Source organism: Scyliorhinus canicula, chromosome 19, assembly GCF_902713615.1.
Source record: "Scyliorhinus canicula chromosome 19, sScyCan1.1, whole genome shotgun sequence".
In the NCBI taxonomy this organism is placed as follows: Eukaryota; Metazoa; Chordata; class Chondrichthyes; order Carcharhiniformes; family Scyliorhinidae; genus Scyliorhinus; species Scyliorhinus canicula.
This window is the reverse complement of record NC_052164.1, coordinates 31,314,335-31,891,050: the sequence shown is the minus strand read 5'-3', so window position 1 is coordinate 31,891,050 and position 576,716 is coordinate 31,314,335. Positions and strand designations below refer to the sequence as shown.

Genomic DNA, 576,716 nt, shown 5'->3' with positions numbered 1-576,716 from the left:
ACACTTAAAGAGTCAATATCCTTAAAGAGGCAATTCTTTTGAAGTGGAAATACACTTAAAGCGGCAACCCCAAGCAGAAGCAAATGACGGGAAAATTAGAGAAAGACGCCACATAGAGGGAAACTCTCAGAAAAGGGCTAAAACCTCAACGGAGAGGCAATGGGAGACCTCTGGGAAGGCAATTAAGACCTCATAGAAGAGGCAACAAAGACCTCTAGACAGAGGGCAAAGGAAAACCTCAGATAGGAGACAATAGAGGACCCCAGAAAGTGGGCAAAGGAAGACCTCAGAAGAACGGCAATGAAAGACACCCAGGGTGTACTTTTTCAAATTCCTCCTTCAAAGAATGGGTTAGAATTTTTGTAAGATTTTGTGAAATTTTCCAGCACAATTCCATAATCTAGTGTGCAACAGTCAGAAAACAAATCTCTTCCTATACGGACATGTGCCGAGGAAAATGTTTCCTGTGGGCCCCTGTGAAAACTGTTTCAGAATCTCTTTTTCCCTTGAACATTATAATAAATGATCTAAAGCTAAGAGTCACAACCAGAGTACAGATGATATAAAGCTACAGAAGGTGGCACTTTGTCAAACTGAACAGAGTCAGCCTGAGGCTTGCAGTCCTCACTGATAATAATGGGCACTGTGGTGTTGAAACACTTTGCCTGTTACACACAGCAGATGGCAAAACTAAAAGGTAAGTAGCTGACATATTTTTGGAAAATGATCTCCATTTAGCAACTGCCTCTCCTGTTCGTCATCAGTTGCATCCGGAATCTGTAAACACCCAGTTTTGGCTGAAATCTGCACAGCCTTTGAAATGGGTAAGCATTGGGTTAGCATTTATTGAACTGCCCAAAATAGACAGTGTGCTGTAAATAAAAGCTGCATCAATTGCAATTTGCTCCTCTGGTAACAGCAAATGGTTAGTCCGATTGGCTGATCTCAGTGGTGGATGGTTTAAGTGGTGGTAACAGAATTTGAGGATACTTGTGAATAAGGCAGGCAGGTGGCAGTTGAAATTCAGTGTAGAGACAAGAAAAAAAACCTCCTGGAAAGATAGAAATAAAATGTGTATGGAAATTCTGATTGGAAATCATTTGAAGCTATACTCAATGACAGGAGTATGACAAACAAGGGGAGCGATTTAACAGCCTTGTCATGTCAGACTTGGTGTCGGGACGAGGCGGTTGAATCTCGTGAAGGCCTCTCGCCAAATTTGCAATGTTAGAAATGCCTCGTGAGATTTAACAAAATCCCGCGAGACGTCCCGATCTGGATTCTGCCCTCACTGGGCATGATCGAGATCTGCATATTTAATGGAAATCCCACAATCCTTTGGCAGTATGAGCCCTCCCACTGAGGGGGAGGTGAGGAGAGTGAGCAGCAAGGGAGTTGCTGATGCTGTTGTGTATATATATATATATGTTATTGTAAATAAATGTTATTTCTTTCTCTCCTTCAACTCGTGCTGGATTCTTTGTGGCCCTCACAAAACTGGCGACGAGGGTTAAAGTGAATCAGTGATAGGCAGCATGGTTTTGTGCAGGGAAGGTCATGTCTTACAAACCTAATAGAATTATTTGAGGAAGTGTCCTGGGGAAAATTGATGTACAGAGAGATCTGTGAGTTCAGGTCCATTGTACCCTGAAGGTGGCAATGCAGGTCGATAGAGTGGTCAAGAAGGCATACAGCATGCTTGCCTTCATTGGACGGGGTATTGAGTACAAGAGTCGGCAGGCCATGTTACAGTTGTATCGGACTTTGGTTAGGCCACATTTGGAAAACTGCATGCAGTTCTGGTCGCCACATTACCAGAAAGATGTGGATGCTTTAGAGAGGGTGCAGAGGAGGTTCACCAGGATGTTGCCTGGTCTGGAGGGTGCTAGCTAAGAAGAAAGGTTGAGTAGATTAGGATTGTTTTCATTGGAAAGACAAAGGTTGAGGGGAGACCTGATTGAGGTCTACAAAATTATGAGAGGTAGTTGAAGCACTTGTCAAGAGGAAGAAGAAGGCTTATGTTAGGATGAGACATGAAGGCTCAGTTAGGGCACTTGAGAGTTACAAGTTAGCCAGGAAGGACCTAAAGGGAGAGTTAAGAAGAGCGAGGAGAGGACACGAAAAGTCGTTGGCGGATAGGATCAAGGAAAACCCTAAGGCTTTCTATAGGTATATCAGGAACAAAAGAATGACTCGAGTAAGATTAGGGCCAATCAAGGATAGTAGTGGAAAGTTGTGTGTGGAATCAGAGGAGATAGGGGAAGCATTAAATGGATATTTTTCGTCAGTGTTTACACTGGAGAAAGACAATGTTGTCGAGGAGAACACTCAGGTTCAGTCGACCAGGCTAGATGGAATTGAGGTTCAAAAGGAGGAGGTGTTAGCAATTCTAGAAAATGTCAAAATAGATAAGTCCCCTGGGCCAGATGGGATTTATCCTAGGATTCTCTGGGAAGCCAGGGAGGAGATTGCAGAGCCTTTGTCCTTGATATTTATGTCATCTTTGTCGACAGGAATAGTGCCGGAAGACTGGAGGATAGCAAATGTTGTCCCCTTGTTCAAGAAGGGGAGTAGAGACAACCCTGGTAATTATAGACCTGTGAGCCTTACTTCGGTTGTGGGTAAAATGTTGGAAAAGGTTATAAGAGATAGGGTTTATAATCATCTTGAAAAGAACAAGTTGATTAGCGATAGTCAACACGGTTTGTGAAGGGTAGGTCATGCCTCACAAACCTTATTGAGTTTTTTGAGAAGGTGACCAAACAGGTGGATGAGGGTAAAGCGGTTGATGTGGTGTATATGGATTTCAGTAAGGCGTTTGATAAGGTTCCCCACGGTAGGCTATTGCAGAAAATAAGGAAGTATGGAATTGAAGGTGATTTAGCGGTTTGGATCAGTAATTGGCTAGCTGAAAGAAGACAGAGGGTGGTGGTTGATGGCAAATGTTCATCCTGGAGTTCAGTTACTAGTGGTGTACCGCAAGGATCTGTTTTGGGGCCACTGCTGTTTGTCATTTTTATAAATGACCTGGAAGAGGGTGTAGAAGGATGGGTTAGTAAATTTGCAGATGACACGAAGGTCGGTGGAGTTGTGGATAGTGCTGAAGGATGTTATAGGATACAGAGGGACATAGATAAGCTGCAGAGCTGGGCTGAGAGGTGGCAGATGGAGTTTAATGCGGAAAAGTGTGAGGTGGTTCACTTTGGAACGAGTAACAGGAATGCAGAGTACTGGGCTAATGGCAAGATTCTTGGTAGTGTAGATGAACAGAGAGATCTCGGCATTCAGGTACATAAATCCTTGAAAGTTGCCACCCAGGTTAATAGGGCTGTTAAGAAGGCATATGGTGTGCTAGCCTTTATAAGCAGGGGGATTGAGTTTCGGAACCACAGGGTCATGCTGCAGCTGTACATAACTCTGGTGCGGCCACACCTGGAGTACTGCGTGCAGTTCTGGTCACCACATTATAGGAAGGATGTGGAAGCTTTGGAAAGGGTTCAGAGGAGATTTACTAGGATGTTGCCTGGTATGGAGGGAAGGTCTTACGAGGAAAGGCTCAGGGAATTGAGGTTGTTTTCGTTAGAGAGGAGAAGGCTGAGAGGTGACTTAATAGAGACATATAAGATAGTCAGAGGGTTAGATAGGGTGGACAGTGAGAGTCTTTTTCCTCGGATGGTGATGACCAACACGAGGGGACATAGCTTTAAATTGAGGGGTGAGAGATATAGGACAGATGTCAGAGGCAGTTTCTTTACTCAGAGAGTAGTAGGGGTGTGGAACGCCCTGCCTGCAACAGTAGTAGACTCGCCAACTTTAAGGGCATTTAAGTGGTCACTGGATAGACATATGGATGAAAATGGAATAGTGTAGGTCAGATAGGCTTCAGATGGTTTCACAGGTCGGCGCAACATCGAGGGCCGAAGGGCCCGTACTGCGCTGTAGTGTTCTATGTTCTATGTTCTATGTATGGACAGGGTGGATAGCAACAAGTTTTTTCCAAGAGTGGAGGTGTCAATTACAAGGGGTCACGATTTCAAGGTGAGAGGGAGGTGTGTGTGGAAAGTTTTTTACGCAGAGGGTGGTGGGCGCCTGGAATGCTTTGCCAGCGGAGGTGGTAGAGGCGGGCACAATAGCATAATTTAAGATGCATCTGGACAGATATATGAACGGGTGGGGAACAGAGAGAAGTAGCCCTCGGAAATTAGGCAACAGGATTAGATGAAGGATCTGGATCGGCACAGGCTGGGAGGGCCTGTTCCTGTGCTGTAATTTTCTTTGTTCTTTGTTTGTTTGTCTACACTGCTGAAGCCACCTCCCAGGATTTTTGTTGGATACAGGTTGGAAGTTGTTTTCTATTACACCATGTCTCTGTATGGACGTTTGGATGTTTTTGATGCTGCGCTGGAAAGCTGGAACCTGTACGCACAACGGATGCGTTACTATTTCCGGGCAAACAACATCACCGAAAACGAGCGCCAGTTGGTTATATGGCTCACTGCCTGCGGCCCGCAAACGTTTGGGGTGATTAGGAGCCTTACGTACCCAGCTGTGCCGGACACCAAAACATTTGATGAACTTGTGAACTTAGTGGGGCAACATTTTAACCCAACCCCGTCCACGAAAGTCCTGCGCTACCAGTTTAATACCGCTGAGATGACCCCAGGAGAATCCCTTGCCGAGTTTCTATCCAGGCTACGCAGGATTGCGGAGTACTGTGACTATGGTGAGACCTTGTCAGAAATGTTATGCGACCGTTTGCGGGATTAACAATGCGGCCACCCAGAGAAAGTTGTTACCTGAGCCAACATTGACTTTTCATTGGACATTACAGGAACTATGATGACCCCTGTTGTTTATGGACGCCAGGAGGGGCGTTTCCCACTTATCGTGGTGCGCAGCCACAGGCTCAGTCTGTTGGGTCGGGACTGGTTGCACCATTAGCGGCTGCAGTGGCAGCACATCCTCCAAACAGTTTCTGGAGGGTTAACTGAGGTGCTAGGACGATACCCAGATGTATTCCAGTCCGGTCTGGGGAAAATAAAAGTTGCTGTCACCCGTATCCAAGTCGAACCAGGAGCCACGCTGCGCTATTTCCAAACGTGCCCGGTGCCTTATGCCGTGCTGGAGAAGGTAGAAGTGGAGCTCACCCATTTGGAGACTTTGGATATTATCAGGCCCGTCCATTTTACTGACTGGATGGCACCAATTGTACCTGTAATGAAGCCAAATGCCACAGTCCACTTGTGCGGCGACTATAAACTTACAGTGAATACGGCTTCCCGGCTTGACTGATATCCAATACCTTGCATAGAGGATCTCTACGCGAAGCTTGCAGGCATACTCTCGTTCACAAAATTAGATATGAGTCACGCCTTCCTACGAGTATTCTCTGGAGCACAAACCAGGAACCCAGATAGCGAATGCCGACGCACTGAGCCGATTGCCTTTATCGACCGGCCCTATGTCGGCCCCCACGACCGGTGAGGTGGTTGCAACCCTAAATTTTATGGACACATTGCCTGTCACGACATCACAGATCCATGAATGGACCCAGACGGAGCCAGTCCTGTCAAAGGTTTGGCACATAGTCCTGTGTGGTGGGCAGCATAGACAGCTCCCAGGCGAGTTGCGGGCATTTCTTCCAAGCTGTCAGAATTTAGCATGGAAGACAGTATGCTCTTGTGGGGGACGCGTGTGATTGTCCCGGAAAAAAGACAGGAGCTGATACTAAGAGACTTGCACAGTGGGCATCCGGATGTGACCAAAATGAAAATGTTGGCCCGGAGTTATGTCTGGTGGCCAGGCCTCGACACCGACATGGAGAAGGTGGCCCAAAACTGCTCCATTTGCCAGGAGCATCAGAAGCTTCCACCGAGAATGGCCAGGGTGGCCTTGGGTGCGCTTGCATGCGGATTTCGCTGGCCCTTTTCAAGGATCCATGTTACTTCTATTAATAAATGCCCAGTCTAAATGGTTAGAGGTGCATAAGATGGTAGGCACAACGTCCTGCGCAACAATCGAGAAGATGCGTTTTTCTTTCAGCACGCATGGCCTCCCCGAGGTGCTGGTCACGGACAAAGGCACTCCGTTCACAAGTGAGGAGTTTGCGAGGTTCATGAAGATGAACGGCATATGCCATATCCGCACCGCCCCGTACCACCCAGCTTCAAATGGGTTGGTGGAGCGCGCAGTGCAGACATTCAAACGAGGCCTAAAGAAACAGTCTTCCGGATCGATGGACACGAGACTGGCTCATTTTTTGTTTTTACATAGGACCACCCCACATGCGGTGACTGAGGTAGCTCCCGCAGAACTCCTAATGGGCCGGATACTTCACACCCACCTTAGCATGGTTTTCCTGGACATTGGCGCAAAAGTACGCCGCACACAAGAACGGCAGGGACATGGGTTTTCTCGGCTTCGGCTGATTCAGCAGTTTACGTCCGGTGACCCAGTGTTCATTCGGAATTTTGCTGGTGGTGCCCTGTGGGTCCCTGGCGTAACCTTTCGCCAAATGGGCCCTATCTCTTACCAGGTGCAAGCACAGGGTCATCTTCAGCACAAGCATGTGGACCATGTTCAGTCGAGAAGACCATCCCTTGCAAAGATTCCCCGCCCCCGGAGCTCATTTCTACAGCCACAGAGACCAGGCACAGTGGAAAGTATTCCTCACAATCTTCCTCTGATGCCGCACTCAAAGCCTGCGCAGGTCATTGCCGAACCGGGTGGAGATACAGAAGCTGAGATGACGGAGGCAGCGGACTCCAACTCCGAGATGGAGACACAGGACGCCTCAGAGGGGGAATCCTCGGGCCGTGGATGTACAACCGTTACGCAGTTCATCACAGAAGCGCCCTTCTCCATCTCGTTACACGCCGCCCGATCCAGCGCCTCGTGCAAATGGTGTCTGGCCTGCGTTAAAACGAGTCCGGCGCCCTCCTTCGCCAGGGTCTTCGGTGGATTCCTTGGACTTTGGGGAGGAGGGATGTTATAGCCTGCCTGCTTATCATTGGCTGGGGACTAATGGCAATCCCACAATCCTTGGGAGTATGAGCTTACCCAATGAGGGGGGGCGGAGAAATAATTAGCAGTTTCCCTACATGAATAAAGCTGGCCAGTTTGTAACCGGCTAGAGGAGAGTCAGCAGCAACGGAGTTGCTGCTGCTGTTATATATATATATATGTTATTGTAAATAAATGTTATTTCTTGCTATTCTTCAACTCGTGCTGGATTCTTCGTGGCCCTCACAAAAGACTGGTTTCCACAAAAGTGGCCCAATGGTAATGGCAACAGGGGATGTCTCCCAAACCATTAGTAGTCAGGCATAGGGCAAGGTGGCAGCTTGTCAATTCCTCTGGCACCCAAGCACCTTGCCGCTGCCTGCCTGGAACCCTGACTGTGGCCCCTTTCAACCTGGTAGTGCCACCTGTCACTGTCAGGATGCCAGCATGTTACTGCAAGGGTGGCAGTGGCAGGGTGCCCGGGGCCAGGTTGGCACTGCCATGAACCGGGCTGGGTTGACATTACCAGATGGGGGGAGGTTGAGGGGGTGGTCCTGGGGGCCTTCCCGAGGTTGGGGTGAGAAGGGAGGGTTGAAAACAGGGGTTGGAGGGCTGAGGGGCAGCTGAGATCGGGCTAGCCTTCCAAAATGATGAAGCTCGCCCGCAGGAAATGACCCTAAGTGCGGCATAGGCGGAAAAAAGCTTCCTGTGGCCAAAAGACGGCAAAGTGCCGCCGCGAAATACCCACTAAACGCGCCCAAAACCGAACACAGATATTTTTCCAGCTGAACCATTGATCAAGACATTGGGATGTATTAAAAGATCAGTACTGGGTCAAAATAGTGAAGCTTCCATTTTGTAAATCATTAGTGTGACCACATTTTGAAAACTGTATGCAGTTCTAAGTGCCACAAAACAGAAATAATATTGTAGTTATTGAAATGTTATGGAAGTAGAGAACAAGATTGATAGAAGGGATGGCGGAATGGATTATGACAAGTGATTACATTAATTGGGCAGATTCCTACTGCAAAGGTGGGGTTTTCTCATTTTTCCCGCTAACAGGATCTTCCAGACCCGCTGATGGTGACCCCCTCCTCGCTGCAGATTCCCCGGCAGCAGAGGGTGCGAACAATGGGAAACCCCATTGACAGCAACAGAACCGGATGATCTTACTGCCAGTCAATGATGGACCTCTTCTGCCGCTGCAAAGCACGCCATGGGGGAAGAGAAAAATCCCACCTAAGGGGCACGATTTAACTAAATGGAAACAAAGTCCGATAGTGAGTGCATTTAGCCGCGTGAAACACAACGTTATCAAATGTCACTTGGGCTATATAGGAGTCTCAGTGGGGAACGTGCGGCTGAGGTCGCACATAGCCCCGTTTTCGGCACTGAGGAGGTCCGCTCGCTGGAACTCCTCGGTGTAGCGAGAGGTCGGCACACCATTTAAAAATTGTGTCCCTATCTCTGGAGCCTCGGACGTGACCCCCAAAGCTCCAACTCACTATGAGTGGTAGCCCGGGACCCCAACACTTCCCCAAATCCCACCCTGGGCCCGATCGCCGCCGTGCCAAGAATGCCAACTTTGCACCTTGGCAGTGTCAGCTGGCACCCAAAGAGCCTCCGATCCGCTGGGAGACTCCCACGAGTGGATGAGGTAGTAGTGGGTGACCATTTTGGAGATTGTGACCATAATACAGTTAGTGTTAGCATCATCATGGAAAAGGACCAAGATATAACAGGAGTAAATGTTCTAAATAGGGGGAAAACGCATTTTTCAAAGTGACAAATCAGTCAGAGGCATTCAAAAGCGAGATTCCACACGTTCTGTGTAGACATGTCCCCACAGATAAAAAGGGGCGTCCGGCCAAATCTAGAGCCTCCTGGTTATCCAGAAGCAAACAGGGTAAGAGAAAATAGAAAAAGAAGGCTTGTGACAGTGACAAAAAACGTAATACTTTAAAAGCCTAGAGGAGTATAACAAGTACATAGAACATAGAATATACAGTGCAGAAGGAGGCCATTCGGCCCATCGAGTCTGCACCGACCCACTTAAACCCTCACTTCCACCATATCCCCATAACAAAATAGCCCCTGCTAACCTTTTTGGTCACAAAGGGCAATTTATCATGGCCAATCCAACTAACTTGCACGTCTTTGGGCTGTGGGAGGAAACCGGAGCACCCGGAGGAAACCCACGCAGACACGGGGAGAAAGTGCAGACTCCGCACAGACATTGACCCAGCGGGGAATTGAACCTGGGACCCTGGCACTGTAAAGCCCCAGTGCTATCCACATGTGCTACCGTGCTGCCCGAGAGCTACCTTTATTGGCTTTGGAGCCAGACTAGTTACCTATGTATTATGCATAAAAAGAGGAAGCATAAGCATTGATTAGCCACCTGTGTCCTACTCGGCAGTTAAATGAAATATTTGATCACAAAATATAGCTGTATACATGCAGGTAAATATTGTGTATGGATTTTTTTTTTAAGTGGATGGATATAATTTTTTAAAAATCGTGCATGTCTATTGAGACATAGGAACATAGGCCTTGGGAGCAGGAGAATACCATTGAGCACTTTGAACCTGCTCTGCCATTCAATTACATCGTGGCTGATCTGGTTGTGGTCTCAACTTTACTTTGTCGTCTGCCCCTATAACCTTTGAATCCCTTGTCTATCAAAAATGCCAATGCATTACTGAAAAGTTTCTGCTGAGACACCTGATTCTATCTAAGCCAGCACTGGGGCACTAGAATTGACAATGTGCTTTTAAGCGAAACAGCATTCTGTGCACATGGTGCAGGATCCCTTGATGCTCTTCGATATAATTAATATGGGATGGATGCTTAACATTAGCCTTGCCACTGATCCCCACATCCTAAGATTTAAAAAAAATATAGATAACATTCCCTTCCTCCAACACTGCAATCTCATTATTTCAGTCACACAGCCCCAACATAGCACGTATATCCGTTTCTCTTCAATTTCTGCAAGGCTGCCTTGGATGTGGCAAATTTCCATCTTTGGTGCCCTATTTTATTCTTCATCCATATGTTGCTTCTTGGTGACATTGTCATCCAGCAATGTGAGAAATTTTATATATGCACAAATAATGTCCAGTTTTACCTCACTACCGCCATCGATGTCATGACAATTACTGTACTTGTCGGAGTTTGACTTTGGGAAGACTGCCAAAATCTTTTTTGGCCCTTGCCAGTAACTCATTTCCTTACTTACTTATTCACCACTCTTCCAACTCAAGTTTAACCACATACACCACCTCCATGTCCTGCCCTGAGCCACATCCACCGTTCATTAAAAGGAATGTTACTCTATCTCTGAAGCATCATCTATCTCAGCCCCACTGTAGCTGAAACTTTGCAACTTCCACAAGCTCTAACTTGCTTAAACTCCAACTCATGCAAAATTCCACCACTTATTTTCTTGCCCATTCACAGATCAGCCAGATCTACGGACCTTTATCAGCTGATTTCCCTGCCCCAACTTCCCCTTGTAAATTTTCATTGCTAACTTCAAATTCTTCCCCTTACTATTTGTTTAGAAGAAGATTTACAGGCTCTTTAATAAGCTCATTGAATCATTTTGTTAATTATTTCACCTTCCAAAGTTGTGAATGGAAAACGGCGTTTCAAACAGACAAGCAGTTTCAGTGCAAGATGTTTTTACGGAATCACAGATGTTGAAGCATAAATTTTAAATGTTTTTGTTATAATAGGCAAAGCTAAGAAATTTAAAACAGGTAATAATTTAATAACCAATTTGTTGTTTTTCTCGCCATAGAGACCTGGGGCAGGATTCTCCGACCCCCCACCAGGTCGGAGAATCGCCAGGGGGCGGCGTGAATCCCGCCCCGCTGCCGGGGGGGGCACTCTTTCCCTCCGCGCCGGCTGCTGTCAACCTCTGCCATGACCGGTGGGGAGAAGAACCCTCCCGTGCATGCGTCAACCTGCGCCGGCCGGTGGAGGCCGTTCAGCGCCGGTTGGCGTGGCGCCAAGCCCTTCCGCGCCGGCTGGATTCCACATCTTCCAGGCGGACCGACACCGGACTGGCTCACGCCACTCCTCGGCGCCAGTACGGCCTGCCCCACCAATTAGGGGAGAATCCCGCCCTATGTACACAGACCAAACCCTAATTTGGTTGGTGGATAGATTTCGTAAAAGGGAAACAGTTTCCAATGGCTCAGTGTTGGGTCCCTTGCTGTTTGTTTTATATATTAATGATTAGGACTTAAATGTGGGAGGGACGATTGGGAAATTTGCATAAGACTCAAAAAATGGATGTGTAATTGATAGTGAAGAGGATAGCTGTGGACTCCAGAATGATATCAATAGTTTGTTTGAGTGGGCAGAAAAGTGGAAAATGGTAGTCTATCCAGAAAATGTAAACAATGCTTTTTGGGAGGCCTACAAAGCTATGGAATACACAATAAATAGAAGAATATTGAGAGGAGCAGAGGAAGTGAAATAATTTGGAGTGCATGTTCACAGGTTCCTGAAGACGGCAGGACACGTTGATAAGTTGGTAAAGAAAGCACATGGAATGCTCTCCTTTTTTAGATGAGGTATAGAATACAAAGCAGGGATTTAATGCTGGAACTGTAAAAAACACTGGTTATCCCACAGCTGGAATTTTGTGCATAGTTCTGGTCATCACATGACAGGAAGGACACAATTATTCTGGAGCAAGAATGTTGCCTGGGCTTGAAAATTACAGGTATGAGGAAAGATTGGATAGGCTAGGGTTGCCTTCCTTCGAACCCAGAGTAGGCTGAAGGGGGGACTTGATTGGGGGGTGTGATTGAGGGGCCTGAATAAAGTAGACAGGAAATCCCTATTTCCCCTAGTGAAGAGGCCAATTACCAGCCGGCACAGATTGGTGATGAACAGAAGGATTAGAGGAACATGGGGAAAAACTTAGAGGGTAGTGGGAAATTTGATGCCTGGGTTGGATGGTAGAATAAAGTCACCATAGTTTTAAATGACCATAGGCTGCTTTCACCTTTGAAAAGAAGAACTGACGGGTGGTGATTTAAACTGAGGTCACCATATCTCAGGTGTGGAACAAGATTGAGAAGGTGAGCCTTCATGAAAAACCTCGGCAGGTACAGGAATTGAACCCATGATGTTGGTGTTGTTCTGCATCAGGAACCAGTTGTCCAGCCAGCTGAGCTAAACCAGCTCCGGTAACTCAGTTGGCTGGAAGGCCGGTTTGTGATACAGGGCGACGCCAATAGCATGGGTTCAATTCTCGGACTGGCTGAGGTTATTCATGAAGGCCCCGCCTTCTCAACCTCGCCCTTCGTCTGATCCTCAGGTTAAATCTCCACCAGTCAGCTCCCAAAGGGGAGAGAAGCCTTGGGGACTCTGGTGGTGGAGATAGAAAACCTCAACTCATTTAAAAGGTACCAGGATCTACATCTGAAGTGCTATAACCTACGGACCAAATGCTCAAAGGTGGGATAAGAATGAGCAGCTGTTGTTTTCTTCTTTGACTGGTGCAGTCACAATGAGGTGATTGGCCTCTTTCTGTGCAGTATTTTTTCTTTGGTTCTATGGTTCCCCCCTGCCAATGGACTGGATTGACCCCCAAATATTTCCCCCCATCCTGATCATTAAATGCAAAGGCCCTCAGTGCTTTGGAGGTAAATTCTGTGGCTAATGGCAGATGGGAATCATGATTGGGCTTGTCATTGCCTGGAGGAATGCGGCTGCTGGAAGAGCAGAGAGCCTGCAGCCTCAGGGTCCCAACAGGTGCCCAAGCACTCACTCACCAGGTATTGAAACTGCTCTGCTCAAGAGATGGTAACTTTGTGGCACCACATGTGCTCCTCATTTTGACTATCCTTTTTGTTACAAGGTTTCAAATCAGCCGTCATAATTAACAGCGACTCCCTGATGTGCTCCCGACAACTGTGCACTTGTGTGCCAAAATATTTTGAAAGTCTGCTTCTGTTCCTCTCCAGCCTGTTAACAAGCACTTCAACAAGCTTCGCAGCAAATTGATTGGAGGTGTGTGGTTGTCAGCTTTCCACCTCCCCCGCAAACTTTGAAAAATTCCAGCATGTCCCAGAGGTGTCGGAAGAATGATGCTGTCTGATCATGCTATTTTCAAAGTATTCCTACACCTGGTCCTGCTCCTACAGGTGATTGAAAATCCTTCCCAATGTTTATTTGAGTAAACATTAGGGTCGTTGATTGCCATGATTGGTCAAGAAATCCATTCTTGTTGTATCAATTGACTACCAGAATTGTAAAAGGCAAATCAGCTTCATTGTCGTCCTTTTATACCTAGCGATTCCTATGTTCCTGAATGGAGACTAATAGTACAGATTCAAACCAGGTTCCGCTTTAGGCTAATCTGAACATTTCAAATGTAAGATTCCTTTTGCAAGCATACACTAAAGGTTAAAGTGCATGACACATTGTATTTTTATTAATTCTGATGTCAGCACACAAATCATGGAAATAAAATAAATGTCAGTAGACACCAAAAATGATAATCTTTATTGTCACAAGTAGGCTTACATTAACACTGAAAAGAAGTTACTGTGAAAAGTACCTAGCCGCCACATTCCGGCGCCTGTTCGGGTACACTGAGGGAGAATTCAGAATGTCCAAATTACCTTATAGCACACCTTTTGGGACTTGTGGGAGGAAACCGGAGCACCCAGAGGAAACCCACACAGACACTGGGGGACCTTGCAGACTCCGCACAGTGTACCCAAGCCAGGAATCGAATCTGGGACCTGGTGCTGTGAAGCAGCAGTGCTAACCACTGCGCTATCGTGCCTCCCATAAGATCATAAGAAATAAGAGCAGGCCATTTAGCCCCTCAAGCCTGGTCCACCATTCAGTAAGATATGGCTGATCTGATTGTCAACCCTCATTCTAGATTCCCCCAAGAGGGGAAACATCCTCTCAGCATCTACCTTGCCAATTCTCTTCAGGGCACTTAAATGTTTCAATAAGATCGCCTCTCATTCTTCGAAACTCCAATGAGTAGAAGTGAACATAATCTAAGTGAGACATCAGGTGGCTGATGGGGGTGGAGGATGGTGGGTGGTTTGTGACATCTTTATAAGTAACAGTTGAAATAGTGTGAGGACTTCAGGAACCTTATATGAGTGATAGCAGGAAGCTGCTGTTGGTGATGTTGCCAGTAGGGGTTATTTACAGTTTAGTCCAAAGTAAGTTTGAGCCACATGATCCAGGAAGCTACCATTACTCATTCTGATTCATGACCAAATGCTCAGGGCATGGAAGTTAACAAAAAAAAAGCACAGGGGCAGCAGCTATTTATTTGGCAGCATACATAATTATGCTGCCAACCATTCGGGTGTATTCAGTATGCTAGATAACAATTTATAGTCTCAGGCCCTTTAATCAGGCTCCACGTTCAAGCAGTTTATTTTATTATTTATCGCACACCATCAAATTGCCGATTCAAGGGCAGCTCCTAATTGTAACACCTCCTTCCTCCCCAGATTTCCAACTCTCCTGAGGCCATTTATTTCTTGTTCGGGTGGGATTTCGCTGGTTAGTATTCGGTACGTTCCCCAGTTTACCTCAATAATGTGTGTCAGAAGGAGTGTTGTTCACAGAAAAACAAAGTCAATCTTGGCCGGAATTCTCCGGTCGACGGGATTCACATTTCTCGCTGGCAGCGCACCCCCACCAGCGGATTTTGCGGCGGCACGTGGTGGTTTCAATGGTAAATCCCATTGAGAAGTGGCGGGAGGACAGAATCCTGCTGGCAGCGAAAGGCGTGAGGTTAAGAGACACGTGTCTGGAGGACCGGAGTTCCTGTCCCTTGATTCTGTCATCACCTAACAGTCATGGACATGTCCTTCCAGTAGAGGTTATTATGACCAAAAGTATAAATTCGGATTGTTGTCACCCCCCCACTGAACTAGGGTCCGGACATATCTATAGTAGAATAATTCAATAAAAGCTAATGCCTATAGTGGAATATTTCAACACCCCCAATAGTGGAATAATTCACAGACAATAAAGGCTTGACTTTACCCTAACCTACCCGGTGGCAATAAAACCTTTGTGTGCAGGAACAATGGGCGGAATTCTCCGCTCCCGCGAAAAATCGGGTAGGCCGTCGTGAACTCGGCTGCATTTCACGACTGCTCCCCATGGCCCCGTTCTCGAGCGATTCAGATCCCGGAAATGGGCTAGGGGCGGGAACCACGTGGGTGATGACACCAGAAACGAGCGACGCCCGAATGACGGCAGTATGACGCCGGTCCGCGTTGTAAAAAGGCGCGGGCGACAAAATCATCAGACGGAGAAAAGGTGACGGAGCCATGGGGGGCTGCGCCGAGGTTCGGAGAGAGTGACCTCGAGACCCTCCTCGATGCGGTGGAGCAACGGAGGGGCATCAACTGCCCTAAAAGAGGGCATCGCCACCCTGCCAGCGTGTGCGACGGGCATGGCGTGAGGTGGGCACGGCAATGAGTGCTGTGGGGCAGACCCCTCGGTCTGGGGAGCAGTGCCGGAAGAAGCTCCACGACCTCACCAGGGCTGCCAGGGTAAGTGCCAAGAGGGCGCCCCCGGGTCACAACAACCCCTCCCTTCCCCAAGTCCCTCATCACCCACCTCCCCCCCCGCCCCCGGGCATGAGGGGGAGGGGGGGCGAGAGTGAGTGGAGGATGGTTAACAAAGTTGTCACAGACCCACATGAGCGCTGCCACCCCCTGGAGAGATGCCATGGTTTAGCTGCAACTTTCCCCTCAACCTGTGCCAATATCTGAAAGGCCTGCTGATACCTGCCCAATTGTAATGATCTATCTATGCCACAGGACAAGACTGTTCACAACAACCGGGAGCGCAACAAGACCGGAGGGGGTTCTCCCATTATGCACCCCCTGACCGCGTTTGAGCAGAGGGTACTGGACCTTGCTGGGGGATCCACCCGTGAGGTCGCGCAATGAGAGGTTGGCGGAGCAGAACCAAGTGAGACAACCCTGCATGACAATGCCCCCCCCCCTCTCTCCCCTCACACTCAGCCCATTGGACCCCCCCATCCTCTCTCACCTCACACTCAGCCCACTGGACACCCCCCCCCCCCCCCCCCCCCCCGTCCTCTCTGCCCTCACACTCAGCCCACTGGACCCCCCATCCTCTCTCCCCTCACACAGCCCACTGGACCCCCCCATCCTCTCTCACCTCACACTCAGCCCACTGGACCCCCCCCACCCCCCCGTCCTCTCTGCCCTCACACAGCCCACTGGACCCCCCATCCTCTCTCCCCTCACACAGCCCACTGGACCCCCACCATCCTCTCTCCCCTCACACTCAGCCCACTGGACCCCCCCATCCTCTCTCCCCTCACACTCAGCCCACTGGACCCCCCATCCTCTCTCCCCTCACTCAGCCCACTGGACCCCCCCATCCTTTCTCCCCTCACACTCAGCCCATTGGACCCCCCATCCTCTCTCCCCTCACACTCAGCCCACTGGACCCCCCCATCCTCTCTCCCCTCACCCTCAGCCCACTGGACCCCCCATCCTCTCTCCCCTCACACTCAGCCCACCGGACCCCCCCATCCTCTCTCCCCTCACACTCAACCCACTGGACCCCCATCATCTCTCACCTCACACTCAGCCCACTGGACCCCCCATCCTCTCTCCCCTCACTCAGCCCACTGGACCCCCCCATCCTTTCTCCCCTCACACTCAGCCCATTGGACCCCCCCATCCTCTCTCCCCTCACACTCAGCCCACTGGACCCCCCCCCCCCCATCCTCTCTCCCCTCACACTCAGCCCACTGGACCCCCCATCCTCTATCCCCTCACACTCAGCCCATTGGACCCCCCCATCCTCTCTCCCCTCACACTCAGCCCACTGGACACCCCCCCCGTCCTCTCTGCCCTCACACTCAGCCCACTGGACCCCCCATCCTCTCTCCCCTCACACAGCCCACTGGACCCCCCCATCCTCTCTCACCTCACACTCAGCCCACTGGACCCCCCCACCCCCCCGTCCTCTCTGCCCTCACACAGCCCACTGGACCCCCCATCCTCTCTCCCCTCACACAGCCCACTGGACCCCCACCATCCTCTCTCCCCTCACACTCAGCCCACTGGACCCCCCCATCCTCTCTCCCCTCACACTCAGCCCACTGGACCCCCCATCCTCTCTCCCCTCACTCAGCCCACTGGACCCCCCTATCCTTTCTCCCCTCACACTCAGCCCACTGGACCCCCCATCCTCTCTCCCCTCACACTCAGCCCACTGGACCCCCCCATCCTCTCTCCCCTCACACTCAGTCCACGGGACCTCCCCATCCTCTCTCCCCTCACACTCGGCCCATTGGACCCCCCCATCCTCTCTCCCCTCACACAGCCCACTGGACCCCCCCATCCTTTCTCCCCTCACACTCAGCCCACTGGACCCCCCAATCCTCTCTCCCCTCACACTCAGCCCACTGGACCCCCCATCCTCTCTCCCCTCACGCCCAGCCCACTGGACCATCCAATGCCCGGGCGAGCGTGTCTAAATAGCCCCGTCTTATTCTGTTCCCTAGGGTGTGCTGCCGAACATCCAGGGCCGTCTGCTGCCACACCCAGCCGGACATCCGCCACCACCACCGCACCCAGGGCCGCGCGCCAGAGGGTGGCAGGAGGTCAGCAAGGAGTGCCATCCTCCCAACCCCGGACTGTCGAGCAGGACGCACACACGGCGACACAGTCAGCAGACTCAAATGAGGGAGAAGAAAACATGGGCCGCGTGCACCCTGCGGCCAGATATGACTGGGACGATGACACTGCGGAAATAATGACGGACGAGGACCTAGAGCTTGCGGCACTGCTATCTCCCACACCATCCACCATCCCAGAGACGCTCACCTCGGTTGGCCAATTAAGTGATGAGGCTCCTGGGTCACGGTCTGGTGTGCACCACACAGCTGAGCCGGTACAGCAGGTGGAGGTCGGAGTAGCCGAGGGGCTGGACGGTCGGAGGGCAGCCCAGGCCCAGCATTCAGCTGGCTCCCAGACGTTTCCTGGGTTCCTGGATTTACTCGACCCACCCGCACAGCCGATGCATTTTGAAACTCAGGGACACAATGACGGGATGAGGGCTGTCTTCCAGCAGCTGCAGACGCAGTTAGAGGAGTCAAACCGCGTCCAGGAGCAGGGAGTGGTGCCGCTCATGGCCGACACCGCACGGATGGCGTCCGCGGTCGAGGCAATGGGTGAAACGGTTTCGGCCATGGGTCTGGTTATGCAAGGCGTTCGGCTTAATGTGCACGCGTCATCCATGGCTCTGGACAGGGTTGCCATCTCACAGGCAGCAATGCACCAGAGCAAACATGACAGGGCGCTACGGGCCCTGGCCGAGTCTCAGCAGTCGCGGAGAGTATCAACCGCCTGACACACGTGCTGGATGGCGTCGCGCACTCACAGGTTGAGGTCGCACAATTCCTGGCGGGAATGTCTCACTCCCTGGACTCCGTCTCTGCTAACGTTCGGACCCTGGTCGATACGGTTGCAGGCCTCCAGGATTGGCAGCGCCAGATGTCGGTGGGGCGACGGGGCACCTCCCCGCTCGCACCTCCGTCCCACAGTGAGGCCCGGGGGCCACCAGGCTCCCCGAGGGAGGAGGAGGTTCTGGGGCCCGTCCCATTAACTCCATCACGGGACGTTCCTGAACGCTCGGCCTCCCCCCGTCCCATCCCTGGTGCATCGGGTGGACAGCGGGCAGAGCAGGGTGGCACCACGTCATCCGAAACGCCCGCGGAGCAGCCTGGCCCATCAAGGCTGGGTCGCCCAGGAAATGAGTGCTGACGGGGAGACATGTCGCGGGGCGTGATTCTCAGCAGTCTGCCTCCACTCCTGCTGTACCATCTGGGGATCCACTTAGACATAGTGGTAGGGCCCGTAAGGCAACGAAGAGGGACACATAGTAAGTTGGCACGGGTGCAGGACACAGTTTAGTTGTAGGGGCTAGGGCATCTGTACATAATGTTAACCATTAAACTCACTGTTGCACCAAACTTGTAAGTGTGATTTTTCCGCAGCCACAGGGATCGTGATGGTGACCGAGTGTCGCTGGGGTTGACGAGCGGTGAAACTTCGGTGCCGGGTGTGCAGTCCCTTCCCCCCTACCTCCTCCCACAGCTTCCCCACGCGGGCACGTGATGGAGTGTCCCTGACAAACTCAGCAACCACCGAGATGGATGATTCAGCTATTGCCATGGGTCAGACTTTGTCTAACGATTCTGAGCTCACAGCTCATCGCTGAGCGGGCTGTCATCATTCCACATGGCACTGATCACACCCGCTGACACAGCCATCAATGTCGTGCCATACCGTCTGGCCTCAGTGGTAAGGGTGATGTAGAACTGGAGCATTGTATGCAGAGCGGGGGGGGGGGGGGGGAGAGAGTTGTGTGTTGACCGTCTGCGCGACTGCCGATGCAGGTGGTTGTGTTGGTGTTCAGCGGTGACGTCGCGCGCAGCGCGTGAATCTTGATGCCACCAACGCGTCCCTGCGTACAATGCAAGCGACCTTCTCAGGCTGGTATTGCAGGGCCCCTCCGGAGCGGTCCAGGCACCTGAATCTCATTTTCAGGAGACCTAAGCAGCGCTCCACCACACCCCTGGTTGCTGCATGGGCCTCATTGTAATGGGTCTCCGCGTTGGTCTGAGGCCTCCGTATAGGCGTCATCAGCCACGACCTCAGCGGATAAACCCTGTCGCCCAGCAACCAGCCCCTCAGCCGGGGGTGGGGGGGTCCCTCAAACAGAGCAGGGATGAACGACTGCGCAAGAATGTACGCATCATGCACACTCCCAGGGAACCTTGCGCACATGTGCATGATCTTTATGTGGGGGTCGCATACCACCTGGATATTCATGGAGTATGTCCCCCTCCTGTTTGTGAACACCTCTCTGTTGTCTGCAGGTGGGCGCATGGGGGACGTGAACACAATCAATTACACCCTGCACCATCGGTATCCCGGCCACGTTGGCAAATCCACGAGCTCGTGAATCCTGACTTGCTCGGTCCTCGGTAAAGGTGATGTGGCGGTCGGCGATGGCATACAGGGCATCGGTCACATCCTGGATGCACCTGTGCACCAATGCCTGGGAGATCCCGGAGTGGTCCCCGCTCGGAGACTGGAAGGAGCCAGTTGCATAAAAGTTCAGTGCAACCGTCACCTTGACGGCAACCAGTATCGCGTGTCCTCCTCCCGTTCCACGTGGGGCGAGGTGCGACACGAGTTGGCAGATATGTGTCACCATCTCTCTGCTCAACCGGAGTCTCCTCCTGCAGGTGATGTCCGGCATTGTCTGGAATGAGATCCGGACAAGGTACACCCAAGGCCTCGGTCGTCGCCTCTGGCGCCGTGGCTGCACCATCAATGCCTCCTCCTCCTCCTCCTCACCCCCATGCTGCTCGACGACGGGCCACTCCGCGGCCATTCCCTCTGCTCCCGCAGCTGGCCCTGTATCCACTGTGGGATGTGGCTGTGGACGCTGCTCCATCTCCATCTGCAGTGCAGCGGCCCCAACCACTGCGCTGAACATAGCTGTTCTGTTTGAATACATTGTGCTAACCTACAGAAGGGTGGTGGGGGGCAGAGAAACGACATGTTAGACGGAGGTTAGTCGACACCTCGGCAGCCGCCTGTCACGGGATACCTGTGTGTCCCGGTGGCCTGGTCGCACTGCTGACACGCACCCAGCCTAACCGCTGGTCGCTTTCTGCGTCCAATGGACAGTTAACAACACATCCTCCTCACGGGTGCGTCAGTGGCCAGTGGCCATAAGCCACAGGGCAACCAGCGGCCGTGTCCTCGTGACTGTCCTGCCATGGCAGGGCGGCTGACATGTTGCATCCGGGGTGGACGACCCAATCCACTCCACTCACTCCCTCTCCCCCCTCCCCCCACTACTCGCTCTCCCCCCCCCCCCCCACTTCTCCCTCCCTCTCTCTCTCCCCCCTCCCACTTCTCCCTCCCTCTCTCTCTCCCCCTCCCACTTTCCCCCCTCCCACTTTCCCCCCCTCCCACTTCTCCCCCCTCTCACTTCCCCCCCCCCACTTCTCCCCCTCCCACTTCTCCTTCCCTCTCACTTCCCCCCCCACTTCTCCCCCTCCCACTTCTCCCTCCCTCTCTCTCCCCCTCCCACTTCCCCCCTCCTCCCACTTCACCCCCCCCCCCCACTTCTTCCCCCCTCCCACTTCTCCCTCTCCCCCTCCCACTTCTCCCTCTCCCCCCACCCACTGGCCGCAGCGTTCTCGGGGATGCCTTCCCCAGTTTGCCGACACTCCGGGACGGTCCCCTCACCTCCTCACTCCTCGTCAGCCAGCACGACTGGCTGTCGACTTTTAAAAGCATGTGTGGACGGCGACGTCGTGACATGGCGTCACAATGTCGGGACTTCGGCCCATCAGGGCCGGAGAATAGCGGGGGTGCTGGAGAGTCACAATTTTGCCTCCGTCGGGGGACTCTCCGTGGTTTTGCGTGAGGAACCCGACTACGGACATTTGGCCGGTGGGGAGAATAGCGGGAGCGCGTCGGACCGGTGTTGCGGGAAAAAACGGCGCGGCACGCTATTCTCCGAACCGGCGTGACATCGGAGAATCGCGCCCAATGTTTCATCGCACATGTTATGACAGCCTGGGTTATGGCATGGTCTTTTCCAGCCCCACTTGACCCAGAGACGCAACACAATTGAAATTAATAAATAATTCATTGAAAATACCCAAAGTCTCTGGTCTCTGGCTGTCCAATAACTACAGTCACCTGGTTTGTAAATTTAAACACAATTAATTTTATTAGTAACAACTATGAGTAAATATGCAGCAAATACAACAGGTTAAATATTATCTAGTTCTTAATCACCCCTCCCTCTTTAACTCGCCCAACCCTCTACACATACACAAAACAAACAAAAACAAAGGGGAAAGAGTGGTGTTAAGATAAAAATATTAAAAGTAAAAAGGATGAAACTGTTTGTTTCAGATAGATGTATTCCAGTAAATCTTTCTTCAGTCGAGGCCTTCAGTTGGAGGTTTTTGCTTTCAGTCTGTAATGGTGTTCACTGTAGATTCATCCAGGTCTCAGAAACATCTCTGCAGGTTCAGAAAACAGCAGGTAAGCAACATTTCTGGAGAGAGAGAGACAGCAGTTCACAGCTTCTCCTCTCAGCTTCCAGGACCCAACTCTCCCTTATTGGATTCTCTGAAAAACATCCCACACGGGTAGGACCCAATCACCATCTGTCGCCGGGCCGAATATGGCCATTGGCCAAATCATTGGCCACCACCCAACTAATCAAACTGAATATGTCCGATCTCTTGGGAGCCAGAAAGTCTGAGTATCTGCTGTTCAAAAACTAAATCTCCAATAGCAGTGTACGATTTTGCAACTTTTGAGTTCCTCGCTGTTCTCCTTAAATGTGTATGTTATTAAACATCCATGGATCAAAATGATGATGGCAAAGTAAAAGAAATGGGAAATAAGGGAATGAACAGGAAGAGTCCTTACACATGGTAGCTTTAAATTTATTTGCGCAGTCAGTCACACACGTGTGGTACTTGAAGGGTGTGGCCTGTGCAGTACCTTCATGCATGCAGCTTGGAGGAAACATTGTTTGACCAAATGAACCAGCTTTAGGTCAATGGTTAGGAAAATGAAGAGGGTGAAAAACAGGCCTCTGACCCCAAACAATTCCACTCCTCTTGGTCTGGTATAGGTTATTAAATCAGAATAAGGATGGCAACAGACGCTCCTGGTCTGTATGGTGTATGGGTGTGATTTAATGGCCAAGCTTAGCCCGAAAAGCAGCATGCCACAGTGCAGTCTGGCAACACTTCATGAGATCTAATGTGATCGCGGGAGATGTTGCAATCTGAATCCTGCCCATTGTGGGCGGGATCACATTTTAGCAAATCTGCATGTTAAAGCGACACAGCTAGTCTCACTTTAATGTGCAGGGTTGCCAAGGTAGCTGAGGTGTTGGGATCTATCCCCTTAGCCTTGGAGACCTCAGGCAAGTGCCATTCAGTACAGGTCTCCCCAAACAACTATGCAACAGTTTGCGAGCACCACCGGCATGCTGGTGAACATTGAACAGCTGGGGAATACCCAACTGTATAGACTCTGGACTCTGAGACTGGCAAATCTACCTTTTTAAAATGGAGTTTAAAATTGTATCTATTAATGTGCGAAGCATTAAAGATACTTCGCGGTGTGTAGCCACACTCAGCTACTTAGTATTATGTTTCTTAAATGAATGCTAGAAGTCATTCAGCAGTTGAAGGATGGTTTATTGTGCTCCACAATAAATGACTTTGTGAGCTTTTACTTACAGAATAGCACTTTTAAAGATACTGCTTTTCTATGCTCTGCAACTAGGCCTGGCCACACTCGCAGCCCTGAGCTCAACCTCCGTCCCTGTCCTGCTCCACTGTCTCTCCAGCCAAAGTCAGCGAGGACGGGCCTTCGGCGTCACTCTTATATGTCCCTGTGCTGCCCCCTGGTGGTATTTCCATTTCCCATCAGCCCCTTCTGTACATACTCAGGCGAGGATCACTACACTTAGCAAACGTGAAGGCCGACCTACTGTTCCTGCAGGAGTGTGGGATTCCGCACCTCAGCAACTACAGGCGCTGGTTGAGCTGGTGGTCCCACGGGCCATCCATCTGGTCAGGAGGAAACGACTGCCGTTCCTCCGGCCTGGGTATTCTGCTACGGGGAGGCAATATCACCATCTCCGACGTTAAGGAGGTGGTGGGCGGACACCTCCTCGTAGCAGATGACAAATACAAAAACGCCCCTCTCAGACTTATTAATGTGTACGCCCCGACCGTAAAGAGTGAGCGGCTGGCAGTCCTTCAGCAACGCCCCCTGCTGTTGGCCACCTCCAAGCCGGTCATTCTGGGCGGTGACTTCAATTGCATCATCAATGCGGCTGGACGATCCGGCGGAGCCGACAGCAAACTAGACGCTCAACGTCTTCAGCAACCCTGCAGACGGAGCGCAGCGTAGATACACATGGTCACGGCCAGATGGATCTGTCCGCTCCAGGATAGACTTTTTCTTTGTGTCCCGTGCTTTCGCGGTCAGGTCCACCGACGTTAAGCCGGTGTTCTTCTCTGACCACTGCCTTCTACTGGCCGACTGCTACCTGCAGGAAAACCAGGGGGCTGGCAGGGGGACATGGAAGCTGAATGTAAAACTGTTGACTCCAGAGAACCTCGGGGAACTTAAAAGGGATTACAAGGGTTGGAGAACCGTGAAACCCCTCTTTGAGTCTCCACATCTCTGGTGGGAAGCAATCAAGGGGAACATCAATAGGGTTTTCATCCTTAAAGGCGTTCAAAAGGTGAGAGAGAGACGAGGGGTCATGTCCAGGTTCCAGAAAAGTATGCAGAATTTGCTCCAGCTGCAGTCGATGGGGGTTGATGTCAAGGAGGATCTCCAAGAGGTGAAGAGCCAGCAAGCCTCGCTCCACACCTCGGAGGCCTCCAAGGTTATCTTCCATTCCAGAGTCCGCTCCGTGGAGCAGGATGAAAAGTGCTCACGCTTCTTCTTCCAAAAGGTGCACAGAGAGACTTCTGTGATCAGCAGCCTGATGGAAGAAGATGGCTCTGTAAAGTCATCGCAGTCTGGCATCCTGAGGATCAGTAAATCCTTTTATGCCAGACTGTATGATCTGAAGCCAACAGATAGCACTGTTTCCCAAACCTTCCTGTCGTCTATCACGGAGGTCTTGGGCGACAGCGAGCAGGAAAACCTGGACAAACCACTAACTCTGGACGAGCTGACAAAGGCCGTCAAGTCCTTTGAGACGAGTAAAACTACCGGAAGCGACGGCTTACCGGCTGAGTTGTATTCGGCTCTGTGGGACTGGATGGGCCCAGACCTGCTGGAAGTGTACGAGAGTATGCTTCGGGACGGCAGCATGTCAGAATCCATGAGGAAAGGCATCATCACCCTCATCTACAAGCAGAAGGGGGAAAGGGAAGAAATTTCAAATTGGCGACCCATTTCACTGTTGAATATGGATTACAAAATTCTAGCCAAGGTCATCGCCAATCGGGTCAGGTCTGCTCTGGAGTCGGTAATCCACCCTGACCAGACCTGTGCTGTACCCAGCAGGAAGATCTCTGATAGCCTTGCGCTATTCAGGGATATGATCTCCTACGTGCAGGACAGGAGGGTGGACACCTGCCTCATCAGCCTTGACCAGGAGAAGGCTTTTGACAGAATATCGCACACCTACATGATGGATGTGCTCTCCAAAATGGGGTTTAGGGAGGGAATTCACAATTGGATCAAACTGCTCTCCACAAACATCTATAGCGCAGTCTCAATCAATGGGTGGGAATCAGAAAAGTTCCAGATCAAATCTGGAGTCAGGTAGGGTTGCCCACTCTCCTCGGCCCTGTTTGTGTGATGCATAGAACCTTTTGCCGAGTCCATCAGGAAGGATCCGGGTATAAAAGGAGTGACAATCCCAGGCAGCGGAGGCAAGTCAAGGCCTCCCTGTACATGGACGACGTCGCCGTTTTCTGCTCGGATCCCGCATCTGTACGCAGGCTCTTGAATGCCTACGACCAGTTTGAACTGGCCTCGGGAGCCAAGGTAAACCGCGGCAAGAGCGAGGCCATGTTCTTTGGGAACTGGGCCGATTGGTCCTTTGTCCCCTTCACTGTCAGGTCAGATTACCTGAAGATGCTGGGGATATGGTTCGGAGCGGCTGAGGCGTGCACCAGAAACTGGGAGGAGCGCATTGCCAAGGTAAGACAAAAACTGGGCTTGTGGGAGCAACGCTCCCTCTCCATTGCGGGCAAAGCCCTGGTCATCAGGTGTGAGGTACTCTCGGTGTTACCGCACGTAGCGAAGGTCTGGCCCATAACCCAACCCTATGACGCAACAGTCACCCGGGCCATCTTCAAATTCATCTGGAGATCCAAGATGGACCGTGTCCGAAGGGACACCATGTACAAACCTCGGGATAAAGGAGGGAGGAACGTACCCCACGTCTCCCTCATCCTGATGGCCACCTTAGTGTGCAGCTGCATCAAGCTGTGCATGGACCCCCTGTATGCAAACACCAAGTGTCACGACATACTGAGGTTCTACCTGTCCCCGGTGTTATGAAGGATGGGCCTGGCCTCATTGCCGAGGAATGCTCCAAGTAGTTGGACCGCGCCGTACCACCTGTCCCTCGTGGAAAAATGTTTGAAGAAAAACACCTTTGACTACAAGGCAATGAAGCAGTGGTCAGCACGTAATATCCTCGAGGCCCTCAGGGAAAAGAAGACTGTGGAGGACGTTGGATGGTTCCCTGAGCAGACTGTCAGAGTCATCTGGCGGAACACCTCATCACCAGAACTTACAAACAAGCACCAAGACCTAGCTTGGCTGGTGGTGAGAAGGGCCCTCCTTGTCAGATTCTTTACGTACACCCGAAGGCTCAGCACCGTTGCACGCTGCCCTCGGAGTGTCTGTGTGGGAAACGAGATGGTCACCCACCTCCTTGTAGAATGTACCTTTGCAAAGAAGGTCTGGAGAGAGATGCAATGGTATTTGTCAAGGTTCATCTCGAGCAGCTCTGTGACACAGGACTCTGTGCTCTACGGACTGTTTCCGGGGACACACACTGAACCAAACATCAACTGCTGCTGGAAGGTCATCAACTCGGTGAAAGACGCTCTTTGGTCTGCCCTAAACTTGCTGATCTTCCAGTGCAAAGAATTGTCCTCGACCGAGTGTTGCAGACTGGCACATTCCAAGGTCCAGGACTACGTGCTGAGGGACACACTCAAGCTTGGGGCAGCTGCCGCCAAGGCGCAATGGGGAAAGACCACTGTGTAAGGTCTTACCAGCAAATGTACACCGAGGGGCTGGTAACTGTGTAAAACCCCTCGGTCTGTGTCATTAACACTCCAATGTCCAAGGGGCTGGTTTAGCTCACGAGGGGCTGGTTTAGCTCACAGGGGCTGGTTTAGCTCACAAGGCTAAATCGCTGGCTTATAAAGCAGACCAAGCAGGCCAGCAGCACGGTTCGATTCCCGTACCAGCCTCCCCGGACAGGCGCCGGAATGTGGCGACTAGGGGCTTTTCACAGTAACTTCATTGAAGCCTACTCGTGACAATAAGCGATTTTCATTTCATTTCATTTCAATGTGTAAAAGAAACATGACAATGTAAATATTTAAGAAAGAATTGTAACGCAAAGAGGGATATGTGTGTAATGTCATCCCAATTGAATGGAAAAAAGTCAAGGGAATGTGTAACTTTGATGGAAATGTACAGTCACAATTTTAAATGTTCTGTAATGTTTATTATAGATTTTATAAATAAAGTATATTTTTTGAAAAAAAAAACAGGTCTCCCCAAACAGGGACCAGATGAAACAGGTCTCCCAGGTGATTGAAGCCCCCCCCGGCACATGCCCTTTGGGCAGGGTGGAACCCTGGCAGTGTCATCTGGGTACCAGCCTGGCACTGCCAAGGTGCCCATGTGGCACTGACAGCTGTCAGGGGCACTGCCATGATGCCAGGTTGACACTGCCAAGGTTCCAAGCTGGCATTTGCATGGGGGTGATTGTGCTGGGAGTGCCCTGTCTGGGTGTGAGTACGGACCCTCCCATAGTGCATTGGGGCTTGGGGGTCCGCTTCGGGGCCTTGGAGATCAGGATTCCATTTACAACTGAGGATTTCTTGCTACACTGAGGAGCTCCACTCGCTGGAACTCCTCAGTGTACAAAACAGGGCTATGTGCGGCCTTGGCCACCCATTCCCCGTTGAGGCCCCTTATCAAACGCAAGTTGCATCTGCATTCTTCGGCGCTGTGAGCATCGGGAAACACGTGGCTAAACGTGCTCTCTATAGGGGATTGTTCCCATTTAGTTAAATTGCAACCCATACTACATAATGCTTTGCTCAGTGAAACACATGAAATCCCATGACGTTCATGATGTAAAGTGCCCTCTTGCCATTTGATGCAACAGGGAAGTTTGATGGTGAACCAAGGATCAATAATAAAATTCCAAGTGCTGCCCTGCTTTATCTCTCCAAAGAACATTACAGCAGCCTTAACAAGCCACCAGCAAGAATACTAACTCTTCTTGGTGACTAGTTTCTGTTGCTATGGATGTTTCACCCTGAGCCAAAGATTGTGACGTGGTTGTAAGCCGAAAATAAAATCATCTTTAAATCTGAATCAGGTCGGAGTTGACAAGTGGAGCGACACAGACCGTATTCTCAAAATATTAATCCCAAGTGTGGAGTTCAGTCCCTTCCAGAAGCTGCCAGAGCCAGACAAATCAAGGTACATGAAATTAACACAATGAGGCTGCATCAATTTTTCCACGAACACATGTATATTTGGGTTCATTGCTTTTCATCGATATGAACTTCTAAAGATCCAGTGCCTCTGTAATTATATCTTCTCGCTCTGGATAATTATAAATTCTTTCTCTGTCACTGTATAATTTATATTGCCTCTCTTTATCTCTGTTCCATTTGTAATCATATATTCTCTTTACCCTGTGTAATCATACATTCATCTGTCTCTGTCGCCTTGTGATTATGAATTCTCTCTGTCCTTGTGTAATTATACATATATTCTCCCTCTCTGCTTGTCCCTATGTAATTACTTATTCTCCTTTCTTATTTATCTGCATTGTAAGTGTTTTTGCTTCTCGTCCCTGTCTCACCTCCGAAAACTCTCAGGGTATTATAAGCTCAGAAATCTTCTGGGAAATGGGAAGAGGTGTATCTGGAAAAACAGGGTAATTAGCACAAATCTTCCATTGATTAAAAGCTAACAGATAATAAAATATCTGTGCAGTGAAGTATGCTAATGGCTTAAATATCTCATTGACTAAAACGAAACAATTGGTGCAATTTAACGGAAATGAAAAGTCCCATTTTTGGGCACGTTTATTGAGTTGTTCCCCGGCTAACCACCTCACTATTAAAGGGGTCTTTGCTCCATTTCTGGGCCTTGACGAGGCATTCCTCACCGAGGCTGCACTTAGGCTCATTTCCTGTCGTATAAAGCTCAGCTCACCAGTGCAGGAAATGGCGCCCGATCTCTGGACCCCCCCACCCCCATCGCGACCTCCAGACCCCTCCAATACTCTACATTACCAATTAGGGGATCATCAAGCCCCCTGCACCCCACCACATAAAGGCAGGGCACCTCCAGACCCAATCCCCGGAATGAACAAAATGCTACCTGGACTCCGTGGCACTGCCAGCCAGGCACCCTGGCAGTGCCAGCGCATGTGATGTAGCCAACTAAAGGGACACCTTAATAATTATGAGGCAACTACAGGTCAAAGATGCTTGTTTTCATTCTCTCTATACAAACCTATGAAATAGGAGCAGAAGCAGGCCATTCGGCCCGTCGATCCTGATCCTGCTCTGCCATTCATCAAGATCATGGCTGATCTGTGCGTGTTTCTAACTCCACATTTCCAACTACTCCTGATAACATTTGATTCCCTTGGCTAACAAGAATCTAACTACTTCCAGCTTAAAAGTATTTAACGACCAGGCCTCTGCCGCATTATGAGGCAGAGGGTTCCAAAGTCACACAATCCTCTGAGAGAAAGAAAATCTCCTCACCTCTGCCCTAAAATGATGGCTGCTAATTTTAAAACAGTGCCCCCTAATTCTGGATTCACCCACAAGTGGAAACAGCCATTCCATGTCCACCTTGTCAAGTCCCTTCAGGATCTTGATCTCATTAAAGCTACCTCTCAGTCCTCTAATTTCCAGTTGAAACAAGCCCAGCCTGTCCCATCTTTCTTCATAAGACAACCACAGTTAAGCTCAAATTTCAGAAGATTTATTCCCGTCTCATTGGGATATTGATGTTATGAGACCAATACGGTGCGGAACTGCCATTGATTCTGTGGCATTTGCTATTGATTGCAGTGAAAGAAATGGATGAAGGGGTGAGGGAGGTGAAATGCTTCTAAGGGGCACGGCTGGTGGAGGGCAGACAACTCCAAATCTCTATCATCTGGTTAGCCTTTCTATGATGCCACAGTAATGGTCTCCAAGAGCCTCAAAGATGATTTTAGTGGCCACAGAGGAGTCCAAAACGAGAGGCATTATGAAACCTATTTTATTACTAAGTAAACTATACACACAGTACACTTTGGGTCTCAGCCGGGATTACTCATGCATGGCTTTCATCTTTTTAACATTTGCACCAACCTTTCGGCCAGCCCATTCAAAGCTGGGTGGTACCGGGCCACATGAATGTGTTGCACCCCGTTTGCCTTCACAAAACTCCCAAACTCTTCAACGTAGCATTGTCAGTGGCCAACACCTCCGCGATACCGTGTGTGCTGAATGAAAGTCTAGGCTTTTCAATCGCCGCCTTCAAAGTAGTGGACGACATCCTGTGGACCTCTGACCACTTTGAATGGGCATCCACCACCACTAAAAACATGGAGCCTTGGAAAGGACTGGCAAATATGCCATGAAGCCGCACCGAAGGCTGACCCGGCCATTCCCATGCGTGAAGAGGCGCATGCTGCTCCTGGCAAACGGCGCATTGCCGGATCAACCACTCTATCTCCGCATCCAAGCCTGGCCACCAGACCTAACTGCGGGTGAGCATTTTTTATTTTTGATGTGCCTGGGTGCCCGTTATGTAGATCTTGCAATATAAAGTCTGGAGCATGATATGTGCCCCATAAAAGGATGCCATCTTCAATGCTGAACTCTGATATTGTTGTTGAACAAGCCTTTAATTCGTTGGGCAGTTTCTGGTGTTGGTCACCATATAGCACGATACGGCGGACTTTGGACAATAAAGGATCTGTTTGTGTCTACTCACGTATTTTTGGCCGCCGTGACTGGCAACGTATCCATGAAGTTCAATGTGGCTGCCACTTTGTTGGCTCTGGAGGAAGTCAGAGGTCATGTTGGCAATGGTAGTCTACGCAGTGCATGTGTATTCGCAATCTGTGTGCCCGGTCGGTGCTCAAACGCGTATTCATACATTGCCAACAAGAGGGCCCATCTCTGCATATGGGCTGACGTGATGGGGGGTAGCCTTGTCCTCCTTGAAGAGGCCCAACCTCGGTTTGAGGTCTGTCAGTATTGGAAAAAAAACACCCATACATGTGTTGATGGAACGTTTTGACTGTGAAAACTACAGCCAAGCCTTCTTTCTTGATCTGCACCCTCTACTGTGGTCAGCATTCTGGAGGAAAATGCAATCAGCCACTCTCTACTATTCCCCATGCAGTGTGACAACACGGTGCCAATGCCATATGGCGAAATATTGCACTTTATGACCAGTGGGTTGGTGGGATCATTCTGCGTCAGCAGGCCAGATTAAGTTAGTTTGATCTTCATTTGAGCAAACATCTCTTCCTGTGGTGCTCTCCATACCCATGGCCATGATTTTTTTAAGCAGGACATGGAAGGTTGCGAGGCCAGGGATGAATTTTCCGTAATAATTCACGAACCCTGAAACGGGTGCAGCTCGGTTGTGTTCTCCGGCATGTGGGCCTGTTGGATCGCTCGCAGCTTCTCTTCTACTGGATGTAGTCCATCCCGGTCTATGCGGTACCCTAAGTAAATGACCTCCTTGGCAAGAAAAACACACTTCTCTCTTTTGAGACGGACACCCGATTCTGAAAAGCGGCGGAGTACATCTTCCAGGTTGCTCAAGTGTTCTCATTCCATCTAATATGTGACTAATACATCAACCAAATAATCTGCCACATGGGGTAAACCCTGCAGAATGCTTTCCATAATGTGCTGGAAAATGGCGCAGGCCAATGATACACTGAAGAGCAATCTTGTGTACTCGTAAAGGCCTCTAAGGGTATTTATGGTCACGTATTGTCTGGATTCAGGATATAACTCCAGCTGAAGATAGGCATGACTCATGTCAAACTTTGAAATTGAATGACCTCCAGCCAATTTCCCATACGATGCACGGCATTGGATACTTATCCAATCGGGATACCATATTTATGGTCAATTTATAGTCGCCGCAAAGTCGAACGATTTTGTCCAGTTAAAGGATGGAGACTACCGGTGCTGTCCAGTTGGCGAATTTAACTGGCCGAATGGTCCCGAGGCCCTCCAGTTGGCTGAGCTCAGCCTCAACCTTCGCCAGTAGTGCACAAGGGATTAGCTGGACCCGAAAATATTTAGGCTGTGCTTCAGGGTTGACATGAATTTTTGCCATGGCTCCCTTGATTTCTCCAGCCCAGTCTGAAAAACTTTGCGGTGTTTCCCCAAATCCTCATAGAGACCTCCAGCAATCATCTGAAAAATCCGCTACCAATCTAGGCGAAGGTGCTGCAGCCAATCAGAGCTAGGGCCTTGACCTTTCACCACAATCAACAGCAGTCTTACAGATTGCTGCCAGTAAATCATTGGGGCCATCGTGGTCCCAGCTATGGCAAGTGGTTCCCCATGTAGGTTGCCTGTCTTGCTTCCGTATCACATAGATGCAACTGTTGTATTCCTGACTGAATTTTTAAAAAAATGTTTGTTTAACTATGATTAAGGCTGCAGCTCTTGTGTCTAATTACATTACCAGAGAGTAACCGTTTACTTGAACGGTGATCTGAAGTGGGGCAACTTTGGGTGCCACAATGCTGTTCAGCTGCATGCATTTGTCACCGGACTGTTCCAAAGTGTGGCCAAGTGGTTGATGCCTACCTCAGGTGGGATGGCGGATTTGTTGACCCCTCCCCTGTGGCTTTTGCTCCCTGCAATTTCTCCAGCCATACGCACCACATCGTCTGGTCTCCCTCCACGCATTTGGGGGACGTATCTGGCCGAGTCAGTGAGGTCCTAGGTCCGAGGCCCTGGCCTCAGTGGTGATCACCCCAATGCGGGATCTGGGGACTCCTAATCTGGGAGGCGCAGAACGCCGAGAAGTGATATGTCCTGCACTATTCACTTTTATCACTTGGAGTTCCTGTCCTCTCTTTTCTGCACCCTCTCTTGAAAGCAAAATTTCTACGGCATTCTTAAGGTCTCATACTGGCTCAGTCAATTATTTTTGTTAGGTCACCATATTATGCACGCCATAAACTAAATGGTCCTGCAACACCCGGGAAGGGAAGGGTCATGATCACAGAATTCAGCCAGTTTCCACAAACGCGTTAAGAACCAGGTAATAGACTCTGCTGGGGTCCTCTAAGCCTTGCTAAACCAGTAATAATGTTACAAAATGTCCAATGGCTTGGGGTCATAATGGTTTGCCACTATTGCAATTAGCTCTTCAAAGGACTTGGAGTCTGGGCTGCAGGGTATGTGTGGTTATTTATCATGCTGTAGGTCTCCACAAGCAGTCAAAACTATTACCATCTGTCTCTCTTCATCTGTTAGAGCATCAGCCCTGAAAAAATAGTGCATACGCTCTGTGTATTGTGTCCAATCTTCGATGCACTTCAAGTCTCCCAAAAAGCGGCATTCTGAAATCAGTGCAAACCTTATTCTGGTAATGCAATAAGAGATAACTACCTTACAACAGTTAGCAGCGCTGTCTATAGCTCTACTTTTACTCACGTCACCAATTTAGTGGCCACAGAGGAGTCCAAATTGAAAGGCAGAAATAAAGGCATTTTATTACAAAGGAAAGTATACATACAGTATACTCCAGGTCCCAGCTGGGACTACTCATGCTCGGCTCTCACCTTGACCGCCATTTATGCTGGAGTCCATTTACTCCACTGATGGGCCCCTACCCATCAATGGTGAAGGTTGTATTCTACGAGTCTCACGGGGAGGATAGTTGGTCCATCCCCATAGATCCCATGTGGGTTCTAACAGTCATGGAAACAAGCAGAAAAGAGTCCGCTTGAGACTTCTTGTACTTGACTCACATTACCTTGGTCAAAAAGTATTGCCTCCAAAAGCAATCATGTATAAATGGGAGGAACACCCATTCGTGGTCCTCCAGGATGTCCTTTACCTGGAGGTGTTTGGTGGAGATGCCATGTCTAAACGATGCACTAGATGAAGGGCTTAGCACTTGCCTTCTGGCTTTGAGATGGAGGTAAACCTGTAAAGGACATGCTCACTTAATGTATCACTTCAGTCCGTTTATACATGCATTGAGGCCTCGATCATGCAGGCTGCAGGTAACTCTGCCTTAGGTAATGGTTCTCACGCAGATGAGGAGAAGGAGGCCATTCGGCATTTGGCACAGGGCCAGAAGGGGGGCAAGGGCCTGAGCAGCAAGAGGAATGGGGCCTCTGTAAGCAAGGTCAAAAGGCTGGTAAACATGGACCATTGCAATGGCGAGCATTGGCCCGATCATGCATGTTTCACAAGCAATATTCTTATCCAGAGATGAATGAAAGGCAGTGCCGGAAGTGCCCTTGTGTGACTAGGCATGTGGTTGCTCCCATCTGCAAGCTTCTCCAATATAAGCTGCAGCCACAAGAACTCTGTAGGCATAATGCAAATCGCCTGGCCTGCAGTGAGTGAATGTCGGTCTGGGGACCCTTTAAATAATAATAATAATCGCTTATTGTCACAAGTAGGCTTCAATGAAGTTACTGTGAAAAGCCCCTAGTCGCCACATTCTGGCGCCTGTTCAGGGAGGCTGGTACAGGAATTGAACCCAGGCTGCTGGCCTTATTCTGCATTACAAGCCAGCAGTTTGGCCCACTGTGCTAAACCAGCCCCAGATATGTCACCAGGACCCCTTCAACTCTATGAGATAACAGTGAGGTGGGTGAATTGCTGCCCCCTGCCCTGCCACATTTGCTGAGCTCTTTGCTCATGCATAATTAATGTGCTGAAAAGCGGAAGATTTCACATGTCCGCCCACCTCACAGCCCAGTAGGAATCATGCTGATCTTCCCACCCGCCACTAGTCGCAGCTGCCAGAATGGAAAATGCTGCCCTTTTGTTTTTAGCAAAACTTTGCTAGCATTTATAAATTCATATAAAGACAATTAAAATAAATGTAGCGAAAAACAATGACCACAAAAGCAAGCAACCAAATCACTCAATGGCCGAATATATATGCCACAAAAGGAAAATGACACTTGAAAATGGTTTTAAAAAAAAATTTAGAGTACCCAATTATTTTTTCCAATTAAGGGGCAATTTAGCTTGGTCAGTCCACCTATCCTGCACAACTTTGGGTTGTGGGCATGAAACCCACGCAGACACGGGGAGAACGTGCAAACTCCACACGGGCAGCGACCCAGGGCCGGGATTCGAACCCGGGTCCTCAACGCTGTAGGCAGCAATGCTAGCCACTGTGCCACCGTGCTGCCCATGACACTCGAAAATTTGATCCCAGAGGCTGATCCACTCACCGAGTTTGAGAACTTGAGTTTTGCTTCATTTGCGAAGTTTACTTATTCAGTGAGGTCTGAAATGTGCACACAAAGCCCTGTTGCCAGTGTTGTTAATTCTGGCTTGTCTCGGTCTATACCCCATGGTATTCATTGCAAGAATGTAATTGATTCTAGCTTCGTGGAAACTGCTGGGTTTTGGACTGATTTCCAACTTTAATTATTTCAGCACTTATGTTTAGATCACTCTCATGGGTGAGTCACAATCTCCACTCTTTTCAGAGTGTCGATCTTGTCCTTGAGATCTAGGTAATGTTTTGCTGACAGTGGAAAAAGAACTGCAAACATTGGCTGGTAATTGGTTTTTGTTATTAAATTTATTGAATGCCCTTAAATGTTCTCACTGCAGTCTTTAAAAGTGACAAAACATCACTTCAAATCAAATTTCCATTTGAAGTAATACAGTTATTCAGGCTGAGAAAGCACACCTTGTCATGATTTTGTCATATGTTTCGATAAGACAACTTTGTATCAAACTCTTCAAGTGACAGAAATATTTTAAAAATTGCCAGTCAAGAATGAAGCTGATTCTTTTGAATAACTTGTAATATTTCTCCTTCCTTTGAGCAATATCAAATTGGTCCAGAGTGACTTTAACTGGCTGTTAAACCTCCAACGCATAGTTGGAACAATCCAACCATAATTTGGCTGAGAATTTTTTATGCTATTGCTGAACATCATTTTAAATGCAGTGATTTCCTTCTGAAATCCCTCCAGGATCCATGGAGATGTTTCATTTTTTGTTTTGAGGTGTAATGTTATAAAGCCATGTTTAGATAGAAAATTACTTAATTTACTGAGGGCGCTGAAACCACCGGATAAGTTTAAAAAGACTGAACAACAGTGTTTTAAGTGACTTAAGTAGCGGCTCCTAAGGTGGCTGAACATCCACATAGCTGGACCCTACAAATTACAAAGCTACCAGTGATGGAACCATCAATTCAGCGAACACGTGTAGTTGGATCTGAACAGAGGCTTTAATACACTTACAACAGAGCCAGCCTATTCGTTATTGAACTTCAGATGAACTGGCAGGCTGGCTCTAAAGCACTGATCTTTATACATCGGTCCCAGGGGGAGGAGTCCTGGGCGGAGCCAAGGGAGGAGCCCAGTACAAACTCCCGCGTACACCCAGAGCGACTCCCCCTGGTGGTCAGACAGTGCAACTGCACTTATAATGGTGGATAGTGAACATATATACATGGAGTTATATTGGTAACTATATACAGCATTGATCTTACAACGGGTAGATAACGAACATATATACATGGAGTGATATTGGCAACTATATATAGTGTGAATCACATTCACCACATTCACCCCCGTTAAAAAAAATCAAGTCCGGCGGGGGTGATGGCTCAAAGAGTCAGTCTGTCCGGTGGACAAATTATCCATTTTGATCTGCGGAGCACCGGGGTTGCAGCTTCTTGCGGTGGATGGGCGGGCGTCAAGGTCTGAGGTACGGTTGCCAGCTCCAGAGCGAGTCTTGTCTGAGCCTCATACACCTCCTGGTCGAATGGAGACTGGGGGCGCTGGGGGCGGGCTGGTGCTGGCGCTCGGGACTGGTGTGGTGAGCTCGCAGAATCGGGGGTGCAAGGGGGCGGCCGCATAGGGAACAGGGAGAGGAGTTCCTCGGTGGGGGTAGATGGGGGGCTGGATCCAGCGGGTGCCAGGTCCCGGAGGGATACTGTGACCTGGCGACCGTCCGGGAACTCAAGAAATGCGTACTGTGGGTTGGAATGAAGCAGGAGCACCTTTTCAACAATGGGGTCGGTCTTGTGCGCCCTGACGTGCTTCCTTAGGAGAACCGGGCCTGGCGTCCTCAGCCACGCTGGAAGTGAGACCCCTATGGTAGTGCCCCTGGAAAAAATGAAGAGCCGCTCGTGGGGGCTTGGTTGGTAGCTGTACACAGGAGGGATCTAATTGCGTGGAGCGCATCAGGGAGGGCTTCCTGCCATTGGGAAACTTGGAGCTTCCTGGACCTGAGGGTCAGTAGGACGGTCTTCCAGACCGTCGCGTTCTCCCTCTCCACCTGTCCGTTCCCCTGGGGTTGTAACTGATAGTCCTGCTCGAGGCGATACCCTTGTCGAGCAGGTACTGACGCAGCTCGTCACTCATAAAGGACGCACCCCGGTCGCTGTGCATGTAGCTGGGGAACCCGAACAGGGTGAAGACACTATGCAGGGCCCTAATGACTGTGTGGGAGGTCATATTGGGGCATGGGATGGCGAAGGGGAATCGGGAGAACTCGTCAATAATCTTATGGAAGTAAATGTTTTTGTTAGTGGAGGGGAGAGGCCCTTTGAAATCGATCGCAAGGCGTTCAAAGGGCCTAGAAGCCTTGACCAGATCGGCCCTGTCTGGTCTATAGAAGTGCGGTTTGCACTCCGCACAGATCGGGCAGTCCCTGGTGACCGCTTTTACCTCCTCGTTGGAGAAAGGCAGGTTTCGGGCTCTGATGTAGTGGGTGAACCGGGTGACCCCTGGGTGGCAGAGGTCATCGTGGATGGCTTTTAGGCGGCTGATTAGCGCGCTGGCGCATGTCCCGCGGGATAGGGCATCCGAGGGCTCGTTGAGCTTCCCCGGTCGATATTTAATATTGTAATTGTAGGTGGAGAGTTCAATCCTCCACCGAAGAATTTTGTCATTTTTAATTTTGCCCCTTTGCGAGGTGTCGAACATGAAGGCGACCGACCGTTGGTCGGTAATGAGGGTGAACCTCCTACCTGCGAGGTAGTGCCTCCAGTGTCGGACAGCCTCTACGATGGCTTGTGCTTCCTTCTCGACTGAGGAGTGTCGGAGTTCTGAAGCGGATAGGGTACGGGAGAAAAATGCAACGGGTCGCCCTGCTTGGTTTAAAGTGGCTGCTAGCGCTACCTCTGAGGCGTCGCATGGCTGCTTTGGCGATGTCGTCCCTGATGCAGCTGAAGGCCTGGCGCGCCTCAGCAGACAGGGGAAATAGTGTGGCCTTGAAGAGTGGGCGGGCTTTGTCCGCATATTGAGGGACCCACTGGGCGTAGTACAAAAAGAGCCCCAGCACCGTTTGAGGGTCTTGGGGCCATGGGGGAGGGGGAGTTCTAAGAGGGTCCGGCTCTGGGCCCAGGACTCCGTTCTCCACGACGTAGCCGAGGATGGCTAGTCTGTTTGTGCGGAACACGCATTTCTCCTTGTTATATGTAAGGTTTAATTTTTGGGCCGTGTGTAGAAAACGGCGGAGGTTGGCGTCATGGTCCTGCTGGTCATGGCCGCTTATGGTAACATTATTCAGATACGGAAACGTGGCCCGCAGCCCGTACTGGTCTACCATTCGGTCCATTGCTCGTTGGAACACCAAAACCCCGTTAGTGACGCCGAAGGGAACCCGGAGGAAATGGAAGAGGCGGCCATCGGCCTCGAACACCGTGTAGTGGTGGTCCTCCGGGTGGATTGGGAGCTGGTGGTATGCAGACTTCAGATCCACCGTGGAAAATACCCGATATTGGGCGATCTGGTTTACCATGTCTGCGATACTGGGGAGGGGATACGCGTCTAGGATTGATAGGATTAAAGCGATTGATGGTCTGGCTATAATCGACGACCATGCGGAATTTGTCCCCGGTCTTGACGACCACCACCTGAGCTCTCCAGGGACTGTTACTGGTCTCTATGATCCCCTCACTGAGCAGCCTTCGGATCTCCGTTCTGATAAATACCCTATCCTGCAGGCTGTACCGCCTGCTGCGGGTGGCTACCGGTTTGCAATCCGGGGTGAGGTTGATGAAGAGAGGAGGGGGGGGGGCGATGCGCAGCGTGGCGGCCTGCAGATAGTGAGTGGGGGCAGGGGCCCGCCAAAGCTGAGGGTGAGACTCTTGAGGTTACATTGGAAATCCAAGCCTAAGAGGAGTGGCGCGCAGAGGTCGGGCAAGACATACAGTTTAAATTTGGAATAGCTAGCGCCTCGAATCGTTAGCGTTGCTGTAGTGCGGCCTTGGATTTGGATGGAATGTGAGCCCGAAGCGAGGGCAATAGTTTGGTTGACAGGATAAATAGGGAGGGAACAGCGTCTTACCAGCTCTGGGTGTATGAAGCTCTCTGTGCTCCCGGAGTCAAAGAGGCGCGGCATGTTGTACCCGTTGATCTGGACCTCCGTCATCGAATTTCTCAGATGGTTGGGGCGAGATTGGTCGAGGGTGACCGCGTTGAGTTGCGGGCCGCGTGGTGGGTGCCTGGGGGAGTCGAATTCTTCTGATCGGGCGTCCTGTCAATTAGATACCGCTGCGTTCTAGCGAGCTTGATGCAGGAACACTGCGCTGAGTTGCGGGCCATGTGGTGACTGCCCGGGGAGGTCGTACTCCTCCGATGAGCTGTTTGAGTCTGGGGATGTAACTAGGGCCCGTGGATCGCACGTGGAGGGTGGTGATGAAGATGGCGTCCAAGATGGCGGCCCCCATGAATCATGAATCAGAGTCTGGAAAGATTATTGAGCCCAGTCGGAAATCATCCAAGCCATCAATCTAAATGATCCATTTACGCTTGATTTTTTTTGATGGATTCTTAAACATTTTAGCCTACTTTTGAAATTTACTTCCATGTGGGTGTGTGTGTGTGAACTCATCAATGCTTCTGTGAGTAGAGTTGGAGTGTTTTAATTTAGATCAAGTATTAAGTACAATAAAAACGTTTCTTGTTTCTTTTAAAACGTACAAGGAAACCTGTCCATGTGCTCTTTTACAACTATTGGAGTGAAGCAGTTAAACACTCGCTGAATTAGATTATCATAGATTATCATAGAATTTACAGTGCAGAAGGAGGCCATTCGGCCCATCAAGTCTGCACCGGCTCTTGGAAAGAGCACCCTACCCAAGGTCAACACCTCCACCCAAACCCCATAACCCAGGGCTGTTTAGCACAGGGCTAAATCGCTGGCTTTGAAATCAGACCAAGCGGGCCAGCAGCATGGTTCGATTCCCGTAACAGCCTCCCCGAACAGGCACCGGAATGTGGTGACTAGGGGCTTTTCACAGTAACTTCATTTGAAGCCTACTCGTGACAATAAGCGATCTTCTTCTTCTTCAGTAACCCCACCCAACACTAAGGGCAATTTTGATCACTAAGGGCAATTTATCATGGCCAATCCACCTAACCTGCACATCTTTGGACTGTGGGAGGAAACCGGAGCACCCGGAGGAAACCCACGCACACACGTGGAGGATGTGCAGACTCCGCACAGACAGTGACCCAAGCCGGAATCGAACCTGGGACCCTGGAGCTGTGAAACAATTGCGCTATCCACAATGCTACAAGCAAGTTTTTTAATAGACACGTGTTGCAGTCAACCGAGGGGTGGTAAGAGCGGGGAAACATTCTATAATTTCTTACGTGACAATACCAGTCATCCTAAAGCTTTGACTTCTTTACCCTCAATATTGAGCCCCTATTATAGGTGGGAGGAAGTGCCACCCCCCTCCCTCGACCTCCAACAACCCCCACTCAGCAGAAGATAGCTGGGACTTTTCAATTAAATCTCTTTATGCCAAAGACATGGTTGAGTGAGGCTGGTGGCTATCCTTCACTCAAGGACATTACCAAACCAGTTGGATTTTAATTTAAACTGCTGTGTTTGGATTTAAACGTGCATTCTCTGGTGAAGATTGCGATCATTTAAAGCCATGCTTGGCTTTCACTGTTCATTGACAAAGATTGACTGACTACACTGCACTTTAAGTGGACTTTTGATGCATATTGTGAAACTTTCCAGGCCAATTGTTCATGATTTCATCAATGCTCTTTCAGTATTTACTCCAGAAATTCTCTGACAACTGCACCTAAAGATTGTGAGTACTGTGTTACTTCACCTACCGGAGATCTTCTAGGAGTCAACCAGGAGGAAGAGAGTTCTTGATCATGGGTACCTTGCTAAGGGCCCCCTTGCTGGGATGGGTAATGTGAGGATGACATGAGATGAAGCAAAGCAACACATTCTGCTATAGGGAAGAGAGACAGGAAGGTGAGGAGTACTGCAGAGTCATGGTGATTTGCTGCACGCTTCACAATCTGGAGATTGTGAGAGACCAACTGGCACCACCACCAAATATGCCAGTATTTGGATAATTGGAGCGCATTCTGGGGAAGGTGGGACCTGTACAAGCAGGACGGGTTGCATCTGAACCAGAGGGGCACCAATATCCTGGGGGGGAGGTTTTCTAGTACTCTTCGGGAGGGTTTAAACTCATTTGGCAGGGGAATGGGAACCGGATCTGTAGTCCAGCAACTAAGGAAGCCGATATTCAGGACGCCAAAGCATGTAGTGATGCAGTGGGGAAGGTAACACTGACAAAGGAGAGTACTTGCAGGCAAGGAGATGGGTTGAAGTGTCTATACTTTAATGCAAGAAGCATCAGGAATAAGGTGGGTGAACGTAAGGCATGGATCGGTACTTGGGACTACGATGTGGTGGCCATCACGGAAACTTGGATAGAAGAGGGGCAGAAATGGTTGTTGGAGGTCCCTGGTTATAGATGTTTCAACAAGATTAGGGAGGATGGTAAAAGAGGTGGGGGGGTGGCATTGTTAATTAGAGATAGTATAACAGCTGCAGAAAGGCAGTTCGAGGGGGATCTGCCTACTGAGGTAATATGGGTTGAAGTCAGAAATAGGAAAGGAGCAGTCACCTTGTTGGGAGCTTTCTATAACCCCCCAATAGCAGCAGACATGTGGAGGAACAGATTGGGAAACAGATTTTGGAAAGGTGCAGAAGTCACAGGGTAGTAGTCATGGGTGACTTCAACTTCCCAAATATTGAGTGGAAACTCTTTAGATCAAATAGTTTGGATGGGGTAGTATTTGTGCAGTGTGTCCAGGAAGCTTTTCTAACACAGTATGTAGATTGTCCGACCAGAGGGGAGGCCATATTGGATTTAGTACTTGGTAATGAACCAGGGCAGGTGATAGATTTGTTAGTGGGGGAGCATTTTGGAGGTAGTGACCACAATTCTGTGACTTTCACTTTAGTTATGGAGAGGGATAGGTGCGTGCAACAGGGCAAGGTTTATAATTGGGGGAAGGGTAAATACAATGCTGTCAGACAAGAATTGAAGTGCAGAAGTTGGGAACATAGGCTGTCAGGGAAGGACACAAGTGAAATGTGGAACTTGTTCAAGGAACAGGTACTGCGTGTCTTTGATATGTATGTCCCTGTCAGGCAGGGAAGAGATGGTCGAGTGAGGGAACCATGGTTGACAAGAGAGGTTGAATGTCTTGTTAAGAGGAAGAAGGAGACTTATGTAAGGCTGAAGAAACAAGGTTCAGGCAGGGCGCTGGAGGGATACAAGATAGCCAGGAGGGAACTGAAGAAAGGGATTAGGAGAGCTAAGAGAGGGCATGAAAAATCTTTGGCAGGTAGGATCAAGGAAAACCCCAATGTCTTTTACACATATGTGAGAAATATGAGAATGACTAGAGCGAGGGTAGGTCCGATCAAGGACAGTAGCGGGAGATTGTGTATTGAGTCTGAAGAGATAGGAGAGGTCGTGAACAAGTATTTTTCTTCAGTATTTACAAACAAGAGGGGCCATATTGTTGGAGAGGACAGTGTGAAACAGACTGATAAGCTCGAGGAGATACTTGTCAGGAAGGAAGATGTGTTGCGCGTTTTGAAAAACTTGAGGATAGACAAGTCCCCCGGGCCTGACGGGATATATCCAAGGATTCTATGGGAAGCAAGAAATGAAATTGCAGAGCCGTTGGCAATGATCTTTTCGTCCTCGCTGTCAACAGGGGTGGTACCAGAGGATTGGAGAGTGCCGAATGTCGTGCCCCGTTCAAAAAAGGGAATAGGGATAACCCTGGGAATTACAGGCCAGTTAGTCTTACTTCGGTGGTAGGCAAAGTAATGGAAAGGGTACTGAGGGATAGGATTTATGAGCATCTGGAAAGGCACTGCTTGATTAGGGATAGTCAGCATGGATTTGTGAGGGGTAGGTCTTGCCTTACAAGTCTTATTGACTTCTTTGAGGAGGTGACCAAGCATGTGGATGAAGGTAAAGCAGTGGACGTAGTGTACATGGATTTTAGTAAGGCATTTGATAAGGTTCCCCATTGTAGGCTTGTGCAGAAAGTAAGGAGGCATGGGATAGTGGGAAATTTGGCCAGTTGGATAACAAACTGGTTAACCGATAGAAGACAGAGAGTGGTGGTGGATGGCAAATATTCAGCCTGGAGCCCAGTTATCAGTGGCATACCGCAGGTATCAGTTCTGGGTCCTCTGCTGTTTGTGATTTTCATTAACGACTTGGATGAGGGAGTTGAAGGGTGGGTCAGTAAATTTGCAGATGATACGAAGATTGGTGGAGTTGTGGATAGTGAGGAGGGCTGTTGTCGGCTTCAAAGAGATATAGATAGAATGCAGAGCTGGGCTGAGAAGTGGCAGATGGAGTTTAACCCTGACAAGTGTGAGGTTGTCCATTTTGGAAGGACAAATATGAATGCGGAATACAGGGTTAACGGTAGGGTTCTTGGCAATGTGGAGGAGCAGAGAGATCTTGGGGTCTAGGTTCATAGATCTTTGAAAGTTGCCACTCAAGTGGATAGAGCTGTGAAGAAGGCCTATGGTGTGCTAGTGTTCATTAGCAGAGGGATTGAATTTGAGAGCCGTGAGGTGATGATGCAGCTGTACAAAACCTTGGTCGGGCCACATTTGGAGTACTGTGTGCAGTTCTGGTCGCCTCATTTTAGGAAGGATGTGGAAGCTTTGGAAAAGGTGCAAAGGAGATTTACCAGGATGTTGCCTGGAATGGAGAGTATGTCATACGAGGAAAGGTTGAGGGTGCTAGGCCTTTTCTCATTAGAACAGAGAAGGATGAGGGGCGACTTGATAGAGGTTTATAAGATGATTAGGGGAATAGATAGAGTAGACAGTCAGAGACTTTTTCCCCGGGTGGAACACACCATTACAAGGGGACATAAATTTAAGATAAATGGTGGAAGATATAGGGGGGATGTCAAGGGTAGGTTCTTTACCCAGAGAGTAGTGGGGGCATGGAATGCACTGCCTGTGGAAGTAGTTGAGTCGGAAACGTTAGGGAACTTCAAGCGGCTATTGGATAGGTACATGGATTAGGGTAGAATAATGGAGTGTAGGTTAACTTCTTAAGGGCAGCACGGTAGCATTGTGGATAGCACAATTGCTTCATAGCTCCAGGGTCCCAAGTTCGATTTTGACTTGGGTCACTGTCTGTGTGGAGTCTGCACATCCTCCCCGTGACTGCGTGGGTTTCCTCCGGGTACTCCGGTTTCCTCCCACAGTCCAAAGATGTGCAGGTTGGGTGGATTGGCCATGACAAATTGTCCAAAATTCTATGATTAACCTAGGACAAAAGTTCGGCGCAACATCTTGGGCCGAAGGGCCTGTTCTGTGCTGTATTTCTCTATCTCTATCTCTAAGGCTAAGCTCAGAGACCTCAAAAGAAGGAGGAGGAAGAGGACCAGAAGGAGCACCAGACGGTTCCAAGTAGTTGGCTCACACCTGAGAGGGATGCTCGCCTCCATCATCAGACCTCAGACCACGGCGACCACATGCTCTAACTTCCACGATGGAACATCGATTGAGAAGTCTACTATCTGCACTCAATTCTTCCACTCTCTTCCTCATGAAGATCACAATAAAAAGACATCCAAAATAAAAAGTTCTGGATATGCACATTAGCTCTTGCAGTGTTGGTGGAGAGAGAAACAGAGTTAATGACCAGAATCAGCCGTTCTAGAATCTATGTTCAGGAATGCTCATGGAGGTGCGAGTGATTTCCATTGGGCGGGGGGAAGGGCACTAGGACAGCTGACCATGAGAGATCTTGCACTGTTCAGCTAATTAAACATACACCAAGGGGAACTTATCCATTCTTGTGGTGGGGGCAGGAGGGGATGTTGTCATCCTGCCATTATTACTTTATTTGGTCAAAGGTCTGAGTGCCATATTTAAATGGCACCAGGACAACCTGCAATATCCCGTCCAGTTCTCCTTGGCCACTGCACCACCCTTCCCCACTAGCGTTTCTTCCCTTCCCTGATCCTCCTCAACGAAACTTGCATTGCCTTCATCTGCTCTCAAGCATAGGCTGTCATTTACAGACACTCCCCAAAGAAGATAATGTGGAGACAACTCACCATTAATCATGGTAGAAGTTTACATTGCCAGATGCATGCCACTTATGTGCAGTAATAAATTTGAATATTCTGACTTAATTTGGTGGGGGAACTTAATTCAGGCAAGGTGGCCTTTTAATGAGAATGCATGCCAAAGGACTTCATTTACAGTGTTCACAGGGAATCTCAACTTGCCTTTAACCTGCCTTTAGAATACCGAGAATATAATTGCAAAAGTTCATCCTATTGTCAGGAAACTGTGGTGGGATTCTCCGACGCCGGCTGCCGTATTCTCCGGTGCCGGTTTTCGGGCAGGGGCAGGATTTACGCCATGCTGGTCGGGGGCCGTTGGCAGCAGCCCACCTGGCAATTCTCTGGGCCCTGATGGGCCGAGCAGCCGCCTGGTTATGACTAGTCCTGCCGGCGTGGATTGGACATGATCCCACATGGTGGGACCTGGCAGGTAAGTTGGCTGGTGCGGTCCTCGGGGGGCGCGGGGGGATCCGACCCCGGGGGAGGCCCCCACGGTGGCCTGGCCCGCGATCTGAGCCCACTGAACTGCGGGCGGGCCTGTACCATGGGGGCACTTCTTCCTTCCGTGCCAGCCCCTGTAGGGCTCCGCCATGGCCGGCGTGGAGAAGACACCCCCCTGCGCATGCGCCAGAATACGCTCGCCGGTCTGCGCGTGCGATGAAGCACACTGCCGGTTCTGCACATGTGCAAACTCATGCAGTCCCTTCGGCACCAGCTGCCGTGGCGCCAACCCCTCGGGCGTTGGCCTAGCCCCTGGAAGTGCGGAGAATTCCCCTACTTCCGGTCGGCCTGACGCCGGAGTGGTTTGCGCTGTTTTTGATGCTGGCGTCGGGCCATCACACCGATTCGGGAGAATCCCGCCTCTGGTCTTTGGCCTCATGTCAAAGTACATTTCTCCGACCGCCAAGCTTCCTGCTGCTGGTGGGACCAGAGGATTCCGCCCAATGTTTCAAGTAGATGACCCTTCACCAAGTCAAAAAACAAAAAGTAAACAGATTGAGCAGTACACAATTAGCATAATTGCTCCCTGTTTGTTATTGCCTTGGATACTGAAAACATAACACAATGAACAACACTTACAAATATTAAACTGTTCAACTTCATGCTTACCCTCAGGCTACATTACCTGTAAATGTTCTCATCTACTCTGGTGCTTTTATGAAGTGTATCCTGAGTGGAAACAGAAAATGAGGCAGATGGTAGTTCTGAATCTGAAGAACTCAAATTGTCCTGACTCAGAATGTGCCATGTCAGAATGGGCTTGAGCAGCCTTGAGCAGTCTGGACTGGCTGACTGGCAACTACAAGGTGGAGTGATAGAGAAGGAGGCAGGAATGCTGCTATCTGGAGAGTGAAGCCAAAAGGTTATGATTCTACTCTATGATTTTCACAACATTTCCCGAGGCCATCTGTTCAGTGAGCCCACTAATCAGCTGGAGGATAGAAGTCTGGACAGTTGAGATATTGTACATGCCACTTTTGACCAATTTTCACCAAGGCAGCTCCATGAGATCCCACTCATCACTTTGGAAGTTGCTATGACTGTACCTTCAGTCATCAAATGCTGCATAATGTTTGGTCCACAGGTCACTTGGTAGAATTTTTAATCTTTCTATGCTGGAGAGAATCGTTATTAGTCTTTGGATTAAACCATGGGTCAAACTGGAGACAGATTCCATCATTGCTCTAGGCATGAGCTTTCAGACAGGCTATCAATTACACCAAACATTTGGCTTATTCATTCCATTAGCCGTCTTCAGAAACTTGACCATTGAAGGTCCTCATCTGACTCCTTTGCAGCAGAATTTGTATGTGACATTGCTTCCCAGCAAAGTGGCAACTGTGATGTCCCTTTCTTCCAGCATTGTTGCTGCTGTTAGTGCATGATGCTTGCCTCAATAAGTTATCTTTTTAGGCTAGCTTCTAATATGTCTCTGAGCGGGTACCGGCAACGATGGTAATGATTGACATAATGCCATCTTCATCACTCTCCTCATCCTCCACCTCCTCCTCTTCTTCCTGTTCCTCTGGTGCCAATGCAAGGGGGTTGGGGAAAGCAAAGTGGATATTGCTTCCGGGAGCCGGCAACCATAAAGCTGAAAGGATTAAGGTGCAATGAATGTGGTTCTTCTAAGAAGATGTGTGAGATGAGAATATGAAGTTTGAGTGTGAATAACTTTGCGAGATTAAGTATCAGAAATTGTTGTGGATATGTAAGGGAGCTGGAATAGCCACATGCTTATTAGCAAGATGCTCTCTGCTCTACTTTGGCCTTAGTGTGCATGTGTGTGTGCATCTGTGAGGTGGAATCTCATCTTAATCACTTGTGTCACATCATTATGTTTTTACTGTCGCTAGTGCCATGTCCACCACCCTCCTGCAGGTCAGCAAGTATGCTAACCAGACAGCGATCTTCACCGCAGTGGTTGGAGCCGCTGCACTGCAGGTGGCCATCTGGCAGCAAAGACTACGACGGCTCAGAGTGGCTGCTGCTGCAACGGCTGCTGCTGCTAAGGGGATAGCCGCAGAGGGCCCCGTCGTCGCTGTGCAGGCTGCAGGTGCTCACGGCTGGAATGTCCAGGAGGATGCTGAGGTGAATATTGGCACCAGATCGTTGGGAATGCCCAGGATGTGGGCACTTATATTGATGCGCAGAGGGGGGGGGAGGAGGAGGAGCTAGTGTTGGTGGTGCCAGGGCGCCACAGGCGCCCAGCAAGGCCTAGGGTTTACCATGACCGAATGTCCTTCGAGGCCCTACCAGACAGGGCATGCAGGTTCAGCAGGGAGACAGTCGCACATATATGCCACCTCGTGGCGCACCCCGCACCACGTAGAACGGGAGGAGGACACGCTATACCGGTGTCCATCAAGGTGACGGTGGCCCTAAACATTTATGCAACCGGTTCTTTCCAGGCGCTGAGCGGGGACCTATCCGGGATCTCACAGGCATCGGTCCATAGGTGCATCCGGACCATGACCGACGCCTTGTACGCCATCGCTGACAGGTACATTCAATTTCCCGAGGACCGCACACAGCAGGAAGCACGGGCATGTGGATTCGCCAACATGGCCGGGATACTGATGGGCCAGGGTGTCATTGATGGAGTGCACGTCCCTATGCGCCCGCCTGCAGAAAACAGGGAAGTGTTCATGAACAGGAAGGGCACATACTCGATGAACATTCAGGTGGTCTGCGACCCCCACATGAGGATCATGCACGTGTGTGCAAAGTACCCCGGGAGTGTGCATGACGCCTAAATTCTGGTACAGTCGTTCATCCCCGCAATGTTCGAGGGACGTTCCCCCCGGCTGAAAATCTGGTTGCTGGGTGACAGTGGTTATCCGTTGAGGTCATGGCTGATGACGCCAATATGGAGGCCCCAGACCAACGCGGAGACCCTATACAACGAGGCCCATTCAGCAACCAGTGGTGTGGTGGAGCGGTGCTTCGGACTGCTGAAGATGCGATTCAGGTGCCTGGACCGCTCCGGAGGGGCCCTGCAGTACCACCCCGACAGGGTCGGTCGCATAGTTATGGTCTGCTGTGCGCTGCACAACATAGCCATGCAGAGGGGTGATGCCCTGGTGGAGGAGGCACAGGGAGAAACCGATGGCAGCGGAGAAACCGCAAACGAGGAGGAGGAGGAGGAGGATGACGTGCATCAGGGTGTGGGGGGAGGGGGGCGCCGGGCTCAGACACAACCCGGGTGCTGGTTATGGCCAGGAGGCTGCACGACGGCACCCTTGAGGACAGCGGGCATGTGACGCGTTGGTGGCAGCACGGTTCACACACTGCGGGGGAGAGATTCGCTGAATACTGGCACTTGCACCGCCAGTCACGCACATGGGCACCACCCAGCACCCCCCCCGGCACCACCGCACCTCCGCACCGCGTACACCACACCAATTTCACATCACCTTGCGACTGCGGCACTAAGGGATTGCAGTACATTGATGATTGTGTAAGCGGGTGTGATCAGTGCCATGTTGAATGATGACAGCCCGCTCTGTGATGAGCTGTGAGCTGAGATTCGTTAGACAAAGTCTGACTCATGGCAATAGCTGAACCATCCATCTCGGTGGTCACTTTGTTCGTCACGGACACTCCATCACGTGCCCGTGTGGGGTAGCTTGCTTCGGTGTGCCGAGGACGATGGTGTTCGGTTGGGAGGGGGTGGGAACGCACACCTGGCATCACCGTTGCAGTGAACGTAAACCCCAGCGACACTTGGGCACCCTCACGAACCCCCTGGCACCGGACACAGCACTGAGTCTTCAAAATTCAGTGTAACATTGACTTTAATCGTGACATTCACAGACAGATGCCCTAGCCCCTACAACTAAGCTGTGCCCTGCACCCGTGCCAACTAACTATGTGTCTAGCTTCTTTGCCTTATGGGCCCTACCACTACGCCTAGGTGTATCCCCAGATGGTACAGCAGGAGTGGAGGCGGACTGCTGAGAATCCCGCCCTGCGTCGTGGCTCCCCGTCGGCAGGCGTTTCCTGGGGCGGCCTGGCTTCGTTGGGCCAGGCTGCTCGGTGGGCGTGCTGGATGGCGTGGTGCCACCCTGTCCTGCCCGCTGCCCACCAGATGCTCCAGGGACGGAACGGTGGGGAGGCAGAATGTTCAGGGACCCCTTTGCTGGAGTTACCGGGACGGGCCCCAGAACCTCCTCCTCCCTCGGGGAGCCCGGTGGCCCCTGGGCCTCACTGTGAGACGGATGTGCGATCGGAGACATGCGCCGTCGCACCACCGACACCTGGCGCTGCCAGTCCTGGAGGCCTGCAGCGGTATCGAAAAGGGTCCGAGCATTCACAGCGATGGAGCTCAGTGAGTGCAACATTCCTGTCAGGGACTGTGCAACCTCTACCTGTGAGTGCTTATGAAGAGAAACTGCCAGGGAGGCAGTTAATACCTAGCAGCCTCAGGAAGCAGTCAAGCTAATTTTCCAGCTCGCAGCCTATAGGTCAAGTTTATAAAACAAGCCTCTAAATCCCAGGGTCAAGGCAGTGCAGAAAACCTTTAAAAAGACAGTTTTAAATATCTTTGCTGGACCAAGAAAAGCCGGTTACTTAATTTAGATGTTGTTTGGGTAACAGGGAAAGTCTGATGGAGGTACATTTTGTGATTAGGGTACAGCTACATAAAGCTGTGTGTGTAGTAATTCATATCCAGTAATTATCTGAGAGTAGAGTAGTCTTTACTTTAATAAAGCTGGCTTTGAAAGCAGACCAAGGCAGGCCAGCAGCAAGGTTCAATTCCCATACCAGCCTCCCCGAACAGGCGCCGGAATGTGATGACTAGGGGCTTTTCACAGTAACTTCATTTGAAGCCTACTTGTGACAATAAGCGATTTTCATTTCATTTCATTTCAAATAGTCTTTAATAATTGTTCCACGGCGGTTGGACTTTTTATTCTCACTGGGGTTTCCCTTGTCTCCTCACACCAAAGTAAAACAAAACTCTGCACCCCCACGAACTGCTGTTCCAAGTTGGGATACCCTCATGGATAACATCATTTGGGCAGCACAGTAGCATGGTGGTTAGCACAATTGCTTCATAGCTCCAGGGTCCCAGGTTCGATTCCTGGCTTGGGTCACTGTCTGTGTGGAGTCTGCACGTTCTCCCCGTGTGTGCGTGGGTTTCCTCCGGGTGCTCCGGTTTCATCCCACAGTCCAAAGATGTGCACATTAGGTGGATTGGCCATGCTAAATTGCCCTTCGTGTCCAAAATTACCCTTAGTGTTGGGTGGGGTTACTGGGTTGTGGCGATAAGGTGGAGATGTGGGCTTGGGTGGGGTGCTCTTTTGGGGAGCCGGTGCAGACTCGATGGGCCGAATGGCCTCCTTCTGCACTGTAAATTCTGTAATTCTATAATCAGCTTGCATCATGATACATTTTATTCCCGATTTGTAAACTAATTGAATCTAAATTTCCTTAGTTGCCATGCAGGAATGTCTCAGCCACAGGATTACTAGTCCAGTAATGTTACCCCTATGGCACAGTGGTTAGCACTGCTGCCTCACAACCCCAGGGATCCGGGTTCAATTCTGGCATTGGATGGTCTGTGTGGAGTTTGCACTTTCTCTCCGTGTCTTTGTGGGCTTCCACAGTCCAATGATGTGCAGGTTAGGTGGAGAGGCCATGCTAAATTGCCTCTTAGTGTCCAAAGAGAAACAGTTTAGGTGAGGTTATGGGCATAGGGCAAGTGGGCCTCAGAAGGGTCCTCTTTCGGAGGGTCAGTGTAGACTCCAATAGCCTCCTTTAGCACTGTAGAGCCTCCATATTGATGCGTTTTGGTCAAATGGCATATTACAAAATCTGAAAATCGGTTCCAACCTGCTCATTTCTAGTTTGAAGGGAAGAAGTGGATATAGTTTCTTAAATGGTATAATAAGTCTGCGTGCCTCATAATTAGCTATCAATTTAAATTTAATTCCTTGCTGGGCAGATTTTGTTGGCCTCAGAAAACCCATCAGATAAACATAGATGAGGACAACTGGATCTGAAAGGCCTTCCACACATCTGTTGGATCCTGATTCACTCCATATTCCTTGCACTTGATGGGCTAATTCCATCCTTCCCAACTCTTTTGGTCTCTCTGTCATCTTCCCCATGAAGTCTCCAATCAGTTACACCCAACTGGAGCTCTGATCTCCATCACTGACCTTTTTATCTCTCTCCCAATTTTATCCCTGATGTCCTTCCAATCTCTCGCCACCATCTCAACATTGACCCTTCTGACTTCACATTGTCAATTTGATCCTGCCACGGCTCAAATTGCAACAACAACTTGTATTTATCTAGCACCTTGAATGGAGTAAGACTTTCCAGAGTGCTACACCGGAGCCTTGTCAAACAAAATGTGCCGCCAAGCCGCATAGGTCAAAAGCTTGGTCATATAATTGGATTTTCAAGAGCGCCCCAAATGAGAAAAGCGTGGTGGTGAAGCAACAAGGGAGGACCAAGGCTTTCAGCCTTAGCAACTGAAGATATGGCTGTCCCTGGTGGAGTGATTAAAATAGGATGGGAGGAGGTTGCAGAACTGGGAACCAACGTCGGGCAGCAAGCACAGACAAGGGTGAAAAGGATGTGGTGCAAATTAGAATTTGTGCAGCAGAATTTTGGATGACTTCAAGTTTTTGGAGAATGGAGGCTAGAAGGTAGGCCATGTTCTGGTTAAAAGATGAGACCACTCGAGTGTGAGAGTTTCAGTTGACACGACCCCCTGGGCTAGTGCCCAGTCAATTCCAGCCCCACTTGACCTGGAGTCACAACACAAGTGAAATTAGATGTTATTTTCAAATACACGAGGTCCTTGGCTGAGTCCAATAAACGACGGTCACCAGGTTTGTAACTTTAACATGGGTTGGTACCTGGGATCTCGATGTTGTGGCGATTTCAGAGACATGGGTAGAGCAGGGACAGGAATGGTTGTTGCAGGTTCCAGGATTTAGATGTTTCTGTAAGAACAGAGAAGATGGTAAAAGAGGGGGGGGGGGGGTGTGGCATTGTTAATCAAGGAAAGTATTATGGCGCAGAAAGGACGTTTGAGGACTCGTCTACTGAGGTAGTATGGGCCGAGGTTAGGAACAGGAGAGGAGAGGTCACCCTGTTGGGAGTTGTCTATAGACCTCCGAATAGTTCCAGAGATGTAGAGGATAGGATAGCAAAGATGATTCTCGACAGGAGCGAGAGTAACAGGGTAGTTGTTATGGGGGACTTTAACTTTCCAAATATTGACTGGAAATACTATAGTTCGAGTACTATAGATGGGTCAGTTTTTGTGCAGTGTGTGCAGGAGGGTTTTCTGACACAGTATGTAGATAGGCCAACACGAGGTGAGGCCACATTGGATTTGGTACTGGGTAATGAACCAGGACAAGTGTTAGATTTAGATGTAGGTGAGCACTTTGGTGATAGTGATCACAATTCGGTTATGTTTACTTTAGCGATGGGCAGGGATAGGTATATACCGCAAGGCAAGAATTATATCTGGGGGAAAGGCAATTATGATGCTATTCGGCAAGATATAGGATGTATAGGATGGGGAAGGAAACTGCAGGGGATGGGTACAATCAAAATGTGGAGCTTTTTCAAGGAACAGCTACTGCGTGTCCTTGATAAGTATGTACCTGTCAGGCAGGGAGGAAGTTGTCGAGCAAGGGAACCGTGGTTTACTAAGGAAGTTGAAGCACTTATCAAGAGGAAGAAGAAGGCTTATGTTAGGATGAGACATGAAGGCTCAGTTAGGGCACTTGAGAGTTACAAGTTGGCCAGGAAGGACCTAAAGGGAGAGTTAAGAAGAGCGAGGAGAGGACACGAAAAGTCGTTGGTGGATAGGATCAAAGAAAACCCTAAGGCTTTCTAAAGGTATATCAGGAACAAAAGAATGACTAGAGTAAGATTAGGGCCAATCAATGATAGTAGTGGAAAGTTGTGTGTGGACTCAGAGGAGATAGGGGAAGCGTTAAATGGATATTTTTCGTCAGTGTTTACACTGGAGAAAGACAATGTTGTCGAGAATACTCAGGTACAGTCGACCAGGCTAGATGGGATTGAGGTTCACAAGAAGGAGGTGTTAGCAATTTTGGAAAGTGTAAAAATAGATAAGTCCCCTGGGCCAGATGGGATTTATCCTAGGATTCTCTGGGAAGCCAGGGAGGAGATTGCAGAGCCTTTGTCCTTGATCTTTATGTCGTCTTTGTCGACAGGAATAGTGCCGGAAGACTGGAGGATAGCAAATGTTGTCCCCTTGTTCAAGAAGGGGAGTAGAGACAACCCTGGTAATTATAGACCTGTGAGCCTTACTTCGGTTGTGGGTAAAATGTTGGAAAAGGTTATAAGAGATAGGGTTTATGACCATCTTGAAAAGAACAAGTTGATTAGCGATAGTCAACACGGTTTTGTGAAGGGTAGGTCATGCCTCACAAACCTTATTGAGTTTTTTGAGAAGGTGACCAAACAGGTGGATGAGGGTAAAGCGGTTGATGTGGTGTATATGGATTTCAGTAAGGCGTTTGATAAGGTTCCCCACGGTAGGCTATTGCAGAAAATACGGAAGTATGGGATTGAAGGTGATTTAGCGGTTTGGATCAGTAATTGGCTAGCTGAAAGAAGACAGAGGGTGGTGGTTGATGGCAAATGTTCATCCTGGAGTTCAGTTACTAGTGGAGTACCGCAAGGATCTGTTTTGGGGCCACTGCTGTTTGTCATTTTTATAAATGACCTGGAAGAGGGTGTAGAAGGATGGGTTAGTAAATTTGCAGATGACACGAAGGTCGGTGGAGTTGTGGATAGTGCTGAATGATGTTATAGGTTACAGAGGGACATAGATAAGCTTCAGAGCTGGGCTGAGAGGTGGCAGATGGAGTTTAATGCGGAAAAGTGTGAGGTGGTTCACTTTGGAAGGAGTAACAGGAATGCAGAGTACTGGGCTAATGGCAAGATTCTTGGTAGTGTAGATGAACAGAGATCTCGGCATCCAGGTACATAAATCCCTGAAAGTTGCCACCCAGGTTAATAGGGCTGTTAAGAAGGCATATGGTGTGCTAGCCTTTATCAGTAGGGGGATTGAGTTTCGGAGCCACGAGGTCATGCTGCAGCTGTACAAAACTCTGGTGCGGCCGCACCTGGAGTACTGCGTGCAGTTCTGGTCACCACATTATAGGAAGGATGTGGAAGCTTTGGAAAGGGTTCAGAAGAGATTTACTAGGATGTTGCCTGGTATGGAGGGAAGGTCTTACGAGGAAAGGCTCAGGGACTTGAGGTTGTTTTCGTTAGAGAGGAGAAGGCTGAGAGGTGACTTAATAGAGACATATAAGATAGTCTGAGGGTTAGATAGGGTGGACAGTGAGAGTCTTTTTCCTCGGATGGTGATGACCAACACGAGGGGACATAGCTTTAAATTTAGGGGTGGTAGATATAGGACAGATGTCAGAGGCAGTTTCTTTACTCAGAGAGTAGTAGGGGTGTGGAATGCCCTGCCTGCAACAGTAGTAGACTCGCCAACTTTAAGGGCATTTAAGTGGTCACTAGATAGACATATGGATGAAAATGGAATAGTGTAGGTCAGATAGGCTTCAGATGGTTTCACAGGTCGGCGCAACATCAAGGGCCGAAGGGCCCATACTGCGCTGTAATGTTCTATGTTCTATGTTTAACACAAGTAACCTTTTATTATATACAGTATTATAATTAAACTGACATAAAAATGTAACTGACAATCTAATACCCCTTTCCCAACACCCTCTTTCTAACTACCCCCACACTCTGCACACATACAGATAAACACCGTAGAGGGAAAAGGGTGGTTGATAGGTAAAGAAAATATCAATAAAAATAAAAATATTAAGGCTCTTTGATGCACTGGGATGACGTCTGGTTAATGTCTTTCTGGAGTTCAAGCTTTCCTTTCAGTGCTTCTTCCTTCTCGGCTTGAGATGGTTTTCTCTGGCAAGGTTGTCTAATTTCTCTGTCGATTCAAGATCATTTCAAGTTTATCATAAAGATGTGCCAGGCACTCTCTAGTTTAGAAAAATAAAGCAGTTCTTTACTCCAGCAATGAGAGGGAGAGAAAGACTGTCCCTTTCACTTTCAATGTTGAAACACATCTGCCAACTTCTCTCAAAAAGCACCACACAGGAGCCAATCACTGACTGTTGTCAGGCAGAACACTGTCCCTGGCCAACCTACAGGTTTCCAGCCAGCCAATCGAACCAACTTCCTCCAAAGCTGGTTCTTAAGATTCACTCGGGGGCGAACAGTCTGTTTTCTCCTCTCCAAAATACAAGACCTAAAACACTGTCCTGACCGCAGGTTGCTTCAGCTTGAGTCCTCTGCTTAAAGGCACATTCCTATTATGGGTCCATGGACCATGTGGTAGTCGGTATTAGGGGTATTACGGTACCCTGGATAATGCTGTAAGACCATTGGTGTGAGAGGTACCTGAGACTGTTATATCATTGGGAAGCCTGCCTGCTGGTTCCGCCCAGTAAGGCGGAGTATAAGACCCTGTTTCTCCCCAGCAGCTGCATTCTGTACCTGCGCTGCTGGGGGAAACATCTAGTACAATAAAGCCTTCAATTGTCGTCCAATCTCGCTTCTGGAGTCATTGATCGAGAATCAGACCAAAAATAATAAAATAAAAGAAATGGGAACAAAGGAAATAAAAGGGAGGACTTTTACACAATGATTAAGGTCTTTATTCAACATCTGTTAAGATACCAGCCCTCACTGCCCTTCGAGGACTTCTCAACCATACAAGGTTTCGTAGCACAATTTATATCTCTCAATAACACTAAGTTTCACACACTAAATCAGTTACAGGGAAAATACAATGTCTTACACAGATGGCTCCTTATCTCCGTAGTGTAGCCTTTTTATTTGTTTATTACTTTTATTTCCAATTAAGGAGCAATTTAGCGAGACCAATTTACCTATCCTGCACATCTTTTGGTTGCGGGGTGAGACCCACGCAGACACGTGGAGAATGTGCAAACTCCACATAGCCAGTGACCCGGGGCTGGGATCAAACCTGGGTCCTCAGTGCTGTAGGCAGCAGCGCTAACCATTGCGCCACCATGCCACCAGTGTAGCCTTCTTGGCTCACAGCAGGACATCTCTTTGTCTGCTTTGCAATCTCCTTAATGCCTTGTTCATCCAAGCGGTGGGAGCAACTTGGCTTTTACAATTTGTGATTGCTAGATGCATTTGCACAGTATATTGCAGCTTATCCATCATGCCTGTATGTTGGCTAACTTTCCCATCATACCTGAAAGGCTCCCATAGCTGACTTTAAACAATTTTTAAAATACATTTGGAGTACCCAATTCATTTTTTCCAATTAAGGGGCAATTTAGCATGGCCAATCCACCTACCCTGCACATCTTTGGGTTGTGGGGCGAAACCCACACAAACACGGGGAGAATGTGCAAACTCCACACGGACAGTGACCCAGAGCCGGGATCGAACCTGGGACCTCGGCGCCGTGAAGCTGCAGGGCTAATCACTGCGCCACCGTGCTGCCTTGACTTTAAACTATTAATATAAAAACTATATTTGCCTATTTCTAAAGTTGTAAATGCACATCTTAATATGAGCATTAATATAAAATTAATTTTTTTCCCCACGTTAGGCCAAGAATATGTTGGAATAGTCCAGTCTAGATGTAACAAAGAATGAGGACCTTGGCAGAAGGTGAGCTTTGGCAGATATTGTGTTTGACAATGTTATGGATGTAGGAATAGGTGTTCTTAGCATTGGACTGTGGGCGGCACGATGGCACAGTGGTTAGCAGCGCTGCCTCACAGTGCCAGGGATCCGTGTTTAATACTGGCCCTGGGTTACTGTCTGTGTGGAGTTTGCACATTCTCCCCGCGTCAGCGTGTGTTTTCTCCGGGAGCTCCAGTTACCTCCCACAGTCCAAAGCAATGCAGGGTTAGGTGGATTCTGCACGATCAATGCACAGGATTATGGGGATAGAGCAGGGAGTGGACCTAAGCAGAGAGCTTTTTGGAGGGTCGGTGCAGACAAAATGGGCCGAATGGCCTCCTTCTGCATTGTAGGAATTCTATGGATTCATCTCCTCTATCATTGATCTCCACTGAAGGCCTCCAAAGGTCTAACCTGCCGGAAAGGCAACCAGCCTCTCAATCAGCTCACTGTAGCTTGGAAACAGAAGTAGAATGTTAATCAGATCCTGTAAAATTCAGCAATGTCTGAGGGTAAATTTGTTCTTTTGAGGTTTTCCATCCTCAAAGTAGTATTCCCGTCCCACCTCTGGTCAATATCCAGCCCATTCTCTCTCTGAAGACTCTGTAAATCCCTTCCTAGTTAACAGAAGTCAAACATTCCAAACGAGCAATGTGAGAAAAGCAACTTACTGTTGTGTCTGTTGACAGTGATGCACCATGCAGAATTGTTTACAAGAGCGCATTGAGAAGGCTTCTGAGCAAGATCAATGCTGTTTCTTTTGATCAGTTTTTTTTAATGCTTGTGGTAGTGGGACGGCCATTTTAGGTGGCCCACAGAGATCCTTAATAGGCAGTGTTGCTGAGGATTGCTGTAAGCAAATGTCTCTCAGGGGTTCATAAACGATGTGCCTCTGCAGGTTATTATTCTTCAAAATGAGTCTAAGTTGAAATTAGTCAATATTGTATGATATAGGGGCAGCACGGTGGCACAGTGGTTAGCATTGCTGCCTACGGCGCTGAGGACCCGGGTTCGAATCCCGGCCCTGGGTCACTGTCCGTGAGGAGTTTGCACATTCTCTCCGTGTCTGCGTGGGTTTCACCCCCACAACCCAAAAGATGTGCAGGATAGGTGGATTGGCCACGCTAAATTGCCCCTTAATTGGAAAAAATAATTGGGTACTCTAAATTTATAAAAAAAAAAAAAATATTGTATGATATATTTCTTGACACTAGAGTGTAAGACTTCGCTGCACAAAATGATAGAAAATGCCCACTCTATAATATTACTACATGTCATTACTTGAGCACTTTATTTGGACATTTCAATTGCATTGATGGCAGCCGTTATATGGTTATTTAAATATTTGACTGGTGCCTTTATCTTTCCACGTGGCCTGAATCAATAACGTTATTTCACTATAAATGCAGCAGTTTTGGACAAGTTGATTAAAACCTGTACATCATGATAGAATTGGCTCTCATTTCTCATGAAAATAACTAAGTTTCCTGCGCTACAATTGGCTCAGGGGTTAAGAAGGGAAAAGTCACACCGGATTGCACTCTCTACTGGTCACTATTAATCTCTGCTTCAACTGGATGTATTGATGATGTGAAAGGATAGGATCTGACTTAACTGTGTTTTGTATACCTTGCTGATGTTCTCTCTGCAAGTTCACGCACATGAGGTACCAATGGGTGCCCCAGCATCTGAGGAATTGTGCCGCAGAAAGGAGTCAGTGCTTTCTGGAAAAGAGGAGGGCCACTAAAAAAGAAACTGGTGGAGAAAAATAAAAAGAAATGGGTAGGGTTTCTATTTTAATTTACTTGCCAGTTTGGCAACCAGGGATAGCAGGTTGCAGCAATTGAGACATTGCAATAGATTAAAACAAATTACTGCGGAGGCTGGAATCTGAAACGAAAGGGAAAATGCTGGAAAATCTCAGCAAGTCTGGCAGCATCTGTAGGGAGAGAAAAGAGCTAACGTTTCGAGCCCGATGATTCTTTGTCAAGTAAGTATGGGAGAGGCAGAAATCCGAATCATATTTTAAAAAACACGTGGATATGCACTTCAAGTAGCATAACCAATGGAGTGATGGACAAAGAAATAGAAAGTGTGATTTGACTGGTTGATTCTTTTGGGATCTTCCACACACGTGTTCCACGTGTTTCGTGGTGGCACAGGTAGCTCGCTAATAGCAGGATATTCTGGTCCCACTGTTGGCGAACGGGTTTTCTGTTGAATGTACCCCTCGTCGGTGGAAAACCCGCGGCGAGTGTGCACCATCGTTAGGGTTGGAAGATCCCACCAGTGTGAACAGCTGGAAAATTCTTGGCCAAATCAAACATGATGGGCTGGTTGGCCTTCTTGTGTGGTGTAAATTTTCCATATTTTAATTATGCCACTTGATGGCACTGTCCATTGATTTAACAGTGTTATCCCTGTGGACCACTGTTTGTTTAATCGTTGTATTAGAGGTAATACGGGAAGGCTCCTGTACTACAGGTACGGGGGAGATATTTGCCTGCTGGTTCCACCCAGTAGGCGGAGTATAAATGAGTGTGCACACCGAGCTGCTCCCATTTCTGGTAGCAGCTGCAGGAGGCCACACATCTCTGCTTAATAAAGCCTCGATTACTCTCTACTCTTGTCTCGTCGTAACTGATAGTGCATCAATCCCCAATACAGGTGTGAAGATACTACAAATTCTAAAACTATATTTTAACAAGTGAACATAAGAGCTGTTCAGCTAGTTGCAGCTTACCATTTGACTTTTGGCATTTGAATTATAGACAGTAGAGTGTGCAGCCATTACCTGAGTAAATTTGAGTTAAAACCTGCAGACAATGGGGTTTGCAAATAGCTCATTTCTATGTTTCAACAGAGACATTGAATCTCATAATAATGATAATCTTTATTGTCACAAGTAGGCTGTGAAAGTAGTCACTGTGAAAATCCCATAGTCGCCACACTCCGTAGTCTGTTCGGGTACATTGAGGGCGAATTCCGAATGTCCAAATTCCCTCACAGCACATCTTTTGGGACATGTGGGAGGAAATCGGAGCACCCGGAGAAAGCCCACGCAGACACGGGGAGAATGTGCAGACTCCGCACAGACAGTGGCCCAAGCGGGAATCGAACCTGGGATCCTGGCGCTGTGAATCAGCAGTGCTAACCACTATGCTACCGTGCTGCCCCAATGGAAGTTAAACAAATGTGAAATGGATCCCATCGACCTATCATGATGGCCCCTATTCCAAAGCACAAAGACCTTGGTTGTCTCAAACTCAAAAGTGCGAAAAGCCACAACATACGGGGATCGAATCATCCGATGAATGGCAATTACCAGCAGGTTATACTCCGCTTCTGTTTACGTATCTTGCAGTGGAACGCTACATTTTCTGCCTGGACTTCTGAATTGGCCTCCCATGAAACGTGAAGCTTGCTTACTCAGTAACTCTTCCTTAATGGTGTCGGATCACTGGTGGAAGCCAAGACCACTTTTTACAGAAATAGCTTCCCTGTTTCATTAAGTTTAAATGTCCAAAAGCCATTTTTACATACTACAGAGAGAAGGTAAGTGTGTATGGTAAGCGGGTGAGATGGTTGGGTGGCGGGTAAGTGGATGAGGGTAGGGTGGGAGTGTGGTCAGAGCGTGGTTGGATAGGTAATCATGGTGTGGGAGTGTAGCTGGGAGCGGGAAGGGGGGGGGGGGCAGAATTGTTGGGTTGTCAGTGGAATAGTTGGGGATCAGTGGTATGGTTACCCAGGAATTAGATTTGGCTTTAATCTTTCTAACATTTCCTGGGTAACTATTTTGGTAAGTGAGTCGCAACCATCTGTAGTCTCGGACTTTAAAAAATATATATTTAGTGCACCCAATTCATTTTTTCCAATTAAGGGGCAATTTGGCGTGGTCAATCCACCGACCCTGCACATCTTTGGGTTGTGGGGACTAAACCCACGCACACACGGGGAGAATGTGCAAACTCCACACAGGGAGTGACCCAGAGCCGGGATCGAACCTGGGACCACAGCGCCGTGAGGCAGCAATGCTAACCACTGTGCCACCGTGCTGCCCCATCTCGGACTTTAACTGTGAGTTTTGGAGGGTTCCAGACACAGGGGAGTTTCCCAATGAAAGTTTAAATTTCCCATGAAATTCTCATGGGGTCCTTGCATTGGGCTATCCGGGGGCATCTCTTAGTGCACCTCTGACGTACTACCGTCTGCTGGAGACCAGAAGCTATGGGCTAGGATGTTTATCGGCCTAACACACCACCTTATTTGGAAAAGGCTTTGGACTTCTTCTAACAAGTTACATGAGTGAGACAGCCATGTTGTTGTTGCCTGCTTTTAAAACAGCAATAATCAGGGACTCAGAAACCATCAGAAAGCCATCAAAACAGCTGTAAGGTTGTAATGAACTCCAATTGGCTTTATTGGTTGGCCAATTGGAGTATGAGCTCCCTCAATGATAGCTCATTGAGGGGGCCCATATAAGCACCTGTGTAGGCTTTGTGAGCCAGACGTAAGTTGACTGGACTGCTAGCAGCACTGTTTGTAGCTGCTCCTGTAATATCGTTATTGTAAATAAATATTGGTGTGGTGACGGAACTCCTGCCTCCCGTGGATTACTACAGTGACGACGAGGTAAACTACGAATTTTGTGGAGACCAGCTGCCGCACTCGGAGGGTAAGCCTTGCCATTTTAAAAATGCTGTTTTTTGGGAGGTTAGAGGCATTCGACCCGGCTATTGAGGATTGGTCCCAGTATGTGGAGAGAATGTGTTACTTCTTCCGGGCAAATGATATACTGACGGACGAAAGGAGATGGCTTATCCTGCTGTCGGCGTGCGTACCCTCAGCTTTCGCCATTATACGTAGTCTGACTTATCCCGATGCGGCGGACACGAAAACTTTCCAAGAATTAACGGAATTGGTGAAAGAGCACTACGACCCAAAACCACCCCTCATTTTGCGTAGGTACAGATTCTACACAGCGAAGCGGGAAGACAGGGAGTCAGTCACGAATTTCTTGACCCGCCTGAGAAGGCTGGCGGAAAAATGTGAGTTCGGCCCAACGCTAAATGAAATGCTTCGGGACCGGTTAGTGTGTGGTATAAACGACCTCACAATACAGAAACGCCTGTTGGCGGAAATGGAGCTAGACTGCAGGCAGGCGTTACAGCTCGCACTGTCCCTAGAAAAGGCAGCAGGTGGGGCGCAGGAACTACAGGGCATGCCAATGGAGGTAGATACCTGTGAGAGGGACTACCACAACGGGTCCTGCTGCCAGATAGCCGCTCTCAGGAAAAGTCTGAGGAATAGAGGGAAAAAGGAAAACCCCAGAACTGCCCCCAAGTCTGCCAGGAATAACTGGAGACAGAGGGAAGTACCGGCTGAGGCTCCCCCAACAGAGAAGGACCGTTTCTGGCACCAGACAGAATGGGGTAACAGCGACAGAAACCCTAGAAGGAGGTAGCAAAAGAGGAATAGCAGGTGGGGACGCAGGGAAGTACACAACCTAGACGCCCCATCCTCCTCCGAAGGGGAACAATTATATAATATTGCAACGAAGAAAGCAGAACCCATTAAGATTACCCCACGGGTGAACGGGCGGCCGACAATAATGGAAATAGACACGGGTGCGGCCGTATCAGTAATGGGAGTGGCAGCATTTAGACAAATCAAAGATGGACTCCAGCCACTAACCCTTCCAAAAACATCGACGAAACTTAAAACCTACACGGGGGAACCCCTGGAAGTTCTAGGCACGACTCATGTACCCGTGGAATATGAGAAACAATTGCTCAGATTACCGTTGACGATAGTAGAGGGCTCCGGACCAAGCTTAATTGGATGAAACTGGCTGAAAGACCTACAATTAGATTGGATGAAAATTTTCCGGAGTGGAAGCGGGCAGTTGAATGGAGTACTCCAAAAATACCCGGAGGTCTTCCAGGAAGGTTTGGGGGAAATCATAGGCGCCAAAGCAACTTTGCACGTGGACCCAGAAGCCCTTCCAAAATTTTGTAAGGCCAGGCCGGTACCTTTTGCATTAAGGAAGAAAGTAGATGACGAAATAGAAAGGTTACGGCGCGACGGCATTATCAGACCAGTACAGTTCTCGGAATGGGCAGCGCCGGTGGTACCAATTTTGAAGCCAGATGGCTCTATACGTCTCTGTGGACATTTCAAACAGATGGTAACAAAATACGCACTGCTGGACAAATACCCAATCCCGAAAATAGGCGACCTATATGCCAAATTGGCAGGTGGGCTTCTGTTCACGAAACTGGACATGAGCCGCGCCTACCTGCAGTTAAAACTGGACAAGGGCTCCCAGAAGTTCACTACGATCAACACCCTGAAGAGCCTTTTTCGTTATACTAGGCTACCTTTCGGAGTGACATCAGCCTGCGCTATATTCCAGCGTACAATGGAAAATATTCTGCAGGGACTACCGCAGGTGGCGATTTATTTGGACGATGTCTTAATCACGGGTAGGACAAACAGGGAACACTTAAGGAACCTGGAGGAAGTGCACAGGCATTTCGCAAAGGCAGGCGTACGGCTAAAAAGGGAAAAATGTGTTTTTCTGGCCCCACAAGTGACGTACCTGGGATATAAAGTAAATGAGTCAGGCTTACATCCATTAGAAGACAGAGTAAGAGCAATAAAAGAAGCCCCAGCTCCCACCACGGTCCAGGAGTTACGATCATTTCTAGGGTTGGTAACGTATTATGGAAAATTTATTGAAAATAGGGCGTCCATCCTAGAACCCCTCTACCAGCTACTAAAAAAGGGGCAAGAATGGAAATGGTCCGCCCGCCAAAACTGAGCATTTAGGGACATTAAGGAACAGCTGTCATCCGCAAATGTCCTAGAGCATTATGACCCAAGAAAGGAGTTAGTGGTTACTTGTGATGCATCTGCCTACGGGGTAGGAGCCGTCTTAGCCCATAGAGGAAGGAATGGGGAAGAACGGCCAATAGCCTATGCTTCGAGGACCTTGGCGATGGCTGAGAGGAAGTATGCCCAAATCGAGAAGGAAGGACTGGCGGTGATATTCGCAGTAAAAAAAATTCACAGTATCTGTACGGGCGGAAATTCACCATAGTGACGGACCATAAGCCGTTATTAGGGTTATTAAAAGAAGACAAGTCAATACCCCCGATTGCATCAGCTAGAATCCAACGTTGGGCGTTGCTACTGGCGGCGTATAGATACGTTCTGGAGCACAGACCGGTAACGCGAGTAGCAAATGCAGATGCTTTGAGCAGACTTTCCCTCCCGGACACTCCGCTGCAAATACCAAAAGTAGAGGAGACAGTAATGACTCTAAATTTTTTGGACACCCTACCAGTGGTCGCACAACATATTCGGTTGTGGACGCAAAAAGACCCAGTTTTAGCCAAGATGAAGCATTTACTGCTAACAGGAAAACTGGAAAGACCAGTGGAGCCCCAGATGCACCCATACTGGAGCAGAAGGGACCAAATAACCGTAGAAGACGGTATCCTATTATGAGGAGCCCGGGTAATAGTCCCAGCTCAGGAACGTCAGGCAATCTTCACCGAATTACATCACGGACACCCAGGGGTATCTAAAATGAAGATGCTAGCTCAAAGCTACGTTTGGTGGCCAGGTTTGGACACAGACATAGCAGCCTTGGTACGTCGGTGCCAGGAGTGCCAACAAGGGCAAAGAGTGCCACCAGCGGCGCCATTGCACCCGTGGGAATGGCCAGGCAGACCGTGGACCCGCCTGCATATTGACCACGCCGGCCCTTTCATGGGCTCAATGTTTTTGGTGATAGTGGACACCCACTCCAAATGGTTGGACGTCCACCGGGTAAACGTGGAAAACACAGCATCAATAATTGAAAATCTCAGGGCCTCGTTTGCAACTCATGGATTTCCGGAGGTATTGGTGTCGGACAATGGAACGGCATTCACAAGTGGGGAATTTGGAAAATTCCTGAAGGAAAACGGAGTCCGTGACATCAAAACGGTCCCTTACCATCCAGCGACCAACGGCCTGACAGAGAGAGTGGTCCAGACACTTAAAGCGGAACTCAAGAAGCAGCCGGCAGCGTCAATGGACACAAAGCTCTCCCGCTGGCTGTTTGATTACAGGACCACACCGCATTCCACAACGGGCATACCGCCAGCTGAATTCTGAATGGGAAGGCGGCTGCGAACGAGGCTCAGTCTCCTTTTCCCAAATTTAACGGGTAAAGTGGAGAAACAACAGGAGGCCCAATGCAGGGGGCATGATAATAGTCGGCAGCAGAGACATTTCCAGGTGGGGGCACCGGTTTGGGTCAAGAATTATGGGAATGGACCAACGTGGGTCAAAGGCACGGTAGAGTCCCAAACAGGGCCCGTATCGTATGAGGTTTCGATAGGAGGTAAGGTGCTGAAGAAACTCCTAGAACAAATAAGGGCAGCGGAACCACACCTGGAGGCAGGCGAAGCAGGACCGCTTCAAGCTGGGATAGCCAAGACGGAAAGGATACCCACACCCCAGCCCCGAGCATTTCTCCAGACCCCGTCATCCAGTCGTCAGAGTCGGAGATGGAGATGTTCGACGAGGCCGCCGCGACACACCTCCCCAAGGAGGAGGAAGAACAACTTCCAAGGAGGTCGTCAAGGAAAAGACGGGCACCTATAAGGTACACCCTGCCTACTTCGGAGTACGACCCAGTGGACGACACAGAGGTGACAGACCCAGACATGAGGAGCAGGAAGAAACTCAGAGGAATGCCAGCTGGCAGGAATTCCTCAGACCTTGTGGGGGAGGGGTGTAATGAACTCCAATTGGCTTTATTGGTTGGCCAATTGGAGTATGAGCTCCCTCAATGATAGCTCATTGAGGGGGCCCATATAAACACCTGTGTAGGCTTTGTGAGCCAGTCTTAAGTTGACTGGACTGCTAGCAGCACTTTTTGTAGCTGCTGCTGTAATACCGTTATTGTAAATAAATATTGGTGTGGTGACGGACCTCCTGCCTCCCGTGGATTACTACAAAGGTAATAAAGAGCAATATCTTGATTGTGAGGAAATGACTCTCTCCAACTGTTCTAACTTCAAATTCACCCGAGAGCCAACTTCTTGGCAATTCAACTTCACAGCATACTTTGCTTTTCAAGACCTTCTCGTCAGCTAAAGCATCAACTCACCTAAGAAACTCCAGGCCTGCTATGAAAAAAGAATTAAATAATCACAAATTGTAACTGTATTGTTCCTTTTTCATCATCAGTATCTCATTTTTGTGTGAGCGATAGTGTGTATGAGACACTCAAAAAAGCTTACTGATGGAATTGTCTAAATTGGGACAACCATTCGGGATAAGAAAACGCGGGGCAGCACGGTAGCATGGTGGTTAGCATAAATGCTTCACAGCTCCAGGGTCCCAGGTTCGATTCCCGGCTGGGTCACTGTCTGTGCGGAGTCTGCACGTCCTCCCCGTGTGTGCGTGGGTTTCCTCCGGGTGCTCCGGTTTCCTCCCACAGTCCAAAGATGTGCGGGTTAGGTGGATTGGCTATGCTAAATTGCCTGTAGTGTCCTAAAAAAAGTAAGGTTAAGGGGGGGTGTTCTTGGGTTACGGGTATAGGGTGGATACGTAGGTTTGAGTAGGGTGATCATTGCTCGGCACAACATCGAGGGCCGAAGGGCCTGTTCTGTGCTGTACTGTTCTATGTTCTACGTGCCTCATATAAAAACACTCTGATTATCGACAATAGTAAAACAAAATTTCTAGCTGTTACAGTAGCAATTGTGAGTGGGCTGTTAGATACTTATTGGCCAGGTTTTATTAAAAAAAATATATGTATTTATAGGATGTGGGCATCATTGGCTAGGCCAGCATTTCTCACTCATAATTGCTTCTGTGAATTTGGTGGTGAGCTGCTTTCTTAAACTACTGCAGTCCATGTGTTGTAGGTAGACCCACAGATCTGTTGGGGGGGGAATTCCGGGATTTTGACCCAGCGACAGTAGGAATGGCAATATAGTTTGAAGTCAGAATGGTGTTAGACTGGGAAGAGAACTTACAAGTGGCGGTGTTCCAATGCAGCTGCTGCCCTTATCATTCTGGGTGGTAAGGGTCTTGTGTTTGGAAGCTACTGTCAAAGAAGCCTTCGTGAGTTGCTCACTAACCTAGCGAGTTACTCGCTCATTCATCCTAATTTTTTGTGGACAAGAGTTACTTGTCCACAAATTCTACACTAACAGGCACACACCATTGCCATGACTGTGCTGGAGCAGCTTGTCTAGCGGGTAGCGAGTTCTAATGCATAGATCTTCAGCACTACATAATGTTGCTAAAACCCATGGCTTTTCCTATGTGTAATGCACTTAGCTGAATGATAATGGAGCTCATTCCAGTTATCTGAAATGAACTAAGTTGATTGGACATTAAGATTTACGATGGTGGGGATCTCACAAGGAAAATAGTTGGATCCTTCATTCCATGCTTTTGGCTGACAGCATTTGTAAACATTCCAGCTTTGTACTTGACTTCACCGTGGTTGAAAATTAGATGTTTATTGACCACTCTGCTCTTATTAGCTATTTAATTGATCAGTATAATTCTCAACTTGTTACACAACTGATACTGCCCACACTCACAACACTCACAACAGGCAGCATCTATTATAAGCAATGAACACGGCCCATTTTACAATCAAAATGCCACTTATGATGAATTAACCACTCCAACTACTTCCAACAATTCAATAAACTCTTTGCAGCTTCATTACACATGGAAGGCATTCGAAATCTTCTGAAATATCCTGAACTTTAAGTCATAAAATGGATGAAACCAAACAAAAGAACTCATTTCCCAATAAAAGATTTCAAGGTCACCAATGTTTCAGAGTCAGCAGCAGTTGTTCCTGCCTACAGATTTCCTCAGTTAATTGTAAAGTTCCTGAACTGCTGCCATTGCCTTATAAATTCCTTTCAAAATTAATGCCTAATAAGGTGATGATTCAACAAATACATTCAAATAAATTACGTCAGCACACTTTAGTGCAACTTTCAAGATACGCTTTAAATCGTCTGGAGGGATTGTCAAATCCAATGATGGTTTTACCATCCAATACTTACAGTGGATGAATCATATTGACACCATAATGCTTGCCATTATTGGTATGAACGGCATTGATTTTTAAGGTAGGAACAAATGTCTCATGTAATATATTCAGTAGGCAGTGTTACAAACACAGAACTTTAACTCCAACATGTATCATGGAGTTCAACCAACCCCCACCTTTAATGGATTGTTGCTTTTGAAGCACACGGCGTGTTCCCCAGGTGTAGTATTACAATTATGGTCACGTGATTTTTTCAAACAAAACAATGTTTATTCCATGAACTCAAATTAACCTTTTAAATAAACATTGGATCTCTTAACACCCCTTACTTCAAAGATAACCCCGAAAATAATACAACACTACCCAATACTGCAAACTGTTCCTTTACACATCCAAAAGACTTCACCTTCACAAAAACAGTAACACACCAGGTCACAGTTAATATATATTTTCTGTTGGATGGCAGAGATATATCAGCTTGGTTGACTTCAGCTCCAGCACCTTGCTTTTTCTTCATGCAGCTCACAGCCAAAAACACAGTCACACCCAAGCTGCTGTCTCAAACTGAAACTAAAACCCAGAACTAACCCTAAAATGGCCGAACTGAGCTCAGCTCCACCCACTCTCTGACATCACTATTTTCTTCAAGGTACATTGCTTAAACATCCATTTCTTAAACGTACTCTCACATGACAGTAGGAACAAATGTCTCATGTCAAATGTCTCATGTCTCAGCAGGGTAGCATGGTGGTTAGCATAAATGCTTCACAGCTCCAGGGTCCCAGGTTCGATTCCCGGCTGGGTCACTGTCTGTGTGGAGTCTGCACGTCCTCCCCCTGTGTGCGTGGGTTTCCTCCGGGTGCTCCGGTTTCCTCCCACAGTCCAAAGATGTGCGGGTTAGGTGGATTGGCCATGCTAAAATGCCCGTAGTGTCCTAATAAAAGTAAGGTTAGGGGGGGGGGGGGCGTTGTTGGGTTACGGGTATAGGGTGGATACGTGGGTTTGAGTAGGGTGATCATGGCTCGGCACAACATTGAGGGCCGAAGGGCCTGTTCTGTGCTGTACTGTTCTATGTTCTATGTTCTATGTAATATATTCAGTAGGCAGTGTTACAAACACAGAACTTTATAAGATAGTTATGGTTTAAAATCTCATTTAGTTCAAGGTCGGACAGAGAATTCTGTAAGCCCCCAGATCAGAGACATGCCAATGTGATTCCGTTGCTGTGGGGGTGAAAAATATAGCACAAAGTTTATCAACATTTGTGTGTATATACTTTTTATTATACATTTTAAGAGCAATAACTGCTCTTAATTCCATATCAAGAGTGATAATATCATATATATTGAACAGTCTGTGCTCTATTCTGTAATATGAATAACCTGCGTTATATTTTATACAGCAGGCATGGTGCAAAATCTGCACTCTATTTATTTAGTAATACAAGAGAGACCATGTGAGGAATAGCTTACACTGTCTTCTACTCTCTGTGGACAGCTAGCTCTTTATTCTATACCGACTGTAATTTTGGTAGTTCTTTTTGTTCGCCTACTATTACCAAATCAATTTGTCTTATTTGAGCATCTCAGAACGTGTTGCGGCGATTTGATTGCCCATAATTAAAATGTTGCTAAGTTTGATAAGCTTGAGGAAGTTTTGCACGGAAAACGTTACTCACTGCTAGTCTCCCATGGCCTGAGTGATTGACAGTTAAGCAACATTGGTAACAAATGGCAACTGTTATCAGCATTAACACTCAGTAGACCCTGTACAAACTGAATAAACTTGCAGTGAGTGCATAAAATTCATTCATTGCATTACAATAAAGTGGTTGCAGACAGCGTTAGAATTGACTTTCATCTGAGCTGTAATGCCTTGAAATTCCAAATAATGTGTTATGTATGCTTCTCCACTCTACCCTTAAATCCTCACAGTGTGAGCTACTTGAACAACTTTCTTTACAAACAGTGCAAAACAGGGGAATAAACAACATATCAACTTCACATGCTTCATGAAAAAAAGCCCCAAACTCAATGCAATGATAGGATAACTATTATTTTTGACAGAACTGTTGTACATTGTATGCCTGTTCGGATGGCCTCACAAAGAGGATCTGAGTCTTGAATGTTGAACATTAAGGGTGAGGTCTAAGCAGCGCAACTGTTAGATGCTAGGAGATGCCTCTTCCAAGATCTACCCGCTCGCCACACCTCGCAAAATCTATTGCAATCTCGTGACTCGTTGCAATGTGAATCCTGCACATTGTGAGCGGGATCACTCTCTGGCAAGTCTGCATATTAGAGTGACGCAAGCTGTCTCACTCTAATATGCATTCCAGAGATCTATGCAAGGTGTGGGATCTAACACCCTCCTCGCCTTGGAAACCTTGGGTGAGCACTGTTCAGTGCTGGACTTCACAAAGGGTTCCGGCAAGCGGAGCTCCCCTGTGCAGGAAACGGGACTAAGTGCGGCCTCGGCCGCTGTTCTCCGCTCTGAATGGCTACATGGCGCTGATATGGTTTCCCACACTCTTGTGGTCTGTTTTGGTGTTGCGTTCCTTGGCTTAGAGCAGAGATGGGCAATCTAGGCGAGTGAGTGGGCTGCATGAGTGGCCCTCTTTCAGCTCAGTGGGCCACAAGATTGAAATTGGGCATGCTCACTAGCCATGACCCCATTAATAAGATTGAATACATTTAATAGATGCCAGAAATTTCATAATGAGTTATAGAAAATGCCTAATAATTCATATATTATTAGAACTGTCATCAACGTCAAATGGTAAAACCGAAAGCTTTTATGCTTTGATTGGACACAGGGGGAAGACAGGGCTCTCATAGTCAATGTTGTGTGCAATCAGAACGCACCTCACTACATGTGTCCTTGTTTTATATACTTATCACGATAGTCAAACCGGTAGGAAAAAAAGCTATGTGGAATCTGGCAACCCCTACATGTGGTCAACAGTCAACAAGATGCCTCATGGGCCACACTATATAGCTGGTGAGCCACATGTGACCCACCACAACCCCAGAGTCTCTCTGCCCCTTTGTTGCTTGATCAAGTGTCCGGTTGGGGTTGCTCTGTGTCATGGCTTACTTTCACCTCACAAAATGTATTGGTACTTTTGGTAGATGCATAAGACCATAGATATATGAGCAGAATTGGGCCATTTGGCCCATCAAGTCTGCTCTGCATTCAACCATGACTGATATGTTTCTCACCTCCATTCTCCTGCCTTCTCCCCATAACCCCATATCCCCTTATTAATCAAGAACCTATCTATCTCTGTCTAAACGACACTCGGTGACTTGGCCTCCACAACCCTCTGCGGCAATGAGTTCCATGGATTCACCACCCTCTGGCTGAAGAAATTCCTTCTCATCTCTGTTTTAACGGATCGTCCCTTCAATTTGAGGCTATGCCCTTGGCTTCTAGATTCTCCTACTAGTGTAAACATCCTCTCCATGTCCACGCTATCTAGACCTCTCAATATTCTGTAAGTTTTAATAAGATCCCCCTCACATCCTTCGAAACTCCATCGAGTACAGACCCAGAGTCCTCAACCATTCCTCATATGACAGGTCCTTCACTCCATGGATTATTCATGTGAACCTCCTCTCGACCTTTTCCAATGCCAGCATAACCTTTCTTAGACATGGGGCCCAAACTATTCATAATATTCCAAATGGGGTCTGACTAGAGCCTTATACAGCCTCAGCAGTACATCTCTGCACTTGTAATCTAGCCCTCCTGGCATGAATTCTGGCATTGCATTTGCCTTCCTAACTGCCAACTAAATCTGCATGTTAACCTTAAGAGAATTCTCAACTAGGACTCCGAAGTCTCTTTGTGATTTCTGAAGCCTTTTCCCACTTCGAAAATAATCTATGACTCTTCTTTCTCCCAAAGTGCACAACAAAACCTCACACTTTTTTCCACATTTTATTGCAGCTGCCACTTATTTGCCCACTCTCCTGGCCTGGCCAAGTCCTTCTGCAGTTTCCTTGATTCCTCAACACTAACTGTTCCTCAGATTGTCTATTTGATTGTCTTTTCTTGAGACAGATCTTACCTGGCCTGTAGTCAGTCTGAAAATGCACCGTCAGCCACTCGAACAGCAATTCTACCCTTTATGAGTTCTGACTTACGATCACTGTAGTTACAGCCTTCAGCCAATCTGTGCAATTTGTTTAGAAAGGTGTCAGTTAGTTCTCAAGGTTGCTGGACACATTTATTGAATTTCATTCGCACCAACATTTTGTTGCTTTTTTAGAATTAAAATTTGTATTGAATGATTTTGGAGCTTCACATCAAATTAATCTGAGAATTTGTTTATTAGAATTTGTTTATTCCTTGCCTCCCATCAAAATCATCAGCTACCAGATCTATTGAATAAAGTAGTATGTTCACTTGTTCAGCTTCTTACTTTTTATCTTCTCCTGAAGCTAAGGGCGGTATGGTGGCCCAGTGGTTAGCACTGCTGCTTCACAGCGCCAGAGACCCAGGTTTGATTCCGGCCTTGAGTGACTGTCTCTGTGGAGTTTGCATGTTCTCCCCATGCCTGCGTGGGTTTCCTCCAGATGGTTTGGTTTCCTCCCACAATCCAAATGATGTACATGTTAGGTGGATTGGCCATGATCAATGTGCGGGGATAAGACTGGGGATTGGGTCTAGGTAGAATGTTCTTTCGGAGGTTCGATGCATATTCGAAGGACTGTACAGCCTCCTTCTGCACTGTGGGGATTCTATGGGCATCTTAAGAATCCTTCCTGTCAAACCTCCCAATTTTGTGCTTAGTCTGGTCCTTGGATTGGTCCAAATTGATCTGTAATGTTGATTTGTTGTCCATGGTTCAGGGGAATATAGCTTTAAATGCTGTGCAGATTTTAAAGATGGCACTGCGGTAACCAATTTTTCAAAGAGTCATCCCACACTTGTCACAATTCGGACAGCTCCCTGGCGGCCCTGACCTCTCTGTCTTTAGTTTTGTGCAGTGACTATTCTGCGCCTTCCCTGTGATATCGGAGGATTTCCAGATGTTTTCCAATGGAAATTTTCCACATGGTGTGGCGCTGATTCTGAGCCCCGACTGACCACAGTGATTTCTGGAACGGGCTGCTCTGACCTTTTATATAGCAATGAAACTTATACTCCTGGCTTGGGACTGAATTTTCTGCTCGCCCCTTTGACTCTGCACTCTGTGAGTGTTCACAGTGGACCTCCATGAGATCTTGTGCAGGCCTTGGCTACACAGTGGAGTTTTACCTTCTGCCTTTCTGCTTCCAAGTTTGCAATGGAGCTTCCTTTGGTTGATCTCTCACTGCGTCTTCACTTAAGGTGCTTTCAGTGAGGCCAGAATGCGCCTCCATTAATTTTCCAGCATTAGAATTTTTGCTCCAGCTTCTAAGTTCTGGGTTTTTCCATTAGCTGCCACGATGTTTTATGTCTGTTTCAGTAAGTCTCACATCGAGGTATAGAGTTGTGTATGGTTGAACATTAAGTGTTTATTAATTACACAGAACTATGTATATACACATACAGGTTATAGCCCACGTTCTGAGCTAACACCATGCTTGCTTCTACACAGGTCCATGACTCTCTCTAGTCTCAGGTCATGTGTCTCTTTACATCAGCCATGTGTGCTGTACACGTTCCCAGTCCCACATTAACCTTTGCTATTCCAGATATGCTTATATCACAATGGGATCTCCCAATATCACTCGTATTACCTTCAAGATCAGTTGATTGTTTCAAGTTTTTTGTCCCAATTTCCATTTCTGTTCCAGGAGAAAGTGGGAGTAGATTGACATTCCTTCCTTCCACCACCCCATCCCTCCTGAAACATATAGCGTCAATACACATTATGATGAACTGACTAAAAATGGTTTGACAGCCGTCCTCTGTGATAAATGCAGCACAGTGATGACAAGCACTCTGATAAACTCATATATTGTGACAAACAAATTTACTGAGCTCAGTACCAATGCTGTGACTATCTCACACAGGATGATTAACACACACATTGATAAACAGATTCATTGTGCTAAACACACATGCTGTGATAATTGCACTCACTTTGCAAAAGACAGGCAATAAATATTTGCTGTAGTAAACACAATTATGCTGTGATAAACACAAACATTTTGAATCTCAGTTAGCAGCTCAAGGGTTAGCAACCTTCGACAGCCAAAATTTAGAATCAAGCGTCCTTTCAAGTCTAGTAAATGGAAGGATTGCTTCAGGGAGGGTAAAATTCCTTTGACTACACTCTAACACCAGTACCTGCCGATGGCGCGTGCGATACCTAATACAACATGAAATGAGAAAAGGTTCTTTGACCTAATCATAGAATCCTTACAGTGCAGAGGGAGGCCATTCAGCCCATCAAGTCTACACCGACCCCTCCCCCACCCCCCGTAAGTGAATCCCACCCAGACACACCCCTGCTCCCCACAACCCCATAATCCCATCCAAACTTTAGACACTAAGGGACAAAGTTAGCATGGTCAGTCCACCCAATGTGCACACCTTTGGACTGTGGGAGGAAACCAGAGCACCTGGAGGAAAACCCCACGCAGACATGGGGAGAATGTGCAAACTCCACCCACGGTTATTACTCGAGGTTGGAATTGAACCTGGGTCCCTGGCGTTGTGAGACAGCAGTGCTAACCACTGTGTGACTATTCCATGATTGCGCACAAGTCAGCTACGTGCAAAATTGTACCCAACTGAAACACCAAAAGCTTGTATTTATATATCACCTTTAACATAATAAAACAGCCCCTGGCACTTCACAGGAGCATTATAAAGCAAAGTTTGACATTGAGATGTGTAAAGAGATATTAGGATCAGTAATAAAAAGCATGGTCAAAGTGAGAACCTTTGAGGAGCGTCATATATTTAAAAAGGAAATCGAAAGATTTCCAGAGTCTAAAGGTGCCAAAGGGTATGGGGGGAGCTCAAGATTATGGTGTTGAGATAGAGGATCAGCCATGATCATATTGAATGGTGGAGCAGGCTCGAAGGGCCAAATGGCCTATTTTCTACGTTTCTGTGTTTCAAACAGAGAGAAGAGATGTAGAACATTGGAACGGTTTAAGAAGGGGATTCCAGAGGTTAAGGCCAAAGCAGCTGAAGACATGGACCCCAGTGGTGAATTAATTAAATCTGGAGATGCTCAGGAGGCCAGAACCCGAGGAGCGCGGATATCTCCGAGAGGCTGGAGGCAATTACAGTGATGCAGACAGGGGAAGTCATGAAGAAGTTGGAAAACAGGGATGAGAATTTTGAAATCCAAGCGTTCCTTAACTGTGAGCCAATGTAATTCAGTGAAGGGTAAATAAAACTTCTTATGAGTAGGTACATGGGGAATAGAAATGTGGATGACCTTAAGTTTATGAATGTGGGAGGCTTCCCAGAAGTGCAGTGCAATAGACAAATCTAGGGAAACTGATGCAGGGATTGGGGTTTTAGCAACAGATGCGGTGAGGAGGTACAGGCCGAGTTACATGCTATTGCAGAGATGGCAATGAGAAGTCTTCATGATGGGATGGATACATGTTTGGAAGCTCATCTCCATAATACCAAAGTTGTAAAAAGTATGCTTCGGCAGTTGACCGGGAGAGGGATGGAGGCGATAACTGAAAAACACAGTTTGAGCTGAAGGTTATAACTTTGGTCTTCCCAATATTTAATTGGAGGAAATGTAACCTCTTGAAGCATCTCTGCCTCTCCTGTGTGAGGCCAAACAAAAGTCTATAATTTATAGCCCACCTATGACCAGAATTAAGTATTTCTCACCTAATTTTGCTTTCGCAGATTTCTCTTCAAAAGAACATAATATCCACTGAAGCTTATGGAGATTTCTAATGCCACCCATCCCTCCGCCTCTATGTACCACTTGGCAAACACCTGACTCAGCTAAAGGGGTCAATTACCCAGGCTGTACCAGTTCTACACAGACTTTAATGCCAGTATCTTTGCTGGAAGAGAGGAATTGAAGAAAGAATAGCACTTTTTATCACCACTGGATATCTCAACGTGCTTTTCAGCCAATGAAGTAATTTTGGAGTATCGTCTGGAACCTATCAGGCCAATCAGCAACAGGAAGGATGGCGGGCAGGGGAACTTAATTTGACATAAACCAAAAATCTTTGGCTGGAATCTCCAACCCCCTCTCCCACCGATTCGGAGAATCGCCCGGGGCCGGCGTGAATCCCACCCCGTTGCTCCGATGCTGGCTGCCGAATTCTCCAGCGCCGTTTTTTGGCGGGGACGGGGATCACGTTGCACTGGTCGTGGGCCATTGGCGGTGGCCCTCACAGCGATGGGCTGAGTGGCCGCCTGTTTTCGGCCAGTCCCGCCGGTGTGAAATACACACGATCCATACCGGCGGGACCTGGCTCTGAGGGCGGTCAGCGGGGTCCTCGGGGCGGTGGGGGGGGGGGGGGGGGGGGGGATCCGGGTGGCCTGGTTCGCGATTGGGGCCCACTGATCTGCGGGCGGGCCTGTGCCGTGGGGGCACTCTTTCCCTCCGCGCTGGCCTCTGTAAAGCTCCCCCATGGCTGGCGCGGAGAAGAAATCCCCTGCGCATGCCCAGGGATCACGACAGTGGTTCTGCGCATGCGGCACAACACGCTGGCGCTCCCGCAAATGCGCCACCTCCCGCCGGCCGGTGGAGGCCCTTCGGCGGCAGTTGGTGCCAACCACTCCAGCACCGGCGTAGCCCCTGAAAGTGAGGAGGATTCCGCAACTTCTGGGCTGCCCGACGCCGGAATGGTTTACGCCACTCTGTGGCACCGGTACGGCCCACCCGCCGGTTCGGGGAGAATCCCGGCCCAGTTTCCCAATAATGGGATGAACTCGAGCACACATGGGCGGAATTCTCCGCTCCCCACGCCGGGTGGGAGAATCGCGGGAGGGCTGGACGACTCACGACACGCCCCCCTGGCGTCCCCCGCGATTCTCCCACCCCCCGCTTGGAAGAATTGCCGCTCGCCCTTTATCATGGCGACCGGCGATTCTCCGGCCCGTATGGGCCGAGCGGCCTGCCGTTCCCGACCGGTTCACGACGGCGGCAATCACACCGGGTCGCTGCCGTCATGAACATGGGCGGCAAATGCTGGTTTGAGGCTTGTGGGGGGGGGGGGGGGGCGGAGAGGGGAGTGAGCACCACGGCCGTGCTCGGGAGGGGACTGGCCCGCGATCGGTGCCCACCAATCGTCGGGCCGGCGTCTCAAAGCGACGCACTCTTTCCCCTCCACCGCCCCGCAAGATCAAACCGCCACGTCTTGCAGCGCAGCGGAGGGGAAGACGGCAACCGCGCATGCGTGGGTTTGAGCCATCAGCCGTCTTGACGTCAGCCGCGCATGCGCGGGTTGTTGCCGCCCAACCTGCGCATGCGCGGCTGACGTCACTTAGGCGCCGCCGTCGCATCATTCTCGGCACGCCGCCTTGACGCAAGCGTCAAGGCCCGGCGGCCAAGAGTTACGGAGTGCCACTCCTAGCCCCCCAGGTGGGGGTGAATAAGGTGAGAGGAGCAGCCTCCGAGGCCGTCATGAAACTCGGCCGAGTTCACGACAGCCTTCCCGATTTATCGCGGGAGCGGAGACTTCCGCCCCATGTTCTCGGGCAGCATGGTAACACAAGTGGATAGCACTGTGGCTTCACAGAGCCAGGGTACCAGGTTCAATTCCCCGTTGGGTCACTGTCTGTGCGGAGTCTGCACGTTCTCCCCGTGTCTGCGTGGGTTTCCTCCGGGTGCTCCGGTTTCCTCCCATAGTCTAAAGACGTGCAGGTTAGATGGATTGGCTATGATAAATTGTCCTTAGTGACCAAAACGGTTAGGAAGGGTTATTGGGTTATGGGGAAGGGGTGGAAGTGAGGGCTTAAGTGGGTTGGTGTAGACTTGATGGGCCGAATTACCTCCTTTTGCACTGCATGTTCTATGTTCTTTCAAGGTAATGTTAAAGGCGGTTCGAGATTCGCAACAAAATATGTCGGGAAGCCCTTTTGCCCACCTCAAGTAGGCTCATTAAAAGGCCACTTTGCCAGAATTAAGCTCCCCCCCCCCCACCCCATGTATAATAAATGAGATCATTCACATCTACGACGGGATACAAAAGGGTGCTCCGGTTTCCTCCCACAGTCCAAAGACGTGCAGGTTAGGTGGATTGGCTATGATAAATTGTCCTTAGTGACCAAAAAGGTTAGGAAGGGTTATTGGGTTATGGGGAAGGGGTGGAAGTGAGGGCTTAAGTGGGTCGGTGCAGACTTGATGGGCCGAATTACCTCCTTTTGCACTGCATGTTCTATGTTCTTTCAAGGTAATGTTAAAGGCGGTTCGAGATTCCCAACAAAATATGTCGGGGCTGACTTGTCCCAGAACTTTCATGTAAGTAGCCATTGCTTCGGAATTCTTGGGGACCCCTCAGAAATGGCAGCCTCTTGAGTGAGAATGGGTGCCAGCAGGCCAAGCTGCATGGAGGCTTGAAGCAGAGGCAGGATGACTGGCAAAGGAGGGAAGGGTGCAGCGGAGGCTGGACAGAAGAGGCAAGCTGAGGAGGGGTGGGGCAGGGTTGGGTGGAGGCAGGTCAGGGAAAGGAGTGCTCCTCCCTCCTGTGGGGAAGAGTGGGAGTGAGGGCCCCACCCCACCTGTGAGGAAAGGTGGGAGGGAGAGGGTTCCTCCCTTTGTGGAAAAGGGTAGGAGGTTGTCTACGGAAGGAAGACAAACTGTCTTGGATAGATTAGGAGGCAGTGAGTGAATGGGACGTTGCAGGGATTTGGGATGGAGGGAAGAGTCTTGTTTGTTGAGTCTGGGAGTGCTGTGGTTTGATTCGAGAGGGTGTTTCTAACAGGGATGGTGGTAAAGAGATGGTCCTAGAGGCTAGGGCCGGTGTTGTCTATGGTGTTATCCTAGGGACTGAACTGAGGGTCCTGGGCAGTGGAGGGAAGAGTCACAGTGAGAGTGGGGGCATGGGGAGTGTAGAATGGTAGTCCAGGGTAATAGTCTGCCACCTGAATGTTTCACTGGGGCAGGGAGAAATTAATGGGAGTGGTTGAAACCGATGGCTTGGATAAAGGCAGGGATAAGTATCAGGGCAGGCATGGGGACGATAACGGATGGAGGCTCAGAGGGAGAGAAGGTGTGTGAAAGGTGATAGTTATAGTTTCAAGGCTAACTGGGGCGTGGAGTGGTGGGAGGTTTAAGGGTGACAAAGGGAAGAGGAATGGTTATATTGGGTGAGTTATATTGAGTAGGTAAGGAAACAAACAAACAATACTGCAGGTGAGATCTCATGAAGGCTGCAGCCAACTGCTGTCAGACCTCTTTACTACCCCACACTCTATCTCTCTTTCAATCAAAGGAAACTTGACAAGTTGCATTACTTTCCCGCTACCCGTCCATGTTGACTCACAGTTACTTTTGGACAAGGATAGTCAAGTCCATTGGCTGTCTGTCCACTATTCTCATTATTTCACCATCGAAGAAAAACTGAATTGCTATTCCTCAGGCCATATTAGAAAACCTCATGCATTTGACCATCATTCTCCATCTGCCATGTTCCCTGCCACTCACTTAGCCTGTCTAACTTTCCTTGAGGCCTCTTTGCATCTTCCAGAGATCTCACATCTGGGCATTAGCATGACGTGGAAAAACGTCACTGCAAGCACTGTGCAGACAACATTCTCCGAGGGCTCAAAACCGGCTGAACAATGCCTGCTGGGTTGTTTGATTCATCCTTGGCTGCACATTTACGAATGATGGTCAAGGCTTAAACATATTCATGTCGGAATATTCAATGATGACGCTACTGATGATGCGAGACAATAAACAGTGCATCGTGAGAATAACACATTGCAATCTGATTAGGAACAAAGGGCAATGCCTTTAATTTGCTGCAACCATGGCAACAACTAGTGGCATCATGAGAATACAGCAAACCTGAACACAGTGCAATTAAACATACACTTACAAATGGCAAAAGTCTATACAATGGTTGTACACCAGTGCCACCTGTGTGCCTTCAAAACTCCTTTATCTTTCTTTTTCTGTTATTATGTCTCAGTGAAGCTCCAATTTCCAGACCCGGGGCTGGATTCTCCGACCTCCCGCCGGCTCCCCCCCCCCCCCCCCCCCCACCCCGGCAATTCTCCGGCCCATGATGGGCCGAAGTCCCGCTGCTGTAATGCCGGTCCCGCCGGCGTGGATCGAACCATCTACCTTACCGGCGGGACTGGCGGCGTGGCCGGGATCCTTGGGGGGGGGGGGGGGGGGGGGGGGGAGGGGGGGGGGGGGGGCGTGGGGCGATCTGGCCCCACGGTGGCCAGGCCCGCGATCGTGGGGGGGCCTGTGCCGTGGGGGCACTCTTTCCCCTCCGCGTCGGCCATTAACCTCCGCGATGGCCGACGCAGAAGTGACCCCCTCCCCTGCGCCAAAGGTCTTCCACGCCAGCTGGCGGGATGGCAACCACTCCAGCGCTGGCCTAGCCCCTCAAGGTGAGGGCTTGGCCCCTAAAGGTTCCTGCCACTCCATCCCGCCAGGTAGGGGAGAATCCCGGCCCTGATGTGGAGGCAGCCTATCTCCTGCTATGCCTTACTGATTGCGCTGACTTGAGCAGGCGTCCTCTGGTGGTCTAAGCCAAGAGCTCTCTGACCTGGTAAGGGTCTCCTGCTCAGGTGAAAGTGGAACCTCCTCGGGCTGACTTGCTGGAATTGCTGACATAAGGGAGGTGCAGCGACAGGGAACCCTTGGCGTGTATTGGGATGAAGGTCCAGGGGTGCCTGGCTTTAGGAGCCTGATGGCACCTCCTTGACTCCTTGAGGAAAAAGGGTAACTGGAGAAATGTTGAGGTGCCTTACCACTCCCCCCACCCCTCCTTGCCACAATCACCCCCTCACCATGCCTCTGCTGCACTGCACCCAAGATTAGAGCATATCCGAGCGCACATATGTCACCCATATTCTGATGGACCTGGTCTCCAAGGTGGCTGCCATCTTTTCCATGGAGGCAGATAAGTGCTCACTTACTCAGAACCACAACAGCAGACACGAAGTGGAAGAACTCCTCCAACCTTCAGTACAGTCTGTTCATGGCTTCTGGCATCTCTGCCTGATTTTCCCTTGCCTGTCACTGCATCTCCAATGTGTCTTTGATGGCCTGGTCCAGATGGCCATCGTCTTCATGAAGCTGACCAGGAACCTGGTCTTAAGCAGTCTTCATCGTGTCACATGTCTCGGCTGCCACTTCCTTGGCCAGCCGTTGACCTGTGTCAATGAGATGCCCACCAGGATCTGACCCTGCGTCTATTCTAGAATGTGCACCTACCGAGGTGAATGTATCAGCGTGGTGGAGGGTGCAGGTAAGCACAGTGAAGGTGCATCCCCTAAGGCACTATCCTCAGAGGTCGGGTTGGGGATGATTTGTGGCTGGTCTCCCTTATTCCTCACCTCCGCCCCCACCCCCCACACACACACATACTTTTCTTGCTGGTATCTGGAATGGCGAAAAAGATTTACTGGATGCCTAAGGAGGCTATTAAAGCAATGTCTTACTCTGTTGGCAGATCTGACAACTACTGACTGGAGGCATCCTCACTGTCTCCCATGGGAGAGTCCGTTCTCACCTTCAGTGCAGACACAGTCCTGCTGCTCCACAGGTAGCCTCCTCGTCGAAAGGAATGAGGATTTGGATGTCTCCGCTGATCTTGGCCGGCTCTCTCCTGTTGTGTATGCTCTTGTCCTACAGAAAGAGAAGGATTGAGTGCCATCCCAATGGATGCATGAAGAGTTCAGGAGCATGTGTGCTTATGCTAGCTCCTAAGTCCTCCCCAGTAAGTGATTAAGAAGCAAGATGATAACTGATAGAGCATAGAGAGCATGAAATAGCTGAGTCCTACAGGGCAGTTCTCCAGTGGGCTATATGATAATAATAACCTTTATTGTCACAAGTAGGCTTACATTAACATTTACAGTAACAATGAAGTTACTGTGAAAAGCCCCTTGTCGCCACACTCCAGCGCCTGTTCGGGTACACAGAGGGAGAATTCAGAATGTCCAAATTACCTAACAGCACGTCTTTTGGGACTTGTAGGAGGAAACCGGAGTACCCAGAGGAAATCCCGAAGACACAGGGAGAATGTGCAGACTCCACACAGACAGTGACCCAAGACGGGTATCGAACCTGTCACCCTGGTGCTGTGAAGCAACAGTGCTAACTACTGTGCTACCGTGTTGCCACAATGGATATTAACCTCCATTGTGAGGCCCAGGCCACTGAGGTAAGATAGGATGGTCTCCTATTGCCATCATTGGGGAAACAAAACCTCCTTCCATTCCTATACAGCCTGGGAGAGAATGTGCAGGCAGGCTTCGCTGAATCATGGGGCCACACGTTGTCTGCCCTGGGATGTACTGTGTGTGATTAGGAGACTCCGCAGCTCCTGGCCTGCAGTGAGTGAATGGTTGTCCATGGTGCCCTTTAAAAATGGTGCCCTGGGCGGTACGGTGGCTCAGTGGTTAGCCCTGCTGCCTCACGGCGCTGAGGACCTGGGTTTGAATCCCGGCCCTGGGTCACTGTCCGTGTGGAGTTTGTACATTCTCCCCATGTCTGCATGGGTTTCACCCCCGCAACCCAAAGATGTGCAGAGTAGGTGGATTGGCCACGCTAAATTGCCCCTTAATTGAAAAAAAAGTTGGGTACTCTAAATTTTTAAAAAAATGGTGCCCAAACCTTAGACCCTATGAGGTAATGGCAGGGACTTCCTGTTTGCTCCACTTTGAGAATTGGCGAGATCCTTGCGGATGCATATGTTATTAGCTCAGCAACAAGATCAGGTATTTTTAGCCATCCTGTCCCACTCACACCCTCCACCCAGCGGAAATCACTCACACTTCAACGCCGACCACAGAACTTCGACTTGAGAATGTATCATTGTTGCAAACCATTTTGCAATTCACCCTGATCCTGATGGCGAGTTTCGGATTGCGGCCAGAAATAGCGAGAATATCATTGACTCTCATTGCATTCATCTCAATCTCATTAACGAGATTGATGTTGAATGCAGCAGCGTGCCGGGAATTACCTGTCTCCCCAGCGAGCACTCACGTCGTTTAGTACTCCTTTTCAAATACGCTGATTCTCGCGCCATGACTACTGATGGGAAGTGAGGAGGTGGAGGTGAGTAGCCATTTCCATTTTCTGGTATGGAGCTGCAACCCTAGTGCTCGGTAAGGGGGGGGGGGCAGAGGGGGGGGGGGGTTGGAGATGGAAGCCCTCAGGGGGGTTGGGGGTCCCTCAGGGGGGTTGGACTTGGTCAGGGGGCTATGGTGTTCAGGGGTCACCCCTGGGCTGGGGGGGGGGGGGGGGTTTGCATCTGTGAGACCTTCGAGCCATCTTTGAATATTGTGGACACCCATAACAGGGGCAACCGCAGCTTTAGCCTGGCTGTCCCACCAAACTCTTACAGGACAGATCCCTGCTGCAGCCTCTCCTGAAATTCAGTTTCACTCCCTTTAACTGTGAGCAGCTTCAGGGTTGAAGGCTATTTCAAATGAGGAATTAGCCTTGTTGTAATAGCACTTCACACTCCTTATGCAGAATTCTCCGTTTGGGAGACTATGGTCTCCCGCCGGAGGTGATTTGCCACCGATTGTTAGAGAGTTAAGTGCTGTCAATTTCCAGCTGAGCACTTCAAAATCACTCAAACGTGAAGGGGGGTGAATTGAATGCATTGACCTCACTTTGAAGTGGTTGATGTTTGTAAACATTGTAGTTAGAGCCCTTCAGAGGTACTCTACCATGAAAGACGATGAGTGAAGCCAGGCTGCATCTGTGTTTTGTGTGTGTGTGTGTGTAGAATCTTTCAATCGCAGCCCAGTGAGGGAAATGAATGAATGACTTGCAGCTCAAGGATCTGAGGGGATTAAACACAGGTGCTTTCTTTTTCCAGGAATTGACATGTGGTGCTTCCCTTGACCGAGCCAGCAGGTGTATTGCCTATTGTCCAGGTGTGTTACAACAGTAATTATTTTCAGAAGGAGCTATACACCTGCTGTCTCAGTCAGGGGAAGCACCACGTGTCAATTCCTGGAAAGAGAAAGCAGTGACCTGTGTTTAAATCCCGCAGATCCTTAAGGAGGCTTGGGGTATTTGAGGGACCTGGATTGAAAGCCCTAACTGATTGTTGATCTCTTTCCTTCTCCAGTTCCTTGAGGATGTAACAATGTCTGCTGGAATCAATCCCACGGAAGCTGCTCTCGCATTGCTTGCAGCAATGAACTCCCTGAATGTTCAGATCATGTTCGACCACCACCTCCAAATCATGCACGTGTGTGCCCACAACTCATGGACCATGCATGACAGCTACATCTTGGGGCACTCAGAGTCTTTGAGGACCATCCCAGGATGATGGGTTGGCATGTGGAGGTCAATGGGTACCCTGTGAGGACATGGCTGATGACGCCTTTGCAGAGGCCTGAGTTAGGCCTGACAGAGGCTTCACATGTATGAGGTGTGACATGTTTTCATAGTGAACATTTTACTGTGACAGATTTCCATTCCACTTATCTACAGATAGTGACCCCTAGTGCTCACTCAGTGCTACGTTTTGATGTGTCCCCTGGATGCTCATCAGGGGTGGAGGCAGCCTGGCCACCGCTTCTACGACGGTGCTTGTCAATGGCCACGGTGCCTCAGTGACTCCAGGAGCACGGACAGTTTCATCCATCCGGACACGGTAAGGCGCTGCTCCCTCGCGGTCCATCCCACCAACCAGCGGATCTCCCTGGCCTCCGGATCCCACTCTGTCCCGATCCGGGGCTTCTGTCTGGTTAAACTCACTGTATAGGGTGTTGACTTCAACCGTTTCCGCCTGTACGCACTCCCCAACCTCTGTGCGACACTTTTACTGGGCCTGGACTTCCAATGTAACCTCCAGAGCCTCACCCTCAAATTCGGCAGAACCCTACCTGCTGCCTTCCGTGCCCTGTGGCCTTTGATTCCCTTGGCGGACATCCGCTAGATGGCCTGGTGCCGGAGGGCTCTGGCCAACTTACCAGTGTCATTGGTGTTGCCATGCCACTCAGTCTCTCACTCGGCATCTGGCTGGGACCCAGCTGAGTCCTGGGATCCAGATGATCTTTGACTGCTGCCTCCCTTCGATGTTCCTGCCTCCACCTGATGTGCATCAGCAACTGTGTGGTGCTCATCAGATTGTGCCCCAGAAGCCTGTCCACTAATATCACCCACCGAGGTGTGCTGGTGGAAGGTGCGGGTGTTGGCTATGAGACCTCGATGGTGGTCTCCTCGGAGCTCTCATCCAAGGTGGTCTCTTGGGTGAAGGGAGAGGAACTCCCTGGATGGCTTGGCTTCACCATATGGAGATCCTGCGAGACAATGGACATGTCATCAGTGAGAGGGATGGATCATTTTGTCTGACATGAACAACTAACTTGAGACAGGTCATCTGGGTGAAGGGGCGGTGGATCCTTACTTCTCTGGCGCAGGGGGATAAGGCCCCGCCAGAAGTCCTCAATTGACTCACCCGGTTGCTGAAGGCGAGTGGAGAGTACATGTCTCGCAAACGGAGTGTTCTTTGACTGAGCGTAATTCTCTTTGAGCAGTTCCATGGCCCGGGCGTAGGTAGGCGCGTCCTGAATCAGCGGGAACACGCTGGAGCTCAATCTTGAGTATAGGAGTTGTACCTTCTGAGCCTCCGATGGTGCATGGTCCACTGAGGTGATGTAGGCCTCGAAAACAGCCTGCCAGTGGTTAAAGTCTTTCTTGGCATGTGGCGACTGCGGATCCAGCTGCAGGTGATCAGTCTGATGTCCATGATGTTGGAAAATCTCACTGTAATAAATTGTGGCGCTAACAATTGCACACAAAGACTCGATTCGGTACAAGAGAGGCTTTATTACAGTGAGATGCTATTCCTTCGGCTGCAGCTGTAGAATGGCATCTCAGGGAAACTTAAGAATATTTATACTGCTCCCTGTGGACGGAGCTAGCCGGCAGGGGCTTACCGGAAAACCTGTAATAGGTACTGTCATACATCCCCTAATGCAAGCACACATATATACAGTGGTAGATCACCACAGTGCAAACCCCGCGATTTCTGGGGTCCGCTCCTCATAGTGTGTGAGGATTCAAACCTCTGGTACTCTGCCCCCCCCCCCCCCCCCCCCCCCCATCTTGGCCCTTGCTTGTTTATTATGGGCTATCTTCACCTGCGAGGACAAAGAGAAGGGCATTGTGAGCCACAAGTTTGATGGCTCTCTGGTGTCTATAGCAGGTGGCATATGTTGGTACTGCACCTGGACATGAAGTGTTGGTGGTGGTGAGTGATTGAGTGTTCTGAGGAACAAGCACATAAATTGCATGTGGGGAGGGTGCGAGATGTCAGCCAGTGATATGGTGGGGGGGGGGATTTTGAGGGGTGGCAGGTGGAACTTAATGCGAGGAGGGAGGTGGTAACTCACCCGTGCAGCTTGTTGGAGGTTGTTTGCCTTCTTCCTACATTGGACGATGGTCCTCCTTGTCATGCTGCCCGCACTGACAGCCACTGCCACTGCCTTCAGGTGGCATTGCTGACCCTTCTGCTGACCCCCCTATCCCTTTGGCGAACAGGATGTCCTGCCTCTCATTCACAGCATCAAAAAGCCTGGTGAGGTTGGGCCTCATGTAGACAAAGCTACATCCTGGGGCACTCAGAGTCTTTGAGGACCACCCCAGGATGACGGGTTGGCATGTGGAGGTTCCTCATGTTAGACAAAGACTAACCCATAATTTTAAATGTATAAGTATATCACGACTGATTCGGCTTCTTTTTGAATTTGATTGATTTATTATCTGAAATCCAGGAAGGGATTATCTGGGATATAAAATAAAGAGTTGTTCTGATCAAACATTGGCAGTTAGATAATCTGATGAGAAGCGGCAGTTTGAAATCTGATAGAAGCCAGATTTTTAAAACATGTGATAAGGGAGATTGATAGTCCTGAACGATGGAGAACTGCTGTATTTTTTAAATGTTTTACAAAGGAATGAGGTATTTCTTCGACTTGAAGCCTTTTATTATATACTTAGAGATAGATAAAATGCATTCCTTTCTAGACGTATAGCCTGAGATATATAATCTCTTATACAGTTTCAGGAATTACATGTGTTGTGCATTCTACTATAGTTAACATAATATGGTGCAGAATGTTTGACCTGTGTATACGTTTTTTATAACACACACTTTTGTGTATGATTTCAAAGCTGTTAGTCTCTCATAATGCAAAGGCACAATTTACATTCATTTACAATGTTAGCGCTCAATGAAATGACTTAGTCATTTGAAACCATAATTAATATAGTGGAACGTTAACATTGTGAAATGCATTCTATTATTAATCTAATACTCAAAGAACAATTTAAATCTGCTTTGATTGAATCCTAATTTCTGCTTGCAGAACCTCTCGTCACACCAAAAATTAAGTCGTGTCAGCATTTGCTTAGAAACATCCCAATTAGTGACTAAATTGGTAGTTTTAGACTTCATATGGAAATATTTCCTTCCTGAACTAAGCATATGGTGGATAATTGAGAATGATGAAGGGATAGTTAAAAACAATTTTGGAAAAACAACAATATTTGTGTGAAAGTAGTAAGAATTTACCAAGATCAATAAGGTAGCTTCAGCTACTGCAATTAAACACAGTCAAAGCAATGTGATTGTCATTGGGGTAGCCCACACCATTTAACAAGTCAAAGTACTTGAAACCATTCAAATGCTGAGATAATCATATTATAGTCCCAGGGAATATAATAGTGGGATCATTAAGATGTTTGCATTGGACTTCATTCAACACAAGTAAAAGGGCAATGATGCAATTCTGCATGTTGAAAATGTTTGTACAGATTCGTGCAAGCATGTTATGACCCCTCCCAGTGGTTGACTTTATATTGCATCCCTTGTGAAAGAAAAGCTGTCTAAATATTAGAAACTTGAATTTTGTATTTAATTTTGCTGAAGTCAAAATCTCCATAAATTGAACTTGGTATATCAAACATAAATTTTAATAGATATATGTATCAAACATAAATTTTAATACATTATCATAGAATTTTACAGTGCAGAAGGAGGCCATTTGGCCCATCGAGTCTGCACCGGCTCTTGGAAAGAGCACCCTACCCAAGGTCAACACCTCCACCGTATCCCCATAACCCAGTAACCCCACCCAACACTAAGGGCAATTTTTGGATACTAAGGGCAATTTATCATGGCCAATCCACCTACCCTGCACATCTTTGGACTGTGGGAGGAAACCGGAGCACCCGGAGGAAGCCCACGCACACACGAGGAGGATGTGCAGACTCCGCACAGACAGTGACCCAAGCCAGAATCGAACCTAGGACCCTGGAGCTGCAAAGCAATTGTGCTATCCACAAGGCTACCGTGCTGCCCACATATCTTCTTGAATTTATTCCGACCCCCTTAAGGTGAATTGGGGCTTTGGTAGAATCCGAGGGGGGAGTCAAGAGATCGGGGCACCATTTAAAAATGGTGTCCCAATCTTCTCTTGCACTGCGGAGTACTGGTGAGCGGAGCACCTCAGTACAGGAAATGGGATTAAGTGCGGCCTAGGGAGGGTGTTCCCTGCTGAGGCCCCAGACTACAACAAAGTCCCGCTCAATAGCATGGTCTTTCTCGGCACTGAGAGCGCCGAGAAACACCCGGCTAAACGCGTTCGACACGGGACTCTGTTGCAATTTGGTTAGACCGCGCCTCTAATGTTATTTCCATCTATGCGGAGTGAAAAAACAATATAATATTCATTAGATTTTCAAACAAATATTTATTCGAATTTCAAATTGTGGGCAATTGCAATTTGAAATTCAGGGATTAATGTAGGGAGTGGCCAATACTTTAATCAACATTTTCTAGGCACTGCGATGTGAAACTGTGGTCCATCAGTTTTCTGACTGCTGTAGATATGCACATTGTGAACTGTTAACAAACAATTCCATTAATTATGTGAGGTTGGCCAATGCTGTTAGAGTAATCAGTGATCTACACGTCTATCTGATCAGTGATCTGTGTGTCTCCTTTAGATGACCACAGAAAAAGTACTAATTTGGGTCACAAGGATAGCAACACTATTTGTTTGCTCTGTAAAGAATTTCTCTTTTCCTCTCGTGCATGTTGAATTCGAATTTTGAAATGAAATGAAAATCGCTTATTACCACAAGTAGGCTTCAAATGAAGTTACTGTGAAAAGCCCCTAGTCACCACTTTCCGGCGCCTGTTCGGGGAGGCTGGTATGGGAATTGTACCGTGCTGCTGGCCTGCCTTGGTCTGCTTTCAAAGCCAGCGATGTAGCCCTGTGCTTTTGATTGCGAGAGTTAAAATCTTGCCATTAATCACCATGAATGCCATTTACCTAACTAAACAATGATGGGACTTCCAATCTGATCGGTACAAATATCTTTCCTTTATCCCTGGTAAGATTCCCTTTTAAGCTCCAATTATTAGTAGTATTTTCTTAGGGTTGTCATGAATAGGACCTCAGTCTTTCCTAAATTCTCTGGGACTTGATTTCCACCCCAATAGACCAGCAAGAATGTTTGATGCTTATGTTTTAATGCACACAAACACAAACAATGCAGGTTTAATGCCACTTTTAGTATTGATGTGAAGCAGTTGTGAGTGTTTTCCGTGATGATCCCTGAGAAAAGCTTCTGACCTCATACGCGTGCCATCACTTTAAGAATGCTTATTTCCATCTCGACAGCATCGTCTGACTCAGCTTGTTTGCTGCTGAAACCCTCATTCATGCCTTTGTTACATCGGAACAGGGGTGGGCCATTCAGCCCCTTGAGTCTGAGATCATGGTTGATATGTGGCCTAACTCCATCTAGATTTGACTACTCAAATGTACTCCTGGCCAGCATACTACTCTTCCATATTCTCCTCTTCTTTAACTTGAAGTCGTCCACAACTTTACTGCCCATGACCAGGTCGCATTCCGCCATCACCTCTGTACTGCTGACTTTACTTGTTTCCGGTTAAGTAACACCCTGACTTTAAAATTCTCATCCTTGCTTTCAAATCCATGGCCTTATCTCACCCTACCTTTGTAACGTCCTACAGCCCTTGCACTTCTCTCTGAGACTCCTGCACTACTAATTCTAGCAACTTGAGCATCCTGATTTTCATTGCTGTAGCCTTGGTGGTTGTGCCTTCAGCTGATTCGGCTCTGAGCTCTGGAATTCCCTCCTTAAACCCCTCTGCATCTCTTTCCCTCCTCATAAACTACCTCCCATCTGCCCTAAGATCACATTATGTGGTTTGGTGTCAGATTTTGCTGCAGAGCATTCCTCTGAAAGACCTTGGCACATTCTTATTACATTAAAGCCATTATCGAGATGTTGTGGTTGACGGTGGCATGTTGGAAGTGGATTGCTGGACAACTGGAGCCAATTCTTAATCAAGTCCACAATGAGCTAAAGCTGAGTGATTTGTTCCAGGTGACCCTCCCGACCTTTTGGTTTGGTGTGTGGGTGGATAACTTCAATCCCCAATGACAAAATATCAGCTACAGGAAGCAGAGCCTTATAAATGCACGCAAGACAACACACTGGTCTCAGGCTGATCATACAACATAACTGCAGCCTTACGTGCCTGTTATCCTCGGTGATGTTCGGAGACATAGTAAGATGTGTAAAATGCCTGAGCTTGCAAACAATGGTACAATGTGTGTTCCGCAAGCAAACCAGTGCTGCTGCTTTGAATCTGCGTATGAATCATCCTTATTGGCTTTGCTTCATTCTCTGAAGTTGGCACCCCTCCACCTTGGAACCAGTCTCAGTTGGTTTTGTCAAAGTTTAAATGGCATGCATTCAGATTTCTGTTGCGCTTTGAAGAATGTGTAAAGCAGAACAAAAGAAAGCATGTTATTTTCTGCTGCTTTGATGGAACCTTCACAGAAAAAATTGATTGTAGGATGTGCCCACCTACACCAGTGAGTCCATCTGGCCTTAAAGGAATATCCTATTTGCGGATTGTACATTACAATGGGTTAAACTGTCCTTATAAAACATCCACATTGTGACCAACAGCATGGAAGCTTAATGACACAATCCAATAAGCTGACAGGGTAATGGATGCCTCACTTGATTTCTCAAAGTTTCTCCCAAAACAAATGAAAAGAGACAATATTTGGTGTTTGAAGAGATTAGAGTAACCACATCCGAGATCCTATCTCTTTATAAGAATAGATTGAATCCAACAGTAGCATCCAAATTGAACAGCCTCTGCTTATACTGACTCCTTGTGGAGTAATAATTCATTATCATTCTAATTATGTCGGATTCAGAACCATGTTTTAAATGCAGCCAATAAGTTCACTCGAGCACCCCCCGGAATTCAGTGTGGCATAGTTCTACTGCATTTATTCAGCTGCTCAGAATCACTTACCTTCATCGATTAAGAATGGCAAAATTAAAGCTGTTTTTGTCTCTGTGGAGGTTAGCGTAACATTTCTGACTGACAGCACCAAACCTGAATCAGGGTTACTTCAGGCCAAGCATAAACAGTCAGTTTATTTAGAATGGTTTGTTTTAATGCTATTAGTGATGGCTATAAGCTCCACAAAATATAAAAATACCTCTGCACGCGCAGTAATCTAGGCTTCCCCTCCTCTGCTCTGCTGGTTGGTAAACCCCTAGTCAGGCACCACTGGAAGCTGGTGCTGTGATTCCCTCAAATGGATGATGTATGTAGCCTGAAACTCCACACGGACAAGCACCAGATGCAACAGATCAATGAATGCTTGCTTATGTCAATTGCTCTCAGCATCAAGTACTGACTATTCGGTTTATTATTTTTTTAAAAACTGAATTTATTTCCTCGAAGCCTTAGTCTGTAAAGTTCTTAGACATGCAAATTGTATGTTCTGCCTTTTTTTTTTCTATTTCACATCGGAGTACTGTTTCTGCCTGAAGCTTCTTGTAAGCTTGGGGTATCAATATAACTAATGTGCTCATTGTGAGTCTGTGGAGCCTTCTGCTGTTGTTACTGCTGCTGCTGCTGTTTTACTTGCAGACTGTCTCTCCTCCTCACTCCTTCCCTTTCTGTTTGCTATCTCTCTCTCTCTCTCTCTCTCTGATACAGTAATCCATTCCTACTGCCCGAGGAGCCTCGGATCAGACTGGCAGCTTCAGGAGAGTGCCCAGGGATGGTTGGAGTCCAACAATAAGCAACATAAGAGAAAGAAAACCAGGCAATCCATTTAAAGGACTGTTCTCTTATAAATCATCTCTACAAGGCTCGCAACCCTGTGGACACTGAGCAGAGCATTTACACGAGCTAACGGACTGCAAGCTGCTTCGTGGTTTGAGTGTTTCATCGCAAATATTGTCAGCTGAAGAATCTTCATTACGATTGGTGGGATCTTTTATCCCTCCCACCCTGCCTTTCCATCCCCGCTGCTTCCAAACAGACGAAGGCTTCTTGATGGTGCTGTGGAAGTCAAAAGCAAGAGTTTGCTTCTATCTGCTGTGAAAGCTTTTGTTTCCACTCAAAAGGGGCAGCACAGACCAGCCAAAGCTGAGCTCTCAGGATAAAACCAAAACAACTGTTTGATGAACTGAAGCTCTCAGTGCACTAAGCAGCTGGAAAATTGGTATAATTACACACATATACATATATAAATAAAGAGATGGATGAGAAGGAGAACAGCACAGGCAGTGTGGGGAGCCTGCAGCCTTCCAGTATCCACGTTTTTGCCAACAATTCATCCCTTCATGGAATCAGGCATATATTTGTCTATGGACCAATGACCATGCGGCGATTCATGTGGACTGTGGTATTTATTGGCTCCTTGGGCCTACTCGTGGTGGAATGTACAGAGCGGGTGGCATTTTACTTCTCATACCCGCATGTCGCCAAGCTGGAGGAGGTGGCCACAAACAACCTGGTCTTTCCCGCCGTTACTATCTGCAACTTGAATGAGTTTCGCTTTTCAAAGCTGACAGTAAATGATCTCTACCATGCTGGCGAGCTCCTGGGACTGCTCAATGTGCACCTAGAGATCCAGAGCCCCCAGTTGGCTGATCCTATTGTGCTGAAAGCCCTCAAGAAGAAAGCTGATTTCACACATTACAAACCAAGGGTATTCAACATGCGTGAGTTTTACGATCGTGTTGGTCACAGTCTCAAGGATATGATGCTGTACTGCAAGTTCCGGGGAGTTCGATGTACTCATAAAGACTTCAAAACAGTGAGTAAAAGTTTGATTCAGGCCCATCTCAGTCATTTCACTTTATTCTATTTCATTGTCCTTCCTGTCAGTTCTGTCACAAAAATATAAATCTCATCAGGGAGACGAGTGATGCAAACATGTGCAAATTATCCATTAGTGACACATGTTGGATCCTGATGTTTTCAATGTTTTACTGATTAGTATTTTCAATAAGGACTTAATTGGTGCAGAAGATGCATGTAATATCAAAACACAACTTTTTCCTTCTCTTTTGGTAGCAAACTGAAAATACGAAGCAAAATTTTCCTTCACCAATGAGATCATGCTGTGGACAATATGAATAGAATAAATAATCTCACAAGAGTGACTGTTGCTTCTCTGAGTGTGCAGAAGAATAATAATGTAACACATGAAAGCCTGCTGGTGCAGACTCTGTAGTAATGTTGCTGTGGTGAGAGTTTGTGTAACAGCTAAAACCTGCAACCTGAGAATAGTTGGTTTGTGGGAGCGTCTGTCTGAACCTTTCACTGGATGACTACCACATCACAGGTGTGCTCTTTGAGAGAGTTGTTGGCTGCTTGTGTTTGGAGCTGTGATCATAATTATTCCTCGTTATCCTATTGTAAATTAGGAGAGTCACTATATCATTTATTGCTGTATGTCAATTGCAGTAAGGATGTGATATTGCCTTTGCAGTCTGCAACAAGACACATCAGCATGTTTATGCACATAAGAGAGCAGAATGACATGTTAGGTAACATTAGATCATTATATTGTTGATGTGTCTGGTGCTTAGCAGTGTTTTATTAAAATGATGGCAAAAATAGGATAGCTGTATTGAGCTAGTACTGCAGTAGATATAAGGTAGAAATCCTTGTTACTGACATCAGCAGACAGATGCCTTGCACTTTCATATGACAGTCCTTTCCTGTTCGTTCCGTGGATATGTTAATCAATTTAAACAGTATACTGCCTCTGAATAATAGTGGACAGAAATGTCATAGTCACATGTTAGTTACTGGTATGCGAATATGGCTGGTGGTCGTGGTGGGCTACAGTGGGAATCCGCTACAGTTTCCAACATGATGGCATGGCTGCAGAGTTCACGGTGTAGACTACTCCTCACTGTCCCAGGAACTGAGCTTGTCCAGGGATTACTCCAAGGTGATCCAAACCGTATTCAACATCCTTTATAAAAAGCAACAGACTCTCATTGTGTGCCTCAAGATATTAGCCCAGATCTTCCTGTCTCTGGATCATTGAGACCGGATGTATGACCCAAGATGAGCATCAGGATCCTGCAGAAATCACGATGTGCTTGCCTCCGTGGGAATTGCCTGGAAAGTTTGAAGTTCCAACAGGCACTTCCCCTGCTCCCTGGGACCCGCCGTGAATGTCTCTGCCTTTGAGTTAGAGTTGAAGACTTCGGACACTTCTGGGCGACTTACCTGAACAGTTATTCAGGAAATGTTAGACCAAAAAATCGACGTGTAGTTCCTGGCAACTGATCCTCCAATTATTCGCACCTACCCATTGACTCCCGCTGACCCTCCCGACTACCCTCCTGACCACTGGACTGACCCCCCCCACACCTCACTCCATTGACCCCCCAGCCAACCTAGCCCTTCATCCACCTGCCACCCTATGTGCCTGGCAATCTACCTCCTTACTACTTGCCTCACCCACACTACCCATCCTACCACCTTATCCATTCATTCATTCATTCAATCACTCATTCATCCATTCACCTTGCACTAACATTCACACTGGACCGTTAAGCTTACCACATAGCAGCTAGTGATGGAAAAAGAGGCCATGTCTTGTTTCTGCCCACTCCTCCACGATCCTACACTTCAGTGCTGCGATGGAGCCCGCCGATGGACACTGTACTCTACATTTATATCTTGGAGAAGCTGGGCTCAAGACCCGGCAAGAAATGTGGTGCAGCGTCAAGGCATAGAAATGTTCGAACCAAGTGGCAATCTAACAATGATCGTTGCCTTACGGAAGATTCAAGCCATTAGAATGAGTGATGGTTGATGATAAGTCATAGCATATTGCAAGGCTTTTTTTTTTGTCGCTGTCGCACATTATGATGCTCTTGTTGGAAAAGGGGGACGGTGTCAACATAGACAGCATAAAATTTCACTCCAAATACTTACAATTACCCATCACCACCAAATTAACTCTCATAAAAGCAGAAACACTTACAAATGATGCTCACAATTACAACAGTAAAAAGCTTTCAACTGCTTACCAGTGGTCCACACTGGTTACCCTCACTACGTCCTCACAAAAATGCAATGCATATGTTCTACCACTCTCTTTACTGACAAATTAAAGGACCTATCTTAGAGCATTGTAGAAGCATGATGTACTATAAGATACAGAGGTTTAGCTAAATAAATCAGTTATTTCCTGCTTTCCACCTTTCTGTAACTACAACTGTCACGTTCACCTGATTTGGTCAATTTTCCTCATAAATTTTTGTCAACATGTCTATGGTAGTGACATTGAAGCTGACTGGGTGCAATGTTTGTGTACGCACATTGTGTTGCTAAGCTATACTCAGTTTCCCTGACTTTAGTCATGGCAATTGTAAATTGCCAGTTAATGCCTCAGAACTATTTGAAATCTGTGCATACTTTGAGCATTTAGTCTGCATTGCAAACCCTTAAAATCTATCCAAACAGTTGTTAGTCATGTGAACAAGCGGATTAGTGCCTTTGCCGGTAAAGAAACACATTAAAGTCTTCCAAATTAATTTTAGAATTTCTCTCAATCACTATTATGACTGTTGTCATTCAATTTCATTCCCTAAGAAGTGGCTATCTTCCACTGTAAGAAAATAATGTGTCTCTCTGATTGAAAATTGCTTCTCTATTTGTCTCAGCATTGGTTATGATTTCATACAAGGTCGGGCAGCACGGTGGGCAGTGGTTAGCACTGCTGCCTCACGCCGCCAAGGACCCAGGTTCGATCCTGGCCCCGGGTCACTCTCTGTGCGGAGTTTCCACATTCTCCCCATTTCTGCATGGGTCTCATCCCCACAACGTAAAGATGTGCAGGGTAGGTGGATTGACCGTACTAAATTGTCCCTTAATTGGAAAACAAATAATTGGGTACTCTAACAAAATTGATTTTCAAATCATTCCGTACAAGATACTGGGAAAGCAGCCTCTGGAAATCTGATTGCATAATGTGGATCCTTTTGGGGATCTTTTTGGCCCAGCTCTCTTGAAAGTGCTACAAATGGGGACATGGTGGGCGGGAGGATTGGGAATTAGTGATGAGTGAGTTGCAATCTGAAAAAGACTTGAATCGCAGCCTGATCCAGGCAAAAGTGAGCCAAAACCACAATCGGAAGAGACTGGGAACAATCCAAATCAGGCTAAACCAGGCTATACAAACCCAAAACAATCCGAAAAATCAGTGTGAACATTGCCAAACTGGGCCACAAATTGAGTACTGAAACAAACCTAAGCGACAGTCCAAAACACACCAAACTTGACCAAAAACTAACTTCTGAGTGAGTGTTGAGCTGACCCGAAACCACAATCCAAGCACAGCCAGGCCATGGAAAATATGATATTGATTCTCACAGGAACTAGAAGCTGAATATTATGTAATTTTCTCTCCAATAATCCTCACCACATTGTTTTATTTCTATAAATTTAGAGTACCCAGTTAATTCTTTCCAATTAAGGGACAGTTTAGTGTGGCCAATCCACCTAACCTGCACATCTTTGGGTTGTGGGGGCGAAACCCATGCAAACATGGATAGAATGTGCAAACTCTATGTGGACAGTTACCAAGAGTCGGGATTGAACCTGGGATCTTGGTGCCGTGAGGCAGCAGTGCTAACCACTGCGCCATCGTGCCGGCCCACCACATTGTTTGCACTGTGGCTGGTTTGCATTCCAGCTTGCTATTTACCGTCGAAGGTTTTGTGGATATTTAATTACTTTTTGCTGTGTTGACTAGAGAAAGCATTGATAAGAAAATGGATGGCCTTAAGGGGTGAAGCTCTCAGCTCTAACAGCTAAACAGCTACTTCTGACATATTTTCATATTAATGTAGTTGTACTGTGATTGACGATGACATTTGATGCTAGTCATCCTTACAAATACAAGTCAGTACAGGATGAAGTATCTGACAAGGAGGATTTGTTTTAAATGTCTCTTTGAAAATGGTTGTGAGACTTAGCTGTTGTGATATGTGATTACATGGAGATATTTTTCTTTCACTCTTTCTTCACATGGCTCTGATTTGTCATACTGTGTATCTGACATTCAATATTGGAAATGCAGAAATGTTCTATTTGAATATCCAGAAGATTACATACGATCTCTGCCACAAACATCATTTCCTAACCTCCCCTCCCATTCCTGGCAATGGTCTAATGTTGACTCAGACCTTTCGCAATGTTATATTTATGTTTGATCCTGAGATGAACTTCCAATCACATATCCGTTCCACTAGCAAGTCTACCTACTTCCACCTCCATAACACTGGCTAATCCCGCCTTAGCTCATCTGTTGCTGAAACTCTCGACCATGCCTTTATTGTGCCTAGACTGGATTGCTCAAACACTTATTGTGGGTCTCCACCGTATGCAAACTTGAGCTCATCCAAAATTCTGCTGTCCTTAATTCTGACTGAAGCCCCTGGGTAATATATGGACTGCAAACAGCATTCATTAACCTTATATAAGTAACTAATCAGAAGCATCTCTTTTGAAATATGCCACGTTCAAGAATTTGTCCTGAGGATTTTTGTCTTCAAAACAAAGTTCCTGTGTTCTGATGCCTATGCCATCAGATCCCATCACTGTGAATTGATATGTGAGATCATGTATTGATGTGTGAGGTTATTGTGCCCCCCTGGGCTATCAGTAGACATCTTTTGAAACATTGAAAGTGCACAAGACTGAATATTTGTGAAAGGGCTGAAGTTACACCAGCACATTTCTTTCATTGAAACACTGTTTCCATTTCACAGCAAATGGCGATCAAACTCCAGATCACTGCCAATGCTAGACACCTGTTCATATAACAGGCAGTTGGCAATTTCAAAGTTTTTCTCGTTCTCTTCCAGCAGTATATCTCTGATCAGTGTAGTTCAGGCGTATAAGAGTACACTGAAGACTGCACAATATTGTGGATGAGCAACAAATTGTAACAAAATGCTGTTTTCTTTTTTAGCTGTGCACAGCGAAGATTTGCTCCTTAAGATTTGGCTTTCTGTGGTATGATGTGGTCACAAAGCACCATAATTTATACTTAGTAATGAAGCTGGAACTGGCTTTGGAGTGGCTGAAAAGTATGAAGAAATTTAATCGGTAGTACGACACCAATTTCTGCATCCATGAAAGTACAAATTGATTTGAATAAACACTTGGCTCAGATTGGAGCATGCAGTTTATCTTCAGTGTAGATGTGAACTGGTAGGCAAGGAGGAATCACTCATTCCCTGGGTCGAACCTCTTTAATGTTGTTTACCTTGAGATGGTTTAAAAAAATCTAAATTACCTGGCCCTTGCAACTTACACAGAGAATCATTCACTCCAAAGCATATACTTCATGCACCTGATGTCATATCCCCATTGTGAGTATAGGACCAGATCGAGGATGTTCAACTGCAAGTTGAGCAACAGTGGAAAACGTGGATGCCAGGATTTGGTTCTGGTGATATTTGGGCCGTGTGGGAGGGGCCTGCACAGCTGTACCAAGGTACAGTGAAAAGTATTTCTCTGCGAGCAGCTCAACAGATCATTAAGTACATGAAAAGAAAAAGAAATAAAAGAAATTACATAATAGGGCAACACAAGGTACACAAAGTAACTACATAACACTGGCATCGGGTGAAGCATACAGAGGTAGTTTTAATAAGGTCAGTCCATAAGAGGGTCGTTTAGGAGTCTGGTAACAGCGGGGAAGAAGCTGTTTTTGAGTCTGTTCGTGCGTGTTCTCAGGCTTTGTATCTCCTGCCTGATGGAAGAAGTTGGAAGAGTGAGTAAGCCGGGTAGGAGGGGTCTTTGATTATGCTGCCCGCTTTCCCCAGGCAGCGGGAGGTGTGGATGGAGTCAATGGATGGGAGGCAGGTTCGTGTGATGGACTGGGCTATGTTCATGACTCAGAGAATGGCACTGATACGTGGAACAAGTAACACATTGATGGACAGATCATTTCTATGACAAGGTTCTGGACATGATAACACATTCTCAGGCTTATCCTCTGTTTCTGTTGAGGAACCTGCGATGAGGTGATACCGTGTGTTTCTCTTTATGAAAATGAACTGATACAGCTTGCTATTGGTACCAATATGGAATGGTGACGTTTCCTTGTTGTTTAATGGTTAGTGTGCTGTGTGGAATGTTATGTCGTTGATTTTCAAATTTTGTTACTGTTGACCGATTAATAAATTTTCTCATAGTGAGTGCTCGTCCTGTAGCTGGCTGGATTGGATGTACATTGGGATAAAAACACAAACTCTGCACCAGTTATGGAGCAGCCATCTAAGGAGTGCAGCTGATATGAAATGCCGTCGTAGGGACTGATCAGGGCATTAGCAAAGTAGTTAATGGGGCTGATCTCCTTTGAACTGCACAAGGCAGTGGCTCAAGGCACTTCGGCTGTTCTGGTTAAGACCAAGCTCAAAGTGTGATTGAATTTGGTAGTATTATAATAAAAATCAGAGAAGTGCATTTCTTTTTGATCACAGCTGACCTTTTCCGCAGGCTTATCAAATATATCATGAAGATGGAGTCACTCCATTTAAATGGAAGTTGAATGAATTAATGTAGGATTCAGCCAAGAAGGTAACATTAGGTCAAATACCAATGCTTCCTGAGCATTTAGAGTAGTTCATGACCTATTGATGGAACGGCAGTTGCTTGAATATTAACACACTAACGTTCCCCATGTTTAGAACGAGGCTCGGTTGCTGCAATATCATCTGCCACAAAACAGAAGGCTTAAAGTATTTTGCAGTATTGTGAAATACACTTCAGGATAAATGGCTTATGTGCTTAACTTTGTGCAGTATAGCAAAGATTCAGCTCAAGCCTTGAAATGGTATAGGAATTAATGAGCGGCTCAGGCAAACACGTAGCCCGGCCCTGAGAGTTAATGGCTCACTGACATCCTGAAGGCTGATTGACAAAGCTTAACTGTTGTGAGAATGACTTGACTGTTTGTAAAAGTGAAAACCTTAAAAAAGCAATAACCAGCTCTTAAGTAGAATACAGACATTTTTAGTATTAATAGATATTTACATTAACAGCACAGTTGTTTGTATCACTGAAAATGCACTTACTAACAATCATAGCACGTGACTCATGGTTAGATTCATGGCTTTAAATATGACTGGAACTCCAATGGCGTTAGTAGTGGTCTGCTCCTATTTCTTACATAACTCAAATGATATGCTGTTTAAACTAATGGAAGCACCATGCCATGCAACACACATGTGATTCTGCTAGCAAAATACAGTTGTTATACCTTCCTCAGTTTAGTTAGATACTAATTACGGTAGCATTGTGGATAGCACAATCGCTTCACAGTTCCAGGGTCCCAGGTTCGATTCCGGCTTGGGTCACTGTCTGTGCGGAGTCTGCACATCCTCCCCGTGTGTGCGTGGGTTTCCTCCGGGTACTCCGGTTTCCTCCCACAGTCCAAAGATGTGCAGGTTAGGTGGATTGGCGATGCTAAATTGCCCTTAGTGTCCAAAATTGCCCTTAGTGCTGGGTGGGGTTACTGGGTTATGGGGATAGGGTGGAGGTGTTGACCTTGGGTAGGATGCTCTTTCCAAGAGCCGGTGCAGACTCGATGGGCCGAATGGCCTCCTTCTGCACCGTAAATTCTATATCTATATCTATATCTATATCTAATTGAGCCTGGAGACTTCATTTAGTTTGAGGTGAGATGTCCTTTTACATTCTTTCATCTTAAAATTTTTTAATGATGTTAATTCTGATAAATTTCTTTCTCTTTTTAGAATGTTTCTAAAGTGTGATATAATAATCTTTATTAGTGGCACAAGTAGGCTTACACTAACACCTCTACGGGGCAGGGGGCTGAGTTTCAAAAACAATCCAGGAGTGAGATCACAGGAAAAACGGTACATTCAATAGTTGGTGAGAAGCTGCTGTTAGGAATTGTGTTGAAGTCGCTTAAAAACTAGAAAAACGTATCATTTATGAAGGAGCTCCTTGAATTTCAGGAAGGAGTAACCAACAATTGAGAAATAAAATGAAATCAAGTGAAAGTGAAATAAGATAATTTAGGAAACAACGTAAGATAAAGTTAGAGAGCAGAGCCGGGGAGCTAAAAAAAAAGGAGCGCAGGGATGAGCGAGCCTGAGAGTGGAGTCTGGAGGATAAAAGGAGTGTGAGAAAGAGCGAGACTGAGAGTACAGCACCAGCTTGGAGTTTAGAGATCCTGAGGTGAGGTCAGTATTCAAAAGTGACGCGTGGTAACTGGAAGCAGCGAGTTGGGTATAATAATAATAATCTTTATTAGTGTCACAAGTAGACAATGAAGTTACTGTGAAAATCCCCTAGTCGTTACACTCCGACGCCTGTTCGGGTACACTGAGGGAGAATTCAGAACGTCCAATTCACCTAACAAGCATGCCTTTCGGGGACTTGTGGGAGGAAACCGGCGCGCCCGGAAGAAACTCATGCAGACATGGGGAGAACATGTAGACTCCGCACAGAGAGTGACTGGGAATCAAATCTGGATCCCTGGCGCTGGGAAGCAACAATGCTAACACTTGAAATCTGCTGGATTCTGCTAAAACTTTAATGTGCTAACTTCAATACACCAGCAGAACCCCACAGCATTACTCTTGATGGGCTGTTTTTAGAGAGAAAGCAGAATTTAAATGAGGAATGAGCGTACTTGCCGCTTTTAGAGTTGTCTCTTGTCCGTTCAGTTTGCATGAAATCCTGCACTGGAGGTTGTTGTGATGGAAGTGGGTGGTGAAAATGGTGCGGTGCCCTCCAAAGGGCACCTGGGACCTATGTGGCAAGAGCAAGCAATAAAGATGCGTCTTTGAAGCAAGTGTACTGAATGACTGCCAAATGGCACAGTCAGAACCAGGAAATGCAAGTTATCAAGGGCAAAGAGAAATAGATAGGGAAAGAAAGATCAGATTCAAAGTGGAAAAAAAAGAGACAATGGGCGTGATTTTACTAAAAGGGAACAAAGTCCCATAGTGGGGGCGTTTATCTGCGTGTTTCCCAGTGCTCACAATGCCGCGAAACAGGTCTACAAAACACCACTTGGGTTAGATAACGGGCCTCAGCGGGGAACGGGTCGCCAAGGCCGCACATGCCCCTGTTTTCAATGCTGAGGAGCTCCTCTCGCCGGAACTCCTCAGTATAGCAAGAGATTTAAACATGTCGTCACGATCTCCAAGGCGCCAACATGACCTCCAAACCCCCCCAAACCCCAATGCACTCTGGGAGGGACTCCAAACCCTCGCACCCCACCCCCTCGCACCCCAGCGCCTCGCAGCCCTACCCCCTCGCACCTCACCAACACCCGCACAGGACACCCTGACCCGATCAGCAGAATACAAAAAATGCCAGCTTGGCAGTGCCAGGCTGGCACCAAGGTGGCAGTGCCAGGCTGGTGCCAAGGTGGCAGTGCCAGGGTGTTGGATTGTCATTAGTAGTACCCAGATGCCTGGATGGCACAAGCAGTGCCAGGCTGCTACCCTTCCCAAAGAGCAAGCACCTGGCAGCTTCCAAATTCCTGGGAGCCACCAATGAGTGCATTCCGCCTGGTCCCTATTTCTGGAGACCAGGGGTAGGAGTCTCCCGTAATCGGCGGGCGGCCCATACCGGAGCCAAAGAGCGGGGAGAACCACTCCGGCATTGGACCACCTGGAAGTTGCGGAATCCTCCGCACTTCCAGGGGCTAGGCTGGCGCTGGAGGGGTTGGCGCGGCACCAACCGGTGGCGAAGAGCCTCCACAGGCCGGCGCGAGTTGGCACAAGTGCAGGACTGCCAGCATGTTCTGGCACATGCGCAGAACTGCTGCCGTGTTTTCTGTGCATGCACAAGGGGTTTCTTCTCCGCGCCGGCCATGGCAGAGCATTACAGAGGCCGGCGCGGACGGAAAGAGTGCCCCCATGGCACAGGTCTGCCCTTAGATCAGTGGACTCCAATTGCGGGCCACCCCCGGGGCAGGATCCCCCCATTCTCCCCCGAGGACCCCGCTAGCCGCCCTCCAAGCCAGGTCCCGCCGGATGGACCATGTCTAATCCATGTCGGTGGGTCTGGCCGAAAGCGGGTGGCCGCTCGGCCCATCAGGGTCCAGAGAATTGCCGGGGGGGGGGGGCACTACCAACGGCTCCCAATCAGCACGGCATGATTTCCACCCCCACCCAAAAATCGGTGCCGGAGAATTCGGCAGCCGGCACCCCTCCAACGATTCTCCCACCCGACGGGGGGGGTCAGAGAATCCCGGCCCAGTACTGAACAGCACTCAGACAATGTCTTCACAGCAAAGGAGATCGATCCCACGCCTTGGGTAACTTGGGAATTTGCACATTAAAGTGAGACTAGCTGTCTCGCTTTAGCACATTCTCCCCCTGTTTGCGTGAGTTTCACCCCCACAACCCAAAAGATGCGCATGGTAGGTGGATTGGTCACGCTAAATTGCCCTTTCGTTGGAAAAAAATAATTGGGTACTCTAAAATTAAAAAAAGAAAAAAAACTGTCTCGCTTTAAGATGCAGATTTGCCTAAAAGTGATTCCACCCACAATGGGTGAGATTTACATCACAACGTCTCACGAGATCGCGCTCGAGTAGGTCCCAGGAGCATAGTGAATTTAGTCTATATCCACCATGCAAGTATCGATAATTCACCTCATTGCATTTGAACGGTGATCCAGAGTCCCATTTCGGGAAGGTAACGGCAGAGTGATGCATCAAAGACACCAACTTTTGGAATTTTGCATTTAATCAGGCATCTGCCCTTGACTGAAATTGCTGTACAATTTGCAGATAAATAGTAGTGAGTGCCGTTAGCTTCAGTGTTACTTTCACAGTACATTCTGGCCCATTAGATCATGAAATTTCTATTTTAGTTTGCAATATGTTTTAAAGTGCTGATGTTCTGTGCCTTTCAATGTACTAAAATGTGAGCAGCAGTTGGTCAGATCTCAAGGGAGACCATTAACTTTTAAAAAGAAATTCAAACAACTCCCAGTTATTAACTGAAAGAATCATGTCACAGGACTTCATATTTTTAAATAAATACTTTCGCTGCACAAAATTAGGCAAACCAAGTCCCATTACCTTAACACTATATTTGGTAAACCCTTATTGCTGAAGCCTGAAAATCTGAAAAGGATTCTATTTTATTTCCACCAAGAGTTCCCGATAAATGACATGTCCTTGAGGGTTCCTTCATCTCTCCTAAATCCAAAGCATGATATGCCACAGCTCTTAATAATTCACTTTATTTCTCCTCAGTTTTCCTGTCTGGCATTTTGACTTCTAGTGCACTCTCTGTGTGTGAAGATTCCACTGCTGATCTCTTCCATTAGATTTACCAGGCAGATGTGACAATTTTAATTGCTGATGCACTTGAACTTTTGATTCGAGCATGGGCATTACTTGCAATCCCTGCTCAGTGATTCCAGATCAGGAAACTGCCTGGTTCCTAATGGCTTCTGTTTTCATTGTTCTGGCTGTCAGTAGACACACCACTGTCTTCTTGCAGTCTTTTAAGCTGCCTAACTGTTTCAGTGAGAAAATACACAGATAAATCCCAAACAAAACACGGCTCTCCTGCAAGCTATCCTCAAGATACTTTGGTATCCTGAGGATGTCCCAGATAAATATTTCAATTAATGAACTTCAATTCCCAAATTCTCCTTTGATCTGAAAATTATGTAGACATTTAAGACCTTCCCTATTTACTGTTTGCTTTCAAACCTTTCTTTGATCTGGGAGTGACTGAATAATTTATATCTCTTCTGAAGACAACTGTAAACATCTCTACCAATACTCAGAAAAGAGATGTCCATTACTCGCACTCCTGATTTTGACCTTATTGAATAATCACATGATTACCCTTTTGAATTGCAATTAGTTTAGTCCTTGGTGCAAGACTTCCAAAATCTGGATGGTCGCACTCCAGATGCACCCCCCAGCATGCACCATGAGACCCCTCGAAAGCCCCAGCATGCCTACTGCACAAGAATTACATGTCAAGTTTGGACTCTGATTGGCAATTCCCCTGCATCTGGAATCCTCCAAAATGGTATCCAACTCTGTTACCCAAGAAATGTTGGACAGAAAATAAACTGTTCTATCTCCTGGATAACTAGATAAGCACTCACACTGACCACTCCCCCCTCTGACAGCACCCCCCACCCCGATCTTGACCCTTCAACCCTCCACCCGTCCTGACTACTCGCCCAAACCCTACAACTCCCCCCGATCTGACCTGACTATCCCCTAATCTGCAATCCCGCAAACCTTCACCCCACTTGAACCTACAATTCCCTGACCCTCCAAATTTCCCCGATCCTCTTACCCCCTCTGAACTTCTGACTGCCCCCTCTGACCCTCCGACTCCCACTCTGACCTGACTATAACACTCTACCCACTCTGGTACTCCACCCAACTGTACCTTGTCATCCTGAAAGCTTCCATCCTACTCACCCTGGCAACTATCACCCTGCCACCATACTTAGTTGGCGCCCTATCCATCCTGCCACCCTTCTCAACATGCCACCTACACACCACCTTGCCAGCTTACACACCACTCTACCACCATACTCTGCAGCTTTACTCACCCTGCAACCTGCCATTCTACCATCTGCCATCTTGCCTACCTTGCCACCCACTTACCACCTTGCCCACCCAGCACACATAGCTTATTCACTGTCATTCACTAACAAAGTGAAAAGCTATGTAAATGTCCTAAAATTTTCACTGCGTTGGTGAATGAAGATGTACCAAAATACGACAATAAGTGTTGTAAGAATCGGGTATGGCTTGATTTCACTCTGATTATCCTGTTCTTTGAACAGGTACAGTTTGCATCCCTGTAGAGGAAGTCTGGGCAAGACCTGTTGAGCTCTAGTGCAAGGTAAAGAATACAGGAGCAGAGGTGATCAAATGGCGAATGCCATTCCTCAGAGGGTTTGGCTCTGGGTTTGCCAGCTTTTCACCCACGTTTTGTACCCACTTATCTTGTATTTAAAAATGCAATTGCCAACTAAACATTATCAACAATACTGCAACTGTTGCTTTACAATTATTCTGCACATCTCCGAGCAGCAATTTAATCCAAACTCTAATTCTAAACAATCTCAATGCTTGGTGGCTGTATGTCCAACTGGAAACTGTTAGGTGTAGTTAGACTTGGGGCTTTCCTGAGGTGAAGCAGGTAAAGCACACAGGCTGACGCCTGTTTTTGCAGCAGTTTTTTTCTGGGAGAGGTCACTGGATTGTCAGAGGCTATAACTTGAGGGGTGCCAATCAACATCCAACATGGCTGACTAGGAGACTCTGCCGCTTTTGATAATCAACCTGTTTGGCCACATACGAATTCACCTTCTGTGGTCATCAAGACCTGGAGAGGGACTCAAACCCAGAGCTTCTGGTGTGGAGAAAGGGACATTCCCGGCTGCACCACAAGATTTCCTGTTGGATGTGCACATTATGGATAATTTAAATCATGCTGCTGATTAGAATTGGAACTGCCTCCCACATTTCATTCTCCCTCCCTCCCTCTTTTTGAAGACCTGTGATTCTGTATCTTTGTTTTTTCACATCTCACATTTTGGAGCTAATTGTCACTTGGGGAAATTAGTGTTAATAGGTACAGGCTGAAAAATGTGTTTGGCAACTTAACTCCCCCTTTATCTGAATGATTATCTCACTGCAACTTTCACAGGAGCCTATTGTTGGGTTGCCATGATTTCTGCTTGAAACAAGCTGTTGACCTCTTCTGCACACAAACAAGGGCAATATTGATATTTTAAAGGAACAAGAAGGGGCGGGATTCTCTCAGCCCGGGATCGGGCCGGAGAGTCGCCGTGACTGGCGCGGATCGCGCCATGCCGCCACGATGCCGGGACGGGGTTCTCTGCAGATTGGTGCCATTAGCGCCGGCGCGGCGCCAGTCGGGAGACACTCTACGGGGCCCCCCCTGCCGATTCTCGGCCCGGAATGGGCCAAACGGCTGTAACAAAAAACCCGAGTCCCGCCGGCGCTGTTCTCACCTGGTCTTACCCGGCGGGACCTCGGCGTGAAAGTGTCCGGGGGCGGCTTGTGGGTGGGATGGGGGTTCCGATCCCGGGGAGGGGCCTCCACTGTGGCATGGCCCGTGATCGAGGCCCACCGATCGGCGGGCCGGCCTCTCGGGCTGGGCGCCTCCTTTCTTCCGCGCCGGCCCCTGTAGCCCCACGCCATGTTGCGCTGGGGTCGGCGTGGAGAAGGGAGCCACTGCGCATGCGCGATTTGGTGCCAGTGCCACTGCGCATGTGCGGCCCGCGCGGCGCCTAGTTGACACCGGGATTGGCAGCTGGAGCGGCATAGGTCGCTCCAGTGCCATGCTGGCCCCCTTCAAGGGCCAGAATTGCTGATCCTGAGGTCATGTTGGTGGCGTCGGGAAACGTGACGGTGTTTACAACGGCGTCAATACTTGGCCTCAGGATCAGACAATCTCGCCCAAGGTATTAGGTCTTCTGATTTGAATGCTTCATCCCTGTCATCCGATGAGGAAATGACCCTAAAACGTTAACATTTTTTATGGAGCTAGAAAGAGCTTCCCCTTGGTGTTGATGCCTCCCCCACCCAGCAACCCATTACCTCTGCAGCTCTTCTCTCATTCCATAGATGATGGAATGAGGTCGAAGAGGATATGTGCTCAGAGTTACGATAAGGCGTCAAAATTGCATCTTCATCAGCTATCAGACAAACAAAATTGACTCCTTACTGCTTCCCATACAGAGATTGATTGGAGGTCATGTGATGCAGTGATGGCATCCCTATCGTTGGGTCAGAGGGTCTTGGTTCAAATCCCATTCCTGGACTTGATGGTCAAGGAACGTGTGTGCTTAATGTGTCCAGCAGGTTGATTATCAGCTTGTAAATATTTCAGCAATGCCTAATAGCAGGTGGTAAGTGCGGGGAAAAATTCCTGGTCAGCCATACTGTAGACCTCAGGGGAACAGGGTGCCCGCCTCTCATCAACAGCATGAAGAAGCCTTGTGAGGTCGGCATCCCCAAAGCGAGGAGCAGGTCTGAGCGCAGCCATGCTTGTGTGTTGACTGGGAGCGAGTGGTAGGGGAGCACTAAAAAGCAGCTCCCTCTTGTTAGTGGTGAGTTGCTGAAGCACGAGGGAGGCCTCAGTGAGAAGCTCATGGGGGCTCACCTTGACACTAAGTGCCATTGAATACGGGTCATGATCTTACCAACGCGGCTGGCGCGAAACACCACGCCAAACATGTCCAAAGCATGTCTATTCATTTTTTAAGTTGAATCGCTCCCAGTGTCATGTCAGGGGTGCAATGTTTAAAACTGTCTTGTGATATGAAATAGATGTTTGTGTTTTTACACATATTCCCTTCTGTCTCTCTTTTTAAATGTGGAAATGCCTGGTGAGACAAGGCGAGATATAAAAGATTAAGCTGACTTATTTCAGAGTAAGTTAACGTAGAGCAAGTTACTGTGGACTCCAATTGGGATGTATGCAAGTAGCTGAAATTATAGAGCTTGCTCATGACTTGAATACCGAGTTACAAGATAAGATATTTTTGTGTAGTGATATATTTGATGAAGTGGTTGATGCAAGGCTATGTTTTAACTTCATTTTTGAAGTGTAGTTGATTAAAGGCCATCTTGATACAAACGAATATAATTCTGTTGAAAAAGATCATGAGGTACTTGTAACCTAATTACAAATCAAAATAACATATTATAATATAACTCTGATTTTCTGAAAATCAGATCAATATGATATTCTGCAGATATTCAAAACATTATGTACAATGGATAAGGAATGCAGGAGCAGAGGAGATAGCTGGGGGAATAAGTACACAAATCATTGAAGGTGCAGAGCAGATTGAGAAAATTGTTAGAAAGGCACACGGGGTTCTGATCTTTATAAATAGAGGCATAGAGGAGAAATGCAAAGAAATTATCTCGAGTCTTTATAAGACACCCGTTCTGTTTCATCTGGGGTATTGTGTCCAATTCTCACTTTAGGAAGGATGTGAAGTCATTAGAAAGGGTACAAAAAATATTTACGAGAATGCGTCGTGGGACGATGGACTTCAGTTATATGGATCAGTTGAAGAAATTGCAATTGTTCTCCTTAAGGAAGCGAACTTTGAAAAGAGATTTGCTACGGGTGTTCAAAATCATGAGAGGTCTGGGCAGAGTAGTAAGGAAGAAACAGTCTCATTGGCAGAAAGGTTGAGAACCATAATGAGGAAAGACTGCTTTGTGCAGTGAATGGTTTGGATCTGGAATGAATTGCCTAGGAGTGTGGTGGAGATAGATTCAATCATGGCTTTCAAAAGAGCATTGGATAGTTATCAGAACAGAGAAACGTTCAAGGCTACGAGTAGAGGTTGAGTGGATGGAATTAGTTGAGTTGCTCTTACAGAGACAGGATGAGCCAAATGACCTCTTTCTGTGAATTCACCATTCAATGGTTCTATAATTCTATCTCTGTAAAATATTGCCATGCATGTTTATAACAATGGAGATTCTAATTGTGCTGTACAGATTGAAGTACAATACATAAGGAATAGAGCGCTACACAGTGATATATAACTGAACACATAGAGTGATATAGAATAAGCAGGTCGGTTTTCTGGTCAATGGCAAAGGAATGGGTCTTGCCGCTGACCTCCAAGAAAGCAGTACACAAAGCAGGGTAAGAAACCTATCACATTGAGGCACAGACAGCAAGCGAGGAAGTTAAAAGCATTCTATCCTTCACTTTTTAAGTTTTCAGATAGCAAAATTGAATTTAGAGCTAAATTGTCAATATAAACAAACCCTTCTACAAACATACATAGAAACATACATAGAAAATAGAAACAGGAGGAGGCTATTCGGCCCTTCGAGCCTGCTCCATCATTCATTATGATCCTGGCTGATCATCCAGCACAATATTCTGATCTTGCCTTCCCCTCATATCCCTTGATCCCTTTAGCCCCAAGAACTGTATCTAATTCCTTCTTGAAATTACACAATATTTTCGCCTCAACAACTTTTTGTGGTCGTGAATTCCACAGATTCACCACCCTGGGTGAAGCAATTTCACCGTATCTCAGTCCAAAAAAGTTTATCCCTTATCCTCAAACTATGGCCCCTAGTTCTGGACTCCCCCACCATCGGGAACATTCTTTCTATATCCACCTAGTCTCAGCCTGTTAGAATTTTATAGGTTTCTAGAAGATCCCCCTCATTCATCTTAACTCCAATGATTATAATCCTAACTGACTTAGTCTCTCCTCGTATGACAGTCAAATCTGGATTTTTAAATATCATGATGCATAGCTCTAATATTCCACAAATATAAAATTAGCATTTCAAGGCCAGTGGAAGTATTTAATAGTAATTATAAGCCATTAAAAACTCCAGCTATACCACATTCAACTGTGTGTAATTTTTTTGTCAGGGGACTAATAGTGGGATTAATAATGTCAAAGTGGAAGTTTTCATCTATTCGCTGATCGGGGATTGAAATCTAGGGGAAGCCTATGGAGTTGTGCTCAATCACTGACAGCAACTTCTAGATTTTTGCATTATTCTGCACATGTGAAGACTCTTGAAATTCCTGACAGTTTCAGTGGAGTAAAGATCTGGGCCATTGTAAAACTGGAGGGATGGCACGAGTTTCATCTTTAACACAAATTGGGTGGCTGTGGGAGAGACATGTTCACTCTGCTCAGTGGGAGATCTTATTGAATTAATGAGCTCCCAGGGGTAGATTCCAATAGCAAGAATAGAAAACCTAACAAGGTATTGATTATGAACAACAAACAGCTAATTTAAAGATCGGAAGTTCTAAGGAACAGCTTCCTTTCAGGGTGGGAGAACTATAAAGAGCACACCTAGAAGTAAGGAACTGAAGTTAAGGAAACCATAAGGCCCAAAAGCCTTCCAAGAAAATCGAAGACAAATAAGTGCCGGAACTGCTTCCAGCTTTCATTTACGGCAGATATAATCCTTTTAAGTGATATTGAAATGTCTTTCTCCTCATCTGTGCAACTCCCGTTCTGTGGATCTAATCCGGGCTTTGCATAGCAGAGGCAAGATGTCTATCTGCTTGAGGGAATAACAGTGGCAGCTATGGTTGATCTGAAAATGATACTGGAGTCTTCAGTGCTTCATTTAATCCTATTTACAAACATTTGTTTGGCTTTGCTTGTTACTGGTGAAAGGAATGCCCAAAAACAGGAATGGCAGATCTCCAATGGTGAATGGGTGGAACAGTGTGGAAGTTTTCTCCTGCTACCACCTCATGTGCAAACGTATATGTAACTTCATGAATCACAGTGAATGATATTTAATAGAAGTAATCATGCCGAATCCTGTATTACAGTAACTTGGCTTTATATAGTGGATACAGTTGGCTGGAATAGAAGGGGATGTAATTCTTGCTTCAATTCAGTGGTGCAAATCCCTGGTTGGAGCACACCTAGAGTATTGTGAGCAGTTCTGGGCACCACACCTTCAGAAGGATATACTGGCCTTGGAGGAAGTGCAGTGTAGTTTTTAGCAGAATGATACCTGTACATCGATGGTTAAATGAAGAGGAGAGATTACACAGGCTAGGGTCTGTTCCCTGGAATTTAGAAGGCTAATGGGTGATTCGATCAAAATTTTCAAGCTGTGAAAGAATGGATTGGATAGCTAGAGAAATGCTAATTCCATTGGTTGGGGAGTCGAGGGGGTCATAGTCCAAAAGTTAGAACCAGACCCTTCAGGAATCAATTTTGGAAACATTTCTTCATACAGAGGGAAGTAGAAGTTTGGAACTCTCTTCTGCAAATGGCAATTGTTGCTCGATCAATTGCTAATTTAAAATCTGAAGATTGATAGATTTTTGTTAACCAAAGATAGTAAGGGACATGGAGAAAAGATCAGTATGCAGAGTGAGGTCATAGATCAACAATGATCTCATTCCTATTCCTAAATTCCTGTCGTGTCTTTCACATCAGGATCATTATCAGACAAAATTTAACATTGAAACAAATGAGGAAATACCAGGTCAGGTGAATAAAGGAAAGAGATACATTTGTTTTTAAAATTTAGAGTACCCAATTAATTTTTTTACAATTAAGGGGCAATTTAGGGTGGCCAATCCACCTAACCTGCACATCTTTAGGTTGTGGGGGCGAAATCCACACAGACATGGGGAGAATGTACAAACTCTACACGGACAGTGACCCAGGGCCGGCATTAAGCCTAGGACCTCAGCGCCGTGAGGCAGCAGTGCCAACCACTGCGCCACTGTGCTGCCCTGGAAAGAGATACATTTTAAGGAGGATCCTTCAGTTATATAATTTTTTAAAAATTCATTCCTGGGATGTTGGCATTCTTGCCTGAGCCAGCATTTATTGCCCATTTCTAATTGCCCTTGAATTGAATGGCATTCAGAGAGCATTTAAGAATCAATCACATTCCTGTGGATCTGGATGCCAGACCAGGTAAGGATAAAACTGTGCTGAATGATATGACTAGAGGGACGGAGATGCATGGAATGATGTAGCACTCCAGGAGTAGAGCTGTATGAAATTAAACAACAATGTAAAATATTGCAAACGGTCTGCAGATCCATCAGCATTTGTCAAGAGAAAGGGTAGTTTTTAATGTTTTGGATGTGTACCCTTCATCAGCTGTATAGAATCACATATAACTGGAGGGAAGGAACTGTGTAGAATGATCTATTATGAGAGGCATGAAGCTGTATAGAATGATAAATAACTAGAGGGATAGAACTCTGCAGAATGATATGTGGCTGGGTGATGGAACTGCACAAGATAATACATACTATGTATATATAATGAGGGCAATGGATTTTTAGAAAAAAAATATAATAAACAGGTGGAATTGGAAAATGATCGAGCAGTGTAGAACATCTGACATATTTAGTGGTGGTAAATAAGAATTATACCATTTGTTACCTGTTATCCTTGAAAACAATTTTGGCTGAGAATGAAGTCAAAATATCACTGAAGAGTAATGTCAAAGTCTTTATGCACAGTAACCATCAGTACCATTCATATTTTCCACTTACAGATTTTATATTTTCATTCATTCCGATAAGCAGATCTACAAAGTGGACAGTTGCCTCTGAGGTAAAATAAAAACAAACTTCGGTGGATATCATCCTACCCATAATCCTCAAAGGTTCAATAGTTTAATTTGGGGGAAAAAAACAACATTGAAATCCCAATGTGACTATTACATTCCCTTGTCCACAGTAATTAATTCCACCCAATATTTTAATCTTTATTTTTTATGATCTCGCTTGGGCATTGCTGCATCTTATTAGCTTGTTTGTGAAATTATTTGGCACCGACTTTAAATTTCCTTTAATTCCATCGTCAATAGAATCATTCAGCATTCATAGAATCATAGAATGGAGGAGGGTTTTGCATCACTGCGCCTGTGTTGCCTCTTGAAAGGAGTTATCAAATTCAACCCATTATCAAATTCATCCCGTTCCCTTCCTCACCCCCCTGTGAGTTTTCAAATGTTCTCTTCAACTCTTTATCCATTCCCTTTTGAAAGTTACCCTCAAATTTGAAAGCTCCAACCTTCTAGATAGTGCACTCCAGATCATTACAACTTCATGATAACTGAATAATTTCACGGTACAATCTCTAATTTGCACATTTAGAAAATGTGGTAAATAACTTGTTTCATAATTTGTCGACAGGAAAAATATTTTGGAAGAAATAAAATTTTGCAATTGGTTAAAATGGTTAAAATGCCCTCCTTTCATTTGTCGGACCAAGGTGCAAGGCTGGCCTGATGTGATCACCATTTTCTTTCTGCTGCCTGCAGTGGTCCTACACGAAGGGAGCTTGACCAGCCTCAGCTGAATTGCTTGTCAGGATGCTTCCACAACATGAAGCTGCTGCCGTCTAATACAAATTATTAATTAGGGAAGAAGGAGGATGGCTGGAAAGTCAACTGGTGCAACAGGGATTACTTTTCTGCAATTGGGCTCTGGGGATTGTTGGGGAAGATTGAATAGCACTTTTCCCTTCATCGAAGAGTTCACAGATCAGTGTGTGGCTCGATCTGGATGTTTCATTTGTTTCCCCATAACTTCAACTTTCTAAAAAAAAGTCTATGTTTGCTGTTCTTCTGCTGTGTTTAAAGAATACATACCATGTTGTCCTCAATAATGTTGTCTGTTATTTGTTCATTGGTAATCTTATAAAATGGTTTTGTTTAACAAACGTTTATAGCCAAATGAAGGGTAATGGGTGTAAAACGTGGCGGAATTGGCCTATTTTTCAGTGCATTGGGTGTCTTTTGGGTGCAAAATGGCAGCAGTGCCGTGTGCACACACCTCTGGCATGGGCCTCGCCAGTTGCCATTTTGGTGAGGTCGTTAGCACAGCTGTTCGGAGCATACAGTAGAATGCAGAATAGCCAGATTGTGACATCAGCCAGCTTGTCACGCTGATTTGATTCTTGCAGTTGCATTTTAGACCTCTACATTCCAGATAAAGTCCTCTTTTAACCATTAAGCATCGCTGAACATCCGTTTAGCAGCAAGACAGACCACCCACAAGTGCAATTTAAAGGGATCATTAGTTACCTTTAGGTTCATTGCTGATTGAATTCTACTACCTGCTACTGAATTTGTAGAAATGCTGTGAGTTTTCCACATGCTACCTAAAGTTTCTGAAGTCTACATGGAGTGGTGCTGCATTTGGTAAAGCACTAGGCACTCATTTCAAGTGTTCTTCTCAGCCCAGTTTCCCCCTGTTAGTGGTGCTATAGTTAACAACATCTTTTAGCCTGCAGCATGACAATTGAGCAGTGGGAACACAGGGGAGGACAAGTTGCTTGCAGAGGGAAAAGTAGAAAGGCTATCAGCAGGAGGCTGTATCCATCCAGAGTGGTCAGGGAACAATTCTGTTACCTCAACCTTAGTGAGGAATAATGCCGTTTTCGTCACTGAAACTTGCCACTGTTCCAGGCAGACCTGCAGCATCAGAGCAGGATGAGGCCAGCTCTGTCAATGACGGTAAAGGTGACCGTGGCTGTAAGCAACTTTGCAACCAGATCCTTCCAATCTGCCACGGATGAAGGGTGCAATATAGTGCAAGAAAAACAAAATCCTGTTTTGGGCGCAGTGGAGACCCCCCCTCCGAGCATGCTGGAGACCCCCCTCCCCCCCAAGTGCCATTACAGCTGCACAGTGTTTGTGGAAACCAGTGCTAAATGGTGCAATGGCAGGGTCTCCGAGGCTATACTTTTAGATCCTGCATCTTGGATTACTCCAGTGTAGACATATTCAAGTGAGACTAGCTACTCATTTGAATATACAAATCTGTATCCCGTCCATTAAAGGCAGGATCCAGATCATGACACCTTGCGAGATCCTGTTCGAGGCCTTTCACGAAATTTAACGGCCTCTCCGCATCTCCGGGTCTGGTACGACGAGGCCGGTAGATCGCACCCGATATCTTTAACATTTCCCAGTTCACCATCCACTGCTTTATGAATGAGGCTATGTCTGCTCAGTATGGCAGGAGAGAGGCATACATTGCATTCTCTCTTTCCAGAGACGAGTAGATAAAGTGTGCATGTGGCTTCACCAGAATAATGGGCTTTGCTAGGGTACAAACTGCAATTGACTGCACATGTTGTTTTGCAGACATCCAAAGCTGGGATGTGTCATAACCACAAAGGTTTCCAGTCTCTGATTATGCAACTGGCATCCAATCTTGTACAGAATATCATGCAGGTGATGCCCACTCCCTTTTAGCAGTCGTGGTTCCGTTATTTTGTATCAACAATGCTGTACCATCAGCATTTTGAACCATTTGAGAAAATAGTGAGTGGTTATTGGGTGATGAGGTCTACCTGCTGACTATCTGGCTAATGATTCCAGAATGCAACCTCTGCAGGTGTGAGCAGAATGCATATAAAGAGAACAATGGAATTCCACTCAGCAGACCATTGAGATGCTCGAACAATGCACCCGCCTGGAATGCTCTGGAGGAGCTCAGCAGTATTTGCCAGAACATGTGTAACGATTTAGCATGGCCTGGTTAAGTTGCAACTGCAAAATCTCGCCATTATGAGGGAACGGCCCTTGGCAGCAGAACCCCTGTACAACCTTGAATGCAGCGAGCTTTGGTGCCATTCCTCTTGACCCTGGCTGCAGTCCACTAATGCTGGTTGTTAATAGGAAATACGTTGGTTGGTGAAATCAAAATTTAACACGCAAAGCCTTTCTTTGCTAAGTGAGTTTTTTGACTTTGTTCGGTGTCAACACTCCTCACATATATCCAGGATCCCAGCTATCCCATATTTCTATGTGTTCCAATGCCCATCACCTGTTCCTTTAACAAAGTAATCAGCACAAACAAATTGTAGCAATCTAATTGATAGACATTGGCACTGGTGACTCACCATGTGCAGATTCCCCTCTATGTTGCCATGTAAAGTGCTCACCATTTTTGTTTAATTTATTATTGGGATGAGGGCATTGCTGGCTAGGCCAGCACTGATTGCCCATCCTTAATCGCCCTTGAAAAGGTGGTGATGAGTTTCCTCCTTAGACCCAGTGACAAATTGCATCACTATCACTGAATCCCCACAATCAACATCCTGGGGGTTACCATTGATCAGAAACTGAACTGAACTAGCCATATTAATACTGTGGGTCAAAGGCTAGGAATCCAACAGCGAGTAGCTCATCTCCTGAACTCCCCCCCCCCCCCCCCCCCCCCCAAAGCCTGTCCCCCATCGACAAGGCACAAGTCAGGAGTGTAATGGAATACTCACCACTTGCCTGGATGATTACAGCTCCAACAACACTCAAGAAGCTCAAAATTATCCAGGACAAAGCAGCCCGCTTGATTTCTACCCCTTCCACAAACATTCAATCCACCACCGACAAACAGTGGTATCCGTGTTTTCCATCTACAAGGTGCACTGCAGTAACTCACCAAGGTTCCTTAGGCACCACCTTCCAAACCCTTAACCACTACCATCTAGAAGGACAAGAGCAGCAGATACCTGGGAACCCCACCACCTGGAGGGTCCCCTCCACGTCACTCACTACCCTGACTTGGAAATATATCGTTGCTCCTTCACTGTCGCTTGGTCAAAATCCAGGAACTCGCTCCCTAACAGAGCAGTGGGTGTACCTACATCTCGGGGATTGCAGTGGTTCAAGAAGGCAACTCACCACCACCTTCTGACGAGCAACTAGGGACGGGCAATAAATGCTGGCCTAACTAGCGACGCCCACATCTTGCAAATTAATTTTTTTTTAAATCATCCAGGCAAGTGGAGAGTATTCCACCACATCCTCTCCTGACCTGTGCCTTGTAGATGGTTAACAGGCTTTGGAGTGAGGAGGTGAGTTACTCACTGCAGGATTTCTGGTCTCTGTTCTGCTCTTGTATCCACTGTGTTTATATGGCTAGACCAGTTCATTTTCTGGTTAATAGTAACCTCCAAGATGTTGATAGTAGGGGATTCAGCGATGGTAATGCCATTTAATGCTTAGGAGTGATGATCAGATTGGCTCTTGTTAGAGATGGACTTTGGCTGGCTCTTGTGGCACAATCTGTTTGGATGGTGTGTGTGGTAAATAAGACTGGTAACACATTGCATGTATTACGGCACTGCCACTGTATTACAGGTACCACAGTAAATCCCAGCCTGCTGGCTCCTCCCAGCAGGCGATGTATAAAAGTGTATGCTCTCCTGCGCTGCTCCCATTCTGGTTCCAGCTGCAGGAGGCACAACATCTTGTGCAATAAAGCCTCGATTGTTTCACCATTCTCGTAATTGACGGTACATCAGTGTGACTGTCTTGGTTGAATATAAGTGTTTGGCTTGCAGTAATGCTAAGGGAGTGAGGGTGAAGTGAAGCTACATATGTTCGACATAAGTTGTCTTTGGTGGATATTGTTGACAGGTGAGTAATGGGGGTGTGGTGCACTGAGCAGTGTGTGAGGATAGTGCTGCAGCTGGTGGGATGTGGCATTTAAAGATGCATTCACTGATTTTTACTACTCGTGTGAAGCCATCAAACGTCGATGCTGTGCTTGCCGTGTTTACCCGGTGGACGTCCAACCATTTGGAGTGGGCGTCCATTATCACCAAAAACATTGGGCCCATGAATGGGCCGGCGCGGTCAATATGCAGGCAGGTCCACGGTCTGCCTGGCCATTCCCACGGGTGCAATGGCGCAGCTGGTGGCACTCTTTGCCCCTGTTGGCACTCCTGGCACCGACGTACCAAGGCTGCTATGTCTGTGTCCAATCCTTTGCCACCAAACATAGCTTCAAGCTAGGACCTTCATTTTAGACACCCCTGGGTGTCCGTGATGTAACTCGGTTAAGATTGCCCGACGGCCCTGAGCTGGGACTATTACCCGGGCTCCCCATAATAGGATACCGTCTTCAACGGTTATTTGGTCCCTTCTGCTCCAGTATGGGTGCATCGGGACTCCCCTGGTCTTTCCAGTTCCCCTGTTAGCAGTAAATGCTTCATCTTGGCAAAACTGGGTCTTTTTGCGTCCACAACCGAATATGTTGTGCGTCCACTGGTAGGGTGTCCAAAAAATTTAGAGTCATTACTGTCTCCTCTACTTTCGGTATTAGCGGCGGGGTGTCCGGGAGGGGAAGTCTGCTCAAAGCATCTGCATGTGCTACTCGTGTTCCCGGTCTGTGCTCCAGAACGTATCTATACGCCGCCAGTAGCAACGCCCAGCGTTGGATTCTAGCTGATGCGATCGGGGGTATTGACTTTTCTTCTTTTAATAACCCTAATAACGGCTTATGGTCCGTCACTATGGTGAATTTCCGCCCGTACAGATGCTAGTGAAATTATTTTACTGCAAATATCACCGCCAGTCCTTCCTTCTCGATTTGGGCGTACTTCCTCTCACCCATCGCCAAGGTCCTCGAAGCATAGGCTATTGGCTGTTCTGTCCCATCCCATCCTCGTCGCCACTGTAATAATCCACAGGAGGCAGGAGTCCCGTCACCACACCAATATTTATTGCCAATAACTATATACAAGAGCAACTCCAACAGTTCTGCTAGCATTCCAGTTAACTTAAGACTGGATCACAAAGCCTACACAGGTGCTTATATGGGCCCCCTCAATGAGCTATATTGAGGGAGCTCATACTCTAATTGGCCAACCAGTAATGCTAATTGGAGGTCATTACAACATGTAAAACTGAGACTCTGTCTGCTCTCTCAGATGAACATAAAGGATTCCATGACACTCTTTTGCAGTGTCCTGGCTATTATTTATCCCCCAATCAAATCACTAAAACACATGATCTGGTTATTATCACACTGCTGTATGTAAATTGGCTGGCACATTTCCCACACTACAGCAGTGAAGGCACTTCAAAAATACTTAATTAGCTTTAAAGCACTTTGGACGCCTGGCAATCGGGCAGCACGGTGGTGCAGTGGTTAGCACTGCTGCCTCACGGCGCCGAGGACCCGGGTTCGATCACGGTCCTGGGTCACTGTCCGTGTGGAGTTTGCATATTCTCTGCGTGGGTCTCACCCCCACACCCCAAAGATGTGCTGGGTAGGTGGATTGGCCACGCTAAATTGACCCTTCATTGGAGAAAAGAAATTGGGTACTCTAACTTTATTTTTAAAAAATAGATGTCTGGCAATTGTGGAGGGCACTTCTTACTCATGAACAGACAGTACAGAACATGCATTCTGCCTGAATTGCAACTATAAGGCACAAGTTAATCACGCATTGTGATTTCCGAACCCTTTTTAGACCTTATTCAATTTCCCCCCCCCATTAAGACTTGCCCCTCAAATGGGATCTCTGAGAAATACCTTAAAGTTATTCACATTCAAGAATTTGCTTTGAAGCGCTGTGACTGTTATGCTGGCACATGTGGAACTTGTTTAGCACACAGCAAAATCCCCGAAACAGCAAAGAGAGTCTCATCCACCCGCTGTCTCCCACCCGCACTGTGTTCTGCACCGGAGTTGCTATACACTTGTTTCCTATGGCTGCTAACCTTATTGTGTTCATCCATCAGAATTGCTCTATTATCCTGCTCCGGATTTAATTGGACCAAGTCCTCAAGCTGCTCACTCACTAACACCAACCTTATTATGGATGATCACATTTGACTGAAACTTGACATTTTTGTCATTACCAAAGCTTCCTCATTTGACTATATTTTCCATCATTTTGTCTCTGCACATCAACTTGGTCCTTATGACAGCTTGAACCCTTGCCTTATCACTGCAGCACCTTATCTCCTCTGAACATTTTCCCCTAATCCCCATCGCGAACATCCCTTTTGTAACGTTCTCATCGCCTCCCACCCCTCCTGGATTTCTCCCCGGTCTCTATACTTTCCTTCCTCAGCTTTTGCAAAGAGAAATTCCCCATTATTCAACTAAACTCTTTGGTCTCTTCTGAATTCATTCCCCTCCAACTACTCCCCCCTCCGTCGCCCCCCCCCCCCCCCCGCCCCCCTCATGACCACCTTTCTTCCTGTACTTCTGCCTAAGTTTAAACTCTCGTATCCATAGGCACTGTTTCTCTTACAGCATTACCATCTGCTGCAGCCTCTACTCAGATGTTCTTGACTAGATGCAGTCACCGGAGTTTGGGTTCATTTCGATAACGTATTGATTGTTGGATTTATAATCCACCTGAATTCCCACTGGGTAATGGGATGATGTATTGAGAGACCCGGTTGACAGGCGAACTCAATTAGACGATATTAATGCTGCAGATGCCTGAGAAAAGTGTTCAATTGTTTATTCTGAGACTGTACTGATATCTTGCCCCCTCCAGGCAACAGTCAATTACCCTAAACCAAATAGCCGAGAAGTATGTGCAGTTTTCAAAAGTAATTGGAAAAGGGAATGGATTATTGCATTGGAGCTTTGGGGAAGAACGGGCAATATAAACAATAAAACATTAGACTCCACATTAATGCAGACTCAGTATTTATGCAAAGAACTGTGGCAGTGCCAGTTTATAATGAAGTTTCTGTGGGTAAACTTTTCACTCTCATGGTCGGGGGCTATTCGCACCTGAAATTCCAATCAATGCAGTTCCTTTTCACACTTTGATACATCAACATTTGACCTCAAGTCTTCATTTTTTTCAAGAATTGCAAGAAGTATTTTATGGGTATTGAAGTAACTAACTATTACTTCTGTTCTGATGACGCTAGTTCTATTGCAGGCATTGTAAGGGAGAAATTGGCCTCTGTAGTGTCTGTTTTTTTAGAGTCACTGGGTTTTACAGCACAGGAAGAGGCCCTTTGGCTCATCATCTCTACGCCAGCTATCAAAAGGCCATTTATATGCTGCGTAGCGTCCTAATAGTGGAAAACAAAGTTTGAGATGCGCACACGTACTTTGGTCAGAGAGTGCATCTTGCACGATACTTGTAAAGGAGTTGGCACACACGGTTTGCACACACTTTACAATTGGCAATAACATGCATAGAGGGCAGATTATCATGTCAGTCAGTGATTTGATGTTAGCATGGTTATACTCCTAATAGCCAATTTGTGAAGGAAGAATGCAATGCTAGTCTTTATTTGGGATAGATTTAATCACAAAGCAAAACACTGCAGGCACATATCTCTTAACTCCACTCAACTCTTGTGGGCAGCACGGTACGTAGCACTGTTGCTTCACAGCTCCAGGGTCCCAGGTTCGATTCCCGGCTTGGGTCGCTGTCTGTGTGGAGTCTGCACGTTCTCCCCGTGTCTGCGTGGGTTTCCTCCGGGTGCTCCGGTTTCTTCCCACTAGTCCCGAAAGACGTGCTGTTAGGTAATTTGGACATTCTGAATTCTCCCTCTGTGTACCCGAACAGGCGCCGGAATGTGGCGACTAGGGGTTTTTCACAGTAACTTCACTGCAGTGTTAATGTAAGCCTACTTGTGACAATAAAGATGAAAGATTATTAAGTACGTGTCGCTTTACATGTGCCCAGGTAGCCATCCAATCAATACCCTCCCTTTTGTGTGTATTTCAATTGGTACAATTAACAGGTATTCTCATTGTCCAAACATTTGGCGGGAATTTCTGAGTGATGCGCTAAATGTTTCACAGCGGCGGAGGCAGCCCACTATTGGCCAGTGCCAGGATCGACTGGTTCCGCCGTTGTCAATGGTGTTTCCCATTTAATGTACCCCTCACCACCGCAAAATGGACGAGGTGGTGCACTCGGCTGGACCGGAGGATCCCGCCGGCGTGGACGGACAGAAACTTCCAGCCATGGTGTTCTAGTTTATGGCCTTTCTTAACTTTTCACAGTTGATCACGATGTTAAAAGGCACGAAGGATCCCCACCAGTTCAATTTAAAGGAATCACAAAATTCCTTGGAAGTCAGTTGTGAGATTATTTATTCTGGCCGGTGCAAATGCATCCATATTTGTAGCTTTCCTAAACCTGGCTAAACTTTGAATAGTCCACAGAAAATAGTCTGGTTGGTACTGAAGTACTTTTTTGCTGATTTAAAAGCTTGTTCTGTAACAGGTTGCCTCCAGGCATAGGTGACATGGTCGGCCTTTTACTTAAATTGGCAATAACTGGCAGAATGAAGGCAGGCCATGGAAAGCAGGAGAAACTGTAGCAGAAGGAGCGCAAGAAGGACTCCCAGCAGGAGGCAATACCTGTTGAGGGTCTTTAGTGAACAATTTGGTTATCACAATTTCAGTGAGAACCAATGCTTGAGATGTCAATGATCCAATTTGCCCCCCAGTGTTATTTTAATTTGCTCCATTAAACTCAAGTTTGTTGCAAATTATTTTATGTTGGTATGTTTCTAAATTTGTATCAGTTCTTTAAATTTATTTTTCCCATGTTAAGGTAAGGATTTTAAGACAAATATCCATTTAACTTGTAATTTGTTTGAACCACTCCAGGGTGATAAACAAATAGATTGCATGAACACATTGATCAGGAGGTTTTTTTGGGTCTTACCAATGTTGTCACCCATAATTATAGTAGAGTCTGACTGTTGCAAACAAACAAGATTTTGTGTGATTATTTTAAAAATTACAATAAATTGTATTGCTTGCATCACAAACTATGGAATAATAACATGTGGGTGGTGAAGCCAACCACGTGCTTTTTTTTTGCTCATGATCCATTCTAACCATTGCACCTTGTGAATGGTAGTTTCCGTTTCTTCGTTTTTGTTTTGAAGTGACAGTGGAGAAATGGGTCACAACACATGCCAAGACCTCAATGCATTCTATCCAATGCTGTTGTCATTGACAACCTGCTGTTTTCAGACAAACTCCCTTCCAGTTGACATCAATTGTGCCTCTTTACATGCCAAAATCTTTTGGCCTTAAAATGATAGATTACATTATGTGGAACAATATAAAGTTTTCTTGTAGCGACAAAACATTGGGCGCGATTTAACAGAAACATTTCAAAGTGCCATTTTGGGTGTGTTTGGCAGGGTGTTCCTCGCTGGCTTTGTAGGTGAGATCCAGACTGGTATTTGCCCACACTTAGGGCACAATCTATCGCCATGTTGCGCCTGAACGGTGGTGCGGTGTGGCCAGTAGATACCGGGAGATCCCTCTTCTGGAACCTACCCAGCTCGCCACGCCTCACGAGACTTAATGGGATCTCACGAGACGTCACAATCTTAATTCTGCCCATTGTGGGTGGGATCAGTGTTCGGCAAATCTGTATATTAGAATGAGTAGTTAGTCTCAGTCTAATATGTAGCTCGCCTGATCTAACGAGACTCTCAGATCTAACCCTTCCCCCTAGAGATCTCAGGCAAGCTTCGTTCAGTGCTGGTCCCCACAAACGGGAATCATGCAGATCTGCACTTGGGGGGACTCCCAGGGGGTTGGAGGTTTCCAGGTGGTTGTCTTCTGGGCAGGGTGGCACCCTTGCAGTGCCAACTGGGAACCTTAGCACTGCCAGCCTGGCACCTTTGCAATGACATCTGCGTTCCAGCCTGGAAGTGCCAAGGTGCCAGGCTGGCATTTTCCCATGCTGGTGATCAAGCCTAGGTGTGCCCTGCCTATGTAATGTGGGGTGTGGGAGTGTCTGAAGAACCGCTTATCGGTGAGTTGGGGCTTTCCGGGGGTCGAGGCATCGGGACACCAGATTTCTTCCTGCACTGAGGAGGTGTGGCGAGCGGAGCTTCTCAGTGCAGGAAACAGGACTTGGTGGGGCAGTTAGCCCGCTGAAGCTCCAGATTGCAACAAAGTCCCATTGGAAAATGTGTTTCTCGGTGCTGTGAGCGCTGGGAAACACTCGGCTAACTGCGCTCCACATGGGACTCTGTTGCGATTTTGTTGGATTATGCCTAGTCATTTTTTTGGGCCTAGGCTAGTTTCTTCTCAGTCTAGCCCACACTTTTTCAGCAATGCGGAGCTGAACTCTCTGGCCAGACTGACTCCTCAGGGATCGGGCTGCCATTTTGAAAGGGTGCTCTGATCTCTAAATGAGCTTGAGGGTCAACCACACTCCTCACCCATGGGCACTGTCAATCCCCATACACATGGGCATTGCCCCACACTCCTCCTCCCAAGTCAGGACACCCAGCTATGAGGTTGCTGAGGGCCCAACCTTTTCAGGCCTTCCCCATCCCCTTTCGGGTCTTGCCCATTTCAGGACCTGACCCTTCACACACCCCAACCTTTAGGAGGCCCCCTTCTTACCTGCCTTTCACTCCCACCCTTCATACCATCCCTCATCCCCGCTTCATGGCTCTGGGCATCCTCAGGCCAAAGCTCTTGGTAGTGCCACTCTGGTACCTAGGCACCCTGGCACTGCCATCCAGGCACTATGGCAGTGCCCCTGCCAGCCTGGCAGTGCCAAGGTGCTGAGGTGCCAGGAGGAGAGCTGGGGGGCCACCCTGCCCACTCCCGAACCACCCAGGGGTCTCCAATGGCCTGGGAGACCCCCCAGATGCCGTTATGCCTGGTCTACATTTGTGCTGTTAGATCCCGGGTACCAGGATAATCTGGTGCAGGCACATTTAAATGAGCCATGTGTTTATCCTGAATCGGGCGCGACAAAGAAGTTCGATTGTACCCACTATGTTGCACGTTACATGGTATATTCGTCCTCTTCTCAGAATGTGGCATATTCTCTCTCAGCATGACTAATTATTAAATTATTATAAAGCCAAACTATTTGCCTCTTTGATCAGCATGGAGGATATTGACATTTAAAGGGATCTATATCAATTAGGTAAATGGTGAAGAAATAGCAGATGGATTTAAGAGATGAGTAAATGTCAAGTGATGCGTTTTGGAGCATGAAACATATGTGCATAATTGGCAATGTGGTCAAATGATAAAGGTGGATTATATGGAACAGATTTGGATTTGATTTTATTCTTTTCTGTCTAGAATTTCAGTCAATTGCTACAAATGTTAATCGTTTACTTTAAGTCAACGATGGCTCATTAAGTCAGTGAAATTTGCAATGATAGTGTAGATTTGATCATTACCATGGTTAGTGGTGCAGGAATGGAATGCAGAATACACTTTCCTATTGACAGGCCCTTCGATGAGAATTGCTATTTTAATTTTGTCTGAGGCGTCTGCTACATCATTAGCTATGAGATAAAAATCGAACATTTGTTTAAACCTTTTCCAGACATTTCTTACATTACCAGTCGTGTCCAGCTGAGGTGGGTATCCATGCCACATCCTCGAATTAGCGATGTCTTCCCCAGTCAAATGTCCAGTAGGAGATTTCCATGCCATTTTGTGCTTTCTGTATCTGCAGCTGAGTTGTCCTGTCGTAAGCGTCCTGAAATCACTGCTGGTACCATGTGTTGTTCCTCGTGTCTTAATAAAGCTCGTAGTCTCAAGTGTGGAGAAGATGCTTTATTGTGAGTTCGTTCAGTTTCCAGAGCTCGACCTAGAACTACCTTCCAGTGCTAACTACCAGCTTTGCTTGCTGTGTGTCCTGCTTACCAGCCCGCCTGCTGTGAAGAGTCTCCTCACTTCCTGTCCTGATCTATTTATATGGCTCTCCCGTGCTCCCTCTAGTGGTCGCTCAGTTGTGTTGCATCTGGTTAACTTGTGATCACCACAGGGTGCTGTAGATTGAGTGCAGATGTACTGTATTCAGTAGATCCGCGCTATCCAGGTCTAAAATGCCCCAAATGCCTGAGAACTTTATCTAGATATTGCAGTGCAGTTGCATGAAGCATAATAAAATATCGTCCTGGGCATTGGCAGTGGTGGTCAGCGGGTTCCTTCGGACTACATTCATCCTTCCTGTCACTTGGTTGCATAAGCGGGAGAACAGGTTTAGCACAAAAGCTACATGACATTGTGGTTATGTACATAATTGTACAGTTTGTTTGTGTGATGCCTTTCCAATTAAGAGTCCATGTGTTTTCACCACTTTAATCGCCACCCACTTCTGAATCACAATCTAGACAGGACACTGGATTACATTAAAACTTGTTAACCAGGGGCTGGTTTAGCACAGTGGGATAAACAGCTGGCTTGTAATGCAGAACAATGTTCAATTCTCGTACCAGCCTCCCGGAACAGGCGCCGGAATGTGGCGACTCGGGGTTTTTCACAGTAACTTCATTTAAGCCTACTTGTGACAATAACGATTATTATTATTATCGCAACTATACCTGTAAATACATCAATTAGCTTACCTAGTTTCACTTTCACAGAGATCAGAAGATGGAGAAAGTAGTTAACTGAAAAACATTTGAAATACATAAATAACATGCATAAATTACGAATAGTGAAATGATTTTTGCTGTATTAATAAAGTAGTATACATTCCTCTATTAGGTATTGACAAGTATTAATTCATGATACTTGTGACCTTGTGAACATTTGTAAATGTTATGCATGGAATAAGAGTCCACAATGATGGGTGGGGGGAGGGGGATTATTGTTCCAGAAAATAATGCGGTGAAATCAATTGAAAAGCAAAATATAGTTCAGGATGGTCAGGTGCCCTCAATATTCCATCTTCAATCTCACACATGTGACAGCAACAGCACAAAGCAGTGATGGGGATTGTTGGCATATGGTAATAACAATTCAGTAGTCAGTGCTAAAACAAGTCTGAAAGAACCTAAGAGTCAATGGTAGCAGGTGAGCGGTGTTACATTGGTAAAGGTTTGATGGTTGAAGGCAACATGCTGGAAATTTGAGATTAAAAACAGAAAATGCTGGAAAAACTCAACAGCTCTGGCAGTATCTGTGGAGAGAGAAGCAGAGTTTATGTTTTTAGTCTGCATGACTCTTAGAGCTAAAGAGGGGGAAACATGTTCGGCGCCCCAAACAGGCTCCAGAATGTGGCGACTAGGGGCTTTTCACAGTAACTTCATTTGAAGCCTACTTGCGACAATAAGCGATTTTCATTTCATTTGTTCTGTTTACGAGGGGGCGGAGCAGGTGGGTCAAAATAGAAGTTCAGGGATAGTTGAGAGTTCGGGGTAATTTGACAAAGGTGCCACGGGTAGAAGACAAAGAGAGTGTTAATGGTAATGTTAAAGGCTAAAGAACTGCTAATAGTGGCATAAAAATAAGATAGTAGAATGTGTTAAGAGCAGAACAAGGGTCATCATTCTGTGAAAGCAAAACCTAAGAACAAGTGACAGGTGGGGACAGGGCATGATGGATGGGGCATTAGGACAAAAAAAAGGATTAAAAAAGGTGGTGGAGATGGTGGAGAGCATCCATGGTCTGAAGATGTTGAACTCAATGTTAAGCCCAGAAGACTGTAAAGGCCCCAAATACTCCTTTCAGGTGAAGCAGCATTCCACTTGAACCTCCTCCTGGGGCTGCTTTAGCACAGGACTAAAGAGCTAGCTTTGAAAGCAGACCAAGCCAGGCCAGCAGCACGGTTCAATTCCCGTACCAGCCTTCCTGAACAGGCGCCGGAATGTGGCGACTAGGGGCTTTTCACAGTAACTTCATTTGAAGCCTACTCGTGACAATAAGCGATTTTCATTTCATTTCATCATAGTCCTTTATTTTCATCATAGAATTTACAGTGCAGAAGGAGGCCATTCGGCCCATCGAGTCTGCACCGCCTCCTGGAAAGAGCACCCCACCCAAGGTCAACACCTCCACCCGATAACCCCACCCAACACTAAGGGCAATTTTGGACACTAAGGGCAATTTATCATGGCCAATCCACCTAACCTGCACATCTTTGGACTGTGGGAGGAAACCGGAGCATCCGGAGGAAACTCACGCACACACGGGGAGGATGTGCAGACTCCGCACAGACAGTGACCCAAGCCGGAATCGAACCTGGGACCCTGGAGCTGTGAAGCGATTGTGCTATCCACAATGCTACCGTGCTGCCCATTTCATTTCAATTTGGTCTACCGTATTCGCTGCTCCCAATATGGTCTTCTCTGCATTGGGGAAATTAAACGCAGACTGGGTAACCACTGTGCGGATACATGACCCTGGCCTTGCTGTCGCTCACCTGACATTTCAACTCACCATCTTGCTGTCATGTCCACATATCTGTCCTTGATCTGCTGTAATGTTTTAGTGAAAGTCAATGCAAACTGAAGGAACAGCACCTCATCTTCTAATTAGGTACCTTCTGAATTTAACATTGAGTTCAACAACTTCAGACCATGAACTCTCTCTTCCATTTTTGACCCCCTTTTTTAATCCATTTTCTTTGCCCTGTGGGACATCTGTTACTTGTTCTTAAGTTATGCTTCCACAGTGCTGACCCATATTTTGTGATTAACACATTCTGCTACCTTATCTTTATGTCACGACAAGCATCTTCTTTAGTCTTTACCTTTACTATTAACACTCCCTTTGTATTTTGCCAATGACATCTTTATCAAATCTCGCCTCGCTCTCCTCGATCCCTGACCTTCTATTTCCTCCTCCTGCGGAACCCTCTCTTAAACAGTATAAAAATCCCTCTCTTTAACTCTGAAGAAGAGTAACACAGACTCAAAATGTTAATCCTGTTTCTCTCCTAGCAGATACAGCCCGACCTGCTTGAGTTTTTCCAACGTTTTCTGTCTTTATTTTCGCTTGTAAGTATTGACTTGAACCCGGATTATGAATAACTCATTGAGATCAAATCGTCATTTCACAGGTGATATAAATCGAGCTAATTTGTTTCCTTGAGGCTTTCAATTCACTTTCCTTATTGATTTCTTTCTAATTCCACCATTCACTGTGTACTTTAAGTCAGTTTAATCTATTGTGCCAGTTTACCAATATCACTAAAATACACAGACTATCTCACTTGCAGGTTCCAGATCAGTAATAGGAAATATTAGTAATATACATTGATGGGTGGATGTTTGGTTTCAGGCACACCATAGAATCATAGAATTTACAGTGCAGCAGGAGGCGATTCGGCCCATCGAGTCCTTGGAAAGAGCACCCCACTTAAGCTCACCCCTGCACCCCATCCCCGCAACCCCATAACCCCACACAAACTTTTTGGACACAAAGGGCAATTTATCATGGCCAGTCCACCTGTAGTAGTCCACGGAAGGCAGGAGTTCCGTCACCACACCAATATTTATTTACAATAACGATATTACAGGAGCAGCTACAAACAGTGCTGCTAGCAGTCCAGTCAACTTAAGACTGGCTCACAAAGCCTACACAGGTGATTATATGGGCCCCCTCAATGAGTTATCATTGAGGGAGCTCATACTCCAATTGGCCAACTAATAAAGCCAATTGGAGTTCATTACACCCCTCCCCCCCAAGGTCCGAGGAATTCCTGCCAGCTGGCATTCCTCTGAGCTTCTTCCTGCTCCTCATGTCTGGGTCTGTCACCTCTGTGTCGTCCACCGGGTCGTTCTCCGAAGTGGGCAGGGTGTACCTTATAGGTGCCCGTCTTTTCCTTGACGACCTCCTTGGAAGTTGTTCTTCCTCCTCCTCGGGGAGAGGTGTCGAGGCGGCCTCGTCGAGTGTGTCCATCTCCGACTGGGTGACGGGTCTGGAGAAATTGCTCGGGGCTGGGGTGTGGGTATCCTTTCCGTCTGGGCTATCCCAGCTTGAGGCGGTCCTGCTTCGCCTGCCTCCAGGTGTGGTTCCGCTGCCCTTATTTGGTCTAGGTGTTTCTTCAGCACCTTACCTCCTATTGAAACCTCATAGGATATGGGCCCTGTTTGGGACTCTACCATGCCTTTGACCCATATTGATCCATTCCCATAATTCTTGACCAAAACCGGTGCCCCCACCTGGAAATGTCTCTGCTGCCGACTATTATCATGCCCCCTGCGTTGGGCCTCCTGTTGTTTCTCCACTTTCCCCGTTAAATTTGGGAAAAGGAGACAGAGCCTCGTTCGCAGCCGCCTTCCCATTAAGAGTTCAGCTGGCGGTATGCCTGTTGTGGAATGCGGTGTTTTCCTGTAATCAAACAGCCAGCGGGAGAGCTTTGTGTCCATTGACGCTGCTGGCTGCTTCTTGAGTCCCGCTTTAAGTGACTGGACCACTCTCTCTGCCAGGCCGTTGGTTGCTGGATGGTAAGGGGCCGTTTTGATGTGACAGACTCTGTTTTCCTTCAGGAATTTTCCAAATTCCCCACTTGTGAATGCCGTTCCATTGTCCGACACCAATACCTCCGGAAGTCCATGTGTTGCAAACGAGGCCCTGAGCTTTTCAATTGTCGATGCTGTGCTTGCCGTGTTTACCCGGTGGACGTCCAACCATTTGGAGTGGGCGTCCACTATCACCAAAAACATTGAGCCCATGAAAGGGCCGGCGTGGTCAATATGCAGGCGGGTCCACGGTCTGCCTGGCCATTCCCACGGATGCAATGATGCCGCTGGTGGCACTCTTTGCCCCTGTTGGCACTCCTGGCACCGACGTACCAAGGCTGCTATGTCTGTGTCCAAACCTGGCCACCAAATGTAGCTTCGAGCTAGCATCTTCATTTTAGACACCCCTGGGTGTCCGTGATGTAACTCAGTTAAGATTGCCTGACGGTCCTGAGCTGGGACGATTACCCGGGCTCCCCATAATAGGATACCATCTTCTACGGTTATTTGGTCCCTTCTGCTCCAGTATGGGTGCATCTCAGGCTCCACTGGTCTTTCCAGTTCCCCTGTTAGCAGTAAATGCTTCATCTTGGCTAAAACTGGGTCTTTTTGCGTCCACAACCGAATATGTTGTGCGTCTACTGGTAGGGTGTCCAAAAAATTTAGAGTCATTACTGTCTCCTCTACGTTTGGTATTTGCGGCGGAGTATCCGGGAGGGGAAGTCTGCTCAAAGCATCTGCATGTGCTACTCGCGTTCCCGGTCTGTGCTCCAGAACGTATCTATACGCCGCCAGTAGCAACGCCCAGCGTTGGATTCTGGTTGATGCAATCGGGGGTATTGACTTGTCTTCTTTTATTAACCCTAATAACGGCTTATGGTCCGTCATTATGGTGAATTTCCGCCTGTACAGATACTGGTGAAATTTTTTTACTGCGAATATCACCGCCAGTCCTTCCTTCTCGATTTGGGCATACTTCCTCTCAGCCATCGCCAAGGTCCTTGAAGCATAGGCTATTGGCCGTTCTTCCCCATTCCTTCCTCTCTGGGCTAAGACAGCTCCTACCCCGTAGGGGGATGCATCACAAGTAACCACCAACTCCTTCCTTGGGTCATAATGCTCTAGGACATTTGCGGATGACAGCTGTTCCTTAATATCCCTAAATGCTCAGTTTTGGCGGGCGGACCATTTCCATTCTTGCCCCTTTTTTAGTAGCTGGTGGAGGGGTTCTAGTATGGACACCCTATTTTCAATAAATTTTCCATAATAGGTTACCAACCCTGGAAATGATCGTAACTCCTGGACCGCGGTGGGAGCCTGGGCTTCTTTTATTGCCCTTACTCTGTCTTCTAATGGATGTAAGCCTGACTCATTTACTTTATATCCCAGGTACGTCACTTGTGGGGCCAGAAAAACACATTTTTCCCTTTTTAGCCGTACGCCTGCCTTTGCGAAACGCCTGAGCACTTCCTCCAGGTTCCTTAAGTGTTCCCTGTTTGTCCTACCCGTGAATAAGACATCGTCCAAATAAATCGCCACCTGCGGTAGTCCCTGCAGAATCTTTTCCATTGTTCGCTGGAATATTGCGCAAGCTGATGAGACTCCAAAATGTAACCTAGTATAACGAAAAAGGCCCTTCAGAGTGTTGATCGTAGCGAACTTCTGGGAACCCTTGTCCAGTTTTAACTGCAGGTAGGCGTGGCTCATGTCTAGTTTCATGAACAAAAGCCCACCTGCCAATTTGGCATATAGGTCGCCTATTTTCGGGATTGGGTATTTGTCCAGCAGTGCGTATTTGTTTGCTGTCTGTTTGAAATCTCGACAGAGACGTATCGAGCCGTCTGGCTTCAGAATTGGTAACACCGGCGCTGCCCATTCCGAGAACTGTACTGGTCTGATAATGCCGTCGCGCCGTAACCTTTCTATTTCATCATCTACTTTCTTCCTTAATGCAAAAGGTACCGGCCTGGCCTTACAAAATGTCGGAAGGGCTTCTGGGTCCACGTGCAAAGTTGCTTTGGCGCCTATGATTTCCCCCAAACCTTCCTGGAAGACCTCCGGGTATTTCTGGAGTACTCCACTCAACTGCCCGCTTCCACTCTGGAAAATTTTCATCCAATCTAATTTTAGGTCTTTCAGCCAGTTTCGTCCAATTAAGCTCAGTCCGGAGCCCTCTACTATCGTCAATGGTAATCTGAGCAATTGTTTCTCATATTCCACAGGTACATGAGTCGTGCCTAGAACTTCCAGGGGTTCCCCCGTGTAGGTTTTAAGTTTCGTCGATGTTTTTGTTAGGGTTAGTGGCTGGAGTCCATCTTTGATTTGTCTAAATGCTGCCACTCCCATTACTGATACGGCCGCACCCGTGTCTATTTCCATTATTGTCGGCCGCCCGTTCACCCGTGGGGTAATCCTAATGGGTTCTGCTTTCTTCGTTGTAATATTGTATAATTGTTCCCCTTCGGAGGATGATGGGGCATCTAGGTTGTATACTTCCCTGCGTCCCCACCTGCTATTCCTCTTTTGCCCCTCCTTCTAGGGTTTCTGTTGTTATCCCACTCTGTCTGGTGCCAGAAACGGTCCTTCTCTGTTGGGGGAGCCTCAGCCGGTACTTCCCTCTGTCTCCAGTTAGTCCTGGCAGACTTGGGGGCAGTTCTGGGGTTTTCCTTTTTCCCTCTATTCCTCAGGTTTTTCCTGAGAGTGGCTATCTGGTAGCAGGACCCATTGTGGTAGTCCCTCTCACAGGTATCTACCTCCATTGGCGTGCCCTGTAGTTCCTGCGCCCCCCTTGCTGCCTTTTCTAGGGACAGTGCGAGCTATAACACCTGCCTGCAGTCTAGCTCAGTTTCCACCAACAGGCATTTCTGTATTGTGAGGTCGTTTATACCACACACTAACCGGTCCCGAAGCATTTCATTTAGCGTTGGGCCGAACTCACATTTTTCCGCCAGCCTTCTCAGGCGGGTCAAGAAATTCGTGACTGACTCCCTGTCTTCCCGCTTCGCTGTGTAGAATCTGTACCTACGCAAAATGAGGGGTGGTTTTGGGTCGTAGTGCTCTTTCACCAATTCCGTTACTTCTTGGAAAATGTTTGTATCCGGCGTATCGGGATAAGTCAGATTACGTATAATGGCGAAAGCGGAGGGTCCGCACGCCGACAGCAGGATAAGCCGTCTCCTTTCGTCCGTCAGTATATTTGCCCGGAAGAAGTAACACATTCTCTCCACATACTGAGACCAGTTCTCAATAGCCGGGTCGAATGCCTCTAACCTCCCAAAAAACGGCATTTTTAAAATGGCAAGGCTTACCCTCCGAGTGCGGCAGCTGGTCTCCGCAAAATTCGTAGTTTACCTCGTCGCCACTGTAATAGTCCACGGGAGGACGATATTACAGGAGCAGCTACAAACAGTGCTGCTAGCAGTCCAGTCAACTTTAGACTGGCTCACAAAGCCTATACAGGTGATTATATGGGCCCCCTCAATGAGCTATCATTGAGGGAGCTCATACTCCAATTGGTCAACCAATAAAGCGAATTGGAGTTCATTACACCACCTAACCTGCACATTTGTGGACTGTGAGTGGAATCCGGAGCATCCGGAGGAAGCCCACGCAGACACGGGGAGTATGTGCAGACTCCACACTGACAATGCCGGGAATCGAACCTGGAATCCTGTAGCTTTGAAGCAACTGTGCTAACCAATGTTCTGCCAGCTGCTCACATATTCTTTGAAAGACCAGGGTGTAAAAACGTTTCACTAGAATTGTTTGGCAACTGTCTTGTTCAATGAATAGGATTCAAGATGATCTTTGAGATAAAATTATGTTCAAATTAAATGTTCTCTACGTCATTCATACTTTTGTGTTTAACGTGGCAGCTTACAAGACCTCCAACCAGATATGATCATTCTTATCAGCAACGCAATAAGTAGATGTTAGAGGCAGGGAGGGAATAGACAACAATGTTGTGCTTCTTCGCGGCTGAGAAATCACCATTATTGCCTTCACAACTGCAATTTAAACTTGTAATATACCTTCTCTGAAATTATAGAAAATTGAAACAATCAAAGCCTTCCTTCTTCATATTCCAAGCCTGTCAACAGTCTCTCAAAGCAATTTAAGATAAATTAGTCCATTGTTCAGTTGAAAACATTTTGAAAAGAGCTAAATGACTCTGTGTGAGGGAGGCCAGCATGCTCATTGGCATGTAACAACTTAATTTTATGTCAAAATAGGAAAGCAGGTCACCGGACATTGATATTTATGACTGAATGAACATTGTCCTTTTGACCACTGAATTTCATAAAGTTCTTCACTATTTACAACATTTCTCTTCACTTCATGGCAGCACTTTGGGTGAGACTTTTCTTTACAGGATATTCTGCAGTGTAACATAAATAACATATCGCTCTCGCACTGTGCAGCATCTCATATTGTAAATCAGTGTAGTATTGTAGAATTCAATGAAAAACTGCAGATCATTGCAGCACTGTGCAGTGCAATGTGAAGTTGTAGATTTATAATGCAGTGACAGCCTAGGTAACATATTTTACTGAACTGGTAGTAATGAATACAATTTATTTGTACGCAACACACTAGATGATCTCTTCACCCCTATGAATGCCCTAAAGCATCCGGAACAAATCGTGTGACACTATAACCTTAGATTCTTGCACTCCCCATGCGAATATGTGCACAGAATTCATGCACCTGTGATCAGACCTTGGTATTCAGAACCATGTGGCCTGGTTTTTCGCAGTATAACAGATTGAATGAAGATTAATTTTATCCACACCAATGCACCTCAAACTCTATTTGTTGTCATTCGAAATGAATGCATGTTCTGAATGCTGTGAAGTTTACAAAACAATATTAATGCTCAGAATACCTATGATTCTCAGTCAATGAATGCTGTGCATTGCACTGAGCAAGATGAGCTATCACATGCTCAACTGCAGGCAGCCATTGAACTAACGTTATTTACACCTCCCCAACAGAGAGGGCAGCAGAAAGGGCATCAGAAGAACATTATCGGTGCGAGTTTCCAGCCCCTCTGTGGTGCATTTTGTAGCGGCGGAGTGCGACCCTCCAGTGGCAGGATCTTCTGGTCCCACTGTTATCAACCGAATTTCCCATCGAATGCACCACTCGTTGCTGGCAAACCTGCGGCGAGGGTGGGCTGTTGGCCGGACCAGAACATCCCGTCGGGGTGAGCGGCCGACAAATCTCACCCTACACAGGGATCCGTGCTCGGACCACTGTTGTTTGTGATCTACATAAATGACCTGGAGGAAGGTATAGGTGGTCTGATTAGCAAGTTTGCAGATGATACTAAGATTGGTGGAGTTGTAGATAGCGAGGAGGACTGTCAGAGAATACAACAAAATATAGATAGATTGGAGAGTTGGGCAGAGAAATGGCAGATGGATTTCAATCCAGGCAAATGCGAGGTGATGCATTTTGGAAGATCAAATTCAAGAGCGGACTATATGGTCTATGGAAGGGTCTTGGGGAAAATTGATGTGCAGAGAGATCTGGGAGTTCAGGTCCATTGTACCCTGAAGGTGGCAACGCAGGTTGATAGAGTGGTCAAGAAGGCATACAGCATGCTTGCCTTCATCGGACGGGGTATTGAGTACAAGAGTTGGCAGGTCATGTTACAGTTGTATAGGACTTTGGTTCGGCCACATTTGGAATACTCCGTGCAGTTTTGGTCGCCACATTACCAGAAGGATGTGGATGCCTTGGAGAGGGTGCAGAGGAGGCTCACCAGGATGTTGCCTGGTATGGAGGGTGCTAGCTATGAAGAAAGGTTGAGTAGATTAGGATTGTTTTCGTTGGAAAGACGGAGGTTGAGGGGGGACCTGATTGAGGTCTACAAAATTATGAGAGGTATGGACAGGGTGGACAGCAACAAGCTTTTCCCAAGAGTGAGGGTGTCAGTTACAAGGGGTCACGATTTCAAGGTGAGAGGGGGAAAGTTTAAGGGAGATGTGCGCGGAAAGTTTTTTACGCAGAGGGTGGTGGGTGCCTGGAACGCTTTACCAGCGGAGGTGGTAGAGGCGGGCACGATAGCATCATTTAAGAAGCATCTAGACAGGTATATGAATGGGTGGGAACAGAGGGAAGTAGACCTTGGAAAATAGGAGACAGGTTTAGATAAAGGATCTGGATCGGCGCAGGCTGGGAGGGCAGAAGGGCCTGTTCCTGTGCTGTAATTTTCTTTGTTCTTTGTTCTATTTCTTGCAATATACAAATATGCCACACGCCCTCTCCATTTAAAAAACACAGCTTTTCTATTAAAATATAAATGGCAGATGTGCAAATGTTCCCAGAATAAAATATAACTTGCAAAACATCAACAACATCATGAAGTTTAACAGGTTGGATTACAGACTTGTTTTTACTGTAAGTACAACCAAAACATGTATAACCAATATTATCAGAGTAATGAATATGTCAATAGAATTCCCTAATACCAGAATTTATCAAAAATATCATAACTTGACAGGAAATAATGAAAATAACAATGGGCATGAATTAACGACTGTGTTGAGCCTGGCGATGATTTGGGCGCACTGGTTAAATAGGGGTGTGGTAGTCACCACTGATGTATATATTAGGTGATTTGTGGTAAGGCCCTGTGCTACAGGTACGGGGGTAGTTCCCTGCCTGCTGGCTCCGCCCAGTAGGCAGAGTATAAATATGTGTGCTCCTTGTACAGCAGCCATTTCGCCAGCTGCAGTTTGAGGCCACACACCTTAGTGTATTAAAGCCTCGATTGTATCCAACTCTTGTCTTTGTGCAATTGATCGTGCATCAAGGGGGCCAGGTGCATGGGAGAGGCCAAAATCGGGATCCACGCCGGGTGTGAATCTAACTAGCTCCCAGTGTCGGGTTCCATTTGCTGCCGAAGCATGGCGAGACACAACTTAAACCAATCTCCATCTGATTAGTAAGATGGAGGTCCAATCTAATGGCCTCCAGGGAACTAACTGGCTCCCCAGCAAGAGGTCATGCGGGCGCTGTTCAGCACTCATTTTTAAAAACCGGAAGCTGGCACAATGGCTGCTGAGGGAAACCCAGGAGCGATCCCTGACCTATGATACCCAGCCCCCCTGATCAGTCCCATTTCACCCCCCCCCCCCCCCCCCCCCCCCCCTTCGAGGGTTCCCATTCCCCTCTCCACCCTGAGCACTGGGGCAGCAGTTCCATTCCCCCAGGTCATCTGGGTGAAGGAGCAGTGAATCCTCACCTCTGCGGCACAAGCCAATCTCGCTATCGGTGACTGATCTCTCCGCCGTCAATCCCGCGATCTACAGGACCCGTTCCTCAGAGGGGGTGGGGAGTTTGATAGTTGGAATCCCGCTGCCCTTTCAAGCCAATTATGGGCCAACTGCCCCTGCGAGGACAGAGAGGGCGCTTGGTGCATTGGGCGGTTGAGGCAGGTTACATATGTGGGCACTGCACCTGTACATGGAAGAGTTATGCTGGTGGGCGCCAGGGTGTGCTGGGGCACAAGCGCAGTGATTGGATGTGAGGAGGATGCGAGGTGCCAGCCACTGACCTGTTTAGCGGGGGGTGGTTGAGGCTGGGGTGGTGGCGGGCAGAACTGTTGCCAGGGGGCCGGCGTTAACTTATCCTTGTGGCCTGGTGGAGGCCATTGGTCTTCTTCCTGCATTGCACGGCGGTCCTCCTGGTCAAGCCGCCCGAACTGACGGCCGTGCCGCTGCCTTCCAAGCGGCCCTGCAGCTGGTCCTCCGACCCCCACAGCGGAACAGAGTCTCCCGTCTCGCCTCCACAGCGTCCAGAAGTCTGGTCAGGTTGGCATCCCCGAAACATGGAGCAGGTCTGTGTGGTGTCACGCTCGTGTGCTGGCTGGGGGTTAGTTCAGAGATGGTGTTTAAAATCAGTTCCCTCCTATTAGCAGGGAGCTGTCGGGCACAAGTCTGGCAAATCAGCTGGCGGGACAGTACCGGTGTGAAGCTTGCGGAGGCTCATTTTCGGCATTAATTGCTATTAAGTATGGGCTGTGATCCTGCCGGTTTGGTCGTCGGTAAACATCTCACAAGTCGCGTCCGATATGACACTTCGAACTATTTCCCTTAAATCACACCCAATATTTTTCTTCCTTCCTACATACTTTTAATTACCTATCTGTCTTCTATTTTTCTTTCTGTCCAGGTATCTCCCAGTAGCTTGACTCTGGTCTCACAACATCTGTGATTGTGTCAAATCTGAACTTTGACTACTAACCCCACTTAATGGTTGGGATTGTGACACTGATTGATTTGTCTTTATCCCAGGCCCTAACTCATTTAGCTCTGCTGGCAGATTCTGCAATACCAGCAAGCCTTCAGTTTCTTTATAGCTTTCTCTGTCTTTCTGATTTTCACTTTGGGCTGTTAGAGGAATTTGGACTATAGGAGGTTTTTCCTGCTCTCCCTTTGTCGTATTTCCTCTTTCAAGCAGTTGATCTACATGACACTGATGGAGTGTCTCCTCAAATTCACCTGATATATGAATGCACCTAGTCCCTTTTCAGCAACTCAGATCACATTCTTCTCCTTTCAACCTGGTGGTTTTTCACCATGACCTGCTGACCAGCACTGAAATCTCTAAGTTTCATGCCTGGTCTATCATGACTTATTTTTACTGTGTCTTGCTTTTCTCATTTTGCTATTGATGTCAGGCCTAAGCAAACTAAACTTTGTCCCAGGAGCATATTTAAACACTAACTCGTAATGTGAGCAACCTATTGTAGACTGTGGTGTAATTTCTTTGAAAACAGAAAACGATCTAGTCTGTGACAAAATAACTTCCCAGTTTGTCGCCTTGTAAATATATCTGCAGAGGCCTTTTCACAATTTTTACTCTTCCTTTTGCAGTATCCATCAATGCTGGGTGATGTGGTGGTATTCGAGAGCATTTGACTCTATTATTATTCAGAAATATTTCAAACACTTTTGATATGAACTGTGGTCTATTCTCTGAAATCAACATTTCTAGCAAACCGCAAATTGCAAACTAACTTCTCAATAGCTAAGGAACTTCTGGTATAGAGTCAAAATGTATCCACTTCCATAGCGATCAATCAAAACATGGTACTTTTCCTCTTCCACTTCAACAAAATCACATGTATTTGTTCCCATGGTTTTCTTGTGTTTAACCGGGGAATGAAAGGAATCTTGATTGGATAATTTCTCAATCTGGGACACTCTTCACAACGTTTTACCAATGCTTCAATATCTTTATCTTAATTGCCCTTGTTCATTCTAACCTTTCCAACTTTTTACTTGCTGTTTCTAACTGTGCACAATGCATTCATCTAGCTTTGCTTTATATTGTCTTCTATCTTGACTGTAGTCTTGTGCTGCCTAATTTTATCATTTGGGAGCGGCATTTGGCGCAGTGGTTAGCACTGGGACTGCAGCGCTGAGGACCCGGGTTCGAATCCTGGCCCTGGGTCACTGTCCATGTGGAGTTTGCACATTCTCCCCATGTCTGCATGGGTTTCACCCCCACAACCCAAAGATGTGCAGGTTAGGTAGATTGGCCACGCTAAATTGCTCCTAATATTGGAAAAAAAATAATTGGGTACTCTTAAATTTATAAAAATTTAAAAAAATCATTTGGACCTCCTTGCTCAAAGGCCACTTGATGCTCCCTTAACATCCAGACATTGGACGAGATTCTCCAGCCTCCCAGCTGCATGTTACTCAGTGACACGCCGTTCGCTGTCGGCGAGATTCTCTGCTTCTGCTGCTGTCAACTGGAATTCCCAATGAAGCCACCCTTCACTGTCGGGAAGCGCTAACAGCAGGACCAGAGAGTCCTACTGCCAGTGAAGAGCCACTGATCTGTTTTTTTAATATCTTGGCCCAGTTTAACCATATTTTCTTAAGCCAATTCTTCCCATAAAGAAGACTTAGTTTACCCGTCCTACTACATTACCAATAGCAAGTGCTATAATGCACCATTGTATTCCACAATATTCTGGTAAAGTGTAACGAGTCAGGTTTAGTAAAAGATCCCCAAGGAAACAGTGGTAGAATTTAGCATTCAGTTTGAGAGTGAGAAACATGGATCAGAAACAACTGTGCTAAAATTAAATAAGCGTAATTACAAAGGAATGAGGGAAAAGTTGGCAGGAGTGGTCTGGGAAAGGAGTTTAGCAGAAAAGGTCGTTCCTGAGTTCATAAGATATAGGAGCAGAAATAGGCCATTTGGCCCATCAAGTCTGCGCCACCATTTGATCATGGCTGATCTCATCTTGGCCTTAAATCCATCATTCTGCCCATTCTCCATAACCCTTCAACACATTACCAATTAAAAATCTGTCTAACTCCTCCTTGAATTTACTCACTGCCTTAGCATCCATCGCACTCTGGGGGAGCGAGTTCCACAGATTCACAACCGTTTAGGAGAAGTAGTTTCTCCTCAACTCTGTTTTAAATTTGCTACCTCTTATCCTAAGACTATGACTTCTCATGCTAGAATGCCCCAGAAGAGGAAACATCCGCTCCATGTTTACTTTATCCATACATTTTATCATCTTGTATACCTCAATTTGACCTCGCCTCATTCTTCTAAACTCCAGAGAGTATAGGTCGATGTTTATGAAAATAGTTAATGACTGACAACTAAGGTATATCCCACTGAAGAAGCAGGGTTCTAAGAAAGGGATAAATCAACCATGGTTGATTAAGGATGTTATGGATTGCATTAAATTGAAAGATAAACATACAATGTGACAAAGATTATGGGCGGCATTCTCCCCTACCCGGCGTGACGGAGGGTCCCGGCATAGGGGAGTAGCGCCAACCACTCAGGGGTCGGGCCTCACCAAAGGTGGGGAATTCTCCCCACCTTTGGGGGCCAGCCCCGCGCCGGAGCGATTGGCACCAGAAGACTGGCGGAAAAAACCGGCGCCCCCGGCAGCGGGGCTGGCCGAAAGGCTTTCGCCGGTCGGCGCATGCGCGATGTGGGGTTCTCTTCCGCTTCCGCCATGGCGGAGGCCGTGGCGGCCGCGGAGGAAAATAGTGCACCCAGGGCACTGGCCCGGAGTCTGAGCGGGGGGCCCCAATCACGGGCCAGGTCACCGTAGGGGCACCCCCGGGGTTCGATCGCTCCCTGCCCCCCCCCCCCAGGACCCCGGGGCCCGCTCGCGCCGCTGATCCCGCCGTTCCAGAGGTGGTTCAAACCTCAGCGGCGGGAGAGGCCTCCCAGCGGCAGGACTTCGGCCCATCCGGGCCGGAGAATCACTGCAGGGGCCTCTCCGATCGGAGTGGCGAGATTCCTGCCACCTCCACTTCCTGGGTGGCGGAGAATCTCTGCCACGGCAGGGGCGGGATTTTCGGTGGCCCCAGGCGATTCTCCGACCCTGCTGGGGGTCGGAGAATTTTGCCCTATGTAAGAATCCTCCCTGTTTATTTCCTTTGATCTCATTTATTTTGTTTTATTTTATTGTATTTGTCTGTGGACCCAAAATGGGAAGTGCCTTTAAGCAGAAGATTCAAAGTTGAAACAGCCTTGCTTGCAAGGACGCTGTGTTCCTAGGCTTTGTGTTTGGAAGAGGAGAAGCCAGGGTCTTTGAAACTGGGTGGATCTTAGGAGCTAGTTTTGGAGGGAGTCAGTTGAATTGGTTAACTGGCATCCAAAGGGGTGGCCAGGGACATTCTTCTACCTGTCAGTGATTGGTTTCTGTGTGATGCTTCCTGAGAGAACTGGGCAGAGTGTTTAGACCTTGGAAGCAAAATAAATGGTCTCTTTCTCTCTCTCCTGCTTGCTGAAGTGAAAAAACGGTTCTATTGTTCTGAAAGCAGTGAGTGTCTGGCACATCCTTTGCTGTGAACCTGAAATGATGCTGAGTCTGCCGAGAAGGTAGACAACCTTGCCAGAGAAAATCATCTCAAGCCTAGAAGTAAGAAGTATCAAAACAAAAGCCTGAACGTCAGAAAGATATGGACGGAAAGTCATCCCAGTGCATGAACGGTCCCTATTCTTTTAGTTTTATTAATATTTTCTTTTCTTTTCCACCACCCTTTGCCCTCTGTGTTGTGTGTGCAGAGAGTGGGGTGAGTTAGGAAGAGGGTATTGGGAAAGGGGTAATAAATAGATAGTCAGCTGCATATTCTGTCTGTTTAATTATAATACTATACATGATTAAAAAATTACTTCTTTTGTAAAGTTACAAATCTGGTGACTGTATTTTATTGGGTCCAACCAAGCACCTCATTGTTTTAAATAAAATCTAATTTCACTTGTGCTGTGACTATGGGTGGATTGGGGCTGCAATTGAGTGCACTAGCCCAGGGTGTTGTGACAATAAGTGGTAAGCTTATAAGGATTGAGAAAGTTTTTTAAAATACACCAAAAGATGACCAAAAAATAATAGAGGGAGAAGATAAACTATGAGGGTAAACTAGCAAGTAATATATAAATGGACAGTAAAGCTAAAGGCCAATAAGTCCGCTGGACCTGATGGGTTGCATCCTAGGATATTAAAGGAAACAGCTACAGAGATGGGGCGAAATTCTCCGACCCCACGCAGGGTCGGAGAATCGGCCGGCAGCGGCGTTAATCCCGCTCCCGCAGGGTTTTTAAATCTCTGACCGGCCAAAAACCGGCGCTGTGCAAATCCCGCCGGCAGCCTCTGAAAACAGCTGGCGCCGGCGGGATTTCATTTTTTTTTTTTAGTTTCCACAAATCTCCGGGCCGAAGTCCCGCCGACGTGGCCACGGGTCACGTCAGCGAAAATCACAGTTGCTTTAAAACGGCGTCAACCATTGATGATGGTTGACGCCGTTCAGTGTCGGGGGGTGGGTTGCGGCATCGGGGGGGGTGGGTTGCGGCATCGGGGGGGGAGGTGGGTTGCGGCATCGGGGGGGGTGGGTTGCGGCATCGGAGGGGGTGGGTTGCGGCATCGGGGGGGGTGGGTTGCGGCATCGGGGGGGTGGGTTGCGGCATCGTGGGGAGGGGGAGGGGTGGTGGGGAGGGGGGGAGGGGTGGTGGGGAGGGGGGTGGGGTGGTGGGGAGGGAGGTAGGGGTGGTGAGGGGGGGGTGGTTGGGGTAGGGGGCAGTGGCGTACAGAGGGGGGGGGGCGACGGTGCGTTGGCCCCGGGCATCCGTCGCCCCCCCCCCTCTCTGCACGCCGCTGCCCCCAAACCCCCCCCCCCCGATGCCGCAACCTCCCCCCCCAAATGCCGGAAACCCCCCCCCCCCCAAATGCCGGACCCCCCCCCCCCCGATGCCGCAACCCCCCCCCCCCCCCCAAACGCCGGGTCAGTCTCTCTCCTCCTCCTCCTCCAAAAAACGCCGGGTCTCACCACTTCCGCAGCTGGTGAAACTGACGTGTATCGCGTCAGTCAGCTCCTGGCCCCTCCGGGAACGGCGCCTAAAAGAAGGCCCCCACGCCGGAGTCATCTACTCCAATTTTGCTCGCCGGAAATCGATGTTACGACGGTCTGCAGAGAATTTCGCCCATGGTGTATGCACTAGTAGTCATTTTCCAAGAATCCTAAAATTCCAGATAAGTCCCAAAGTTTTGGAAACCTGCCTATCTGCTTTATCATAATGGGAGGAAGACAAAACCAGGTAACTATAGGTCAGTTAGCCTAACATCTGTCATTGGGAAAATATTAGAGTCCATTATAGAGGATGTAATAGCAGAGCATTTCTAAGCATGGTTTCATGAAGGTGAAAGCATGCCTGAAAAATTTATTAGAATTCTTTGAGGTTATAATGACCAGGATAGCGACCAGGATAGATAAAGAGGAAGCAGTAGATGAAATATCCTTGGATTTCCAAAAAGTATTTGCCAAGGTACCACACAAAGGGCTACTTAGTAAGATAAGAGTCATGGATTGAGGATTGGCTAACCAATAGAAGAGTTGGGATGAGTGAAGCATTTTCAGGATGGCAACCTGCAACTCGTGAAGCTCCACAGGGATCAGTGCTGAGGCACAATTATTTACAATATATATTAATGACTTAAGCAAGGGAAGTGAATGTACTATTGTTAAGTGTGTGGATGACACAAAAAACAGGTGGGAAGACAAGTGGTGAGGATGATACAAAGTGTTTACAGAGAGATGTAGACAGGTTAAGTGAGTGGGCAAAAATTTGGCAGATGAAATGTAACAAAGCAAAATGAATGAAATGAAATGAAAATCGCTTATTGTCACGAGTAGGCTTCAATGAAGTTACTGTGAAAAGCCCCTAGTTGCCACATTCCGGCGCCTGTCCGGGGAGGCTGGTACGGGAATTGAACCATGCTGCTGGCCTGCTTGGTCTGCTTTAAAAGCCAACGATTTAGCCGAGTGAGCTAAACCAGCCCCTGAAAATATGAAGTCATGTAATTTGGTAGTAAGAATAAAGGAGCTGAATATTATTTAAATGGAGAAAGACTGCAGAAAGCTGCAACACAGAGGAATTCTGGGGTCCTTGTACATAAATCACAAAAAGCTAACATGCAAGTTCAGCAGGTAATAGGGAAGGCAAATGGAATGTTTGCCCTGATTTCAAAGGGAATGGAGTATAAAGATAGTAAATCTTGCTGAAATGATAGGAGGCACTCGTAAGACTGCACCTGGAATACTGGAAACAGTTGATCCCCTTACTGAAGGAAAGATAGGCTGGCATTAAAGACAGTCCAGAGAAGGTTCATTAGGTTGATCTCGGGTATGGAGGGATTTTCTTATGAGGTGAGCTTGAGTAGGTTGGGCCTGTACTCATTGAAGTTTAGAAAAATGAGAGGTGACCTAAATGAGACATCTAGGATTCTCAGGGGGCTTGACAGGGTAGATGCTGAGAGGTTGTTTCCCCTTATGGGAGAGTCTGGGTCATAATCTCAGAGCAAGGGGTCACCCATTTAAGACAGAGATGAGGAGGAATTTTTTCTCTGAGGATAGTGAATCCATGGAATCCTTTACCACAGAGGGCTGTAGGGGCTAGCTTGTTAATTATGTTCAATTCTGATACGGACAGATTTTTAATCGGTAAGAAAATCAAAGGGATAAGGTGGGAAAATGTGGTTGAGGATAATCATATCAGATCATTCATAATCTTATTGAATAGTGGAGTGGACTCAATGGGCCAAATGGCCTACTTCTGTTCCTATGTCTTACGGTCACCCAAACATTAACTGCTCCAAACACTGGAATAGTTACTGGAATGTCCAGGCAATTTTGCATAAGACAATGATAGAGAACTCTTGAACTGTACTTTTCCTTGGTAAAAAATACAGAAAGGCAGAATATTTCTTAAATGGTGAAAGATTGGGAAGTGTTGATGTCCAAAGGGACCTGGGTGTCCTTATTCATGAATCACTAGCTAGTAGGCAGGTACAGAAATCAATTAGGAAGGCAAGTGGTATGTTGGCCTTTATTGAAAGGAGATGTTTAAATAGAAATAAGGATGTCTTGCTGTAATTTTACAGGTCACACATGAGCAGTTAGTCTTTTTACATTCTTTTGCATGGGAACTGGCCCAGCATACATGCACAGAAGAAATGGAAGCAAAGAAGTGAAATGGTGCAAAACTGTAGGTCAGCTGTCCTATAACCATTCCGCCATTCCAGAGGAAGGTGTTCCAGGGAATAAGACACAGAGAGGGGACGGGAAAAATGTCCTAAACCAGGGAATGGGACAGAAAGAGGTCCCAGCAGAAAACCCCAGGCAGGGTCAACAGCAGGGATCAGAGATAGCTCCCAATGAATCAAGATAAAAGACAGAAGCAGAGAGAAGGGCTACAAGTTATAGAAAGGACTCAGAGGAAAGGCCTTGAGAGAAGCCCAGGAAATCGGAGAGGGCAGCTGAAGGTTGGTGACTCCGTGCTGTGGTATTGTACCCTTTTGGAGCAATGGTGTTCTGCTTGGCATGGCCGACAGTCTGAAAATGTGCTTGCAGGATGAGGTGCGAGTGTACTCAGAAATCTAGGGGAAAGGAATCTTGGAAGGCGAGGTTGAAACTTTAGAGGTGGATTCTTTTGAAGTCATCAGAGTGAGAGTGACCTTTGGAGAGTATTCCAAGGCAAGTTCTTCAAACATGGAGATTGGAAACCCCTGGGAGAAAAAGTTTGAGTAAGCCCGATTGGCTGATGGTTGGACAAGTATCGGGGTGGGTTGTTGAGAAAGCCATAGAATCTGCTTTGTTTGCATTTTTCGGTTACTTTTGAGTGTGGTGTGTTTGACCACAGTTTGCCAGTTGGTTCACATATACTGTGGGCTGGATTCTCCGTTTTCAGGACTATGTCCCCACGCCGCCGTGAAAACTGTGGTCTTTTACGCCAGGAAAGCTGGCGTCAAAAAACCACAGATTCATTGTCTTGCAGGTGGCAAGCAGGCAGGTGTCGTGGAGCTCGCAGCTCCGGCTGCCAATACGGCCCTCCCGCACGTTTGGGTCAGAAGCTGCACATGCGCATGGCGGCGGCCTCCAGCGGCCGTGCCGTGCTCCATGGCGCACTCAGCCCACGGACCTGGACCACCAAAATAGTGCCCCGCATTGGCCCCTCGCCCAATCCGGACCACCCGCACACATAGCCCCCAGTCCCGAATGAGGCCCCCCCCCCACCCTCCGATCGGCCCTCCCCTGACTGTGGCGGAACTGGACTGAGTCCGCTGCCGCCACGCGAGTATCATGGACGGTGGGACCAGATTAGAAACACGCTGTTAGGAATCCGGCCGGTCGGGGACGGAGAATAGCGGGCGGGCCTCAGGCAATGGCCTGAGGTGGTTGATACTCGGTATGGCGTACTCCCCGATTACGGCGCTTTTGGGGGGGCGGAGAATAGCGGAACTGGTGCCGGTCCTGATTTCGTGTGGGCAAACGGATTCTCTGCCCCTTCACCGAACGCGATTTCAGCGTCGGGGTGCGGAGAATCCAGCCCTGTATACTTATCCTGTTAGACTAGAAGATAGATTATCTGGCCATACCCAGGTTTGTGTGGGATCCTGCTGTGTACACATGCTCTGCCCTCCCCACACCCTCCCCCCACCTTATAGTTATCACACTGCCACAGTGTCCAGAAATAGATTGAGGGAAAGGAGGAGGGTGGGGGTAGAGGGAGAGAAAAACATTTAATTGACTGACTGAGGGGGGGGGGGGGGGGGGGGGGGGGGGGGGGATCAGTCTCTGGAATTACAAATATTAAACATGTCCAGTGTGGTGGGACATGTATTACAAATGGGAAGACAGAAACCTTTCAGAGGACATTTCCTCTGGGCAGCATGGTAGCTTAGTGTTTAGCACAGTTGCTTCACAGCTCCAGGGTCCCAGGTTCGATTCCTGGCTTGGGTCACTGTCTGTGTGGAGTCTGCACGTTCTCCCCGTGTCTGCGTGGGTTTACTCCGGGTGCTCCGGTTTCCTCCCACAGTCCAAAGATGTGCAGGTTAGGTGGATTGGTCATGCTAAATTGCCCTTAGTGTCCAAAAGGTTAGGTGGGGTTACGCGGTTGCGGGGATAAAGTGGGATAGGCTGGAGGTGTGGGGCTTGGGGGGGGGGTGCTTTTTCCATGGGCCGGTGCAGACTCGATGGGCTGAATGGCCTCCTTCTGCACTGTAAATTCTATGATATGGTCAATTGTTTTATCTTTCCGTAATTTTATGTGTTTGCAAGGATATAGCTGAAATGAAGTAACAGTGAATATTTGAATCTTTTTCTTGTGTTTGAGTTGCCATCTTTCCAACCTTATTCGTCTGGTGTAATATAGTTTGTTTTTCTTGTTCAATTAATGTTTTATTCTTTTGTGTTAAAAGCTTAACAGCCGACTCCTGTGAATTTGTTCAGTAACGTTCCACCACGGTTTAAAAAAAATACAAGTTCAGGGGCGGGATTCTCCGATCCCCCGCTGGGTCGGAGAATCGCTGGGGGCCGGCGTGAATCTTGTCCCCGCCGTCTCCCGACCAGAAATTCGGCGGGGCGGGAATCACGTCGCGCCTGTCGGCGGGCCCCCCCTGGTGATTCTCTGGCCCGCGATGGGCCAAAGTCCCGCTGCTGTTATGCCGGTCCCGTCGGCGGGAATCAAACCACCTACCTTACCGGCGGGACCAGGCAGCGCGGGCGGGTTCCGGGGTCCTGAGAGGGACGCTGAGCGATCTGGCCCTGGGGGGTGCCCCTACGGTGGCCTGGCCCGCGATCAGGGCCCACCGATCGGCGGGAGGGCCTGTGCCGTGGGGGCACTCTTTTCCTTCCGCGTTCGCCATATTCTTCACCATGGCGGACGCGGAAGTGACCCCCTCCCCTGCGCATCCGCGGGGATGATGCCAGCAGCCGCTGACGCTCCGGCGCATGCGCAAACTTCCGCCGGCCAGCAAAGTCTCTTTGGCCTTGGCTGGCGTGGCGCCAAAGGCCTTTCCCGCCGGCTGGTGGGGTGCCAACCACTCCGGCGCGGGCCTAGCCCCTAAAAGTGCGGAAAAATCCGCACACTTGGGGCGGCCCAACGCTGGAGTAGTTCACGCCACTTCATCCCGCCGGGACCCCCCGTCCCGTCAGGTAGGGGAGAATCCAGGCCCAGATCTATCAAGCCATGTTTCATTTTTGGATCTGACATGGGCAGCATGGTGGCGCAGTGGTTAGCACTCCAATCTCACAGTGCCGTGGTCCCAGGTTCGATCCCGGCTCTGGGTCACTGTTTGTGTGAAGTTTGCACATTCTCCCCGTGTTTGTGTGGGTTTCGCCCCCACAATACAAAATGTGCAATGTAGGTGGATTGCCACACTAAAATGCCTCTTAATTGGAAAAAATGAATTGGGTACTCAAAATTTAAATAAATAATTTCTTTTGGATTTGACCTGTCCAGTGTTAACATCAGTTGAGATCATAATACATGCTCAACTGCAGACCGCCATTATCGAACAAAGTCCATCCACTTCCCCAACATAGGGGGCAGCTGAGAGATCAATATAACAAAATGCTCAGATTTTGCAATATGCTATAATGAAGCCCCAGAATATTTTGGGTATTCCCCCCTCCTCACTCAGTGTGTTTCTTGGCAGTGTGGCTGGCGGCGGGATCCTCTGGCCCTGCCACTGTCAATGGGATTTCCCATTGAATCCGTCGCCTGCCACCGGGAAAGCCCGCAATGGGGTTCGCCGATAGGGACTGGAAGATCCCTCTGGCAAGAACAGCTGGAAGATCTGCCCCATTATCTTCCACGAAAACTGCTATCCTCCATTCGTGTTTGTGTCATATCCTCCATATATTACTCCGCACAATCCACCTCCACTATAGAATTAATCATATTCATCCTTTATTCTAAAATGTGAATTGCAGTAAAGATGTGCACCAGTGTTCAGTTTCCTCGATGTGTTAGAAGTGGAGACTGCAGTGATTTTGTGACTAAGCTTTGTCCACACTCTAAAAATTGATTCTCAGAGTAAACAGCTCGGATCCAATGTTGAATGTATTTTGCTTAATTGCTTGTTCATGAGCTATGTTAAATGCACTTTCTGATTTATTAATGGGCAAATTTGCTCAGGGTTTCTTGCTTTCCACATTGCTTTATTTTCGTATGACTGAAACTAGTGTTAAAAACACATAAAGACATTGGCAGAGTTTGAACACAATTGGTCAAAGCTAATGCAAATAATGCAGGGGGATTTTCTGTAAACACACTAGCGTAGTTTAAGCAGCTTGTTCTGGATGTGAACAGGAACAGGTAGATCCAATCCATAACCTCAGGGAGACTCATACCCAATATTTTGGAATAGTGTAGCATGTCCCTGTTTGTTTTATGGAACGGCTCGTGATGAATGTATTTTAACGACTTATTGAGCATGATAATGGAATGCAAAGCTTCAAGGGTGGATTACCTGCCCCTGATGTGTCTAATGCCACCTGTGCAGCACATAAATACTTCTCACAAACAATTGAACAGTGACAAAAACATAACACAGACACACCTTTGGTACATTTGAAGCTTCATAGGGATGCTTTACAATGAGGTCCAAACCATGTTTCTTTAAAATAAATTTAGAGTGCCCAATTCATTTTTTCCAATTATGGGGCAATATAGTGTGGCCAATCCACCTACCCTGCACATCTTTGGGTTGTGGGTTGTGGGAGCGGAACCCACGCAAACACGGGAGAATGTGCAAACTCCACACGGACAGTGACCCAGAGCCAGGATCAAACCTGGGACCTCGATGCCGTGAGGCAGCAGTGTTATCCACTGCGGCGCCACACTGCCTTGGTCCAAACCATGTTGACAAATAATTGTAATGGGTTGCATGCTGCACAATATTGTGATTGTAAGAGATATATATATGTTCGCTGAAGAAAAGCAACCATAATATCCCAGTTAGTTTATGAGGGGAAATGTGAAATCTGTGCAAAAGAGAAACCTTTTCTTGAAAAGAATAGATAACAAGCATTTTTCTTTGAGTTCTGCATAGACATTTTTCTATATCAGGCCATAGTACAGGCAATGTCCTTCCTCATTCTCCATTCGTTTGTTTAGAATTCCTATCAAGGAAAACCCCAAGGCCTTTTACACACATGTGAGAAATATGAGAATGACCAGAGCGAGGGTAGGTAGGTCCGATCAAGGACAGTAGCGGGATATTGTGTATCGAGTCTGAAGAGATAGGAGAGGTCTTGAACAAGTATTTTTCTTCAGTATTTACAAACGAGAGGGGCCATATTGTTGGAGAGGACAGTGAAACAGACTGGTAAGCTTGTGGAGATACTTGTTAGGAAGGAAGATGTGTTGGGCGTTTTGAAAAACTTGAGGATAGACAAGTCCCCTGGGCCTGACGGGATATATCCAAGGATTCTATGGGAAGCAAGAAATGAAATTGCAGAACCGTTGGCAATGATCTTTTTGTCCTCGCTGTCAACAGGGGTGGTACCAGAGGATTGGAGAGTGCCGAATGTCGTGCCCCTGTTCAAAAAAGGGAATAGGGATAACCCTGGGAATTACAGGCCAGTTAGTCTTACTTCGGTGGTAGGCAAAGTAATGGAAAGGGTACTGAGGGATAGGATTTCTGAGCATCTGGAAAGACACTGCTTGATTAGGGATAGTCAGCACGGATTTGTGAGGGGTAGGTCTTGCCTTACAAGTCTTATTGACGTCTGTGAGGAGGTGACCAAGCATGTGGATGAAGGTAAAGCAGTGGATGTAGTGTACATGGATTTTAGTAAGGCATTTAATAACGTTCCCCATGGTAGGCTTATGCAGAAAGTAAGGAGGCATGGGATAGTGGGAAATTTGGCCAGTTGGATAACGAACTGGCTAACCGATAGAAGACAGAGAGTGGTGGTGGATGGCAAATATTCAGCCTGGAGCCCAGTTACCAGTGGCGTACCGCAGGAATCAGTTCTGGGTCCTCTGCTGTTTGTGATTTTCATTTTGTTGTTTTCACAACAACTTGGATGAGAGAGTTGAAGGGTGGGTCAGTAAATTTGCAGATGATACGAAGATTGGTGGAGTTGTGGATAGTGAGGAGGGCTGTTGTCGGCTTCAAAGAGACATAGATAGGATGCAGAGCTGGGCTGAGAAGTGGCAGATGGAGTTTAACCCTGACAAGTGTGAGGTTGTCCATTTTGGAAGGACAAATATGAATGCGGAATACAGGGTTAACGGTAGGGTTCTTGGCAATGTAGAGGAGCAGAGAGATCTTGGGGTCTATGTTCATAGATCTTTGAAAGTTGCCACTCAAGTGGATAGAGCTGTGAAGAAGGCCTATGGTGTGCTACCGTTCATTAGTAGAGGGATTGAATTTAAGAGCCGTGAGGTGATGATGCAGCTGTACAAAACCTTGGTCAGGCCACATTTGGAGTACTGTGTGTAGTTCTGGTCACCTCATTTTAGGAAGGATGTGGAAGCTTTGGAAAAGGTGCAAAGGAGATTTACCAGGATGTTGCCTGGAATGGAGAGTAGGTCTTACGAGGAAAGGTTGAGGGTGCTAGGCCCTTTCTCATTAGAACAGAGAAGGACGAGGGGCGACTTGATAAAGGTTTATAAGATGATCAGGGGAATAGATAGAGTAGACAGTCAGAGACTTTTTCCCCAGGTGGAACAAACCATTACAAGGGGACTTAAATTTACCCAGAGAGTAGTGGAAGCATGGAATGCACTGCCTGTGGAAGTAGTTGAGTCGGAAACATTAGGGACCTTCAAGCGGCTATTGGATAGGTACATGGATTAGGGTAGAATAATGGAGTGTAGATTAATTTCTTCTTAAGGGCAGCACGGTAGCATTGTGGATAGCACAATTGCTTCACAGCTCCAGGGTCCCAGGTTCGATTTTGGCTTGGGTCACTGTCTGTGTGGAGTCTGCACATCCTCCCCGTGTGTGCGTGGGTTTCCTCCGGGTACTCCGGTTTCCTCCTACAGTCCAAAGATGTGCAGGTTGGGTGGATTCGCCATGATAAATTGCCCTTAGTGTCCAAAATTCTATGATTAACCTAGGACAAAAGTTCGGCACAACATCGTGGGCTTAAGGGCCTGTTCTGTGCTGTATTTCTCTATCTATCTATCTTATCGTAAGTGGTTTTGTTTTCAATTTCAAGAAAAATTATTGCAATATTTGCAGTGTTGAGCATTTGCTATATTCGTGGAAGAACTGGTTTGTGAATTATTTAATGTGATGTGTCACGGTACTATTTCCTTCTGTCACATGTATTGGTACACTGTGTTCTTTCTCTCATGCCAAGCTTAATTGATAGCCTATTGGAAGTGTAGGGTTGGAGGCCATCTGAATCCGATCTAGATGGGCCTGGATTACACCCTGGAATGTTTAGTCAGTTTCTCTTGTTACTTCTACAAAGGTATTTTCTGGCAAGGGAGTGACCGATGCTAAATTGAGAGCCATCAGCACGTTCCTTCACTTTAATATGCACTCTGAGATTGAAAGACAATAACTAGATTGTTAGATTGAGATTGAAAGACAATAATCTGATTCAGCAATAAAAAAAAATCCTGCTATTCAACAGTACTTTGCTTTTTTTTCTTCAGAGGTGGGATGGGATGGGGGGCGTGTGGAGGTGGTTGAAGGGGGGGTTTCTCTCCACTGAGGCCCCACTTAAAGAATTTTCCTGCTGGCAAGTTCTTCCCGTGAGCAGGCAAGGTGCTCTCAGAATGGGGCGCCATTGTGTCTAGCAGCCCCGATCTCCCCCCACTCCCCCTTTCTGGCCTACTGGCTTTCTGCCCTCCACCTTCACTCCCAACCTTCCTGGAGCCCCTGAGAATACCCCCTCACCCCCACTCCCATGGGTAAGGCCCCCCCGGTACAGGGTGCTGAACCTTCGCACTGTTAACCTGGCACACTGGTACTGCCCCAGCCACCCTGGCAGTGCCAGGGTTGTACTGCCAGTCTGCCCAAGTGTCATTTCTAGGGAGCCAGGCTGGCAGTACCAAGGTGTGCAGGTGCCAGTCTACAATCCTGCCCTACCCCCGACCACTTGGGGGTCATCAAAGGCCTGAGAGACCCAAAGATGCTGTTACAACTGGTCCACGTTTGTGTGAAGTCTCCCAGGCGCGGATGTTGAGTACCGGACGCTGGGTGAGTCCAGCATCCAGGTATTTAAATTACCTCATTTAAATATTCAGATCGTGCCGGGTGGAGCGAGTCGGGTGAGTTGCGATTGGTCCGGCGACCTGCGAGGAGCCCAATTTGGGGCTTTCACACGAGTCGCCCATTGCGCAGCGCAACAAGGAGACACTGAACAGCGCCCACAAATCTCTGAGTTTTTGTATGGATATGTGGTCACTGATTCCCTCTTGCATTGTTATCCAATTGTATTTTCAAATCTGCCCAAATGGCTTTTATTCTATTTTGGACCTGAGCAACTCCTCATGAGTGGGAACATTAATAGAGATGTGCCTGAGGAAATCTATGTAAGCTTCACTGAGCCTGGTGCTGTTTCATGGGTATCTGCACAGTAGAAGACCACTTCCCTTATAAAGTTCATTAGATTGGTTCCCATAGCACCCAGGGCACGAGAGAGATTCCTCCATTTTGGAGCAGCCAGCAGTGCTGGTGTGAGCGCCAGGGCCACAACCCGGAACCAATCTACTGAACCTTTATAAGGGCTAGGTCTTCTGCATTGGAGATTTCCACAAAACAGCCGGCCATCCCGCACATAAGAACATAAGAACTAGGAGCAGGAGTAGGCCATCTGGCCCCTCGAGCCTGCTCCGCCATTCAATTAGATCATGGCTGATCTTTTGTGGACTCAGCTCCACTTTCCGGCCCGAACACCATAACCCTTAATCCCTTTATTCTTCAAAAAACTATCTATCTTTACCTTAAAAACATGTAATGACGGAGCCTCAACTGCTTCACTGGGCAAGGAATTCCATAGATTCACAACCCTTTGGGTGAAGAAGTTCCTCCTTAACCTAGTCCTAAATCTACTTCCCCTTATTTTGAGGCTATGCCCCCTAGTTCTGCTGTCACCCGCCAGTGGAAACAACCTGCCCGCATCTATCCTATCTATTCCCTTCATAATTTTAAATGTTTCTATAAGATCCCCCCTCATCCTTCTAAATTCCAACGAGTACAGGCCCAGTCTACTCAACCTCTCCTCATAATCCAACCCCTTCAGCTCTGGGATTAACCTAGTGAATCTCCTCTGCACACCCTCCAGTGCCAGTACGCAGGCCCGATGCCCAGTGAGACAGACCACCTCTGACTGACGGTACCACGCTGACCCAAGAGCAGATTTTTAAAAAAAATCGATGAAGTCGTCTCTCTGGTTGCAGCGGCATTTTTAAAAGCCAGTCGCAGCCTTTGGGCACTTCTTCCCGTGATCCGGGATTCTCCACAAACAATGGCCCCGCAACCTTCCTGACACCCGCTGGCGACCCACCCGCGGGACGTGACCCTGACTTTGAAAATGACTGAATTAGAGGATTTTTTATCTGAGGGGAGAGTGAGCAGACCAGACCTTTCCAATGAATAAAAGGTGACGTAATTGAAATATAAAATTCTTTAGGGGCTTCATTGAGTGGCTGGTGAAAAAATGTTTCCTTTAGCTGGGGAACCGAGAACATGGGATAATGGTCTCAGATTAAGGTAAGAAGATTAATAATAATCTTTATAATGATCACAAGTAGGCTTACATTAACGCTGCAATGAAGTTACTGTGAAAATCCCTTGTCGCCACATTCCGGCGCCTGTTCGGATACACGTAGGGACAATTCAGAATGTCTAATTCATCTAACAGCACATCTTTCGAGAGGAAACTGGAGCACCAGGAGGAAATGGCACGCAGACTCCACTCAGACAGTGACACAAGCCGGGAATCGAACCTGGGACCATGGCGCTGTGAAGTAACAGTGCTAAACACTGTGCTACCGTGCCACCCATTAAGATGAGGATAAATCTCTTCACATAGATGGTTGTGAATCTTTGAAGCCTATACCTCAGAAAGTTGTGGATTCTCAGCAGCTGAATATATTCAAGGCAAAGGCCAATAGATTTTTGTGTGACAAAGGGAGTTAAGGCATATGGAAATAGTGAGGGAAGATGATATTGAGGTAGAAGGTCAGTCATGATCTTGTTGAATATTGAGGAAAACCCAATGGCCAAATGGGCTCATCCAACCCCCTATTCTCAAATTATGTCAATTAACTGACTGATTTGTACACCAACTCACAGGCCGGGATTCTTCGACCCCGCGCCGGGTTGGAGAATACCGGCACGCCACACTGACGCCGGCTCGCCAATTCTCCGGCACCGATTTTCGGGTGCCCGCGGGATCGCCGCCCCGCCGGTCAGGCGCCGTTGAAAGCAGTCCCCCCCGACGATTCTCCCGGCCCGCCGAGTTCGGCCGAGTCTTGCCGGTGTGGGTTACGTATGGTCTCACCCGGCGGGACCTCGGAATTCTGTCTGCGGTGTCCATCCTGGTGGGGGGGGGGGGGGGGGGGGCGGGGGCGGGGGATCCGACCCCGGGGAGGGGGTCCTCCACCGTGGCCTGGCCCATGATTGGGGCCTACCGATCGGCGGTCGGGCTAGTTCCGTGGGGGCCTCCGCGCCAGGCCACTGTGGGGCTCCGCCATGTTGCCCGGAGACTGGCGCAGAGACGGGAACCCACGCTCATGCGCGAACTCGCACTGGCCATGGCCCGCATGCGCAAACTCACGCCAGCTTTTGGGCGCCGGTGCTTTGGACACCATCCGGCGCCATACTAGCCCCCTGGGAAGGGGTGGATACCTGCCACTTGAGGCCTGTTGACGCCGGTGTGGCTCGCACCGCTTTTCAAGCTGGCGTCAGATCTTGGCCGCAAGATTAGAGAATCCCGGCCACATTGTTTTAGTTGTGAGATAAATTATTCATTCAGCGGTTCATGCTCATGAAGTATTTCCATTTCATTCATGGTCCCTGATGAGTCACAAAGCAAATTAGGAGGGTCCTTGACCTTGCTGGATCTTTCATCAGCAGCAAGTCCTTCCATATTTGTGATTAGTGATTTATTTTTGTTCTTATGGTAAATTCACTAAAAGAATCTGAAGTGTCCAGGTCTGAGTTGGTGCCTACGTCAAATGCAGTGAGTTCCACAGTGTGGAGCCCTGTAAATTTGGCTCCCTGCTCATCAGCTTGTCGGCTTTTTGTGAAAGGGAAGGTTGTACATGATAGCCATACAGCATTGATGTAAAAATTCTGTGATCGACATCCTTGTATTTTACTGTAGAATAAAAACATTGGACGCGATTCAGCGACACTGTACCGGGTGAATCATGCGAGTACCCAAATCGGGCTCCGCGGCGGGCTGATCGCGAGTCACCCGAGTCGCTTCACTCAATGAGATCAGGATCTCATCCTCGCTGGGCAACATCCAGATCTGAATATTTAAATTAACCTTTGCCAGGGCTCAACGATGCACCTGCAAGACCTCACCAGGGCGCTGTTTAATACTGCTACACAGAAACGTGGACCAATTGTCACGGGCCCTAGAGGGCAGGGGATCTCCCAGGCCATTGGAGACCCCTGGTGGTCAGAGACGGGGTAGGGTGTGTAATAAATCCACGGACACAGAAGTCCCGTCACCAGAATTCCTTTTATTTACAAACCCAACAGCTGAGCAACCATGGCCATTCAGTCTGCTGTCTACACCGGGAGTGCAAAGGATCTGACACTCCTTGTTATATACACAGAAAGGGGTTCCCTGATTGGGCCAATAATCAGGGAACTCGTATTCTAATTGGCTAATCTCAAAGGCCTGGCCTAAGTCATTACACACCTCCCCCCTAAAGTCCGAGGAACCCCCATGGTCCTCGTGACTCACGGGTCTCCTGCTTCATTTCTGCAACGGGTCCGACTCCTCCACTTCGGCTTCCGACGTGGGGGGGGGGGTTATAACATTGTTTGGTGGTATTGCTTTGTCTTCTTTCAACAAACCCAGCAATGGCTTGTGGTCTGTAATTATAGTGAATTTCTGCCCGTATTTATTCACCGCGAAGATCACAGCCGGTCCTTTTCGATTTGGGCGTACTTTCGTTCTGCTGCTGCCAGCGTCCTGGAAGCAAACGCTATAGGTTATTACTGTCCATTTTGCCCTCTGTCTGCCAAAACTGCACCAACGCCACATGGGGATGCGTCACATCAACTCTTTCCTGGGGTTGTCGTGTGCCAAGACTTTCTCTGAGGAAAGCTGTTCTTTTATCTTCTTGAAAGCCGTGTGTTGGCGGGCGGACCACTCCCAGGCTTGCACCTTTTTTAGTAATTGGTGTAGTGGGTCCAAGATGGAAGCTCTGTTCTGTATGAATTTTCCATAATATATCATCAGTCCTAAAAAAGACCTTAACTCCTGGATTGTGGTGGGGGCTGGGGCATCTTTAATCGCCCTTACCCAATCCTCCTGCCTTGTGTAATGATATATTTACTTGGGCATTGATTTTAACACTCATCAAGTTAAAACAATGAGCGCGATTCAGCGGACTTCAAATTAAGTCCACTGTCGGGCGCGTTTAGTAGGGAGGGGGGTGGAGTTCGAGGCAGCTGGTCAAAATGGCTGCCGGTGGACAAGGTGAATCCCAATGGCCAAAAATTCCCTCTATATGATACTTATATTCTTCAAGTGTTTGTTCGGATGGTTAATTAGTGATGCAACACCGCAGATACATTCATGGTCGGAAGTCCCTGCAAAGAAGCATTTTCGAGGCCTTCCATGCCTGGTGGGCACCGCAGGGACGGGGTGCCTTACTGACCTCCATAATGATGTTTTCATTTGATGTTTTAAGTTTCATTTGTGATTTGTTTTTGTTTATGGCAGTATCCCTTTAAGAGGTTATCCCTTTAATTTAATCCTCACTTTATTTAATTTGGTTTAATTAGTTTCTGATTTATTTAAAATAGGAGTGTTCCTAAAAGGTATATTCTGAGTAACATTTATTCATATGTATTCTACGTCCGAGAAATCACCCAAGGTAATTTTGCATGGTTGTTCCACCGTAAAAGAAAACACTTTTTAACAGTACATTAAGCATGCATTAATAAAATAAGTCACTTCTCCACATGATTCCTGAGTTTCACAGGCATAAGAGTGTATTTCCATGCACAAGAAGCCAGTTACCATTATATCTTGTTGCACTAATGCATATTTTCCATTCGGGAACGTTGTGAGATGCTAACCGAGCAATTTGTATATATTTGTGGAAGTTTATTTTGTTCCAGAGTGTATTTCATGCCTACCGAAGTGATGGTCGTGAAAGGACAGGGCGCCATTTGCTGCGTATGACTGAGCAGCCTGGTGTAGCCTGGCATGATGGAACACAGGGCCGGCTCAAGGCACCGGCAACTCGGGCTGTCGCCCGGGGCGCCATGTGCTCGGGGGCGGCAGAGACTCGGGTCCCGCGCATGCGCAGTTGGGCCGGTGCCAACCAGCGCATGCGCGGTGGCCGCCCGCCCCCCGGCTCGGTCCGCCCCCCCCCGCTCGGTCCCCCCCGCCCCCCCCCCCGCCCCCCTCGGGTCCGCCCCCCTCGGGTCCACCCCCCCGCCCCGCCCTCGGGTCCGCCCCCCGCCCCGCCCTCGGGTCCGCCCCCCCGCCCCGCCCTCGGGTCCGCCCCGCCCTCGGGTCCGCCCCCCCCCGCCCCGCCCTCGGGTCCGCCCGCCCCCCGCGCCCGCCCCCCCCGCGTGTCCGCCCCCCCTCGGGTCCGCCCCTCCTCGGCCCTGCCCCCCTCCTCGCCCCCCCCTCGGCCCCGGCCCCCCCCCGCCCTGCCCCCCCCGGCCCCGCCCCCCCGGCCCCACCCCCCCGGCCCCGCCCCCCCCCCCCCCGGCCCCGCTCCCCCCAAGGGCGCCGAAGTTCAGCTTGCCCGGGGCGCCAGCAACCCTAGAGCCGGCGCTGATGGAACAGAATGAATTCACTGATGTAATGGTGCACCCAAGGTGCCTGATGTAGCAGGCATTGGAAACCATACATATAACACTAGAAATGTTAGCTTTATGATCTAACTAAAATGTGTATGCAAACCATTTTGTGAATTGCTTGTGCCTCACATAAAGACATGGGGCTGGATTCTCCGTATTTGGGATTATGTCCCCCACGCCGGCGTCAATACGGTGCTGTTTTACTCCTGAAAATGCTGGATTAAAGGGGCATGAATTCACAGCCCTACAGGTGGCTAGCAGGGACCTGGAGTAATTCTTACAGCTTTTGCTGCAGATATGGGTCCCCGCACTTCCGGGTCAGAGGCCGCTGCATGTGCATGGCGGCGCCCTCCAGCAGCCACGCCGTACTCCATGGCGGACTCGGACTGCGGAAGTAGACCCACAAAGGAGATCCCCTCAAACTCCACACAATCCTTCCCCGGCCGCCTATAAGGCCCCCACTGGCCTCCGATCCGCCCCTGACCAAGGCGGCCGCGGATTGATTGTGCAGTCGCTATGCGAGTATCCCGACTGGCTGGACCAGGTCAGTTCCACGCTGTCGGAACTTTGGCCGGTCGGGGGTGGAGAATATCGGAGCAGGCCTCTGGTAATGGCCCTCGGCGTACTCCCCGGTGACACCGCCTTTCAGTACCCAGAGAATCGGCGAACCGGCGGCAGTTCCAAATTCCACGTCCAACTAGATTCTCTGCTCGGGCGCCGGGCGCGTTTCAGCGTCGGGGTGCGGAGAACCCAACCCATGAGCCGTAAAGCACTTTCTTAAAACTTTTGCAATACTTCAAGGATATACTGTCATTTTCCAAAAAGACTTAACTTGGGGAAAAATGCATTTCTGCAGAATTATTATTTCAAATAGGAAGTTGCCTTTATTGATTTGTTTCCTTTGTGTAGTTTGCCAGGGTTGAGCATTGTCAAAGAGTAAAATCTTGTTGCTCTTAGGAAGAGGTGAAAAGGGCAATGTTTTTGAAAAAGGAGCTACAATTTGTTTGATGTGGTTTATTTTGTGACAAATCACTACAGTCTCTTAGCACCATCATATAAGAATCAATCTGTCTGGAAGCTTAACCGTTGACCCTGGACTGTTTTCAACCAGCAGGTGTTAACAAGCACTCGGACACATTGGCGCAACATTTGGTGCCTCGGTGTCTGGTTATTCGGTGAAATAAGTGTAGCTTTGGCTCCACATAACATCCATAGCCTGTGCACACGTCTGCGGTCAGCTGCGCTGAACACCATTTTGGTGCGAGTGTTAGTGCTGGCGGAGCGAATGGCTGCCAGATGTCGCAAAGTTGCAGACTATGCTCTCAATTTGCATGCAATTCTTACAGGGGAAGCCCGTACTCTGCAATAACCACGGGGAAGATAATCATTCCCACCGAATAAGTGCCATGCGGGATTTTACCAAAATGCTTGTTGGGGCAAAATTATACCAGCCACAGAGATGGGCTGAAAGTCAGTGACTCAGTAAAATGGGAACAACAATTTAAACTGCTCGAGAAGAGAGTGCTGCCTGGTTGGCGAGTGGACTCTGATTGGTAGAGACATTACCATGGAGAGTGCACTGGGGAACAGTTAACTACATAGAACATAGAATTTACAGTGGAGAAAGCTATTCGGCCCATCGAGTCTGCACTAGCCCTTGGAAAGAGCACCCTACTTAAGCCCCACACCTCCACCCTATCTCCGTAATCCCACCTGACCTTTTTTGGACACTAAGGGCAATTTAGCATGGCTAATCCACCTAACCTGCACATCTTTGGATCAAAGCAAATTACTGCGGATCCTGGAATCTGAAACCAAAGAGAAAATGCTGGAAAATCCCAGCAAAGGGTCATCTGGACTCGAAGCATTGGCTCTTTTCTCTCCCTACTGATGCTGCCAGACCCGCACAGTCAGTGACCCAAGCCGCAAATCGAACCTGGGACCCTGGTGGTGTGAAGCAACCGTGCTAACCACTGTTCTATCGTGCTGCCCAAGAGCAGTTCTTATGCAGTACAAATTGTTCCCTTTACAATTGCAAACTGTCCTTACGAGTGTAGGATGTAAAACTTCAACAACATATCTCTTTTTCAGCAACATATCTCCTTTGTTTTAATCCAGATTTAGTGGAAGTAATTTTAGTTTGCATGACAGGAAGGAGAGGGTTTTGGTGTCGGCGGAGGGGGAGGGGGGCGGCTAGATAGGTTAAAATTTCAAATGCATGAAACCCAACTCATGCCTGACTACTTCTGGTTTTAATAGAGGTGAGATGAGGGTTGGGCGACTAATCTGCTCTTAGGAAACGGGTCTGTTATTTAAGTATACTAATGAAGCTGCATGACTCAAATTTTTAAATTTAGATTCAAAGCTTCTAGCACAGGTTTCCTGAGTACCGGAAACTAATAATTAAAAGGAGGCAAGAACAGCTGGATTTAGAAAATGAGTCTCTTTTCAGCACTGCTTGTGGGCCAGGAGGAGGAAGAGTGCTCCCTCTCAGTTCTCCCCAACTTTCCAACTTTCCTCCCCAAGATCTACTCGCTCCCCCTAACCCTCCCACCATGACCCTGATTCAGTCCACAATCTTTATTCTTACCTGTGATAAATGAGATGGAGACCACCAAATAACGAGATTATCATTTGTTAATTATTGCTGCAACCATGAATCTGAAGTGGCTTCTTTCCTGCTGCCAAAAATAATACAGAAAAAAGCTGAGTTAATAGTCAGCACTTGCAGCCTGTTAAAGAGCAACAAAATGACCATGTGAACCAACAACACACTGATGCATTATCAATTACGCAAACACAAGAGTAGGATGTAATGGAGGCTTTATTACACTGAGATGTGTGGTCTCCAACAACAGCTGACGAAATGGCTGCTGTACGGGGAGCACACACATTTATATTCGGCCTACTGGGTGCAGCCAGCAGGCAGGGATCTACCCCCGTACCTGTAGTACAGGGGCCTTACCGTAAAGCACCTACATCAACATCCTCTATATACAATATATACATCAGTAATGACTACCACATTCACCACTTGTTAAAAAATGAGTCCGGCGGGGTGGTGGAGAACTATATACAGAAAGTTGTGTTTTAAAAGTACAGATAATATTACACCTTCAGGCGGTCCAGTGCCTTGTCTGTCGTCGAGAGCTCTGCAGTGCTGGTGGCGACTCCGGCGGCGGCTTGGTCTTCGGTGACTCCGGGAGTGTGTCGAAATCCTCTTCATCCCTGGGTGTGGGCAAGGGGAGGACGGATTGTCCCGGAGCGGGGGCTGCGGTGGGGTGCGCCGGGGGAAGGGAGGGTGGCGCCAGGTCGGGGGGGGGGGGGGTGTGTGTGGGGAACCAGCTGGTGCCAGGTCCCTGAGGGAGACTGTGTCTTGGCGGCCGTTGGGGTTTGCTACGTAAGCGTACTGTGGGTTAGCGTGAAGTAGCTGTACCCTCTCAACAAACGGGTCCGCCTTGTGGAGTCGAACATGTCTATGGAGGAGAACGGGTCCTGGAGCTGCCAGCCATGTCGGGAGCGAAGTCCCGGAGGTGGACTTCCTAGGGAAGGCAAAGAGACGCTCATGGGGGGTTTCATTAGTCGCGGTGCACAGGAGCGACCTAATGAAGTGAAGTGTGTCGGGGAGGACCTCCTGCCAGCGGGAGGCAGGGAGATTTCTGGACCGTCGGGCCAACTGGACGACCCTCCAGACCGTCCCATTCTCCCTCTCCTCTTGCCCATTTCACCTGGGGTTGTAGCTGGTCGTCCTGCTCGAGGCAATGCCCCTGTTGAGCAGGTACTTGCGCAGCTCATCGCTCATGAATGAGGATCCCCGATTGCTGTGGAAATAGGTGGGGAAACCAAACAGAGTGAAGGTGGTGTTGAGGGCTTTGATGATGGTGGCAGACGTCATGTGGGGGCATGGGACGCAAAGGGGTATCGGGAATATTTATCGACCACACTGAGAAATTACGTGTTGCGGTCGGTGGAGGGGAGGGGCCCTTTGAAGTCCACGCTGAGGCGTTCAAAGGGGCAGGAGGCTTTCACCAGGTGCGCACGGTCTGGCCGGTAGAAGTGCAGTTTAAACTCCGCGCAGACCTGGCCGTTTCTGGTGATCGCCCTAACCTCCTCGATGGAGTAGGGCAGGTTGCGGACCTTGATGAAATGGTAAGAACGTGTGACAAAGGTTGTCGTGCAGGTTCCGGAGTCGGTCCACTTGTGCGCTGGCACATGTACCTCGGGATAGGGCATCGGGGAGCTCGTTGAGCTTACCGGGGCAATACAAAATCTCGTAGTTGTAGGTGGAGAGCTCGATCCTCCACCTCAAGATTTTATCGTTTTTGATCTTGCCCTGCTGTGTGTTATTAAACATGAAGGCTACCGTTGGTCAGTGAGGAAAGTGAATCTCCTGCCGGCCAGGTAATGCCTCCAATGCCACACAGCTTCAACGATGGCTTGGGTCTCTTTTTTGACGGAGGAATTTTGGAGGCATGGAGGTTGCGGGAAAAGAAAGCCACGGTCTTCCTGCCTGGTTGAGGGTGGCGGCCAGAGCCACGTCTGATGCATTGCTCTCCACTTGGAATGGTAACGTCTCGTCAACCGCGTGCATCGCGGCCTTGGTGATGTCAGCCTTGATACGGTTAAGGCCTGGTGAGCCTCGGCCAGAGGAAAAACAGTGGATTGTATGAGTGGGCGGGCCTTGTCCGCATAGTTTGGGACCCACTGGGCGTAATACGAAAAGAACCCCGAGCATCGTTTGAGGGCCTTGGGGCAGTGGGGGAGGGGGGGTTCCATGAGGGGGTGCATGCGATTGGGGTCGGGCCCCAGAACATCTGGACCACATAGCCAAGGATGGCTAAACGATTCGTGCCAAACACGCACTTTTCCTTGCTATACGTGAGGTTGAGGAGAGTGGCGGTGTGGAGACATTTGGCAAGGTTGGCGTCATGGTCCTGCTGACCATGGCTGCAGATGGTGACATTGTCCAGATACGGGAAAGTGGCCCGCAGTCCGTACCGGTCAACCATTCGGTCCATCTCCCTTTGGAAGACTGAGACCCCGTTGTTGACGCCAAAGGGAACCCTAAGAAAGTGGTAAAGGCGGCCGTGCTTCGAACACAGTGTATGGGCGGTCCGCCTTGCGGATGGGTAGCTGGTGGTAGGCAGATTTCAGGTCAACTGTCGAGAAGACCCGGTACTGTGCAATCTGATTGACCATATCAGATATGCGTGGGAGGGGGTACGCATCGAGCTGCGTGTACCGATTGATGGTCTGACTGTAGTCAACGACCATCCTGTTTTTCTCCCCAGTTTTGACCACTACCACTTGGGCTTTCCAGGCTGTTGCTGAAAAACTAAGTGTAATAAATTGATGCACTATCAATTACGCTTAGACGAGAGTAGGATGTAATTGAGGCTTTATTACACTGAGATGTGTGGCCTCCTACAGCAGCTGATGAAATGGATGCTGTACGGGGAGCACACACATTTATACTCCACCTACTGGGCAGAGACAACAGGCAGAGATCTACCCCCGTACCTGTAGTATAGGGGCCTTACCGTAAAGCACCGACATCAACATCCTATATATACAATATATACATCAGTGGTGACTGCCACACACAGGCACTGAGTCAGTGCATTGAGAAAGTGCGAGATAAGGAGTGCAAAGATATTGTACCCTCAGAAGAGTTAGATGTGGTACAGAGCAACCTGAGGGCCTGTTCAGTGACATGCAACTCTTAGCCCTGACGAGAGAGGCTCGGAAGTAGTATGCTAATAAGGGTATTGCTTAAAAAAAAGACTTGTCGGAGATTTTCAATGTGTCTTTTTTCAGCGACACTCAAGTTCCATACTACCACACGGCTATTAATATTAATAAAAGTTATAACTAATCTGGATGCTGATCCTGAGAAACAACCAACTATTTTACAAGGCTGAGCAGCATCAGATAAACATTCAGGATGGTTCAGAGTTGTGACCCCTCCCATTCAATGAGTGTAGCTTAGTAGAGGGAGAGGGGGTGTTAACTCCTCTCCTGCTTTGGTTTTGACTGTATTTTATGCTTTCATTCGATACTATTTTGCATCAATTTTCCTAAACCCTTATCTTCAAATTCAACTGGCTTACTTTAGCTTTCTTTGCTTTGTCTTCTTTTTGTCTAACTTGACATTTGCTGCAGCTTGCTTCAGATGTAACTCCTTTTTACTTCTTTGCAACCCACTGCTGTTGTACTGTCTATTTTCTTTTGAAGTGTCCCAGCTTCTCCAGCAATATTTTCTGTTGATAGTAGGTGCCAAAGGGAATGTGTGATTTTTCTTCAAGAGTAATTCACTACAAACAGGGTAATGTACTAAATGATAAAAGGTATTTCACACAGGGGAAGGCAGAAAATAAGTCACAATACATTGACATCCAGTCAAAGTGCTCAATAGACAATGCAACACATCGATAGTACACGGAGCAAAGCAGTACACACAGATAATTTAATAAATATGCCTTAATAACACTGTAATATGTTGTAAAATGTATATCTCTTCCATGTATTCTGTCCAATGGTCATATAATCTATGGATGTACTCTGTACTTGAAGAAGAACTTCTTGCAAATTGCCACCAGGGAGTATCATGGAGGGTGAGTTGGATATGAAAATTTCTGTTAGAAATTAATCTAGTTGAGTCTGTCCACTACTGTTCATGTATTTGGTGTGTAATGATTCAAATAGGCGGCCAGTACTTCAAATGGTACCTGGCAAAATAGAATCTGTGTATGTGTCGTTGAATATTAAAGTATTTTTCTGTGACCATGCAGTCTGTCATAAATGGAAGAATCCTCAGATGTCCAGGTTGCCACCAGCTATGTGTACAAATATCTACGTCCAAATTGCCTCATCTGTATGTTCCATATATGTATGTGTGTGTGTGCATCTTTGAATGCATGTTTTATATCCATCTGTCTCTCTTTGCATGTGTGTTTCCACATGTCGGTGCACCACTGCGTTTTTGTGAGGACGCATCTACGGTTTGGTGTTGAAAACTCACCACTATTCTTAGAAGTCCCCCATACCAAAAAGGGCCGACATTCTAAATGGTGAACAGGGATTCTCACTCCCTGACCGGTCCGATGCAGGCTTCGGTGGGTGCTATTCAGGTCAAACTATATTTTCAAGTTATCCCCCGGTATAACCCATAACTTCACCAAAGATTTCATCTACTTACCACTTAGTAGCATTGATCCTGGGTCCCGCATTGCTGAGTAAGTAATGTAGACTTTGGAATAACCACTGTTTCTGGTTAAATTAAATTATTTTATTATTATGTTTTTTATTTTAAAAGCTACAATCACTTTCTTTACAGAAAGGTAAAAGATCTTGCTTCTGGATCCTTCTGGTTGGTTAAAGGGACCTTCAGGCCCAACTTGACAATCAATCTTTTTAAAATCTGGTCTTCTTTAGATATATTCGCTGGTGAGCTTGGTTGCTATGTCCTATCTTTCCATGTACCAAGCTGTGAGATCTGACTCTGCTGGCTATCTCTGAGCTGACTCTGAACTGACTCTGCCTCCTTTTTAAATTCTAGTCTTCCTTAGATGTATTAGCTGTTTTAGCTCGGCTGCTATATCTTATCTTTCCAATGTACCGAGCTGTGAGAGCTGACTCTGCTGGCTATCTCTGAGCTGACTCTGCTTCCTCTTTAAATTCTAGTCTTCCTTAGATGTATTAGCTATTTTAGCTCGGCTGCTATGTCTTATCTTTCCCATGACCGAACTGACTGTAAGCTGACTCTGCTTGCTTCTCTTGTTCCTTCTCTGCTTCTCTCTTCTCTCTGAGTTCTGGTAGTTCCTGCTCTTGTCTCTGGGTTAATATTCTCTTTCTAACAGTTATTTAGCTTTTATGGCTTTATTGTAAAGTAACTTTTATTTCACTTTTGATTGTAAAAAGTACCTTTAATCTATTTTTTCTAACATGACTAAGTATTCATTTTGGGCATGACCTCACCTCTCAGGTCTGTGATTACATTGTTTCCTTTGTGATATTCAAAAATACTTTGGTTTCAATAGAGGTGTGAATTTTGGTTTGGTTCCTGTCATTTCTATAGTTTTATTTTCGAATTGTGTCCCCAGCTCATAATTTTGACATTGATTTTTGCTTTAAATTATGTTTCTCGTAAACTGATAGTCTCTAATTTTCTTTTAATTTACCTGGTGTTATCAGAATTTCACACCTATATTGTCACCAAATTCAACTGAACCTCATCCTTTCCTTCCTCACTGCTTACTAAGATAGTTAATTTCAATGAAGGTGTGAAACATTGCTTTTAGCTGTATGTTAAAATCCACATGGTTATAACTTGAAAGGTTTACATTTATCACCTAGCTCAACTGAAACCCTCATCCATGCTTTTCCAGATGCTTACTAAGATAGTTGATTTCAATGAAGGTGTGAACCATTGTTTTTAGCTTCCTACAAAGATCCTGTTTGGGAGAAGGAATCTGCATTTTATAATCCTGCTCTTTGCAGCTGCTGTTAACCCTTTGTGGGATCTTTCCCTACATTCTCTCATGTTTCTCTCAGACCAACTATTGCCAGACTTCCATGTTTCAAATGACACATCTTTCCACATTATCAATTACAGGTTTAGTTTGTGTCCTTCTCAGTTTGGATGTATTGGGCAGCATGGTAGCATAGTGGTTAGCATTATGACTTCACAGCTCCAGGGTCCCAGGTTCGATTCCTGGCTTGTGTCACAGTCTGTGTGGAGTTTGCATGTTCTCTCCGTGTGTGCGTTGGTTTCCTCCGGGTGCTCCGGTTTCCTCCCACAGTCCAAAGATGTGCAGGTTAGGTGGATTGGCCATGATAAATTGCCCTTAGGTTAGATGGGGTTACAGGGATAGGGTAGAGATGTGGGCTGAAGTAGGGTGCTCTTTCCAAGGGCCGCTGCAGACTCAATGGGCCAAATGGCCTCCTTCTGCACTGTAAATTCTATGATCTGAGTACCTTTATGTTCAAGTTTGTACATATCTATGTGAGTGCCTCACAATCTTGGTAAATCTGTGTATTTGGCTGTATAAGCCACCATAGTCTGCTTGCCCCTTAGAGGGTGACAGCTGACTGGTGACGATTTAATCTGATGATCATCAAATCTCAGACGAGGGGCAAGATTGAGAAGGCCTTCATGGACAACCTCAGCCGGTACAGGAATTGAACCCATGCTGTTGTCCTTGCTCTGCATCACAAACCAGCTGTGCAGCCAACTGAGCCAAACCAGCCCGAAAACTGCAGTGACCATCAGAATCACCAACAAAATTTGACAAACAAATAATAAATTAGTGCTAACATATTTTTCATGCATTTCTTGTACATAGGGCAGCAGCCACTGTAAACATTTCCAAGTCTGGTTTTGGGCGCCTTTGGCGGGGTGTTTCTTGGGCGGCTGTCGTACCGAGATTGCCACCACTATTCATGGCACTGAGCTGTTTTTTTGGGCCTCGGGTAGTTTCTCCCCGTGAGGCCACACATGGAAAGGTTCCCTGCACTGGGGAGCTGGGTTTGCCAGCAGACCAGCTCCACACAGATCGGGGCACCATTTTGAAACGCTGCCTCGATCTCTGCAACCCGCCCACCTTTTCAGGCCCCCCCTCTGCTTTCAGAACCCCCCTTCACCCCCATTAAATCCACCCTCACCCCTCCTTTCATAGGCCTAGCCGCAAGGCCCTGTCCTTTGGCCAACCTGGCACCTTGGCACCATGGCAATGCTCGCAGGCCATAAGGTGGCACAGCCAAGGTGCCAGGCTGGCAGTGCCCAGGTGCCGGTTCGAGTGCCAGAGTGCTTATGTGCCCTGTCCCTGACCATCTGGGAACTGTAAAGGCCTGCGGACCTCTGGAGGTGCTACCGTGCCTGAACCATGTTTGTGGAATCCAGTGCTAAACGGCACCCGGTTAAGGCCTCGGTGGCGCGGCCGTTGACTCTCTGGCATTGGATTAATATGGTATCCGGATGTTTAAATACCTGGACGTGATCCAGATCTAACTGTGCGCCGTGAGTCGAGTGAGTCATGCGATGTGGGAAAATCCCACCCACAGTCTTGCATTTGGAACTCTGATTCTAAAGTTTCCTGGAGTCTCACAGCAGCGTAACTGCAGCAATTAGGGAATTTGCTGAAACAATATAAACGTTTAAAAATATTGCAGATCTTCCTAACATTGAAAGATCCGACCCCTATGCACTGATGGACAAACAGTGACAGACAGGAAAAGACCCTTTGGTCTATACAGCATATCCCACATAATAGTGATACTTGGTGATTTGCAGTCTTTACTCTCTTTATCCCACTGAAACCCTGTGGTCTATTGAGAAAGAGGAAAAGCCAGCTTAAAAAAACAAGACCAATTTGGGGAAAAATATCAGGGAGATTCATCTTCGATAACTAGGCGATTAGAACTAGCTCAGGACAAACAATGAGAAGTTTAACATTGTTGTGGGTTTTTTTCCCCCAACTTTTGTACAGACTTCTGGTTAGGCTACGCAACACTGATACATCCAATAATATTTCCAAGACTCTAATGCTTTCCAAACAATATTGGATTTTCTCTCCAAAACCTCTTCATCTCAACAACTTATATCGAAATGATAAAGGGGAGGATTTTTGACTTATGCCCTAAAGTGAGAAGTGTGGAAACTCCAGCTCTTCTCTCTCTCGCACAACATTTGTCAATGGGATCTATAACCCTAAAGACTAAGACATAGCAAACTCAAGCCACCTGGTTCAGGGTGAAGAGAATTTTGTTGTGGGAAAAACATAATTTTCTTACATACATAGACATGGACATAGAATTTACAGTGCAGAAGGAGGCCATCCGATCCTTGGAAAGAGCACCCTATTAAGCCCAAACCTCCGCCCCATGCCCATAACCCAGCAACCTCACCCAACCCCTTTGGACACTAAGGCCAATCCCCTAACCTGCACATCTTTGGACTGTGGGAGGAAACCGAAGCTCCCGGATGAAACCCACGCAGACTTGAGGAGAACATGCAGACTCCGCACAGTGACCCAAGCCGGAAATCGAACCTGGGACCGTGAAGCTGTGAAGCGACAATGCTAACCACTATGCCGCCCGTAAATCTAAACTAACAATGTCATTTTTTTTCACAATTACGTAATATGAAGGTATTTGTTGACTGATGTTTTGAGATGGTTCTGACCATTGATTTCCTGACCTGTCCATTGAATAGAGCTGGTTATTAATTACCAGTAGGAGTGAAACGTTTGGGTCAATTGGCATGGTTTACAGGTGGTATTTGTTGGATTCTCTCACAATTTTCTTTGTTGTAAAGACAGTTCATACTTTTTGAAATATTGCACTTTTATGGTGTAACGCTGCAAACTGGTAGATTCAAGATTTTGAATTATATAGTCACTAATAACAAATACAAGGATAGGAAACCAATCTGGCTTTTTGACAGCAAGTTATATTATACAGAGGACACAGCCAAATTTTATCGCTATGTTGTAAAACACTGTATTGGAAGTAGACTAATTAAAGTACTGCAGAATGCTGAAAGTGCACAATACAAAATAAATGCCAATGAAATTGTAATAATAAAGCTTATGCTGAATGGAGTGAGCCCGCTAACTGAACAAATGTTGTAACTGATGATGTTTAATGCTTATTAATTGTGCCTTTATCAAAAACGAATTGACTGGTGGCCACAAACAAGCGGTAAATGATTATGAAGCAGAAGTACAGCTACTGAGAATAGCAATAATCAATTGGGCATTAACCCCCTCTGCCCCACTATGGGTTCGTTTGGGCTGTGCCATTCATGCCCCACCACCCTTCCCCCCCCCCCCCCCCCCCCCCCCCCCCTTTAAGGAATTCCCCCTTTCAGGAATCCTGCTTCACTTCCTCAACCTTTATGAAGGTCCTTCATACCCGGCCTTCATCCCCCATTATTCATACCCTTCCCACCCACTTTTGTGGGGATGGCCCCCTCAGGTCCTGACCCTTTGCAGTGCCAGCCTGGCACCCTAGTAGTGCCAGGTTGGCACTGCCAGGGTGCCTGCTTGGCAATGTCAGGATGCCCAAGTTCCAGGGGGCATGCCAGGGTACTGCCCTGGCCTGTTAATGACCAACCAGGGGCTCCAAAGGTCTCCGAGACTCCCAGAGAGGCCATTGTGCCAGCTCTCTGCTTGTGGAAACCAGTACTAATCAGTGCCCGAGCAAAGCCTTGCTGGTGCGGTCAGTGACTCCCAGGCACCAGTAGAATGCAGACTCAAATAGGCCGTGCATTTTCAAAGTAGTCTAATAACTCATTTAAATATAATTATCTGGATCAAGCCCAGCATGGGTGTCATCCAGATTGCGATGGGCATCTTGAACCAGGTGGTTTGCGTGAAGTTTCGTGCCCAGCGCAAAGCCCAATATGGGGCCTCTCCCACTTGGCCTGTCCCAGATCGATGCCAGGCATAACGTGGTGCGAAAACTGCACACAGTGTTTCACGTGGGCTCCAGAGTCCAGAATCAAATCCAATGATGCTGGATAATTCACTTTTCCTATGGTGTTGATTTTACATGATGAGATAGGCCTGCAGAGATGAATCAGTTGTCGATGGTACAGGATTTCCAGTCGAAGCAATGTAGATGGGACCAGGTGTCTAACCTAGACCAGAGCTCCATGTCTATGAGGCTGCTAGTTAGATGGTAAACGCCATACTGGGACTTTGCAGTTCAGCAAGGCAATGTTACAAGTTCCGCAAACCAGAGGCCATGACACAGGACTCGCACATCTCCACAAAGCATGGGTGTTCCTCATTTGAGACACTGAAACTGTGAAATGTCTCAAACATTAAGAATTAAAAGAAAGGGTGTAGGACCCTTTCTGTTGAGAGACACGTAGATTCCCACTGGCCAAACTGGATTATGAAATGCAGATGACCTTTGTATAACTCACTTCAAATTTGGTTTGTGCAGCACACAGGGGGTCATTAGTGACTCTTCAGGGACAAAGATGTGCCGGTTTCCCCGAAACTGCCAGGAAACCCCTATTGTTTATGATCACAGACACCATAGATTCAGCCATTTTAGGTTTTTGCCCAACTTGAAGATTGTAATGAGCACATGCCTATACATTATTTAAAAAAAACATACATCTATATATATTGAAACTACCTGGAACTTTAACTCAACATATCTTCCGAGGTGTGAGTTGGTGAACACTGGGAGGATTGGAGGATGTAATGGCATTAACGTGGCATGGGGCCTATAAGGGGCTATTGGGATGGATGTGTTGGAACACCTTTTTCTGTGAGTTGGCATGAACAGGGCATGGGGATTGGTTGGAGGGGGGTGTAAGAGGTGAAGACTAGAGGGTCTAAAACATTTTCTTTTTTTTTTAATTTAGAGTACCCAATTATTTTTTTTCCAATTAAGGGGCAATTTAGCTTGGCCAATTCACCTAGCCTGCACATCTTTGGGGTGTGAGGGTGAAACCCACGCAGACACAGGGAAAATGTGCAAACTCCACACGCACAGTGACCCAGGGCTGGGATTCAAATCCGGGTCCTCAACGCCGCAGTCCCAATGCTAACCACTGCACCACATGCTGCCCTTAGGGTGTCTAACCCATAAGCAAACAACAGGGACTAACTCCCAGAGAACTGGAATCGGAACTTTTAAACAGCACGCCTTGGCACTCATTTGCCCCCTGCCATTTCCAATCCCGACTTCATCTGGCAAACGAGGATCCTGCCACTTGGGATATTTTCTCCTGAGACAGGCAGGGTGAGCTGGTAAATTTCCCAACACCAGCTACTTGACTCCAGAGTGAAAATCTAGGCCATAATCTCAGGATTCAAAGATTCAGATTGAGATAAGGAAAAATCTCTTCATTCAGAGGGTTGTGAGTCTCTGTGGTTTTCTACCCCAGAGGGCAGCGGCTGCTCAATCATCAAGACTGAGATCAATAGATGTTTGGACACTAAGGGAATTAAGGGATATAGAGAGGGTCCATTAAGTGGAGTTGATGTAAAAGCTCGGCCTTGATTTTATTGAATTTCTTCCAGGCTCAAGGGGCTGTACGCCCTGTTCAAGCTCCGAGTTCACATGTTCTTTATGAAGTGTCGCCCTAGATTAGCCCAATAGCCTGTTGCACTTTCTTTAAACAGCACAGAAAGAGTCCCTTCGCCCCATCGTGTCCGCACCATGCATCTCTTCTTCCCCTCGCCAAAGTGGAATTGGCAGAATGAACCTCATGTAAAAACAAATGGTTTGCCAGAAGCTACTTAGAAGCTTTCATAGGCCTGTACAGTAACCACAAACTCCTTAAGAAGTTAGAAAACACGATTAACCACCAGCTAAACGTCAGCTAAACAGTGCAGCATTTCAAATAATTGTGTACTGTGTTCCTCTGAATCTATACTGTCATCGTTTGTGGGTGGATTGAGGAATTAATGGTGACAGCCACAGAAAATAACATTGGAGGTCCTGATCACGGTTCAGGTTTAGTGATAGGAATAGCAATGAGGATGATAGCACTTAACTATTATTATGTGGTAAATGAGACAGTAGTTTCCACCGTCTGCAAATGCGCAGTTAGATGCAGCAGTCAGGAAGTTGCTGTCCAGTTTACTTTTATTTTCCAGAAACTTTATTATGCTAGTGGGAGGAATTTTCCATTCTGGAGAGTAAGGCTGGGATTTTCTGCTGCTGTTCGCAATGGGCGGGTTTGACGATAAGAGCAGAAAGTATTGTGAAAAGGCCTTAGTCACGTTTCACGTCAACGTAAATGCAGGATGCATTCCCCACGTCAGTGGCAGGCTACATTTCCCACCATTCAAAGTCAGGAACCTCATTGTAATATATTAACATATCATTATTGGGCCCATATGCTAGAATCATACCGGCATATCAAATAATGCATTCACAACGGCGTGATGGCATGATGTAAGATTGCTTTCAAAATGCGTGCAACTGGTGAGCGGAACTCCAAGGAGAACATGGAGGTGAGCCCAGTGCTCATGGAGAGTCTCCACACCTTCAGGGAGAGAGAGGGTTAATCGGAGAGAACATGGATTGAGTCGGGTGGGGAGTCGATGCGGACTCTGAAATGTGGCTTTTGTGTGCAAGGACAGCCTTTAAATGTGGGCAATGCTTGCTGATGTGCTGGCGGGTTGGTTGAATCAGGCCGCTCACAGGTGATATGTTATGGAACCTGTGCCTACCAATTTTTTCTACCAAGTGCCGAACGATATGCTGGAAAAAGCTGGCATTGTCGTTGGTAGGCTCAACCCCGCTTTTCCCGCATGACAATGAACTTTGCCAATATCAGAGATGATTCTGCCCCAAGTCCAGACGCACGTTGGGAAATTGGTATAATTCCTGGCGGGTAACGGGCTGGGTGAACACGCTCAATCCTTTTTTTATCAGCTCATTAATTATTCATCAGCGAGGAGCTCAGAGAATCTTATGGAAGGGTGGACAACAAGTCCACTCCACCATTACTTCATGGGGCCGAAGGTCCTGGTACCATATTTAGAGAGTACCTGGACACACATTCACTCACTGCAGGCCAGGAACTCTGCACGACACCTACAGAGTCCTTGGTGCTGCAGGTCCTACTGGACGAGCTGGCAGATGTGAACAATCACAGACGGAGACATCCGATTGCACCTTTCGCTTATATCTGCATAAGACCATTGCAGGCGAAAAACCCATGGTCGGGCAATTTCTCACCATTGCAATGGTCCACGTTTGACAGCCTCTTGACCTTGCAGAGGCCTTGCTGTCTCTTACTGCTCAGGCCCTTGTTCCTCTTGTCCCTGAGCCCAACAGCAATGGGCCCTCTTCTCCTGTATCTAGAGGACTGGAGTATTAGGGCACAGAAGTTGTGCTGCAGCTTTATAAAACCTTGTTTACACCCCACTTGGAGTATTGCGAGCAGACCTGGGCACCACGCCTTAGGAAGGATATTTTGGCCTTTTAGGGAGCGCAAACGTAGTTTTACAAGAATTATACCTGGACTTCAGAGATTAGGTTATGAGGAGAGATTATACCAATTAGACCTGCTTTCTCTAGAATTTAAAAGGTTATGGGTGATCTGATCGAAGTCTTCAAGGTGTTAACAGGAAATGACAAGGTAGGTAAAGATAAATTGTTTCCACTGGTTGGAAATTCTAAAACCAGGAGGCATAGTCTAAAACTTAGAGCCAGACCATTCAGGAGAGACGTTAGGAAACGCTTCTACACATAAAGGGTGGTAGAGGTTTGGAACTCTCTTCCACAAACGGCAATTGATCATAGAATTTACAGTGCAGAAGGAGGCCATTTGGCCCATCCAGTCTGCACCGGCCCTTACAAAGAGCACCCGACTCAAGCCCACGTATCTACCCTGTCCCCGTAATCCAGTAACCCCCACTTAACCTTTTTGGACACAAAGGGCAATTTGCATGGCTAATCCACCTGACCTGCACATCTTTGGACTGTGGGAAGAAACCGGAGCACCCGTAAGAAACGCACGCAGACACGAGGAGAACGTGCAGACTCCGCACAGACAGTGACCCAGCTGGGAATCGAACCTGGGACCCTGGAGCTGTGAAGCAACTGTGCTAACCACTATGCTACCGTGCTGCCCGTGATACTCGATCAGTTGTTAATTTTCTGTTAAGCAAAGGTATTGAGGGCTAAAGTCAGGTATATGAAGTTAGGCCACAAATCAGCCAAGATCTCATTGAATGGCAGAGTGGGCTCGAGGGGCTGAATGTTCCTATGTTCATCTAGATGTGTGCCATTACAAAGGCAGGTTTGGCTGCAACGTGCATCATCGTTTAGCACAGGGTTAAATAGCTGGCCTTTAAAGCAGACAATGGCAGCCCAGCAGCGCGGGTTCAATTCCTGTACCAGCCTCCCCAAACAGGCGCTGGAATGTGGCGACTAGGGGCTTTTCACAGTAACTTCATTTGAAGCCTACTTGTGACAATAAGGGATTTTCATGTCATTTCATTTCATCGACACCTCAGGGAATGTATGAATGAATTGAAGTTATACATTAATTGAACAAGTCCTCTGCAGGTGCTTCCCTCCATCTCGAAGCCAACAGACAGGTTCTTTACCTGGTCTTCGCCTGGACATGGTATTCCCATCCCACACCCTCCAGGTAAAGTCCATCTTAGAGGACCAGAGATAGGTGTTCCTCCCACTCATACATGACTATGTATGGAGACATTAGGTGAAACTTTCCCATTTTCGGAATGTTTGTACAGCAGGCGGGAAAACCAGCGTGGAAGCCGTCAGTCCCAACAGCAGCTTTCTCCTCAACAGATATCTTCACATCCTCTTTGCCCAGAGGCGAGGTTCCTGACAGGAGAATAGCTGATGTTGTTCCCTTGTTTAAGAAAGGAAGCAGGAATAATCCAGAAAATTATAGGCCGGTGAGCCTAACATCAGTGGTGGGGAAGTTTTTGGAAAAGATACTGAGGGACAGGATATCTTCACATTTGGAGGAAGATGGAGTAGTTGGTGACAGGCAGCATGGTTTTGTAAGGGGAAGGTCATGTCTCATCAACTTGATTGAGGTTTTTGAAGAGGTGACAAAGAAAATTGATGAGGAAAAGGCTGTGAAAGTAGTTTATGTGGTCTTTAGTAAGGGTTTTGATAAGGTCCCACATGGCAGATTGGTACAAAACTAAAATCACATGGGATTCGGAGTGGGCTGGCTAAATGGAAACAGAACTGGACTAGTCATAGAAGACAGAGAGCAGCGGTGGAAGGGTGTTTTTCAGATTGGAGATTTGTAGCTAGTGGTGTTCCGTAGGGATCAACGCTGGGACCTCTGCTGTTTGTAGTATATATAATCATCTGGAGGAAAATGTGGGTGATCTGATTAGTAAGTTTGCGGATGACATGAAGATTAGCGGAGTTGCTGATAGTGTCGAGGAGTGTCAAGGATTGTAAGAGGATACAACAGGATATAGACAGATTGGAGACTTGGGCACAGAAATGGCAGATGGATTTTCATCCAGACAAATGCGAGATGATGCATTTTGGAGGAACAAATCTAGGAATGAATTATACTGTAAATGGCAGAACCCTTAGGAGCATTAACATACAGGGGTATCTCGGTGTGCAGGTCGGCAGTTCCCTAAAGGTGGCAACACAGGTGGTCAAGGTGATTAAGAAGGCAAATGGCATGCTTGCATTCATCAGCCGGGTACAGGAGTTGGGAAATCATGGGCAGGATTTTCCGGGAATCGGCGGGGCTGGCAGAAATGGCGCAGTGGAGTGGCGGGAACCACTCTGGTGTCGGGCCGCCCCAAAGGTGCAGAATCCTCCGCACCTTCAGGGGCTGGACCAGTGTCAGAGTGGTTTGCACTCTGCCAGTTGGCATGGAAGGCCTTTGGAGCTGTGCCAGCCAGGGCCGAAGGGACTCCGCTGGCTGGCGCGGGTCTGCGCATGCGCGGGAGCATCAGCGGTTGCTGACGTCATCCCCGCATATGTGCAGGTGGGGTTCACCTTCGCGCCGGCCAACGCGGAGGCTTACTTGACCAGCGCTTAGGAATAGAGTGCCCCCACGGCACAGGCCAGCCCGTGAATTGGTGGGCCCCAATCATGCATAGAATGGGCGGGACATCGGGCCATTGTGGGTCGGAGAATTGCCGGAGGGAGCCCGCCGACCGGTGCGGCGCGATTCCTGACCCCACCAAATCTCCAACGCCGGAGAATTTGGCACCCGGCGGGGACGGGATTCACGCCCCCCCCCCCCCCCCCCCCCCCCCCCCCCCCCGGCGATTCCCCGACCCGGCGGGGTTTCAGCTAGATAAAACCCCGGTTAGGCTGTACTGCGTGCAGTTCTAGTCTCCACATTATCAAAAGGACATGGAAGCTTTGGAAAGAATGCAAAGAAGGTTCACCAGGATGTTGCCTGGTTTTGAGGGTGTTGGCCATGAGGTGAGCTTGAATAAACTAGGATTGGTTTCATGGAAAGTCAGAGGCTGAGGGGAGATCTGATAGAGGTCTCCAAATTTATGATAGGCATAGATAGGGTGAATAGCCAGAAGCTTTCTCCAAGGGTGGAAGTGTCGATTACAAGGGGGCACAGGTTCAAGGTGAGAGGGGGAAAATTTAAGGGAGATGTGTGTTAAGTAATGGGTTAAGAGACATTGCAATTAGTTGTCTCATTTATGTTAAGTGTTCAATGATTGACACTGATATGTAAAGGGGCTTCAGGTGGACTCCGGATCTGGTGATGTGATGATTGAGTTTAGTGCAGAGTCTGTTAAAATGAAATAAAGGTGTTTGTGAAAAGGAGCTGGACTTTTGTCTCTTCACACCATAGCATCCATTCGTTGAACAACTGGTAGCAGAGGACGGTTGCTGTGTAAATGTGAAGGGTTGAAAGATACAATTTTTCCAGATCAAACCAAGGAGTGAAACAAAAAGGGGGATATATGGCTGAACCCAGGTCGAAGATGGCCGGATATGATTATCCTCCCTTATTTTCTGAAAGGGAATCATACGACCAATGGAGAAGTGCGGTAGTTATGTGGACTAAGGTGACTGCTTTAGGAAAGAGAAAGCAAGGTATGGCATTGGCTCTTTCTTTACCATATGGCAGTAAAATCCGAAACAAAGTGCTTTCTGAGCTGGAGTTCGAAGAGTTAGACTCAGAAGAAGGTCTGGCGACTTTATTACTTTATATGGATAAGATTTATAAGAAAGATGACTTGTTAAGTGCGTATGAAGCATGGTCGGATTTTGATAAGTTCCGGAAAATGGAGGATTTATCTAAGGAAGACTATATAATGGAATTTGGCAGACTTTATAAAAGGCTGCAGAAACATAGGCTGGAATTTCCACAGTCTGTGTTGGCCTTTAAATTACTTGACTGTGCTAGAGTGAACAACATGGATAGGCTCTTGGTTTTGACAGGAGTTCAGTTTACAGATAACGATACCTTATTCGAACAGATGACAACAGCTTTAAAAAAGTTTTTGGGGAAACATTCAATTCCAATGGCTCTGATGACCCAAATAGGTCAGCATGCAATAAGGCAGAATATGGAAGATACACTACTAACAGGATGGCAAAATCGTACGGCTATGAACAGGTCTCAAGACTATAAAATGAGACCGAGACAAGGAAATTATGAAGACAGAAACCCAGTTAGAACCTACAATAGGAGGATGAACCCCAGAAATGCACGGGGCATGATCAATCGATGTTTTCGATGTGACTCAATACCATTATGCTTTCAACTATCCAACTCGTTATGATAGAGTATTTGAAGCGACACATGACACGGAAGAGTCAGAAGAGGAAAAAGATAGTGACCAGAAAGAAGGCATTGTCCTATTAACAAGCTGTTTTACACCGGCAATGAGGGTGTTGGTTGCAGAATCTTTTAACTGTAAATTGTATTGGACAGTGGCTGCACATCTACTGTGTGTGTAATTGACTGGTTAAAATGTTATCTGGACTCGTTGGATGCTGAAAATCATAACAAGGTTAAGGAATTTAAAAGTTCCACAAGTTTGGGGATGATAATACTCTGAAGTCACTGAAAAGAGTGGTGATCCCTTGCAATATTGCTGGAGTGAATCATTTTATTAGCACGGATGTTGTATCAAGTGAGATACCTTTGCTTCTGAGCAGACCGTCGATGAAGAAAGCACACATGAAGCTGGATATGGAACAGGATAAGGCAACAGTTTTTGGAAAGACGGTGGACTTACAATTTACACAGTCGGGACATTATTGTATTCCATTATTGACAAATAATGTTTCAAGTAGAGTGGTTAAGGATGTGTTAATGGCAGTTGTTAATGCGCCTTTAGCTGGTAAAAAGCTTATTGTAGTAAAACTGCATAGGCAATTTGCACATCTGTCTCCTCGGAGGCTGAAAAATTTATTAAAGGATGCAGGGGTAAGGGATGACGACTATTCTAAGCTGATAGAACAGGTTAGTGATCGCTGTGAAGTTTGCAGGAAGTACAGAAGGACACCAGCACGACCGATAGTAACCCTACCTTTGGCCAGGGATTTTAATGACATTGTGGCCATGGACCTTAAGATCTGGAATAAAGCAAATAATATATTTATTTTGCATTTTGTAGATTTAGCAACCAGATTTAGTCAATCAACGATTGTACGAAGTAAAGAAAAGAGAGTAATTTTGGATTAAATTGTGGAAAAATGGATCTGGACAGGAATGGGTCCACCAGCAAAATTCTTTACGGACAATGGGGGAGAATTTGCAAGTGATGAGTTTAGGGATATGTGTGAAAACATGAATATCAGAGTTATGAACACGGCTGCAGAAAGCCCATTTAGTAATGGTGTCTGCGAAAGAAATCATGCTGTTATCGATGACGTGCTTCGGAAAATTTTGGGAGATCGACCAAACTGCACGCTAAATTCAGCTTTAGCATGGGCGGTACATGCAAAAAATTCATTGCAGATGGTTGGGGGCTATAGTCCTTATCAATTAGTGTTTGGTAGAAATCCTAAAATTCCCTCCATTTTGGATGACCAGCCTCCAGCTTGGGAAGGGACTACAATTAGCTCAGGTTTTGCTGAACATTTAAACGCGTTACATAGCAATAGAAAAGGTTTTTTGGAAGCAGAAGTCTCCGAAAGAATTCGCAGAGCTTTAAGACATAATGCACGGCCATCAGATGCCGTTTTTCAGCAAGGAGACATGGTATACTATAAGAGAGACAATTCTAATGAATGGAAAGGCCCAGGAAAGATCATAGGCATAGATGGCAAAACATTTATTTTGCAACATGGTAATCAAACTGTTAGGGTACATTCATCAAGGATAATGGGTACCGATTACAAATTTTAAAATTTAGACAGAGCAGGTAGACATGAAGAGGAACCAGAGTCATCCGGTACGCATGTGTTACAGAACTATGAGGACCAGTTAACTGATATAGACAGGGTTTCTGTAGAGGAACACAACACTTCTGATAAATTAGATCAGGCCATTTTTCCGAAAGGGCAACTGCCAAAGGTTGGTACAAAAGTGACGTACTTGCCTGAAGGGTCTAGTCAATGGAAGGATGCAACTGTTATTAGTAGAGCAGGGAAGGCCACTGGAAAGTATAATCATTAGTTGAATGTAAAGCATTCAGGGGAGGAAGTTAAGACAATGGATTGGGAAAACAAAGTTCAAAAATGGAGGGCACAGAAACGCAATGCCAGTTCAGATAGTACATCAGATAGTGAACAGGTTCGCAGGAAAAGGTCGAGAACTATTGAAAGGACATCCCGCTACAGAAGAGAAAGATCAAGCAGTAGAAGTACAGAACGAGATACCAGGTAGGAAAGGGGACGTAGTTTATCAAGATCTCAGAACAGGAGTAAGACTACGAATACTAATAGAAGTAGAAGCCCACATGCACGTGAGATTTTGGTGGCTTCATATAAATTAGATGAAAAAGTTATCAAAGATTCTAAACAGCAAGAATTGCATAGTTGGAGTGAATTTGGGGTATACACGGAAGTACCGTGTATACTGTATGGGGCAGCACGGTAGCATGGTGGTTAGCATAAATGCTTCACAGCTCCAGGGTCCCAGGTTCGATTCCCGGCTGGGTCACTGTCTGTGTGGAGTCTGCACATCCTCCCCGTGTGTGCGTGGGTTTCCTCCGGGTGCTCCGGTTTCCTCCCACAGTCCAAAGATATGCGGGTTAGGTGGATTGGCCAGGCTAAATTGCCCTTAGTGTCCTAAAAAAATAAGGTTAATGGGGGTTGTTGGGTTACTGGTATAGGTATACATGGGCTTGAGTAGAGTGATCATTGCTCGGCACAACATCGAGGGTCGAAGAGCCTGTTCTGTGCTGTACTGTTCTAATTCTCATTCTAATACCGGATAGGGGACAAAAAGCTCTATCCCACAGATGGATTTGTACAGAAAAGGTTCTTCCAGATGGAACTTATAAGGCAAAGGCCAGGCTTGTGGCAAGGGGATTTGAAGAAAACTTAGACGATCAAGACTTAAGATTCACCTACAGCAGGAAAGGTTATTTGAAATATCTTCTTGGCTCTATTAGCCACAAAGGCATGGGAATGCAAATCTATAGATATAAAAGCTGCCTTTTTGCAGGGGCATCAGCTCCAGAGAGACATTTTTCTCCGTCCTCCTAAAGAAGCAGCTAACACAGAAGGGGTACTGTGGAAGTTGAACAAATGTGTATATGGATTAAATGATGCATCTAGAGTGTGGTACTTTTCGGTAAGGTCAGTCTTGTTAAAGTTAGGCTGTTGCCAGTTGAAAGCAGATCCTGCAATGTTTTACTGGCATTATAAAGGAAATCTTGCTGGCATCTTCATGATGCATGTTGATGATTTTTTGTGGGGTGGGACTAGTGATTTTGAAGCCATTGTAATCTCTGGTTTGAGGAAAGAATTCAGGGTTGGAAGTCAGGCTTCAGGTTTATTTAAATATATTGGTTTGGAAATTGGACAGACTCTGTTCGGGGCAACTTTACGTCAGCTATCTTACTTGGAAAGCATCAGCCCAATAGCAATTAGTCGTGGCCGGGTTTCACAAAAAGATGCAATGGTTTTGGAGATAGAAAAAGAGCAACTGCGAAGTTTAATTGGGCAACTGAACTGGTTAGGTAGAGAGCCTAAACCGGACGTGAGTTTTGATGTTTTAGAGTTGAGTACAAAGATGAATGATCCCAAAGTGGAAGACATAATAAGAGCAAATAAAGTGTTGGCCAAACTAAAAATGCGGGAGTGTGTTTTGAAGTTCCCTGTTTTAGGTGATCCTAGGCATTTGAAACTCATAGTTTATAGTGATGTGTCCTATGCAAATTTATGTGATGGAGTTTCAAGCGAAGGAGGTTTTATAATTTTCCTTTTGGGGAACAATGGTAAATGTTGCCCTCTTGTGTGGGAAACAAAGAAAATAAGGAGAGTGGTCAAAAGCACTTTGGCTGCTGAGACGTTAAGCTTAGTGGCAGCGGTGGATATGGCCTTTTATATAAATCAGATATTGACAGAAATTTTGGGATTAGGGGATTTGGGTAATATACCTATTGACTGTCACATTGACAATAAATCCCTGTGGGAAAATGTGCACTCTACAAAAAGTGTCAATGAAAAGAGGTTACGGATAAACATCGCAAGTTTGAATCAGATGTTGGACAGAGGGGAAATAACAAAAATTAAATGGGTTGACAGTAGCTATCAACTGTCAGACTGTTTTAAGAAAAGAGGGGCCAGTTCACAGAAACTTTTAGATATTGTGAATGAAGGGCGTCTGTTTCTGTGAATTTTTTTTTTCTACAAAAAAAAGGAGGGCGAATCAGGTGTGTGTTTTAGTTTCTTGAAATTTTAGTTTCTTGAAATGTTGTTTTCACCTAATTGTTTTTTTTCTCCAAGGAAGGGGAGACTGTTAAGTAATGGGTTAAGAGACATTGCAATTAGTGGTCTCATTTATGTTAAGTGTTCAATGATTGTCTCATATATGTTAAGTGTTCAATGATTGGCATTGATATGTAAAGGGGCTTCAGGTGGACTCTGGATCTGATGATATGATGATTGAGTTTAGTGCAGAGTCTGTTAAAGTGAAATAAAGGTATTTGTGAAAAGGAGCTGGACTTTTGTCTCTTCATGCCACAGCATCCATTCGTTTAACAATGTGCAGGGTGAGTTTTTCATGCAGGAAGTGGTGGGTGCCTGGAACACGCTGCCAGACAATGTAGGGCGGGCAGGCACATTAGCAACATTTCAGAGGCATTTGGATGGGTATATGAATAGGGAGGAAATGGAGCGACACGGACTTAGTAAGGACAGATTTATTTTTGAGTAGGGCATTATGATCGGCACAGGTTTGGAGGGCCGAAGGGTTTCTTCCTGTGCTGTACTTTTCTTTGTTCTTATTCTTTTTATCGTTCAGCTCATGGCTGGCTAAAGTGATGCAGCGGTCTCACAATGTAACGCTGGCAGGGTGGCTTCTGATTGAACGTAACACTGGTGGGGTGGGTTCTGATTGAATGTAATGCTGGCGGGGTGGGTTCTGATTGAACATAACGCTGGTGGGGTGGGTTCTGATTGAATGTAATCCTGGCGGGGTGGGTTCTGATTGAACATAACGCTAGCGGGGTGGGCTCTGATTGAACGTAACACTGGCGGGGTGGGTTCTGATTGAACGTAACACTGGCGGGGTGGGTTCTGATTGAACGTAACGCTGGCGGGGCGGGCTCTGATTGAACGTAACACTGGCGGGGTGGGTTCTGATTGAACGTAACGCTGGCGGGGTGGGCTCTGATTGAACGTAACATGGGCGGGGTGGGTTCTGATTGAACATAACACTGGCGGGGTGGGTTCTGATTGAAAGTCTTTGGGCTTTTGCGAGCCTTCCCCACCCTGCCGCCGGGGAACCCACCGTGAGGGGCCGTCTTCCACAGGACCGGAAGATCCTAGCGGGAGGGGCTGGAAAATCCTACCCAGTAACTCTACTGCGTTTCGCAGACACGGCTTAGACCACTGATTATTTCCAGCGTTTTCTGTTATTATTTCAATGTTCCAGCATCTGCAGAGTATTCTGTTTTCATATCAGTCCTTCATCTCCTGAGATAAAACAATGGGGAGATGTGAAGGGCCACTGGCAGTCATGTTGGACTGGCAAGCCACTGGCAAGCGGTTGCAGAAAGGTTATGTTGGGAAAGCATCGCTACGTCCAGTAATCATCAGGTATTGTCATGTCATCCACCATTGTGATGTTGTTGGATACATTCTGTAGGGCATTACTTCTTCTACTTGCCGCCACAATGTGTCTCCCTCACTCTCTGCTCCATACGTACTACATTTAGTGTCTCGTCTTTTGCTGTTTGGGAAAAATTACTTCAACATTGAGGTAAAAGCAAAAAACTCATTAGTGTTACCTTATCAAAACCTAATTGAACGGCTCCATTCATTATCTTTTCATTTTAAAGGTTATATTGTTAATATTTCTACCTCATGTGGCTTGAGCAACAATTGTTATGGATATTATAGCAGCAGTTTGTGTGTGTATAGTTTTGACCTGATTTATGAATTATTTTGACCTCTGGCAGAGGATGTTTATAGTTCCAACATTTTCTACCATAGACTTTTCAAATGAAAGATTGGTTCCAGTATAAACAGATTTCAATCTGAAAATAGTCATCATCATGTATTGTGTAAATAAACGATCAGAACCTTTCAATTAAAGTATATAATTTGTAAAATGCTCTCACCTACCATTATTCCATGTACAAATCAGTCAAACTGGTAATTATAGCTTGTAAATAATTCTCAGACACTCATTATTCTATGTATGAACCATTTAAATCCCTTGATTAAATTCCAGCCTCAAATTCACTCATGGGTAACCACGAATCTATCTGTAATACTCTCTGCATTCTTTAATTAGATTTTCAATTCACTTCTGGGTGTTTGTTATTTCATGTACAAACCTTCTGAATTAGTTCACCAAATTCAGTCCTGTGCCTCACTCTCCAAATGTAGGGCGCGATCTAACGGGAGAACCACTAAATGCGGTCACGAGAGAGAATTGGCAGGTGCTTCCTGATGGCCGACTTGGCAATACTGCGACCGGTATCTAACGCCAATTAGCGCCAGTAATGATGCCCCACAGGCTTCACGGTGGAAATGGCTATGCCCCGCCTGGCAGCTCCCCGCTAACGAGCTGTTCAACCGTTCCCTATGAGTAAACCCCAGACAGCGCACAGCCATGCCACCAAGGAGACCTGCACCACGATTCGGTGATGCTGACCTGACCAGACTGCTGGATGTGGTGAAGTCGTGACAGGACACCCTGTTCCGCTGAGAGGGTCGGAGGGTCAGCCGATGCTGCCTGGGAGGCAGTGGCAGTGGCCGTCAGCACTGGGAGTGTAACCAGCAGGACTGCCACCCAGTCCCATAAGAAGCTCAACGATCTCCACTGGGCTGCATGGATGAGTTGGCATTGGCCCCCTGGCACTAGTTCTGCCTGCCACCCCTGCCTCCCACCCACCCTCAATGATCTGGCAGTTTGCACCGCCTCCCCCCCAGAACAATACCAGTCCTGTGCCCCAGCACACCCTAGTACCCACCAACACACACTCCTCCGATGCCCAGCGGCTGTACCCATGCCTGTCCCCCCTCCATTGCCCCTTTGCCGATGCATGAATCGTGCATCACATAATGCCCTCTCCCGTCTTTCAAGAGAACATGTCGGAGGAGAGCTCTGAGGGTGCCACCATTGAGACATTACAGCTGTCATCCCCACCTTCCACCAGCGCAGAGATACAAACCTCGGTGGGTGAATGTAGTGGGCAGACATCTGGGCACAATCTGGTGAGCACCACACAGTTGCTGATGCACTTCAGGTGGAGTTAAGAACATCCAGGGGGGATAGCAGTCAGAGGTCTGCTGGATCCCAGGACCTAAATGGATCGCAATCGGATGCTGAGCCTCTGGACCAGGTTATCACAGAGTTGATACAGAAGCTAGGGTGTGGCTGTGAGATTCAGAGGGGGATGTCAGTGACACTCCAGTGGGTCCATACCCAATTGGAGGAGGCTCAAAGTCTATGGGCACAGGAGATGGCGCCGGAAATGCTTTGGGGGAGGGGAGGGGGTGGCGACTGCAGTAGATAGCCTGGAGCACCACATCAGACCATGAGTGGTTGTGTTAATCCGTTGTTCAGTCAGTGACAACCATGACAGAGCACCTTGACAGCATGTCCCAGTCACTGGGGACATGCCCCTGGCACAGGTGGACCTTGCCAATGTGCTGCGGAACATGTCCCAGTCTCAGGTGGGCATTGCCGAGGCGTTCCAGACCATGTCCCTGTCTAAGGTGGACATTGCCAAGGCTCTCCAGAGCATGTCCCAGTCACTGAGGAATGTGTCTCAGACACAGGTGGACATTGCCAAAGCACTCCAGGGCATGGCTCGGTCACAGAGTGGCATCGCTAAGGGCGTCAATGTCATGGTGCAGACAATGGGGAACCGCCAGGCCCGCCAGAGCCAGATGATGCAGGAGCCACTGGAGGTCACTCCAGCCATCCCAAGGTGACCCGCCAGGACCCAACGGCACCGTCCGGGGGGAGGGAGCACTGGAGTCCGACCCAGAACCTCCCGACAGGGAGACGACAGTGGTCACCAGCTCTCCCGAGTTCCCTGCCCACTCTTGACAACGGTGCGTCTTGGGATCAGCAGGTATGATAAGGGGTGCCCACTGGGGTCCTGGCTAATGATGCCAGTAAAGAGGCCGGAGACTGATGTGAAGACCCGATATAAAGGTGCCTATCTGATCATTCGGGCTGTCATTGGGCAGTGCATTGGACTGCTGAAAATGACCCCGGGTTGATTGCACAGTTTTGAAGCTAGCTACTCACCATCTCCGATCCCCATAGCAGCCATTGCGATGACTTTGAGATAGCTGTACTAAACGGTGCCAGCATGATCGTTGGCTAGGGAGGCGGTTAGATCATGGGAGGCTGTTTGATTGGGGATCTATCCTGTTAATGATGTGGAGATTGACCTTAATTGGTGATTATTAGTTTCTCGTCACGTCTCAGCAGGATCAGGATCCCGCCAACAGGAGTGGGCAAGTTAGATCGGAAACCGATCAGTGCCTGGTGTGGATCCTGATTTCAGCCTCTCCCACTATCTAACCATCTCGCATAGATCCACGCCAGGTGCAATGTGGCTGCTAGATTGTGCCCGTACTCTTTTTATAAAATACCTAAATATGTTGATTAGATTTCAACCTATAACTCACTGGATACATAAAATATCTAAAAATAATTATCGAATTCTTTCTTGAAAGTGACAACACTTCCTTGATGTGAAAATACATTTGACTACAATAATTTCAATAAGGTTAACAATTGAAATTATTACCAGAACACCCAGTTTTCTGTTAATGCCTTTCATCCGAGCACCTGAGTAAGGGATGGGAGTAGACCACTAGGCCTTCAAGCCTGCCCTGCCAATAAGATCGTGGTTGATCTGACTGTAATCTACTGCCTACTTCCAATACCTTTCACCCCCTTGTTTATCAAGGATCTATCACGACTGCCTTGAAAACATTCAAGAACTCTGCTTCCACTGCCTTTTGAGGAAGGGGGTTCCAAAGACTCACTACCCCCGAGAGAAAAAAATTCTTTGCATTCTTGTCTTAAATGGATGACTCCTTATTTTTAAACAGTAACCTCCAGTTCCAGATTTCCCAACAAGAGGAAACACCTTTCGACAGCCACCCTATCAAGACCCCTCAGAATCTTATATATCTCAATCAGTTTGCCTCTTACTCTTCTAAACTCCAGCAGTTACAAGTCTAGAGTAGATTCAGGGTAGACAGGGTAGATGCAGGAAGGATGTTCCCGATGGCGGGACAACAGTCCAGAACCAGAAGTCGCAGCCTCAGGATACGGGATAAACCATTAGGACTAAGATGAGGAGAAAGTTCTTCAATCAGCCTGTGGATTTCTCTATGACAGAAAGCAGCTGAGACCAGAACATTGTCTGTTTTGACAAAGGAGTTAGATATAGCTCCTGGGGGTAAAGGAATCAAAGTATATGGGGGAAAGTGGGAACAGGTTACTGAGTTGGATGATCATAATGCACTGCGGAGCAGGCTCAAAGGGCTTAATGGCCTACGCTTGCTCCTATTTTCTGTGTTGCTATATTTCTACCTAATTCTGGCACCTTGAGCATCTCCAATTTAAATTGCTCCTCAATTGGCAACAATGCCGCCTAGGCCCGAAGGACTAGAATTCTCTCTCTAAACATCTTGGTCTCTTTAGTTTGCTTTCCACATTTAAGGCACTGCTTAAAAAAGACCCCTTTGACCAACCTTGTGCCCATCTAGCCTCATATTGCCTGTGGCTGGGTGTCAGATTTTGTTTTATCATGCTCCTGCCAAGTGTTATAAGGTTGAAGATTCAATGTAGTTGCAAATCGTTGATAATGATGATGGCTATAATGAAACCCTTCTGTCATTTTCTGATTAGCCCTATATATGACCCAGAATGTTCGCAGTGTGGCTGATGCTTACGACCCTCTGAATAGCCTGGAAAGCTACTCAGTTGTCACGCAGTTGGCTCACCATTACCATCTTAAAAGTTTACAAAAGGTTAGAACGAAATTAGGAAGGCAAATGGTATGTTGGCTTTTAATGCCTACAGTTTGCAATAAAAGAATTGGGAGATTTTGATACAATTATATTAGGCTTTGAAGAGACCACCTCTGGAGTACTGCATGTAGTTTTGATCTCCATATCTAAGGATAGGTATACTTGCCTTGGAGCTGGTACTGTGAAGGTTTACTCGATTGGCCCGAGTTGGCAAGAGGGTTGCCCTGTGATGAGGGGCTGAGTAAACTGGGCCTTCACCCTCTGAGGTTCAGAAGAACGAGAGGGGATCTCACTGAAACATATAAGATTCTGGAGGGAGTTCACAGGGTAGACAATGAGAGGTGGTTTCACCTGGCTTGGGAATTTAGAGCATATGATCACAATCTCCGGAGAAGGGGGTCGATAATTTAGGATTGACGTAAGGAGAAATTTCTTTGTTCAACGTGTTGTGAATCTTTGGAATTTGCTACCTCAGAGGCTTGTGGATGCTTCGTTGTTGTGTATATTGATGGCTGAGATAGAAAGATCTTTGGCCAGAGGGAATCAAGGGTTGTGATCAGAAGGCAAGAAAGTGGTGTTCAAGCCGAAGATCAGCCTTGATCATATTGAAAGGTGGAACAGGTTTGAGCGGCCTTTTCTCACTAACTATACAAGTTATGTATCATAATTATTGGTTTTCAGAAATCACAAACGGGTTATTTCTGATAGTTCCGGATGAAACATTTATCAGCCTGGAGTTTACAAATCAATACCAGCAAAGCAGCTGTCAGGGCTTCGCTAATGTATAGAACTGTCTGTTAAATTCAAGACTACTTGCCAATCAAAACCTTATCTGAATAAATCAGACGGCATGTTTGTGATGGAATTGAAACCCAAATCCAACTGTCTGGAGATCAAATCAACCAGTTGTCAAAACCACCACTTTGGCTGGGGCATGGGATCTGTGAGTGAATCATATTTTTGATAAACTTTTGATATACAGTGGCAGAGTGCAGTAAGTTAACACAGCTTTCATTTTATCACAATCACTCGCCCTTTCACAGAAGTGAAACCTGATTTTAAAATTTCGATTTTAAAATAAAACTTATCCCAGAAACTGCCTTAAACATAAAACGACAAGGAGTCAATACCGGAGAATGGCTCAGGCAAGTTGAATTTGGAATCCAGCTACAAAGCTGCTACTTAGCGGAATCCTCAAGCATTTGCAAACGTTACTGGTTGGGATTGATTGGAAAAGGATCATTTTCTTCAATTCTTCATAAAACACCAGGCAACAGCACTTTCAACTCAAAATCTCCTCTAATGCAAATAAAGCCCTAAATCCCCCCGAAACATAACAAATTAGCAGGGATGTGCCGAATGTAGGGATTTGTATTGGATTGATTAGGAGTAGGAGAGATTTGTTGTGAATTGATTGCAGCTGCAGAAATTTGTTCAGTGGTATTACTTGGTAAGTAATCCATTTTCCTTCCTTAATTATAATTGTAACTGCTAAGGAGAAAGGGAATTACGTCTCAGAAGGTGATAGATTTGATAAGGATCTTGATGCAAAGTTTATCCACTGCCATTGTTGCACTAACATAAAGTGGTTCCCTGCGTTTGAAAACACAAGACAGTATAGCTTAGGGGGCAGTAAAGCGAAATGATTTGAGATCTCGAGCTGCCACTTCAGGTCAGTTTACCTCAGTTTGTGTTTGTTCTTGCATTAGGTGCAGTATAACTGCAGATTTTGCAAAAGTGCCCAGCTTTTCGTACTCGTTGGAGTTTAGAAGGATGAGGGGGGATCTTATTGAAACTTACAGGATACTGCGAGGCCTGGATAGAATGGACATGGAGAGGATGTTTCCACTTATCGGAGAAACTAGAACCAGAGGACGCCATCTCAGACTAAAGGGACGATCTTTTAAAACAGAGTAGGAGGAATTTCTTCAGCCAGAGGGTGGTGAATCTGTGGAACTCTTTGCTGCAGAAGGCTGTGGAGGCCAAATCACTGAGTCTTTAAGGCAGAGATAGATAGGTTCTAGATTAATAAGGGGATCAGGGGTTATGGGGAGAAGGCAGGAGAATGGGGATGAGAAAATATCAGCCACAATTGAATGGTGGAGCAGACTCAATGGGCTAAGTGGCCTAATTCTGCTCTTCTATCTTATGGTCTTATGATCTTTTTTTTTAATGTAGCTTTTCAGGTTTTTTTCCTGTTAAGAAGAAACCTTCAGCACTCTGTCTGAGCATTGGCAATTTACCAGAGGGATGAAGCTCTGCACATGTATGCTAATATTTGAATCCTCAAAGAGACTGCATACGAGACAGTGACAGAAATAAGAAGTTGTGATAGTTGAACTTGCATTTGATATAGTGGCCTCTGGACGTCCCCAAGTACTTAACAGCCAGTTCATTTCTCTGGATGAATGGTCAGTGTTTCTAAGGTAAATATAGAAGCCTATTTGTGTACAATAAGATTCCACACACAGCAATGATAGCAAAGTTATTTGTTTTATGGTGGTGCTAGTAAAAGGATGAATATTGGCCAGGATATAGAAGCATAGAATATAGGTGCAGGAGCAGGCCATTCGGCCCCTCGAGCCTGCACCACCATTCAATATGATTATGACTGATCATGCAAATTCAGTATTCCACTCCCGCTTTCTCTCCATACCCCTTGATCCCTTTAGCTGCAAGGACCACGCCTAGTTTCCTCTTGATTATATCCAATGAACTGGCCCCAACAGCTTTCTGTCGTAGAGAATTCCATAAGTTCACAACTCTCTGAGAGAAGTTGTTCTTCCTCATCTCAGTCCTGAATGGCTTACTCCCTATTCTTAAGCTGTGATACCTAGTTCTGGATGTCCCAACATCAGGAACTTTCTTCCCGCATCTAGCCTGTCCAGTCCCATCAGGATTTTATGTTTCTATGAGATCCCCTCTCATTCTTGGAAACTCCAATGAGTTGGAAAGTCCAATGTGCACGGTAGCATGGTGGTTAGCACAATTGCTTCACAGCTCCAGGGTCCCAGGTTCGATTCCCGGCTTGGGTCACTGTGCAGAGTCTGCACGTTCTCCCCGTGTGTGCGTGGGTTTCTTCCGGGTGCTCCGGTTTCCTCCCACAGTCCAAAGATGTGCAGGTTAGGTGGATTGGCCATGCTAAATTGCCCTTAGTGTCCAAATTTGCCCTTAGTGTTGGGTGGGGTTACTGGGTTATGGGGATAGGGTGGAGGTGTGGGCTTCGGTAGGGTGCTCTTTCAAAGAGCCAGTGCAGACTCGATGAGCTGAATGGCCTCCTTCTGCACTGTAAATTCTATGAACGTACAAGATATTGTTGCACTTCCCCTTTTCCTAAACTGCCACCATTCAGATAATAATCTGCCTTCCTGTTTTTGCCACCTAAGTGGATAACCTCACATCTACCCACATTATGTTGCATTTGCCAAGGATTTGCCCATCAGCCAGCCTGTCCAAATCACTCTCCAGCCTCTTTGCATCCTCCTCACAGCACACTGTGAAAATTCTCTTGTTTTATTTGACTTGTGCAGTGGGATCAATTATATCCGCTTGAGCACAGGCAGGCACTTTGCTTATCATCTCATCTAAAAGAAAGAATCTCTGACAATGCAGTATTCCCTTCTAGGACTGACAAAAGTGCAAGCCCAGGTTTGTGCAGAAATCACAAAGGTCACAATCCCATTCAAGGGCATACTGGCTGTGAGCACAACTGTGCCAGCATTTATGCCATGCTGGTAGTAAGAACTAATAACAATGAGGTGGATGAATTGTTCCAGCTTGTAGTGTTAGAGAACCTCTTTTTAAACCCAGAGATTTGAATTTATTACACATAGACTTGCCTGCAAGCTTTCTGAGAATTTCTGCGCTGGAATTTGTGGTAACGAGGAATCTAAAGCATCACTGTGCCTTCTACAAGAGATCTGGGAACTGTGATCTTAATTAATCACATTGAAGAATCTTTACTGATACATGCAGATCCTGATGTTTATGAGGAGGTCGTGAAGGGGAGGGAGTCTGCTGAGTGATTGGCAAACCTGGATGACCGAGTTTCCCTGAGGTGCTGTTGGTGGGCGTGTCCATGGGAAGGCAGTGGTGGATGGGACTGCAGATCAAGGGGCCATTTAATCACAAGATTGGAGCTGTGTATGAGCACACCGGAGGTTAACAAGGTATCTTGGCAAGTCAGGGTGGTATGGATATTCTCCTGCTCCTCCTGGTCCACAAGCGGTGCTGGAAAAGCATTGCAGCCCATTCAACCGTCCTCAACACTTACCAGCTGCCAGGTTCCGTGTGATCCGGGGAACCAGGACGAGCAGTGTAGTAGCTGGAACAGAGACCATAAGACCATAAGACATAGGAGTGGAAGTAAGGCCATTCGGCCCATAGAGTCCACTCCGCCATTCAATCATGGCTGATGGGCATTTCAACTCCACCTACCAGCATTCTCCCCGTAGCCCTTAATTCCTCGCGACATCAAGAATTTATCTATCTCTGCCTTGAAGCCATTTAGCGTCCCGGCCTCCACTGCACTCCGCGGCAATGAATTCCACAGGCCCACCACTCTCTGGCTGAAGAAATGTCTCCGCATTTCTGTTCTGAATTTACCCCCTCTAATTCTAAGGCTGTGCCCACGGGTCCTCGTCTCCTCGCCTAACGGAAACAGTTTATTTGCGTCCACCCTTTGTAAGCCATGTATTATCTTGTAAGTTTCTATTAGATCTCCCCTTAACCTTCTAAACTCCAATGAATACAATCCCAGGATCCTCAGCCGTTCCTCATATGTTAGACCCGCCATTCCAGGGATCATCCGTGTGAATCTCCGCTGGACACGCTCCAGTGCCAGTTTCCTTCCTGAGATGTGGGGCACTGGACACAGTACTCCAAATGGGGCCTAACCAGAGCCTTATAAAGGCTCAGTAGCACATCGCTGCTTTTATATTCCAACCCTCTTGAGATAAATGACAACATTGCATTTGCTTTCTTAATCACGGATTCAACCTGCATGTTTACCTTTAGGGAATCCTCGACTAGCACTCCCAGATCCCTTTGTACTTTGGCATTATGAATTTTCTCACCGTTTAGAAAGTAGTCTATGCTTGGATTCTTTTTTCCAAAGTGCAAGACCTCACATTTTCTCACGTTGAATTGCATCAGCCATTTCCTGCACCACTCTCCCAAACTGTCTAGATCCTTCTGCAGCCTCCCCACTTCCTCAGCACTACCTGCCTGACCACCTAACTTCGTATCATCGGCAAACTTCGCTAGAATGCCCCCAGTCCCTTCATCCAGATCATTAATATATATGGTGAACAGCTGCGGCCCCAAAACTGAACCCTGTGGGACACCGCTGGTCACCGGCTGCCATTCCGAAAAAGAACCTTTTATCCCAACTCTCTGCCTTCTGTCAGACAGCCAATCCTCAACCCATGCCAGTAGCTCACCTCGAACACCATGGGCCCTCACCTTACTCAGCAGCCTCCTGTGTGGCACCTTATCAAAGGCCTTTTGGAAATCCAGATAGACCACATCCACTGGGTTTCCCTGGTCTAACCTACTTGTCACCTCAAAGAATTCTAACAGGTTCGTCAGGCACGACCTCCCCTTACTAAATCCATGTTGACTTGTTCTAATCCGACCCTGCTCTTCCAAGAATTTAGAAATCTCATCCTTAACGATCGATTCTAGAATTTTACCAACAACCGAGGTTAGGCTAATTGGCCTATAATTTTCCATCTTTTGTCTTGATCCTTTCTTGAACAAGGGGGTTACAACAGCGATCTTCCAATCGTCCGGGACTTTCCCTGACTCCAGTGATTTTTGAAAGATCTCAACCAACGCTTCCGCTATTTCTTCAGCCACCTCCCTCAGAACTCTAGGATGTAGCCTATCGGGGCCAGGAGATTTGTCAATTTTAAGACCTTTTTAGCTTTTTTAGCACCATCTCTTTTGTAATGGCAACCATACTCAACTCAGCCCCCTGACCCTTTATAATTTTTGGGATATTACTCATGTCTTCCACTGTGAAGACAGACGCAAAGTACTTATTAAGTTCTCCAGCCATTTCCTCGTCTCCCATCACTAGCCTTCCAGAATCAGTTTGTATTGGCCCAATGCCTACTTTGGCCTGTCGTTTGTTTCTTATGTATTGAAAGAAACTTTTACTATCATTTCTTATATTACTGGCTAGCCTGCCTTCATATTTGATCCTCTCCTTCCTTATTTGTTTGTTTTTGTAGCCTTCCCAATCTTCTGATTTCCCAGTGCTTTTGGCCACTTTATAGGCCAAAGTCTTATGCATGCAGCCTCATCAAAATATTTAAATGAGGGATCTGCCTCCTGAGAGCACCCCTCCTGCCACCTCTATGCTACCCTGTCGTCCCACCTCTATTAAAATTGAATGTGGGGTGGGGGTTTGGGTATCAATACTTAAACATTTTAACTTTCAATATTCAACAAATCCTCCTGCATTTGGGCATTCAAAGTACCTCTGCGGCATTTGAATCAGCAAGTTTAAGCTAGTATAGTTTAAGGCAGTGCCAGATTATGTACAGAAAGCAAAGTCAAGAGAGGGAAGAAAAATGGGATTATATTGTTCCAAACTGGTTATCTTTAATCAAGGTTGCAGCAAGAGCTACACTGCTATTAGTTCCAATGTTCTTGTCTGCAGTTCACTGCCCTGATCATTAATTACTGAGACTGCACACACGGTTGTAGAAGAAGCCTATTACGTATTCCGGTAGGAAGTATCTGATATATCCCTGATAGAATTATTGGTGCATTATTCTATTGGTTGTTATGCGAGCTGTTTCGAAAGAAGTAAATTATTTTCTGCCATTGCAACATCGTATCCTGTCATGTTTGGTTTAGGTTGGTTTCACACTGTCAGCAATACATTACACATACCTTTCACATCAAACAGCTTCTTGTTGTTTTTTATCAGATATTTACCATGCCTTGAGTTCAGTTGTGTGCTTGGGAGGATTCAAAACGCTCCCGACTCATGTGCATTGATGAGCATTTGTATTCCATTACTGGGATTTCCATGTCAGCACAGACTACATCAAACTCTGACACTAGCATTACACTGAACAACTGGCTCTGTCCCATTCACATATATAATACTTTGATATGTGAATGGGACAATATTATCCATTGAATATCTGAGCTGAATAATTATATAAGTTACATGTAAATGACCGTAAGTTTCCCATCTAGGTCATAAGGCCGTAAGATACAGGAGCAGAAGTAGGATATTTGGCGTGTCCGCACTGCCATTCAATTAGATCATGGCTGATCTGATAATCCTCAGCTCCAATTTCCCGCCTTATCCCCATAATCTTTTGTTCCCTTACTGATTAAAATCTGTCTGTCTCAGCCTTGAACATACTCAACAACCCAACCTGTACATCCCTCTCTGGTAAATATTTGCACAGATTCACCACCCTTTGAGAGATGACGGGCTAGATTCTCCATCGGCGGGATCCTCCGCTTCGCTGGCAGCGCACTCACGGCCGCGGATTTCCCAACAGTGTGGGGGTGCCCACAATGGGAAAGCACATTGGTGGAGAATCCCGATGCCAGTGGGGGTGCGCCGGATCCGAAAACGGGTGCGACGGGACGGAGAATCCCGCCCGACATTCCTCATTTTTCAAAGGCTCCTTGGGTTGGTTGTCTTCCTGGGTGACATATTGATTACGGGAACCTTTGAGAAGGAACACCTAGATAAGCTAGAAGAAGTCCTCTGGCGATTCTCGCACTTGGGTGTCCATCTGAAAAGGGGCAAGTGCATCTTCCTGGCAAAAGAGGTCACATGCCTTGGATGCTGAGTTGACAAGGACGGGTTGCATCTGGTGGAAGAGAATGTTCAAGCTATTAAGTAAACCCCAACACCGGAGGATATGACAGAAATAAGGTAATTCCTAGGGTTCGTTAACTATTATGGAAAATTTATTATAAATTTGGCAACCATAGTGGTGACGCTACATGCGTTCTTAAAGAATCCCCAGAAATGGGCATGGAAGGCGTCACACACATTTGCAAAAGTAAAGCGCCAATTATTACTCTTCACTATGATCTGTCGAAACCACTCATAATTACATGTGATGCCTCCCCAGATTGCCTCAGGGCAGTCTTGTCCCATCAGTGGGACGATGGGACAATACTGCCAGTAGCCTATGCTTCAAGAAACTTGGTTCAAATTGAAAAGGAAGGACTGGATATGGTCTTTGCAGTCAAAAGGTTCCACTGGTACATCTACAGATCAAGGGGCCATTTAATCACAATTTGGTCTTGATTAAGACCACAAGCTCTTATTGACCTTTTCAAAGAAGACAAAGTGATACTGCCGGGATCCAGCAATGGGCATTGCTGTTGGCAGCGTGTGAATATACTTTCAAGTATTGCCCGGGTACATAGATTGCGTAGGTGCCCTTTGCCACCTGCATTGCAGTCTCCATGGAGCTGGCTGTAAAAGAAGCAGAGCAGATGAGTGCATCAACTCGAGTGTATGACGTGACAGCTAAGCATGCACTCAAGATAGCAAGAGGCTGAGGAATATTATCAATGTGGGAAGCCTGGTCGCTATATCGGTGCAGAGACCTTGAATGCCTTCATAGTGGCAGAAGGGACACATTGCTTCTTTTTTGTTTTTATAGGCACACTCAATGAATCAGAAAAGAAAAGTCTGCATCTTATACAGCAGGAATGGGAGGAGCAGAATGACAGCACGGTAGCACAAATGGATAGCACTGTGGCTTCACAGCGCCAGGGTCCCAGGTTCGATTCTCCGCTGGGTCACTGTCTGTGTGGAGTCTGCACGTTCTCCCTGTATCTGCGTGGGTTTCCAGCGGGTGCACCGGTTTCTTCCCACAGTCCAAACATGTGCAGTTTAGGTGTATTGGCCAATCTAAATTGCCCTTAGTGTCCAAAAAGGTGAGGAGGGGTTATTGGGTTATGGGGTTAGGGTGGAAGTGAGGGCTTAAATGGATCGGTGCAGGCTAGCTGGGCCGAATGACCTCCTTCTGCACTGTATGTTCTATGTCTATGTCCTGACACTGAATCCGAAGGAGAGGTGCCTCTCTACATCTTGTCAGTGGCAGATGGTTCTCAGGGCTACAGTTGGTGGGACAGCCAATACGTATGGGGCAGCAGGGTAGCATGGTGGTTAGCATAAATGCTTCACAACTCCAGGGTCCCAGGTTCGATTCCCGGCTGGGTCACTGTCTGTGTGGAGTCTGCACGTCCTCCCCCTGTGTGCGTGGGTTTCCTCCGGGTGCTCCGGTTTCCTCCCACAGTCCAAAGATGTGCGGGTTAGGTGGATTGGCCATGCTAAATTTCCCGTAGTGTCCTAATAAAAGTAAGGTTAAGGGGGGGTTGTTGGGTTACGGGTATAGGGTGGATACGTGGGTTTGAGTAGGGTGATCATGGCTCGGCACAACATTGAGGGCCGAAGGGCCTGTTCTGTGCTGTACTGTTCTATGTTCTATGGATGCAGGGGCAGCAATTGGTTTGGTCCCAGATGCTGTATAAGAAGAAAAGCCTTTGTTTGGTGTCAACAGGAATAGCTCTGAAAACATATAAGGCACATTTCTGTGGACTTGAGTTAAAGTCTGCTGAATGGCCCGTTTGATGGGATGATTCTCAGTGGCTGCAGTGTTGAGAAATATCCCGCTATTCAATTGCACTTTGCCATTTTGTTTGGCCAGGGGGAGATTCTCTGGGGAGAGTGATTTCCTGCTGGAGAGCTGAAACTCGCAGCAGGAACGGCTGCTCATATTGGATCGCCATTTTGACCAGCTGCCCCGATTTTTCCCACTGTCCCTATTCAGGGCCCCCCCCATTTTTGTTATCCACCCTCCCCAGTCCCTCCCACACTCCAGAAAGAGTCCCAGGCGCTGGGCGAATCCAGTGCTAAGGTAATTAACTGAGTCATTCGCCTCATTTAAATATGCAGATGTGGATATTTCCCAGCAATGGCGAGATCCAGGTTGCAATGTCTTGTGAGATTCCGTTGAATCTCGTGAGATGTTTTGAGCGTCACGAATCACACGAGAGGCCTCTCGTGAGATCCAACAGCTTCGTCACAACACCAAGTCAGGCGCGCCGAGGCCCCTGAATCGCCCCCATAGAGGGGTATACATATCTATGATGGGCAGAACAGAAGTTAAGTGGAACTAAATGGATTCTAACCACTGCTTATGGTGAAATGCACTATCCAGATTTTATTGGACGATCATGGCTTGTGTCAATCCAATTAAACTGGGCAGAATATGTTAAGCTCCAATGGTCACACTATAATAAAAGCTAGAAAACAAGTCTTGATTCCTTCAACTCCAAGTTTATTGTGTTCAAGAATCACTTCCCCAACACACCACAGTGCCACCTGTGTCCTCTGGGTTTATCAAACAATTAAATTTAACTTCGGCACTGGGGAACATTAACTCTTTCCTTTTTTAAAATACATTTAGAGTATCCAATTCTTTTTTGTTCCAATTAAGGACAATTTAGCATAGCCAATCCACCTACCTTGCACATCTTTTTGTGTTATGGGGATGAGGCCCACACAGACACAGGGAGAATGTACAAATTCCACACGGACAGTGACCTGGCGCCGGGATTGAACTTGGTTCTCAGTGCCCTGGGGCAACAGTGATAACCTCTGTGCCACCCTACATTAACTCTTTCTAAATGAAGTACATAGCATTACAACAGAAGAAACTGGTCTGACAGCTGTTTACAAAAAAATGCAGTTTTCAATGGTGTTTTGGGAAGCTTGAAGGGACCTACTGTAAAATTGAATATCAAAGCTGAATGTGAACCAAAATTTGTGAAGGCCAAAAGCCTGCTTTATGCCATATGACCAAAGATTGAAGCTCACTTGAGACATTTGGTCAAGATAAGGGTCTTAATACCTTGCTCCCATAGTGAATGGGTAACACCCATCGTTCCAGTGCTCAAGATAGTCGGTTCCATGTGCATCTGTCGAGATTTCAAGGTTATTGTTACCCCCCCGTGCTGTGTGCTGAACAATATCCACTCCCCATATTGAGGACATTTTTGCTGTCTTGGCCGGTGGACAGAAATTCATCAAAATAGACTTATATCAGGCCTACTTACAAATGCACATCGATGAGAAGTCACAAGAACATTTTACCATCACAACACACAAGCAATTGTATATGTTTGCCTTTTGGAATAACATCAGTTCCAGCTTTGTTTCAGAGGTCCATGGACCAGATCCTGAGTAACTTGCCTGGGGTTCAATGCTGCCTGGGTGACGTCTTGGTAAAAAGACAATTCTAATTTTTTCAGCCCATTGATGCTGCTGGGCTTTACAAAGTATCCTCCAAGGTCAAGGCTATTGTGGATGCCCCAGCTCGGCAGAATATCAGTCAGCTTTACTCATTCTTTGGGCTGCTGAATTATTATGGGGGATTTATTCCATAGCTGACAATCCTGCTGAAACTCCTGAATGAGATTATGTGTCAGAACAAAGTCTCTGATGCTACATTCAAAAAGGCTAAAGCAGTGTTGACAGATTCCAAGGTACTTTGACCTCTCCTTACCTCGACAACTTGCATGTGATGCATCGCCTTATGGAACGGGGCTGTTGTCTCACACATAATGAATGCCCTCAGATGTGGAGAGGCCCATAACATTCACTTCATGGACTTTAGTCAAAGTAAGGAACCAATATACTCAAGTCGAATGTGAAGCACTCAAGATCATTTTAAGAATCCAAAAATTTCATCAGAATCTGTTTGGATGGAAAATTAATGCTGCTGACTGATCATCGACGACTCTCCTCAATGTACGCAGGCATCCCTTCTTTATCTGCAAGCAGGATGCAGTGTTGGGCATTGATGGTGAGCGCTCACACATGTGATATTAAATATCAAAAATTGACCTGGCATGGCAAAGCGGTTGGTCTTTTGTGGCTGCTCCTACCAGTCAGCCACGTTGTCACTGCTCAGAAAGACATCCTCCACTTTGCACATGTGGAGAACACACTTCGGTCCAAATCAAGAAGGTTACTCAAGTGGATCTAATAGTGTCAAAAGTCTTGGACCTTATGATGCATGGCAACTTTTCCCCAAACTTGCAAGTCTGACCTAACCATCTTATTTATGTTTCCGGGAGAACAGAATTATCAGTCGGAATATCACAGCTTCACAGCGCCAGGGTCCAGGTTCAATTCCTGGCTTGGATCACTTTCTGTGCGGAGTCTGCACGTTCTCCCTGTGTCTGCGTGGATTTCCTCCAGGCACTCAGTTTCCTCCCACAAGTCCTGAAAGACATGCTGTTAGGTAATCTGGACATTCTGAATTCTCCCTCTGTGTACCCGAACAGGCGCCTGAATGTGGTGACTTGGGGCTTTTCACAGTAACTTCATTGCAGTGTTAATGTAAGCCTACTTGTGACAATAAAGATGATTATTATAGTACCTGGTCTCAAACCCATCCCAACAGCTGCCTGGTTTCAACCTCCAAGCAAAGAGTGGACCACCCTTAACTGGTTCAGGACGGGCCGTGGCCCATGCTTGATCAATCTCCGCAGATGGGGCATTAGTGCCAGCCCCATATGTGCCCATGGGGCAGAGCTTACTATGGACCATATCACAGAAGAATGTCCAATCCACAGACTCAGCTGAGGCCTATTCACGTTCAACACAGCAGGACTGGAAGAAACAGCTTGGCTTAGGGACTTTGCATTTGCTAAATAAATAAATAGGGGGTTATTATCAGGAAGTTTGGTATCCTTCTACCTATATAGACATGCAGCAAATCAAATCCACTGGGGATGGGATACCTACACTTGTATTGATGGCTGATGAGCCCAAACCATGGGAAGCAGCTTCTGCCACAAAGACTACATATGTAGCAGTGTGACATTATGAGAATTATACAGAACTGTAAAGGTTAATGTCATGTCCAAATCAACCACTAGAGGGAGCTAGATGCAGAACTATATAACGCATCGATGCTAAGCCTTCTGGGAGAGTGTTGAAGAGAAGGCTCGGAGAAAGACTGTAGGAAAGTTAGTGTGAATGAGAGCAGATCATAGTTATTGTATTAGTGTAGAGATTAGTGGTAGATGAGTGTAGATTGTATATTTATTGTCAATTGTTTATTATATAGAAGTAAGAGGTATAATTCAATTAAGTAGTGCAAATACATCTTTAGCTTTGTTTGATACAAAAGCTAGTTGTGGTCTTTATGAACAGTACACCAACCATCCTCGGATCTGAACCACAAAGAACACCACAAGCAGGGTACTGAGTTGCTACAGCCACTTAGCGTCATGGTGTGCATGTTGGCCTGCAGGTGATGTCGGCAGTTTCCTCTGTCATCAGCTAGTGTTGGAGAATAAACATAGCTATTCTGCTAGTTCAGGGTATAATAAGAATACTGTGGTATTATTTTGAAAAAGAAAAGCAGCTTGCCATTCTCGTTTTCTGGCCAATGACCTTTCAAATATATCACCAAAAATGTAGCTGGATTGGTCATCACATTGTTGCTTGTGGAAAGTTGCTGCCGTAGAATTGGTTGTGGCATTATCTACATAACATTTAAAATCACTCCTGGATTTGAGACATTTTGATATAATAGTGTACTGTACAAATACAAGTGTTATTACAAAGATCTGTGAGCTGGTACGTCAGCAGGTTCATTTGTGAATCTTGGCTTTCAGGGTACAGCGTCTGTCAGAATTATGCCAAAATATGGGCGGCAGAGAGTGGAACAAATTCTGTTACAGAGATCAGTTGTTATCATCCTCAATGCAGTTATTATCTTCCATTGGCAGGAAAGTTGGAGATTTCAGCTTTTAAAGTTTCACTGTTCAGTGGAGTGCAGCACTCTCAGGCAAATAATGTGCCCAGGGAAATTTCGCAAGTCACTCCTTTTTACATCATTAGCTCATTATTCTGGACAGTAACCACAGTGCCAAGGTGTACTGTATGAACAATGTCCTTAAAGATCTCATCATCCTTCACGGGAATCCTGTTACACACTATCCATGCATTTTAAGCTTAAGGGGAAATAAGGAAGTGAAACATCTCAGCATACTGGTTCACATAGAGCTTACTCCAACTGGAATGGCCTACATTGTTTCCTTGGATCTAGTAGTTTTGCTGTTGGCTCTGTACTCCTGTGCAGTACTTTCTGACGGTAAAATAGATTTTTGATAAGAGCAACTGACCTGTGTGTAACAGAATTCTCACCAGAACCTCAGGCATATATTCGCATAATTCAGAAACTGAAAGTCAAAGATAGTTACATCAACCTGATGTATCGCTATCTCTTACAACAGAAAACACAATATTGGAGACTGTGAAAGTTCTGAATGGTGTAAGAATTTTAAAAAGTTGTGATTGGGTTATGGAAATAAAAAGGTCTGTTTTTTTTTATAGATTATTAAACCTAGATCAATGTATTGTGAAAGAAAAGGTCTGAAGATTTGGGTACCCATTTTTGGTTGCAAGGATTACGATTTGCCACCTGCTCTTTCCCATTGGGGAGGTAGCATTCAAACAGAACACTGCCTCCTCATTTCCAAATGTGCTGCATTTCACCAGGGTTCCAGCAGGATGCAAAGGTGAGTGGTGGTGTAGTGGTAATGTTACTGGACCAGTGATCCAGAGGCCCAGACAAATGCTCTGGGACATGGGTTCAAAACCCACCATGGCAGCTGGTGGAATTTGAATTCAAATAATAAAAGTTGGTCACGGTAATGGTGTTAATTGCCTTAAAAGCCCATCTGAGGGAACAAAATCTTCTGCCTCTGCTGGTCGGTAAATTAAATTTTACATGCCGCACAGCAAGGGTTAAGAAAACTTACAAAGGTGGGGTAGTCTGCCCCTAACGCTTGCGGACTGAGTGCACGTGGTAAAAATAAATGTTCTGCCACGGTTTTTGTTTTTATTTCAGTGCCTCATGGTCTTTTTATCTTAAGCTTTTTTTTATGGTGGGGGAAAGACTGGTCCCTTTGTTTATATGGGCTGGTAAGGTCCCTAGGATTTGTTGCTTCAGAGGGAACAATAATTGGACAGCCTAGTCCTGCCGAATCTTCGGCACGATTACCGAACAGTGAGAAGGTTTGATGCTGGGGTAGGGAAGCAGATATTGTGCGCATGCAGGAAGCGGCATGTAAAAGGTCGGGGCTGTGGACGCTGGCTACTCCCATTGATGCCACGGAAATACTCAGAGTCTGGCTGTAGTGTCAACACTGAGGATATGGAAGTAGTTTCGCAAACATTTTAAATTAATGGTAGGTTCGAAAATAATGCCAGTCTGAGAAAACCATCTGATGAAACTTGCAAGAATTGACGCTGCGTTTCACGAATGGGAGGAAAAAGGTGTGATCACATTGAAAGACTTGTTTCTTGAAGGTTGTTTTGCAACATTTGAAGAATTGAAGGTGAAATATGAGCTCCATGGAGCGGAGCCTTTAGATAATAATAATCTTTATTCATGTCACAAGTAGGCTTGTATTAACACTGCAATGAAGTTACTGTGAAAATCCCCTAGTCACCACACTCCGGCACCTGTTTGGGTCCACTGAGGGAGAATTCAGAAAGTCCAATTCTTCTAATGAGCACATCCTTCGGGACTTGTGGGAGGAAATCGGTGCACCCAAAGGAAACCCACGCAGACACGAGGAGAACATGCAGACTCCACACAGACAGTTACCTAAGATATACACAGAAATAGGCTTTGTAAAGGAGATTTTTCCTACGTTCCCAATGTTATCCTCTTCTTCTTTGCTGGAAGAGGTGTTGATGGTGTTGGGGATAGAAGTTACTTCTGCTATTTATAGAGAAATTATGGAAGCAGGATCAGAATCCCTGGATTGGGTTAAGGCCAAATGGGAGGAGGAATTGCAGGAGACATTGGAAAAGGGCTTTGGTGTGAGATGCCACGGAGGATAAATGCATCGACTTCATGTGCGAGATTGGCACTAATACAATTGAAGGTAGCTCACAGAACACATTTGACGAGGTCGAGAATGAGTCACATGTTTGACGGGGTTGAGGACATTTGAGACCGATATGGGAGAGAGCTGGTCAATCGTACACATGTTTTGGTTATGCCTGAAACTGAGGAAATTCTGGAACAACTTCTTTTGCGCCATGTTGACGGTGTTACAGTTAGACCTGGAACCCAGTCCCCTGGGAGCCATATTCACGTGTTGGACTTGCCAGAGCTCCAGACATGGGCAGGGGAAGATGTCTTAGCCTTTGCCTCGCTGGTGGTGAGGAGGCGGATCCTATTGAGTTGGAGGACAGTTTCTCCACCCTGTGCCTCAATAAAGCTTGGATATTTAATGGAGCTTCTAAGCCGAGAGAAGGTTAAATTTAGTTTAAGAAGGAATGAGGAGGGATTTCATAAAAGATGGCGTGCGCTCACATCTCACTTTAAGGAATTAACCTCAGTCAGCAACTAAAAGGACAGGTAGTCAGTTTGTTAATTAATAGCTGAGGAAGCGATTGTTAAATGTTAGTTAAATATGTGTAATGTAATTTATGTTAAAAAATGTTTTGAAAAAATTAATAAAATATTTATTGAAACAAAACTGTCCTCTATCTGACAGAGCAGAGCCAAAACAGCAGGAGACAGGCGCATGTTCATCCTCTGAGCCCAATGGAAGAGATATACTTCTGCATCATGGGGCTGGCTATGTTGTAGTTGGTAGCATTAACATCACAAAGCGCATTATTCCCCTTCTCATATCCCACATGACCCTCATTCTGCTATTAGGCAGGATGTGTAAGCTGCTGGTCGTGTCACTGTAGATTCCATAATATCCGGTTCCTTGGTAAAGGACATGAGTCGGTGTGCAGTCAGGCAGAGCAATGCAGTGAACCCCACGGGATTGCTTTGCTCTGCTTGTGCACGTCACTGAATTTCATAAAATTTACAGTGCAGAAGGAGGCCATTTAGCCCATCGAGTCTGCATCGGCCCTTGGAAAGAGCACCCTACCCAAGCCCATGCCCCCACCCCCACCCTCCCAGTAACCCCATCCGACCCTTTGAACACTAAGGGCAATTTAGTATGGCCAATCCACTTAACCTGCATATCTTTGGACTGTGGGAGGAAACCGGAGCACCCGGAGGGAACCCACGGAGACACGGGGAGAATGTGCAGACTCCGCACAAACAGTGACCCAAGCCGGGAATCGAACCTGGGACACTGGAGTTGGGAAGCACCTATGTTAACCACTGTGCTACTGTGCTGCCCCAATAAAGTCAATAAAGAATTGATCCAAGAGTACTCCCCTGTATGCCTTTCAATAATTTTGACATGGCCATGGGGTCTCAATGCTCCACAGCCCTCCTCCCTCTTCCTGATTTTGTGTCTTCCTATTCCCATGAGATGCCACCTATTCGGCCACAACAGTTCCAGGAGGCTGACTGAGAGCAACATCACACTATGATGAGAAGCACTGCCACTTGATCGGACACTCCTAGGCAGCAGCTCAGATAATGGCACTGTGCAAACCTTAGAGTCAGGGGTCTGCATGAAGTGAGTCACCAGGCGTGAATGTGCTGCAGCCAGGCCTGGGGAAAAGGATAGTTCATGTGCCAATAGACCTGTGGGTTACACAAGGTCTGGCACAGTTGGCTCTGAAGTGGACTTCACTGCAAACAGGAGAATGCTGGTAAATGTGAATTTCAGATGCTTGGGGCGATGGTAGGCTTGTCAGACAGTCGCCTATCGACAAGCATGGAGGAGCCTGGGTCCAATGTGTCAGATGACATTGTACGCAGCTTGTAGCCTATTCTTTCCATTGTGGGAGCGGTGGCCAATTCCATGCCGGCACTTGCAAATGCAGCAGTCACGCAGTGTCTCACAACCACTGTAGCACAGGCAAAAAAAATCACCCAACATCTCAGTGGAAAATGAAACAGATTTCATGAGAGCCTTGCTTGCTACCATGTGGGATCAAATTGCTGTCCTCATGCTGCAGATCTCAGTGCTCAAAGGGGAATGCAGATTCTCACAACAGTCCGCAATCTGTCTTCCAACAATTATATGGTTTGTTGGGGTGCTACCCCAGTTGAGGGCTGAGGTGTTGAAAGTTTCTGCATGGTGCCTGAGCCTGCTGCTCTCTCTCTTAGGATGACAGCATTCGTACTCCTACCACTTGCCATTCTGGAGCATGCTTGTTTCTGCCTTTCAGCCAGCTAGTCTAGTCAGTCCACATAGCTGCCACCAATGCCAAGGTGGTGCAACAGAAAGTCAGGCCCTACAGGCTTGGAGTTGCTGTAGAGTGTCCTGGAAGGTTACCTGCAGCCTTCTGCATTGAAATTCAGCATCTTTCCACCAGCCATGCTGCAGCCACTGGGGCAACACTACATAGGAGCACTAGGCAGTCAAAGATACACGCAAGGCAGACGCCAAGGGTGATTAGTCATTTCCTATTGAATTACTCGGTACATTTTTTTGATAAGGATTTTACAGAACGATTATTGCTGGTGGTTTGTGTTGTAGAATCTTTGCCAGGGGGTAGTGCAATGAACCGTCCCAGATGGAAGGTGCAGTTGGCTATAGCCACAGTGCTAAAGAGAAGTCGTTCTGTGGGGAACAGAGTCTGAACAGCATACTCAGACAGCCCGTGAATGTGTCCCAGATGCCTTCTCCCTCCCTCCTGCTCTTAGCCTTTTCCTCCTTCTTTTCCTGAGCTGACCTCCCATTTCCTAGAAATGGCTGTGACCTTGTGCTACTGATGTTATGGAGGATGCAGCAGAGTACCTGGGATTCTGTGGCCCCATTACAGTGAATGGAGTTTTAGTCAAGCGCCAAATTCTCCATTCTCGCTGGCAGAGGTGGCAGGGCGAACTCAGCCTATATGTATGCTTGGAGAATCTCCGCCTGTATGTATGCTGACTTTGAATGGTCAGATGGCAGAGGAAGGCCATCAATCCCATGTATAGGGACACAGGGAACTCTCTGGGCGTTCCTGGAGGTATGAGAATGGTGGCAGACTGTCTTAGAATCAAGACATCATGGCTGCTGCTAGGGTAGCAAGCATTCACCGACATTATGTATTCTGTATGGTCATATAATAACTGCATATTGATCGAAGAGTAGCCCTTGTGGTTCCTGTACTGCTGTCTGTTGACATGGGCATGCAAACGATGGTGTCCTGCACCATTGAAAATCCTGCTTTCCTGGCAAATTCATGTATCCACTCGTTCTGCTTTTTCCTCTTTAGGAAGAACATATTGCACTTGCCTGTCTTCGCTTATAGAGCTTCCATCTTCTCCTAGATGCATAGATGGACAGCACACTGGTGAATGTTAGATATGTTGCACAATCCCGGTCACATAGAATTTTAATGGTACTGTGGCCTGATTTGGATGGAGGTGTGGGAAGTACTCTTGGAATACCCATTCTGGATAGGGCCATAGGGCCTTTTCCTACTTCATTTTTGAAGTGCTTACCCTGTCTCAAACATTTTTCTCGCTCTCTCGCTCTCTCGCTCTCTCTCTCTTCCCCCCCCCCGGCATGGATGCACAAGCTAACTAACCAATAAAGGCCACAAACTGCAGAACCAAAGTGAATCACCTGCAAAGTCTTATATTGCTCTAGTCGGGTTGTGATGCAGCTGAACGCATGTTGATCTGAGAGTGATTAGCACAGGCGTTTTGGCTGGTACAGGCTTGGAGGGCTGAAGGGCCTGTTCCTGTGCTGTATTGTTGTTTGTTCTTTGTCCGATGTGGTCAACGTTTCAGCAATGTGCATTAAATCAGCTAGTCAGGCAGCCTGACGTCACGTTCCCACTCTTGCAAACGCCTGGCATTCCCATGCAAATGCCCTGCACAGCATTGGTGCAGCATAGGAGATGCCAGTAAAGACCAGCAGCATTACTGGTCAAAATGGGTGCCTTTGGAGCTTCTGGAGCGCAGCCACCAGCAGTGCTACGCAGCCCAATTTTACGGCCAAAATGCTTTGGTATTTCCTCATTAAAATATTGGCCCAATATAGGGCAGCACGGTAGCACAAGTGATTAGCACGGTGGCTTCACAGCGCCAGAGTCCCAGGTTAGATTCCCTGCTGGGTCACTGTCTGTGTGGAGTCTGCACGTTCACCCCGTGTCTGCATGGATTTCCTCCTGGTGCTCCGGTTTCCTCCCACAGTCCAAAGCCGTGCAGGGTAGGTGGATTGGCTATGATAAATTGCCCTTAGTAACCAAAAAGGTTAGGAGGGGTTATTGGGTTATGGGGATAGGGTAGAGGTGGGGGCTTAAGTGGGTCGGTGCAGACTCGATGGGCCGATTAGCTTCCTTCTTCACTGTACGTTCTATGCTCTATGTTCAAATCTTTCCAAAGTGAGCCATCCTGCTGGCTGCTTTGCTCACGATACATTATCCTGCACCCTTCAGCTCTAATTTGTTTTGACCTGTAAATTGTTGGAAGTATGACCTGTTTAATGGTGCAATGAAAGACAAAAAAGGACCTTGGTGAACAATGGGACCAATTCTGTGTCTCTTTAACAAATACAATTTAAAGATTGATGAAGAAACATGGGAACAATTGCCCCTTATTGGATTAAAAAAAGTGACAAAAGCTATGAGTTCAGAGAGATTAACAAAAGTACAGAAAGAAAACATAATAAAAAATGAAAACATCTAAATATAAAATTGTTTCCTTTCTGGGCAGCGGAGGCTTCTTTGCATTCATTATCAATTATCATGTGATTAATACGGTATTTGTCTGATAAGTCTGAGTCCTAACTTTCTGTGGCAAATTTACTCTGAGTTTAAAATGGAATTCCAACAAACGCTTACAAATAACAAGAAAGCTGTGAACGACGTGCCCTTTGTGTGAGTTAAAGGATGGCGAGGCATAAGTTGATCTGCAAGTTATGACGATTCATATCTCTTCTTTGCCTGAATGAGCTGACCTATTTGCATATTAACGACGACATGCATTGTTAAATTCTCATTATTTTTCAAGGAAGGTTCTAGCTATTGTAAGCATGTGGTAATACTCTGTAATGGTGATGATTCCGAGCAAAACACAAGCCATAGAAGTGTAATAGCCCTTAAATACCGGTACATCCAGATTGCAATGTTCATTTGTTCAGTTATTTTTAATGAAATAAGTTTTTTTTAATGATCTTATTTGAACCTTGGTTGAATAGTATCACATTTAATTGAAAGGGTTCTGGTCAAAATTAAATTTTTTAAGAATACATGTCAATTAATTTGTCCGCCCTTCCATGGTGAAAAGGTGTTGCCTGATGCATGTTTACCTTTTGAAAGAGATATTCAGTCAATAGTTAAAAATAAGTAAACAATACCCTCTTCCTACACAAATTGTTGCCTATGCGATTCAATCTTGCGGCAAATATTCCTTTATTGTGATCTTTTGGGTTTGGGCGGCATTCTGGCACAGTGGTTAGCACTGCTGCCTCAGAGCTCCAGGTTCCCAGGGTTTGATTCTGGCCTTGGCTGACTGTCTGTGTGGAGTTTGCCCTTCTCCCCATGTTTGCATGGGTTTCCTCCTGGTGCTCCGGTTTCCTCCCACAGTCCAAAGATACCTAGTTTAGGTGGATTGGCCATGCTAAATTGCCCCTTAGTGTCGAAAGGTTAGGTGGGGTTACGAGGATAAGGCAGAGGAGTTGGCCTAGGTAGGGTGCTCTTTCAGAGGGTGGTGCAGACACGATGGGCCAAATGGCCTCCTTCTGCCTGTAGAGATTCTATGATTCTATTCTAGAATTCTATGGTTAAATGCATTATACATTTAACTCTAATAGTTTGGAAATATCTAATTACAGAGAAATCACTTATTAAAATACTTTTCTTTTGTTGCTACCACTTTTAGCAGGTCATAAAGAGATTGTGAAAAGGCTATAAATAAATTTCATGACATTTGGTATTTATATTTTACTTGCAGTTCAGCCTTTATGACATCAGTGCTGTACCTATTACTACAACCATCCCATCTTTGCCCCATCAACGAGAACACTCTCTCAATTTGTGCATTTGTTGGGTATGGTTAAGAAAATGACACTGGTGGCTGATGGTGAATTCTGTGCAAACAGATATTTAAAATTGGTTGGGATAGCCCTTGGTGTCATCAGAGACAATCCCTTAGCTCTTGCTCTCCAACCCTGTCTGGCCCTAACCTGATCTTGCTGCTGCTACTCCTATTACCTGGATATGCCTGCTCACACTGCTGGTGTTGCTTCCACTCTCCCGGTGCATCCTCAGCCCATGCTATCCCTAATCATTCTGCTTGTGCCAGCGACAATGTGGCAAAAGAAACAGCAAGAGGAGACTGAGACTCCCACAACACCAACCTGGAAACCCTGGGCTGGATTCTCTGCAGCCCCATGCCTGAAATCGCATTTGGTGCGAGGGCAGAGAATGGGCGTCGACAAGGAAATCGGGACCGGTGCCGCAGAATCGATTCTCCGGTCCCCATGCGCGGGAACCGCCCATGCGGGATCTACGCGGATTCTCCGTACAAAACTGGCCGAGTTCCTGATGGCGTAGTTCTAACCATGTATTGGCCGTCGGGAACATCAGTCCGCGGCTGCCCTGATGGGGGCATCGATCACCGGGGGGGCCTCATGGACAGCCAGGGGAGCGATCAGGCGGCACGGATCCGCGGGCGCGTGTGATCTCGGGGGAGCCTACAGTTTGGATGACGGTCCACGGTTCGAGTCCGCGATCGCGCATGGCGTGGCCGCTGCAGGCCGCCGCCGTTCGCGTGCGCGGACTCCCGACCGGAAGTGCGGGGGCCCCGTATCCGCAGCCGGAGCTGCAAAAAGCTCTCCGGGGCCCTGCCAGCCCCCTGCAAGGTAGGAGAATCACTTGACTTTTTGAAGGAAAGCCATGTGTGAAACATCAGCGTGGGGGACATATCCCCATTTTTGGAGAATCCAGCCCCGTGGGTGGTATTCGATGGCACCTTCCACCAGTTGCATTTGCCATTCCTGCCGAAGTCGATGGATTTTTGAATGGCTTGCTGCATTCTCCTGTCCCACTCCCATAGGACAGGGCCATAAAATTCTGCCCCAGAAATGTTAGCTGTGCCAGATGTCTGCGCACAAATTGATATAGGGGCCAAATGGCATCCCAGGGAGAGTTCCTATGAGATGTGCGACAAATGTTAAAAATAAAGGACAATTCTGAAAAATGTAGGACAGTTGATCACCCTGTGTCCAGCACTGACTCAAAGCCAAAATTGCCAAGAAACCAACATTATCTACCACAGCAATGATAATAGTACTCTAAGAAACTTTGCGGCTTTGCTAGAAACAGACCAGCTATGTACACAGGTCTGATTCATTTAGGATCTGTCATGATCCAAGTGGGGATCCGTAAATCAAAAGAACCAAATTTACCCCCAAATGAAGAAACTACCCAACAGGATTTCACTTTTTGCACAGTTTACTTCAACTTAATGTAAATTAAACATGAATTAATAGGTAAATCATGATTGGTACAACCCATAAATTACATATGGAATTGTAGATATTGCAAATACTAGTTCATGGCATTAGTAGGCAGTTCACTGTGCCTCTTCCAGTTTCAACCACACAATCCTACCGAGCACAATTCCAGTCCCTTTCCTTCAAGGCCGTAGCCAATTCTCCATTAGTGGCAATGTTTTGCATGTGCAATCTTCTCTATATAGCACACTTCTTCCTGGAACATCCTTAACTCAATTGCAGTCAGTTGTGCAGCATGGATCTACTGGAAACCCCATCTCCACCTTGTCATGATATGCAAACATGCAACCAATGAACACTCAGAATAGGACACAACCAATGGGCAGCCAGGACACTCAGAGGTGGCATCACCACATGGGGGCATGACATAAACACTATAAAAGGGATGAGGCACTCACACCCTGCCTCTTTCCACAAACAGACATCTAGAGAGTTAGATAGGGTTGATCAGCAGCATCACACCCCAGCACGTGGCTTAGTGGAAGCTGGTACAGTTAGACTGAGTTACTACAGTTAGATTAGCAGAGAGTCAAACACATTTGAGAACTGCGTTAATAGTTCAATAAACATGTTGAACTCATTTCAGAGTCTGGGGCATCCTTTAGTTAAGATTGCATCAAGTAGCAGCCTGTGTTATCCGAAGCAGCATAACACAACACACCTCTCCTCTTTTCTCTTTGTGCCTGTGCGCTGCACAGTCTCTTCATTTTAATTTTCCCCCTATGGTACCGCTTGGGTCACCATGTCGTATGGACTGGTATTTCTTATTATCCAAACACTACAACTGATCACTTTGCAAGCGATACAAACTCTCAAAAATCATTTTTAAACATTAAAAAAAATTACAGATTCTCCAAACCTGTTAAAGTAAGTACTATTTTTCCTATTGTTACTCCTTTTAGATTAGAGGTTATTATGGGCAGAAATGTCAATGCTCAATGGAAAATACTGTTATTGCTGATAAAATGAAAGAAAACAGTAGATCTTCAAAATTCATACATAGGGGTGGTTCAGCACAGTGGGCTAAACAGCTGGCTTGTAATGCAGAACAAGGCAGCAGCGCGGGTTCAATTCCCGTACCAGCCTCCCCGAATAGGTGCCGGAATGTGCCAACTAGGGGCTTTTCACAGTAGCGTCATTGAAGCCTACTTGTGACAATACGCTATTATTATTATTATATCAAGCTGCATTGAAAAGCACCTCTGCAGCTATCTCTACAAAATTGTTGATAATTCACAAACCTCACTGGTCACAGACAAAACTCAAGTCTAATTTGAGTTTTACTGTATCTTTCGATCATTGGTAATATTAAATCTCAGAATAATAGTAGCTCACTGCTTCCATTGATTTGGTTAGCCACCATCTGAACATCGTCATTTATCACTTTTAAAGCTACCCGTGGAGAGTGTGTAATTTTTTGTAATTTTAGATTATGCACACTTCACTATCGATTGCCCCAGTCTTTTATTTAGTATTGTGTGTCAACCTTCATAAGTGTACCTTAATAAGCTTTCCAAAAGAAAAAGCTTTGAAAATTGGTTGAAGATGAATTAGAGGGTGGTGGTGCTGTTCTGAAGAGAATAGGATGTTGTACTGATAATCAAATGCTGCTGAAAATCAGCAAATTTTATCATATGGTTTACAGAAGATTCTTTTCAACAACCTATTTCCTCCTGCACTTAGTAAAACAAAGATGAATAACCACAATTATTCTGCACATTAATGGCTCGTCGCAACAGATAGTCATCTGCAGTTATAGATCGGGTAATATAAAAAGCAATGAGAATTTTTTGCTGTGTAGAAAGTTGCTTTCCACTCTCAGACATGTGCACAGATGAATCCATAATTATTAAGTTTGATTTCCTCCCCTTTGTGTGCAGAGAATGCTTAATTCTTTGGCACAAAGCAGAAGAAAAGGAATTATAAACCGTTACAATGCCTGGGATTTACTGAGAGGCTGAGATTTGCCTCCATGAAAGTGGAACCATACTGAGGTTTGGACAGTTGCATGTTGTCCTGCCTCAACTTTCCTGATCAAATGTTGAAATCGTGACTGTTTTGAGAGCTACCCAGAAGTTGGCACAAGATCTTACATGCTATCCTTGCCAAATGGGATTGGTGGGATCTTAGAGCCAGGCAGTAAGATGTTGAGGCTGTCAAAAGTGTTCACACTATTTCTTTACAGGTACTGGACATCATTCGTGAGCCTTAAGCCTTTCTGTTGCTATTTTTGGATTGCAGCCGAAAGACTCTGTAGCTGTCAGCTATCACCACTACCTTGTACTGAGAGACTTGGGGCAAGCATTGAAATTCTACTCCTGTTTCTGGATGCAAGTTCTGCCCGAGAGCTCCTGAAGCAGGAATAATCCTGGCAAATGACTTGAACCTAAAAATACAGGTAGGTTCAGTCCATGTCAGGTGAAGTGCAATTGGTCTCTTTCCCCTCATCTTTTAATTTTTTTTCCCAAGTATTTTTCAGCTTCTCTTTCGAAAACTAATCTGGATTGTCCATCCTTCTTTCTCCTGGAGTATTGTGGAGAAATGCAATGATCTGTGAAAGCAGTAACAATGGTTCTCCTAAACTTGCACTTTGTTCTCTAACTTAGAAACAGGTCTGATGAAACGGTCCCCCTATTGCTGAACTTACCAGTAACAATTTCCTGCTAAAACAGAATCATGGAATTGCGACAATGTAGAAGGAGGCCATTCAGCCCATCGTGTCTGTACCGATACTTTGAATGAGAACTGCACCAATGTCCACCCTGTCCTATTCCCGTAATCCCATAACCTAGCCTGCACATCCCTGGACACAAAGAAGCAATTTATCATGGCCAATCCCTAACCCAAACATCTTGTGGGAGAAAATTAGAACCAAGAACAAAGAACAAAGAAAAGTACAGCACAGGAACGGGCCCTTCGGCCCTCCAAGCCTGCGCCGACTATGCTGCCCGTCTAAACTAAAATCTTCTCCACTTCCGGCATCCGTATCCCTCTATTCCCATCCTATTCATGTATTTGTCAAGATACCCCTTAAACATCACTATCGTCTCTGCTTCAGCCATTTCTTCCGGCAGCGAGTTCCAGGCACCCACTACCCTCTGTGTAAAATAACTTGCCTCGTACATCTCCTCTAAACCTTTCCCCTTGCACCTTAAAACTATGCCCCCTAGAAATTGATCCCTCTACCCTGGAAAAAACTCTCTGACTATCCACTTTGTCTATGCCCCTCATAATTTTGTAGACCTCTATCAGGTCGCCCCTCAACCTCCTTCGTTCCAGTGAGAACAAATCAAGTTTATTCAACCTCTCCTCATAGCTAATGCCCTCCATACCAGGCAAAATCCTGGTAAATCTCTTCTGCACCCTCTCTAAAGCCTCCACATCCTTCTGGTAGTGTGGCAACCGCCGGAGGAAACCCACGTAGGTATCGGGAGAGAGTGCAAACTCCACACAGACAGTGACCCAAGGCCGGAATTGAACCTGGGAACCTGGCCCTGTGAAGCAGCAGTGCTAACCACTGTTGCTGGAGAAAGTGGAAACTGAATTGGAAAACCTTGGGATAATTCGATAGGTGCAGTTTGAGGAGTGAGCCGCAGAAGGTGTTCCCATCCTCAAACCCAACATATCAATCCACCTTTGTAACGATTATAAACTCACAGTCAATAAGGTCTCGAAACTGCACCGATACCCCATGGCACGCATAGAGGATTTGTTAGCCAAATTAGAGAAGGTGAAGGTGGAGCCCAAACAGGAGAGTCAAAAAAGAAATGATGACACCATGAGACCTGAGAGAACGTTTAAGACTGGAGGCACTGTATATATGCAAAACTTTGGTGATGGCCTCAGTTGGGTCCCCGGAGTCAGATTAGAGCAGATGGGGCCGGTCTCCTACAAAGTCAAGGCCAAGGAAAAGTCCTCAAAAAGCACCTGGACCACCTTAGGAGTAGAAGCGTGCTCTTGTCGAAACCACAACCCAACCTCAGTCGTGGCCTTCTCTGCTGCCGGGCTACAGCTCCCGGAGGACCCTAAGGCCGTCTCCCCTGACAGTGAAAACCTAGGTCTGAAATGGAGGCTGAAGAAACTAAACCAGCCCACCGGTGGCGGGTACCGATGACAAAACCTGCATCGGTGGCCCTCAGGCACTTCTTGAGGAAGTGAAGGTTACCTGTCCACTTCACACCCCCATGATCCAGCTTCATCTGCCATGGACTTGAGGCAGAGCACTAAAAGGTGAAGGACACCTAACCATCGCGGGAACGATGAAGGTAAAACGGACTTATGGGGGAGGGATGTTACAACCCCCACGAAGATCTCAGCGGATCATTGAGTGATCTCCCCATGGGCATCGTGGAGTATGAGTTCACGTATTAAGTGGGTGAAGGCTCGCCCAATAGGGGCTCGTTGGTGTCGGTTTAAATACTGTAACCCAGACGGGACCGGTGTTCCCAGTGGTCCCTGGCTGGGACACCTGTGGTGTAAGCTGATGGGCAGCACAGTAGCATAGTGGTTAGCACAATTGCTTCACAGCTCCAGGGTCCCAGGTTCGATTCCGGCTCGGTCCACTGTCTGCGCGGAGTCTGCACGTTCACCCAGCATCTGCGTGGGTTTCTCCGGGTGCTCCGATTTCCTCCCACAGTTCAAAGATGTGCAGGTTATGTGGATTGGCCATGATAAATTGCCCTTAGTGTCAAAAAATTGTTAGGTGGGGTTGTAGGGATTGGGTGGAGGTGGGGGCTTAAGTGGGGTGGTCTTTCAAAGGGCCTGTGCAGACTCGGTGGGCAGAATGGCCTCCTTCTGCATTGTAAATTTTATGGGCGGAATTCTCCACAACGGCCGACGCTGTCATGAAACCCGGAGTGTTTCACAATGACATCGGAGGCCGCTCCTCGCCCCCTATTCCCCCCCCCACCCGGGGGGGCTAGGAGCGGCGTTGCGGAGAACTCGGCCGTCGGGCCTTGACGCTGGCATCAAGGCGGCGCGCCGAGAATGATGCGGCCGGCGGCGCCTAATGATGTCAGCTGCACATGCGCAGGTTGGCTGGCTCCTCCCGCGCATGCGCAATTGCCGTCTTCCCCTCCGCTGCCCCGCAAGACGTGGCGGCTTGATCTTGCGGGGTGGCAGAGGGGAAAGAGTGCGTCTCTTGGAGATGCCGGCCCGATGATCGGTGGGCACCCCTCCCGAGCACGGCCCTGGTGCTCAATCCCCTCTCCGCCCCCCAGAGGCCCCAAACTCACTTTTCCCGCGCTGTTCACGCCGGCAGTGACCAGGTGTGGTTGCCGCCGGTGTGAACAGTTTGGAAACGGGAGGCCGCTCGGCCCGTCCAGGACGGAGAATCGCCAGTCACCGTGAAAAACGGCGACCCGCGATTCTCCGAGCGGCGTGTCGCAAAATGCAACACGCCATTTTGGGGGGGTGGGAGAATCGCGGGGGGTGCCAGAGCGGCCCTCCTGTGATTCTCCCACCCAGCCTGGGGAGCGGAGAGTCTATGACTCTGCTGCCTCGGCTCCTTTTCTGTTCTAGAATACACCCATGGTTTGCTTAGTCTGCTCTGCTGAAATCCTTACAAGCGTTAATGTTCTAGCTTAACAAAACTTTTCTCTTTCAAACATACTTTCCTTTTTCAAATCGTCTGACATTAGTTTATACAAGTGAAAGCATCGCCTTGCAATTTTAAATGTTTTGCGTTCTGCGCTTGTACGGTTAGCAGAATCTGTGTTTATCACTGCAGCCTCCTTCAGCCCTCCCTGCCTTCGATCTCGGAAGTCCCATCATTGAGAGCTGTCAGCAAATCTGACTGGCCGGTAGCTTTTCAGCCCGACAAGGCACAGTGCTGAAATGGCCAGAATTGGTACTGAAGCACTCTGCCTGGGACTAAGTACCAGGAACTTTGAAAAGTAAATCCCTGGGGTCCTAGGAGCGGAAGAATAGGGAATGACTGTGGGGTGAGGGGGGGGGGGTTGGGAGGTTGGGTTGGGGGGTTGTGCCATTGGGGGTAAGCAGTGAGGAAAGGGGGTCCCAGTCCTCCATATCCGGGAGGGGGGGGGGGCACTCCAGCTCTGAGGGGGCCTTCAGAATTGGGCACCACCCTCTTCATGCCCGAGATGGGGAAAAGCTCAAATGACACTTTCCCACCCTCTCTGCACGCGCTCCCGCCGGCCTAAAAATCGAGGCTGGGAGGCGTAAGGTTCTTAAGTGGACATTAAGTGGCCACTTAAGGGCCTTAATAGGTGAATAGCTGAGCGTCCAGCCTGAGGCCCTCTCTGCCCAAGTGTGAAATTGTGTCTGGATTTGGGTAGGTGGGTTACATGCACATTCAGTTGTATGTACCCCCCACCGTACCTCAGAACCTGCCTTCGGACGGAGTGTACAATTCCACCCCTGATGTTGTGCAAGGTGCTAGATGAATGCACAAACCATTTTTTTTAAGGGCATGATATGAATTTAAATTGTGACTTCAAGCCCTTAATTTGTTGAAGGCGACTATCATTCAATTCAAAGTAATAATGAAATATTATTCTGGACATACACTGACAACAATTCTCATGTTAACACAGATTGCTAGCAGGAATAGAAATCCATTATTGTCGAGACTGTTAGCGGGATTAACATTTCAGCATCTCCAGCCACAGGGCTGTAATACTTGCTAACAAATGGTCGATCTAGAATACAATAACTAAAATGAAGATTGCAACTTGCACCAAGATCAACTAATTTGATTGCTTTAAATCAGACAAAATATTTCGAAACAGCCAGTTCAAAGTTGCATCTGTATTATTCTATTAATTCAGGCTTCGATAACCTTTGACAGTATATTTCATAGCAGCCAGTTTATGGATGCAGCAACCGCTGGAAAATGTATCATCTTGAAAAAAATAGAATCCATATCTGATCTGGGATTCCACAACCCATACGAAAAAAATTGATCTGAAGATCCACAGCAAACCTTTCATAAGTAAAATTCCAGACACAGAAACGTGTTGGTTGATTCGAGACTTTGTTCTGCTGGAGATAATTTGTTCCCTTCAAAGAGAATTGACTAATTATGCTAATTAGGAGGCGGCAGTAGAGCTCCTTTTGAAGTGTTACTGACCACTGCAGTAATTAAAAATCTATGAACAAAGCATTTACCCTAAATAAGTCTGACACGCTGCAGTTGCTTTTTTTTTGTTATAACTTTAAAAATAAGGCAGCACGAATTTCAGAACTTGTGACTCATTAATTTAGCAGTCAGAATTGATACACTGAACCCTTTTAAAGAAATTAGGTGTTATTTCCACTGACAGCAAAATTGCCAAAGTGGTATTAAAATTTGTTGCAGAATCAAATAACATTTCAGGGAAGCAGGCAAAAACCATGTACACATGTCAACAAGCCATCCCTTTTTTATTGGCCAGGTAGAAATTGCCAGATAAAACCAATTCATTTGATGTAACAATGGAAGATCTCAGGGATTACTTTAAGCACATCAATAAACTGGCACTCCCAAAACATTACAGCCCTTTCAATCGATACCCAATAAGCAGGACACAGCTGCAAGATGCAATGAAATGAAAATCGCTTATTGTCACAAGTAGGCTTCAAATGAAGTTACTGTGAAAAGCCTCTAGTCGCCACATTCCGGCGCCTGTTAGGGAGTGGTACGTGAATTGAACCGTACTGCTGGCCTGCCTTGGTCTGCTTTCAAAGCCAGCAATTTAGCCCTGTGCTAAACAGCCAACACTTTTCCATAGGTGTATTACCTCAAGTCATTGGAAAACAACCTAAATCACGATAGCACTGTGGTTTGCACTGTTCATAGTGCCAGGGTTCCAGGTTCGATTCCCAGCTAGGGTCACTGTCTGTCCGGAGTCTCCCTGGGTGGAATTCTCCGCTCCCGCGCGGCATCGGGAAGGTCGTCGTGAACTCGGCCGAGTTTCACGACGGCCTCGGAGGCTGCTCCTCGCACCCTATTCACCCCACCCCCCCAGGGGGCTAGGAGCGGCGCTCCGTAAACCTCGGCCGCCGGGCCTTGACACTTGCGTCAAGGCGGCGGGCCGAGAATGACGCGACGGCGTCGACCAGGTGTGACATCAGCCGCACATGCGCAGGTTGGCCGGCTCCAACCCGCGCATGCGCGGTTGCCATCTTCCCCTCCGCTGCCCCGCAAGACGTGGCGGATTGATCTTGTGGGGCGGCGGAGGGGAAAGAGTGCGTCGCTTGGAGACGCCGGCCTGACGATCGGTGGGCACCGATCGCGGGCCAGTCCCCTCCCGAGCATGGCTGTACTGCTCACTCCCCTCTCCGCCCCCCACAAGCCACAAACAAAGATTTGGCGCCATGTTCACGACGGCAGTGACCAGGTGAGGTTGCCGCCGGTGTGAACAGGTCGGGAATGTCAGGCCGCTCAGCCCATCCGGGCCGGAGAATCGCCAGTCGCCGTGAAAAACGGCAAGCGGCGATTCTGCGAGTGGGGGGTGGGAGAATCGCGGGGGCTACCAGGGCCGCGTATTGTGAGTCGCCCGGCCCTCCCTCAATTCTCCCACCCGGCGTGGGGAGCGGAGAATCGCGCCCCCTGTGTCTGTATGGGTTTCCTTCGGGTGCTCCAGTTTTTCCCCAGAAATCCAAACGACGTGCTGTTGGGTGAATAGGACATTCTGAATTTCCCACTGTGTACCCGATCAGATGCCAGAATGTGGTGACTCGGGGCATTTCACAATAACTTCTTTGCAGTCTTAATGTAAAGCCTACTTGTGACAATAAAGATTATTATTATTATTAGATTCACGAACCCAACTTGTGCAAATTGTGCATATATATCCTTCAATTCTCAGCAACTCAAGAGTTTTTTTCCTGGACAGTTCAGAAAACTGGGTGACACAGAAGCACAGTGGTTAGCCCTGTTGCTTCACAGCTCCAGGGACAAGGGTTCGATTCCCTGCTTGGGTCACTGCCTGTGCACAGTCTGCATGTTCTTCCCGTGTCTGTCTCAATTTGTTCTGCATGTTCCGGTTTCCTCCCACAGTCCAAAGATGTGCAGGTTCGGTGGCCATGATAAATTGTCCTTAGTGTCCAAAAAGGTTGCGTGGGGTTGCTGGGTTATGGGGAAAAGATGGAGGTGTGAGCTTAAGTGGGTGCTCTTTCCAGGGGCCGGTGCAGACCCGATGGGCCGAATGCCTCCATCTAAGCCGTAAATTCGATGAACAAAAATCTATGAGCTGTCGAGGCCCCAGATCTAAAAATCTGCCTTAAGGCAGATTTAAAGCAAGGAGGTCACCTTCTCTGACACACCCCAGGCGGTTCTGACTGGATCTGTGGGCTCAATATACGCAGCTGAGCCTGTGCTTCAGGTTCAGGAAGACTCTGATCATTCCACAGCATCTTCCTCTCATCCTTTAGCCTGTTATGGGTCAATGGAGTTCCCACAGCAATGCCCATTCTACCGCGATGAATTGGAAACTCTCTTTGCAAAAATAAGAAACTGAAATAACACAAAAGTGCAAAACGGCTAAAAGGAAATCCACGCAAAAGACTAAAAGCATTAAAAGCAAAGCCGCACAGTTTCAAGAAAAACTCTAGGGACTGAGTTGCGGACTGTACCCATTTAAAATGGAATTTCAGCAAAGTGTATTTGAGAAACAAGACAGGGAAAATGAGTAGGAAAGGCTACCCTAATTATCAGGATTCTCAAAGCAATGAAGGAAGAACTTGCATTTATAAAGTGTCTCTTGTGACCATAGACACTCTAAAGCCAATTAAGTACTTTTGTGGTATCGTCACTGTTATAATGTAGGAAATGTAGCAGCCAGTTTGAACAAAGCAAGTTCCCAGAAAATGTAATGTGATAATCTCCAGATAATCTCCTTTTTGTGATGTTGCTGGGTGTATAAATAATGGCCACGTCAGCAGGGAAAATGCCCTTGCTCTTTTTTGAAATAGTGCCATGTGACCTTTTACATCCACCTGAGAAAGGGTAGAGGGCACCCATGTTCACTCACAGAACCCCTACAGTGCAGAAGGAAGCCATTCGGCAATCGAGTCTGCACCCCACATAACCCAATCCCCCACCATATCCTCATAACCACACCTAACCTACATATTTCTGGACACTAAGGTGCAGTTTAGCATGGCCAATCCACCTACCAGCACATCTTTGGACTGTGGGAGGAAGGCGGAGCACAAGACATGGTGAGAATGTACAAACTCCACACAGTCACCCAAGGCTGGAATTGAACCTGCGCCCCTGGCTCTGTGAGGCAGCAGTGCTAACCACTATGCTATCATGCCACCCTGTTCCACACTGTAACCTGTTCTGACTGGACGAGAAGGAGTGAACTGGCTCCCTTTTATTCCGTCTCCCTGATTGGTCACAACAAAGCCTTTTAAAATGTATTTTTCCTATAAATGCTTTTTCCAATCCAAACATATTTGATTCTCAATAAGGAACCAATCAAACCAGCCTTTCTTGAGTCAAAATAGTAAGTTTATTAGTTACTAAATCCAAGAAAAAATAATAAAAGATGCAACAACACACACGTACACACACAGATCTCAGAAATAAAAAAAGTAAAAGTCCAAATAAAAGGTAAAAGTTTAAACAATTCGGTGTTTTGTTTCTCCTTCAGATGTAGATTGCTGAATGTTGCGGTCATTTGAGGTTAGCTGGTTTCCCTTAAAATCTTAGATTTGAATTGAAGTTCCGATTGCACTTGCTGGAGACAATTTCCCTCCTTTTAATTCCATGATCCTCTTTCAGGAATGGCTGGGTTTATTCCAAAGTTCTTTCCAAAGGATAGGCTCTGTGAATGATTTTTAGACTGTTAAGAGTTGGAGATGTTCTTCTTCGGAGAGAATCGGGAGCAATTTCTTGCTGTTTCCTTCAGGAGTTTTTCCAGATGACTTTCATGACTTCTGTCTGTTTCTGGCTTGGCAAAATAAGTTCTTAAATAATCCTCCTGTCTTTATATTTCAAGAAACAAATTTGATTGACATAGGTGGGGTTACAAGGATAGGGCAGGGAGTGGGTCTAGGTAGGGTGCTCTTTCAAAGGGCCGGTGCAGACTTGATGGGCCAAATAGCCTCCTTCTGAATTGTTGGAAACCTGTGATCCTTACCCTTGAGATAATAACTTGCAGTCATTGTTGTTGAACAAGTAATCACTTTTCATCTTTTATCTCTGAAAATTTTGCAAGATTTCAATATAGTAGAAGCCAACAGGAGTTGGGTTATTTCATCCTTTGCGAGTGTGTTTGAGTACATACTCCCTAATTAACAGTTCCCTATCTTCTTGACCAAAATATAGTTATAATCAAGCACTTTGCATTTTTAATGCCTTCCTTTCAAGAGTCCCTTTTTAAAGTGGATCTTGACCACCCCAGGTGTTAAATTCCTTGCAACATGTCAGAGCAATCCACATGGGAACCTATCAGAAACGTGGTGAACTTTTATCTTGAGTAATGAACCTGAATTACCATTAATTAACAAAGTCTTATTGGTGCACATTAAAAAATGCAACCTTCTTTTGAAGCAACGTCCACATTCTTACTGATTTATAGTTTTTGCACAACATCAAGTGACTGCTACTACTCATCTTTGGTCAGTGTCTTTTCTTGTATTTTTGAAAACCAGGTCCTCTTTGAACAGTTCAATGTGTTTTTGAATCTATAGGTGGATTTGCTGAGTCAAAACTTCCTATTGGATTGGATTGGGTTGGTTTTTGTTTATTGTCACGTGTATCAAGGTACAGTGAAAAGCATTTTTCTGCGAGCAGCTCAACAGATCGTTAAGTATATGAAAAGGAAATTAAAGACATACCTAATAGGGCAACACAAGGTACACAATGTAACTACATAAACACTGGCATTGGGTGAAGCATACAGGAGTGTAATGTTAAACAGGTCAGTGCATAAGAGGGTCGTTTATGAGTCTGGTAACAGCGGGGAAGAAGTTGTTTTTGAGTCTGTTCATGCGTGTTCTCAGACTTTTGTATCTCCTGCCTGATGGAAGAAGATTGTTGCAATAAACCCCTGACATCAGTGTGCACGCACATTTGGTCCACACTGTGTCAGATGGTGCCTGTACTAATTTGTGCATGCTCCATTTAGTGCGCCGCCAACCTGATCCATGGCCACCTCTCGCTCGCTCACTGCTCCTTCCCGAGCCCTGTCATCCTTTGCCCCCACTCTGCTCTCCTTCTATTACTTCCCGCTTGCCTTTCCCAAAAACTGGTTGCCCCTCCCCTTGTATTTACAGCGCCGGTAAAGTACAAAGGAAACTACCTTGTACATTGTACCATCACACACTCCCAGGAAAGGTACAACGGGGATTAGATACAAAGTAAAGCAATACATTGCCTATTTTTATTGGAAAAATACTTTTTTGTAGAGATGAATATATAGCATTGTTTGCAGTTTCCATTTCAAGTTTTCATTTCATGGCACTGGCAATGCTGCCACAGGCACTGTAACTACATCGGCAGGAATTGCGCCTTCTCTAGTTGGAACATCACTAAATGCAGCTTGCATTTGATATACTATAACATCTCCAATAATCCAGTGCTTCCTCAACAGTGGACTACTGTCAGCCTAGATTTTTGTGCTCAAATCTCTGGAGTGAATTAACAACCTTCCGATTCAGATGAGAACTTTAATCGGACCTGTGCAAACTAGCAGAATGAACCCTTTGAGCATCCAGTAAATTTAGTGGAAAACTACCTGGGTGCTTACTACCAGTGCACTTTCAGGTCAAAGACTCCCCAAACTGTCTGACAACACAATGGCACTGGAAATCTATCCTTCTACTTTTTTGTGGACCAAAGGAAACCAATTGTGTCATTGTTAACCACGCTGTGTGTATCACACCAACAAAATGTCAGTAGTTCAATGTGATTTCTCACAGCACAAAGAGGTTGGGATTGGGAAATTTGTGGAGAATTCAAAGGAATGGCTCTTCCCTCATTACCATTTGCATATCTCATCTATCACATGCTATGTTTAATTTAGATTAGCCAGGGGTGTCAAAGGATGTGGAAAAATGGTGGGTGAATGGAGTTGAAGTACAGATCAGTCATATTTTAAATGAATGACAGAACAGGCTCAAGTGGCTTATTCTTGTTTCCATAACAACAGTGTCTATGCTTCAAGAGTCATAATGAGCTTCAAAGCACACTGGAACGTTCCGAGAATATGAAAGTTAACGTTCTCTCTTTCATGTCATAAGAGGTGGACTGTGTGAAAAGTTACTTCTACAGCTAAGCTGCAATCTGTACAACATCTGTGTTAACATGCAACATACAGAAACACTTGATATGAGAATTTTGAAGTAATTATCACTGTATCTTAAGGATTGGAGAGCATGTTCCTGGTCTTTCAAAATTTCAAATTATGTCACTCTTGTCTTTGTTTTTAAATCTCTTTATGAGCTCACCTCAGTATTGACATGTATTTATTGAAGCAAATTGAATACCAAACCATATAAGGCAACATTAGGGAAGATAGACAAATGCTTGGTCAAAGAGGGAGATTTCAAGGAGTCTTTTAAATGTGTGGAGGGTGAGGTGGTGAGAGAGAGTGAGACATAGAGAGAGATATAGATGTTGACATGTTTAGGTGGGCACCTGAAGGCTTGGCCACGAATGATGGAGCAATTAAAATGAGGGATGCTGAAGAGACCAATTAGATGAGTGCAAATATATCTATCAGAGGGCATTGGGGCTCTTGGAGATCATAAATATAAGGAGGGGTGAATGTGGCTTTGAAAACAAGAATGAGAATTTTAAAAGTGAGGCATTGCTTAACCAGGAGCCCGTGTAAGTCAGAGAGCACAAGGGTGGTGTTGGGTGAAGGAAGGACATTGGCAGCAGAGTTTTGGATGACTTCAGGTTTATGGAAGGTAGAATGTCGACAATCAGCCAGGAGTGTGTTGGAATGCTCAAATCTAGAGATAACAAAAGCAAGAATGGCGGGGTTTCTACAGCAGATCAGCTGAGACATAGGACACGTTGGTGATGTTATGGTGGTGGGCGTAGGTGCTCTTCGTGATGCTGCAGACATGTTGGAAGCATATCCCAATGTCCTATATGACAATAAGGTTGAAGATAGTCTGGTTCAACTTCACTCAGTTGCTAGGGAGAAGGATAGCTTCAGTAGCTAGGGACCAGTGTTTGTACCAGGGACTGAATACAATGACTTTGCACTTTCCAAAATTTAATTGGAGGAAATATTTGCTCACCCTACACGGAATGTTGGACAAGCAGTCTGCTTTTTAGTGACAGCAGAGGACTCAAGAGAGTAATATTGAAGTATAACTGGGTGTTGTTAGGATCCATGTGAAAATATATGCTTATATCTCCAGAAATTCTCGAGCACTTCAACCCCCATTCACTGAAGTCACCCCTATCTGACTTCAACCTCTTATCTATCGCCCATTCTCTTAACCCACCATTGCTGCTAAGTGATAGCTGTGGCTCAGTCGATAGCCCACTTGTTTCTGAGTCAGAAGGTTATGGGTTCAAGTCCCACTCTAGAGTCTTGAATATAAGAATCACGATTGACACTGCTGTGCAGTGTTGGAGGTGCCATCATTTGAATTAGATTGTTACAATTAAGAGGTTTTATAGGATTGAAAGTTTTTTGGACAGTGCTTTTAATTTAGGGTAAAATGAAGGTGATTACATGTGACCTGGTCTGAAGTCTGCCTGATCACAGTCTGTCTGGATGGGCAGCATGGTAGCACAAGTGGCTAGCACTGTGGCTTCACAGCTCCAGGGTCCCAGGTTCGATTCTCAGCTTGGGTCACTGTCTGTACGGAGTCTGCACTTTCTTCCTGTGTCCGCGTGGGTTTCCTCTGGGTGCTCCGGTTTCCTCCCACAGTCCAAAGATGTGCAGATTAGGTGGATTGGCCATGATAAATTGCCCTTAGTGACCAAAAAAGGATGGGGGAGTGGTTATTGGGTTATTGGGTTAGGGGGATAGGGTGAAAATGTGGGCTTAGATGGCAGACTCGATGGGCCGAATGGCCTCCTTCTGCATTGTATGTTCCATGTTTGTTAAAGATGTATAAAAGGTAAGATAGAGAGGCAAGAGGACATTGGACATTGGACCACTGGAAAATGAGGATGGAAAAGTAGTAATGGAATCAAAGAAATGGCATAGGATCTGAACTGTTACTTTGTATCAGTGTTCACGGTGGACGATACCAGTGGCAACTTCAGAGAGTTAGGGGGCAGAGGTTAATTTAGTGGCCTTCATTAAAGAGAAGGAACTGAGAAAGCTGAATCCTCTGAAGGCAGATAAATGAACTGGATGAGATGGACTACACCCCAGGATTCTGAGGAGATAAGAACATAAGAACTAGGAGCAGGAGTAGGCCTAGCTCATCGAGTCTGCTCTGCCATTCAATGAAATCATGGCTGATCTTTTATGGACTCAGCTCCACGTTCCCGTCTGAAAATCATAACCCTTTATTCATCAAAAAATTCTCTATCTTTACCTTGAAAACATTTAATGAAGGAACCTCAACTGTTCACTTGGCAGGGAATTCCATAGATTCACAATCCTATGGTCCTAAATCTACTTCCCCTTATTTTGAGGCTATGCCCCTGTTGTAACCTGCCTGCTTACCACTGGTTGGGGACTAATGACAAGCCCACAATCCTACGGGAGTATGAGCTTCCCCAATGAGGGGGGTGAAGAAATCATTAGCAGACTCCCTGCATAAATAGAGCTGGCCAGTTTGGAACCAGCAGAGAGAGAGGAGTGAGCAGCAAGGGAAGTTGCTGCTGCTGTTGTATAGATATGTTATTGTAAATAAATGTTATTTCGTTATATTCTGAAGACTCATGCTGGATTCTTCGTAGCCCTCACAAAAGCCCCTGAGTTCTGCTTTCACCTGCCAGTGTAAACAACCTCCCTACATGTATCCTATATATTCCCTTCATTATTTTATGTTTCTATAAGAGATAGCTGAGGAAACTGTGGAGGCATTGGTGGTGATTTTTCACTGGGGTCTAGGAGGGTCCCAGAGGATTGGAAAATGGCTAATGTAGCACCTCTGTTTAAGAAGGGAGGGAGGCAGAAGGTGGGAAACTATAGGCCGGTTAGCCTGAATTGGGCTGTCGGTAAAATTTTAGATCCATTATTAAGGATGGGATTGCGGAGTACTTGGAAGTGCATTGTAAAATAGAACTGAGTCAGCATGACTTGGTCAAAGGAATGTCATGCCTGACAAATATGTGGGGAGGTAATGAGGAAGTTAGACAAAGGAGAACCAATGAACGTGATCTATTTGAATTTCCAGGAGGCTTTTGACAAGGTGCCGTACAGGAGGCTGCTGAATAAAACCTGAGCCCATGGTATTAGGGGCAAGGTACTGGCATGGCTAGAGGATTGGCTGACTGGAAGAAGACAAAGAGTGGGGAAAAAGGGTCTTTTTCAGGATGACAATCGGTGACCAGTGGTGTTCTTCAGGGGTCAGTGTTGGGACCACAACTATTCACGACCCGGAACAAGGAACTGAGGGTAGTTTTCAGACGATACAAAGATATGTAGAACGACAGGTAGTATCGAGGAAGTGGAGAGGCTGCAGAAGGACTTGGACAGGCTAAGAGAGTGGGCAAAGAAGAGAGTCAGGCAGAGATAGTTAGGTTCTTGATTAATAAGGGGATTGGGGTTATGGGGAGAAGGCTGGAGAATGGGGATGAGAAATGTATCAGCCATGATCGAATGGCGGAGCAGACTCGATGGCACAAATAGTCTAACTCGGCTCCCATATCTTGTGATCTAAAGGAAGCCCAATTTGTTTTGTTGAGAACAGGTGTAAGGTGTTCACACTTGAAGATAATGATAGGAGAAATTGTGTTCGCAATGTTCGACTTCGGCTGAAATTGTCCATCTGGGGACTAAGTCCAGTTGCTGGTGCAAGAACGTGGAGTATTTCCCACTGCAGAGGCTGGAGGTAAACAGTGCCAAATCTTCTGAAGTCAACCCCATTGATTATGCAACCAGGTGTTTGGCTCTGTATTCCATGGCCTGATGGCACATAGTCCACTGTCCCATCTGGCTGCCATACTGAAAAGGTGCCCAATATTACTGATCCACTATTGAAGAAAGACGGTGGCCTGCCTGAAAATGAAGATGGATCTTCAGAAGCACTCGGAGGCCAGAAGGTGGATCTCTTGAGAAAGAAAATAGGTCTCCAGGAACATTCTGAGGATGGACAATGGACTCCCTCCAAGACATTGACTCTGGAACATTCAGCTATAGGTGCTCCTATGACCCACTGCTGTGGTGTTCTGGGGCCCAGGGTTGTTGTTGGCCTCCATCCTGAACTCCAAAGGCATTTTTTAGGTGAGTCCCGAAATCTGCGCACACATTGTTCCAAACGTGTTTTGCACTATGTGATTTCCCTCTCGTGCTGTGGAGAATCAGACATGAGTCTTCATCTGCATTCCATGAGAGGGATATAAATGAGGTTCAATCCAGCATCCAGCTGGTTTCCTGATCCTCCAAAGGATGGGACCAAAGGAAAATCCCGCTGTCAGTTCACACCAGTGTAAAACTGATTTTGGGCCTCCCACTGAATTCTCACCCCTCCAACCACCATATAGGGCGCAATTCTCCGCCCCCCCATGACGGGTCGGAGAATAGCGGGAGGGCCTTCCCGACATTATTCCTGACCTACCGCTATTCTCCCCCCCCCCCACGGCCGCCCCACAACACGAATCGCTGCTCGCCGTTTTTTTACGCCGAGCAGCGATTCTCCCCTATCCAATGGGCCGATTTCCCAGGCCTTTACGGCCGTTTTCACGAACTCCAACACACCTGCTCTCACAGTTCATGAAAACGCCCGCAAAGGCCGTGCCAAGGGTGGCATGGGCCTGCGATCGGTGTCCACCAATCGCGGGCAGCGGGTCCGAACCCCGCGCACTCTTTGTTCCTCCGCCCCCCCCCCCGCTGGATCAGTCCGCGGGGCGGCTGAGGGGCATAACGGCCCGCGCTTGCGCGGGTTTCACGCATTTGCGTGGTGACGTCATCCGCGCATGCGGGGGTTGGAGCCGTCCAATTCGCGCATGTGCGGCTGACGTCATCGTGCGCGTCAGCCGCCATTACCCTTGGCGCGCGGGCTTAGCGAAGTTCGCTAAGCCTGCGATGCCGAGGTTCACGGGGCCCCGCTGCTAGCCCCGACCGGGGAGCAGAATCGGGTCCCGGGAGGGGGCATGGAGGCTGCCGTGAAACATGGCCAGTTTCACGGCAGCCTTCACGACTCTCCGCATTTGCGGAGAATCGCGGCCATAATCTTTCAGCAAAGGTTTTGGAGAACTCTGCCCTTGGTCTCCAAAGTTCCAGGAAGGTGTTGAGAACATCAGGTTGTAACCAGTAGAGCTTAAGCTGTCCACTTAGTTCCAAGGTAAAAGAGAATTTAAAAGAATAGCTAATCAGCATTTCTGGCGAGGTACAAGGCCCATCCCATACACCTTGCAGATGGGCTTTGAGTAGGGTGGCTTTCTAAGATATCCCTGAAACTCTCAGACACAGCTGATATTCCAAGATCCAAGAGTGTGAGACCAGCTCGAGCCTCGAATCTTGAAGGTTCATTGCACAGGAATGCGGGTACAAGCTTGTGCTCAGATTCTTAAGATCAAATTTGTGAGGATTTAAACAAGACTGGAAGATTCACATAGCTTAAAGTAAGGGTAGAAAAAACCCTCATCGTGAAAGAAAGGTCTGGGGTTAAAGATTTCCAGGCTGAGAGAGGAAAAGCATGGAAGTAAACCCACGAGAGAAAAGAATCACTTTGGACTTGGTCCAGGAAAATTGAATGTCTACTTGAAGGACAGAATAATGTATACATGCAAAGTGTTTTTATTTTATTGTTTTAAAAGTTAAGGGAGAAGTTTGGTTCTGCAGTTTAAAGTATAAGCTGCCCACAAATGCAATGTTTAGTCAACAGTGCTTTTAGTTTGTCTATTACAGCAAAAGTTTTAAAATGTGAAATCTTTCTTCTCATCCATTCAGCTATTAACTGGAAGCTAATGCTCTCTAAGGAGATCGTAACATGGTGTTTGTGGGAGCTTGCAGTGTGTAAATCAGCTGCCACATTTCCTACATTACAAAGTGATAATGTTTGAAATAGTATTTTATTGGCTGTAAAATACTTTGTGACATTTTGTAGTCATGAATGGTACTATACAAATGCAAGTCTTTTGTTATTGCATTCATCCATTTAGGTTCCATTCTCTGGAGTTCCATCCGCAAAGCCTTCCACAAGGTACCATGTAAATGCAAGTTGCTGTATCTATTCTAATGAGTGAATTGTACATAGGAACTGTGCTTTAAGAAGTGGATTGTATATTATGATACCAGTGCATGATTGTGCTGCTAATTACAATATATTGTTATATATTATAACAATGTGAATAATCAGGACAAGGAAGAGAATATGATTTTCTCAGTAATGCAGTGGGCTTAATTCATAATTAATTTAAAGAAATGTTGGTTTATATTGCTAACTTTTATAATAACAGGAACATGAGTGTTACGTGAAAAATTTTAATTTGCATATTGTAATACTCACTAATCTAATATCAGATCCCAGCATAGTGATAAATAATTAACAGGTTAGCATTTCAGTGGTGTGAATGGAAATGCTGAGTCTGAGTATTATGCATGCCTACATTATTGCATACTTTAGAAGAGGCATCCACAGGACTGGTGCTGACACTGCGCTCAAAGAGGATCAGGCACGGGGAGTCACATGATGCGGGCGGTGTCAAAAATTATGGATTTGCCTTTTCCTCTGATTAAACCCATCATGTTTCGGGACTGCCAACTTTTCATTCTGTCAAGGCAATCATGTCAGACACAGGTCATTAATGTCTAGTACAGAGGCGTACAGTTTCTTGTTTCTCCCTTTTCGTGACAGATGTGGGAAAGAACCAGAGTTGTGACACATATACTTCATAGCTTGAGGAAAGAGTCCCAACGCTCCTGACTCAATGGCGGGTTTTGAAGTTCAACGTTGTGTTTAAATTATTGCCGAGGATCATTTTACCTTGGCCTGCAGTATCAACCTTGGCTTCGCCATTTGTCACCCTCGGAAAATAAGTGTGACTTGACATAAAATAATATCAGGAGCATGGAGAGAAGGGTTGGTAAGTAACTGGGATGAAGGGAGCTAAAAGTGTGAAAATGAAGAATTTAAAAAGTGTGAACCTGTGCCCCAACCATATGGTGCTAAGCTTGCGGCTACCGTCATGTGGAAACTGAAATAATACATAAAGGTGTTCATGTACTTTGGATCTGGTCCCTTCAAGAATCCTTAAGGTATGTCGACTTGGCAGTATATCTAATTAGTGATAGTGACATTAGTGGGAGCATGCTGTATAGTGATTTGTGGTAGGACATGTGGTGAAGAGAATAATTCCGAATTTTCCTACTTTTGGTGTGTTTACTGCCAGAGTGAATATTGATGTTTTTATTTAAATCCACCTGGAAGTGATCTGTTTAAACTAATTTTCCCAGCTCCGTTCATTAGTACAGCCTCAATGATAGATTTGAGTGAAGTGGTGAGAGAGGAAGATTGCTTCTAATTCAAATTTAACGTAGTAGGAATAATGATAGCAGCACATTTCTGAGGCTGAAGGGAGAAAAGAGTATATACTAAAGTAAAAGAAGACAAAATCCAAGACATGAGTTTGCAAACAAATTAACCCAACAAATGATCCTCCCTCTTTGGTGGCTATTGAATTGGAGATGCTGCGACAATGTCTTTGGTGCCTTTCAATGTTACCATCTCTAAAGATCAAGAAAGGTCTCTGAGAACCTGCATCTGATGTTCCTGCCACTGTTTATGCTTGTACTTTGCTGCATATTGCCCTTGTGGTTGATAGTTCAGCCCTGTATCCGCAATTCTGTTGACACAGATCCCGGGTAGGTGGATCAAAATAGATAGTTTTACATCCGTTGTCTTAAACCCGAGAACTGTTAACAATGTTGCACAGGATTGACAAATGAATATTAAAATCAAAGTAATCAAAATAAAATTAAGTGCTCACCCATCTGAGGCCCATGTCCCTGCTGCTAGCTCTGTCTGTGGAAAATGTACCAGGATACAATTCTGAAAGCTAAGCAGGACATGTGAGGAAAATCTAGACTGTATTGTCATTAAACACCTCGTACAGACATACAAACGTAGGAATTAGGAGCATGAGGAGGCCACTCTGCCCCTCGAGCCTGCTCCGCCATTCAATAAGTTCATGGTTGACGTGATTGTAACCTCAACTCCACAGTTGAGGGTATCCCCGATTTCCTTTCATCCCTTTGTTAATCGAGAATCTACTTAGCACTGCCTGCAAAATGTTAAAAGACCCTGCGTTCACAGCCGTGTTCCAAAGACACACAACCCACTGAAAACAAAAATTCTCCTAGTTCCCCCAGTTCTAGACTTTCTGTCATCTCCACATCCACCCTGTCAATACCCCTCAGGATCTTACATGTTATAATCAAGTCGCCTCTTACTCTTCTAAACTCCAGTGGACACACACCTAGCCTGTCCAGCCATCTCTCATCGGACAATCCTCCCAATCCAGGTATAAGTTTAGTAGACCTTTTCTGAACTGCATCCAATGCATTTACATCATTCCTTGAATTAGGAGGCCAATATTGCACACAGCTGGTACTCCTGATGTGGTTTCACCAATGCCTTGTTGAACTAAAGCATAACCTCCCCTTATCCACACTACTTACCTTGCCTCTCAGCAGCTGTTTGAGAACTAGGTAGCATCAGGCCAAATTGCAAATGTTCATAACATGGCACAAATATCTTTTACTCCAGAGGAATCAATCTGTCATCTCAATTATAGGTTCTGACTAGCGTGACAGCTGAGCCAGAGAATCACTTTCAATGGAGCATCTAGTAAAAAGAGCATATTCATTCTTGCCTGTGATTTATTTCAGCAGAACCATGGCATAGTTCAGAGGGATAATTGCTCTGTATTCCCAAGCAGGCATTTCAATATCCATGGGGAAGACTTGCACTCAGTATTTTGGTTTGGGCTTTTCTCTCGCACGTCCTCATGTCTCCGTGGTTAGATGGCATTTTCCATTTAGCAAGACCTTTGTGCATCATAAACAACAAAAACTTTATATTTATTCAATGCCTTTATTGCAACAAAACACCCAAAGGCCCTTCACTGGAGCATTCTCAAACAAAATATACCGAGTCACATAAGGAGATAGGTAAATAAATGATTTGGTCAAAGAGGTAGGTTTCAAGGAATATTTTAAGGAGGAAAGCAAAATAGAGAGGAAGACAGATGTAGGGAGGGCTAGTGTTTTGGGCCTAAGCAACCAAAGGGATGGCCACCAATTGTGGAGTCCGTAAAATTGGAATGAACGGCCTCATCTCTGATTCATAAAATAGGACTAGCAAGACCACATGAGATGGCAAGGTCAAGAGGTTGGCTGTGAATATGTTGTGGGGAGTTTACATGACGGGAGAGACATTTAGTGAGGACAAAAGGGCAGTGAACTCGGAGGATGATATGTTTTTGGAAACCACCAATGATAAGAAAGCATTCAGTACAGAGGTTGAGGTAGGAAAGCATCTGGGTGGGAATATTTCTATCATACCTGTTAGAGTTGTGGAGAATAAGGATTTTCAATGAGGGGCGAGAGGGGTGGAGAAAAGTGAGGTGCTCAGAGGAGGATATGGTGCCAGAGGAGTAGATGGGTCAGGCCAAGGTGTGATCTGGCACTCAGCACCACCACATTGCCACCATTCCATGCTGGCCTTGTCAGCCCATGTGGTGGAAGATGGGGAGGTCTCATTACGGGGAGAAGTGTCATCTCCCTGCATCTTCATTCACTGCTGGGTACATCTGTTGTGCTTTGGCAAAGGAATTCAAAAATAGGCAATATTAAGTGATGAGTGTTCAAAATTGAAGCGAGTTTACGCAGGGATTAGAATTTTTCTTATTCTTATGCTGCAGCCAACTGAGAAAAATGGGAGTTCACCTGCTAATGAAACAGGTATTGAAGGTTTGGACACAGCAGTTAACTTGATATCTCCTCTCATAATTTCTATGTGCCTCCACACTTATTATTGCTGGAATGGTCTGTTCAATTGAACTCAGCTTGGGGGCTCTACTATATACCTTTGAAAGGGAGAGGTTGCTCATTTTGCTTGCAGGCGCACTGGTAAATGAATGGGAAAGTTAGTGGAACAGTCTACTCACTTTTTATAATCAGAAGTGGAAAAATGAAAATAACCTAGCCTCGGGATGGGACTCATCTCAAACTCATGGCCAGTCAGCACCAGAAAACGGACCCAGTAAAATTAAGTTAGTCCAGTCATTCACTTGCTGTCTGCAAAATAAAGCAGCCTTATAATTCGTAAGTGGGCTCATCCCACTGAAGCACTTTCTGCTATTATGGGCCAGAGTTTAGAGAACCCCAAAGTATATCGTGGAGTTCACCTGAACCACAACATTTAATAGATTTTGGTTACGGGGAGCACAAGGGTCCACTTTACGGGTGTGATGCAACAGAGAACTAAAAGTATTTTTCAACAAAAAAAAATGTTTATTCTATGAATCCAGTTAACATTTTATAAACTCACAGTAAACAGTTTATCAACTACCAACACACGTACCTCCATAGATACAATACTCTATAGATAACCCTTAATAACTTCCTAAACAACATCCATAAGTTAAAACCTTTTTAAACAAACACAGCAGGTTTAAGTTTTCTACAGAAACAGGTATTACTTTGAAATCATCAATGAGCTGAAGACATTCTTTAGCTTGTAGAGAGAGAGAGATCATTACACAACTGCTTGCTTTGAATGCAGCTCTCCAACTCTGAAACAAAACCCAAAAACACACAGCAGCTCCCAGCTCAAAACGAAAGTGAAGGACAGACACCCCAGCTCCGTCCACACAATGACATCACTGCAGCTATTTGATAAACACCCATTTCTTAAAGGTACATCCAGCTGACACTGCCTATTGAAAAATTGGAGAAATTCATATGAGGCTACGTTTGGAAGACATGCTGGGGAATTCTCCTCAAAATTTCTGCTAAAACTGGTGGCGATTAAATGGTGGAAAATGGTGGCAACAAAGCCTGCGCCACCTCAACCGGACAGGATCTTCCCTCTGACGATTCCACAAGGAACTTTGCTGGCTGCCCTTCCCTGCTCAACCCACAGAAATAGCCATGGAGCGAAGCAGGGCCTAAATTTCCTTATCCTCCTTTCTACCCAGTCACTGTCACTTCCCTAGGCGTCCATGTGGAATTTGGTAGTAGACTAGGGGATGCAATGGCAAAGTTTCTTCAGTGGAGGGAGGTGACCTTGTAGCAGCCTCACTTCTCACTAGTTGATCCCAAGCCCTATTTGTCGAAGGCCTTGGTCTCATCCTGAGGCCTTTGTTGGGAACCTTCATTCTGTTCCTCAAAGTGCCGCGATATCTTTCAGGTCTATTGGTGCAGTGTAGAGGCTGTCAATGATGAGGAAGGGTGACCTCGCCCGTCTCCCCAATTTTTACATCCTGTATTGACTGGTCAATCTACCACAGAAACATAGGGCTGGTTGCAATGATTGATATTCCTTTAGTATACGCTCAGCAGCATTTGTTCTTTATTGCTTTAATGCTCATTGGGATTTTTAACAGCTTACGTAGCTGCCCAGTTTAAAATGTCGAAGGTAAAATTAAGAAATGAATGAAATATGATTGACTATTCTACTTTATTCAAGGTTAGTTTTAGAAGGATTGAATTTTGAATCTTTTTGGAAGACTTGTAGCTCAGGCAAGGTGACTGAGAACCAGACACAATGGACTCTATTTGCTCCTCATTGAATGATAGAAATTTGAGCCATTTCAACCCATCATATGTGCACCACGAAAAGGTAAATCCTACAATTGGTTCCAATCACAATCCGTTCTCTTTCTCATGCCTTTCAATATCCTTTTCTTTTTCAAGCACCGACCTAACTTCCTCGTGAATGCTGTGATTACATCGTCTTCAATAGCTAGTTGGCTGCATGTAGGGAGGTTTGAACAGCAAATCTTCAGAAAAATCATAATTGCAATCAATGCAACAGCTACTCACGTTGAGTTTAGCCTCTCCTTCATATGTATATCATTTTAACCAGGCCAGCCAGCAAACCAGACAATTTGGAAATGAAACCCTTGACCGTTACAAACGAGCCTTGCCTTACCTTGCAGCCTATGACAGATGACAAAATTGCTCATGCAGTTTCCCAGCTCTGAATCCTACCCCCGCAGGGCAAAGTAAACAGTTTTTTGTGTGCCAGGAATGAGTGCAGGGCAAAGGAGACGTAACCATGCGATACATGAAAAAGTGCCTAATGCTAATAATATTCCCCAGATACGTTTTTCTCGGCTGCAATTTCTCTTCATCTTTTTTCTATGTTTCAGTACACACACGATCATAATAGTAATCTATATTTCGAACGGGGTTTCAAGTAATTAAGTGCTGCATTGTGCATGGTAATTACACAATTTCCTCGCACCTCACTTTCACATGAGTTATAAACACAAAGATTTACTTGAATGCCAATATGTCTGACTTCCTGCTTCCTGGTTTATATTACTGACCCTGTCAGTTAAGGTGAAAGTGAAGGACTGAACTATTTTCAGTTGTATCTGTCCAGTTTTTTGCACATTGTTTTTTTTAGGTATTTGAGAGTGTGGGAAAAAATGTATTTTGACACATTATCCCTGTTTAAAAATAAAATCAGCTGCACTTTATAGCGGCCAAAAGAATTTACATTCCACCAAAACCTGTCTTCTCGTTTATCATAGAATTTACAGTGCAGAAGAATTTGGCCAATTGAATCTGCACCGACCCTTGGAAAGAATATCATACTTAAGCCCCACTCCTTCACCCTATCCAGGTAACCCAGTACGCCCAACTAACCTTTCATTTTGGACACTAAGGGCAATTTAGCATGGCTAATCCACCTAACCTGCACATCTTTGGACTGTGGGAGGAAACCGGAGCACCAGGAGGAAACCCACGCAGACATGGAGAAAACGTGCAGACTCTGTGACCCAAGCTGGGAATCGAACCTGGGATCCTGGAGCTGTGAAGCAACCACGCTAACCACTGTGCTACCGTGCTGTCCGATAGATTTGTTACGTTTCACACTGTTGTATGCATTGCTAATGTCCAGTGGAAGTTTTCGGGATGCTCGGCGATCATTTACAGTAGACTTATTGAAATAGATTAATAATATCATCAGATCATCATAGATAGAGAGATAGATATGCTGTTTTCCACATGAATACTAGAGATTAGGAAATCAGGGCAAATACAATCCAGACAATTACTGCCCTATCAGTCTACTCTCAATCATCAGTAAAATGATGGAAAGGGTCATCAACAGTGCTATCAAGTAATAATAAACTATTAATCTTTATTAGTGTCCCAAGTAGGCTTACATTAATACTGTAATGAAATTACTGTGAAAATCCCCTAGTCGTCACACTATGGTGCCTGTTCGGGTATGGGCACTTACTTCTCAATAACCTGCTCACCTATGCTCAGTTTGGGATCTTCCAGGGTCACTCAGCTCCTGACCTCATTATAGGCTTCGTTCAAACATGGCCAGAAGAGCTGAACTCTGGAGGTGAGGTGAGAGTGACAGCCCTTGACATCAAGGTGGCATTTGATCAAGCATGGCATCAAGGAGCCCTAGCTAAACTGAAGTCAATGGTAATCAGGGAGAAAACTCTCCACTGGTTTGTGTCACACCTACACAAAGGAAGATGGCTGTGGTTGTTGGAGGTCAGTAATCTCAGTTCCGGGACATCACTGCAGGAGTTCCTCAGGGTTGTGTCCTAAGCCCAACCATCTTCATCTGCTTCATCAAGACCTTCCTTCCAAAATAAGGTTAGAAGTGGGGATGTTCGCTGATGATTGCACAATGTTCAACACCATCCGTGACTCCTCAGACGCTGAAGCAGTGCATGTGCAAATGCAACAAGACCTGGACAATATCCAGGCTTGGGCTGACAAGTGGCAAGTAACATTTGTGCCACACAAGTGCTAGGCAATGACCATCTCCAATAAGAGAGAATAAAACTATCACCCCTGACATTCAATGGCATTACCACCATTGAATCCCCCATTGTCAACATTCTAGGAGTTACCATTGACCAGAAACTGAACTGGACTGCCATATAAATGCTGTGGCTACATGATCAGGTCAGAGGCTACGAATCCTATGGTGAGTAACTCATCTCCTGACTCCAGAAAGCCTGCCTACCATCTACAAGGCACAAGTGAGGGGTGTGATGGAATACTCTCCACTTGCCTGAATGAGTGCAGTTCTAACAACACTCAAGCTCCACACTATCCTGGCCAAAGCAACCTGCCTGATTGGCACCTCTTCCACAAACATTTATTTTGTCCACCATCGATGCACAGTAGCAGCCATGTGTACCATCTACAAGATGCACTTCAGGAATTCACCAAGGTTCCTTAGGCAGTATGTTCCAAACTCTTGACCACTACCATCTAGAAGGACAAGGGCAGCAGATACATGGGAACACCAGCACTTGGAAGTTCCCCTCCAAGTCACTCTCCAGCCTGACTTGGAACTATATCGCCGTTCCTTCACTGTTGCTGGGTCAAAATCCTGGAACTCTTTCCCTACTAGCACAGTGGGTGTATCTACACCTTAGGGACTGCAGCGGTTCAAGAAAGCCACATTCTCAAGGGCAATTACGGGTGAGCAATAAATGCTGGCCCAATAGGTGAAGCCCATGGGCGGGATTCTCCCCTACCCGGCGGGGCAGAGGGGCCCGGTGGGTCAGAGGGGAGTGCACCACTACGGCGTCGGGCCGCCCCAAAGGTGCGAAATCCTCCGCACCTTCAGGGGCTAGGCCTGCTTCGGAGTGGTTGGTGCCCCGCGGGCTGGCGGGATAGGGGCCTGGTGCCAATCCAAGTGGCACCGAAGGGCCTCCGCTGGCCGGCGCGAGTCGGCGCAGGCATGGGAGCGCCAGCGCATGCTGGCGTCATCCCCGCGCATGCGCACAGGGATTCACTTCTGCATCGGCCATCGCGGAGGACCACAACAGCCGATGCGGAAGGAATAGAGTGTCCCCATGGCAGAGGCTCGCCCGCGGGTCGGTGGGCCCCGACCGCGGGCCAGATCCCCCCGCGACTCCCCAGGAACCCCGGAGCCCGCCCGCACCACCAGGTCCCGCCGGTAAAAGACGTACGCTGATTTATGCCGGCGGGACCAGCTACAGGCGGGCGGGTCTTCGGCCCATCACGGGCTGGAGAACTCGGATGGCACCGCCGCCCATTGAGTCGTGCCGGACCCCGCCATTCTCCGAAGCGGATGGTGCGACTCACGGCGGGCCGGTTTTTGGGGGGGCAGGAGAATTGTGAGGACGGCTGGGGCAGGATTCACGCCGACCCCCGGCGATTCTCCCACCCGGCGGGGGGTTGGAGAATCCCGCCCCATATCTCCTAAAAATTATTTGTTTAAAAAACTGAGCATCTTCATTCTGAGGACTTAAAGGCTTGTTTTGGGTTCAAGGTGTTGGATGGCTGTGGTGTGATTTAATCTTACTTGCTCACTCTGCATTGATGCAATAAAGACGTTTGTGGCTTGTAGCATACACAGATATAAACAGCGGAACTGCAATATGTTTGCCACAGTGCAAAGTTATCAACCCTCTGATAATCACGAGCATCACAAGTTCCCCGAGAACACTACGTAACTGAGGGCTCGGGTTTCCTTACATTGGTTTTCCCGCATGTCTTGTACAATCATTAACCTTCCTGCAGCCATCTGCAGTTTCATTATGTTGCGAGGGAGATTTGTTGCTCCTCATTCTTTTCTTATCTTCTGCTGGAGGCATGATCATTTCAACCACCAGGAACAAAGGTTGTTTACAATTCCAAGGCGTTCACAAGATGTTTAACTGAATGCGGAGATTTTGAAGCAGATTTTTAAACTTCGCTTTTGCCCATAAAGTTGCCATACTTGCAGTTATCCAGCTGCTGCACTGATACTTTCTCGTTGAAAGCACCTCCCTTAGCCTTCGTTGTTCAACCTGACCTATTTTCAGAAAGCATGTTGGATAAACGTATTACATTCCTTTCTCACAGTGGGTTTCATGTTCCTCCGGAGAAGTGCATGCCTTACATAAGTAGAAAGATACACTACTCCATAAATGTTGAATCTGTGTGTGACTGCCGGAAGGCAATTCTGCAGGCCAATGCCAGGTTTCCGGACAGCTGGTGCACTGCTTTATGCTCAGGCAATCTACCATTCCACCACGGGCAGCACGGTAGCATTGTGGATAGCACAATTGCTTCACAGCTCCAGGGTCCCAGGTTCGATTCCCGGCTTGGGTCACTGTCTGTGTGGAGTCTGCACATTCTCCCCGTGTCTGCGTGGGCTGCCTCCGGGTGCTCCGATTTCCTCCCACAGTCCAAAGATGTGCAGGTTAGGTGGATTGGCCATGCTAAATTGCCCTTAGTGTCCAAAATTGCCCTTAGTGTTGGGTGGGGTTACTGAGTTATGGGGATAGGGTGGAGGTGTGGACCTTGTGTAGGGTGCTGTTTCCAAGAGCCGGTGCAGACTCGATGGGCCGAATGGCCTCCCTCTGCACTGTAAATTCTATAATCTATGATCATTGCTGAAGAAGTGGAAGGAGTGAGAGATTGGTTATTAGGGAATCACTATTGTCATGGTTGATGTTGCCATTGGGGGCCCCAGTGGTTCAGGTTCATAGACCAGTCCATAGGTAACCCCCCCCCCCGCCCGCCCCATTCACCCCCCGCCCAAATATTCTCTGCAAAGTGTTCAGGTCCTATTGGCGCGATTCTCCCAAAACGGGAGAAATCGTAAAGCTGGCGTCAAACCCGGGCGGGTTTGACGCCAGCGCGCCCCTTCCCGACCGGGAACCGATTCTGGTCCCCGGTCGGGGCTAGCAGCCCGACGCCGTGGGCTCCGGCATGACGGGCTTAATGAATATCGTTAAGCCCATTTGCCGGAGTTAGCGCCGGCTGACGCGTCATATGACGTCAGCCGCGCATGCGCGGATTGGAAGACTCCAACCCGCGCATGCGCGGATGATGTCATCGCGTATTTGCGCGAAGCATGCACGGGCCAGGTTGCCCCTCAGCCGCCCCGCGAATGGATACTGCGGGGCGGCGGAAGGAGAAAGAGTGCGCGGGCATCGGGCCCGCTGCCCGCGATTGGTGCCCACCGATCGCGGGCCCATGGCACCCTTGGCACGGCCGTGGTACTGCCGTGCCAATCGGTGCCATGGTTATGAAAAGCGAGTTTGTGACGCCGTTTTTACGAACGGCCAGACCAGGTGTGTTTGCCGTTCGTAAAAACGGCGTAAAGGGCTGGGACTTCGGCCCATCGAACAGCTGTGAATCGCTGCCGGCCGTAAAAAAACGGCGGCAGCGATTCGGGTCGGGAGTTGGGCGGGGGGTGGGGGAGAATAGCGGGAGGGCGGGAAAAATGTCGGGAAGGCCCTCCCGCTATTCTCCGACCCGTCGTGGGGGTCGGAGAATTTCGCCCTAAATGTCCTGCATGTCATTGCAATAGATAATGGAATCCAGTTGGAGGATTTGGCAGACACCAAATCTGACAACGAGCAGGGAGGAGTGGTGGAGGAGCAACAAATAGATATTTCCAGAAAGTCTCCAAGGTACCCAGTTATCAACAAAAAAGCATTATTCTTCCAAAGCTCTTTCGTTTGATCTGCCCGTACATTAATTAATCTCATAGTTATCAGAGAAAATATGGTCAATACTTCAACCAATGCAATTACCCCACTACAAAACCTCGAGCTTCCTTTAATATTAAATGATTTTTAGACAAGCCTTATTCTAAGCATTACATTTTTTCTACAAATCTTTCCATCTCATCTGTGTTTGACTAACTCTGCCTACCAGGGAAATATCTAGTGTCATTTGTGTGCAGCTAATTGATCCGGTGCTCCTTCTGTCTGACATCCCAGATACAGGAACAGGACTAAACGCTAAATGTAATTGTCTTGCTCTGGCACCTGAGTTGGTTCTCAATTTCTATTGGCTAGCATCCTAGACAGGCTGGCTTTAACTTGTAGTTGTTCTCCTGTTCTTACGAATCCTTGGTCTTGGCACTATTTTTTGGCTCTTTGCAATCAAGAGGGAAAGGGAAGTGGAGAATGGTTGCTGTGGAGGTGCGACTGTCTGGGAAGGTCACATCAAAATCAATTGATGTCTCTGTTGGAGCGGGATTGAGCAAGTTTGCCACTTTCTGACATGAATGACCTCATCAGTGAGGTTGTCCTTTAAGAAGGCCACAGTGTAACAGAAGGCTGGGATTAAACCTACTTGAGTGTTCATGAAAGAATCTTCGACTGGCAACAAGGTCTCCACAGTAACTAGCCTTGATAATGCAAACCATACTGAGGATACTTGCATGCTTTTTAATCTGTACAGTAATATCTAGCATGTGGAATGTGGGCTTCATTGCAGTTACCAGAATATTATGTAAGGAAACAGAGTTTTAAGTAATCTATATTTGTACTTGTGGATATTAGAAACAAGGGGCAGAATTCTCCGCACCTTTTAGGGGCTAGGCCCGCGCCGGAGTTGTTGGCACCACGCCGACTGGCGCCACGCCGACTGGCGCCAAAACCGGCGCCAACGGCCTTTGACGCCCGCCAGTCGGCGTCGGAGCTGGCCGAAAGGCCTTTGCCGGTTCGCGGGTGCGTCAGCGGCCGCTGACATCACCACCGGCACATGCGCGGTAGTGGGAGGTCTCTTCCGCCTGCTCCATGGTGGAGGCCATGGTGGCGGCGGAAGAAAAAGAGTGCCCTCATGGCACTGGCCCGCCCGCCGATCGGTGGGCTCCGACCGCGGGCCAGGCCACTGTGGGGGCACCCCCCCGGGGTCCGATCGCCCCACGCCCCGCCCCACGTCGGCGGGAGAGGCCTGTCAGTGGCTGGACTTCGGCCCATCACGGGCCGGATAATCGCCGTGGGGGGGCACGCCAATCAGCGCGGGGGGCCCGCCGACCGGCGGGGCGCGATTCCCGCTCCTGCCGATTCCCGGGTGGCGGAGAATTCCGGCCACGGTGGGGGCAGGATTTACGCTGGCCCCGGGCGATTCTCCGACCCTGTGGGGGGGGGGGTTGGAGAATTCCGCCCAAGGTATAGCATTATAGCATTACAGCATTGTAGCATGGTGTTCGGGCCGGAAAGTAGAGCTGAGTCCACAAAAGGCCAGCCATGATCTCGTTGAATGGCTGAGCAGGCTCGAACGGCCAGATGGCCTACTCCTGCTCCTAGTTCTTATGTTCTTACGTTCTTATTAAGGAAGTTTTGTGATTCTTTGTAAAGAAGGGTTAACTGCTTAGTTCATTCTATGTTAAACAAAGGTGCATGTATGTCTGTGGGTTTTGATTTCATTTTAAATTGTGCCTGCATTATAATTAAAGGGTTTACAATGTGAAAACAAACAGGGTTTAAAGAAAGACTAGGGTCTTGCTTAGCAATTAGAGGCCCACACTGTAAAACATAAGCACTTGTCATTCAGTTGGCACCAGGTACCTGAGAAGAAAGCAGTTCTCACAAATACTGCCAGCAGGGAGGCAGGACAGTGAAGTAAGGGCAGAAAGCAAGTCCCAGATGTTAAAGAATATTTTGTCCTAGAAATCAGGGAATGAAAGGGAACTCCCAGGAAGACTGAAGTAAAAGGGGGAAAGAATTGGAATCTGAAAAAAGTACTGGGGCTGGATTCTCCGTCCCGCCGCGCCACATTTCTGTTTCGCCCCACCGGCGGGATGCTCTATTACGCCGGCCTGTCAATGGGATTTCCCATTGTGGGACAGCCCCATGGCTTCGGGAAACCCCCCGGCTGCTGGAAAAACGGAGCATCCCGCCGGCGGAGAATCCAGCCCCTGTTCACTGAAATTAAAGAAAGGGTCAGAGAGAGAGAGGCTCCCAGTTAAATACAGAGTTGAAAAGTACAGACCAGGTGAAGTCAGCGAGCGAGAAGTCAGATATCAAAGTAATCCCAAGGGCGGTGGCATCGTAATACAGCCTGTGAAGTAGTAATGGTCTGTTGGAATGGCTGGGTGCCGGAGAGATGGTGTGGAAGCTTGAATGTACCTTGAATGTATGTGCAAGCCAAGACAGAGGAATACTGAAAGGAGAGGCTGAAATCTTGGTGAAGGCAAGTGTTTGGGAGAAGGTTCCAAGGCACGTTCTTCTAAGAGTTCACTTTTAATATAAACTCCAGTCCCTAGGCTAAAAAATGGAACTGAATCATCAGATCAGTAAAGAGACAATCACATTGTAAGAAACTCGGGGCGGGATTCTCTAATAATGGGACTATGTCCCCACGCCGGCATGAAAACCGGCGCCAGCCACTCCGGCGTCAACGCTTCGCAAAGTGAGGAATTCTTCCCTTCCGAGGAGGCTATATTGGCGGCGGAGTGGTCCCCGCAGCTCCAGCTGCGCGGAATGGCCGGCGTGATTCCGCGCATGTATGGAGGTTCCCTTCTCTGCGTCGGCCCCCGAGAAATATGGCGCAGTCCTACAGGGGCCCAACGCGGAGTAAAGTAGGCCCTCACGGAACCAGCCCGTACGCCGATCGTTAGGCCCCGATCGTGGGCCAGGGCACCGTGGGCCCTCCGCCCGCCCCCCTCGATGACAGCCCCCGCATACTCACCATTGAGGTCCCGCTGTGTGGGACCTGAGTAACCCACGCCGGTGGGACTCGGCCAAACTCGTCATCCACTCGGCACATTGGGCCCAAAGAATCGCCGGGATGGCCGCTGTCAACGGCCCCTGACCAACGCGGCAGGAATCCCGCGGGTGCCCGTGAATCATCGCCGGAGAATGGGGAAGACGGTGTCAGGGCACGATTCCTGCGCCCTCCCAGGGCCGGCATTCTCTAATAATGGGGCTATGCCCCCACGCCGGAGTGAAAACCGGCACCAACCATTCTGGTGTCATCGCTTCCTGAAAGTGAGGAATTCTCCCCTTTCTAGGGGGCTAGGTTGGTGTCAGAGTGGTCCCCGCTGCTCCAGCCGGTGCGGAACAGCCGGCATGAGATTGTGCATGTGCCGAACGGCCGGCATGATTCGGCGCATGCGCGGTAGGGCCGGCATATTCCGCACAGACGCGGGGGTTCCCTTCTCCGCACCGGCCCCCGGGTAATATGGCGGAGCCCAACTGGGGCCCGGCGCAGAGTAAAGTAAGCTCCCACGGAACCCACCCGTCCGCCGATAGGCAGGCCCGCTCACGGGCCAGGCCACCCTGGGGGAAACCCCCTCGGGAGCGGATTCCCCCGCCACCCCTCCAGGATGGCCCCAGCACACTCACCTTCCAGGTCCCGCCGTGTGCGACCTGAGTAACCCACACCGCCGGGATTTGGCCAAACTCATCGTCCACTTGGCCCATCGGGGCCCGGAGAATTGCCGGGGGGGCCGCTGTCAACGGGCCCCGACTGGCGCGGCGGGAATCCCGCGGGCACCCGAGAATCAGCGCCGGAGAATGGGGAAGCCGACGGCGGGGCTGCGGGGTGGGTCGGAGAATCCCGGCCCTGGCCTCTATGTTAAAAGGCAGGTTTGACTGTCACAACTTCCTTTCAAAAATTAAGATATTGAAAAGAATTAGGATTAATTTCAACACTTTGTCCTGCCAATTGCCCTTATTCTGTTTTGATTTGTTCAAACTGTGAATGTTGCCGTCATCACTCGGGCAGTTTGACAGTGTGCCAGAGTTATATTAAGGTACTCAAAATGAAACAGCAAGGTGTCTGGAGCACTTTGGACTGGTGGTTGTATTTTAGCATATTCATTCAGCTCCATCAGACTCTGGCAATCAGTGTGATTTATTTTCCATTTGTTGGCAAGTTTTATTCAGGTTGAATGTGAGTCAAATGCTAGTGGGCATAGATTTGAAGCTGAAATATGCTGTGGACAATCAACATGTTAGACAGCACCTATGGAGAGGGAAACTGAGTTACTGGGCTGGAATTCTCCTCTGGGGCAGGAAACGGAAGTTTGGACTGTTCCAGGTCCTGAACCCACCATCCGAGGTGCTTGTTTAATTGGCAGGGAGATGGGTCTACTGTCTAAGTGAGGGTGGAAGGGAGAACTCAATCAGAGAACTTCCAGTTTGAGAGGAACAGCAGGCTGACATGGCAGGTAAGTAAACACGGAGAGCATTCAAATAGAGGCACCCTCTCACCAACGAAAGGGAAAATGCTGGAAAATCTCACCAAGTCTGGCAGCATCTGTAGGGAGAGAAAAGAGCTAAAGTTTCGAGTCCGATGACTCTTTGTCAAAGCTAACAGACAGAGAAAGTGGGAAATATTTATACTGTGGAGTGAGAATGAAAGATGAATCATAGCCACAGAAACCCAGGGAAACCGGGTGTTAATGGCCAGTGCTAATGACCCTCTCACCAATTTTTCTGAAACTTTAATTGAAGCAGGGTTCTTGCAGTCAGGCCACCACTGGGGGTAGCGATGAGATTGGGAAGTCCCATTAAAGGGAACCATGTGGATTAGGATTGCCAACATGCCCAAGATGACCTAAAGTCTACCGCATTCGCCGTCAAAACAATGAGACAATTAAAAACAATCTGGCAGATTTTGAAATATTTTAATCAAATAACACTCATTATTCATACCAAATCTCTGGCCAGTCATCGTTCATTGATTGAGTTCACAGCATCATGACATAAAGTGTAAACTGACGAGTATGTGTACTGTGCTGACAAATGTCACTGCGCTACCTGTTTTCCCGCCGGCATTAAGCCTCAACCTCAAGTAGAGATAAAGCTACCTGCAAGCGCAGCCTAGCCCAATAGTATTGGTAAGTGTCCGATTGATTTCTCTATTGGGTGCCCTGCTTTTAAAGATGTGAGAAAATTCTCAAAAAGTTAGATTGGATTCACTGATGAAGAAAGTTTACAACATATGCCACGAGTTTCTGTTTGTTTTCAACTCTGTGTGTTTGTGGGATGGGGTGGGGACTGGGTTTGTGGCACCTAACTCTCTGCCTCCTGTAATCCACGCAGAGCGGAGCTTGGTGCTGAGCTGCAGATGCTGCTGATTCTGGAACATGCCCCCCTCTTTCTGCTCACTGTCCATACCCTACAGCAAATTAACCCTTTGGATATGTGGCTTTGAGTTAATGCAAGTGTGATTGCAGGATGGGGGTGGGATAGAAGTTGATTCTCATAGGATTTTTTTGGGGGGTTAGAGGAAAGAGGGTCTGGTTTTAATGGGATTTTGGGGTTTCTGCAATTCTACCTGCACTGCAGATTAAAATTAATTCCCCGGGAATTAGATAGACGGTGCTTCGGGGTATTTTCAATGGTTTCAGTGAATGCCTGTCCCTGGCGAATCAATACTGAATCAAAACTTCTATTCTCCAGGGCGTTGTATGTGGGAGGTACCCCAGTGGATAAGTTGGGGGAGTCCCTCCCAGAAGTCACCATGCAAGGACTATCAATATTAAGCTTAAACTTCCAATAGGCAATTACGTTGCACTGGAAAATGTAATCAATGGGTCTGGTACAAACATGGTTAATGTAGGGCAAGATACTATACTGCCCACACAGTGATGTAAGAAGGGACATGGCCCAGACCCAGGGTCAATGAGGTATTGGTCAGAGACTTGTTAAGACATTTTATTGATTATTCGTATCTAGTTACAAATTGTTAATAAAGATTTACTGTTAGCAACCAAAGAGGAAATGCTGGAAAATCTCAGCAGGTCTGCAAACAGGGAGAGAATAGAGCTGACGCTTCGAGTCCGGATGACCCTTTGTCAAAGCTGAACTGTTTGCATACAGAAGACAACAAAGGCAGACATATTCTGTAACCACATGCCATCATAACAGAAACCATCCAATACTCCGACTTTAATCAATGATTTTGGGTGGTTTTGACTCTCCTGAAGGAGGAAGGATTGAAAGCATTTCTAACTATTGGTAACTAAATTGGCAGATAAATGTTGACTTTGCCAGTGATGTCCAAATCCCACGAACAAATTTTTAAAAACGTTCTTTACATCAAGTAGTAATTAATTTCCTCCGTAAGATATGAAATTCAAAATAATTATCAGAAGATTAAAGTCCACCAGAGGGGAGTGTAAAGCATGGAAATCTACACTCTTTTAACTTTCCTTTAGTAATTATGCCATTAGGTCTGCACAAATTACTGGCTGTTTGAGAACAAATGGTAGCATAGCAGGCAGCACATATCAACCATCTGTGCTGAATGTGATCCTGATAAGTAGAAATTTTGACGTGTTGGTATTTCTCAGCATCATTCCCATCCCAATCGCGAAGGAGGTATGTGCCTCTGATTGTCTAATAATTTAATGGATGATTTGTGGATTCATCTCCTGAATGTCAAATTCAGATTAAAAACAATTTGCATAAAAATTGGCGTTTTTTTTTTGTTATTAGGAGGAAAGCTCTTTGTCTTACAAAGGACATTATTAGATGGAGAAAGGTTTTTGGAAACTCAACATAGGAATCTAGCAGTTTAAGGCATCATTCTATGTAGACTAAGGTGCACTGATTTTTTTTTTTCAAATTCCCTTCTGACTTCTACTATGTACAGGGCGATTCATGTCAGATTCTTCAGAAGTCAACGAATTCATATACTCTCAGACGACTGAGCACAGTGAATTATGTTAACTTTAGGTCTGAGGCCATTCTGGATTCACTTAAGATCTCGAGCTAGTCTATATCAACGCAATTCCGCTTTCTCCAGAAGGAGCCTGCATGATGGGGCACGTGTCAAGTCTGCTGATTTGAGGTTCACTTGATTGACAGTGACATTAATGTAGTTTTCTGCACATTTCCAAAGGACAATTCCCAGGACATTCAAAGGTTATGGATTTTCTGCTTTGCGCGAGCATGTTCAGCTTTTCGAATCAAATCGAAAGATATATTAAAAAACGGAGACTGCATGCTAGCTATTTTCCCTGGCAGGGTCACTTAACAAATTTTTTTTAAAAAGTGCATAAGCATCTAAACAAAATGATTAAAAGAGATGCACGCACAAGGAAAGACTCTTTATTTTGGAAATTACTGCATAAAATGTATTTCATGAAAAGCAATACTTGAGAATCGGTTCCTGTGGTGGGTTACATGCTTGAGACCTCGACACAGTCAAGTCTTGAATGTTGGAATAAAAGCGTCCGCTGATTGCTATATGTTTACTTCTAGTCCAGACCATTCCAGCCACCCTAGCTGGCCTCTACCTTTGCCCTCTCTGTAAACTTCGCTCATCTAAAATTCAGTTGCCTGTGTCCTAACATCCAGTTTGATGAAATGTCACTGATCAGAAGTGTTAACTTCTGTTTCTTTCTCTACAGATGATGCATTTTATTTTTTACTGTGTCTGTTTGTCCATCACCTACAGTGGCACTCTGTTAGGCAATGTCTCACTTTTAATCCTCATCCTTGTTTACAAATCCCTCCATGGCCTCGCCCCACCCTGTCTCTGCAACCTCCTCCAGTCTCACAATTCAAGTCCTCTGTAATCCCCCAATTCTTGCCACTTGTATGTCTCTGGGTTGGAAGCGGAACATATTCTTTCAAAGTGTCAGGCTCAGACTGAAAACTAACGTGCAGCTCTCCTGCTGCACAGGCCAGGTTTCTCTCCAGAGTTTGAGTCTCTTTCAAGCAAAAAAATGAGTGGGTGGAGTTTACTCCCTCGCTCTGGCGGGGTATGGCCTGATAGGGCCTTACACGGCTCCACAGAGATCGGACGGCCATCTTTAAAGGGCGGCCTGATCAGAACAGAAACTGAGTGGCCTGGTGGCACTCAACTGAATCCCGTATTTAAAAAGCTGTTGTATCTCGCAGATGTGACGTCACTTTCGCGAGGTTGGAATGTTTAGTGAGGGAGGATCATGTGGTTAGGGCCTCGTTAATAATATTAACATTTATTATAATGCATTCAAATGAGATTCCCACACTTTGAGGGCGCGAACCTTGTGATGTTGCTGGCGAGGGGCGTGAACGGGATTCTCCGAAATGGAGGCAGAGTGTCCACGCCGTGGCAAACGGTGTTGCGTTTTACGATGGAGTGAACAGGCCGCTCCCACGTCGAATTCTGGCCCCTACAGGGGGCCAGCAAGACGCTGGAGTGGTTTGCGACATTCCAGCCGCAGATCTCGGCGCGAATTGGGCGCCGCGGGATCCGCGCTTGCGCAGTTGCACCGGTGCCAACGATGGCATGCGCAGTGGCGCCGGTGCCAACCGACGCATGCGCGGTAACCTCGTGGAGCGCTCCGGCCCCTCACCAACATGGCGCCGGTGTTCTGGGGCCGGTTGCGCAAGGAAGTAGGCCCGGGGGGGGGTGGGGGGGGGGAGGCCGGCCCACCAATTGGTAAGCCCCGATCGCGGGCCAGACCCCATCGGAGGCCCCCCCGGGAACGGAGCCCCCCCCCCCCCCCCTCCATGGCCATGGGCTGCCCTCCAAGCCTTCGTGACAAGAACCTGCCGGCAGCGACAGGCGTGGACGGCACCGGCGGGACTAGGCCGTTTATGCGTGGGGGCCGGAGAATCGCCGCTCGCCGTTTGCGGCGATTCTCCGAGTGGCCCGGCGCGATTTGCACGGCGCTGGTTTCGGGGGGGTGTGGGAGAATCACGTGCGGGGGTCGGCGTGGCACGATTCGCACGGCACCCCGGCGATTCTCCCACCCGATTCCTTCCGGATTTTCCACCCACGAAGCCGTGCTCTCTAATGGTGATTGTGGGCTGAAAATCACCCTTCTGTTTTTTCGTCAGGTCACCTTTGAGAACATGCAGTCAACTGCATAGGCCATAAACTCTTGAATTCCCTTCAATCGCTTTTCTGCTCCTCTACCTCGCTCTTCTCCTTTGAGATGCCCCAGTGATGTACCATCAATTGAACACGAGACGAGTTGCTGTACAAAAGTATGGCTTTAATCAGCTAGATGTTAGCCCTGTGGTCGACTACAGTAAATGGACGACCGCCGGGAGTACTGGGTCTTTATACCCCGCCCTGGAGGCGGGCTAACTCAGCCTCTCGACCAATCGGGGAGCCGTCACATGACTGGTCTCAACCAATCGGTCGAGAGGCACATGACCGACCAGGGCCAATGGTAAGCCGGTGTTCTACACGAATGGCAGGCAGCTAGGTTAATCATACCACCACATTCACCCCTTGCGGAGAAAGAAGCCGGGGGGTGTCAACGAGAGCTGGGGGGGGGGGGGGGGAGAGAACTGGTGGTATGAGTAGTAGCGAGAGAAGGAAAAAAAATGTATCCTTGGCTTCCCACTGGCCCAGACATTTAACAACAGTACATACTGTCCGTACAAGGTCCATGGTGTTGTTGAAAGTTAAATGTACTCGATCAGCCTTTTCGTTGCCCATGACGTCCTGGCAGACCGCCGCAGTGGAGTTGGTGACGCTGTATCAGCCGATGGTGGTGGTTCTGCTGATGTCCTGGAGTCCGGGAGCGATGGTCCTTGAACTGTCTCCGTAACCCGGGCTGGTGATGGAGAAGCCATGGATGGGGGAGGGGCGGCTTGAGTGGGGCGCTGGGGGAAAAAGAACGGGGGGGGGGTCTGTGGTGAAGGGGGGAAGGGCCGCACGCCGGCGGGTGCCAGGTCCCGGAGGGAGACCGTGTCCTGCCGACCGTCGGGGTACTCCACGTACGCATACTGCGGGTTAGCGTGGAGTAACTGGACTTGCTCCACCAACGGGTCGGACTTGTGCACCCGCACATGCTTCCGGAGCAAGATGGGTCCGGGGGCGGCCAGCCACGTCGGGAGAGGGGATCCAGAGGCCGACTTCCTGGGGAAAACAAGAAGACGTTCATGCGGTGTCTGATTTGTTGTGGTGCAGAGGAGTGAGCGGATAGAATGTAGGGCATCGGGGATAACCTGTTGCCATCGGGAAATAGGGAGATCTCTGGACCGGAGGGCCAGTAGTATGGTCTTCCAGATGGTGCCATTCTCCCGCTCGACCTGTCCGTTACCCCAAGGGTTATAGCTGGTCGTCCTGCTAGAGGCAATGCCCCTGTTGAGCAGGAATTGACGCAGCTCGTCGCTCATAAAGGAGGACCCCCGATCGCTATGTATGTATGCGGGGTAGCCGAACAGGGAGACGATGGAGAGGAGGGCCTTTATGACGGTCGATGTGGTCATGTCGGGGCAGGGAATGGCGAAGGGGAAGCGGGAGTATTCATCGATTACCGTCAGGAAGTAAATGTTGCGGTTGCTAGAGGGAAGGGGCCCCTTGAAGTCAATGCTGAGACGTTCGAAGGGGCGGGATGCTTTGATCAAATGCGCGCTCTCGGGGCGGTAGAAGTGCGGTTTGCACTCTGCACAGATGTGGCAGTCACGGGTTACTGTCCTGACTTCCTCGATGGAGAAGGGCAGGTTGTGGGCCTTTATGAAATGGTAGAATTGGGTCACCCCTGGATGGCAGAGGTTCGCGTGGAGGGAGTGGAGGCGGTCTATCTGCGTGCTGGCGCAGGTACCGCGGGACAGGGCATCAGGAGGCTCATTGAGCTTCCCAGGACGATACAAGATATCATAGTTGTACGCGGACAACTCGATCCGCCACCGTAAGATCTTGTCGTTCTTAATCTTGCCCCTCAGTGCATTATCGAACATGAAGGCCACTGACTGTTGGTCTGTGAGGAGGATAAACTTCCTGCCGGCCAAATAGCGCCTCCAATGTCGCACAGCTTCGACTATGGCCTGGGCTTCCTTTTCCACTGAGGAGTGGCGGAGTTCGGAAGCCTGGAGGGTTCTGGAGAAGAAGGCCACGGGTCTGCCCGCTTGGTTCAGGGTGGCCGCCAGAGCTACTTCTGATGCATCGCTCTTGACCTGGAAGGGGAGGGACTCGTCGATGGTGCGCATCATGGCCTTTGCGATGTCCGCTTTGATGCAGCTAAAGGCCTGCAGGCCTCCGACGACGGCGGGAAGGTCGTGGACTGAATGAGGGGACGGGCCTTGTCGGCGTAATTGGGAACTCATTGGGCGTAGTAAGCAAAGAAACCCAGGCAGCGTTTAAGGGATTTGAGGGTATTGGGGAGAGGGAGTTCCATCAGGGGGCGCATGCGTTCAGGGTCGGGGCCTATCACTCCATTGCGCACTTCGTAGCCGAGGATGGCTAAATGGTCGGTGCTAAACACGCACTTATCCTTATTGTAAGTGAGGTTAAGGAGTTTTGCGGTTTGGAGAAATTTTCGGAGGTTGGTGTCATGGTCCTGCTGGTCGTGGCCGCAGATGGTGACATTATCGAGGTACGGGAAGGTAGCCCGTAATCCGTACTTGTTGACCATTCGGTCCATCTCCCGTTGGAAGACCGAGACCAGATTTGTGACACCGAATGGAACCCTGAGGAAGTGGTAGAGGCGCCCATCAGCCTCAAACGCGGTGTACTTGCGGTTACTCGTGCAGTTGGGGAGCTGGTGATAGGCAGACTTGAGGTCCACAGTGGAGAAGACTTTGTATTTCGCAATCTCGTTTACCATGGCGGAAATACGGGGGGGAGGATACACGTCCAGTTGCGTAAACCGGTTGATGGTCTGGCTATAGTCGATGACCATCCGGTTTTTCTCCCCAGTCTGGACCACCAGCATTTGGGCTCGCCAGGGACTGTTGCTGGCCTCGATGACCCCCTCCTTCAGCAACCTATGGACCTCGGACCTGATGAAGGTCCGGTCCTGGGCGCTGTACCGTCTGCTCCGGGTCGCGACGGGTTTGCAATCGGGGGTGAGATTAGCAAACAAGGAGGGGGGGTCCACTTTGAGGGATGCGAGGCTGCAGACAGTGAGGGGGGGTATAGGGCAGCCGAATTAGAAGGTCAAGCTCTGCAGGTTGCACTGGAAGTCCAGTCCTAGGAGTGCCGGTGCGCAAAGGCCAGGGAGGACAAGGAGTTTATAATTTTTTAAAACCTTCCCTTGGACCATGAGGTCCGCGATGCAGCAGCCGGTGATGCGGACAGAGTGCGAACCTGAGGCTAACCCGATTTTGTGTTTTACAGGATGGACAGGGAGCGCGCAGCGTCTTACCGTGGCAGTGTGTACGAAGCTTTCCGTGCTCCCGGAGTCCTGCAGGCAGCCCGTCTCGTGGCCGTTGAGGTGGATCAGCGTCGTTGTTTTGGTGAGCGTGCATGGACGTGACTGGTCGAGTTGAATGGCCGCGAGCCGTGGAGAAGATCCATCGTCGTAGTCGTCGTCGGCCGAGTAGGTGCTGGCAGGACCTTGTGTGCCAGTCCAGGATGGCGGTGCCCAGGATCCGCATGTGGAGTCGGGGCCCCAAGATGGCGGCGCCCAGGACCCGCACGTGGAGTCGGGGCCCCAAGATGGCGGCGCCCAGGGCCCGCTCGTGGAGTCAGCGCCCCAAGGGGCTGGTTTAGCTCACTGAGCTAAATCGCTGGCTTTTAAAGCAGACCAAGCAGGCCAGCAGCACGGTTCGATTCCCGTACCAGCCTCCCCGGACAGGCGCCGGAATGTGGCGACTAGAGGCTTTTCACAGTAACTTCATTGAAGCCTACTCGTGACAATAAGCGATTTTCATTTCATTTTCATTTCAAGATGGCGGCACCCAGGACCCACACGTGGCGTCCGGGGCCCAAGATGGCGGCGCCCGCGGGACCCTCGTGGTTGCTGGGGGCGGGGTTAGCGGTGCCGGCGGGCCAATCGGAGCGGCTGAGAGCAGGGGCAGCGAGGCGCGCAGGCCAGGCGCAGGGGCCCGGGGGCGGGGGGGGGAGAGATTGGCGCGGTGCACTGGAAGGGCCCGGAAAGGCCCGGAGCGACCGATTTGGCCTGGCAGACCGTCGAAAAATGGCCCTTCTTCCCGCAGCTCTTACAGAGGGCGGAGCGGGCAGGGCAGCACGGGCGAGGGTGTTTTGCGAACCCACAGAAATAGCAGCGGGGCCCCGCGGACATGTCGGGGCGTCCCGCGGCGCAGGCCTGAGGGGGGTCGGGAGCGGTGGATGGCGGTGGGGAAGCGTGCCAGGAGGCCCAGGGTGCTGCAGCGTGGCTGGGGACATAGGCGCAGGCGTTCAAGTCGTCGACCTCCAGGGAGGTGGAGAGAGTCCGTGCCTCAGTTAGGCTGAGGTCGTCTTTTTCCAGCATCCACTGGCGGATAGCGGAAGACTGCATCCCAGCCACGTAAGCATCTCTAATCAAAAGTTCCATGTGCTCCGTGGCTGAAACTTGGAGGCAGGTGCAATTCCTCCCCAGGACAGCGAGGGCCTGGTAAAAATCGTCTAATGGCTCACCGGGGAGCTGTTGTCTGGTAGCCAGCAGATGTCGGGCGAACACTCTGTTTACCGGTTTAAGAAACTGTCCTTTCAACTTATCCATGGCCACGTCGTAATCTTTTTCCTCCCCTATCATCGCGTAGGCCGCCATGCCCACGCTGGAATGGAGGATATGAAGCTTCTGTGCCATGGTGGGGGGGGCTGCTTGCGGATGCCAGGTAACCATCGAAACACGCCAGCCAATGTTTGAAGATTTCCGATGCGTACTGAGTTTGCGGGCTGATGCGGAGGCATTCGGGCTTGATCCGGAGCTCCATCTTCAAAAATCTAGCTGATTAAATTGATGTACCATCAATTGAATGCGAGACGAGTTGCTGTACAAAAGTATGGCTTTAATCAACTAGATGTTAGCCCTGCGGTCGACTACAGTAAATGGACGACCGCCAGGAGTACTGGGTATTTATACCCCGCCCTGGAGGCGGGGTTAACTCAGCCTCTCGATCAATCGGGGAGCCGTCACATGACTGGTTTCAACCAATCGGTCGAGAGGCACATGACCGACCAGGGCCAATGGTAAGCCGGTGTTCTGCACCAATGGCAGGCAGTTATGTTAATCATACCACCACATTCAGTACCTACCTTTTAGACCAAGTTCACCTGTCCTGGTATCTTCTCATGTGGTGGTTTAGTGTCCAGTTTGATGATGCTTCTGAGAAATTTGGAATGTTTTACTTGTTCTTCCTTGTCAAAAGTGGTTTATATCAATGTAACTTCTTGTTGTGTAGCTTAAGCCCCTTTGTGAAGTGAACATAGTGCAGTCTCAACCCAGATCATCATCCATCAGTTTACAGTGCAAAACTGTTCCTAATTTGACACTAATTAGCAGCTTGCATTATATTTGTCATGTGCTCTCTGCAGCACCCCACGTCTTCCCGGAGGGAGGTGACAAACCTAACTGTTCTGGTGGGTGACACATTAGGCTTGTGAGACTACACTAGATCCTCTATATCTTAAAACTGGCAAAAAAATGGGGGATTATGGAAAAGGCTGGCATGAAGGCAACGTGAGTGAAAGGATAAAAACAAAATATGATGCATTCAGGCCAGCAAGGGGCATAGATTAAAATCTTGCCTTCTGCTCCTTCTGATAGCTTACAATGTGGGCCTTTGCAATCTCAGATTGCAGTTGGCACTTGGCTGAGGGCATAATTAACACAAACATCAGCTGTACAAATGCATAGCTAATCTGACAGCTCTGGTTAGTTCCATGTAGAAACTGCATTGTGAGCTGTGCACAACTTCTCTGGCTGCAATCTGGCTGCGGGCGTAAATGGCGACGGGGGCGCAACATATCGCGAGAGGCTGAAGACGAGGTTTGCGCCAGTGGGATTTCCAGAATCAATTGGCCCGTCCCCCACCAGTGACAAAATGGGCTTCCCGCCATGCAATATCAGGAACCCCATTTGAATAGTTTCTTCCTTCGCCACTCTGAGATACCCGATATTTTGGGAGGAATAATGGTAACAGGGCTGGCTCCTGAGGGACAAGGAGTAACCCCTGGGGACGTGGTGATGAAGCTCTTTAAGATGTTTGATTTATTTGAACTAAGATTTACGGGGTTCACTTGTTTGCAATAATCCCCCCCCCCCAATTGTAAATCACACCCGGTTCTAGAGACTTCATCATATGGCAAGAAAGAACACTTCAAATGGTGAATTCAGAAACTTTATTAACTATTAAAAAGGTAACAAGTCAGGAAATCAAAACATATTACCCAGAATATTGTCTGTTTATCATAAGATTATAAGGTTTTTAAATAAATTGCGTAAATTTCCTCACAATTTATATTTCTGTTGTTCGCATCCGTGAAGTTCCTGAGCTAAAATGATTGAATGCACAATCTATTTACAGCTTTCAGTTGTGACGACTGATGTGACTGATATAATTAATATAGCACCACTGACGTTCCTGATCCTCTGTGATGTTTCTATCCCTTCAAAGAACCAATGTTTTTAGAATCATAGAATTCCCACAGTGCAGAAGGAGGCCATTTGGCCCATCGAGTCTGCACCGACCCTCCGAAAGTACACCCCACCCAGCCCCACATGCTATCCCCGTAACCCTACCGAATCATTTTGAGCATTAAGGGGAAATTTAGCATGGCCAATCGACCTAACCTGCACATCTTTGAACTGTGGGAGGGAACCTGAGCACCCGGAGGAAACCCATGCAGACACACTGGAGAATGTACAAACACCACAAAGACAGTCACCCAAGGTTGGAATTGAACCCGGGTCGCTGGTGTTGTGTGGCAGCTGTGCTAGCCACTGTCTCACCATACCGCCCTTTCATATAATGCCAAAAATTATCTTGGGGATCCCCTTGTGCTGCCTACAATTCAGATTTCTGTCGTGGAAGTTTCTATTGTGCTTTGTACTGGTGACTTTCGAGAATGCGTTCTAGAATAATGAATAATGATAATGTCATCTGCATAAATTTTGACAGTATTATTTTGAGAGTATGGGAGCCAAATTGGTCTATGAAGTGCCCGTTATTTAGCCCACATAGCAGCTGGCTAATGCTTGAAAATGGAGTCCAAGATGCACATACACAAATCCAATGCACAGGCGCAAGATTCTGTATCATGGGCCTGTGGTTTTCAGTGCTGCCTTGATGCCATGCTGCCATTTTGAAACACCATGCTTCAGCCTACTGGAGGTCTTAACCTCCTGCAGCTGAACATGATACACAATGTAATCAAGGACCTCCACCACTCGTGCTATTTAAGGGACAAAGCACTACTTACAGGTTAGTTGTTGGGCAATTACTGGCACAATTATACAAATGTGTTTTGGAGTTTACTTTTCCTGGCTAAAATGTGACTCATTTAATTGACTGAAACACATTTCGTTCATTTAAAAACTTTTACTGAAACAAGTTGCCAAAAATTGGTGGCCTGTGAACTCCTACATAAGAAAAATCAAAATCACGCAGAGCAGGTCAAGCTACAAGAACAGGGGCAGAGGAGGGGAAGTAGGACTCTCAGAAGGAGGCCATAGTTGCTAAGGGCCTTCAGGAAGCAATCCTCCAACCTCAATTTCAGTGAGGAGCAGTGCCTGAGACAGCTCCACTTCACAGAAGAGGTCATCACTGAACTCTGCAATTATTGTAGCCATGACTGCATCCCAAAATAGGGCAAGGACTGCATTCATCTGGCTGTCAAGTTGACTGTTACTCACAACTATGTGCCTCGGTCCCTCTAGGTTGCAACTAGAGATATGAACAACATTTGATAGTTTGTCATGTATTTCTGCATAAAGGACTATCACTCTGCTCTCTGTACATAGATGTAAGATTTTGGGTACGGGTGCCACATATACATAAGATATATGAGTATTTGTAAGTGATTTTAAGATAGTTTATTAAGAAGTAACAGTTTAGATATGATGCATTAGCTAAATAAACAACTTATGACAACTGAGAATGGTTGACTGGTCCCAGAGGATGAACGGATGGTTGGCACAGACTGTGTTAGTCTCAGTAGCTTGTGTTGGCAGAATTGTGCTCTCTATCCAAAGTGTTTGGCAACTCTTCCCAGTCTCCCTCACTCTTTACTGGTCCATTTTCTCTCTGAACAAGGGAGCTGCCTGAAGAAAGGAGCTGAAGAAAGAAGACTCATTAACATACTTTATTTCTAGGAACTGGTGGTTTACCCGCCTTTAATCACTTGTTTGCACCTTTCTAACCAATGGATACAAGACATGTATCTGTCATCTGAGAGTACCTTCAAGAAATGGGTGTTTACTACTGCAGTGATGTCAGAGAGTGGCTAGAGCTGGGCTGTCTGTCAGCTTTTTATTTTTGTTTTTGAGCTGGCTGCAGGGTGTGTTTTAGTTTCGTTTTCAGTGTTGGAGCTGAAGCCAGACCAAGCAGGCGTACTGCTGTTCTCTCTGCCATCAAAAGAGTATCTCTTGATCATTTGGTGAATTCAGAATTATAAATGTTCTCAGTAGTGAATGTCAACTTAATGTGCTTCTGTTGAAAGGTGTTTCTTCTGTCTTCTGGATGTTGTTTGGGAAGTTATTAAGGATTACTTAGTGTTGTATTCTTTGGGGATTGTATTTGAATTGATGGTTGCTAAGATGTTCACTGTATATGTCAAAAAGGTTAACTTGATCTCATAGAATAAACATCGTTTTGCTTTAAAAAATTACTTTTCCATTTCTGCTGGACCACACCTGTAGAGAGGGCCATGTGCTCCCCATACCACAATCTGTTAAAAGTTGTGGCTCAGGTGAACTCCATGATACACTTTGGGGTTCTCTAAACACTGAATTTCTAGGAACTGGCGGTTTACTCGCCTTCAATCACTTCTTTGAACCTTTCTAACCAATGGACACAAGACAGGTATCCAAGATATCAGGATAGTCATCTCCCAACTGTCTGTCACTTAGCTCAAAGTCACTTTTCAGTTTCTTTCACGCAGAGGATTATTCACTGGATAAACGAGTACCAGAAAGTTTCCTGCTATGGTTCAGGAATATTTGTAGTCTAGTGACATCAATGTGAGGATTGCTATCTTTATGACCTTCATCTCTACCTTGTCTTGGCCCCTTAAAATTGTTTACATATTTTTTTCAGGGAGAGAATTAATGCTGTGCTAACTAATTCTATTCACACAATTCTATAAACATACTGGGCGGGATTTACCGAACAGTCCGCCGTATGCTTTTCAGCGACTGAGGCGGCCCGTCAGTGGGATTTTTTGATCCTGCCGTTGTCAACGGGATTTCCAGTTGGTTGCGCCCCTCGTCACCGGGAAACCTGAGGCAGGGTGCACCGTCGCCGTGACCGGAACATCCGTCCGGCATGTGCAGTTGGTAAATTCCACCCATTATTTCTTAAACAGTTCCTATTTCTTACAGGTTTCTACTTTGATATCAAAAGATAATTATTGACATTTCACAGCTAATTTTTAGCCATCCTAGCTGTTTCTAATGTACACATTTGTTTCCCCAATTTCTTGATTACATATCATGGATAATATGCGAACACAACTGGAATTATACGATTATGATTATCTTGGATTGGAAGTCCCCACATTGCAGATCATCTCACTCAATGATATACCTCAATTATTTCGAAAGCATAAACTCATTTCCCTAATTTTGTATTCCTTTACATGAGTGCTGTTAATTTCTAGGCTATTAGCGTATACTTACACGCAATTAAAGCAACACATTGTTCTCCTCTCTCTTCACTTATATCTATCTTGTGTTTAATTCTTCTCAAGTATTACTTCTCCATAACTTTCAATTATCCCAACTCAAAATTCCTTTTTAATTCAATTTTACTCTCTATGACCATTACCATCTTAATTGTCTTAAAGCCTGTTACTCCATAAATGATGCCTTGATTTAAAAACATTTCCTTACTCTTCAGGTCATATTCACCATTCCATGTCAGATAGCCAAGCATTTCTGGGACTACAACATCTTCAGTGCAGTTTCACCATTCAATCCTGCATGTTGCTTACTTCAATGGAACAAATCACTTCTCATGTCTGTCCCAATTCCTTCTTCAATCCTCTGTTGGAATTTCACATTCGCAAGTCATCTTCACACTTTACCCTGTCTGTTCAATGAGATCTTCAATGAAGTTTTTTGTTATAATAGGGTTGTGCTGTTTATCCTGCCAATCAACTTCACCATCCGATTTATTCGTCCCCGCAAAGTTGTGCATATTGCACCACACGTGCTCCATCCGATAAATCCTCCTGACTTTCTGATAATCGTCTTTGGCTTATCCTCCCCTGCACATTCCCAGTGTCTCAGGTGGGGGTCAGACGACCAAATTCAATTCTCATGAAAAGTTCAATTCCAATTTCAGAAACAATTATGACCACTTTGTTGTTTTACACCAGAGACAGAAGTGCTTGCAATCAGTTTCGACGTAACTTCCATATCTCCTGTACTCAAAACACTTTTGAGTTGAAAGATAACAAATGGTAAGAAATGGTCTGAATGCTCAAAGCCAAGTTTCTGAAGGGTAAGAGGCCTAATCGTAAGGCCTCGTCGCACCTGACTCGGTGATGCGACGAGGCCGTTAAATCTCACGATTTACGCGCTTGGGACACCTCGCGAGATTGAATGAGATCTTGCGAGGAGTGGCAATATGGCTCTCGCCCTCACTGGGCAGTGTCCAGATTGGCAGCTTCACTAAAATATGTCTACGTCGGAGTATTCCAAGGCCCTGGATTGAATGCCCGCACCTGGGAGACCTCGCCAAGGCGCCCTTTAGCACTGTTTTCCACAAACATGGACTAGGTGTAATGGCATTTGGGGCATCTACCAGGCAATTGGATGGTCAGGCTCTGGGCAGGGTGGTACCCTGGCACTCCCAATGCCACCTTGACACCTTGGCGCTGCCAGCCTGGCACCTTGGCACTGTAACCTGGAGAACCTGGCAGTGCCACCCTGGCATTGCCACTGCCAGTCTGGCAGTGCCACCAAAGGGTGATGACCGCTAGGCAAGCAGCAATAATGGCTGATGATTATGAGCTGATCCATACATTTAAAGCAGCTATCAGCACGAAGGGTTAACCTCGCTGCTTGTTTCTCCACGGAACAGAATGAAACATTCTCAAATGCACAATACTTTTTCATAAACATCCCCCATCAAAAAGAACCACACTCCATTTGAAAATCTGCTTCATTATCTTTTCTTCAACTTTCCTCAAATTTCGATTTCAATTGTTACAAAACCTTTTAATGTTTTTGAAGACCTTACTCATCCAAGATTTTTTTTTGAAGTACAACCAGGAATTTAAGACTAAAAGAGTTAAAGAGCGGCGCCAGCTCCTTAAAAAGACAGCACCATAACCTTACGGACTAACCCGAGAAAAGGAACAGAATGTTTCTTACATTTCTTTTCTTTTATCTGTTTACTCCTTCAAAACAATTCTCTTTTAAAAACTTTTCCAATTAAGGGGCAATTTAGCATGGCAAATCCACCTACCCTGCACAAATTTGGGTTGTCATTGTGGAGATGAGACCCACACAAACTCCACAATGCGCAAACACCACACGGACAGTGGCCCGGGGCCAGGATTGAACCCAAGTACTCAGTGCCATGAGGCAGCAGTGCTAACCACTGCGCCACTGTGCCCCCCCAAAACAATTTTCAAGCTCTGATGTTTGCTACTTAACCAAATTTGAAAGAAATGGTCAGGAAAATGTCTTTAACTTGAGCTTTTTGCAGTTTCTCTTCAGCTATGGCACAAATGTTTTGAAAAATTCAGATCTGATTTCTGCCAAACTTCTTCAAGACTTCTGGCTTATCTCTATATTTTGGGAAACGAGAAGATCATAAGACAAAGGAGCAGAATTAGGCGACTCGGCCCATCAAGCCTGCTCCACCTTCAATCATGGCTGATATTTTCTCATCCACATTCTCTTGCCTTCTCCCCATAACCCCTGATCACTTCATTAATCAAGAACCTATTTATCTGTCTTAAAGACACTCAGTGATTTGGCCTCCATAGCTGTCGGTGGCGAAGTTCCACAGATTAATCACCCTCTGGCTGAAGAAATTCCTTCTCATCTCTGTTTCAAAGGATCGTCCCTTTAGTCTGAGATGGTGTCCTCTGGCTCTATTATTCCTACAAGTGGAAACATCCTCTCTCCGTCCACTCTATCCAGGCCTCGCAGTATCCTGTAAGTTTCAATAAGATCCCCCCTCATCCTTCTAAACTCCAATGAGTACAGACCCAAAGTCCTCAACCGTTCCTCATATGACAAGTTCTTCATTCCAGGGATCATTCTTGTGAACCTCCTCTGGACTCTTTCCAAGACCAGCACATCCTTCCTTAAAAAGAGCCCAAAACTGCTCACAATACTCCAAATGGGGTCTGACTAGAGCCTTATCCAGCCTCAGAAGTCTTTTATTCTAGAAACATACTGTAGAGCTTTTTCCACAGCTGTACAAGTACATTTCAATTCACAGTTAAGGTCATACTTTCACACAGTAACTTTATGTTTACAAAGGACACTCTGCTTCAGCCATGACTTGGTGTTTTGAATGTATGGTAGATGTCAGCAGCACTTGAACCTCCTTTCAGGCTGTGGTACTTAAGGGGTGATGATTTCCCCAGTTGGTTACTATGTGGGTGGGTTGATCCTCGATCTGTTCCTTTTCCTTTAGGGCGCCATTGCTCAAAGATGTCTGCCTAAGGGCAGCACGGTGGTGCAATGGTTAGCACAGCTGCCTCATGGCGCTGAAGTCCCAGGTTCAATCCCAGCTCTGGGTAACTGTCCGTGTGGAGTTTGCACATTATAGAATCATAGAATTTACAGTGCTGAAAGAGGCCATTTGGCCCATCGAGTCTACACCGGCTCTTAGAAAGAGCACACTACTTAAGCTAACACCTATCCCGTAACACAACAATCCCACCTAAGCTAAGGGCAATTTAGCATGGCCAATCCACCTAACCTGCACATCTTTGGACTGTGGGAGGAAACGGGAGCACCCGAAGGAAACCCACACAGACACGTGGGGAGAACGTGCAGACTACACACAGACAGTGACCCAAGCCGTGAATCGAACCTGGGACCCTGGAGCTGTGAAGCAACTGTGCTCACCATTGCGCTACAGTGCTGCCCGTGTTTGCGTGTGTTTCACCTTAATTGGAAAAAATGAATTGGATATTCTAAATTTTTTTTTGAAAAGGTGGCTGCCTAGTTTCTGCTGCCCTGCCCTATGGCTCTTCAACTGGGAACACCTCTGGTCCGCCTCTACAACAGAAAAGAAGGTGAACTAAACTTCAGGTAAATTTTGCTCAGGCAAATTTTCCTCAATCTTTGTCTCTCTTGGTTGAACATTGAACTTGCTAGGGGCTCTTCAATCAAGAGGAGCACCTCCCTAACTTGGATTCTGCCTACTTTGGAAATATTCTGGTCTCTGTTTAACTCTGAAAAGACAAGAAATGTTTGCCAACCCGATTTCTGGGTTACTCCCTTCATCTTTTAGAAAAATTACACTAATCCTCCTTGATCTCTTAATTAAGAGGTTTCAGCCACTTTTCACTCCTGAGCCACTTCAACCCCCGTGTGTTCTGTGTTTAGTCTAGTTTTTTTTGTGTACTGCGCTGCCTCATGTGTCTCTTCTTACCAGTGTAACTGATTGTGTAGGAAAGCCAACCATCATTTTCCTTTCGCAACTTATTAACCGATTGTACCATTTATTCACCTGTAAGCAAATAGATGCAAACTGTAGGCCAATTTATTCTGGATTTATTTTCAACTTAATGTTTCCTTTTTGAATCTCTTTGAAAAGCCTATCAAGGATTCACATGTAATCTCTTCTGCTGAATTTGAAAGGGTTAAGCAGAACAATTTAAAAGGTGGCTATGAGCGTTGGGAGTGGAAACGACCTATGAGACTCTGAGAGAAGTCTTTCTCTTAGAAGAATTTAAGAATTCCCTATCTTGTGTGATAAAGAGCCATATTGAAGGCCAAAATGTGGTGACTGCCAGACAAGCAGCAATAATGGCTGATGATTATGAGTTGACCCATAAACTTTTGCTCTGTCACCCCATAATTTTGAAAATAATAGGAAGTGGGAGAGTGAAAAGCAGGCGGGTAGCCAAGGTAAGAAATGGATAGCTGGGAATGCACCGAGATCTCTTCCTCAAACCAGGAAGGAAGGTACTGAGGATGGAGATGAGACTCGAATGTTACCAATGTTACCATTGCAATAAAGTGGAACATGTTCGTTCAGCATGTTGGAAGTTGCAAGGAAAGCTAACAGGATTTGTTGGGGTTCATAAGAAGGATTCTGAAAAAGCGAACAAAAGTGAAGAATACTACAGGACAGACTATAGCTCTAGATAGAACCAGGAGACCTCAGGTAAACGCTGCTGTGAGAGCAGATGTGATGAATGAGGTAGATTAAAGCTATACTGTGTTTTTGTCCAAGGGGAAGATCACCCCATTTTCATCAAATGATGTAACCAAACCCATAACTATTTTAAGGGACACATGTACTACACAATGTCTCTTACTGGAGAGGAATTTGATTTTCCCTCCGGAGAGTTCAATGAAAGTAAGATATTAGTGAAGGGGATAAGTGGAGATTATATCCTAATTCCATTGTATAAAGTAGAATTTGAGTGTGATTTATTGTCATGTCCAGTCGGTGTCGGAGTGGTTAAGAAGTTAGTGGACAGAATAGACTTGCCTTTGGGGAATGATCTGGCAGGAGAGATGGTTGCAGCTTCACCCATGATTACGGAAAGTCCATGGGAGGGAAAGGAGAAAGAACAGTCACAGGAATAATTTCCTGATATTTTTCCGTTGTGTGTGGTGACCAGGGCAATGCTGAACAAATTCACCAGCAGAGATTATTCATGCCACAATCAGATGGTAGAGTGGCCTTGAGAATGGGAATAATTCTGAGGAAGTGTTTGGTAGAGCTTCATTAATTGAGGCCCATGAGGCAGATCCAGAGGTACATAAATTAACACAGCAGCTCTCACAGTCTGATTTCCACACTGCAAAATGATTGTTTTATGTTCTTTACCTATAACCTTTCCTGATCCTTTCCATTCATTAAATCCATCTCTTTTATATTATCCCTGTTTGAAAATAGTTTCTGATGGCCTTACATTATGCCTCAAACCTCTCCACATTCTTTCGGAGATTCCTGCTTTAAGGAATGTTCTTCTGCCCACGTGCAGGGCATACAAATGCACGTAAAAGGTAGAGATAATTGTAGTTCCCTCCCAAGCTGGAAAACAATCATTCATGACTGATGGGTTTTTAGGATTTCTATCAAAAACCAACTGATATGGACCATAGCCCGCAACCATCTCAAATGAATTATTTGCATGTAGGGCCCAAGCTAAAGCCGGAGTTAATTTTCCATTTGGCCAATCTGCCAAAATTTTACAACGCATTTGATCTACTACAGTGTAATTTTTCTTGCACATCTCATTACTAAATGGGCTTTCTGCAACTGTTCATAACTATTATGTTTATGTTCTCACACATATCCCAAAATTCATCGTCAGCAAACTTCCCCTCCCCCACCCCCAATTATCAGTGAGGAATTTTGCCAGTGATCCCAGTCTGGTGCCTATCTATTTTTCCATTATTTGTTCTGCTATTGTTTTCTTTTCTTTACTTGGTATAATCGTTCATTGACTAAACCTAGTTGCCATGTCTACAAAGTGTAAAATGAAAATATTCTTTTCTTTATCCCACACCATATGGTCCATAGCTACAAAATCTCGAGGTTAAGGACATACGCACTATAGGTCATGACGGTGTTCTCAAATATTTCTTACATATATCACATAAATTGCTTCTTGGTTCTATAAGTTTAGTGTATTTTTTATCTCTTATACCCACATCCCTGAGCAACATTTTTAATCTTTGGGTAAATAGATGGGCAAATTGCCGATGCAACTTTAAAACAATCAACTTTTTATTTTTTAAACTCCTGGGGCTGGATTCTCCACACCCTGACGCTGATGCTGCATTTGGCGATGGGGCGGAGAATCTGTTTTCACGCACGAAATCGTGACCAGCGCAGTTTCGCTATTCTCCGCCCCCTGAAAATCGGCGTACTCAGGGAGTACGCTGTACTGAGTATCCACTGCCTCAGGCCATTGCCTGATCCCGCCCCACTATTCCTCATTCCCGACCAGCTGAATTCCCGATGGCATGGTTTTAACATGGTCCTGCCATTTGGGAACCTCGCGTGGCGGCTGCGGACTCAGTCCGGCACCGCTACAGTCTGAGGAGGGTAGAATGGAGGCCAGGGGAGGTTTCATTCAGGACTGGGGCTATATGTGTGAGTGATCTGGTGCAGGCGAGCTGCCGATGCGGGGCACTATTTCGGCTGTCCAAGTCTGCGGGCTGAGTCTCCCATGGAGCATGGGGCAGCCGCTGGAGGCCACCGCCCTGCGCATGCGTAGTCTCTGACCCGGAGGTGCGGAGGGTCGTATCGGCTGTTAGAGCTTTATGACAGCTGCCTGCTAGCCCCCTGCAAGACCGTGAATCTGTGACCATTTGGTACCAGTTTTCCTGGCATAAAAGACCACAGTTTTCACAATGGGGTGGGGACATAGTCCCAAAAATGGAGAATCCAGCCCCTGTTATTTGATGCTAATCATACTTTCTTAATTTCTTTCTAAAGAAAAATTAGGATTCATTAACAGAATACAATAGTGTCCAGACTGTGTAAATTGTAAGTCCACAGTTTTTCTAAGTATGATGGCCTTGAATTTTCCACATCAAGCTTCATATATGTTTTCTTTGTCGATGGTCCACTTGCTGGATACAATATCCGTGCTAATAAAATGATTCTTTCCGGCGATTTTACAATGAATCACTACTCATTTCAGTGATTTAAGGGTATTATTTATGAGCGGCATGGTGGCACAGTGATTAGCACTGCTGTCTCACAGTGCCAGGGACCAGGGTTCAATTCTGACTTTGGGTGACTGTGTGGAGTTTGCACATTCTTCCCGTATCTGCGTGGTTTTCCTCTGGGTGCTCTGGTTTCCTCCCACAGTCCAAACATGTGCAGGTTAGGTGGACTGGCATGCTAAATTGCCCCTTTAGTGTCCAAAGGTTAGGTGGAGTTATGGGGATAAGTGGTGAATTGAGCCTCGGTAGATGCCCTTTTGGCGGGTCAGTGTAGACTCGATGGGCCAAATGGTATCCTTCTGCACTTTCTGCACTCTACGATTCTTTTATGATCAATCTGAAACTCATGGAACTTCCAAATTCCTTAACTTTGTCCCAAGCTTTGTCACTTAAAGAGTCACTCAACCAGTCTATTCTATATACTGTAGCTGCACATCCATTGTCTAATGTGACACAATTGATGGACTCTGTGACCAGCACACTCATTATTGGACTGAAACTTCTTGTTACTAAGACAATACTTTCTCTTTGGTCAACATTTCCCTCTTCTCCTTCAAAGTCTTCTGTCTTGTATTTGGTTTCCAACACCCTATTATATCGTTTAGGAAAGTTTATAGCCTAATGGAATTTCGAATCCCACTTAAAACACCGATTGACCACACGATGGGCATTTCTGGAGTTAATTGTTCTGTTGAAATTTCCCAATTCATTCCTCCCGCCATAATTGTTAAAGGTGATTCTGTCCTCATTATTTGTTGTTATAAATCTTCTTTCCTATTGGCGATTTGGCCTGTTTCTAGACCACCTCGGCATCATGTTAACATTGAGTCGTCCACTGTTTGTCTTCTTGTCGATCAGTCCATCTGTGTCATGAATGAAATGAAATGAAAATCGCTTATTGTCACGAGTAGGCTTCAATGAAGTTACTGTGAAAAGCCCCTAGTCGCCACATTCCGGCGCCTGTCCGGGGAGGCTGGTACGGGAATCGAACCATGCTGCTGGCCTGCTTGGTCTGCTTTATAAGCCAGCGATTTAGCCCAGTGAGCTGAACCAGCCCCTATGCTGTCGGGAAGGAATGTTTGCCCAGTGTTATGGGCCAGGACTTAGAAACTCCAAAGTGTATTATGAAGCTCACTGGACCTATCGATTTTATGTTAAATTTGGCTAGGATGAGCTCAAGAGCCTTCACTTCAGATATGATTCATCAGACTTCCTAGGCGCTTTCATCAAAACAAAGTTTATCATAAGAATGTAGTTAACATATATAAAACAAGAATTTGTTATCAATTGCAAACATGTAGAAAATGCAACAGCTACAGTTGTCTGTGTATATAACTCTTAATGAATAACTTATGAATAACTTAAGAAGACCTCTATGAATATAACTCTTAATAATTGCCCCTTAGTAACTGTTCCAATTCAATACAAAATCCAATAAACCGAACCTCTTTTCAAGGTCGTGACCCAGCATACTGTAATCTCACTTGAATGGGAGTGCCCCTTCCCCTGGGATTCTGATCGCGTTCCAACCAGCAGATTCAAAACTCCTTCCGGAAAGCAACTATATCTTTAAAGTTGCCACACCCAATGTGCTTTCAGTTCCCTGGAACAGCTTTTAAAATGAAAACAGGGAAAAACTGATTCTCTTCTGCAGTCCAAGGCAACAAACTGAAACTGAAACCCAAAAACCTAAACCTGACGGTCACAACCCATCTCCAGCTACAAATGACATCACTAAAGCCGTGCTACAAGTCATGTGGTAAGACCTTACATGACACCAGGAACTTTATTAGAGCCTTTGACATTTGTTCTTACAGGGTGTGTCTTTCTTCAAATTTAACTCCTGTCAATACCAGAAGCCTATCCATATGTGTTACTTTCGTACAGTCTAATAACTTGAATGCCAACACCTATTTCTAGACGGAAGCTTTGCAGCCCAGCATACAGTCCGCTAAATTCCACTACACATTTTTTTATGAGGTACCCTAGTACTTTCTAAATTTGCCAAAATCTGACCCGGCCTAATAAGCACCTCATAAGTCATCCTTTTTGTAATAATGTATCCAAACCTTCATCTGAGTTCAAGTGTTCCAGCTCCAATTCTGAGAACACTTTGCATCTTATTTTGCGTCCGTATGATAGCAAAAGTGCCAGGACCGTTCCTTGTTTTCTCTTGGTCCAGGGTGTAACCATTGTCCACTTGGTAACTTAATTCTTCCATTGGTTATAGAGTTAACGTTTAGAAAATAAGGTGGGAAGTCGTACCCCGACATTCTACCCTTGGATACAGCCATTTGTTTTCCAAGTTAATCCCAATCACTCTTCAAGGTTGGAATTCAGTCTTTCATCTGACAGTATCTTAGTTTGCAATCCTTGTTTTCACTTACTCCCAGAAACCATCCTCTGATACCATCTTTTCATTCTGATGGTGTCTTGATAATACAAACTGGAAAGCAAGTCTTCAATTCCAATTTTGTGTTTTACAATCACTTCTTATCCAACACCACAGTGCATCCTGTATCCCCTTTATACATATATATGTGCAGTCTATCAAACAAAAATATGGTCAATTAAAGCTCCAATTATGACTTGAGCATTGGGGTACATTAATTCTTCCCTAACATCTGTTGTCCCCTCAAAGAAAACTCCAGCAAGTTAGTTAGACACAATTTCCCCTTTAGAAATCCATGCTGGCTCTTCCTAATCAACCACATTTTTTCCATGGGACTACTAGTTCTATCCCAAATAACTGTTTCCAGAAGCTTGTCCATTACTGATGTTACATTGAGTGGTTTGTAATTGCTGGGGCTATCCTTACAACCTTTTTAAACAAGTATGTAACATTTGCAATCAGCTAGTCCTCTGGCACCTCTCCTGAGTCTAGAGAAAACTGGAGGATTACAATCAGCACCCCTGGAATTCTCATTCTCACTTCCTTCAATATTCTTGGATGCAACTCGCCTGGCCCTGGTGCCTTGCCAACGTTCGGTAATGATGAGAAAAGTGGTGATTCTCATCGTTCTTGGCACTCTTCACTTTTGTCAAAATTCTTCAAGAAAAGGTTTTGTCAAGAAAAATATGCCCATCAAATACTCTTCCTGTTTGGTTCAATAATCACTGTACCCTTAATGAGTCTGCTTACCTAAGACAACAGTACCAGGCAAGATACCCAAAAAGGATGCCACTCTCAACTACAGCTGTATAGAAGTGTCCCATGATTGTTGAATTTACATGAAGGAATTTAAGTTTTTGGAGGTGGTGTACTGTGCATGTCCGTTCGCCACCATAACTTTACACTCCAGTTCAACTTTTCATCGGCTTTCCCACTTCGATACATATAATTAATAAATATCCCTATGTCCACATCATAAATTCCACATCATGAATCTTCAGAGGAAGAATGGATGGGATCCAGCCAGTCCCGTTTCCTGGTGAGGCAGAAGGAATCATCGTTCCCGCAGCTGGCCAATGGGGTTTCCTGCGGGCGTGAGTGCGCTGCCAGTGGAGTGAAGGATCCCGCAGAATATCTTTTGCTAGCCTTTTCCTCAAGTCTGTTACTACCTTTTTTTGTCTTGTTTTCAATCGGCACCATTTTACAAACTTCTTCACCGAATCCTGATTTGGTGTTCCCGATGAGACCCACAATACTGTATCATCAGCTTACTTCAGGATTGTTATGTCGTTGTCCGCTGATCGACAATCATTTGTGTGGAGGATGAGAAACAAAGGTGAAAGTTCACATCCCCGAGACGATCCAGTATTCGTTTACATGTGTCCTGCTGTGTCGGAATTCACACACCCAATGGCGGACATCAAGATTTTTCAAGAAGCTCGACTCATTGCATGGTGTTAAATGTTGAAGAATAATCTACAAGGGCAGCACGAGAATAGTTGCCAACTCTATTTGTGTGCTGTTGAATCAGATAGAGCAAGGTCAGAACAGAATCCTACACTGACTGATGTGGTGGATAACCAAACTGTAACTGATCAATATGTGAAACAAATGGATCTAAAAAAATACTTTGACACAATTTTCAAAAAGCTCATGCAGCCACAATGCTTCACTGTTTAAGAGACACAGGTTGCCTTTATATAGTGGGGTCTTCTGGCCCAGCGAAAAATCAATGGACTTTTGGTTTGCCCAGTGCATCCCTCACGGTGGATCCGGGCCAGACAATCCCGGCCTTAATCTCCTCTGGCTTTTGAAGATTCAAGCCCAAGTTTAGACCTTACATGCTTAACAGGAAGATCATGGGTATTTCCCTCTAACGAGCTATCTGTAGTTAACAAGTGTCCATTTGCTGAGGATATGCGAGCAGTATTAACTACATGACAGATCTTTGCTGATTGATTATAAGTAATTAATCAGAGGAAGACATCAGATGGATGAGTGCTTCTGGGAACTATCAATCATTACACAACATATGGGGGATTCAAATAATTAAAATGTGGTCCAAAACACTAGCAGAGGATGTTTTTAACTTGCTTATTTGGGCATAGCAGCACCGACAATGTACCTCTGCCATTGGCGGCATCAGATTCCCAATCGATCCATCCACAAAGAGGTTGTGTATGGTGCTTGCAAGTGATGAAAACATTTTGGAAGGGCAGTGATTATTGATCGAATGGTGTGTTCAGTAGGAGGTAGTGCAAATGAGTGGGTTATGGAAGAGTCTGACCCCACCATCTCACACCCAGTGCCGCGTTGGGCAATTGGCAGGAGTAGTAGAGACTGTTGACCCGTAATGGCGGCTGCTTTGGTGAGACCATCATAAGGCAATCACTGAGGTTGGGTTGGTTCAGGGAGGGATTCAAACATGGGATTCAGCAGGAGAGACGGTGAAAGACCAAAGGGGTAGTAATGGTGGGAGGAAGGCTTTGTGATGGAGAAGGCTATATATATTTATAAGATCTAAATATCCAAGGATATTTGTCCTATCAAAAGGACTGGCAGATGGGTAAAGGGGGTGGGGTTGCAAAGTTAGTAAGGAATGAAGTTAAATCGATAGCAAGGAGCGATACAGGATCAGAAGGCATAGAATCTCCGTGGGTAGAGTTGAGGAATCGCGAGTTGAGCAATCGCAAAGGTAAAAATACTCTGATGGGAGTTATATACAGGCTCGCTAGCAGTAGTCAGGGTATGAGGCAGAAAAAAAATCAGGAGATAGAGAAAGCATGTAAGAAAAGGCAATATTACAATAACCATGGGAGCTTCAATATGCAGGTGGACTGGGAAAATCAGGTTGGTAGTGGATCCCAAGAATAGGAATTTGTGGAAAATCTAAGAGATGGTTTTTTTGGAGCAGCTTGTGACATAGACTACTAGGGAACAGGCAATTCTGGATTTGGTGATGTGTAATGAGGCAGACTTGATTAGGGAACTTAAGGTGAAGGAACCCTTAGGGAGCAGTGACCACAATATGATAGAATTTACCCTATTTGGAGTATTGTGAGCAGTTTTGAGCCCCGTATCTAAGGAAGGATGTGCTGGCCTTAGAAAGGGTCCAGAGGAGGTTCACAAGAATGATCCCTGGAATGTAGTGTTTGTCACATGAGGAACGGTTCGGGACTCTGAGTCTGTACTCGTTGGAGTTTAGAAGGATGAGGGAGGATCTTATTGAAACTTCTGGGATACTGCAAGGCCTGGATAAAGTGGACCTGGAGAGGGTGTTTCCACTTGGAGGAAAAACTAGAACTAGGAGGAAAACTAGAACCAGAAGAGACAATCTCAGACTAAAAGGACGATCCTTTAAAACAGAGATGAGGAGGAATTTCTTCAGCCAGACGGTGGTGAATCTGTGGAAGTCTTTGCCGAAGAAGGCTGTGGAGGCCAAATCACTGAGTGTCTTTAAGACAGAGGTAGATAGGCTCTTGATTAATAAGGAGATCAAGGGTTATGAGGAGAAGGCAGGACAATGGGGATGAGAAAAATATCAGCCATGATTGAATGGCGGAGCAGACTCGATGGGCCAAATGGTCTAATTCTGCTCCTATATCTTATGGTCTTATGATTTTATATGGCATAAATAAATGGTGGCTTTACTGAATGGCTCACAGGAAGAAGAGAAGGAGACAAGTATTCATCAAGAGCGAATTAAGGAATAGTGGAGTTCTATGCTCAGCACAGTCACTGCAACTAAGCAAATGGACATGGAGAGAATCTGATTCACAAAAGCATGACAGATTTAGATGAAGCAGGAAGATGTGTTAGGATGAGGACAAATGATAAAGGAAATAATCCTTCCAAAATCTGAGTGTGAGGGAAGAAAACTGTAATGAAATTAGGTTTGGTTGCAGGACCGTAGGGGAACTTGGAGAAGCAACCAGAAAAAAAACTGAGGCCCAGATTTGAACTTAGTGAAGGAAAAAAGTAGATCTGGAAGCAAAGTATCAGCCAAAGTATGAATGAAAGTTTATGCAGAAAGTCCAGTGAAGATCACAAAGTTGACGAAGAAATAAAGAAATCCAGAGCAAGTGGTGCAGACACAAGAGTGATGAGGAACAGAGACCCGTTCAACAAAAGTCGAATTCAATGGAGCAGAAGAGGCAAGCTCAGGGCAGTGAAGAGTGGGGAAACTGGAACAGGGTAAAGATTGAGGATGAGGAAAATTGTGCTGGAGTCCAGTGGAGACCAGGTTCACCAGGGTCTGTGTTAGAGAGTGTGGTGAATGTAACTCTGTAATTCACACTGTGATATATATATGAGACCGTACGATTGTAAGCGCAGTTGCGTTTCCGACCACTAGGGGGAGTAGCTCTGGGAATGCTTAGGAGTTTGTACAGGGCTCCACCCTTGGCTCCGCCCATGGCTCCTCCCCCTGGACTGCTGTATAAATATCGATGCTCAGAGCCAGCCGACCAGTTCATCGAGAGTTCAACGTGTAACAGGCTGGCTCTGTAGTAAGTAGATTAAAACCACTGTTCATATCTCAAAGCATGTGTCTAGTGAATTGATGGTCTCATCAGAGAGTAGACAGCCAATGGAGAAAACAGAGGCAGAATTGATGATAGCTGAAAATAAGGAAGAAATTAGTTGAATGACGGACAATGAAGAAGAACATTGGAGACTGGGTAATTGGTCGCACCACGACCAATGACCTGCCCTGTAATTCCATGTGTTTTATTTTGCAACAGTGTGTACCACCTGTTTTAGATAATTCCTTTCTGAAGAGTATTTCAAAATTCCTCAGACCTCAAACAACGTTGGATGAAAAAGGAATGAAGTAGATTCAATAAAATTGAAAGATATAAAGTCACATGAAAACCAGTGGCATTGACCATTAAATTATATATATGGGGGTACAGATGAGGAGAAATTTCTTCAGCCAGAGGGTGGAGAATCTGTGGAACTCTTTGTCGCAGAAGGCTGTGGAGGCCAAATCACTGAGTGCCTTTAAGACAGAGATAGATAGGTTCTTGATTAATAAGGGGATCAGGGGTTATGGGGAGAAGGGAGGAGAATGGGGATGAGAAACATATTCGCCATGATTGAATGGCGGAGCCGACTCGATGGGCCGGATGGCCTAATTCTGCTCCTATGTCTTATGGTCTGAAAAACAGTTTTAATGATAAGGATGTACATAATTGATTTGTAATCTAATAATACGAATGCAACATGAATGATGTGAAACTGGTCCAAATGAAGCAGATGAATGTTGTGACGGTAATGTGGAGTTATTGCAGTGGGATTTTCTTTTGAGCCATAAATCAGTCTGTGACGATAATCATTGGTGCTTCTTCTGAAGTGAATGGAAAGATAACTGTAAGAACCAAACGGCTTTGAAAGCTTGAGAGAAATAAAAAGCTTAGCTGTATTTTTAGTGCAGAAGATAAATAATGACTGATCGCTATCTATTATGAAACAGATGGGAGGATGCGGTCAGTGCCAGCACAGCGTACAGCCAGGCTGTATCAGCTTTTCGAATCAGTCATGGGAAATGAACTGTCAGCATTGAGCCAAACAGAAATCCATGAAACTAAAGGAGGCTCATGGTTAAGGACAGCATTCCTTTTCACTTGTTCTGGAGTTTGAGAGTTCAAGAGGGTCGAATTTTCCGGGCCTTCCCGCGGGGCGGGTTCACCGGCCGCAGAATGGGTCAGCCCAGCAAAGACGCCATACTCGTCGGGCGGACCAGAAGTTCCCGCCAGCGGCTATTGACGAGCCGTCTCAGTCACCAGAAAACCTGCTGCGGGGAGGGTCTGGAAAATCCCACCCGGAATGGGTAAAAATGATTATTTACATAAGAACTTGGGAAAATGTTCCATGTTTCATCGGAGGATGGACTCTTCAATCATGAGCACAACCGCAAGGAGGAAAAAAGAGCCGTGGACCCCCGCTGATTTATTTGTTTTAACTTGGGCTGTGTCTCCCTTTTCTACTTGTTCCAAATTACAGAATCACCTCTGATCAGGGCATTTAATAAAGCGATGACACATAGCACGGCATGTTGACTAAAATTAAGGCCCAATGTTGGCAGCATGGATAGAAATCTATTTAAAGAGCAAATTACAGAGATTGGTCTTTGGCAGAAGCATTTCAGATAGGAGCAGTGTCTCTCGGGAGTCAATGTTCAGGCCAGTGGTGGAATAGCAGTGGAGGTGAGCCTTGACAAAGGGTCATCTGGACTCGAAGCGTTAGCTCTTTTCTCTCCCTACAGGTTCTGCCAGACCTGCTGCGTTTTTCCAGCATTTTCTCTTTTTGTTTAAATCCTTTTTCGAATGAAAGAAATCTAGGTAATTCAAACCAATCCAAACTCTTTAATATCACTTTTCGGATTCACCAAGAACTTTTAAGGGGTGGATTTTGATTGGTCCTTCAGGCACTAAAGGGTATCTAAGGTGGTCAAGGTAGGGTTAAAAGCTGAAACACCAGTTTAGCACACATTTAGCGCAATTGACTTGACTTCTTGTTGAAGGCGTTGAAGCTTTTGCAAGGAATGGCTGCCCGCGGGATTGTTAAGGAGTTGATTGTCTCTTAAATTGTCTGCTGACGGTCTGATTGCATGGCATTTTAGTGGATAGCCTTAGATCAAACACCTTCTCTTCACAACAACCAACTGATTTAGAAATAAGCTAGTTGTTTCATGGGGTTTTCCCTTCAACTAAAAGGTGCATCTTTTACTATTCACTTGCTGCTGATGACTTTTAAAACCATCAAGAGACTTTCGAAGACACTTTGTCAAGTCTTCGCCAACACATTTCATCACATCTATTCTGAAAATCCTCTGAGGACTTCATCCAAAAAGAGTACCTGTTCTGCTGTCTTCTCTCACTAGATACCTTACCTTATAGGAGTCACCAAGTGCTTGTTTATGCACATCTTGCTCGGGGCCTTGTGGTTTGCAGGAGAAGTGGAAGAAGGGCATGAGGTCAGGCAGAGTAGCACCAGCTGTTGAAAAAGAGAGGGATAGGAAGGATGGGAGGTGGATTTGTTTCCCCCCTCTGGGATGCGGAAACAGGACATCCCTCCTCCTCTGGGCATCCTCCACCAGGACCTCTTATGCCATGTCTGTCTTCACACTCTCAGTCCCTGAGCCCTCCTGTAACCTGCCACTGTGCACCACTCAATGAACTCTGCAGCTTCAGAAGTAGTGGGTGATTGGAGTCCATATGCACTGCTCCACAGAAAATGTGTCTAATCGGTGCGGGAATGCTAAATCTGCAGGTGTCTGTTTTAATGCCTCCAGGCAAGTTCTTTTTCTGGCAACCAGTAATTAGGCAAAAATTGCATCCTAAAATCAGGCTCTCAAACTGATGTGTATTATTAGCACACCAACCATTTAGTGTTAGTTTTCACCCTCTCAAAAAATAACCCTGGGACTCATTCAACTTTTTGGTTGCCCTTAAAGATGGCTATATGATAAGTTCCAAACAATTCAATTTCATGTAACACTAGGGCTAAACCACTGCATCCCTTAGGACGCAATTGTCCGAAAAAAAGTAGGACGCAATTGTCCGAAAATATTTCCAAGTGTAGTAGCGAGCGGTAATTGCCGCGAGCTTCCCGGTGCTCGGCCCAGTGAGGCCGGCAACGCAATTCAACATTAATTGGTCCACTTAACGAGGCCTCATGGTCTTCTTGCCGCAAATGAAGGCTCGCTAGCTGATTGGCCGGGACCATGCTCGCCAGCCCCCCGCTAACAAGGCCGAACAGTACTTAAGCTGCACTTGCCCAGCCAACACCAACCAGCTCGCAACAATGGTGCCGAGGCGACCGTCCCCAAGATTCAGGGATGCTGATCTGGGGAGACTCCTAGATGCGGTGGCGGCCAGGAGGGATGTTCAGTTCTCCTGAGGGTCCTGGAGGGTGATCCAAAGGGCAGCTAGTGCTGCCTGGGATGAGGTGATGGCAGCTGTCACCTCGGGGAACATGATCAGGAGGACTGGCCAGCAGTGCAGGAAGAAGGTCAATGACTTATGCTGGGCAGCACGAGTGATTAAACACTAAATCTCCCCCCCCCCCCAAGGAAAGACCCACCCTTCAACTCCCCATAGGACCTCCAGCCCTTCCTCCTCCCTCCCCCCTCCCCCTCAACCCCCCCGAACCCTGCCTTCTCACCCCCTCCCCCCCACTGTGAATCATGCGTGTGGCTAACGATGTCCTCTCTGTGGCTCCTCAGGAAAAGCTTGCCCATAATTGTCGGGAGAGGGCCCAGACTGGCAGTGCTGTGCCAAACATAACAATCGAAGGACTGGGCACCAGACATGGTGGGTGTGGCCGAGGATAGATCGGTTAGTCACGCAGAGGCTGGCGGACGCCGCAGAGGTGAGCACCCACCGTGCTTCACCCGGAGAACCTGTCAAACGTGAGTTGTTATTGCCTTACTGGTTGACTGGCCCATCCCTCCCCCTGACAATATGTCCATTCTCCTGCAGGTCCTCCAGCTGACAGAGTCGGCCTATCCCGGGCAGCACCCTCTTCTGACTCCGAGAAGAACACCTCGGAGGAGAGCTCCGAGGATGCAACCATGATCGCAGCACAGCTGTCATCCCCACCCTCCACCAGCACAGATACACACACCTCAGAGGGACATGTTAGTGGACAGGCTTCAGGGCACAATCTGGTGCGCACCACACCGCTGATGATGTACATCAGGTGGAAGCAGGAACCCCCAGCCGAGCAGCAGTCGGAGGTTTACTGGATCCCAGGACCCAGCTGCATCCCAGCATGATGCTGAGCCTGTAGTATATAGTTACCTGGAGCTGATGGAGACGATAGAGACCAATCAGGGCGTTCAGAGGGAGATGTCAGGATCAATCCATCAGATCCATAGCCCCTTAGAGGAGTCCCAGAGGCTAAGGGTTCAGGAGATGGCGATGGCAGTGAGTGGTACCAAGGCCAACACGGCTGGTTGGCAACTGCAGTGGAGAGCCTGATGCACGACATTGGCAGCATGAGTGAAGGTGTCAAAAGCGTCGCGCAGTTGGTGACGGTCACAACTGAGGGTCTCAGCAGGATGAACGACTCACTGGGGATGTCACCCAGCAACAGGCCGACTTTGATGAGGTTCTATAACATGCCCCGCTCTCAAATGGGCATGGCCGAGGCGCTGAGCAGCTTGTCCCAGTCACTGAGCAGCATCGCCGAGGGTATCAACATAATGGTGGGGCTGGCAGAGCCAGATGATGCAGGGGCAGCCAGGGTTTGAGCCAGGTGCCCCTCTGTTCTAAGGTGAACTCCATAGTCCAATGGGCACTGACTGGGAGGAGTGGGTGCCTGGTGCCAAGACAGACCCACCCCATGGAATGGCAATGGTGGGCACCAGCTCCCCAGAGTTCCACTGATGAGGTTGCATTTGGCAGTCAGCACATGGCTGTGCATGTGCCACCGACAACGGAGCCAGGGCCTTGTTGCCCCAGAGCCCCCAGAGGATGCCCGCCAGGGGCATCAAAGGCCAAGGGATGTGGAAAGCAGCTGGCAGCCTTCACCTCTGATGTGTATCCTGGGGAAACACCGAGGCGTAGTGGTAGAGCTAGGAAGGCAAAGCACGTTGACGACCACTGAAGGCACTGGGGGCAGGGGGAGGGGTTGGGGAGTAGGTAGGTGGGGAGGTGGATGGGGGTTGAGGTGGGGGTGGGTGGTACCATTGGGAGTGGGGTTTGTACAGCACATGAAACACTTTTTGCAAAACCATTATGATGCCTCTGTTACTTTCTTCGGAAATGCAGTTGCCCCTGGACCCTTTGCACAATTCCCCCGCGTACTGCTCCCCCACCAACGCTGGTCCACCTATCTGGTAGGGTCCCCCACCCTCCACTGTGCATTAGGGTGGCAAGCCCAGTGCCCCCGGGCTCTTTGCCTATGAGCAACGATGGCTACTCACCTCCTTGGCTCCCCACTGAAGCCCGTCTGCCAGGTTCACATTTTTCAAAAGGAGTACTGATCGGCGCCTGCGTGAGCACTTGCTGAATGACGGGTGGCTGTTGGATATGGGGTGGCTCTCGTTAATTGTATGGAAATAGGACTTAAGTGGTGATAATTGGTTTCTCGTCACGCTATGGTGAGATTCTGATTTAGGCTCGGGAGCGGGCCGGTTGCATCGCAGACTGTTTGGTGCCTGGCCCGGATCTTGGTTTTGGCCTCTCCTACTATTCACCAGACTCATTACGCTTGAGCGAAAGCGCAATGAGATCGGAGAATCGCGCCCTTAGTATCTAAAGATTAGAACAAAGGAGACAGAAAATTGGAGGAAGAATATCAATCAGGGTCCGGTTGCCAAAGGATGCGTGTAATGACCTGAAATCTGTAGCATTACACTGATTCTCTAACCTGTTTGTAGAAAACAAAAGTAATCATATTGATGTGTGACCTCAGCTGTTTATTCCAGAAGAGAATCAAGACGTGGGGTTTCAGTTTAACTGCTGGAATGTAAAACTGGCCTTGCAGGTCAGACTGTCATCATTGAAATGCCCAAATGTACTTTCGTTTGAAAGCAATGGAATGAGCAATCAGACAGTTTCTATGACAACGCCCGACCTGCAATGCTGGTTTTCTGCTCCAGTGGCAAGTTGAACAGTACAGCCAGTGTACCCAGACACTGTAAAGTTAGAAGTGGTAGCCAGGAAGCTGGGTAGGAAATATCTTCCAATGCTCACACTCAAATGGGTGGAATCTCACCATATTTCTTCAAAGTGTTAGGCTCATACCGAAAGCCAGCAAGTGATTTCTCCAGCTCTACAGATCAGTTTTTTTCTCCAGATCTTGAGCCACCCTGTGTAAAAGGAATGAGTGGGCGGGGCTTACGCTGTCACTGGTGGTGAGGCCTGGAAGAGACGCAAGGCCGGCTCCAGCTACTCAGTTTACTTCAACATACTCCACAAAGTCAGGGATGCAACCTTTAAAGGGCTCCCCGATCACACTGAATTGGAACTCCCCATTTCACCATAGAGGTATCAGAACCTCCACCCCATCTCCATCCGCACAATCATCGGGGCTCCCCCCCCCTCACCACCACGGAGATATCGCCGGTGTTCCCCCCTCTCCCCACACTGCATGCTCCCCCTCCCCCGCCTCAATACCTGCTCTCCCCCCCACCACCACACACAACTGGAAACTATACCCCCATTGGGCTCCCACAAGGGCGGCCTGCCCCTGACACAGCCCCTTGGCTCAGGTTGGCACTGCAGAGGTAAGAAACCCTTGATTATAGGACCTCATAAAGTCTTACCACCCGAAAGAACTAGCCATCCAATTAGCTAGTAGAAAGATGGTAGCAACCGTGGAAGAAGTACTCACGCTGTGACCTCTCCGAGACTCATCAGCTTGCGAATCATACCACTACTTCACATTCTTCTGCCAAGGAGGAGCATAAAGATACCAAACCTGCAACTTGGTATTAAATCAGCATCTCAAGCACATATCTATTTAGGGACTGATATTGTGATCCCAACATAGCGGTGCAGGGCCGCTTCTCTTTGAGTGCATCAAGGAGACCAAGTTTGTGAGGTTAGGTAAGTAATATGACGGCACTATTCTGTAACAATAAAGACTATTTGAAGTAATAGCACGTGCATATAGCATTAGTTCATTATGATGTAACTTCACAGGTGTATGCCAATCAGGGACCAAGCATGCAACAAGGACAAGAAAAAACCAAACTATATATAGCAAAAGTGACCATGCGAAATAATGTGGCTGATATGTAAAAATAGTAACAATGTAAATTAATGCCAAAGTAGCTCTGTAGACAAATAGAAGAAAGAATTTGATTCTTTTTATTAAGATAATGAGTTTTGAGAAATAGATTGCGTTACAGCTGGGTTTTTCAAAGTCAGGGTTGCGACCACGGGTGGGCTGTGGGCAAGTGTTGGGAGGGTTTCGGAGAGCTCAGTCTCGCCGTTTCCGCGGTGGTCCACCAAAACAGCTTTTACATCGAGAATTGTGGCCACTGCCGCATTTTAAATGGAGCTACATTGGGATGTGTGGAGTCTTCCTGCCAGAATCGGCAGCAGAGAGCAGGTCATGCACCCTACGTAGAATTGATGTAAAGTGCCATCCCGGTATGTGCTTTTGGCGCCAAAGCAGAGTTGTTTCGATTTTGCAGCTGCTGGAAAGCAAAGTAAGTGAACTGTGAAGATTAATGGTTTTCTTAAAAGTAAGAGGCGGCCTGAGACTCAAACAGGCAGTTTATCTACTGGACACAATCTCACAGCAGAATCTGCTGGAGATAGCTGTCAGGAGAGTCCAGAGCTGGTTAGAGCAATGGTAATGTTAAGAGCTCCAGGACCTCTGCTTAATGGCCCTGAAAATTTACTTAACTCACAGCAAAGAAGGAAGAGATGATTTCTTGAGGTGGTTTTGTCAAATGTGACAATGCAAATAAGGAGGCAAAGCCCAAGTGTTTTATGCAGGGAGGTACTGGCAAATGAGAGAAGTTTCAGAATTTGAAAGAAAAGTGGTGTGTGAAAAATTATTTTTCAGGTTGAGATCGCAGTCAGTTATTAACTTAGAGCTGACTCCAAATTAAAAGACTACGCTTCTGCAGCTCACCTGTATAACCATATTAAAACATGCCAAAAGCCCACACGGCTGTCAGCATTCTGGAGTAGCATCTCCCAGGAGTATCCAGTACTGAGTAAAACACACATTTTGTTGCTATTGCCCTTCATGATGACCGACATGTGTGAGGTTGAGTTTTCCGCTTTCATAAAGATGAAGACGGCACAAAAGAACTGGCTGAAGTCTGCACCTGATATGCGCATTGCCCTCTCCTCCTTTGAACCGGACTCAAGAGAGATCATGAGGAGAAAGCTGGCTCCCCTTTCGCGCTGCAGGGTAAGTGAACATGGTGTGTCGCGAAGGTCAGTTGGTGCATGTCCAAGATTGACCAGCGTGGGTTGTCAATGTCGTTGGCTTGGTTCCTGAAGGTTGGCTGGTTGCCAAAAGTGGGTCTCGGGGGAAAATAATTTTAAAAACACTGTGTTTCAGTACAAGTTGAGAATGTGACTGAGGTAGGAGTCCGATTGTAAGCATCCCCAATTCTTTTGGTCGGCAGCAGCAAAGGCATGTATATAGAATAGTCACTTTCAACTTGACACTTGATAAGAGCATGCAATTGTAAGACATTGGAGTTTCAAATATGTGGCGACTAGGGGCTTTTCACAGTAACTTAATTGAAGCCTACTCGTGACAATAAGCGATTTTCATTCATTTCATTTCATTTCATTTCATGTCCTTGGAGGTATCAGGGTCTTTATGAGGTTATCACTTTTTTGTCCTGTGATTATTCTTCTGCATTTGTCACTCACTTCTCTTTGTCAGATCTGAAAGATATTCTGCAATGATGGCACCGTTGTTGCTTGGCTGGCTGACATTGTTTTTACAGAAATTAGGTTGGGAGTTCTCCAGGAGTCTGTCAATATTTGCAGGACTATCCCACGTAGAAAGTAAATAAGATCTTGTTATTAAGTAGTGCCTGATTGTTTCCACAGGATGTACCAACATTGATTCGGAGCCAATTAGTTAATTTTGAAATGTAGTCACTGATGCTATGTGGGCATAACACTTCAAAGATTACATCGGAGATTTGCAAAAGTTGTGTACTCAGTAGTTGGCAAGAGATGTATGTGAGTGTGCATCCTAAAGCTTTGCAATTGGCAGCTGCTGCTTTAGCTCCTGACAGGCTTGACTTATGAAAGAATGTTCCAGGCAATGAAAAGCAAAGTTGGAGCTGATTACTAAGATTGATCAATTGACTTTTGTCCCTTAGCCTGATCTCTTTGGATAATAGAACATAAGGTAAAGAACTAGAATAGTTGTGACTTTAAGGGTCTCTTCTACTATTTAAGGAAAAGACTATAAGCTGATAATCAATGTGACCGTCTATTTACAGCAACAGATTATCAGCCAACTTTGTCCCTGTCACCACTCTTCTGCTACGGAAACCTTCACTCATGCCTTCACTAACTCTAGACTTCAATATTTCAGTGTACTCCTGGTCTGTTCCCACATTCTATCCTCTATAAACATGAGACCCTCCAAAACTCTGCTGCCTGTTTATTAATTTCTAACAAGTTCCCCCCCCCCCCCCCCCCCCCCCCCCCCCCCCATCACTCCTGTGCTCGCTGACCTACATTGTTTCCTGGTCAAGCAAAATCTTAATTTTAAAATTCCCGTCCTTGCTTTCAAGGCCCTCCGTGGTCTGGGTCCTTCTCAACCCTATAATCTCCTTCAGACTCACAACCTTCCAAGGGGCAGCACGGTAGCATAAGTGGCTGGCACTGTGGCTTCACAGCGGCAGGGTCCCAGGTTCGATTCCCTGCTGGGTCACTGTCTGTGTGGAGTCTGCATGTTTTCCCCATATCTGTGTGGGTTTCCTCTGGAAGCTCCGGTTTCCTCCCACAGTCCAAAGATGTGCAGGTTAGGTCGATTGGCCATGCTAAATTGTCCTTAGTGTCCAAAAGGTTAGGAGGGGTTACTGGGTTACAGGGATGGGGTGGAAGTGAGGGCTTAAGTGGGTTGATGCAGACTTGATGGGATGAATGGCCTCCTTCTACACCATATGTTCTACGTTATCGGCATACCTCTAAAATTGGCCTCTTGTGCATCCTCAATTTTAGTGGCTCCACATTCAGTGATCATGCCTTCAGTGGACTGGGTCCCAAGCTCTAGAATACCCTCCCTACATCTCTCTATCTCTCTAGCTCAGTTCCTCTGTGCGGGCAGCACGGTAGCATTGTAGATAGCACAATCGCTTCATAGCTCCAGGGTCCCAGGTTCGATTCCGGCTTAGGTCACTGTCTGTGCGGAGTCTGCACATCCTCCCCGTGTGTGCGTGGGTTTCCTCCGGGTGCTCCGGTTTCCTCCCACAGTCCAAAGATGTGCAGGTTAGGTGGAATGGCCATGATAAATTGCCCTCAGAGTCCAAAATTACTCTTAGTGTTGGGTGGCGTTACTGGGTTATGGGGATAGGGTGGAGTTGTTGACCTTGGGTAGGGTGCTCTTTCCAAGAGCCGGTGCAGACTCGATGGGCGGAATGGCCTCCTTCTGCACTGTAAATTCTATAAGACACTCCTCAAAACTTACCTCTTCGATCAAACTTTTGGTCATTTGAACTCATATCTCCTTATGTGACTTTGTTTTATAATGCTCTTGCGAAATGCCTTGGGCTGTTTCATTACATTATGAAGGTGCTATATAACTATAATTTGTTGTTGCTATTGGATTCGACACAAGTGTATAGTAATGATTGTTGCTTATGGCAGCAATGTGTTTGTCATATATTTTTACTGTCATGTTTTGGAAGGAATAGCTTAATGTCCTGCTCCTGTTCTCTTTTCTGCAGATGCATCACCTTTATTCCTGCCAGAGAGGCACACTGATTGTCCTTCAAAGTTTGTGTTATTACAATTATTTGAGTAATAAGCTCGGAACGCAATACACTATTCCCATCACAGATCATGAAGGACATTTGGGAATCATAACTTGCATTCATATCACAGCTGAAGGACAGTTAGGACTTGAATCCTGTATTCCCAACACAGATCTGTGGAACGGTCATAAATCATATTCTGTATTCCCGTGACAGAACAAATGAAGGTCAGGGATTGTATTGTACATTCCCATCAAGAATCCAAAGTGTAGTCAGTCAGCAATCAAACCCAGTATTTCCATCACAAAGCAGTCAGATAATTGAGATATCAGTTCCTAGTCTTTGAACTACAGCAATGCTCTTTGAGGACTAAGGGTCAACCCAATCAGGGTGGTTTGGATTCATATATTTGAACTATAATTACCCCGTTTGTAATTTAGATTCCTGCGCTTACCATTCTTTTCCAGTCCGTTTGTATGGTGGTTTGGTTCATTAACATGGCGGGAGATTAGGGGGGGGGGTGGTATTTAGTCTTCGTATTACAAAATCTATCCGTTGACTCTATCTACACCTCCCAATGCCTGGGGAAAGCGAGTGGCGTAATCAAAGACTCCTCCTACCTGGCTTACTCACTCTTTCAACTTCTTCCATCGGCCAAGAGATACAAAAGTCTGAGAACAGGCACAAACATTCAAAAACAGCTCCTTCCCCGTTGTTACCAGACTCCTAAACGACCCTCTTATGGACTGACCTGATTAATACTACACGCTTGTATGTTTCACCCGATGCCGGTGTCTTTGTATTTACATTGTGTACCTTGCGTTGCCCTGGTTTGTATTTTCTTTTTATTTTATTTTCATGTATTAAATGATCTGTTTGAGCTGCTCGCAGAAAAATACTTTTCACTGTACCTTGGTACATGTGACAATAAACAAATCTGATCCAATCCAATATATTATTTTCCATAACATGCAAATCGCTATATTTCACTGAATTACCCCCAAATTCCTTTACGTTGTAAGGGAAATATCTGCCAAAATTGTGAGTCCAAACCGGTTGCTTCTCTTTTCCTCTATTAGCCTGTTGGGCAGAGATCAGCCGGGAGAAGATATTTTGCGCTGATTTCCTCCCCACTGTCCTATTATGAGGCTCCATTCTATATGTATAGAAATGAGAATTGCAAGGCTGTAACCAAACGCGTTCCAATTCTGATATAACTGTAGCATAACTTTGTAATCCATAGTAAGTGGAGCTCTACATAATATATGATTTCACCAATCTTCCACTCCTAATGAGTCACCTCATTCTCTGAGAACACATATTGGAAATCTGGCCATAAAAGGGTGAAATGTGTGCATTCTAATTTCCTGTACAGTACATTCTTCTGGCAGTCAATGCTCCCTGCTAAATTCCAAAAGTGGAAAACTATCATGACTTTGTATTTTCAGGCAGACTCTAAGCAACAGTTGTAAGGGTTATAGGGTTATAGGGTAATAGGGTTATGGAGTAATGAATCCGCACGATCATCCAGCCAGATTGCGCCTGAAAAGTGGCATGGTATGGCTGGTAGATGTCGGGAGATTCCTCTTCCGGGAGCTACCTGGCTCGCCATGCCTCACGAAATCTAACACGATCTCGCAAGATGTCTCAATGTGAATTCTGCACATTGTGGGCGAGATCACCATTTTGGAAATCTGCATATTAGAGTGAGACAGCTGGTCTCATTCTAATATGCATTCCCCTAATCTACCTGAGGCATTGGGATCTCCATAAATGGGGTCCAGATGGAATGGCACTCATGGGGTCTCCCAGGGGATTGGAGGCCCCCAGGTTCTTGCCATCTGGGCAGGGTGGCACCTTGGCACTGCTGGTGCCACCTGGGTACCCTGTCGCCATCAGCCTGGCATGTTGGGATCGGGCCCAGGGATGCCCTGCGCATGTGTTGGAGGGCCTGAGGACCCCCATATAGGTGAGTTGAGGCTTGAGTGGAGATCCGCTGTTCATGTGGGAGGTGTACTAATCTCCTATTGTACTGAGGAGTTCCTGTGAGTGGAGCTCCTCGGTGCAGGAAATGGGCCTAAGTGTGGCCTCTTCGGGGACTTCCTTGCTGAGGCCCTGAATTGAACCAGAGTCCCAATAGATGGCATGGTGTTCCAAATGCATTTGTCAGGGAACTATGTTCCAATTTGGTTAGATCACGCCCATTATTCTGACATTCCGTATTCTACTAAAATTAAGTCAGAGATTGACAAAGGGACTGGGTGAGGTGTTGAATCCATGGATTCAGCAGTTCGGAAGGAGGCCATTTGGCCCGTCAAGTCTGCACTGGCCCTCTGAAAGAACACTCTACCTAGGCCCACTCCCCCATCCTATCTCCATAACCCCATGTAATGATCATGGCCAGTCCACCTAACCTGCGTACCTTTGGACTGTGGGAGGAAACGAAAGCACCCTGTGGAAACCCCCACAGATACGGGGAGATCATACAAACTCAACACACACAGTCACTCAAGGCACGGAATTGAACCCAGACCCCTGGCGCCGTGAGGCAGCAGTGCTAACCACTGTGCCACCATGGCACCGTGTTGACTATGTTTTCTCTGGTGCAACCGGCACATGAAATCGCCTCGGCATAAAAAGAATTTTGAAATGCTCTATAGAGATTAAGTATATTTTTTGATTTTGCTTTTCTCTTCTCTTGCTTCACAACTGTTGAGATTACACAGCTGGATAGAACATCCCCTTCCATTTGCACTCCAGTCAAGTTATTGGTAGCGGAGGGTTCAGCGTGCTTAGATCCTGAAGGAGACAATAAGCAACAACCGTAAGGCAAAAATAAACTGAAGAGCAAGCAAAGTATACAGCTGCACCTGATCAGACTCTGACTTAACAACTGATATGCAGCTAAGAAACAAAGCTCTTTCCAACACACGGTAGATGTACCAAGGGAATATCTCTCATGAACCTCAAATGAATAAGACTGTTGTTCTTTAATTAGAAAAGTTGTCGCTTTATTATAGAGAGCAAAGAAATTGGCAATAATTGAAATTTGTATCTGGTAATGACAGGCAAATAATCTAACTGAAGAAGACTAGAAAGGAGAGTAATGAATGTCAAAACTGTGCCATTGAAATGTTAACTCCAAATACTCTAATTATTAGGTAAATTTACATGATCATTTTTACCTTGTAAGAAGCATACTATCTTTAACTAATTCTCTCATCCAAATCATAACCCTAGGCATTATTTTTTAAATTTACCAAGGTGATGAAAACAAAATCAATCTTTGCGTCTCCATTTCTTCCTCATATTTTATTTTGATCTACCATTCTTTGTAATTCTCATACACTCCCTTTGTCAAACACTCTTTCATTCGAGTGTTTTCCATTTTTCTTTGCATCTCTGTTTTGATCCCTAAACTCCCAAGAGACAGAATTCTTTTTTAAAATAAATTTAAAGTACCCAATTTTATTTTTCCCCAATAAAGGGGCAATTTTTTGTGACCAATTCACCTAACCTGCACACCTTTGGGTTGTGGGGGGTGAGACCCACGCAAACATGGGGAGAATGTGCGGACTCCACATGGACAGTGACCCAGGGCCGTGATCCAACCCGGGTCCTCAGCGCTGTGAGGTAGCGGTGCTAACCATTGTGCCACCCTGCCACGAGATGGAATTCTGTCTCTCCTTATCACTATTCTTTTGAATGTTCCATGATTTGACACCTATTCGTGCTATCTCTTCTCTCTTGTCACACTGCTTCTGCTTGAGCCAAACCGATGTTGCCGATATTCCAAGTGTGAAACAAGTTAGGCTTCAGTTGTCAGTACTTTGGCACCAGATAAACCTTGCTGAGTGAAGCAAAGCGTTTGGACAAATCCTTGTGCCTTTCCAAGTGCGCTCATTTTCTGTCATGCGCCATCTGTAAACATAATTCTCTATACACGATGAATATTTGTAAAACTGAGCATCTAAGTTGGTCGGAGATGATATTCACTGTAATGCAATTTAAATCATTTGCTTGATTCTCAGAGTGATGTTTTACCACTTTCTCACAATCTCCTATTCAATGCAAGTGGGACATAGTGAGATAAAATTAAACATAATTGACACTGACAGTTCCATTTTCTCGGGAATGTTTAATCAATATTTTGTTCTGCAACAGGTCTATTTGGAAATGTTGACGGTGCCTTATCGTATAATGATGGTTGCCATCACCGATGATTGCTGCAACGTTAAGACAGATGCTGAATTAGTTGCAAGCCTGAGATAGTTGCGATCAAAGAATTACATTTCAATTGCAAAAACAATGGCCTGAGTGTTAAAGAATGGCACTTCTCATTCAGAATTTTCTATCAGATTCTACAACGAAGCAACAATAAAAACATAGGATTTGGAGCAGTGTGTGGAGCCATTTGAAGATATAAGTGGATGCTAAAAGCTGCTGCTACAGAAGAGCAGAATAAAGGCCCCTTGGACGGAACTTTACAAACCTATGACATCTACCACATAGAAGGACATGTGCAGTGGACACATCGGGAGTGCCACCACCTGCAAGTTTCTCTCCATTCACATACCATCCTGACTTGCAAACATATCACCATTCCTTCACTGTCTCTGGGTAAAAGTCCTGAAAGTTTCTCTGTAAAAGCACTGTGGGTGGATCAACATTATGTGGATTGCAGGGGTTCAGATGCGGTTCACCACCAACTTCTCAGGGGCAATTAGGGATGGACAATAAATGTTGGCCTTGCCAGAATTGTTTACATCCCAAGGAAAAAAAAAACTCAAGGATTTTGATAGTGGAAACATAACCCATTCAAAAGGCAAGCATCTTGAGAGATACTTGCAACCATGTTCTTAATCTCGTGTAAAGGAAAGGCATGTTTCTCTCCGTAGTTTCCACCATCTAAATTTTCCCATAAAGTACTAAAAGCTTTTGTCTGTTCGAACAAACACATTACTCACTTGGGACCATTCTATCTGTGACACAAGTGGGCTTAGCAGAGTCAAAATCATAATTGTAGCTGCCTGAACTGTATCCACTATTAGAATGATCATTGCGAATTGGCTGCACCCTTGACCAGGAAGAAAAATGTTTTGACTTGGAAGAAACGGAAGTCTGTGGAATTCTCAAATCACTGAACCAAGTGTTCAATACATATGAAAGCAGCAATATTATGCACAAAACGTAATTCACTGAGAAATCTATGTGGGTAGGTAGTATATAGAATGTGGAGTGATAGCATTCAGAAGGGTTTAGATCAATGAAGCAACTGGCCGAGAGAAAAATGGTAAATGAGTTTTAGCATGGAGCAAATGCGATAAGGCATTGAGGAAGCAGTGAATATGTAACATGAAACGACCCTCAATTCAATCGTAAGGGGACACATCATGTCCTACCTTAAGAATACAATTAATGGCCATACCATAAAATTGTCTGACTGATATAAAGTAGTTATCAGTGGGGTAAATCATGAGGGCATTAGATTGCAGGTCATAATAAGTTACAGTAATATTGGACATGGATCCACTATGGTCACAGTACCTTAAAATGATTTTGAATATTAGAAAGAATTCATAAAAATCTAACCAGAATGATCCCAGACCTTAGGGACCGAAAATATAAAGAAAGACTCAGATGACTACCAATTTTCACTGTAGAAAATAAGCCTGAGAGGAACATAATGTAAGCCTTTGGACAAATGAAAGATATAGATAACCAGAACAGTAGGCTCTTTAGCTTGCATAGCGAGCATTTTAAGGTTCAATTTCAAAATGCACATGCCCCAAACAAGGTTAGGGAATAATGAAAAATGTTTTCTCTCCCACAGGAGAGTGAACCTGTGAAACAGTCTACCAAAAAAGTAGTTAATTGTGGGTCAACAGATACCTTTGAAAAGGAACTGAATTACTATATGCTTAGGAAGGAGATTGATAGTTATTTAAAAAGAAAGATTTGCATTTATATATCCCTTTTATTGACCACTGGATGTCGCAAAGTGCTTCACAGCCAATGAAGTACTTGTTGAAGCATAATCTGTTTTTTATATTCAATTTTACAGCCAGCATTGTTGCCTAACCCTAATTGGCCTTGAGAAAGTGATGGTGAGCTGCCTTTTTGAACCGCTGCAGTCCATGTGGTGTAGGTAAACTCATTGTGCTGTTAGGGAGGGTGTTAGGGAGGATTTTGACCCAGAGACAGAAGGAACGGCGATACATTTCCAAGTCAGGATGGTCAATGACTTGGAGGGGGACTTCCAAGTGGCGGAGTTCCCAGGTATCTGCTGCCCTTGTCCTTCTAGCAGGTAGCGATTATGGGTTTGGATAGCACTGCCGAAGGAGCCTTGGTGAGTTCCTGCCGTGCACCTTGTAGTAGGTTCACACGGCTGGTGCGTTGGTGGTGGAGGGATTGAATGTTTTTGGAACGAGTACCACTCAAGCGGGTTGCTTGGTCCTGGATGGCATTGAGCTTCTTAAGTGTTGTTGGAGCGACATTCATCCAGGCAAGTGGAGAGTACTCCATCACACTCCCAGTATGTTGATAGTGGGGGATTCAGTGATGGTAATGCCATTGCATATCAAGAGTCGATGGTTTAATTATCTCTTATTGGAGATTGTCATTGCCTGGCAATTGTGTGGCGTGAATGTTACATGGAATTTATCAGCCCAAGCCTGGATATTTTCCAGGTATTGCTGCATTTGCATGTGGACTGCTTCAGTGTCTGAGGAGTCAGGAATGATGCTGAACATTGAGCAATCATTAGCGAAAATCCCCACATTTATGTTAAGAGGTAGGTCATTGATGGAGCAGCTGAAGATGTTTGAGCCTAGGTCACTACCCTGAGGAACTCCTGCAATGATGTCCCGGTACATCTTCCTTTGTGCAAGGTAAGAAACAGCCAATGGAGCGTTTTCCCCCTGATTCCCATTGACTCCAGTTTTGCTAGGGCTCCATGAAGCCAGACTCAATCAAATGCTGCCTTGATGTCAAAGGCTCACTCTCATCTTGCCTCTGCAGTTCAGCTTTTTTGTCCATGTTTGAACCAACGCTGTAATGTGATCAGGAGCTGAGTACCCCTGATGTTACCCAAACTGAGTGTCAGTAAGCAGGTTATTGCTAAGCAAGTGCCGTTCGTTGGCACAGTCGTTGACCCCTTCCATCACTTTGCTGAGGTTTGAGAGTAGGCTGATAGGCCATGTTAGGTTTATGCTGCTATTTGTGTACAGGATATAACTGGGCTATTTGCCACATTGTCGAGTAGTTGCCTGTGTTGCAGCTATACTGGAACAGCTTGGCTAGGGGTGTGGCAAGTTCTGGAGCACAAGTCTTCAGTACTAATGCCAGAATATTGTCCAGCATCCAGTACTTTTAGCCGTTTCTTGAGATCACATGGGATGAATCAAATTGGCTGAAAACTGGTATCTGTGATGTTGGGGCCTCTGGAGGAGGCCAAGATGGATCATTCACTTGGCATTGCTGGATGAAGATTTTTGTGAATGCTTCAGCCTTATCTTTTGAATTGACATGCCGGGCTCCTCCATCATTGAGAATGGGGATATTTGTGGAGCCTCCTTCTGCCGTGAGTAGCTTTTTTTTTTTTCTTTCTTTTTTATAAATTTAGATTATCCAATTATTTTTTCCAATTAAGGGCCAATTTAGCACGGCCAATACACCTACTCTGCACATTTTTGGGTTGTGGGGGCGAAACCCACGCAGACACGGGGAGAATGTGCAAACTCCACACGGACAGTGACCCAGAGCTGGGATCGAACCTGGGACCTCAGCGCCGTGAGGCGGTTGTGCTAACCACTAGGCCACCGTGCTGCCCGGTTGCCGTGAGTAGCTTGATTGTCCACCATTATTCCCGATGTGGCAGGACTGCAGAGCTTAGATCTGATGCGCTCATTTCAAAATTGCTTAACTCTATTACTTGCTGCTTATGTTGTTTGGCATGAAAATAGTCCTCTGTCATAGCTTCATCAAGTTGACATCTCATTTTGATGCAAATTACAAACATTAAACACTTATTCAAAAATGGGGGCAAGGATAAGCCCAGAATCTACAGACCGGTCAGTTTAACTTTGGTGGTGGAAAAGTTCTAGAAATGATAATTTGGGAGAGATTGACAAATACAGGTTAATTAAGGAGAACCAGCATGGACTTCTTCATGAAAATTGTGTTTAACTAACTTGCTAGAATTTTCCAATGAGGTAACAGAGACGGTCAATGAGAGTAATGCTGACACTGTCATGTATATGGACTTCTGAGAAGCGTTCATTACAGTGCCACACAACAGACTTGTGGGGCGTGATTCAGCTAACGCGTTACACCCGGGATGGATCAAAACACGCTGGGTGAACAGCACACACAAAAAAGTCAAAATTGGAATTTGCGACGGTGCAAACCATTTTGCGATTCAGCCGACCTGCTCCCAATGGCGGGTTCCAGATCACACCCATAAATGGCGAGACTATCATTAATCCTCATTTGCATTCATTTTAACATCATTAATAAGACTGAAGTCAACGGCTTGCCGGGAATTACCCTACTCCCCATAAGACCATAAGACATAGGAGCAGAGTTAGGCCACTCGGACCATCGATTCTGCTATGCCATTCAATCATGGCTGATATTTTTCTCATCCCCATTCTCCTGCCTTCTCCCCATAACCCCTGACCCCTTATTATCAAGACCCCAGTGGGGAGTCATGCGGGCGTTGTTTAGTAGTCCTTCTCAAAATCGTGAAGCTGGCGCAATGGCTACTGCGGGGAAGTGAGGAGGCAGGTAGACATCTCCATTTTCCAGCATGCAGCTCAAGCGCACCAGAGATGCTGACCCAGTGTTTTGAAGGGGTGTGGTTGGGGGGGGGGGGGGGTAGGATTGGGTGAGGGGAGTTGGATTTCTGAGGCATTTGATCCATCTTTAAATATTGTGGTAACCCATAGCAGGGCAACCACAACTGTTGCCTGTCTGTCCTACCAGACACTTCAAGAACAGAGCCCTGCTGCAGTTTCTATCCTGAAATTCAATTTCACTCCAGTTGACTGTGAGCAGCCTCTAGCTTCACAGCTGAAGGTTATTTCAAATGAGGAATTAGCCTTGTTAGTTGTGATAGCACATAAATGTCCTCAACAGTCAACTGCCTCCTCGAGGGTACATGAGCCATGTCTCAGAGGATGATTACTGCACTACCTGTACGACAAACTTTGAAGCCTTAACACAGTGCCTGAACTCTCGGCGTGCCATCACCATAGAGACAGCTGCCAACAATCAAACACTAAAGAGCAGGGCTTCAGCACTGTGGATCTTCTAGCGACCAAAGTGCGTGGCTGAATGGGGCAGCTGAAAACGGTCTCCCTAATGTTCCCAGCAGAAGTCTGGGGTCTGGAGTCCAGGGGCTCCTGATGTGGCCTGGGGTGAGTGTGCAGAGCAAAGTTTGCCAGCACAAGAGGCTCGCTAGATGGTACTCTGGGAGAAGGCAGAACATGCGAGGATGGGGAGGCTTTGGGGATTTGAGAATCCGAGGATGGAAGTCCTAACTGATTGTCAGTCTCTCTACTTCTCCAACTCCGTACAGATATAACAGTGTTTGCTGGTGTGGATCCCGTGAAGGCTGCACTCCCTGATGAATGGATAATCCTATCAGCCAGTTGCCTAATGTGCTTCACCCATGCGTGAGGGTGATAGAGGGACCCAAAACTGCGGTGCCAGAGTACAGGAATTTCATTTGAGCTCCACACTCTGATGTACCCAACACAGAAAGACTCTATCAATACACCGGAACATGAATCACCCTCACCCCTACAAAACGCCCGACTCCTCAGCCAGCGTTTGCTGCAGGAGCTTTCTATCTCACCCTTGCATGCAAAAAGAACAAATTTGGCTGGTCCCCCTGCCATTGTCATGCAGCGAGCTTAAAATTGCACGGGCAACGTTACATTTGTGATCCGTTGGGATTTTAAGCCCCTAAAATATATCTGTTATTATCAGCGACGTGCTGCCGATCCACACCTGTGCCCGCGACTGAAATGTACGAGTGCTCAATGACTTTTGGATATTCATCTGACGTATGCACATCACACGTGATTTAACGGTCTTCCGGGTCAGGTGTGCACGCCTGATCACCTTGAAATTCCAGCCATAGAGAAATTAGTGAAATGGGCGTATAAGTGGCCGTTGAAGTTCAATTTGCAGAGATGTCGGGAGAACATGAAAAGGGAGTATGAAATGGAGAGTACTCTAAGGGTATGCAGGAACAGAGGAACTTTGGTGCATATGTTCATAAGCAATTAAAGGTGGCGGGACAGGTTGGGATGCAGTTAACAAAGCACATCTTATCACAGGCTTTATTAATAGGTGCATAGAGTTCAAAAGCAAGGGGGTTATGTTCAGCCTGTATTAGACATTAGTTAGGCCTCAGCTGGAGTACTGCGTACAGTACTGGGTGCCGTAATTTGAGAAGGAAGTGATTGGGGAGAGTGCAGAAGAAGTTTATAAAAATGGTCCCAGGGATAAAAATCTTCAGTTATGAAAATAGTTTCCAGAAGTTTGGACTCTCCCTTGGAGAAAAGAAGGCTCAGAGGAGATCTGCTAGAAGTATTCAAAACCATGAGCGGCCGGGATAGAATACGTTGGCAAAAGGATCGTGAACCAGAGGGCAGAGATTTAAGGTAGTTGGTAAAGGAAGCAAAACGTTTTCACACGGTGAGTGGTTAGGGGTAGTTCGAGTCTGAAATGTACGCCCATAGAGCACAGCGAAGGCGGGTTCAGTCGAGGCATTCAGAGGGAATGAGACAATGATTTGAAAAGAAACAATGTGGAGGATTCCAGGGAGAAGGTAGGAGAATGGCACTTTCATTCACAGAGCAGGTGCAAACACAAGGGGCTGAATGGCATCCTTCTGCTCTGTAACAATTCTATAGTTCCGTCCAGTATCACAAGGAAAACAGTGATCTCAGCTATGCCAGTTGGTATGATGTTAAAGTTACTCACAAATAATGTTCATTAAAAACGTCAGTGTGTAATGTTGATTGTTTTTCTTCAAAGTTGGTTAGTACATAAGTCAAATACAGTTCCCATCACTTACAGCAGGCAAATTGTGTTAATGTCATGAAAAATGAAAATCGCTTATTGTCACAAGTAGGCTTCAATGAAGTTACTGTGAAAAGCCCCTAGTCGCCACATTCTGGCGCCTGTTCGGGGAGGCTGGTACAGGAATTGAACCGTGCTGCTGGCCTGCCTTGCTCTGCTTTAAAAGCCAGTGATTTAGCCCTGTGCTAAACAGCCCCATTTGGTTACTACACACGTTTGACGATAGAAGCATAATCGGTTATTGCAAAGAAACAGCCACCTCTTAGTTGAATGTAACTGACTCCACACCTGTACCGCCAACCTCATCTGGTCACCAGGATGTTTTCTGCCCACAGTGGAAATAGTTCAGTTGCCAATTTAAAATAATCAAGATCGGCTGTAGTCTCCTCTACCTGGCTGACTCTTGCAATTATCAACAGTTGTCTCTGAATCAATATCAAAACTAAAATTTGCATCTACTCAATCTGTAGTAATCCACGGGAGGCAGGAGTTCCGTCACCACACCAATATTTATTTACAATAACGATATTACAGGAGCAGCTACAAACAGTGCTGCTAGCAGTCCAGTCAACTTAAGACTGGCTCACAAAGCCTACACAGGTGCTTATATGGGCCCCCTCAATGAGCTATCATTGAGAGAGCTCATACTCCAATTGGCCAACCAATAAAGCCAATTGGAGTTCATTACACAACCACACTTCAATGAGATGCGAACAAAGGATTGAAGTTGCTTGAATACCTGCCTTTGCCTGAAACAGCAGAACTTTTTAAATTGGTGAGTGCAGACAATAAAAGGGAAGTGAAGTACAAAGGAGTTGGCAATCTTCATAAAGTCTTTGTAATTGACTCCTCTCTGGGCGTATGATTTGCACTATTTGTCCGATGTCGGGAGCTTCCAGTTATTAAGTGTGTACAGTTTAAGAGGTGGGGTCTGTATTATGTAGACCATGATCTGTACATAGGGTTGTCAACCCATCTGGTTTGACATTTCCAGGAATCAAAGACGAATCTTCTGGAAGCTTCAACAAACGACCCCAGAGCAGTATCGTTAAAAAGGATGCTGTTTTATTTCACTTGGAACACTTTTTAGTAGTTAAAACAATATTTGAGATGGTAAGAAAACTGGTGCATGACTGACAATTAAAAATCATCCAATTGGAAAACAAGGTGCTTGATTTTCAGGCCTGGTTGGAGGTAGATGAGTGTGAGAAATTGCACTGTTAATCAATGTGCCAATTCCTTGAATCCATCCCACCTCTGGGGCCATTTACATGGAGGTGGGATGGAGCGGTCAGGAGGACTAATGACCCACAGGAAGTGGATAGTGGGTGTAGGAATTTAACAACCACTTCAAATCAGTTATGTTATAACCTGCCTGCTTACCATTGGCTGGGGACTAATGACAATCCCACAATCCTGTGGGAGTATGAGCTTCCCCAATGAGGGGGGGGCGGAGAAATCATTAGCAGACTCCCTGCATAAATAGAGCTGGCCAGTTTGGAACCAGGGAGAGAGGAGTTTGGCAGCAAGAGATCCTGGAAATAGGTTCCCAATGGTAGGCCACAGGGTCCATTCTCCAGGCAGGTTTAGAGGTGCTGCTTGCTAGAAGCTGCATTATCTCTGGGCTGCCCTATCCCCACAACAGTGCCACCTGGCTACAAAACCCAGTTTTTAGATTAAATTAAAATGATTTGGAGAGAGGGCACCATTTTGAAGCACCCTCTCTCTCATGTAACTTCCATTGTGGCCAGCTATTCTTTTCAAGCTGAAAGTCTTCTGATTGGCCCTCCGGCCTCGAGCGGTGAGCCCACCTACTGACCATTAATTGGTCACGCTGGACAAAATCAGAGTGATTTCCACACAGTGTGGTTTATAGACCAGGGGCGGGATTCTCCCAACGGGAGACTGAGGGCGGAATTCTCCGCTCCCGGGAAAAATCGGGAAGGCAGTCGTGAACTCGGCCGAGTTTCACGACGGCCTCGAAGGCTGCTCCTCTCACCGTATTCACCCACACCCGGGGGGGCTAGGAGCCGCGCTCCATTATTCTCGGCGGCCGGACGACGCGACGGCGGCGCCTATGTGACGTCAGCCGCGCATGCGCAGGTTTGCCGGCTCCAACCCGCGCATGTGCGGCTGACATCACGACGGCTGAAGGCTCAAACTCACACAAGTGCAGTGGCCGTCTTCCCCTCCGCTGCCCCGCAAGACGTGGCGGCTTGATCTTGCGGAGCGGCGGAGGGGAAAGAGTGCGTCGCTTTGAGATGCCGGCCCGACGATGGGTGGGCACCGATCGCGTGCCAGTCCCCTCCCGAGCACGGCCGTGGTGCTCAATCCCCTCTCCGCCCCCCCACAAGCTTCAAACGGGCCTTTGACGCCCATGTCTCGACAGCAGCGACCAGGTGTGCTTGCCGCCATCGTGAAACGGTCGCGAACGGCAGGCCTCTCGGCCTATTCGGGCCGGAGAATCACTGGTCGCCGTGAAAAACGGTGAGCACCGATTCTTCCGAGCGGGGGGTGGGAGAATTGTGGGGGACGCCTGGAGGACGCCAGGGGGGCGTGAAATGAGTCGCCCGGCCCTCCTGCGATTCTCCCACGCGGCGTGGGGAGCGGAGAATCGCGCCCAAAGTGCCGACGGTGGAGTGAAAACCGGAGTGTTTCACTCCTTCGTCGGAGGCCGCTCCTCGCCCCCTATTCTCCCAGCCCCGGGGGGCTAGGAGCGGCGCTGTGCGCCGGGCCTTGGCGCCATGTAAAGTGGCGCCGCGTAAATAATGCTCAGAAGAAGCCCACGTGTGTTTGGGGCAGCACGGTAGCATGGTGGTTAGCATAAATGCTTCACAGCTCCAGGGTCCCAGGTTCGGTTCCCGGCTGGGTCACTGTCTGTGTGGAGTCTGCACGTCCTCCCCGTGTGTGCGTGGGTTTCCTCCGGGTGCTCCGGTTTCCTCCCACAGTCCAAAGATGTGCAGGTTAGGTGGATTGGCCATGCTAAATTGCCCGTAGTGTCCTAAAAGTAAGGTTAAGCGGGGGGGGGGTTGTTGGGTTGCGGGTATAGGGTGGATACGTGGGTTTGAGTAGGGTGATCATTGCTCGGCACAACATCGAGGGCCGAAGGGCCTGTTCTGTGCTTCTATGTTCTATGTTTGACCATCTTTTGCCTGTCAATTCACATGTACCTTTTATTAACCCGAAATGTTAGAGCGTTAGGTATTGTTAATTGTTTCATCTTTTTGACCTTGTCCAGTAAAGCCTATTTTTGTTTGTTCAATACTTGTGGAATCTCAGGGCTTTATTCACTGAGCAAGTGTCTTGAATCACAAACTTCTGTCTACTTTATACAAAACATTATTGGTCCTTAACTGGTATGCACCAAAATCTGACTGTCGAGGGCAGTTTTTTCAAACTTTATTTCCCCAAGACCCACTTTTGTCAATCAGCTGACCGTGAGGACCCATGCCGGCCGACCTTCGTGACCCATGCCATGTTCACTGACCATTAATGCTTGGATCCTGCTTGGTCCTCACAATCAGGTTCAAAGGAGGAGAGGGAAATGTGCATATCAGATGCAGACTTCAGCCGTTCCTTTGTGCCGTCTTCACCTTAATAACCATCTTGCTCATCTATTGTATAGTGTACAGATATAAAAATTGAATAAAAATATTTTTTAAAAAAGGAAATGGAAAATCCAACTTCGCACATGTAGGTCGTCGTGAGGGGCAATTGCAACAAAATACGTGTTTTACTCAGCAGTGGATGGTCCTAGAAGATACTGCTCCAGAAGGTTGACAGCTTCATGGGCTTTTGCCGTGTTTTTAATGTGGTAACACATGTCAGCGTCATAGTCGTTTAATTTGGAGTCAGCTGTAAGTTATTGGCCCTTAATTTCCGGTTTCCTACGGAAAGCCACGGGCCGTCGATTGTAATACAAAAAATTATGCCCTTCCCTGCACTTGGATATTGTATCCAACCTTTCTTTTGGTGCGACAGCCTCGGGCATCCAGCGCATCGGTCTGTGCAGGCTCCAGTGCAGCACAGGAGGAGTGCAGCCCTGCCCCCTTTTGACACAGCCAGCTTGGGAATGTCCATTGAAGGCAGGCATTTCAACAGCTGATTTATATTCAACATAACAGGCAATATATTTAACACGTGTTTTAAAGGTGTGTAAACTGCTGCATCAAAGTGCCAAGGACCTGGGTCCAGTTCCGACCTTGGGTGACTGTGTGGAGTTTGTACATTCTCTCTATGTCAGTGTGGGTTTCTTCTGGGTGTGCTGGTTTCCTCCCACAGTCCAAGGGTGTTCAGTTAAGGTGGATTGACCAGGCTAAGTTTCCCCTTAGTGTCTGGTGATAGGGCGGGGGAGTGGACCTAGGTAGGGTACTCTTTCAGAGGGATGGTGTAGACCCGATGGGCTGAATGGCTTCTTTCTGCTCTGTAGAAATTTTATAATTCTATTCCATGGTTCTAGGAAATCCATGCAGACACGGGGAGAATATGCAAACACCACACAGTTTCCCAAGGTCCCAATTCAACACGGGGCCCTGGTGTTGTGAGGCAGCAGTGATAACCAGTGTGTTACCCATGTTATTGTGTTTCTGCCTTGTTTACTTCAATTATCTTAAATATATCTCATAATTAAATGTTGTGTTTTGATGTTTCAATAAGACATATGCAGAAGCTTGTAACGTTCAACATAAAACATTTATTAATCATATGTAACTTTGAAATCAATTTTTTCACCATTTTATTAAAGATTTTTAATTTTTTTTTTTACTTTCGTGTACCCAATTCATGTTTTCCAATTAAGGGGCAATTTAGCGTGGCTAATCCACCTGCACATCTTTGGGTTGTGGAGGTAAGACAGGGAGAATGTGCAAACTCCACACGGACAGTGACCCAGGGCGGGTATCGAAACTGGGATCTCGGCGGCGTGAGGCAGCAGTGCTATCCACTGCGCCCCCGAGCTGCTCTTAAATTCTGTTATCAGCTGAACAGTGACATTAAACTACCTCAAGTTTTACAAATTTCTTGCAATAAAATTAATTTTTTTAACTTAAACACAGCAGTCAATAAAATATATTTTTCCACATAAACACAATGGTGCGTCTATTTTTGAAGATGAAGGAGGAAGGGAAAAGGAAGAGGGGATGGTTTTGACATATCAATTGTTAATGTTACAAGCTCAAAGTCCGAAAACAGCAACTGTAAAGGCGCAGTGTCCTGACACTCATCTCCTCTGACATCATTTTGGGATGTCCTTTGGCCAGGGGTGGGCAAACTACGGCCCGCGGGCCGCATGCGGCCCGCCAAAGGTATTTCTGCGGCCCGCCAAGTCATTAAAAAAAAAAAAAAAATTTAAAAAAAAATTTTTTTTTTTTTAAAATTGTTTTTAAGGTTAATGGAGGCGGGCTGTTGGGTTACTTACTGGTATAGGGTGGATACATTGACTTGAGTAGGGTGATCATTGCTCGGCACAACGTCGAGGGCCGAAGGGCCTGTTCTGTGCTGTACTGTTCTATGTTCTATATGAGGCGCCCAGAATCATAACCGGGTGAAGTAATTATTTTACTTAATATACTATGCGGCCCTTTGTGAATTGTGAATTTTTGAATGTGGCCCTTGCACGGAAAAGTTTGCCCACCCCTGCCTTTGGCAGTACACTCTTAAGGGTGGTAATTATTTTGCTGCAATAACTGTCAGAGATAGTTCAAATTAGCTTACAGGAGGCTTACATATGTCAATGAAGGCATTAAACTTTGTTGAAGCATTTGAAGTAATCACTGAGGCTTGTAAGGATGACATTACATCAGGGAGACTCTTAAACAACACAGCTTAAAATACATTGCAAAATCTAAATGTACTTTAGCTCTGAATCAGCTGGCACGGCAGGCATGCTAACATTAGTGTCCTTGAAGGAGTCAATAGCACCAATATTGAGATATTGACCATCTGAAATCAACTTTGCTTGGCCACCCATATTCTTAGAATGTCATAGCTCAATCGCCGAATCAAATCGTCTTCACTAAGTTCAAGGAAGGATCCTGAACAAGAAGAGGACAAAGGAAGCTCTTCAAAGGCACCTTGAAGGCTGACATTAAGGAATGGAACACAGAATTTAATGCCTGGGAGACCTTTGCTCAGAAGAGACCTACTTGGAGGAACCTCCTGACTGAAGGCTCACAATTCTTCAAGAACACCCTGAAAAAGAAATACCCATGAGCATCAAAGGACCGATCCCACCTTTTGGAAACTCCTGCCAAGTGAGTGATTGAAGATGTGGCTCTGGGATTGAGCATATCAGGCATGCAAGGACCCACAGAACCTGTGACCAGAAACACGGACTATCTTAGGTGGACAATCATACTCGTTAGTGAGTGATCACCACATTCAATACATTATAGTTCCTCATCCTAAACCAAAGTTAAAAAAAAATCTTCGTTTCACTTTCTGTGACGCCAAACTCACATAATACAGTAAAGTACCCGTTTAATGGAATTAACAGCCTCATGACAAACAATATAAAAAAATATATATCTCCCTTTCACTTTCTTTACATTTTAAACGTATTTATAAACGCTAAACACTAATAAAGTTAAACATTAACCGACCAAATAAAGTCTCCCGATGTCTCCTGCTTCTGCTGGACCGAAAAATAAAAGTGCAAATTAAAAAGGTGTAAAAACTCACCTAACATCAGGGAAAGTCGTCCAAGTTAGCGCCGTCCCTGCATATTTCATTCAGCAGCTCCAGCACAGCGCAGGGCTTCAGGCCAGGGGGAAAAAATTGGCAGAGAGTTTAAATGCCTCACACTTCCAGGACGCATGCTCGTACGCCTGCACTTCCGGTCATTACGCCGCACATGTGCAACGGACCAGCGACTTAAGTCACTGCCCGGAGAGGACGTTATGGGCCAATAACAAACTCTGGGGTCTCAACCTCAAAAGGAATTTTTCACCCACCACTTTTCTTTCAAAATTTGAAACTTCTCCTCTCATTTGCCAGTACTTCCCTGCATATAACACACATGAGTTTTGCATCCTTATTTGTTTAGCACAATTGACAAAACCATATCTCAAGAAATCATCATTATACTACAGAGCCTAGAGCTTATACTTATTCTCCTGAGTAGTTCTCTCGAGCAGATTCAGATGTGAGATCCAGTCCAGTAGGTACACTGCCTATTTGAGTCTCTGGTTTTCTCTTACTTTTAAGAAAACTATCCATCTTCACAGTGTTCTTCCCAGCAGCTAGAAAATGGAAGCAGCTCTGCTCCATGATTTGGCACCAAAAACACATATGTGGAGGACGCTTGACATCAAGTGTACATGTAGGGCAAGTGACCTGCACTCCGCTGCTGCTTGAGGCCAAAGAGAGCACACAGCTCATTTAGTTTAATTTAAAATGTGGCAGCGACTGCCATTCTCAATTGAAAGGTCCGTAGTGGCTGTTCAGTGCTTCTCACGCGATTTGGACCACAGTGGGTACGGCGCAGCCAATAGATCCTGACACCAATTCGGACCCCACCTGCGGGTCGTAACCCTCACTTTGAAAAACCTTGGCCTAGGATCATAACACTTTCCAAAACTATACACCGTAAACTCTCCATCTATTATTTGGAAACACCAGAGGCTGGATTTTCCCAAAAATGTCCCTACGCCGGCATAAAAACGCTGGTGTTTCACTCATCCAATTCACTCACCTGCAGGGAGCTAGCAGGGGCCCAGAGTGATTCACATAGCTTTAGCTGCGGATACGGGCCCCCGCACTTCTGGTTTCGAGTCCGCGCACGTGCATGGTGGCGGCCGCGCTGAGCGGCAGGGCGGACTCGGACCGCAGAGGCAGTGCAAAATGTAGGCACCCCCAATTGGTTGTGCGTCCGATGATCCAACCAGCCCAATTCGTCCCCATCCGCCCATAAGGTCCACCCACCCCGGTACCCGATCCCCCCCGCCCCCCCCCCCCCCCCCCCCCCCCCCCCCCCCACCAGGGTGGCCGCGGGCTGAGTCCGCAGCTGCCACACGATCTTCCCGAACGGCAATAGGTTGTTAGAACCATGCTGTTGGGAACGTGGCTGGTTGGAAGCGGAGGATCACCGGGCGGGCCTTTGTCAATGGCCCCCAGCCGCGTGGAGAACACCACGAACAAGCCGATTCTCGGGTCCCAGAGAATCACTAAACCGACATGGGCACGATTTGGTGTGAAATTGGAGTCTCCGCCATTTGGCACGGGGCTGCGGAGAATCCAGCCCCAGTTTTCCGGAAATGATTTGAATGGACCCAAGTAACGCAAGGACTTGCCGCCCAACCATTCAGCACTACTTTGGGAGAAGAAACATTTGGATAAGTAAAACAAACTTTATTACTGCTTCATAATGTTCTACCACTATTCTAATTTTCAGCACAATAATAATTTCTAGTGTTTTCCAGTTCACACACTTGTGATGCGGCATTCTGACAACAATTTATAATCCAGAAAATTCCAAAATCATGAGTTGACATAGTCTGAACTGGAGAGGTTACAGTGTGCAGCTCTTTGTGAAGTGTATTAAGTTGTAAATATTGATCTAGCGTTCCTCTCATTCCTAATAAAATGATGAATGAGCGCAATGATGATTTCCCAATCAACGAGTTTGTAAATTTGCAATATCACAAGTTGCGATAGACTTTGTTCTCACTTGTCATCCACGCATACACTCCCAGTGAGAAGTAGCAGCCAGTAGACAACTAATTTACACCTTATCTGTCCTGAGGCATGAAAACCAAATATAACCTGCCAACAGCGACAATTGGTCTCTGGGCCAATTCCTAATTCAACACAAGCCAAGGACTGAACTTGGAAAAAGCCCATTAGTCCTTCAAACAACTCAAACCACTAAATAGAGACGTTACTGTCTCACTTTGTTTTTGCCTAGGGACCATGTACCCTTGATAGCCCAGAAAACTGAGAGGTTTTTATTTTAATAGTACTTTTCTAGGATATTACAAAAGTTCCTCTAAAACGGATCCAAGTATTTTACAGGAAAGAGCCGTGTGATATTTTGTGCAATGCCACTTGTTTCTGGGCACTTTTATTATCAACTAAACTCAACTTAATTACAATGCTGAGCTGCTCTTGTTTTGCTATTAAGCAACAAACAGGGGCCTCACTTTATCAGAAGAAACTCAACATCAATTACCAAGTAATTTCCTAAACCTTGTGTGTACAAGCCAGCTTCTGTATTGGCATGAATCTGCAGTTAGAGAGCTAAATTAATACTTAAACCAGAAGAACAGATGGAAGAAATTCAGCTTAATTCACCTAAAGCATGAGAATGTCAACAAACTTCCCAGAATCCAGAAATTGCAAAGATTAATCAGACACACTTAGATCCAATGCTGAATATCAAACACATTTTAGAGACACATATATGATGCTACGATGAGGTTGATTGGGGACCAGAGGTGTCCAGTGAATGATAAATTGAATGCGCCAACAGTCAACTTGATTCATACTCAACTTTCCATCCTTTTGTGTAAAACTAGCCAAGGGAGATGCTGGAAATGTTGGGGAATGGTGGTGAACTCAACATTTGCGGTCGAATAAAAATTAAAAATGCGAGAAATACTTGGGCAGTATCTGTGGGCAGAGAAAACTAGTTCACACTTCAGGTTGATGGCTGTAATACATTGAAAATTGCATTGTGCATTTTGCCGATTGAGGACTGCCATATTGATGGGAGATCAAGAGGAAGACCAGAAGGAGAATGAAAGAATCTATGTTTCAACAGCACGCATAGTGGTTATGCCTCTTGGAAACATAGAAACATGGAAAATAGGAGCAGGAGGAGACCATTCAGCCCTTTGTGTCTGCTCCATTATGATGAGGCAGTTCATCCAACTCAATGGCCTGATTCCACCTTCCCCACCTTATCCCTTCATCCAAAGTGTTATATCTAGCTGCTTCTTGAAAACACACAATGGGTGCGATTCTCCTGTGTCATTGTGGGCATGTTTGTCGGGATGTTTCCCATTGGCTTTTTTTGTCAGATCCAGATTTCTTTTCACCCACACTTAGTTTATTTTGGCTCGGGGAGTTTCTCACCGGTCTAGCTCACATTTAGAATTTGTTTTCTGCAGTGGGGACCTAAACTCGCAGGCTCCTCAGAGATAGGTGCACCATTTAGATAGGGTGCCGCAATCTCTCAGTGAGATTGAGGGTCCCCCACACGCCCACACCCCCGCCCATGGACAATGCAAACCCCCCTCCCATTAGACATGGGTATCTCCCCATCCCCCCAAGTGAGCATACACCGATATGGCATAGGTGAGGGCCAACCCACCTTTAAGGTATTTTCTTTTCAGTGCCCCACCTTTCAGGAACCCCCACCCCTTCACCCCCCCCCCCCCCAACCTTCATGACACCTCTTCATACCCACCCTTCTCCTCCCCCTTTCATGGGCTTGGCCCCCTTCAGACTCTGACCCTTGGCAGTGCCAACTTGGCACTCTGGCCCTTACAGTCTGGCACCTGCGCACTGCCCCTGACTCACTGGCAGTGCCAACATGGCACCCTGGCAGCACTGCCAGGGTGCTGGGATGGCACTGCCAGGGGGTTCAACTGCCAGGGTGAGCGTCAGGGCACTGTCCTTTCCTGTCCTCAACTACCTGGGGAGCTCCAATAGCCTCTGAGACCCTTAAAGTGGCCATCATGTCTAGTGGAGACCATTACTAATCGGCGCACAGGTGAGGCCTCGCCGGTGCAGCCGGTGACTCAGTGGAACTGGGAGACTGCGGCCGTCAAACCGGCCCTGTATATTTACATGAGGCTAATGGATAATTTAAATATCATTACCTGGATTACGGCAGGCACTGCAGGTTGGGTGAGTGGCACGTGGATTTGCGCACGGCGTGAAGCCCATTTTGGGCCTCTCCCACAATGTTTCCGATGCAACAGGATTGGCACGAGCACAATGCAAAATGAAAATTGCGCCCAATGTTTTAGCCTCAATGACTTTCTGTAGTCCCAGATTCCATAGGCCAATCACTCTAGGTGAAGAAATCCCTCCTCATCTCTGTCCTAAATGAGCTACCCGTAGCCTCAGACTGTGAACCCTGGTTCTGGACACCCCCACCATCTGGAACATCCTTCTTGCATCTGCCCTGTCTAGCCCGGTTAGTATTTTATAGGTTTCTATGTGTTTCCCCCGTCATTCATCGGAACTCCAGTGAATACAATCCAAGATGCTCAATTTATCCTCATACATTAGTCCCACCATCCCAGGAATCAATCTGATAAACCTTCTCTGCACTCCCTCTGGAGCAAGAACATCCTTCCTCGGATAAGGAGACCAGAATATTGCACACAATATTCTTGGTCCACCCACGCTGAAGCTACGACCGAGAAAGCACAACAGCGCCTAAGTAACTCAGGAATCTAAGGAAATTCGGCACATCCACATTGATTCTTACCAACCTTTACAGGTGCACCATAGAAAGCCTCCTATCTGGCTGCATCACAGCCTGGTATGGCAACTGTTCGGCCCAAGACTGCAAGAAACTTCAGAGAGTCGTGAACACCGCCCAGTCCATCGCACAAACCAACCTCCCATCCATTGACTCTATCTATACCTCCCATTGCCTTGGGCAAGAGGGCAGCATAATCAAAGACCCCTCCCACTCAGTTTACTCACTATTCCAACTTTTTCCATTGGGCAGGAGATACAGAAGTCTGAGAACACGCACAAACAGATTCAAAAACAGCTTCTTCCCCGCTGTTACCAGACTCCTAAACGACCCTCTTATGGACTGATCTGATTAATACTACACTCCTGTATGCTTCATGCGATGCCTGCGTCCATGTATTTACGTTGTGTACCTTGTGTTGCCCTATTAATTATTTTCTTTTACTAAATGATCTGTTTGAGCTGCATGCAGAAAAATACTTTGCACTGTACTTTGGTACACGTGACAATAAATAAACCCAATCCAATCCAGTCGTGGCCTCACTAAGGCCCTGGATATCCTATTCTCGAAACCTCTTGCAATGAAGGCCAACATACCATTTGCTTTCTTTACCGACTGCTGCCCCTGTATACTTAATAAATCTTAACTTTATTTTCTGTAATAATCCAGGAGACACGAAGGTGAATGTTTAAATTCTAAACACAAAAGTAAATTTACACCTGCGGAGCATGTCCCATCTTGGAACTAACCTGGCCTGGGTCTGGGATGACATTTAAAGGGCTCAGTAACAGTTCACAGTTGGGCGGGCCTTCCCCCATTACCACAGGGACCCATACTCCATGAGTCCTATGGAAAGATCGATGAGTGATTTCCCGGTGGTCTGCGTGCGGGTTACCACATCCCGCCCCATCCCCCCCCAAGTCCAAATCTCCCCCTCACTCCTGCGACAACGATGCCTCTTTTGTCTCTTTGTGTCTGGCCTTCAGCCCACCATCTGCAGAGCTGCATCTGGGGGCGTGAAGCGGATGGAGGATCGTTGCTTCCTCTCCAAGCGTTGAAGAGCCACTGATGGGGGCCCTTTCTTGATGTTGACTTCCGCCTGCGGGTCAGCCGCCTCAGTTTCCATTTCTGAGCCCAAGTCTTCATCCTCTAGAGGACGGCACTTGGGTTTAATATGGAGGTAGGTCCAAGGACGTTGAGGGCGTCCCCCCTCCTGCAGGAGTGGGTTCCCTGCCCTGAGATAGCTCACATGTTTTTTATGATTTTATGGTTTTCACCCTGGTCTTGACCTTGTACGACATGGGACAGGTCTTTTACACTAGCGTGGTGGGGCATGGTAGCACAGTGGTTATCACAGTTGCATCACAGCTCCAGAGTCCCAGGTTCGATTCCCGGCTTGGGTTACTGTCTGTGCTGAATTTCGTGCCCTCTGAAGTGATCTTAAAGTTTTTTTTAAAAGAACACCATTTTTCTTCATGGTCATGGGCCTTTGGCACTCTCTTCCTGAAAAAGCAGTGGAAGTAGAGTCTTTGAATATTTTTAAGGCACTGGTGGATTGATTTATGGTAAGCAAGGGGATGATAGGGTATCAGTGTTAGGAGGATACAGTTTCTAGGTTATCATCAGGTCAGCCATGATTTAATTAAGTGGCCTGAGTGGCCAAATGGACTATACCTGCTACTTTTTCACGTGTTTGTATGTTCTTAAGAAAGTTACTGGACATCTATGGGCTAATGGCTCTGGAGGGTGTGGGGATAGTTTTTTTTTTAGCTGAATGGAGTTCTCTCTGCCTCTTTCACGCCCACTGACCTGCCACTGGGAGGTCCCCTTCATCTCTTGGCCGTGTTTTAGCCTCAGTTGGAGGCCCGCACACTGACTAGAAATTCCAGTCGCTGTGTGGAGATTGGCTTAAGGGTGTGCAGCCTTCGGCAACCCCTGTGCTGCCACCCCCCCCCCCCCCCCCCCACCCCCGCCCAATCTTCCTGGAATAACTGGGTCATGTGAGGAGATCTGCATGCCTATCAACAGTCAATGGTGGGAAATTGTGGGCCTGTTCGCCACAGATCCTATCTCCATGGCCAATTCAAAATTCCGCCCATCATCTCTGTTTCCCCTTCCACAGATGCTGCCTAAAATATACGCTCAGCCTTTCCAGCATTTTCTATTTTCATTTCAGATTTCCAATATCTGCAGTATTTTTGCTTTTGGAACAGCAGTTTTATTACCACAGAGCAGCCACATTGTCAGATAGAGTACAATTAGAAGGCAATCATGTTGAAACTATCACTGGGTTGCATCGTCGGCACTGCAGTCATTCTGATCAGGACGGTGCAACCAAAATATTCCACCCGGTGGAGAAAAGGGTTGCAAGCAAATACGTAACGGCTCAGAGTTGAGTTATGAGGAAACCAATAAAATCTTAGATTCTTTAGAAGTGAAAGAAAAGAAAAAGAAAAGGGACCTTAGAGAGCTAATAAAAGATAGTAAGCTGAAAAGAGAAAATAAATCTGGAGGTTTGAATTAAACTTCAGCCATAGAACTAACGAATATAAGTCCTAGCTTTGGAAAGATAAGTTCCCGACAGTGTGCGATAAATGCTGTGAGTGATCAACCTGGAATTATTGGGTTAGAACAAATAATAAAACTGGAATTCCTCAATTGTCCTCAAACGGTTTGGTCGTCACATGTCTTTGGGACTCTCTTCCTGAAAAGACCATGGAAGCAGAGTCTTTCAATAATTTTAAGGCAGAGATGGATAGATTCTTGGTAAACAAGGGGATGAAATGAATGAAAATGAAAATCACTTATTGTCACAAGTAAGCTTCAAATGAAGTTACTGTGAGAAACCCCTATAAGATGAGAGGTTATCGGGGGCAGGCAGGATGCAGATTTGGGGTTACCATCGGATCAATCATAATCTTGTTAAGGCAGAGAAGGCTCGAGAGGCCAAATGGCCCACTCTGATCCTTATTTGTATGTTCATAAGAATGGTACTTGACAGACAATGACCTCAGCCCCCACAACCACCCCACAACCACATACTGCCTCTTGACGGGCCGTATTGGCTCCCTTATCTGGCGCTTATCTTTTGAGCTTCTGTGCTGACTTGGTTAGGATAGCTATTGAATAGAGCACCAAACACAAGGGGCTGGATTCTCCGTTTTAGAGTCTAAGTCTCCACGCCGGCATGAAAACAGCTCACAGCTCTAGATGCCGATGCGGCCCTGAGCACTTCCTGTTCCGAGGCCGCGCGAGCACACGGCAGCAGCAGCCGTGCCATGCTCCATAGCGGACTGAGCCTGAGAACCTGAACCGCAAAAGTAGTGCCCCCCATTGGCCGTTTGCGCCCCCCTGACCGCCCGTCCACAGTGCCCCAGCCCCGAATGAAGCCTGCCGCCCGCGGATTGACCCTCCTCCGACTGTGGCAGCCCCGGACTGAATCTGCAACGTCCATGCGAGATTGCCAGATAGGTGAGACCATGAGAATTCCATGCTGTCGGGAACTTGGCCGGTCGGGGAAGGAGCATCGCCATGGTCTGAGGCCGTGGATAATCGGCACGGCGTACTCCCAGAGTACGGCGATTTTCAGGTGACGGGGAGTATGAAAACCGGCTCCGCTCCCGATATTGGCGTCAGAACGGATTCTCCGCCCCGTTGCCGAACGCGATTTCGGCATCGTGGAGTGGAGAATCCATCCCATGGTATTCTATCCCAATGTTTAGCTGCAGCACAGGATTACTGTCACCATCCCAAAAGTAACAGGTGATGCAGAGGTTGTTCAAAAGGAGGAACTTAAAACAGTCGCCATCACTGGGGAAAAAGTACAGAGAAAACTATTGGGAATAAAGGCAGACCGGTCCCAAGAGCCAGGCCTACATCTTAGGGTCTTAAAGGAAACAGCAACGGAGACAGTGGAGATATTCGTCATAAAATTCTAAAAGCCCCTGGACTCTGGGAAGGTTCCACTGGATTGGAAAAGGTGCATGCAATGTCTCTGTTCAAAAGGTAGTTAGTTTAACATCTGCCATTGGGAAATTGTCCATTATTAAGGAAGTAGTAAAGGGACACTTGGAAACTCAAAATGCAACCCATGAGAGTCAACACGGCTTTATGAAAGATAAATTGCGTTTAAGTAATTTGCTATAGTTCTTTGAGAAAATTTGGAAACGGAGAATAAAAATATTTTTAAAACTAGCTGGGAAAGCAAGTTGCAATGAGGAAATAATACATTTGAAAATGGATCGATAGGTTAGGTGAGTGGCCCAAAATCTGGCATATGAAATTTAACGTCGATAAGTATGAGGTTATCCATTTTGGTCAGAGGAATAAAAGGGCAATTATTAGTTACATGGAGAGAACTTCAAAATGCTTTGTTGCAGAGGGATCTGGGGGTATTTGTGCATGAATTGCATAAAGTTAGTATCCAGGTACAGAAGGTAGTAAGGAAGACAAATGGAATTTTGGCATTCATTGATAATGGAATATAATATAAAAGTAGGGAAGCGTTGCAACTGTACAGAGCATTGCTGAGACCGCATCTTGGAGTGCTAAGTACAGTTTTAGTTGCCTTACTTCAAGAAGGGCGTAACTGCATTAGAAGCTGTTGTCGTGAGAATGTCACTTTAAGTAATGTTTGTCTGCTCATATTACTGTAGTGATGTCAGAGTGTGGGTGGAGCTGAGCTCTGGCTCTGCTTTTAGTTTCACTTTGAGGAAAGCTTGGGTGTGTCTGTATTTTTTTTGGTTTTGTTTCAGTGTTGGAGCAGAAGCCAGCCAAAGCAGGTGTACTATTGTTCTTTCTGCCATGCAAAGACTATCTCTTGATCATTTGTCGAATTCAGAGGGATAACTGTTCTCAGTAGTGAATTTAAACCTGATGTGCTTCTGTTGAAAGGTTTTTTTTAAAGTCTTATGGACGTTAAAAGGAAAGCTTAAGCATTACTTAGTGTTGTATTCTTTGGGGGTTGTATTTGAATTAATGGTTGCTAAGATGTTCACTATATGTTTTAAAAAGGTTAACTTGAGTTCATAGAATAAACATTGTTTTGCTTAAAAATATACTTTTTGATTTCTGCCGTACCACACCAGGAGAGTGGGCCGTATGCTCCCCTTACTATAATCGAATAAAAGTTGTGGGTCAGGGGAACTGCATGATACACTTTGGGGTTCTCTAAACCCTGGCACATAACACTGTTCAGTGAAGATTCACTGGATAGATTCCAAGGATGAAGGACGTGTCTTATGAAGAGATATTGAAAGGTTTAGGCCTATACTCATTGGAGTTTATAAGAATGAGAGGAGATCTAATTTAGGTATATGAGATGCTAAAGACAAAGAGTGGATGTTCCCCCTTGATGGACATTCTAGAACGAGAGGCCATCGTTTTAGGCTAAGGGGTTGCAGATTTAAAACAGAAATTAGGAGGAATTACTTCACTTAAAGGGTCATGAATCGTTGAATTCTTTCTCCCAGAGTGCAGTTGACGCCTGAACATGAAACAAATTTAAGGAGATAGATCGTTTTTTAATTAGTAGTGGAAAGAAGTGTTATGAGGAGTGGGCAGGAAAGTGGAGATGAGGCTGAGATGAGATCAGCCATGATCGAGCAGGCTTGAGGGGCTGAATTGACTTCTCCTGCTCCTCTTTCTTATATTCATATGTTCTAGAAGTAGTCTGACAACACCAGGTTAAAGTCCAACAGGCTTATTTGGAATCACAAGCTTTCGGAGCGTAGCCTGATGAAGAAGCTACGCTCCGAAAACTCATGATTCCAAATAAACCTGTTGAACTTTAACCTGGTGTTGTAAGACTGCCCACCCCAGTTCAATACCGGCATCTCCACATCATATGTTCTATGACAGAGAACAAAGTTGGACGAGTCATATTCAGAAGGGTACAATCTTTTCCTGAGAAATCCTTTGGTGAATCCCCAAGCTAAAGAATTTCTGGTTGCTGTTGAAAGGACAAATGTGGGCACACTATCCTTTCATGAATAAAGGAGAATTTTGTGAAGCATATTTTAGGCTAGTAGTCCTTTAAATATTGATTGAAGCATTGTAATGTTTTATGTTCAAGCTTCAATGTAACAAAATGATCTTTCTCAGGACCTTTTCTTGCATCCACTCCCCTGCAGATTACATTTCCCTCTTCCTCTTGGGGAACCTGGGCAGAACCTTCTAAGGCCTTATATTCAATTGGTCTGGGGTGTAGTGTTTGGCTTATTACAAAAGGTGCAGGTGCATTGTCCATCCATCAATAGAGGATGTAGTTAGTTGATGAAGCAACTGCATTTATCCAATAAATTGTCTGCTCTGCGTCTGATGTCCTGTCAGTTGTGCCAGACGTTAGAGTATCTCTTCTCCAGTTTCTAGTTGTGACCAGGGATAATTTATTCAAATCAGCTTTATGATTTTTAGTTGGATGGGTCAAATAGGGTGGGAAATGCCAGAGCTAACACTTGCACAAAAGGAGCTATTTGCAACTTGGAGCTTGTGTGGGGAGTTCATGTTGGAAATTCAGATGCTCAATACCCATGATCTTTTGGCCATTATGGCCAGCAGCACGTCTTCAGTCATCAGCTCCTTCCTTGTGAAGCAACTCTCCCTGTGCTTCCTGTTCTTAATCATTGGAAGCTGTCAGATCAGATGCCTATTCAAGTGTGTTGTGAGATGGTCTATCTTCTTGCTTCTCAGGCTTTGGCTGATCCAACAAATTAAAAAGTTCCCATGATTAAGTCAGCATGCCTAGTTGGCAGCACAAAGCTTTACACCTACATTTACAATGTGTTGATATGCAAATAAATGTACACAGACCTGGCGCACAGATAGCTTTCCTCCTGTTTGTGGGGCATGCAGGCAGTGCACAACATCCCAGCTGATGGCATCCATTCATAGAACATAGAACACTACAGCGCAGTACGGGCCCTTCGGCCCTCGATGTTGCGCCGACCTGTGAAACCATCTGAAGCCTATCTGACCTACACTATTCCATTTTCATCCATATGTCTATCCAGTGACCACTTAAATGCCCTTAAAGTTGGCGAGTCTACTACTGTTGCAGGCAGGGCGTTCCACACCCCTACTACTCTCTGAGTAAAGAAACTGCCTCTGACATCTGTCCTATATCTCTCACCCCTCAATTTAAAGCTATGTCCCCTCGTGTTGGTCATCACCATCCGAGGAAAAAGACTCTCACTGTCCACCCTATCTAACCCTCTGACTATCTTATATGTCTCTATTAAGTCACCTCTCAGCCTTCTCCTCTCTAACGAAAACAACCTCAATTCCCTGAGCCTTTCCTCGTAAGACCTTCCCTCCATACCAGGCAACATCCTAGTAAATCTCCTCTGAACCCTTTCCAAAGCTTCCACATCCTTCCTATAATGTGGTGACCAGAACTGCACGCAGTACTCCAGGTGTGGCCGCACCAGAGTTATGTACAGCTGCAGCATGACCCTGTGGTTCCGAAACTCAATCCCCCTGCTTATAAAGGCTAGCACACCATATGCCTTCTTAACAGCCCTATTAACCTGAGTGGCAACTTTCAAGGATTTATGTACCTGGATGCCGAGATCTCTCTGTTCATCTACACTACCAAGAATCTTGCCATTAGCCCAGTACTCTGCATTCCTGTTACTCCTTCCAAAGTGAACCACCTCACACTTTTCCGCATTAAACTCCATCTGCCACCTCTCAGCCCAGCTCTGCAGCTTATCTATGTCCCTCTGTATCCTATAACATCCTTCAGCACTATCCACAACTCCACCGACCTTCGTGTCATCTGCAAATTTACTAACCCATCCTTCTACACCCTCTTCCAGGTCATTTATAAAAATGACAAACAGCAGTGGCCCCAAAACAGATCCTTGCGGTACACCACTAGTAACTGAACTCCAGGATGAACATTTGCCATCAACCACCACCCTCTGTCTTCTTTCAGCTAGCCAATTACTGATCCAAACCGCTAAATCACCTTCAATTCCATACTTCCTTATTTTCTGCAATAGCCTACCGTGGGGAACCTTATCAAACGCCTTACTGAAATCCATATACACCACATCAACAGCTTTACCCTGATCCACCTGTTTGGTCACCTTCTCAAAAAACTCAATAAGGTTTGTGAGACATGACCTACCCTTCACAAAACCGTGTTGAGTATCGCTAATCAACTTGTTCTTTTCAAGATGATTATAAACCCTATCTCTTATAACCTTTTCCAACATTTTACCCACTTTTACCCCATTCGAACCACTTTGAAAGGGTTTGACTGGCTGAGTTTCCATCAACCTGTAGTTTGTGCTCTCTTCTTTTTTGGAAGTTTAAAAAATTTTTTTTTTCCTGTTGTTTAAAATAAATAAATTTAGAGAACCCACTCATTTTTTTTCTAATTAAGGGGCAATTTACCATGGCTGACCCACCTACCCGGCACATCTTTTAGGTTATGGGGGTATAACCCACGTAGACATGGGGAGAATGTGGAAACTCCCCAAGGGCAGTGACCCAGGGCCAGGAACGAACCTGGGTCCTCGGTGCTGTGAGGCAGCAGTGCTAACCACTGCGCCACCATGCCGCCCGTAGAAGATAAAGATAAATAGGCATTGAATGAGTGAATTATATATGTTGTATTTTTTAGGAAGTAGCAATAGTTTTGTAGCCCTCCACGTGGCTTACCTGAAAGTAGAGTACCTTTAGAAAATCTGCGAGCATGTTTGAAAATGGACTGAGTGCATTTGGGCAGCGCGGTAGCACAAGTGGCTCGCACTGTGGCTTCACAGCGCCACGGTCCCAGGTTCAGTTCCCCGCTGGGACACTGTCAGTGCGGAGTCTGCACGTTCTCCCCGTCTCTGCGTGGGTTTCCTCCGGGTGCTCCGGTTTCCTCCCACAAGTCCAAAGACATGCAGGTTAGGTGGATTGGCCATGATAAATTGCCCTTCGTGACCAAAAAGGTTAGGAGGGGTTATTGGGTTATCGGGATAGGGTGGAAGTGAGGGTTTAAGCGGGTTGGTGTAGACTTGATGGGCCAAATGGCCTCCATCTGCACTGTATGTTCTATGTTCATTGCAATTGTCAGTGGTAGGTGTGAATTTTCAGTCTTGTTAATTGAACCCTTTCTCAATTCTCCTTTTCTATCTGTTATTTCTGAACTATGATGATTGCATTCCATTCATTAAAGTGCTGCAAGTTTCTGAATCAGTCTTCAGCTAAGTATTGTGAGCTGCTGAGACATATTTATCACACACTTGTGACTCATTTTGATTGCTATTAGTAGCTGCCTACATTCATGGCTGCCTCGATAGACGTTATTCATGCTTATTCTGACTTCTCAGCATTATACTTTTCTTCAAGTCTGTCACCTTTTTTTTCATATGTCATAAAGGATTTTCTCTGTGTGCGATACCACATTGTTTTTATCTGTGATGATGTCACATCCATCTGCTTCAACCTCAGTAGCCCCTTTCCTCTGCCTAGAGGACCTTGCAATACCATCATACAAATCTATTCTTAACTAAAGACTTTGAAGTGGAAATGTTGCTTCAGTGTGCTACCTCTATTTCTTCCAGACATTCCATGAACTACAACTGGAAAGATTCCTTTGTTTTGTTTTGTATTTGTTTCTAATGTCACAAAGTGGTAGGATTCTATTAAAATGAATGTATTGTTTTTGCACAAGTAAAATTAAACTACCATGTACTTTGTAAACCATGTCTGGGCAGCAACTAAGAGAAAGGAAGGAACAGGAAAGAATAGGTGAACATGGTGTCTTTTGCAATTGATACATTTAGTAGTCAAAGTGGTGTGAGCCAGGAAGCAGGCTAGTCACAGATGAGATGTTGAAGAAGCAACAGCAGGAGAGAGATGGACATCCAACCTCAGGAAACAGCTCAGCTGGAGATGAAGTTCTGAAGGCAAACGCTAGTTTGTGCAAATGATCATGGGCGGGATTCTCCATCCCGCCAGCACCAGTTTCCTGCTGTGGCGAGCCCTTGCTGGAAATGGGCTTCTCTGTCCTGCCAGCCGGCCAAAAGGATTTCCCATTGTGGGCAGCCCCACGCTTTCGAGAAATCGTCGTGTGTCGGTGCGCTGCCAGTGTAACGGAGAATCCCGACAGTGGAGAATCCAGCCCCATTTTCTTTGCTGAACCGATGACTATTCCCAAGTCCTGGTCACTTAGACCATATGGTGTGGTAGTCACTGGCTAGATTTGACCAATAGATTTATGGTTGTTGTTTGGGACATGAAGGGGTCTCAGTAGAGTTTAGGATTATGGGAAAACAGGTGCTTTTGGGTTTACAGTCTTTGAGGGACTAAGTGCTTACTCAATGTGTCTAGGTACAAGAATGTTCTTTACAGTGTTTCATTATCTTTCTTCCGCTTTAATAAATACTTTTATGGTTTTCTTGTTTAATTGTTTCATGAAAGAGAGATTTGCGTTGTCACTGTTTCCACAAACGTTTCTCACTAATATCTAAAAGAAATACACCACACAAAGCCAATGTTTCAGGTTGGAACACTCCCGAACATAACATCAGCGGAGCTTTATAGCACAGGAATATGATCAAGCATTTGTGGCCCATTTCTAATTGAGCTTCCTTCTTCAACTTCTGCAGTCCACCAGTAATAATAATCATCTTTATTAGTGTCACAAGTAGATTACATTGACACTGCAATGAAGGTACTGTGAAAATCCCCTAGTCGCCACACTCCGGCACCTGTTCGGGTACACTGATAGAGAATTCAGAATGTTCAATTCACCTCACAAGCATGTCTTTCGGGACTTGCAGCAGGAAACGAAGCACCCGGAGAAAACCCACGCAGGTACGGGGAGAATGTGTAGATTTCGCACAGACACAGTGACCCAAGTGGGAATTGAAACCGGGACCATGTCGCTGTGAAGCAACAGTGCTGATCACTGTGCTACGTTGCCGCCCAGCAGGTACAGCCACAATGCTGTTAGGGAAGGAGTTCCAGATTTTGGACCGAGGGTCAGTGAAGGAACAGCAATATTATTCCAAGTCAGGATGGGTGTGGCTTTGAGGAGACCTGTGGGTGGTGGTGTTTCCATGTATCTGCTGCCTTTGTCCTTCTAGGTGGCAGAGTTGTGGGTTTGGGAGGCACTGTTGAAGAAGCCTTAGTGAGTTGATGCAGTGCATGGTCCACTGTGTCGGTGGAGGGAGTGAATGTTGAAGGTGGCGGATGGGGTGCTGTTAAAGTGGGCTTCTTTGTTCTGGATGGTGCCAAGCTTCTTGACTGTTGTTGGAGCTGCACTCATATCTAACTAAGTAGAGAATATTTCATCACACTCTTGACTTGTGCCTTGTAGATGATGCACAGGTTTTGGGCAGTCAGGAGGTGAGTTACTTGCCACAGATTTTCCCAACATCTGACCTGCTTTTGTAGCCAGAGCATTCATGTATCTGTAAAGTTACGGAACAGCTGTGGGAATATTTGAGACCTGATGGAGCACTCTAGTTATTCCAGTTAACTGTTTTTAATCAGTCTAGTTGTATCCTTGGAGATTTTTTTTCAATTAGCCATTCAGAATATTTTTAGTTACGATAATGCACCTGAAATACCAAAGACAACTAAGGAATAATGTTGTGCATTCCTTTGGGAATTGTCATGGTTATTTTCATTGAGCAGCAAGTGTACATTATAAAAACAATCAGTGATTAAAGTCTTTGCCTGCAGTTGGACCAATAAATTATATTTGTGCAGTTTTTAATATATTCTCTCAGAAAATATAATTCACAAATACTCAAGGTTCAAGCGACAGCTTAGGTTTGAGCCCTGTGGGCTGGAATAGTACTTAATAATTCAGAATGTTTAACATAAGAGCACGGCAGCCAGAAGTAACATTTATCATGTGAGAACTTGACATATGAATGTTGTCGACAGGAATTAACACTTAACGTATGAAAATATTTTACACATAAACACACCAGTAAGAACTAATAAAATAATGGCAGGAAAGTTACATCTAACATGCAACGTATGAGCACTTTCAGGAAGGAAGAATTTCTGGCGGTTTTGAAATAAGCAACGTAACATTGGGAACTCATGGGGGTAATTAATTTTTTAGTAGGTGCATGACCATGGTGGTGGGATATCATGCTCTGCAGTGCCGTAATGCATAATTCTGATTATGATATTCAATATTTCAAAATGCATCCAATGCCCTGGAATAAATATTAGTTATATTATTTAAAATATTCTTGCAGTGCAGTAGTGTATGTTTATATAAATCACAGAAATTCATAGCAGGAGGGGAATGGCTTTTCGCAGCACAGGAAAATCAGAGCAACTGGAACATGCCAAAATTATATTAGAAGCAGTGCCCTGGCACAGGTTGGCACTTTCAGGTTGGGGCAGTGCCATTGGCGGGCCCGGGTGGAAGTCCAATGGTGGTAGTGCATCTACATGTGGAGGCCAGCAGTGATGGGGGGCTTGAAAGCAGACATTGAGGGGACGTTATATTACCAACGATGAATGTGGGAGGGGGTGTGTCGGGAATGAATGTCGGCTGGTGTAGGAGGGTGGGGAGGAGGAACAGTTCCCGAGACCTGCGCGTGTGTGCTGGGCGTCGTTACTCTGCAGCGTTGGTTTAATGTTGGCACCCAATCTGTTTGGAGCCAAGCCAGAGTGAAGGTGTAAACCACGTCAACACTTTGTTCTGCCAAAGGGCCTCAAGATTCTGTGAGAAAGCTGATTTTCTTGTGAGGAAAGGTTGAGTAGGTTGGGTCTGTACTCATTGGAGTTTAGAAGAATGAGAGGCAACCTTATTGAAACATATAGAATGCTCAGAGGGCTTGACAGGGCAGATGCTGAAGGAACGGTTCCTGTTGCAGGAGAGTCCAGGACCAGAGGTCATCATCTGTGGACTGTGGGAGGAAACTGGAGCACCCGGAGGAAACCCACGCAGACACGGGGAGAACGTGCAGACTCCGCACAGACAGTGACCCAGCGGGGAATCGAATCTGGGACCCTGGCGCTGTGAAGCCACAGTGCTATCCACTTGTGCCACCGTGCTGCCCGGTCCTTAAGTATGTTCAAGGCTGAGATAGACAGATTTTTAATCAGTAAAGGAATCAAGCGTTATGGGGATAAGGCAGGAAAGTTGGGTTAAGGATTATATCTGATCAGCCTTGATGTCATTGAATGACAGAACAGCCTCGATAGGCTAAGTGGCCTACTTCTGCTCCTATATCTTATGGTCTATGGAACTGGAGAGTTCCATGCCAGTTTTCTGTGAGATCCTGACACTTTGCAGTTTTTGCTAAGATTCCACTTTGTTAAAGGCGGTACAGAGTCATTTCTATCCTTTCTCTGTTTCCATTCAAATGTTCTGCCCTTCCACACAGAGCAACATGACTCAAGTGTGGTGAGCATGGACAATGACTCAGCTGAATTGAGGGAGGAAAGTGGATACTTTTGTTCCAGCTTTTCATACCAGGGATTGTATTTCGAAATATTGGGGATGGGGTTGCTTTCCGATGGGGGGGGGGGGGGGGGGGGGGTGCACTGCAGAACACTCTCACTGTGCACAGATTTGCGTCAGGCAGCACCTGCCAATATTGACCTACTCCTGAGGCTCCTCCACCCGAACTTCCAAAAGAACAAATAAATCCATTTAGCATTCAAAGGAATAAATAACAGTGCTACAATTATAGAAAATTGTTTATGTGGGGATTGAGTAACAGCAGGTACTAAAAAGTCAACAAACTCAAAAAGGTTACATGGTGATGAGCCATCAATTGCACGAGAGACGAGTTGCTTTACAAAAGTTAGGCTTTAATAAACTAGAACTTAGCCCTGCGGTTGTCTACAATAAAATGGACGACCGCAGAGCGTTTCGACTATTTATACCTCGGCAAGGAGGCGTGGTTAACTCAGCCTCTGGACCAATTGGAGATCTGTCACATGACTGGTCTCAACTAACTGGTCGAGAGGCACATGACCGACCAGGGCCAATGGTAAGCCGGTGTTCTGCCCCAATGGCAGACAGCTATGCAAATCATATCACCACACATGGTTCTTAAGAGACTGTGTTTGCGGCAACTGGCATGCCTGCCCTCAGATCTTGTGAAACCTATACATGTCAGGGTGCAAATCTTTTGTTATATTGGTTATGTATAGTAGTCGTAAAGAGCTGGGAACTAACTGGTACGTAGAAGTACATCCAGGGTGCCATATTTACTGCTTCACTGCAATCAGGTGCCAAGCAACCTTTATCCATCAGCCACATTGAGAACTGCAAGAAGTATACCTGAAGAAGCTCCAGCTTTTTGACTCCAAAAGTGTGTTTATTTCGCACTTCGGAAAACTAAAATAAATAACGCCCAGGCTCGCCGTCATCCTACGAAATGTGCAGAAAGCATGAATTTGCATTTGTATTGCATTCTCAGAATGTCGCAAAAAATGTTATGACCAGTTGGATTTGCTTTTGAAGGGCAATATGATGGGCAGCACGGTAGCACGGTGGTTAGCACTGTTGCTTCACAGCTCCAGGGTCCCAGGTTCGATTCCTGGCTTGGATCACTGTCTGTGCGGAGTCTGCACGTTCTCCCCGTGTCTGCGTGGGTTTCCTCCGGGTGCTCCGGTTTTCGCCCACAAGTCCTGAAAGACGTGCTGTCAGGCGAATTGGACATTCTGAATTCTCCCTCTGTGTACCCGAACAGGCGCTGGAATGTGGCGGCTAGGGGCTTTTCACAGTAACTTTGTTGCCGTGTAAATGTAGGCCTACTTGTGACAATAAAGATTATTATGTTATTATTACATCAGCCTGAACCACTAATATTTGTGATCCAAATGCCAAATATCTAATCCTTACCCTAACTAACTGTGCTGCTTACTCACTGCTTCTGAGGCACATTGTCAACCAACATTAAATTCAAAGGCACTTGTGCCTGTTGATCTACATAGAACAGCATTAAGTTGTATTAGCCGAGCTTTGATGAGGGCTTGAAATAAAAATCCGCCGTGGAAGCCAGATTTGAAACTCGATCTGTCCTGCAGAACAAATTTAATCCTCTATTTTGAGCCCTGTGAGGCTATTTGAATTTTGGATAGTCCGACTGAATCCTCACCCCCTTCATATGGTTCCATTTCAGTAGCAACAGGCTTCAGAGCTCCAGGATCTATTTCAGCCTTTTATATTAATTCAGCTTTCTGCAATTCGAATGCAGGCTCTCTTCAAATGTTTGCAGATACTAAATTTTAATATTCTCGCCACTGTAGCCAGAGCACCATGAAAATGGCTAGAAGTCAAATCATTTGAAAATAGTAATTGTGATCTGTTCTCACTTTCTCAGCAGCAAGATGTCAGGCTGTCAGCGAGACTACACAAAAAAAAATGAAAGGGAATTGAACAATTACAGCAAGGTGCCAACTGTGGAATTGTTCTGTTTTATCAAATCCCTTACAGTTGGATTTCTGACTGCCACCTTTCTGACAACTTGTTAAATACCTAGTACAGCCTTGATAAGACATATTGCAATGTGATTGAGAGCTGGTACATCAGGCGCGGGATAATGAGTGCTCTGCACGTTGAGCAGATGGATGGCACTTTACGAATCTCCCCTTTAAAGATGAGTGCCCCGGACTGGAAAGAGTCTTTCCCCAGACAGGCGAACATTAAACCCAGTAGAAGAAATGTTGAGAGAGATTGAGAGTAGAAGAGCTAAAATATGTATTATGTGATCGTGCTTTCTGTGTTAAAAGGAGTTTGGAACTTGGGTTGATCCGGGGCTACAGTTAGGACTTATAACATGTGGGGTGGCAAGGTGGCACAGTGGTTAGCACTGCTGCCGCACAGCTCCAGGGTCCCGGGTTCAGTTCCGGCCTTGGGTGACTGTGTGGAGTTTGCACTTTCTCCCCATGTCTGCGTGGATTTCCTTCGGGTGCTCCGGTTACCTCCCACAATTCAAAGATGTGCAGGTTAGATGGATTGGCTATGTTAAATCGCCCCTTAGTGTCCAAAAGGTTAGATGGAGTTACTGGGTTACGGGGATAGGGTGGAGGCATGGGCTTTGGTGGGGTGCTCTTTCCTGGTACCGGTGCAGACTCGATGGGCCGAATCGTCTCCTTCTGCACTGTAAATTCTTTGATTTTGTGACTGTGGGTCACTGTCAGGATTGTCGGTGAATGGGAGCGAATAATCGTTCCACTGGTTGGCGTGCTGGTTCCCTGGCTTCATCCTGCTTCGAGGTAATTTTTGAGAGGCAAGATCTGGGACTGGCAGGTCTAACAATCCATGCATGCTGGATTACAAATTGAGGTCAATTAAAGGAGGCTTACTAGGATTTTGCAATCAACCTCCAGGCTTTCGCTAGCAGCCCCCTGGTTTAGAGTCCCTGCCTGCCTTTTAGCTGTGAGGACCTCTGGCCCCCTGGCTTCAGGAACCTGCCTGCCATCCTTAACTGAATGGTAAACCTACCTTATGGCTGTTCATTGGCTTTTTCTCTCGGGACAAATGGGGACCATACGGGACGGCACTCGTGGGGGGTCTCCCAGGGAATTGGGAGGCCTCCAGGCGCATACCCTCTGGGCAGTGTGGTACCTGATGGTGCCACCTGGGTGTCAGCCTGGCAGTGCCATCTGACAGAGATAATACTGTGCACCTGATTTCCATATTCCTGGCAGAGTTTTATCAATCTACACCAAATCTTCATTGAAGGCACCACTTTTCTTTTATTCATTCATGGGATGTGGGTATCTCTGGCGAGGCCAACATTTATTACCCATTGAGAAGGTGTTGATGAACTGCCTTCTTGAACTGCTGCAGTCCGTGTGGTGTAAGCACACAGTGCTGTTAGGGAGGGAGTTATGGGACTTTGAACCAGTGGCAGAGAAGGAATGGAAATAGATTTCCAAGTCAGGATGGTGTGTGGCTTGCAGGGGAAATTCCAAATGGTGGTTTTCCCAAGTGTCTTCAGCCGTTGTCCTTCCAGGTGGTAGCACTTGTAGGTTTGGAAAGTGCTACCGAAGGAGGATCAGCGAGTTCCGGTAGTGTATCCTGTCGATGGTACATACTGCTGCCAATGTTTGTTTCTAGTGGAGAGTGAATATGCAGAAGGTGTACAAATCAAGCGAGCTGCTTTGTCCTGGATGGCGTCACCTTCTTGAACGTTCACAGAATAATACAGTGCAGAAGAGGCCATTCGGCCCATCGGGTCTGCATCGACAATGTTGTTGGAACTGCACTCATTCAGGGAAGTGGGGCGTATTTTATCACAGTCTGGACTTGTGTCCCCTTGTAGAATGTTGAAAGGTTTTGTGGGGTCAGGTGGTGAGTTAAATGCTGCAGGATTACTAGTCTCTAGACTGCTCCTATAGCCAGAGTATTTAAATGGCTAGTCCAATTCAGTGTCTGGTCAATGGTAATCCCCAGGATGTTGATAGTGGAACCCAGCGATGGTAATGCCATTGAATATGGAGGTTAGGTTCTCACTTTTTGGAGATGGTCATTGCCTGGCATGAATGTTACTTGTCATTCCAAGCATGGGTATTTTCCAGGCCTTGCTGAATTTGCACACGGGGTGCATCAGTATCTGTGGAGTGTGAATAGTGTTGAACATTTGTGCAATCATCAGCAGACATCCCCACTTCTGACCTTAGATGGAGGGAAGTTCATGGGTGAAGCAGCTGAAGTTGATTTAGCCCAGGACTCTGACCCGAGGAGCTCCTACAATGATGCTTTGGAACTGGGATGATTGACCTCCAAACTGAACTGGGCTAGTCATATTAATACTGTGGCTACAAGAGCAGATCAAAAGCTAGGAATCCCGCAGTGAGTAACTCACTTCCTAACTCCTCAAAGCCTGTCCAACAACGACAAGACACATGTCAGGAGCGTGATGGAATGCACCCCGCTTGCCTATGTGAGTGCAGCTCCAACAACACTCAAGAAGCTCACCATCCAGTACAAAGCAGCCTGCTTGGTTGGCACTCCTTCCACAAGCATTCACTCCCTCTCTCATCAACACACAGTAACAGCCGTGTGTACCATCAACAGGATGCACTGCAGGATCTCACCAACGCTCCTTGGACAGCACCTTCCAAACCCACACAACTACCATCTAGAAAGACAAGAGAAGCAGATACATGGGAACACCATCACTTGAAAGTTTCCCTCCAAGTCACTGACCATCCTGACTTGGAAATAAATTGCCATTCCTTCACTGTTGCTGGGTCAAAAACCTGGAACTCCTTCCATAATATTACAGTGGGTGTACATATAACACATGGACTGCACCACATGCTTCAAGAAGTCAGCTCACCACCATCTTCACAGGACAATTAGAGAGATGGACAATGAATGCTGGCCTAGCCAGTGAAGCCCACATCCCATAAAAAAATTAATTAAAAATAAAAGCCACAACCATCTTCCTCTTTGTGCTAGGTCTATTTCCACCCCGGTCCTCATGAATTTGTTTTGCTGGGCTATTTGATGTCACATTTGGTCAAGTGCTGCCTTGATGTTAAGGCCAATCATTCTCACCTCGTCTCTGAATGGCAGCTTTTTTGACCATGTCTGAACCTAGGCTATAATGAGGTCAAGAGTTGAGTGGCTGGAACCATCGTAGAACACACACTGAACATCAGCAAGCAGGGCTTTGCTAAGCAATTGCTGCTTGACATCACTCTTGATTATTGCTTCCAACAATTTACTGGTGATCAAGAGTAGGGACAGTAATTGGCTGGACTGGATTGGTCCTTTTTTTAAGTACAGGACATACCGTGGCAAATTTACACATTGCCTTGTAAATTCCAGTGTTGTAACTGTGCAGGATCAGCTTGTCTAGGGGGTGTGGGAAGTTCTGGAGCTCATATTTTTAGTACTGTTCCAAGAATGTTTCCGGACTTGGTGTTTGCAGTGTCAAAATGGCTTGGGCCATTTCTTTATATCATGTGGAGTGAATCGAATTGACTGAAGACTGGCAGCTGTGTTGCTGGGGACCTCTGGAAGACACTGAGTTGGATCATCCATTCGGCACTTCTTGCTGAACATCATCGAAAATTCTTCAGCCTTATCTCCACAAATATCCACATCTGCAATGGCCCCCAGTATTGAGGATGGCGATATTTGTGGAGTGACCTCCTCCACCCTCCTCCAGTGAGTTGTTTAATTATCCACCGCCATTCATGACTGGATGTGGCAGGATGGACTGCAAAGCTTAAATCTGATCTGTTTCCTGTGAAATCATTTAGCTTTGTCTATCAGGTGCAGCTTCTGCTGTTTGGCATGTCAGTCGTTCTGCATTGTAGCTTCACTGGGTTGACAGCTCATTTTTTTTGGTATGGTTGGTGCTGCTCCTGGCTTGTCTCTTCTTGTCCCTTCTGGTGCTTGGTGGTCCATCTGGTTTCACTCCTTCTTGTCTTGATGTTCTAGTGGTTTGATACAACTGAGTGGCTTGCTTGGCCATTTACGAGCCAACCATATTGTTGTGTATCTGGAGTCACATGTAGGCCATGTAATGATATGTAGAATCTAAGGAGAGTAAAGGGTTAACAAGATGATGTTCATGTATCTCAACACTAGATGGTATCACTGAGTAGCCTTATAAAAGACTGTGTCTCTAAGCATTCTGGGAGAAGCTGATGGCGAAGGATAATGAGAGGTTGAGATAGACTGTAGACTGTTAGTTGTATTATAAGGTCATTATAGGTTACTGAAGCACGGTAGCATGGTGGTTAGCATAAATGCTTCACAGCTCCAGGGTCCCAGGTTCAATTCCCGGCTGGGTCACTGTCTGTGCGGAGTCTGCATGTCCTCCCCGTGTGTGCGTGGGTTTCCTCCGGGTGCTCCGGTTTCCTCCCACAGTCCAAAGATATGCGGGTTAGGTGGATTGGCCATGCTAAATTGCCCGTAGTGTCCTAAAAAGTAAGGTTAAGGGGGGGGGGGGTTGTTGGGTTACGAGTATAGGGTGGATATGTGGGTTTGAGTAGGGTGATCATTGCTCGGCACAACATCGAGGGCCGAAGGGCCTGTTCTGTGCTGTACTATGTTCTGTTCTGTTCTGAAGCATAGATTTAATACTGTTGTTTTGTTAGCTATTACTTAATAGAGTGTGCAAACCATATAAAGTTGTGTAAAATAAACTAGCTTTGTTTTAAATACATAGCTTGATATTCTTTGTAAACTACGACCTTTAGCTAGCTTGGAAAATTGTACAAGGAACATCACAGGCCAGTCTAGGTAAGGATGGAGGATTTCCTTCCTAAAGAGACATTAGTGAACCAGATTGGGTTTTATAAGTGACAAGTGACAATAGATTCATGGTCATCATTTGACTTTTAATTCCAGATTTTTATTGAATTCAAATTCCACCATTTGCCATGGTTGGTTTTGAACTCGGGGCACCTCGGGTCTCTGGATTGCTAGTCCAATGACAATACCACAACACCACTGCCACTACATCCCCCTTGCAAAGATATCCAGTTGTAGGAGCTGTAGGAGCCCCAAATTATTTTCCATTTATAAACATCGAGCTAAGCAGATAGTTAATTGGATTCTTAACATTCACACAATCTTGTAAATTGTCTGAGGTGTTTTCAAGAAAATTAGAGGGAGGAATTTTGATGGATGTATAATTCTTGCCTTTTTCTGTGGTATAAGAAAAAGTTAATGTCATGCAGGAGTAATTTGTACGGGAAAAGTTACGACATCTAAATTCCCATAACTGTTATGTTAAGAAGTTCATTGCATAGTTCATAACAGTTGGTAGATGGTTAACTAGAAACATGCTCGATATGATCAAGCAATAGTTGAATAACTTAGTAGAGTGGAACTGGAAGATATTGGGAGTTTAAGTTTTCAAGATATATGCAGACAACGGAATGCACCCACCATAACTCCGTGATGTCCACAATATGTGAATTCATTTTGTGAAATCAAAAGCACGAAGTAGGGCATTTAACGATCATACAACATTAAAATAGAGAAGTGTTCTTTTGCATGCTTTGTAATGCTCCGTTTAATATCTCCTTGGAACATTGTGTGTGGTTCCTCAAGAGTACCATTCATCTAAATGACAATTAAGGAAGAGATTTTAACTCACTCAAAACCTATTCACTTGCAGTTATAACTGTGCTCTCAACTGTCACAATATCATTTAAACCAGGCACCAGCATAGTTACACATACTTAACATCGTAATGACATTGAGGAAGAAGCAGAGGGGACTAGCTCAGGACAGAAGAAATACAAGTAGCAGTAGTTCATATGGCCCCTCGAGCCTATTCAATAAGATCACACCTGACTTTTTGTCTCAACTCCCACTTTCTTACCCTATCTCAATATTCTCTTCATGAACTGGTGCCCTCTTCATTCCCAACACATTACAGAACTGAACTTTCACTTCACATTTACATGCCTCATTTGTATTCCTTTATCATGCAATTAAAACATTTCGGCTAACTGAATATCTATTCAATATATCTGTGTCAGGACACTTGTTTTACCTTCTTTTAATAAGACTCGATTGTCCGGTTGATTGGAGGTGTCGGAAATACAACTTTATTGCTAATTTTCACTTTAATACACTTGCATAAGAACTGAATCAAAACGTAGCAATAAAATATCAAACAATATATAAGTGGGTCAAATACAATGGCAAAGGACAGCATTAAACATAAAAGCATAAAGAAATCACTTCAAAATAAATGAAGAGGATGATCCAAGAATCCAGGAAGGCAGAAATTCAGGAACGAACTTACTTTAAGGTGATCCTCATCTATGGTCTAGTTCCTCATTTACTCTCATTGGTTTCTAATTCTTAGTTGAGACCTGATTTGTTCAAATGGATGTCTGTTACGTAGGGGATGATTTATTAATCAAACATTGGCCATTACTTAAGATTGACTGGTGTACATCAAAGTTAGTTCAGTTTATGTAATAATCTCATGAAAATAGGTTGCTCATGCCACTGCTGGCCATAGACCTTGCTGTAACTAATTAGTTGATACAATGTTGCAAAATGCACTGAAATACAATAGTCAATTCATTATATGAAAGATTCACTGAAACAGTGTCTAAATTTCTACAGTCAAGTCACGAGAGTTCAATCGTTGATTTATTATCAAAAACAGTGACTGTATTCTCACAGTTAACACATTTTTAATAATTTCATTCTTTTGCTATACATTAAATTAGCACCGAAATCCATGAATAAATCAATGAGCCAATAAATCAATAATCTATCAAACTTGTATATAAGAAGATGACAGTCCCTTACGAGATTGTAGGGAACTGGATACCCCACTAATCATCTCTCAGATTTCAACTGGAAGTCTGTCAAAAAGATAAATGATATAGGCCGGAATTCTGGGTATTTTCAAACCCGCAAACAATAATTTATTGTTGCAATGTATTGGAGTAAAGCTTGTTTTTACTGAAAGCAGTCAAGTCAATGATTTCATAATGAAGTCATTCAGCTCTTCAAACTGGTTCAGCCATTCAATTACATCATGGCTGATTTGTACCTCAACTGCATTTACCTGCCTTTTATCCATATTGCTTAATATCCTTACCTAACAAAAAGTTGTTTCGGTCTCAGAATCACAGAATAATACAACGCAAAAGAGACTCTTTAGCCCATCGGATCTGCACCAACGCATGAAAAACATCTGACCTGCCTACCTAATACCATTTGCCAGCACTTGGCCCAGAGCCTTGAATGTTATGATGTGTCAAGTGCTCATCCAGGTAGATGTGAGGCAACCCATCCGCCTCTACCACCCTCCCAGGCAGTGTATTCCAGACCTCTGGGTAAAAAGGTGTTTCCTCAAATCCCCCCTAAACTTCCTCCCCATCACCTTGAACTTGCATCCCCTTGTAACTGACCTTCAACTAAGGGTCACCCTGTTCGTGCCCCTCATAATCTTGTACACCTCTATCAGGTCCCTCACTGGTACAAAAGTTGAAGTCACACGGGACCAGAGGTGAGCTGGCAGGATGGATACTGAACTGGCTAGGTCATAGAAGGCAGAGAGTAGCAATGGAAGGGTGCTTTTCTGATTGGACGGCTGTGACTAGCGGTGTTCCGCAGGGATCAATGCTGGGACCTTTGCTGTTCATAGTATATAAATGATTTGGAGGAAAATGTAACTGGTCTGATTCGTAAGTTTGTAGACAACACAAATGATGGTCAAATTGCGGATAGCGATGAGGACTGTCAGAGGATACAGCAGGGTTTAGATCGTTTGGAGACTTGGGCGGCGAGATGGCAGATGGAGTTTAAGCCGGACAAATGTGAGGTCATGCATTTTGGAAAGTCTAATACAGGTAGGCAATATACAGTGAATGGTAGAACACTCTAGTCTAGAGTATTGACAGTCAGAGAGATCTAGGTGTACAGGTCCACAGATCATTGAAAGGGGCAACACAGGTTGAGAAGGAAGTTAAGAAGGTATACGGGCATGCTTGCCTTCATTGGCCAGGACATTGAGTATAAGAATTGGCAAGTCATGTTGCAGCTGTACAGGGCCGGCCCAAGGTACCGGCAACTCGGGCAGTCGCCCGGGGCGCCATGTGCTAGGGGGCGCCAAAGACTCGGGTCCCGCGCAAGCGCAGTTGGGCTGGTGCCAACCAGCGCATGCGCGATGGCCGCCCTCCCCCAGGGCGCCCCCCCCCTCCGTCCGCCCCCGCCCGCCCCTCGGCCCCGCCCGCCGCCTCAGCCCGACCCGCCCCCCCCGCCGCCTCGGCCCGACCCGCCCCCCCGCCGCCTCGGCCCGACCTGCCCCCCCCCCCCCCGCCGCCTCGGCCCGACCCGCCCCCCCCCCCCCGCCGCCTCGGCCCGACCCGCCCCCCCCCGCCACCTCGGCCCGACCCGCCCCCCCCCCCGCCGCCTCGGCCCGCCCCGCCCCCCCGCCCCTCGGCCCCCCCCTCGGCCCCGCCCCTCGGCTCCGCCCCCCCCCCCCCCCCCCGAAGGGCGCTGAAGTTCAGCTTGCCCGGGGCGCCAGCAACCCTAGGGCCGGCGCTGCAGCTGTATGGAATCTTAATTAGGCCACACTAGGAGTATAGTGTTCAATTCTGGTCGCCACACTACCAGAAGGATCTGGAGGCATTAGAGAGAGTGCAGAAGTGATTTACCAGGATGTTGCCTGGTATCGAGGGCATTAGCTATGAGGAGAGGTTGAATAAACTTGGTTTGTTCTCACTGGAACGAAGGAGGTTGAGGGATGACCTGATAGAGGTCTACAAGATTATGAGGGGCATAGACAGAGTGGATAGTCAGAGACCTTTTCCCAGGGTAGAGGGGTCAATTACCAGGGGGCATACGTTTAAGTTGCGAGGGGCAAAGTTTAGAGGAGATGTACGAGGTAGGTTTTTTACACAGAGGGGAGTGGGGGCCTGGAACCCGCTGCCAGAGGAGGTGGTGGAAGCTAGGACGATAGTGACGTTGAAGGGGCATCTTGACAAATACATGAATAGGGTGGGAATAGAGAGATACGGACCCCGGAAGTCTGGAAGATTTTCGTTTAGTTGGGCAGCACGGTCGGCGTAGGCTTGGAGGGCCGAAGGGCCTGTTCCTGTGCTGTTCTTTTCTTTGTTCTTTGTTCGTTGCTCTCTGCTCCAGCGAAAACAACCTAAGCCTATCCAACCTCTCTTTATAACTTAAAAGTTCCATCCCAGGCAACATCCTGGTGAATCGCTTCTGCAGCCCCTCCAGTGCAATCACATCCTTCCGATCATGTGGCGACCAGAATTGCATACAGTTCTCCAGATGTAGCCTCACTAACTCCTATACAACTCCAACATGACCTCCCTGCATTTGTAATCTATGCCTCGCTTGATAAAGGCAAGCATTAAAAATTCTGGGCTAAATATCTTCCAAAGCCAATTTAAAAATTCAATGAGATCAGTGGGCTGAATTCTTCACCTCACAATGCCGGTAGCAGAATTACCAGAGTTACCAGCAGAGGTGGAGAATCTCGCGTCAGGAAGGCGCTGATCCATTTCCGATGTTCTAGCCCTCCGCTCGCGTCAGGATCGAGGTTTGCAACCCACGCTAGCAGGAGGATGCGAATGGGTTTGTATCCACTTAGCAGGCCGGACACCATATTCTCTGCGTCTGTGTGGTTCTCTAGATCTCTGGGCCAGGAATCATGTGGGTGAGAATTACTACTGGTCTTGACAAACCTGGCCCTGATGCGGTGGACCTTGTGGTGGGACAAGGGGGTGATTCTTTCAGGGAGTTTCCATCGGAGGGCCACCCTTCCCCCCTCTACCCTGAATGCAAGACATGCCTACCCCACCCCCACTTGACTCCCCCATCAGAGACCCCCTAAATAAAGAAACCCCCACAGAGACCACCCCTCTGAGAGAAATCTCCATCAGGAAGCCCTCAAAAAGAGAGATCCCTGACAGGAAGCCCCCCGTAAGCGAGATCCCTGTCAGAAGTCTCCACTCTCCCCCCCCCCCCCACCACGCCCAGAAGAGAGAACCCCATCTGGAAGCTTGAGAGCAGTTCAGACAGAGGCAGTGAAAAAAATCACCACTTTAACACTCACCAGGGCAATAAGTCTGGTGGCTCAGACACAGGAAGCAGCAAGTGTGAATTCCTGGAAAGAGAAAACCAGTCAGTTGGGTTTAAACCCCTTCAGATCTGTGAGCCCATCATTCATTTCTTTTTGATATTGATTTTACTAGGCTGTGATTGACATCTTCCGCACACCCCCAGCTATCAGCATTGTTCCACTCATCTTCCTTCGTGGTTCAGTAACTTTAAAGTGGTCGAACTGCAATTTTTGCAAACGTCAAGCTTTGATTGACAGCTCCTGGAACACTTCAAATAGAATTAACTGCTTTCCAATCACATCCCTTCATGGTTGAGCGACTTTGAAGTGGTCAGCTAGAAACTGACAGCACTTAGCTCTGGATATCGCTTCCAGCTACCATTCAGCTTCCAGGAGAGAACACATTCTCCCAAACGCAGAATCTTGACCAGCATCTATGTCCTTTTGAGCATAATTCCACTACATTTGTGTGGAAAATGTGCTTCCTTATTTCACTCCTACATGGTTTAGTTTACATTTTACGATTATCCCCTATTTCTGCATTACTTATCCCACTGGATTAAAATATTCATCTATAATCTACCCCAGTGTTCTTCAAACTTTTTTTCTGGGGACTCATTTTTACCAACAGGCCAACCTTCGGGACCCAACCCGGCTGACCTTCGCGACCCACGCCTGCCGACCCTCGCGACCCACGCCGGCCGACCTTCGCGACCCACGATTTTCTCTTACCGTTAATGCGAGAGGTGAGTCTGCTTGGTCCTCACGATCTCACTCCAATCAGGTTCACAGGAAGAGAGGGCTATGCGCCTATCGGGTGAAGGATTCAGCCGGTTCCTTTGTGGCTTCTTCGTCTTTGTGAGGACGGAAAATCCAACCTCGCACATTAGGTCATTGTGAAGGGCAAGAGCAACAAAATGCTTGTTTTACTCAGTTCCGGATACTCCTCAGAGATGCTGCTCCAGAATGCTGACAGCCTCATTGACTTGTGCCGTGTTTTTAATATGCTGTCACAGCTGAGACGCATAAGCTCAATTTCTTCTTTTGGAGTCAGCTGCAAGTTAAGAACTGATTCTGGAGTCTCAAACTCAAAGGGATTTTTCACCCAGCTCCTCTCTCTCAGAATCTTAAACTTCTCCTCTGGAAAGTAGCGACCAAAATTGTCGATCAGGGCAGCCAGATGCAACTCAATAAGGCTTACCAATCCATTTACAGTTTCCTTACTAATGCTGTTTTCTTCAATGTGTCGCAGCAGTGTCGGAAACATGTAGTAGTTTTGGGAAGGTAAGACATTGCTAGCATCCAAGTTTCATCAGCAAATCAATCAGCCAGAGGGGACAATTTCTCAAGGAGGAAAGCGTGGATTTCATACCTCAATTCGTAAACTCTGAGTAGCACCCGACCCTTTGACAGCCAACGTACTTCTGTGTGGAACAATAAATGTGTGGGCTCAGCCCCCATATCGGAACACAGAGTGTCAAAAAGTCTGGTATTGAGTGGGCTGCGTTTAATGAAATTCACAACTTTCACTATTCCTTTCAACATCACTTCAAGATTGGATGGAATTCCTTTCGATGCCAGTGCCTCACGGTGACGAAAACAATGATTCCAAACAATGTCCTGACCAGCTGCCTCCTTAATCCTTACTATAACTTTGTTGTTTTTCCCAGTCATGTTGACTACTCCATCACTTGTGATTCCTCTGTAATTACCCCAGTCGAGCCCGCACTTTCCAACCTCAAAACTATTCAAAACTTCAAAAATTTCTGCGCCAGTCATGTGGGTTGCTAAAGTCAAGTAGCACAGAAAATCTTCAACAAATTCATTGTGCCAAACATACCTAACATATACTAGCAAGGTTGCACAATCTGAAATATCTGTACTTTCATCCAGTTGTATTGAGAATGCCTGCGCTGATTTTAAATGAGAAATAAGCTGGGCTTCTAAATTCTCAGCAATATCAGAAATTCGGCGAGCCACTGTGCTATCACTAAGTGGGATGCATTTCACTTTTTCAACGAACTTCACATCTATGATCGTACAAACTATGTGTAATGCTGCAGGGAGAATTAATCTCTCTGCTATAGTGATGATCGGGCGCGCATGCAAAAAGTGGCCGTTTTAAAAAATATGCTCGCGGCCATTTTGAAGGCTGCTTGCAGCCGGCGTTATTAAAAGATGGCTGCTGCTGCTGACACCCGCCCGCGACCCACCCGCGGGTCGCGCCCCCGAGTTTGAGGAACACTGATCTACCCCATCATGTCTCTTCAGCATTTTTGATTAGACCTCCTTTCAATCTGCAAAATGTAATGGAATACAAACCAAATCACTGTAACCTGTCCTCATAATTTAACCTTACAAGTCTTAGCATCACTCATGTAAATCTGTGCTAAAGTCTTCCAACCCCAATATTTTTCCTTGGCCTAAAGCAAAATACTTTTGCTACAGCTATCAACCAAAACTCACTTTCACAGCGACATCACGTCCTCAGTTACTGTTCCCGAAAGAAGTTGGAGGAATACTGGAATGAATTAATCCTGTCTGTGTTTCATACCTTGCTGATTCTAAAGATACCACAGGCATGTTTGCAGATCCCACAAAATTAGGAGATATTGTGAGTTCTGTTGCGAGAGTAGGAAGTTACAACATGAGTGGGCAGCCCAATGACAGATGAAGTTTCATGTGGGTGTGCGTGAGATTATCTACTTTCAACGTGAGTAAGACAAATCAGAGTACTTTGTTCATGGAGAAAGACTAGAGGCTGTGGAGGAGAAAGTTGCTTTAGATGTCCATATATGGAAGTTACTAAAAGATGCTGGACAAGTACAAAATTAATTAGAATAGCTAATTAAAACTTGACCTTTATCTCAAGGAAGTTTCAATTCAAAAATAAAGAAGTGGGGCGGAATTCTCCGCTCCCCTCGCTGGGTGGGAGAATCGCGAGAGGGCTGGGCAACTCACGACACTGCCCTCCCCCCCCCCCCCACGATTCTCCCCCTCTCAGTACTGGTCTCCACAAATGGGGTCCAGATGGAACGATACCAGGGGATTTGGGGGTCCCCAGGTGATTACCCTCTGGGAAGGGTGGCACCCTGGCATGACTGGTGCAACCCTGGCAGCATCGGTCTGGCATTGCTAAGGCACCCAGGTCGCACTGGCAGGGGCATTGCCAGGGTACCAGATTAACACTGCCACGATGCCTAGCTAGCATTTTCCGCACAACGGTGATCGGGCCTGGGATGGGTGTTCTGCGCAGGTGTTGGGAGGTGCGGCGGGGGGAGCGGGGACACTCAGTGAGCTGGGGCTTGGGGGGGGGGGGGGGGGTCAGGTGGTCAGGGTTGCATCTGGGGCTCCAGGGATCAGGAAGTAAAAAATTTCATATCAAATGTCAATGTTTTAAAAGTGGCATCCCGATTTCTCGCTACAGTGAGGAGTTCCGGCGAGTGGTGCTCCTCAGTGCAGAAAACCGAGCTATGTGCAGCCTCGGCCTTGCATTCCCCGCTGAGGTCTCCTATCTAACTGCAGCACGTTAAATAGCGGGGTGTTTCTCAGTGCTGTGAGTGCCAGGAAACACCCGTCTAAACTAGCTCATTGTGGGACTTTGTTCCTATTTGGATAAATCGCATCCATGATATCTTTTAACCACAGAGCTTCAGGAAGGATAGAAAAGTAGAAAATACTGATCAGGACATGAAGTATTGGTGGAGAGGGAAATGAGGTAACATTTTAAGTGAATGATCTTTCATCATAACTAGTTCGAGGAAATGTCTGGGGGTTGTCTGTGACACAGAAGGATTTGGAAAGTGAAGAGTGTAATTTTATTTGGAATCCACATGACAAGTTGGAGTCAGAGACAGCAGGTGTCATTTAGTGGAGTTTAAAGCAACTTTAGGCAGATGTAAATGATCCCGTGGCAGAAGAATGTTATCGGATCATACAGCTTGGAAGGAGGTCATCTGGACCACCATCTCTTCGCAATTTAAAAATCAAAAGCTAACCTATTAGTTCCACTCCCGTCACCTTTTCTGATGGTCCTGCAATTTTTTTCCTTTTGAAATCAGATTCCCTTTACAATGTTATGATTGAATCATCTTCCATCAAATTTCATATCAACAGAAGTTGTGCTTAAAAGAAAAATCTCTTCTCACATTTCCTCTGGTTCTCTTGCCAATTGTCTCAATTTTGTGTCCTTTGATTACAGACCAATCTGCCGGTGGAAATAGTTTCTCCTTTCAGTATTCACTTTATCAAAATTTTCTATAATGTTGAACAGCTCTATTAAGTCCTTCATCTCCTCTGCTCTAAAGAAACAATCTCAGCTTCTCTAATACCGCATGACTGAATTTATTCATCGATAGTATCATACCAGTGACCCGCCCTTGTGATGACAAAAAATTGACATAATGGGCACGATTTACCGGCTGCGCCCCGCCAGAATCGGGACAGGACACGGCCAGTGTATCCCACGGGAGGCCTCTTCCAGCATTCCTGATGCTCATTACGCCCCGCGGGATCTCGTGATCTGGATCCCTCCCACAATGCTATTGGGCACACTTAACTATGTTTACGGCAGAACCTTTTTTTAAATATAAATTTAAAGTACCCAATTTTTTTTTTCCAATTTTTTTTTAACCTGTACATGGGCAGCACGGTAGCACAAGTGGATAGCACCTAGATCTCAGGTTCGATTCCCCACTGGGTCACTGTCTGTGCGGAGTCTGCACTTTCTCCCCGTGTCTGCGTGGGTTTCCTCTGGGTGCTCCGGTTTCCTCCCACAGTCCAAAGACGTGCAGGTTAGGTGGATTGGCCATGATAAATTGCCCTCAATGTCCAAAAAGGTGAGGAAGGTTATTGGGTTATGGGGCTAGGGTGTAAGTGAGGGCTTAAGTGGGTCGGTGGAGACTCGATGGGCCGAATGGCCTCCTTCTGCACTGTATGTTCTATGTTCTGAGGGGCAATTTAGCCTGGCCAAACCACCTAACCTGCGCATCTTTAGGTTGTGGGGGTGAAACCCATGCACGGGGTATAGTGGTGGGGGAAACTAGAGGACACCCAAACTGGTGAGTTGGGAGCAGGAGGGGGGGGGGGTCACGTTATGAGGGGTTGAGATTAGTCCACCATTTAAAAATGGTGCCCAAACTCTTCCTGCACTGCCAAGCAGGATATGAGGCTAAGTGCGGCCTCGCAGTGCCCAAAGTGCCGGGAACGACCCTGCTAAACCCAGCAAAAGGGGACTTTTTTTGTTGAATCGGACTCAACATTTCAGCTGAGGCTTATTCAGTGATTTAGAAACGTTTACCACAATCTCTCTGTTTGTCGATCTATACCTCTATTTCTAAATCCAAATATGAAAATGAAAAAAATGAAATGAAAATCGCTTATTGTCACAAGAAGGCTTCAAATGAAGTTACTGTGAAAAGCCCCTAGTCACCACATTCCGGCGCCTGTTCGGGGAGGCTGGTACGGGAATTGAACCGTGCTGCTGGCCTGCCTTGGTCTGCTTTAAAAGCCAGCTATTTAGCCCAGTGTGCTAAACCAGCCTCTTGGTTAAATATCCCTTAGGCAATGGTATAGGTGGGTTTAGAGACACAACATAAGCAACCTGAAGACCAAGTGAAATCAATGAACAATTTCTTAATTAACACACTTGAAGGCATGTCGCCAAGTTCAGTCATTTAAACAGAAAAGGGGCCCTCCAGTACATGGCCCAGACATCATAATCTTTGTCAACTTTATCTGACATTTGTTAAAGCAAAGAGGATCAGTGAATTCTCCTGATGTTTAGCTAACATGCATCCTGAGGGATAAATTTTAAGGACCTCCTGGAGTTTGATTGGAAGTGTAATGTTCTTGTCGGATGGCCTGATTTATTACAAGAAAACTTGTAGCTGAAGCTAGAAACGATTTTTTAATATTAACTGTGGGTAAACTAGATACAAAAATGGATTAATAACAATACAATCATGCACAAGTAACCTCTATTTTCAGCTCTCCAGTCAGTGTCAGGTCAGCTGACTTTAACGTTCACTTGTATACTAGTGATAAATTGCAACACAACCATGATGTCACTACAGGAAGCAATGGGAGGGGGGGGGGGGAGGAGATTGGGGGATGGGGTCAAATAGATCGTATGGTTCGGTGTGTTGGATTTGGGTGCCAATCCTAGTCCTGCCCATTTTTGGGGGAGAGAAATTGAGGATCCCACAAGTCTACTTGCCCAACAGCACGGTGACACAGTGGTTAGCACTTCTGCCTCACAGCGCTGAGGTCCCAGGTTCGATCCCGGCTCTGGGTCACTGTCCGTGTGGAGTTTGCACATTCTCCCCATGTTTGTGTGGGTTTCGCACCCACAACCCAAAGATGTGCAGGTTAGGTGGATTGGCCACGCTAAATTACCCCTTAATTGGAAAAAAAATAATTGGGTACTTTAAAATTAAAAAAAAAAGGCTACTTGCCCAAAAAGGCTGCCAGGCAATTAGTCTCATTAAGATAAGCAAAATACTGCGGATGCTGGAATCTGGAACAAGAATAGAGAATGTTGGAAAAACTCAGCAGGTCTGGCAGCAGCCATAGTGATAGTACGTTTCCTCTCCTTAAAGATACTGCCAGACCTCCTGCTGAATTTTTCCAAAAGTCTCTGTTCTAGTTTCAATAAGAGCTTTGTCAGAGGTAGGTTTAGAAGGCCAACTGGAATCTTCCAGTCTGCCTCCAGTTTCCTAATATGATGGGAGGGCAGGTCGACTGTCTGGAGGTGGGCACCCAGTGACAGGCTGTGGTGCTGGTGCATCGGGCAGCCCGATAGGCCTTCCCTGCCTGGGTGGCATGGTACATCCAAAGGCTGCACTGCAGAGAGGGGACCCCCACACCCCCCCCGCGCCCTCCTCTCTCCCACCCCAACCTATCCCCCCCCCCACTCCCCCTGAGTTTTTATTCTGTGTTTTTAATTCAGTTTTTAAAATGGTGGCTGAGAGGTGTTAACCCAGTTATGTACCTATTACTCCAGCCGGGTACCTCACTGAAGTGGATTGGCACTTCAGCTTTGGGAGTCCAACAGCACGCTCATTTGGGTAGGGAACCCGCCTCCAAGCCGATTAAGGGCTCACCTATGTGAAAATCCAGCTTCAATCAGTTTCAGTTTCCCCTCCAGAGGCGGGTTTATGGTCTGAAAACAAATCCAGTTCCTATTTCCTGGCTCTAAGGTGAACACAGTCCTCAGAGACGGAATTCGAGTTGTACAGGGACAGGACGTGGCCGGCCCTCTCATCTCAAAAGTAATTTCTCAGAGACGGCATGAAAATAATTAAATTTGACATATGCTCAATAAGCATGAATGATCGGGTTTTTATTCATACTCTGAAAAATTTCACTTAATACATTCTAAGTGAAATCACCTCAGTTACAGATTAATTAAACTCTATTTGTGCATATGGTAAACATGAGCTCAATTTATATCATCATTCAGCAATTACATTGCAATTGAATTTCTCTACTCAGGATAATGATGGATAATCCTGTGTGTTTTATGTTGCTACCGAAAAAAACTAAAGTAACTCTAAGTTTTTAACAGCTTGAATTAGTTGCAAGTCCTCCATTTAGTTATAAAGGCATGGGAGCAGCTCCTTGGCCAGGACTTTTAGGATGGTTGTTTCCCTTCCTGCCATCTGAAGAGTCGATGAGGAACACACCCCACCAACACTCTATGCCCCGCAGCCATTTAACACTCCAACAAGCATTAATTAATTGACTGGAGGCAGGACTTCTGCCCCTCACTTGGGAGAATGTCCAACCTCTGAGAACTGCAGGCCTATCAGGTTGGCCCGAGCTCTGTTAATTAGTTCCACAGTAACCAGGACTGGGGCGACAATCAGCCTCCAGAGGCGAAGTCCCAGGATTCCAGTACATTTAAATTTTTTGTGGGGGGGGGGGGGGTCTCAGGATAGGGAGCGTAGGGTGGGTCTGGGGGAAATGGGCAGAGGAGACGTGACAGAAGTACTAAAATAAATAGGTAGAAATCATATATTATTAGGATATCATGCTTTAGAATTGAGAAAATAGATAACAGACGAGCAGATAGCCATTTTTATCCGGAAGCCTCCATACACAATGGGCAGCACAAACCTTAGAATTAGACATTACCTCATTCATACCATCTGCAAGTATCATAGGGCCTCAGCCTTGTGGTAAACAGAGAAAAGCTTAATTGCGTGATTCACCAGTAAAAAGATTAATGATGACTCAGCTTGGTGATGTTCCAATTATCTATTAAGTAGACACCTGTAAAACTTAACAAAGTGAATTAGAATTGGACATGATCAGACAGCCCCGTTACAAAAATAAATATTGTAAACTGGAGAAGAAAGAAACTTTAAAAAAACTCTATTTCTCTATCGAAAGTTTCAAATCACTTCATGAAAATAATGAAAAAAATAATGAAATGATATTAAAACATATTATAACAATCTCGGCCTCGGGTCACTGTCCGTGTGAAGTTTGCACAGTCTCCCCGTGTCTGCGTGGGTCTCACCCCCACAACCCAAAATGATGTAGGTGAATTGGCCACACTAAATTTCCCCTTAATTGGAAAAAAAATTGGGTACTCTAAATGTATTTTTTCAAAATTAAACCATGTTAAGTAACATTGACCAGCTATCGACTCTCGGTGATAACTAAAGAACAGTTTAACAATTGTTCGGATCCTGGACGAGAACCCACTAATTTGCACTCTGTAAGACCATAAGGCCATAAGATATAGGAGCAGAATTATGTCATTTGGCCCATCAAGTCTGCTCCGCCATTCGATCATGGCTGAGATGTTTCTCATCCCTATTCTTCTGCCTTCTCCTGGTGACCCCTGATCTCCTTATTAATCAAGAACCTATCTATCTCTGTGTTGAAGACACTCAGTGACTTGACCTCCACAGCCTACTGTGGCATTGGGTTCCACAGGTTCACCACCCTCTGGTTGAAGAAAGTCCCCCTCATCACAGTTTTAAAGGATAGTCCCTTCAGTCTGAGGATGTGCCCTCGGGTTCTAGTATCTCCTACTAGTGGAAACATTCTCTCCACATCCACTCTATCTTGGCCTGTATTCTGTATTCAGCGTTCCTTTTTAAAAAATAAATTTAGAGTACCCAATTATTTTGTTCCAATTAAGGGACATTCAATAGCGTGGTTAATACGCCTAACCTGCTCATCTTTGGGTTGTGGGGGCCAAACCCACGCGGACACTGGGAGAATGTGCAAACTCCACACGGACAGTGACCCAGGGCCGGGATTGAACCTGGATCCTCAGCACCGTAGGCAGCAGTGCTAAACACTGCGCCACCGTGTTGCCTATGTATTCAATATTGTGTAAGTTTCAATGAGATTCCCTTCTAAACTACATCGAGTACAGATCCAGAGTCCTCAACTGTTCCTCATCTGACAAGCCCTTCATTCCCGGAATCATTCTTGTGAACTTCCTTTGGACCCACTGCAAGGCCAGCACATCCTTTCTCAGATAGAGAGCTCAAAATTGCTCACAATATTCCAAATGGGGTCTGACTAGAGCCATATACAGCCTCAGTAGTACATCCCATTTCAGTATTCTAGTCCTCTCAAAATGAATGTGAACATTGCATTTGCCTTCCTAACTGCCAACAGAAGCTGCATGTTAACCTTAAGATAATCCTGAAGTAGGATTCCCAAGTCCCTTTGTGCTTCAGATTTCTGAAGCCTTTCCCCATTTAGCAAATAGTCAATGGATGCAACTTAACTAATTGGGAACAAAGTCCCCAAGCAAGCGCATTTAGCCGTGTGTTTCCCGACGTTCACAGCGCTGAGAAACACAAGGCTATAAAACATGACTCGCACTTGATAAAGGGCCTCAACGGAGAACACGTGGCTGAGGTCACACAGCCCTGTTTTGTACACTGAGGAGCTCCACTCTCTGGAACTCTTCAGTGTAACGAGAGATCGGGACGCCATTTAAAAGTGGTGTCCTGATCTCCGAGCCCCTGACGTGACCCCCAACCTCCCCAAGCTCCAAGAGGGTCCCTGCCCCACCCCCCTCACATCCCTCAACACTCACACAGAGCACCACTGACCCAATCGCACCTGCGCAAAAAATTCGAGCTTGGCAGTGCCAACCTGGCAGTACCCCCTGCCAGTTGGCAATGGCACCTGGGCACCTTGGCAGTGCCAGGCTGACACCAAGGTGGCACTGCCAAGGTGTTAGGCTGGCAGTGCCAGGGTGCCCAGGTGGTACCAGCAGTGCCAGGGTGCCACCCTGTCCAAAAGGCATGCACCTGGGGTTGTCCGATCCCCTGGGTGACTCTCATGAGTGCCACTCCGTCTGGTCCCCGTTTCTGGAGATCAATACTAAAAGCCGCTCGCACAAAGTTTCCGAGACAAGGGAGATTGACCCCACATCTCTGATTCCTTGGGAAACTGAACATTAAAGTGAGACTAGCTGTCTCACTTTAATACACAGATTTGCTAAAATGTGATCCCGCCACAATGTGCGCGATTCACGTCGCAACGTCTCGCAAGATCGCATTAGATCTCGCGAGCGTGCAAGCTGGTTAGATACTGGCAGTGAGGTTTCCGGTTTCTATCGGCCATGCTGTGCAATGGTGAGCTGCATTTCAAGCGCAACATGGCCATTAAATCGTGCCCTTTGTCTCTATTTTTCCTTCCAAAATGCATAATCTCATACATTTCCACAATGTATTCCATCTGCCACTTCTTTGCTCACTCTCTTAGCCTGCCTAGGTCCTTCTGATGCCTCTCTGCTTCCTCAACACTACCTGTCTCTCTACATATCTCAGTATCATCTGCAAACTCAGCAACAATGCCCTCAGTTCCTTCTTCCAAATCATTAATGCATATCTTTAATTCCAACTCTCTGTCTTCTGCTGTCAGCCAATCCTCTATCCATGCAAGTACCTTGACCCTAACACTATGAGCTCATATCTTATTTAGTAGCCTCCTGCATTGTGTGGTAATATGCATATGCATAATAACGTATATAGTTAGACATACGACCTCCGACCAGCAGGTAGCGATAGGGATCCGCCATGACTCTAGAGATCGGCAGTTGGTAGTAAGCTGTATCAGAGGACAGTCACACTAGAAGTAGCTCCAGGAGAATTCACCAATAATATCGTTTGTATTATAGTTTCCTTACTTATCTTTCCACATGTTCATTTGTTAATAAATTATCTTACTCGTCAAGAACTACATGTTCTGTGTGTATCTTTACCATGTCCAAAACACAGAACATAACACTTGGCACCTTGTAAAAGGCCTTCTGGAAATCCAAATAGATAAAGTTCACTAGCTCTCTTTTGTCTAATCTCCTGGTTACCTCCTCAAAGAATTCTAACAGATTTGTCAAGCATGACCTCCCCTTGATGAAGCCGTGCTGACTCAGCCCTATTTTACCTTGCATTTCCAAGTACTCCTCAATCTCATCCTTAATAATGGATTCTAAAATCTTACCAACAACTAAGGTCAGGCTAACCAGCCTACAATTTTTCATCTTCTGTCTCTCTCCCTTTAACAGGGGTGCTACATTTGTCATTTTCCAATCCTCTGGAACCCTCCCCGACTCCAGTGATTCTGGAAAGAGTACAAACAATACCTCCACAATCTCCTCAGTATCTCCTTCAGAACCCTGGGGTGCTGTACATCCAGTCTGAGTGATTTATCCACCTTCAGACTGTTCAGCTTCCCCAGCACTTCTCCTTAGTGATGGTCTCTACACTCACCTCTGCCCCCTGACTCTCTTGACATTCTGGTGTCTTCCACTGTGAAGACTGATGCAAAGTACCTATTCAGTAAATAGACACACAGTATAAGTCCCGTTGGGGCAACCAACATGCTGGTCCCTGGCCGGACAGCTTTATATTACATTATTACTCCACCCACCAGCAGGGAAGCTTATATTCCATGAGTGCCATGGCGACATCAATCTGGGTATCCCAATATACCTCTGTGATGAATGTCACACTGACTGCTGAAGCAGATGAAGTAAAAGCTTTTGTAAGTATCAAAACAGTAAAATCTCATACAAATTTCTTTCAGAATCCAAAACACACATTGAAAAGAAAACGTACCAAACATAAATATAACTCAGTCTTAGACAAATTAAATTGCCTCAGCCAATCAAAGTAATAAGAAGGGCATAAATTAAACGGACCTTGGATTGATAAACATAAATCCCTTTGTATTAAGAAACTGCAGCAGCAAAGAGAGAGGCCCACACCAGCATATAACCACTTCTGTTCGACCATACATTAATACATTAAAACTTTTTGACACTCAAACTGTTATTAAAGTATTGATAAATTGCCTTCTGAAGACCGTCTGTCATTAAGATAAAATAAATTGCAAAAGTAAACAGTTAACTTTGAGATAACATGGTACAGGCTGCTTACTACAGAGATAAGGAACATCAGGCTACTCCAGAGAAAGGGAATGGAAATATATATAAGGGACAGATTTAAACGACTGACGATCCTTTCTTGCAGCGCTCTTGTGAAAGTTGTGTAGACGATAGCCTTTTAGATATCCATGTTCAAATATATTTCTCTTGTAGTAATGACAATCTGTGAATAGACTTATATTTTGTAGTCTCCCACAACAACACCACATCGGCCTTCAAGCTTTTCTGATGCGCAAAAGCTCTCGCCCATTTTACTGGGCCCACCAACCTCCGCACGGTTCACGCTACCAACCGAATCAGGGGTCTCTCTCACACATGTCATGTGAGAGTACCTTTAAGAAATGGGTGTTTAAGAAATGTACCTTTAAGAAATGGGTGTTTATCAGTGATGTCAGAATGTGGGTGGAGCTGGGCTGTCTGTCGGCTTTTTACTTTCATTTTAGGCTGTTTGCTGCAGGGTGTGTTTTCGTTTCATTTTCAGAGCTGGATAGCTGCAGTCAAGGCCAGAACGGGCATTAGTCTCTCTCTCTGTAATCCAAAAACTGTAAATCGATCCTTTGGTGATTTAAAACTAATAACTGCTCTCAGTAGTGACTTTAATCTGATGTGCTTCTGTTAATTTTTTAAAAAGTCTTATGGATGTTAAAAGGACAGCTTAAAGATTACTTAGTGTTGTATTCTTTGTGGGTTGTATTTGAATTAATGGTTGCTAAGATGTTCACTGTATGTTTTAAAAAGGTTAACTTGAGTTCATAGAATAAACATTGTTTTTCTTTAAAAAAAATTCTGCTATACCACACCTGTAGAATTGGCCGTGTGCTCCCCATACCATAATCTATTAAAAGTTGTGGGTCAGCTGAACTCCATGATATACTTTGGGGTTCTCTAAACCCTGGCCCATAACACACACAACGTGAGGCGTTTAATTAGGTTGAAGGTCGGGACCCCGCAGGCGGTCAGGAGGATTACCTTCTGTCGGTCCTTTCCCCTGATGCCCTTAGCCTGGGAAAAGTACCTCATTCGCTCAGTGTACTAGGCCCAATCTTCCAGCCCTACACCGAAGGCCTCAAATTTCCCAAAGAGCAGCATTTTCCAAAAGTCCAACACCTTGCTGCATGACAATACCCAGGAGTGGCTGGGATGTCCAGAATTGGAATAACAGTTTCTTTGATCTCATTGTCAGTAAAGGACTCAAGAGGCCGAGTAATCAAATCAATGCTAGTTTATTCATGGTTAAATGAAACTGTCCTAAGGCGGTACATGTGCACACAGTATTAGTCCCATTTTGGACTACCAACATGCCAGTCCCTGTCCGGGCCGGGCTTTATATACAAGATAATTATGAGCTCCAGCTGGCATGCCTCCGTCTACTAGCAGCGAAGCTTGTATTCTACAACTCCCATGGGAAGATCAATTAGAGTATTCCTGTGGGCCTCATGGGAGTTATTACAGGTTTACTTGCTTTTCCCCGTACAAAGAACTTCAGGAGCGAGTTGAAGCCCCGTCTTGTCAGACTAAAATCCTATGACAAATTGCAAACTACAGACAGACCTGGCTCATCTTAATTAAATCATATGGCATTCACTCTACTAAGATATCCCATGATCTGTTATCCAGGACTATGTACCATCCCTCATAATGCATCTATACTCCATGGATCGTCTAAAATGACAACAATGTTACATAGAACAGTACAGCACAGAACAGGCCCTTCGGCCCTCAATGTTGTGCCGAGCCATGATCACCCTACTCAAACCCACGTATCCACCCTATACCCGTAACCCAACTAATTGCACTACGGGCAATTTAGCATGGCCAATCCACCTAACCCGCACATCTTTGGACTGTGGGAGGAAACCGGAGCACCCGGAGGAAACCCACGCACACAGGGGGAGGACGTGCAGACTCCACACAGACAGTGACCCAGCCGGGAATCGAACCTGGGACCCTGGAGCTGTGAAGCATTTATGCTAACCACCATGCTACCCTGCTGCCCCAATGTTCTATTGGTAAACAAGTAAATGGTTCAAATCAATGACTGCCTCACTTTTACATCCCCTTAATCACAGCTTTGGCTGACATACTGCCTGTCCTCCGTTCTCTTGCTCCTCCTTGGGCTCTTCCTCTAGCCCCTCCTGGACCGCATCATCCTCCTCCTCAGCCGAGGCTGCATGTCCCTCCTGCCCCTCCTCTTCCTCCAGCATGTGCTGCACGGCTTTGCCAGATTGTGGAAGGCACAGCAGATTGGATTTGTTTTTTGTCACGTGTACTGAGGTACAGTGGAAAGTATTTTTCTGTAAGCAGCTCAAACAGATCATTTAGTACATGAAAAGAAAAGAAAATACATCACCGGGCAACACAAGGTACACAATGTATATACATAGACACCAGCATTGGGTGAAGCACACAGATGCATAGAATTAATCAGGTCAGTCCATAAGAGGGTCATTCAGGAGTATAGGAGCAGCGGGGAAAGAGCTGTTTTTGAATCTGTTCATGCGTAGTGTCAGACTTTTGTATCTTCTGCCCAATCGAAGAAGTTGGAAGAGTGAGTAAGCAGGGTGGGTGGGGTCTTTGATTATGCTGCCCACTTTCTCCAGGCAGCAGGAGACCCTCTGGGAGTGAACTGCAGGACACTGCCAGAGATGTCCAAGCATCGGAACCACATTTTAGGCAGCCCGATGCACCGCTCAGTGACAGTAGGGAAGGCAACGTGAGCATCATTGTATCGGATCTCCACCTCAGTCTCAGGCCTCCGCGCCGATGCCATCAGTGATGATCTCAGCAGGTTTCCCTTGTCCACCCCTCCACAAGCCAACCCATCTTCCTGGGGTGGTCCTCGAAGACACCGGGGATCTCTGAGTTTCCCTGGGTGTAGCTGAAATGCATACTCACAGGGTAGCGGGCACACACATGCTTTATCCTCAGGTGACAGTTGCATAGAATCTGAACATTCAGGGAGTGGAACCTCTTCCATTTATTATAGGGCACTCCCTGTTGGCCCGGTGCTCGCAGGGCGACATGTGCGCCATCGATCGCCCCTGACCTGGGGTATCTCGGCCATGGCAGCAAATCCTGTGGCTGCAGGTAAGAGTCTGATACTCAGCATTCAAAGCACCATCACCACACGGATGCACCTGTAGGCAGAAGATTGGGATATGCCACACAGGTCCCCGCTCGAGCCCTAAAATGACTAGTGGTGTGAAGGTTTACAGCTGCAGGGGCTTTCATGGCCACCAGGAGTGGGCATCCTCCACCTCCATGGGTGTTATGTCCGCGAGGAAGTGGCACAGATGCGGTACTGCCTCTCTGTTGGGACAAAGTCTTCTGTGGCACATGTTGTCCGTCAACTCATGGAATGACCAACAATGTCTGTACACATTGGGATGTCGCTGCCGTCCCCTTCTGGGTCCCTCCTCAGCCTGATGGGTAATCGGGTCTTCAGGGTGGGCGGCGGCCTCTGAATCTTTGGTGCTGCCTCCAGCCTGAGTTGGCGATGTTGCCTTCTACGACTTCTGCCGTTTCGGCTGCTGCGTGCAATGTGAGGGCAGCCTCCGTGAGATCAGCACCAGCAAACATTGTTGTACTTGAAAGGAATTGGAGAAGGAGAGAGACCTATAATCAGTTGGGACTTCCATCCCAGACGCTCAACTCCCCCAAGATTCCCCCACCCTTACCATGACTGTCTCTCCTCTCAGAGTACCATCCAGTGAGCCATTTGTGCTGGCAAACTTTGCTCTGCACACTCAGCCCTGGCCACATCAGGAGCCCCTAGACTTCAGACCTCTGCCGGGAATATTAGGGAGCCCGTGCTCAGCTGCCCTCCACTCATCCACACATTTACACTTTGGCCGCAAGATGATCCTCAGTGATGAAGCCTTGCTCTGTAATGTTTCCTTGTTGGCAGCTGCCTCTGTGGTGTTGATGTTCCTCGAGTTCAGGCACACTGTTTAGGCATTAAAGTTTGCTCGGCTTGCAGTAAACTAATCACCCTCTGAGGCACGTGTGCACTTGAGGAGGTACTGGAGAGTTCAAGAAAGTAAAGTTCTCTCACGGCTAACAAGGCTGATACCTCATTTGAAATAACCTTCAGCTGTGAAGCTAGAGGCTGCTCACAGTCAAAGGGAGTGAAATTGACTTTCAGGAGTCAAGCTGCAGCAGGGCTCTGCCCTGGAAAAGTTTGGGCGGACAAACAGGCAGCACTGTGGTTGCCCCTGTGATACGTCTCCACAGTATTTAAGGATGGCTTGATAGCCTCACAGGCACAAAGTCCCACATCCCCTATCCCAGAGGCAACTCCCAACCTGGAACACTTCAGCCCTCCACCGACCAAGCCCAACCTCCCTGAAGGCTCCCCAGCAATTGGGCAGGAGCTCTGGAGCTGCATACCGGAAAAGGAAATGGCTACTCAGCTCCCCACTTCCCCTTAGCAGCCATTGTGCCAGCTTCTTGTTTTTGAAAAGGAGTACGAAACAACACCTGCATAATTTCCTGGGAGGCGGCTGCTTTCGACTTCTATCGCGTTAATGAGATTGAAATGAATGCAAATTAGGGTTAATGATATTCTCACCATGTCTGGGTGAGATCCGTAATTCGCCATCGGGTACGTTGAATTGTAAAATGGTTCACGCCCAGCAAGAATCTAGATTTGGGCCTCTTCTGTTATTCACCCGGGGAACCTATATCCCTGTCGGGCGCATCGTAGTCGCTGAATCGCACCCCTGGTCTCCACAAGCAGAGACCAGACATGATGGCCACTACGGGGCCTCGATGGCCATGAGAGCCCCCTGGCTGGTTAGGGACAGGGCAGGGTAGTACTCTGGAACTCCCCTTGCACCTGGGCACCTGGAAGTACCAACCTCTCATCCTGGCAATGCCAACTTCCAGGGTGTCAGGGGCACTGCTGTGGGTTGAAGCCTGAGAGGGTGGCATGCTCATGAAATGGGGGTGAAGGGCTGGCATGAAAGGATGGAGGATGAAGGGTTGGAGTGGTAAAGGGGGGTCTGAAGGGGCTTCATAAAGTTTGGGGTGTGTGAAAGGGGGGGTGCCTGAAAGGGGAGAGTGGCCCTGAGCGACTCCATAATCGGTATGCTCACTTTGGGGGTGGGGAGAAGGGTAATGCCCATATCTGTGAGGGATGGCATTGTCTGGGTCTGGGGTTTGGAGGATCTTCATGTTTACACAGAAATCAGGGGTGGGATTCTCCAATCATAGGGCTATGTCCCCACTCCAGCGTGAAAACACAGGCGAGTCACTCTGGACTTTTCTGAAGAAATCCCAAAGTGAATCTCCTACCTGAAGGGGGCTAGCCGGGAGCCGGGCCCTGCAGTACTCCTCGCAGCTCTGGCTGCTGATACGGGCCCTGCACTTCCAGTCGGGGAATCTGCACATGTACACGGCGGCACCAGAAATTATAGCCCCCCCCCCCCGCCCCCCCGAGATGGCTTGCACCCATGGATCGGTAGCCCCCATTGATAGCCAGGCTGTCTATGAGGCCCCTCCCGGTGAAGGATCCCTCCGCCCCACACCAGGGTGGCCGTCGACAAAGTCCGCAGCAGCCACGCTGAGTTCCCGATGGGTGGGACCATGAGAGAACCACGCCATCGGGAACTTGGTTGGGTTACACTTGGAGAATCGCCGCGGGAGCCTCATCAATGACCCCTACCCACGCTGCGTAGACCGCGTGCGCGTGATTCGTGCCGAATCTCTGTAGACCGCTGGATTTCGGCGTCAACGTCCATTCTCTGCCCCCGCGCCAACCGGGATTTTTGCGCGGAGGCTCAGAGAATCCCGCCCCGGATCACCATAGTGAGGAGCCAGTCTCACTGATGGGTTCTGCTCTGCACTGATGAAAAGATTTCTGGTGAGACTGGGGATAAACTCCCCAAGACCCAAAAAAGTGTCGGTGAATCCAGGTCTGAAACCTACCCAAATTGCCAGCGGGAAGCACCCTGCCAAACCTGCCCAAAATGACACTTTGGTAAGATTTGGTAATGACACGATTAGGGTAAATCGCACCCTATATTTTTTTATCTTTTATAGTCATTAATGTTGTGAAATGCATATCCACTTTAAAGTGTATTGCAGGTTAAATGGTTCTTTATTAAATATGTAAATAAGTTACCAAATTATAATATCCCTTTTAATTTTTCTATCAGCAGTTTTAAGAACCAACCTAGGTTTTTGTTTTGGAAGTAGGAGGATACAAATTTTTGAAGAGAGGTCTTCGGATCCTTATAATATCTAGCTCATTATAACCTGGCCTATAAATTATTTAAAAGGCTATCTGGAAGAAGGTAGTCATCTTCCTTGCCGGAGAAGTCATTCACTATCTCAGACCCATAATAAGTGTCTGTGTAAGTGCCTATTTTGAACGAGAGCGATAATGATTATTAAGGGAGTGCTGCCAATGTAGGGCAGTCTTTATTGAGGCTACAATTCACTTCAGATGATTAGGGTGGTGGCAGAGAGGTTATGGAGGAGTGAGGCCCTGTAGTTACAGGGGTTAAGTTTAAAGACCGTGAGCGGGATTTTCCGTCAGCCGGATCCTCCGTTTCGCTGGCAGTGCACCCACGCCTGCGGAATTCCCGACAGTATGGGGGTGCCCACAATGGGAAACCCCATTGACCAGCTGCTGGGATGGAGGATCCCGCAGCCGGCGGGCACGCACCGCACCAGAAAGCTGCCAGGAGAATCCTGTCCCTGAAGTTCAAAGTTAAAAGGCATGGAACAACCCTGAAGTGGTCACTACTTAGCCACTTAAGGGCCTCAAGTGGGAAAAGGGTGGGCCTACCAGCTGAGGCCTTGCCCGCCCCAACATGAAACTGTGGAGAGGTTAGGATGGGAAGTAACCCAGCGGGAAGACCATCCAAGGTCAACCCCATTGGCCGGATTGTGGAATATCCTGCCTTATATTTAGTTCAGCTAATGCACAGATAATAGGTAGGAAAGTATACTTCCTGAGAATTATACTAGGCACCACTCTTGCAATGTCCAAGGGGAGATAGATAGATGTCAAACCATGTTCAAGAAGTGATAGGTCTCCAGCCATATCAATGATGAAATGACTACAGCTAGCGATGGCAAGAGGCAGAATTCAAGTAGTAACTGAGAACAGGTAGGATTCCGGCCTTGGTGAAGAATAGTTGTTGGCTTATTCTATTTATAATATAATAATCTTTATAATAATCTTTATTGAGACAAGTAGACTTACATTAACACTGCAATGAAGCTACTGTGAAAAGCCCCTAGTCGCCACATTCCAGCACCTGTCCGAGTACACAGAGGGAGAATACAGAATGTACAGCACGTGTTTCGGGACTTGTGGGAGGAAACCGGAGCACCCGCAGGAAACCGGAGCAGACACAGGGAGAATTTGCAGACTCCGCACAGACAGTGACCCAAACCGGGAATTGAACCTGGTATCCCGTGGCTGTGAAGCAACTGTGCTAACCACTGTGCTATAGTGCTGCCAAATTGGGGTATTGGGATGTTCAAAAGAACATCTCGATCTCAGCAGAACACCTCAACCGTTGTCACAAACCATTTAGAAGCTCATAGCATTGTGTGCATTTCTGCTGAGATTATTGTGAAGCACGGATGCTTTAATGGTCACAGAGATCCTGAAAGAAACCTGTGGTAGAAGGCTGAGTGCTGTCACTTGCTATGGACAGGAGGGGGTTAATTTAAACATCCCTGATTTCTCCTCTTACAACTCGTCCATAAACGGAAAGGTGCTTTTGATTTCCGATGCTCTCTTTATCAGTGACGGTGTGTTCCCCCGCTTTTCACTTTGAAGTGTTCCAAACCTCGATTCATAATCCCACAGCAAACTCGAGATAAGATAAAAGCAGAGGGTCGGTTTATTTTACACACACACAATGTGGGAAAGGGGGTTTCGAAACCTCTGTCCCTTTTACACTCATACGTAAAAGAGAGTAAGCGAAGGAAAAGGGTACAGGGCAAGACAACCATAAAAATAAGAGATATGACTTTATGTGAGCCTGGTGTCCAGAATCAAAAGTCCGAAGGCGCATTCCTTCTAAGGGTAGTAAGCTGACTCCAGAAGCTAGGACTTCAATGATGGGAGAGGTTTTGTAGAATTGAATTACTCTTGAAGGCACAGATACAGAGGTTCCAATGTTTCAGTCATTTATAATGTTGATGAGGTCCTGACACTATACTTCGGCAGAGCTCTTTCTGCTTCTACCTGCTCCTTGTTAAAATGGTTGACTGCCTGGTTCAGTTCCACTGGCAATATTACAAGTTCCAGCAGCTTGGGGGACATCATGTGACATACCTCCCACTTCTTCTCCTGGGTTTTGGACAAACAGTGTATTTTCCTTGCTCTGGATTCGTAAGGTGTTTAGTAGAGGAGTCAGGGCCCCCTTTGCCCCATGCACACATACCTTCTCCATTGGCTCGAGGTTTGTCTCATAAATGTAAAAATGTGTCAGTGAACCTCTTTGGAATTTGATTGTGAACAGTCACAGAGGACATTAGCACCACTTCAAAGATAATGCAGTCTTTGCTGGTTTTCTGGAGGTTCAAAATTCCTCTGGTGTGTGTCATGGTGTCATGAACGTTCCTCTCAACAGCAGTAAAAAAAAATTTAACAAAATATTATAGGATGCGAGATGTCTAGCAACAGGTAGATATCTGCCTAGAGACAGCAGGAGCATGTATTCCAAAGACCCCAAGAGTCCTCTCCCAGTAGTGAGTTTAGAAGAGAGTTTAGGTAAGAATTAAATGCGAATAGTTTATGAGCAGAAACAGCTTAAAGCCATTTGGGAAGATCAATGATACAAGCATAGAGAAAAGGAAGTTGATAGGGGCAGAGAGCCAAATACTCAGAAGGCATCGTCATAAAGTAACAAAGATATAATTGGCCAGCCCTCAGAAGCCAGCGACGCCAGTAAACACCAAGCAGCCTCAGGAAGCAGACAAGCCAGTTTTCCAGCTAACAGCCTCAAAGTCTTAGAGGCAAAGCATCGCAGAAAACATTTGTATAGGTAGTTTAAATACCTTTGCTGTACTAGGAAAAGATGTTTCCCAGACTTTGGGTGCGATTTAACGGCCTCTCACAAGATTTACGACACTCAAGACATCTCACAAGATTCAACTGAACCTTGCAAGACGTCGCGATTTGGATCTCACCCTCACCGGGCGTGGTCCAAATTAACATATTTAAATGAGCCATTCGACTCATTTAAATATGCGTTCACCAGATTCTCCCACTGCCTGGGACCTAACGATTGTACCTGGGAGACCTTGCCAGGGTACCGTTTAGTACCAGTTTCCACAAATGTGGCTCAGTCGTACCGGGACCTGTAGGGGGATCTCCCCGACCACCGGGTGGTCAGGAACAGGGAAGGCTGGCAATTTGGCAGGCCCACTGTCACCTGGGAACCTTGGCACTGCCAGGCTGGTACAGTGGCACTGCCAGAGTGCCTGGGTGGCACTGCCAGGCTGGCAAGGGCACTGCCATGGTGCCAGGTTGGCAGCGCCAAGGTATTCTGATGGCAGGTTGTCCATGCCAAGGGTTGGGATCGGGGGTGCCTTATCCATAAGAGGTGCGGTGAGGGGGGGCTTGAGGACCCCAGAAGAGTTAAGTCAGGTGAATTGTGGAGGGGGATGGGAGGGGGGTTCAGAGGTCACGGTGGGGGTTGCTGACAGGGGTCAAAAAATGGAGGCTGCCTTTAAAAAGGCACCCCGATCTGCAAGTTGCCTTCCTGCACTTGTGAACGGACCTCCTTAGTGCAGGAAATGACTAAAGTGCGGCCATGACAGGACGTTCCTGGTAGAGGCCAAAAGAAATGGCAAAGTCCACGACAGGCACCGTGAAACACCCTGCTAAACACACTCAAAACCAGACCGTGAAATGTTTTTGTTGGATTGCCCCCTTGATTATCAAGCCTGCACAATGTGTTAACTATTCATTGGTGTAACGTAAAGATTTATTCACTTTGGCTGTTGTTTGGGGAAACAAGATAGTTTTTAGGAGCTCGGGGATCGTTGATATATTTTGGAATAAGGGCTACGTTCTACATAAATTGTGTGTGTGTGGAATAATTCATGTACATTAATCATCATTGATCAGTTCCATCCGTGTGTATTTGTCTCTTCTTTACTTTAACAAATAGTTTTTAATAATTGTTACACAATGACTGGGCTGTTTATTCTCACTTATCTCCTCAAACCAAAACAAAGCCACACACCCCCAAGAACTGATGTTCCAATTGCGATACTCTTTCATCGTGACACATAGTGGGTCAGGGTAAAGCATTGTTAATTTTTTAAATAAAAATAATAATTTTAAAAGACAGCCAGGTTGATGTGGATATATTTTTTTCTTCCTGCCCTTGGACTGGGACACATTTGTCAATGCTAATTTCAGCCTCATAGTTGCAGTGCTGGTTCCAAAACTAGTTGTGCTGCTGTGAATAATAGTTGGCTCTGGTGGACCATCTGGTGTGGGTTCTCTTGTTATACAATGTTTCTGGTCCTCTTTTTCCAACAACATGCCCAGAATATCTGTAACTGTTGATACATACATCTATGCTGCTATGGAGACTGAAATCACTGAAATATTCATTACAACAATGCTGCTGTGCTCGGTGTTGGACCTGGGCTGACACTCCACTACCTTTACAATGGATATCATGTGGTTCATAGGCTAGACTGCGTGTTCTTCTTTAATTGGTGTTCAACAACCCTCTGACAAGCTGGTCCAGTCTGTTAAATTAAATGAGCCAGAATTAGGAAGGTGAATATATCTTTTAAGGGCTCAGGGAATTAGAGCTGAGGGTAGGCAAATCAAAAGTAAAGAAAAGGTTCATCACATAGTCCACTGATTCCTTGGACTTACTTATTGTTTGGTGAAGGAAGCCGATGCTGCTGCTGATGGAGAGATACTGTTTAGTCAGCAGTGCTTCGTCCATGTGTATAACTTGAGTAGACAGCTCGAACTGCTTTTAGCCCTTGGCTGTATTCAGCAATAACTTGAAAATGCAAAAATAATTTTTAAAAAATCGATTCAGCGGGTCGTATTTAGTTTACGATAGCTCGGTAAAATCAATAAACTGACAGTAGAAAATTATGCAAGTTCTTCGATACCGCCCCCCTTTTAGAAACAGTTTTAAAAAGCAGCAGGACAGCATTGCACTCCAGCAAAAGCAAAACTATTTTAATCATTTTGCTTCAGACACAAGACGCCCGCAGCTCATGCATCTGATCTGCTGAGAATGCTGCAATGTAACGATCAGGTCTGGGAAGAAGCCTGCAATGTGCACGTGTTCAATGTTTGCCATCCTTTTGGTAATGAAGAGTTGTGTTCTGCTAAACTATATAAAATATTCATGCCCGAAGCAAAACTGATGATGATAAATACAGGTTGTTCGTATGTGTTGACATGAAAAACTTAAAATCAGCACTTTTCGCACATTGCGGTTTTTCTGCTTTGCTATTAAATTTGGACGCGGTTGTTCTCGACACTTTGCTCTCACGAAGAAAATACATATTTCTGTAGCTTGCAGCAGGACATGGTAAGAGCAGGGATTTAATTCGGAGCACTTTGTGGCCAACAGAAACTGTATAGCGGCCCTGATGGACTTTGAGCAGATTAGTGTTTCAATCGCCCTGCTGTGTCTTCTGGAGTCCCAACCCATCTTCGTGGGTTGGGACTCAATAATTCCTGGCACATCCTCACTGTCCAGAAGGAACCGATGGCAGCAAGGAAGCACTGCAGTACATGAGACCCACAGATGATTGAGTGACCACGTAGAACCTGAAATGAGCCTGCAGCAAAACATTTCAGAGCTGTTACTTTTTTAATGTTAAAATCAGCAGATGGCTGATTTTGTCCCATAGTTGCTTATCTAGTTTAAGGGTGGCTGTGCTGTCTTGACTAGTGTTTGGTTTTGGTGGTCCATCTGCTATGTTCTCCCAGGTTGTTCAGAACTTCGGTCCACTACTTCCAACAAAACACCCACCTTTACTGGGAGTTCTTGATGCTGCTGTGCAGACTGAAATCACTGGCATATTCTTTGAAATGCTGCTATGTCATGTATTGAACCTGTGCTGATTCTTCACTGCCTTCCTCATGGATACCATGTGGTTGAAATCCATGTGCATATTGAATTGGTGTTCAACAACCTACTTGCCAGTCAAAAACTTTTAATATCCATTCAGTTATATGAAGGGAAATAACCTAGATTTAGGAAGGTGGATATATCTTTTAAGGATTCAAAGAGAGTCAAAGCTCAGCCAATCAAGGGTGAATGACATGGAACCCTTGCAACACTAGAATTAAATGAAAAATGAAATGAAATGAAATGAATAAACAAACATATGAAGTAGGAGGAGGCCCCCTCACGCCTGCTCTGCCATTCAATAAGATCACGGCTGATTTGATTAACCTCAACTCCACATTCACCCCTACTCCCGATAACCTTTCACCCTCTTGTTTATCAAGAATCTATCTAGCTCTGCCTTAAATATATTCAAAGGGTCTGCTTCTACCGCTTTTTGAGGAAGAAAGTACCAAAGGATGATGACCCTCTGAGAGGAAAGAAATTCTCCTTATGGCACCATAGAAAAACTACTCAATTCAGAACCCTCATCATTTTGTGCACCTCAATCAAGTCACTCCTCAGCCTCCTCTGTTTAAGGAAAACAACCCTAGTCTTTCCTCAGCTCTGTCTTGAATGGACGCACCCTTATTTTTGAATGGTGAAAAGCCACTGAGGACTCAAAGAGGAAACCGCACCCAGAATACATGATTATTTTTATGGAGAGATAATGGCGTAGTTGTAATTTCACTGAACTAGTAGTCCAGCGATCCAGGTGAATGCTCCGGTGACATGGGTTCTAATCCCACCATGGCGGCTGGTGGAATTTAAATTCAGTTAAGAAATCTGGGTTTGAAAACTAGTCTCAGTAATGGTGACCATGAAACTGTCCTCAATTGTGTACAAATGCATCTGGTTCACTAATATCCTTTAGGGAACAAGATCGACCATCCTTACCTGGTGGCTGACATGTGACTCCAGGCCAGTGGTTGACATTTAATGACTTAACCGGTTACAAGGATTGAGGGATGGGTAATGTGACGGCTACATCCCATGAAAAAATAAATATTTGAAGGAAGCTGTCCGTTATGACCATAGCAGATATTGTTTGCTGAGCAAGCTAAATCCCAGAGAGACATTTATCTTTCTGATCTCAGTAATGGTGAAAACACAGAAAAAATCTACTGATCTCAGGAGCATAGAATTGCAGAAACAGTTTTTGGATTTTAAAAATTAAAAGATTTATAAACAAGAAGGAAAGACAACTCAAGCACATATGATCAAATCTCAAAGTTAAACCGTCTTCTAAAACCCCCCCACCCCCACAAAAAAAAAACATTTGGTCAAACCACAGAAATAAACACTTGCTGGGCAACACTCACTTATAGATTTTCAAATGATTACCAAAGCCAAAAACGAATGTAATTTTAATGTAGTCACAATATCCACTCTGCTACGGAAACCCAAGAAAATTTGGAAACAAGACTGCTTTCTGAAATAAATACTTTTCTGGATTCTGGGAGGCTGCTTCAGATTTTGCACCTTATCCCAGCACAGAGCTTTTCCAAGATCCTTCCTTCCAATGGAATTCAGCTCGACATCTTCTGAAAGATCCTTTCTTCGGTTTATCTTTGATTCCATTGTCCTCAGCACCTCTTTGAGTTCAACTTTTCCAAAACATAAAAATCTTTCATGTCTTCCTATTGCCTCCCCTTTTGGATCAATTAAAATGTAATCATCTTCCCTTGCTTACTTAAGTTGTTTGTAAGTTGTTAATGTTCCTTACTTCCGTTTGAAATTTAAAAGCTGAAAAGCCAAGCCCCTATCTGCCTCCGAATGCACATTTTTAATCCTAACCTACTGAGTTATAAACCAACTTCACCATGGCCTCTTATTACAAATGTGTGCATTTGGCACATCATTTCTCAGCTCTCCAAGACAAATTGGCTCTACAAATGTTTCTCCAGCTTAATTAAACTGTTCACTTACAGAACACACACACCATTTCCCCAAAATATTTTTCAAATTAACGTCCATAATATACCAGAAAATACATGTCGCAGGTTGGGAAAGGAGGAAGCAAACAGTGAGATAGTGGCAGTTCTCATGCATGAACCTTCTGATTTGTCATGGTAACTAGGGTGGGATTGCAGAAAAGAATTTCCGCCCAATTCTGACTCAATAAATGTTCTGTTTTGCTAATGGCATAGATAACTGGCATTGACACTGGCTCAGGTATTTGCATTGAGACCAATCCAAATAAAGCATGCAGACTGCCAGCAATAATGATTGGGGCAGGCACTAGTGCTGGCATTGGAATAGATTCTGTAGGAGTACTGATAAGAGTTCTTGTATCTATATTAGTATTCACAAGAGTGCTGTTGCTTTTTCTGTCATTCATACTGGCAAAGGTACTATCATGGGATTATTACATTTCAGTCGATACTTTAAAAGAATTGGACACAAACAAGTGGTTAACAGAGCTGCTGCAAATCATGTGACTTGACATTTGGACTACAGATAGTATTAAGTCTCCAGAGAACACCTAATTGAATATGGTCACAGGGGATCGTATCTCACAACTAATTATGCAATTCGCACTCCTCATATTTTAAGGATGGGCCAAAACTTAAAGACTATGGAGTTTCCAGACTGCCTGTGACTTACTGGACTACAGGGAAGACCAAAATCACATGACTATGAGGTAACTTCCCACTGTATTACAATGGTCTCCTCTTTCCAAACAAGACTAGGTGGGCTTCAGAAATGTTAATCCAGTGGCAGTGGCAGACTTACAATTAAACACACAGGACTGCAGCATGGGACCCCAGCCAAATGGGGGACCCCATACTGAGATGTGGTTGTGTGTGCCCCCAAAAGTGTAAGTCCGCCTCTGATGCGAAGGCTTCAGTGAGGCGAGGGGGAGGCGCTGGCTAACGGCCATCGAGGGGGCCACCAGCGGGGGACTGGAGCATCGAATGGAATTGAGTGCCAATCCCATTTCTTGCTCGACACAAGATTCTCTGCCACATTGGGACCTCCACTGCCGGCAGAAAATCCCACCCCCTCCCATGGGGTGTCCTCTGATTTGTTGCCAAAGGTGCAATAGCCGAGGAGGAAAAGGCCCAAGGAAATTCACCCTCACCTGACATGATAGAGAGAATCTAGAACTAGGGGTCACTGTAAGGGGTCACCCATTTAAAATAGAAATGAGGTGAAGTTTTTTCTCTGAGGGTGTCGTCAGTCTTTGAAACTCTCTTCCTGAGAAGGCAGGGAAATCAGAGTCTTTGAATATATTAAAGACCGAGGTGGATAGATTCTTGGTAGGAAAGGGACTGATGGAAATCAGGGCTAGGCGGGATACAGATTTGAGGTTACTATCAGATCAGCCATGATCCTATTAAATGGCAGAGCAGCCTCAAGGTGCCATTCGGCCCCTTGTTTGCATATATGATAAAAGCTGCAATCTCTGGAACTGATTTACACATAGCAATCTTTTTCACGATCAGTGGGATTTTTTTGTTCTTAATTGTGCCTTTTGAGATAATAAAAGCATGAAGGATGACAGGATCAACTGGATTAATATATTAGTTGGAAAGCGTTACTTCTGATCACCAGTATATTAACTGTACCAGCAGAATGGTTTCTGCAGCTCAGCACTGCCTGTGCACTCCAATCGTTAATCCAGCTGACTCAGTTTTTATGTTGGGTTTTGTGATCTGCAGATTCAGTGTTGAACAAACAAATTTGTTGATTGCAACAGATTTAAAGAAGTAATTCCTGTAATTTAATTTTATTTTGTTTCCTGTGAACCCTAATTCAGCAGTAATTTGCCTTTCTCATAAAGGTTTTTTATAAAGGTTCTTAATTTTAAAGCCAACTGCCCTGAGATTTATAGATCGGTTTCCCGTCACAAATCACCAGCCTTAATAACAAATCTGAGACAACTCGATCGGGTCGGATTCATTTTAGTTGAATTGTGAATAGCTGAGTATTTGTCTGATTGTGGTGAATTATATGCCATCGTAATTCACACTGTATTGCCTTGCATGTAATGTGTCCTTGTGGGCTCTGTATGTGAGCCGTTGCGCAGCTCTTCCCATAGGGGGAGATGAGGAGTTTTACTGGGCTCCACCCTTGGCTCCGCCCATGGCTCCGCCCATGGCTCCTCCCACTAACTGGAAGTATAAAGCACTGCAGCCGTAAGCCTGCTCTCAGTTCCTCTGGTCGCAGGCTGGCTTAGTTGTAAGACTATTAAAACCACAGTTTACTTCCAATCACGTGTCTAGTGAATGGATGGTCACATCAATTTAATAGTCTTAGAAAACTTGAAGAAAACTACTATGAAATCAGCCCTCAAACCTGACTGACTAGAACTCGACCCGCAGGCTGCAGAGGCGAAAGACATCTTTCTACACTGGCTCAGATGTTTCAATCCTACCTGGCTGAATCAAGCACTTCAGAAACTACGGAGGAGCAGAAACTTGGCCTACTGCACACAAGGGTGAGCCATCGTATCTCTACGCAACTTAACTGTACTACCTCGTATACGGAGGCCCTGGCCATGCTCGACCAAATGTACGCGCGGCCCATCAACGAGGTCTATGCGCGCCATATTTTCACGACCCGCCGCCAGCGCCCCGCGGAGTCGCTGGAAGACTTCCTGCGCAATTTAAAAGCCCTAGTTGGGGACTGCAATTTTCAGGCTATATCAGCCGCCCAGCATATGGAACTCGCTGTCCGTGATGTATACGTGGCAGGGCTCAGGTCCAACTATGTGCGCCAATGGTTGCTTGAGAAAGGGGCCCAGAACTTGGAGGACACTGTAGAGTTAGCTACAACCATGGAGGTCTCATTCCACAGCCTCACCTCATTCCACGCGGACCAAGCGACCCCATCATGGGCCCCCAACCAGCGACTGCCCCAGGCCTGCACTGCGCGGCCACCCAACCACTATGCAGCACCAGCATGCCATTTTTGTGGGCAGCCCCAACACCCACAGCAGCACTGCCCGGCCCGCAACGCGACCTGCAGCAGCTGCGGTCACAAAGGACACTATGCCCGGGTCTGCCTAGCGAAGAAAACTCCAAACTCTCCCGCAGCCCAGAGCACTCGATTCCCAAACTCACAGGCCCACAGGCCCCGTAATGCTGCAGCGTGTATGCCGACTCCGCCCCCACCTGACATGTGCGACTCATGGGGGCCGCCATCTTGGCAACCCTCCTCCACACGGCCGGCCATGTGCGACTCATGGGGGCCGCCATCTTGGATGCCATCTTCCTCGCCGCCCGCCACGTGCGATCCACGGGGGCGGCCATCTTGGGCTCCATCCTCTCCAACCTCTGAAACCCATCTCGAAGACTACGACCTCAGCGGACAATCATCACGGGGCCACTCCAGCACAGCTGATCGAGCCGCCAACTACCCGCAACTCAGCGCGGTCACGTTGGACCAGTTGCATCCGAAACAACTCCGGAACTCTATGATGACCGTTAAAATCAACGGGTACAGGACACCGTGCCTCTTCGACTCCGGGAGCACCGAGAGCTTCGTACACCCTGAACTGGAAAGACGCTGTTCGCTCCCTATCTTCCCTGCACGGCAAACTATCTCCCTCTCCTCGGGCTCACACTCTGTTCGCATCCAAGGGCGCACCGCCGCGACCTTAACGATTCAGGGCGCCAGCTACTCTAATTTCGAGCTGTACGTACTCCCCGAACTCTGTGCCCCACTCTTACTGGGACTCGACTTCCAGTGTAATCTCAAAAGCCTCACACTCAGCTTCGGCGGACCCCTCCCTCCACTCACTATCTGCAGTCTAGCAACGCTAAAAATCGACCCCCTCCACTCTTTGCTAACCTCACTCAGGACTGCAAACCCGTAGCCACTCGCAGCAGGCGGTATAGCCTGTAGGACAGGGTGTTTATCAGAACCGAGGTCCAGAGGCTCCTTCGTGAGGGGGTCATAGAGGCCAATAACAGCCCCTGAAGAGCTCAGGTGGTGGTCGTCAAGACCGGGGAAAAATTCCGAATGGTAGTGGACTATAGCCAAACCATTAACCGGTTCACGCTCCTCGATGTGTACCCGCTCCTCAGGATTGCAGACATGGTAAATCAGATCACGCAGTACCGCATCTTCTCCACGGTGGATCTGAAGTCTGCTTACCACCAGCTCCCAATCCGCCCGGAGGACCGCCACTACATGGCGTTCGCGGCAGATGGCCGCCTCTTCCATTTCCTCCGGGTTCCCTTTGGCGTCACGAATGGGGTCTTGGTGTTCCAACGAGCAATGGACCGAATGGTGGACTAGTGCGGGCTGCGGGCCACGTTTCCGTACTTGGATAACGTCACCATCTGTGGCCATGATCAGCAGGACCACGACGCCAACCTCCATCGATTTCTCCAGACTGCCCAGAAACTTAACCTCACGTATAACACGGAGAAATGTGTTTTCCGCACGACCAGGCTAGCCATCCTCGGCTATGTCGTGGAAAACGGAGTCCTGGGCCCTGACCCGGACAGTATGCGCCCCCTCTTACAACTCCCTCTCCCTTATTGTCCCAGGGCCCTCAAAAGGTGCCTGGGATTCTTCTCGTAATATGCCCAGTGGGTCCCTCAGTATGCGGACAAGGCCCGCCCACTATTTAAGGCCACACTCTTCCCTCTGTCAGCTGAGGCCCGCCAGGCCTTCAACTGCATCAAGGAGGACATCGCCAAAGCGGCCATGCGGGCGGTGGATGAATCCGTCCCCTTCCAGGTGGAAAGCGACGCCTCAGCGGTTGCGCTCGCAGCTACTCTGAACCAGGCAGGGAGACCAGTCGCCTTTTTCTCCCGAACCCTCTCCGCTTCGGAACTTCGACACTCCTCGGTCGAAAAAGAAGCACAAGCCATTGTGGAAGCCATACGACACTGGAGGCACTACCTCGCAGGTTGGAGGTTTACCCTCATCACCGACCAAAGATCGGTTGCCTTCGTGTTTGACAACTCACAAAGGGGCAAAATTAAAAATGATAAAATCCTGCGGTGGACGATCGAACTCTCCACCTACAAGTACGATATTATGTATCGACCGGAGAAGGTCAACGAGCCCCCAGATGCCCTGTCCCGTGGCACGTGCGCCAGCGCGCAAGACGACCGTCTGAAAGCTATCCACAATGACCTCTGCCACTCGGGGGTCACCCGGCTCGCCCATTACGTCAAAGCCCGAAATCTGCCTTTCTCCACCAAGGAGGTCAAAGCTGTCACCAGGGATTGTCTGACCTGCGCGGAGTGCAAACCGCACTTCTATAGACCAGACAAGGCCCACCTGGTAAAGGCATCCCGGCCCTTTGAACGCCTGATCATCGATTTCAAAGGGCCACTCCCCTCGACCAATCGAAATGTGTACTTTCTGAACGTCATCGATGAGTTCTCCCGCTTCCCGTTTGCCATCCTGTGCCCCGATATGACCTCCTACACAGTCATCAGAGCCCTGCACAGTGTCTTCACCCTGTTCGGTTTCCCCAGCTACGTACACAGCGACAGGGGTTCGTCCTTTATGAGTGACGAGCTGTGTCAGTACCTGCTCGACAAGGGCATCGTCTCGAGCAGGACTACCAGCTAGAACCCCAGGGGGAATGGGCAGGTGGAGAAGGAGAACACGATGGTCTGGAAGACCGTCCTACTGACCCTCCAGTCCAGGAATCTCCTGACCTCCCAGGAGGTCCTCCCCGATGTGCTCCATGCTATTAGGTCCCTCCTATGCACCGCCACCAACCAGACCCCTCACGAACGGCTATTTGTTTTTTCTAGGGGCACTACCATTGGGGTTTCGCTCCCAGCTTGGTTGAAGACACCGGGCCCGGTTCTCCTCTGGAAGCACGTCCGGGCACACAAAACTGATCTGCTCATAGACAGAGTGCTCCTACTTCATTCGAACTCCCAATACACTTTCATCGAATACCCTGACGGCCGTCAGGACACTGTTTCCCTCCGGGACCTGGCGCCTGCAGGATCGAACTCCACCACCACTACCGCCGAGGTACCCCCCACGCTACACCCCACCCAACCCTCCGCACCCTGCGCCCCCGCACCTATAGGTTCACCGCCCACGCTCCGCGCCCCTGCGCCTATAGGTTTCCTGCGCTCCCCGTCGCCCGTCGCACGGTCGGGCACGAAGCTCGGACCGAATCACCCCCGGAGTCCACCATCGTACCCTCACCGACCGCTACCACCCAGCCACCCGAAAAGGCTGCAACCCCGGTGCTCCGCCAATCCCAAAGGACGACTCGGCCACGGGACTGGCTCAATTTGTAGACCTGTCACCCCCGCCGGGCTTGATTTTTTTTACAGGGGGTGAATGTGGTGAATTATATGCCATCGTAATTCACACTGTATTGCCTTGCATGCATTGTATCCTTGTGGGCTCTGTATGTGAGCCATTGCATGGCTCTGCCCATAGGGGGAGATGAGGAGTTTGTACTGGGCTCCACCCTTGGCTCCGCCCATGGCTCTGCCCATGGCTCCTCCCACTAACCAGAAGTATAAAGCACTGCAGCCGTAAGCCCGCTCTCAGTTCCTCTGGTCACAGGCTGGCTTAGTTGTAAGACTATTAAAACCACAGTTTACTTCCAATCACGTGTCTAGTGAATTGATGGTCACATCACTGATACAGTTCAATGTGGGATAGGAGTCTCTGGATCGCTAGCCATGCGTTGCTGGGCAGCGCATTGTTTGATGGCGGTGGAATTCTAACTTCCTGCCGCTTATCAATGGGATTTCCCATTGAAACCGCCCCACCGCACATCCAATTGGCCTGGGTTTGCTGCCAGCAGGAAAAGTGCATTTCAACAACCAGGGAATTCTGACCGAGATCAACTAAGCTGAGATGGGCAGAGGTCAAGGATCATATCGTAGAGTGAGCAATGCACAGAAGGAGGCCATTCATCCCATCGTGTTTGTATAAGCTATTTGAAAGAACTATCCAAATAATCCTCCTCCCCCCTGCACTATTGATCTGGCCAGTGGGAGAAATCCATCCAGGAGTGCATTCAAGATCCACTGTATGTTAAAAAAATGCATTCTTCGTGTTGCCTCTGGTCCTTTTGCCAATCATATTAAATTTGTGTCTTCTGCCATTCCACCATTTCCCTGTCATTTGAAAAGTTTCCACTCGAGCAAAAACATTTGGAATTTTGAAAGCTGTGCTCTAGAGAGAAGACTGTCACTTTCTCTAGTCTCTCTGTGTTGTGAAGTCATTCATTCCTGGCACAATTTTCATAAATTTACATTGAAAGTTAAGGCTTTGACATTGCTTCCAAATTGAGGTCCCAAATCAGATCATATACAGCTTAGTTCTGAGGAGGGCCAGATCCAGCTTAGTTACATCAGACGTAACAAATTAATTGATTGTAATGAATTAACAGGGCTGGGAGCTACTTAATCGTAACCAGGCGCAATTGAACAAAGGCTTAACAAAGTTGGAAGCAATCCAAGTGAGTTCAGCATCACTCCAAGTCACAAGCAGAAAAACAAAATGCCAACCTTATCAAACCGCAACCTGATTTTTTTTAGGACAAATTTATAAGAAAAACATCTGACCAAAACGTTTCTGGGTGGGATCTACCAGTCACGTTACACCCGAAAAGCAGTTCAGCGCAGCCAGTAGATGCCGGGAGATACCACTTTCGGGATCTACCCAACTCGCCAAGGTTCGTGAGAGCAAACATGATTTCGCAAGATGTCGCAATGTGAACCCCGCCCATTGTGGGTGGGATCACCTTCTGGAAAATCTACATATTAGATTGAGACAGCTAATCTCACTCTAATATGTGTTCCCGAAATCTAACTAAGGCATTGGTATCTAACTCCCTTGCCTTGGAGACCTTGGGCAAGCAGCATCTGCCAGGAGATAGGAGACCCCCAGGTGCATACCCTCTGGGCAGGGTGGCACCTGAGTGTTAGCCTGGCACTGACAAGGTAACCAGGTGGCACTGCCAGGGTGCCAAGCTTGCATTTTTTGCGTGGAGGGATCGAGCCAAGGGATGGCCCGTGCAGGTGCATGAGTTAGGGATTTGGGGGTCACTTTGGGGGCTCAAGAGAGTGGGATGCCATTTTTAAATGCCAGCTTGGCACCTTGGCAGTGCCAGCCTGGCATCCAGATGGCACTGCCAGGGTACCAGACTGGCAGAGCCAGGGTGACATTCTGGTACTGCCAAGGTTCCCAGGTGGCACCAGCAGTGGCAGGGTGCCATCCTGCCCAGAGGACATACCTGAGGGTCTCTGATCCTCTGGGAGACCGCCACGAGTGCCATTATGTCTGGTCCCGTTTGTCACACTGCGTGGGTGTGGGGTGCAGGGGGACCGAGGTCCCCCCTTATACGTGAGTTGGGCCTGGGGGAGGGTTCGGGGGTCGCATCGGGGGCTTAAGTGACTGATCTCCCCCTGCACTGAGGGGTTCTGGCGAGCGGAGGTCCTCAGTGGAGGGAACGGGGCTAAGTGCGGCCTCAGCCGAACATTCCCTGCTGAGGCCCTCGATCTACTCGGTTGGGTGTTAGACAGTGGATAGCTTTTAGCATTGGGAAACACCCGACTACTCGCACTATGGGACTCTCGTCTCCATTTGGGTAGATCGCGTCCTTCATCTTTACACTTTGGACACCATGCCAGATCCCCAAGGCAATCCTTTCGTGAAATCTACCTCCAAACCCAGCACCCTCCTCTGTTCTTCCAAGGTTGCCACCCCAACTTCTAATCCAGCCCGCTCGCCCAGACTGAAAAATTGACGTTCAGGGAGCCATTTTTTAATGCAGAGTTGGAAATTCTCTCTTCGCCCATCTGGTCCATCTGTGCCTAAGCACATTTATGTGAAATTATTTTACCTGCCTCTTTAACAGCTGTGATCCCATGGATTAAACATTAATTAAAACAGCAACGGGAAATTGATATGAATGTATCCAGCATCTGTGTGTTATTATTTGCACAACATAAATTCATGAAATCTTTCTCAGGATTTGTCAAAAAAAACTCACAATTTGAAATATTATTATTTTTCTGGAATGAGATCTAAAGTTGCATTTGATTTTGATACAGTTTGTTACTGGTGCTTATCATGCTCAGCGCAGTTAAATGGCTAGTGGCAATCATTTACTCTCCTGGAATGAAGAATAAAGGCTGGTGAAAATTGGGTTGAACTTTACACTTTTTGGGAAAATCTATCTCAACACTATATTTTTCTTTTAAAATATAGAAAGACATTGCAATATCTAGACACTTGGATGCTGACCTGGAGTTTTTTTTGAAGCGGTCACAAGTTCATCTTTGGACTTGGGACAAGCCTGTCTATCTCCAAGAAATCACCTGCATGGCACTTGGGGGAAGAGAGCTTGTTTTTTAGTTTTGGGCTGGAATCATTTTTAATTGATGGGGGAAAAAAACTGGCGACAGTTAGTGATTTGCTGGAAATAACATGAGAGAGACAAGCAGTAAGTTTTGGACCTGTTGTTTTCGAAATCAGTGTGTTGGGGAATAAACTGAGAAGGAAGGCTGCACTAACTCGTTCTCTCTCTGTCTTGCCTGAAATTCCGTGTGTGGTTATCAACCTGCAGCCGAATGTGACTTCTCTGCATCTGCAAAACTGAGATGAGAAGAATTGACCCCGCTCAATGCCAAAGCTTCATTGGTGAAACCTCCAGCTATTAATCAGATCCAGTAGCTCATTTTCACATGAGGGAGCTCCAGATCAACAGCATCAAAACCCTGCAAACTCTATCCTTTATGTTATAAAATCTATCTTCCAAAGCCCATCTCTGCAGAAACCCAATCTGTTTGTCCCTTGTTGATATGTGTGTGTGCATGCTGGGGTATTTTAAAAACGGATAGATGGTTATCCTTCCAGAGTATGCTGTGAGTGTACCAATTCTTACAACAAGGTTTAAAAAAGTTTTGTTTCATAATAAATCAAGATTCTAAGTTTATCGAAGCTTACATCCATTCTGGATCTAACATCAGCAAAGGTAAATAATTGGCCATTTTGGTGAGTGAATTAAACTTTGAAGCTAAAGCTGCAACCTGTGGAGGACTGGGATAGAGTATAATATCCAGATTTTGGAGGGCCAGGATATCTTTGTGCGATCACATACAGGCGGCAAAATTCAGTGTCCTAGTGCTTATCTTTTTTTGGGTGCTGTAAATGCCATTCCGCCTGCAAACCAGTGTCTGCGGTGCATGCACACACTTCTGCTGCTAGCTGCTCCAGGCACCATTTTTCTGAGCAAGTTAACATGGACCCACAGGGAACATCCATGGGGAATGTGTAGAGTCGGCACAACAGGACACAATTCTGATCTGATTCTACTGATCTGATGCCACAACACTGCAGCTTACATTAAGTGCTGAATAATATGGGGAGGTTGGGTGGGGCTGGGTGGTGGGGAGTGGGTGAATGGCATAACCAGAAACCGTATGGAGCCAACCTGTCCCACCCAGACCCACTGCAGGGGGACCTACAAGGACATAGTGGGACTTCTGCCCCTCAATGGGGAGGAGGTCCTGCATTCTAGAGCTGCAGGTCAATTGGGTCGAATTGCAATCCAATTGGCTTGCAGCTCCGTCAGTCCCGCAGTGCCAGGAAGGCATCAACGACAGCTGTCAGGACTGCTGGACAAGACGACAACCAGAGCCAATGGATCCACAGAGCAGGTAAGTCGGAGATCTTCGGTCAAGAGGGTTTGGGTAGGTTAGGTAGGGGTGGGGTGGGTTTTATGGAGGGAGTGGGGAGGAAGGAAGGGCAGGATTCCACCTAATGGAGTGCTGTCCCACAATTCACGAAGATCAGCTCTTTAAGATCGACCCTTTCCTTCCCTCGTGCCTTTTAAGCATTTGATTTTAAACATTGGGTTTCATGATCCCGCTTAGCTGCCCAAGGCAAGTGTGTGGGCAGCATACTATTAGGGCCAATTGGCTTGATAGCATGCCTAACTGAACCTTGATTATTCCTATAAATATGCTCGAGGGGCTTCTGATTTTGGTATCTTCCTGCCCCGGATTGCGATAGGTGCCCACCCCATTTTATGTGCCCTCCACCCCTGGAAAACACATCTACAGGGGGCACGCAAAATTCAAAGCTTGGCGACATCTCCTCCACCTATACTATTAATATGAATCATCAACTACTTTCAGGTTAGTTTCTGATTGATTCCTATTGTTTTTTGCGGTAATTGTAGAAGTGATTGATTTCCAGAGTACTTTAAAGTTGCTTAAATCAACGGGGAATAAATGGTATGGCAAGCAGTGAAGGACTTTTGTCCTTCCTTCAAGGATTCTGCACAAACCATTTGCTCCTTGACATAGATGTCATAGTTTACATTTCCCTTTGACCAACTGCATGACAGAGAGAATGGGAAGAGACAGCACAGAGTGGGACAAGCTGATAGAAAGAGGAGAAGGAAGGAAGATAGCCAAGCAAGACTTCTCCCACCAGAGCCTCGATGATAAGAAGTATATAAAATATTTCAGCTTCACATAGGAAGTCCTGACTAAATTTTGCGACCTTCCACAGCCAAAACTGCAGCCTCAGAGTAGACTGAGGTCAGCGCTGCCACTGGCCGTGAGGGTGACTGAATATGAACATCTGCTCGATTGGCTCCCTCCGCTATTGACCAACACACATAGCCACATTATTAAAAAAATGTACTACGAAGTAAATATTCCAATCAAAGCTCATAAATTAAACCATGCCTCACTTAATTCAAACAACAATTAATCACCCTTGTGCACTCCCTTGGTGCATATTTCTGTGTGCCCTCGCCTGTTCTACTGTTCCCATATAATGCTACCTCAGTAGCTGGTGGAATGCTGCTTGCTGACTGCAGATGATGTTGCAAAACACTTCTAGCTGCTCTGACCCTTGAGGTTGCTCCTTCAGACTGCACCACCTTGGCATGGGTGGTAGCAATCTGGGCTATTTGGCTGACATGCAACTGCAGGGGTACTGGATGTGTGGCAGCGGTGGGAGGATACATGCTGTTGTATTGCAAAGAATGCAGGGCTGTGCTCTGCACTTTCACTGACATTCATGGGGTGGCAGTTCAGCAACGTTAGCAATGTGTAGACAGACAGATTACCAGACTGCTGTGACACCCTGCAAGCTCCTCTGAACAATGGTTATCCATAAGTATGATGGGAAACATCTGAGCCAGCCTGAGCAAACTGACTTTGTAGGAGAGCAGTCTGATCTTTTATGGCACTAAGCTGAGCTTATAAGACCATAAGACATAGGAGCAGAATTAGGCCACTCGGCCCATCGAGTCTGCTCCGCCATTCAATCATGGCTGATATTTTCACATCCCCATTCCCTTGCCTTCTCTCCATAACCCCTGAACCCCTTATTAATCAAGAACCTATCTATCTCTGTTTTAAAGACACTCAGTGACTTGACCAACACGGACTTCTGCGGCAAAGTGTTCCACAGATTCACCAAGCTCTGGCTGAAGAAATTCCTCCTCATCTCTGTTTTAAAGGATTATCCCTTTAGTCTGAGACTGTGTTCTCGGTTTCTAGTTTTTCCTACAAGTGAAAACATCCTCTCGACGTCCACTCTATCCGGGCCTCGCAGTATCCTGTAAGTTTAAATAATAAGGACCTCAGGCTGTGCTTTGAATGCAGCACCCAGATGTTGGGCAGTTCCTACTTATGCTGCAATGGAAGCCAAGACATTGACCATCATCATGCCTCAAGTGTGGTGATGGGACCGGCTAGCATTTTCATGCTAGAGTGAATGGGTTCCAAGCTCTGTGCAAATCCCTTTGCTAATTGCTGCTAGACTGTTCTGTGCTCCTTGACATTGATAGGAAGCTTTTTGACAATCTGCCGATGCAACAAATTTTTCTATTGTGCAAATCCCTGTCTTCTTCTGTTGGCTGCCCCATTGAAATGCTCAACCGAATCCTCTGCTGCAGAATTAATATGCAAACTTTCCCCCCAATAAACTGGCATCTGTACCAGACTGTTGACCGGGATCTTTGCTCCAGTCAATTGAGAGGCACAGCCACTTTATTTTTAAATCCAATCACATCTTTATTAGGAAAATGTAAAAAAACTTCAACACTTATGAAGTGAGACAAGACTGATTCTCTTACACTGTATCACACACGTAAATGCTTCTATTCCCCTCTAGGTCTACCACTAAAGGTTTACAAGCATAGATTTTAACTGCTAATACTAACCTAATGAGCCCATAGGAGCATCACTACCCAATTGGGCTGGATCGGACTTCGTCAAGCTCAGAACCTGAGGTCTTCTTCGATCTTTCTCCTTGAAGTTCCCTGATGAAATCTCTTTGTCTCTCCTTCTCATGCAGGTCTCACTGGTACAGATCACATTCTTCCATTTATGTGCTCAGATTTATGTGCGCACTAATCAATCGCTGTCCTTTCTGGTCATTAATGTTCATAGAATTGTGACTCACCCACAGGTTGTATCTCTTCTCAGGAGCACAACACACAGGGGTCTGTGTTCAAATTGCTTCATTGCAAGATGCCTGACCTTGGGACCAGTTGTTCTTGGGTTATGTTAATATTTCCTTTCCTCTTCCTGTGTATTTAATCATCGATTAGGATAAGCTTATTATCAGGGACACATAGAACCATAGAATTTCTACAGTACAGGAGGCCATTCAGCCCATCGAGTCGGCACCAACCCTCTGAAAGAGCATGCTACCTAGGCCCACTCCCTTGCCATGTCCCCACAACCGCACCCAACCTGCACATCCCTGGACACTAAGGGGCAATTTAGCATGGCCAATCCACTTAACCTAATGTGTTGCTTTTCATCCAGTTAATTCATCATGGTCAGCATTTCTCCTGAAGACATTTAGTGTCTAGTATCCTGCTCACAATTCATCGCCAGCCGTAAAATCAAAGACATTTGTGATAACTCACATAGGTTACTTGCAGGTTGTGTAAATCACATATTCACAGTCTAAAGCCATTAATTCTGCTGGCTAGATTCCCGAAGTTAGTTACCCACTTTTCCAGTCAGGCCATAGCAATGTCCTTTCTTTGCTTGGCCATTTTGTATCAGGCTGTAAATGGCTGGCTACGACATTCACCCCCTTGCTACAGGCCACTGGTTGCTGGTGTCTTATCATGTGCAGATCCCATCTCTAATCTATCCTCAAAAGTACACGCAGTGTCAGCATCTGAGGTGAGGGCTGTAAATGTGTGAGCGAGTGACTTGTTCCTTTTTCATCTCTGTCTTTCACCTCTGCCACCTCTTTTTGTTTCACCACTGTCTGGCAGGCTACAGCTCTTGGATAACTGAAAGGAGAAAGGCACAAGGATAAAGTTGTGGTGAGTAGAAGGGCATAAGGTGAATGCCTACACCATCAGCAAATTATAAATCAGAAAAGGATGTGTGATAAAGGGGTGGTTGGATTACGGGAGGAGGATTAGGCACAGCCTCTTCGATGGTTTCAACCCTGCCATAGCCCATGGCCTCAGTTGTAGTCACTCCAGGGATTCTGAGCACTGTCTCCTCCACAGGGGTGAGAACATGCAGACTTGAAAATTAGATGCTGCTGCCTCCAGCTCTGTGTCACCTAGTCCCACAAGAGAGAGGGAAAGGTATCAGTGAGTGTGGTGCCATTTGCTTGGCTGATGAGGCAGACATGGGTGAATAGGGGAAATGGTGACAAGATGGTAATGTCACTGAGCAAGTAATGCAGAGGCTGCGGTTAATGCTCTGGAAACATGGGTTCAAATCCTGCCGTGGCACTGGTGGAATTTACATTCAATTAATAAATCTGGAATATAAAACTAGTCTCACTAATGGTGACCATGACAACTATCACTGATTGTCGTGAAGGCCCATCTGGTTCAGTGATTTAGTGGAGGAATACTATGTGACTCCAGGCACACAGCAATGTGGTTGAATCTTAACTCTCCTCTGAAATCTTCAGTCCATAGGGGATGGGCTCAAACACTGGCTTTGCCAGTAATATCCACATTCCAGAAAATGATAAAAAATATACAGTTGGCAGTGTGAATGCTAAGAGATGTGGCGATGATGCTTGTAACAAAGTGTGTGAATATTATGCGATGAATGTTGGGTATGAGACATGATTGTCCAAGTTTGTTGGAAGGTGAGAGATGTGCGTGTGGTGCATTGAGCAGTGTGTGAGGATGGTGTGCTGTGGTGCATTGAGCAGTGTGTGAGGATGGTGTGCTGTGTGGGGCATTGAGCAATTGTGCGGATGGTGTGCTGTGTGGCGGGGTGCATTGAGCAGTGTGTGAGGATGGTGTGCTGTGTGGAGCATTGAGCAGTGTGTGAGGATGGTGTGCTGTGTGGCGGGGTGCATTGAGCAGTGTGTGAGGATGGTGTGCTGTGGTGCATTGAGCAGTGTGTGAGGATGGTGTGCTGTGTGGCGGGGTGCATTGAGCAGTGTGTGAGGATGGTGTGCTGTGTGGGGCATTGAGCAGTGTGCGGATGGTGTGCTGTGTGGCGGGGAGCATTGAGCAGTGTGTGAGGATGGTGTGCTGTGTGGCGGGGTGCATTGAGCAGTGTGTGAGGACGGTGTGCTGTGTGGCGGGGTGCATTGTGCAGTGTGTGAGGCTGGTGTGCTGTGTGGCGGGGTGCATTGAGCAGTGTGTGAGGATGGTGTGCTGTGTAGCAGGGTGCATGGAGCAGTGTGTGAGGCTGGTGTGCTGTGTGGCGGGGTGCATTGAGCAGTGTGTGAGGATGGTGCGCTGTGTGGCCGGGTGCATCGAGCAGTGTGTAAGGATGGTGTGCTGTGCGCTGTGGTGCATTGAGCAGTGTGTGAGGATGGTGTGCTGTGTGGCAGGGTGCATTGAGCAGTGTGTGAGGATGGTGTGCTGTGCGCTGTGGTGCATTGAGCAGTGTGTGAGGATGGTGTGCTGTGTGGCAGGGTGCATTGAGCAGTGTGTGAGGATGGTGTGCTGTGTGGCGGGGTGCATTGAGCAGTGTGTGAGGATGGTGCGCTGTGTGCTGTGGTGCATTGAGCAGTGTGTGAGGATGGTGTGCTGTGTGGCAGGGTGCATTGAGCAGTGTGTGAGGATGGTGTGCTGTGTGGCGGGGTGCATTGAGCAGTGTGTGAGGATGGTGTGCAGTGTGGTCGGGTGCATTGAGCAGTGTGTGAGGATGGTGTGCTGTGTGGGGCATTGAGCAGTGTGTGAGGATGGTGTGCTGTGTGGTGCATTGAGCAGTGTGTGAGGATGGTGTGCTGTGTGGCGGGGTGCATTGAGCAGTGTGTGAGGATGGTGTGCGTGTGGGGCATTGTGCAGTGTGTGAGGATGGTGTGCTGTGTGGCGGGGTGCATTGAGCAGTGTGTGAGGATGGTGTGCTGTGTGGCGGGGTGCATTGAGCAGTGTGTGAGGATGGTGTGCTGTGTGGGGCATTGAGCAGTGTGTGAGGATGGTGTGCTGTGTGGCGGGGTGCATTGAGCAGTGTGTGAGGATGGTGTGCTGTGCGCTGTGGTGCATTGAGCAGTGTGTGAGGATGGTGTGCTGTGTGGCGGGGTGCATTGAGCAGTGTGTGAGGATGGTGTGCTGTGTGGCGGGGTGCATGGAGCAGTGTGTGAGGATGGTGTGCTGTGTGGTGCATTGAGCAGTGTGTGAGGATGGTGTGCTGTGTGGCAGGGTGCATGGAGCAGTGTGTAAGGATGGTGTGCTGTTTGCTGTGGTGCATTGAGCAGTGTGTGAGGATGGTGTGCTGTGTGCTGTGGTGCATTGAGCAGTGTGTGAGGATGGTGCGCTGTGTGGGGCATTGAGCAGTGTGTGAGGATGGTGCGCTGTGGTGCATTGAGCAGTGTGTGAGGATGGTGTGCTGTGTGGCGGGGTGCATTGAGCAGTGTGTGAGGATGGTGTGCTGTGTGGCGGGGTGCATTGAGCAGTGTGTGAGGATGGTGTGCTGTGTGGCGGGGTGCATTGAGCAGTGTGTGAGGATGGTGTGCTGTGTGGCGGGTTGCATTGAGCAGTGTGTGAGGATGGTGTGCTGTGTGCTGTGTGGGGCATTGAGCAGTGTGTGAGGATGGTGTGCTGTGTGGGGCATTGAGCAGTGTGTGAGGATGGTGCGCTGTGTGGCGGGGTGCATTGAGCAGTGTGTGAGGATGGTGTGCTGTGTAGCAGGGTGCATGGAGCAGTGTGTGAGGATGGTGTGCTGTGTGGGGCATTGTGCAGTGTGTGAGGCTGGTGTGCTGTGTAGCAGGGTGCATGGAGCAGTGTGTGAGGATGGTGTGCTGTGTAGCAGGGTGCATGGAGCAGTGTGTGAGGCTGGTGTGCTGTGTGGCGGGGTGCATTGAGCAGTGTGTGCGGATGGTGTGCTGTGTGGTGCATTGAGCAGTGTGTGAGGATGGTGCGCTGTGGGGCATTGAGCAGTGTGTGAGGATGGTGTGCAGTGTGGTCGGGTGCATTGAGCAGTGTGTGAGGATGGTGTGCTGTGTGGTCGGGTGCATTGAGCAGTGTGTGCGGATGGTGTGCTGTGTGGCGGGGTGCATTGAGCAGTGTGTGAGGATGGTGTGCTGTGTGGTGCATTGAGCAGTGTGTGAGGATGGTGTGCTGTGTGGCCGGGTGCATCGAGCAGTGTGTGAGGATGGTGTGCTGTGCGCTGTGGTGCATTGAGCAGTGTGTGAGGATGGTGTGCTGTGTGGCGGGGTGCAATGAGCAGTGTGTGAGGCTGGTGTGCTGTGGGGCATTGAGCACTGTGTGAGGATGGTGTGCTGTGTGGCGGGGTGCATTGTGCAGTGTGTGATGATGGTGTGCTGTGTGGGGCATTGAGCAGTGTGTGAGGATGGTGTGCTGTGTGGCGGGGTGCATTGAGCAGTGTGTGAGGATGGTGTGCTGTGTGTTGTGGTGCATTGAGCAGTGTGTGAGGATGGTGTGCTGTGTGGGGCATTGAGCAGTTTGTGAGGATGGTGTGCTGTGTGGTGCATTGTGCAGTGTGTGAGGATGGTGTGCTGTGTGGTGCATTGAGCAGTGTGTGAGGATGGTGTGCTGTGTGGTGCATTGAGCAATGTGTGAGGATGGTGTGGTGTGTGGCGGGGTGCATTGAGCAGTGTGTGAGGCTGGTGTGCTGTGTGGCGGGGTGCATTGTGCAGTGTGTGAGGCTGGTGTGCTGTGTGGTGCATTGTGCAGTGTGTGAGGCTGGTGTGCTGTGTGGCGGGGTGCATTGAGCAGTGTGTGAGGATGGTGTGCTGTGTGGCGGGGTGCATTGAGCAGTGTGTGAGGATGGTGTGCTGTGTGGCGGGGTGCATTGAGCAGTGTGTGAGGATTGTGTGCTGTGTGGTGCATTGAGCAGTGTGTGAGGATGGTGTGCTGTGTGGCGGGGTGCATTGAGCAGTGTGTGAGGATGGTGTGCTGTGTGGCGTTGAGCAGTGTGTGAGGATGGTGTGCTGTGTGGCGGGGTGCATTGTGCAGTGTGTGAGGCTGGTGTGCTGTGTGGTGCATTGTGCAGTGTGTGAGGATGGTGTGCCGTGGGGTGTATTGAGCAGTGTGTGTGGATGGTGTGCTGTGTGGCGGGGTGCATTGAGCAGTGTGTGAGGATGGTGTGCTGTGTGGTGCATTGAGCAGTGTGTGAGGATGGTGTGCTGTGTGTTGTGGTGCATTGAGCAGTGTGTGAGGATGGTGTGCTGTGTGGCGGGGTGCATTGAGCAGTGTGTGAGGATGGTGTGCTGTGTGGCAGGGTGCATTGAGCAGTGTGTGCGGATGGTGTGCTGTGTGGTGCATTGAGCAGTGTGTGAGGATGGTGTGCTGTGTGGTGCATTGAGCAGTGTGTGAGGATGGTGTGCTGTGTGTTGTGGTGCATTGAGCAGTGTGTGAGGATGGTGTGCTGTGTGGCGGGGTGCATGGAGCAGTGTGTGAGGATGGTGTGCTGTGTGGCGGGGTGCATTGTGCAGTGTGTGAGGATGGTGTGCTGTGTGGGGCATTCAGCAGTGTGTGTGGATGGTGCGCTGTGTGGGGCATTGTGCAGTGTGTGAGGATGGTGTGCTGTGTGGTGCATTGAGCAGTGTGTGAGGATGGTGTGCTGTGTGGGGCATTGAGCAGTGTGTGAGGATGGTGTGCTGTGTGGCGGGGTGCATTGAGCAGTGTGTGTGGATGGTGTGCTGTGTGGTGCATTGAGCAGTGTGTGAGGATGGTGTGCTGTGTGGGGCATTGAGCAGTGTGTGAGGATGGTGTGCTGTGTGGCGGGGTGCATTGAGCAGTGTGTGAGGCTGGTGTGCTGTGTGGCGGGGTGCATTGAGCAGTGTGTGAGGATGGTGTGCTGTGTGGCGGGGTGCATTGAGCAGTGTGTGAGGATGGTGTGCTGTGTGGCGGGGTGCATTGAGCTGTGTGTGAGGATGGTGTGCTGTGTGGTGCATTGAGCAGTGTGTGAGGATGGTGTGCTGTGTGGGGCATTGAGCTCTGTGTGTGGATGGTGTGCTGTGTGGGGCATTGAGCAGTGTGTGAGGATGGTGTGCTGTGTGGGGCATTGAGCAGTGTGTGAGGATGGTGTGCTGTGTGGGGCATTGAGCAGTGTGTGAGGATGGTGTGCTGTGTGGAGCATTGAGCAGTGTGTGAGGCTGGTGTGCTGTGTGGCGGGATGCATTGAGCAGTGTGTGAGGATGGTGTGCTGTGTGGCGGGGTGCATTGTGCAGTGTGTGTGGATGGTGTGCTGTGTGGTGCATTGAGCAGTGTGTGAGGATGGTGTGCTGTGTGGCGGGGTGCATTGTGCAGTGTGTGAGGATGGTGTGCTGTGTGGCGGGGTGCATTGAGCAGTGTGTGAGGATGGTGTGCTGTGTGGCGGGGTGCATTGAGCAGTGTGTGAGGATGGTGTGCGTGTGGGGCATTGTGCAGTGTGTGAGGATGGTGTGCTGTGTGGCGGGGTGCATTGTGCAGTGTGTGAGGATGGTGTGCGTGTGGGGCATTGAGCAGTGTGTGAGGATGGTGTGCTGAGTGGGGCATTGAGCAGTGTGTGAGGATGGTGTGCTGTGTGGCGGGGTGCATTGAGCAGTGTGTGCGGATGGTGCGCTGTGTGGCGGGGTGCATTGAGCAGTGTGTGAGGGTGGTGTGCTGTGTGGTGCATTGAGCAGTGTGTGAGGATGGTGTGCTGTGTGGTGCTTTGAGCAGTGTGTGAGGATGGTGCGCTGTGTGGGGCATTGAGCAGTGTGTGAGGATGGTGTGCTGTGTGGGGCATTGAGCAGTGTGTGAGGATGGTGTGCTGTGTGGGGCATTGAGCAGTGTGTGAGGATGGTGTGCTGTGTGGGGCATTGAGCAGTGTGTGAGGATGGTGTGCTGTGTGGTGCATTGAGCAGTGTGTGAGGATGGTGTGCTGTGTGGCGGGGTGCATTGAGCAGTGTGTGAGGATGGTGTTGCAGTTGGTAGGATCAACATTTGAAGGCACATCCACACCACTCACCTGTGATCATTTGAACTCCTAATGACACGGGGTGGGATTCTCCTTTGCCCGATACCGATATCGTAATCGACGATCGGCAGAGAATCCATTACAACCCTGGAATAGGGCCTGGCGCCGTTTCGACACTGGTTTGCAAGTCTCCGCCCCTCCAAAGCGGCATCATCATGATGCGCGCCGCACGCAGACGCAAAGCCGTTGGCGCCTCATCTGCCGGCCGACTCACGATGCTCCGCCCACAATGAGCCGAGTTCCCGATGGCATTGGGCAAGTATCCCGTCAAAAATCGGGAATGCAGCGTGGCGGCTGCGGACTGTGTCCAGCGCTGCCACACTCGGCTGGGATCTGTGCCGCTGGCCAGGGGGCTTCAGTCAGGGCTGGGGGGACTGGTGGATGGTGGTCAGGGGATGGGCTGTGGGGTTGCAGTTTGCGGGTCAGGTCAGCGCACGGCCAGCGCCATGTTACATGGCGTGACCGCTGCAGGTTGTCCGACCTGCGCTTGGACGGGCTGGGTCCCGGCCATTTTTCTGCGCAATCTGCTGGCGTCTAATGCGGCACCAGTGCTAGCGCCTCACTGGTACCGAAATCAGTGAGGGCTTTGTGCCGATTTGACGGTCGTGAAACACCACGCCGGCGTCGACACTTAGCCGCAGAAATGGAGAATTCCGCCCATGGTATCCAGGTCCCCAGAGGCTAGACTCCTGACATTGACCTCCATGGTATCTGGTTGTATTGCCTTTGCAAAATGTGTCTGGAGGGGCCTCTGGCCCCATGTGAATCCTCTTCACTTCCTGCACCAAGGCCTTCATTCAGTGCATCATCAAAATATTAGAACATAGAACAGTACAGCACAGAACAGGCCCTTCGGCCCTCAATGTTGTGCCGAGCAATGATCACCCTACTCAAACCCACGTATCCACCCTCTTCTTAACCTTACTTTTTACACTACGGGCAAATTAGCATGGCCAATCCACCTAACCCGTACATCTTTGGACTGTGGGAGGAAACCGGAGCACCCGGAGGAAACCCACGCACACACGGAGAGGACGTGCAGACTCCGCACAGACAGTGACCCAGCCGGGAATCGAACCTGGGACCCTGGAGCTGTGAAGCATTTATGCTAACCACCATGCTACCGTGCTGCCCCAAATATCTTGGAACCGGCAAAACGTCATGTTGTGCTTTTCTGGTGTCTGCAACAGGTCAAGATGGCTTTTCAAAAAATTTCCAGCATCTACCCTAGCCAAAATGCATTTCCCTTTAAGAGGTTCTGATTAGCTTTATGTGGCACAGGATAGCCTGAACTTGTGCTTGTTTCTCATGAATTTGAGCAGCCAGCTCAGGCGTGGAGCTACTTAATGGGGCATTTACTGCCATCTGCATTGAGTATTACAATCATTTAAATCAGCAGGCAGCATGAAATTTGTGTGTTCCTGGTATCGGTAGCAATGGACGCAGGTTAATCGGCCATTTGGATCCCAGCCTGTTTCTGTGGTTAGCAAACTTCATAGCAATAATTTATTGTGATTTAGTTTTAGTGTTACAGCTTCCTGATGGAATTAGCTATGGATTGTGTAGTGAATGTAATTCACACTGTAATATATATGATACCATATTATTGTAAGCGCAGTTGCATTGCCCGCCCACTAGGGGGAGTAGCACTGGGAATGCATAAGAGTTTGTACAGGGCTCTACTCTTGGCTCCGCCCATAGCTCCTCCCCCTGGACTGCTGTACAAAGATCGATGCCCAGAGCCAGCCTACCAGTTCATCCAGGGTTCATCGTGTTACAGGCTGGCTCTGTTGTAAGTAGATTAAAACCACAGTTCATATCTTAAAGCACATGTCTCGTGGATTGATGGTCTCATCAATTTAATCTACTTAATAAACAGTCAGGATCAATCATGGAATCAGCCCTCAAGCCTGAGCGACTGGAACTCGACCCACAGGATGCAGAGACAAAAGAAATTTTTTCTCATTGGCTCCGGTGTTTTAAAGCCTACCTGGCTGAAGCAAGCACAGCCGAAAAAACGGAGGAGCAGAAACTGAGCCTACTGCACGCGAGGGTGAGCCACATAATTTCTACTCAACTAAACTGTACCGGCTCCTATACTGAAGCCCTAGCGCTACTCGACAAAATGTATGTGAGGCCTGTTAATGAGGTCTATGCACGACACGTGTTTACTACTCGCCGCCAGCGGCCTACGGAATTGCTCGCAGAATTCTTGAGAGAGCTAAAAACTTTATCTAGTGACTGTAATTACCAGGCGGTAACCGCGGCGGAACATACAGAACTTGCTGTACGCGATGCCTTTGTTGCGGGCCTTAGATCGAATTATGTGCGCCAGCGACTGCTGGAAAAGGGGGCCCTAAATCTTGAAGCGACTGTTGAACTTGCTACAACTATGGAGGTCTCCTTCCGCAGCCTCACCTCGTTCCCTGCGGACCCGCAACCCCGTCATGGGCCCCCGACCAGCGACTCCACCAGGACTGCGCCGCGTGGCCGCCCTGCCACTTTTGCAGCCAGAATTAGCAATCGCAGCAGCACTGCCTGGCCCGCAATGCGACCTACAGCAACTGCGGGCGAAAAGGACACGATGCCAGAGTGTGTCTGGCAAAGAAAGCCCCAGCCTCTAACCCTCCCACGGCTCAAAGCACTCGTTCCGCCCCAGCCTCTAACCCTCCCACGGCTCAAAGCACTCGTTCCGCCCCAGCCTCTAACCCTCCCACGGCTCAAAGCACTCGTTCCCTGAATTCACAGGCCCGCAGGCCCTGAAATGCTGCAGCCTGTATGCCGACTCCGCCCCCACCCGACATGTGCGACTCATGGGGGCGGCAATCTTGGCAATCATCCTCCATGCGGCCGGCCATGTGTGACTCATGGGGGCGGCCACCTTGGCAATCCTCCTCCATGCGGCCGGCCATGTGCGACTCATGGGGGCGGCCATCTTGGGATCCATCCCCTTCAAACTCTGAAACTCACCCCGGCGACTACGAACTCAGAGGGTAGTCATCACGGGGCCACTCCAGCACGGCTGATTGAGCCGCTGACTACCTGCAACTCAGCGCAGTCACACTGGACCAATCGCTCCCGAAGCATCTCCGCAACTCGATGGCGACGGTCCAAATCAAAGGGTACAGCACACCGTGCCTTTTCGATTCCGGGAGCACTGAGAGCTTTGTACACCCAGATCTGGTAAGACGCAGTTCGCTCCCCGTTTTCCCTGCGCGGCAAACTATCTCCCTCGCTTCGGGCTCCCACTCTGTCCAGATCCAAGGGCGGAATCGAACCTGGGACCCTGGAGCTGTGAAGCAACTGGACTAACCACTATGCTACTATACTGCCCGGTTGTGCGACCGTGCTGCCCGGTATGAGGTATTACTTGGCATGGAAGTGGCATGAGGTATGGCATGGTGAGAAGGGGGGCTAAAAGCCAGAGGGCCTAAAACCTTCTAAAACAACGGGAGAAAAACCTACAGAAATAGGGCACGCCTTCTAATCAGCACACCTCGGCCCTTGCCCACCTCAGTGACTGCCTGAGATGTGTTTCTGAGGCTGGCAGGCCCAACACCATCACACCCATACTTCATTGAGGAAAACATTAGGTCTAACTGGCCCGTTTACACTGAGGCAGGTGTGCCAATGTCGTGAAATTTCCCGACTTAAACTACTTGCCTTGGTAGTAAAAATTCAGCCCTGAACTCTGTGTAGATATCTGTGTAAATAATAAATTCCACGTTAGACTGCAGTCATTACCATTGATTGTATACAAAAAATGTTCATATATGAATTACATTATTATTATTTCAACAGCAATAATTAGTGGTTAGGATCCGGAATCAATTTCCTATGAGTGTGGTGGAGGGTGATTCAACTGTGGCTCTCAAAGAGAATTGGATATTTATCTGACAAAAAAATAATTTCCACGGAAATGGGGAAAAGGTGGGAAATTGGACTTGTAGAGAGCCGGGGCAGAGACAGTGAGTCGACCGGCCGTCTTCTGTGCTGTAGCCATTCTATGATTCCATGAACTTCCATTTATATTCCCTTAAAATTGGAATTATTAGCAGTAAGGAAATGTTTGGTCAAAAAGTTAGCTTTTTAAGGTGGATTTTGAAGGGGGTGAGGGGAGGAGGAATGATAGAGACATTTGAAAGGAATTCCAGATTGTGTGACCTAAGTTTCTGAAGGCATGGCTACCAGAGTCAGAAAGATTATCATAGATTATCATAGAATTTACAGTGCAGAAGGAGGCCATTAGGCCCATCGAGTCTGCACCGGCTGTTGGAAAGAGCACCCTACCCGAGGTCAACACATCCACCCTATCCCCATAACCCAGCAACCCCACCAACACTAAGGGCAATTTTGGACACTAAGGGCAACTTATCATGGCCAATCCACCTAACCTGCACATCTTTGGACTGTGGGAGGAAACCGGAGCACCCAAAGGAAACCCACGCACACACGGGGAGGATGGGCAGACTCCGCATAGACAGTGACCCACGCCGGAATCAAACCTGGGAGCCTGGAGCTGTGAAGCAATTGTGTTATCCACAATGCTACCGTGCTGCCCTTTAAGAGCATAGTTTGAATAATAGTCTGGAAGATTATCAAGATAGCGAGGGGAAAGTTTTTAAAGGAATTTAAAAACGAGGCAAACATTAATTTTCAGGATTAAACTTGAGGGTAACCAATGTTGGTCAGCAAGAACAATGTGATATTCATGCAGTGGGATAGTATATGGGAAATGGTGAAAGATGGGAGACTGTACAGATGAGCATTGGAAGAATTGATTCTTGCGGTGTCAAAGGCATGGGTCAGGATTTCAGCAAAAGATGAATTGAGATCGAAGCAGCACAACCAGGGACAGGAATCATGGACCTTGTTGCTTCTCTTTCCAGGCCCCCTTTTTCCACCACTTCATTCCGGCCTCAATCATGCATGATATTTTACCCCCTTTCAAGGTTCACTAATTCGCCAACCACAGAAAGGAGCAAGTAAAATGATGATGCTCATTTTTGGCATTTGGTTATAGACATCGTCTGAAATATATGCAGCATAGTTCATTTACATTAAGAGCAGCAACGATATAGTGCAGTATTAGCTCGTGTGTATACTTTAAGTGATCCCACCATGACTATTAAGCAAACCAGAGAGTACAAATTTTACTTCATCAGCATCATGTCATATTGTTAATTTGACATTTAATTAATCTTATTGGGTATTTATGACACTGTACAGGTGGTGGCTGCACCAACCAAGAGTAATATGTTCTGTGCATTGCACCGAAGGAAACTGGTTATAGTAAATTCATATCTGGCCGCTGAATAGAAGCAAAGGTGGGTGGCATTAAAGAGAGGGACAAATCTGCTGTAGTAACATCTATCCATACATAATTCTTAAAGCAGTATATTATTGAGTGATGTCTAAGTACTTTTTCGTATTTATGTGGCTGGTCCAGTTCAGTTTCTGCTCGGTGGTAACCCCAGGATGTTGATATTGGGGGATTCAGCAAATGTAATGCAATTGAATATGAAGGATATTCTCTCCTGTAGGAGATGGCCATTGCTGGCACTTGTGTGGCCTGTGCCGTACTTTCCAGATTGTTACTAGGCCACACGTGGGCGCAGATTAGAAGGATCATTGCTTAGTGCTTGATTCAAATCTTGACAAGCCAGCTAGGATAAATGCTACCTATGTCTGGTGGCTGTAGGGATCTTGTGAAATGAGTTCATGCAGTCCTAATCTAATGAGTGGGAGCCTAAAGGACAGAAATTTCCTTAATTCAACACTAATTGATAATGTTGCTCAGTCTGCCTTAGGGATGCTTGACATGAAAAATGAAAACAAAAATGCCACACTGATGCAATACGGGCTTTTGTTTCCTGAAGTTGTTGCAAGAGAACTTAATTCTGAGTCTGGCAAAACCCGGGAGGGTTTCATGCTGACATTATGGGAAAAATGTTCCATTTGCAAGACTGACTTGCTTGACATTAATGACCAAAAAACATGCTTTAAAGAATCTTTCATGGTAATTTCAAAGTTACTGAAGAAAATAAACTATTTATATGTTTGGACCATCAGCTGAGGAATGAGAATGGGAAAGACTGGAACAAACATATTGCAAATAATTCATTTCTTCCCTTTTTAAACGGGTTTTATCAGCTTTCTTCAATGCCTGATTTTCAGGTTGAAGTGTCACTGGATGGGACTTAAGCTTGATCAGCAGAATTGCTAAGAAATACCTTGCTGGACTTGGGATTCACGCTTCACGATTAGTCAGAGTGAAGAACGCAGATATGTGAATGACCTGAAAATTTGGTGCGCAGATTTCGGCAAGCCATCCAAGTTTAGGGACCCAGGCCACCTAAATCTCACTGGTAGCAGAGATTCTTTGGCTTGAAGCAACCTCGCTGAGTACAAGAGAAAAGGCAAATAAAACTTTGTTTCTTCAAGTTCCTATTACTGACAGGAATGTTTTCTCTAGAAAAAATGAAAACCAAGAATGCTTGAAAAACTCAACAGCTCTGGCAGCATCTGTGGAGAGAGAGAAACAGACTTAACATTTTGAGTACGTGTGGTTCTTCTTCAGAATCCAGAACCCAGTTCTGAAGAAGAGTTGTACAGACTCGAAACGTTAACTCTATTCAGATGCGGCCAAAACTGCTAAGCTTTTGCAGCACTTTCTGTTCTGATTTCCTGCATTTACATTTGCTTTTATTTTGATGTTCTCCCCACGTTTTCTTTATTGTGCGTGGCCTGTTCATTTCAAAATACAGGCATGTGCGGTATCTTGAGGGGCTTGCGCGGCCCCTTCCAGACTTTTGCATCCCCACATGAACAGGGTAGCAGGAACATTTGCTGACATTAGTGCTCCATTTTCCATAGACTCTAATGTACAGAAATTTGTCCTGGCCGCTGTGGGCAGTCATCATAGACACAGTCTATTTAAATACATTTACAATATGATTACTGTCAATTAGGTAATGCTGGGGTTAGTCAGCTCAGTTGGTTTGATGGCTACAGTGTTGTGCAGTATTATTTATAGCAGTGTGGGTTCAATCTCCTTACTGGCTGTGGTAGTTCATGGAAGCTGCCTTCTTGCCTTACAACACACTTGTTGGGAAGTGTCCCTGATGCTATGCAGAATCAGTTCTCTCTCACTCATAGAGAGAGATGCCTTTGGTCCAATGTGGACTATGGCTAATTACCTTACATTGCATTAAGTAATTAATCCCTCCATGTGAGTTGTAAGTCAATTTGTAGACACTTTGGGCAGGATTCTTTGGCTTCTACGAGGCATGTTTCTGGGCGCAGGAGGTAGCCCGCTGTTGGTCGATGGCGGGACCTTTAGATCGCGCTGCAATAAATGGGATTTGTTATTGATTCCACCTACACCACCAGCAAACCCATGGCGGGGTGCACCGTCGGAGGGACCAGATGATCCTGCCAACGTGAAGAGCTGGAAGATCTCGCCCTTTGTCATGAAAATGGATCATGGTCCCAAATTACTTATGGACATATGGCACTTTTGAGTAAGACAACTATTTTTTAATGAGGACATACACGCACAAACAGGCTGAGACAGTAAAGTAACCACTTGTTGGAAGATCCTGTTTTTTATTTCTTAGAATTCCTACAGCACAGAGGAGGCACCTTCTTCTGAAAGTGCAGCCTACCTAGGCTCAATCTCCTGCCCTTTCCCTATAACCCACCTAGCCTACTCGTTCCTGAACACTAAGGGAAAATATGAGCATGGCCAATTCAACTAACCAGCACATCTTTTGACTGTCGCAGTAATTCGGAGCACCTGGAGAAAATCCACGCAGAGCAATTGCAAACTCCACACAGATTGCTGAAAACAAGTCAAGTCAGCAAAGCCACAGTCAAAAAGAAACAGGACAACGTTTTTCAGCTAACCTGCAGAGCCAAGGATCTCTAAACCAACTGCGGAACTGCCAAAGTCAGCGTTATGGGAATCATCCAACTTAACGGCTGCAATGTTTCACCATTTACTCCTAATGGAAAAGCTAAAGACATCCGTATATCTTTTTTAACTTTTAGTTTTGGACTCACACACAGATTAGTACTGAGGAGTATGTGTGTTGCGTTTTTTTTATTCTCGCGATTTAGTAACTAATAAACTCACTCTTTCTTTAACTCAGGAAAGCCTGGTTAAATTAGTTCCATTTAAATCATTAATACATTGGTTTGGGAAAAGGATATCCATGAGGTAAGGGGTCCTTTTTAATTTAAGCATGTTGCAACCAACGAAGGGGTTGAATAAAGACGGGGGCCAGTTCATTCAATCTCATCCAGAAACATAACAATTTGGGGTATCTCGCCTGGAATCATAACAAATTGGGGGACCATGCCTTGGGATTGGCTGTAATAATTTGTTGGTATTTAACTGCAAGTAATTTATAAAGTGAAATTCTCTACGATTCTGAATGACTAATCAATGTCACCATCCTTAGCCATAGAATGATAGAATCCCTACTGTGCAGAAGGAGGCCGTTCGGCCCATCTATTCTGCACCGACCCTTGGAAAGAGCAACCTGCCTCGGTCCAATCCCCCACCCCATCCCCTGTAACGCAGTAACTCCACCTAACCTTTGGACACTAAGGGGCAATTTAGCATTGCCAATCCACCTAACCTGCACATCTTTGGACTGTGGGAAGAAACCAGAGCACCGAGAGGAAACCCACGCAGACACGAGGAGAAAATGCAAACTCCACACAGACAGTCACCCAAGACTGGAATTGAGCCTGGGTAACTGGCACTGTGAGGCAGCAACGCTAATCACTATGCCCCAGTATCACCCCACCCTCTTTGGGTCAAGGGGTTACTATCATATGACTCAAGTCAAAGCATAGCTTTATAACTATATAGTAATATTCACTATTAGAATGATGGGCAAATGGAAGTCCTTTGGCAGCTTCCACCATTGATGCTTTTAAATTGCCTGTCAAAGAAATTCTCAGGCTGATTGCCAGCCCATTGAACCTCTTTCATTCAAACCTCATTGAGGCCTCACCCAATTTCACTTCTTGACATGGTTTGGCCTTACCACACTTGCACTTCCAACGTTAGAATTTGCCTCACCATCAACTCCTTCTGCTGCACCATTCATGACTGCTGGCTCAACTACTGTTCTTCCCATCACCCCGATGCATTCATTATTACATTGCCAACTCTTCACTGCTTTAAAATCTCTTCAAAGCTCTCTTAACTCCTCCAATTTCCTCCTTTCACCATGTATTGTTTACCATATCCTTCGACTTCTTATTGTGGTGCACTCTGAGATGTCTAGCTGTGTGCGAACAGTGCTATATAAATGCAAGATATCATCGTGACATGAAATCTCCCAGATGGTCCTTTAATTGTATATTAACGTAGATAATATAGATTTATTGCTTATCATTGCTCATTCTTTTCAAATTCAAACAAGTTTATTTGAATCTTGTTGCTTTGGGGTCTTTTTTTTATTTGTCAATTAAAATGTGTTGATTATTCCCTGGCATGTTACACACAACCTTCAGCTATCAGAGAACATTTCGGTTGGCTTAATCGGCTTCGGGTAAATAATTTGTTGCAGCGTCATCATTTATTAATGCAATCATTCCAACCTTTGGAATTCAGAAAATGTTTGCCTCAGCAGTACTGTCTGTCCAGATTAAATCACCCTGAAATAAGCTCTCGAGTTTGTGCAGTTTCTGTGTATTGCTTGTAAATGTACCAGGGCTATGATGGAATACAATGTTGACAAATGTGAGGTTATCCATTTTGGTAGGAATGACAGCAAACGGGACTTTTATTTAAACAATAAAATATTAAAGAATGCCGCTGTTCAGAGAGACCTGGGTGTGCTAGTGCATGAGTCACATAAATTTGGTTTACAGGTGCAACAGGTGATTAAGAAGGCAAATGGAATTTTGTCCTTCATTGCTAGAGGGATAGAGTTTAAGACTAGGGAGGTTATGCTGCAATTGTATAAGGTGTTAGTGAGGCCACACCTGGAGTATTCTGTTCAGTTTTGGTCTCTTTACTTGAGAAAGGACGTACTGGCACTGGAGGGTGTGCAGAGGAGATTCACTAGGTTAATCCCAGAGCTGAAGGGGTTGGATTATGAGGAGAGGTTGAGTAGACTGGGACTGTACTCGTTGGAATTTAGAAGGATGAGGGGGGGATCTTATAGAAACATTTAAAATTATGAAGGGATTAGATAGGATAGATGCGGGCAGGTTGTTTCCACTGGCGGGTGAAAGCAGAACTAGGGGACATAGCCTCAAAATAATGGGAAGTAGATTTAAGACTGAGTTTAGGAGGAACTTCTTCACCCAAAGGGTTGTGAATCTATGGAATTCCCTGCCCAGTGAAGCAGTTGAGGCTTCTTCATTAAATGTTTTTAAGGTAAAGATAGATAGTTTTTTGAAGAATAAAGGGATTAAGAGTTATGGTGTTCGGGCCGGAAAGTGGAGCTGAGTCCACAAAAGATCAGCCATGATCTCATTGAATGGCGGAGCAGGCTCGAGAGGCCAGATGGCCTACTCCTGCTCCTAGTTCTTATGTTCTTATGTTCTCATGATCAACAAAAACAGAAAAGCTCGGCAGGTCTAACAGTATCTGTGGGGAGAGAACGGAGTTAACATTTCGAATCTGGATGACTCCTCGTCAAAGTCCTATGACCATCCTTCCCGGCTGCCCACCTAAGATTTAGGTTTACTGGTCCACTGTCAGGCTAGCACTGTTGGATACTTTCTGCAATTTACCTACTTGCCATTTTTATAATTTCTCTCATTACGTTAAAATTATTGCCTGTGCTATAACCTGCAGAAGATCTACGGGGTTGGACCAATCTGTCTCCCCAGGAGTCTCGTCGAATACAAGCTTCCCCACTGAGGGGTGGAGGTCCCATCAACCGAGTCATGGACACTAAATATAAAAGCTCGGCCTGAGTGGAAGCCCAACATTGAAGTCCCGATTTGTTACCTGTGTGTAATGTGTAAATAGTTTCTTGTTCAATAAACAAACAGTTTCTTTTTGTTAAAAGCAAATTACTGCGGATGCTGGAATCTGAAACCAAAAAGAAAATGCTGGAAAATGTCAGCAGGCCTGGCAGCATCTGCAGGGAGAGAAAAGAGCTAACGATTCGAATCAGATGACCCTTTGTCAAAGCTAAAGGCTTTGACCAAGGACTCTACCAAGGAGCCAAAGCCTTTAGCTTTGACAACGGGTCATCTGAACTCGAAACATGAGCTCTTTTCTCTCCCTACAGATGCTGCCAGACCTGCTGAGTTTCTTTTAGTTTCTCGTGTGGACTCCTCTGTGGACGCAATATTGGTGGATGAGGATAAAGTGGAGCTGAAGTCAGCACAGCTAATCATTAGAAATCAGGCCATCTCCATGCGTAGTACTGGGGGAAGTTTTGCAGGACTTTCAAAATGCCCCTCTTCTGAAAATTGAATGTATTTGATGCGAGTATAGAAAATTGGACACAATGCATAGAATGTATGTAATATTTTTTTAAGGTTAATGCAGTATTTGGTGATGAGCACCAGACAATGCTGTTCTTGACTGCCTGTGGAGTGACCACTTTCAGTGTAATCAAAAGCCTGATGTATCCCACATCCCCAGATACTAAGACATTTGAAGAGCTGGTGATGTCAGTGGCAGACCATTATGACCACGGCCATCGGTCATCATGCAAAGGTACCGTTTAAACACGGCTGAAAGAACCCCAGGGTGTCTATAACCTAGTTTTGATGCACCTCAGGAAACTGGCATAATTGTATGGGTATGGCCTTGTTCTCGCTGAACTGCTTGGGGAGAGATTGGTCTGTGGATTGAACAACATAGCGACTCAATGGAGCTTATTCGCCGAGCCATAGCTAGATAGAAAGAAGTTTGTAGAAATCTCTCTGTTGAGAGAGAATGCAGAGAAGGGAGTTCAAGAGTTGCAAGAAATGGCAGTCAATAGTCTGGGACGTGCCCCCTCCCGGTGTATTGAACCCCCAAAAATGGGACCCCCCCCCACTACCAAGGAGCCCGAATGGCAGCAGGGGTGCTAGGGTGGCACTGCTAGGGTGCCTTTGTGCCAGGGTGGCACTGCTATGGGCCAAGGGGTGAGGTAGGCCACGACCATGAAAGGAGGGTGTTTGAAGGGTGGGGCTGTGCAGGGCCTTTCAGAGGGTGGAAGGATGGTAGGTGGGGGTCCTGGAAGGGAGGGGATGCTGTAAGGGGGCTTGGGGGGACCTGAAGAGGGGGCCCCCCAGGAACCCCATCGCAGAGTGTCCTCACTTGGGATATGTGGATTAGCGCCCATATGTGTGTGGGGGGGGGTGACATTACCCATAGGTGGGCAGTGTGGGGGACGCACAAGCTCACTGCGAGATCGGGGCTCCATTTCAACAGGTCGGCCCGATCTCTGAGTTCAGCTCTCCAGTGCTAAATGAAATTCTAAGGGTGCGATTCTAGCGAACGGGAATTGTCATGGGTTCCCCAGCGCTCGGTCCAGCGATGCCGGCAATGCTAGTCAACGTTAATTGGTCCACTTAATGAGGCCTCACGGACATCCTGCCAGAATGCTGGCTCGCCAGCTGATTCTTCGAGACAGCGATCGCCAGCCCCCTGCTCACAAGGTAGAGCAGCACTTAAGCTGCATTTGCTGAGCCAACTCCAGCCAGCTCGCAATAATGGCACCAAGGAGGCCGATCCTAAGATTTAGGGATACTGAACTGGGGAGAATCCTGGACGCAGTGGACACCAGAAGGGATGTCCTGTTTCCTCGAGGATCCCGAAGGGTGAGCCACAAGGCAGAAAGTGCTGCCTGGGATGAGGTGGCGGCAGCAGTCAGCTAGGAAGTGTAACCAGGAGGAATGGTTTCCAGTGTTGGAAGAAAGTCAACGATCTACACCGGGCAGCACGAGTGAGTAGACACCAACGGCCCACTCACCCCTCCCCGCACCCCAAGGGAACATCCCCCAGACGACCCCTCACCCTCCCTCTACCCACGTCCCCCTTCAATTCTCCCTACAGCCATTCTTTCAACCCTCTCCACCCCAACCCTTCCTTCACAATCCCCCTGCTTCACAACTGTGAACCACACGTGTGACTAACAGTGCCCTCTCTATGGGTGCGATTCTCCGCAAATGCGGAGAGTCGTGAAGGCTGCTGTGAAACTGGCCGTGTTTCACGGCAGCCTCCGCGCCCCCTCCCGGGACCCGATTCTGCTCCATGGTCGGGGCTAGCAGCGGGGCCCCGTGAACCTCGGCATCGCAGGCTTAGCGAACTTCGCTAAGCCCGTGCGCCAAGGTTAACGGCGGCTGACGCAAACGATGACATCAGCCGCGCATGCGCGGATTGGACGGCTCCAATCCGCGCATGCGCGGATGACGTCATCACGCATATGCGTGAAACCCGCGCATGCGCGGGCCGTTATGCCCCTCAGCCGCCCCGCGGACTGATCCAGCGGGGGGGGGGGCGGAGGAACAAAGAGTGCGCGGGGTTCGGACCCGCTGCCCGCGATCGGTGCCCACCGATCACGGGCCCATGCCACCCTTAGTACGGCCGTGGTGCGGCCATGCCAATCGGTGGCATGGTTCTCCAGAACGGCACTTTGCGGCCGTTTTCACGAACTGTGATAGCAGGAGTGTTGGAGTTTGTGAAAACGGCCGTAAAGGCCTGGGAAATCGGCCCATCGGATAGGGGAGAATCGCTGCTCGCCGTAAAAAAACGGCGAGCAGCGATTCGTGTCGTGGGGCGGCCGTGGGGGGGGGGGGGGGGGAGAATAGCGGGAGGTCGGGAAAAATGTCGGGAAGGCCCTCCTGCTATTCTCCGACCCGTCGTGGGGGGCGGAGAATCGCGCCCTATGTCTTCCCAGAGAAAGCTCGGACATAATCGGCGGGAGAGGGCCCAGGCTGGCGGTGGGGTGCCAGACTTGAGAATCCTCACCTCCTTCGAGGTAAATACCCTGGAGCTGACTGGTGTGATCGAGAACAGGGCGGTCATCAACACGAAGGCAGACGGATGCCGCAGAGTGAGGAAGCAGCAGGCTTCACCCGGAGGACCTGTCAAACGTGACCTTACTGACCGACCCATCCCTCCCACTGACAGTAGATCGATTCTACCGCAGGTCCAGCGGTCGACGGCCATGGCCCATCTCGGGCGGCCCCCTCTCCTGACCCTGAAGAGAACATCTCGGAGGAGAGCTCCGAGGATGCAACTTTATAGTTGCGGCACAGCTGTCACCTTCGCCCTCCACCAGCGCAGATACATGCACCTCAGTGGGAAATGTTAGTGGACAGGCTTCTGGGGCACAATCTAGTGAGCACCGCACTGCTGCTGATGCACATCGGGTGGAGGCAGGAACCCCAGATGAGACAGCAGTCGGAGGTCTGCTGGATCCCTGGACCCAGGTGGGTCCCATCCTGATGCTGAGCCTCTGGAAGTGGGTTACCCGGGGCTGATGGAGACAATAGGGAGCGGCCAGGACATTCAGAGGGAGATGTCAGCTTCACTCCAGCAGATCTATAGCCGATTGGAGGAGTCCCAGAGGCTATGGGCGCAGCAGAAGGTGCTGGCAATGAGTGCCATCGAGGCTAGGGTGGTGACCACAGTGGAGACCCTGGTGCACAATGACGGCACCGTGAGTTCAGGTGTCAAAGGTGTCGCACTGTTGGTGATGACCATGGCTGAGGGTCTCGGCAGTATGTCTGTCTCACTGGGCGATGCCACCCAGTACCAGGCTGACCTTGATGAGGTTTTGCGGGACATCCCCTGCTCTCAGATGGGAATGGGTGAGGCACTGCGGAACTTGTCGCAGGTGGGCATTGCTGAGACGCGGTATAGCATGGCCCGGTCACTGAGGAGCATCACTGAGGGCATTGCCATGATGGTGCAGACCATGGGGAACTGCCAGGCTGGCAGAGCCAGACAATGCAGGGGCAGCTGATGCTCAAACCAGCTATAATAATAATCTTTTTTAGTGTCACAAGTAGGCTTACATTAACACTGCAGTGAAGTTACAGTGAAAATCCCCTTGTCACCACATTCCGACGCCTGTGCGGGTACTCAGAGAATTCAGAATGTCCAAATTACCTAATAGCACATCTTTCAGGATGTGGGGGTGGAAACCGGAGCACCCAGAGGGAACTCGCACAGACACGGGGAGAAGGTGCAGACTCAGCATAGGCAATGACCAAGCCGGGAATCAAATATGGGACCTTGGCGCTGTGAAACCATAGTGCTAACCACTGTGCTACCATGCTACCCCTCCATCTCAAGTTGAACCCCAGGGCCCTATGCGCACCGACTGGGAGTAGGGAGCGCTGAGTGTCAACCTTGACCCATCCCATGGAGTGCCGATTTCCTCCCTTGCCTTCCTCAGTATTCTGTGGTCGATCCCATCAGGCCCTGGGGACTTATCTACTTCAATGCTTTTTAAGATGCTCAACACCTCTTTATTAATAGCAACATGACACAGAATATCTACACACTCAACCCTATACTCCTCATCCACCAAGTCCTTCTCATTGGTGAATTCTGAGGCAAAGTATTCATTTAGTATCTCTCCCATTTCCTCTGGTTCCATACATAGATTCCCTCCAATATCCTTGAATGGACTAATCCTTTCTCTGGCTACCCTCTTGCTCTTTACATATGTATAAAATCCCTTAGGATTTTCCTTAATCCTGTTTGCCAATGACATTTCATGGCCCCTTTTAGCCTTCCTAACTCCTACCTTAAGTTATTTCCTACTTGCTTTATATTCTTCAAGGGCTTCATCTGTCCCAAGCCTTTTAGACCTTACAAATGCATCCTTTTTCGTTTTGACAAGGTTCATAATAGCCCTCGTTATCTAGGATTCCCTATAATTGCCACCCTTATCTTTCGTCCTCTCATGCAGGTCCTGCATTCTAATCATCTGACATTTGAAAGCGTCCCACATGCCGGACGTTGATTTTCCCTCAAACAGCCTCGCCCAGTCAACACTCTCCAGATCCTGCCTAATGCTGTTGTAATTTGCCTTCCCTCAGTCTAACACCTTCATCTGAGGACCACTCTTGTCCTTATCCATAAGCAGCTTAAAACTTACAGAATTATGATCACTGTTCCTGAAATGATTTCTTACTGAAACTTCAATCACCTGGTCGGACTCATTCCTTTCTCGCATGAAAATAGTTTCTTGTTTATTAAGTAAACTGTTTATTTTAGCCTCTCATGTGGATTCGTCTGTGGATACAATAGTCTGGTACTGAGCTCAGGACAGGAAGGAGGGGTGGGGGGTGGGGGGGGGGGATGGAGGGTAGAGATAGAGATCAATGGCATCCTCGTATTGTTGCTGGACTAGTAACCCAGAGACCCAGCATAATACTTTCGGGACCTAGGTTCCAATCACACCATGGCAGATGGTGGAATTTAAATTCAATAAAAATCTGCTATTAAAAGTCTAATAATGACCATGAAACCATTTCAATTGTTGTAAAAACCCATCTGCTTCCCACCTAATGTGCAGGTTAGGTGGAATGGCCATGATCAATGCACAGGGATACGAAAATAGGGCAGGGGAGTGGGGTTGGTAGAGTGCTCTTTCAGAGGTACTGTGCAGACGATGGGCTGAATGGCCTCCTTCTGCACTGTAGGGATTCTAGGAAGGAAATCTGTTACCCTTCCCTGGTCTGACCTATGCATTACCCTAGAACCACAGCAATATGGTTGACTCTTAAATTCCCTTTTAAATGGGCAATAGATAAGCTGCAGAGCTGGGCTGAGAGGTGGCAAATGGAGTTTAATGTGGAGAAGTGTGAGGTGATTCACTTTGGAAAGAATAACAGAAATGCGGAATATTTGGCTAATGGTAAAATTCTTGGTAGTGTGGATGAGCAGAGGGATCTCGGTGTCCATGTACATAGATCCCTGAAAGTTGCCACCCAGGTTGATAGGGTTGTGAAGAAGGCCTATGGTGTGTTGGCCTTTATTGGTAGAGGGATTGAGTTCCGGAGCCATGAGGTCGTGTTGCAGTTGTACAAAACTCTAGTACGGCCGCATTTGGAGTATTGCGTACAGTTCTGGTCGCCTCATTATAGGAAGGACGTGGAAGCTTTGGAACGGGTGCAGAGGAGATTTACCAGGATGTTGCCTGGTATGGAGGGAAAATCTTATGAGGAAAGGCTGATGGACTTGAGATTGTTTTCGTTAGAGAGAAGAAGGTTAAGAGGTGACTTAATAGAGGCATACAAAATGATCAGAGGGTTAGATAGGGTGGACAGCGAGACCCTTCTCCCGCGGATGGAGGTGGCTATCACGAGGGGACATAGCCTTAAATTGAGGGGTAATAGATATAGGATAGAGGTCAGAGGTGGGTTTTTTACGCAAAGAGTGGTGAGGCCGTGGAATGCCCTACCTGCAACAGTAGTGAACTCGCCAACATTGAGGGCATTTAAAAATTTGTTGGATAAGCATATGGATGATAAGGGCATAGTGTAGGTTAGATGGCCTTTAGTTTTTTTTCCATGTCGGTGCAACATCGAGGGCCGAAGGGCCAGTACTGCGCTGTATCGTTCTATGTTCTATGTTCTAAATGCTGGCCCAGCCAGAGACGCCAACATTCAATGAATAAGTAGAAGTTCTTCCGATAGCCAGCATGTGGAGATAAGACTGAATTACACTTTAAATAGTTAATCCTGGAGTTGAAGTGGGAGAAGCTTATTGCCTAGTGATAAGGGATATGTGGCATAATGGGAAAATGGCAGGGACATTAAACAAATACTTTACATCTGTCTTCATGGTAGAAGACACAAAACAATATTCTGGAAATAATAGGGAATAAAATTTCCAGTGAAAATGAGGAACTGAAGAAATCAATATAAAGGTATAGGCCAGGATGGTGGCGGTCCCATCTACAGAGTAGACCTGGCTGCTCAATCTCTCTTTAATTAAAGATTTGACACAGAGTCATCCAGATTCTAAAAATTAGCTCCTTTCTCTCTCCACAGATGCTGTCAGACCTGCTGCGATTGTCCAGTAATTTGCTGCTTTTGTTTCAGATTCCAGCATCCGCAGTAATTTGTTTTCACCTTAAGCCAGTTCCCTGGGGGAGAAATCTAGCCCCTTGGATCTGAATCACAAAATATGACATTGAGGTATTTTCAACACAAATATCTCTTTTCAGAAGGTAAACTGAAATTGGCTTTCAAATAGTTGCCTCACAAAAATCAATATTTCATGCACCTGAAAATTATATAAGCAAGACAGCACTTAAAATGCACGATAGACATTGCAACAAAAATCCGCAAATAAAGACTGTTCCATTTTAAAAGCCCCTTGCACCCAAACCAAATTTGCTGCGAATGAAAAAAACAGGGCAAACGTTCCCTTGGAATATTTTACAGCATTGTGGTGAGAGTTCACTTAAATATTTCTGCAGGGAAAGTAGAGCCTTAATGAGGTGAAAGCATGAGATGGAAGCTAACATTTTGGCACAGAATGTGCAACAGACTGCTGAGCTGCACCCCAATAAGAAATTGTTGAAGAGCCTGCACTTCCTTTTTTAAAAATCCCTTTTCATCCATTATTTAACCGCTCTCCCAGCGCAGAACTATCCTGCACAGTTCACACAATTTGCGTCCTGCAATCAACAGTGACCCCCTTCTCTTTCTCAATATCAGATTTGAACCAATCAGTTGAGCATGGCATTACACTTTTCACGTACAACACCAAAGGGTGACCTGCACTTTGCAAACTTCGACGTGTGACAGATGCTAGGCTCTTTATTTATAAAGACAAAAGTTTATGCCACATCGCAGCCTGTGATTATTCGGTCCATAAAAAATGGAATGGTGGTTATTGCTGAGGCAGAGGAAAACTGTACATTTATCATGGGCTTTAGAAAGGTTTATGAGCCACAAGCTTAACAGTAATCCAATCTGCGACGAACCATTTCCAAAGCAGAAGGACTAGGCAAGTTGAGTAACCTGCTTATTGCCATACACACAAACATAGAGCTTCCTTGAAAACTCGGCCAAATATTAAGGTTTACACTTGCTACTTTCCGATGGTTGATCAATCAGTAAGATATCACTGTGGATGTGCTGCTGTGTACATAATTCTCCGGGGGAAAAGAAAATCACATTTATCAAAGACTATTACAAAATTATACGAAAACATTGATCAAATAATAACAAAAAGCATTTAATTACCAATAACCAGAAATACGTGTCAGCAGGAATTTTGTGTCAACATAATAGAACAGTGACTGATGCAAACCCGATAATCTCAACAATTCTCAACCACAGTAAAGTTCTATTTGTGTGTGCAAGCCACCTCCAGCCAGATGGATAATTGAAACAGGAATGACTCTTGGATCTCTAATCAGCGACATCTTCTCTGTCTTTGTAATTTAAGGAAAGATACATACAAATTGGAATTCAGAATTGTAAAGAATCTGTTGTATTCTAAATAAAATATTCTTGCTGTTAATTAAATACCATTCCAACATTGGAGAATAATGTGCACCACTTTCTTTACGTTGGGACCCATAGAGATTACAAATTCAGTAGAAGGCTATGCATCTCATTCCTGTGCTGGTACTTGCTCTTCAATGAGAGCTTATTCATTCTCCTGACTTCCCCCATATCCGTTTTCATTCTTTCCTTTTTGAATATTTCTTCAGGGCAATCCCTTCATCTTCCATTCACTCACCAGTTTTCCCCTCACTCAGCACAGTTCTATGACAGACGAGCAAATGTTATAGCTTTTAGCTTGAAACGAGTTTTGTATTTCATTCTTTTTGTCAAGAGGACCAATTTCTGTTTCTGGTTTGCCGCACACAGTCTACTCTGTGTGGGCATTGCTTAAACATGTTTTTGATTCATATTAAAGCACATTTTTCAGCAAACACAGCCCATGTTGCTTGCTTGACCTTTTATGTGAGTAAACAATGCACGTCTGAGGTGAAAAGTTGAGGCTGCTTCCTAACGCGTGCATTTCCTGGAAATGAGAGGTTGACTTATATCGTGATCTAGGCCTACACATGATTTTTGGTGCTGAAAAGATGGGATAGTTTTATAGGTTGGGTAATTAAAACTCCCCAGCTGCCAAAGTGGGATTTGAATTCATGGCTGGGACCTTTTTGAGGTGGTTTCTTCATGTCTATTGAGGTGGCTTCTCCATGTCCAGGTGGGTTTCCCCCGGTTTCTTCACTCAGTCCAAAGATGGGCAGGTTAGGTGGATTGGCCATGCTAAATTGCCCATTAGTGTCCATAGATGTGTAAGTTAGGTGGGGTTACAGGGATGAGGCGGGGAATTGGCCTAAGTGGGTTGTTCTTTCGGGGCAGACTTGATGGGCCGAATGGCCTCCTGTCCTGTAGGGATTCTATGGATTATATGGACATGGGCTGGAAATGGAGAGCAATCCCACTTTGGAAGGCACCCAATTAAGGACAGCAGCCCACCGCCCAGATCCGGCAGTGTAATCAGAAGTCTGGCACTGCTAGCATTGGCCACTCTGGGGATGCACCAGCAGGATAAAGAAGCATCACTAGTTGTGCGCCCTCAAAGCCTGGCATGGAGGCAAATGTGGAAGACAATGCAGCCACTGCCACAGGGTGGCCCCTTCCTGGGCCAAAGAGTGCCCATCATGGAGGGCCACACTTGAGCCTGCCAAAAGGCCACCAAAGTTATTTCTATCCATTCTCAATCCATGTATCGTTTACCTTGCTTATGAGAAGTGTTATTCAGCCTCCTGCCTAATATCATAGGATGGGTTCAGATAGTTTTAAACGTAAATTAATCTAGATCTATAATTAATGTAAGAAAGCCATTTTCACAGCTCTTACATCGTTTTGTTATACAGAACTTCTCTGATTGTTTTAAGCAACCCACATTCTTACAATATTTCATCTGTTCTAACTTTACTTCCAATATGTCAGCATTCTTTTGCGAATGTTGTTTTCACTCCGTCTATTAACATTGCTTCTGTCATCTTTGACAATAGTTCCATACTGTACTTACTTGCAACACAGTAAGACCCTCTGAGGATTCTATTTGTAGTTCTTCACTTCTTTGAGCTATTTTGACAAGATAACTTACAGATAGACTCACACAGGATCCTGCCGTAGATAGAAAGCAGGGAGATAACAGGTTTACACAAGCACAAGAAGGACAAGTCACAAAACAAATGATGAAAGATTCAAACCCAAGGGTTACAACAACAATGTATAAACCGTATGTACCACACAGTCCATGAGGTATTAGTTTTGCAAAGTATTCCGAGTAACAGAGTCAATTCTGCATGGCTGATTCAGTTTTGTTTCTGTTTCTCCTTTTGCTTTTTTTTATTTGAGGGATGTATTATTTTTCTTATTTGCATTTCCAGTGCTGAACCCTAACATGGACCATCAGGGGGAAACCAAGGGAGAATCCAAACACGTTCACCCCATCCAGGGACTATTGCCTTGATTTCCTGAAATGTTGCTGTTGATGTTCAAATAATGCTGTCAAAATAACATTCATTGGGAAATCTGGGATGATGCATGGTTATTGTGGGCACTGTTATTGAGGGCACAATTCAACTGGAAAAAATCTATGGCCACACCGCACCGGAAAAGCAGCTCGCCGCGGTGCAGCATGGCCATTGAAAGCCGGGAGACCCAGCTCCCGGGATCCACCCGGCTCCCATCGCCTCATGAGTTGCAACGCAATTCCGCGAGGCGTTGCAAGGTGAATCCCGCCCATCACCTTTTGGCAAATCTGCATATTAGAGTGAGGCAGTAAGCCTTACTCTAATGTGCAGATTCCCGAGGCACCTGAAGTTTTGGAATTTAATCCCTTCGCGTCAGGGACCACAAATGGGAACCAGAGGGAACTGCACTCATGGAGGTTTCCAAGGGAATTGGAGGCCCCCAGTGCATACCGTTTGGGCTGTGTGGCGTCCTGATATTGATAGTGCCACCTGGGTACCCTGGCAGTGCCACCTGGGTGCCAAACTGGTGGTGCTGAGGAGGCACTGCGAACTGGCAGTGGCACTGCCAGGGTGCCAGTTGGCACTGCCAATGTGCCAAGCTGGAATTGTTTTATGCGCTCACGATTAGGTTGAGGTTGCTTGGCTTGGGTGTTCGGGGTGCACGGGGAGGCAAGGGGACCCTCCCATATTGCGTTTGGGCTGGGGTCGGGGATTGGGACGTCATTAAAAATAGCATCCCGATCTCTCGCTACAACAGGGAGTTCCGACGTGCGGCGATCCCCATTGCAACAAACGGGCTATGTACGGCCTTGACTGCTCATTCCACGCTCAGGCCCCTTATTCTAAACAGGTGCGTTGAATAGCCACGTGTTTCTTGGCATTGCAAGTGCCAGGAAACATACGGCTAAACGGGTTGCTCGGGGTCTTTGTTACCTTTTGGGAAGATCGCACCGTATATCCGGTTTTGGGCACATCTAGCAGGGTATGTCTTGGTGGCTGAGCACCAAGAAGCACCCTACTTTTGACTCCGCCAAGACATCACTTAAGTCATGTCCTGCTGCCGAGCCCAATTTGTCTGGTTGCTCGAATCCCCCCCCCCCGCGCTTTCAGCCACCACCCCCCTTGGTTTCAACCCACCTTCCCATTTCAAGCCCCTCCGCTCCAAACCTGGGAGGCCACCAGGAACACTCCTCCTCCTTCCTCCATCTGGTAAGCCCCCCGCCCCCAGACCTGTACGTGCCATCCAGGCACCTTGGCATCTTGGCAGTGCCAGCTGGACACCCTGGCAGTGCTACCCTGGCACAATGGCATTGCCCTCCCAGCTGACAGTGCCACCTCATGTGTCTGGGTGGCACTGCCAGGGTGCCTGGGTGGCACTGCCAGGGTGCTAGGTTCACAGTGTCAAGGTGCTCAGTTGCCAGGGGAAATGTCAGGGCGCCACCCTGCCCTGTCCCCAACCATCCAAATGACTCTACATGCCTGGGAGATCCCCCTAGTGCCACCATGACTGGTCCACATTTGTGGGAACCAGTACTAAACAGCGCCCTGGCGAGGCCTTGAGTACCGGGTGCTGGGAGAATCGCATGAACCCATATTTAAATGTGAGTAATGGGTCATTAAAATATACAAATCTGGACGAGCCTAGTGAGGGTGAGATTCAGATCATGACATCCCGCGGGATTTTGTTAATTCTCGCGAGATACAATGGCCTCGCCCTGACAGCAAGTCGGGCACGACGAGGTCGCTGACTCACGCCCTGTATTTTGTTGGCCATTATCACCACCACTTGTTCGTTCCCAACATTATGAACTCATGGCTTGCTTTTTAACCCCCGCTGCGACCTGGATCAGAGACGGGCAGCAGCTAAAAATAAGTGTGCCTGCCCGTGTGTTCACTGGCCATTTTCACAGGTGATATACAAGGTGGGTGGCAGGATTAGCTGTGCAGTGGGTAACCAACCCAGCTCATTTAGGGGCTGTTATGATTCTGTCACTGCACACTGTAGGTCAAAATTCAGTGTTGCACATGAAAAGTGTTGTGAAATGCTCGACAGATTGGTTTAAATCTGATATTGTAAAAAAGAGGTCACTGTTGACTGTGGGACGCATTGCAGATGCACAGTCCGTGGTTAGAGATTTGCTGGTTGTATACCTGCGGTTCTGTTCTTTTAAGCATTGTTCCCCACTGGGACGAGTTCAACACAGAATCATCCCGGAAATCTTTTCTCTATCCAATAACCACATCTATTGTTTTCATTATTTTAAACACACTTCTAGTGTCTCCTTTTTCTGGTATAAAAGTTTAGTTTCTTGATCCGAAATTGATTGTACTAAGAGCTGCAATCATTGCTGGCGACTCTTCTCTTAAACCTTTCCAATGTTCCAATATCTGACAGGACAAAAATGAAAAAATGAAACAGAGTTTCATTTAAAACAGAGTTTAGAAAGGATGTTCAAACTCATCTCACATAGAGCTCTCACAGCCAGTAGAGAATGTTATCCTATCAGTCTGAATTTGATTCAAATACAGATTCTAGAAATGAAAGAAAGAGTTTTAGGCAAAAATGTATTGTCAAAAATTGCTTCAGTATATTCTGCAGGGTTGTTCTGTGTTAACTCTTGTTACATCAAAAATTTGCTGCTAGCGTTTGTTATGAAGTCTTGGAAGAATATACAGTTAAAGTCTGGATATTGTTGATCAGGGGTCAGTTAGTTCAGTTGGCTGGATGGCTGGTACGTGATGCGGAGCCACGCCAACAGCGCGGGTTCAATTCGTGCACCGGCTGAGGTTGAGGATATCCAAGAAGGCCCCATCTTCTCAACTTTGCCCCTCGCCTGAGATGTGACCCTCAGGTTAAACCACCCCCAGTTAGCTCTCTCCTTCAAAAGGGGAGAGAGCAGGGTATGGGTCCTCTGGGACTATAACGACGTTGATGATTGACTGAATTATTTTGGACTGTAGTCATTCACTTTGCAGTATGTCACCAATCTCTGAACAGTCCCCTTTTTGCTTTTAGTGGTTTTTATGTTCACTGAAGAAATAATTGGAACAGGGCTCACAATGGAATATTATGCAACTTTGTAATATCTGTAAATTATCGGTGAGCCCAAGTTAAATGCCTAGTAAGCAGAACACAGTTGCATCTTTGCAATGTGGAAGCATTAGGCATTGTGTACCATGATTGACATGATTTGAGAATCATAACTTGGCCTATAATTTGCGAACCACTTTAGATATTAACCATCAATGGAAATACTCAATCCTCAGCTGGATCTCCAATTTGTCACAGCACATCAAACTTGACCTTGCCCATATGTGTTGAATGAATCATTAACAAAGAGCACAGTTGGTTCAATTGATAAAGGTGACTTTTTGAAAAAGTATTCTTGGGGTTCACTATCAGGTGTTTGTTAGGCAGAGGTTCTTACTGTGACAAATCTTCAATTAACTTCATAAACTTGTGGGTACACAGAAGAGTATGATCATCAGAGGATAAAAGGGGCAAAGATTAACTGGAACATTTTTGCAAAGTAACAGCAATGATGCTGGGAAATAAATCTAAAGGGGCTACAATATTCAAAGAACAATACAGCACAGGAAGAGGCCCTTCGGCCCTCCAAGCCTGTACCGGTCAGGTTACCACCCTTGGCCAAAATCTTCAGCAGTCCTAGTGCCGTATCCCTCTATACCCATCCTATCCATGTATCTGTCGAGATGCCTTTTGAATGCCGTTAATGTATCTGCTTCCACAAGCTCCACTGGCAATGCGTTCCAGGCACTCACCACCCTCTATGTAAAAAACCTGCCTCGCACATCTCCTCTAAACTTTGTCACACACTCCTTAAACCTATGTCCCCTGGTGACTGATCCCTCCACCCTGGGAAAGAGTGCCCACCCATTCACTCTATTCATGCCCCTCATAACCTTGTAGACCTCTATCAGGTCACTCTCAACTTCTGTCGTTCTAATGAAAACAGTCCGAGTCTATCCAGCCTCTCTGCACAGCTAACACCTTCCAGACCAAGCAACATCCCGATAAACCTCCTTTGCACCGTCTTCAAAGCCTCCATATCCTACTGGTAGTGTGGCGACCAGAATTGTGCGTAATATTCCAAGGGCGACCTTACCAAGATTCTGTACAACTATAGCATGACTTGCCAGTTTTTATACTCGATGCCTCGTCCAATGAAGGCAAGCATTCCTTATGCTTTCTTGACTACCTTGTCCACTTGTGTTGTCACTTTCAAAGATCTGTGGACCTGCACGTCCAGATCTCGCTTACTTTCTATGTTCCTAAGAGTTTTGCCATTTAAGGTATATTTCCCCTCTATGTTAGACCTACTAAAATGCATTACATTACATTTGTTTGGATTAAACTCCATTTGCCATTTCTCTGCCCAAGTCTCCAACCTATTTATGTCCTGCTATATCTTTTGACAATCCTCAACACTATCTGCTACTCCACCAACCTTGGTATCATCCGCGAACCTACTAATCAGATCAGCTACATATTCCTCCAAATCATTATGTGTACTACAAACAACAGAGGCCCCAGCACAGATCCCTGTCGAACGCCATTAGTCACAACCTTCCATTCAGAAAAACATCCTTCAACTGCTACCCTCTGCCTTCTGTGACCGAGCCATTACATTTTGTGCTATTTAATGGCCAAATGTTGCAAACATTGTAGCCATACTGCTCAGGCTCTCTCGGGCCAACATCCTCAGTTTTGATCACTGGTTACAGCTAAGGAACTACACTGGGCAGGCCCTATCCTCTGCACGCCTGACAGAAGAGTTCCAAAACAAGCTCCCTACTCCGAACTTAATCAGGGCAAGTGGTTACCAGGAAGGCAAAGGAAAGGTTTCAGGGAGGTCCTCAAAGCTTCCCTAAAAGAAAGTACAACCGATAAATGGGAATCTCTTGCTCAAAACCACGAAAACTAGAGAAGAAGCTCTTGCGAAGGTGCCAACCATTCCGAGTGTCTTTAGTAGACCCAAGTGGAGACAAGTGAAAACAGCGGAAGGAGCATACCAAAACCAGAGCAGTCCATCCACACGCCCACCAGTGGCTCAGGGTGCGTATCCAGCATTTGACTTTTTAGTCACCTCAGGACTCATAGCCCTGGAGTGGAAGAAAGTCATCCTTAGTCCTAAAGGGCTACCTAAGAGAGAGAAGAGAAACATATTATGGCACTTGCATGAAGAATGATTTCACAAAATTATCAGGTGGACTTCATAATGCTATCCATTTGTCAATGTAGTTCACAGGTTAAAACATAAATCGTGATTATTTATTACTTGACATTACTTTTTTTTAAACTACGCTTGATTTTTTCACTCATTGAATGAATGAATCTGAGAAAGAGAGAAGTGACACAAGTCTGGAAAACGCAACTTTGCAACTTTGCCTCGTACCGTCCTTACCTCACCATAGCTGCTGCTGGAACGCTTATTCATGCTGATTTAGACTTTACTTTTTCAATGGTATCCTCCCGTTCTAAAAGCTGTAAGGGGAAAATAAATACCAGGTCACTGCATAGTCAAGCATATACTCGTTCCCTGCACTACAGCCTGATTGCCCAATCTCCCTGACCTACATTGTCTCCCGTCTCCAATGCATCAAATTTAAAATCTATTCCACAAATTTCCATGGCTCCATTAGAATCATAGAAACCCGACACTGAAGAAGAAGGTCATTTGGCCCATCGAGTCTGCACTGACCCTCCGAAAGTGCACCCTACCTAGGCCCAATCCACAGCCCTGTCCCCGTAACCCTACCTAACCTTTGGACACTAAGGGGAAATTTAGCATAGCAAATCCACCTAACCGGCACACCTTTGGACTGTGAGAGGAAACCGAAGCACCCAGAGGAAATCCATGCAGACACGGGGGAGAATATGCAAACTCCTCACATAGTCACCCAAGATTGGAATAGAACCCAGGTCCTTGGCGCCCTACTTATAATGAAAGAATATCAAGCAAGACTCTGGAGCTCTGTGTTAACCAAGCCTCAATATTCAACAGCATAATAGCTATAAATACCCAGTCCATCATTAAATCATAACCATTCAAGATTTGAATCCTATAATATGTACCCATGGGAATTATTGCATTATACCCAACAGTAATATGAAATGGTAGGTGTTAGTTTTAAGATTGCACTGCAAATGAATATAATACCTATGGCTATATATTATGCTTTTTCAATATTATTGTTTTTTGCATTTCAATTAAAAAAGTAAATGAGATAGAAAATATAATTCCTTCACAAAATAATTAAACGTCTATTATCTCAATGGAAAAATGCCAAACATTACACACATTATACATGTTTGGTATGGGCATTCATGCCTGCAATCCCTTATCTAGAGAATTATTGACTTTAATTGTGTCACAGCAGAAACACCAGATGACCAATTGATTTTCTTCACAGGAAGAGAAGGTGGTTCTGGTACAAATTAGACACATTCCCATAACTGAGAAAGGTGGAGCATTCACAGCTAGAGTTTCCAGGCTGACTAAAGGTACAGAGCAGAATTTAGTTCCTGTAATGGGAGTTCCCTCACACAACCTACCCCTCCGCAACAGTTGAAGAAATGGTAGAAGACCCATGTTACATAGAACAGAGAACAGTACAGCACAGTACAGGCTATTCGGTCCACGATGCTGTGCCGACCATTTATCCAAATCTAAGATCAACCTAGCCTACACCCCTTCAATTTGCTGCTGTCCATGTGCCTGTCCAAGAGTCACTTAAATGTCCCCAACGACTCTGACTCCACCACCTCTGCTGGCAGTGCATTCCACACACCCACCAATCTCTGTGTAAAGAACCAACCTCTGACATCTCCCCTATACCTTCTTCCAATCACTTTAAAATTGTGACCCCTCATGACAGCCATTTTTGCCCTGGGGAAAAGTCTCTGGCTATCCACTCTTCCCATGCCTCTCATCATCTTGTATACCTCTATCAAGTCACCTCACTTCCTTCTTCACTTCAGTGAGAAAAGCCCTAGCTGCCTCAACCTTTCTTCATAAGACATGCCCTCCAGTCCAGGCAGCATCCTGGTAAATCTCCTCTGTAAATCCCCTCTCCAAAGCATCCACATCCTTCCTATAATGAGGCGACCAGAACTGGACACAATATTCCAATGTGGCTGAACCAGGGTTTTATAAAGCTGCAGCAAAACCTCACGGCTCTTAAACTCAATCCCCCGTTAATGAAAGCGAGCACACCATACGGCTTCTTAACAACCCTATCAACCTGGGTGGCAACTTTGAGGGATCTATGTACGTGCACCCCAAGATTCCTCTGTTCCTCCACACTTCCAAGAATTCTGCCTTTAACCCTGTATTCAGCATTCCTGTTTTGGAGGCACGGCACTATTTAAATACAATCAGGCACTCAACAGGCTAGTGTCTGGTCTCACATTGGATTAAACCCCTAGCTGGGTAGAATGCCGTTGCTGGCAATGATCTGATGTCTTCATCAGGGATCAATTCTGGAGACAGGTGAGTGAGGAAGGATGGGGGCTGCAGATATGAGTTTGCTGGTGAACGGGAGGAATATGGAATAGGATGCAAGGGCAGGGGTTGGCTTTTCACAGTCATCCCTTCCTGAAGCCAGTTACCTCAATCAGGTGCTGAGTGCTTGTCAATGGGTGCCCCCTGAGAAGCCACTGACAAACCTTGAGTAACCTTTGGGAGCCATGGGAGACTAATGTAAGTAAAGTTACAATCCTGGGCCATCACTAAATCCTGGTGCCTTATTTATTTATGACCTTGTCTAAGTTGTAAGCTCCTTTTTAGTTCCCTTTGAAATTTAACAACAGACCACAATATACCTTCTTTATCTCCTAATGCAAATTTCTACCCATTTACCTGTCTTGTTTACCTGTGGAACATCCAACTCTTCCCTATTCACTTCAAATGCCTGCCTTTCACACCTAGACCCTTTGATATAATAAACCTTGAGCACAGCTATCTTCGGTTTAATTAAATTAGTCACACACAAACATCTTTTAAAGTGCCTATGCCAATGGTCAAGGGGACATTTGATAGCGGTGTTCAAAATCATGGTCTTCATAGAATCATAGATTTACAGTGCAGAAGGAGGCCATTCGGCCTATCGAGGCTATACTGGCCCTTGGAAAGAGCACCCTACTTAACCTCCACCCTACCCCTGTAACTCAATAACCTCACCTAACCATTTTGGATATTAAACGCAATTTAGCACGTCCAATCCATCTAACCTACATGTCTTTGGACTGTGGGAGGAAACTCAGGCAGACACGAGGAGAACGTGCAGACTCCGCACAGACAGTGACCCAAGCTGGGAATTGAACCTGGGACCCTGGAGCTGTGAAACAACAATACTAACGCTGTGCTACCGTGTCTCCCATGGTTTTGTTAGACAAAATAAAGATAAACTGTTTCCAGTTGCTGAAGGGTCAGTTAGCAAAGAACACCGATCTGAAGTGATTGGCAAAAGTACTAGAGTGGACTTGAGGATTTTTTTTTAGACAAGAGAGCTGTTGTAATCTGGAATACAGTGTCTGAAGGGATGGTGGTAGCATTCAATAATTAGATTCAAAAGAGAATTGGGTGAACACTTAAAGTTAAAAAATGAATACAAGGTGATGGAGAAAGAGCAGGTGAGTGGGATTAATTAATCAGCTGTATCAAAGAGCTGGCAATGCACATTTGACTGAATGCCCTGCTTCTGTGCTGTGCTCTATGAAAGAAGTAACCAAAATCAGACAGTTACCCCAAGCTACAAGTGTCCGAATATAGCATTAAGGGAAGCTTATCAGGATGTCCATGGTCTCTTCCCAGAAACAGTGTTCTGGTTCTGCAGAGGAGATTCACTAGGTTAATCCCAGAGCTGAAGGGGTTGGATTACGAGGAGAGGTTGAGTAGACTGGGACTGTACTCGTTGGAATTTATAAGGATGAGGGGGGATTTTATAGAAACATATAAAATTATGAAGGGAATAGATAGGATAGATGCAGGCAGGTTGTTTCCACTGGCGGGTGAAAGAAGAACTAGGGTGCATAGCTTCAAAATAAGGGGAAGTAGATTTAGGACTGAGTTTAGGAGGAACTTCTTCACCCAAAGGGTTGTGAATTTATGGAATTCTTTGCCCAGTGAAGCAGTTGAGGCTCCTTCATTAAATGTTTTAAGATAGAGATAGATAGTTTTTTTGAAGAATAAAGGGATTAAGGGTGTTCGGGCCAGAAAGTGGAGCTGAGTCCACAAAATATCAGCCATGATCTCATTGAATGGCGGAGCAGGCTCGAGGGGCCAGATGGCCTACTCCAGCTCCTAGTTCTTATCTTATGTCTTATGTTAAGATCTTCAGAAGGGGAAAGGCATAACATTTTTATTTTGTGAAGCTCTGTTCGCTCTGTGGGGCATATTACAATCTGGAATTTGAGGCAGGAGTCTCTTTCAGATGGTTGGTGCCGACTCGATGGGCCGAATGGCCTCCTTCTGCACTGTAGGGATTTTATGGAAGTCACTCCTTCATCTGCCGATAGAGCTTTGAAAAATCAAATTATGGTATCTTCAAAGAGATTGTGACAACTTTACAAAACAATCCAAAACACAGATTTCACGAGTTTAATTGAACAGAGCTCTGAGCAACCATCTTCATTTCAAAATGCTTTGGGTTAAATGGCATTGAGTAAATATTGGAAATTTACACAGCAGCACTCCCCCAAGCATATCTGAAATAAGAAATTATGTTTGCTTTTCATAAAACAGAAATTTGATTTTCAATATTACTTCAGATGCTGCCTCTGCAAATTTGACGTCAATCCATTATGTAACAAGCTGGTCGGAGGCTACATTTAAACAAGAGGAGTTAATTGGATTGAGTTTGTTATATCTGTGTGATTTTTCATCAGCTGCATAGCTTACAAACAAATTTGCCTTTTTTCATAGCTTATTAAATAAAGAATCATGTTATGGCCCACAAGAGGTAAATATTTCATAGACAGTTGTCATCATGAAAGATGCTCAACATGCAAGCAAGTGGGTAAAATCACCTCTGGGGTAGATTTTCAACTTGCTAAATGGGTGTAAAACTGGTGTTGTCTTTTTATGACAGGAAATGTACCATTTAAATGCCATGGAAATCTATGGAAATAATACTCAGGTTGCTTCTATAATTGCTGGTCAATCGGCAATGCCAGCTTTATACCCAGGGAGCGAGTTGCAAATCAATCTTCCTGAATGTTTCATCCACTGGGATGGTTAAGTTTGACTGTACATCCCAATTAATCAGCAACATCCTCTATACACATATGGCTGTCATAATATCAACTCCTGTATATAATGAAGTGCAGACAGGCAGCGATTGACACACAGGATGACCAGTAAGCACAGAGCACAGTGCAGCCAATCACCAGACAGGACACTACCACTATAAAGCCAGAGGGCACTAGGTTTCACGCTCTCGCTGGACCCAGCCACTGAGACAGTCAGAGTCCATGAGCTAGCCAGTGCAAACACCATGCGGTAGCTAGTAAGTCTGGTCAGGCTAGTACCAGGTCTCCAGTCAGTTCAGTATAGTGTCGACCCACAGCTGAGCATGTATATTAGTTATATCGTTGAATAAAATTGTGTTGGATCTTCTCCAGTGTAAGAGGTCTGTCTTACAACACAATGGCAATGACATAGCTGCCAATGGCTCGTGTCAACTAGGGGTGTCCAATAAGGCGAACAAGGCGACGCTGCGGTTTGAAATCGTCGGGCCTGACAGAGCATCCCTGCTTGGTGCTCGATCCTGCAAGCTCTTGAACCTGGTTCAGTGAGTCCACACCATGTCATCGTCACCGGCAACGGCCTCGCCTGATGGAAACTTCCAAGCTGACATAGATGACATCATTACACAGTACCACAGCGTATTCGATGGGATGGGCACGCTCCCATCCAGATATAAAATCCTGCTCAAGTCAAACGCCACCCCTTTAATTCATGAACCTCGCCGCGTGCCGGCACCCCTCAAGGATCGTCTTAAGAAACAATTGCAGGACCTCCAAGACCAGGGCATTATATCAAAGGTCACAGAGCCCACAGACTGGGTCAGTTCCATGGTCTGCATCAAGAAGCCATCAGGGGAGCTTCGAATCTGCATTGACCCCAAGGATCTAAACCACAACATCATGCGGGAGCATTACCCGATACCAAAACGTGAAGAGTTGACCAGTGAGATGGCTCATGCCAAATTCATTACAAAGCTGGACGCCTCCAATGGTTTTTTGCAAATATAGCTGGACGTGTCCAGTCACAAGCTGTGCACGTTCAACACCCCATTTGGTCGCTGCTGCTACAACCGGATGCCTTTTGGCATCACCTCTGCCTCAGAAGTATTTCACCGCATCATGGAGCAGATGATGGAGGGCATCAAGGGGGTGCGAGTGTATGTTGACGATGTCATTATCTGGTTCACAACGCCTCAGGAACACTCGCTCACCTCAAGAAGGTATTCCAGAGAATCCATGAACATGGTCTCCAGCTCAACAGGACCAAGTGCTCATTTGGTCAATCGGACATCAAATTCCCAGGCTACCACATTTCGCAGCAGGGCGTGCGGCCAGATGTCGACAAGGTCTCGGCGATCAACGCCATGAAGACAAGAAGGCGATCCTCCGCTTTCTCGGGATGTTCAACGTCTTCGGGAAATTCATTCCCAATATGGCATCCCACACCACGGCCCTCCGCCATCTCGTCAAAAAGTCGACGGAATTCCAGTGGCTGCCCACGCATGAAGAGGAATGGCGTGAGCTGAAAGCGAAGCTCACCACAGCCCCGGTTCTGGCATTCTTCGACCCAACCAAGGAAATCAACTGATGCAAGCCATGACGGCATTGGGGCGGTGCTCCTTCAGCGGGATGACTCCTCGTCCTGGGCTCCAGTGGCGTCTGCCTCCAGGGCCATGACACCCACTGAGCAACGGTACACTCAGATTGAGAAGGAATGTCTGGGCCTCCTGAGAGGGATAGTCAAGTTTCACGGCTATACTTATGGCCTGCCAAAATTCACGGTAGAAACGGACCACAGGCCTCTAGTCCACATTATCAAGAAGGATTTAAATGACATTACGCCTCGGTTACAGCGAATTCTTCTCAAGCTACGCCGCTACGACTTTGAACTTGTCTACACGCCAGGCAAAGAACTCATCGTGGCAGATGCCCTATCCAGGTCCATAACCACACCGTGTGAACAAACTGACTTCATCTGCCACATAAAAGTGCAATTGCGTGCCACCAACCTTCCGGTCTCTGACGAGATGGTGGTCCAAATTCGTGAGGAAATCGCCAAGGATCCTCTGCTGCAGCGTGTGATGCAGCACCTTACCAATGGCTGGCAGAAGGGACAATGTCCCCAGTTCTACAACGTAAAGGACGACCTGATGGTGGTGGAAGGCATCCTCCTGAAACTCGACAGGATCGTGATTCCTCAGAGCATGCGAGCTATGGTGCTCGGCCAACTCCATGAGGGTCACCTTGGGGTCGAGAAATGCTGACGCAGAGCTCGGGAGGCGGTCTATTGGCCGGGCATCAGCCAGGACAATGCCGACACAGTCCTCAACTGCCCTACCTGTCAGAAGTTTCAGCCAGCTCAACCCAAAGAAACGTTGCAGCAACATGAGGACGTGAGCTCTCCGTGGTCCAAAGTCGGTGTTGACCTTTTCCACGCCAAGGGGCGTGACTACGTACTCCTGGGCGACTACTTCTCCGGTTACCCAGAAGTGGTGAAACTGTCCAACCTCACGTCGAAGGCAGTGATCAAAGCTGCAAAGAAACATTCGGCAGGCATGTGATACCGCTCACGGTAATGAGTGACAATGGTCCTTGCTTTTACAGCCAGAAATGGTCTGATTTTGCACAGTACTACAACTTCCGTCACGTAACCTCCAGTCCCCACTACCCGCAGTCAAACGGGAAGGCCGAGAAAGGGGTCTATATTGTAAAGGGGTTGCTGTGTAAAGCTGCAGACTCAGGCTCCGACTTCAACCTGGCAATGCTGGCATACAGGGCAACCCCACTGTCCACTGGGTTGTCTCCAGCGCAGATGCTCATGAATCGCACTCTGAGGACCACAGTTCCAGCCATCGATGTTCCATACCTTGACCACCTCACGGTCGTACAGAAAATGCAGCAGTCGCAGGCCCAACAGAAAGCCACTTATGACGCTCATACCGCGGATTTACCCGAGCTGGTCCTGACTGATCATGTTCATGTCCAGTTGCCTGAGGGCGGCTGGTCAGCGACAGACGTGGTGATCAAACAACTGGCCTCAAGATCGTTCCTTGTCCGCATGGCTGATGGCCCCTGCTACGGCGTAACAGACTGCGAAGAGTTCGACGCCCGCTACCTGACCGAAGTGCCCCACCACATACAATGCTTCCTCCGGACGTACTCTACCACAAGGCCACTGATCTGACAGCAATCCTGCCGACCACCGCGATGGAAGCGATCCCGCCTTTTCAAGTGCAGGCGGCTCCTGATCCACCTCTCCGGTGGTCAACAAGAATTCGTCACCCACCACAAAGACTAAATCTATAGACTGAACTTTTGTATATTTTGTGACCTCATCGATTTGACCTCTGTAAATATCGTTTTGTTTGCCATGTATATGCACTATCGACACCTTCCCATGTATATACGTTCATTTCAACACCTTTTGTATATAGTCAGGCACATATATACACATATACGCATGCACACCTTAATATTTATTTATCTAAAAAAAAGGGGAGATATCATAATATCCACTCCTCCATATATAGAAGTGCAGACAGGCAGTGATTAACACACAGGATGACCAGTAAGCACAGAGCACAGTGCAGCCAATCACCAGACAGGACACTGCCACTATAAAGCCAGAGGGCGCTAGGTTTCCCGCTCTCTCTGGACCCAGCCACTGAGACAGTCAGAGTCCACGAGCTAGCCAGTGCAAACACCATGCGGTAGCTAGTAAGTCTGGTCAGACTAGTACCAGGTCTCCAGTCAGTTCAATATAGTGTCGACCCACAGCTGAGCATGCATATTAGTTATATCGTTGAATAAAATCGTGTTGGATCTTCTCCAGTGTTAGAGGTCTGTCTCTCGCCACACTGCATCAAGTGCAGTCCACGTGAACCAATTTGCCTAACACATCAATGACCAAATTAAATGTTTTTTAATGTTCGAGTCTCTTGATAGCTGTTTTGTACTGTGTTTGAATGTTGCTTCTGCTATATTGTACTTCAATTCCAGTGGCAGAAGTCTCTAACCGCAAAGTCCACAGAATGATATGAAATATAGAGTACAGAACCAGGCCATTTGGATTGGATTGGATTGGTTTATTGTCATGTGTACCGAGGTACAGTGAAAAGTATTGTTCTGCATGCAGCTCATACAGATCAAACCGTACATGAAAAGAAAATGCATAATAGGGCAAACATAAAATACACAATGTAGTACATAGACACAGAAATCAAGAGTGTAGTACTACTCAGTAAAGAAGATGTGTGAAGTGATCAGATCAGTCCATAAGTCCATCAATCCATGAGAGGGTTATTTAGGAGTCTGGTAACAGCGGGGAAGAAGCTGTTTTATGAATCTGTTGTGCGTGTTCTCAGATTTTGTACCTCCTGCCCAACGGAAGAAGTTGGAAGAGTGAGTAAGCCGGGTGTGAAGGGTCTTTGATTATGCTGCCCGCTTTCCCAAGGCAGGCAGCTGTAGACTGAGTCAATGGATGGGAGGCGAGTTCATATGAAGGACTGCGTGTTCACGACTCTGTAGTTCCTCCTGATCTTGGGCCGAGCAGTTGCCATACCAGTCTGTAGTGCAGCCAGATAGGATGCTTTCTATGGTGCACCTGTAAATCTTGGTAAGAGTCAATGTGGACATGCCAAATTTACTTAATTTCCTGAGGTAGTAATAGGTGCTGATGTGCTTTCTTGGTCGTAGCGCGACATGGGTGGACCAGGACAGATTTTTGGTGATGTGCACACCTAGGAATTTGAAGCTGTCAACCATCTCCACCTCAGCCCCTTTGATGCAGAGAGGCATGTGTACAGTACTGTGTTTCCTAAGTCAATGACCAGCTCTTTAGTTTTGCTGACATTGAGGGAGAGATTTGACCCAGTTGGTCTATGCTGTCGTTTATGCTCCATCGAGGTCTCCTCCCATCCGTCTTCATATCAACCCATAACTTTCCATGCCTTCCTCCCTGACGTGTTCATTTATTTTCTCCTTAATTGTGTCTGTGCTTTCCCCTCAACTTGCGAAGTGCTGTGAACTATGAGGAGGATAGCGGAGAATCTCAAATGGACATAGACAGGTTATTGGAATGGCTGGATGAGCGGCAGATGAAATGCAATGCAGGGAAGTGTGAAGTGATTCATTGTGGTCAGAAGAACGCAGAGAGACAATATAAAATAAAGGCTATAACTCTAAAGGTAGTGGAGGAGCAAAGGGAACTGGATGCATATGTCTAAATCATTGAAGGTGACAGGACAGGTTTACAGCACAGTTACTAAAACATATGCAGCGGAATTCTCCATCGGCGTGATCCTCTGCTCTGCCTGCAATACACCCACTCCCTTGGGTTTCCCAACAGCGTGGAGTGACCACAATGGGAAATCCTATTGGCCGGCTGCCGGAATGGAGGATCCTGCTGCCGGCAAGGGTGTGGCGTGCAGGAACATTAGGCTGGTAGACCGGAGCATCCCGCCCATTGTATCCTGGGTTTTATCAACAGGGGCATATAGCACAAAAGTAAGGAGGCTACATTAAACCTGTACAAAACACTAGTTCAGCCACAACTGGAGTTTTGTGAAACAACTGGAGTCATCTGAAAAGGAAAAAAAGAATCATGGCTACAAGGAATAGGCCAGGCAGTGGTACTAGGTGAGTTCCTCTTCCAGAGGACCCGCACAGACAAGATAGGCCAAATAACCTCCTTCTACGCTGTGTAACTTTTGTGAGGGCCACGAAGAATCCAGCACGAGTTTTCAGGATACAAAGAAATAACATTTATTTACAATAACATATATAAACAACAGCAGCAGAAACTTCCCTTGTTGCTCACTCCTCTCTCTCTGCTGGTTCCAAACTGGCCAGCTCTATTTATGCAGGGAGTCTACTAATGATTTCTCCGCCCCCTCATTGGGGAAGCTCATACTCCCATAGGATTGTGGGATTGTGGGATTGTCGTTAGTCCCCAGCCAATGGTAAGCAGGCAGGTTATAACAGTAACCATGATATGAATCTAGCTATTCCTTCGGTAGTGTATTCTACATTCTAGCTACTCTTTGGCTGAAAAAAAGTTTTTCTTGAAATTCCTGTCGGATTTATTAGTGACTATGTTCTCTTCACATCCTAGTTTGGTTCCCCATCCCCTCCCCAACAAAAAACTCGAAACATCAATATTTGTAAAAGCACAACCCTGTTATCAGTTAAATTTAATACGTACAAAAGCAAAAGTAACTATCATCCACATCCATTGTAGGTCTAAGGTGGTTTGCTGAAAGGCAAAATAATACCAGGTACACATGAGGCCATACATGGGAGGCAGTGGTGTAGCGGATTGTCACTGGACTAGTAATTGAGAGACACAGAGTAATGCTCTGGGGACCCGGGTTCGAATCCCACCCTGGCAGATGGTGAAATTTGAATTTGACAAAAAATGTGGAATTAAAAAAGTCTAATGATGACCATGAAATGATTGTCGTCAAAACCCACCTGGTTCACTACCTTGTCTGGCTACATGTGACTCCAGTATTGTTGACTCTTAAATGCCCTCGGATGAGCAATAAATGCTGGTCCAGCCAGCAATGCTCCATTCCATGAACACAGTAAAACAGAAATTTAAGCTGGACCTCTCCAGCACTAGAAGACCACCCTTGTGGACTGGGCAGGAACCATTCTTGCTAAACATAAAGATTTTCAGAACCTAGTAGCTGCGAGCATCGTCAAAGGTCCTGCAGCTGTCCCAATTTAGTTGGAATATTTTTTCAAGTTCAATTACAACATTCAGGTTCATGGACATTCAGACCATTTAATGTAACAGCAGGAACCAGAAGCCTGCATCCTTGAGCTGTCTTTTTTCAGAAATGATTTTGAAATGCTGCTGATTGTCAGTGAGACTTGATTTTCGGTGACAGTTGATCAAGGTGTGTAAAGTAATTGAGGTAGTTGATGCATATTTCTAATAGCTAAGTTGATTTTTCTTCTTCGTAGTAGTTTACAGTAAAATTGGAATTCCATACCTTGTCTCACGAGTAAACTAAAAAAAACTTTGAAATTAATCTGTGTGGAGGTAGTTGTATGGATATTATTCACGTTCTTGTTAAACTCATTTTAATGGAGGCAGTAACTCATTTATTTATTCACCTGCATCAATATTCACACTCATCTTTGCTTAAGTCACTGTGGGCTAATTGGTTTTTGGAGGTAACGCCCCTCATAATTTGTCTTAGGCTGGGTGATGACACAGAACTCCGGGCGCTCCGGTTTACTCCCACAGTCCAAAGATGTGTAGGTTAGGTGGGGTTATGGGGTTAAGGGGATATACTGGGGGAGCTGACCAAGGTAGGGTGCTCTTTCAGAGAGTCGGTGCAGATTCGATGGGCCAAATGGCCTCCTTCTGCACTATAAGAATTCTATGATTCTATGAACTGTCAGTGACATGAATGGCAACTGGCTGTTCCTGTGTTTCTCCATAAATGCTAATGCGGGAGATCAGCACCTTAGGAATTCCACCTCCCCAAGTGCACCGTGGGTTTCTGCTGTCTTCTAGATTTCCACGAGCAATAGGTTTCTCTTCAGCAGCTAATTATTATTCTGCTTCGAGTAGGATCGAGATGAGGTTCAGAAAGGTCAGTGCAGGAACCCAGGCTGATCGGGCATCGTAAGGAATCACTGTTCGCTACCCACTGTTAGGCTTGACACTGCACCTGCAGGTCCAGGCTGGGCTAATGTAGGGTTGTTCATTTGCTTTACTCTCACACTTGATATATGGAGTTTGGTAATATGTTTCTGACAAGATTAATTTCACAAGTAGCCTTTTTACTTTGAAACTAAGTTTCGTGATGCAGAATTATTACTCATGTACAAGTTAGATACATGAAATATTGTTGAGTAGCAGTGCACTCAAGTCTATAAGGTGATCAATCTTCGACATCCAAGAGTTCCTCCGGTGATCCATCTTCCTAGACAGTCCTCTTCCAGCATTTGTTACCACAGAACATTTTATTGCAGCTTCTTCATCATTCCTTAGAAGCATGGAGAGTGCATGTTCACTGACATGCTGTCCTCCTTAAACAATCTTAGTCATTTCAGTGGTCAACACTCCTGATTACCATGCCTGTACAATCAAGTAGTTCTCCAGTTTCTGTATCACATCAACAGCTCTGCTCATAGAAATATGGATTTATAGATGTTTACAGCACAAAAGAAGGCCATTCAGCCCATCATGCCCATGACAGCTAATAGCACTACACTAATCTCATTTTCCAGCACTTGGCCCGTAATCCTAGAGGTTATGGCAGCGCAAGTGAACATCTAAATACTTATTAAATGTTATGAGAGCTTGTGACTCTACCACCCTTTCAGGCAGTGATTTGCAGACTCCCACCAATCTCTTGAGTGAAAAAGTTTCTCCTGAACTCCCCTCTTAGTCTTCTACCTCTTATCTTAAAATGATGCCCTCCTGCTTATTGTCTCCTCCACTAATAGAAAAAGTGCCTCCCTATCCAACCTATCTATGCCCTTCATAATCATACACACCTTTACGAGGTCCCCTCTCAACCTTTGCTGCTCCAACCTAGCCAACATTTCTTCACAGCTCTGATCCTCCAGCACAGGCAGCATCCTGGTAAATCGCCTCTATCAAGTGCGATCACATCCTTCCAATAATATTGTGATCAGAACTGCACACGATACTCCAGTTGGGGCCAAATCAGCTTTTTATCCAATTCCAGCGTGACCTCCCTGCTCTTGTAGTCTATGCCTCTTATCCCATATGCCACCTTAATCACCTTATTATCCACCTGCCCTGTCACCTTCAGGGATCTGTGGCTATGCACTCCAAGGTCCCTCTGACCTTCAGTGTTTTCCAGGGTCCTACCTTTGCCTTGTTAGCCACCTCTCTAAGTGCATTACCTCACACTTTCCCAGGATCAATTCCTATTGCCACTGTTGTGCACACCTGACCAGTCCATTGATATCATCCTGCAGTTTATGGCTATCTTCCTCACTATTTAAAACCCTGCCAATATTGGTGCCATACGCAAACGTTTTGATCATGTCCCCTGCATTTAAGCCTAAATCATTAATGTACACCACAAATAATAAGGGCCCTAGCACCGAGTCCTCAGGAGTGCATCCTCGACATGTCACATTCTTTGTTATGTAGAACACGATCCAACCAAATTGGAACAGAGTGTCCTGATGAGCACGTTTAGCCAGGTGTTTTCATGCTATCCATCGGGACTCTGGTTAAATTTGGGGCCTCAGCGTGGAGTTCCCCGCTGAGGCCACACTTAGTCCCGTTTCTGCACTGAGGAGCTAAGCTATCCAGAACTCCTCAGTGCAGGGAGATATCAGGACGCCAGTTTTAAATGGTGTCCCTATCTCTCGACTTCCCAAAGCATCCCCTGAACCCCCCCCAAAGCCCCAAACACCTACAACAGGGTCCTCAGACCCCACCTTACATGCAAAGGGCACCCCGGGCCCAAACTCTGACACGGCAAAACTGCCAGCTTGACACCTTGGCGCTGCCAATCTGACACCCAGATGGAACTGCCAAGGTGTCAGGCTGGAAGTGCAAGACTGCCCAGGTGATACCAGCAGTGCCAGGGTGCCAACATGCCCAGAGGACAAGCACCGAGGGGCCTCCGATCCCCTGTGAGACCACCCCATGAGTGCCAATCTATCTGGTTCCCATTTGTGGAGACCAGGACTGAACCGCGCATGCCTGAGATCTCTGAGGCAAAGGGGTTAGATCCCAACGCCTCGGGTAGATTGGGGGAATGTATATTAGAGTGAGAGTAGCTGTCTCACTCTAATATACAGAATTATAAAATGTTGATCCCGCCCACAATGGGCAGGATTCAGATCACAACATCTCATTAGAAGTCACAAAGTGAGGTGAGCCGGGTAATTCCCGAAAGAAGGATGTCCCGGCATCTATTGGCCATGCCGTGCTGTCATTAGGCTGCAATGTGGCTGGTAGATCATGCCCAAAATCACATGTATGTTCATTCAGTTTAATTAACAAGCTGTAGCCTACTACCATTATAAAGTAAGAAGTCTTACAACACCAGGTTAAGGTCCAACAGATTTCTTTCGAATCACTAGCTTTTGGAGCGCAACTCCTTCATCAGGTGAGTGAAGGAACTGCGCTCTGAAAGCTAGTGAATCGCAACAAACCTGTTGGACTTTAACCTGATGTTGTAAGACTTCTTATTGCGCCCACCCCAGTCCAATGCCGGCATCTCCACATCATGGCTACCATTATAAGGTGCACAGCATGATTCTGCTGATTGCAATTCTTTCAAATATGCCAAGCTGACCCTTAATAAACCAACCTGAAGTTTAAGTATTGCTTGAAAAATGCTGCATTTTTGTGACAACAGCTGTATTTTGACAGCTGTCATGAAAAGGGGACACTTCCATCTGACTGAAATGAGCCCGTGCCAAATGGGTCCTGCCACAGTGATCCCAATTGGGCAATGGACTTCACTCATTCTCTTGTTAGCTTGCAGCTCTTCTTAAAAACCACCAAGGTTCTCATTTCACCAGCATTCCTCAGCTCATATCATTTTTTTTTGTAAGAAGTCTTACAACACCAGGTTAAAGTCCAACATGTTTGTTTCAAACACTAGCTTTTGGAGCTCCTTCCTCAGGTGAATCTTTTTAAATGGTGGTACGTTTCTCGTAGAGATCGATAATTTCTAAATAAAGAATTTTCCAGTGACCCGAGGAAATAAATCACATTTTAAGACTTTTGCTGCAAAAGACAAGCTAAAATTAACATTGATAAAACATTGCTTAACAGGCAACTAATCCGCCAAACTAAATAAAAGTACTTTGGCATTATCTAAGTAATGCAATTGAGTTACATCTTTCAACTCCTTCCGCGGTGCGTCACATTTCCGGCAGATATAGCATCACAGGGTTAACTCCCAATTTACGCACATGCTTGAAAATTTTAATTGTCTCCATAGCCATAGCCTTTTGGAGATAAAGCTTTTGGTTTACTTGACAACTTGTGTGGAAAAGTGTAACTGAAGAAATAACTTCCTTCTCTTTGCACTCCAGGCTGTTTGCAAAAATGGCCAGCATTCCATTAGCCTTTTTGAACATTATTTTTGTACTAGGTTTTAGTGATTTGCGTACCTGGATTGGAATACCATTTTATCTTCCACTGTTCCTAGTTTTGTGCCATTATGGAAATATTCTGATTTATCTGCCATGGCTCAAAGTGGATGACCCCATACTTTCACACATTGGACTTCATTTGCTTCAGTTTTGTCAATTCATGTAATTTGCCTGAGTTCCTTTGAAGGTTCCAGTTTCCATTTGAACAAATGTTGTGCCTTTGAAATTAATGTCACTTTCACAATTGGATATAAAACCTTCAACCACATCGTTAATATAGAATCATAGAATCTCTACAGTGCAGAAGGAGGCCATTCCGTCCATCAATCTGCACCAATCCTCTGAAAGAAAGAGATTCACTCCCCCACCCTATCCCCGTAACCCCACCTGAACTGTGCATACCTGGACACTGAGGGGCAATTTTATCATGGTCAATCCACCCAACCATCTTTGGACTGTGGAATGAAACCAGAGCACCCGGAGGAAACCCATGTAGACACGGGGAGAAAGTGCAAACTCCACAAAGACAGTAACCCAAGGCTGGAATTGAACCTGTGTCCCTGACACTGTGAGGCAGCAATGCAAACCACTGTGCCACCATGCGGTAGTATTAAATATGCTGAAAAGCTGAAGCCCCATTATAGATCACTTAGAAAAATCATTTGACGTATCATGCCAATCATAGTCCCATTTCCTTATCCCTACTTTGGTTCCTACCTCCCAATTCTAATTGCCAACCCATATCGCCGATTACCTGTAATCTATATTTGGATATTTTCACCAATCACTCGAACTTTACGAAATCCATTTTGGAAATTTGTCTGGGCAGCACTATATGCTGTTGACCCCCCCTCACAAAATTAAACTAGATCGGTTTCTCCCCTCCATCTAGAGGTGGACTACCTATATATAGAGTGCAATTGCTGTTGAGAGGCAACCCTGAATATTTAATAGAGGTGAGCAATAAAAGAATGGTCTGGTTCTTGATATTTTAACACTTGTAGGCAGAAGTGTAAATCTGTCCCGACTTCAGCAGTAAATTCACTGAGAAGAAAATACAACTTTTCATCTCCATTACTGCCGTTGCTACGTTACGCTATTATTCTTGCCGTACCTTAGTATTATTCATCAATTCCTGGAACAATTATTGGAGCTCCTTCCTTACAACAGTTGGCTGAGTTTGCATTATCTGTGATAGACTGTCATAGTCTTTACCCCTCAAGCATGGAGTTGTGGGCCAAAGCAGGTTCTGCAGCTATTCTATGATGTATTGTGTTAGGAATTCAATAGCTTGAGTCCAGAAACTGAACTGAAGGGTTTTGCATATTCTACATTTGATTGTATTACATTTTCACCATTGATACTGATAACATGGGTGATTAGCAGTTTGAGAATTGTGAAAAAACATTCTGATAGGTGCGTTAAGATTGACTTTTTGCTGCAAACTCCATCATCTACATTTCCATAGAACCCAACAGTGCAGAAAGAGGCCAATCGGCCCATTGAATCTGCACCGACCCTCCAAAAGAGCACCCTACCTCGGCTCACTCCCCCACCCTATCCCTATAACCCCATATGTTGATCATGGCCAATCCACCTAGTGGGCACATCTTTCCCACAACACATCTTTCCTACAACAGAACAATACTCAATTACCATTTTCATGGGCTGTCATTAAAATCAATGAAACAGTGAATCACAGGCCAAGAATCAGCTAACGCTTTTAACAAGGCAGTTTTTCTTCATTTGATTTATTTCCAATTTTCTTTTTCAAAGGGTGGAAACAGCAGAAAATTGGACGCCTGTGCTAGACTAATCTGATAAACTGCGATTAACTGCTCCTGTATATAATAAATGTATTTGAACATGATCTTTGTGTTTAGTTTGAAGGAATTATTTCTTGCCATATGACGGGAGTTCCTATCATAAAGCCATTCTGGCACAGAAGGAATAGATTTGCCTCATTGAACCCATGGCGGCTCTCTGACGAGCAACCCAGTCAGTCCCATTTCCACACTCGAATCCCATCGACCTGCAAGTTAATTTTCCTGAAGTGCCCATCCAATTTCCTTTGAGATCACTGCCCATCTCGGCCTCCATCGCCCTCATTGGCAACAAGTGTCAGATCATTACCACTTACTGCTTGAAAAAGCTCTTCCTCACATCCCCTATGTTTACTAATTTAAATTAACTTAGCAAACACGAAGGCTATTAATATTCACAAAGCCTGATTAAATTCAGCCGTATCCCAAGGCTATCGTGTAATTTCGATATTGAATTGGAGATACACAGCTGAGTACATCCATGGCAACAGGGGAGTCCATTATGGATTGGGAAGTCAAAAACAGAAAATTCCGGAAAAACTCAGCAAACTTTTGGCTCTTCATCATACCTTTGTCTTCGGATGAAGAGTCAAATGGACTTGAAACATTAACTCTGTTTTCTCTCCCTGGAGATGCTGCCACACCTGCTGAGTTTTTACAGCATTCTCCATTTTTGTTATCAGGCATGCGCAGTATTTTGCTCATGAATCTGGAAGTATAATAATAATCTTTATTGTCACAAGTAGGCTTTTTTTTTAACACTGCAATGAAGTTACTGTGAAAAGCCCCTAGTTGCCACATTCTGGCGCCTGCTCGGGTTCAGAGAGCAGTATGTCTTTCGGGACTTGTGGGAGGAAACTGGCGCACCTGGAGGAAACCCAAGCAGACATGGGAGAATGTGCAGACTTGACACAGACCCAAGCTGGGAATCGAACCTGGGACCCTGAAGCTGTGACGCAACAGTGCTACCCACTGTGCTACCGTGCTGCCCGACTTGGCTCAGATTTGCGTGTGGGCTCAGGAAACCCCAACCTGCGCATTTCTGCTCTTTTCAAAATTCACACCCAACCCATGCGTGACTTCACCTAGGATTTTGGTCTTTTCACATGGGTCATGTTCGCAAAGCATTTTGGAGTCGAAATGGAATGTTGGGAGTGTAATTATGGAGACGGGCTTGTTAGAAGGCCTGCCTCAGTTTTCTGACACAGCAGCCCAACTTCCAACATCATTTAAGCACCCCCTAATCCTCAGTCCATGTACCCTCACTCCCAATGCCTCCTCTATAGATTTATGGATTCTATTCTATGGATTCTGTGGACCCTTAGCCATTTTTATGCTATCCTATGCCCACTCAGACCCTGGTACCCCTTCAGTCCCTCCATGTATCATTCACAGCTACTCGTGCTAAATGCACAATCCTCAGGCATGCAACAGCAATGACAATTAGTTCAGAATCATCAGAAAGAAATTGACCATCAAACAATGTAGTAAAACTTTGAATTCAAACACATCCCTATTGATACTGGAGAAAAACACTTCTCCAGTTAAAAAAGTGCCGATCATGCTTGTAAATAGATAGGAGACGACTTCAAAGGCCTATTCTGTTATCACAGTCTCTTAAACGTTTCAATCATTCTTGGATCAGTAGAACGCCTGTTGAGCTAAAGCCATTTTAACTTTTGAAATCTAGCTACATTTCTTAACAAAAATGTTTAGCTACATTGCCTGAAACAGTACAACAGTATGGTGTTTCATTTGCATTTAAAAGCAGAGTGTCTATGAATCAATGGAGGGGAGCAGCTGCAGAGATTTTTTCAACTTTCAAAAGCAAGGTTAAGAAGCAGAGCTGTCAGTCAATTTAAATAGCAGCACAAAATATGATAGCACATGCTGCTAAACAGTTTTAATGCATTATGACAATTGTGATGATTGGATAAGCACTGTGATGAATGCTAACAATTGCACAATGCTGGTCAATGTAGGGATCAATCTACCTTTGCAAGAAAGATCCAATAGGTCCTGATGACATTTGATAGTGTCAAATAATTTTACATTTATCATTCAGAACATTTCCAACACTCCCACAAGTTTCTTCCAATGGTCACGAACTCTCCAAGGAGGTGCTTTTTTTTAGGGCTTAGAAAACCTACTCAAGGGGCTGGATTGTTCCAAAATGAGACAATGTTCCCCCGCCGGCATTATAACGGTGGAGTTTTATGCCAGTAATCCCTTACAAAAAGTTGAACAAATTCAATGCCCTGCAGGGGTCTAGCAGGTACCCGGAGTGAATCTCGCAGCTTTTGCTGTGGATATGGGCCCCCACACTTTGTTGTTGAAAACTCACCACTATTCTTAGAAGTCCCGCTATACCAAAGAGGGCTGACATTCTAAATGGTGAACGGGGATTCTCACTCCCTGACTCCTGTGCAGGCTTCGGTGGGTGCTATTCAGGTCAAACTATATTTTCAAGTTATCCCCCGGTATAACCCATACCTTCACAGAAGATTTCATCTACTTACCACTTAGTAGCATCGATCCTGGGTCCCGCATTGCTAAGTAAGTAAAGTAGATTTTGGAATAACCACTTTTACAGGTTAAAACTTTTAAGTTATTTTATTATTATATTTTTTCTTTTAAAAGCTGCAATCACTGTTTTTACAGAAAGGTAAAAAGATCTTGCTTCTGGATCCTTTTGGTTGGTTGAAGGGACCTTCAGGCCCACCTTGACAATCAATCTTCTTTAATGTCTGGTCTTCTTTAGATGTATTCACTGTTCTGCTCGGTTGCTATGTCCTATCTTTCCCATGTATCGAGCTATGAGAGTTAACTCTGCTGGCTATCTCTGAGCTGACTCTGAGCTGACTCTGCATCCTCTTTAAATTCTGGTCTTCCTGAGATGTATTAGCTGTTTTAGCTCCACTACTTTGCTTTGTCCCTTTCCTATGACCGCGCTGACTGTAAGCTGACTCTGAGCTGCTTGTTCCTTTTCTGATTCTCTCCTTCTCTCCTGGACTTCTTAATCTCCTGTCCCCTTTCTCAGGGTTCATATATCTTTTGAACAGTTATTATGTTTTTATGACTTTATTGTAAAGCAACTTTTATTTCACTTGAATTGTAAAAGGTACCTTTATTCTAAATTTTACTAACACGACTAAGTATTCATATTGTCATGACCACAGCTCATAGATCTCTGATTACATTGTTTTCTTTGCGATGTTCAAAATGCTTTGATTTCAAAAGGGTGTTACTTTTAATTCCTGTCATTTCTATAGTTTTATTTTCCAATTGTGTCCTCAGCTCATAATTTTGACTTTAATTTTGGCTTTAAATTATGTTACTCGTAGACTGATAGTCTCCAGTTTTCTTTAATTTACTTGGTGTTAGCAGAATTTCACACCTATATATTTTCCCCCCTAGTCATTCTTTTCAATCTGCTGATTTTACTTCAATGAAGGTCTGAATCATTGCTTTTAGAATAATGCTACAAATCCACTTGGTTATGACTTGAAAGGTTTACATTTATCACCTAACTCAACTGAAACCCTCATCCATGCTTTTCCAGATGCTTACTAAGGTGGTTAATTTTAATGAAGGTGTGAGCCATTGTTTTTAGCTTCATACAAAAATCCTGTTTGTTTTGTTTGCTAAGCCTGTTTGACCAAGGCTATCTGCATTTTACAATCCTGCTCTTTGCAGCTGCTGTTAACCCTTCATGGGATCTTTCCCTGTATCCTCTCACCTTTCTCTCAGACCAGATATTGTCAGACTTCCATGTTTCAAATGACACATCCTTCCGTATTATCAATTACAACTTCCAGTTCGGAGTCCGCGCATATGCACGGTGGTGACCTCCAGCAGCCACGCTGAGCTCCATCGCGGACTCGGACCATGGAGCCACACAGAGAAAGGAGTTCCCCCCAATCAGCCGCCCGCCCAAGCTTGAAACTGCGCAGATTTAATCCCCGTCTGCCTGTAAGGCCTCCCCAGGCCTCCAATCCCCCCGCCCCCAAGCAGGGCGGCCGCAGACTGAGTCCGCAGCTGCCACACCAGCATCCCGACTGACAATAGGTGGTCAGTTCAACGCCATCGGGAGTGAAGCCGGTCGGGAACGGAAGATTGCTGGGTGAGCCTCTGGCAGTGGCCCCCCAATGGTGCAGCATACTCCGTGGTCACGTTGATTTCTTGGGCATGGAGAATCGCCAGATCAGCGGCGGCCCGATTACGATGTGAAAGCGGATTCTCCGCGGGGCTGCGGAGAATCCAGCCCAAGAACAGTGTGCAGGAGGAAATACAATTCTCTCAATCTTCACAATGGGCCCTGACCCTGTGTACACGTGCATTTTGCACCCAAGGCCTTCCCAATCTGCCAAAAGGTTGCACAAAAATGATGTGGAGTCAGCAACGCAAAGGAACAGATAGCAGGATATTCGATCGGTGAGATCATCTGCGTTGCCATCAGTGCATCCACGCCTGCGAGTTTCCCGATGGTGTGGGAGTGGCCACAATGGGAAACCCCATTGGCCGAGTGCGGGAATGGAGAATCCCGCAGTCGGCAGGGGCGCCCCTTGTCGGAAAACTGGACCGGCGGGATGGGGAGTCCCGCCCACAGTATGTTATTGTTGGAAAAGCAAAAGTTAGCATTATGTGACCTGGCTTGCACTGCCATTGGAAGACGAAAATCTGGCTCCCTAACTCCGTGTTGAGTGTACTGTTCTCTTCTTTACATTCATTGGTTTGTGGTTTTGGGGACACCATCTAATTAATTCAATAACTCAGAACAGTTATTCTCTTAACCAGTATCATTTCATTATTACATCATTGCTAATATTGTCTACTTTACTTACTGAAACAGCTGACATGATAAAGATGCTGTAATCTCGAAGCATCACCATATCATGTGGCTGTAAAGACACAAAACTGTGCACATTGCATTGCCATTATGCTGTGAAACTAACAGAGCTTGTGATATCCACAGAAACTCAGTTATAAATGTGATAAGGCAGCAATTGCTGACAGTGATTCTCTGTGACCTTATAAGGCACGGTATAGAAGACATCTTGGCTGGTAATTTTTAGAAATTACTGAACTGCTAAGAACTTCTTTTATGCTGTGATATTGCTGTTGAAAAGCCTGGAAAAACGTTGTTAATGAGGTATAACTGAGCTCTTAACAGCATATTAAATCATAACTACTGTTTAGCAATCTCTCTGGCCCTGGAAGACTGATTTTATATTTGTGTAAGGTCAAACCTTTTCATAGTACATTGAAATTTTTTCAGCTTCTAACCTGCCAGTCCCAATCTTTATTTTGCTGTCTATAAAATGTGTAAAAAGTGAAGGTTAGGCTGCGGCATTTTATTTCCTGGCTTCCTGTCTGTGAGAATTCTTTAATGCGACTGGCTACTTAACGTCCTTGATGATATTACTGTTGCTGGCGACCTGGTGGTCCCCTTGACTTGGTGGCAGGTTCAAATGAACATTGGGAAAGGTGAAATTCATGCCACAGAGATCACTGGGGCAGAATTTTACATTCCCCGCTGGTGGGCTTGTAGGCAAGGAGTGAATGTAATTTTTTTTGGATAACATCCCCACTGGGCTTGCACCAACTTCTCAGCAATTTTATGCTGGATCTGCTGAGGTTGAGACTCGCCCACCTGCCCTTGGCTAAATTGAGGCCCTTAAGTGGCCAATTATTGACCACCTAAGGGATGCTTTCTATCCTGTCCAACCCTCCACAGTTCATTTGTCCTCCCTATTTTTTGACACCCAAAATCTACCTAGTTCTGGACTCATGGTTCTTAGGCTGTTGTCCCAGTCAGGTACACTGCAGCTCCTGGCTTTTCAGAAACAAGACCGGCAGCTGTCCGAGGCAGGCCATCCTCCCAAGTAAGAGGCATAATCCTGGCAACGGCCAATTAATGCTCATTGACATGTGAAATAGCTGCAGGGTGTGATGACAACGCGTTGAGTGTGTGATCAATTCCAGATCTACTGGGCCCGGATTGCAACATAGGTAAAATTAGATATTATTTTTCAAAAAACAGGCCTTTGGCTGAGCCCAATAAACTGCAGTCACCAGGTTTGTAACTTTAACACAAGCAACCTTTTATTATGTAAAGTATTATAATTTTATGGACATAATATGTAACTGACTATCTAATACCACTTCCCCAGCCACTCCCCCTTCCGAACTCAAGCCACTCTCTACACAGACACACAGAGAGGAAAGAGTGGTGAAAAGGTAAAGAAAATGTTAATAAACTAAGGGATAAAGATCTTTGATGCACTGGGATGATTTCCAGTTAGTGTCTTTCTGAAGTTTGGATACTTCTTCCTTCTAGGTTTGGGATGGTTTTCTCTGGCAAGGATATGCCGGGCACTCACTGCTTTCAGAACAATAAAGCAATTCTTTCCCCTCAGTAAGTAGGAGAGAGAGAGAGAGTGAGAGAGAACAAGTGACCGAGAGAGACAGAGCGAGGCAGAGACAGACACACAGAGAGAAAGAATGTTCCTTTCAATTCCTAGGTCTCAACATTTCTGCCCAGTTCTCTCAGAAAATATCGTGCAGGAACCAATCACTGACTTTTGTCCCTGGCCAACCCACAGGCTGCCAGCCAATCAATCAATCTGACTCATTCCAAACCTAGTTCCAAAGATGCACTCGGTGCCAAAACGTCTGACTGCTCCCTTCCAAAAATGAAACCTATACACACCAGTGTTTGAAGAACGATTTAGTTTGGTATTGGGAGATCATGTAGGACCATTGCCTAAAACAAAAGCACAGCATCAATACATTCTTACGATCATGGATATGACCACCTGATTTCCGGAAGCTATGCTTTTAAGAACAGTGAGGCTTACATTAACATTGCAATGAAGAGCAATTCACATACCGCCGCAACCGGCCCACAGCAGACGCCATCTCCCTGGCCCTACACTCATCCCTAGAGCATCTCAACAACAAGGACTCCTACATCAGATTCCTGTTTATTCACTACAGCTCGGCCTTCAACACCATAATCCCAGCCAAGCTCATATCTAAGCTCCAAAACCTAGGACTTGGCTCCTCACTTTGCAACTGGATCCTCGTATTTCTGACCCACAGACCACAGTCAGTAAGAATAAACAACAACATCTCCACAAAAGCGGGGCCCCACAAGGCTGCATACTTAGCCCTCTACTATACTTCCTGTACACACACGACTATGGCAAAATTTTGTTCCATCTCCATCTACAAGTTTGCTAACAAAATGGCCATAGAGGACCGGATCTCAAATAACAACGAGTCAGAATACAGGAGAGGGATAGAGAACCTAGTGGAGTGGTGCAGCGACAACAATCTTTCCCTCAATGCCATCAAAACTAAAGAGCTGGTCATTGACTTCAGGAAGCAAAGTACTGTACACATCCCTGTCAGCATCAACAGGGCCTAGGTGGAGATGGTTAGCAGCTTCAAATTCCTAGGGGTACACATCTCCAAAAATCTGTCCTGGTCCACTCAAATCAACACTCCCACCAAGAAAGCACAACCGCGCCTATACTTCCTTGGGAAACTAAGGAAATTACAGGTGCACCATAGAAAGCATCTTATCTGGCTGCATCACAGCCTGGTGTGTTCAGCCCACAACCACAAGAAACTTCAGAGAGTCGTGAGCACAACCCAGTCCATCACACAAACCTGCCTCCCATCCATTGACTCCATCTACACCTCCCGCGGCCTGGGGAAAGTGGGCAGCATAATCAAAGACCCCTCACACCCAGGTTACTCACTCTTCTAATACGCACGAGCAGACTCAAAAACAACTTCTTCCCCACTGTTACCAGACTCCTGCATGAACAGACACAAAAACAGCTTCTTCACCACTCTTACCAGACTCCTAAACGACCCTCTTATGGATTGACCTCATTAACACGACACCCCTGTATGCTTCACCCAATGCCGGTGTTTATGTAGTTACATTGTGTACCTGGTGTTGCCCTATTCTGAGTTTTTTAAAATGTCATTTTCTTTTCATCTACTTAATGATCTGTTGAGCAACTCGCAGAAAAATACTTTTCGCTGTACCTCAGTACGTGACAATAAACAAAATCCAATCCAATCCACATTCTCCATGTATTTGCGTGGGTTTCCTCCGGGTCACATACCTTGTGACGAAACGTCCTTGCACTGACTTTTCCTCCCTCTAAGCGAGGAGGTATGTGGAAGCCCTACCTGTTTATTTCCTTCAACCGGCAGAACACTGTCCCTGGCCAACTCCAAGTTGCCAGCCAACCAGTCGATCCAACTCCCTCCAAGCATGGATTGTAAGATCTACTCTGTGCCGAGGAGCCTTCCGAAAACAAAATCTGGGAACACAGTATCCTGACAAGCAGGCTGCTTCAACTTTGAGTCTTCTGCTTAAAGGTACATTCCAATTATGTGTCCGCAGACCTAAAATAATAAAATAACATAAAAGAAATGGGAACCAAGGAAATAAACTGGAAGGATTCTTTCAGTGAGTGTCAGCGGTGATGTGTTTGTCGGGAATCCTCAAATTACAGGAAGGAAAATGCTGCTGTCTGATATATCCTGGCCTAGGTTTTTGTGGGCAGTTTTAATCCAGGTTATTGGCATCAGGTAAAGCGATACATAATTCTACATACAAAAACAATCCACACAATTCTTCATGGATTCTCACATATCAAAGTCATCTTCATTCATTTCCAGATGTTGTGTCTGCTGTATGTAGCCGCATGGTAGCACAGTGGTTAGCACTGTTGTTTCACAGCGCCAGGGTCCCAGGTTCGATTCCCGGCTTGGGTCACTGTCTGTGCGGAGTCTGCACGTTCTCCCTGCACCTGTGTGGTTTTCCCTGGGTGCTCTGGTTTCCTCCCACAAGTCCTAAAAGATGTGCTTGTTAGGCGAATTGGACATTCTGAATTCTCTCCTAGTGTAACCGAACAGGTGCTATAGTAGGGGATATTCATAGTAATTTCATTGCAGTGTTAATGTAAGCCTACTTGTGACACTAATAAAGATTATTATTATATAATTTGGTAATAATTTTGGATTATGATCTATCGCCTGTCTTAAGTATGTGCCAACTGCACTCTGATTTTATACATTATTACATAATGTACACCAATCTGCCTATTGCTGCAAGACAGATAGATAATTGGCATGGAAGAACGTGCTGTTGTCTTCCATGTAATTGATTTTACACCTTTCATACCATATATAGAAACTGCACCTTCACTTTTGCTCTATCACCCTGGGCTCGTGTGCAGTCAATTCCAGTCCCATGTGCCCCGGTGTCATGTGAGAGTACGTTAAAGAAATGGGTGTTTAGCAAATAGCTGTAGTGGATGTACCTTTAAGAAATGAGTGTTTGTCAAATGGCTGCAGTGATCTCAGAGAGTAGGTGGAGCTTGGCTGTCTGCTTTTACTTTTGTTTTGGGCTGAATGCTACAGGATGTGTTTCAGTTCTTACACTTTGAATTTCAAAAGAAGAGGTGAGCAGTTGTCTCTAGATGGGCAATTATTTGCAAAGTGCTGCAGGATTCCATGATCCTTAAGTTCACTTTTTTTTTTACAGCTCTTGAAAGTATTCGCAGTTTGATCCAACAGTGGGTATTCATTTGCACTCAGGTTTTATAGTAAATGGGGCCTTTCTCAACTGGAGTACACTCCTGTCAGAAGGTAGGCTGCATCAGTTCTGTCTATATTAACAGGCAGCCTACAGTCCATAGGAATGCCAAACCCAATGGACCTTTGCATTTCATCTGGCCTGTACCAGTGGCTGGGTAATGTCATTACTTTACAATCATCCACTTCACGAGCCCTGTAACAATCCAACTTTCCACTTTCTCCACAAACCTAGGAAGGTTTGTTTTCGACTGTCCGTGGGGTTTCCAGTTGACAGTCAGTTCAGGTAGGTGTCGCTTTGTGTCAGCAGTGATGGTCTCATTGACCGTCTCCTTATTTTGTTGAAGTTAATTGATTGCAATTAGAAAATGTGGGAAACAATCAAATGAAATGTTGAGCTTTGTCAGGATCCTCAACGACCCCCCCTCCCACCGTGTCTTTCAGAATATTTGTTTTGACATTGCATGGCAGATACCTGCATTCTCCTAAATCAGTCAATTGCTATGTTAAGTTGGGAGTGGCAAGAAAAATAGGCTCAAATACGTGTTGAGACATGGTCACTTCCAACATTTACTAAAAGATTGAATGGTGCTTTCTTTCTGCTTTTACATTCCCTCTGCTTTCTTTTTGGGGAGTGAGCGTGTTCGGGTGCATGGTCCCTTTAAATGTTTTTGAGAAGCTGTGCCTCTGCTGTAACGTAAAGAAGCCGACTTGTGCACCAACTGTACAAGGACTTTGTGTTGCTGCAAAGTCGCACATGTTACAGGAACATAGTGTCCAGCAGAAAAGATGTAGGATTTTAAGTATGAAGTTTCACAAGTGAAACTGCACTATTGGAAGAGTTGACCTGTGGTGTTTTTATTTTCAATCTTAACAGATAATGATGCCCTTTTGTAACATTAAAAAGCAGAACAATCTTCATCAAATGATTCTGCCCATCCCTAGTGTACCTGCAGTGAAAAACTACTTTCAACCTTTTATGATGCAGGAATTAAAGATAGACTGAGGACCTGACAGGTGGGTGCAGCACTTTACAAAATGTAAATAATCATAGGAATTGTCCTTATTCCATGTAGTCATACATTACAACCTCCATCTTATAACCAGTGTGTCAAAATCATACTTAATTCCAGAAAACCAAATTAATTCCATCTAAATTCCAAACTGCATTCACGATTGGGAAATGAATCCATCAGGTCTAATGTAGTGTTCCATTCCGTGGCTATAATTGGTCCTGCTGATAAGAGAGTTGATGAAAATAGAGATGTTCGCAGAGATGGCTGTAGGAATGAAAAGTGCTTCCTGTTGATCAATCAAAAGAAAGGCACATGTCTGACTGCTGCTTGTCCGTATGCCATAAACCTTGATTGAACCGCTTTGCTCCTGAATCCTCTTTAGAGCCATGCAATTAAACTTTATGCTGCAGTCAAGTAGAAGTAAAGTTTCGATTCTATAAGTGAAAGCATTTCAACATCACTCGATCTCAACTGTCTAATGGAGTACTGAATTTCCTGCAGGTCTTGTGTTGCACAAATGCTTTTCATCACTTTCCATGAGTGGGAGAGAGAGTGGGGAATAGTCAAGAGAATTGAGAACACCAAAAGGTTATCGGAAAGGTTTCACAATTTTAATGAAATTGTAACTCCAATTAATTAAAGTGCCTAAATGTTTGTGGCCTATTATTTGTTGCAAGTCTGTGATTGTTCAGTTTCTATTCATTTCGTTAATAGAGGGGGATGAGCTAAGTTAGTCTGATTCAAAGGGTCAGCGTGGATCAATCTGCATCAATTAAGTTGCCTTAGGAAGTTTTTTGCCATGCTTTGTTTGTTAAGTAAGTATGTAAATCACTCAGTACTTGTATCATCCTCAAGATTCTCAGTACTTGTATCATCCTCAAGATTCCCAGGCCTGGGAACATCAAGGTGAAGCCAATAACTATTTAAACATCTTGGGTATGAATCAAACATGTTTTAAATCAATTAAATAAACTGAAGCCGGGTGCAATTTTCACATATGTTACTACAGCAACCAGAATTTGCCAAGGGTTATAGAAGCCACCAGTCAAGAAGAAAGAGATGTTCACAGCCAAGAAACAAAGTGGAGTCAACAATAATTATTGTTGAACCATTGGTCTAATTGTCATGTGCGAGTATCTTTAAGAAATGGGTGTTCAAGAAATGTACCTTTAAGAAATGGGTGTTTATCAGTGATGTCTGAGTGTGGGTGGAGCTTGGCTGTCTGTCAGCTTTTTACTTTTATTTTGGGCTGTTTGCTGCAGGGTGTGTTTTAGTTTCGTTTTCAGAGCTGGATAGCTGAAGTCACAGCCAGAAGGGCTATCAGTCTCTCTCTCTGTAATCTAAAGGATGTAAATCGATCCTTTGGTGATTTAAAACTAATAACTGCTCTCAGCAGTGACTTTAACCTGATGTGCTTCTGTTAAAAAAATATTTTTTAAGTCTTATGGATGTTAAAAGGACAGCTTAAGGATTACTTAGTGTTGTATTCTTTGGGGGTTGTATTTGAATTAACGGTTGCAAAGATGTTCACTATGTTTTAAAAAGGTTAACTTGAGTTCATAGAATAAACATTGTTTTGCTTTAAAAAATACTTTTCCATTTCTGCTGTCCCACACCTGTACACCTGTAGAGTGGGCCGTGTGCTCCCTATACCACAATCTATTAAAAGTTGTGGTCAGATGAACTCCATGATACACTTTGGGGTTCTATAAACCCTGGATCATAACAAATTGGGGGCTCGAGGGGGATAAAAGTCTATCTATTGAATTGGCTTAGTGAACTTAGTGAAGAAGACAGTGAGGGGGTGAGCATATTGTGGTTGCTTTTCAGCTGTGGTATTTCAGTTGAAGTAGGGAGTGTGTTGTGGACAATGGCTCTTTCAGAGGCTCTGAAGTTTCTTGGAGTGGGAGACGGTCACACACAATACCTTACGAACAGAGACTAAAAGCAGACAGTTAGATTTGGCAAAAACATTGCAGTTAACATTACCTGACAAAATGCAAAAAGATGAGGTAATTATGGCGGTGGCTAAGCATTTGAAGTTTCCTGAAATACAGTTTGACTCATTGGAAATGGCAAAGATTCAGTTACAAATTAAACAAATGGACATGAGAAAGAATTAAAGCAGCTTGAATACGAAAGAGCGGAAAAAGACAGGGAAAGTGAGAGAGAGGAAAAAGAAAAGGAGAGAGAAGAATAGCCCTAGCAGAACAAAAAGAAAGAGAAAGGGAGATGCAGATCAGGGGAAAAGATAAAGAGAGAAAGTTTGAACTTCAGAAAATGGCTGTGAAACATGACAGTCAGTTAAAATTGGCAGACGTAAAGGGAAACGTACAGTTGGATGATACTAACGAGGATAGTGAGAAAGAGCATCAAAGTCGAAGACGTGGTGAGGATCTATTAAATATGTCTAAACATTGCCAAACTTTGATGAGAAGGAGGTAGAGCTTTTTTCATTTCATTTGAGAAGGTAGCTAAACAAATGAAATGGCCACAGGACATGTTGGTATTACTGATTCAAACAAAGCAGATAGGTAGGGCTATTGAAGTGTTTGCATCACTACCAGAGGAGGTATCTGGTATGTATGAGGAGGTGAAAAAATCCATCTTAGGTGCAGACGAACTCGTGCCTGAAGCCTACAGATAAAGGTTTAGAAATTTAAGGAAATAATTTGATCAAACATACATGGAGTTTGAAAGGCTCAAACGGAGTAATTTTGATAGGTGGATAAGGGCTTTGAAAATAGACCGAACGTAGGAAGCTGTCAGAGAAATTATACTTTTGGAGGAGTTTAAAAATTCAATTCCTGATGTAGTGAGAACTTATGTGGAAGAGCAGAGGGTTAAAACTGTGAGGTTAGCAGCAGAAATGGCAGATGATTAATAAGAATTAGTTCATAAATCAAAGCTTGGTTTCCGACATCGGTTTCAGCCTGTGAGAGATAGAAACTGGGGATATGAGGAATACTCAAGTGATAAAGGTAAAGGTGATTTGATGGGAGATAATAAGGAGAGTGTACCTCAGATTAAAAAAGAAATCCAGGAGGGTGGAAGAAAAATTAAAAGTTTTCACTGTAATAAACTAAGTCATGCAAAGTCACAATGTTGGTCGTTGAAGAAAAGCACTGGCAAGGCAGATGTGGTAAAACAGGATAAGACAGTGGGGTTTGTTAAAGTGGTAAAGGAAAGCCCAAGTGAAGCGAAGGAGGTGCAAAAGATTGTACAGCCTGATCAAGAGATGATTGATAAGAAGGTGCCAGATCTCTTTAAATAATTTACTTATTTGGGTAAAGTTTACTCATGTGTATTAGAAGGAGCAGGTAAAGAAGTCACAATTTTAAGAGATACGGGGGCTAGTCAATCTTTAATGGTAAGAGATGAGGAGTTATGTAGTTTGGGAAGAATGTTGCCAGAAAAGGTGGTAATATGATGAATTCAGGGTGAGAGGAGTAGGGTTCCATTATATAAGGTAAGGTTGGAAAGTCCAGTGAAGAGTGGTGAAGTGGTACTAGAGTAATAGAGAAACTATCTTGTCCAGGAATACAGTTTATCTTGGGTAATGATATAGCTGGGTCGCAGGTGGGAGTGATGCCTATTGTGGTTGGTAAGCCAGAGGAAAATCAAATAACTGAAGTGTTGAAAGACGAATATCCTGGGATTTTTCCGGATTGTGTAGTAACAAGGTCGCAAAGTCACAGGTTAAGACAAGAGGAGAAATCAAAGAGTGATGACATTGAAGTGCAATTATTGGAAATGATTTTTGATCAGATGGTTGAAAAAGAACAAGAACAGGTAGAGGATGAGGCAGATATTTTTAGTTTAGGAAAATTGGCGGAGTTACAACAGAAAAATGTAGAAATCAAATGGATGTATCAGAAAGCATATGCGGAAGAGGAACCTGAATGTATACCAGAGTGTTATTACTGTAAAAGTGATGTCTTGATGAGAAAATGAAGACCTTTACATATGCAGGTGGGTGATAAGTGGGCAGATGTTCATCAAGCAGTATTGTCAGTAGGGTACAGAAAGGAGGTGTTGTGAGTTGCACATGAGGTACCAGTGGGAGGTCATTTGGGAATAAGGAAAACTCAAGCTAAAATACAAAAACAATTTTATTGGCCTGGACTACATAAAGTAGTAGTTAAATTTTGTCAATCATGTCACACATGTCAAGTGATAGGGAAACCTCAAGCAGTGATAAAACTAGTGCGCTTAATACCCATTCCAGCATTTGAGGAACTTTTTACAAGTATCCTAATTGATTGCGTAGGACCGCTTCCTAAAATGAAAAGTAGGAATCAATATCTTTTGACGATAATGAATGTGTCTACTAGGTTTCCAGAGGCCATTCCAGTACGTAATATTACAGCTAAAAAGATTGTGGAGGAGTTACTTGAATTCTAGATATGGACTATCCACAGAAATACAATTGAATCAAGGATCAAATTTTATCTCAAGGTTATTCAAAGAAGTTATGGATAGCTTAGGAATAAAACATTTTAAATCAACTGCGTACCCTCCAGAATCACAGGGAGCATTAGAAAGGTGGCATCACACATTAAAGACAATGTTGAGGGCTTATTGTCACGATTATCCAGAGGATTGGGATAAAGGAATTCCATTCGTACTATTTGCAATTAGGGATGCACCTAATGAATCAACCAAATTTAGTCCTTGTGAACTAATTTTTGGTCATGAGGTAAGAGGACCGCTTAAATTGATTCAGGAAAAATTGCAGAGTGTGAATTCAGAACTTACATTATTGGATTACGTGACAAATTTTAGGGAACGATTAAATAAAGCAGGTGAATTGGCTAGACAATATTTAAAAGTTGCACAAAATGTGATGAAATGGGTCACGGACAAAAAATCCAAAGTTCATAGTTTTGCCAGTGGAGATAAAGTTTTAGTGGTAGGTGAGCCTTTAAAAGCAAGGTTTTGTGAACTTTATCAAATTGAAAGGAAATTATATGAGGTGAATTATATGGTAAGAACGCCAGATAGAAGGAAGACTCACTGAGTGTGTCATGTGAATATGCTTAAAGGGTACTTTGAAAAGGAAGGAGAGAAAAAGGAGGTTTTAATGATTCTAACTCAAAGTGACGAAACAAATCCAGGTGACTGTGAATTTGACATACCTCAAATTAAATTGGAAAACGAGGATGTTCTTAAAAATTGGGATAAATTGTTGAGTTACCTTCCAGAGGAAAAACGAACTGACCTGAAAGAGTTATTGATATCACAAGAGCAAGTTTGTGGAGATAAATTAGGAAGTACTAAAATGGCTTTCCATGATGTAGATGTGGGAAATGCTGTTCCAATCAAACAACATCTATACAGACTTAACCCTTTAAAATTGGCACAGGTTAACAAAGAGATTGAGAGTATGCTTACAAATGGCATCATTGAAGTGGGTTGCAGCCAATGGAGCTCACCCATAGTGATGGTGCTTAAACCAGACGGTACCCAATGGTTGTGTGTGGACTATAGAAAGGTTAATGCAGTTACAAGAACGGACTCGTCTCCTAACCCACGTTTGGAGGATTGCATTGAGAAAGTGGGACAATCAGCTTTTATTTCCAAATTGGATTTACTTAAAGGTTACTGGCAGGCACCTTTAGCCGAAAGGGCAAAGCAGATTTCAGCTTTTGTGACTCCAGATGGTATATACCAATTCAAAGTTATGCCATTTGGCATGAAAAACGCTCCAGCCACATTTCAATGGTTAACTAACAAAGTCGTTTCAGGATTACCCAATTGTGCGGTATACATCGATGATCTGGTCATTTTCATCCCGACATGGAAAGAATATTTAAAACATCTGATGGAGTTATTCGAACGACTTCAGTAGGCGGGTTTTGTGATAAACCTAGCCAAAAGTGAATTTGGAAAAGCCCAAGTCACTTTCCTTGGCCACACAATCGGACAGATCGATTGGTCCCACGCGATGTGAAAACAGAAGTTATTGGGGAGTTTCTGATACCCTCGACATGACGGGAAATCATGCCATTTCTTGGTATGAGTGGATTTTGCCGGAAATTTTTACGGAATTTCAGCAGTGTGGTCGCTCCACTGACGGACTTGCTCAAGAAGCGTAACAAATTCCAGTGGACAGCGGAGTGTCAACAGGCATTTGACGGCCTGAAGGCTGTGTTAACCACTGCTCCTGTGTTAGCCATCCCAAATTATACAAAACCATTCAAAGTGGCGATTGATGCGAGTGATGTGGGTGTAGGTGCGGTGCTTCTACAAGACGACGATGAAGGGATGGAGCGGCCTATTAGTTATTTTTCAAAGATGTTGAATTCTCACCAGAAAAAGTATTCAACGATTGTGAAGGAGACGCTAACTTTGGTGCTAGCTTTGCAACATTGTCACATTTATGTGACCAGCAATCCTTCTGACACCATTATATATACTGATCATAATCCATTGATGTTTTTGGAGTGATTCCGGAATAATAATGCAAGGCTGTTTCACTGGAGTTTATTGTTACAGCCATTTCATTTAAAAATAGTACATTTGGCAGGACGAGAAAACGTGATAGCCGATGCTTTGTCACGAATGTGATGAACAGAAGCAATTTCAGTTGGAGGAAGAAGAACAAGAATGGACTATATTATTATATCTGTTTGCTTGCGTTGTTTTTTGAAACAAAAAGTATATTTACTGTGTGCATTTCTTAAAGGATAGTGAAAAGGTGAAAAATGAAACCATCTTGAAGTTGATGATTTATTTTTTTTCTTGGGGGGAGGTGTCATGTGAGAGTACCTTTACGAAATGGGTGTTTAAGAAATGTCCCTTTAACAAATGGGTGTTTATCAGTGATGTTAGAGTGTGGGTGGAGCTTGGCTGTCTGTCAGCTTTTTACTTTCGTTTTAGGCTGTTTGCTGCAGGGTGTGTTTTAGTTACATTTTCAGAGCTGGATAGCTGCAGTCACAGCCAGAAGGGATATTAGTCTCTCTCTGTAATCTGAAGAATGTAAATCGATCCTTTGGTGATTTAAAACTAATAACTGCTCTCAGTAGTGACTTTAACCTGATGTGCTTCTGTTAAAAGCACTTTTTTAAGTCTTATGGATGTTAAAAGGACAGCTTAAGGATTACTTAGTGTTGTATTCTTTGGGGGTTGTGTTGCCTTTTTCTTCTTTTACTCCTTTACTCTGTCCTTTCTGTGTCTCTGTTCCAATTATGGAAATCAGTGAGTTTGTCCTTCTTTCTATGTTATCTGTAATTTAATGCTTAGAGTCGCCAGGTATCAAATGATACCACCACAAGGTTCAACCGGCTATTGATCAAAGAGCCAAACACCAGTTAGTTAGTTCAAAGGTCAAGGATACTTTATTTACACACACAATTAGTCATGCAACATAAACACTACTAGTTAACGACACCTATCGCCTAAGACAACCTGCATGTAACTTCGAGCATCCGGCTTAGGTCAGAGGACAGTGGCCGCTGTTCGATTCTGGATCTATCGAGTCCGAAGGAGTAACTGCTGCTCAGCTAGGCTCATCCGTCTGGTAGCTAGCGTTGAACATGTACTTGCTTCTGGTGTTGCTGCAATTGGAGATGGCCGTGACCGGGGTACCCTGTCCACGAGAGGACGAACATGTGGCGAACTCTTCTTCTTATACTTGGGGGTTTTCACGCTCTTTTGGGTGGTCCTTCAGTTTGGGCCCCACTAATTGGGTGATCCCTGGTCACTCTGTTCGATGCCTAACCAATATGTGGGCAGGGATCTGGATGGCTGGGCGTGTCCCAAGCGGTCACTGACCCCATTGCTTACACTTCCCTTGAACAGGGAATGGCGCCGAAATGTCTGGGACTGTATCGGTCGCTCGAGTACCAGTCTTTTGTTTTGGTGGAGATAGGCCATCAAATGCTAATCAGCCGCATTAAAATGCTAATTGGTCAGAGTTTCAATACCGTCTGGACTTCTTGCTTGCAAATATGCATTTCAGGCTCTGAGCCTGCCTGAGTCTTGGCTTGTCCATTTTACCTAGGCTTTGCGAGTTTCTCTGTACCTAGTTGTGAGTGGCCATCCCAGATGGATACAGTTGTATTTGAATTAATGATTGCTAAGATGTTCACTATGTTTTAAAATGGAAATGGTTAACTTGAGTTCATAGAATAAACATTGTTTTGCTGTAAAAAACTTATCAATTTCTGCTGTACCACACCTTTAGAGTGGGCCGTGTGCTCCCCATACCACAATCTATTCAAAGTTGTGGGTCAGGTGAACTCCATGATACACTTTGGGGTTCTCTAAACCCTGGCCCACAACATAATATAGAGTGATTGCAACATAAGCATCAGGTCAATTTATATTTCTATTAATTGTGGAGACACAGTCTTCAACCTGCCATAATGGTGATTTCAGATGTGTAGGGCTGAATCAGGTTGGATACAACGATAGCATAAATTCCATATGGGAACTTAGATGCTGTGCCAGTGTGAAGGCTGCCAATTGGACAATGTACCAATGTGGTCGTGAAGCGCTTATGGCAATCTTCAGAGATTGAATCAGTGTGCAGGGCTAGACCGATGTGCACTAATGAAAAGGCTATGATGATCTGTCATGTCCTACAGGCAGCATGGTAGCACAGTGGCTAGCACTGTCGCTTCACAGCGCCAGGGCCCCAGGTTCGATTCCCGGCTTGGGTCACTGTTTGTCCCAGTGTCTGCGTGCATTTCCTGCAGATGCTCCAGTTTCCCCCCCACATGTCCCAAAAGACATGTTGATAAGTAATTTGGAGACTCAGAATTCTCCCTCTGTGTACCAGAACAGGCGCCGGAATGTAGCGATTAGGGGCTTTCCCCAGTAACTTCATTGCAGTGTTAATGTAAACCTACTTGTGACAATAAAGATTATTATTATGTCTGTAGTTTTTGTGATTTTACCAGTATGGTAGCTCGAAATAGTGACCTATATTTCAGGAAACAATTGTACAAATAAGTTGACATGCACATTATTCATGCAGCATACTTATTCAGATGAGAGAATAAAATTCCTACAGGGAATTACATATACCAGTTTTGCAATAAATTCTACATCAGTCTTTATTCTTCATATGCAGAATAAAGACCCTAATTCATCTGCATATCCTTCTATTCTTTCCTCCCTCATGTACTTTCTAAATTTGCCATAGCCCTAGAAGACCAAAGGCTGCTTTCCCCTTTCAGGGGAGAGCTGACGGGTGGTTATTTAAACTCAGGATCAGGGGCAGCACAGTGGCGCAGTGGTTAGCATTTTTGCTTCATGGCGTTGAGGTCCCAGGTTCGATCCCGGCTCTGGGTCACTGTCCATGTGGAGTTTGCACATTCTCCCTGTGTTTGCGTGGGTTTTGCCCCCACAACCCAAAGATGTGCAGGGTAGGTGGGTTGGCCATACTAAATTGCCTCTTAATTGGAAAAAATGAATTGGGTGCACTAAAATTAAAAAAAATATTTAACCTCAGGATCACCACACCTCAGGTGAAGGGCAAGGTTAAGAAAGCGACGCTTTCATGAATAACCTCCGCCGGTACAGGAATTGAATTCTTGGTCTCGCTCGGCATCACAAACCAGCTGTAAAGCCAACTGAGCTAAACCGGCCTATCTGAACTAACTACCTTCTCCTTTGATACACGATCAATTGCACAAAGACTAAGGTTGGATACAACTGTGGCTTTATTGCAGTAAGATGTGTGGCCTCCCACAGCAGCTGGCGAAATGGCTGCTGAATAAAGGACACGCTCCTCCTACTGGGCGGAGCCAGTAAGCAGGGGCTACTGGCGGACCTGTCGTACAGGCCCTACCTTACATCACCTAATACAGGTGTAACAGTGGTTTACCCACATCCTTGAAGGGCATTTGCATCAGTTATTTTCGGGATTCTACCTTCCCGTCATTTGTCGATGGGATTTCCCATTGTAACTACCCACCCTGCCAGGGAACCCACAGGCGGGGGTGCACTGCCGGCGGGAAAAGTTAATCGCAACAACCGAAGAATTCCGGCCCTTATCTACATCTACCCATTCATGAGGTGTCCTTGAAGCAGATACATAACTCGACATTGGCGTGTTGACCCAGGCTTTCAAACTTAGCTTTGTTATTGAAATTATTCTGTTTTACAGGCTGACTGATCATGACACCTTCTCCACAATAAAATTAGAACTATCTTTCAGCAGACGTTTTGCTTGAGCCTTATTCCAAAATGTGATGCCCAGATTGGAGGGAAATTAATAAAAAAACAAATACTTTTATTGAAAGGTTTTCAATTTATGATAGATAGAACTATCAAACACATACTCCAACTGTACAATAATCTCTACCAAGAGAAAAAAAATCACAGAATTAATATTAATAACAAATACAAAACACAGAAATAGCCACGGTAACAGAAATAAGCATTTTACATCTTTTAACCCATTTTAGACACTATGCGGTTAAACTGTACACTTATACATTTTGCTGGTGCGGTCTATATTAGCGGATTAGGTCCCGCATGGAAACTTTATGGTTTAAAGAAACTAATGAAACCCCATTCCCCAATGGTGTCACCTGTGGGGGGGAGGGGGGGGGGGGTGGGGGGAATAGTCCCAGCGGGTAGCATTGTGGTGAACCACTGTGCACCTGTATTAGGGGATGTACGGTGGGACCTGCACTACCCATTCCCCATTCTCTTTCCCCCCCTCCTTTTCCCCCCTCTCGTTCATCCCCCCCCCCCCCCACCCCCACCAAACGTAGTTGCTGGTCACAAAGAGGTGCTCAAAGATGCTGGTAAATTGCCTCCATGTGTAGTAGAAGCCATTCTTCAACTCCCTGAGGCCGAATTTTATTTTCTCCAGTTTCAGGAATTCCACCAGGTTGGACCACCAGTCTCCATCCAAGCTGGAATCTCCGCTGGGCAATCAGGGAGGTGAAAGCCAGGGCATCGGCCCCATCTCCATGAATCAACACCCCAAAGATTACCTCCAAGGGACATGGCTCCACCTTCATCCCTACCACCCTGGACATGGCCTCAAAAAAAGTGGCCCAGAACCAGACAAGATTGGGGCAGGACCAGAATATATGGGTGTGGTTGGCCGGACCTCCCTGGCACCATTTGACATCCTCCACCTCTGGGAAGAACCCGCTCATGCGTGGCCTGGTCAGGTGCACCCTGTGCATCACTTTTAGCTGCGTTAGGCTCAGCCCTGTGCATGAGGTGGTAGAGTTCACCCTATGTAGTGCCTCGATCCAGAATCCTTCCCCTATCTCCTTGCCTAGTTCCTCCTCCCATCTTTCTCGTGTTTCATCCAGCGAGGGGTAGATGGGGGATCATGATGGTCTCCTTTAGAAGAAGTTCCTCAGTTGCACGTATCAAAGCTTGTTTCCTTTAGGGAGCTGGAGATCTCTGTTAGTTCCCCCACGGTTGGTACTTTACCATTTACATCCCAGGTCCCTTACAGTCAGCACTCCTTGATCTTTTCGCCACGTTTTGTAGGTAGCCTCTATTTTTGCCAGGATGAATCAATGGAGCTGAATTCTCCGCCGTCAGGATGCTCCATTTTGCCGGCAGCCCGGGGGGTTCCTCGACGGCGCAGGGCTGTCCCACAATGGGAAACCCCATTGACCGGCCGGTGAAACGGAGCATCCCGGCGTCGTGCTGAATCAGAAATCTGGCGCGGCGGGACGGAGAAACCCGCCCATGGTTTCTGCAGATTGTGGCAGCAGCAGACATGTCACCATGTTTGAAGGTGTGTCTGAGCTGGTTCTGGTCCTTTGCGTGGCCACCACCACCGGGCTCCTCGAATACCTGGCTGGGAGGAGTATGTATGGGGCGGTGGCCAGTACTCGGCGGGATGTCCCAAGACAGGATGTCTCCTCCAACTGCATCCATTCTGCCTCTGGTTCTCCCAGCCATCCCTGCACCCTGACTACATTTGCTGCCCAATGGTAGAATAAGAGGTTCATCAGAGCCAAGCCCCTCATGTTCCACCTTCATTGTAGGATACTTTTGAGGATCCTGGGTTCTTTCCAGCTGACACAAACACCATAATTAACTTATCTACCTTTGTGAAGAAGGCTTTGGCGATGAAGATCGGGAGAGCTCGGAATAGGAAGAGGAACCTTGACAGCAAGTTAATTTTTATTATCTGCATTCTTCCCACCAGCGAGAGCGGAGCGAGTGCCACCTCCGTAGGTCTCTCTTTACCTCGTCTACTAGGCTAGACAGGTTCCAGTATGGAGCTGTGCCCAGTCATGGGCTATTGGGATACCGAGGTATTGGAACTTGGATTGGGCCAGTTTGAAAGGTAGGATTCTCAGCTCTGTTTCTCCCCTGCTGGGGATTCACCAGGAGGTTTTCTTGCTCAGGTTAAGTTTGTATCCCGAGATGGCACCGAATTTCCTCAGGATTCCATCATCTTTACCATGCTGGCTAGGGGGTTTGAGATGTAGAGGAGCAGGTCATCCGCATAGAGTGAGATTCTGAGCTCTCTGTCTCCCCTCTGGATGCTACTCCATCCCTTCGCTGAATTGAGAGCGATAGCTAGTGGCTCGAATGCCAGGGCGGTTAGCAGTGGGGACAATGGGCATCCTTGCCTCGTGCCTCTGTGCAGCCGGAAGTAGCCAGATCTGCTGGTGTTCGTCTGCACGTTCACCATGGGAGCGTTATACAGCAGTTTCATGCACGAGATGAACCCTGGCCCAAACCGTTCCAGTACCTCCATGTGGTACCTCCATTTGACTCTGTTGAAGGCTTTCTCTATGTCCAGGATGATGATCACTTCTGGTATCTCCTCCTCGGGTGGAGTCATAACCACGTTCAGCAAGTGTCTGATGTTCACCGTTATCTGTCTGTGCTTGACAAACCCAGTCTGATCTTTCACCATTACTTCTGGCAAACAACTCTCCAGTCACTTCATGTGAGCCTTCGCCAAGACTTTGGTATCAGTGTTCTGGGGTGAGAAGGACCTGTATGACCCACACTCCATAAGCAGAATTTGTTCCTCCCCGTCTCCTCCCCTATCTATTCCTCAACCCCCACCCCCCCCATGCTCCTCTGTTGATGCAGTTCCCCCTTCTCTTTCCCCGCTCCCCTGTTGATTCCCCCTTGCCTACCCCTCCCCTTTCCTCTCGCCCCCTGCCCCCACCCTGGCTTGCTGTTTTGCACTCTCTCTTCTGCCGGGTGCTCCCTCTTTCTCGGGAGATGCACTGCTGTCCCCTCTATCTTTGGAGGAACATCAATACATGTTAATATTTGATTATGTTGATGGAATATATTTCTACTGGCTATGTGGTGAATTTGTGTCTTTTGGTGAATTGCTGAAACTATTTCTCCAAGATTAAAACCTCTTAGAGCCACCCGTGATATTGTCAGGGTAAATGAATGTTTTGCACAGTCGATGACATTGCAGAATGAATTCTTGATACCAGCAGCGCATTCATTTGAATATACTCATCCCCATTCATAAATAACTTTAGCCTTTTGATCATTTTAAACTTTGCTACCCTTATGACCAGCTTGTAGCCCCCACTCTTTCAGTTATGAGTGTGACACCGCTCCATCAACGCCACCATTAGGGGGCAGAGTCTTAACTCTCGTTTCTGTAAACTCTGCATTTTTCCAAAAGCACTCCAACTTGCTGCATATCTTTGTAGGTTCAGAAACCTTCACAAAATCTGCTTCTTTCGCCTTGTTTAAATTACTTATCCAAATTGTTTAACTTCTTTTTTGGTGTTTATTACTCCTCTCCCACCTCATGAAGCATCTTTGGGATGCTTTGCTCTTTCAAAGTTGCAATGCAAGCTTGGGGGTGACACGATAGTGGTTAGCACTGTTGCTTCACACCGCCAGGAACCCGGGTTGAAATTCCTGCTTGGGTCACTGTCTCTGCAGAGTCTGCACGTTCTCACGGTGGCTGTGTGGGTTTCCTCCGGGCGCTCCTGTTTCCTCCCACAAGTCCCGAAAGACGTACTTGTTAGGTGAATTGGACATTCTGAATTCTGCCTCTCTGTACCCGATCAGGCGCCAGAATGTGGCGACTAGGGGATTTTCACAGTAACGTCATTGCAGTGTTAATGTAAGCCTACTTTTGACACTAATAAAGATTATTATTATTAAATATATCTCTTTGTTCTAAACGACTAAAGGGTGGCACAGTGGCATAATGATTAGCACTGCTACCTCACAGCTTCAGGGTCCCAGGTTCAATTCCGGCCTTGGGTGACTGCGTGGAGTTTGCACTTTATCCCCGTCTCTGTGTGGGTTTCCTCCGGGTGCTCCGGTTTCCTCCCACAGTCCAAAGATGTGCAGGTTAGGTGGATTGGCCATGCTAAATTGCCATTTAGTGTCCAAAAGGGTAGGTCAGTTTACTGGGTTACGGGGATAGGCTGAAGTAGGGTGCTCTTTCCAATGGCCTGTGCAGACTTGATGGACCAAATGGCTTTCTTCTGCACTGTAAATTCGATGAACTCTCTGAGTATGTGAAGAAAAGAAGCAATGCCGCTCTGATCTGTGCAACAAGATTTGGGCTGCCCCTTCCAATGCTATTTGCTTTAAAGGAAAAATTGAGACAACTGTGAATGGAGATGACAAAATCTCTGAATTAATTGGTTTAAACTTTTCGGCGATGGGTTTTGGTTCACGTTTGACAGGTATGCAGACTTGTCACTTGGAGGCAGGATAAAATTCTTTAATGGCTCCCTTCGGTGTCTCAAGACTTGTGCGACAGCTCCATTGTGCTGACTTCAACAATTTAAATCAAATGAAAATACCTCGTCGAAGGACTGCTTTTCAATCCTTTTAATGCTAAATTAATCACCATTGGGAATATTTGCTAATTGGGCTCTTTGATGGGCCTTTGTGGAGTCTTTAAAAATTAAGCAGGTACTTTTGTGCAGATGAACACTAATAGACACAAGGTAACAGCTTTTCAATATAATTTTCTAATTTCCCAGAAACCCTCTCCTGTTCCACGGTACAACTCAGAAAATGGTACGGCATATTTTTTGAAGTTGTTTTCAGTAATTCCAAATCGGGTTGCTCATGGCAGATGGATTGACACTGATATGAGATGTTTATTTTTGGTGATAAATCCATTTTCAGCTGAACTAAAGTGCACCGTATGGCATGGAAAGCCATATTCAACCTCACAAACCTCTGCTAGATCTCTGTTGAGCAATCCACTCAGTCCCATTGCCCTGCCCTACCTCTACACCCGCAGGTGTATTTTCCTCGAGTGTCCATCCAATTTTCTTTGGAAATCATAGAATCACTATCGTACAGAAGGAGGACGTTTGGCCCATTGAGTCTGCACCGACCCATTGAAAGAGCACCCTACCATGACCCATGGCCCAAGCCCCTACCCTATCCCTGTAACCCAGTAACCCCACCTGACCCTTTGGACACAAAGGGGAAATTTAGCAATGCCAATCCACCTAGCCTCCACATCTTTGGACTGTGGGAGGAAACCAGAGCACCCGGAGGAAATCCACGCAGACATGGCGAGAATGTGCAAAACCTTCAATTCAGTTCCCCTTGTGCTGTTAGCCTCTGGCTGCTGATGGGTAAAGAGTCAAGAGTTCTGCTCCTTTTCCCAAACACCTTGGGCGGGATTCTCCCGCAATCAGCGGAATGGCCCGACGCTAGCGCCAAGAATGGCGTGAACCACTCCGGCGTCAGGCCACCCGGAAGTTGCGGAATCCTCCACACTTCCGGGGCTAGGCTGGTGCTGGAGGGGATGGCGCCACGCCAACTGACAGCGAAGGTTCGCCATGGTCCCGCACATGCGCAGAACCACTGCCGTGTTCTGGCTCATGTGCAGAACCGCCAGCATGTTCTTCAGCATGCGTCAGAACACGCCGGTGTTTCTGTGCATGCGGGGGACCATGGCGAACCTTCGGCGCCAGTTGGCGCAACGCCAACGCCTCCACCGCCAGTCTAACCCCGGAAGTGCAGAGGATTCCGCAACTTCCGGGTGACCTGAACCAGAGGACTCTGCCATGGCCGGCGCGGAGGGAAAGAGTGCCCCCACAACACAGGCCAGCCCGCAGATCGATAGGCCCCGATCGCGGGCCATGCCACCATGGGGGCCCAGAGAATTGCCAGGGGGCGAGCTGCTGTCAATGGCCCCCGACCAGCGCAGCGTGAACCCCGCCCCCACCCGAAAACCAGCACCGGAGAATTCGGCAGCCGCCGTCGGAGCAGCGGGGTGGGATTCACGCCTCCCCCCCCCCACTGCCAATTCTCCGACCCGGCCGGGGTTGGAGAATCCCGCCCGTTGATTTTTTCCTTTGAACACATTCAGCACCAAACTCTATGATCACATCACATGCCTCCAAGGCCAGCTGTAGCCTCTTTACATATCAGTGCCAATTATTGGATCAATGAGACATCAAATTGGAATGTTTCTTAACCCATTCCTTAACATGTGCTTATAATATGAGCCAATTATGTAGGATTAGATAGGACATCATAATAATAATCGCTTATTGTCACGAGTAGGCTTCAATGAAGTTACTGTGAAAAGCCCCTAGTCGCCACATTCCGGCGCCTGTTCGGGGAGGCCGTTACGGAAATTGAACCTGCGCTGCTGCCTTATTCTGCATTACAAGCCAGCTGTTTAACCCACTGTGTTAAACCAGCCTAGTAGTTTATACCTGTGTTCATGTTCAACTCAAACTTCCTCCCATGTTTTCTCATCGAAAACATCCATTGTAACCAGCTCTTCCCTTTTCTTTCATATGCTAATCTAGCTTCCCCTTGAATGCATCTATACTATTTACTTCAAACATTCCCTGTGGTAGTAAGTTGTACGTTCTCACCATACTTTGTGTAAATATATATATTTTTTAATTCCCGATCGGATTTCTTGGTGACTATCTTATATTGGTGGTCTCGAGCGAAGGTTTCCCTCAGAAAAATTGTACATTCATCCTGTGTCCACTCTATCAAAACCTTTCATAATTCTAAGGGTTTCTATCAGGTAACCCTTAAGCCTTCCTTTCCGAAGGGCCTGTCAATCCTTTCCTGCTATACCCATGCATTTCTGGTATCATCCTTGTACATCATCTCTGCCCCCTCTCCAGTGTCTGATATTCTTTTTATAATATGGATGGCCAAAGGAACTGCACTGCATTGGCTGTAAGTTTGATCTAACCATGGTTCCATACAGGTTGAGCATAGCTTCATTTGAATTCTATTCCTCAAGAAATAAAGCCTTGGTTTGTTAATTTTTAAGCCTTTGCTAACCTGTGAAGCAATGCTGAGTGATTAGCGTACTCTAAGATCCCTTTGTCCCACTACTCCGCCTAGACTTGTGCCTTCCAAGTAATAAAGGAGAATAGATTTTCTTTGTCTACATTGTCTAAATATGTCATAATCTTGCACAGCTCTATCAAATCTTCCCTCAATCGTCTCTGTGCCAAGGAGAACAAACTCAATTTCTCCAGCCTATCTTTGCAGCCAAAATCCCTCAAACCTCAAACTGTTCTGGTAAATCACCCCTGCACCCTCTTAATAATCCTCACATCCTTCCTAAAGTATGTTGACCAGAAGTGGGCCACAATGCTCTCATTGTGGCCGAACCAGACCTTCACACAGGATTAGAATAATTTACCTGCTTTTGTGCCGAACACCTCGTTAGGAAAATAAAGGTAGTTTTAAAAGATTAATATTTGTAAACATTAGCAACAAGGTACAGTTTAAGTGGGTTTAATCTAATGCTATGTGCATGGAAGGGTAAAAAATATAATTAGATTCTTGTTGGACAAAGGTGTTTTTATATGTGGGGTTGGTTAAATTCGAGCTATATTTCTATTGTGCTTCAGGAGGGTGACTGCGTGAAGATTAAATAGAAGTAAGTAGGTGCTTAACAAAAAGGGGCCACTTCCGGAGGGAAGAGTTTTCCTGTGTTCTTAGTTTAAACTGGAAGCCAGGGCAGTTTGAGACAGGAACTCAGGGAGGGATTGTCTCTCAACTCTGCCAGAAGAAAGATTGGACAGGACGGGAGTTGCAAAGAGATCCTAAGGTACACGATACAATCTAAATAGCCAGGGAATTCGGGGCAAAAAGAATGTTTGAGACACCTGAAGATAAGAGAACCGAGACCAAGGTGTTCTTCAGGAGATTTCAAGGCAGAGTAAAATAAGTGTTCTGAGTTAAAGAGACAATTGCCACAATTAGATTTAAAGTGGGACAGCAAACTTCAGAGATAATTGAAGGGTTTGATGTCATTTTAATTAAGAGTTAAAGCAATTGTGAACAGCTTGTACAGCCAACAAGACAGGGCCATCCTAAAAGGAGTTGGTGTAAAATTCTGGATTGGAACACCTGTTAAAAGTGGAGTGGAAGCTTTGCTTAAAAGTTTCATTTGGAAAACCTTGGAATACAAATCTTTAAGGGAAAGCATTATTAAGGTGGCACAGTGGTTAGCTTTGCTGCTTCACAGCGCATGGGCCTCAAGTTTGATTCCCAGCTTGGGTCACTGTCTGTGCGGAGTCCATTCTCCCCAAGTCTGGGGGTTTCCTCCGGGTGCTCCGGTTTCCTCCCACAAGTCCCAAAAGACGTGCTGTTAGGTGAATTCAACATTCTGAATTCTCACTCCCGAACAGGCGCCAGAATGTGGCGACTAGGGCCTTTTCAGAGTAACTTCATTGCAGTGTTAATGTAAGGCTACTTGTGATGATAAAGATGATGATGATGATTATTATGAGAGAAGATTTTAAAGCGTGTTTTAGCGAATGAAGTTTGGAAATGTGGTGAAATGCATCACTGTAAATATACAAGGGGTTAATATAAATACATTACAACTAAGTAAACATTAGAGGGAGCACCGGAGCTGTCATGACATGCAGACATACAGCTAATGAACACATCGAATAGGACACAACCAATGGGCAGTCAAGACACCCAGAGGTGACACTACCACAAGGGGGCAACCCATATAAAAGGACAGGGCACACATGATCTGTCTCTTTCCACAGACAGATACTTAGAGAGAAGGACAGGGGCAGATCAGAAGCATCACATCCACCTTAGAGCAGACTGTTTAGTTAGACTGAGTTACTATAGCAAGATTAGCAGGAGAGCCAAACACATAGAGAACGGTACTGATGGTTCAATAAATCACCTTGAACTTTCTTCAACGTCTGGAGCGTCTTTTGGTCAAAGCTGCATCGGGTTGCAGTCTGTGTTATCCCAGAGTACGTAACTGGGGCGGGATTCTCCGACCCCACCCAGGGTCAGAGAATCGGCCGGCAGCGGCGTTATTCCCGCTCCCGCAGGGTTTTTAAATCTCCCACCGGCCAAAAACCGGCGTTGTGCAAATCCCGCCGGCAGCCTCTGAAAACAGCTGGCGCCGGCGAGATTTCATTTTTTTTTTAGTGTCCACAAATCTCCGGCCCGGATGGGCCGAAGTCCCGCCGACGTGGCTTGCTTTAAAACGGCGTCAACCATTGATGATGGTTGACGCCGTTCAGTGACGGGGGGGCGAATGCGCGTGGGGTGGGTAGCGGCATTGGAGCGCGGTGGGGGGAGCGGTGGGGGGGGCGGTGGGGGGCACGGTAGAGGAGGCATTGGAGCGCGGTGGGGGGAGCGGTGGGGGGCGCGGTAGAGGAGGCATTGGAGCGCGGTGGGGGGCGCGGTAGAGGAGGCATTGGAGGCATTGGAGCGCGGTGGGGAGTGGTGGGGGGAGCGGTGGGGGGCACGGTAGAGTAGGCATTGGAGCCATTGGAGCGCGGTGGGGAGCGGTGGGGGGAGCGGTGGGGGGCACGGTAGAGGAGGCATTGGAGCGCGGTGGGGGGGCGGTGGGGGGCACGGTAGAGGAGGCATTGGAGCACGGTGGGGCGTGGTGGGGAGCGGTGGGGGGCACGGTAGAGGAGGCATTGGAGGCATTGGAGCGTGGTGGGGAGCGGTGGGGGGAGCGGTGGGGGGAGCGGTGGGGGGAGCGGTGGGGGGAGCGGTGGGGAGCGGTGGGGGGCGCGGTAGAGGAGGCATTGGAGGCATTGGAGCGCGGTGGGGAGCGGTGGGGGGGCGGTGGGGGGATAGGGGATGGGGAGGAGGTAGGGGGAGAGAGGGGTGGGGAGGTAGGGGGGATGGGGTAGGGTGGGGGGTAGTGGGTTGGGGTGTTGGGAGTAGAGAGATCAATCAATTACTTTAGTGCCGGTAGATTGGGGGGGGATGGATGGGGGGGGGATGGGGGGGGGGGGGGGATGGATGGGTGGGGTGGGGGGGGATGGATGGGAGGGGGTGGGGGGGGATGGATGGGGGGGGGGGGGGGGGATGGATGGGGGGGTGGGTTGCGGCATGGGGGGGTTTTGCGGCATCGGGGGGGGTTGCGGCATCGGGGGGGTGGGTTGCGGCATCGGGGGGGGTTTGCGGCATCGGGGGGGGGGTTGCGGCATCGGGGGGGGGGGGGTTGCGGCATCGGGGGGGGTGGGTTGCGGCATGGGGGGGTGGGTTGCGGCATGGGGGGGTTTGCGGCATCGGGGGGGTTGGGTTGCGGCATGGGGGGGGGTGGGTTGCGGCATGGGGGGGTTTGCGGCATTGGGGGGAGTGGGTTGCGGCATCGGGGGGGGGTTTGCGGCACCAGGGGGGGTGGGTTTGGGGGCAGCGGCGTGCAGAGAGGGGGGGCGACGGATGCCCGGGGCCAACGCACCGTCGCCCCCCCCTCTGTATGCCGCTGCCCCCTACCCCAACCACCCCCCCCTCACCACCCCTACCTCCCTCCAACGCCCCTACCCCCCTCCCCACCACCCCTACCCCCCTCCCCACCACCCCTACCACCCTCCAACGCCGCCCCCCCATCTCTCGCAATGCCGCACCCCCCCCCCCCACTAATGAGGAAGGAAGGGGGGGAGGAGGAAGGAAGGGGGGAGGAAGAAGGAGGGGGGGGGTGTGGGTACCGGCCTTCAGAGGGAGGGGGACGGGGTGTGGGTACCGGCGTTGAGGGGGGGGGACCCGGCGTTGAGAGGGGGGGGGGTTGCGGCATTGCGAGAGATGGGGGGGGCGGCGTTGGAGGGGGGTAGGGGTGGTGGGGAGGGGGGTAGGGGCGTTGGAGGGAGGTAGGGGTGGTGAGGGGGGGGTGGTTGGGGTAGGGGGTAGCGGCGTACAGAGGGGGGGCGACGGTGCGTTGGCCCCGGGCATCCGTCGCCCCCCCTCTCTGCACGCCGCTGCCCCCAAAACCCCCCCCCCCGATGCCGCAACCCCCCGATGCCGCACCCCCCCGATGCCGCAACCCCCCCGATGTCCGCAACCACCCCCCCATGCCCAACCCCCCCCGATGCCGCAACACCCCCCCCATGCCGCACCCCCCCCGGAATGCCGCAACCCCCCCCCCCGATGCCGCACCCCCCCCCGATGCCGCCAACCACTCCGATGCTGCAACCCCCCCCCCCGATGCCGCAACCCCCCCCCCGATGCCGGGTCTGTCTCTCTCCTCCCCCCCCCCAATGCCGGTCCGTCTCTCTCCTCCCCCCCCCCCCCCCCCATGCCGGCTCGCTCTTCTCCTCCCCCCCCCCCCCATGCCGGGTCGCTCTTCTCCTTCCCCCCCCCCAATCATGCCGGGTCGCTCTTCTCCTCCCCCCCCCCCCCCTCCCCAATCATGCCGGGTCGCTCTTCTCCTCCCCCCCCCCCCACCCCACTGGGTCTCTCTCTCTCCCCCACCACACAAACGCCGGGACTCGCCACTTCCGCAGCTGGAGAAACTGACGCCTATCGCGTCAGTCCGCTGCTGGCCCTTCCGGGAACGGAGATTAACGGCTTAAAAGAAGGCCCGGACGCCGGAGTCATGCACACCGCTTTTTCCCGCCGGAAATGGGCGTCACGTCGGTCCGCGGAGATTTTCGCCCCACATCAGGAAACTCTCTTGTGACAATCATTTGGGAGGATTCTGAGGAGAAAACCATAGCCACTAACTTGGGTTCAGAATGGAGTGTATATTGACCACAGTCCCCTTGCATGCTTAAAAGGAACTATTTGTGTTAAGGAGATTATTCTAGTTTAAGATGTACTTTGTAATCCATGTTAATCTTAAAATCAGTACATATTTATCAAAATAACGAGGGAGTAAAGGATGATAATCCAACTTTTCATGTTTAATATTTTCTTTTCTTGTTGTTAAAACTAAATCGTGGTCCTGTGATTGTTCCTGCACATTTTATTTTAAAAACAGTTCCGGTCTTTTGAGATGTTTGCCACAAAGTCACATGGAGTTGGATTTTCATGGAGTCAGGCAGATTCCGTGGAGGGGTTAAAATGGTGACCCATTCCCTGGATTTCCGATTTTTAATAGAGTCTTTATAAAAAGGTTTTGTAGCGCAGAAGGAGACTATTTGGCCCACTGCACCTGCACCGACACTCCAAAAGAGCCTCAACCTAGGCCCACTCCAAAGCCCTATCCCCATAACCCCGCCCACCGATCATGGCTAATCCACCTAACAAGCACATCTTTGGACTATGGGAGGAAACCAGAGCACCCTCAGGAAACCCACGCAGAAATGAGGAGAACATGCAAATTGCACCCAGACAGTCATCCAAGGTCTAAATTAAACCTGAGTCCCTGGTGCTGTGAGGCAGCAGTGATAACCACTGTGCCAATGTGCCACTTTTAAGTGTGCAGGTTGTTTTAGATCATGTGCCCACATGCACCCTGCAGTCCCACACAGCCAGTTTCTACACAGGGATAGGTATGTCCTAGTCCTCAACAATTTTCATGCAGCCAGGCAGCTTTTCAAAGAGTCATGGTTCACAACACCTCAGAGATATTGTGAACCATAGCTTGCATGAGACAACGCTTTCAAAGGTACATTTAAAATGCCCTCCTCGTGCCGAGGTATGCTGTCCACTCACGCCTTATGTCTCCTCATCACCCAAGTACCAAGCTCTGGTACACCCAGGCCCATTCACTCTCTATATACTGTATAGAACCAACGATCCCCATAGTGATAAGAGATGTGTAAAAGAAAATGGTGGAAGAGCATGAGGTGGCATGGATGGGGCATAGGGGGTGTGTGGGACTGAGGGGTTGTGAGGGCTAAGGGCTAGACAGCCGCACTTTTTCATTATAAATGGGATTAAGCACCGAGACAGCCTTTTAAATAGACCCACTTAGGCTCCTTTGAGCCCCTATGGCTGCCTCAGAACAGTTCCTAGGGCCTGCTTGCCCTACTGCAACCCACACCCTCCCCTCAGAGAAAATCCTGTCTTTCCTGGCACTCTCTCCACAAACCGTGAATTTTCCTGATCCCGCTACCTGCCTCGAGGATGAAAATTCAGCTCATGGCATCATCAACAAATTTTGAAATTCTAGCCATTCTTCCACTATTCCAGTCATTTATATAAATCAAAAAAGTGGTGGTCCTAACTCTGAACCTTGGGGAACACCACTGTCTAACGCCTTCCAGTCTGATAATCAGCCATTTACCACAGCTTGCTGTTTTCCGTCTTTAAGCCAATTTTTTTAACTTCACTGATGCCGACCCTTCTTTTCAAAGAGCTTCAGTTTTGTTAACCAGTCTTTTATGTGGTACTCTGTCGAACATGTTTTTAAAATAGACAACATACATTGTTTTCCTTTGTCAACCGTCTCCATTACCTCAGCAAAAAAAATCAATTCAATTAGTCAAACGCACTTAACACAACCCTCTCCAATTGCCTGTTGATTATTTTTCACCACCCTTCAATAGATCAAGGAATATTTTTAAACTTGTTTTTTAAGTGCTGTCCATTTGCATTTGGATATGGCACGTTTTATGCCTGATGAAGTGCAGATGTGTTTTGGGAATTTTGGGAGGAAAGAAAGCATTTTTCCAAAACAGGACAAAGTGATATCAGAAAGCCTCCCCCCCCCCCCCCCCCCCCCACCAACCCCCACTGTTCTATTTGCAACCTAGTTGTGTCCACTTTCAGATTTAGACAGGTAACTGTTACATTTTGTAACCAATGTATTTTGTCTGTCAAGGTCTGCCAAGATTCCATGGCGCATTCTGCTGAAGCCTCTGGCAGCACGATGGCACAGTAGTTAGCACTGCTGCCTCACAATACTAGGGACACGGGTTTGATTTCCACCTTGGGTCACAGTTTATGTGGTGTTTGCACGTTCTCCCAGTGTCTGTGTGGGTTTCCTCCGTGTACTCCTGTTTCCTCCCGCAGTACAAAGATGTGCCTGTTGGGTGGTTTGGCCATTCTAAATTGCCCCTTAGTATCCAAAGGTTAGGTGGAGTTGTAGGGTTTGTTACAGGGGTAGGTTGGGGAGTGAGCCTCGGTAGGGTACTCTTTCACAGAGGGTCAGTGTAGTCAATGGGCCGAATGGCCTCCTTCTGTCTGCACTGTACGGGTTCTATGATTTCTACATTTTCCCTTATCCTGTGGATAAATGCCTGACGCCAGCAACTTTGAAGAACAGCAAGGTAAAGACTTGAGAAATTAAAACAAATTATTATGCTCAACTTTCTTTCAATCTGTGAATAATGCACATCACCTGGGCACCATTTTGCTTCTCCTTTGCAGATTGACCCCAGGATTTGTATTCTCTGCTGAGAATCATAGTCATAAAATTATAATGGTACAGTCGGAGAACATTTGGCCCATTTTGTCCCTGCCATCTCTCTGTACAGCAATCCAGTCAGCCCCATTCCCCCGCTCTATCTCCGTGGTCCTGCAGATTTAATTCTCTGAAGTGCCTAACCAATTTCCTTTTGAAATCATTGATCATCTTTGCTTCCAACACGCTCAAAGGCAGCAAGTTCCACATCATTACCAACCACTGCGTTAAGAAGGTTCTTCCTCAGATCCCCCCTTCATCGCTTTCCAAAATGTTGAAACGTGTGTCGCCAAGACCTTGTACCATCAACTAATGGGAATGGGTTTTCTTTGCCTTTCCTTTAGTTAAGTGGACAAAACGCTAAAACTCAGTTTTGCAGCTGAGTGCAATACATTGAATTTTGCAATCTTGCCAGATGTAAGAGGGCAAGAAACCTTGCTGCAGCCTAAAAGCACCAGTAGAAATGCTGTTATCACTTGAGCTACTTGTAGGGACTGTCTTAGGGACCACAAGACACACTTGTGAAGTGTAGACAATGATTTTCTGCCAAAGTCGATCAATTCCCTCATTTAGCAAAGCATAAAAGTGTCTGGGCAATAATTAAATGACGGGTCACTTCCCACTCTCCTTTAACACTGTTGCGTTATTTATATGCCGTCTAAATGTTCAGCCTGTTGCTATTGAAATGTCTATGACATTCGGTTCAGTGGGTATACTTACCATATTGACAAGTGTAACAGCAGCTGAGAAACTATCCACATTTTAATTTTCTACTTAGCCAAAATTGAACTGAGGTTATAGGTATAAAAATAACAAGATTGTTTTTTGATGAGAGATATGAAATAACAGCAAGCAAGTGTGAATGGAGACGTAATTGGGTATGATGCGCACAGGCTGGTTAAGAGTTAGGACGTCTAATTAAACCTGGCTAATAAACCACAAGCACATCGGTTTATGATTCCGATAGCTGAAGAATGTCTGATGTGGCTGTGTGGCATCAATGAGTCAATGATAGTATAAGCACAAAAACAACCTTTGTTAAATCATTGGAATCTGATGATTGGAATGAAAAAGAGAAATAAGGTCAGTGAATAGAGGGTTGCGCTACATGAGTCTCAATTGTGAAGCAACAGAATGAAAGGAAATAAGCAACAAACTAAACAAAATGAGTTGCAGTGAATCAGTGAGAAAGATCAGTAAAGCCAAATTTTAGTTGAAGTATGAAGTGTTTTTTCAATGCTTCAGGGTTGGATGTCAAGCTCACTGCACTCGCAGTATTTGTAGCAGTTTAAAAAGGCAGTTAAAAAAATCCAGGGAAGGATTCCTTTGTTTTTAGCTCACCTTAGCAAATCCTCGGCTGCAAAATGTGGGTCCTTAGTTCTCATTTCTTTTGGCTCCAAAATGGTATCGACAGTTTGCGCACAAACATTTGCAGTGAACTAGACTGGCACCATTTTTGAGAGCTTTGTGGCCTGCACACAGGGTGTTTCAGCTGCTAATATACAGAGTAGGCAGAGTAGGCATCAACCAGCATAGGCTGATTTGATGGCAGCACTGCCAATTTGAAGTTTAACTCACCAGCTATCGTCATCTCGTAAACATGTTCAGCTGAACACTTGAGCAAGAAGGCTCATCAACAGCTTTCAAGTTAGTTGCTGATTGATTTTTTGTAGTCTGTTGCTATGATTGTTAAAGTGTTTCTAAAGTTGTTTAAAGTTCTTTATGGCAGTGATCTGTCACATGCTGTAGGGCTTTGCCTTGACTACAAGGATTCCACACAAACACACTTTTGTTTCTCATTCTCCCTCGACAGAGATGAGCAAGTGGAGTGGACATCTCATTTCACCTGTTTTGCAGGATTTCTCATGGGTGCAGGGTGCCACTGACTGCACGCACATAACTTTCCAGGCATTGGAAGGGTTTCTCCTCTTTCGATGTTCAGCTGATGTGCAACAACGGTATGGTGAATGCCTAGTATTCTGGAAGCAGTCACAATGCCTTAATTCTCCAGCAGTTCACTGTCATAATATACACCAGTATATCATGGTGCAGACACACACTGATGGACACACACAGGGACCAATCAACATGTACAAACACCGCAGCCAATCACCAGTTAGAATATACACACTATAAAGGCAGAGGGCACCACGGTTCCCGCTCATTCTGGGTGCTGCCTCTCAGTGTAACAAGAACTCACCCAGCCCAGCACAGACTCACACCACCTGCTGAGAGAATCAACTGGTTCGGACAAGGCTTAGGTCTCTAGTTTAAGTTAGCATCATTTAGACCCACAGTCATCGTGTGTTAGTTAGTTAGAAGTAGTTAATAAAATTGAGTTGAACCTTCATCAGTGTTGGAAGTGTCTGTTCATCTCTCAAGTCTACGCTAGCCAACACTTCATTCACTATATTATTTTCATTTGTGCTGTCACAGCTAAGCAGAGGGTATCTGCGCAAGTGATTATGCGTTGATGAGGTGGCTCATGATTCTGGTGCAGAACCCATGCACACATTAGATTAGATTGGAGTAGATTTAGATTTATTGCCACTTGTATCAAGGTACAGTGAAAAGTATTGATTTGCGTATAGTCCAGGCAGATCATTCCACGCATGAAAAAAACAGGACATGCTGGGATGGCAGAACTGATGTACAAGGAGAGATTGAATCGGTTAAGATTGTATTCGCTGGAGTTCAGAAGAATATGGGGGGATCTCATAGAAACCTATAAAATTCTAACAGGACTGGGAAGGATGGATGCAGGAAGGATATTCCTGTTGGTGGGTGTGTCCAGAACCAGGGTCACAGTCTGAGGATATGGGTAGACCGTTTAGGACAGAGATGAGGAGAGATCTCTTCATCCAGAAACTGGTGAGCCTGTGGAATTTGTTACCACTGGAAGTAATTGAGTCCAAAACACTGTATGGTTTCAAGCAGCAGTTAGATACAGCACTTAGGACGAAGAGGATCAAAGGATATGGGGGAAAGCGGGATTAGGCTATTGAGTAGGATGGTCAGCATTGATCATAATGAATGGCGGAGAAGGCTCGAAGGGCTTCCTCTTGCTGCGATTTTTTAAATGTTTCTTTCTATGTTTCTATACATAGACATAGACACTGGGTGAATCATATATCTGAATGCTATAACAGTAGAGGAGATGCATAGAGAGATAAGTGCATTCCATAAGAGCGTCATTCAGGAGTCTGGTAACAGTGGGGAAGAAGCTGTTTTTAAATCTGTTAGTGCGTGTTCTCAGACTTTTGTACCTTATGTGCAGAAGACCAGGAAAGCAATACAATGGGTAATGTGACAGAATAAATCACTGGGGTGTTGTAGCAGACTTACACCACCTGGACCACTCTGGAGGAGCCTTACGCTAGGCCTTAGAGTGCTTGTCAAGATTTGGTATGGTCTGCTGCGTAACAGTATGCCTCGTCACCGTGACGGTGCAGTACTTGTCACCAGCTACACAGTGACAACTGAGGAAGAAGAAGGCATCCAACAAATAAGGAGGAACCAGTGGATGTATTATACTTAGGTTTCCAAAAGGCATTTGAAAAGGTACCACATCAGAGGTTAATGCAGAAAGTAAAAGCTTATAGTGCAGGAACTAACATATTGGCATGGATTGAAGATTGGCTAAGCAACAGGGATAAGGTATAAATGAGTCATTTTCTAGTTGGCAAGATGGAATGAGTGGTATGCCACAGGGATCAGTGCTGGGGCCTCAATGTTTGACAATTTATACAAATGACTTGGGTGATGAGATTGGAAGTATGGTTGCTAAATTTTCTGATGACACAAAGAAAGTAAGTTGTGAAGAGGGCATAAGTGGAATAGAAAAAAATAAAGATAAAGTGAGGGAGCAAAGATCTGGAAAATAGAGTATAATGTGGGAAAATACGGAATTGTCCATTTTCAGGAAGAATAAAAAATAAACATATTGGGCTGGATTCTTCGGTCTCCTGGACATGTGTTTCTTGATAGCATGTCATTCACTGGTGGCAGGATTCTATCTTCTTGCTGCTTGTCAGTGGGATTTCCCATTGAAGCCACGCCACCGGGTAACCCGCGGGCAGGGATGCGCTGCCAACAGGAAAAGAGAATCTTAATGACCGGAGAATTCCAGCCTGTATATAAATGGTGCAAGACTGCAGAGCTCTGAGATGTATAAGCCTGCCAGAAAGCCTGTTTGTAACTGCGAGACGCATGGATTCAAGACCAATTTAGCACAGGGCTTTTTCGCAGAGCTTTCAGTCCATATTTTCCACTGCAGAAGTGTTGGTTAACTCCAGGAGAACACTTGCAGACCTGTCCAAGATACAGCATCTGATGGTCATTGTCTCAGCTCCTGTTGTAACACAAAGAGATGCAATCAAATATCTGGCCATCAGCCATCTTCTGGAGGCTGCTCAATCAAAGTGCTCACCTGAGTCCTCTGCAACAACACAATTGTGTGACCTTTCCCTCCAGCAAACTGAACTGGGACCTTTGTTGTCCTAGCCTCCTGCCCTCATTGTAGGCCGCTGATGTCTGGTACCTCATTACATTTAGGTCCCACCTCTAAGCTACCCTCTTAATGATGCATAGTGTCAGGATCTGAGTTAGTTGCCGTGTGCGTGAAAGCAAATGATAGTGTTGCTTCATCATCGCTGTTTCCCTGCGCTTCCAACTCTTGTTCACTGCTGGAACAAGTTGCAGTACTTGGGTATCGGAAAGAAGAAAAGCTGAAAATAGTGTTGTCATGAGGGCAGTTATATACTTAAGGGGTATATACTTATGTCACCTGCAGATTTTAAATCAGGAGAGATTGAGGGATGTGGGGTAAGTCAGATGTAAGAAGAAGGATCAGGGGCAAGGATAGCATCACTGTTGATGGTTTCAGCTCCACTTCTGCCTCTCCCAATGTTGGCAGGTTATCTCCCTCATCAAAGTACATACAGGTATGTCTGACCATTCCTGGCTATCTCTTTGTGCTTCAACTTGCCTGCCAGAGAGAGTTTAGTGTGTCAATAAGAATGGTGAAATCTGTTTTGGTGATGTTTCTCTCATGCTTCGGGTTATTTCTATCTCTTTCTATTTTTCTTCAGCCTCTCTGGGGACTTTCTCCCCTGCCTAATATTCTGACCTGATGTTTCCTTATGTGTCTCAGTGTCATAATAATAATAATCTTTATTGTCACAAGTAGGCTTACATTACACTGCAATGAAGTCACTGTGAAAAGTCCCGAGTTCTGGTGGCTGTTCGGGTATACGAAGAGAGAATTCAGAATGTCCAAATTACCTAGCAAGCACATCTTTCGGGACTTGTGGGAGGAAACTGGAGCACCCGGAGGAAACCCACTCAGACACGGATAATAATAATTGTCCTAATTATTGTGACCTACTTTATTGTCACAAGTAGGCTTACATTAACACTGCAATAAAGTTACTGTGAAAAGCCCCTAGTCGCCACATTCTGGCGCTTGTTCGAATACACGGAAGGAAGATTCAATGTAATACCCTTGTTCAGAAAATGATGCCCAGAAACCACAAATCAGCCAGCTTACCTTTAGTGGTGGGAACGCTTTGAGAAACAATAATCCAGAACAACACTAGCAGTCATTTGGAAAAATGTAGGGAATTAAAGAAAGCCAGTACAAATTTGTTAAAAGCAAATTGTATTCAACTAATATACTTGAGTTTTTTGATGAGGCGACAGAGAGGGTAATGTGGTTGATGTTGTGTATATGACTTTCCAAAACGACTGTCATACTGTGGTGTATAGTGCTCCTGTGAAGTGCCTTGGTGCTATATAAATGTACATGGTTTATGTCCCTGCCCTTGCTTTTGCCCAGTTATGGCAGCTTTAACTTATCCTAACAGCATTGTTTGTGTATCAATAACCACACATCCCTTAGATTAACTACCTTGATTTCAGCCAGTGGTCAGGAACAGGGGTGTGCAACTATGAGAGAGGTAGAGGTCAAGGAGGTTGGGTTGCAGAAGCCTCAGCCCTTGTCCTTGTCCAACAGGTTTGAGATTCTTGCTCCCTGTGTGGATGAGAGCGTGGACTTGGGGAGGATGAGCAAACTGACCACAGCACTGTGGTACAAGGCGTCATTCAATTGGGGGGAGAGAAAAGAAATGTAATCAAAATCGGGGATAGTATAGTTAGGGGCACACATATGTTCTTATGACCAAGATTGAGAGGCCCGTAGGTTGTGTTGCCTACCTGGTGCTCCAGTTCAGTCTATTTCATCTGGGCTGCAGAGGAACTTGAAGTGGGGAGAGTAAAGATCCAGTTGTCATGGTCCATGTAGGTACCAACAACATAGGTAGAACAAAGATAGAGGTTCTGCTGAAGGAATAGGAGCAGCTAGGGCCTAAATAAAAAAGCAGAAACAAAAAGGTAATAATCTCCGGATTACTACCTGAGCCACGAGGGTCAAGAAGTTTAAAGAGGTAAATGCGTGACTCAAAGATTGGTGTGGGAGAAATGGGTTTGAATTCATGGGACATTAGCACCAGAACTGGGAAAGGAGGGAGCTGGTCCGATGGGAAGGTCTTCACCTGAATCATGCTGGGACCAGAGTCCTGGCGAATCGCATAACTAGGGCTATAGGGCTTTGGGGGAAGGGCTTCAGATGTATGGAAAATTAGAAAATCTAAATTACAGGAGAAAGTAGGAGTGCAGGTTAAGGATGAGGGCTTTAAGTTAGTTAAAGGGGCCGAGAGGTCAGGAGAAGTTAGTAAACCTTCCAGAACAAGTAATAGAATAGAAAGTATGGAAAGTGGCAAGAATCTAACTTCAGGCACAGCAGATATTGGGACAACTATGAGAAGGGGGGCGGTGAATGCAGGACTGAGGGTTTTGTACCTAAATGTGCACAGGATATGAAACAAGGTAAATGAGCTTGTAACGCACATTGAAATTGGCGGATATGATGTTGTGGGCATCACAGAGAAGTGGCTGCAAGGGGATCAGGACTGGTAGGATCTAAATATCCAAAGATAAGTGTTCGATCAAAAGGACGGGCAGATGGGCAGAGTGTTCGGGGTTGCTTTGTTAGTAAGAAATTAAGTTAAATCAATAGCAAGAAAAATATAGGGTTGGAAGGCGTAGGTACAGTTGAGGAATTGGAAAGGAAAAACGAGGCTGATATACAGGCCCCCTAGCAGTCAGGAGGTTAGGCAGAAAATAAATTAGGAGATAGAAAAGGCATATAAGAAAGGCAATTATATAATAATCATGGGAGAATTTTATATGTAGGTGGACGGGGAAGATCAGGGGCGAAATTCTCCGACCCCCATCAGGGTCGGAGAATCTCCTGGGGCCGCCAAAAATCCCGCCCCCGCCGTGGTAGAGATTCTCCGCCACCCGGGAAGTGGCGGTGGCGGGAATCTCGCCACTCCGATCGGAGAGGCCCCTGCAGTGATTCTCCGGCCCGGATGGGCCGAAGTCCCACCGCTGGGAGGCCTCTCCCACCGTCGAGGTTTGAACCACCTCTGGAACGGCGGGATCAGCGGCACGAGCGGGCCCCGGGGTCCTGGGGGGGGGGGGGGGGGGGGGGGCGATCGAACCCCGGGGGGTGCCCCCACGGTGGCCTGGCCCGCGATCGGGGCCCCCCGCTCAAACTCCGGGCCAGTGCCCTGGGTGCACTATTTCTCCTCCGCGGCCGCCACGGCCTCCGCCATGGCGGAAGCGGAAGAGAACCCCACATTGCGCATGCGCCGGCAGTGACATCAGCGGCCAGCTGCTGCTGACGTCACTGCCTGCGCATGCGCCGACCGGCGAAAGCCTTTCGGCCAGCCCCGCTGCCGGGGGCGCCGGTTTTTTTGCGCCAGTCTTCTGGTGCCAACCGCTCCGGCGCGGGGCTGGCCCCCAAAGGTGGGGAGAATTCCCCACCTTTGGGAAGGCCCGACCCCTGAGTGGTTGGCGTCACTCCCCTACGCCGGGACCCTCCGTCACGCCGGGTAGGGGAGAATGCCGCCCCAGGTTGGTAGCGGATCCCAAGAAAAGGAATTTGTGGAATGTCTATGAAATGGATTTTTGGACCAGTTTGTGGTAGAGTCCACTAGGGAACAGGGAATTCTAGATTTGGTGATGTGTACTGAGGCAGATTTGATTAGGGAACTTAAGGTGAAGGCACCCTTGGGGGATGGTGACCACAATATGATAGAATTCACCCTGCAGTTTGAGAGGGAGGCGCTGGAATCTGATTATAAGGTATTACAATTGAGTAAAAGTAACTGCAAGGACATGAGGGGGGAGGTAGCTAGAGTTGATTAGAAGGGGAGACTAGCAGGGAACATAGTGGAGTTTTGTGGGGTTTAAGAAGGGAAGGAGTCGGAAGACAGGAAATTATAAGTTGGTTGCCTGACTTCAGTCGTTGGTAAGATTTTGGAGTCCATTATTAAGGATGAGATTGCGAAGTACTTGAAAATTCATGGTAAAACAGAGTTGAGTCAGCACGGCTTTGTCAAGGGGATGTCATGCCTGACAAACATGTTAAAATTCTTTAAGGCGGTAAGGAGGAGGTTAGTCAAAGAAGAGCCAGTGGATGTGATTTATTTGGATTTCCAGAAGGCCTTTGACAAGGTGCATACACGAGTTTGCTAAATAAGACAAGAGCCCATGGTGTTAGGGACAAGGTACTGGCATGGATAGACTGGCAGAAGGCAGGGAGTGGGGATAAAGGAGTCTTTTTCAAGATGGCAGCCAGTGCCTAGTGGTGTTCCGCAAGGGTCAGTGTTCGGATTACAACTGTTAACAATCTAGAGGAAGGTACTGAGGGCATTGTTGCTAAGTTTGCAGATGATGCAAAGATATGTAGAGGGACAGCTGGTGTTGAGAAAGCGGAGAGGCTGCAGAAGGACTTGGACAGGCAAGGAGAGTGGGAAAATAAGTGCCAGATGGAATACAACGTGGAAAAGTGTGAGGTTATGCATTTTGGTCGGAAGGACAGAGGCATAAATTATTTTCTAAATGGGGAAAGGCCTCAGAAATCTGAAGCACAAAGGGACGTAGGAGCCCTAGTTCAGGATTCTCTTAAGGTTGACATGCAGGTTCAATTGGCCGTAAGGAAGGCAAATGCAATATCAGCATTCATTTTGAGTAGGCTAGAAAATAAGAAAATGGAAGTATTTCTGAGGCTGAATAAGGCTCTGGTCAGACCCCATTTGGAATATTGTGAGCAGTTTTAGGCCCTGTATCTAAGGAAGGATGTGCTGGCCTTGGAAAGGGTCCAGAGGGAGTTCACAAGAATGATCCCTGGAATGAAGGGCTTGTCATCTGAGGAATGGTTGAGGACTCTAGGTCTATACTCAATGGAGTTAGAAGGATGGGGGGGGGGAGATTTTATTGAAACTTACAGAATATTGAGAGGCTTATGTGGTGATCTTTGTGAGGTTGACTTCAGGATGGAAGGCTTAGTGATCACAAAGACACTTAAAGCTCTTTTCATGAACTAAACTAATTTTATTTACACTACTTGATTTAGCGTTCAACACTTATTCCTATGGTAAACAAACAGATTATTAAACTACACTTACTAACACTATCTCTATATTCTAACTATAACTATATTCTATCTTCTCGAGCTCTACAATGCACTTCACTCCAGTCTCTTCTACCTCTACTCCATTCTCTCCAGCTAACTCGCCCAGAAGCCTGAGTCAATGCCTTTTATAGTACTGTCCCTTAGCTCCATCTAGTGACTAGTTTTAACTTAACATTAACTCTTCACATGCTGCACATTTGCATAATGTCACAGACTAAATAGAATGGACGTGGAGAAGATGTTTTCTCTAGTGGGAGAGACTGGAAGCCGAGGGCGCTGCCTCAGATTTAAGGAACAATCCTTTAAAACTGAGATGAAGTGGAATTTCTTCAGCCAGAGGGTGGTGAGTCTGTGGAACTCATTGCTGCAGAAGGCTCTGGAAGACTAATCACTGTGTGTCTTTAAGACAGAGATAGATAGGTTCTTGATTAATAAGGGGATCAGGTGCCATGGGAGAAGACAGGAGGAAAGGGATGAGGAATTGACCCCTCTACACCGGGAAAAAGTCTCTGACTATCCACTCTGTCTATGCCACTCATAATTTTGTAGACCTCTATCAGGTCGCCCCTCAAACTCCGTTGTTCCAGTGAGAACAAACTGAGTTTATTCAACCTCTCATCATAGCTAATGCACTCCATACCAGGCAACATCCTGGTAAATCACTTCTGCACCCTCTCTAAAGCCTCCACATCCTTCTGGTAGTGTGGCGACCAGAATTGAACACTTTACTCCAAGTGCGGTCTAACTAAGGTTCTATACAGCTGCAACATGACTTGCCAATTTGTATACTCAATGTCCCGACCAATGAAGGCAAGCATGCCATATGGCTTCTTGACTACCTTCTCCACCTGTGTTGCCCCTTTCAGTGACCTGTGGACCTGTATACCTAGATCTCTCTGACTGACAATACTCTTGAGGGTTCTACCATTCACTGTATATTTCCTACCTGTATTAGACCTTCCAAAATGCATTACCTCATATTTGTCCAGATTAAACTCCATCTGCCATCTCTCTGCCCAAGTCTCCAAATGATCTAAATCCTGCTGTATCCTTTGACAGTCCTCATCGCTATCCACAATTCCACTAACCTTTGTGTTGTCCGCAAACTTACTAATCAGACCAGTTACAGTTTCCTCCAAATCATTTATTTCTACTACGAACAGCAAAGGTCACAGCACTGAAGTTAAGTAAGCGCTTGATGTTGTTTCTCTTTTCTCACCTATTGGCACAAAAGGTAGATTTTCTTCACTTCCCATAGTGTGTTTATTTCCTGGAACAGGTCACTAATCTGTCACCAGAGGCTTGTAGATTGAGGGACACCGCTGCACAACAAGTCTGGCTGACCAGGTGTCTCTCCCACCCTTACCGTCTGCCATTGAAGTGTTAGAAGGATTTTGCACGTAGATACTTCACCTGTTTGTCTGTGCCTTGAACACACCTTTGCTATCAGTTCATAAGAGGTCTACAGCACAGAAAAGACCCTTCAACCCATCCTGTCTGCACCAGTCAAAGTCCAGGGTGGGACTTGAAGACGGAGCTTCTGGCTCTGTGGCTGGGGCGCTCTCCGTTGTGCCAAAAGAACCCTGAGTAGCAGTTAATATCCCGGGTCTTCCCAAAAAGAGATGGCACTGGTTTTGTCAACTCTTCAGCCAGTGGGCAGGACTCCGCCACCTCTATTAAATACCGCCCTAAACTTCACAGAGCTGAGATAGAGGCATTTAAAGGAAGCACTCAAGTAAATCAGCTTTCACTCAAAGTTCAAACTATGGTAACCAATTGAGTCTTTGCTGACTTTCCAGATATTTCCCCTACGCCTCCATGATTCTTTGCTTGGTCTAAATTTGCTCTTCTGACTCATAAATAGCATTTCTTAATTTTTCCATCATCCACAACAATCCGAGGTGCCTCTTAATTAAAAGGATTTTTTGAAATTTTACTCAATTATTGCTCTATTCCACAACTGGGCTGCTACATCAGGTATTGTTTATTGCACTTATTATTGATGTTAACTGGCGATTAATCAGCATTACTGCAGGTTCTCACTTGGTTGTTCAATTCTGCATTAATTGTCATACATTTTAAGTTCAAAAATAGGCGCAGGGTACCACTGTGCATTCTTGAGAGGCTGTTAAAAGACAGGATGTAAAAATAACTTTAATTTAATGCCCAATCAGCACTCTTAAGTGCAAATTAAACCTGCAAGTACCTAACTAGTGATAGATTGTTCCATTGCTCTGGTATGATTTAGATAATTCCAATTAAATGGTTTGTGTCATTTTCATGCTTTTTACAATATGAAAATGAAATGAAAATCGCTTATTGTCACGAGTAGGCTTCAATGAAGTTACTGTGAAAAGCCCCTAGTCGCCACATTCCGGCGCCTGTCCGGGGAGGCTGGTACGGGAATCGAACCATGCTGCTGGCCTGCTTTATAAGCCAGCGATTTAGCCTTGTGAGCTAAACCAGCCCCTCGTGAGCTAAACCAGCCCCTTGTGAGCTAAACCAGCCCCTGCAATACTGCAGGTGAATTTATTTTGCTTACTTGTGGATAGGATGTGGCCTTTGCTGGCAAGATCACGTTTATTGTCTAGCCCGAGATATGCTTGACAAGGCACTGATGAGCCGTCACTTTGAACCGCTGCAGTCCATGTGGTGTAGGTGCACCCAGAGTGTTGCTAGGGGGAGGGACTTCCTGGATTTTGACCCAGGAACAATGACACATGCAGTATAACCTGGAGGGGAGCTTGCAGGTGGTGGTCCTTTTGCTTTTTACCTTTAACCTTCTGGACGGTAGAGGTTGCAAAGTGCTGTGGAAGAAGAAGTGGCGAGCTGCACAGTGCGTCATGTAGATGGCACACATTACTGTAATGGCGTGCCTGTGGTGGAAGGAATGAATATTTAAGGTGGTGGATGTGGTGTCCATCAAGCAGGCTGCATTCTCTTGAGTGGTATTGTGCTTCTTGTGTTGTTGAAGCTCAACCAGGCACATGGAGAGTAATTCATCACACTCCTAACGTCTAATATGTATATTGCGGAGAGACCTCAGGGAGTTTGCGGGTGAGCTACTCACCACAGAACATCCAGTCTCTGATTAACTCTTGGAGCCACAGTATTTATGTATCCGATCCAATTAGTTTTCTAGTCAATGGTGACCCAGAGAATTTTGATGGTAATATTGCCAATTTAATGGAATACTGTCCTAATAGCATCGCCAATACTGTGGGTGCTTCTATTTCTCTTGCTGAACCACAAGGCTTTCCCGTAAATCGGTCAAATTACCACACAATCAGTTAGTCAGTTCAAGTTCAAAGATGGTTTATTTACACACAAGGATTACTTTGACATGAAAGCACAATATACAACAAGTTAAACTACACATATCAACTTCAATAATCTATATTTAACTTCAGGCAACCGTCGCTGTGCAAGTGGATAAGGCCTTTATCTTGATTTCACGTGCCTGGCTTGAAGAAGTGTCTCTGTCTCTGCTGGGCTCATCCGTCAGGTAGCAATCGTTGGTCTTGAACTTGGCTGTCTGGTCGTTATGCTGCAGTTGGGCCGGCACAGGCCGGGTCCAAAAGAGACCGAACACATGGCTGTGTCTCTTTTTATTCCTCTAGGGTTTTGCGCTCTTTGGGGTGGTACTTAATCTTGGACCCAATAATTTGACAGGGCTTCGATCACTGCCTTTGATTTTGGCCAATAAACGGGCCGGTGCCTTGGTGGCTGGGCGTGCCCTTAGCGGTCATTGACCTCGGCAGTTGGGCTCTCTGAGTAAAGGGCATGGTGCCGATCAGTCTGTGGCTGTACCGGTTTCTTGAGTGGCGTCCTATTGTTCTGGGGAACTGGGCCATTAGAATGCAAACGAGCGGGGGTTTCGATCAAGTCTCGCTACCTGCGTTTCAAATACACAGAAGCTCTGTGTCTGTCTGAGTCCTGGGTTGGCCAGAATTCCCATGGTCCTTTGCAGGTGGCCATCTCAGATGGCTACAGTAGAGAACTCAGCAGAGGTAATGCTGTTAAATGTCAAGGGCTGTACAGTTCAATTCTAAGTTAATGCAGTCAAAGAAAACTAATTCCTATCTTCGTCCTTGAATGGTTTATTAATATCTATTAACCATCGGAGCGCATTGGACAATGATTGTTACCGAGCATCTCCGAGGTCTTTTACATCCAACCTCTATGACATGACTGACATGCATTTATCAGTTAAGTAGGATGTAACATGCCTGTCCTATGTAATAATACAGCTTCAAATCTGACAAAGTCTCAAAGTAATCACTTGTCACCCAGTCAGTTATAACCATAGAATATTTTTTAAAGCCATAAGCACATGGGTTAATGTATTTTGTAAGTACCTTTTGTCTGTTCAGACTTCACTTGAAAATTACTCTTTGCTCTAATAAACCACATTTCCCAAAGTTGAACATTCAGGTGATAGTGACTGGTAATTAACTTTTCGCAATTGATTTTGTGCTGTAATTAGCCTTTCATTTTGTGTGTTACTTAACAAAATTGAATGCAAAGTAGGACATTTTTCTCTAAAGTTACTTTGCAGGTAGAGAGTTTGCGTTCACAACAATAGGTGCCATTTTGACTCTGGTGAACAAAAGGGCAGCACGGTCGCACAAGTGGCTAGCACAGTGGCTTCACAGCACCAGGGTCCCAGGATCGATTCCCCGTTGGGTCACTGTCTGTGTGCAGTCTGCATGTTCTCCCCGTGTCTGCGTGGGTTTCCTCCGGGTGTTGCGGTTTCCTCCCATAGTCCAAAGACGTGCAGGTTAGGTGGATTGGCCATGCTAAATTGCCCTCAGTGTCCAAAAAGGTCATGAGGGGTTATTGGGTTATGGGGATAGGGTGGAAGTGAGGGCTTAAGTGGGCCGGTGCAGACTGGATGGGCCAAATGGTCTCCTACTGCACTCTATGTTCTATGTACAACACTTGCTTTCAGCTCAGCTATCTGTTAAACCCTCTCCCAATTTTTGCTCCAATGATTTCAATCATTCAAGGGGAGGTGATGGTGGAGTGGTATTGCTGCTGGATTAGTAATCCAGAGACCCAGGATTATCTGGGGACCAGATTTGAATTCAATAAAATATCTGGAATTAAAATCCAATGATGACCATGAAACCATTGATGATTGTCGGAAAATCTCATCTGGTTCACTAATGTCCTTTAGGGAAGGTAATCTGCCTTCCTTACCAGGTCTAGCCTACACGAGACTCCAAACCCACAGCAATGTGGTTGAATCTGAAATAGAATCATAGAATTTACAGTGCAGAAGAAGGCCATTCGGCCCATCGAGTCTGTGCCAGTCCTTGGAAAGAGCACCCTATCCAAGCCCATGTCTCCACCCTATCCTCAAAACCCAGTAACTCGACCTAACGTTTTGGACACTAATGGGCAATTTAGTATGGGCAATCCAGCTAACCTGCACATTTTTGGACTGTGGGGGGAATCCAGAGCACCCGGAGGATACCCACACAGCCACGGGGAGGAAGTGCAAGCTCCACATAGACAGTCACCCAAGGTTGCAATTGAATCTGGGATCCTGGAGCTGTGAGGTAGCAGTACTAACCAGTGCCGCCCCAAATGCCCTTTCCCATAGTTTCATTCAACTGCTACGAAAACACGAAAAAGGAATAAAATGGGACAGACCACCCAGCATTGGCCCCGACATCAGAAATGGCAACAACAAACCCAGCCTTGTCGACTCTGCAAAGTCTTTCTTACTAACATCCGGGGGCTTGTGCTAAAGATGGGAGAGCTGTCTCAGACTAGTCAAGCAACAGCCTGACATAGTCATACTCAGAAAATCATACCTCACAGACAATGTCTCAGGCACCACTATCACCATTCCTGGGTACGTCCTGTCTTTCTGACAAGACAAACCCAGCAGAGATGGTGGCAAAGTGATATACAGTCAGGAGGGATTTGCCCTGGGAGTCCTCAACATCAAATCTGGACCTCATGAAGTCTCATGGCATCAGGTTAAACATGGACAAGGAATCCTCCTGTTTTTTTTAAAATTTAGTGTACCCAATTTCCAATGAAGGGGCAATTTAGCGTGTTCAATCCACCTACCTTGCACATCTTTGGGTTGTGGGGGGTGAAACCCACACAAACACGGGGAGAATGTTCAAACTCCACACGGACAGTGACCCAGAGCCAGGATCGAACCTGGGACCTCGGCGCCGTGAGGCAACAGGGCTAACCCACTGTGCCACCGTGCTGCCCCGGGAATCCTCCTGTTGATTACCACATCCACCCTCGGCTGCTGAATCCGTACTCCTCCATGTGCTCCTCCATGTTGAACACCACTTAGAGGAAGCACTGAAGGTGGCAAAGATGCAGAATATACTCTGGGTGGGAGACTTCAATGTCCTCTCTATGAGGGGTGGATTGGGATTTGTGTTTTTAGAAATTAAGGACAAGTTTTAATTGGAAATCCTTTGTGTTAAGCTGGGAGTTCCACCTGTGGGAGCAGTCTGGACCCCTGTCAGCAAGTAGGGAGTCCCACTTGATGAAATACCAACTACTGCACTGGTTATCTATCTCCTTAGATAACATTGTTGATTGGTTGCCAAGACAAGGCCCATTCCCCATAGTGTCACAAAATGCCTGGACACAAGTCTCCTGGGGAATCCTTTCCACAATAATTTTGCTTATGCTTTGAGATATTTAGTCAGCTGTGATGATCCGTCTGATATGATGCATGGCCTTGTTATATTGTGTAAGCCCTGAAGCGATAAAGATTAATAATCTATCTGTGAGATGAGCTGTGCACCTGGACAAGTTCCTCGATGCATGTGACACAGGAGTATATTTTTCTCGGGTCAGAAACCATTGGGGAAAGCTACAGTACATAAACAAGGGGAGGAGGGGGAACATCTGTTTGATTCTGTAACTTCCATTGGAACTGTGGTATTATTAGAATTAGAATTAGAACAGTACAGCACAGAACAGGCCCTTCGGCCCTCGATGTTGTACCGGGCAATGATCACCCTACTCAAGCCGACATATACCTATACCAGTAACCCAACAACCCCCATTAACCTTATTTTTTTTAGGACACTAAGGGCAATTTAGCCTGGCCAATCCACCTAACTCGCACATCTTTGGACTGTGGGAGGAAACCGGAGCACCCGGAGGAAACCCACGCACACACGGGGAGGATGTGCAGACTCCGCACAGACAGTGACCCAGCCGGGAATCGAACCTGGGACCCTGGAGCTGTGAAGCATTTATGCTAACCACCATGCTACCGTGCTGCATTGTTGCTTCAAGAAGATTTTCTCCTGTTTATGAAACGAAAGAAAGACTTGCACTTATAAAATGCTTTTCAAGACCACCAAATGTCTCAAGATGCTTTGAGTGAAGTATGTTTTGACGTGTAGTCACTATTTTAATGTAGGAAACGTGGTAACCAATATGCGTACAATTAACCCCCACATGCAATAATGACCACAAACATTGTTTTTTGAGAAACAAATATTAGCCAAGACAACAGGGTGATGGTGAACTCACCTTCGAAGCAGTGTTACAGGATCTTTAATACCCACCCAAGCATGCAGATAGGGCCTCAGTTTAACATCTCACTTGAAAAGCAGCTCCTCTGACAGTGCAGCACCGCCTCGGTACTGCATGGAGTGTCAGTCTTGACGTCTGAGCTCAAACATTGGAGTAGGACTTACAACTGGAATCTTGCGACTCAGAGGCAAGAGTGCTACCAATAAACCACAGCCAACAAAGTGATTGTAAAGTGCTAATGTATAAACATTGCAAGTTTAACCACTTTGAGACAATTCTCCATTCCTCCAATGCTGGCTTTCTCTTAATTTTCTCTTCTTTCGCCCCAACATTGATGCAAACCATTAACATTAACTCCTGCATCTGGATTAGAAGATGTAGGGTTCACCGTCTTTGTGATTAACGTTATCCAGTTCAATACCATGCCTGGTGAGTAAGATTGCCCCCCCCCACAACTGTGTATTGGTTTTGGAGGCTCATAAAGGTTTTCTGGCATAAAGGTCAGGCCAGCTTGTTGATTGGCCAAATATGGTTATGGTCATGAAAGGAGCATTTATTTTGTGGCCTGTCAAACTGATAATCAGCCTGTATCCACCTATTCCTTCATAATGAGAAGATATAGGGTGTGTTTTCCAGGCCGGCCCATTGCCAGGATCGTCTGGGCCACTGGGACAATTTACTTCCTGCTGGCCCACCATACCCCTTGTGGCGGGCTGGAAAATCCCAGCTTCGGCAAACAAAAAAACTCCTACCAATGGATCATTGGTGATGGTACATTCAGCTCAAAATTCCCTTCCCAAGCCCCCCCCCCCCCCCCCCCCCCCCCCCCCCGCACCACCTCTTTCTCCTCCTTTGACCACCTTTAAAATAATTTCATTAGGTTTTTCTACTTTAGCTCAGGGTCATTCATTTCCAGTTCTCTCTCTGTGAAACACTGTGAAGTGTTTATTCTATATTAAAAACTTCATCGGAATGCAAATCCTTGATGTGCTGGATCAATTGGTTATGTTTGATGCTGACAGTGGCTGTGACATAGGAAGGGCTCCATTACCCAGCAATAACCTCCCTCATTCTTGGGAAGCAAAAAGAAAACTTCTTCACCTTCGATATTCATCAGACTCTCCATCAGCAATGGACACACAAAACTGTTCTACTTTCCAACTTTGCACTGTACCAAACCCAAGGATTACTGTGCTATTGGCTCAAAATAAATATTGTGCTGCAGGTTTTTCTTTCAAATTGCCATGTTTTTAAACCGCATCTCAATATTTACTGCAGAAACTTAGTATTCATGAATAACGATATACCTGTGATAAGGGGCAGTATTTGTGCTCCCAGATGGGGTCCAGTACAGAGGCGGGTGGGAAAATGTAGACTGCTGGCTGCTGTGCCAGTTGTCTGGAACCATCTCACCCCTGGGCCATTTCCTCAGAGGCGGAATGTGGGTTGGCAGTACTATCCGCACACGAGCAGTGGCTGGCCAATTAATGGGAATTAAAGGGCATTCAGGGCTATTATCTGATGCATGCTTGAATTTCCCAGTTGACCTGCTGTTTCCCCAAGACTCCTAATGGCTGATCTGGGGGTGGGGGAGGTGGGATGGTGAGGGGTTGCTGGGGGCAGCACTCCACACAGGCTCATTGTCTGACTGGCCACAGCTACAACTCACTGACAGCTCTGTGGATTGGATATTCCTTGGAGGGTTGACTCCAGGACATCTGTTCCTACTTGGAGGAGAATGAGGGTTTGAGTCCAGAGTACCAAGGTGAAAAGTGAAGAGTCCAGGCTACTGGGGGCGAAGTCAGAGGAGACCGGAGAGTTGACTCCAGGGTAGACTCTGAGGATACCTTCTGCTGCTGGGCCACAGGCTTCTTAGAAGGGCCTCGGGAAGGGAAGTGAAGCCTGTGTACAGGTTTCTTAAAAGGGTTTAGAGAGGGAAGGGAAGTCTGGGGCAGTGCGGTGGGGAGGGCTGACATCTTTCCCGGCCAGCTTGAGTCCGTCCTCAAGATTTGTGAGGACCTTTAGTTGTTGCATCCCTCTACCCATCTGGGATCTCGCTCTCTGGTTGTGTGTCGGCTTCTCCTGCATTTAAACCGATGGCGAGAGTGTAAACAGTGCCAGGGCAGATGATGTGTCTGGCATGCGTGAAATGTGAGTGGGAGAAGCGAGGTGATGAGGACACGACCCACAGGAGAGATGAATATGTGTGTGGGTGAGACAGCGGTGGGTATCCCTTGAGCTGGCAGTGAGACAGATTCTTGTGGCTGTGTGATGGATGTGTGAGTTGAGAGTGATGAGAAGAGTGACTTACCCTGGCCGAATGGAAGAGATCATTAGTCTTCTTCTTGCACTGGATGGCAATCTTCTTCTTGCACTGGATGGCAATCTTCTTCTTGCGAGGGCACTGGCATGGACTACCACTGCCACTGCCTCCCGTGCTGGGTTGTTGCTAGGCTTCCATCCTGAGTACTGGTAGATGATATCACCGCGGTCCTCTACAGCATCGAGGAGTCTCTCCATGGAAGCAAAGGCGAATTTTGAGGCAGCCATCACTTCCCAGGGACCTGCAAATTGTGGATGCTATGCTCTGGGGCGACATTTAAATGTGGCCCTGATGATTGCAGCACCATAGTGATGGCGGACCAGGCAAATCAGAGGCTGCCCCGCCAGCGATAGAGCATGGAACTCGTGGATGGAAATTATCTAGCACTAAGTGTCGCACTATATGGCCGGAAAAGCTGCCATTGCCATCTGCGGGCACGACGCCACTTTTCGCTCCATAGGTCTTTGCCAATTCCCGAGAAATTCTTGTCCAAAGTGTTATATTATGTTATTGTAATATGTCATTACTCTTTTGCTTACATCCAGAATGGTCTGAGGGTTGTAGTTCATTGAAACTATCAATCTTCAAATTAAGCAAATAACATTTAATGAATAACGAATATAAATATCAATGAGTCTGTTCACTCTTCTACAACTATAAGTGATGATCAAGTAAATAAGAAGAAGTATAAATAATGTTTCACTACATGTGCCAACTTGGCTATCCCTTTAACACTCTGCTATCTAGTCACTCCTGATCCGAAGAGGCGGGAAGAACCTCTGACTTCAGTTTATATACATGGACCTGGTGCTGCCATCTAGTGGTTGTCTAGCACTATGATACAGTAGTTAACCTTTTACATACCAGCAGATACACACATCACCACACACAGTGTTTGGTTGGAGGTTCAATTTGCTCCAGTCAGGTGGGTAGATTCCAGTAATCAGCAGCCAGAAATTCCGTCCCATTGCTGTTTTGCAGGTTGAAAGGAGTTTGGGTCATAAATAGTCATTTCCAGAACTGTCCAGTCCAAAGTCTTTGCTGATCAATCATTCAATATTCAATTTCATTATAGTTTGGTCTGTACACTTGAGTAATCAATGGTTAAAATTGCACCTCCATTACTAGAAGAGTTAATTTGGGTGCAGTAGTGCTTTTTAACTGCTGCTTGAAACCTGTGAAGTAGGCAGTCTGGCTGCCCATTGGTGTCAGCATCAGGCCCACGGCATTTTGACATCTGGATCTTAATAGCTTGTCTGTGGGTGACAAGCTGCTGCCTCTCCGCAGCTTCCTGGCTGCGAGACAGGAAGTGGGCTAACTCCCACATTGGACTGGCTGGCCGGTTGTGATGGGAGGGATGAGGCTCCCAGGAGGGCAGCACGGTAGCATTGTGGATAGCAAAATTGCTTCACAGCTCCAGGGTCCCAGGTTCGATTCCGGCTTGGGTCGCTGTCTGTGCGGAGTCTGCACATCCTCCCCGTGTGTGCGTGGGTTTCCTCCAGGTGCTCCGGTTTCCTCCCACAGTCCAAAGATGTGCAGGTTAGGTGGATTGGCCATGATAAATTGCCCTTAGTGTCCAAAATTGCACTTAGTGTTGGGTGGGGTTACTGGGTTATGGGGATAGGGTGGAGGTGTTGACCTTGGGTAGGGTGCTCTTTCCAAGAGTCGGTGCAGACTCGATGGGCCAAATGGCCTCCTTCTGCACTGTAAATTCTATGAGTCTATGAGGAGAGGCCTCAAAGAGGCCAGCAACAGATAATCTTTCCATTGTGAGCCCCAGAGAAGCACACCTTCAACTCATGGTCCACTAATACAAAAAAAATGTTTCCCAAGCCAAATTGTGAGGGTCTAGAAGCACTCTCTTTAAGGAACACCAGTTAGCCGAGTCATTGTCTGGCATCAGTCCGTATGGTGCAGCCTCTATTTGTATCTGAAAATTGGAATTGATGTGCTACAATTGGTGTTGCACATCTATTTGCATATTTAAGCATCCTCTCATTTGCTTCAGGAGGTTATCCTCCACATCCAGGCCACCTTAAAATTGTACCAGGGTGTATCCTGCCTCCCCGTACCACCTCATTGCACACTTTTCAGCAGGTAGTTGCCTGCTTATCAGGCAAGGAACTGTGGCTGGCTGTTCGTTGAAATTTGATCCCAATGCTTCCTCAGTAAAAATCAAAATGAATATTGGGTACATTTGATGTTTAATGGTACACAGCATTTGTTCACAAATCTGTCTTCAATTATTTCAAGAAACAAATGATGTTAATTATGTCGATGTATACATTGCTGAAAATTACATATGACTTCTAATTCCAAGCACGAAGTGCATTCCAATGCGCTATCGGGACATCCTCTAAAAATGACAGCCAATATCGGATTCCTTTGGGTATCTCTTGTACTCTTCGCTATGCATAAATTTGCATGATCAGGAATACAGAATTGCTTCTCGAATTGTGCTCCCAGGGGTATCGTAAATCAGTTACAATTCTCCTCTAGCGGGAGAACATACAGTTTCTGAGGCTAAGTGCGGATCTGTGGTGTTTTACGTGGAAAAAATTGGCGCTGCCCCCTCACCGATCCTGTGACTGGTGAGGGGCTAGCAGCCGCACCGCATTAAACCCCCGGCCTCAACGATATAAACGGTTGGAAAATTGCCTGTGGCTGTGCAGGCGCACGGTGATGACCTGCAGCGGTCGCACCATAAAACATGGAACTGGCCGTGTGCGGGCCCGACCTGCTGGAAAGTGCCCCCTGGCCGTCCCCTGACCACTCCCCAACTAGTCAGCTAGCCCTCGCGGAAGCTGCCCCCCCCCCCCCGGCCCAGCCAGCAGCATGGCTCCCGCCCGACTGTGGCGCTGATGGACACAGTCCGCAGCTGCCACGCCAGGTTCCCGACCGCTAAGACCACACGTCAACTGTGCGGTCAGGAACTCGGCCTATCGGAGGCGGAGCATCGGGGGAGGGCCATCAACTGATGCGGTGAGGCCATCTCTACAGTGTGCGGCGTGCGACGCGATGATGCTGTTTTGGAGGGGGCGTAGCATATGAAACCAGGGTCAACCAGGCGCCGCCCCCGATTTCGGCATCAGAAAGGATTCCCCGCCCTATCGCCGATTACAAAATCGGCGTTGTGGAACGTAGAATTCCGCCTAACGTCTCCCAGATGGAGAATCCCACTGAGGCACCCTCAATTACGACGCGAGAGCGAGGTCGGTAATCAAAAGGCTTTAATCTACAGAGAACTGAACAGCATCCAAGAGAAGTGTGCTCACCACATGGAGCCTTATCCTATATACCGTTTCCTGGGGGCGTAGCCAGAGGCGGAGTCCCCCAGGGTTCCAAGCCTCTTAAAGGGGCAAGGTATTAAAGATCAGGTACCGTTTACGGCGGTTATTAATACCGTTCATCACACACACGCAGCTGTTTTAATACTCTCTAATGGGGACAGTACTCAATTAGGTCTTCCTGCGGATTCCTCAAGGTGAGACAATTTCTCTCAAAATTCTGGGCCGCATCTGTCAAATCTGGTGTCTGAGCCAAGTTACAACCTGCAATATTAACTGTCAGCAACTCTGGCAATTAATTTCAAGCTTCCAGATTGATGGACTAGGGTCAGATCAAACAGATCTAATAACCTAATACCAAAGCCACAGATCTCTGTACAGTAGAATCATAAAGCCACTTGCAGCATAGACAGCGGCCATTCAACCCATCAACCCCATAACAGCTACTCACAGAACAGTTCACCCAGTCCCCATAACCCAGCGAGTTTATTTCCTTCTAGTGCCTATCCAGTTTCCTTTTGAATCATTGATTGTTTCCATATCCACCCTCATAGACAATGAGTTCCAGGTTATCACCAGTTGCTGCAAAGAACGTTTTTCCCATTCATTCCCCCTGCATCTCTTGTCCAAAATCTTAAATCTATGTCCTAGTCTTTGTATGGTCAGCTAATGTGAAGAACCTTTGCTTGTCTACTTTATTGAAGCCTGTTTTATACACCTCTATAAAATCTTTTACCCAAGAACAAGCCCAGACTTTCCACTCCAAGCTTGTAACTAAATCCACCCTCGCTGTCGGCTATTTCCTGATACATCTATCCTGCCCCTCTAAAGGTTCGTCATGTCTTTCCTGGTGTGGTAGTATTGTGATTGGGGAATAACCAGGGTTTCCTTGCCTTTGTACTCAATGCCTCTATTTATGAAGCCTGACATCCCGCTTGCTTTACTGACCACTCTACCACCTTCAAAGTTTGATGCATATGTACGCCCAGATCCCTCTCTTCTTGCACATTCTTCAGAATTGTGCCATTAATTCTATATTGGCTCTCCCATCACTTCTGCCAAAATGCATCACCTCACACCTCTCTCCATTAAATTCCATCAGCCAATTGTCCGTCAGCTGATCTCTGTCTTGTTTGAGACAATTCATATTATCCTCACTGTTTGCCTTTCCTCAAGTCTGGTGTCATTGACAAACTTTGACATTTTGCTCTACATTCCAAGCTCCAAGTCATACATGTATAGCAACAAAAAGCAATGCTGCTACTGACTTGAGGAACATCACTCTCAGCCACCCTCCACTCCAATAAAGAACCATCCACCATAACTCGCTACTCTCTGTTCTCAAGACAGTTTCTTATCCAACTACACACTGGCCCTCCTAGCCCATAAACCTCAATCATGTTAATCAGCCTTTTGCTGTCTGTTTTACTTTAAAATCCAGCAAGAAATCCATCACATTACTTTCATTAATCTTCTCTTTGTTGTCTCTTGTCAAGGGTTTTGTTTTAAAATCCAGAAGGGAACCAATTTCATTCCCTTTGTTAACCCTCTCTTCTGCTTCATCAAAAAATTCAATCAGATTAGCCAAGCAGAGTCTACTTTCACAAATAGGTGCTGGCTCTCCCTAATTAACTCAAGCCTTTTCAAGTATCAGGTGATTTTTGTCCTTGGTTGAAGAATCCAAAATGTCACCCACCCCTGATCTTAGCAACTATAGGCCAGTTAGTCTAGGACTGTCCTTGCACCTATTTTGAGATAAGGGTGTCACATTTGCCACTCTCCAATCATCTGGCACTTCCCCCACATCCAGGGAAGCTGAGAAACTAAAGCAAACCCTGCCACCATCTCCACCTCCACTCCCTTGAGCAAACGGAGATGCAAGCCATTCAGATCAGGTGATTTACTCATCCTGGGCAGAGCCAGCCTTTCCAGCACTTTCCAGCGGCTAGCATTGTGGCTTCACAGCTCCAGGGTCCCAGGTTTGATTCCCCGCTGGGTCATTCTCTGTGTTGAGTCTGTACATTCTCCCCGTATCTGTGTGGGATTCCTCCGGATGCTCCGGTTTCCTCCCACAGTCCAAAGACGTGCAGGTTAGGTGGATTGACCATGATAAATTGCCCTTAATGTCCAAACAAGGTTAGGAGGTTGACAGCCATTCTATTATCATACTCTCTCTTTTCCAGTCTTACTTCCCTCCTCACCTCCCCTCTCAACCTATTGTAGTTGACCTGGTTTACACTTGAAGTACCATTACAAGTGATGTTACTACTGGACAATCAGATCCCCGAGTGGAACACTGGCTTGACAGATCGTAACCTTTTTTAGAAACATGGATGACCAGACTTTCAAGTTTGCTGATAAACGTTTACCAAAAGAATAAAATGTTTATTGAACAGAAAAGGTGAACTATAATACAGTACTCCTTCACCCCACTGTTACAACACCCCTGGACTAATGTGCAGTCAATTCTAGCCCCACTTGACCTGCAGTCGCCACACAATTGAATTAACCAATAATTCTTAGAAAAATATGCAAGGTTTTTAAAATCACAGCTTTTATCTCCATTGAGTAATATGGACTTATTCAATTTGTGCTTTCCAGATTTCAACTTTTCTTTTTTCCTTTCACAAATACCAAGGTGACGCCTATGCCTTGGAGTATCCATAATGGATATGTTGAACTGAGCAGACATTGTTCCTTTAAATGGTGGTGGCCTGCAACTACTTATCAGAATCAGAGGATGTCACATTATTGGTTCCATGAACTTTCTGTATTTTGTTAACGGATGTGGTTGCAGAATCATTATATGGTTCTTCATCCACCTTCCTTTTCATCTTCAAAAAGAATTGATCATTAATTATTTCATCTTCTTTGCTATTTGCCTCCTTTATTTTGAAGAGGCACTGTGGGCCTTTAAAAGGATGTAGGTTAATCGGCCGTTTGATTGGTGTCATTACACATTCATTGCTGACCTCCACCTGAATAGCTGATGCCAAGCTATTAGGTGTATTTTCCTTCTGAACAGACATGCTCTGGGAGATATTTACACCTTAAGTGAATGGCAATGGGTTTATAAATAATAATCTTTATTGTCACAAGTAGGCTTACATTAACACTTTGTTCTGGGCCAGGGTTTAGAGAACCCCAAAGTGTATCATAGAGTTCACCTGACCCACAACTTTTACTGGATTGTGATATGGGGAGCACACGGCCCACTCTACAGGTATGGTAGAGCAGAAATAGAAAAGTATTTTTTAAAGCAAAACAATGTTTATTCTATGAACTCAAGTTAACCTTTATAAAACATACAGTGAACATCTTAGCAACCATTAATTTAAATACAACCCCCAAAGAATACAACACTAATTAATCCTTTAACATCCCAAACAACATCCAGAAGACAAAAGAAACACCTTTTAACAGAAGCACATTAGGTTTACATTCACTACTGAGAACATTTATAATTCTGAATTCACCAAATGATGAAAATATAGTATTTTCATGGCAGAGAGATCAACAGTACAAATGCTCTGTCTGGCTTCATCTCCAACGCTAAAAACAAAACTAAATTGCACCCTGCAGCAAACAGGCTAAAACGAAAGTAAAAAGCTGACAGACAGCCCAGCTCCACCCTCTGACGTCACTGCAGTAGTGAACACCCATTTCTTAAAGGTACTCTCACATGACAACTGCAACAAAGTTACTGTGAAAATCCCCTAGTCGCCACACACCAGCGCCTGTTCGGGTACACTGAGGGATCATTCAGAATGTGCAAATTACCTAACAGCACGTCTTTCAAGACTTGTGGGAGGAAACCGGAACACCCGGGGAAACCCACGCAGACACAGGGAGAACGTGCAGACTCTGCACAGACAGCGACCCAAGCTGGGAATCGAACCTGGGACCCTGGCGCTGTGAAGCAACTGTGCTAACCACTGTGCTACCGTGCCGCCCATATTGCAAAAAGATGTAACAAATTACTTTTAGAAAAGTCCAATTCACTTTCTTCTTCCGATTTGCTGGCTTTGGAAGAATTACTTGCCATCTGGCCAAGATCAGTCAGTGACAGGTCCATTCATTAGCAGTTGTTTAACATTTCTTCATAATCAGAACACTTGTCTGAATATTCATCACTGTTATTACTATTAGATTTATACTCCTCTTTCTTAGGATCACCTCCAGTCCTGAAGTTGTCAGAAGCTGGGTTCCTAACAGATTTTATCTTTGACAAACTTCTGTGAGGAATTATTCTTGTAGAGATAATTTTATCAGTGTCAGCAGAATCAAATTCACTAACATAGTCATTTGACTTGTGATTAATGTCTTTCAACATTTCTTTCTTTGAGTCACTTAATGCCCAATGAGTTTTGATAATTCTCACATGCCCTGCCATTGGTATCTCGTGCTATCCGTATTATTTCCCTCAGACTCTCTGTAATCAAGAGTGAAGCTACAACCTTCACTCGTGCCAAATTATTCCCCAAAAGTATGTCTACTCTGTCCACTGGGAATTTCTTAACCACTCTGACAGCTGGCATTTAATCACACTCCAATTGTACTCTATACAATGGAACTGGGATATAATATCCACCTACCCCATTCATTACTACCTTAGCTTTCATTGAGCTTGCTGGAGGGAAAACCAAATCCTTCTCCAGTAAGAGAGTTTAAGTAGCTCCTGTATCCCTTAAGATTGCTATGGGTTTGGCTACATCAGTTGAGAAAAATGGGGTGATCTTCCCCTTAGTCAGAAATGCTGCATATCTCTCCTGTGCCTCATTCATCACACCTGTTCCCACAGCAGTGTTTACCACAGGTCTCCCAAGTCCAGTTAAAGCTATCGTCTGCCCTGTAGTATTCTCCACTTTTGTTCCCTTATGAACTCCAGCATTTCCCATCGGCCTTCCTTGCAACTTCCAACATCTGAACGAACATGCCCCACCTAATTACAATCGTAGCACTTAGGCTTTCAAGTCTCACCTCCATTCTCAATAACTCCCTGATTTGAGGAGATCCGGAACATTTCCAGCTGTCAATTCCTTACCTTGGCTAGCTGCCTTCCTTCCACTCTCCCACTTCCTATCCTTTTCAAAATTATGGGGGTGATGGAACAATTATTTAAATTTATGGATCAGCTGATATTCGTCAGCCATAATTGCTGCTTGTCTAGCAGCTGCCATCCTTTGGTCTTCATATGGTAGAACATAGGGAATTCTTAATACACCTCTGAGCGAATGACTTCTGTCAGAGCCTCATAGATAGTTGCAACTCCTAACTCTCGTACCCACCTATCAAAATTGTTCTGCTTAACCCTTTCGAATTCGGCATATATCTATCCCCCGTCTCCTTAAATTCTGAAATTTTGCCTGTATGCTTTGGGAACTAATTCATTGCACCTAGAATAGCCTTTTTACCTCACCATAATTTTTAGAAAACCCCTCTGACATGGAACCATAAATCTCCTGTGCCTGCCCATCAATTTACTTTCCATGGGTACTCCATTCGGCCACTCCATTCGGTTGTTATTTTCTCAAGAGCCCGAAAAAAAGGTTTCAACCTCCTCCTCTTCGAATTTTGATAGAGCCTGTAAAACTTTAAGCATATCGCCACTGGGTCCTGTTCTAAGATTAAGCACTCCTTTAGCTCCTGGCAGCTTCCCTCTAATTTCCAGTGCCTTAAGTTGGAACTCTCTCTCTTTTTTGCTTTTTCATCTTTATCTAATGCTTTTCCGCCTCTCTCTGATTACACCTTCCTAATTTCCTTCTCCATTTCTTTTCCTTTTTCCTGCATTTCCATTTATTTTTCTAGCCTTTTTAATTCCCTCTCATTCTCTCACACTCGAACTGCAACTAAACTCTCTCGCCACCTCAATTTCCCCACCAGTAAATGCCTTGATGTTGCACTACCTCGTTTCTAGCATCCCTTTCAAATTTAAATGCTGAGCAATAGCTACCTTCCTAGCTTTAGCTGGGACCTGTATTTTTAATTCACCTGCCAATGCGACTAACTTCTCATTTCAAAATCATTTTAAATAGACCAGAGATAGGGGACTGGATTCTCCATTTTTGGGACTATGACCCCAAGCCGTCGTCAAAACTGTGGGCTGGGATTCTCCACTACCCAGCGGGGCGGGGGGTCCCGGTGTTTTGGAGTGGCGTGAACCACTCCGGCGTCTGGCCTCCCCATTCCACACCTTTAGGGGCTAGACCCACGCCGGAGTGGTTCCCGCTCCGCCGGCCGGCACGAACGGCCTTTGGCGCCCTGCCAGCCGGGGCCGAATGGCCTTCGCCGGCCGGCGGAAGTCCGTGCATGCGCCGGAGTGTCAGCTTCCGCCTCCGCCATGGTGGAGACCATGGCGAAGGCAGAAGAAAAAGAGTGCCCCCACGGCACGGAGCCGCCCGCCGATCCGTGGGTCCCGATCGCGGGCCAGGCCACCGTGGGGGCACCCCCGGGGCCAGATCGCCTGCGCCCCCCCCCCCACAGGACCCGGCACCCGCCCACACCGCCAACCCCGCCAGCACCAGAGGTGGTTTAATTCACGCCGGTGGGAAAGGTTTGTCAGCGGTGAGACGTCAGCCCATCGCGCGGGCCGGAGAATCGCTGGGGGGGGACCCGCCGACCGGCGCGGCGCAATTCCCACCCCCGCCGATTCCCGGGTGGTGGAGAATGCGGGACACGGCGGGGGCGGGATTGACGCCGGCTCCGGGAGATTCTGCGACCCGGCGGAGGGTCGGAGAATCCCGCCCCCGGTCTTTTATGCCACAAAAACAGGTGTCAAAAGGCCACAGATTCACTGCCTTGCAGGGGGCTAGCAGGCTGCTGTCATGGAGCTCGCAGCTCCAGCTGCCAATATGGCCCTGGACCAGACCCCAATTTTTGTCAGGAAGCCGGGCAAGAAACCCAAAACAATTTAATTTGTAAAACTGTGAGGCAAGGATATTTCACCCCAGGAGGGATAACTCTGACCAATAGGTGTCTTTTAAGTTAAAACAAACTTTAACTTAAACCCAAAATTAACACATTAACATCAAAGCAATAGCTTTACAATTAACAGTTAAATAGCTCTTAAATAAAAGGAAATATTTTGTCGCGATTCAGCGGAAAAAAAATCTATCTCCAGTTTTGGGCTGCAGCACCGGAAGATACCCTGCTATTCAACAGCACTGCCGGGATTTTTTGGCCTCAGAGAGTTTCTCTCCACCAAGGCCGTACTTGAGTCATTTCCTGCTGGCTTATTTAAATATGCAGATCTGGAGCAATCCCAGTGAGGGCAAGGTGCAGATCGCAACACCTCGTCAAATTTTGTTAAATCTCGTGAGGCATTTTGGACATCGCAATCTCCCGAGAGGCGTTTCGGGAGATTCAATGACCTCATCCCGACAGCAAGTCAGGGGCGACGAGGCCGCTAAATCATAGAAATCATAGAATCCCTACAGTGCCATTCGGCCATCGAGTCTGCACGACCCTCTGAAAGAGCACTCCACCCAGGCCCCCAGCCTATCCCCATGAGTCCACCTAACACGCACATAACTGGACACTAAGGGGAATTTATAATGGCCAAGCCACCTACCCTGCAGCTCTTTGGACTGTGGGAGGAAATCGGAGCACCCGGAGGCAACCCACGCAGACACGGGGAGAAAATACAAACTTCACACAGATAATCACCCAAGGCCAGATTTGAACTAGGGTCCCTGGCGCTGTAAGGCAGCAGTGCCAACTAATTGTGCCCTTTAACTCGCTATCTACACCTACCATTCTATATATTCCAATGAAATGACCCAATGCAGTTCAAAATCCACTCATAAATAAAGTTAGCAATCAGGATTACTTTCTGCCCTCTGTGCAGACCTTTGGGGAGAGACCTTTCCAGGAACAATCTGAAAACCTGTGTCTTAGTCAGACTCAAATCCCTTTGAAAAACTTCAAAAATAACAGGCAAACCCGGCTCCTCCCATTAATTAGGTCAGGAGGAGGCAGCTGTATAGTGGTATTGTCACTGGGTGAGTAATCGAGAGACCCAGGGTAATGTTCTGGAGACCCGAGTTCGAATCTTACCATGGTGGATGATGAGATTTGAATTCAACTAAAAAACAAATCTGTACTTTAAAGTCTATTGATGACCATGAAACCATTGTCTATTGCCACAGAAACCCATCTGGTTCACTAATGTCCTTTGGGGAAGGAAATCTGCCACTCTTACCTAGTCTGGTCGACGCTGACTCCAGATCCACAGCAACATGATTGACTCTTAAATTGCCTCAGGGAGAGGCAATAAATTCAGGCCCAGCCAGCAATGCCCACATCCCATGAACAAATTAAAAAAAACTGTATCTCATTAAGATGTCCCATGATCTCCTTGGTGAGGCCTAAACAGCACTCCCTCATCAATTATCTACACTTCCAAAAACAAAAACAAACAATATTCTATTAGCATTCTCTCTGTAAAGAAGTAAATGGTTAAAATCAATGATTACCTCACCTTTATGACTCTTTAGCAAACATACTGCCTGTATGTATTTGAACCTAGGGTTCTTAATAATATAACTAAAACAAAATCTAAAATATAATATATAGATAGTTCTTACATTCATCACATCATCATTTTCACAAAATGTTGTGCCAAACCGTTTGGAGCAGGTATGGTGCGGACCTGATGTGTTGTATTCCCTTCTCCTTCAAGAAGTTATCAATCACTCGAGCTATGAACTGTGGTCCATTACCACTCACCAATTGTTCAGAGTAATAAAATCTGCTGAAGGTTTCTCCCAAGATCTCAATTGCCTTCCCCACTGATCTTGATTTCATGATGGAAACACCTGGCCATTTTGAACAAACATTACTAGAATGAGAAACATGCACTCCTGAAACGGTCCTGCATAATCAATGTGTACCCATTGCCAAGCCTCTTTTGGCTATTCCCGTGGATGCAACTTGCTAATGGCGGCAGGTTTTGCAATTTTGCACAAGACAAACACATTCGTACCTTCTCCTCTACTTCAGAATTTAAACCGGGCCACCAGAATAGCTCCTTGCTATCTCTATCATTCTCACAATACCACAATGGCCTTTGTGTAAATAGCTCATTTAATAGTGATGAAATAATAATTCACATTCCCCAAAGGTGACATCCTGCCTGTACGAATAACTCCAGTCTTAAGGTGGAATATGGTTTGTCACCAGTTTGGGGACAAACGTTCCATAGTAACTTAGTAAGCTTAAGAAAGATCGAAGTTGATTAAAATTCTGAGGTGCGGGTGTCTCGGTAATTGCTTTGACCTTTGAAGGTGATTTATGCAGTCCCCTGGCGTGGATTTGTCCCAGGTGTTCAATCTAAATTTGATAAAATTCAAAGTTGTCTTTTCAGACTCTTAATCCATTGTCTTCAAATCTCTGAAGTCTGGCATCTGGGTTGCAAAGATGTTCTTTCTCATTCTTTCCAATTACCAGGATGTCATCAGGTAACACTGAGCTCTATTTCATGCAAATGGTGATCTTTTGTATCAAAATAGCTCTGTGTGTGCCACACTTGTCAGGAACTGTTGTGAATCCTGATCCATGTTCATTTGTAGATATGCTTGTCTGAGGTCGATCTTACCAAAGTGTTGTCCTCCAGCCAACCCTGTGAATAGGGATGGAGGTTATTCTGCTCAGAGTACAGGATTAATAGTTACTTTGAAGTTGTCACAAATCCGGACGGATCCGTCATTTTTCATTACTGGCATGATCAGTATCGCCCATTCACTCATATTAAAGGTTCTAAGACTTCCGTCTTGACCAGTCGCTCTACTTCTATCTCTATTTTAGGTCTGATTGTGTATTTAATATATAATAATAATAATCGGTTGTTGTCATAAGTAGGCTTCAATGAAGCTACTGTGAAAAGCCCCTATTCGCCACATTCTGGCACCTGTCCGTGGAGGCCTGTACAGGAATTGAACCCGCGCTGCTGGCATTGTTCTGCATTACAAGCTAGCTGTTTAGCCCATTATACTAAACCAGCCCCTGGCACCCCTGTGTAAGGCACCAAGCATTTTGCCTGACTCTTCTTCGATCTTCAACGTTACTTAGATATCCTTCATACTTCCCAGATCACTGTTGAAAACAAAAGCATGTTTCTTCAGGTTTTTAGTAAGGCATGATATGGAATTAGTCATGAGGTTTACTTCAGCCGAATTTTAACCTGATCTTTTCCAACCAAGTTCTTCCCATTGGTGCTGAATAATTTCCTTTGACTATGTGCAAGGACAAATCTGCCATCTGTCCATTCAATTGTACTGTTACATCAATATGACTCCTCAACGGAACCACCTCTCCAGTGAAATGTTTTAGCACCATCCTTGAGGGTTTCAGAAAGATATGTCGTAGCTTTTCTATATAAATAGCCCCTGACACCAGCGATATTGCTGCCCTAGTGTTCACTTCCATTATACTGGCTGTCCATCCACTAGTGGAGTGACTCAGTGCTGATTTATAGAAATAGCAGGTACATTAAATGACAACTCATTATCTGACTGAGAATTGGGTCCCTCCTGACATAACTTTTTGTATTACTGTCACGGGAGCGGCGTTTTCAGAACCCCAAAATGTATCATGGAGTTCAACCAACCTTTCCCTTTAATGTATTGTTGCTTTTGAAGCACACGGCTTGGTCACCAGGTGTGCTATTACAATTATGGACACATGGGTTTTTAAACACAAAACAATGTTTATTCCATGAATTCAACTTAACCTTTTTAAATAAACATTGGATCATTTACCACCCCTTACTTTAAAGATAGCCCCGAAAATAATACAACACTAAATAATCCCTCAAAATGTTCCTTCAAACCTCCAAAAGACTTAACATCTTTAAACAGAAGCACATCAGGTTAAAGACTATTATGAGTTTAATTCACCCAAATGATACAGAGATAATCTTTCATGGCAGAGATCACAGCAGAATCCAGCTCACTGCAAACACAGACACACCCAAGCTCTTTTCCTCAAAACTGAAACTAAATCACTGCAAAACGGCTGAGCTAAAAACCCAGCTCCACCCACACTCTGGCATCACCAGTAATATGAGCTGCTCCATTTCTTAAAGGTACATTGCTTAAACATCTATTTCTTAAAGGTACTCTCACATGAACGCTTTTTCCTTTATTCTGCTTGCTATTTGTTTTATTCGGCTTTTGCTTCCCCCCCCCCCCCCCCCCCCCCCCCAATATGTGCATTCAATGTGGCCCTTTTTATCACCTTGGAAAGGGTCCAGAGGAGGTTCACAAGAATGATCCCTGGAATGAAGAGCTTTTCATATGAGGAATGGTTGAGGACTCTAGGCCTGTACTCGTTGAAGTTTAGAAGGATGAGGGGGGATCTTATTGAAACTTACAGGACATGCGAGACCTGGATAGAGTGGACGTGGAGAGGATCTTTCCACTTGTAGGAAAAATAGAAGCCGAGGAAACCTCAGACTAAAGGAACGATCCTTTAAAACAGAGATGAGGAGGAATTTCTTCAATCAGAGGGTGGTGAAACTGTGGAACTATTTGTCACAGAAGGCTGTGGAGTCCAAATCATTGAGTGTCTTTAAGACAGAGATAGATAGGTTCTTGATTAATAAGGGGATCAGGGGTTATGGGGAGAAGGCAGGAGAATGGGGATAAGAAAAATATCAGCCATGATTGAATGGCGGAGCAGACCTGATGGGCCGAGTGGCCTAATTCTGCTCCTATGTCTTATGGTCTTATAGTCTTACTGCACATGGTGTCTTTGCATCAACGATCTGCTGCTGAGTATCCGAATTTATCGACGTATCGACATATACGCAGAGACCGCCATACATAAGTGGAAAAAAAGTCTGATGCAAATGTCTATTTTTCCATTCCTTCAGAGTAAGATATTATTGGTATTACCAAGTTTACTAAGAGCCACCAGTAGACTGATTGGCGTCATTGTATTGTGATATTAAATTCTTAAAAACACTTATGGAAAAATAATTCAGACACAGCAGAAGTACAAATCACAATGGATATATTCAGGTTACAGTGAGGTGTCCTTGCCAAGTGCTCGTCACAATCCAATAAAGAGAATTTTAAAAAATGAATACAAGCTGTGCTTCTGACAATGAGGCAGACACATCAAAAGCATTAGGGTTACACACAAGTATCAGGCCACTAAGCCTGTACATGATTGAAAAATGATAATTGAGCAGAACGCTTTTGCTTGTGCAAACAGTAATACTGCAGTTCAGTAGAATTGTCAGAAAAACAAGTCTATCCTCACAGTGCTGTGAGTGTCATCGTGATTGGCATCTGTAGTCTTCCGGTGATGGGGATGTGCTGAGTAGTCACACATCAGTTGGCTCTCCTCCTGCAAATCTGAAAATAGGCTCTTTTACTCGAAATAATCAGCCAAAACCAGGAAAAAAAGTATCCCCGCACCCTAACAACTGCATCTCCAGAGGCTGCAAAGAGACGAGAGATTGGAAAAGCCAGGGGAGGCAGGTGGCCGAGTCGGCAGACGCCCAAAGTGACAAAGCGCCGGCCACGCCAGAACGAGAAGGAACAGCTCACCGCACACGGAGCCCCCCCTCACCAGGGGGTGGATGGAGGATGTTAGGAACTAGGTAAGAGAACACAGAGAGGAGACAAAGACCGATATCCAGGCTGTGGTCAGGGTGGCAGTCGCAGAGACTCTGGCAAGCACGCAGATGGCCCTGGACAAGGCAGAAAGGCAATTGGAGGCCCAGGGGAACACCATAAAAGAATTAGAAAAGATCTCAATGTGGAGACAGGATATGGGGACGTTGACAGTTAGGGACTTCTACACAGACAACAGACCGACAACACTATAGAGGAACTAACAGAGAAGTTCCAGCTGGCTGGGGGAAAAAGCTTAGATATATGCAGGTCAAAAACCTCTTATGTAGGGAAACAAGGACATATCCATGCCCACCACAACAATCGCTGTTAGAGGACCTACTGGACGTGGACATCTGAGGGAGGGGGAACTGCGGACACCTGTATGGGCGACTACTGGAAAGGGCACACACACCACTGGACGAGACAAGGGAAAAGTGGAAGGAAGACCTCGGCTTTGAAATAAGGTTGAGACCCTGAAGCGAAGCACTGCACAGGGTCAATTCCATCTCCACATACACAAGGCTAAGCTGAAAGTGGGACACACAGCTCACTTAACGAGAACCTGAATGAGCAGGGTCTTTCTGGAGGTGGAGGACAAATTAGAACGGTGCCAAGGAGGCCTAGCCAACCACGGCCACATGTTCTGGTCTTGCCTCAGACGAGTCGGGTTCTTCGAGGCAATGTCCAAGGGGGTGGGGGTGAGGGTGGAGCCATGCCCGAGAGTGGCAGTCTTCGGGGTATCAGAAGAGCCAGATCTCTTCATGGGGAGGAGGGCCGATGTCCTTGCCTTTGTCTCCCTAACCGCCCACCGGAGAATCCTGCTAAGCTGTTGATCAGCAGCAACGGCCAAAGCTGCAGACTGCCGTCCGACCGGTTGGAATTTCTCCAGATTAAATTCGCCATCCGAGGGTTGGAGGAGGGCGTCCAGAAAACATGGGCACCATTCACCCAGTTGTTCCAAGACCTGTTTGTAGCCAATAGCCAATAGCTAATGAGCCAGATGAAGGGAGAGGGAAGCCACAGTAAAACTACAGACACAAATTAAAAGCGAGGAGTGGGGGGGGGGTTGCAGGAGATGGGGGGAGGGGGAGAATAAACAGGCATGGAGCCCAATCAGGCCCAACACATCCCAACAAGATATACGCCGTTACTCCATTCCAAGAAGAACCGGTTAAAAGACCCAAAGGGTGAAGAGGGCACGCCAGATGACTAGAAGGATAGAGTGGTCAAGGGGAAAAGGGGGAGAGGGAAGCAGAGGATCCAGCCAAAACGAAGCACCTACCGAAAAACAAGAAAGTGTAACCGATGTAAATAACAAAAGACAACCAAAGTATCTATATTTTCTGTGTACGTTCACGCTCATCTTTGCTCTGTATAATATGAGAAACTCTTCATAAAAACATTTTTAAAAATGAGTGGCATCAATAATTCACTTGTTTGGTTAAAAAAGGTGGAGTTGTGAAATTGGATGAAAGGAAATCTTGGTTCCAGGGCATGTCTATTATGAATTCTGCATGGCTCTGCTATCTGTGGCACTCTGTACTCAGCATTAAAGCCATTGTCTGTCCATAACTCAGGCAGGAACCTCATTTATGTTCTATTGTAATATTATAAAGATGAATCTGCTAACAGGATAGGTTCAATTCCTGTACCAGCTGAGGTTGAGAAGCTCCGCGTTCTCAACTTTGCCCCTCGCCAGAGGTGCTGTGACCCTCAGGTTAAATCACCACCAGTCCGCTCTTCCCCTCAATGGGAAAGCAGCCTATGGTCATTTGGGACTATGGTGACTTTACTTCCTTTTTGCTCTCATAGGTGAACCCTATATCCCAGACAATGTTTTCCCTTGCCCTGATATCTTAAGTAAATCCTTAGGGCGGCCAGGGAATGCCCACAGACCCCTTGCGTTTCTTTCAACTGCTGATGTGATTTGCCTGATCTTCCAAAAGTGGCAGAGGAACTTTGACATGAAATTTTAACTCTCCGAACAGATGTATTGACCAGCAAAAGATCATGTAAATAATAGCAGTTGATGCAATATGGGTGGGATTCTCTGACCTTGGGGCCAGGTCGGAGGATCTCTGGGCCGGGCGCGATTCACGCGACGCTGCCCGACGCCGGTCCGCCGATTCTCTGGTGACTGTACGGGATGGGCCGAGTGGCCGCTGAGATAGCCCAAGTCCCGCCGGCGCCGTTCACATGTGGTCTTACCCGGCGGGACCTCGGCGTCCATCCTGCGGGGGGCGGCCAGGTGGGGGATCCGTCCGGGGGTGGGGGGGGGGGGGGACTCCACGCCAGCCCCTGTGGCTCTCCACCATGTTGAGTTGAGGCCGGCGCAGAGAAGGAAGCTACCATGCATGCACGGATTCGCGCCGGTCGCAGCATGCTAAAGCAAATTCGCACTGGCCGCGTCGCACATGCACAGACCCACGGTGCCCGTTTGACCTCATATCGGCTGCTGGAGCTATGTGAGTCGCTCCAGTGCCGTGCTGGCCCCCTGTAGGGCTCAGGATCGCTGCTCCTGGGGGCCTGTTTACGATGGCGTGAACATTTAGCCTCAGAATCAGAGAATTCCCGCTCCATGTATTTAAAAAAAAAATTTGGAGTACCCAATAATTTTTTTCCAATTAAGGGGCAATTTAACGTGGCCAATCCACTTACCCTGCACATCTTTTGGTTGTAGGGGTGAAACCCACGCAGACACGGGGAGAATGTGGAAACTCCACACAGACAGTGACCCGGGGCCGGGATCGAACCCGGGTCCTCAGTGCCGTAGGCAGCAGTGCTAACCACTGCGCCACCGTGCCGCCCTCCCATGTATTTTTAAGCGCAATTAACTTATGTGCTGTCGGCAATCAATCACAAATGTTGTACTAAACAATTACATTTATTACATTGTAGTTCTTTGTTTATCTAGTACAGAATCACAGAATTTACAGTGTAGACGGAGGCCATTCGGCCCATCGAGTCTGCACCAGCCCTTGGATAGAGCACCCTACTTAAGCCCATGCCCCCACCCTGTCCACGTAACCAGTAACCCCGCCTAACCTTTTGGACACAAAGAGGCAATTTGACATGGCCAATCCACCTAACCTGCACATCTTTGGACTTGTGGGAGGAAACCGGGGCACCCGGAGGAAAACCACACAGACACGGGAGAACATACAGACTCTGCACGGACAGTAACCACAGGCCGGGATTGCACCCATGTCCTTGGGGCTGTGAGGCAGCAGTGGTAACCACTGTGCCACCGTGCTGCCCATTCTGCTGCAGACTGGCTGTCCGACCTGTTGGAATTTCTCCAGATGGAGAAAATTTAATTTGCCATCCGGGGTTCGGAAGTGGGCCATGGAATAGCAATAGCTATAGAAGCTATTAGCCTAAAGGTTTTGCTTCAAAGACAGACTCACTCAGAAAAGGCAAGCAGATAAATGCCTTTTTAAAGGAGAAATAAGAGGCACTAAGGAGCATTTAGGGCATTTGAATCCAGGAAATGTTCTACACCAAACTAACGGTCGTACAAATCACAATGTTTCTACCTGAAGTGGATGTCTTGGGCCATCCCCCAGTATCTCTCTGCATATAAATGCCTAGGCAGGATATATTGCTTGAGAGAAAGTGCTACAAGGGATCTCTGGACTGATTCCTGGATGAAGTTTAAAAGTCCTGCAAAACAGGATTGGGTATCTTATGCTGACATTTCCTAGACTTAAGAAGAATGAGAGGTGATCTTACTAAAACATATAAATTCTTCAGGGCCATGATAGAGTAAATGCTGGGAGGATGGTTCCACTAATAATAATAATCACTTCTTGTCTCAAGTAGGCTTCAGTGGTTACTGTGGAAAGCTCCGAGGATGATTCCACTAGTCAGGAGTCTAGAACTAGGGGTCACACAGTCTGAGGACGAGGGGTTGATCATTGAGAACTGAGATGGAGGGAAATTCCTTTACTCAAAGAATCATGAATCTTTGGAATTCTCTGTCCCAGAAAGTTGTGAATGTTCAGTTGTTGAGCATATTCAAGATGACATTGAAAAACATGGGTAAAGGAACTTAAATGATATGGGGTTCGTGCAGGAAAGTAGAGATGACATAGATGTTCAGCCATGATCCTAATGGAAGGCAGAACAGGTACAAAGGGCTGAGTGGCCTACTCCAGCTCCTACTTAATATGTTCTTATATAATCATTGCAATAAATGCAGCAGTAGGAGCTGGAATATTCTTCTAAGAATTCAGTCTGATTTTCAATTATTTTATGTGTGAATAACAGACATGATAAATGGTCACTTCTACATTAAATAATGTCTCTCCTGGCATGGCAATGAGATATGTTAAGAATTCAATACCTACCATAGAGTAACCTAATTACAACAGTGCATGCAGAGAACATACAGTCAGTCAATGAACATGTGATAGTATGCACAGAGACAGTAACAATAGGGCCAGTGCGTACATCACAATAATTAAATACTTACATTTGAATATAAAACAACAATTATAATTCCTTTTATGAACAGGGGCAATTCTATGAATATTACAGGTGGCATTATAGTTTTCCAGTTTTAAGTAGTAAGTATGAATGTATTAGAGATATGCTAGCTACGAGTATATATTGTTCTAAAGTATAACAGGATGGAGCGGTCCAGGGCACTTTCCAGAGCTTGTTTGATGTATAAGTGTTGTGTTTAGGCTTTGAAACAAATTAGTATTGTAGGAGGTTCTGGTGTCAAATACAGCCCAGAGAGGTAAAATTCTCTCTCAGCGTTCAGGGTCTTAAGTATTGTTGTGATTGAAAACTTTAACCACGAAGATGGTTCATCTTCAATGACTAAAAACATTCTGGAAGAATGTATGTTTTTTCGAAAGATCCTGGGTGGGATTTCCCATTGCCCAACGGCGATATCGTAATTGGCGCTTGGGTGGAGAATCGACTCCGGTGTCCAAATTGGGGCTAGCGCCGGTTTGATACCGGTGAGCCATGCTCCGCTGCCTCAGAAATGACATAATCGCATCGCGCATGACACACCGTGTGCCGTTGCAATGGCGGTGGCACGTCATCGGCTGGCCCTCCTGCGATTCTACATCCCCGAAGGGCCGAGTTCCAGATGGCACAGGACACGTGTGGTCCCAGCGGTCAGGAGCGGCTGCGGACCACCACACCCAGCCGGGATCTGTGCCACTGGCGGTGGGGTGCAGGGGGTGGGGGGGGGGGGGGGGGGGGCTTCTGCAAGGGCTGGAGGGACTACTGGGGGTTGGCTAGGGGGTACCTGTAGGGTCGCGGATGGCGGGTCGGGTCCATGCACAGAGAACGCCATGTTGTATTGCACGACCGCAGCAGGTCGTCAGCCGTACGCATGTGTGGCAAGGGACCCGCCCATTCTCCGGCCGTTTTTGTCGCGGGAGCCGGGAGTTTCACCTGGCACTGCTGCTAGCCCATCACCGGTTACAGAATTGGTGAGGGGTAGGTAAAGAGCGCCCTACCCAACCCCATATCTCCACCCTATCCCCATAACCCAGTAACCGTACCCAACACTAAGGGCAATTTTGGACACTAAGGGCAATTTGACATGGCCAATCCACTTAACTTGCACATCTTTGGACTTGTGGGAGGAAACCGGAGCATCCGGAGGAAAACCACACAGACACGGGAGAACATGCAGACTCTGCACGGACAGTAACCACAGGCCGGAATTGCACCCGTGTCCTTGGGGCTGTGAGGCAGCAGTGCTAACCACTGTGCCACCGTGCTGCCCATTCTGCTGCAGACTGGCTGTCCGACCTGTTGGAATTTCTCCAGATGGAGGAAATTTAATTTGCCATCCGGGGTTCGGGAGTGGGCCATGGAATAGCAATAGCTATGGAAGCTATTAGCCTAAAGGTTTTGCTTCAAAGACAGACTCACTCAGAAAAGGCAAGCAGATAAATGCCTTTTTAAAGGAGAAATAAGAGGCACTAAGGAGCATTTAGGTCATTTGGTCATCCAGGAAATGTTCTAAACCAAACTAACGGTTGTACAAATCACAATGTTTCTACCTGAAGTGGATGTCTTGGGCCATCCCCCAGTATCTCTCTGCATATAAATGCCTAGGCAGGATATGTTGCTTGAGAGAAAGTTCTACAAGGGATCTCTGGACTGATTCCTGGATGAAGTTTAAAAGTCCTGCAAAATAGGATTGGGTATCTTATGCTTACATTTCCTAGACTTAAGAAGAATGGGAGGTGATCTTACTAAAACATATAAAATTCTTCAGGGCCATGATAGAGTAAATGCTGGGAGGATGGTTCCACTAATAATAATAATCACTTCTTGTCTCAAGTAGGCTTCAGTGAAGTTACTGTGGAAAGCTCCGAGGATGATTCCACTAGTCAGGAGTCTAGAACTAGGGGTCACACAGTCTGAGGACGAGGGGTTTATCATTGAGAACTGAGATGGAGGGAAATTCCTTTACTCAAAGAATCATGAATCTTTGGAATTCTCTGTCCCAGAAAGTTGTGAATGTTCAGTTGTTGAGCATATTCAAGATAACATCGAAAAACATGGGTAAAGGGACTTAAATGATATGGGGTTCGTGCAGGAAAGTAGAGATGATATAGATGTTCAGCCATGATCCTAATGGAAGGCAGAGCAGGTACAAAGGGCTGAGTGGCCTACTCCAGCTCCTACTTAATATGTTCTTATATAATCATTGCAATAAATGCAGCAGTAGGAGCTGGAATATTCTTCTAAGAATTCAGTCTGATTTTCAATTATTTTATGTGTGAATAACAGACATGATAAATGGTCACTTCTACATGAAATAATGTCTCTCCTGGCATGGCAATGAGATATGTTAAGAATTCAATACCTACCATAGAGTAACCTAATTACAACAGTGCATGCAGAGAACATACAGTCAGTCAATGAACATGTGATAGTATGCACAGAGACGGTAACAATAGGGCCAGTGCGTACATCACAATAATTAAATACTTACATTTGAATATAAAACAACAATTATAATTCCTTTTATGAACAGGGGCAATTCTATGAATATTACAGGTGGCATTATAGTTTTCCAGTTTTAAGTAGTATGAATGTATTAGAGATATATTAGCTACGAGTATATATTGTTCTAAAGTATAACAGGATGGAGAGGTCCAGGGCACTTTCCAGAGCTTGTTTGATGTATAAGTGTTGTGTTTAGGCTTTGAAACAAATTAGTATTGTAGGAGGTTCTGGTGTCAAATACAGCCCAGAGAGGTAAAATTCTCTCTCAGCGTTCAGGGTCTTAAGTAGAGTTGTCATTGAAAACTTTAACCACGAAGATGGTTTATCTTCAATGACTAAAAACATTCTGGAAGAATGTATGTTTTTTCCAAAGATCCTGGGTGGGATTTCCCATTGCCCAACGGCGATATCGCAATCGGCAATTGGGTGGAGAATCGACTCCGGTGTCCAAATTGGGGCTAGCGCCGGTTTGATACCGGTGAGCCATGCTCCGCTGCCTCAGAAATGACATAATCGCATTGCGCATGACACACCGTGTGCCGTTGCAATGGCGGTGGCACGTCATCGGCTGGCCCTCCTGCGATTCTACATCCCCGAAGGGCCGAGTTCCAGATGGCACAGGACACGTGTGGTCCCAGCGGTCAGGAGCGGCTGCGGACCACCACACCCAGCCGGGATCTGTGCCACTGGCGGTGGGGTGCAGTGTGGAGGGGGGGGGGGGGGGGGGGGGGGGGGGCCTCTGCAAGGGTTGGAGGGACTACTGGGGGTTGGCCAGGGGGTGCCTGTAGGGTCGCGGATGGCGGGTCGGGTCCATGCACAGAGAACGCCATGTTGTATTGCACGACCGCAGCAGGTCGTCAGCCGTACGCATGTGTGGCAAGGGACCCGCCCATTCTCCGGCCGTTTTTGTCGCGGGAGCCGGGAGTTTCACCTGGCACTGCTGCTAGCCCATCACCGGTTACAGAATTGGTGAGGGGTAGGTAAAGAGCGCCCTACCCAACCCCATATCTCCACCCTATCCCCATAACCCAGTAACCGTACCCAACACTAAGGGCAATTTTGGACACTAAGGGCAATTTGACATGGCCAATCCACTTAACTTGCACATCTTTGGACTTGTGGGAGGAAACCGGAGCATCCGGAGGAAAACCACACAGACACGGGAGAACATGCAGACTCTGCACGGACAGTAACCACAGGCCGGAATTGCACCCGTGTCCTTGGGGCTGTGAGGCAGCAGTGCTAACCACTGTGCCACCGTGCTGCCCATTCTGCTGCAGACTGGCTGTCCGACCTGTTGGAATTTCTCCAGATGGAGGAAATTTAATTTGCCATCCGGGGTTCGGGAGTGGGCCATGGAATAGCAATAGCTATGGAAGCTATTAGCCTAAAGGTTTTGCTTCAAAGACAGACTCACTCAGAAAAGGCAAGCAGATAAATGCCTTTTTAAAGGAGAAATAAGAGGCACTAAGGAGCATTTAGGTCATTTGGTCATCCAGGAAATGTTCTAAACCAAACTAACGGTTGTACAAATCACAATGTTTCTACCTGAAGTGGATGTCTTGGGCCATCCCCCAGTATCTCTCTGCATATAAATGCCTAGGCAGGATATGTTGCTTGAGAGAAAGTTCTACAAGGGATCTCTGGACTGATTCCTGGATGAAGTTTAAAAGTCCTGCAAAATAGGATTGGGTATCTTATGCTTACATTTCCTAGACTTAAGAAGAATGGGAGGTGATCTTACTAAAACATATAAAATTCTTCAGGGCCATGATAGAGTAAATGCTGGGAGGATGGTTCCACTAATAATAATAATCACTTCTTGTCTCAAGTAGGCTTCAGTGAAGTTACTGTGGAAAGCTCCGAGGATGATTCCACTAGTCAGGAGTCTAGAACTAGGGGTCACACAGTCTGAGGACGAGGGGTTTATCATTGAGAACTGAGATGGAGGGAAATTCCTTTACTCAAAGAATCATGAATCTTTGGAATTCTCTGTCCCAGAAAGTTGTGAATGTTCAGTTGTTGAGCATATTCAAGATAACATCGAAAAACATGGGTAAAGGGACTTAAATGATATGGGGTTCGTGCAGGAAAGTAGAGATGATATAGATGTTCAGCCATGATCCTAATGGAAGGCAGAGCAGGTACAAAGGGCTGAGTGGCCTACTCCAGCTCCTACTTAATATGTTCTTATATAATCATTGCAATAAATGCAGCAGTAGGAGCTGGAATATTCTTCTAAGAATTCAGTCTGATTTTCAATTATTTTATGTGTGAATAACAGACATGATAAATGGTCACTTCTACATGAAATAATGTCTCTCCTGGCATGGCAATGAGATATGTTAAGAATTCAATACCTACCATAGAGTAACCTAATTACAACAGTGCATGCAGAGAACATACAGTCAGTCAATGAACATGTGATAGTATGCACAGAGACGGTAACAATAGGGCCAGTGCGTACATCACAATAATTAAATACTTACATTTGAATATAAAACAACAATTATAATTCCTTTTATGAACAGGGGCAATTCTATGAATATTACAGGTGGCATTATAGTTTTCCAGTTTTAAGTAGTATGAATGTATTAGAGATATATTAGCTACGAGTATATATTGTTCTAAAGTATAACAGGATGGAGAGGTCCAGGGCACTTTCCAGAGCTTGTTTGATGTATAAGTGTTGTGTTTAGGCTTTGAAACAAATTAGTATTGTAGGAGGTTCTGGTGTCAAATACAGCCCAGAGAGGTAAAATTCTCTCTCAGCGTTCAGGGTCTTAAGTAGAGTTGTCATTGAAAACTTTAACCACGAAGATGGTTTATCTTCAATGACTAAAAACATTCTGGAAGAATGTATGTTTTTTCCAAAGATCCTGGGTGGGATTTCCCATTGCCCAACGGCGATATCGCAATCGGCAATTGGGTGGAGAATCGACTCCGGTGTCCAAATTGGGGCTAGCGCCGGTTTGATACCGGTGAGCCATGCTCCGCTGCCTCAGAAATGACATAATCGCATTGCGCATGACACACCGTGTGCCGTTGCAATGGCGGTGGCACGTCATCGGCTGGCCCTCCTGCGATGCTACATCCCCATCGGGCTGAGTTCCAGATGGCACAGGACACGTGTGGTCCCAGCGGTCGGGAGCGGCTGCGGACCACCACACCCAGCCGGGATCTGTGCCACAGGCGGTGGGGGGGGGGGGGGGGGGGGGGGGGGGGGGGGGGCTTCTCCAAGGGCTTGAGGGACTAGGGGGTTGGCCAGGGGGTACCTGTAGGGTCGCGGATGGCGGGTCGGGTCCATGCACAGAGAACGCCATGTTGTACTGCGCGACCACAGCAGATCGTCAGCCATACGCATGTGCGGCAAGGGACCCGCCCATTCTCCGGCCGTTTTCGGTGCGGGAGCCGGGAGTTTCACCTGGCACTGCTGCTAGCCCATCACCGGTTACAGAATTGGTGAGGGGTAGGTAAAGAGCGCCCTACCCAACCCCATATCTCCACCCTAACCCCATAACCCAGTAACCGTACCCAACACTAAGGGCAATTTTGGACACTAAGGGCAATTTAGCATGGCCAATCCACTTAACTTGCACATCTTTGGACTTGTGGGAGGAAACCGGAGCATCCGGAGGAAAACCACTCAGACATGGGGAGAACGTGCAGACTCCGCACAGACAGTGATCCAAGCCAGGAATCGAACCTGGGACCCTGGAACTGTGAAGCAATTGTGCTAACTGCTATGCTACAGTGCTTCTTGTTTTTCTTTGTTGCTCAGGCTGTCGATCCCTTTCTTTTGACCCCTAAGAGCAAGGTTTAAAATTTAGTTCTCAATAACAAATTGCTTGGTGCTGCACTTTCAGAAGCTGAGTTGAGATTATTGATTTGATCCTCTCAGAAACCAGAGGGGAGATTTCCACTTTAAGGTAAGCACATTTGCCATTGCCCCTTTGTTGTCCCAGTGACAGGTCCTATGTTTTTTTTTAAATTTAGATTAGCCAATTATTTTTTCCAATTAAGGGGCAATTTAGCGTGGCCAATCCACCTACTCTGCACATTTTTGGGTTGTGGGGGCGAAACCCACGCAGACACGGGGAGAACGTGCAAACTCCACACGGACAGTGAACCAGAGCCGGGATCGAACCTGGGTCCTCAGCGCCGTGAGGCGGTTGTGCTAACCACTAGGCCACCGTGCTGCCCTACAGGTCCTATGTTAACCAAACTTGATCAAGGCAGCAGTGGAATTGAACAGTTGGCCTTGGTATCTCCTGATAAGGAGAGTAATAATTAGAAATAACCTTGCTCTTGATTACTACCTATGGCTTCATCAGCATCAAGGATTTGTTGACATCAAGGACAGCTTTGGATTTTGACATTTGGTGGTATCCATAATTCAAAAGTCGAACGCTCACTGCCTGATGACATTTCAATGCTAGGCAGCAGCCAATATTTGTGAAACTTACACTCCCTAGTAATTTCAGGAGATGGGCAGGAAATAAAAGGGATGCTGTGAATAGCAGGTGTGTAAAATTAACTTTTTGAAATATTCTTTACCAATGAATGAAATATATTTTGGTAGGTGGTGGCGCAGTTGTATTATCACTGGACTAGCAATACAGAGACCTATGCTAATGGTCTCGTGGATCCTAGTTCGAATCCCTCCATGGCAGAAGGTGAAATTTGAATTCATTAAAAATCTGGAGTGAAAAGTCTAACGATGAAAATGAAACCATTGCCGATTGTTGTAAAAGCCTATCTGGTTCATTTGGGGAAGGAAACTTGCCCTCTGAAATGCACTGAGTTCAAGGGCAAATAGAGATGGATAATAAACGCTGGCTCAGCCTGTGATGCCCCCATGTCATGAATGAATAGAAAAAAATAAAAATATTGGTCTCTCTCAGCACGATATAATCAGGCTTCCCTGGTCCAAGCCCTTTCTTAAGCTGAGACTCGGTAACATGAACCATCGCGCACTAACTGAGATGATGTCATTTTGATGATGTCTTTCTCGCTTTGTTAAGTAATAACTGCAACCATAGCAACATATCATCCATTGTTCTTCAGCTGGTTTTCAGGAGAAATGTTCAAATTTCCGTTCGCTACTTGATGAGGCTGTGGGCATCCATACGGCTGTGCACACCAGCTAAAATGTTTTAAATTATTCATTCATGGGAGGAGAGCAGGGCTGTCAAGGTCAGCATTTATTGCCTTTCCCTATCTGCCATTGAAAAGGTGGCATTCAAATGTACTGTATTACACTGGACCAGGATCATATCCCCGTCTGGACTCAAAAATCAGCAAGCAAGATAGAAAAGGAGAACCAATAAAAATGGAGACAAAGCCAGCAAGAAAGAAAGAGAATCTGAGAAAAAAACGAGCAGCCAGATCGCAGGCTCCAGGGGAACACTGATAATGGTGAATGAGGAGTCCCTGATCTCATATTTCCATGTAAAAGAAGTGGTTGGTGATAAGAATTGGGAACTTTAATGGAACAGTAAGTCATACTGGTAAATACTAAATTTTGAATAATGAATACCAGGGAGTACAGAATGGAACCTAATCAAAGGGCTTTTCACAATTGCATATTGAATAATGGATACATAGTGAGTGAATTATAGTCAGCAATTTAGTTAGAGGTTCTGATGGTTTACATTATTCTCTGATGGAAATGTGCGGCACAACGAACAGATGTAAAAAAAATCATTGGCTGCAGATAATTAAAACATTTAATTCATGGGATGTGGCCATTGCTGGCTAAGCCAGCATGTATTGCCCATCCCTAATTTCCCTTGTGAAGGTGATGGTGAGCTGCCTTCTTAAACACCTGTACTCCATGTGGTGTAGGTACACCCCCAGTGCTGTTAGGGAGGGAGGGCCAGGATTTTTAACTCCGCGACAATGAAGGAACGGTGATCTATTTCCATGAAAGGTTGGTGAATTGCTTGGAGGAGAACTCTCAGGTGCTGGTGTTCCCATGTGTCTGCTGCCCCTGTCCTTCTAAATGGTAGTGGTTGTGGGTTTGACAGATTCTGTCCAAGGAGTCTTGGTGAGTTCCTGCAGTACACCTTATAGACGGTACACACTGCTGCTAGTGTGCATCAGTGGCGGAGGGATTAAATGTTTGTAAATGGGGCCAATTAAGTGGGCTGCTTTGTTCTGGATGGCTTCGAGCTTCTGCAGTATTGTTGGAGTTGCATCCAGGCAAGTGGTATTCCATCACACTCCTGACTTGTGTCTTGTAGATGATGGACATGCTATGAGGAATCAGGAGGTGAGTTACTCACCCCAGGATTTCTAGCCTCTGACTTGCTGTTTGTAGCCACAGTACTTGTATGGCTAGTCCAGTTCATTTTCTGGTCAATTCTGTTTTTCATTGCAGAACTTATAAGACACCATGATTGCACACCTGAAGAAATGTGGTGTAGTTCCATTTGTGGCAATTATTATCTAATAATTGGAAAACAATTAAACGAAGAAGAGATAAACTTTGTATGTAAGTAAAATATACATAATAGGATACATTTTCTTGGTTCAGTTGTAAAATGGCTTCACACTTGCATTTGATTTGGAGCAGTCAACTTATTCAGCCAGTTCTGGCATAGTTAGATTGCATACCACATGAGTTACTGGAGATGACTGAAGGAAAATAATTTTGGAAGCCTTTAAAAAGGCTTTAAATATTTGATTGCATATTTCATTATTCCAAAAAGCTACTTAAGTCACAAAGTGGCTGGCTAAAGAAAACATGCATAACATAGTGGCGCAATCTACCCAAATGGGAACAGAGTCCTGTCGTGAGCGCGTTTAGTCAGATGTTTCCCGATGCTCAGAACACCGAGAAATAGTACGCTATTAAATGCCCAATCAGGTAGATACTGGGCCTCAGTGGGGAATGCCCCAATGAGGCCGCAGTTAGTTCTGTTTTCTGCATTGAGTTGCTCCGCTCACCGGAACTCCTCAATGCAGAAGGAGATCGGGACGCCATTTTGAAATGGCGTCCTAATCATTCGATAACCCCCCCCCCCCCCCCCCCGATGCGATCCCCGCCAAAGCCCAACTCACCTACATGGGGGTCCTCAGCCCCCCCTCCCCCCACCTCCCCCCATCCCCGGCACCTGTGCAGGGTACCCCCAGGACCAATCCATAGTGTGGGAAAAATGCCAGCTTGGCACCTTTGGAAGTGCCAGTCAGGTATCCTGGCAGTGCTCCGAGCAGTGACACGTGGGTACCTAAACAGTGCCAAGCAGGCACCCAGATAGCACTGCCAGGGTGCCAGGCTGGCAGTGCCAAGGTGCACAAGTGGCATCAGCAGTGCCAGGGTACCACTCTGCCCAGAGGGCAAGCACGCGAGGTCCTCTGATCCCCTGGGAGACCCCAAAGGGCCATTCCATCCCCATTTGTGGAGACCAGCACTGAACGGCGATCACCCAAGATCTCTAAGGTAAGGTGATCAGATCCCATGCATTTGATAGATCATGGGACTGCATATTAGATTGAGACTAGCTGTCTCACTCTAATATGCAGATTTGCGCCGCACTGGGCTGCCTTTCGGTCATAGCGCGGCTGGTAGATCGCAGCCGGTAAAGGAGTAACATGAAAAATGGTGTATGGGCTACTGACCGCAGCAAAAACATTTCCTATATGATAAGTAATGAGGACACTGTCCCATTCAGGTATTATGAAAAGGTCATCAATGATTTGCGGTACATCCTCCCCACAAAACATTTACAACTCAGCCATTTTTGAAGGATCCGCAGATCTAAATAAAAAGCAGCGATGCCTTACACCGTCAGATAATCTGCCTACACTCACTTTCTCCTTCAACAACACACACACATGAAGGAATGGCGATTAGCTAGAGTATTGAAGGGTGTTGTGTTATGTACTCTGGGATAACACAGGCTGCAACTCGATGCAGCTTTGACAAAAAGCTACTCCAGACTTTGAAGTAAGTTCAATGTGATTTACTGAACCATTGGCACAGTTCTCTATGAGTTTGACTCTCCTGCTAATCTTGCCACCTAATCAGCCTAACTAACCAGTCTGCTCTAAGCCATGTGGTGGGTGTGATGCTTCTGATCTGCCCCTGTCCTACTCTCTAAGTGTCGTCTGTAGAAAGAGACAGAGCATGTGTGCCCTGTCCTTATATATGGGTTGTGTAATGCCCCCTTGTGGTAGTGTCACCTCTGGGTGTCTTGACTGCTCATTGGTTGTGTCCTGTTCTATGTGTTCAGTAGCTGTATGTCTGCATGTCATGACGTCTCTGGTTCTCCCTCTAGTGTTTACTTAGTTGTAGTGTATTTACATTAACCCCTTGTATATTTATCGTGATGCATATCACCACAAAGGGTGTCAGGGCTTGTGAAATTATGGCTCAACCAATTTGATGTCTGCGGAAGTGGAGGAGAAGAAAACTGCACATAATAATACACAGCTCATAAATACTGGAAATCCTGCTGGCAGTGAAAGGAGTGTGGTGCAATTTAGGCTGATGTAACCTGTGACTGAATAAGTTATTTTGGTGCCATTAGAGGATGCATTCAATCCTTATTTCGCATTTTATGAATTGACTGACCATACAGAGCAGATATAAAAAATGTCTCCTTCCACCTTCAAATCTTTAGGGTCATTTGTTTGAGAGTAAGGTACACGCAGTGGAACTCTTCTGATGGTAATACAAAGTGACAGCCTACTCTCTTTTGCCTTTTGCCTTGTCAGGTCCCTGTCATGCATGGATGTGGCAGTTCAACTTAATCTAAATACCTTTTACAATTGTTCTCAGTCACTTAAAAACATGCTAGATGCTAATCAGTACACTTGGCATAACAAACAAATACCTCACAAACACTCTGCAACAAATATAAATCTTACAAAGGAATATTTTGGAGCCTTGCAACTAAAACCTTAATATGGAAACTTGGTAGAGTGAATTCAGCGTTTGACCAAACTTTACAGTAAAGTAGAACTATTTAGGTGACTGGATCCTGCAGAACAGCATTGCATTGATTAAATCTGGTGTAGCATGAAAATCCAGTGACTCCTATGCCACAAAATTGCATTATAATCAATCCTGCAATTGTCCAATATTGCAACGAACCCTATATGATGCAGTGAATATCATGATAAAGTAAATCCCATGATGCACTGCACCCACGCTGCAGTCATTTTAAAAATGGCAGACAAAATGCATCTCTGAGAAACCAGTGTCACACTGAATTACTGTGCGGCTGGAGAATTTGCATTACAAATTAATGCTGCTGCCATAAACCCTGCAAAAAGAGTACAGTCCTATCTGTAATCTGTGCTACAATACAACCAGCTTTGCAATATTTTACCTCTGTAACCTTCAATGCACAGGAAATCTGGTTCAGTGTGTCATGGGATTGAAACCCATAATGTAGTGATAGTTCTGTTACAGAAAAAAAACTGGCTTTTAAACAACAGTGATGCAGTATATATTGGGTTAAACATTATGTGTGTCGTTGAAAATAGCATTCGGTAAAAACTGTGTCACAATTTAGGACTGTGTTCCCGAGAGTCCTTGGATTTAGAAAAAAACTTGAATTGGGAATGTTACCGAACGAATACACCAGAGGCCTGGACTGATGAATGGAGACCTGAGTTCAAGGGCACTATTTAACCACTGCGTTGCGCTTGGTGCGGATCTGGGCACACCAGTTAAATAGCAGGAAAGACCCAAATTGAGATTCACGCCGGGCGCAAATCAGTATCCATCTAACTGGCCCGTCCCTGATGGCGAGTTCCGGATATCGGCTAAATATGGTGAGCATATCATTAGTGCTAATTTGCATTAATTTTCCATCTCTTAGCAGGATTTAAGTTGAATGTAAGGCCCTCCTGGGAATTAACTGACTCCCCGGCAGGAAATCACGTGGGCATCGTTGTTGGAACCAACAATTCTACGGACACGTGCTTGTAGGATTAGAATAGCGGTTTTAATATACTTACAACAGAGCCAGCCTGTTAGCCGTTGAACTTTCGGTGAACTGGCCGGCTGACCCTGTGGCACTGATCTTTATACAGCAGCTCCTGGGGGAGGAGTCCTGGGCGGAGCCAAGGGAGAAGCCCCGTACAACTCTCAAGCATTCCCAGAGCTACTCCCCCTGGAGGTCAGATAGTGCAACTGCACTTACAATATAGACACATGTATATACAGGTTATAATCCGGTGTGAATCACATTCACCACAATCGTTTAGCATTCCTTTTTAAAAACGTGATGCTGGTGCAATGGCTGCTGAGGGGAACTGAGGAGGTGAGTTGCCATTTCCATTTTTGAGCATGTTGCTCAAGGGCACAGGAGCTGCTGCACCTGTGCTCGGACAGGTGGGGCAAACCCCTCAGGGGGTTGGCCTGGTTAGGCGTCTGAAGCATTCCAGATCAGGGGTTGCTCCTTGGTTGGTGGGAGGAGCTGAGGGGATTTTCATCCATGAGGTCAGGAGAAAGCGAGGAAAGTCAGAGTGGTGAATGTCATTTGAAAAAGTAACACCCCTCACTGTTCCTAACTCAGAGGTCACAGTGAATCCCTCGCTACACTGGATTCCTCCCTTTGGAACCACACTCCTGCTGTTGACAGTCTACAGAGCTTCCATTCATGCCTTTTTATTGAGCCAAACTGACCTTTTCCTCCCATTCCACAGCAAACAGTACATCTCCTGGGACCCTCACTTACTCCAGTTTCACCTCCAGGGAAGAGACTGAGAACTGGGGCAGACTTTCCACATCTTCCTTCAATTCTTTTCCTTTCTACAGCCTTCAGCAATGATTTTGAACTTGAACCCCCCCTTGACCAATGGGTCTTTCATTGACAAAATGCAGGTGGGTGTCAGCCAGGGCACAGTTACTAGTGGTATTCTCACAGTAAGGTTCCAGGTTCAGGTACCACTCCAGCACCTAGATACAAAAACCAGTGCTGACATTCTTGTACAGCACTGAAGGAGTGCATTGTCGGAGCTGTCACCTTCCAGATGAAATTTTAATTTTGTGTCGTCCCCACCCCCCTCTGCCTGGGCTTTGCATTACAGTGCAAACAGTGTCATACTGATTCTTTGTTTAAGTAAAATCTCCATCAGAGAGAAGCAGATATTTTTGGTGAAATCTGCTGGTTCTTGCACAGCAGTGAACTCTGCATTGCAGTCAAAACCACAACACAGTGAAACCTGCAGCACCGTGAATCCCATGTTAGATTGTGAATTGGCGGGAGATACAGCGCAATTTATCTAACAGTGAAACCTGCGGTATCAGATGACATGAACTATTGCACTGGATCACACACAACGGTGATTCAGCCCAGGAAAACCTGGATTGCAGCAAACACAGTGTCACTGTGAATACTTTTCTTAGCAAGCCATTTGTAGAATAAAGCATTTGAGTTGGCATTACCGAGTGATGTGTGTCAAAGAGGAATCTGTAACATGGTGAAACGTATTCGAGGAAAATGCGTTGAAACCTCCACTGCAGTGAAACCAACTATAGATTTAAACATGGAGGGCAATAAACCCAGTGAGATATGAGCTACAGACAAAAGGTTTAACTGCAAAACTATCATCAAACGATAGTGAATTACCGAAAAGCTCACTGCTCTGATCACAATTACAGTGGTAGCCATGTCAAAGTAAAACTATCTTTGCATTCTAATTTGCATTTACAATGGATCCTGTGTTTGAAGGAAAGCCATGTCAAAGTGAAACTAGCCATTTCCGTGAGGGCATTACTACAGTGAAAGCAGTGGAACATTGAATATGCTGAAAGCTTAATTATGCTGCAACTTATGTCACAGTAAATGCTGTGCTGAGCCTCTGTATATTGATGCATTCATAAGGGAAATTAATGAGACTTACGTTAAAGTAAATATTGATAATGCACCAGGTGCAATGAATTGTGTTTCACCCGTGACAGAATTTGGTCATGATTTATGGTACAAATCGCTGTAGGTGAATCATAAAATTATTCATCCCCAGTCTACTTTCTGCTTATTAATTTTAATGGGTGGAGAATCATAGATTGGAGACACTCTAAAATGTGTTCCCTTGCAGCTTACATGATATGCTAATTTTGCTAAAATAAACAAGTGGATAGAAGTATAAATGGGACATTTTCTGACTTATACCCACTCATTTAGTATTAAAAAGAGTGAACAGGGGAAAGCATAATCTGAGGATTTTGAAACATTTCCATTTGTAAAGCATAAATCTGTTCTGTTTTACAATGTAGATAAATCAATTTGGTGTCACACAGTTTTCAAAGGGGTTACTGTCATTGGTTGTTGAATTCCAAGAACTGAAAACTTGGAACTGTGCTGTCTATGTCTTTCTGTCTGTGGGTGATTGTCTCTATAATCGTGCCACATTAAAGAACTCATTACTGAGCTGTCGCTGTCTGTCTATCCATACATCACCGCATTGAGGCTTGAAAGGATTACTTATCAAGTTGTCTGTGCCCATCTCTTTAAGGTTGTAATTGCAAGGCTTGAAAGAACAATGTGGAGCTGCCCCTGTCTATCTATCCATGCACTACTGTGAGGCTTCAATTAGTTCAAACACCACACCAGGGAAGAACAACAAAAGCTTGAAAATAAACTCCTGCAAATAAAATGATAGCTATTCCTCACATTTTAAATGCATATGATGAAAATAGTCCTGGTGCAATGGTGGAAGTAGTAGTTAGCTGTGATGTCACCTGCTTTAGCAACATATAGGAGGACAATATGTTGATCTTTATTACTTATTTAGGTCATTTAATATTGCAACATTAGATATACAGGGTGGGATTTTCTGTGCAAAACGCCATTGGCATGCCAGTGGTGGCACACGGGGTGCGCCATTGGCAGGACTAGAAGATCCTGTCAGCGTGAATGGCCAACAATTCTGGCCACAGTGTATGTGATGGAAATGCATTCTTATTCCAATGTGATCCATTATGGTTATCGCTTTTTGGTCTTTGCCCCAGTCCAGTATTTTCTCTATCCATTTGGATGTGCCCAAGATTCTTTCATGATGGATGAGTATGGGAGCAGCATTAAGGCCACCTGTCTGTCACGATGGGTGAGTCTATATAGCTTTTGTCTCTTAATTTCAGATGAGGCAAGGTCATCAGTCTCTGATGGTGGATCAATCCAGAGTTCATGCTTCTAGTCATAGATGAATTCAGGGCTCCCAGCTCTAATTATCGATCACCCCAGGTCTAATAAATTATGAATCCAAGGGGTATGAAGAAATAGTTGTGTCTGTATAGTCATTACATTGATGAAGCACATCAAAGTTCATCACACAATGAGTTACTTTTGAAATGCATTAGGAGTTCTAATGTTCGCTAACATCAATTTACCCATGCCTTACAATTTCACTGTACCAAGATAATGGAGTGAATAGTTCAGGTTCCCAAAATTTACTTATGGTCATCTCTTCACCAAGAAGTGTAGTGATGCTGAGAAGCAAATGAAATCATAATTTATACATTTAATACATGGCCTACTTTCCTTAGGTAGGCTTTATTAGACTGCAGCACACCATACATTGGGCAGTGATTTTTGCCACCACAGCATTGCTTTGTCGTTGATTGGAAGAGCAACTTTTAAAATTGTGCTTTAATGTGCTGCTCTACTCGGATGTTGTCTAATCTGAGCTTTCCAGCTGGATATCCCATAATCAGTATCAACAGTGACCTTTGATTGAGCAACTGCCACATAATTGATGTTTCCCCAGAGTCGATAAAGCAGCATCACTTTTAACATTTGACTTTCTGCTTCTGAAATGTTGATATAGAACTTTCTTTGCAACACTAAAAAGCTTGTGTCAGTGGTCCATTGTTGTACAGTGGCAGGCACCTCATTGATCTTTCGGTCAATTAAAACTAAATGCATTGTGTGATTAGTTATGGCACTGGCTGGAAATAAAATATTGAGGGGTGTATACTCTCTGAATGCATATTCAACCAAAGCCGTTACCGTGCGTTGTAATAACTTCCTGAAGTTCAATCAAGTGGTGAAATTATTAGCTCTGTGCCACTCTACTAGCTGAATCCTCGTGTGGTATTACTTTGTGAATATGAAAAATGTTTATTGGGATGGCAAAGAACTAGCTCCTGTACTCTCAATGATATTAGTTTTCTTCTTTATGAAAATAGGGTAGTTACCATTCATTTCTAGATTTAACAACCACAAATTAAGGTGGCAGGTGCACATCATTTTGCTTCTAAAGTTTTAAAAGAAGCTGGCTGATCATTATCTGCAATAAAGCCCCTTTCAAACCTCAGTACTGAACTAGCCTGTTACCAGCGCAAAGACAAATAAGTGCTTTTGTCCAGCTGTGGAATCTGATCGGAAATGATCCAAATATCTCGTTAAAGTCCGCTCTACAGAGTGTGCAAAGCAACCTCTGACAACTGGTGTGATTGAAATGCTCTGTAAAATTATTAGGTTGGGAGCTTACTGACAAACATCCACAGAACACAAGGGGTGGAATTTTATAATTTTATAACAAAGTATCAAATCAGGTGGGAAAGACTGTATGTACCCACTAGCATTTTCAAAGGGTAGCCCAATCTAATAAAGGTAACAATAATTTATTTTTTAAAGATTCCCCCCCATAGACACCCCCTCGAGACATAGGAATTGATCCCTCATGGACACAGGAAACACCCCCCACTTCACAGACCTCCCTAATGGAAGCTTCACATCTTCAGTAGTGCCGAGGGCACAGAGGACACTGCAAGGGAAAAATGCCAGAGATACTGCCTGGGTATGACATTCTCCCCTGAAGGCTGTATTTTGTTTAACTTAAAGCGTTAAGTCATGGCAGGAGAGCTCAAAGCTAAGTTTGCTCCTCTTGCTCTATGTGGGAAGCCAGGAACATTTCCAGTGCCCGGGACCATTAGGAAGAGTCAGCCACAGCTCCTAGAATCCCGGGTTTTGGAGCTGGAGTGGCAGCTGGGGACACTGTCGAGCATTCGCAAGATGGAGATTGTTGCGGATAGCAGAGAAAGAGGGGTGGTCACACACCATAAGCTGAAACTCTACAGGCAGGAAGGGTGACCACCAGGCAGAGCAAGACAGCTAGGCAGGCAGTGCAGGATCTCCTGTGGCCATTCCCCTGGGAAACAAATATACTGCTTTGGATAATGACCGCTCAGGACAAAGCAACAACAGCCAAATTCATTTAATCATGGTTGGTTCTGTTGTAGAGGGGGGGAGTAACTGACTGTGGGAATGCAATAGTTATAGGGGATTCAGTTGCAAGCAGAATAGATAGCCATTTTAGTGGCTTCTAACAAGACTCCAGGATGGTGTGTTACCTCCTTGGTACTAGGGTCAAGGGTTCCATGGAGCGGTTGCAGGATGTTCTGGGGGAGGGTGAACAGCCAGTGATCGTGGTACACATCGGTACCAACGACATAGGTAATAAATGGGATAAGATCCTGAAAGCAAAATATAGGGAGTTAGGAAGAAAGTTGAAAAGTCGGACCTCAAAGTTAGTGATCTCAGGATTACTACCAGTGCCACGTGCTAGTCAGAATAGAAATAACAGGATAAAGAGATGGCGTGAGGGGGAGGGTTTCAGATTCTTGGGGCATTGGGACCAGTTCTGGGAGGTGGAACCAGCATAAATTGAATGGGTTACACCCAGGCAGGACCGGGACTGATGTCAGAGGAGGAACATAGAACATACAGTACAGAAGGAGGCCATTCGGCCCATCGAGTCTGCACCGACCCATTTAAGCCCTCACTTCCACCCTAATCCCGTAACCCAATAACTCCTAACCTTTTTTGGTCACTAAGGGCAATTTATGATGACCAATCCACCTAACCTGCACATCTTTGGACTGTGGGAGGAAAAAGCAGTGGAATGGCAATGCTGGTTAAAGGGGAAATTAACGTAATAGTGAGGAAGGATATTAACTCTGACAATGTGGAATCTGCATGGGTGGAGCTGAGAAAAGGGGCAAAAAACATTAGTGGATGTCATATAAAGACTCCCAAACTGCAGTGGTGATATTGGGAATTGCATTAAACAGGAAATTAGAGATGCATGCGATAAAGTAACATCTGTAATTAGGGGTATTTTTAATCTGCATATACATTGAGCACATCAAATTAGCCGCAATATCTTAGAGAAGGAATTCCTGGAGTGTATGCGGGCTGGTTTTCTGGACCAATGCATTGAGGAACCAACTAGAGAGCAGGCTACCATAGATCAGAATCATTGGCAATCTAGTTTTACGAGACCCTTTGAGGGTGAACGACCATAATATAGAATTTTTCATCAAGATGGAGAGTGAAGTAGTTGATTCTGAGACTAGGGTCCTGAACATTAATAAAGGAAACTAAGATGATATGAAGCGTAAATTGGCTTTGATCCATTGGGAACATTACTTCAGGAATGACCAAGGACAGGCATTGGCAAACATTCAAGGTGTGTATGAGAGAACTGCAACAATTGTTTATTCCTGTCTGGCACCAAAGTAAAACGGGAAAGGTGGCCAATCCATTGCTTATAAGGGAAATTAGAGAAATTATTTGATCCAAGGAAGAATCATACAAATTGGCCAGGAAAGATAACAGATCTGAGGATTGGAAGCAGTTTAGAATTCAGGAAAGAAGGACCAAGGCATAATTAAGAAATGGGAAATAGAGAAAGAGAGTAAGCTTGAAGGGAACATAAAAGCTGACTGCAAAATTTTTGATAGGTATGTGATGAGAAAAAGATTGGTGAAGACAAATGTAGGTCCCTTACAGTCAGAAACAGGGGAATGTAATATAGGGGACAACAACATGGCTGAGCAATTAAACACATACATTGGTTCTGTCTTCACAACTGAGGACACAAATCTGATACCACAAACATTGGGTTTAGTGAGAAGGAGGAACTGAAGGAGATCAATATTTGTAGAGAAATGGTGTTGAGGAAATTGATGGGATTGAAAGCTAATAAATCTCCAGGGCCCGATAATCTAAATCCCAGAGTACTTAAGGAAGTGTCTCTCGTAATAATGGCTGCATTGGTGGCCATCTTCTATAGTGGTTCTATAACAGTTCCTGCAGATTGGAAGGTAGCTAATGTAACTCCACTATTTAAAATGGCAGGTAGAGAGAAAACAGGGAACTATAGACCAATCAGCATGACGTCGGTCATAGGGAAAATTCTAGAATCCATTATCGGAGGTTTTATAGTAGAGCACTTAGAAAATAGTGGCATGATCAGACAGAGTTCTTCAGTATGGATTTATGAAGGGAAAATTGTGCTTGATAAATCTACTGGAATTCTTTGAGGATAAAACGAGTAAAGGTGACGAAGGGGAGGCAGTGAATCTGGTATACTTGGACTTTCAGAAGACTTTTGATTAGTGTGTAAAATTAAAGCATATAAAATTAGGGGTAGCATATTTAGATGGGCAGGAAACAAAGTAGGAATTAATGGGTATTTTTCAAATTGGCAGGAAGTAACTAGTGGGGTACCACAGGGATCGGTGTTAGGGCTACAGCTATTCACAAAATATAAATGTATATATATATATGTGCGTGTTTTTATGAATTTAGAGTACCCAATTATTTTTTTTCCAATTAAGGGGCAATTTAGCTTGGCCAATCCACCTACCCTGCACATCTTTGGGTTGTGGGGGTGAGACCAATGCAGGCATGTGGAGAATATGCATCTCCACACAGACAGTGGCCCAGGCCGGGATTGCACCAAGTCCTCGGCGCCATGAGGCAACACTGCTTACCACTGTTCCACCATGCCGACCCATTCACAAAATATATTAATGATTTAGATGAGGGAACAAAATGTACTATCTCCATTTGTAGATGACACCAGGTTGGGTGGCTGGGTGAGCTGTGAGGACGATGCAGAGATGCTTCAGTGTGATTTGAACAAGTTGAGTGGGTGGACAAATGAATGGAGATGCAGTACGATTTGGAGAAATGCGAGGTTATCCACTTTGGTACCAAAACAGGAAGGCAGATTATTATTTGAATTGGCGGGGGCGGGAATCGCAGCGCCGGTTGGCGGGCCCCCCGCAGCGATTCCCTGGCCCGCGATGAGCCTAAGTCCCGCCGCTGACAGGCCTCTCCTGCCGGCGGGAATCAAAGCACGTCTGGTGCCGGCGGGATTAGCGGCGCCGGGGTCCTGGGGGGGGGCGCGGGCCGATCTGGCCCCGGGGGGTACCCCATGGTGGCCTGGACCGCAATCAGAGCCCACCAATCGGCGGGCAGGCCTGTGCCGTGGGGGCACTCTTTTTCTTCCACCTCCGCCACGGTCTCCACCATGGCGGAGGCGGAAGAGACCCCCTCCCCCGCGCATGCGCCGGGATGACCTCAGCACCTGCCTATGCTCCGGCTCATGTGCGGACTTCCGCCGGCCGGAGAAGGCCTTTTGGCCCTGGCTGGCGGGGCGACAAAGGCCGGTCGCGCTGGCCAACGGAGCAGAAACCACTTCGGCGCAGGCCTAGCCCCTAAAGGTGCGGAGAATGCCGCACCTTTGGGGAGGCCCGACACTGGAGTGGTTCTCGCCACTCCACAACGCCGGGACCCCCCGGGAATCCCGGCCCTCATCTTTGGACTGTGGGAGGAAACTGGAACAGCTGAAGGAAAGCAGACACAAGTTGAAAGTGCAAACTCCGTACAGACAGTCACCCAAGGCGGGAATTAAACCCGAGTCCCTGGCATTGTCAGGCAGCAGTACTAACTACTGTGCCACCGTGAGTGACCTGGGAGTCCTTGCACACCATTCACTGAAAGTAAGCATGCAGGTGCAGCAAGCAGCAAAGGAGGCAAATGGTATGTTGGCCTTCATAGTGAGAGGATTAGAGTTAGAGAGCAGCGATATCTCACTGAAATTATACAGACTTTCCCGCCTGCCAAAAACTGGTGGAGAACCCTGGCCTTGGTGTTTGGCAGTAATTCACCATTTGGATCATGGCTAGTAGGACCTGTAATCAAAACTTCAAAAGAAGAAATAGGATGATCAAGGCAAGAGCAGTAGATGAGAGAAAGGTGAGACAAAATTTTAAGTTTTGTTCAAGTCTATATGAGAGAAATAAAGGGCGGGATTCTCTCACCCTGGGGCCGGGCCGGAGAATTGCCGCGACCGGCGTGAATCGCGCCATGCCACCCCAGCGCCGGGACGTGATTCACCGCCATTGGCGCAGGCACTGTCGGCACGGCGCCGGCTGGGGGCTGCTCTACTGGGACTCCCCGGCGATTCTCCGCCCGGGGTGGTCCGAGTGTCCATACCAAAAAACCCAAGTCCCGCGAAACCCGAGTTCCGCCGGCGCCGTTCTAACCAGGTCTTACCCAGCGGGACCTCGGCATTGATGGGTCCGGCGATGGCCTGTGGAGGGGGTGGGGGGAAGGGGGGGGGGTCCACCAGTTGGCAGCCGGCCTCTCGGGATGGGGGCCTCCTTTGTTCCGCGCCTGTCCCTGTAGCCCTACGCCATGTTGCGTCTGGGACGGCGCGGAGAAGGGAGACACTGCGCATGTGCAGAAATTGCGCCGGTTCCACTGCGCATGTGTGCGTTGGTGCCAGTGCCACTGCGCATGCGCGGACCCCATGGCTCCAATCTCATGCCGGCATGGAGTGGCGTGGGTCGCTCCAGTGCCGTGCTGGCTCCCTGTAGGGCCCAGAATTGCTGATCCTGAGGCCATGTTGACGCCATCGGGAAACACGACGGCGTTTACGACGGCGTCAACACTTAGCCTCAGGGTCAGAGAATCCCGCTCACTATATACCGATAAGTCACACAGCATGACCTTTAACCTGATGTGAGATGGGAGGGGATTCATTTATTCATTGCATAGAGTTAACATTGAGTACATTGGAGCATAGGAATTGCAAGATAACATTTTGTTTGATGCTAAATAGAAAGAGACAATATTTATTGACTTATCACGACAGTGAATCTCCTATCAATTGGTCTACAAAAGACCCAGATATGAGAGCTGGAAAGTTTAAGGAACCATAGGTTGAAAGTCACCTGTTCCGCCCAGGCTTGTTACATTTACCAAATGTGCCGTTTTTCAAATTACTCAAATACTATAACCTTCCCAAAAATAACGAAAACAATTGATCCAATTTATATTGGAATGAATGTACATCATTTGCTTCTACTGTCTTCCTTGGAACCTAAATGTCTCTATAGATGTGCCACTTTCTCACTGTAATAGTGTTTTGACAGATTTATTTGCTGAAGAAGCAGTTCTACCTTGTATTTTGATGGCCCACGTGCCAATTCAGATATTGCAAAAGTGGTAACATGGAAAGAATCTGCATGAATGTGGCAATTTCTCATATCCCTCAGCACAGGGCTTGACTTCCGATGAAGAGTATTTGAGCAGCACTCGCTACTTGTTAGGTTTGCAAACACAACAGCTACGTTGCACTCAAGTAAGATCATACAAACAGCAAATTAGATGAATGACCATTTTGTTTTGCTTTTGAGGCAATATTGTTACAATAGACGGGATTTTAATGACCCCCCCCCCCCCCCCCCCCCCCCCCAGGTGTGTTTTTAGGTGACAGAGGTGGCTCGCCATTGGCCACCGGTAGGATGTTGTTTTGCGTGGCTCGCCCATCTCGTTGCCAGGGAACCCACCACGGGGGGTCGCCATCAGCAGGACCGGATGATCCCACCGGTGGGAAGGGCCAGAAAATCCTATTCATGGCATTTGCAGCAGATAAACACGCTACACAGTGGAATAGACCCATGCCAGTATTGATGCTCCACATGAGCCTTATCACACCTTTCCTCATTCAACCTCATTGGCTTATCCTCCTGTATCTTCCTTCTGTGATTAGCCAGCTAGCTTTCTCTTCAACACATCTGCCACAGTATTCACTTCAAATACGTAGCGAGTCCCATATTCAGTAGCACAGTGGTTAGCTCCTATTGTTTCACAGCGCCACGGTCCCAAGTTCGATTGCCGGCTTGGGTCACTGTCTGTGCGGAGTATGCACGTTCTCCATGTGTCTGCGTGGGTTTCCTCCGGATGCTCCTGTTTCCTCTCAGAAGTCCCGAAAGACGTGCTGTTAGGTGAATTGGACATTCTGTATTCTCTCTCTGTGTACCTGACCAGGCGCCGGAGTGTGGCGACTAGGGTCTTTCCACAGTAACTTCATTGCCGTGTTAATGTAAGCCTACTTGTGACAATAAAGATTATTATTCTATTCTTACCAGTGAGTAGACAAAATACTTTCCACCTGACTTATCTTTTGGATTTATTGGTGACTGTCTCACAACTAAACCTCCTGTTGGCCAGGGCATCTTGGCTGCAGCTGATCAAGACAGTACGGTAGCACAGTGGTTAGCACAGTTGCTTCACAGGCTCCAGGGTCCCAGGTTCGATTCTCAGCTTGGGTCACTGTCTATGCGGAGTCTGCACTTTCTCCCCATGTCTGCTTGGGTTTCCTCCGGATGCTCCGGTTTCCTCCCACAGTCCAAAGATGTGCAGGTTAGGTGGTTTGGCTGTGCTAAATTGTCCTTAGTCTCCAAAAAGGTAAAAAGGTTAAGTGGGATTACTGGGTTACGGGGATCGGGTGGAGGTGTGGGCTTGAGAAGGGTCCTCTTTCAAAGGGCCGGTGCAGACCCGATGGGCCGAATGGCTTCCTCCTGCATTGTAAAGAATCCCGCCACCTGCGAATGGTGTGCCGCTGTGATAAACAGGGCTGGGGGACTGAAGAATCCAGCCCCGTGTCTGATACAATAGCCTCGGTATCTACAATATTGAAACAGTCACCCTCCAATGGTGGCCCCAAGCTTAGGAAGCTGTGTCAAGCCATCAAGCAGAGACTATTCAGGAAAAAGAGAACAAATCAACCATAGTTATATCATATAGTTGACACCGCTGAGCACTTCAGATACGATTGTGTTACTGATTTTCCTCAGTGTCTTCTTTCTTAAATTCATTTGTTGCAAAATAAATCTTGCAGTGTTACTCAGGCAGCTGCCATGTGATACAAAGAGCCTGACGAAACTGTGCTGTAATTGAGGAAATTGTATTCAGAATGTGGAGGGGTCCCGATGCTAATGATCAGGTCAAGCAGCAGCTCAAGCTGAAATACAAGCACATTAATCCCAACTGAACTCCAACAAGCAACGGAATTGATTAGAGAATTAATCTGGATAAGTCTGAAGGTTACAATCTTGCCTGTATTTTTGTCTCTAATTTAGAGAATGGAATAGAATCACGATCAACCGGTTCGAGTGACTAGGTTTTAGAGAGCTGACAGTTGAGGTATATTACATTTTTTCTTTCACTATCTGTTGAGGTGTAAGAATCAGAAAATCTGTGCTGTGCATCTCATCTCCTCCACTGAAGCGTGAAGTATGGACCTTTCCTCTCTCTTCCATTACGATTGAGCAGATTGGACTCTTCTCGTATCCTGTTTCCGCAGCTGAGCTGTAGCCTTCTCTTCGAACCATGGAAATAGGACAACTTGAACTTTGGTCTTTTATTTTAATTATGGAAATTGGTTAGCCTTGGACTACTGATGTTCTCATTGCTACATCAGTGACTATAATTAACTGCTATCCAAACCCAGAATTTATTTGAGAGCATAAATTTATTTCATGCACTAAATCAAATGTGATTCTGGTGTGTAGACATGTCTTTTTACAACAGTGATTGTATCACTCATATGGGGATGATATGGGGCGTGATTTTCTGACGCTGCCCTGGGTCGGAGAATCGCCGGGGGAGCATGAATCACGCGTCGCCACTCCGACGCCAGTCCGCCGATTCTCCGGCGACCGGAGAATCAGCGCCATTGGCGCCGGTGGGGCGCAAGCGACCCCCCCCCCCCCCCCCCCCCCCCAGCGATTCTCCCCACACGATGGGCCGAGTGCCCGCCGAGTTAGGCCCGGTCCCTCTGCCATCGTTCTCGTGTGGTCCTACCTGGCGGGACCTTGGCATAGATGCTGCGGGGGGGATCCAACCCCGGGGGGGACGGGGAGCCTCCACAGTGGCCTGGCCCGCCATCACAGCCTACCGATCGGCGGGCAGGCTTATCCTGGTGGGGGCCTATGTTCCTCTGCGCCAGGCCCCTGTAGCTCTCCGCCATGTCACGTCGGGGCCAGCGTGGAGGCAGAAACCCACGTGCAAGTGCGAACTCGCTCCAGCCTTAGCAGAATGCGCGAACTCGTGCTGGCCATATCGCACATGCGCGGACCTGCGGTGCCCGTTCTGACACCCGTATCGGCAGCTGGAGCAGAGCAAGGCTCTCGGGGTGGGTCCTGTCACTGGGTATTTTTGCTTGCGGTTAAGCACCAGCTGCCGTTGTCATCGTAAGAAATAGGAGCAGGACTAGGCCATTCACCCCGCTGAGCTTTCTGTACCATTCAATAAGATCATGGTTGATCTGATTGGGGCCTTAAAGTGCAACAAGTTCCTGTGCATTATAGGCCACCTGTGGACATGCAATGAGGGGAAACTGAAGCTGGGAAACTGAGGGTGGGGAAGAGGAGAAACCAAGGAAATCCCCACCCCCATTCTGAACTCCAATTCCCATTTAACAACCCTAAATAGCAACCAGAGCATTTAACGGTATCAAAGTGACAACCCCGGACATTGCATGAACGCACGCCTCAATAGTGACGGCGGGGTGAGCACTTAACCCCCAGTTTCGGGGTTAGCAACTGGAAGGGTGGCGGGGCTGCAGGAGTAGTGAAGGACCGAGGAAAGGAAGGGAAGAGAGAGCAAGGGGCACCGCGAGAGGAGGAGTTTAGCGGAACAGGAGGGTGGGGCACCTTGGATGGATTGGTGCCTGAGCTGGGAGACTTCAATGAAGCCGCGGGGGTGGGACGATAGGTGAGCACAAGCAGATCTTTGGCCCTCGAGGGGGCCCAACAAAAACACACTATGTGCTCCCACCCTAGGACGACCACACCGATGTAAGTAGGTGCTGGTTTGCGAGGTCTTCAGCCCAAGTAGGGCTCAGCAAAAGCACAGTCCATGCTCCCACCTTGGAATGACCACAACAATGGAACCCGACGTCCACACTGCAAAAAGAAGCTGCTGGTATATGGGATCTTCAACCCGGGTGGGGCTCAGCAAACACACTGTCCACTGGATCCCCCTGTCCTGGAACAAGCACACCTGATGGAGTAAGGAAGGCTTCGCCTTGCCAAAGACATATGTTGATAGTTGGGAGAACCAGGCCAGACAGGGCCCTCAGCCCGGGAGGGGCTCAGCAAACAAGCAGTCCAAAGGACTGTACTCCCACCTCAGTGTTGACGTTGCCTTCACATGTACTGCAGTGTCATTTCAGCTAGAAGACTTGGGCAGCATGGTAGCATTGTGGATAGCACAATCGCTTCACAGCTCCAGGGTCCCAGGTTCGATTCCGGCTTGGGTCACTGTCTGTGCGGAGTCTGCACATCCTCCCCGTGTGTGCGTGGGTTTCCTCCGGGTACTCCGGTTTCCTCCCACAGTCCAAAGATGTGCGAGTTAGGTGGATTGGCCATGATAAATTGCCCTTAGTGTCCAAAAATTGCCCTTAGTGTTGGGTGGGGTTACTGAGTTTTGGGGATAGGGTGGAGGTGTTGACCTTGGGTAGGGGGTAGGGTGCTCTTTCCAAGAGCCGGTGCAGACTCGATGGGCCGAATGGCCTCCTTCTGCACTGTAAATTCTATGTAAAAGATGCTGCATTGTTCTGACAGAGTCAGGTCTCTTTTTTTAACCAGTGTCGAAATACCTCTCTTTCTCAAAGTAGAGCATCCAGGCATCTCTGTATAGCAGATGTTCCTGAGTGCTAACTGTATTTGAAAGTGGATTGAGGTCTGAGGTGGTTTTGTTGTTTGAGTGGGAATAAAGATAACAGTTAAAAGTTATTGTGCCACTGTATTAATTAGCATTACTTAACGGGTAATTGTAAGCTATTTTTTCTTGTGTGATGTTAAAGATATTTTAATACTGTGTTGGTAATAAAGTTTGTTTTAATATACCATATCCCTGTTTTATGTGAAATCACTCCTTGAGCGAGGTATCCTTTCCCTCACAGTCTTTCAAAATTAAAATTAAATATTCGGGTTTCTGTCCAGTATCCGAGCCATTGTTGGGGTCCGGTCCAGCACATCACTGTGAAAGACAAAACCGATTAAATTGCAGGTTCACCTCGAATTCTTTCTCAAATCCTCAGCATCACAGATGCCAGACATCATGTAATTTCGATTCATCCCACACAATATCAAGAAATGACTGAATACGTTGGGTAGAGGGCCTGACAACATCCCAGAAATAGTACTGTAGACTTGTGCTACAGAACTAGCACTGCCCCTAGCCATGCAGTCCTGGCATCCATCTGACAGTGTGGCAAAATTCCCAGGTATATCCTATCCACAAAAAGCAAATCCAATTTGGCCAATCAAATTATTCTAAATCATCAGTATCGTGATGGAAGGTGTCGTCGACACTGTTGTCAAACTGCGGTTACTCAGCAGCAACCTGCTCACTGATGTTCAGAAGGTTCTATATAAAAGGGCCACTCTGTTGCAGACTTTATTGTAGCCTTGGATCAACATGGACAAAAGACCTAAATTCCAGAGATCTTTGACATAAAGGCAGCATTTGATCGAGTGTGACATCAAGGTGCCTGAGTAAAATTGAAGTCAATTGGAGTTGGGGAGGAAACCTGCTACTGATTGAGTCATATCTCAAACAAAGGTGGTGGTTGTGGTTGTTGGAGGTGAATGATCTCAGTTCTAGGACATCGTTGCCGAAGCTCCTCAGGGTGGTGACCTAGGTCCAGTAATCTTCATCTGCTTCATTAATGACCTCCCCTCCATTATAAAATCAAAAGTTGGGATGTTTGTTGATCACTAAGTACACAGTGTTCAATACCGTCTTCAGAATCTCAGATAATAAAGCAATAATACTGCATGCAGCAAGGCCTGGACAACATTCTTACTTGGGCTGATAAGTGGCAAATAATACTCGCACCCACAAGTACCAACCGATGACCATCTCCAGCAGAGATAGAACTATATCTTCTTGATATTCAAATACATTACCATTACTGATTGCCACATCATCAACTTCCTGGAGAAAGGTAATTGGGCCAGCCATATTAATACTGTGGCTATAAGAGTAGGTCAGGAGCTGAGACTTCTCAGATGAGTTACTTACCTCCAGACTCCCCAAAGCCTGTCCAGCAAAGCACAGGAGTGTCATGGAATACTCTCCATCTGTCTGGATGAATGCTGTTCCAACAACAATTAAAAAGCTTGACCCCCGACCAGGACAACGCAGCTCACTTGATCAGCACTTCATCCACCACATTAAACAGTCGGCCCTCCACCTTTAGTTCACATTGGCAGCAGTGTGTACCAACACAAGATGTGCGACACCATCTTGCCCAGGCTCCTTTGGCGGCACCTTCCAAATCCACAAATTTTCTATCAAACAGAAGAACAAGGTCAATAGCTGCATGGGAATTCCGTACTTCCTACGTTCCCCTCCATGTTACAAACCATCCTGGATGGTATCCATTCCTTCACCCAACACTGTTGCTGGGTCCAAAATCTAGAACTCCCAAACAGCATTGTGGGTGTGCCTCCATCAGACGGACTGCAGTGGTTCAAGATTGAAGCTGACCGTCACCTTCTTGGGGGCAGTTAGGGATGGGTAATAAATACAGGCCTTACTGGCAATGCTCACATCTCATGAATGAATAAGAAAATCAGTAGGCTGGAAATGGGCCAGATTTGGCTGCAGGAGCAATGGTGACGTTATCATGGTAAATTTAACCACAACTTTTAGGGTCTTCACATATGCAGTTAAACATGGAAATCTGGAATTTGGGGTCTGATTTGCTTTGCTCCTCCACACACCTTGTTATACCAGTGCCTTGCTGAGACTCTCAACATTAAAAGACTTGGGGTGGGATTCTCCATCCCGAGATGGCTGGAATGCGCGTGTGGGGAAAATCGGCATAGGCATCCACCCCCGCTAACAGCATGAACATGGTCCACGATGCACGCCATCAGGGTGATGTAAATAAATGCAAATGAATTCGAAGGCCCGGCGTTCTATGCTCCGGCCTCCCGTGATTCTTCATTCCTCATGGCCAGGAATCATGTGGACGCGGATCACTTGTGGTCTCCGCAATCATGAACCACTTGGCCCACCACGAGGTCCACAACACCAGGGCCACACTGGTCGAGGCCATCTAAGCCCATCCAAAGGCTGCCCCCCCCCCCCCAAAACAATGCACTGCCTGACCATGCAGGGACACACAAGAACAAACAGGAACCTCTGTAATAGGGGGACACCCATTAGGGATTTCTGTAATAGGGGACCTCTGTGATGGTAGGACCCCCCATTGGGAATCTCTGCCTAAAGAAACCCCCTCTACAGACCCTGCCACACACAGACCCCATCCATAAAGACCCCCCCCCCCCCCCTCCACCCCCAGCAAAAGGATCCCTGTCTGGAAGCTATAGAGCAGTCCAGACAGGGGAAGTATGAAGCATTACAGCTGTGATACTTACCTTGCAGTTCCATGTGCCAATTCCTCAAAGGAGAGCAGCTATTCCTGCATCGGGGAGGGATTCTCCAATCCCGTGGCAGAGTGTCCACGCTGTCGTAAACGCCATCACATTTTACGGCGGCGTGAGTGGGCCGCTCCCAGGACTAATTCTGGTCCCCATAGGGGGCCAGCACGGCACTGAAGCGGTTTGTGCCGCTCCAGCTGCCGATCCCGGTGCAAACTGTGTGCCACGGGATCCGTGCATGCGCAGTTGCGCCGGCGCCAATGAGGACATGCTTAGTGGCGCCAGCACAAACGCGCACATGCGCAGTGGCCTCCTTCAACGTGCTGGACTCGACAAAACATGGCGCAGGACTACAGGGGCCAGCGCGTAGGAAAGGAGGCCCCCAGCCACAGAGGCTGACCCGCTGATTGGTAGGCCCCGATTGCGTGCCAGGCCACATCGGAGGCCCTCCTCGGGGTCAGAACTCCCCCTTACCCCCCACCCCCCACAGACCGCCACCTGACCCTTCCACGCCAAGGTCCCGCTGGCCCAGAGCAGGTTAGAACGGCGCCGGCAGGACTCGGCTCTTTTCTTACGGCCGCTTGGCCTATCCAGGCCAGATAATGGGCTGGCCATTCGCGTAGAGCTGTCCCCGACTGCCGCCGCGCCAAGCATGCCGGCGCCAATGGCACCGATTTTCCGCCCTGCGGAGAATCGTGTGTCGGCGTTGAGGCGGCATGGCCCATTCGCGGGGATTCTCTAGCCCAGCCCAGGTTCCTACAGATCCATTATCTGCAAGCCGTTCAGAGCTTTCGAGTTGTGGTCTGTGACTGACAGCTTATAAAAACCAACTGCAACTTTGATCCACTCATATTTCTTCATAGTTCAGTGGCCCATGTGGTGAACCCCGAGATTTGTAAACATTCACCACAACAAAGAGATGCAGGTGCATTCCAAGCACTTGGTGCATTCCAATCACTCAAGTGTGTGATTTCAATGCATTTGCCTCTTTTTGCCATGCCGGAGAGGGGGAGGGGGGGTGTGATAGCGGGATTTCATGGGAGTCCGTCATATTCCACAACATGTACAAATCTGCATGCCACGGAACACTGAATTGCATCCCGCTTTACAACCGCAAGAGGATCGTAAAACTGGTGCGATTTAGCTCTGTCGTGAGAAAATAATGTCCCAACTGGAGAATCCCAACCATGAAATTTGTGAATTTGCAGTAATTACCTTCTGGATACCCACTGCACATGGAAGAAAATGTTTCTTCTTGTCGAAATGTATGTGAAGTCTCAATAATGTGATGAGCCTTAATTTTTGACAAGCAGCTTCGCTGGCATAAAAAATATACATTTAAAAGTTTGGAGTCTGATTCCTTCCATATTTTAGATATTTTTTATTGGAGAGATAAAAATTGTTTTCTTTCTCCATCTTTTATTGCACTTTCTCAACCTGATATTCTTCCTTTATCTATATTTCTTTCACTTTCTGTACATGGTTTTACAGTTAATTAAATATTCTAATTTACACTCCCAGGCTTAAATTCTGCAGGCTTCATTATAAATTCTTCAATCTGCTTGAGAAGACATGCTATTTCTTGCACTGTTCAGTCAAGCTCCAGAACCACTGCAGAGGGCTCAGCACTGAAATGGATCTTTAATTATAAGATGTTGCCATGGAAAAGTGTTCTTTCAAAGTTCAGTGTAAAATCTAATATGTTGCCTCGACTGACATTTTGATGTAAAATTGACGAAATGCAGAATATTAAGATGCAATTCCTTAGATTAGGCTCTTATCTGCCTGTTTAGATTAATGTCATTGGTCTCTTAGCAAGATTACAGAAAGAGCAGTGTTGTGGAAATAGTTTTTCTCTTGACCAACATTACCAGAAATAGATAAATGGCCAGACGTCGTATTGCTGTGTACGGAATCTTGGTGGCTACAAGGTGGCTTACAATAAAAACAATAGTGACTGCATCAATAATTGATTGGCTTTGAATTGCTTTGAGATATGAAAAAACTGAATACTGGTGGCTCTCAATCAAATGTGTCCTTGGACCAGCTAAATGGGCCAAGAGACCCCATGGGCCATCTTCAGGTCCTACCCCGCCACACAAAAAAATTCTCAGCTGAATTAATCGGTAGAATGGTGCTGCCTTTCATGAAACGCCAAAGAGGTGATGGCTAGTCCCAAGCTGATAAGCTGCAGTCTCATGTGGGGCTCTATGTTCAGTCAGTTCCTCCTCTTTGTGTTCTGCCCCATTATTGTTCAATCCAATCTAGCAGTTTTATGTTGTAACCTAAACCTTGCTTGTAAAGCATCATTATTATTGTTCCCACGTATGACTGCTCATGCAGCGCACACCGATATGATTTGGTTGTGTGAAGTAATTGTGAGCAGTGGGGTTGAGGGCTCCAGACTGTTTTCTTGTATAGACCTGGCTCGGATGTTTGCATTTTGGAGGATCCAGTGAGCCACACTTTGAGAGTCCCTGCCCTATACAAGTTCAAAGTTTGCCCTTTCTTGTATTGCGATCCTTTAAAACAAAATGGAGTACAAACTATATCAGAATATCATTTCAATTCAGTATACCTGGGGCAAACTGGAAGACATCTGTTCAAAACTGAGTAGACAAAATGAAGTGGACTTTTACTCTTAGATCTGAACTGGTCAGAAACATGTGACTTTAAATCGATCTGAGCTGTCCTGATTTGTACCATTGCTATTCTGGAATTCAGATCATTCTCACATTGCTGCAAACAAAACACTCTGACATCCTGAATTTTTTCATAAACTGGGCTTATTACAAATGAATAATGTATGTTATACAATGGTTTCAAACATTCATAAACTACTTATATTTCTACAGAGATTTCTCGATATATTACTAATTAGCTATTCCACTGCCGCACCAGCTTTTGTTTTATATTGAACTTGTATCAATTATTCATTGGTATTTTATTACTATCTTATTGAATAATATTCCTTCTGGTTGGATCTTAACAGTATTGTTTAATATTAAGATCTATGTTTGTACGACTACATGAATGACATGCTGTCAACAATGCTGTGCAAATTTGCATAACTTTGCCCTTACATTGAAACAACCACCTTCTGCAATATGGAGTCCACCTTGAATTGCGACTTCAACACCATGGAGGAATATTTCCAAAAATGGAATACCAAGCCAAAAGAAACCCCAAAATTGACAGTCCCTGCCTTTCATTTCAATAATATGAAAGCCAAGTACACCCTCAAAGTAATGTACAGTGGAAATAATGCGCTATGTGAATACATTCCAATCATATTTTGGACTAAATCTGAACCAAATGCTAATCCAGCTCAAGAAGATAAGATGCCAATGTGGTTCAGAAGTTGGTAAACAAGCTGGGAAGCATCAGTTTGAGTGTTTCAGTCATCAGTGATGATCCTTACATATTCCGTGGCCCGACACTGAACCCTGGTACGGACCACAAATAACCCGATTCAACTGATGTCCAACTAAGCACTGCAAAGCCATGTTATCACTGGGCCAATTATTGCTGTAGTGTAGCTGGTAGGATTAGAGCTTGGTGAAATACAGGGACAGTGCCAACCCAATCAAGCTATCAGGCTATTAAAAAGCTTAAATTGGGGCAGCACGGTGGCGCAGTGGGTTAGCCCTGCTGCCTCATGGTCCCGAGGTCCCAGGTTCGATCCCTGCTCTGGGTCACTGTCCGTGTGGAGTCCGCACATTCTCCCCGTGTTTGCGTGGGTTTCACCCCCACAACCCAAAGATGTGCAGGGTAGCTGGATTGGCCACGCTAAATTGCCCCTTAATTGGAAAAAATTAATTGGGTACTCTAAATTTATTTTTTTAAAAGCTGAAATTGTACCAGTAAGTAGAGTCTGCAATGCAAACATAGAAATGCAGGGGACCAGAGTCTCTGGAGACAAGGCTAAGCCCCTGGGAGGTGTGCAGTTATTAATGCACTCTTAGTTAGAGTAGCTTTGCGGTAATTTAGATCTTCAAAAGTGAAATGTATGGAGTCTAACACGAAAGCGATTTGTTGAGTCAAACTACTTATTGATCCCTGCATTGGTCGCACCTGTATTGCACAGTGTGATGTGTTAAACCACAGTTTGCCCGTTAATTCATGTGCCTTATTAACCCGAAACGTTAGAGCATAAGCTGGATATTGTAAATTGTTATTTCTTTTTGACCTTGTATCGTAAAGTTTATTTTTGTTTGTTTAAAACCTATAAACCTTGTGGCTTTATTTTCTTGGCAAGTGTCTCGCATCTGAAACTTCTGTCTACTTTAAAGAAAACAATATTGGTCCCTAACAAGTTCTTGCCAAAAACTTTGAGATCTGACAGTTTAGGGTGATAACACCTAAAATAATGACACTGCAAGAGGGACATGGACATGAAGAATTTTCTCAGGATGGTTACTGATATCAGATCAGCATCTGTTCATAAGATTGGAACAGAGTTAGAAGGAATGTTGTCTACGTTTGTCGATGGTATGATGAGAGGAGGCATGATAAATAGTTTTGAAGATCAAGAAAAGTTGCAACAAGCTCACAATATTTGGCAAAATTGCTAAAATTGGCATAGGGCAATTAGTGGCAGTAAGTGTAAAGTGGTACATTTTGATTGAACAAAAATAAAAATAATTATTCTTTGATAAGTTGTGGGTTGGGTGTTATGAAAGAGCAGTGGGATTAGGCATTCAAGTTCAAAAGACATTAAAGCAGCACCTCAGGCCACAAAATAAACTAATGGAATACTAAATGTTATTGTATGAGTAACAGAATATAAACATTGAGGTGTAATGATGCCTCCACCATGTTTAAGTCCATGAACTGTATTAACCCAATGACGGGCAGGGAGCTTGCCATGCAGAGAGCATAATAAGTAAACCCTGGTGGGTTTGATTGTAGCTCCTAGGGGTCAGTGGTGTTGGGACAACTTGCTCAAAGGCATTCACTGTTCGATTGAAGAACCTGGCATTGGGAAGGGTGTGATCTATCAAGAATCATGTCTGCCCTTCAACCTCACCCCCTTCCTTTACAGCCCTCGCCTGGTGACCCCTTCCCCCCATCACTCACCTGTGCTGGTAAAGCTAGCATTTATTGTTCATTCCGAATTGTCCTTGTGGTGAAGAATCACTATCTTGAATCTTGTTTAACTCTCCAGGCCATTTCAAACAGCAGTTAAGGGTTGATCTCATTTTTGGGTTTGAAGTCACATATAGGCCATGCCAGATAAGGATGGCTGATTTCCTTCTTCAAGGTGTCACTGGAGATGGCGAAGAGCAAAATTGGCAAGACAGAAGTGCGCTGATGAAAGCTCATCGATCTGAAATATTGGGCTGAATTTTCAGGCCCCACTGAGACAGGAATGGAAACGACCAAGGCCTAAAACTTCTGGTACCAGGCAGCGTGCCAGTTTCCCAAATATTTTCTCCACTCAGGCTGTTTCAGGGTACAGTCGGAGAGCTACCCAGCCCCCACAAGGCAGGCAGCCAATTAGGGTCATGAACAACCTTGTTGAGCACTGTTAAAGGAGGCTGATAGAGTTGGCCTCATGTTCCCTGACCTGACAGGGAGATGTTTAACTGCCTGGCGTTGAGTTCTCGGCACTGGAAGGACAAGGTCAGCAGATACCTGGGAACACCTCCACCTGAGGACCCCCTCAAGTCACTCACCATCCTGACTTGGAAATATACCACAGTTTCCTCACTGTCGCCAAGTCAAAATTTTGGAACTCCCTCCCTAACAGAGCTGTGGGTGTACCTGCACTCTGGGGACTGCAGCGTTTCTAGAAGGCAGCTCACCATTACAGCAAGGACAATTAGGGATTGGCAATAAATGCTGGCCTAGCCAGTGATGCCCACATACTATAAATGACTTAAAAAAGAAATGCCAGGGTGCTGGTACTCCAGGTAGGCCTTTAATAATGTAGAGGGACTTTAGAGGGGTTTCACAGGACGGCGCAACATCGAGGGCGGAAGGGCCTGTACTGCGCTGTAATGTTCTATGTTCAATGTATCTTGCATGACTGCAGGAATGCAGCCAAAGGTCACCTTGCAGGGGGATTTCTACACTCTACCCCACCACAATCAGGGCTTAGGAGCTTTAAATATTTACAAAGGTTGGTGAGAGGGCACCACCATTTTGAAAAACCCTCTGTTATTTAGAACTGATTACAGGCTGCTGTGCCTCTCAAGCCAGAAGGCCCCTGATTGGCCGTCCAGCACATTTTCCTTAATTGGGGAGGAAACCTGTCTCCAGGCCAATAAGGGGGTCACCTCTGTAAACTTCTCAGAGTAATTGTTTTTCCCAGGGGCTGGATCCAGATCTTGGAAATAGTCCCAACTCCTGTTTTGCATTACCACAGGTAAAATGTATTCCATTAACACTTTCTCCCTCCATAGATGCTGCAAGGCCTGCTAAATATTTCCAGTGTTTTCCATTTTTATCTCACATTTCCAGCATCTGCAGTATTTTACTTTTGTAATAATAATAATAATAATAATAATAATGATTATTATTAATATTTACAGTGTTTTCCATTTTTATCTCATATTTCCAGCATCTGCAGTATTCTCCAGGTTCCTTTTTAGCACCTGATTTAAGCAGACAAACAGCTGATATGCTATTAATAACCTGCTTTAAAGGGTCAAACAGCATATCCTAAAATGGATTGGTTATTAAGCTCCCAACAAAAATGTCTGGCAACTGAAGGTAATTTTTTAAACTGATATGTTTATGCCTGCCACTCATAGCAGGATTTCAGAAGACATTGGAGTCTGGTCGCAGGACATGTGAGATCACTCTGTCCATTATCTGTTCTTGGCACCGTATCTGAAAATTGCTCAGTAGAAGGTGATAGGTGAAGGAACATTGATTGTCATCCCAATTGAACCATTCATATTCTGCTTGTGCAGAATCCATCTCTGTGAATGAGGATTTTACTGAAATCACAGTGAACACTTTGCTTTCTTGTTTAGCTCTCAGAATCCTATTCATGCTTCAACTGAATAAGATTTAAGAAACATATTTTGTAAAGGATGTGGCAATAGTGCTTTTCCAGGAGATATTTTATAGTTGATTCTTCTGTGCCGATGTGCTGCAGCTGGTTGTGAAGCTTTCAAGTTGATCTTATTCATTCTTTGAGTCTTGTCGCACAAAATATCCTTTTGAATACTGTGTATAATCTATGTGAGTTACTCAACTCTGGTGTGGGAGTAATGACCTTGGGTTTTCAACTGAAGGAAAACAGCTTACGGTGAAGTGATGCATTAACTTATATTGTCATGTGCCATTCCAGCCAAAGCAAAGGCTCTACCATAAGTCACTTATTTTGACTACCCTCCATCTCATGTTTCTTGTCCAGAGATGGATCTGATTATCTGCTGAATAGATTTGTAGGGCGGAATATTCCCCAAAAATGGTAAAGATTCCCGGTCTGACTGAAAACCGGTGTGTCTCTCTCCAGAAACATAGCCGAGTTTTCAGACCAGCCAGGCCAGCTCCACAGAGACCAGGCACTTTAATGGGGATCCCAATCTGTGATTTAAAATAAGTTTACCCAACTCCCCTACGGGCACGGAGAACCATCCCCACAAACCTTGGCGTGACCATGTCCCACCGCGGACATATCGAAGACGCCCTCCCCTTCCCTAGCACACAACTCCCCTACGGGCACGGAGAACCATCCCCACAAGCATTGGCGTGACCATGTCCCACCATGGACATATCGGAGGCGCTCTCCCCTCCTCCAGCACCCATAAGGCTCACCCTCCCAACCCCACAATGGAGGAGGGTAACCTTCCTTACCAGAGCACATTTTAAGAATGCCCTTTGCACCCTGACACTGCCAAATTGCCAGGTTGACAGTGCCAGGGGTCAGTGCCACGGCATTACCCGGCCATGTCCCTCACCCAACCCCCACCCCGTACCCAGGGGCTAGATTTATGTGGGCATCATGACTGGTTCTCGTTTTTGAAAAAACAGTCATGATTAGCTCCAGCATGACATCACATCACTGGGTGGGAGAATAAGCTGTGGGTGGGCATTATGGTGTCAAGTCGGGTAAGTATATTTTAAAATATTATAATATATGGAAATTAGGTTCACGCCCTTTCTGGGCATAAACCTGATGACGTCACCAGCGGGGAGGGGCAAATCTCAAATTGGGATCTCGTGCCGTAGATCCCATTATGATCCTCAGGTGAGATTTAGAAACCATAATGGAATTATCCCCTGCGGCAAATGGGCCTGCTAAATCCCGCCCGTACCGTCTACTTAAAGACTTTGCCTGTTATCTATTACTTCAAACGCTTATTGCCCTTCAGTCGAGGCAAGATGTCAGCACTTTGTGTCTGACACAACCCATGGTCAGAAGGCCGCTACAATAACGGCTTGAGGATGGGCTCAATAACCAACAATAAAGTCTCATTGAAAGTTGTAGATCCAATTCTAGAGGCATTGAAAGTGATTTGTTGAACGAGTGAGAGTAATTCATTAAAAGAGAAAAAGCGTTCAATAGAATGAAGGCAAGCCATAAAAACTGGAATTAGTTGCTCAGTGAAAGGGGTTGGCTAGCTGAGGGTACAGAGGTAGAAGGATTTTCCTTTCTGTGACATGCTCCTGTGTAATTTCTTCCAGTTGACGTGAAATAGGATTTCTTGGAGTGAGTTAGAATATCCTTTTGTTATTAAGCAGGAAGAGTGAGCAGGAATAAACAAGGTTTGGATTTCCTGTGGATTATGTGGGAGGTTGTTTTCTCTTTATCTACGATAACCAATATGGATGGGTTCCCCACAGGCAACACATTGTGCAGCACCCAGTTTGCAGTAATTGATGTATTTCTGGATGCTGGACAATACTTAACCCCTCAAGGTAGCCAAACATTGTTTATAGCATCTGAATATGACAGGTTTCCTCCCCCTATGTTGCAATCATATTTACTCTTCACATATTGCATATTATACATGTCCAAATAGTAATAATTATTACAAGTCTATAAATCTGAAAAGAATAAAGCTGAAAGCACAAGAGAGCTTTTGGCAAAATATTCATTTTACATGTGTTGATGAAACAATCTGTTACCATGGCAACTAGTGCATATCCTCCGAACTGAGGTATAGCTGTCCAAAACAATCTTTTCGCATTTCTGTTCATAACCATGGAAACAACAAATGCTCATTCTATTTCATGCAGCAATAATATGATTTTTAAAAAATTTTCTCAGCTCACTTTAGGGTTCTCAGCTACTTTTCATATATTTTAAACCAAGTTTTTTTTATATGCAGCCCAATGCACCTCCAAATAGCCTTGTTTCGTCTAAAGTAGAGGCAGGACAGGATCTTACACTCCCCCAGCCACCCCCCCCCCCCCTCCCCAGGCAGGATCTATTGGGGGAGGGGGGGGTTGTTAGGCTGACGGACGGCAGGTGGATCAGGGTGCCAAATAGAAAATGTAAATATTCTCAATTTTGGGAGAGTGGGGGGGAGGGGGGGGGGGGGGGGAATGCGGGGGAGGGCGCGCCTCAATCAGAAGGCCCTTTCAGAATTGGGATACCCTCCCCTCAGGGTGCTCCGGCCCTCCCTCCCCCAGTCCTGCACTCCCTCCAGCATGGTAGCACAGTGGTTAGTACTGTTGCTTCACAGCTCCAGGGTCCCAGGTTCAATTCCCGGCTTGGGTCACTGTCTGTGCAGAGTCAGCACGTTCTCCCTGTGTCTGCATGGGTTTCCTAAGAACATAAGAACTAGGAGCAGGAGTAGGCCATCTGGCACCTCGAACCTGCTCCACCATTCAATTAGATCATGGCTGATCTTTTGTGGACTCAGCTCCACTTTCCGGCCCGAACACCATAACCCTTAATCCCTTTATTCTTCAAAAAACTATCTATCTTTACCTTAAAAACATGTAATGAAGGAGCCTCAACTGCTTCACTGAGCAAGGAATTCCATAGATTCACAACCCTTTGGGTGAAGAAGTTCCTCCTAAACTCAGTCCTAAATCTACTTCCCCTTATTTTGAGGCTATGTCCCCTAGTTCTGCTGTCACCCGCCAGTGGAAACAACCTGCCCGCATCTATCCTATCTATTCCCTTCATAATTTTAAATGTTTCTATAAGATCCCCCCTCATCCTTCTAAATTCCAACGAGTACAGTCCCAGTCTACTCAACCTCTCCTCATAATTCAACCCCTTCAGCTCTGGGATTAACCTAGTGAATCTCCTCTGCACACCCTCCAGCGCCAGTACGTCCTTTCTCAAGTAAGGAGACCAAAACTGAACACAATACTCCAGGTGTGGCCGCACTAACACCTTATACAATTGCAACATAACCTCCCTAGTCTTAAACTCCATCCCTCTAGCAATGAAGGACAACATTCCATTTGCCTTCTTAATCACCTGTTGCACTTGTAAACCAACCTTCTGTGACTCATGCACTAGCACACCCAAGTCTCTCTGAACAGCGGCATGCTTTAATATTTTATCGTTTAAATAATAATCCCGTTTGCTGTTATTCCTACCAAAACGGATAACCTCACATTTGTCAACATTGTATTCCATCTGCCAGACCCGAGCCATTCACTTAACCTATCCAAATCCCTCTGCAGACTTCCAGTATCCTCTGCACTTTTCGCTTTACCACTCATCTTAGTGTCATCTGCAAACTTGGACACATTGCCCTTGGTCCCCAACTCCAAATCATCTATGTAAATTGTGAACAATTGTGGGCCCAACACGGATCCCTGAGGGACACCACTAGCTACTGATTGCCAACCAGAGAAACACCCATTTATCCCAACTCTTTGCTTTCTATTAATTAACCAATCCTCTATCCATGCTACTACTTTACCCTTAATGCCATGCATCTTTATCTTATGCAGCAACCTTTTGTGTGGCACCTTGTCAAAGGCTTTCTGGAAATCCAGATATACCACATCCATCGGCTCCCCGTTATCTACTGCACTGGTAATGTCCTCAAAAAATTCCACTAAATTAGTTAGGCATGACCTGCCCTTTACGAACCCATGCTGCGTCTGCCCAAGGGACAATTTCTATCCAGATGCCTCGCAATTTCTTCCTTGATGATAGATTCCAGCATCTTCCCAACTACCGAAGTTAAGCTCACTGGCCTATAATTTTCTGCTTTCTGCCTACCTCCTTTTTTAAACAGTGGCGTCACGTTTGCTAATTTCCAATCCACCGGGACCACCCCAGAGTCTAGTGAATTTCGGTAAATTATCACTAGTGCATCTGCAATTTCCCTAGCCATCTCTTTTAGCACTCTGGGATGCATTCCATCAGGGCCAGGAGACTTGTCTACTGACCCTCCCACAAGTCCTGAACGATGTGCTGTTAGGTAATTTAGACATTCTGAATTCTACCCGAACAGGTGCCGGAATGTGGCAACTAGGGGCTTTTCACAGTAACTTTATTGCAGTGTTAATGTAAGCCTACTTGTGACAATAAAGATAATATTAAAAATATAACACATTTTTAAATATTATTATATTTTTAAGGCAGAGGTAGCTAGACTTTTGTTGGCAAACAGAATCAAAGGTTGGGAGTAGTTGGGAATGTGAAACTCAACACAAGGAGATCAGCCATGATCTTATTGAATGGTGGAGCAGGCTTGAGGGGCCGAATGGCCTACCTATGCTCCAATTCTGTATGTTCGTATTTTCATAACACAAAATCCGGATCAATTGTCTATACTGCGTTTCATTTTTTAAAAATATAGTTTTATACTTTTCACACTATCGGATTACTGACAACAGAGGAAGTGAAAGCTTAGTTGTGAGGGGTAGAATGGTCAATAATATACATAACTTGATAAGACCATAAATAGACCCGCACACAATTGAAAAATTACCAGTTGGATTCAAATAAACTGCCAAGGGAGGTTAAATAAATTTCAGGCACCAGCGTTTACAGAAAATCATTTGAAGACATGGTTTTGAGGTTTAGATGATACTTTAGGGTTGGCACTTTGAAAGTTAAAAATCGATTTCTCAGAGCTGAACAATTTTAGTAAATTCAATCAGATTTATTCAAGTTGACAATTGATTTTTTTTTTAAACTCTTAAACTGAGCATATTGAATATTTACAATTATTGGCCCATAACTTCTAATCTCCGGGTTGTCGTACCTTTGGGAATCACCCCAAATATACACTGGAGAATTCCCCCCCCAGAAATCCTGCCCAAGGATTTCAACCTTTTGGGTAACAATCCAAAACTCTGCAGTCTTTGGATAGGCTCTTACCCAGGAAAAGTTAGAATTAAAACCACCTCTAACTCCTGTTTAATTATAGTACAGAATCCTGCTGACCCCCATGGGCCTTGATTACCACCCATGTATCCAACTAGACCACTTGACGATCCTTCTGACCTCTGACTAACACCCCACTTCCCCCACATTCTAAATGATCCCCTGACCACCCCTCGGCTACCTTCCTGATCTTCCAATCATATCCCAATCGCCCGACTACTCCCCAATTCCAAAACCACACCCTGGCCCCATCTATCCTCCAGACCTCTCATGGGAACCCCTGTCCACCCTTACACACAGCCCCCAACTATCCTCCAGATCCAGAATGACCCTCACCCCTGACTATACCCCTCTAACTTCCTGAATACCAGCCCATCCAGACTACTCCCCCACCGCCTGACTACCCCACACCATCACCATTATCCCCTACTGCCCCCACTCTCCCGATTAACCCGCATCCCCTTGTCTGCCATCTTGACCACCCACCCACCTCCGGCTACCTTCATCAAACACCCTTCCTTTTTAAAAAAAATAATTTTTATTGAAATTTTTACAAAATACAAAATATAAACATCTTAACTCTATTAACATACAACCGCGGTAACACCCCATGAACAATGTCCCCCAGCTTCAAGAGCAACTTCAAACAAAAGGAAAGAACAAAAACAAAGAAAAAGAAAAAGAAAAAAGAAAAAAACAAAAAGAGAGAGATAGCACCCTCCACAAACCCATGTGCACAGTTCTCCCTTCCCCCAATCCTTACCCCCCCCCCCCCCCCCCCCCCCCCCTGGGTTGCTGCTGCTATCGGCCTATTTCCCTACCATCAAACACCCTTCCTCCACTGATCACCGGCCCTCGACTACCTCCCTTCAACCACTCCCCACTTCCACCCAAACACCTCCAACTACCCTCTAGACGTCCTGACTACCCCACCAGGCTGCCCTCCTGAGCTCCCGACTTCTCCCTTCAGACTGTCCCCCATTGCTGAGTCAGCCCTCCTAACCACTCCCAACTACCCCCCCCCCCCCCACCCCCACCCACCCTCCCCAAATCCTACTGATGCACCTTACACAGTTACCTTTTCCTTGGCTTCTCAAAGTAGCTGCAACCTTTATATCTATCTGCTTTCCGGCAAATTTTGTTTTATTCAGTTACGGGATGTGGGCATCGCTGGTTTGGCCAGCATTTATTCTCATCACTAGTTGTCCTTCAGAAAGTGGTGATGAGTTGTCTTCTTGAACCACTGCAGTCCTTCAGATGTAGGTGCACTATACTGTTAGGGAGGGAGTTCCAGGATTTTGCCCCAGCGACTGTGAAGGAACGGCGATATATTTCCAAGTCAGGGTAGTGACTTGGAAGGGGAACCTCCAGGTGGTGGGGTTCTCAGGTATCTGCTGCTCTTGTCCTTCTCGATGGTAGTGTTCGTGGGTTTGGAAGGTGCTGTTTAAGGGACCTTGGTAAGTTACTGCAGTGCATCTTGAAAGTGGTACACAAGGCTGCCACTGTTTGTCGGTGGTGGAGGATTTGAATGTTTGTTGAAGGAGGAACAATCAAGCTGGCTGCTTTGTTCTCGATGTTTTACCTGAATGGCGTCCAGCTTCTTGAGTGTTGTTGGAGCTGCGCTCACCCAGGCATATTTCATTACACTACTGACTTGTGCCTTGTAGATGGTGGATAGGCTTTATGGGGGTCAGGAGGTGAGTTACTCACCGTAGGATTCCTAGCCTTTGACCAGCCCTAGTAGCCACAGTATTAATGTGGCTAGTCCAGTTCAGTTTGTGATCAATGGTAATGCCCAAGATGTTGATGAGGGGGATTCAGCCTTGGTAATGCCATTGAATGTCAAAGTGCAATGGTTAGATCCTCTCTTGGAGGAGTTGGTCATTGCCTTGCACTTGTGTGGCGCGAATGAAACATTCCACTTGTCTGCCCCAGCCTGGATTTGTCCAGGTCTTGCTGCATTTGGACATGAACTGCTTCATTATCTGAGTTTCGAATGGTGCTGAACATTTTAAAGTCATCCGCAAACATCCTCACTTCTGACCTTCTGATGGAAGGCAGATCATTGATGAAGCAGCTGAAGATGGTTGGGCCTAGGACACAATGCTGAGGAACTCCTGCAGTGATGTCCTGGAGCTGAGGTGATTGACCTCCAACCAGAGTTGTAAAAAGGGATGTGCATCTTCCTTTCATCTGACTCCACTGGATTCCAAAGATTGACTTGGGAACCTGCTGCACTACACTTATCTCACCCAGCCTGAGTCAGAAGGTCAAGGAAGGCAAGTGGCAATCCGACCATGATTGCCACTCCACGGAAGTCATGACCCATAAAGTGAAACTTAATATCGGCCAAGAGCCCCCAAATGCAATGAAGATTGCAGGTCAAACAGCCACTCAGAGCATTAACACATACAAGACCTGGATCATGGACCAACCCACCTTTTATTGACCCTAACAGACCCTATGCCAACTCATGCCAACTTGTGAACCACTACCCACTATCCTTTCTCCTTACACCTCCTTGGGACTCATCCAGCGACCATCATGAGAAGACCTCAGGAGCTGAGATGAAACAAAATAAATCACTAGATATCTATAATAAAAGCAAAACGCTGCAGATTCTGGAGATCTGAAATAAAAACAGAAAGTGCTTAAAAAGCTCAGCCAGTCTGACAGAATCTGTGGAGAGAGAACATTTTCAGTCCAAATGGCTCTTCTTCAGAACTGAAGAGACGTAAGAATGTGATAGGTTTTTGCTGCTGGAAAAGGGAAGAGGGGCAGGTGGAGCAAGAGACAAGTTTAGGGATAAATTACAAAGTGGGGGGAGATTAAACAACAATGATGTCACAGGAAACAAAGCAAAGGAGTGTTAATGATGATATTAAAGACACAAAGCATTGATCCAGAGTAGATGTTAATAGCAGGATAAATGTCAACACTGTCTGAAAGCAAAAACATGGAACAACATAGACTTGAACTAGAGGGAAAGAAATTCAAAATGGAAGGGAAAGAAAGAAATTTGAAAATTCTTCTACACAACATGCAATTTATAAATGTCATAAATGTTTTATTAAGCGTAGCTCCACACCCACACAGTCTTTCCCTTTGGGAAATAGTGGGGGAAGTGGTGGAAAAATTCCCAAGCTGGTAATTTAGTCCGTTGAACCGCGTTATGAACGCTCTTTCTGTGGCCAACAAATCATGGCGTTGGACTTGAACCTGGAGCGTCCGGCCCAGAGGGACACTACCACTGCGCCACAAGGCTTCCTCTGTCATTCGGCTACCTTGTGATATTATGCACAATTTTAAAATTATTTGCTGCACTTGATGCGATACTTCCCCAATCTCGGGACCGGCTGTCGATGAGGAAAAATATTTACTGAATTATCTTTGCACTTACTCCACCATTTTACAGTTTGTGCTGATACATTACATAAGATTGAGAGTGCTGAAGCTGTCAGTTCCACAGATTTAAGAGAATTTACTCTGATGTGTCTCATCCTCCACTGTCAGCCCCTGCTGCAGGGCCTCTGCACAGATTTAGGAGAATTAAAAAAAAACATAAAAGATAATCTCTGGGGGTGGGTGGGGGAAATAAACAATTCACCAGGAAGGTGAAGATAATTGTGTTTTAATTTGTTTGCTCTGGAAATGGATTCTACACACAATCATTGTTCCCAAGTCTTTGCACCGCATGATAAATAACAAATGCATTCTTTATTCAGGCAAGCATGTCTGACGATCACTTAAATCTGAAATTACAATTCAAGGTCAGTCAAATCAATCTGTAGATAAGGATTCCATCTCCTTTACATTATTAAACTGTGTAATTACGGTTTTGATTTGCCAGTGTGTGCTAATCTTTAGGGAATCATTAGTCCTCAGATTACCCGAGCAATTAGACCATTCGGATGCAGTATGATTATTCACTACTCTGGGACCCTGTGCAACAGCACATGACTCACTTGATGTGTGGGACAGCCATTAATGAGTACATATTTCTTTAAAAAACTGTCCGCTGTTTCACATTTTACAAAACAAATAAACATCTTTTTGTTAATGTTTCAAGCATTGATTTCTATCAAATCTATTTATAACCTTGCTGTGCATACATCCAGACAAAGCTTTGGTGCTGCGAGATCAAAAATGAATTGAGCTTTACTGAATGCTAAGGCCACAGTCCAAGGGTGGCTTATTCTCCCAGACAAGTTAATATTTCCGATTAGCCATTTGTCCTGTCCGCAGATACTGCCGGATCTGCTGGGTAGCATTTTCTGTTTTTGTTTCAGATTTTCAACATATTAGTTCATAACCATGGGTGGGATTCTCGCAGCCCGGGGCCGGGCCAGAGAATCCCTGCGACCAGTGCGAATCGCGCCACGCCGCCATGCGATTCTCTGCGAGCGGCCATCGTAAAAGCCAAGTCCCGCCGGTGGCCGTCCACACCTGCTCTCAGCCGGCAGGAACTCGGCGTGGAAAGGTCGGGGCAGCCTGTTTTGGGGGGGGGGCCTCCGATGTGGCCTGGGACCACGATCGGGGCCCACCAATCGGCGGGCTGGCCTCTCTGGCTGGGGCCTTCTTTCTTCCTCGCCGCCCCTGTAGTCCTCCGCCATGTGGCGTTGGGGCTGGCGCGTAGAAGGAAGCCACTGCGCATGCGCCTGTTGGTGCCACTGAGCATGCGCGGATCCCGCGGGGCCCAGTTGACGCCAGGGTCGCTCCAGTGCCGTGCTGGCCCCCTATAGGGGCCAGAATTGCTGATCCTGAGGCCGTGTTGACACCGTCGCGTTTTTCGATGGCATTTCCGACGTCGTCAACATTTAGCCTCAGGATCACAGAATCCCGCCCCATATCCCTGCCATGGGAGCATTTCTAGATCAAGCTTGACGTGTTGGCTAGTGTAGACTTGAGAGATGAACAGACACTTCCAACACTGATGAAGGTTCAATTCAATTTTATTAACTACTTCTAACTAACTAACACACAATGACTGTGGGTCTAAATGATGCTAACTTAAACTAGAGACCTAAGCCTTGTCCGAACCAGTTGATTCTCTCAGCACATGTTGTAAGTCTGTGCTGGGCTGGATGAGGTCTTGTTACTCTCAGAGGCAGCACCCAGAATCAGCAGGAACCGTGGTGCCCTCTGTCTTTATAGTGTGTGTATTCTAACTGGTGATTGGCTGCGGTGTTTGTACATGTTGATTGGTCCCTGTGTGTGTCCATCAGTGTGTGTCTGCACCATGATATACTGGTGTATGTTATGACAAAGCTGACTAATTATTAATAGTGGAAAATAATGTTGAGGGGAACTTTCCAACAGCAGCACATTGAATAGTGAATGTGCAGCCAACGACTGTTTTATGGCTTGGTTAAATTACAAACAGCAGCGTTATGATCCGGTGGGGGACCGTTAACATTTAAAATCAAATCTTAATATTCACCAGTAGAACTTAAAATGTTGTGGGTTCCTGAATCACTGGCAAAAAGAGCTTTCAAAGAAGAATAGCTTATTCACTGGCTTAGAAGCTACTTCAACACTTGCGCTCTACATGCGCTCCCGGGGATAACGAACGTGCTCCTGTCATGTGACCTCTTTTGTAGCTGCGTCATCACGTTCTCACGTGATCACTCGGTCTACATTTTCCCCATTTAGCTGAAGCAGCTGGTGGCATGAAGTGTGACAATGTGCGCAATAGGAATCGTGTTTGATTTTGAGGATTTCACATCCAGCGGAATCTGCCAGCACCTGCATTTCGCATCGAAGGTGCTAAACACGTTAGCAATTGGCATGTCTGCTATCACCTGTTCCACTGTCTTCCTAGGATGATGAGATCTGAGCAGCCCCTTGTTCAAGTGCACTGGGCCAATGCATATCCTGACTGTGCCATCTTTCTTTCCTGCGGCCGTCATTGCTGAAACCCTTTCTGAGGCCTCGCCTATGGACGTTTTGACACCTGATGCTGTCATCCGATGCAGCTCATTAGCTACTCATGGCTGCTGAGACCCTTCTCGGAGCACAGGCTGTTGGTGATACTGAGTCATCTAATCTCATGTGATATACCTAGTCTCATGTGGTATCCAACTGGTAGTTTAGCAAATATCTCACCGTTTAAAAGATCTTTGTAAACTGTCATCTCTGGGGCTTGATGTTGTAAATCATGCACTTCTGTACAAAGTTGAATGAGCCCCAATGTAATGTCCCAAAGTGGCCTTACATTCTGGTCAATCGTGTTAAACTTGAAATACAGTGTGCAGTGGAGGTGGATTGGCTATGCTAAATTGCACTTAAGTGTCCAAAAAAAGTTAGGTGGGGTTACGGGGATAGGGTGGTGGTGTGGGGGATAGGGTGAGATGTGGGTTAGGTAGAGTGCTCTTTCCAAGGGCCGGTGCAGACTCAATGGGCCAAAAGGCCTCCTTCTGCTCTGTAAATTTTGTGAACTATGCCATGAGATTTGTTATTAAACAAAACACAAACAGTATTTTATATAAAAGAATTAAAGAAAACCAGCATTATCAACTGAACACGATGGTTTATGCACTGAGGTTTATTTCCTCCCCACCCCCCACGCCAATAGTTCTCTTATAAGACACTTCAATCTTAAAGTTATGTAGGGACCACCCATATGCATGTTACAGTCCTCTGGAGAATTTTCTTCATGTTCAGCTATTCACAGAGGTAAAACTTACATTTGCCCTCTCTTGACTGTGGATGCCTCACTCCCTCATTCTGATTACTTTTCAATACATCCACACTGCTTCCAATCTCCTGGCTACCTTCCTTTGCAATAAGGTACTGTGAGGCTGACTGCAGATTCTCCCACGAGCTTCAAACGAGGCAATCTTCCAACTTCTGTTCCTTAAAAGATTCAAACTGAGATTATGCCTCACTTTCATCTCATGCAGTAAATGAAGAAGTTAGTGTTTTACTCTTTTTCAAGTGCAGGTCTGTCTGTCATTTATTTTGGCAAACTCCTCTTTGTGCAAATGCATGAACCTCCCCCAGGAAACACCCAGAGAGCTCATGCCGACATATCCTGCTCTGGGCTAGCCTCGACTAACCTTTAAGCTACATTATCCCTCATTTACCATTCCTCCAGCTAAGTAAGCCGCTGAAAGTTTTATAGCTCTCTCTCTTATGTTCTAACACTGCTCCGCAAGCATGTATAACCTCCTGAACTGTTGTTTCTTTCAGTGCACTGCCTGGCAATGTTCCTGTAAAAATAAACGGTGGGACCAAAAAGTCCAAGGAACCCTGGATATCAAGGGAAAAATAGGATTGGATCTGGAAAAAAATGGCAGTTTATGGCAGGGCTACAAACAGTGGATGCCTTTGAGGAGTATAGAAAGTGCAGCTATAATGAGACAATGGTTAGACTGGTGCATGCCAGGGTGCCCACATGGCACAAGCAGTGCCAGGGTACCACCCTGTCCAAAGAACATGCACCTGGGGGCCTCCCATCCCCTGCAAGACCCCCACCCCTGCAAGACCCACACAAGTTCCGTTCCATCTGGTCCCCGCTTGCCAAAAGTCTCCGAGGTGATGGGGATAGATTACAATACCTTGATTACCTCTGGCATATGCACATTAAAGTGAGGCTAGCTGTCTCGCTTTAATGTGCAGACTTGCTAAAATGTGATCCCGTCCACAATGGGCGAGAGTTACATTGCAACATCTTGCGAGATCGCGTTAGATCTCGCAAGGCATTGCGAGCTGGGTAGATTTCTGGAGCAGGGTCTCCCAGCTTTTATTAGCACACTGCACCGTGGTGAACTGCTTCTCGGGTAAAGCGTAGCCTTTGGATCGAGCCCTCAATCTTTTTTGAGGGCCCTGGTGAGTTTCTCGCTAGTTTAGCCCACAATTTCTTTCATCGCAGGAGAGCAAATCTCAGAGGTCAGGCTGCCATTTTGAAAGGGTGCACCAATCTCGAAGTGAGCGTGTGGGTTACACCCCCTGTCTATGGGCAATGTCACCTCCCCACACACATGGGCATTACCACCCCCCCAAGTGAGGACACCGCGCCATGGGGTGCCCACTATAGGGAGGCCCCTCTCTTCAGGCCCCCCCACACCTCCCAGAGAACCTTTCTTACCTGCCCTGCATACCCTTCATTACCCCCCCCTCCACTCTCCTTTCATGGGCATGGTCCTCCTTGGGCCCTGACCCTTGATAGTGCCACTATGGCAGTGCTCCTGCTGGCTTGGCAGTGCCACTTGGGCACCTTGGAAGTGCCAGGGTGGTCCAGGGGGAGGGCCGGGCATCTTCCACTATTCTCATGACCCAGGGGCCTCCGTTGGCCTGGGAAAATCCCTGGTGCCTCTCCATCTGTTCCACATTTGTGTGGGCCAGTACTGAATGGCGCCAGGCTGCCGTCTCCCTGGGAAATCCACAGATCCCGGGAGGCCGGTAGATACTGGATAAGTAGGCCTTAAGTAGGTTGAAGGCCTACCTACGTGAGCGCAATGTGGTCCTGCCCATTTTGGGTGGGTTCATGATCCTGACACCTTGTGGGGCTTGGTAGATCTCACGACGCATCGTGGCTGTTGTAAAACCCACGTGAGGCTTCACCGCGAGATCTACCGACAACGTCGCACTCCCATTGGGGCACAACGTGGCAGGCAGATCGTGCTGATAGTGTATGTGTCCTCACAGGCACTAATACTTTCACCCTGGTCACTTCAACTGTACTGGTCCTCATCTACATTTCCTTACGATCATGGGATGCATGCTTGCAGCCACATAGCTGCTCCATCACAAGACTGCCTATAGTCACCTCCTATATTATCACCTGTCCCCACAAATAGCTCAGGTCATCTGCTGCTGAAACTTTGTCAATGTATTTGTTACCTCAAGACTTGACCATTCCAATACTCTCCTCTCCAGCTTCCCCTTGTCTACCCAACTAAACCCAACCCAACAGAATCCCAACTTGCACCACTCTTCCTTCAACCATCACCCCTCTGTTCCTTGGCCTATATTGGCCCCTGGTCTGGTAATGCCTCAATTTTGAAATTCTCATCCTTGTTTTCAAATCCCTCCGTGGCCATGTCCCTCCCTATCTCATAGCACCTCTTCCAGCCCAACATAATCTTTTGTGCTCCTACAATTTTCACCAATGTGCATTCCCGCTTTTCATCATTCCACCATTGGCAGCTGTACCTTCAGCTGCCTGGGACCTCAGATCTGGAATTCCCTCGCTACGTCCCTCTGTCCCTCCATCTTCTATCTTCCTTTAGGCCGTTCCTTGAAGATTCCTACTTTGACTAAACATTCGGTCACCAGCTCCAATATTTCCTAAAAACAAAAGAAAATTTTGCGGGCGCTGGAAATTTGAAATAAAACAAAAACGTGCTGCCAAAACTCGAAGAAGGCCCAATGGCATCAGTGGAGAGAGAGAAACAAGAGTTAACGTTTCAAGTCGAAGGATTCTTCTTTGGAATCTGAAGAAGGGTTGTTCTAATGGAGATGGTTCTGCCGAGTTGGGAAGTGTCCTAGCTCAACCCTCTTGTCTCCTCCACAAAGATCTGTGCCCCAAAGTAGTGTGAGTCATTCTGGGCACCACTCCTTGAGGGAAGGACATTTGGACCATAGAGAACACACAGAATAGATTTAGCCGAATGAAATCCGGATGCAAAGGGTTAATTAGAGAATCCTACAGTGCAGAAGGAGGTAATTCAGCCCATCAAGTCTGTACTGACCCTCTGAAAGAGCACCCTATCAAGGACCACTCCACCGCCCCACCTCTATAACCCCACCTAACCTGCACATTATGGGGAAATTTGATCATGGTCAATCCACCTAACCTGCACAGCGCTTTGGACGTGGGAGGAAACTGGAGCACCTGGAGGAAACCCAGGCAGACATTGGGAGAAAGTGTAAACTCCACACAGACGGTCATCCAATGCTGAAATCGAAGCCTGGTCCCAGGCACTGTGAGGCGGTAGTGCTAACCACTGTGCCACAAACAAACTCTTTCTTCTCTGGAATTTAGAAAATCAAGGGATATTGATCAAGATATTAAGGGGACCAAAGAGGGTAGATAGAAATTATTTCTGTTAGTAATGAGGGTTAGACCAGGGATCATAGTTTAAAATATTGAGCCAGATCTTTCAGGAAATTAGGAAATATTTTGACAAATAAAAGGGCAGCAGAACGAATTCTCTTCCACTAATTGCAATTGATGCACAATCAACTGTTAGATTTAACCAAGCTCAGATTTAAAATGATCAAATGTATTAAAAGAAATGAAGGAAAGACTGGTGTATGGAGTTAGATAATTAAACAGCAATGATCTCATCATGCTCAAGGGGCTAAATGAAATCCTCTTGTTACTATTTTCTGTCTTCTATTTTTTTTAATGAATTATGAAAGAGGAGAACAAGAGTTTTCAGCACTCTCTCTGAGTCACGTGACAAGTCGTATCTTACAAAACTGAAAATCCTCCTTTTATTCCTCATTTTTGATGTATTTTCTCCTTGAAGCATCCCTCTATCAATTCCACCATTCAGTATGTTTTATTACCAGGCTATTCCAAATTGAAGAAAGAATCTGCATAAAGGTAGTGATGAAATGACATACAGTTGTCACTGGGATCACACAATGCTATTTAATGGGGGCTGGAGGGTCTACATTCTAATGCTAGAGGACAAGTCTTTCGGCAAAGAGTTGGAGATATTAATGCAAGTACCTTATGCACAATGGGCAGCATGGTAGCACAAGTGGCTAGCACTGTAGCTTCACAGCGCCAGGGTCCCAGGTTCGATTCCCCACTGGGTCACTGTCTGTGTGAAGTCTGCACGTTCTCCCCGTGTCTGCGTCGGTTTCTTCCAGGTGCTCCAGTTTCCTCCCACAGTCCAAAGACGTGTAGGTTAGGTGGATTAGCCATGCTAAATTGCCCTTAGTGTCCAAAAAGGTGAGATGGGGTTATTGGGTTACGGGGATAGGGTGGAAGTGAGGGCTTCAGTGGGTCGGTGCAGACACAACAGGCCGAATGGCCTCCTTCTGCACTGGGTGTTCTATGTTCTCATGTTAAAGAGGTGATTGTTCCTCAGTGAATCAGAGAGCAATATTAAAGCTTACTTGTGGTCAGTGTGGTTGAAAAGCAGGCCCCTGAGTAGGACTAATTGATGCCATATCCCACTTCACTGGGATTTTTACCCTGAGTGGCTCTCCCAATACTTTTGTTCCAGTTGAATGTTGTGGTAACAAATAGCAGTAATTACAGGAGATTCGATTACTTCTCTAGACTTGGCACCATTACTCAGAAACTACCAGAAGATAACTGCACTCAGTATGTGCAACTCCACAGCTATTACCGTTCTGTTTGCTTCAGGGAGCTTTTGAAAGTTATCATAATTACACTCTGCAGGGAAGAAGCAACTCAATCACACAGCCGCATTCAGCACTTAGTGCATGGAATAGCTTTTTCAATAACATACAAGGTTTTAGAGACTTATATTTGTCAATTTGTGCAAAGGTATACTCATGCAACTGTACTTCTACTTATAATTACCATAACGTAACACTATATGTGTTTATAGTTAAATTCCTGGCCGCTTCTCTTCCAGGAATTCCCATCTTGAAGAAGTTCCGCTCTGCCTTGTTCACTCTCATTGCTTTCTATTTCCCTCCTCACATTTGATCAGTTAGCGATTAAACTCTGCTCTCATAGATAGCAACTGTCTTAGCAACTCCTTCCTTAGCAACTGTCTCCAGCTCCAAATTATTCCATGTGGATTTCTCAAACTGCTGCATCCGAAGATTCCTGCTCAACGCAAGGGGCTACCACATGCACTTTCATGACCTCTCTTTAAACAGCGCTGACTCACTTCATTTCATCCATCATCTCCTTATCTGGCACTTTAACAAAAAAACATTGAGAAGAATTGTGTAAACTTCAACAGGGCGGAACAGTAGCATAGTGGTTAGCACTGTTGCTTCACAGCACCAGGGACCGGGGTTCGATTCCTGGCTTGGGTCACTGACTGTGCGGGGTCTGCACGTTCTCCCTGTGTCTGCGTGAGTTTCCTCCGGGTGCTCCGGTTTCCTCCCACAACTACCGAAAGACGTGCTGTTAGGTGAATTGGACCCAAACAGGCGCCGGAGTGTGGCGACCAGGGGCTTTTCACAATAACTTCATTGCAGTGTTAGTGTAAGCCTACTTGTGAAAATAAAGATTATTATTATATTGTGCATCCCTCTGGTTCATTTTTTGCCTTCACATTCCTTCTTATACCTTCACCTCAGTGAATTTTCAGTTTGGACAAAACTAAGTTGCTCTGTCACCTTCACCTCTGCCAGGAGTCTTCCGCCCACTGTGTGGATCCTTTACCTGCTTCCAACATTCTTTCTCACCTGCCGACTGCCTCTTAGCTTCTTTTCATTGAGAACTGCCAGCCGTCACAATTTCCTTGCCCTCCTGACTCACTTTAACTTTCCCTCTGAACTTGCAGCACTCCATTCTCTCAGGTACAAGCCTAATATCAAACCTGCTGAAAAGGGTACCTACCTCGCAGAGTTGAACACCAATTCTCTGCCATTTCCTCCTATTTCCCAGAGCTGTGGTCTGAAACATCAAGCCATTATTTTCTAGACTGTCACTGGCCTCATCTCCTTGGGAGATTTTCCCAGATTCCAAACTCATTGACCTGTTCAGCACCACTGAACTGATTTCTTCCTATCTTGACTCTTATTTATTCTCCCTTTGCCCAGTCTCCTCCCACCTACATCCGTGAACCTTCCAATGTCTTCCACCACCAAGAGATTCCTGAACATAATCATCTTCTTTGCACCTTGGACGTCCAAGCTCTACACCTTCATTCCCTTCCAGGATGGTCTGAGGGCCCTCTGCTTCTTTTCAAGGAAGAGGTGGAGAGGCCGCAGGCTGTCCTGTTCGGCATATGTAGTGTAGAAAGATTGGAATTCCACTGAGGTGAAGGTATAAGAAGGAAGTGAAGAGAAAAGTGAACCAGAGGGATGTATAATATAACAATAATCTTAATTGTCACAAGTAGGCGTACACTAACACTGCAAAGATTGGAATGGGCAGCATGGTGGTGTAGTGGTTAGCACTTCCGCCTTGCGGCGCCGAGGTCCCAGGTTCGATCCTGGACCTGGGTCACTGTCCGTGAGGAGTTTCACATTTTCCCCCTCTTTGCGTGGGTTTTGCCCCCACAACCCGAAAGATGGGCAGGTTAGGTGGATTGACCAGGCTAAATTGCCCCTTAATTTGAGAAAATGAATTGGGTAATCAAAATTTATATTACAAAAAGGATTGGAACTCCATAGAGCAAATATGTTGGTTAGGGCCAGGAAACTAGAAATAGCTAATGTGGTGAAGGTCAGCTGTGGGAGCTCGGAAGAGTCGAGAAAGAGTTGGTGGCTCAAAAATGTTTTTTATTGTTAAAATGCCAGCTGAGGAAAAGGATAGAGTGAAACCACAGACCAGGACAGAGTGTTCATGTTGTGGTGCATGGTGTTCAGTGTGGATCTTAGGATATGGCAAGAGTAGTAAATCAAGGCACAGCCTTGAACTCTCTCTCCAGCAGCACCAACCCACACAGTCTGCTCCACACACAAGGGAGTCTACAAGACACAGACCATCCCTCCTCCACAGGGGCAAACCAAAATGAGACCTAAACCAAAGGGATGTCTTACTTCCAATAAATTAGGCATAACATCAGAAATCCAATCTCAAAATGCCAGTTGGGGGTGCAGCCTCCTCAGAATGAGAATGTTAACACAAGATAGAATCTATTTACAAGAGGAACCACTTCACAATGACCCCATGCAACATCACACCCAGTACTATGGGTTCCAGAAATGCCTACATGAAAGAGACCCTGGATATTGTTCATTTTCCTCACAAATTGCCTCATGGTGGATAAACCACAAAGGGATAATGTTCCATTAGTAGAAATGCTTTTGTTTAAGTTGAATGACACAGAGTCCAATGGGAACTTGATGTAATTATAAACTCGCGTCACTAAATTAACCTCCAAGGTACTTATCATCTTGTGCATGAAGAACGGGGTCAGTGATTCACACTGACAGCATGAGGCAAAAGAGGATATATCACATTCTGAGTCAATGCCAGTGCCAGCTGTTCCGCAGCTCTTTGGAATTACAGCGAAGCTTGTTTCATTATCAACACATGACAACTCCATTCTTATATACATTTTACAATCCAGCCAAACAAGCTGCTAGATGGGGTGTAGGGTGGAAGGAGGTGAGGGAAGAAAGGTTACTATTCCCCAGCTGTTCTGCCAGTGGGGAGAACATTCAGTGTGTTCAAGTCACGGCATTTACAAGGAGGACAACCACTTAATGCATGAGATGTGCTGGCGAGAGCATTCAGCCATGTGTTTCTGTCTCCGCTTCTAGGGAATTTTATGTGAGGGATTCTTTATGTGCTCGGGATTTAAGACAAGATGTTCTTGTCTGTGTTGCTGGAAAGTATAAAATAGTGTTCCTTGCTGTGTTGCTGGGAGGATTTAAGTTGAAATCTAGTCCTTGATGTGGAGAGGTTTAAGACAAGGCGCCCTGGTCTTTTTATCAGACACTTTACAGCCTTCTGGCCTTAACATTAAGTTAACAACTTTAGATCTAAATCACAGTCCGTACTCTCTCTCTCTTAGACAGCTTGTTCTGGTAATAGAGAATGGCTGCACCAGAGCCACTGGGAATAGAGGAGGTTGTATTTGGTGAGGTGGGATCCCCTATCAGTACAAGGCCGGTAGGATGGTTCGCATCCGAGAGGTCCACCAGCTTTTCTTTCATCACTCCGGGCCCATGGGAGACGAGAAGTAACTTTTTCTATGTTTTGCCCCTTGTCTGCCATGTTATCACCTAATTCTGCCTTGCAACATTTAATCATGCCTGCCCGCAATGTTGTCACAGACCTCCCCCTTTTTCTGTATCATAGAGTGGAGTAGGAAGAATTTGTTTACTCTGAAAATAAGTTCAGCCAGGTAGAGGAGGAAGGTAGTGGCTGATGGGAACTTTCCAAAAAAGAAGCTGAAAGGCCTCAAACTGTCCAGGTCATTGATGGAGGATTGGAGAGATTGGTATCAATCTGAACAGAGAAGGCTAGGATCTGGAAACTTAAAATGATGGCGGTCAACTGGGAAATAGGAGAGGGCACCAAAGAGTTGGCCTCTGAAAAGGAAATGTGTTTTTTGTTAACATAGTGGCTGAGGCGAAGGATGGAATGGAAGGCGAAGGAGATCAGGACAGAGTATACATGTAGTGGTACATGGTGTTGAGTATAGATCTCACGATGTGGTGAGAACAGTAGTTTGAGGCCGACTCTCAAACTCTCCCTTCAGCATTGGCCCACTGTATCTGCGCCACACATGTGAGCGACTTACATGCAGCAGATCACCCGCCCATCAAAACAAACCAAACAAGGGACAAACCAAAGCAAGCTCTAAACCAGAGAGATAGCTCATTTGCAATGAACCAGGAAAAGCACCAGCATGGAAGAAGGCCATTCAGCCCATGCCAGTTCTTTGGTTGGACATAACCTTGTAAATGTTTCCTTTCAAGTATTAATCCAATTCACTTTTGAAGGTTACAATTGAAACTTCTTCCTGTAGGTATTGACCCTCTGCCATTGCAAAGTTTCTCTATCAGAACCATTAATAATATATCTGTTAACTCTCTACATGACAATTTGGGAGGGATTTTACTGACTCCCGCAGCATGTTTTGCAGCAGTGGAGGTGGCTGGTGGCACGATTCTTTGTTCCTGCTGCTGTCAATGGGGTTTTCCACCGGGAAACCCACGTGGGACCGAAAGGGACAGAATGTGTAACATTCAAATAACAACAAGTAGGGTCAAAAAGGGAAAAAATGGTGAAAGGCAAAAAATAACTGCTCTTATGCATGTAGTATTCAACACAGAGGACAGGATTCTCTCAGCCCGGGACCGAGCCGGAGAATCCCCCCGACCGGCACGAATCGCGCCATGCCTTCCCAACGCCGGCACGCGATTCTCCACAGAGCAGAGAATCGACAGTATTGGTGCCGGCGTGGTTGGCGCGGCGCTGGGCGGGGGCCACTCTACACGGCCGGCCCGCCGGCGGGAACTCGGCGTGAAAGGGTCGGGGGCGGCCTGTGGGGGGCGGAGGGGAGTCCGACCCCAGGGGGGCCTCCATTGTGGCCTGGCCCTCGATCGGGCCCACCGATCGGCAGTTGTCCTCTCTGGCTGGGGGCCTTGTTTCTTCCACGCCGGCCCCTGTAGTCCTGTGCCATGTTGTGTTGGGGCCGGCGCGTTGAAGGCACTGTGCATGCGCACATTGGTGCCGGCACCACTGCGCATGTACGCATTGGCACTGGCGCCACTGCGCATGTACGCATTGGCGCCGGTGCCACTGCACATGCGCGGGTCCCGCGGCGCCCAGTTCACGCCGAGATCGGCAGCTGGAGCGACGTGAACCACTCGAGTGCCGTGCTGGCCCCTTTTGCAGGCCAGAATTAGTCATGGGGACGGGTTGTACACTCTGCCATGGAATTTGAGAATCCCGCCCTGAGTAAATGAATTAAGAGCGCAAAGAGGTGAATGGATATGATCTTATAACCATTACAGAGACGTGGTTGCAAGGAGATCAAAACTGGGAACTAAGTATTCAGGAGTGTGTGACTTTTTGTTAGACAGGCAGGAAGGCTGTTATGTGGGTACTTTATAAACTATTTTTGGAAGTTCAAAGACCATGGGCGGCATTCTCCCCTGCCCGGCGTGACGGAGGGTGCCGGAGTAGGGGAGTGGCGCCAACCACTCAGGGGTCGCGCCTCCCCAAAGGTGGGGAATTCTCCACCTTTGGGGGCCAGCCCCGCACCGGAGCGGTTAGCACCAGAAGACTGGCGCAAAAAACCAGCACCCCCGGCAGCGGGGCTGGCCGATAGGCTTTCGCCGGTCGGCGCATGCGCCGGCAGTGACGTCAGCGGCGCATGCGTGATGTGGGGTTCCCTTCCGCTTCCGCCATGTCGGAGGCCGTGGTGGCCGCGGAGGAAAATAGCGCACCCAGGGCACTGGTTAGGAGTCTGAGCGGGGGGCCCGATCGCGGGCCAGGCCACCGTGGGGGCACCCCCCGGGGTTCGATCACCCCCCCCCCCCCAGGACCCCGGGGCCCGCACGCGCTGCTGATCCCGCCGTTCCAGAGGTGGTTTAAATCTCGGCGGCGGGAGAGGCCTCCCAGCAGCGGGACTTCGGTCCATCCGGGCCGGAGAATCACCGCAGGGGCCTCTCCGATCGGAGTGGAGAGATTCCTGCCACCGCCACTTCCTGGGTGGCGGAGAATCTCTGCCACGGCGGGGGCGGGATTTTCGGCGGCCCCAGGCGATTCTCTGACCCTACTGGGTCGGAGAATTTCGCCCCATAAGACATAAGAGGAGAATTAGGCCACTCGGCCCATCGAGTCTGCTCCGCCATTCAATCATGGCTGATATTTTCTCATCCCCATTCTCCTGCCTTCCCCCCATAACCCCTGATCCCCTTATTGATCAAGAACCTAACTATCTCTGTCTTAAAGACGCTCAGTGAATTGGCCTCCACAGCCTTCTGCGGCAAAGAGCTCCACAGATTCACCACGCTCTGGCTGAAGAAATTCCTCCTCATCTCTGTTTTAAAGGATCGTCCCTTTAGTCGGAGATGGTGTCCTCTGGTTTTTCCTACAAGTGGAAACATCCTCTCCACGTCCACTCGATCCAGGCCTCGCAGTATCTTGTAAGTTTCCAAAGACACATCAACTGCACTACCCTAATCTCTTTACCTTGTCAAAGAGCTCAGTCACCTTGGTCCAATTTTTAATAAATCCTTGCTGGCAGCCATTATCAACCTATATTTTCTAAATTTGGCTCTTATAGTGAAAAATCAAACCTCTTCCTCGCGAAACGATCTTACTTCTTTGAGATCTGTGATATTTTCTGAACTACTTTGCTCTCTTGAGAGTGCAGTCTAGCCTTGATGAAAGGCTGATTCCTAAATCAAGATAAAGACCAAAAAGGAAAGTCATAATACAAAACAACAATGCAGAATATCATTTGAAAGTGGCATGGACCATTGCAAAAAAATCAAAGTGCTTCTCTCAATCCCTTGGAGGAAACATAAATTGTTTAATTTTTTCTCCCTGTAGCTACGGGGCAGAGTTAATGGAGGAGATTGAAAGCAATTAGGTGGGATTTTCCACACCCCAGCAGTGGTGGTGGTGATCCACCATTGGTCCGCAGTGTGATCTTGTCATTCAATTGTCAATGCGGTCTTCCATTAGTCGTACCCTGCTGCTGCCGGGGAATCTATGTCAAGAGAGGTGGTAGTGAGGTAAAACCAGGTGTCGTCAATGTACATGTGAAAACCAAGGCCGTGCCTTCAGGTGATGTTGCCAAGACGCAGATGAGAAATACGAGGGGGGCCAAGCATAGATCTTGGACAACACCTGAGGGAACGGTGTGGTGACAGGAAGGAAAGCTGTTGCAAGTGATACTCTAGCTATGATTAGATAGATAAGAATGGAACCAGGTGAGAGTAGCTGGAGGCATGGAAGGAGGAGGATGTGGTCATCTGTGTCAAAGGTTCCAGAATGGTCAAGAAGGAGGATGGAAAGTTTTCACTCTGTCGCAATCGCATGGGCTATCATTTGTGATTTTTCACGAGCTGTTTCATGTCTGTGACAGGGATGGAAACCTGGAGCAGACTCTTGTTGAGGCATTAGCTGGAGACCCATGTTGCCTCTCTTCGAGAAGGCCCTCGAACCACAAGCCAATCAAGCAGTGGTGGATTTGCTCCTGCAATCAAGACCAAAGGGCAGAAATCCTGCCTGCCAAAAGCTGCTGGCTGATCAGAGGTTAACAGCTCTTATACTGTGGAGGCCCTAGTTGCTGCTGGGAGAACAGGCACCAGAGTCCCTGGATCGTGCAGCATCCCAAGCCACAAAGACTATTGTGGGGAGGTGGGGTTTCACGGCATGGGGCTTTGGGGAGAGGGGTGTAGGGGGCTAGCAGCAAGGGTGGGGGCTGGCTCTCAGTGGGCCCCCATCTTTTACAATGGCCAATCCATTGATCAGGCACTAAGTTCCTTTGATCGAGGGAATTCACAGCCCCCACCCGTTCACAAGAGGTGTTAAGTTGGCTGGCTGCAAAGTATTAGCTTTCATGCACCATGGGCCACTACAGACCACCTACAGCTCAGTAACTACCAGCACAGTGGGATAAAGCCCTTAAATGGTCATTAAATGGCCACTTAAGAGCCTCAATTGACACCAGAGTGGGAAGGTCAACCATGGGCGTTCCAACACAGAATTTAATTCCCGTGGAGGTGGGGAAGTGGCAGGGTTTGGGTATGCCATCATCCTTTCTAATTAAATGCCTTTACCACCTTCAAGCTCACCACCAGAGGGCAGAAGATTCTGCCCCTGATTGGAGGGATTCACACATGAAGTTGTGGGAAAGATGGATTTTGGGCAGTGGCAACAGGTTTCAGGACTTTGGAGAAGGAATGGAGGTTGGAGATGGGTCTGTAGTTTGCAAGGACGGTGGGGCCGAGGCCCGGTTTATTTTGAGGAAGAGGTGATGAAGCTAGATTTAATATAGAAAGGGATAGTATGCGAAGAGAGAAAATCATTAACAATATCCGCTAACGTGGGACCTGAAGGGGGAAGGTGACCAATCGACAGTTTAGTGAGATTAGGGTGAATGGAACTGGAGGTGGCTCGTGAACAAGATGATCTTGGAGAGAACATGCAGGGAGATAGGGGAGAAACTAGAGAAAATGAGAGTTCAGGATGAGTTCAGTTCCGGGCGAAGCTTTAAAGGAAGGTTGGCCTGGTGGGCTAGTAAAAGAGAGGGAAGCGGCAGAGGGCAACTGATATGATGGTCTCAATCCAAGTGACAAATAAATCTATGATTTCCTTGCACTTATTTTTTACAGGCGAGGGTGGAGGAGACCAGGGAAAAGGGTTTAAGACGACAATATATTGTCTGAATATGCAGGTGGTTTGCCTGGTATAGGAGACAATAAGTCCGTCCAAGCATCGAGGCCAATAGGGTTCATTCTTCTTAAATTAATAACCTGGATACATCAGTTAATTTGGCAGGGGTTATTGCCATGGTGACCAATAAACTGTACAGAAATGCATTGTTAGGACAAGAACAAAACTAGGCCAGAAGTTAAATCTAATTCAAATTGTTCATATGATGCCAAAACAAAGATCAAAACAGACTGCTGTGGAATTAATTGAATTCTGGAATGCTGCCAATTTTAACTTCACTGCTGCTCTGGTGGGTTGTATAGGCTGCATTTAACTCAAGCCCAATGAATTAGACCGGATTAGTTTAACTTGCTCTGGGTCAGGCCTCTATAACAACAGCAGTGTTTGAGCAGAATGTCAGGAAGTTACTTTTCCATAAAACCCACCGAAGATAATTTAAAAAAAAACACAAAATAAGATAATCATTTACTTAAGTCTGAGAATTCCATTCAACCAATTGCTCTCGAATCTGTGCTTGTGCGATAAAAGGATGATTACGATCATTAAACACGTCGTGATGTTAGGACCACTAAAACAGCCTGAGCTGCATGGTGTCAAGCTGACTACATTCATTCTCAATCTGTGGCCTTTTTGTCACTCCCCGGAGGGCAGAGGTGATGTGTGTTACCTGTCATTTTGGTCCTCATAAGCTTGACTTCAATCCCCGCTTTGTGAAATATTGCACCGAACCTGAGCTGTCTAGATGGGCATGATGAAATTGATTGAAATGTAAGAGGTGTAAGCACCACAATCAAAACTATTTCCATACACTTGAAACACTAAGCGGTGTGTTACATTGTGATATGAACGCATGAAAGCAACCAGGAGCTAAGCCATGTACTTTAAATAGGTTTACTGCACCTTTCTCCCTCCATATTTAATTTCCACGAACATAAGTAGTAGAAGGTGCTGCTGAGTTTTATTACCTTTGGGCAGCATGGTAGCATTGTGGATAGCAAAATTGCTTCACAGCTCCAGGGTCCCAGGTTCGATTCCAGCTTGGGTCACTGTCTGTGCGGACTCTGCACGTCCTCCCCGTGTGTGCGTGGGTTTCCTCTAGGTGCTCCGGTTTCCTCCCACAGTCCAAAGATGTGCAGGTTGGGTGGATTGGCCATGATAAATTGCCCTTAGTGTCCAAAATTGCCCTTCGTGTTGGGTGGGGTTACTGGGTTATGGGGATAGGGTGGACGTGTGGACCTTGGGTAGGGTGGTCTTTCCAAGAGTCGGTGCAGACTCGATGGGCCGAATGGCCTCCTTCTGCACTGTAAAGTGTATGAAATAAGCTAGATCTATGAAATAATCTTGTCAGGAATATCAGGACCACAAAAATTAAGATATTGCACAAGCAAATATAGATTCAAAGCAATAACTGTGAACGCTTGAACGCTGGAGATACAACCAAACAGCCAATATCCAAAAGAGAATGTAACAGTTGTGAGGAAGCACATCATCTGCAACTTTAACCTTTTCTTCCTCTTTGGGGCACGGAGTAATCCACGGCACACTTCCAAGATGTCTCTGTTGTTCTGTTCATGTTTTGGGAAGTAAACGCTCATCGTTCAGCCAGCAGGGGCTATCTTTCACAGATGGTGAAATCTGTCAATTTGCTGGTAAGAAAGAAATAATTAGCATTTATCATGTCCTCCAGATGTCCCAAGGTGCTTACAACCAATGAATTGCTTTAGCCGTGCAGCCTGTTTTGTCAGCAACATAACAGCCAATTTACACACTGCAAGGTTTACAAACATTGAACAACCAATATTTGCCTTTTACGCAGTTAATTTGTTCTTGACGGTGTTGGTTAAGGGATGAATGTTGCCCAGGAGAAATGTCGGCTCTTTAATTAGTGTCATGAGAGTTCTTATAAGCACCTCAACAGGTTTATCATCTGATAACACAGTGCTCCCTCAGCACTGCACTGAAGTACCAACTCGAACCCTGCAATGTGGTTTGAGCCTGCTACTTCCTGGTTCTGAGCAGAAAGCTGCCGCTGAACTCAGCCTCCCACTTTAGGGTCTTGTTTGTGATTTAAATACATGGAGCTGTGGGACTAATCAAATTAGGTTGTATTTTTAAATTGGAATCGTCGAGGCTCATTCCGAATTTCTAAGATTTGAAGTAGCCCATTCCCCTCTGAGTCGCAAGCGGGGGGTGATTCTCTGAAAAAATAACTAAGGGCACGATTCAGCGATCCCATTATCCCGGGGCAGAGTCGGGTACAACGGGTGGCTCGTGGGCGAGCCCCAAATCCGGCTCTGCACTGGGCTGTTCACGGGTCACCCAACCCTCTCTACCTGGAGTGATCTGGATCGTGCCCTCGCTGGGTGAGATCCAGATCTGAATATTTAATCAGATTCAACTGCTGCGCAGGCATCACCAGCCGTACCTGGGAGGCCTCGCCGGGTCCACAAACGTGGACCAGGTGTAAAGGCACTTGAGCGGTCTTCCTGGCCAATGGAGTCCCCCTGAGTGGTGGGGGACAGAGCAAGGTGACACTCCCTTGGCACTGCCAAGGTGCTATTCTGCAGTGCCAGGGTGCCCAGGTGACAGGTTGGCACTGCCAAGGATCAGGCCAGGGGGACCTTGTCACTTGGGGAGGGGGGAGTTCCCGAGGTCTCCCCAAGGTTAGGGGTTGAGTAGGGGGTCAGAAATCAGGTCAAAAAACCCCATCTAACCTTTTTGGACACGAAGGGCAATTTATCATGGCCAATCCACCTAACCTGCACGTCTTTGGACTGTGGGAGGAAACCAGAGCATCCGGAGGAAACCATGCAGAAACTGGGAGAATGTGCAGACTCCGCACAGACAGTGACCCAAGCCGAGAATCGAATCTGCGATCCTTGGAGCTGTGAAGCCACAGTGCTAGCCACTTGTGCTACCGTGCTGCCCCAAGAAAGATTGGGGCTGAAAGATTGGGACTGCCAGACAAAATGGCGCCCCGATCTGCGAGAAGTATTTCTTGCTGGTGAGCTTCAGCTCCCCAACAGAAAAACTCTGTGCAGTGAGAATCCCCCGAGGTGAAGATAAAGGCAAAGTGCCGTTGGATAGTGGGATGCAGCCACCGAGAAACACCCATCTAAATGCGCCCGTACAAAGTTCTCTGAATTGTGCTCTAAGTATCATTTTGGGTGGGACAACTGGTAGAAATCCCGCCGGCTGTTCCAGCACGATTCCATTTGGGGGTGAATTCTCCGCCGGCGCCATTCTCAGTTCCACTGTCAGTGCACCCCAACCAGTGGGATTCCCAGTGGTGTGGGGTGGCCACAATGGGAAATTCCTTTGGCCAGCGGCTGGAGCAGAGAATTCTGCTACCAGCGACGGTACGCTGCTGAGTAACGCAAAGTTGGGGAGGGGGAGAATTTCCCCCTTTGTCAATTTTTTAGAACTTGGGGAAATTCTCACTGAATTCTCCCACACTGGAATTTTTTTTGAAGTGGGAAATGAAAAATGCCAACAGGATCCTCCGAGATCGGGCATCTTTTTAAGGGTGCCCAGATTTCAAAGTTTAAGTTGGAGGTCCCCCTCACCCATGGCCAACCGGGGAGATGGTGGCATAGTGGTATTGTCACTGGACTAGTAATCCAAACACCCAGGGTAATTGCTCTCCGGACCGGGTTCAAATCCCGCCGTGGCAGATGTTGAAATTTGAATTCAGTAATAAAACCTGGAATTAAAAGTGTAATGATGACCATGAAATCATTGTGGATTGTTGTAAAAACCCATTTGGTTCACTAATTGACATCAGGGATGGAAATCTGCCATCCTCACTGGGTCTGGTCTACATGACTCCATATCCACAGCAATGCGGTAGACTCTTTTTTTTTTAAATCGCCACTCAGCTTGAGGGCAATTAGGGATGGACAACAAATGGGACGGACACCGTCGGGACAGCCTCAGGACATCACCTGAGGCCCTCCCCCGATACTCCGCCCCCGATGGGCCGACTTCTCAACGCCGTCAGTTTTCGGAGACATCGCATGGCGAGTGGTGTTACTGGGGGGGGAACTATCTGTCAGGCCCGGTCCGCGTGTGGCTGGCGCCATGTTGTATGGCATGGCTGCTGTGGGTCGCCGACGTGCACATGCATGGCCACGGACCCAACCATTCTCCGTTCATATCTGAAGGTAAAGCCGGGGACTTTAAGTGGCACAGCTGCTAGCACCCCACCGGGCAGAGGATCAGTATGTTGGGCGGCGCCATCTTTTTGGTTGTAAGACCAGACACTTTCTTCGGAAATTCGGAGAATCCCACCCTTCGCCGGAATTGGCAATTGCAATTGGGCGGAGAATCGGTTCCAATGCCAAAATCACGGCACAGGCCAATTTGATGGCAAGTCACAATTTTCAGTCGCCTCAACAGCGGCATCAAGTACAGCAAATACCATGGGCATATCATTAGTGGGCCCGACTCAATATTCTCCGGGGCCTCCACGATTCTTCTCCTCCACTGGGCTGAATTCCCGATGGCGAGGTTGACTTGTGCTTTTAAAAACGTGATACCGGAGTCGTAACTGCTGAGGGAGAAAGAGGAGGCCGGACACAGAGAGGGGCAACTGTGGGCCATTGGGCAGGACACTGGCTGGGCTGGCTGGGGTGGGAATGTTGTGGAGGATGCAGCAGGCCGCCACGATGTGGGCAACCCTCTCAGCATCATCCAGAGCCGTCCAGCTGTTGCCCAGGAGCCAACCCCCATTGGATCCCTGGGGTGGTGGTGGTGGGGACAATCGGGACCGGGGGGGTGGGGGGGGGGGAGGGTGGATTCCAGCCCACCCACAATGTCCGCCCATTTCTCCTCCCAGTCCATCATTCATACCCGTCTGACACAATCTGCTTTGGTGCTCTAACAGTGTGAAGAGTTGTTTAATGTGCACAAATTATATACGTGTACATGCCCTAGTCCCTACTACTAAACTGTGCCCTGCACCTGTTGTTTACTGGTGTCTAATTTTCTGACCTTACGGGCCCTCTACATCTCAGTGGAGCCCCAGATGGTACATCAGGAGTAGAGGCAGCCTGCTGCGATTCCCGCCCTGTGACCTGGGTCCCCGTTGCCGGCTGTCTCCTGGGGCGACCGAGCCTGGATGGGCCCAGCTGCTGCTCACGTGTCCAAGGTGGCATGGAGCTACCCTGTTCTGCCCACCAGATGCGCCAGCGACAGGGGGAGGCGTGGTATCCGAGATGCTGCACCTGCCCTGCGGGAGTCACCAGCACGGGCCTCAACACCTTCTCCTCCCTCAGGGTGCCCGATGGCCTCCGGGCAACTTCATGGGTGGGGGTGCAAGTGGAACCATCCCCTGAGGTTTCAACTAGGGTGTGTATGCTTGTGGCCATGGGGCACAGGGAGTTGCCCATCTCCATTTGGGATTGCGCCACATTACGTTGTGACTGCCACCACCTTCTGGGTCTGTGACACATCCAGCCAATGACTGCACCAATTCCCTCTGGGACTGGGCCAGCTCCCTCTGTGTCTGCACCACATGGCCGGTGCCTGGGCAGTGCCGCCCATTCTCTCAGCCATGGCCTGCTCTGACTAGGCTACGCTGAGGAGTGCTGCTGCGATGTCCAGCTGGCTCTGGCACATGGCTGCCTGTGAGAGGGGAGCCCTGTCCTAGGCCTCAGCCAGTGCTTGTACAGAATGCCCTTGTACATGCTGATCCATAGCAAAGCCCTTGCCCCCTATGTCACCACCACAGATGCCATCCATGCGGTGTTGGCCTGGGTGGCATGGAAGGTCGACACCACCTCCTGCTCCTGCACATGGTTGGACTCCTCCAACTGCAATGGTGAAAGATTCTGATGGAGGTTTCCCATGAGGGGAAGGTTTCTGGTGGAGGTTTCCCAAATGGGGAAGGTGGGGGTCTCCACAATGGGGGGGGGGGGTTTCTGGTGGGAAGGTCTCTGAAATGGGGGACCATTCTGGTGGGACATTTTGTAATCAGGGTTTTCTTGTGGAGGTCTCTGAAATGGTTGGCCTCTGGTTACGGGGGGCAGTGAGGTGGGATCTCTGATGGAGGTGGGGGCTGGTGTCTGGTGGGATGGGCAGGATTTGAATTGTGGACTGAGGATGGCCGTCTGATGGACTTTGGCCCACCGTGAGGTCCACCGCGCCAAGTCCACGCTGGGAAAGTCCTGCACCAATTCTCGCCCATGTGAAGCCGCGGCCCAGAGGACCGGAAATTCACAAGGGCTTGGAGAATCCAGTACCTGGCCTGTTGAGAGGACACATATGGGCCAATTCGCGCCATTTGTATCCTCCCTCTATGCTGCCGCCAGCAGGTGTCCGGAGCATCGGAACTGGCGCCGATCCCATTTTTGGCCCACTCTGGATTCTCCGCCACATCAGGAACTCCGCTGCGGGTGGCAGTGAATCTAGCCATTAATTTCATTGGCTGTTGAGCACTTTGAGGTATCAGGTGGTTATGACAAGAGTTATGCAATTGCAAGTCTTTCATTGATAATGCTCTGCTTACAATTGCTTCTGCTAGCTTGTGCTTCAGAAAGAAGTTAGATCTGGGATTATGGATTCGGAAACCATTCTGGTGGAAAGCCTTGATTGACACATCCTGAGCCACGATGGTATAAAGCCAGTGCAGCAACTCAATTTGCAGGTAATCTCCATCCAACCTCTAAGCCATGGAAATATTGCAGGGGCAAGCACTAATATCCTCCCAATGCCCAATAGAAGTATGAATCACATCAGCTGAAGTATCCCAAGAGTTTTACATTTCTTAATACTTTCCATAATCATTAGTTTAGCTTCATTTAATCTAAAATCGGACTAACATTTTAATTGCCCATTTCATGTTCTCAGTGTGGCATTAGTGCCCTGAGCAGTGCTAGGTTTCTTGTTAATGTGATAAGTGTTTTAGCTGTTAATTACAATTAAATACTTCGCCTCCCCATCTCCGCAAAACAATAAAGACTTTCCTCAGCAACCTCCCAAACAAACCTCTAGCCTGGTTGAGGCAATGACAATCTCAAACCAACAGGGTACAGGGAAAATAGTGTGGGAAATTGAAGAGTTAATTTCTGTGCATTGCTGTAATAGGTTCTCTGCTGGTGGTTACGGACTGATCAACAGCAAGGACTCATTGGACTTCTGAAAACATTGCACGTTAAAAAAAATCAGACGGAAGGGAGTTTGGGTATTGTCACAGTTCTGTCTTTGAAGAAGCATTTATTTTTGAGAGATGGAGCAGAGATGTGGCGCTAGCATTAGCATGGCGGGCTGAATGGTCTATTCTTTGTGATTCTGCGATGATTTTGCAGGAAAAAGACATTTTCAAAGAAAGAAGCAGATCTATTTTGTAACACTTAATGTACACCTCGTATATGTTTAAGAAGATAGAATTAAAATAGATTTGCTGATCTATTTATTTACATAATTTTATCACCCTGGTGAAATAGTGGGCCGAGAAATCTCAAAAGGATGCATTGTGGGAGATAGGTTGACCGCAGAATGACATGCCAGTACTTAGTTGCTTGTAAGGTGGTACTTAAAAAAAATTAATATTTCATCACCTTCCTGAGACCAGAGCAAGACTATTTAACGTCTCAAACTATTCAAATACTGGATTCTGACCTGAGCAGACACTCTTGCTTCATTCAATTGATTGACCCCCTGGCTGAAGTATTTTCCATCTCTGACCAACACGGCTGTACCAAAAAAAGTCATGGGTGGATAGACGAAAAGTTATGGGCGGGATTCTCTGATCCCCAGCAGGGTCGGAGAATCGCAGGGTGACGGTGTGAATCCCGTCCCACCACCCCAACGCCGCCCGTGATATTCTCCGGCAGCCAAACATTTGCACCGACGGGAATCGCGCCGCAAGCCTCGCAGAATAGCGAGGACCGGCGTGATGCCATAGGCCCCGGGGCTGCTCTGATTCTCCAGGCTGGATGGGCCGAAGTCCCACCAACGTGACCACGGGTCACGCCGGCGTAAATCAAACCACCTATTTAACGCCGGCCAGCACGGAATTAGGGATTGGCGTGGGGTGGTCCCGGGGGTGGGGAGTGGGAGAGAGTACCAGGGAGGGATGGGGTGTGTGCGAGTGCCAGGGAGGAGGGGTGAGTGAGAGTGCCGGGGAGGGGGAGTGAGTGCCGGAGATTGGGGGGGGGGGGTGAGGGTGAGTGCCAGTGAGGGGGGGTGAGGGTGACTGCCGGGGATGGGGGGTAGTGTGAGTGCCGGGAATGGGGGGGGGGGTGAGGGTGAGTGCAGGGGAGGGTGCATGCCGGGGAGGGAGGGGGTTAGGGTGAGTGCCAGGGAGGGTGTGTTCCGGGGAGGGGGGGTGAGGGTGAGTGCGGAGAGGGGGGTGGGGGTGAGTAAGAATGCCGGGGAGGGGGGTTGAGTGTGAGTGCCGGAGATGGGGGGGGGGGGGGTTGCCCACCCAGGTGCCAGCTGGCAACTGCTGCGACCATGCAGCCTATGGCACCTGACTGCGGGGGGCCGGGGGGCGCATATGGGCAATGATGACATGTTGTCTATCCCTCACCCCCCACCCCCAGACCGTAATGTTAGGGCATCGCCCAGCAATGTTGGCCGTACGGCACCAGCCTACCTCCCTCACCCCACCCACCAACCACCCTCACCCCACGCACCCACCACCAACCACCCTCACCCCACCCACCCACCACCAACCACCCTCACCCCACCCACTCACCACCAACCACCCTCACCACCAACCACCCTCACCCCACCCACCCAGCATCCAATGTAGATCAGCAAGCACAGGGACAATTGATGCATGGGACCTGGTGTGAGTTGGAATACAGGTGGCACAATTTTGGATGACTTCAAGCTTATGAAGGGGAGGATGTGGAAGGCTGGCCAGGAATGTGTTGGAACAGTTAAGTCAAATGTAAATTAATTGCACACGCAATTGTCTCCATTCACACAGGTGTGTCATTGTAGGTTAAGGTGTGTCTGTGTATTGTGCATATGTGGTGTAACATTATAGAAATGTTCAGTATACAAAGAGTTAATGTCACATTACAATTAACCACTAGATGGAGCTAGATGCAGTACTATATAAAACACTGACTCTGAGGCTTCTGGGAGAGGGAAGGCTGCAATAGAGTCATAGGAGAGATTGTAGAGACAACTGTTATTAAGAGTGCAGATTAATATAATTATTGTTTACTACAGGAGTAAGTGGTCAAGCTTAATTTAAGTAGTGCAAATAAAGTTAGCTTTGTTAATCAACTTAGCTTCTGTGAACACTATGACATCCATCCTGATAACAGATTCACAAAGAACAACACATGTGGGTCTTTGTACATCTAGACACTTGTATGTAAACATGTGCAGATATGCATATATATGTGATTCTGCTGTTTCCTATGTTTGCATTGGACAAAAATAAAGAATAAACTTGCATTTATATAACACTCTGCATGCTCTCAAGATATTTCAAAGTGCTTCATACTATTGAAGTATAAATCATGTAGTAATGTACAGGTATGAGGTCCAATCTGTATACTGCAAGGTCCGCATAGAGCAATGAGAATAAGGGCCAGTTAATCCGTTTCAGTGATGCTAGTTGAATGATCAATATCAGCTAGGACACCAGGAGAACTAAAATTAATTTGTTCTTGTGTTCTGAGAGTTAATATTTTAGTAGAAAATGAAGCAATAACAAATAAAATTATTTCACATGTTCCATCCCACAATATAATTCAAACTCCCCTAAGGTTCAAAGGTAATTAGGGTAATGCAAGGCTTATTTATCACCGACCATTTCCTTTACTCCCGAGCACAAGCACACTTAGCGAAGATTCAATAGACGATCTGCTGACAAATCACTTATGGCAAAAGCAATAAGCAGCTAAAGCTGTTAATTACAAAACCTTTGATGTAGAAAATATTTCAGATTAGTTAAACCTCAAGAGAGTATGTTGACAAGATCTTTTTGATGGATAAGGAATCCGTAAATTTGAATGATAATTGTTCCTTCATAAATGCAATAATGCTTTATTGTTATATATCAACTGATTACAGCTGAGATAACAAGGAATGTTGCACTGTCACACCAACAGATGTAATATAAGATACGTACAGGATGGTGTTTTCTATTGCTGAGGTGCCTCACAGGCATTTAATAACTTACAGGATTCCACTTCATTATTTTCCGTGGGTTATTGGGATCAGACTCAAATGATGATTTGAGTGATATAAGAATTAGGATACTGCTTATATTTGTAATGGAGTCTCCCCGCTCCTGACATGTGACCTACGACACACACACTGTTGGCGAATCAGCTCACAGTAGATTAACTTTCCTGCTGAACCTGATCATTACCTTTTTTGTCACCGTATCTGGATGAATGCTGGCATTCTTCCACAGACAAAGCAGAGAGCACCCTTTAAAACATAGGTAAAACAAAAACACGGCTGACTTTTCCTATCTTCACCTCCATCCAAAGTAGTACGAATGCAATGTTGGGGTCAAAAGTGACTCCAACAGATTTATGCTCGTCGAACTTCACAAGAAATGTAAATCACACGCAATTCTAATCAGGTGGGATTTAGGCACAGGAAATTTCAGCTAAAAATAAGGGAGGCCCATCACTTTTATGTGAAAATGCAACATTAATTATTGATAATGAGGGGCCTAGTGATCTCTCTGGAAATATGTTCAGATTGATTTGCTACGACGCAGGTTTTCATAGTTGAAAGTTTGTACTCTGAAAGTATGAGAATTTAGAGGAATGTCGCCATTTGAATTATTTTTGGAGGCTGTATTTTGCT

General features: G+C 46.6%; 1 protein-coding gene and 2 long non-coding RNA genes across 3 annotated transcripts; 2 read left to right on the top strand and 1 right to left on the bottom strand.

Moving 5' to 3' along the window:
• Positions 1-69,959: 69,959 nt before the first annotated feature.
• Positions 69,960-74,639, bottom strand: LOC119953916. Its single transcript, XR_005458139.1, has 3 exons — positions 74,545-74,639; positions 72,888-72,992; positions 69,960-70,038 (listed from the first exon to the last, which is right to left on the bottom strand). It is a non-coding gene; the product is annotated as an uncharacterized LOC119953916 (long non-coding RNA).
• Positions 74,640-92,438: 17,799 nt separating this feature from the next.
• LOC119953915 (acid-sensing ion channel 2-like) lies at positions 92,439-440,566 on the top strand. Its single transcript, XM_038778584.1, has 3 exons — positions 92,439-94,081; positions 216,906-217,062; positions 439,240-440,566. Exons 1-2 carry the CDS (start codon positions 93,521-93,523, stop codon positions 217,017-217,019), a joined length of 675 nt encoding a protein of 224 aa, XP_038634512.1. The 5' UTR covers positions 92,439-93,520; the 3' UTR covers positions 217,020-217,062; positions 439,240-440,566.
• A 70,471-nt stretch (positions 440,567-511,037) lies between these two features.
• On the top strand, positions 511,038-528,898 carry LOC119954326. The gene is made up of 3 exons (XR_005458213.1): positions 511,038-511,677; positions 512,563-512,676; positions 528,364-528,898. It is a non-coding gene; the product is annotated as an uncharacterized LOC119954326 (long non-coding RNA).
• Positions 528,899-576,716: the final 47,818 nt, after the last annotated feature.

What these genes read in the sequence shown, in the direction of transcription:
- LOC119953915 (XM_038778584.1), top strand. Translation starts at nt 93,521, where the DNA reads ATGGATGAGAAGGAGAACAGCACAGGCAGTGTGGGGAGCCTGCAGCCT. An exon ending in CTCATAAAGACTTCAAAACA is followed by an intron (nt 94,082 to 216,905) that starts GTGAGTAAAAGT and finishes TTTGGATTGCAG; the next exon opens with CCGAAAGACTCTGTAGCTGT.